The sequence below is a fragment of the Pelodiscus sinensis genome, chromosome 6 (genome assembly GCF_052426305.1).
Source record: "Pelodiscus sinensis isolate ZL-2025 chromosome 6, ASM5242630v1, whole genome shotgun sequence".
NCBI classification, from domain to species: domain Eukaryota; kingdom Metazoa; phylum Chordata; order Testudines; family Trionychidae; genus Pelodiscus; species Pelodiscus sinensis.
Genome location: NC_143057.1, coordinates 36,744,701 through 37,321,416, shown reverse-complemented (window position 1 = coordinate 37,321,416; position 576,716 = coordinate 36,744,701). Strand labels below are relative to the sequence as shown.

At 41.6% G+C, this 576,716-nt stretch overlaps 3 protein-coding genes and 3 long non-coding RNA genes across 11 annotated transcripts; 4 read left to right on the top strand and 2 right to left on the bottom strand.

The window, feature by feature from the left end:
- Positions 1-11,894: 11,894 nt before the first annotated feature.
- On the bottom strand, positions 11,895-42,826 carry GCNT1 (glucosaminyl (N-acetyl) transferase 1). 3 transcript variants are annotated; one of them, XM_089779240.1, is made up of 5 exons: positions 42,686-42,826; positions 41,174-41,290; positions 17,338-17,408; positions 15,520-15,580; positions 11,895-14,451 (listed from the first exon to the last, which is right to left on the bottom strand). In XM_089779240.1, the coding sequence occupies exon 5, from the start codon at positions 14,324-14,326 to the stop codon at positions 13,034-13,036; it is 1,293 nt and encodes a 430-aa protein (XP_089635366.1). In that variant the 5' UTR covers positions 14,327-14,451; positions 15,520-15,580; positions 17,338-17,408; positions 41,174-41,290; positions 42,686-42,826; the 3' UTR covers positions 11,895-13,033. The 3 variants fall into 3 exon arrangements, with proteins under 3 accessions (XP_089635366.1, XP_075787849.2, XP_075787850.2); XM_075931734.2 differs by having other exon boundaries at positions 11,895-14,452; positions 15,522-15,580; positions 41,174-41,263; positions 42,686-42,807; XM_075931735.2 differs by lacking the exon at positions 41,174-41,290 and having other exon boundaries at positions 11,895-14,452; positions 15,522-15,580; positions 42,686-42,821.
- Positions 42,827-90,720: 47,894 nt separating this feature from the next.
- Positions 90,721-109,126, top strand: RFK (riboflavin kinase). The gene is made up of 4 exons (XM_075931732.2): positions 90,721-91,127; positions 96,841-96,992; positions 99,322-99,424; positions 105,475-109,126. Exons 1-4 carry the CDS (start codon positions 91,046-91,048, stop codon positions 105,603-105,605), a joined length of 468 nt encoding a protein of 155 aa, XP_075787847.1. The 5' UTR covers positions 90,721-91,045; the 3' UTR covers positions 105,606-109,126.
- Positions 109,127-121,596: 12,470 nt separating this feature from the next.
- On the bottom strand, positions 121,597-457,780 carry PCSK5 (proprotein convertase subtilisin/kexin type 5). 3 transcript variants are annotated; one of them, XM_025178860.3, is made up of 37 exons: positions 457,023-457,779; positions 419,203-419,307; positions 383,140-383,253; positions 352,584-352,727; positions 347,406-347,482; positions 324,543-324,631; positions 318,431-318,603; positions 298,483-298,695; positions 286,383-286,483; positions 260,688-260,791; positions 238,711-238,828; positions 237,534-237,722; positions 227,991-228,127; positions 216,844-216,987; positions 213,881-213,983; positions 212,820-213,013; positions 210,171-210,255; positions 205,833-205,930; positions 205,227-205,356; positions 203,845-203,960; positions 183,624-183,726; positions 179,090-179,226; positions 175,578-175,781; positions 175,158-175,226; positions 156,633-156,675; positions 154,295-154,437; positions 151,858-152,058; positions 140,710-140,793; positions 139,926-140,121; positions 135,107-135,324; positions 133,148-133,384; positions 132,383-132,613; positions 128,862-129,039; positions 128,197-128,414; positions 125,194-125,294; positions 122,799-122,985; positions 121,597-122,009 (listed from the first exon to the last, which is right to left on the bottom strand). In XM_025178860.3, exons 1-37 carry the CDS (start codon positions 457,218-457,220, stop codon positions 121,597-121,599), a joined length of 5,595 nt encoding a protein of 1,864 aa, XP_025034645.3. In that variant the 5' UTR covers positions 457,221-457,779. The 3 variants fall into 3 exon arrangements, with proteins under 3 accessions (XP_025034645.3, XP_075787843.2, XP_075787845.1); XM_075931728.2 differs by lacking the exon at positions 419,203-419,307 and having other exon boundaries at positions 457,023-457,780; XM_075931730.2 differs by lacking the exons at positions 121,597-122,009; positions 122,799-122,985; positions 125,194-125,294; ... (12 more) ...; positions 179,090-179,226; positions 183,624-183,726 and adding an exon at positions 199,825-202,009 and having other exon boundaries at positions 457,023-457,765.
- On the top strand, positions 144,933-202,109 carry LOC142829846 (uncharacterized). 2 transcript variants are annotated; one of them, XR_012904694.1, is made up of 4 exons: positions 144,933-145,043; positions 156,081-156,192; positions 175,069-175,207; positions 201,972-202,107. It is a non-coding gene; the product is annotated as an uncharacterized LOC142829846 (long non-coding RNA). The 2 variants fall into 2 exon arrangements; XR_012904693.1 differs by lacking the exon at positions 175,069-175,207 and having other exon boundaries at positions 201,972-202,109.
- Positions 320,466-331,795, top strand: LOC112543823 (uncharacterized). Its single transcript, XR_003087077.3, has 3 exons — positions 320,466-320,887; positions 330,502-330,710; positions 331,274-331,795. It is a non-coding gene; the product is annotated as an uncharacterized LOC112543823 (long non-coding RNA).
- Positions 457,781-518,431: 60,651 nt separating the features above from the next.
- LOC142830047 (uncharacterized) lies at positions 518,432-529,656 on the top strand. The gene is made up of 3 exons (XR_012905067.2): positions 518,432-518,598; positions 519,469-519,647; positions 529,227-529,656. It is a non-coding gene; the product is annotated as an uncharacterized LOC142830047 (long non-coding RNA).
- The last annotated feature ends 47,060 nt before the right edge of the window (positions 529,657-576,716 follow it).

Sequence of the window (576,716 nt, the reverse complement as noted above, 5' to 3'; positions counted from 1 at the left end):
AGACAGTTTATGAGCGTGTGACCGGTACTTGTGTTCCTGCTGTCTCCAGAACTGGTATAATACCCCCCCACCACCATCATCCCTATCCTAATTGATTTTTAGTTGTCCTTATTGCTTGCCAAGTGACAGTAGCTAAAAAGTTACTAAGTTAGTTTATAAATAGTTGTGGTTTAGGTTTTTTACTGTTTCCTTGTATAAAGTTGTGTAAATAATCAGCCCTATGGACAATACCAGTGTTAATTCAACTGTTCCTAACCCCTGGGCAGTTATTGGAAATTATTGTGATTTAGAAAAGCCTCAGGGAATTGTTTTGTGTTGTCTGGCAATCTGTTTAATTTTTGTTCTGATGATTGTCTGGCGCCATCAAAATAAAATCAGTTTGTGCTTTTTGAAACCCCCAGTTGTGGTCTCATCCTTTCCGGCATCCCTTCGAACCTCGTGTATTACGGGGACTGACAGGAGGAGGGGTAAAATTCTTGTTATTTGGCTGAGAGAATTCTGTATCAAGGTCATCTCTCACTCCTGGACTCATATGCTAGTTGTTGGAGATTAAAGGAAAGGAAGATCTCCAAGTCTTGCACTATTACTCACTTAGCAATTAATACCTTTCTCAACAGAACTATTATTTTGTGGTTAGTATTTTCTTAATTGTGTGACTATGTCCTGGATAAATATAATGGACCTTTATGATATGTTAGCGTTAAGAATCTGTAACTTGGCTACAACATTCTAACATTTTGGCATATCAAATAAAATATGCCTTTTGGTTTTACAGTGCCAACAGTAGTATTGTGCCCAATTCTGTCATTTCCTTTCTTGAAGCTCTCGTGAATACAGGCAAATTATTAGTCTTAATCTGAGAGTTTTAGTTGTAATTCTTTGATTTAAAAATATTACATACCTTTGTAGCTGCCAATGCTTTCAGTGCAGAGAAACAACCATATGGCATATCAGGGAAAAGACCGTTGTTATTTGGGACTGTGACGGGCCCCTCCCGCCTACCCTCTCAAGTCCAAGGCCCTCTGGCCTGAGTCTGAAGCACAGTTTAAAGCTGGCCCTTTAAGTCAAGGCCAAGGCCCTCCGGCCTGAGTCCAGGACACAGTTTAGGGTTGTAGCAGGGGCCTGTGAGCGACCGGGTAGTGGGTCACTCCCTCGGTGGGGCAATCCGGCCGAAATGCATCAAGGTTCTCTGGGCGGGAGAGGAGGTTCCCACTCCTGCCCTGGGCCACTTCCTACCTGGTTCCCTGGGGTTCCTTCCCCTGTACTCGCCCAGCTTGCTGCGACCTCCAGGCCGACGTCTCCTCGGCAGGCAGTCCCGTGGGTCGCACCAGCTCGCCTCCGCGTCCCTTCCGGCCTCTCCTGGAGTCTCGGGCAAAACTGTGCAGGTGCTCCCTTCGCAGGTCTTTCTCCTCCAGCTGACCTCCAAGACTGAGTCCTTCCCCAGGCTTTTATAGTGGCGCTACAGCCTGGGCATGCTCGGTAGGGCTGTGGGGGAGGAGGTAACCCTGGCTGGGCCCTTTGGGTTCAGTGCGGGGCTGCCTCGCCCCGTCAAAGGGACTCTCTTCTCCAGTATTGCCCTGCCATTATTGGGAGTAGTATATAGTTGTAGAACTAGGTGCCTTTTGAAGATGTCTGCCAGAATGTTCACTCTCTGAAATGGGAGATTCCGGGCTGCTGTTAGCTAGCCAGCCAACACGCAGAGACAGGAAAAGGCATACTTTGTGTGAGAAATAGGCCTTAGTACACTTAATCATGTGTGTGTCACCTAAGGTTGCACCACTGCAACATGTTCAACATGGGAGCAGTCCGATGCTCAAGCTAAATCATAATGTAACAACTTGCTTAAAGCAGGAATTCATTAAATCAGTGTGGGTTGCCTGTGGGTTCCTAAGTGGACCTTAGGACACAAACCTAAAAACCATAGGTGGGGAACATTTTTGAGCTGGGGCTGATGACCCACAGAAACATCTTGGGCCACACAAAAGTGAGAAGCAAGAGGGAATGTCTTTTGTCTTTCTCCTTCTTTGTTGGGAGCCACATCAGTGAGGTATGGATTTGTTTTGTTTTGTTTTGTTTTTTGCTTCTTACTTGTGTGCGGCCTCCAGTTGATTTTTCAGTAGGTCAGTGGCCTCCAACCCAAAAAAGGTTCCCCACCCTAGAGTAAAAGTATCAAGCTTAAACTAATATTTCTACAATACACGGTTCTTCCCATACCTTGAAACTATTTTTGTTGGTTGTTCTAGCCCAGGGGATACAACTTTGAGCAAATCTATTGTCTTAACTAATGTGTTTTAACAGTTTGTGCTGTATTCATATTTCTAGTTTTTAAAGTCCTCTAATGGTAGTTAAAATTATGGTATTAATCAGTACTAAAAAATGGCGATTGGATTACATTACATTTACAGGAAGCTAGCCATATGCATTTGAAGGTATTAAAAAAGAAAAGCACAGTGAACTGGTAGCAGCAAACACCAAGGTCTGTCTGTATTTAGAACATAGAAAAACAGTACACGTCTATAAAATACTATAGATCCATCAACACAGAAGAGACAAAAAGTTAGATCACAATCTGGGCACTACCATATTAAACATAACAACCTAACAAAATAGAAACAGCCATGTAAATACACCTTTTGTTTGTTGAAACAAAGGGCTGAAAAATGTGTGCTTGCTGGAGGTCCAGATGCCATTTAGCTAGCCTTCCTTTGCTATTCATCCATTTTTCAAAGTCACTGTGTTACACTGCCCTGAATTTGTTCTTTGGCAATGCTCCTATTTAAATGGGCATGCTGATAGGGCTCTGCATGGAAGATTTTTACTTTCATTCACATCAGATTTGGTGGTGATTGGAGCAAAAATACAATCCCATTGACTGTGCTAACTTTAGATTTTTGCAGACGTCCTTTGGAAAATTGAACACTATTTTAAAAGCTGTAGTGAAACTTTATGTTTACACTGTTTTTTGTTACCTTTTGCTAGCACATCATTTGAATTTGGCAGCTGATGCCAGGGATGTCTGTATCCCCAGGCAAGAAATAATTTTTCAATGTTCTATTTTTCATTGTTCTATTAAAATGAGCATGCATGAACTTAAATATTCCAGGGCAGAGGAAAGGGAAAAAGTAACATTCAATGAAAAAAATATCAAATTTAACAAACTCCCATATTCCATCTCCATGGGCCATGTATTGGCCCCTCCCTTTTTTCCCCCAGTCTCTTTCTCCTGTTTACTCACTCTCCGATAGCTGCACCCCCACCATTTCCTTCCCTCATAATAAAAAAATCTAAAGTACTATGTAAGAAGAAGAAAGGGAAGTAACTATCCCCCTTATTCCTTTGCTGGTATTTTGTAAACCTTTGCCCCACACTTTTTGAGGATGGTTTCCAAGTGTATGCTTTTGCAGATGGTCCATTAATCATTTTAAGCTCTGTGTCCATCTGCAGAATGTAAATGTGCTGCGTGGAATTGAATAACTGGATAGCAACCAGAGTTCCTGTACTTCTAAAAACCACCGACTGTCAACCCTATAACATTTGAGCTTACCTGAAGCTTGAAGGCCAGTATTTGAGTTAGTCATTGGAGTACAGAAAAGGTGAAAGATGACATTATTGGCTGTCTCTTTCAGTTGATAGGGTTTAACTGGGTCAGCCACTTCAAGCTTATGGAGGACTGGCCAAGCTTGTGCTTAGAATAAATAAAGTCAAGACCCTCCACTGTTTCATTCCATCTCTTCAGGTAGACATTTTTCAAAAACACAGTGCTTCTGCTGTGTTTGGATCGTTGCTCTTCTCATACTCAAGTACTCCTGGCTTTGGCTACCAGCCCATGGGGCAGAGCTCGCAATAGCCACAGGGAACATGTTTTACCGGAGCTTTTTATCAGATGATGAGAAATGGGCTACACTATGAGCATTTTGTTTAACTCCTGCAGTGTATACAAGCCAGTTAGTTTTCAGGAAATTCCAGTGCAGTTTTGGCATCAATTCAGTCAGTGGAACTCCAAAGCCAGCATACAGAATTTAAAGTTTAGCATCTACTCCCTCACACCAGGCAACTTAATATTTACATACATAAAGTAGAAGTCTGATCATTTGTGCAAACTAAATCCAGACTGACAGAATGAAGGTTGGTCACCTTTTAATAAAGAATGAACAATAACCCTCTTTATGATTAGATTTTAAAGAATGAAAAAAAAAATGACAATGAATAATAGGGAAGTAGGTTATAAGAGATTTTTTGTAACTATTGAAGCTCACCTGGGAGTTTGGAATTTATACTAAAACACTACACTATGCATAGAAACATCATACAAACCTACTGTCCATTGAGTCTGGTATCCAATCTCTGGCACAGGTTAATATCAGATACCTGTTAAGTTTCTTGCAGCTTCTTAAATATAGAATAAACTGCTCGGTGGGTGAAGTTTCCTGTGAATAACTTAGAGCTGGAAGTAGGACGACTTATGTCCCTTATAAATTTTGTTCAATATAATATGTGGCGGATTTCTCATTATCCACATTAATGTTTAATACATTCCTGGATTCATTAATATCTTGTGGTGGTAAAAATATATTTCTGAAATGATTTTTTAAATTTATTGTATTTGAATTGTACTAGAAACATCTCATTCTTGTGTAATATGGGTGTAAATAGGAAACTCCAAATGTACATCCTCTGTTCATTGTTTTCTATACATCTATTGTAGCCCCATTCACAGAGCTTCTCATCATTCTAAGTGTTTCCCACTCTCCTCCTAGCAGAAGTCTTGCTATGCCTCTACTCATTGTATTGCTTTTACTAGCCCTCTATCTTCATGATATGCATGCTAAGGCGAAATATTTCAGTGTAACTAAATTGAAATAATTATCACTCTGGCAAGTCAATTCATAGCATGTTAAAATTGATTGGAATTGATTGAGAGAAATTGTTCTCTCTCGAGCTCTGCAGTCATCCTGTTCTCACTTCCTCAGATATCACCTGAGTGGGGCACCTCTAGACCTAAAAATCCCAAGAGAGTCTCCTTTCAAAGTTTTAATGGGAGTCAGAGTACCCACTTAAAAACTACAGGAGAAAAAAATGAAAGATGGATGGGAGCATGGTGCACTCACATGGAACCCCACTTGTGTCAATAGGGTTCCAAGTCCACACATAATAATACACAGGATCAAAGCCTTTGATCAAGGGTGAGGAACCTTTTTTGGGTTTGGTGCCACTGACCCACAGAAAATTAGTGAGGGACCAAAAGTGAGAAACAAAACAAACACGCGCAAAAAACCCAACTCACTGACATGGCCCCTGGCTGCGAAGCAGAAAGACACTTACCCCATTCTCCTCACACACCAGAACTTAGAGGGAGCCTGGCTAGAAGATTTTGTGGGCTCCCCAGGCTCTGGGATGGAGCTGAAAAGGATAGGTTCAGGGTGTGGGAGGGGACTGTCAGGAAGTGGGTTTGAGGTGTGGTATCTAGGTGGGAGAGAGGATGCAGGAGTGGGTTGGGGTGGAAGGGCTGGGCGGGAGATAGTGTGCAGAAGAAAGTGGAAGTGGAGAGGGTCTGGGCAGGTGTGGTACAGGAGTAGGGTGGAGGGGTGCAGGATTTGGACAATGGGGGAGAGGCACTTACCTAGTGCCTCTTCTGGGGATTCAAATAGCTCTGGGTCCCCTGACACTTCCAGGCACCTCCCCCTGCTATTCCTATTGGGCCACAATTATTGCCAGAGTGGCAAGGGAAAGGCCTCCAGGCAGCACCTTTCTGCATTGCCATTTCCCAGCTGAGGGAAGGAGGAAGGGAAGCAGTAGCACGGGAGCCCCTTCCTCCCTCTGACAGGAAGAGCCTGTGGGTCAGATCTGGCCCTGGTTTGCCCTACTCCAGCCACAGGGGCAGCCAGGCTGGAGTACCAGCAATATCTCCCCAATGTTGGATGGGGCCTCAAGCCTCAGGGGCCAGATCCAGGCAAACTGGGAATGAGATTCTGCTAGATCAGACCTTAGGTTCCTCACCCCTGCCTTAAGATGGTAGCAGGGACTGTCTCTTACAATGGGCCTGTGCACCACCCAAGGGGCCCCAATCATCAATTGTGAGTTAATGTTTTAAAAATATAGAGCAAGTTATAGAAACGTGTTTTGCTTTTATTCAAAGAGTATTTTTTTAATAGCAGCTTGATGATCTATCATTCTGAAAGAGCAAATCAGGTCTACATACTGTAATAAAGTGACCCTCATCTAACGCTAAATGATTCAAGTCAGTTTCATATAGATGTAGTTCTGGGAAGAACACCACCAACAAATATGGGACAGAGAACTGGAATAAGTCCAGTTGGCTGGAAAAATTCCATTGTTTTTACTTCCATTATCACTGCCAACAAGCACTTAGCAGAAACTGAAAGCACATTTAACAATGAGTACTTTTTAAAAAAAACCTAATAGCATGGCTGGCGATCAACAAGCCTAAAAATCAAATGTTCCAGATTTTCTGCCTTTTCCTAAAATTCATCATGTGTTAGAATGAGCACTTATACTAGCTGTAATCATGTGTGTACACCAACAGCAATAGTGTCATCCTTGTTTGTCACTAAACGTTAGGGCTACGTACAACTACATTGCCCTTTTGTGCAAAAAAAATTCAAATGAGGTGAAATGTGGAATATTGTTGTGCATCATTTGCATAATTAATGAGGCTCCATTTTGCGCAAGAGCTGTTCTTCCTTTAAAAAAAAAAAAAAAGCGGAAGGACAGCTCTTGGGCAAGAGGGGGGGTTTTTGCACAAAAAGGAGCCTTGTAGCTGGTGCTTTTTTGCGTAAAAGCCTCTTGCGCAAAAACGGAGCCTAATTATGCAAATGAGGTGCAGCAATATTCCATGCTTTGTCTCATTTGCATATTTTTTGCACAAGAGAGGGCAGTGTAGACATAGCCTAGAAGTGAACACACTGTTATATTTACTGTGGAATGAATGGTTAGGTTTAGATAGTCAAAAGTTCTGCAGGGCATTTACTTGTTCAAATATATTTAAGTTCATACTCTCTTTGTTCCCACATCTAAGAACTACAGCTTTAACATGCCAAGTATTTTTAAACCATTAAACAAGTCTCTTGGTCCTCTGTCCCTGAGTGTGTCCTGTATGTAAAAGATGTAAGCAGTGCTCATAGAACTAGTCATGCAAGTCAACTTTTTTAAAAAAATGGCTCATAAAATGTGTTTAATAAAAAAGTCACAACTCATTTATAAGCAGTGTAAAGCCCTACCTATGTAATTATCTTTGGAATGTAGCATGCCAGCCAACTGTGTAATTACAATGTACTGTACTATCCCTTCTTCCAGTACAGCAGCACCCCATTTCTGTTCCCTGGAAGGGAGTAACAATTTTGACTGATTGAAGAGTGATCTCTGACAGATAGTATGTATGCTCACTCCACCCTGCAGAAAGATTGTGCCAATAGATTAGTCTGTACATTTCACTTTGCAGTTACATGTACAGATCTGGTTTTAAAACAGAACCTGAAACCACTTATTTACAAGTTTGGGGAGTGGACTGGAGGACTTTTCTGCTCCAGCTGATGTAAGTGGCAAGAATCCCACTGACCTCACTGGGAGCAAGACCAGGTTCCAAAGTCTTTTGAAAGGTTTTCCAAACATGAGTAATAGGCACATGTAAATTTTTGCTACAAGTAAGTGTAGTGAGGAGACTGTCTGTTTCAGAATTTGATTCTATCTCTACAGTCCCCGAATGTTCTCACTTATACATTTCTAAAACTGTGTGTGAAAAACAAAATAGGCCATGCTGTATCTGGAAAGTTTCCCACTGCTTTCCATCTTGCTCAGTAGTTCCAATACAACTGCTAACGCTCAAGTCAGAATGAGGAGGCAACTCCCTCCTACGCAAGGATATAGAACATAATATTTTTGCCTAAATATTCAGCTACCAATTCAAAATCTGCCCATTACACCCAAAATTAACAAAGTGGCACAGGACTAGAGACAAGCATTTGTTTCATTAAATAGAAAAAATATGGTCAGACTTTTCACGTTGAAAGCCAATAGTTTATTAGCTGGTTGGGTTAGAGAATTGTATCTGCCTTATGTGTTCATATTATGCCGGTCACCATGGAATTTTGGTAAAAATTAATAAAGGATGTTTCAGTCTGAAAGAGTCCTGCTTTTCACTCCTTGTCCATGTCACTTTCTTAATGGGCATTATCCTGTTTATCTGCAGGGTAAGTTTTGCCTGTAACTTCTACTAGCACTGATGGTGGAGAGAAAACCTTTACATACAAAATTTATTTTTTCCTCTGAAAGTAGAAAAGTTTGGGCTCATCCTGATCTCTGATGGTAGGGATTGCAACAGCTAAAGGTTTTACATAACAGTCAAGATCCTCCATAAGAATTATATCCCCAAGCCTAATTGCGACTTTTTCCCCCTAGGAAGTGTCTAGCTAGATTTTCTGAAAAAAACATATGAAAAAATAAATTCAACACAGAAAATACATATTTGATTATCTATCCCATTCCACTGCTTGTGGAAGGTTATTCATTACAACACATCAGCTAATCAGTTTGTCTAATTTAATTTAGAATGCGTGCAGAGATGGCTTATCCACCATTAACTGCTCAAGACACTATTACTTCAGTTTTAGTCAACTTGCTGTGAAGTAGTTGTTTTCTTGTCTTTTCAGATATCATGAAAAGTGGGCTAGCCAAAACTTTGCTGAATACCAGCTATGTCCTTGTACAAGGAAACAATTGGCTAATTAATAGAAGTGGTTGGAACTGAATCCTCCCCTCCCGCCCAAAAAAGTCCTTTCCAAAAATAATTTTGCATAAAATGGTGATAGACATTGTTTTTTGTGAAATAGTCAATGAGATTGAGAGTTTCCTGAATTAGCCCTGCTTTGATCTGACCAATCAGAAGATATGTCCGCCCCAGACACCCTTCCACCCCATGCCGTGCCATGCCTTCTTTCTAAAGAAGCGTGTTCTATTAAAATGAGCATGCATAAGCTTTTAACACCACACACAATCATTTTTAATGAGAATACTATCAAGCTTCACCATGTGCATGAGAGATCATTCTGTAAAATGTTTTTAAGAGCTCTTTCTAAACCTTTGTCCCCCACTGAATACTTTAATACCTCTTGCAATTTAGGAAAACCTTGCAATAACTTCTCAGGTTTAAAACCACAAGCCTTTAGTCAGAGTTAGTTTATAATACTGTAAAACTACAGCCCGTGTATGGGAAATCATAATATGAATTTTCTAGGCTTGTTTTAAGACACATTCAAAGATATGGTCTTTTTTATTTTTGTATCAAAATGTTAAACGTTAGGAGTAAGATAACTGTCCCCTCATACTGGATCAGAGTGAAGTTTACTCCCCTTCTCCCAACAGAGATAATGTACAAGCTGTTTTACAGTGTGTTTTAAGAGGTACAGTAACTGTTTCTGAATTTCCCAATTTTTTTTATTTTTTTAAAAACCATCAGGGTCAGATTATAAAACTTTTTAATGACACTGATGTAAAGCTGCACTCCATGAATGAGAGATCATGATATGAAATTCCTAGATTTCCTTTTAAGTGATTTTTTTTAAACCTTTGTCCTCCACTAAATACTTCTTGAAATGTTAACAAAAAAAAAAAAAAAAAAAAAAAAAACACACCACCCTGCAATAACTTCTTGTGTTTCAAACCACAAGCCTTTAGTCAGGGGCAGTTTATAATACTGTAAAACTGCAGCGCCTGAATGAGAGACCGTGATATGAAATTTCTAGGATTTCTTTAAAACACATGCAAAGAAATTATATTTTTTTATTATTGTATAAAAGTGTTAAACGTTAGGAGTAAGCTAACAGTCCCCTAATGGTGGATCTGAGAGAAGTTTATCTGCCCTTCCCCCTTAACAGTGATAAGGGAGGAGTTAGCTAAAAATTTCCTGAAGTTGCTTTACAGTGTGTTTAAGAGGTACAGGAACAAACTTGTTTTTACCAGAGGCAAGGCATGAGTCAGCTAGACATTAGCATGGAAAGAAAAGGTAAGTTTTTAGCAAGCATTTTGTACAAAGAGTAAAGAGAGAGCCCTTTTTACTTACAGGCCTGAAACTAACACACATAAATTTTAACAAACACAAAGTGATTAAGCTTTTAAATCTTTGTCCTCCACAGAATACTTAAACACTTCTTGCAATTTTAAAGAAAAACCTGCAATAACTTCCTCCCCAGAGTTACCTGTGAATTAGAGATGAACATTTTTTAATCACACACTTTTTAAAATGTAGCCATGCACAAACATTTTCTGCTTCAGGAATGTTAGAGATGAAGTATGGTAATAAACATGTTTTGTTATTTTAAGTTGTTTCACAGTGGCTGCGTCTACACTGGCATGATTTTGCGCAAATACTTTTAACGGAAAAGTTTTTCCATTAAAAGTATTTGCACAAGAGAGCGTCTACACTTGCACGTGCTTTTGCGCAAAGATTGCCAATGTAGACACAGCCAGTGTGTTTAACAGATACAGTAACTGTTTTTACCACTGAGATTGGTTTTCTGCTTTTGTAACTTTTATTCAATGATTAAATTAGATAGATTAAGATTTATATCCTCAAATCAAAATTTAGACAGAATTTTCATCAGACATCTTTTGATTGGTCAGCCTAAAAGGCAGGGATACTTCAGGAGACACACAATCTCCATCATTTCCCTACAGTCAGCTGATGGGTAAGGGTGCTGCTGCTTTCTAGACTTCCTCACTCCCATACTCCCAGGGTCTATATTTTATCCTCAGCTGCTTTTCTATACTTAACAGCTCTCACTCCCATCTCTCGGTTGTTCTCTAAAAGCCTTCCTTTCTAGTCTTCTCTGATACGGTTTTATTCAGTCATGCCCCTCTCTTTTCCACCAACATGATGCCGGACTGGAAACAGGGGGCAGTGCACCTGTCAAAAGAACACTGTGATGAAAGCTATTGAGCCATTAACTACTGGTAATAAAATCACAGCTGCTTAGAAATAGATTATTTTGAAGCGCAGGGAAAGTTAAATATTTTCCTCTTTTACATGAATGAGAGATTAACATTGGGTTACAGGGAGTAGACTTAAAATCTCTAACCTTTTTCTTAGGCACGGAAGTGGAATTCCTGTATAGAATATAACTGTATGTAAGAAGTTTCCAGTGATATAATGATAGTTTTTAAAAAGTAGGTGAAGAGTTTCACAACTGTCTAGTAGTTTATCAGAGTACAATAAAAGCTGCATGAAGAAATAGTTTGAGCTTTAACACCAAGTCTACAATCTTGCTTTCATCATGTCTACCACAATAGCCGCCCCCCAACCCACACACACACACTTTTTTGGATACTGTTCAAAGTTGTTGCAGGTCCCTTTGGAAGACAGATCTAGTACTTCTCATGCCTTGTGTTTCAAGTTCCCCAATCACTCTTCCTAGAGCAGGCTTCTCAGCCCTAGTGTCGATGTCATGGGTCTAATTTTGCTAACAGTTATGTAGCTAACTTACTCGTATGAACAACACTGGTTTCATTAGGATTCCTCACATGAGCAGGATTATGCATCTGCACATATGTAAAGAATCAAAATAAAAAGTAGACCCCTGCAGAGTGCATACTGAGCTTCAATTTATGCTAACCTCTCTCCTTCACCCCCAAAAGGATCAAAATAATTTCAACAGTTAGGACTAAAAGGCTGGCTAATATTTATGGCAGTTCTGTTACAATGTATATGGAAACTACACCCTCCATTCTATTCATATAGGTAGCCCCACTCAATTTATTGGGACTGAGGACTACCTACTTGAACAAGGCTTAACATGATTCGCCCCAAGTTATTATTTAACTATACCAGTCAGTTATATTTACAGTGCTTTAAGAGGGGACATTCAAAAGTCAAGAGGAAACAGTTTCACTTAGAAAAATAATTTATTTTTCTGGATATTCAGTAAGTATTTAAATGTTCTGGGATACAATTGGGCAGACTAGATGTATGTTCACTCCTTCAGAAAGTTAAGACCCGAAGCTCTGCTATGCCAGAGTTGCAACATAAAATAATCTCAATCTTCATAGACTAGACTAAAAAAAAAATTACAAGTGTAGAAAAAGTGACAATGCATAAAAAATAAATTTGATATCAGCACTTATATTCTATCAGGCACAGAATAATAAATTTCCCTGAGAAGATGGACATTACAGATTAGAGCTATAATTTTTATTCCAAAATTAAAATGTAACTGTTAAACTTTAAAATAGTTTTCACAAACTAGAACACTCACACAAAACATTACTGGAAGATGACCTTATAGCTGGTTGGTGAAGATGTCAACTTAAAGTTTAAAGTTTTCTGAAGAGAGGATTCAGTCTTTGCTTTGGCATATTGCTCAATTCCCCTGTGTTACCTTTTAAAGAATCCCTAATATGCATTCCCTGAGATTATTTTGCATCAACATATTTGCTCAGTCTAGCTTCTCCTCTACCCCTTGCCCAACTGGGGATGATTATGCACAGGGCTCGCCGAACCGCAGCGAGCCCTGCTCGCCAGCCACGCTGTCTGGCGACCTGCGCATGCGCAGATCGTTCTGCGCATGCGCAGGTCGCCGGAACCCGGCTCTTCTGGGTTATAATCTACTCACCGTGGGCGAGTAGATTCTATAATTTGTTGAGCCCGGATTATGAAAAAGGATTGAGTAATAGATAAGATCAGGGAGTTCTGTTTTTAAGTCTGTGGATTAAACAGTAGCAGAGAACCAAAAAAAGGAACCTGAAAGGCTAATGAAATGTTACACAAGAATAGCTGGACTTGCTGGAGTAGCTCTCTCCAATTATGCTCTTTGGACTGCTTCCAATAATAGGGTATGAGGTATGGAAATTGGTGTGTTAAGTAGTCAGGTGAGACTGAACATCTCATGTATACCCACATGAAGTTTGACGCTCATACCAAGGCAACGAGTAAGGTGAAACACACATATATTGCCACTATATAATTATTTTATCTACACAACAGTTTTATCAAGATGAGGCAGTTGTGCCAAAACAAAAAGGCATTTTAATTTTTGTGTTGGTGCAAAGCTTTGTCTCTCAAATATTCTTCCAAGCACTGAATTGCAAAGGGGTCAACATCAGTATCAAATTTGTTAGCAAATAAGTGGTGTTTCTGTAACATCCAGTTCAAGTCTCCCACTCCAAATACACACACAGAACGCACATGAATTCCATTGCACGGAGGATAGGGGGCACCTTTTGACACATCCCCCTCAAAATAATGCCACTTCACAAACCTCGCAAGAGCATTCATGTCAGAAATATCATACTTGTCACTGGAAGAAACGGCCCCTGGAACTTCAGGGATTCTTTGAATAGTAGCCCACAAGTATTCATCGGGGCTATATGTATCTTTAGCCCATTCAATAAACTCAAGGATTTTGCTGTTTTCTAGCACATACTCTACAAATCTCCTACTAGCAACAAAATAGGCACTGCCAGAGAAAACAGGTGTACTGAGAGGTGGAGGTTGTTTGTCTATTCCCATGTTCTTTAGTTTACCATCAACAATTTCATAGTGTTTTTTCCATCGTATTTCTTTGCTGGAAGGCATTTTCTCAGTTTCTAAGCTGTTTTCACCCTTTAGGGCTTTCAATTTCTCCACAATTTCCTGGTTGGTCTTAATGGGAAAGTCCATACCACATAAATTTATCAAATATTTCCAGTTTATACTTCTTCTGTAGAGATCTTTCATGCAGTTGAGGTCGGCCTGTACCCTGCTCCATGAAGCATACACTACACTTTCCAATTGGCTGGCAATAAAGACATTATTGAAACAGGACACAATTCCCTTAACTGCAGCCAGAAAAGATTCTGGAGACTTTTTGTCAACATGAATGCAGTAATAATTCTGAGGTGCATAGATTGATCTTAGAAGTCTATCAAGCATGTCTATTTTGTGATATACGACTATTGAATAGGCAATTGGAAATTCAGCTTCCTCTTTACTGAGAGGTTCCATAATATACTTCCGCATTTTGGTAAAAGAGGCACAATCCATTGTCATATTAATATAATCACTTGCTGTTAGCTTAGGGCGTTTCTTAAATGACACCGTTAACATCTCAAGCTTTACGTTTTGAATTTCCTCTATATCGCCCTGCAGTATCTTAGAGCAGTTAATATTACTGGTGGGATCTTCATCAGTCAGCTCTAGATGTTTGTGATTCAAGAAGTCTGGCTTTTGATTATTATTTAGAACAAAAATGGTTGCTAAAGTGAAAACTAGAATGAGGAGTAACTTGGAGCGTAAGATTTGACGGAAACAAAGTTTTCTTAACAGCATTTCACACAACATCAGGGCTTCACTTGGCTCAAAGTTTCTTTATATTCATGATTTCAAACTCACTTCACCAGCTTCAGAGTCATCAGTTCTCATTCCTTGAAAGTATGCATATATGCACTGGAAATGGAAAGAAAAAACCTAAAACAAAAATGAAACACAAAATCATTTCTAATATGTTTTCCTGCAATTCAGGTCTACCTTGCAGCAGTGGCTTTTTAATCAAGTCTTTCCTTTAAATAGTGTATGGCTTACTTAAAAGGAATTTCCTGACATTTACAAAATGTAATAATTAAGGACATCAAAGTTTAGACTTTTGAAAGGTTAGATAAAGTTTGAATTTTCATGAAACTATTTTATGATGACCAACTCTAGCAATGAAACTATAAATTCAAATGTTATTTCCTCCCCATCAGATCTTTTCTACAACATTACTGGATTAAGTGTGTTAATTCTGCATGGTGGGTCAAAGATAGATCACTTAGATCTGCTGAGTCCCTTTAAAAACTGGTGGCATTTTAAAATGCAACAGGAAGAAATGTGTTGTGTGCAATACAGAGAATGTGAATGTGTTAGTGGCTTGAAGTATCTATAGAAATTAGCGTTATCTGCTTGAAGTGCAGTTTGTATCTCTGCGGCTAGTTCTCTCACAGTCCCATAAAGTTTGTTTACAGCCACCAGTCCTGGCTCAGTGTTCTATACTATTATTTAGATCTAAATTACCCCAAATGTCTTCTAAGAGGACAGTAAGCAGTGGAAGTGCTGGTAATGCAGCTAAATATAGGCATTTTTTTATGCTTTATATATGCATTTCCAAAATTGGGTAACACTTTATTATGAAGAGAGCTGATCAGCCTTGGCTATGCGTAGGCTTATATAGGACATACATTATTAAGCAGCATTGCAAATGCTGTTCCATTTATTCACCTCTGAAATAAAAATCAAGAGACCCATTCTCTATAATATTGAGTGGACACATTCTCTGGTTTGGCACCTATCAGGTGTCAAGATGGTTGGACTAGAAAGATTCAGCCTGTGTCCATAGTAATTATGCCAATCTAAATTTAACAGGGACATTTTACATACATCTTTTTAGGGTTTTTTTGGCATTTCAATTTACAATTCATTTACTGGGAAAACTATTCAGACATCCTCTCATTTGAAACATGGTTCACGTGCACATTCAGCATTTTATTCTTGTGATACAGACCCTTAAACATACTGAAGAATGAGCATTGACACAACTCTAGGGCTTCTTTCAGGAAAGATCTGAAAAAGATAAGGGGGGAAGTATTTAGTGACACATGGTCATCTAGCTTTCAGAAAGTTCCTGGAGACACCTTTCTCGTTGACATAATATTGATATTTTTGTGGTCTATTTTTAAACAGGCATTTAAATTGCATTTTTGAAGTGATCTTTCATATCACTCTATGCATAATTTAAGCCTTACTCAATTGTTAGCTCTCTCTCTCTCTCTCTCTCTCTCTCATATACAATATATAGAAATTGTCAGAAATATATATATGGAGAATCTTAATTTCTCCCATATCTCAATCTGGAAATGAAAGCATTAAAACTTTTTACTAGCTACTATTCCAGAGCAGTAGGAAAGACATACATAATAATATTTACCTTAAAATCAATAAAAATACAAGTATTACTAAAGCAGCTGATGTAAAAAGATTTCTGGGGAAAAAAACAAAACAAAAACAACCCCCCCCCCCCCCAACACACAAAATTTATGTTCTATGAAAAGGAACAGGAGATGTTCTGTTCATTCACTACAGGCACCTGACACTGACCACTATCAGAAGACAAGATACTGGACTAGGGATGTAATCAGCTAGTTGACTACTTGATAAGCATAGGCTTACGGGTACAGGGTAGGGATATTAAATTTGTTTATTCAACTAGTCAATGGATTTTCCATCGACTAGTCAATAAGCAGGGGAGCCACAGCAGGCTTAGCTCCCGGCCCCAGGAATGAATCCCTCTGCGGCTCTGCCTCTTAAATAGCTGAAGCGCAGCTGGGGGGACCCAGCTTGAGCCAGGACAGATGATTCCAGGCACGTGTGGGTCCCCCCCGCTGCACTCTAGACTTTTTACATTTAAAAAGCAGAAGCGCAGTGTCTGGGAATGGGCCTGAGCCAGGAATCAGCTGATTCCCAGTTCACACCCGGTCCCTTCTGCCTCCCCTGCAGAGATGGTGCTGGGGGGAACCAGCTTTTCAACTAGCTACTCCATCCCCTCAACACCAGATCCTGCTCCCCGTCCCCTTGCTGCCTCTAACAGAGGCAGCAATGGGGGAAGGGAGGGAAGAGAGGAAGTGACTAGAATCGACTGATATGCTTTTGCTTCTCGGATAGTTGACTAGTCGCTTACATCCCTAGTACAGGGTATCCCCACTATATAGCCGAGATACATTTAAAAAAAAATGTGGACATATAGCAAAAGGATGTAAAGTGGGGAATTTTTTTTCTAAAGCTGACTTTCATTTGTGCGAATTGGTGCTTTTTCTTTTTTTTTTTCGTGCGATGGAAGAGCGGGGAGCATCAATGACACTAGTGCGGAACCAACGTATATCGGGGTGACAAATAGCAGACTCCTTGTAGTTGAGTCACTACTCGACTAGTCACTTCCACCTGCCCTTAGCAGGAGTCAGTGCTGGGGAAGGTGGCTTAAAAGTTGGTTCCCCCCAGCACCGTCTCCACGTGGGGTAGGGGAGGCAAAGACACAGCGAGGAAATGGCTCGAGTGGGAACTCAAGCATTCCTTGCTCATGCCAGATCCTGACTGCATCTCTGACTTTGAAATGTAGCAGGAGCCCAGGGCTCTTGTTACATTTCAAAGGCAGAAATGCTGCAGTTCCCCGGCAGAGGCAGAGGCGCATCTGGGATAGCAAGCGCCCCATATATCCCTTATCGACTAATTGAATAGTCAATGGAAATTCCATCAACTTCTTGATTAGCTGATTAATTGAAATTTAACATCCCTATACTGAGCTGGGTGTTGCTTTTTAAACCTACCAGAATTCTGTCTCTCTTGTATTCCTGGGTTTTTCCTGTCCTGGCATCAGCTTCATGCTTGTTTTTTCCACCTATTAAAATAAACCAGTTAATTAAATAAAAATAACCAGGTCAACAAATTATAGTGCAGCTCCAAATTTATCCATACCCTCTTCCCTGATCATTTCATTGACTTTAAGTACAATCTTAATTATAGAATTTTCCCCCAAATAAATGAGGCAGTGGCTTGAATTAAAATACTAAATACAAAGACAATAAAGTTTGTACATAATATCAGTTTGCATCAAAATCCTAAATAGATTTTGCAAATTAGATATATATTGACAATTGCTTTAAAACAAGAACAAAACAGCATGAAATGCTAAGAGATACACTGGAAGAATTCAAATATGGAACAGAGTGGAAATATAAGATAAGTCTCCCCTTTTGGAGAACTATTTAAAGTGTTTAACCCATTTCAGTCATTGAAGTTTTGGTAAGAAACTGAAAAGTTCAGTAATTACACAAGTAATACGTTGGGGTTTTGCAGCTCACCTGGGAATGGCCCAAAACTGGAGTGAACATCCGCAGGAAATGAAAGTCATCACTAACCTCTCCATCTTCCATTCTACTTGCAAGGCACATTTCTGTAACCTTATCTTCTCTAATATGTTTCAACATGTTTTTTTTTTAAATATATTATGTGCACACACAAGTTCCAAAACCAAAAACACACTCCATTGCTCTTCTCTCCTCAGTGGAAGCTTGTGAACCAAAGCTCCTTAATCCTGTTCCTCAATGCACTGCTAGAAGGTGCCCAGATACCAGAGGGGATGAACCCAGAATAATACTCTCTCAACCTCCATACTCCATCATGTAATGCAAAGATGGGCAGTCATGAGTAGTGGGTGGGCTGCATGAGAGGCCTTCCGTCACCTCAGTGGATGGCAGCAGCCTGTGGGCCACTCAATTACATCTGAGGTACCCCTGTCTACCTCCCTCCCCCACACGGTTCTTGTGCACGCCTCTCCCTCTGCCTAGCGCTTTCAAAGCCCACAAATCATCTGATTTGTGCTCTGTCCCCACTTCCCCTGCTCCCTGTCAGAGCTGAAATGCCACAAATCAGCTGTTCATGGTATTCCAGCTCTGGGAGAGAGGAGGAGTAGGGATGGATGGTAAATCAGGTGATTCACGGTTCCTCCGAAAGTGTGGGGAAGGAGGGAGGCACAGGAAGTGCAGTGCTCCGGTGCACGAGAAGCATGTGGGAGAGGAGTGCAGACAGGGGGTTCATGGGACGCAGGTGGATCCGTGCCCACTTCTGATGTAACACATCATAAGAAAGGGGGAGGGATAGAGATTGGAGTGAAGATATTAGGGTTTCCCGCTGTGACAAACACCCAAACTGCCTTCTATCAGGTAAAATTCACAAGTCCAGCTCAAACTTTGAGCTATGAGGATGTATAGCCATGGAAGCTACTTCCAGAAGGCAGAGCCCCCTTTCGTAGCCACTTCTTATACACATTCCAGTACATGGTAGGGGATTTCACTGTCCAGGAGTTTGCAGAGGCCTTCTATGTATCTACTAATCTTAGATTTTCCTAGAAGTTCCAATCACAGTGATATTTAAGTACTTAATGTCAATAACCATAGAATAACTCAAAAAACAACAAATAGTCTTGCATCACCTTAGAGACTAACAAAACATGTAGATGGTATCATGAGCTTTCGTGAGCACAACCCACTTCCTTCAGGTGAATAACCCATAAAATAAATTAGCTGCAATTAGTATCCAGTTTTTAGTCTAACAGCAAGATCTGAATTATTTTCCATTAACCATCTCAGTAAGTACTATTCAAATTTTTTACCTCTCCAAAACACTCACCCTTCCCACCACCAGGGTCCATGTATGACAGACAACACAGTCTACAGAAATTGTCAATTATGCTGAAGGTTCGGCATTGGGTCATAGTGGGATTAAATTCTCCATATAGCTTTCCCTTACTCAATTTTCAGAATAATTTCTGACAGAAAACCTGTTACATTTGTGTGTAGTGAATGAAACACAAACAAACGGTTCTGATAACATAATCCCATGCTAAATGTTTGGTTAAAGAGCAAAAGTAATACTAGGCAAAATACACTGAGATTTGCTTCATAAATCAGTACCATAGAGAAATATTCCTCCAGCCTATGGTTATATTTAAGTAAGGCATTCTTTGAGCAACATGGGAAGATCTATTATAGAATTCAAGTTGTAAAAAGGCACAAAACTAAGTGATTTAGAAAAATAAGAGACATGATTTCACTTGGCTATGCTCCATAGTTCACAGACAGAAAAGCTTGTCACCACGTGTACAATAAAGCACACTTGTCAGTTGAACCCTATGCGGGAGGAAACTATTTTACGATCAGTCCTGAAACAAGTTGGTACTGGTTTCCTTTCAACTATCATGAGGAAGTGATTATTTAAGGTATATGTCTTTATCAAAGCCTAAACAAATAAGCTGCTTAGAGTCTTTCATAATGCCTCTCACTTCAAGTCTCTCTCCCACTAGTCATCACTTTTCAGAAGACTGTCACCTCTAGCACAAGGCTCTAGGGAGGACATCAGCTGTAATTAAACTTAAATACAATCTTGCAGTTTGTTCATATTGACAAGAGCATCTTTACAAATATTCGGAACATTATGAGTAAAAGGATCTTAGTCAAATCCGCACTTTGCTGAGAAGCAGGGATTGAAATGGCAGAAGAAAGAAACGAAATCCCTATCGTCTGCACTACATCCTGAGTGAATATTCACATTCTATGGGGGATTCTCATATCAAAAGATAATTTGCCCAACAAGGTATATCAGAGATAGGAGAATAACTCAGAACAAGTTATGGAAGCACTAGGTGCTGCGGAATAATACAGAGCGACATAGAAGTGCTTAGGAAAGAGAATGTAACTACCAAGGATCACAAAGAGTATGTCTACACATCAAAGAAAAACCCACAGCTGGCCCATGCCAGCTGATTCAGGCTGCAGGGCTGTTTCACTGCCGTATAGACTTCTGGGCTCTGGCTGGAGCCTGAATTCTGGAACCCTCCACTCCAGCCAGGCCCCAACACCCTGTATTCTGAGACAGTCTCAGAGCTTGGGCTCTAGCACAACCCTGGAAGTCTGTACAGCAATGAAAAAAATCCCTGTAGTACAAGTTACCCAGGGTTGTTCCATGCCTGCTATCTGGGTTAGGGATGCAAAAATCCTATTTAATTGGTTAACCAAGTGAGGGGAGCCATCCCCCATGGCAACCGGAGCAGTGCCTGCCTGCTGGGTGCGGAGGCCCGCCACAGACAGGAGCTGCTCCGGATGACCAGAGCAACACTTCTCTGCTGCAGGCAGGGAGCTGCTCCAGCCCCCACCAGTTAACCTTAACCAGTAAGCTTCATCCTTAATAGGTGAGGCTTACCAGTAAACGATTCACATCCCTAGTCTGGGTATGTCTACAGTAGTTTGTTAATACACTGCAAAAGCTAATATCAATAAGGAAAACAAGCTAAATCAGAGGTAGGCAATAATTTTTTGCTGGGGGCCACTTAAAAAAAATCTCTGAAGTGGCCCCGGGCTGCACCAGAAGGGGCAGGGCCTCAAGTAGAAGGGGTGGGGATGGGGCACTTCGGGGTTCCCCACCCCCAGATCATGATTGGTCTGGGGTTGGGGGAGCACCTTTGCCCACCTGCCCTCCTCCTTTCCCCTGGGTGCCTATGCCCCTGGCTGGGAGGAGACTTCCCACACTCCCCGGCTCCCAGGCCAGTCAGGGTCTGGGGGTGGGGGAATGTGTGAAGTCTTCTCCCATCCTGCCAGGAGCACACAGCACTTCTAAATGCCATGTGCTCCTCACAGGGCAGGGCCAGAGCAGAGGAAACTTTGTGTGCTCCTCCTGGGGGTGGGGGAGCATGCGAAGCCTCCTCCAGCACTGCCAGGAGCGCCTGGTGCTTCCAAGTGCTGTGTACTCCTTGCAGGGCAGAGGAAACTTTGTGCACTCCCCCCACCCCAGGCCCTAATTGGCATGGGGGTGGGGGCACGCCAGGGCCTCCATGGGCCAAATCCACCCATTTGGTGGGCCGCTCATACAGGCCCTTTTGCTCACCCCTGAGCTAAATACAGACCACAGGGCTAGTCTGGATGTTGGTAAGAGGAAGAGATGAAGTGGGGGGAGAGGAACATGATTTTGTGTAAGGAGATTTTAAGAAATCATCTCATATATAAAAACTTTTCTACTGAGAGTAATAGATTAAATTCACTATTGCTTAGTCCACTTAAACTACACCAGTTGTAGTATAACTGTGGGAAATGTGTGTGTACGTTCAAAGCTTAAGCATGTAGGTAGACTCATTTTGTGAAGTGCAGAGTATACACAGCATACTCCATTGACATCACCATTTTTCTCCCTGCCTCTCCCCTGCCCTTTCATAGAATCATATGGCAAGAAGAGACCTCAGGAGGTCATCAAGTCCTGCCCAAAGCAGGACCAATCCCAATTAAATCAACTCAGCCAGGGCTTTGTCAAGCCAAGACTTAAAAACCTTTAGGGATGGAGATTCCACCACCTCCCTAGGTAACCCATTCCAGTGCTTCCCCACCCTCCTAGTGAAATAGTTTTCCCTAATATCTAACCTAGACCTTCCCCACTGTAACTTGAGACCTTTCTGGCACCTTCCTTATTTAACTGGTTTTCCTTTAGAGAGCAGATGCTGTAGTATTCCATGAGAGGCCATTCTGTGACCAAAATGAAACTTCTGCAGAGATCTGACATAATTATATGAACATAAGGACGGCCATACTGGGTCAGACTATAGGTCCATCTAGCCTAGTATCCTGTCTGCTGACAGTGGTCAATACCGGATGCCCCAGAAGGAGGGAACACAACAGGTAATCCTCATGTGGTCCCTCTCCTGTCATTCATTTCCAGACAGACAAAGGGGCTAGGCTCACCATTCCTACCATCCTGGCTAATAGCCGATGGACCTGACCTCCATGGCTCTTTTTTGAACCCATCCAACTCCACATTCTCTCTTATCCTGTACCTCGATCAGGCAGAGGAGCTAAGGTGGTAGAAAGAAATAATATAATTTGGTTCTTTTAAACTGAAAATAAAAGAAATGAAGCTAATATCTGCCCCTAGTTATGAGTACCCTGCTTCACAGATCTGCAAATAGGAGATATTGACCCTAGTTTAGCAAAGCTCTTTGGCACACACTTATCTTTCAGCACTTTTTTAAATACTTCGTAGGATTACCCCAAGGCTGGGAATTAAGACAGGGGAATCTGCAAGGTTATCCATAGGTGGGAATTAAATAAAGCCAAATCTCCTGCATGACTCCTGTATGTTACTGCTATTGCATCACTACAGATAACATAAGAATGGCCATAGTGGGTCAGACCAACAGTCCATCTAGCCATGTATCCTGTCTACTGACAGTAGCCAATGTAGATACCCCAGAGGGAGGGAACACATGAGGAACACATCACGTGATCCCTCCCTTGTGACCCATTTCCAGACAAACAGAAGCTAGCGACACCATTCCTACCCATCCTGGCTAACAGCCATTGATGGACCTCACCTCCATGAATCTTCTAGCTCTTTTTTGAGCCCTGTTAAAGTCCTAGTCTTCACCCCATCCTCTGGCAAGGAGTTCCAGGTTGACTGTGTGCTGAGTGAAGAAAAACTTTCTTTTCTTTGTTTTAAACCTGCTGCCTATTAATTTCATTTGGTGACACCCAGTTCTTATACTATGGGAATAAGTAAATAACTTTTCCTTGTTCACTTTTTTCACACCAGTCATGATTTTATTGGCCTCTATCATATCCCTGCTTAGTCTCCCCTTTTCTAAGCTGAAAAGTCTAAGTTTTTTTAATTTCTCTTCATATGGGACCTGTTTCAACCTCTCCCAACAATTTTCATTGCCTATTATGTGGCACCAGCTACAGTCAGTGGTAGTTGTTTAATATCTGCAAAAACAAGGAGTCCTGTGACACTTCCTTGTTGTTTTTGTGGATATAGACTAGCACTGATATACCTCTCTGAGACTTGTTTAATGTCTAGCACTTTCGGAGGAGGTGGGAGATAAATCAGACTATCTATATCAATGTCTAAATATGGACATAAGAGGTTTGCTTTAGGCACTTATTTTTAAAAGTCTTGGCTGTCATAGGACATAATATGGCCCAGTTGCATATTTGAAGACAATGTATAAATGGTTCTGAAAGACTGTTTCAGAACACGGTGAAATTTTGTACGAGTCCCAAGTTATATTTATTCCCTACCAGCGTTCTCTGTAAATTGAATGCTTGGGCGGCCGCACAGGAGAGAAACAGGCATCGTGCAGCTGATTAGCAGAGTGCCCACAGTACTCATCTCTGGCAGCAGGTGCTTCTATTGGCAGTCCACATCTGCACATGCCTCAATGCACAGAACAAAATTTATTCTGCACACAGCTGAAAAAAGTTAGGCAGCAATGTTCCTTCTATGCTCCTAAAATACTCCGACGTGATCCATTACATATTCCTATTTTTCATTAGGAATATTTAGCACTTATACAGTGCTGCTTATTATTAATCCAGCTCCCTGAATACCCCTGGGGTGCGTCTAGACTGGCAAGATTTTGCACAAAAGCATCTACTTTTGCGCAAAAACTTGCCAGCTATCTACACTGGCCGCTTGAATTTGCGCAAGAGCACTGACGTTCTAATGTAAGAATTCAGTGCTTCTTGCGCAAATATTTTGATGCTCCCGCTCAGGGATAAACTCGCTCAGGGATAAGCAAGAATACTTGCGCAAGAGGGCCAGTGTAGACAGGCACCTTAACTTTTTGTGCAAGAAAGCCCGATGGCTAAAATGGCCATCGGAGCTTTCCTGCGCAAAAGCGCGTCTATACTGGGCACAGATGCTTTTACGCAAGAGCATCCATGCCAATCTAGACACTCTTTTGTGGAAATACTTTTAACGGAAAAACTTTTCCGTTAAAAGTATTTCCGCAAAATCATGCCAGTCTAGATGCAGCCCTGGAGTTTATATGTGACTTTGAAGGTTAACTGATTAAACCAGGCTCATTGGTTAATCATATACATGGGTACACTTTCACATCCTTAATACAAACACTACTAGATTATGGTCTCAATTGCAGAAGCTTATCTATACAATTTGACCACACTTACCAGCAAATTATTACGTATGATACACCGTTGAAATGTAAATAGGATTTTACATCCCTACAACATACGTCACAAATCTTTTCCTATTTACTCTTCTCTGGTTGAGGTCTCCATTAATGACTGGTCACTAAGGACTGCAAAATACTTTTGTAGTAAAAGTTAGGAAGTTATGCTCATTATATTAGGATAAGTAAAGTCAAAAATTGTTTATGTAGTGAGAGTATCATTCCATTCCAGGTCCCATAAGCACTTCAGCCTCAAGATTATATATGTTACACCTCCCTAAACCAGGGACTCATCTAGTCCATGTTCCCAGGTCAGAGAGCCCTGGTGGCCAGGAGTCAGGCAGCAGGAGGGCTGGCTGCTAGGAGTCCCTAGGGGTTTGTAGCAGCCCACAGGGGAGCCAGGGCTGCAAGAGCAGGGGTCCTGGAAGAGGGTCGAAGCCATGCACAGCAGGGAGCCTGGCAGGGGGCTGGAGCCGAGTAGGGGAGCCGGATCCAGGGCCACGATAGTGTGGCAGGAGGACTGGGCTGTGGCAGCCTGGCGAGGTGGAGGGGGTGGGGATGGCAGCCCAGCAGAGGAGCTGGGCTGGTGCTGCACAGCAGCCCTCTGAGCTGGGACCATTGGTAGGCAGCCTGGCTTGGGCAGTCAGCAGGGTTAGCAGCCAAAGCCAGTGGCAGACTAGAAAGCGGGCAGTGGGGAACCTCCCCTGGTCTGGCAAATTCCCTCATTCAGGACCAGTCAGGTCCCGAGGGTGCTGGACCAGGGAGGTCCCGCCTGTATCCTTTCCTCCCCGCCTCCCACTATAGAGACAAAAGAAAGTACATTTAGCATTCAAACTGGACTCAAACTGTTCTTACTGCTGGAATAATCTTTTGGTACCTAGACAACTTAATGCAACAACAAGTAGCCAAAGGATTGCTCTAGCTCAAACAAGAGTCCAAACACAAAATGTAAAGGGGCACAAGTGTTGATGTTGGCTGTCTCATGGGAGCCGAGGAAGACATGTTGTACATTTCATTTGTGGAGATGCATGTGGCTCCGGAGCACACATGCGACTACAAATAGGGCATGGGATGCCAGTTGTCAGGACAGGAGAGAACACAGCTCTATGTAGTCTCTCACGTGCAGCTGTGAGGCGTTGGCGGCGGTCGTCCTCAAACTTTGTCACTGCTTTTCTCGTAAGGGAACACCAATTAGTCCTGTCTGCAGCAGCTGGTTCAAATTATCGAGGTTGAAGGCCTGTTCACTGCAAGTTGGTCTTCAGGTTATCCTCATACCTCTTCCTCGGGCGTCCATGTTTGTGACTACTACATACGAGCTCCCCATAGAACAGCTGCCTCGGGATTCTGTTCTCGTCCATGCGGAGAACATGGCCAGACCATTGAGCTGGATCTGAAGGATCTTGGCTTCGATGCTTGTGGAACTAGTTCTATCAAGCACTTCTTGGTTAGTAATTCGGTCCTGCCAGCGTACTCGCATGATTGATTGAAGGGAGCACATGTGGAACTGCTCCATCCGCTTGATGTACCTACGGTACAGGGTCCATGTTTCACAGCCATACAGGAGAGAGGTGAGGACCACGGCATTATATACCTTGAGTTTAGTTGACAGGCGAATCTCTTTGTGCTGAAGAACTTTAATAGGCACTTGGGAGATTGCATGACTGGCTTTCTGGATCCTCGCTGTAATCTCTTTGTCAAGGGACCCATCACTTGATATTGTGCTGCCCAGGTACTTAAAGCTGTCCACATACCTTCAGTTGTGTACCATCAATAGTGATACATGGCTGTGGAGGAGCACTGTTTGATGCAGGCTGGAAGAGGACTTCTGTCTTTCCGAGGCTAATTGTGAGACTGAATAGTTTAGATGCCTCAGAGAATCTGTCAATGATGGTCTGCAGGTGGTCCTCTTGGTGGCACAAGTGACGTATCACTTAACAGCACCAGCCTTTTCCCTCAATTCTGCTGGAAGTAAGCCTGGGCCATACATTTTAGTTATGACAGCTTTTGGAACATTTTAACCAATTAATATGTTTTTTTCTCTTTCCTGCCAGCTCACATCGATTATAGACCCCACACTTAAGTTCAACCACAACAGTATGTAAGAAAAGTGAACACATTTTGAGAGTATCAAGCTCAAGTTTGTATGTGACCTTGCCACATCCTGCAAGACAGTCTATGATGGTGGTTCTCTTTACTAATTTAATCTGAGTTATTTATGGGCATTGGGATAGAAAGAATTGTTCATCATTCTTCTCCACGACTATGTCCCTCTTCCTTCCAAGGTTTGTACTCTCAGAGTTCACAACTCTGATTATAACTCCTTATTAATACTTCATCATGTAAATAGAAGACCTTATGCACACAGTCTAGGTCAGAGTTTTTTAACCTTTTTTTTATAAAGTACCCCTAGTAGCTATAATTTCCAGACACACAAACATTTTTTCTACCGTTGCAACACATTTATTTAAACAACTTAATTGTAGCCAGGCGGGCGATTTAAATTTGTGTGTGTAAAAAATACAAAAATAATAAAATGCTGTAAAACTTAACACGAAAATTCAGTTGTCTCCAAATTTCAGTTGTGCTGATGTACCTCTCCCAGACTTTACTCGTACCACTGGTTGAGAAACACTGGCCTAGGTCCTGGTAGGTGTTTTCTGGCTGAAAATTATATACTTAGTAGGGATGTTAAATTGCATATCATCTGGTAACTGACAAATATTTTGTTGGTTATACGATTAACTGTTGCAGCTGTGCATTGCAAGTAGCTTGGGAGCCGGCAGCCTGGCTCAGTCCTGGCACGCACTGAGAGTTACTGCCGCTGCAGCTCTGCACTAAGAGTAATTTAAGAACCAGCTCCTAAAATAATTTATCTGCAGAGCTGCAGCTGGGGTAGTTCCCAGGACCAGGAGTGAGCTGAGACTGAACCAGGCTGCCTGCCCTTCAGCTCCTAACTTACTCTTACTGCAGAGCCGCAGTGGGGCTAGCTGTTGGGACCCATTGTGAGCCGGGACTGACCCAGGCTGCCGGTTCGCCCACTAAAAAATTTAGTCACAGAGCCACACGGAAGGGGAGAGGGAGGAGGCTACGTGTAATGCCGGTAGCATTAGCATCGCTTATTGGTTAATCATTTAACTGTCCACACCATTACATCCCTAATATTTAGGTAATTAACTTTACAATATTTATACAGTAAATACAGTTCATGCTGGGCAGGCTAAATGCCAACAGTCATGGTTATGTTCAGCTTCATTTATTGCATTTCTCCATCTATACCAGGGATGTTAAGTGTGTAATTCGCTAATCATGTAGGCCAGTGATTCTCACATTTTTTTAAACACGAACCAGCAAACCCATACAGAAACTTTTGGCATCCCAGTAACCTTTTATTTGCATATTCATTATTTACATATTCAAATAAAATGCTTCCAGTCCACCTCCAGCAGTTTGTCACATACACACACCCCACCCCTGCGCTGGCCGCACGGCTGCAGCCACACCCTGTCATGCTGTAGGGACTCAATCCTCATTTTCCCCCACTCGTCCCTCATCACCGCCTCCCCGTCCACACACAGGACTCAGCCTGGCAACTGCTGGAGCCACTGCTCCTCCTGGGTCAGCAAGGCTTTGGCTTTGAGCAACATCCTTCCCCCCCTGAAAGGCTCCGCCCTGCCATTACTTTTTTACTTTGTCTTCCCAAAGCTGAAGAAGGGAGATGGGGGAGGGCCATGTCACAGCAGCAATAGTCTTTCCCCTCCCCTCACAGGAGTGACACCACCACGCAGGTACCGAGTGAGGAAGCCCAAACGGGGGGTGGGGATGAGGCAGAGACTATGCAGTATATATGTTGGGAAAGTGCACACTCAGCAGCTAGACGGGGACTGCCTGTTTGTTTGGGCCATGCACGGGGAAGGTGAGTGCTCCCCAGCACCAAGGCTCCCTTGAAGGTGTGCTGAAGGGAGGAGGGGGGGGGGGGAGAGAAACTACAACCAGACCAGCCTGGCAGCTCAGCCACGTGCATCTCTCCAGCCCTGCCCCCAGAGCCACATGAATGGCCAGTTTCAGCCTCGGCAGCCACCGTGGCCCAGCAGCCAGTGGTGTGCAGACAAGCAATTGGGAACCGCTAGTGTATGCAACAAAAATGTTGTCGGTTACATGATTAATCAATAAGGGTTAGCACTGCAAGCACTCAGTCATAGCTAGTGCCAGGTCCGGCAACTAGCCCCGCTACAGCTCTGCGCCAAGAGTATTTTAGGGTCCAATGGGCAGGCAGCCTGGCTCAGTCCCAGCTCATGCTGGGTCCTGGGGATACCCCTGCTGCAGCTCTGAAGGGAAAGTATTATTGCAGAGCCACAGTGCGGAGTAGCTTCCAGGACTCAGCATAAGCAAAATTTACTGCCAGAAATGTGGGGCGGAGGGCTGGGGAATACATGTAGTTGACAGCATTAATCGATAAGCTTTTGCTTCTCAGTTAATTAACTGACTACACTATTACATCCCTAATTTATACATTGTTGCTGGTTGCCAACCCCTGATAAAGGATGCCAGTAGTGGATCTGTGCAGACAATTCTCAAACCACAGCATTTACCCAGTCACAGTCCATACAAAATGCATCACACTTCTCTGTTGGGCCAAAATTCACATTGCTTTGTAGCCAGTGGTTACGAAAAAATAAATAAGCGATGAAATCAAACTGTGAGCTAAAACATGGAAATGCCACCTTAGAAAGAGCAATTAAAGAGAACATTCTGTTCTACATCACTTTTAAATCATTTCATGAGGCTATCAAGGCTTATGGGGCACTGGCACAGGGACAGGTGAGTGGTTAAAACCTTTAAGTAGCCAGTTTGTTCTCACACCAGCAAAAAAATATAATGAAATTGATGGCTCATTACAGGGCACTGTATTAAATACCAGATCAACATCCCAACCCACCAAAGACCATGACCTCTGGAGGTCAGTACACCATGAGGTCAGACCAGACTCATGGCAGCCAGAGCATACAGAAAGACCAGATAGCCTGAGAGCTGGGACCTGGCAGATCCTGAGCTTAGCAGAGTTGCTGGAAAAAGGCCAGTAACTAAAGTACATAGTAACACATTCAGGCAAGAAACTGTGAGGAGGTGTCCCAGTTAGACACCTGTACGGGACTGGCTTAAAGTTCTGTTCATTTATTGTAACCACTGAAGAAGCTAGACCTATGAAATTCGCGCTATTTATTTAATTGGAAACTTGAGTTTTTAGAGGAACTCACCAAGGACTAGAACCCATTGAATACAGCATTTGCTGCACTAATAGAGCTCCACTCTGCACTTGTTACACACCTAGCATGCTAACTTGCACCAAGGGGACTACTGTATTACAGCACACACACTGGAAATCCTGCAGTGATGCTGGTTGCAGTGTATTATAGAGAACATTTATTCCTCAGGAGGGGAAAAAAGATTCAAGCCACAGCTATTGACTGGTGAACCATGGCAGCAATATTGTCTGATGGGATGTGTTGCCAGCACAGAAAGGAGATTGTTAATACACCTCAGCATTTTTCATTACACAAAAGAGAGGTGAATGACCAGGAATTAGGCCTGACTTTAGAGAGATAAGCAGTCCATTATACGTGAATGTGTTCAGTTACGTAAGTTTCAATCTCCACTAGGGAAATACAAATATTAGCCATAACCCTAATAGTACATGAGTTACTATTAGGTCCCAGGCCTTTAATGAGATGTCAGGGCAGATCACTCAGAAGTTGGCTAGTTTCCACTTCAGCACTTAGGTCTTTCCCCCAGCATCCCACTGCAGAACCAAGGGCCCTAGAGTTTCCTCAAAGTGGAAAAGTTCAAGGATTAAATTAAAACTCCTTTTTTCAAACTTTAGCATCTAACAATTTTTTACAGTCAGCTGGAAATCAATTTGGAGTCTGGAAATCCATTGTGAGTTGTATCTCACAAAGGTTTATGCCCTCATGCCCAATAAATCTGTTAGTCTTTAAAGTGTCGCTGGACTTGTTTTTGCTGAAACAGACTAAAGCTGCTTACCCCGCTGAAACTGATCATTGTGTTGGGTAGCTGAGCTGTCATACAAACGTGCAACCTCATTAATTGCTTCCTGCTATGCAGTACCATGACCCTTTGCAATGTGAAGGGATATAGCAGATGAGGTTCCCAAACTGCACTAAAGGCATACCTACCCTTAGCTTGGCACCAGACCACCTTGCCAGATTGTATATCCACAAGGGCTATTTTTCTGTGAATATGCAAGCACAGGTTATCAGGTACACTTCACTGACATCAACGTGGGCTGATAAGGTCCAGTGCAAGTTTCATGGTTTCTTGTTTGGAACAAATTGTTACAAAATAAATGCTAATTTTCACTCCTGCTTAGAATTTTTGGGGCACAGTATTGGTCACAGCACCAGCCCATTTTGAGTATGGCCTACTGGGGATAAGGGAAATGAGGTGTGATTTGCTCAGTTGGCCCTAAATATCGGCACTTTCCACAGGAAGGGATGATTTTAGCATATCTCACTCCTGAGGGTAATAAAGGCAGAGAAAGCACAGCTGCTGCTAGTGTCCTAAAGTTGCCTGGACTGGTATGCTGGAAGCCTGTGTACTGCAATGGTGCCTGATGAAATTGTCACTGAATATTATGGAAAAGCACCCTACTACGTAGGAAGAAATAAGGCTGCCATCCCTAGAAGTCTTTGGCAAATTATTGCCTACTACTGTGAAATTTTTTTTACATAGAGTTCTCATATGAGGATTCAAGGGACATCAGTATACAAATTACTCCTTACGGCTTCTCCTGCCTAACTCTAGAGGGGACTGAAAAGCATATAGCAATTCTCTCCTACTTACCTCTTCTAGCACAAGTCAAGTCAAAGTATGTCCTTTTATCTTTGGAAGGGCATGGGGGTGCATTCCGGTAATGGAAAATTTATGTCTACCTTTACCCAAGGTTCTTTGTACTGTATCAGCCTTGCCTGTAGTGGACAGGTAAGACCGACTGGACTGCAGTGCAGTGAGGATGTTAAGAAGCGGGTATTTGGCTAATCCTGTAGTCGATACAATTAGTATCGACTACATGATTAGTCAATAAGAGGAGGCGCTCTGCAGAGCTGCAGTGAAGGTAGCTCCAACTCCCAGAGCCAGCATGAGCAGAGACTGAGCAGTCCTGGCTCGTGATGGCTCTAGGACCTCTGCAGCACTGCTTTTTAAATGTACTAAGAGCCACCAAGCTCTTACAACATTTAAAAGGCAAGAGCCACAGTGGGGGTAGGTCTGGGACCCCTCTGCTTCCCCTACCCCTCCTCCACACCGCGGAGACAGTACTGGGGGAAACTCACTTTTAAGACAGTTCCTGCCCCCACCTTGCTGCCTGTGATAAAGCGGGCATGGGGGCCACTACATGAGGAGCGACTTGACTACCTAATAAGCCTAGTCACTTACATCCCTACAGTAGAGTCAAAAACATCTTGCCTCATTGTATAACTAAATCCCCTGCTCAACTTGGAGTTCCCAATCCCATCCTTCTCCTCCTCCTCTTCTTCCTTGTACAATTCCTTTTCCTTGCTGTTCACATCTGAAGCCTGTGACTGGGGGGTCCTCAGAGTTATTGGCAGGAGTTATGCAAGGTATTAGTGGAGTATCTGCCAAGTATGGCATGCAGCTTGTTGTAAAAGCAGGAAGTATGCAGCTCCTCACCAATGTTCCCTCTAATATTTTCCATCTATGTGTGGGTTGAATTCTGTTGTGCAGCAACAATATCCAAGTATTGTGTGGATGTGCACCACAATATAAACAAAAAAATGTGGATACAAAATATACTTTTAAGCAATTTATGGAAGAAAAAAATACAAGAGAAAGTCAACAAGATGCACTGGTTAAGATATTTGTTTCATATCAAATAAAAAGCAGATAAAATACATGCATGCCAAGGGTAGTATCAAGCCTAACAATTCAAGCTAGTAAACACACCAAAATGTGGCATTCTGCAAATAGCTATATAAACAGCTATATAAATAAAATAGTCATGACCATTAAGTATAAGCATAAAATATATGCACCAGAAGTCCAATTTAATAACCTATTCCTATCATAGAGTTGGACCATTAAATCTTCAGGGAAAGCTGCTCTCAAAAAAATGAAGCACCTGCTGATATTCTGGCATATTACAGACTCAGTTCACAAAACTAGCCCTCTTGCATGCAGATTACGTGCACTCAACTCAGTTTTAAGATCCTAAACAAATCTATGAATCGATTAGAAATAGTTCTGCTATATAAATACAATATTTTCTGATACTGGAAAGGAGAGTACAAGGCATTCACTCAGGATTATACAATTTCTCTGGGATGTCAACTCTTAATTTGATTAAATACTGCCCACTCATAGAACAGTAAAGTAAAAAAGCATCACAGACAGCAAACAAAAACAAACAAATAAATGACAATACTGAAAAAACAAAGGGAAGTGTATAAAGACTGGTTAAGAGTATTTTAAGTGTAAGAACAGGCACTGTTCTTGTTTGAAGCTTTCACATTTGTGCGTGTCCCTAAAAGAAGATGCCCTGGAACACATTAACACATGCAGACAGATTTGCAAGTAAGGTCTTCACCCTACAAAACCTTATCACCGCACCGAATGCTTGCTACTTACTAATCATTGGGAGTATTCCAAAGAGCCAAAACTATACCAGATAGCAAAGATCTGCCCTTAATCCAGTACCTCTACTAGGATGTCTGATTTTCAACCAGGATGCCCAGCCAAAAAGGTACCCCGGCAGCTCCGGTCAGCACCGACCAGGTTAGAAGTCTGGTCATCAGTGCTGCAGAGCTAAGGCAGGCTAGTCCCCACCTGTCTTGGAACTGTGCTGCATCCAGAAGGTAGCTAGCAGGTCCAGCTAGTAGGCGAGGAGGCAATGGGAGCTGGGTGGGGGGAGGGAACAATGCCTATGGGTGGGAGCATGACAGGTATGGAGTCTCCTAACTACCACCAACCCGCTGTAGGTTGAGCTAGCTGCTTCTCAGGCACAGAACAGAGCCAGGATAGGTAGAGAGCCTGGCTTAGCTTCACAACACTGTTGATCAGGACCCGCCTGAGGTAAGTGCCCAAACCTTAAGCACCAATGCCCTTCTCCCCCAAATCTGGAGCTCCTCCTGCATCCCAGCTTAACCTCAGATCCTCATGCACAGCCCAACCCCAGATCCCTCACCCCAACCTCCTGCCCCAGCCTGGAGGTTGCCCCTAGTTTCCAGCCCCACCCCAGACTCCACATCCTCAGCCAGAGCCCTCACATTGGGTGTGCCCTTTGCCAGCTGGCATAAAGGGACTCTGAGAGTCACATATATCTTGGCAAAGATAGTTTTCCAGATGTAAACAGAGTATAAATCAATGTAATCCTGTTTGCCTAGTCTGCAAACAGAACACTGTGGTGCTTCTGCTAATGTCTCAGTGAAACAGCAGTGAGGAATTGTTCTAGAATAGCTATTTCAGAAATTTAAGTATGAACAAGTCCTAAAAAATGGTAATTTCCATTACTGTTCTAAAGCTTTCTGAATAGCAACAATGAAACCATCATGTCAGTGTCAAGCTGCTGTTACTTAAATAGCCCCCATGCTAGAGGATGAACAGACCAAAAAGGAAAGAAAGTCCATTGCTGTTCTCTGAATTATACCAAAAGCTGTTGTATCATTTCCTCTAAACGCACTTCAGATGTCTTGTCAATAACAAGTGAAATTAATTTTCATAAATATTTGATTCAGGAGCAGGAAATCTTATCTCCCCCTTTGCCAATTATTTCTGGGGTTAGGCAATTTTTTTACACACTATGTCGAGATGCTTCAAAACTAGAGCTATTCTTTGAAGATATTCTCTTTATCACAAGGTAAATCTAAGTTCAAGATTCAAGCCAAACAGAACTACTTTTGACTTATGCATTCCAAGATAGTTTATGCATTCTTGTTATAGATGTTTTACTGAACTTTTTTAAAATTGAAGATAATAATAAGAGAAAATTGACAAGGAGCAAGTATTCTTAACCTAAATCCTATCAGATCTTCTATGAATTACTACCAGGAAATTAGTTATTATAGTTTTCTTCAACTTGGTTTCTATTTGCAATACATATGGAGGAAAGACCTGACCTAATGTTGTCTGACTCTTGTCTGCATATTTGCATTAGGTAGTGTCTCTGTTAGAAGACAAGCCCGTGCTTCAAGGAAACCATATTGTAACCAGAAACCCCTCCCAAACTTTATATTTTGAAAAAAAAAAATTGTAGCTTGAATCTCACAAGCAAACCATAAACTTGAGACTGTTCAGCTAATGTGCTAAATGTCCACAGAAAACAAATTGAGATACGTTTTGTGTTTAAAACAAACTAAAAATAGCAGCAAAGCTCAGTGGCCTCTTATCCACTGACAGATTACGTTCATTTACTATGTTGCTCCTCATGTGCCTGTTTAAATCACTAATGCATTAGTAATTAAATGCAATATATTAATTTAATAGAACAAAATTCTATTTTTTAAATTAATCATCTTCTTGGGCTAACTTTAGATGAAAAATATTAGGAGACACAGTTTCACTGCTCCAGGGAAAGCAGGAAAGAGGGTTGATTTGGAATCTGCTACAGCGTTGATTCTAAAGCTATATTTGAACACCTGTTTTCAAATGTTAGCTTTTTGGAACATAAGTGTTAAAGACAGCTTCACATACTATATTACCTCCCACAGCACCAGCTCCTGCCTCCCCACCCCACCGCCTCTGAGGGAGGCAGCAAGGGGGAGCAAGCTGGTCTGAAGAGTCAGCACATGCGGGGGGGGGGGGGCTGCTTAAAATCTGGCTCCCCATGCATATTGGCTCCCACCTACCCACCTCACCCTGCACACGGTTGCTTTTCAAAGGCAGCTGCACAGGAGAGAGCGGGTGGGGAGGAAGGCAGATTCCATGCTTGTGGGGAGCCAGCTTTCAAGCCAGCTCCTGACGGGCACTGGCTCCGGCCCTCTCCACCCTTGCTGCCTCTGATAAAGAGGCAGGGGAAGGGGGAGAAGGGAAGTGTATAGTCAACAAGATTATTAACTGATATGCCATGTCTTATCAGTTAGCGTACAGGTTGACATCCCTTGCCCCATTAGCAAACAATTGCCCACTGAAACAGTTGAGATTAGGACACCGTTATCAAAATAAAAAGTAGGATTAAAAAGCTAGCCACGTATTATTAAAAAGGGTCAAAGAAAAGCAATTCAGTTTCAGTTCATTTTATTGCACTTGGGTAAATATTTATTCTATTTAACATATTTGCAGCAAATAAGTTAACAACTGAGTGCAAGTTGATAATGTAATGTGTTAAGAACATAGTAAAAACACCCAGCATTGTAATATGTGCTGCGCAGAGCCCCAGGAAACACATTAAAATGCCACTTGTGGGTCACAAGCCACAATCGGAGTACCACTTTTCCAGCCCCTACCACAATATGGCCTTAATTCTGTTTATGGTCTCTAGGCACTAACTCAAGACAAATTACTCTACTGGCAGTCAAAGTGTATAATACTGTACAGACAAACCTACAGCTAAACTAGAGAGACCGGGGAAAGTGTTCAATATATTTTATTGAACCAACTTCTAATTACACATTTTCCTTTTAATTTCCCATTCCTGCAGCTATCAGTGAACATAAGAATAGCCATACTGCTCAAATCAAAGGTCCATCTAGCCCAGTATCTTGTTGCTGGTGCTAGGTGCTCCCAGAGGGAATGAATAGAACAGGTAATCATCAAATGTCACCCCTGTCACCCATTTGCAGCCTCTGATAAACAGAGGCTAGCGACACCATTTATGGACCTATCCTCCATGAATTTATCTAAATCTTTTTTGAACCCTGTTAAAGTCCTGGTCTTCGCAACATTATCTGGCAAGGAGTTGCACAGGTTGACTGTGCATTGCATGAAGTACTTCCTTTTGTTTTAAACCCAAATTCATTTCATTTGGTGACCCCTAGTTCTTGTTATGGAAACAATCCCCTAGCAGTTGTGAAACTCCACTAAGAGCAGCTAAGCCAAAAGTGATAAGATACAAGGAGTCAATTAAACATTACATCATCTGATCCTGCTCAGAATAGGTCTAGATAACACCAAAGTTAAAATGTAGTTACCATTCTTCTCTACCCAGTCCTGTTCATGCTGTTAAGAGAGCTCTACCAACAGAACAGTGAACAAGATGCTAGTGGAGACAAGGTCATATCAGAGACTAGTCCCTGTATTTTTTTACATTTCAGTATCAATTGTGTGAGAGCTGTCTTAAAATCAGTGAAAAAAACCACAGTGAAGACAGAGTACCTTAGTTTTATCATAAGCTAGAGGGGCTCGTTTTCACTGTCCTTTTTACTTCTGGATTTTTTTTCCCCACAGTAGTTACAAGGTAAAAGGATATTTTTCACAAAAAATGACAAGGCGTTAATCTTTAAAATATAAATATTGACTGTCAGGCATTGGCCATTATGCACATGAACACCTTTCACTTACATATACATAAAAGAAATTACTACCAAAAATATCACTAGTGGGAGAGCTAGGACAACAGTGGTCACTGATATTTTAAATACAATGCTGGGTAGCTTTTTTTTTTAAGTTAGATGACAAAACATTAGCTACCTTTACAGGGTATTTAAGACTTTTATATCCCAGTGCTTCGACCATTGGGGCTGCACCAATTGTAGAAACAGTGGGGATTTTTTTCCTTCCCCAGAATTCTGAATGTAGGTGCCGCCAACAAGTAGTCCTGTGGCACCACAGAGACTAAAAAAAGCATGTATAGTATCATGAGCTTTCATGGGCAAAACCCATTTCTTTAGATGAGCTGGAGTGGGGAAAATAGACTTTAATTACAGCAATGCAAAAAGTGCAAATGTCATAGACAAATCCTTACACCCAAGGGTTAAGCAGCAGATATGACAGCTTTTTTAAGTTAAGATTGCTCCAACACGCAAAATCTAGATTCTTGTACTGTGCCTATCAAAATATCTGGAGTGAAATCCTGGCTTCATAAAAATGAATGCTATTGACTTTTTACCACTGACTTCAATGAAGTCAGGATTTCACCCTTGATGTGCAGGACCATTAGCTAGTCCCTGCCACAGAGCAGGGATCCAAACCAGTGAATTCCTTATCTCAGGTAAGTGCCCTAATCCCCTCTCAGTGGTCACTCGATAATGAGTAGGAGGTCTTCCTGACACCCTCCTAATTGTAGATTGGTAGATGGCTAACCAGCCTGATTCTGGAGCCGCAGGTCTTATCACAGAAGGGGCAGGTGCTGGTGGCTATTGGAGGGACATGGGGCAGTTTTTGCTGCTCTTTTCTCTTTCTCTGCCTCTTCTCATCTGCCCTGCAGCAGGACCTCTCAAATTGCACCACTCCCTCACGGATTACCAGTCTCCACTGGGGACGGTTCTCCCAAGTGTAGACACTGATGCCACAATTTTTCATGTTTGCCTTCAACATGTCCTTAAATCGCTTTGTCTGGCCCCCAGCGCTCTTCCATACTTCCTTCAGCTTGGAAAACAGAATCTGTTTTTGGAGGCACTGATCAGGCATCTGGACCACGTGACCAGTCCAGCGAAGTTGTTGGTGGATGATAACTTCAATTCTGGTCATGTTGGACTCTTCTAGGAGGCTAGTGTTCATGTGCCTGTCCTTCCAAGGATATTTAGTATTCTCCTAAGGCAGCATTGATTATATTGTTCAAGTGCCTTCAGGTTACACTTATATGTTGTCCAGGTTTCACGTGCATACAGCAGTGCCGGAACAACCATTGTGCGGTACACAAGGAGCAGTGATCATATTGTCATCCACGTACTAGTGCTCCATGATCAAAGTTATGGAAGTTTTGCTTTTGGCCTTCAGTCTCCTGAAGTTGAAAAGCTTCCCATTTGTTCTGTAGACAATCTTCATGTCATCTGGAAGCTTGCTGTCAATGAGATGGAGGGTCATGGCAATGAAGATGCAGAACAGTGCTAGGGCAATGACGCAGCCTTGTTTGCCTTCTGTTTTGACCTCAAAGGGGTTGCTTCGGGATTCGTTGTTACTCAGCACTGTGGCAGTCATATTGTCATGAAACAGTCTCAGGATGCTGATTAATTTTTTGGGGCAACCGATCTTTGAGAGAATGGTCCACAGAGCGCTATCATTGGCTAGATCAAACACCTTGGTCAGGTCAATGAAACTCATATATAAGGTTTAATTCTGTTCGCAATTGAGGAGTGGTGAAAATCATGTTCTTCAGAATGGTTGGAAGCCACACTGGGACTCTAGAAGAATTTCTTCTGAGAGTGGCAGGAGGCGATTGGCAAGGATTCAAGCTAAAATTTTCCCTGCTGTTGCCAGAGGGAGATGCCATGATAGTTTCCACAGTCTGATTTGTCACCCTTCTTGAAGAGACTGACAATCAGTGTGTCTCTGAACTCTTGTGGTATTTAACCACTAGGCTACTGGATATACAGGAGAGAGGTATGGTACCACCACCATGTTGCTCAGCCCAGTTCTTTTTTTTACTTTTATTTTTAAAAAGGTTAAACTACTCCAAACCTAAATGTTTTTGTTTTGGTTGAATAAAATGTAATGTTTTGATTTGCTGAAGAAATCCAAATATTTCAGTTGGATCCAGACCACTCCCACTTCACCCTTTTGACTTTTTGGACTGCCAACAAACTAAATAAATCAGTTATTCATATAGGTCTTTCATCCACTGAGATCAATGGAAGATAGCTTAAATATAGTGTCAGAAATAAAAATCATTTACACAATAAGAAAGCACTGCTTTTCAATTAAGTATTTTATGTAACTTACCCATCTCTCAAAGTATTTCTTTGAACACCTGATTACACATATCTGTGTTGGCCCATTCTTCGCTTCCTCAAGCAAACCCCACTCTAACCAAAAATTACCTGAAAACTTTACTCTGTCTATATGGAAAACAGTGCTTGCCTTTTTATTCCTATCCCCCGGATAGACATTTACAGCGTATTTCATATGCATAAGTGAAAAAAGGCTGAAAATCTTACAATTATGATTAAATGAAATTTCAGAAAATGTTATTGTAAAGCTATCCAGATTTTTCCAGCATCACATTTACATCTTTTACAAAGCTCTGGCTCATTGGATATTATTGGCATTCTGAAAGGCTCTATATTCTGTTGAAGGGTACGGAAATACTTTTCTTCTTTCAATCTCCCTCACCATTACTTGTTTATTTAATTAAAGTCCCTAATTAGCTTCCTTATATGGAAAGTTACCACAGTAAGGTTTCCTGAAACTAAGTAATGCTGATGAGTATCTGATAAACTGCTATTCCTGAAACTGAGTAATGCTGATGAGTATCTGATAAACTGCTATTGATGCTCCTAACTGGCATGTTGAATTCCTGTGCAATTACATCTCCTATACAGTATCTTATCTCAGTAGAAGCAACAGGAAGTCAGATTTCCTGAGCTCACAGGCTGCATTTGGAATAGAGCATATATATTTGACGGAAAGAGGTGGCAAGAGGAAGATTTTAAAAGCTGTGTGTATAAGGTAACAAAATTCTCCACTGTGATGTAAGATTTAAATAACTGAATTTTGCTCCAGCACACCAATGTGAACTCTGCAGAGGTGTTTCCTTTCACTTTACTCACACTGCTAAATATTTTTATTCACAAAATTTCAGAGAAAGTAGCCATGTTAGTCTGTAACTAATAACAATGTCAATGAGTATTCCTGTGGCACCTTAGAGACTAACAAAAATATACAGTATCACAATCTTTGGTGGGTAAGACCTACTTCTCATCTGATGAAGTGGGTCTTATCCATGAAAGCTCATGATCCTGTATATTTGTTAGTCTCTAAGGTGCCACAGGAGTCTGGACTATTAGTTATTTTTATTACAGCTAATCCTACTGAGCAGTTCACACTGAAGTTAGTGCTTGGTGTAAAAACAGCAGATTTTGGTCTCTCATTTTTGTCATACTCACCAGGCTAAGGGAGCCTGGGGAAATTCTGGAGATGTGCTTAGCCTCAGGGAAAGGAGTGTTACATACCACACAACTAAAAATGCAGCAACTAAAGTTTGTCACTGATAGTATAAATTCTTTCTGGCACCACCTCATTACATTCAGAACTGACAACTAAAGACCCCAGAGAGGATAAAAATAGTTGTGAATCTTCCAGGGCACTAGAGACTCCTAGAGGATAGAATGTTAAGTAGCAATGTACATAGTGCCAAAATATTTACCTTCCAACATTTTCTGTACCATAACTTGATTTCCATCAATAGTATATTTTCCCTACTTCATAGAGGCAGAAATGGTTTCTTTTTTTTTTAGATGAGAAGTTTCAACTCTGACTAAATATCAAACAGCAACAGTGCTAAAAACCATTTTCTGATTCTACAGAGACTCTGTTATTTCTTGCCAAACCTGAAATTAGCTACCTGAAACCCACTATTTAAGAAACCTGTTTGGAATTGCAAATACTCCAAATAGGTAATTCAAACTGCTCTTTAAAAAAGCACTGACTTCACCTCCTTCCAACAAAAGATTTACTTTTCAGAACAGCCTTGAAAAGGGGATAAAATGCCAAGTGTACACTGAGATGCCTGTTAAAAGTTTGAAACCACTCACCAGGCTTGGGTCCCAGAAAACCAGGTACAGTCTTCTAAACTGTTGCTGTTCTCAAACACAGACTTCTCAGGCTCTGCTCGGTTTTTGCAACTTTGAAAGATCACAGATATACTAGTCCTTAAATAGAAAAAAAATCTGATTTCCTCTAATCCATACCCATTGCCAAGGTGTTTTAGCACTTAAATAATATTATGTAGATGTGGTTCAAATAAAGAGCACAAAGTAGACAGTAAGGCTTGCAGACATCCCAGAAATAAAAGTATTGTTTTTGTTTAACTCTTGAAAAAAATCAGGTAAAAGCCTGTTGTATCTCTGCAAGGTTCATATGTGGAGAAGACAGGGTACAACAGAGTCCCTTTTAATTCATTCAGGTTGCTAGCAATGCGAGCAGCAGCAGCAAATGGTAGAGACCCAATAGTTAAAAGAGCTAAAAGCACCTCTATCTGAAACGGAACAAAGTTTCCAGAAGTCTTCTGGGGCGTTACGTGGAGGAGGGTGGGTGTCAATAGCAAATGAACAATCTAGTAACCTTTGATCGAATTAACACCGTTACTCTACAGCACTATGAGGTACAAGCTGGGTTATTTCCTCAAGGTAGAGTAAAACCAGGAAGAGAAAGATATTTGGGGAAGAAACCGCAGCAGAGCCAGTTATTAACATAGTGATAGAAATGTAGCTGTGTTAGTCTGGGGTAGCTGAAGCAAAATGCAGGACAATGTAGCACTTTAAAGGCTAACAAGATGGTTTATTAGATGATGAGCTTTCGTGGGCCAGACCCACTTCCTCAGATCAAATAGTGGAAGAAAATAGTCACAACCATATGTACCAAAGGATACAATTAAAAAAAATGAACACATATGACTTGTGACTATTTTCTTCCACTATTTGATCTGAGGAAGTGGGTCTGGCCCACGAAAGCTCATCATCTAATAAACCATCTTGTTAGTCTTTAAAGTGCTACATTGTCCTGCATTGTGCTTCAGTTCTTAACATCTCCCTATTGCTCTCACACACCTCTGGGAGGTGGCTGCGGTTGCTACCAGTACAAGAGGGAAACAAAGGTGTTACGGACCTGGCGGAAGAGGAAAAAAGCGGGCAACCGCTAGAGGCTTCGTAGCATGCGAGCAGCAAAGGAGATGGAGAAACACAGTCCATGACACTCACCGCCACCTGCCCCGGGCAAACACACTCCCTCACGGAGCTGCTGCTTTGCTTTGCTTTGCTTCTCCCCCGGGATGGGGCTCGCAGGAAAGGGCTGCGTGCAGTGCAAGGCGGGGGAGCGACGCCCTCTAACTAGACCCAGGCTGGGCGAGGTAAGGGAGAGGGTCTGGCTGGGGTAAAGCAAGGGCCGGGGGCAAATCCCCCTCCCCTCCAGCAACCCGGGGGGGGCGGACCCGCCTCCTCCCACCGCGGCGTAGCCCTGCGGAAGGTTGGGCTGCCAGACCCCTTGGGACGCGACTGACCCGACCCAGCCCACAAGGAGCCCGACGTGCAAGGGGGCCAAGCAGTTACCTGGAGCGAGAGGCCACCGCGAGCTGCCGCTGCTCGGCTACGAACTGAGCTGGACGAGCATCCGCGGAGACAAACTCCCCCACGCGCCGCCGCCTCCTGCCCGAGCCGGGGAAGCGCGAACGCTCCGCCCCAGCTGGTCGCTACAAGCCCGCTGAGAGGCGCCTGCGAGCGCCCCGCCTCCTGATATCACGCGGAAGCGCAGCGGCTGGTAGCCGAGCAAAGCGCTTCCCCCAAAGAGCCTTCTCCGCTCCCTGGCGCCCCTCACAGCCAGTGCTGCTCCCACAGGCCTCTGCATCGCTTCTCACAGCCCCCCCCCCCCCCCCCCGTCACAGGTCATCTCGTCCAACGCTCTTCTCCAAACAGGACTAACCCCACCTAAACCGTCCCAGCCAGGGCTTTGTCAAGCCTGGCCTTAGAAACAGCTAAGGATGGTGATTTCACCAGCTCCCCAGGCAACTCATCCGGCTCTTGGAAAGCCAGTGACCGCACCCTCTTCCCGCAAAAGATCAGCCTAGTGTCATCCACAAACTTGCTGAAGGTGGAAACCCATCCCATCATCCAGATCATGAAATGATTATATGGTTGTGACAATTTTCTTCCACTATTTGATCTGAGGAAGTGGGTCTGGCCCAGAAAGCTCATCACCTAATAAACCATCTTGTTAGTCTTTAAAGTGCTACATAGGCCTGTTTTTTTGTTTCATTAAATGAAGATGTTGAAAAAACAACCCCTGGAGCACTCTGCTTGATACTGTCTGCCAACTAGACATTGATCGCTATCCTGTAGGTCCAATAATCAAGCCAGCTTTCTAGCCACCTTTTTAGCCCATTCATCCATGCCACACTGTAATCTTCCTTATGTTAGGAGGGTTGTCCCGGACCTAACCTGGGCTGGGGAGGTCAGGTGGCCAATTGCACTCCCCTCACCAGTTGCCTCTATATCTACCCTTATGGGTTAAATCATATATCCCATTCCCTTTGAAATGTTATAATTGTCAATGATAAGGTATGTGGTGGATATCTGCAAGAGGAAAACAAGATATGGTAAATGTGGAGAACATTCATATGAGAAATGTCTGAAAGCATGATGAGGTGAGATCCTCACACACGTAATTAGGTTGCAAACAGGAGAGAGGCTTGCATGTGAAGGAACACACAGGATGATATAAAGCCAGGAAGCTGGCCACTGAGAGAGGAACGTTAGGAGACTGCTGGGAAAGGCAGTGGGAAGGTAGATACTAGTCATTTCCTGGAAGGAGGATTCTAGGCTCTAGTACACCCAGAGATAGAAGCAGAACCATATGGCTGTGTCTAGACTGGCAAGTTTTTCCGCAAAATCATCTGCTTTTGTGGAAAAACTTGCCAGCTGTCTACACTGGCCGCTTGAATTTCCGCAAAAGCACTGATGATCTCATGTAAGATTGTCAGTGCTTTTGCGGAAATACTATGCTGCTCCCGTTCTGGCAAAAGTCTTCTTCTGAAAAACTTTTGCACAAAAGGGCCAGTGTAGACAGCAGAGATTTGTGTCCGAAAAAAAGCCCTGATCGCGAAAATGGCAATCGGGGCTTTTTTGCGGAAAAGCGTCCTGCCAATCTAGACGCGCTTTTCCAAAAATGCTTTTAACGGAAAACTTTTCCGTTAAAAGCATTTCCGGAAAATCATGCCCGTGTAGACGTAGCCTATGTGTGTTGCCCTGAAGACAAGGGAATATATTTTTGGAGCTAGATTACTATGTCCTCCCATGGTAAACTCAGTGGGGCTGATTAGGGGATAATGCATGTCCCAGATAGATCTCTATGGGCACACAAACTGCTTGCCTCTGGCCCACTCTGTCTCTGCCTACTCTCTCTGTGTTGACCACAGTCCCACAAGAGTTCTTGAAAGGGGCTGGGGAAGATAGTGTCGTGGAATCTAACAGACCCCTCCCTTTATGCAGTGTGTTCCTTTCAGGTAGATTCTGGCAGCACAAGCCAGTCCTAAACAAAGACCTTGGGTTCTGTGCCTGCATCGGTGCCAGATTAAAGTCTGGCACTAGAGGCCTGGGCCCAGTTTATGAATCATTTGACTACATCAGAATCTCAGCTTTTTAAAAAAAAATGTTTCTAGTCCTCATGTTTTGAAATAACATATTGAGAACATGAATTCAGCATATACCAATGGAGTCTGAATCTGCAGACAGTCCAAAATAATATTTGAGCAAGGTGTGACCCTGACAGACTGTTACCCTGATAATGACACCTCAACAGAGGACGGTGTGCAAATAAAAATAATGTTACCCCTACTCTGTCCAAGCAACTACATCCTAGATAATGGGGTAAATATTGGGAGAACCTTGTCTTCTCTCCAAAGGTACATCTAAACTACATGGCTCCGTCGACGGAGCCATGTAGATTTGTTTGTTTGGCAAAGGGAAATGAAGCCGCAATTTAAATAATCGCGGCTTCATTTAAATTTACATGGCTGCCGCGCTGAGCCGACAAACAGCTGATCAGCTGTTTGTCGGCTCAGTGCGTTAGTCTGGACGCTCCCCTGCCGACATGAAAGCCCTTTATGGACCTCCCTGGTAAACCTCATCCTACGAGGCATAACGGGGAGGTCAATAAAGGGCTTTCAGGTCGGCGCGGGAGCGTCCAGACTAGCGCGCTGCGCAGACAAACAGCTGATCAGCTGTTTGTCGGCTCAGCGTGGCAGCCATGTAAATTTAAATGAAGCCGCGATTATTTAAATCGCGGCTTCATTTCCGTTTGCCTACAACCCTCATCTACATGGCTCCATCGATGGAGCCATGTAGTTTAGACACAGCCCAAGAGACAGAGTTGCCCTCTGCTTCTGGGGGAGATGATGAAGGTACCAAGCTGCTGACCTTGCATCCTTTGGAAGAAACAGAGGGGGATTCTGGAACTCCAAGTGAGAGCTAAATTCCTCCAGAATGTGTGCAAGGCCATAGGGTGAGTGTTGGTTTAGGATGGAAGCCCAAATTTAGGCAATGACGAGGGCCATGAGACTTGTGGATGCTTGCCATATATCTAGTTTGCTTGCTGTGTCAGTAAACTTTATATAATTCCAAGAAACTTGTCTCTTGAACTTCTTTCTATAGAAACAAAAATTAAAAGATCTCTTCTGTAAATCAAAACAAGAATATCCATAGTTTGACAGCAGGAGGAATGGGAGGCATGAGGAGCTTTATCCTGAAAGCAAAGGGAGTTTTGCCATTGACTTCCTATGAGTAGAATGAGAACCAAATTAAAATTTAACATTTTTTTATGTAATTGACAAATGTGTAGACAAGCCTCTATGCAAGAGATCTTTGTATTACATGTGTCATAATCAGAAGTGCTGACCAGCACCTGGTGACTAAGGGGTTAACTCAGGTACCTAGCAAAGGTGTTGGGCAGTCAGCCAATAACAATGTAGGTAGGGATTTCAAACTGGGAAAGAGGGGTTTTTCTCTCCTTTTTTGTTTGAGATCAGAGTAGTTTCTCCCAGGGATTGAGGGAGATGGGAGACGCTTCTCTCTCCAAGAACGGACTTCTTAAAATGTGTAAGTAGGGAAAGTTTAGATCGTCCATCAGGGGTTATTGTTTTCGTTGTTTGGGGGGTTGGAAATCATGTCTGAGCTTGTTAATTGTTTTGTTTCTTTTTGGTAACTAAGCATTACAGCCCAGGAGTTTTCCCTGAGAATTTATATTAAATGGTAGCTCTTTCCATCTAGCCAATATACAATGCTTGCAACTGTAGTTTTGTTTTGATAATAAAAGATTTTTTTTCTAATTAACCAATCCCACCTCTGCCACCATGTCAAGGCTGTTCCACACTCTGGCATGACGAATGCAGAAGTTGGGGGCCTGCAAGAGCACTCAAAAACCTTGTCTCTACAGGCTCTGGTATAAAAACTTCCCCCCGCAAAATCCTAATATCCAGATCTTCTTGCGGGCCCCCAACTTCTGCATTCATCATGCCAAAGTGGGGAGTAGCCTTGACAACATGTTTTGTTCTGCACAGGTTTTTTTCAGATTAGGTTTGTGGCCATATAATATTATGGAATAACTATGGGAAATAAGGGTATGTCTACTCTACCGCCCTAGTTCGAACTAGGGGGGGGTAATGTATGCATACCGAACTTACTAATGAAGCCCGGGATTTGAATTTCCCGGGCTTCATTAGCATAAAGCCGGCTCCGCCATTTTTAAAAGCCGGCTTGTTCGAACCCCATGCCGCGCGGCTACACGCGGCACGGGCTAGATAGTTCGAACTATGTAGCTATTCCGATCTATCTGTACACCTCGTTCCACGAGGCATACAGATAGTTCGAACTATGTAGCCATTCCAATCTATCTGTACGCCTCGTGGAACGAGGTGTACAGATAGATCGGAATGGCTACATAGTTCGAACTATCTAGCCCGTGCCGCGTGTAGCCGCGCGGCACGGGGTTCGAACAAGCCGGCTTTTAAAAATGGCGGAGCCGGCTTTATGCTAATGAAGCCCGGGAAATTCAAATCCCGGGCTTCATTAGCAAGTTCGGTATGCATACATTACCCCCCTAGTTCGAACTAGGGGGTAGTGTAGACATACCCTAACTGATTACATGGCTGGCATTTATCTATAATCCTTTGAATCAGTTTGTACACATAGCACTCACTTATTTTTCTTTTTTATGGGTGGGGAGAAAGAGTTAAGCACTCAGCATTCCGGGTGAGTATTCCTCAGTGCTACTAGAATTCTGGGAATTGGAGTCAAATAACCTCTCATGGTTCTGGCATCCCATGATTGTTTCTTGCAAGCCAGTGCCATTTTTCAAACTGCTATCAGTAAACAAGGAGGAAACATTGCTTACACCATTATCCTGACACAGGATAATACACAGATGCTGCACATCCAAGTTCTTTGAATGTCAACCATGATTCTGAGCTGATTTTGGTGGAGGAAGATGAAGTTGGGCATGAACAAATTTTTCCTGAAGCAGCTTCATTTGTGCCCTATTTCTGGGCTTCCAAAAGTAGCACTGACTGGTAGAGAAGGGTAGTGATGAAATCCTGGGATGGCAGCACTGGAGACAGAATTTCAGGATAGAAAAGGGAACTTTCCTAGAGATTGGCATGAAGCTCACCTTGAAGCTGTAGAGACATCACACTAACATGAGAGCTTCCCTCAGCCGAAAGCATGCGGCCACTACCACTGAAAGTTTACCATCCTTCACTGATACTGATCAATATGCTAACTAATATGCTATATGTAGATCACTGGGATGGTGATTGTGGAGTGTGCTGGTGATGGTACTGATGGCACAGATTGTAAACCTGGGCAATGCACTGGAGGTTATAGATGGATTTGCATGACTGGAGTTCCTGCATTGTACTGGAGGTATTGATGGGACCGTTAGGTCTATTCTTGGTCCCTTGTACAAGGCCTCAGAGTTCATAAACAGAAAAGGGTCCTCCAAGGCCTGGTTGGTAACTCAGGTTTAGCAACATTACTGTGGGTTGTCCAGGAAAGGTCCATGATGCTAGAATCTTTTGGCACCTGAGCCTGTTGTAATGAATGAAAAATGGAATTTTTGCTTCCTGCGTCACTGCGGACATCACTAATGGTGTTGTGATGTCCACTCTCATTGTGGGGACCAATGGGACCAATGGGACCCTCTGCTTTTCTGGATTATGGAGCCATTTACTCAGAGGATCTAGCCCCTTTCCCCTCCTGCCCATAATGTTTGAAGGGCCATGTGCCCCTTCAGGTCGTCCATGCATCATCCTCTGTTCATGGCTTTAATACAATAGCAACTTATTTTGATTTCAAGTGCCTTATGCAACAGTATTTGGGAAGGCACTTTATTGGGTTTGTGGGATATGTGGTAAGTTATGAAACTATAGTGAACTTTGGTGGAAAAAAAAGTCCCTTGGGTTGAAGGACGCCAAGCAGGTGCCGCAAACTGTCTGCCGCCGGCCCCGCTCCCCGCATAGAGCCAGGGTCGTGACCGCAGATGTGCAGGGCTTAGATGCCCTGTCACACACCCCCTCTCCAGGTTGGATCTAACCCCCTGCTCCCTGTCCCCCTCCTCTGGGGGCACCCTTGAAAAAAAGTCCACGTTGTTATGGGACCTGTCTGGCCGATGTGCCACTTCAAAACAGTACAGCTGCAGCAACAGGTACCATCTCATGATCCGGGCATTCATATCCTTCATGGAGTGGAGCCTTCCAAGGGGCGTGTGATCGGTAATCAATTGGAACCAACTTCCTAAAAGATAGTAACGTAGCATGTCAATAGTGAGAGTCTCTTTTTCAATTGTCAAATACCTTAATTCACGGGGAAATAGTTTTTGACTTCCATACAGGATAGGGTGCTCCTCCCCACCCTTTTCCTGGGATAACACTGCCCCTACTTCAGAAGCATTGGTTTGTAATATAAATGGTTTTGTAAAGTCTGGTTGTGTCAATACTGGAGCACGGGTCAGCTGGATTTTCAAAGCCTGAAATGCTTGCTGTCCATTTTATCTTCTTTGGAGGGAACTCCTCGTAAGGTCCGTCAAGGGTGCAGCAAGGGTTGCAAAGTTGGGGACAAATCAATGGTACCCCGCTAGGCCTAGAAATTGGCGCACTTGCTTTTTAGTTGAGGGGGTCGGGTAGTCTCTAAGTGCACTCACCTTGTCCACCAGGGGCCTCAACTTACCCCGTCCCATGGCGTACCCCAGATAGGATGCTTCTTGTTGCCCAAAGCAGCATTTTCCTGGGTTCACCGTGAGGCCCACATCTTTCAGTGTTGCTAAAACAGCCACTAATCGTTGGAGGTGTTTGGAGCTATATATCACTATGTCGTCAATATAAGCATTTGTATTTTTGCAGTAGCTCATCCATTAGCTGCTGAAAGGTCTCAGCTGCCCCGTGTAGGCCAAATGACATCCTTACAAATTGATACAGCCCAAATGGAGAGGAGAAGGCCGTCTTAACTTTAGAGGCTGGTGTTAATGGAATTTGCCAATAGCCTTTAGTTAAATTGAGGGTGGATATATACCGTATGCTTCCCAATCGCTCTAAGAGTTCATCCAGTTGGGACATAGGATAGGCATCGAAGCGGGATATGGCATTTACCTTACAAAAGTCTACGCAGAAGCGTTTCAACCAATCCGGCTTGGGCACTAGCACTATGGGGCTCCGCCACTCGCTATGCGACTCCTCTACCACACCCCAACACAACATTGCTTGTAGTTCCTCCCAGACAGTGTCCCACATTTTCTGGAGAAGGGAGCATACGGGGTCTCATATCCTTTTACTGGAGGGCATCACCACGTGATGGTACGTCAGTGTTGTTCACCCAGGGTGTTCTGATAGGACCTCCAAAAAGCTCTGTAGCAGCTGCCGCAGTTTGTCTTGTTGCTCAGGGGTTAATTCTTCCCCAACCTGCAGGGTTAATGAATTAGTACTTCCTCCTCTCCCGGGCCCTAATTCGGTGGTGGGGGGAAGGGGTAAGGAGTAAACTTCAGCTCTTCCCAGGTATTCCATCTCTTCAGGAGGTTGATATGGTAAATCTGCATGCCCCGTCGCCTCCCAGGGACTCATATCTCATAATCGACCTCTCCCACTCGGCGTAACACCTCGAAAGATCCTTGCCATTTGGCTAGCAACTTGGAGTCTTGGGAGGGTAACAGGCTGTGGGAGCGTGCAGTGGGTTTGGGCATTAAGAATGGATGTTTCCTTGAGGCAGGTTAATAATTGCATTCACTCCTCTTCAGGCCTCTTGCTGACTTATAAAGGCAATGTTATATAACATAAGGAAATTATGTTATATAACATTGCCTTTATAAGTCAGCAAGAGTCATTGAAAGGGCTTGTTAAACAGGCAATGAGCAGACTAGAAAGGTACACAGTGGTATTCACCAGAATGGACCCCCTACTGGCCCCACAAGAAGTGCCACAGAACTGGAAGGGCAACCTTAGACAACCCCAAGAAGGCTCTTATGTCTTGCAATGTGCCAGAATAGTGTTGTCATCTATTTTGCACATATCTTCAGATGATAAATAGAAATTAAGTAAAAGTGCTAGAGTTTTGCTTTAGCTGTAAGTAGTAATCTCTGTGGAGATAAAATTTTCTGGTGTAGATGCCATTTTGAGCCTGGAGGAAAAGGGTGATACTAAAAATTGTGCAAGCTCAGAATGGCTTCTAACTTATCACTACCTAAAGCATCTGACACTCAGAAAAAAGAAGTCTGAAACTACTTCCTCAGTCTTACTGTAATTTATGACCTCATGCTTACTAGCAGAGGTCTCTTCTCCAACACTATAGTATTTGTTGTCAGCCTATGTTTCCAGAGCTACCTGTTCTGGCTGGTCTGTTAGGCATTTATGTGGGAAATTTGTTAGCATTTAGGTCAAATCTCCTCACATAAGTCCCGGTCAGAGACTGTTCTGATGCCTTCAGCATTTTCCATAGCATTTTTTGATTCAGTAATACCCTCTTTACCAAAAGTCCAGTGCACCTCGTCTAAGTCCAGGTACTTTGAGCACACACAATAAGTTTATTTGTCCATTTATTTTACCATTCTGTCAGAGCTTAGTCCCTTTGTTATGTGATGTCATAGGAGTGACCCTGTTTTACTAATTTGTTTTGCTATATAGTCATATTTATGCACTACAGTGTAACTAGTCCCAGGACCAGTCAAGGAAATAACCCAGACAAAGAGTGAGCTGAAGCAACACTAATGCTAGTTTATTAATACAGATTCTTAAGGGTAAGATGATACTCACACACACATTGCATTCATAATGGCAGTTGAAGGAAGGCTGCAGACGTGGTGTAGATAACTTCTGATTTCAGAGGTAGCTCGAGCTGGCCAGGCATCAGTTTCCTGGAGACCGACCATGAGGCTCATGGCTATCCCTGAAGCCCTTTGGATCCACCACAGGGCTACTGCCTCTGATTCAGTCCCAGGTTTCACATGCTGTTGCATCCCTTCCAAAAGGAGATGATCTTCTTGGCCGCTTGTCAGTTAATTAATCTACTTTTAGGGTCTTTGTCTGCCTTAAAAGGTCATGGATCCTAAACTGCCCTTCTGGTTGGGCATTTCTCATTCACACCTCACACACGTTCCACAGGTTACATACATATTCATGAACAATATGGTTTCTAGCTAAAATTCGACTTTATGGCCATAAGTAATCTGAAACCTGCCATAATTTGTATTAGTTGACATACTAAAAGAACCTAATGTAAATACTATGGTTAACATACCAAAGGCATAATAAGGACTTAACATAAATTGTAACTAAGAGAGGTAGGGTCAAGGGAAAAGGGCAAAGCAGAGGAGTACATCCAGTCAGCTAGACGCCAATGGAGAGGGGAGGAGGGGTCGTGTCTGACTGGTTACATTCCCTCTTCAATTGATAATTCGAACATAACAAAGTTTGTCTGACGGCGGCCCTCCATAACAACTGATGGAATTTGGTGACTCATTGAACTAGCAATCTGGTATAACAAGGCAAATACAGAAATACAATGAAAAATAAACTAAGAATAAAACAACAATGGGGTGCATGAAAACCTTTAGAATTCCCGAGGCTCTGGGGGACCAGCATTTGAAAATGTCCCACCATTGGTGTTTGTTCAGGTAGACTACTTTGTTGCTCAATTGTTCAATCTGGCAGCCTCTAGCTAAAACACGAATGTGTGTGGTTGCCGTGGACTGAGCTACTCGTCTAGTCTTTTGAACCAGATTGGAACTCTTGTTTACAAGTTTGGTTCAAATGGATCAATTTTGGGGAGGAGGAAGTGGTAGGCTGGGTATAGGGGCCAAAACTTCAATGATTTGGGGCAAGGGTGACATCCATGCACTATGGATGGGTACCATTAACCAGAACACCTGACACATTATGGGTACATTGGGTATAACTGTCAGTAAAATTACATTATTGGTCCGAAGGCAACCAGTAACGAGAAACATTTTTAACACACTCAGGCTACGTCTACACTATGAGTTTTGCTGCAAGAGCTTATGCAAATGAAGCACAGATTAGCATTTCTTGCGCTTCATTTGCATACTCTCTTCTGATCTGTTTTTGCGATAGGGGTTTTTGCGCAAAAAACGGTCCCATACTGACACAATTTCCTGAAACAGTTTTGGCTGCTTGGGCAGCAGAATGGGATTTCATAGGAAAAGCCTCTACCCTTCCACTAAAGGAATCAATAACCATGAACAGGCTGATCTATCTCTGGTGGCCACCCTGTGCACTTCAGTTCATCTGCTATTTATGTTTGAAAATTATATCTTTACTAGCTTGGACAATTACCACCGTAAACTCTTATCAGTTACAAACATCTGCCTGCACTTTTTCTTTCACCCCTCCCACTAACTCCTCTCAGAGTTGCTGTTTGTCTGGGCTCAATCCTTTTTTCTCTTGCTGAAGTGTTTTTTTTTTCCTGTCTCCCTGCTCCTGCTTCTCTTTTACTTACAATATCTTCTTCTTAAAAGAAAAAAAAATGCACAACATCAATGCTAGCAAGTCACATACCACAAGACAGACAGACAAACACAGAACACAATTTTTTGTCATGACAGTAGAACCATGGCCTTTTCCGTTGCTCTTCAGCTGGTACCAGCTCTTTCTGATGTTCTGAAAGACAAAAAGAACATTTTCCTACCCCTTTGGGGTGGCACATTATATCTTATAATACTCCTTTCCTTTACAAATATTCTTGCTGATTTCTTTATCTGCCTGCAGTTATCCAATAATTACCTAGTCTTTTGTTCTGTAAGCCAGCCACGCCTCAGTAAGTTCCATCCTCTGTGGGTTCTGGGTAAATTATCCCAGTGCACATTATGAAAGTAATGGGGTGGTATGCCTCAGTTTCCCTCTTATACAGCAGACTAGGTTTTTAATAGTGTGTCTGTTGTGTGAAGCGCCAAATTTATTCACACAAAGTACCCGAGAAGCTTTACTGCTATAGAGTTTTTTCCTTTCCTTAGCATTAGGTGTTTCCCAGTTACCAGCAAGCCCAAGAGATTTTCTCTTCCCAAAAGAGAATCATATGCATTGTTTCAGGGTTACTTATTAACGCTAAATTTGGTTCCATGTTAAACAGTAACATTAGCATCAAATTTCTTATAATTGGGTGCTTATACATAGCTTGTTATATATCATGCCTTTTATTTGGACAATTTACTTCTGAGGACAGTGTGTGTGCTATACACTCTTAAAATTTTTGAATAGCAGACCCCTTCTATTCCTGTACTGTCACTTATGGAGGATTAGAACTGCCTATAGCAGTCAGGCAGCCTGCATTCACACACACACACTTTCTGGCTTGCTTTCAGATCCAAAGTTATCAGCAACTCAGAGACTCAGCCTTGAACAGGGACACAGTGAACTTACTGGGTTCTGATTACTTTTCACTTTCAAGTCCTGCTTCCAAAGCACACAGCAAAAACACAACTCAATTTACCTTCTCTCTGGAGTACATGAGGTGTCTCACAGATTTTATGTATTCTCATTGAAGTATCAGTCTAATTACTTCAAACCACCTTAAGGCTCGCTGTTCTTGACATTGCTCCCCTCATCAAAGTAACAGTCTTATGTTACCCAAAAAATAAGAAATCCAGAACCCATCCTCATTTTCTTGGGTTTGGATGCCCCAAGTACCAGTTTGGTCTAAAACAAGATATCGAACCTTATAAATCACAGAAGTACCTTAAGGATTGAATGTCAAATACCATTTTATGCATTTGAGCAGTTAAGTTTCAATAGAACCCCTTATTTCCCTTTAGCAATTTTTCCTTACTTTCCTCCACTAATGCCCAGGGCATAAGGGGTCCTCCCTCCCTGCAGAACACTGAACAGAGTCAGGAGCCCTCCCACAACATAGCCTGGTCCCATGATTCCTCCCCATCCCAGTCTCCTGGGTTCTTGCCCCATGGAGGCCACAGCTGCCTAACAGGGGCAGTCAGGGCTCATGCTCCGGGTCCCCTGACTAGATCTTTAAGGAATGTAACATGGGCCTTTAAATCCCTATTCTCCTTTTCCAGTTCCTGTGAATGTAGCTTGCTTTTCTCCAATTTTACAGCTGAAACAGTGGCAAAAGCTGCAGTGGCCGAGGCTGTTTGGGCTTGAGTCTTCCACAGGCCACGTTCCCTCCTGGCCTTGGATAAGTTCGAGTATAGTGTCTCTAACTCCTTAGACCGCTTGCCTTTTGCAACCTGCCAAGCCCACCATGCCTGCCATAAAAGCCATGCAGCTGTGGCTGTCTGTCCCTTCTTGTCAGGTTTATACTAAGCCAGATATTTCTCATAATTACTCTCCACGTCTGTAATTGTATCCCCTCCCGAGATCACCCCAGGACTCCAGGGATCCATGCTTAAATTCTGCAGCCATGCCCGAAAGGATGAGGGGAAACTTATAGCCCCCAGTTCCTGCTTCTCTGTTTCTTCCAGTTAACCCTTATCTTTTCCAAACAGGGGCATGGAGTTTATCCTATCCTCCACTTGTGTCTAGCACTGCCTGGGCAGTCGACTAACCCACTGTGGCAGCAAGAAAATCAAGGGCCTTCAACCTGGGCTCACCCCTTAGATACTGCTCAAGCTCAAATTAACCCTTTGTTTCCTGGCCAATGCACCAATTAATGTTATCCAAGGACCATCCAAGGAAATAACCCAGACAAAGGGTGAGCTGAAGCAACACTAACGCTATTTTATTAATACAGATTCTTAAGGGTAAGATGATATTCACACACACATTGCATTCATACTGTCAGTTGATGAAAGAAGGCTGCAGACGTGGCGTAGATAACTTCTGATTTCACAGGTAGCTTGAGCTGGCCGGGCATCCGTTTCCTGGAGATCGACCATGAGGTTCATGGCTATCCCTGGAGTCCTTTGGATCCACCAGTGGATCCACCACTACTGCCTCTGATTCAGTCCCACGTTTCACATGCTGTTACATCCCTTTCAAAAGGAGATGATCTTCTTGGCCGCTTGTCAGTTAATTAATCTACTTTCAGGGTCTTTGTCTGTCTTAATAGGTCATGGATCCTATTTCTGGTTGGGTATTTCTCATTCACACCTCACACACGTTCCACAGGTTTCATACATATTCATGAACAATATGGTTTCTAGGTAAAATTCAACTTTACGGCAGCCGTAAGTATTCTGAAACCTGCCATAAATTGCATTACTTGACTTACTAAAAGAACCTAATGTAAATACTAGGGGTTAACATACCAAAGGCATGATAAGGACTTAACATAAATTATAACTAAGAGAGGTAGGGTCAAGGGAAAAGGGGAAAGCAGAGGAGTACATCCAGTCAGCTAGAGAACTTCCCCTGCACTTACTGAGCTCTGAGCTATCACAGAGTCAGTCCATGAGATCCTGTGTGCTAGGGTGGCCTTCAAAGTACCTCAAAAATAGAGGACAGTTGCATTTAGGGCATAGGGGGCCTTGGGCAGGGAGATGTGTGGGTTCAGGAGTGAAGGCTGGGGACAAAGGAGCCCAGGTTGGGGGTGTAGGGGTGAATTGGGGGGGCAAGGACACCATTTTGGGACGGGGTAAGGGGGAGGCCTGCAGCTGCACATATCGGGTCACTGTTGCTCTTCTTCCTGTTCCTCCGACTCTCAGCAAGTGAGGGGAAAGTTCACAGCCTGCTGCATTCTTTCTCTGCTCTCCCCTCCTCAGCTGGAAGCGAAAAGAAGGTACAAGCTGAACACTTTCCCTTCGCTCCATGATAAGGAAAGAGGAAGAAGACCCAATAAACGCAGCTGCAGGCCTCCCACCATCCCAAAGGGTGCTGGGCAGGGCCAGAGAAGCCCTGGATGGGAGGGTTTGCACACCCCCAGCCAGTGCCTTTCACCTGCTTGGCTACCTGCTGCTTAGCAAGGCAGCCTGCAGGAGAGCCCCAGGAGCATAGCTAGGAGCAGTTGCAGCCAAGTGCCCCACCTGGCCAGCTTCTTCTTGCTGGAGTGCCACAGCACAGCACACCAGCTTACTTTCACCTCTGATCTCAATAGAAAAATATCGACCATAAAAGTGTCCTGTTTCATATGAATAGAGGAATAGTAGCAAAAAAGCAAGAGTGTTCTTTATAATAGAGGACAAATGGCCACCTACTGAACATACACACACAGAACTTGCAATACAATCTGTTTTGCATAGGGAAGGGGAAATAACTAGAGCACATTGCTCTAATCTCCAGTTGCTGTCTAGCGTGTAGGCTGTTCTCACACATATGGAGGTTGGTGCGGACACAGAACAGGAAACATCTGTCAGCTGACGGTCAGGGCAGTGTGTGTGGGTGTGTCTCCTAAGTCTTTAGCTGCTAAGACACAAAGTCTCGTCGCAGCGGGCAGCCCAGAAGGCTGAAAGGAGCCCCGAGAGTTTAACGTCCATGACTTTACTGCTAGGACCGAGGTCCCATCGCAGAGGGTAGCCAAACAGGCTAACAGACGCCCCAGTGTGTAGAAAGAGCTTATTACACTTCAGATTTTAGCTACTAGAACAAGGGGGGGGAGTTCCTTCGCAGCGGGCAGCCCAGGAAAGGCTGAGAAGTGCCCCAGTGGACCCTATCACCTGGGAGTGACACAGATCCAAACGCCCAAGCTCTTCCTATAACTGTCCCTTTAGACCGGTTGAAGTTCTTTTAAATTGTGCTTGGTTCTGTTACAGCAACTGAAGGAGTCAGGTTAAAGCTTAAACAGTTACAGGTTTATTGAGGAAGCTTATAAATCATATGGTTGCAATGGCTATTGTTCTATTTCTTAACTGCTAGCAAAATATAGATCTTAAAAATGGTTACAAAGAAGATAAAGATAGAAAAATAGAAATAATGGTACCAAGTAACAGCTTACTCTTTCTATGTGTACACTTAAGACAGAGGACCACATCCAGGTACAATTTTTACCCCTTTCTGTGCCTCTCGACTCCAGCATGTCAGGCCAGGGCCGGTCCCTCAATTCCTAGGAAAGACGAAAATACGAGGTGGGCGTCCCCATAGAACCTCGGGAGGTCAAACACCTAACCCGACCAGCAGGTAGAGGGTAGAATGACACTCAAAGTGAGTGTGTGCTGAACCCATCTTTTATACCCATTTTGGGTCACGTATTTCTCTTTATCTGTGATGCCAAATAGTGCTGGTCTGTCTTTTGTGAGACCAGTTCTTACAAGGGAGTTGTGAACTTAATTTACACTTGTAAGATAACTAAATTGGAACTACTGGGGATTCTTTTCTCAGTGGGAAATTCCTCTCCCAGGGACTGTGTGTGTGTTTGAATCAACATGGGTGCCAGCCTGGGCAGTTCTCGCAGCCTCGAGGCCAGCTTATTGACTTAATCGCTCTCTCTCTCCACATATCTGTTTTTTCAGCTTCTCAGGATCAGATGAGCCAGCATAGACTATGCTGATTTTACTGCTCCTTCTCTGCCCTGTATGTTTCAGAGAGGCAAATAAGATGGATGATATGGGGGGTTGGTCTGTCTGGCTACAACATCTTTCTGTTGCTACAACACTTGCAAGCCTGAATTCCTTAAACTGGTGAGGCAAGTTGTCCCCCAACAGGGAGTCAGAAGGAGAGTGTAGCATAAAAGGCCATTAACCAGGCTTTTATAAGATGTGAGTTAAAGTACGCCACTACCACTTTGTTCCTGGGCACAGTACAGGTGATTTTCTAAGACGCCCTCAGCATTTAACTATAGACCTCAACCATTCCAAGTCTTTTTAATCTCCACTGTCTGATTGTATTTTACATGCACAATGAGTTGCCAGCTCTCCATTTGCCTCTGGGGAAGGCAATAGGATCAGCAGCCAGTCCTGCCTGTGTTTGCCATCCTTCAGCGTCCCAACTCTCTCTTCTACACTTTGTCTTGCTGCCTCAGATCCAACCCCCAGAAGCCTAAATGACCAGACAGCATGATACTAGGGCCTTTGTCTTATATAGGCAACTATTATTCCTTACCTCTGTCCCAGGTGTTTCTCACATGCTATCTGCTTACCCTAAATTAGCCCCTCTGATAAAGCCCCACCCTGTTGATGGCTTCCTGCTAACTGCGTGCCTTTCAGTCAGAGCTCAGTTAGGGTAAACAAGTTGGGGGTTATGCGACAGGGTGCTGAGTTTGCTTCGGAATCAACAGACTGCTATATTCCCTTATAAATCTGAGAGTCTAAAAGGAAGTAATTAAACAAAAGATGCGATCACAGAGAGGGAATTTTAATTGAGTTTAATGGTGCTTAGGTTAATAAATTTTACAAAATTTGCAGTACAACAATGAGCAAAATTAAAGACTCAAAGTAATTCAGACTGATTATTATACTTAGTAAAAAACGGGGAAGTCTGCCTTGTTTTCAAAATAAGTATACAGGAAACATGCTGAATTGACAGTGAGTGGTTATGTCTAGAATATTTTGGAAAGAGTTCAGAAAGATTGATTGGCAATCAATTGTTAATTGGAATTGTAGTTAAAGGCTGGATCCAGAAATGGAGTGGATTTGATTGCATCCAATATTTCCTCTAATTTGTTCCTGTCCATATGCTGAATAAATTGTTATGTACACCACGGCATGTAAAGATGTGCACCAACAATAGCAAAATATGCTGCTGGCTGTGAGAGGTTGTAGATTCTCTGCTAATCAGCTGAGTGACATTTGAATCTTTTCTGGATGGCTGCCCAACAGCACAGCTTCCAGGGAACACTGGCTTGTATCTAGAACTGACTGGACAGGTGTAGTTTGTAAATTGGGACCTTTTCACTGTGCCAACTAGATTGTTTTGTTGTTAATCTGATCCAGTTAAAGTTAAATTAGAAACCATGAATTCTTGATTGCATTTTGGGAGACAAGCATATCTAGAACTAACTGAAATGAATGATGCTTTGGAAAGAGCATAGTGAACAGTTCAGCAGTATCAAAAGAAGTAACTGATTAAAGACTCAAGTAATTCATTCAAAAGGTTAGGATTCTTAAGCTTATGTACAAAGGCTGCTGCAATGCTTTTATATCTACACAGAAAAGACTCACAAAATGATCAGCTTTCCTTACTCTGACTGGAAATGAGTCCTGAAACACTTGATTTTCCCTCAGTATGACATGAACTACAAAGACTTAACTGAAGTGCTAAAAAATTAAAAATAATAGTGCTGGAAACAAACTTCCCCTAATAACAGTGCTGGAGACAAACTTTCTCTTTTTGGAATCTGTCCTAGCCCATGGACTCTCCTTCAAATATGATTCAGTTCTGTGGGGATCTGGAATCCTAATTTCGCCGCCTCTGCCTGAAGGAATACTTCTAACACACCGATGTACAACACACTGACCTTACCTCTCCTCCTGCCCCCTCCGCCCAGTCCCACAAGAGGAAGGCTTCTATATGGACCCCCACTAATGGGGTCTTGATTTCTACATTGACTGCTTCCCCAAATGTGCTCAAGCTGACATTATCAGCAAACAACATCATATAACACAACCTCAACCATGCAGAACACAATGCTATACACAGCCTCAAAAACTATCTTAACATCATAATCAAAGAGGCGGACAAAGGAGGTACTGTAGTCATCATGAACAGGACAGATTATGAATAGGAGGCAAACAGACAATTCACCAATATCAGATTCTTCAAGCCTCTCTCCTATGATCCCACTAAAGAATACCAAAAAACCCTGAAAAAACTACTCATGAAGCTCCCTGATGCTGCTTAGGAACAAATTTATATTAACACCCATCCTAATCCCCGACCAGGAACTTTCTATCTGCTACCCAAAATACACAAACCTGGAAATCCCAGATGGACCATCATCTCAAGCATTGGCACACTTACCACAGGATTATCTGGCTATATCGACTCCTTCCTCAGACCCTATTCTACCATGCTATGAACTACTTCAAGACAGACCCAAAAGGGAGAATAACAGAATTCCACTTGTTCTAACCAATAGTCACAATTCAAACCCCTCCAACTCATTATACACAATCCGCAATCTATCTTGGAAAATGATCCCTCACTCTCAGAGGCCTTGGGAGAAAAGCCTATTCTTGTTTACAGACAACCTCCCCCCCCAACCTGAAATTAATTCTTTCCAGTAACCATGCTACACAACCACATCATAAGCATCAAGGAACCCAGCCCTGCAATCAGCCACGGTGCAAATTCTGCCCACATATCTATACAAGCGAATTCATCACTGGAGCCAATAACATAAGCTACTAAATCAGAGGATCATTCAACTGCATAGCTAGTAATTTGATCTATGCCATCAAATGCCAGCAATGCCCCACTGCTATATATATTGGACAAACTGGACAGTCCATACAAGAAAGAATCAATGGACACAAATCAGATATATGTAAAGGGAACATACAGAAACCTGTTGGAGAGCACTTCAATCTACCTAGTCACACTTTAAAAGATCTCCAAGTGGCCATCTTGTCAGAAACCTATTCTACAAGTCAAATATACAAAGAGGTGTTGGAATTACAATTTCATCAGCAAGTTCAATTCTCACGCTGATGGCCTCAATTGAGATGAGGGATGGCTGGAACATTATCAACCTAAACATTCAATGAAGGTGCAAACAGCTCTCTTTGTCTGTGTAGATTCTTAGGTACCATTCCTATCTATTGCTATCCTTTGATCCTTGTCTGCTTCTTTTTAACTATCAGGTGTTTATAGATTGCCAGTTCTGCCTACTTGTTTTTCCCTTTGGTATTTTCATACCCTGTGCTCCTTGTTTTCTGCCCCCTCCTTTTTTTCCTTCCCCCTTCTCCCCTATTGATTTTGGGTCTGCACATCCTAAACTCAAAACTCCGGTCATCTGAAGAAGTGGGCTGTGCCCATGAAAGTCCATGATACCATCTATATGTTTCGTTAGTCTATAAAGTGCTACTAGACCATTTGTTGTTTTTTAAGTTTATTTTTTTTCTGATTAGTTTTAAAGCTATTTGACCAGTTATTTTAGCAATCCTCTAAGCCCTTCTTGGGAACCTCAAATCTAGAACTAAGCCGGGCTGCAGGATATTGCTCAACTATGAACTCAACTTGGAAGTATGGTGGCTAGAGAAAAAATTCTCAGTGTGTGTGTGTGAACCCCACTGTCGGTGCCTTTTTTCCTTTACAAAAGACAATCCATAGGTAAGCGAAATGCTGGGATTCACTACATCCAGGAAGATATCAGTAGGCTGAAGGAATCTATGTCTATTGTCTGTGAACAACACAGCAACCAGATCAATGTTTTTCTTCAAAATACACAGAAGCTGTTGTAAGAAAAGATCTAGAACTTGTGATTGTTTTGCACCACATCAAGAAGATAAATTTAAATGGAGGTTATTCTTGGTTATCTCAACTTGAAGTACTGCACCAACAAAGTAAATATGGAGAAGCCCTTTGCAAAACTGGTGGCTGTCCATAATCTTAGGGCTTGGGAGTTCTTTTACTTCTCAGAACTGTTTGTTGTACAGAACAAACAGGGCTAATACATCATATTTAAAGTTCCCTAATTTAAAGTATTATGAATGGGAATACAGGTGCCCTAAAAGCTATACTTGCTGAAGTAGACAGTAACTCTAAATATGTCAATTTCTTTTAAGTGAAAACTATAGTCTAAAGGAGACAAAGGTTGTAGGAAAACTTCAGGTTATAGTAAAACTACAAAAGGTTTACATTACACTGCTGCAGCATGTATCCTGGAAGGTGCTCAAATATTATGCTGTGTGGTATAAAAATTTGTTTGTAAAAGGAAATGATTATTCAGAAACTGGTTTAGATTAAAAAAACTATATTGGGTATATTCTCTATCACATTTTAGGTATTGTGACTAAATGTAACATTTTAATAGACATCCTTTTAATGTGACGAATAAAAGCAAAATTATGTGTAATTAAAAAAGCCATGTCTAAATTTTAAAACCATTAAAAAAAACCTACAAGGAACAATTTCTTTATAGCTGGGATTTTATTTAAAACACATCCAGAAATTCATCATACTTCTTTTAAAAAGCACAGATATTTTTAACACTTGAATTATAATCCATACGGTTGGAATTTGCAAAACAAGTTACCTGCCTAACTTTTCAGGATTACAATATACTTTTGAGTAGTGAAACTGTAGAGCCAGCTTTTATTTACTTCATTATTAATATATTACTCCAGTAATTGAAATCAGAATTTGGTCCAAAGTGTGCACGTACATTGTACAGAAGTCTGTTAGGTGTATTTATTGTGCTGAGACGTGTTCTGAAGTTAATGTGCTTGTGCTCAGTACCTGAAAGCTTTTTCAGCAATAGTTACAATATAAAACATGAACAAATCCTACACTTATAGTTACCGTTATCATTTATGAAAGTAGGTTTCCCCCCAAAGTTCAGTGTGTTGGAGAGCTAGCTGGCTTCACAGAAAGCTGGATCAAATCTTTCATGAAAAACACCCCTGCTCAGAGTTGCTAGAACTAGAGGGTGCAGAGGGGTGGATGACATGCTCCCTGAAACTTGCTTAGAAAGCCTTCATATCAAACATCAGGAAAACACTCTGAACATAGTGTGAATGTGGTCAGGATCAGGCATATATTACAAAGCCACTGAAGACTCTGGATAGTGAATATCAGAAGCCAAACAAGTGGCAGGAATTCTTGCTGAGAGATTGAAAAGTCTAGAATTATCACTACTAGAACAACAAACATATTATCACATGATAAAACAAGATATTATCCAAAAACCAAACAAAGGAAGAATCAGGTTAATATGACCTTTAGTTAGTTCAAGACCAACAGTGTAGAACTGGAGATGGGAATTTTTAAAAGCATAGCTTTTGTTCCCACTATGCACTCTGGTAAACATTTATTCACATAGAAAGGGGTAAGAAATCAGCTAATAAGTGTTTGTACACTTCTAGCTTTTAATGGCAAGTCTACTTTTGCATGTCCACCCTAAACTCCCTTTGTTGTTGGCACTGTGTGTCCTTCCCAAGAGCACTTGCACTCATGCAACTGTAAGTGAGGGGCATTGTGGGATGGCGTCTGAAAGGCAGTAATAGTTGATGTAACACAGAGTTAGGTGTTTGCATGGATCTAATCACAATGACTTAGTACTACACCTCTCTGAGGTGGCATTATTAAGTTACAGTGGTGGGAACTGCATTTTAGGATAGCAGCAAGTCAAAATTAACTATTTCTCACATTGGATTCAACAAATGGTAAGATTCTGACAAAAAACCCACTGAAATAATTCCCGAGAAGCTCCAATATCAAAAGATTGTAAGAAATCAGAAAGTCAGTGCCTACACAGTTGTACTTTGTAAAGTATTCTTAGAGTGCCAAGATGTGGAATGGGGGAGGGTCCATGGGTTAAGTAATTGCCACAAACTGAAAGAGGCAGGTACTGAATTGTGGATGTCATAACAAAGCTATCATAATTTTAGTTTATCCTCCTTTCACACAATGGCCCTTTGACAAAGGGTCCCCTGTTCTTTAGAAGTCTCAGAGGGGTAGCTGTGTTGCTCTGTAACTGAAAAAATGTAAAAAACAATTAATTGTGTTGTAGCACCTTAGAGACTAACACATTTTTTGTTAGTTTCTAAGGTGCTATTCTTTAGACTTAGACTTGACAAACTCACTACAGTAAATACATTGGTCACAGGGAATTTGTCCATAAAGGATATTAAGATCTCTATTAAAAACTTGTGACTTATTGACTGTTCATAACCACAGCATGTTGTGTATTCAGATAACAGTGAATCATGTAATTATTGAAGTGTTATGCCCTAATGGCACTTAAGATCTCTATTAAAAACTTGTAACTTATTGACTGTTCATAACCACAGCATGTTGTGAATTCAGATAACAGTGAATCATGTAATTATTGAAGTGTTATGCCCTAATGGCTATAAGATTGAAAAGAGTCACCTGAAAGTAATATTACTCAGTTGTCATTGTCTATTCATGCAGGAGGAAGTTGTTATTCCATTTGGTCAGTTATGCTATGTCTAGACTGCAGAGATAAATCGGAAAAAGATACACAAATTGCACACTGCAATTTGCATATCTTTTTCCGCTTTTGTCCAGAAACGGCTTTTCCAAAATTTGGCCCATCTATATTGGGCCAAATTTTGGAAAAACCTCCTCTTTCAGAACATCTCTTATTCCTCATACAATGAGGAATAAGGGATGCTGAAAGACCACGTCAGATTTTTCTGAAACTGTTCCAAAATAGGGGACGCGTTCCTTGGACGCCGCAGAGCTTTTCCGGGATAGACATAGCCTCATTGAGATAGAATGCCAGGTTCTATTTTCTACTCGCACAGAGCAGCCAGTGGAAAACCATCAAACAACATGCAGGGTTAAAAAAAAAATATGAGGGAATCACCCTATTTATGAAGCAGACCTGTTGATGGTGGCAGGGAAGGCAGCAATGGGGGCAGTTGCCTTGGGGCCTGGCAATTCAAAAGGGCCCTAGGCTCCCAGTTATCACTGCTGCAGTAGCACTTTGTATCCATTCACTGAGGAGACATCTTATTGAGCAAAGATGCTGAAACAAAGTGTATTGTGGGGATGCTAAGAGCCAGTGAACCAAACTGTAAATCCTATATATGATAAAAACCACTTTAAGTGAGAGAGTGTTCTAGTTCTAGCAACTCAGAGCAGGGGTGTTTTTCATGAAAGATTAGATTCAGCTTTCTATGAAGCCAGCTAGCTCTCCAACACACTAAACTTTGGGAGGAAACTTGCTTTCATAGATGATAAAGGTAATTATCATTTTATTCTTCCCTGAGGAAGAGATTCAAATGACATCTATAGAAGCTAATATTCTATCTCATTACAGATTATTGCAATATATATTTGTTCTACTGTTAAATATATTTCTGCATTTGTTAGTCATATTTTGGCTTTTTAAGTCCTCATTGCATTAGGTACCTTGCTAATTGGCTATGTCTACACTATGGCTACATCTACACTGGCATGATCTTGTGCAAAAACTCTTCCAGAAGAGAGCGTCTACACTGGCATGTGCATTTGTGCAAGAGAAGTGCTTTTGGGCAAGAGCATCCATGCCAGTGTAGACGCTCTCTTGAGCAAGAAAGCTCTGATGGCCATTTTAACCATAAGGCTTTCTTGCGCAAGAAATTCGTGTTGCTTATCTACACTGGCCTCTTGCGCAAGAACAATTGCACAAGACGGCTTATTCCTGAGTGGGAGCATCAGAGTTCTTGCGCAAGAAGCCCCGATTTCATACATTAGAACATCAGTGTACTTGTGCAAGAACTCGCGGCCAGTGTAGACAGGCAGCAAGTTTTGGTGCAAAAACGGCCGCTTTTGCACAAGATCGCACCAATGTAGACACAGCCTTATGTGTTTTGTCAGAAGAGGCAATGCAAATGAAGCACCAATTAGCATTTTTTCATGCTTCATTTGCATAATCTATTCCAATCCGTTTTTGCACAAGAGGTTTTTACACAAAAACATGCAGTGTGGACGTGTCCGTTTTGTGCAAAAATACCCTTTTGCACTAGATCCTTATGCCTCTTCAGGAGAGGCAGACATAGCCATTATGATTTAAAATTCTGAAGACTGTTCCTATTTTGGTAAATGTTTATATTCTGACAGGAACTCATTTCCAATATGGTTAAACGATTCAGTAAACTGCAGGGGTCATTCAAGCAGAGCCATGAGCAATGAATACAAATCATACTACAATCTTCATTGTTTGCTTCTCTTCCCAGTGGCTTGCTTTCCCTTTTTGTCACTGGTATGCAGTTTAGCCCTGGAATTGTTGATAAGATTAAGCACAGTTATTTCTAGGCCCAATTCAGAAAGAAGGTAATCTTACCAGCTATTGTGTCCTTTCTTATCAGTAGAACTACAAAGGTCTGATTTCACTTTTGTAACACATAATCATATGATCTGTGTAGCTGGCATATTGGGCAGAGTGCCTTCATACTTAAAGCCAAGTCTTGCAACCTTACACTGAGATTTATTTATTAATGTGTAGCCTCACTGAATTCAATGAGACCACTCACGAGAATAACTGGCACTTTGGAAAGGTCTACGCTGAAAAGTCAAGCCAACCCAGCTACATCATGAGGGGTGTGAAAAACCCAGCCTGTAAAGACATTGCTAGGTTGATGAAAGAATTCTTGTGTTGACTTAGCTAACACTTCTGAGGGAGATGGATTAACTATACTACAGTGACCTGAGAAGTCACTTTAGTTGCTGTAGTGAGTGTCTATGCTGAAGCAATATTGCAGAGTAGATGAGTTCTGCAGACGTGCTGCTATAGTGTTTTAAATGTAACATAGCCTTAGTGGGAATTCTGAGTTCTTCCTCTTCCACGTAGGTACTTAATCAGCAGTTCTTCATCCTTTTTACTTTAGCTTTCATATAAACATATATCTATCAAAGGATTAGCAAGAGAAAATATTTTAAGTTAGAGCTAATAACCATTTGGTTATCCAAACATTTGGAACCATTGTCAAGTTAGCCTGGTTTATGCTGAGAAAGTGCATATCTGTATGTTTAACAAGTCATCATATTTCTAAATAAAGAACTAGGTCACTATCAAGGAAACTCCTTCAGAACACTGCTGACATGCCAAGTAATTTTATCAGAATTCAGTCACTCTGACAACGTGTGAGTAATTTCATGTATGAGAGTAGTTCCACTGACTTCAATATAGCTACTTATGAGCTTGTCACTAAATTATGATGGTACTGCATTCAAAGGTGATATAGGACATTTTTCTGTAGTTTGAATAAGTTCAGTGTGTTTGCAGGGTCCGACCCATATTCTTACATACATACAAATAAAACAAATTGTTTTTGATGGAGATGAGCCTATGTATACAGAGTTGGATCCAGAGCCATATTATGGACAAATATATGAGTGTTTGGATCTGCTCGTGATAGAGCAAGAAACCAGTTATTGAAATCAGATCCATAATCAACCAATTGAAGACTAACATTATTGGGGACCAGGATCTTAGGGTCAGGCTGATTTCTAATTCTAAGAATAAATACTTCACAATGGAATAAGGACTAAAACCAGTACAATAATTTGTACATATAATTTTGCTTTTCAATTTTTGACATTAAACCAGCTTGAATAAGGACCTCAGGATTTGGCCCTACAAATGACAGTATTTAAGATGTTGCAGTTTCTGGAATTGTATCTCACTAGTTTGCCTAAAATTTCAGGGAAATCAGAGTTATGATACTCAATTCAGCCTCCAGAAGAGTCACCTCTTTGAAGTATTGAAGTCACCTTTAATGCATCTTTTCTTCAATTTAGCAATGTCCTTTCAAAAATGAAAATGAAATTTGAACTATAACCCTTCCAAAGAATAAGCTAAACAAAAATGTTCATTGGTTCTGTACCAAATTTCGGCTGCTTCACTTACCTCTTTGTCAATTTTTATGAGCCTTACGGTGTGTCAGGTTGGAAGTCTCACACAGATCTGGGCCCAGGACTGGATTAACACAACTGTAGCCCAGAGCCTTTGATAGGTCCTCCAATATATATATAAAAATGTACTCAGCTAAAATTATAATATTACTGTATGTTTTTCTGTTATGTGTCAACATTAAAATTTACATTAACTTTAATTGAGCTTTACAATTGATGTATCACTTTTTAAAAAACAGAACTTAAATAACAAAGGTAATTTATCAGGTGGCATGTTTGGCTTCAGGCATAGATGGGAGCAAAAGAGTAAAAGGAGTTGAATATGCAAAGCAGGCCCACCCCACCCCCCATTAAATTTAATCCAGCACTGACATTTAAGTACATTCCTGTTCATCATAATTCACTTAATGTGTCTATGTCACTTAATAAACTTTTGACACCTTTTTAAGATCTAGATTTTTCTGGCAGTTCTGTGTAGATTTCCCTATCTTTCTGTTTATCCGTTCTATTTATTAGTTGTTATGGTGATGGACACAAAGATTAACTGCCTTCTAGTCAAATTTTGGTTTGCAGCGCAAGGTCCTCAACTTGATGTCATACAATTCCGTTTATCTTCATTTCCATATACAAGATGAAGGCTCCTGGGCTGGAGCGCTCCCTCCACCCTACCACCTCCACGCCACCTCTTTACAGGTTTTCCATAGAAGTTAAGCTGCAGATGTTTCCCTCTTCATTGGAGTTGAAGGTTTACATATCCACAAGTAGTCTTCTAGGTCTGAAATTGTATGGACAGCAGTTAACATTTGATCAGACCAAGGGCTATGCCCGAACCTTTGCAAGATTTTGTTCCAAAGGGGTAACATTTTTTACAAATGCCAATTTCTCAGTCTTCTCTTTGGGAGCCTTCTTAAAAGACTGCTTACATTTTCTAGTATTTTCTAGTATACCCAACCTCCTATTGGGACTAAAATAGCAATACTAATACCTCCTTTTTCTTTCGTTTTTGGAGGACTACAATTTGAACTTTCTGATCTCAGGTAGTTTCCTGATTAAACTTGGCTATTACCTGCAAAGCCTCTTTGTGCTGCCAGCTAGGGCATTTGCGTCACAAAGGAAATCACAACCTGTTGTGGCTCCTGGAGCTTTCACAGCATTTTAGTTTGTTTGCAGTTTATCCGTTCTACAATATGCATGGCATGTCACAGGAAAAATGTGCAATCTTTGTTTACAGCACTACTTAGCCACATTAAACTTTGCATAGGGTGTAACTCTTCTTTATGCTCACAGTTAACCTGTACTTTCATTAAACAACTTGGACTAAAATGGTCTTACTGAAAATAAACCAAACCAATTTGTTTTAAACCTACAAACAAGATTACTGGACCTTGAAAACTTCATTTATTTACATTATATATCTATATCTATAGATCTATAGATCTATATCGACACGCAGATACACATACATTCTCTCTGAACCTTTCTTAACCTATTTCTACATAGCTGTACAACAATTACATTCCCTTTTTATTCATTGGGGTAGTTCAGTTCCAATAGAACCCCCTCCCTTTAGAGTTCTTTTAGTAGTCCCTCTAATCAAATGCACAGATTTGAGTCAAATTTGCCTGGATTATTTACAGACATTCCTTTGGAAAAAGGGCACAGTTTTCCTTCAGAATGGCTGCAAAGAAACCACAATTTTCGATCTACACCATTTTAGCATTTGCACAATTGCTCAATTCTCTCCATTCTCTGTGTTTTTCTTTTCTTAAAATACTTTCTTATCTCTAAAATAAAAACTGGCCTTGTTTCAGATATTACTCTTGTAAGTATTGTTTAAGGATTTAGATTTCCAGTACTTACTGCCCTTTTCTCAGTTCTACCACAAGGCCTTCAACCTGTCTGTTACCTGCCTGCTTGTCTGGGCCTGATCCTGTTTTCCTTGCTAAATGGAAAGTGGCTCCTTTCCACAGACTCAGGCTTTGTCCCATTCTTTAGCTTGCAGGCAGTTCTATACTTACAGAACTGTACCCACAACTCCTCAGGATTTCCCCAATCCTCTTCTAACATTTCTCTATCCCATTTTGGGTTGCCCCAACCTTCCTGGGCAAACCCTTTCTCTATACCACTAAAATCCATGTCTATCATGACAGGCTTCATGTTGCTGTATGTGAACCAGTAGCACAATCCTGCCGACTACGCCAATTCTGTCAGCCGACGGTCAGGGCAGTGTGTGTGTGCTATACACCCGAGACTTCAACTGCTGAGACCGGAGTCCCTTGCAGCGGGCAACCTGGAGGAGGTTGACGAGCGCCCCAATAAGTGTACAGGAAGAGCTTATTACACTTCAGATTTCAGCTGCTAGAATTCGTAATTCCTTCGTAGCGGGCAGCCTTTGGGAAGGCTGAGAAGTGCCCCAGTGAATTCTGCCACCTGGGTGTGACACAAATCCAAACGCCCACGCTCTCTCTATATCTGTCCCTTAAGACCGGCTGAAGTTCTTTAAAATTGTGCCTGCTTCTGTTACAGCAACTGAAGGAGTCAGGTTAAAGCTTAAACAGTTACAGGTTTATTGAGGAAGCTTATAAATCATATGGTTACAATGGCTATTACTCTATTTCTTAACTACTAGCAAAATATAGATCTTAAAAATGGTTACAAAGAAGATAAAGATAGAAAAATAGAAATAATGGTACCAAGTAACAGCTTACTCTTTCTATGTGTACACTTAAGACAGAGGACCACATCCAGGTATAATTTTTACCCCCTTCTGTGCCTCTCGACTCCAGAATGTCAGGCCAGGGCCGGTCCCTCAATTCCTAGGAAAGACGAAAATACGAGGTGGGCGTCCCCATAGAACCTCGGGAGGTCAAACACCTAACCCGACCAGCAGGTAGAGGGTAGAATGACACTCAAAAGAGAGTGTGCTGCTGTACCACCTTTATACTCATGGGGTCACGTATTTCTCTTTCTTGTCTGTCATGCCAAATGGTGCTGGTCTGTCTTTTGTGAGACCAGTTCTTACAAGGGAGTTGTGAACTTAATTTACACTTGTAAGAGAGAGAACTAAATTGGAAGTACTGGGCATTCTTTTCTCAGTGGGAAATTCCTCTCCCAGGGACTGTGTGTGTTCGAATCAACATGGGTGCCAGCCTGGGCAGTTCTCGCAGCCTCGAGGCCAGTTTATTGCTTTAATCGCTCTCTCTCTCCTCATATCTATGTTTTCAGCTTCTCAGGATCAGATGAGCCAGCATAGACTATGCTGATTTTTACTGCTCCTTCTCTGCCCTGTATGCTTCAGGAACCTCAGAGAGGCAAATAAGATGGATGAGATGGGGGGTTGGTCTGTCTGGCTACATTCCACCCCCTGATACGACACACCACGTCCCAGGAATGCAAGATGGTGGCTTGCCAGCACCTCTTGCCCACCTTGGAGGAATCTAAAAGTACCCAATGGCCTGATTAGAGGGTTTAGGATCTAGGAATTGACTATGGACCTTTCCTGATGCTGTGTATCGAATGTGCACACAAGAGATAGCTACATTAACTAGGGATTGCACAATACATAGGGTTATGCAGAAAAGGAGTACAACAATCAAAACAATTAAAACAGTAGTTATAATAGAGTGTAGGAAAGGAGTTAAGGAAAGTTTTAGCTGTTGGGCTAACCAAGTTAGCCATGAGTTATTTACATTCTTAGTTACAGCATGTCTTATCCCATACTGTTTGTTGCCACTTCCCTTGCCTCCCCCCAAAGTTATTTTGAGGACTGGGGTAGTCGCTGTCATCGAACCATACCGGTCCCCATCTGAAGATGTCACTCTTGTTTCACCAGTCATTTGGGCTGAGAGGGACAAACTCGATTCCCAGTCCAGTGGAGGAGTCAAGTAAGGTGTTCTGGTACAGCAGTAGCAGTTGGGATGAGAAAGAAGACCATGGCGAGTTGGAGTGCCATGTCTCATTTAAATAGTCTGTAACTAACAACAGTAGTTGCAAGCGCTACAACAGCAAGTGGTATATATATATATATATATATACACAAAAGTTCATGGTGGTTTCCCGGATCCACACCAGCATTGGGAGGGATAATGCCTCAGTTTCCTGTGATAAAACATAAGGTTCGCCAGTCTTGGATACAATCCAATCCAAGCCTCAGTAATGGTTATTGGTGTTAGCCCAGCGTCTGCAGTGGTCCAGACTCCTTTTCCCTTGTAGGAGTGCAGTAAATGGGTTTGTGTTCCCAAACTGGGGTGTTGGGACAAGGGCTATTAAGCGGTGTAGTCCCATGACTGTAAACAACCCTGTTGCCACTGGGGTTGGGTAAGCAAAACCAATTCCTGAAACAATTTCCACTCCAGTTAAAACATACTTCCACCCTTGCTTACTGGTGGGTAGTGTACCAATATAATCTACTTGCCAGGTTGCCCATAGTACTTTTCCATCTCTTAGTCTGGCAAACCATTGTCCTTCTGCTATATGTTTCCTGAGTTCAGCACATAGGGTGCAAGCTTGTACCAGATCTTTGGCTCGTTTGTGGGTGATAGGCCACCCCCTGGCATGTGCCTGCCGCACCAGCTCATTGCTTTCTGTGTGTTCCAAGGTTTCATGCAGCCAAATGTACAGGCGTTCCCAATCCACCTAGGCAGCAAAAATTGTACTGATGCACCTGCTAGGTTATTTAACTGTGCAGCTAGAGTGTTATTCTTTTGGACACATGACTTATGCTTAAGGCATGTGGGGTTGCATGCTGGTATATCCATTTCCAGTATTCCCATCTCCAAACAGGCTTTCCTCCTATTTCCCAGTTAGTTATCTAGTGGGTGGCTCCAGCCCATATAGCATAGGAGTTAGTGTACATGGTACACCCGCCTCTTAAGCTAATTTGATTGCTGCCAGCTCTGCAAATTGAGCTGTTCCTTCTATGTTTGTGGTCACGGGTGCAGTGTATGTGTCTGCTGAGACAGCAGCAGCCTTCCCTGTCCACTTTCCTTTGAAATAGGCAGGCAGCCTGTATTCACATATAATGTTGAATTTAAAAGCAAGCCAAAAGTGGTATCAACTCAGCCTTAAAAAGAGACAGTTAAGTTTCAAAGCTTGAATTTCTAAACTAATAATTTGGTTTCTAGAAAGTTAAAATTAACCTTAAAAGTTGAATGCCCAACAGAAGCACTAACCAATTTGTGCCTCGTCTGTTTGCAATTTTAAGCAAGAAGACATTATCCAAAACAAAATAAAACTAGTTAATTTGAAACCTACAAAATACTGTTACAATATATAGAGCTCATTCCTTATGCAGTTAACCAATTAAGTTTCAGTAGAATCCCTAATTTTCCTTTGCAGATTTAACAAAGGTGTCCGTACACAAGTGTTTACATTTGATTGTTTCTTTGCCTAGATGGTTTGCGCAGTGCATAAGGAAGAGGCTGTAAAGAAACAAGGTGTCATTTTTAAAACAAGATTTCCCTTCACATATTACAACCATCACTTAATTCCTTCCACACTCCCATGGAGTCCACCTTTTATCTTCACATTCCCTCAAATCACTTGCTTTGTCCTTTCAAAGAAAAATGTTTCTCATTCCTAGTAACTTTCTAATGTCTGCTCTACTTTCCTTATTCCTTCAACTATGCCCATAGGGCTCCAAACTTTTTGCCTTCCCCTTCTTATGGTCCATCCTAATTCCTGCTAAATGACTTTTCCCAATGAGACAGGTTTGTCTACTATTAATTTGGTAAGGAGGGTGAGCTTGTTTACTAAGCCTCATACCTCCTGGTCCTTTTCTTAAGCATATTCCTGAGGGAAGAAAAATAAATACATCTGAGAGTTGCTTTAACTCTCAGCACCCATCCTTAAGGGAATCTAGCTCTTCTGGGTACCGAGGGACATGCATTTCTATCTCTCCACTTCTGCAGCAGAGGCTTTTAAATTTTGTAGTTTCATGTTTGCATTCTTATATTTAGTCAATTTTGAAGAACACCTCTTTACAGGTTTTCCATAGAAGTTAAGCTGCAGCTGTTTCCCTCTTCATTGGAGTTGAGGGTTTACATATCCACAAGTAGTTAGACAATTAGTCTTCTAGGTCTGAAATTGTATGGACAGCAGTTAACATTTGATCAGACCAAGGGCTATGCCCGAACCTTTGCAAGATTTTGTTCAAAAGCGGTAACATTTTTTACAAATGCCAATTTCTCAGTCTTCTCTTTGGGAGCCTTCTTAAAAGACTGCTTACATTTTTCTAGTATTTTCTAGTATACCCAACCTCCTATTGGGACTAAAATAGCAATACCAATACCTCCTTTTTCTTTCATTTTTGGAGGACTACAATTTGAACTTTCTGATCTCAGGTAGTTTCCTGATTAAACTTGGCTATTACCTGCAAAGCCTCTTTGTGCTGCCAGCTAGGGCATTTGCATCACAAAGGAAATCACAACGGGTGTGTCTAGACTACATGCCTCCGTCGACGGAGGCATGTAGATTAGCCAGATCGGCAGAGGGAAATAAAGCCGCGATTAAAATAATCGTGGCTTCATTTAAATTTAAATGGCTGCCCGCTCTGCCGATCAGCTGTTTGTCGGCAGATCGGGGCAGTCTGGACGCGACGCGCCGACAAAGAAGCCTTACTTGATCGGCACAGGTATGCCTCGTGAAACCAGGTTTACCTGTGCCGATCAAGAAAGGCTTCTTTGTCGGCGCGTCGCGTCCAGACTGCCCCGATCTGCCGACACACAGCTGATCGGCAGAGCGGGGCAGCCATTTAAATTTAAATGAAGCCGCGATTATTTTAATCGCGGCTTCATTTCCCTCTGCCGATCTGGCTAATCTACATGCCTCCGTCGACGGAGGCATGTAGTTTAGACGTACCCAACCTGTTGTGGCTCCTGGAGCTTTCACAGCATTTTAGTTTGTTTGCAGTTTATCCGTTCTACAATATGCATGGCATGTCACAGGAAAAATGTGCAATCTTTGTTTACAGCACTACTTAGCCACATTAAACTTTGCATAGGGTGTAACTCTTCTTTATGCTCACAGTTATCCTGTACTTTCATTAAACAACTTGGACTAAAATGGTCTTACTGAAAATAAACCAAACCAATTTGTTTTAAACCTACAAACAAGATTACTGGACCTTGAAAACTTCATTTATTTACACTATATATATATCTATATATCTATAGATCTATATCGACACGCAGATACACATACATTCTCTCTGAACCTTTCTTAACCTATTTCTACATAGCTGTACAACAATTACATTCCCTTTTTATTCATTGGGGTAGTTCAGTTCCAATAGAACCCCCTCCCTTTAGAGTTCTTTTAGTAGTCCCTCTAATCAAATGCACAGATTTGAGTCAAATTTGCCTGGATTATTTACAGACATTCCTTTGGAAAAAGGGCACAGTTTTCCTTCAGAATGGCTGCAAAGAAACCACAATTTTCGATCTACACCATTTTAGCATTTGCACAATTGCTCAATTCTCTCCATTCTCTGTGTTTTTCTTTTCTTAAAATACTTTCTTATCTCTAAAATAAAAACTGGCCTTGTTTCAGATATTACTCTTGTAAGTATTGTTTAAGGATTTAGATTTCCAGTACTTACTGCCCTTTTCTCAGTTCTACCACAAGGCCTTCAACCTGTCTGTTACCTGCCTGCTTGTCTGGGCCTGATCCTGTTTTCCTTGCTAAATGGAAAGTGGCTCCTTTCCACAGACTCAGGCTTTGTCCCATTCTTTAGCTTGCAGGCAGTTCTATACTTACAGAACTGTACCCACAACTCCTCAGGATTTCCCCAATCCTCTTCTAACATTTCTCTATCCCATTTTGGGTTGCCCCAACCTTCCTGGGCAAACCCTTTCTCTATACCACTAAAATCCATGTCTATCATGACAGGCTTCATGTTGCTGTATGTGAACCAGTAGCACAATCCTGCCGACTACGCCAATTCTGTCAGCCGACGGTCAGGGCAGTGTGTGTGTGCTATACACCCGAGACTTCAACTGCTGAGACCGGAGTCCCTTGCAGCGGGCAACCTGGAGGAGGTTGACGAGCGCCCCAATAAGTGTACAGGAAGAGCTTATTACACTTCAGATTTCAGTTGCTAGAATTCGTAATTCCTTCGAAGCGGGCAGCCTTGGGGAAGGCTGAGAAGTGCCCCAGTGAATTCTGCCACCTGGGTGTGACACAAATCCAAACACCCACGCTCTCTCTATATCTGTCCCTTAAGACCGGCTGAAGTTCTTTAAAATTGTGCCTGCTTCTGTTACAGCAACTGAAGGAGTCAGGTTAAAGCTTAAACAGTTACAGGTTTATTGAGGAAGCTTATAAATCATATGGTTACAATGGCTATTACTCTATTTCTTAACTACTAGCAAAATATAGATCTTAAAAATGGTTACAAAGAAGATAAAGATAGAAAAATAGAAATAATGGTACCAAGTAACAGCTTACTCTTTCTATGTGTACACTTAAGACAGAGGACCACATCCAGGTATAATTTTTACCCCCTTCTGTGCCTCTCGACTCCAGAATGTCAGGCCAGGGCCGGTCCCTCAATTCCTAGGAAAGACGAAAATACGAGGTGGGCATCCCCATAGAACCTCGGGAGGTCAAACACCTAACCCGACCAGCAGGTAGAGGGTAGAATGACACTCAAAAGAGAGTGTGCTGCTGTACCACCTTTATACTCATGGGGTCACGTATTTCTCTTTCTTGTCTGTAATGCGAAATGGTGCTGGTCTGTCTTTTGTGAGACCAGTTCTTACAAGGGAGTTGTGAACTTAATTTACACTTGTAAGAGAGAGAACTAAATTGGAAGTACTGGGCATTCTTTTCTCAGTGGGAAATTCCTCTCCCAGGGACTGTGTGTGTTCGAATCAACATGGGTGCCAGCCTGGGCAGTTCTCGCAGCCTCGAGGCCAGTTTATTGCCTTAATCGTTCTCTCTCTCCTCATATCTATGTTTTCAGCTTCTCAGGATCAGATTAGTCAGCATAGACTATGCTGATTTTTACTGCTCCTTCTCTGCCCTGTATGCTTCAGGAACCTCAGAGAGGCAAATAAGATGGATGAGATGGGGGGTTGGTCTATCTGGCTACAACAGGTCGCCCCAGTTCAAAACATGAGGTACTCATGCTGGGCCCCCCAAAGTGTTCGAAATCCAGACCTGCTTATCAAATTCCATTTACCATTTTTCCTGTAAGAAACTATAAAGTAAACTTGATTGTGGATTGCAGGATTACTTGATTGCTTTTTTTTGGAGTGCTGTTAAATTCAGATGGGGGAGAGCTGTCTCCCTGAGATTTACAGGCTGCATTGACACTTACATGTCTGGTATGAGGGATGCCTATCTTTACCCCAAAGGGGTGCCCAAGAGATACAACCTCTGATCTTCTCCACCAGCCTATGAACTAAACATTCTCTGAATTAGTCTCTTCTCCTGTGAGGAAAGTAGGGAAACGAAAAGTCAGAACCACAGCCAATATAAGTTGACTAACAAGACAAGTGTCTCAATAAGGTTTCTCCATAAGGACGACCATACTGGGTCAAATCAAAAGTCCATCTAACCCAGTATCCTGTCTTCCAACAGTGGCCAATGCTAGGTGCCCTCTAGAGGGAATGAACAGAACAGGTAATCATCAAGTGATCCCATGTCACTCATTCCCAATTTCTGACAAAGGCTAGGGACACAATTCCTCTCCATCCTGACTAGTAGCCATTAACGAGCCTATCCTTCATTAATTTATCTAGCTCTTTTTTGAACCGTGCCATAGTATTGTACTTCATAACATCCTCAGGCAAGGAGTTGCAAATATTGAAAGTATGTAGCATGAAGAAGTACTTCCTTTTGTTTGTTTTAAACCTGCTATCTATTTATTTCATTTGGTGATCCCTAGTTCTTATGTTAGTGTGACGTCCTTTAAGTCTTTTCATTAGCTGAACAAACAAAAAAAAAAAAACCTCTAAAAATGAAAAAAATTTTCATAAAAGGGTTTTTGTAGTGGTTTCACCCCTGTTTAGCCCATGTAAGCAGTGTGTGTACACGCACGTTGTTTGCTGTACACCTTTTATAATCTGACTTAAGCATATCTGATACTAAGCAGTGTCAAATCATTTCTTAGAAGGAAATCGTGGGCCTGCTGAAGCCAATGAGAGTTTCATCGTTTAATGTGGCCAGGATTTCCCTTTAGAGAGGAGATGTAGCTGTGATTAAGTTAGTGATTCAATGTGAACAATTGTATCATTAACTACTACCAAACCTCGCTACTGCTTCATGTACACTAGAAACAACTCAAGCATTTTGCTGCAGCTGAGGAAGCTTAAAGAAGGTTCACGTGTACTTTCCACTGCATCAGACAATGCAGTAGTAAAAATATTTGCATCCTGCTTACTACAGCTTCCAACACTGACAGAGCTGTGCTGCTGGTGGAAGAAATACCCATTAATTTTTCTGGTTGTAGTTCCATCTTCTTAAATTATGGAGCACTGTACTTTTGGTTGAGACAAAGCTGTTGGTACTTCCATAAAAAGGTGGTGGATAACTTATTTGATCTGAGGAAGTGGGTCTGGCCCACAAAAGCTCATCATCTAATAAACCATCTTGTTAGTCTTTAAAGTGTTACATAGTCCTGTTCTTTGTTTCATGACAAATTCAGTTACAGATACTTACATTCTGCCTACATAAATCCTTCTACAACTTCAACTCCTCCTGTAACTTCAAATGAATGCAGTATTTTTGTTCCAGATATTTGTGCTGGGTTATTGTGAGCTGTTTAACAGAATTAATTTCTGAACTGCAGCAAAATGACCCTTTATGTTTAGAATGTTTGTTTATAAGTTTTCTAAGACACTTTAGGATTCTTCAGGGTGAAAGATACCATATAAAAACTGTATAGTTCATATAAGAATGACATTTTGTTTAATCTTTACACACAAACTTAGTTATGTATTAGAACAATCACAATAAATAAAAAGAAACGTTATTGTCGAGTGAGTGACAGAGGTAAGGAAAAAAGCTAAAGACAAAGTCTTGCACATATCACTTTTTTATTGATAAGTTTAATAACAGTGACTTACAGAAGAATGGTACATGACAAAGTAACTTGATTTCATGACCCCAATCATCTATGTATTAAAGTTCCTGGCATAGAACATGTCTGTTTTTCTCTGACATGGCTAATATCTGAAACAGAATAGACTGTCCAGCATTCTTATGAGCTATGTACATGTCCTGGTTTCCTGTTGAAAATATTTGAGACTAATGAAAGGGTTTAAATAAGGTAGCACACTGAAGGGTGATACGTAGCTTTTTGTTAGTGGGAGCTGTATCAAAATTAATTAATTTGCCTATGGACTTGTTCAGGGTTGGTTAAGAAGCATCTTTGGGCCACATGTGGTGAGCCTGTGGCACATCCATGCTTATTGCCCACCCCGGACTCTGATACAGAGGCAGTGGTGGGGCGATGGGGGGGAGGGGGGGAAGAAAGAGATTGTCAGCAGTTACACATTACATAATTAAATGCATTTTAACATCCCTAATCTCCAGGTGCCAGAGAACCCCACTTACTACCTAAGATGTCTGCTAGAAGCATTTAAAATTGAACCCAGGGGAGGCTCAAGCCCCAAGTAGGAGGCTGTTTGCTTGTGAAAGATGTTTAGATCAACAGCTTAGGGTAAGAATTTGCATACAGGCAGTCCCCGGGTTACGTACAAGATAGGGACTATAGGTTTGTTTTTAAGTTGAATTTGTATGTAAGTCGGAACTGGCTCCAGATTCAGCTGCTGCTGAAACTGATCAGCAGCTGACTACAGGAAGCCCGACGCAGAGTTGCTCTGCCCCCGGCTTCCTGGAATCAGCCGCTGATCAGTTTCAACAGCGGCTGAATCTGGACTCCTGGGACAGAACAGCTGGGGCACTGCCAGGGAGGTCCCCGCAGGACCAACCCGGCAGCACCCCAGCTGCTCTACCCCAGGCGTCCCGCAACAAATGCCTGGTCTGCTGGGGGGGGGGGGGGGGCGCACTAGCTGCGCCCCTTCCTACCTCAGCAGACCAGGGAGACCCGAGCAAAGCCACGGAAGCGCAGAGACAGGAGCAGGGAGACAGGAGCAAAGCCGCACAGGCGGGGGACCCCACCGCCTGTGCGGCTTTGCTCCGGGGCAAAGGAGCAAAGCCGCATGGGCAGCGGGGTCCCGCCGCCTGTGCGGCTTTGCTCGGGTCTCCCTGATGTGCTGGGGAGTCCCCCCCAGCATACCAGGGAGACCTGGAGCAGCTTTTTTCGCCCCGGAGGACGCGGTGGTGGGACCGCTGCGCTCTGGGCGGTCCCGCCGCCCGCGAGCTCCGGGGCGAGAAAAGCCCCGTTCGTAAGTGCGGATCCGACATAAGTCGGATCCGCGTAAGTCGGGGACTGCCTGTATAAGAATTTTCTTAGTGGATTAGGATTAGCTGGCCTGCTTAGTTTATTTTGGTTTAGTAATTTACTTTGATCTGATTGTTTTCACATGTAACCAAAGTCCTACTTTTTATACTTAATAGAAACACTTTTGTTTATTATCAAGCTCAGTGTATATCTCTTTCATTGATAAAGGAGGCTAAATTTATGAGCTTTCTGTGTAAAACTTTTACACAGAGTAAAACATATTTATTTGGGATTTTGGTCCCTTTTGGGAGTTGATGATGAGTGCTGAGCCCTTACAGCTGAGCCCTTCCAGAGCTGAAATGGTTCAGTGACTGTGTTGCTTTGCAGGGAGGTGGTAACCCCAACCCTGTACCTTGGCTTGGGGAGACCAGAGCTTCTGGCCCAGCAAGACGAGGTGGTGGAGAGTTCCAAAGGCAGATAGGTGGGCATCAGTGGCTTCATTAGTACAACAGGGAACAATCCCAAAGAGATTTCTGTGATCTAACACAAGGGTTGCATATCTTTCTGAAAAAAGAAATGTTCACACACAACAGAATATTTAAAAGAAATGGCAATGAAAGCTGTAATAATCTGTGAACAAGCATTCAACTGTCAAATGCACAGTTTTGTCACAGACGATGCTATAAACATAGCAAAAATTGGAAGAAACGTAGAAGAAATGGAAGGATGCTCCAGTATATGGATGGAGTGCCTATTTAATGTATCTATTAGCCTAAGTCTTAAGTATGTCTTCTCCAGGAATAAAAGATAATGTTGGTGAATTTGCAAAATACTTCCATAACAGCCATTTTGCTGCAGTAAAGAAAGCAGGAGGATCCAAACTAATTCTCCCTCAAGGAGTTTGATGGAATTCTGTGGTTGATTGTTTTGAACCATTTATTCTCATAAAACTTTGCAAAGATAACCATGACAAAAATAGATGGAAATATCTCATCCAAAGTATCTAACACAAGATTAAAGAAGAATGAGAAGGATATGCTCAGTATACTGAAGGCTATATCCATAGCCTTATACAAACTTCAGAGAAATTGCTGCTATATTGCTGATGGTGTCAAAATCTGGAAGGCACTTCAAAAGATGTTGACAAAAGAAATACCTCATCAAAAAGTTAAATGGCAGACAAAGAAGCAAATGGCTCAAGCACTAACTCCACTTAATTTTCTTGCAAATATTCTTAACCACAGATATAAAGGTAAATGCTTAATTTCTGAAGGTGATGATGCCATGGCATTTGCATCTCAAAACTAATCTTCAGTTATGTCAGTCATAATCAATTTCAGGGCTGGAGCAAAACCGTTTGATCAGTATATGTTTACTGATGCTGTGAATAAAGTCACTCCTCTGAAATTGGTGGAAATTAGGGATGTAAAGGGTTGACTGGTTACCTGGTAGGCATGTGACTTCCCAGCATGCTTACTGGGGTAACCAGTTAACTGGCAGTGGGCTTGGCTGGAACAGCTCCCCTCGGCCTGGCCTGGCCAGAACAGCCCTTACTGCCACCCACTTGACCTCCTCCCCCCCCCCCCCCCATGGGATCACGGTTAATCAGTTAAACATTGTTTACCCAGTTAACTTTTTAACTGGGATTTTTACATCCTTAGTGGAAATCATTAACCAGGCACCTTGAAAACAAAGTTCCTAAGCCTACTTCTCACAGTGGTAGCTTCCTCCTTAGGCAATGTTTTCATTGTTTGGTGATATTCAGTCAAAGCTTAAAAAAAAAAATTGGCTGGGGATTGAAAAAGCAGGAAAACTCATATTTCTATTTTGGTCTATGAATCAAAATAACACTGGGAGTGGGGAAGATGATAGATAGCTGAAGACGTTTTAAAGATACCAGACATTTGTTGTGGGCAGGGGGAGGACTTGAACCCACAACTCTCCACAACCCAACCGACTTCCCTACCTTCCGTTAGCCATCATCCAGGAACTTAGGAGACTGCTGCAAATGTGAAGCATTTATGTAACATTTAAGATTTAGTTTAATAAAGCATAAGTGCTATTGTATGTGTGATATAGTTCTTACTATTCCCAGTGCATCTGCAACATGTCACAGGTCATGAGTATTATGTACTATTTCCTAAATTGATAACTTGATTTTTATCTAAAAATTACATAAAGTATGACCTCCTAATGTTGTAAAAGACACTACTGAGTTATAAATTAACATTTTAGTGATCAGATTTGCACTGCTGCTTGAGAAATACGTGAAATAGTAAACCATTAAAATGATTTTCTCTTCGTGATTTAAATTAATGATTTAAACGGCCTTGATTTTAAATCACTTCACCCTGCAGCCAGTGAGCACATGTGGGCCAGAACATATACCTGGAACCCCCACCCTCTCTTTCACCCCAGCCTCCTGCCCTAGGTGAGAATCCTCTCCTGCACGCAAACTCCCTCCCAGACGCCAAGCCCCCTCCTCCATTAATATAGTAGAAAAATGCAACCCGTGACCACTTACCAAATTCTTGGATTGATCCTCTCCAAAAATTATTGCCCTCTCCTGTTCTATAACCTATACACAGTGGAGCAATTGTGGCATCTTCTCTTTGTTAATTTAGCACCAACTGTCTCCTCTGAAATTCTTGATTACTTTTTAATATACTTATCCACAGTGATACCTAGCAGGTGTAACAACATTCCTGCACTATCTGAGTCAGAAGAGCTCTGCATGGGGCTGCATTATTTAAGCCAGGGGTCAGCAATGTTTTCAAACCAAAGAGCCAAAGTACATCAAAATTCAGAACCAGTGGTCAAGAAAGCCAAATAAGAATGCCCATTTTCACCACTGAAAAATATACAACTTAATATTATTGATAATTGATATGATTAATAATAGCATAAATGAAACTCTGTACTCACAGACTTTATTTAATGGGACTTTTACTGCTGCATCTTCTCCCACATTTCTTTAAAGTTTACACATAACCAGTAAAATCCAGCTTCATGCATGCATTCAGGTTGTCTTCTGTCAATCTTATGGTAGGGGGTTGGGGATATGGGGGTACAGGAGTCAGGGCTGGGATGTATGAGGTGCTCAGGGCAGGGGGTTGGGGTGTGTGAGAGGTGAAAGATGCAGGGCAGGGTGGTGGGGAAGGGAACCAGAGTACGGGGGTGGGGCCAGATTACCTTACCTGGCTAGGGCTGGACTACTGCACCAGGCCAGCAGTGGCTGTATGAGGGGCCGGGCTAGGATTGCCTCAGCTGGATCGTGGCTTCCCCTCCTATTCATGCCTCAGCAGGAGGTGGCCGTCAACCCTTCCTGCAGCCAGATAGAGGCTGGAAACAGGATGCTGCAGCCAGAAGAGGGCTAGGCCCTGATTGGGGCCTTGCTGGCCAGGCTGCCATGGAAGCAGCCACTCCGCAGGCCCAGCCCGAGCTCCAGCACACGGGGCAAATCTCCTGCTCCGACAGCAACTGGGCAGCCACCACATAGCCCACCCTGGCTGCAGCTCCAGTCCTAGGGAAAGGCTGAAGCTGGAGCCAGGGCTGTGTGGTCACTGCCCAGCTGCTCCAGGGGCAGGGCCATGTGGCGGGAAGTTGCCCCGTGTGCCAGGGCTGTGGTGCAGCTGCCTGCCAGTGGTCTTGGCCACAGAAGCAGCCATACCACGACCCAGCTCCAGCACGAGGCAGCAGCCTGCCATGCAGCTCCACCAGGCTGCATGGTGGCCTCTGGGGCTGGAGCTTGGGCCACAGTGCAGCTATCCCAGAAGGCCTGGTTCCTGCTCTAGCTCACTGGACAGCCAAATATGGTGCCATATTTGGCGTCCTACTGAGCCATATTTGGCACATGAGCCACAGGTTGCCAGCCCCTGACTTAAGCCAAGCTGCAGTATCATTTCTCTCAAGGAAATTAAAAATAAGACCTTATTCTTCCAGCTACTGGAACACAGTTCCACAAGAAATATTTTCAAAGTTTTGATCCTAATACTAAGGGCTCTGCTCCTTGCTATGTCTCTCTATGTAAGCTGCCAAAATAATTGCACTCCCCTAGAAAATGCATATCACAAAACTCAGGTGTCAGGTTAAAAGCATTTCCAGAAAATCATGCCAATCTAGACATAGCCAGACAGTAGATGGCTTCCTGGGAGTCAGTGTGCTGGTTCCCGCCTCCTGCACTTCCCTTACGCTGCTTCCAGGTGGTTCCCTGGGAGCTGGTGTGCTTAAAAGCTGGCTCCACTTGCCTACCAGGAATCTGCATGTAACCTAGGCTCATCAGTTAATGGTGTACTTGGTTAAGATTTTCACATCCCTAGTTCTTAAAAACAAATATTTCCTTCTACTGTAAAATAAATTACAAGTGCTACTCAGATAAAACCATAATCCTTTTGGCCAAAGCCATAGATCTCAGAAAAGAGATTGCTCACCACCTTGTGGATACTAGAAGAAAATTACAATTTTATTTTGAAAGAACGTAGTTGCTCATAGGGAAAAAAAGGGCCCACTGCACTGCGGGAGGCAAGGGCTGCTCTGTCCCAGTCAGGCCAGGCTCCAGCTAACCAGTTACTCAGTAAACATGCTAGTAAGGCAATGCACAGTTACCCCTTTAAATCTCTATTTGTAATGCTATTTAGATATTCCTACACTTCACATTACTAAGGGACACAGGACTTCAAATATTTCTGAAAAAGGTTCTTCAGATTTAGTGTTGTATTTGTATGAAGTTTAAGAGATAGTTAGAACAATCAGTGAATAAACAAACAGCTTTAAGAGGGCAAAACTGTGGCCCCAATTCAGCAAACACTAAAACATATGCTTAACTTTAATCAAGTTAGTAGAGCCATTGTCTTCAAAACTATTACAAATGTGCTGCAAATCAAGCATATGCTCAAGTGTTTTTCTAAATTGGGGCTTAAATCCTTTTAGTGTTGCCTGACTGTTACTAATGTTTAGAACACTTGAACAAAAGATGACTGCATTAAACCAATATGAAAAATTATAAGGAGAGTTGCCAGCTATGGTTACTCTTAAGGCTACGTCTACATTGGCCCCTTCTCTTATTCCTACTTCAAAGTTACTCAGTAAACATGCTAGTAAGGCAATGCACAGTTACCCCTTTAAATCTCTATTTGTAATGTAGGAATACGAGATCCTCCGGAAAAGGGCTTTATTCCGGAGGATCGCGCCAGTCTAGACGCTTTTTTCCGGCTTTTCCCCAAGTCGGAAAAAAAGTGGCGGCCATGTTTATTTAAATCCCGCGGGGGATATTTAAATCCCCCGCGGATTTCCCTATTCTGAAGTTGGAAATTAACATGCCTCTTCCGGAGAAGGGGCCAATGTAGACGTAGCCTTAGTGTTATTTATCACTTTCCATTTTAAGACTATTTTTGGTTGAAATGCACTAAATTTTGCCAGCATGAAAAATTGAGGTATGAAGTTTTCTATGCTGGGTGTCTGCCTTGGACTGAATTTTTTGGAAAGGTATAGCAAAAGGTATAGCATTCTAGAGAACAAGGCTAAAGGAAAAAATAGGTTGTGCGGACCATATTAAAGTAGCCTCATGGTGGTGGTGGGATATGTAACGTGTCTAAGCAGCAACTTACCATCCCAATTTATCCCATTCTCCACTACCCTCTATACCCCTTCCCTCCCAGGTAGGGTTGCCAGGTGTCCAGTATTGGTTCTGACATTGTTATTTTTGCCTCCTGTCCGGTAAAAATTCAGAAAAAAACGGACACCTAAAATGCCTGGTATTTTCTGTTTTTCCCCCTGCCAGGAGGCAAAAATACCAGACACCTGGCAACCCTACACACACTCAGCAACTAGGCCCAGCCCCCCCCCTGCTTACCTGGTTCCACAGAGGCTTGTCTTGTGGCTGGAATAGAAAAACAGATGGCCACCGGCAAAAAAGCCTCTTCTTAAAGGGGCCATGTTGATTTTTGTTTTCTTTTTTTGCTTAATAACTGCTGTCAGATCCCCCCCCCCTTTTTTTGCTCAACAACTTTGGTCTCCCCCTTTTTTTCCTCAACAGAATTTTTTCCCCATTTTTTGGGGGGTGGGGGTTCAGTATTTTTGGTTAAACTATCTGGCAACCATACTCCCAGGAACCATGTCTAACTTTTTCTTTCTCAAATGCTTTCATTACATTTATCCTCCTCCCCAACAAAATTGCCAGCCATGATTCTTTTGTGGGGTTTGTCATTATAGTTAGCTTTAAATTCATTGAAAGTTGAGCTCATGGCACCCTCATGAAGCACACCGAATTTCAAAGTAATCTAACTGCTCTGTAGGGCCCTGCCTAATTTACAGTCCACTTTGATCAATTTCATGGTGCTATTATTATAAAAACAGTAAAATTAATTATTTCAGATTTTTAAATCTGAAATTTCATGGTGTGCTAATGGTGGGAGTCCTGACCCAAAAAGATGTTGGGAGGAGTAAGGGGGTTTGCAAGGGTATTGTAGGGGTATTGCAGTATTGCCACCCTTACTTCTGTGCTGCTGCCTTCAGAGATGGAGAGTTGTGGCTGATGACTGATGGTATTGCTACCCTACTTTTGCATGCTGCTGGAAGGACACAGCTTTCAGACCTAAATATTTGGCAAGCGGCTGCTACTCTCTAGCCATCTACTTGTGAAAGCTGTTCAGATGTAAGAGTGCAATAATACACCAGGGATGTAAAAAGTCAGTTAAAAAGGTAACCATGTAACCACTGAAAATCTTAGCAGCTACACGTGCTGTGGCCTGTGCTGTATAAAGCTTAAAGTTTTAGGGTATGTCTACACAGCAAAGTTATTTTGAAATAACAGCCATTATTTTGAAATAACTTCACTAGCGTCTACATAGCCAAACCGCTACTTTGAAATTAATTCGAAATAGCGGAGGGCTTGTTTCAAAATTGGTAAACCACATTCCACAAGGAATAAAACCAATTTAACACCAATTTAAAAACTGCTATTTCGAAGTAAGTGCCATGTAGACACTCATTTCAAAATAGGGGGCCTCCAGCCCTTCCCAGGGTGCCCTGGTGGCCACTCTGGCCACAACCAGGAAAACTCCTCTCCTCCCCACCCTCCCCGGAGTCCTTAAAGGGGTAGAGTTTGTTTGGCCACAGTGCCTATGTCAGCTCCAGGCCTGCCAGCCCAGAGCCAGCAGTTGCTGCCCCTGACCCAGTTGCTTCAACATGAATGAGGCAGCCAGTGCCAGCCAGCCCTCCACCGTTCCCCAGGAGCAGTCTGCAAGCTCCCAGGGGCCAGAAAAGGCGAGCGCCTTTCTGGTCCAGTGCAGAGATCATGGATTTGATTGAGGTTTGGGGGGAATCCTCCAACGTCCATGATCTCCACACTAGACGGAGGAACGTGGCTGCCAGCATGGCCACCAAAGGCCACATGCGAAGCCAGGACCAGGTGCGCATGTAAATAAAGGAGCTGCAGCAGGCCTATGCCAGGGCCACAGGGGGCAGCTCCCAACCGGGGGTAGACCCAGACCCCTGCCCCTATTTTGATGCCCTGGACTGCATCCTGGGGGGGCTGGATGGTCCATGCCCCCCAGCTGGTCATCGAGGAGGAAGAGAAGGAGGAGGGCGGCCAGGAGCTGCAGGAGCCTAGAGGGAACATGCCGTGCACCCAGGACGCCCGAGCCATCCCAACGAGCCTGTTGCTGGTGTCATTCAAGGCTGGGGAGACGACATGTGAGTGCCATCACTGTCCCCTTATGCAGTGGGGGGGGGGGGAAGAAGGGAGAGGGAGAGCACAGATCACGCAGCAACTTGTGCATGTGCCATGCCACCCCTGGGCACGTGGCCCCAGCTGGCTGCCACACAGGGGCCTTGGTCTGTTACCCACACACATGTATGTATAAAGGCACGACATGCTCCTGACCCCGGGGTGGGACACTGCACGATGCCTGCCCACCACAAGCCCCCTCTATGCAGAGGCAAGGAACATCTCCACCCACCCCTTCCCCCACCCTGGCACTATGTACAGCACAGGAGCATGGGTGCAGTCCCGGGCCAGCTCCTATTCCTGGGGATAGCAGGACATACTGAACATGGCCTGTGTGCAAGCACATTGGCTCCGATGGTGCGGAGCCCTGCTGTCCTCGCCTTGCAGAGGGGGGCTGGGCTTCACCCACTGTGTCCTCAGGGATAACTGACCACTTCTCTTGTTTCTCCACTGCTACAGCAGCTGTGAGTGTTGAGCACACCACCCCGCCCAGGACATCCTCTTGCACCTGGGCCAGCAGGCTGACCCGGAACCAGGAGGAGTACCAGCAGCAGCACCTGGGGATCCTGCAAAGCCAGCACTGCACCCTGGACTACTGAGTGAATGAAGAGCTGCAGCGGGAGAGCTGGCGGGAGCTCCTTGACCAGGGCCTTGCCATCTCTGACCACCTGCAGACCCTGGCCTCCCCAGCTACAGCTCCTCCTCCCACTCCTGCTCCCCTTCCCGCTTCTTCCTCCCCCCCAGGGACACCGAGGCCCCCACACCTGCAGTGCTGGGAGACATGAGGGCCAGCAAGACCCCCAACCCTGAGCTTCTCCTCCCCCTTCCAGCTCCCTCTTCCCAGGTTTCCCCCTCCCCTTTCCCGCCCTCTTGCCTCCCCTCATTCCCCCCCACCCCAGTTTTGTTCAATAAAGAGGTTTTTTTTGTCAACACACATGTCTTTATTTACATGAGGAAGGGAGGTTAGAGGGGGTCAGTGAAGAGATGTGAGGGTGAAATGAGGCACAAGCCCCCAGTGGGGCACACCAGGGAGACTTTAGTCCTTCTCTGGGTGGAAGCTCTCCTGCAGGGCCTTCCGGATACAGACAGCCCCCCAACAGGCCTCCCAGCTGACAGCTGTATAGGGCTGTGTGTACAGGGCAGCCAAGTGCTTGGCCTCTGCCATCCAACCTGGCAGGAAAGCCTCCCCCTTCCTCTCACACAAATTATGCAGCACTCAACACACTACCACCACGTGCAGAATATTCTGCTCGGAGAAGTCCAGGCGGATGAGGAGGCATCTAAAACGGGCCTTCAACCAGCTAGATGCCCCCTCCACCACCATGTGGGCCCTGCCGAGCCTGGCATTAAAGGCCTGTCGGGAAAGGTTGAGGTGTCCCGTGTAGGGCTTCATCAGCCAAGGTTGATCAGCCATAGGCTGCATCCCCCACCAGGCACACAGGCATGTCCACATCCCCAACCCTGATGTGGCAGTCAGGGAAGAACGTCCCAGCATGCAGCCTTTGGCACACAGAGGAGTTGTGTGCTTTCCCGGACCAGCCCACATTAATGTCCACGAAGTGGCCCCAGTGTTCTTGCTGCCTGTCTACACTGGCCACGAGTATTTGCGCAAGAACACTGACTTCGTAATGTACAAAATCAGTGGTTCTTGCGCAAATATTCCAACGCTCCCACTCAGGGACAAGCCCTCTTGCACAGGAGGGCTGATGTAGACAGCCATGTTAATTTCTTGCGCAAGAAAGCCCGATGGCAAAATGGCCATCGGAGCTTTCTTGTGCAAGAGAGCATCTATACTGACACAGATGCTTTTACTCAAAAGCACTTGCCAGTATAGACGCTCTCTTGCGCAAATACTTTTAACAGAAAAACTTTTCTGTTAAAAGTATTTGCGCAAAATCATGCCACTCTACACACACCCTTAGTGTTACTTATCACTTTCCATTTGAAGACTATTTTTCGTTGAAAACTTCATCCCCCACTCCCAGGAAGGCTTTGCTACGGGGAGTCAGCCAATACGGCAGGGGTAGGCAAAAGGGCCTTCGAGTGCCAATCCAGCCCGCCTAGGGGTTGATCCAGCCTGCGGAGGTCCCGCTGCTCCCCTGCCCCCAGGCCAATCAGGGTGTAGGGAACGGAGGGAGCATGCGACACTTACAGTCAGCCTATCTTCCCTCTAAGCTGCATGGCTGTGCACTAAAAATTTTAGATCCGCTCACGTCATTTTAAGAGCCGTGCAACAGCACTGGCCCCTCACCTTCCTGCTGGAACGGAAAGTGAATGGTGGTGGCAGCGGCAGCAGCAGCCCGGTGGGTTCCTGACAGCAGGCAGCTGCCTTTTTGTTCCACCTGGAGCCAGGGCACACAAGGTGAGGCTGCCCCAGCTGGAACGGGCCTTGTGCCAGGGCTGCCTGCGGTGCTATTTGTAGTACTGACCTGTGGCAGTAACCAGGGCCATGGTACTAAAAAACCGCACTGTGGGCAGCCCCTGCTCTAGTCCTGGCTCATGGTCCTGCTCAGGAGCAGCTGGGACCAGGGCTGCGGGACCCAGGCACGAGCCCGCCTCTCCCTAGTGAGGCAAAGGGGGGAGCCGGCCACGCGCCTTCCCAACGTAGCGCATGCGTGTGGGGTAACGCTTCCGCGTGGCGAGCAGCGCGCGGGTGGGTGATTCCACTCACGAGGAGGGGCGAGGCGACTCCGGAAGGTTCCGTGGTGGAAAAACTTGGAACCTTCCAGGCGGGCGAATCCGCCCCCTACCCGCCTCTTCCGCACCGGGGGTGGGGGAAAGCCGGCTGGACGCCAGCCCTCGCGCTGCGAATCCGCAGTGCTCGGCGGAAGCCCGCGCGGGAACGGTTGCGGGTGGCCGTTGGGGTCGGCTCGCGCGCTGACCTTCCCCCGCCCCCATCGGACGTCTCCCCGGCAGCCGCTCTGCTCCTGGCCGCGGCCATGAGGCACCTGCCCTATTTCTGCCGCGGGGAGGTGGTGAGGGGCTTCGGCAGAGGCTCCAAGGAGCTGGGCATCCCGACCGGTGAGCGTTGCGTTGGGGTCTCGGTCCCTGAGGAAAGGGGGGGGGGGGAACGCGGGTGCGGAGGAGGAGAGGGGGGGTGACCTTGACGTCAGTCACCCCGCCCCTTTCTGACGTAGCCGAGCGGCGAAGATTGCAACACGGCGGCTCCGGCCCGGCTCCGCCACGTGATCGCGGAAGTTCCTGCCGCCGGCCTCCGCGCGTGCGGGGCTCGGGAGCCGCGCAGTTTGCGCTGCCCTTGAGTCTGCCGGTCTCGTGTCCAATGGGCGGGCGAAGCGGGGCCCGGCGGGCAGGGCTTTTGTTAAAACACAGCCCCCAACTCGCTGTGGCAGCAGGCCAAGGCCGTAGTGCCCCCGCTAAGGCTAAGTCCCCCCCCCCCCAGGATGGGGTTGCAGGTGGACCCGCAAACTGCCTCGTTTAGAGAGAGCTTATGTGTGAAAAAGAACATCTGCTGTTTTAGCTTATACTGACACCCTGCGCTAAGTAAGCTCCTTCCCCTTATTCTGCTATAGCTGTGCCTAGCGTAGGGCTTTTACTGGTATAGAAATGTTGCCCTCTCTCATTAACCCCTCCCCCAACTGGCAATGACTATCCTGGCAGAAGCTGTAGTGTAGAGGTGGCCTGAGTAACACAAGAAACCCCCTTTTCTGAACTTGTGGTGAACATGGTTTCTTCCTGGTTTGTTGACTCATACATTACTGCAGTGAGGGGGTAACATAGGCTAGTGACAAGTATCAGAGGGGTAGCCGTGTTAGTCTGAATCTGCAAAAGCGACGAGGAGTCCTGTGGCACCTTATAGACTAACTGAAGGGTAGGAGCATAAGCTTTCGTGGGCAAAGACCCACATGCATCTGACGAAGTGGGTCTTTGCCCACGAAAGCTTATGCTCCTACACTTCAGTTAGTCTATAAGGTGCCACAGGACTCCTCGTCGCTTGTATAGGCTAGTGAGTAGACCACATGAGTGGCCCTACTTCATCTCGGAGAGCCACAAGATTGTCAAAACCAAGACAGTTTCCCGGAATAGGGTAGTTTTTGCTAACTGCACTTGCGTCCCCACAGGTTGAACTTCTCTAGTCTGGCACTCGGTGACCAGCAGTATTCGTGGTCTGGCATGATTTAAGTTTGTTTACTGCCACTAGGCCTGACTCTCTGTGTTCTATGCTGTTATTTAGCTGTAATGTACTCCTAAATGTCTTCTAAGAGCCCAGTGGAAATTGTTGGTAATGCCACCCCTTTTCCGTCCCTGTGGTTTGGCAAATTCTCTGGTTTTGCACTGATCAGGTCCTGAGAGTGCCGGACTAGAAAGGTTCAACCTATAGAATAGTGGTCTCCAAACTTTTACACCCAAGATCACATTTTAAATGACAGACCGAGCCAAGATCTACCACCCCGCTCCTTCCTTGAAGCCCCCCCCTATTCTCCTCCTCTCCATCACTTGCTATCCCCAATCCTTATATTGCTTCTTTAAAAAAAAAATTTCTTCTGTAGGAAGAGGTTTTTCCAACATTTGGCCTATCTAGACTGGACCAAATGTCAGAAAAAAAAAAACCCTTCTTTTGGAAGCCACCTTATTCCTTGTGGAAAGAGGAATATAGGGGTGACCGAAGGAGCCTGTTTGCTCTTCCACTAAAAAAGCGGAAGAACAAACGCAACCCTGGACGCAGAAGAGTTTTTTTGGGATATCTCCAGAATCCTGAAAAACTCCTGCAGTCTAGCTGGACTCTTGCTGCATTGAGACAGGGTAGGCTCTGTGGTGGGAATAAGGGATTTGGGTGTGGGAAGGGGTGAAAGATGCAAGCTCTGGGAGGAAATCTGGATGCAGGAGGAGGTGGAGAAGGGGGCACTGGCTCAGGGAGGGGGCTCCAGGCTGGGCAGAGTTGGGATACTAAGCAAGCCACAGGCTTGTGGATGTGAGGGTGCAGGAATTTGGGTTGGGGTATGTGAGGGGCTCAGGGCAGGGAGTTCCAGTGTTTGAAAGGCTCAGATCTAGGCTGGGGAAGGAGGAATGCAGGAGTGGTTGTGGCCAGATGGGGGCTTGGCCCCAATTGTGGGTTTGTTGGCCAGGCATCATTTTTAATAAAATACTATGTTAAACACAAAGGCTACATCTAGACTAGCATGATTTTCTGGAAATGCTTGTAATGGAAAAGTTAAATCTTAGCTGTCTACACTGGCCCTTTTGCGCAAAAGGGACTTTTGCCTGAACGGGAGCAGCATAGTATTTCCGCAAAAAGCACTGATTTTTTACAGTAGGAAGTCAGTGCTTTTGTGGAAATTCAAGCGGCCGGTGTAGACAGCTGGCAAGTTTTTCTGGAAAAGTGGCTGATTTTCCAGAAAAACTGGCCAGTCTAGACAGCCAAAAAGTTTCTGCCTTAAGTCGGGGTCACTGACCCATAGAAAAGTCATTCTGGAGCAGGGGACACAGTTCTGGGGAGGGGTGCTAGTGGGTTCTGGGGCAGGGAACAGGGTGCCAGTGGGGGCAGGGGAGAGGGGGCAGGGTGCCAGGACAGGTTTCTGCAGCAGGGGACAGGGTGCTGGGGGGGGACAGGTTTCTGCAGAAGGGAGCAGGGGGACAGGTTTCTGTAGTGGGGAATACAGGGGGACAGGTTTCTGCAGTAGGAGATAGGGTATGGTCCTCCAAAATAACAGCGGGCACTGACCCCCCCATTGATAACAATGTACAGTAAAACTCCGATGGTCCGGCACTCCTGATGGTCCGGCACCATCAGGAACCCGGAAGTGCTCCAGGCAGCCACACCATTGGAGCTGCTCTGCCCCCAGCTTCCCTGATTCAGCCGCTGCTAAAACTGACCAGCGGCTGAATCTGGGAAGCCGGGTGCAGAGCAGCTGGGGTGCTGCTGGGTAGGTCCCGTAGCACTTCCCCTCGGGGCTGCGGGACCAACCTGGCAGCACTCCAGCTGTCCCCGATTCAGCCGCTGCTGATATTGATCAGCGGCTGACTCCAGGAAGCCCAAGGCAGAGCTGCTCTGCCCTGGCTTCCTGGAATCAGCCCCTGATCAGTTTCAGCAGCAGCTGACTTGGGTACACCTGGGACAGAGCAGCTGGGGTGCTGCCAGGTTGGTCACCGCCGCAGCGCCGAGGTGCGGCGCTGCGGGGACCAACCCGGCAGTGCCCCAGCTGCTCTGTCCCAGGCGTCCTGATTCAGCTGTTGTTGAAACTGATCAGGGGCTGACTCCAGAAAACCCGGGACAGAGCAGCTCTGCCTCTGGCTTCCCAGAGTCAGCCGCTGATCAGTATCAGCAGCGGCTGACTTGGGGACACCTAGGGTAGAGCAGCTGTGGTTCTGCCGGGTTGGTCCAGTAGCGCCGCTCCTTGGTGCTGCGGGGACCAACCCGGCAGCCCCCCAGCTGCTCTGTCCCAGGCATCCTGAAACTGCTGAAACTGACTAGCGGCTGACTCCAGGAAGCCCGGGGCAGAGCAGCTCTGCCTCAGGCTTCCTGGAGTCAGCCGCTGATCAGTATCAGCAGCGGCTGACTTGGGGACACCTGTGGCATCTCCCCACCCCACCGCAGACCCCTCATAGCCCCCCCTTCCGATAGTCCGGCATATTTGATAATCTGGCACCCCCTGGGTCCTAAAGGTGCCGGATTATCAGAAGTTTACTGTAATTGGGAAAGAGTAAGATCCATGTTTTGCCCAGAAAGTAAATGCCAAGTCTCCTTAGCACCTTTCCATACTTCTGTCAGTTTTCACGAACCTCTCTCTGTGACTCTCTGAAAAAACTAGGGAGCAGTACCTTCACAGATGACATTTTTTTCTTACTTTTTTTGCAACCAAAGCACAGGCATAGGTTTGACATCAGTGTCTCCAGTGCAGTTTGGGAATAGCATTCTTTGAAAGCATGGTATTTATTTCAGGCAGATTTCTAATACCCACCACCCATTGGTAAATTACAATGTTAATAGCCTCATAAACCTTTGCTACTGAAAACCTGACAGATGGCTTACCAACATTGAACTGCTTTGCAATTATCTTTAGCAGTCTGGGGTTGAGAGCTTCCAGAGGAAGCGCCTCCGTTAAATGTGTCAGGCTACTTCTGCATAGAAGGCTAGGAAGATGAGTTCTCCCATCATATATCACAAACCAGTTCATAGAGCGGTTCCCATTGGTGAGATGCTAAGAACCCTGGGATATGGTGCTAGAAAGCCTAACATTATACAGAGGTAGCTGCTGTGTGGTATACAGGTTATGGCGTATGTGAAACTATGCAATGGGGGCTCTGAGGCAGGCTTTACTAATGCAGAAACTCATACATAGCCTAAATGAGTATTTGCACCTCTTTAAGAGTTCTGCAGGTATGGATAAGTTGAAGAGAATAGAAGGATTGTTTGTAGAGTTCAGAGAACATTCCTTAGAAGTAGCTTGGGTGACTTGTTTCGTAAGCAGAGTCCTGAGACCTAGCAACAGCATTATGTCATCTGAGGTTTTTTTTTTTTAACTATAGCTATTGTATTTAAAAGGTAATATACACTTAAACCACTGTTAGGTAACTGTGGTCTTAACTTCACCTTCATGATTATTTTGTGTGTGTGAGAGACTTTCATTGTAGCTGTACCATGACCTCATCGCTTTTTGGTTCTTGTTTGTAGTGCAGATGTGACTTTGGCCAAGTTCCCTAATAGAGTTAAAACATTGCTATTCAGCCTGGTTGATTAATGATAGAAATTACCTTAAATACAACAACTTGGAACTAAGTTTTCAGTAGACCTGCTAACTCTGTGATGTTTCAAAGTCCATACGCTAATTGGCCGTGAAAATTTCCCCTCTACTGTTTATACTTGTATTAAGTAGGGATGTTAAAACTAGATTAATCAAGTAATCGAATAGTCGATGGAATTTCCATTGACTATTCAATTAGTCGATAAGGGCGCTTCTGCTTTGAAATGTAGCAAGAGCCCACCCAGCTGTTGTTTCATTTCAAAGGTGGAAGTGCCATGCGGTGTTCCGCTTTTGAGATGTACAAGAGCCCCAGGAGGGGCTCTTGTACATTTCAAAGATTAAAACGCTGCATGGAGCCCCGGGGCCAGTGGGGGAATTGGACTCCATGCGGTGCTTCCGCTTTGAAATATACAAGAGCTCCAGCAGGCTTTCTGATAGAGGCAGCAAGGGAAAGAAGCGACTAAGCAACTAGTCAACTATCCGATAAGCAAAAGCAAAAGCCTAATACAGGTTGAAACTCTGTAAATCGGGAATACGGACCACAGATGTTCCAGAACCAGAGAATCCTGGTGGACAGCTGGCGGCTGGGCTCCCCACAGCTGGGCTGCCAGGCATGACCCAGCTGGGATGCCCAGAAGGACCGGGAGCCTGGCACACGGTAGCAGGGCTTGCCCAGCAGGGCCAGAAACCCAGCACATGGCAGTGGGGGCTGCCTAGCTTAGCAGGGAAGGGTGGCAGTAACCATCAGGACAGTGGGGTGGGCGGAGAGAGGGAGCCGGCTGGGAGGCCGGGGGCTGGTCCAGGGCTAGGGGGGCCAGATATGACCTCTTCTGGTCTGGTAGAATCCCTCATCCAGGACTGGTCAGGTCCTGACTCCCAAGAGTGCTGGACCAGGGAGGTCCAACCTGTAGAACATTTGGGTCATTAATATCACATGACATATGAGCGGAGCTAAGTTTGTTTTTTTTAATACACTTTGAGATGTTTGATTTACTACAAAGCATTTTATACACTTTTTTTTTTCAATTTTGCAGCTAACTTTTCTGAGCAAGTAGTCGAAAGCTTTCCATCTGATATCTCTACTGGTATATACTATGGATGGGCCTGTGTTGGGAATGGAGATGTGCATAAAATGGTTTTGAGCATAGGCTGGAACCCGTATTATAAGAACGTAAAGAAATCAGTGGTAAGAATTCTGCTTCATGTGGTATTTTGGCTATAATAAACTATTAGCTTTGCTGCATAAAATGAATGAATGGGATTTATATATTGCATTTACAGTTATAAAAGTGACACTCTCTTATTTTTACATGCTGAGAAAAAACTCTTAGTAGACAGAGTCCATGCAGCCACAGAAGAATGTGGCATTTTCTCTTTTACCTCTTGTATCATCAATTAAATTAGCTAAATTCTGATGTTGATCACAGGTCCCTTGTTTTGCTGCCAATTAAAAAAAAAAAGGTAAGCTTAAGTAGTAAATTGAGCACATCGATTATAAAATACACGGAAATAGGATTAAATGAGTAAGAGCCTAGTGACATCTGTTAATTTTCAGAACATAATTGCTCTCCAAAATAAAAAGAAACATTAATATGGCTTAATAGATTTTCTCTTCATCATTTGTTTTGTACTTCCATTATGTTCTCTGATCTATAGAGGAATCCATATATGCTATGTTATGGCTCCTTATATAGAATCAGTATAATAAATGAAAAATGAATTCAGAATTATTAAGAACAGAGTCTCATGTCCTCTAACTATACCATCATCTGTATATGATTTTTTTTCTCCTGGATGCTGTCTCTTAAGCCAGAACTAAGGATGTTAAATATTGGTTAATTTACTAGTCAAGTAGTCGAAGGAATTTCCATCGACTAGTTGGTAGGCATTTCTGTGTTCCTCCTTTGAAATGCACAAGAGCCCCAATGAGGGCTCTTGTGCATTTCAAAGTTGGAACTCTGCGTGCAGGCTGAGCCAGCGGGAAGTCCCACTGACTCCGGGCTCCATGCGCTTTGAAATGTACAAGAGTCCCCAGCGGGGGTTCCTATGTATTTCAAAGCGGAAGCGACCGCATGGAACCTAGGGTCAGCGGGGGACTCTTGAGTTCCCCGCTGACCCCGGGCTCTATGCGGTGCTGCCGCTTTGAAATGCTGCACGGAGCCGGGGTCAGCTGGGGTGTCCCCAGCTGATCCCAGGCTCTATGCAACATTTCCGTGGATCCCAGAGTCAGCTGGGGACTCCCAAGCTGACCCCGGGCTCCGTGCGCCATTTCCACAGAACCCGGGTTCAGCTAGGGAGTTCCTAGTTGACTCCGGGCTCCACATGGCGCTGCTGCTTTGAAACGCCGCCACAGCGTTTCAAAGCAGCAGCGCCGCATGGAGCCCTTACTGGGGGAAGCTGATCAAGGCAGCAGAGTGGGAGGGGAGAGCGACTAGTTGACTTGAGTATCCGATAAGCATTGATTAGGACCATTTTCAGTGACATAACTAAATGAGGATTTTGCTTGAGAAATGAAAAGTAGGATTTTGTTCAAATTGTCATGCTTTATAACTGTTTCAGCTAGCTCCTCTTTTAGTTTCATGAGCTGCTATGATTTAAGAGACATTAAAGTTAGTCATGAATACAATTGGCATAATGAGGTATTCTGTATTTTTAAGAGGACTAGAAAATGTTTTATTTCCTTTCTTGATTGTGTTAAGTCATCTCTATGGAAACTAATTCAGATTAGGGATGTGAAATCCCATGTAATCGGTTAACCAGTTAAACTTATTGTTTAACCAGTTAAATGGGAAAGAGGGGGCCCTGCCACCTGTCATCGGGCTGGAATGCCCCTCTGCCCCCAGCTGCAGGCAGGGGCTGCTCCAGCCAAGTCAGAACAGCCCCTGCTTGCAAGGTGCCTGAGCCCATAGCAGGTGCCTGCTCCAGCCCCTCTTGTTAACTTTAACCAGTAAGCCTCACCCATTAAGAATGAGGCTGGTTAAACCTTCACATCCATATTCAAATTTAATATGTATTAAAGGTATTCTATGTTTGATAAAAATGACAGATTATATGACTAAATTTGATTTAGAGATTGTTGATCCAGAAATTACACTTAATAGGAATTGTGGTTTTTTATTTTGTTTAAATTATAGATTTATATCTTAAGCGATTCAAAGCCATTTTCTACCCTCAGATACAGCATGTGCAAAACACTCATGCAATAAGTCCTAGACATTTCTCAAGTGTATATGAGATTAGAATGTAGCTCTTTGGACATAGCAGCGTGAAATTAATAGTCGATGCTCTTGTCATACTTACCAAAGGTTAAAAAAATGCTTATTTTACTTTAACAGTTTTCACTCAGGTTTCTTAAATGTGCATAATACATGTTAGGTTACTGAACTTTATTAAGATGTGAGGTAGAGAAAAACATTTTTTTCCTTTTTGTGTAGTTGATAATAATTTGGGCTTAACTTTCTGATAAACAGAGAAAAGATAATAACTATAGTAACTTTTTTTTTCTTTTTCTGTAGGAAACACACATAATCCACATATTCAAAGAAGATTTTTATGGTGAAATTCTTAGTATAGTCATTGTTGGGTACATTAGACCAGAAAAAAACTTTGATTCCTTAGGTAAGAATCAAGTCTTCCCTAAAAGTTTATTTTGAATTTAAGGTTTTTGAGCCTGACTTTGATGTTTGTGCAGTTCACTCTCAATGGAGATTTGCCTTCTTTCTGTGTTCCTTTTTACTTTGGATAATTAAGTAAATCTACTTTGGAAGTGAATCATTCAAATGATAAATAAAGTTTTCGCTAGCATTGTTAAATTGAATACAACAAAAAGGGCTTTACTGTTCTGTATTTAAAAAAATAATAATTAAGGAATATTGAGAAATATAGAAAACGGATATACCTGCAAGTGACATCATCTTGTACATCTATTTCCTGGTAGAATTATTCTTTTTCTGGGTTATCATGGCAATGTCACTCCCAGAACTTTGAATTCTCTCTGAATCTGAACTTTAGAAGAACAGCTTCTTCACAAAATCTAAATTGGCTATTCAGAAGTGGCAGTCCTCATTCTTTGGTCTGGCTCTTCCATTACAGAACTTGCCAGAGAATCTCTCATGTTATGGGAGTTACAAATCTGATATACCAGCAGATGGTATATACACCAACCCTTTGTGTGACTTGCTTCTTTTAACAAATGGAAAAGCTGCACGTTTGAGTTTTACTCTGTTTCAGAATACTTTGCAGGTAATGGGGACATCTCATTCTGGTATCTTTTCAGTAGGGGCTTTGTACTAATTGTTCTTTGTGTTATTGTTGCTGTATGTCACGGGGTGGACAGTCTGTCCCCCCAGAAGACAGGGCTGGGTGCCTCACTCTGTAGTCTGGCCTCGGCTATTGCCCCTATCGGATGTGAGTTATGGCCCGGTGGCCCGGTTTATACGGCTCTCACTCAGTAAGGCCCAGTGGCCTAGTCTCTCGCAATCCCTGTGAGCGGGGTTGTAAGGCCCCATGGCCAAGTTTATAGCTCCCCCTGTCTGCAGGGCAGTAAGGCCCAGTGGCTAAGTCTGTAGTGCTCCCATCTGCGGGGCAACAAGACCCAGTGTCCGAATCTGTTGACACCCCTGTCTGTGGGGCAGTAAGGCCCAGTGGCCAAGTCTATGTTGCATTACGTTTGTCCCCCCACTGGGGTCAAGGGAGGTGTGGGGATAGGGGGTCCCGGGTCCTCTCTCTTCACCAGGCCCCAGCCCAGGGCCCTGTCAGCGGAAGGCGTATCCCACAACTATCTCAGCAGGGAATCCACCTGAAACACACCAAGCTCACCAGGAGGCCTCCCACTTCCCGCCCTGGGCTACTTTCTATCCCAGCTGCCGGCTGGCTTATTCCCCACCAATGTACTCCTGATTAGTAGCTCTCCCAGTCATCCACTTGTCACTGTGGCAGCTGCATTGGGGGCTGCTACTGTGGCTGCTGCTGCGATGGAGCCAGCGGAGGTGGCTGCTCCTGGGTTCCAGCAGGAGCTCCTTCTCCTCCTGTGGTCATCCCCAACTGAGCCGCTCCTCTGCCTTTTATATTGGGCCTGAAATTGGAGCATGCCCAGCAGGGCTACGGGAGAGAGGCCTTCTCAGCCCAACAGGCCTGGTTAACCCCTGCCCGGCCTGTACGGGGTTGGTACAACATCTGAGGGAGAAGATTTGGTAGTAATTATTCTCAACACCTATTATGGCACCTATTGTGCCAGTTTATGACAATCTGGATGGGTTTACATATAGTAGGATTTATTTTTGTGAACCAGAAGGTATGGGATGGATACAGAAATGATGTGATATTCCTTTGGTTTTGGTCCCTTCTGGCATGGAAATCTGTATTCCTTTTAATGCAGAAATCCTTAGAGGATCCTTGTCATGGTAATTAACTGAAAGAGAATAATGCTACGTTGCTTTTAGATGTGCGTTGTTTTCAGATTAAGGTGAAACATGTACTAAAGAAATGAAACTTAAAAAAAGAAGAAAGGATTTTTTTATTCAGTTTATTTTTAGTACACGTTTGACTCAGACCCAACAAAGAGAAGTAAAGATCTTTGTTAAAGGTTTGTACTCTCACCTGCTCAGTTAAGAGCTGAGACAGCTCTGACCCAACGTCAATGGATCCTCTCAAGAAACTTCTAGAAAAAACAAGACTTTCTTTATTATAAGATTAAAAAAACTAGGAAGAAATCACCTTTATGTATTCTTACTTCATTATAATGAAGAAAGAAGGAAAAGAGCACATTCTCTAAGAATCACAAAGTAGTACCTTTAACATGCATCTAAATGCTTGTAGTTTTAATTTATGTAACCACAAGGGAAAGCTGTCATCTTCCTGCTCCATTGTACATTAAGGATGAATGGATACTTGGTTGGCCAGTCTTTGGAATTAAGCTTCTGACAGTGTAAACGTTTATGCTCGGTCAACATTTTTCTCTTAAACAGGCCATAGCTACACTAGGAAATTATTTTAGAATTACTAAATTTGACTTAAGAACTCCTTATTTAACAAATTTGAACTTGCATGTCCTCACTACTAGGAAGCATCGAAATTAGTCCGAGGCAGGCTCCATTAATGTGGACTTAATACGTCAGACTCAGAGCCTCAGAAAGCACTCTGGGAAGGTGTGGGAAGCTTCCCGGAGGCCAATTCATTAGAATTAGTGGCACCAGAGCGTCCACACTAATGTTATTTCAGACTTACAAATTCAGAATTAGCATTATTCCCGATGAAAAGCAGGAGTACAGAGTTCGCATTCCGCAGCCTGTTCCTCTGAACTATCAAGCTTGATAGCGTGGATGTACTGCTTACTAATTCAAACTTGGAGGGGTTATTTAGGACTAAGGTCCTAGTATAGACTAGGGCCCAATGGGAATCTTTGACTTTTGGAGGAAAGTAACTTTCTTGCCTATGATTGGTATAGTAAAGCCGTAGAGAACTGCTCCTTGAAACATATTTCCTAGCCTTTGTAAGTAATAGGCCAGAAAATGCCCCCTTTAAAAAAATTATTTCATCTCAGTATTTTATTAATATATAATTTTAAATGGTTTTGTAATTGTGCATATTCTTTTATTATTGAACAAATCAGATGATACTTTCTATTAGCTTACTGGTAAATGCAGTAGCAATACTGGATGCCCACTTAATAGAATTTATATGTCCCCCCTGTTTTGATTAGAAATTGGATGAGGCAATACAGGCAGTCCCCGGGTTACGTACAAGATAGGGACCGTAGGTTTGTTCTTAAGTTGAATTTGTATGTAAGTCAGAACTGGCATCCAGATTCAGCCGCTGTTGAAACTGACCAGCAGCAGCTGAATTGGACACGCCTGGGGCAGAGCAGCTGGGATGCTGCTGGGTTGGTCCCGCAGTGCCGCTCCTCGGCACTGCGGGGACCAACCCAGCAGCACCCCAGCTGCTCTGCCCCAGGTGTCCAGATTCAGCCGCTGCTGAAACTGATCAGCGGCTGATTCCAGGAAGCCTGGGGCAGAGCAGCTCTGCCTCGGGCTTCCTGTAGTCAGCTGCTGATCAGTTTCAGCAGCGGCTGACTTGGGGACACCTGGGGTAGAGCAGCTGGGGCGCTGCTGGGTTGGTCCAGTAGCGCCGCACCTCGGCGCTGTGGGACCAACCCAGCAGTCCCCCAGCTGCTCTACCCCAGGCATCGGCGAGAAAAGCCTGGTCTGCTGGGGGGGGGGGTGGCTCACTAGCTGTGCGCGCCCTCCCCCCTCAGCAGACTAGGGAGACGCGGAGCGGCTTTTCTCGCCACGGAGGATGTGGGTGGCGGGACCGCGGTGCGTCTCGGCGGTCCCGCCGCCCATGTCCTCCGCGGTGAGAAAAGCCACTCCGCATCTTCCTGGTCTGCTGGGGGGAAGCGCCCCCCCGTGCCGCCGGAGGCGGCGACAGTGGGGGAGGCACCCCGCACTAGCGGGCCCCACCCTCCCCTCGTTCATAAATAGGGGTCCGACTTAAGTTGGACTGACGTAACCCGGGGACTGCCTGTATAAAATTACTTCATAGAAGACAAAGTTTTGTGTTTAATGCAGTGGTTTTCAAACTTTTTGTATTAGTTACCCCTTTCACACAGCAAGGCTGAGTGGGACTCCTTTTTATGAATAAATAATGGAAGGGTTAATTTAATTAAATGGAGACTGAGAGTTCAGTTCCATGGAGCTGACAGCTTGTGACACCATGTAATCACCTTGCAACTCTTGAGACTTGTGACACCCAGTTTAAGAACCCTTCTGTTAATGGAAGCAAAAGTATATCCTGTTTTTGGTAAACTTAGTCTAATTCATGATAGAAATGTAGCCGTGTTAGTCTGGTGTAGCTGAAACAAAATGCAGGACTATGTAGCACTTTAAAGACTAACAAGATGGTTTATTAGATGATGAGCTTTCGTGGGCCAGACCCACTTCCTCAGATCAAATAGTGGAAGAAAATAGTCACAACCATATATACCAGAGGATACAATTTTAAAAAATGAACACCTATGAAAAGGACAAATCACATTTCAGAACAGAATCCTCTGAACTGGCATTCATGCTAAAATTCGACACTCTCCTCAGGGGGCTGAACAAAGACCCCAACTACCTTACCCATTACCAAGATAGCTTCCCCAATTATCACCTCTAATACCATTAACTCACAGACATCTACCCTTCCCCACCTCTAATATCATTAACTCACAGGCATTCACCTTCCTTCCCTCCCCTCCCCCCGCATCCCCCTTTTGTTCTGAAATGTGATTTGTCCTTTTCATATGTGTTCATTTTTTTAAATTGTATCCTTTGGTATATATGGTTGTGACTATTTTCTTCCACTATTTGATCTGAGGAAATGGGTCTGGCCCACGAAAGCTCATCATCTAATAAACCATCTTGTTAGTCTTTAAAGTGCTACATAGTCCTGTATTTTGTTTAGGCTAATTCTACACTGACACTTTACAGCCCTGTAACTTTCTGGCTCGGGGTATGAAACCTTCCTCCCTTCCAAGTGCAGCAAGTTGCAGCACTATAAAGCCCCTCGAGGAGGTGATTTACATACAGCGCTGGGAGAGCTCTCTCCCAGATCTCATGCCATGGCCACACTTTCATGATTATCTCTTAGCAACACAATTTAAATCATTCTGTAGAACTGTTATTTACTGTTTTACAAATACCTTGTATTAGTAGAACTATGAGAGTTGAGGGAAAATGCCTGTCAGCTGTATTTGTATATCTCTGTTTTCTGTTTTTTATAAATCAGCACTTACCTCACCTCTCTGAAGTGTGAAGGGTGCACACTGAAGGGAGGAAGAAGCTAAAACTGACAGGTGATTTCTTGAGAAATGGAGGGTCTGAATACCTTTCATTCACTTGAAATTGGCAAGATTTCAAGTTGTCATTTCAAACTATTAGTGGTTTCTTAAAATAACCATCTGTGCTTGTTAATGTTAATATATTATTTTGTTAGCTTAGTGCCACTAATTTCACATCTACAGTAAGACATGATTTTTAAAAAAATCTGTGCTGAATTCAGTATACTAAACTAATGAAATATGCAGTAAGTGTATACTTTCCTGTTTCAATTTAGAAAAATGAATTTCTTTAAAAGAGTAGGTTGCTAACTAAGAAATGATGAATGAGTATCACTAGAGCTGGTCAGAAAATCTTACGTGGAACCATTTTTCATTTGACTATGCATTTCCACTGAAAATAAAACATTTTACAAAATTGTGTTAATTTTGTGGAAATTTTATTAGGGGGAAAAATTAAAGACTTTCAACCATTCTGAAATGTCCCTGTTCCAACAGTTTTTGTTTCAGTACTTTTCCAGGTTTTTTTTTTTTTTTTTTTGTGATACATTAGAATAAAGCAGTCAAAATCAAAATGTTTTGATCTGACAGAGAACTTTTTGCTGGACTCTTTCATAGAAAATTCTGAAAAATTTGGGTTTTTTGAATAGTAACAAAGCCGAACATCAAAATCCTTTGTGATTTGGGATTTCAATCCTCTGCAGAGCTCTAAAACGTACATTGTCTCTGAACCTGAGTTGTGATCACTGTTTTAAATCTGTTTCTCTGGGTCTCATGCACTCTCTCAGTATTGACTGGTCCAGTATTTGTAATAAATTTCTAAAAATATTAAATGTTAGCTTTCCTTTTGCAGATGCACTTATTTCAGCAATTCAAGACGACATTGAAGAGGCTAAGAGAAAACTAGATTTACCAGAACACCTGAAACTCAAAGAAGACAACTTTTTCCACATGCCGGAAAGCAAACTAGTTAATGGCCATTAAACAAGGTCATCTGTACACTTATTTTTATTGTACTTTTGTCTTTGTTCTGCTCTCATTAGTATTCAGCTGTTGTATCTGGTTAGTTAAGTGAAATCTGTGTGTGAACAAAATACTGTAAAACAGTACAGCTATGTTCGGCTTTTTTGCTTGAATGAATGTATTAATGTTGGGTTCTTCTAAAAAACCCAACATTGATTCAGTATGTTGAAAATTTTTCACAGGTCTAATGACCTGCAACACAAAACCAAAGCTACTAGTATCTTTTTGTCCTTTAATGGTGTGTACATATTCGCTACAAACAAATGACATATGAAGGCATTTGTTTGTCATTAGATTAGAGTGGACAGTTATTCCTGTTTTCTAATTATTTTTACACTTATATCTGGTCTTCAGTCTCTTAATTTACACAATACCAACAGTGACCATTCTAGAAGTTTGTCTGTGATGCAGAAAATATCTGTAGCAAGAATAACATATTATAGCATCTATATTTTTTATATATTTTAGTAGGCATATTTTACACTTGAAACTGGCATTTTAATTGAAATTATTTATTATAATTTTATTTGAAGAAATTATCACTGGAGTAAAATAATTGCACTGTCTTCCATTTTAATGACATAGCTCCTATTTTGACGGTTACCTGAACCCTAAAATGGATGTTTTAGTTTATTTAAAAAACACACACACATCCCATCATGACAAATTATGGGCTGATTATTTTCATTTTGGAATAACATTAAACAACACTAGATCTAGGTTACTAAATTTAACTCTGTGTAATTCTGGAATTGTAAAGGTGATTGAAAACTATCCTTAGTTCAAAAAATCCTCAAATGATGCAGTCAGTATAACAAGACCTGTGGCTTTATAGCCCCTAGAATGGGAGAGGGAACGCAGACTAGCTAAGTAGCTATTGACAGCTGCTTCAGTGATGTTTGAGGGACTGTTACAGCAACAGAGGCTTCTCTTTAAGTTATGTTATGGACAAAACCAACCCCAGTTGACTTGAAGACTGGATAAGTGAAGCCATTTTTATGCCCTACAAGTTCCTTCTTGAGTCCAACTTCAAGCAGATTCTATAAACATGGGGCTCCTTGTTCCTAATCTGTGGTTCCAAATCATTTCTTTTCTTACAAGTATGTGCTTTTGACCCTTCTTTCTGGATTGTAAAGCTGGGGCTTCTTCGCTCCTGATCCTGGGCAGTTCCTTGGGTGTAGAACAAGGGTGGGCAAAATATGGCCCACCAAACATTTGGATCTGGCCCACTGAGGCACAACAGGATCCTTGGGCAGGCTCCCTGCCAGCCACAGCCCCACATACCACTTAAAGCATCTTGGTTCTAGGGCTAGTGTGCGAGTCTTCTCCCTTGGGCAGAGAAGAGTTTCAGCACTCTGCCCCTGCCTCCAGCACCATTTTTGCAGCTTCTCATTAGCCAGAAACCAACTGATGGAAGCGTAAAGGGCAGTGCTTACAGGCTGGAAGCCACCTACGTTAAGCCAAAGCCTACACCTGGGCACCTCACCCCCTCTATTGCCCAACACCTTGGCCCGGGTCACAACCTCTTCCTGCACCCAATTCCTGTGCACCTCTGGCCCAGCTCAGAACCCACACCCCAATCCCAGCGCAGAGCTCCTTCCTGTATGCAAACTCGGTCCCAAACTCCATATCCACTACATTAATATAATAGAAAATTGTGGCCCCTGCCCACATACCAAATTCTCGGAGTGCCCCTCCTTGAAAATTATTACCTGCCGGCCTGGAATGATATAAGCTAGTGTGTTGGGGACCTGCAAGATCTAACTGTCATCCAGCACTGTCTTGTATCCTGAATCTTTGCAGTGCTATAAACCTGATACCCCTAAGATGCCTTTCATTTCAGAGCTTATACAGTCCTCAGAAGTCAGACTTAGAGCTGTCTTCCTCAGTTTCTAGGTTCACTTTATGCTACTCTGGCTCTCTCACAAAATGTAAAGAGACCAGAGCAGTTAGCGGCTTTTGTCATGAGAATCAAGTTCAGGTATTTGATTTGCATATCACCAATTAGAGATCTTGCAGCAGAAACTTAATGGGCCTGTTAATATGAATGAGAAAAAAGAATCTAAATCAGTTGAGGAGGAAGGAATGATTACATAACCACTTTTCAGAGTAAATTGCACTGAAAAGCTGATACTGATATCTTTTCAGAGTGCACATTAAATATTTTTGTCATACCTGCTTCCAGAGAAGTTTCACAATTTCTCATTTGTCTGTTGTTCAAACTTGGGGGGAAACTTATCCTATGCAGTTGAAAATGCTGTTTTAAAAGAATGGTTAATATGAGTGACATTTTACTATATGACTCAGTGTAAACTGTCTTTTTTACACTCTGCACAATAATCCAGACCACTCAGTCAGAAGGTAGGGTGACTGATAAAAACTTTAATTGAGATGAAGGAATGATTTTCTTCTTGCATAAAGATATCCAGTTAATTCTGGTATTTCACAGTTCCCCCTCCCACCTCCTTTTCTCGTTGGGGGAAACAAAGTAGCAGTTATACTATTAAGAAAATGAAGGGTTGTATTGAAAAAATAAATCTGTTAAATATAGAGTTTTGAAACTGAACAATTGTGGCATTTATAAACTTTTTGCCAATGATTTTGTGTCAATTGAAGAATTGCTTACCATTTTAGGAAATTAAGGTGCCTTAAGACATTTGAGTACAATTGTTCGTAATGTCCAAGGATCATTTCATAACGTATAACCATTGCACTGAGAAGGGAGAATTCGAACTGCCAATCATGTAAGACAACTAAAGTTAGACAGAAGTATAGTTACAGTGAGCTGGTTTATATAGAGTAATATATAGGAGCATAAATGTCTCAAGTATCTGCACTTGTGTGTTATATACTTGCTGGGTCAGTTATTTAAGTTTTGATACAACTTAGTACAACAGAAGATTTATGAACAGTTATTTTTGTACTGTATACTAATGTCAAAGTACAAATCTTACATTAGCTTATTCTGTTAAAATATCTGGACTAACTGTAAAAAAAAAAAAGGAACTGTATCAATGTAAGTTATATTCCTGTTAGTCACATGTCTTTCAGGTGAAACAAGTTTTGGTATAAAGGGTATTTCTTACATATTGGTTGGCGTGTTCTGAAAACACTGTCAACTGTTCACTATTTATGCTGCTTGTTTACTTGCCTTTCTTTCAGTTTCTACAATGAAAACATTCTTTGTTTGAGGATATGGCTTTTTAAAAATGTTTTTGTTAGAACATGAAGAACCACGGAAATACTTTTTCACAGTTTACAGTTTGGGTGAAATATGAGTTACTATCCTTTTGAAATCTACTGTTGTCTTTGACTAAATTTGTCTAGTCTGGGGACCAGTCCAGTACACATTTTTTTTTTTTCCAAAAGAAAAAACTGCACTGTAGCTTTTAAGAAAGGTTAAATGGGTTTTGTTAGCTCCGTAGGAATGTGTACATTTTTCAGCAAATGATGAACACTTCAAATAAAGTGCAATAACGTTTCTTGATTCTTTATGATTTTAATAACTAACAATTGCTTTAGTTAACATTCAACTTTGTGAGCCACTGATAGCTAGTAATTTCTAGTATGGGTTGCCTGTCTGTTTCAACTAAGTCAAAGTTGGGTTACTTCAGTTGACTCCTTTGCAGACAGGAGATTCCACTCTTTCCTGTCAACTGCCCTACCTGTTTTTCCTGTTGAGGGCAATGAGATTGTACAAAAGGAAGAGAAATCCAGTCCACAGTGCTTAAAAGTAAAGTTGTATGTTGGTGGCTAGTATAGCTGCCATGTTAACTGAAGATCTATTTATGAGTTTTGGAATCATGTACCAAAGGTTTATTAAAATTGCATGCTGTTTTGTGAGCATCACTGCACACTTAATATGTGTAGTCACTTTTTATTAGCTGAGTCTTCCTACTATCTGGATAATTATATAACCTCACCTGCACATCCTTATTTGTCATAAAGTCTTGAATCTGTTTTACTCACATATTTCTACTGTCCAGGATGTATGGCCATATGGTGTAACTAACACTGTATTCACCTGTAGCTAATATTACTTCCTGGGTAGTATTTCCACAAGAACAGATTATTTTAAGGAAAACCTAGTAAAAATTCACCTGGTTAAATCTTTTAATCTTTTCTACATTGATATACATCAAAGTTAATTTTTTTTGTTTGCTTTTTAAAAGGGCTACAACAAGAACTCTTAGAGCTCTTTCACTTGCAAAAATTGAATAATGGATGGCTTAATCACAACTTTTGTTAGTTGTTAAATAACATCAATAGTGCTATTTTTAACAAACCATTACCTACTACAATAGTGCCCTAATACTTCTTCTAGGGCATATAGGTGCTATTCTATATATAGCCCTTTTAAAATCAGAGACTTATTTGCTTTCAGTGGGCATATCTACACAACAGGGCTTAACTCAAAATAAGCTACGCAAATTGAGCTATGTCAATTGCGTAGCTTATTTCGAAATAGCTTATTTCGAGTTTTGGTGCTGACTACATAGCACTTATTTTGAAACAGAGCACTCTTCCTCTGACTTCCCATACTCTTCATAAAATGAGGATTATAGAAGTTGGAGTAAGAAGTCTTCCAGCTTGATAGTATTTCGAGATTTGTTGAAATAACTGCTGCCTGTGTGGACATGGACTATGTTATTTTGAAATAATGCTAGTTATTTTGAAATAATGTTGCTGTGTAGCTATAGCCAGTGATGCCTTTCAGCATTGGCCTTATTTACCATCTAGTCTTGATGGCACTTGAGACAGAAAGCAGTCTGCTCGGGACTCTCCATACATAGGCACCTGATAAGTTGTTCATCCATAGTCTTATGTTGGGTTGCTCGTGATCCCACAGAGTAGCTGTGGGAAAAGGAAGGGAGGATGGGGGAAGAGAAGACAAACTCATAAAGGCCGCTTGAGGGAAGAGGGCAATGATTACACTTTCTTCTGGGAAGGAAAAACCAGCGAGTGCCAGGCAAATATATTGTGTTAGCTTTGCAATCAAGAACCTTCTAGTTAACCACTTTATTGAGCATCAGTGAGTTCCTTGTGACCCTTCCCATCCAATTGGTCAATAAGTGCTCGTAAATAGTTTGTGATATGGTCTTGATTTCAAATGAACGGTGTGCTTTCCAAGGGGATTGTTTGGAAATCCATATGATATCACAGTAAATAGAAATGACATCATAATTCCGTAAAGATTCCCCAAACGCAAGCTGTGCTAAACAAGATTAAATTACCCTTTTAGTGAGATGTGTGTTCACTAACTCAGTTCTGGAGCATTGAAAATCAGAACTCATGAGCAGATTGTGCTAGTTTTTTTATGGATAATGGCAGATCTGCTTTTAATTTGAGTGTAAAATGAAAATTCAGGTGTCGTTTACTGATAACTGGAAGATGAGCATGGTTGAATTTTAAGATATGAAAAGCCAAATCCTCTCTATATCCTAGTATAAAAATATATCCTTAGAGCAAGATAAAATGACATTTTTCATAGGAAATGCTATGATATTTAAGAATGGTGTTTTGGAGAGCACTTCAAAATGGTCTACAGAGCTGTTGTCTGTGGCCAGGTTGAAAAACATGCAGTTAAACAAAAAAAGTAATATTGCCATCTGAGACTGTCTCATTCATCAGTCTGTAGACAAAGTTCCCCTTATAGTCATACCCTGTGTTCCTCTGCTTGTTTTGATGGCTGAAAAGGAAATTAAAGAAGCTAATGTGTGCTTTTAGCACTGACATTCAATGATCTTTGAGTTGGAATGAGATGCACAATCTGTCAGAAAGAGGAGATACCATAATAGCACAGAAAATAAAATTATATTCACTTGAACGTTCAGGAAAAAATAGAAGTGGTGAAAATGATGCCTATTATGAATAAAAGCACTGTAGTTACACCAGAAATTAAATTTAGTCTGATGTCTGCTTAGTCTGCCTCTCATGGCAGTAGCTTGGAGTCAGGTGCGAAGTGCCTTTCCATGGCTGCTACCACGGGCACAGTTGGTGGGAGGGGTGCATTTCCTTCTACTGGGGGACAGAAAAACACAAACAAACTCTCTGAAATATATAGTAAATAGCGGTCTTTTTCTTCACCCCTGCTGGACCAATAGGGTTATAGCTGCCCTGGTTCCTATATTTGGCCTCTTGCTGCCCCCCTGTGGTCATTCTGCAGTATAACTCCTTCCATATTGATTTTATGAGAAACAAATTCCATGCATGTCTCATCCTGACACAACCAAACACTGACCTTGCTTTAAGTGATAAGAGGAAACTGCATACCAATTTAGTGGTTCTAGTGCTTACTGTTTAGAAGGAGCTCTTAAACAGACTTGCAGATGGACACTTAGGCTACGTCTACACTATGTTTATTTTGGAATAAGCAATTTCGGAAGAAATATTCCAAAAGAGCTTATTGCAAAATAGCACGACTACATGCCAAAAGCTCATTGAAATAGCACTTAGATATTTCGAAATAGAGTGTCCAACTGGTTAGACACTAACTCACATTTAAGGCCACCCGGAACCACTTCAGGCAGGGCATCAGGACAGCAGTTACTTCCTGGAGCTGTTGCCTGAGGTTATCTGAAGCTTGTGGTTAAAGGGATCCCCCTGTATAGTAGTGTCTCAGGCTTTTTTCCTTTGCCTACTTTCTCGAGGGACAGCAAAGCCTTTTCTTTTGCCCTCTGTGGTTGCCCTTGTGAACACCACACTTATCCATCTATGGAGCTGGAGCTGCCTCTGGTCTGTCAACAGATATTGCAGGTTGTGTTGCTCTTTATAGAATCATAGGTTACTAGGACTGGAAGGGACCTCGAGAGGTCATTGAGTCCAGTCCCCTGCCCTCATGGCAGGACCAAATACTGTCTAGACCATCCCTGATAGACATTTATCAACCTACTCTTAAATATCTCCAGAGATGGAGATTCCATAACCTCCCTGGGCAATTTATTCCAGTGTTTGTCTACCCTGACAGGAACTTTTTCCTAATGTCCAACTAAACCTCCCTTGCTGTAATGGGCTTAAACTGTAGGGCTACGTCTAGACTGGCATTATTTTCCGGAAATGCTTTTAACGGAAAAGTTTTCCGTTAAAAGCATTTTCGGAAAAGAGCATCTAGATTGGCACAGACGCTTTTTCCCAAAAGCACTTTTTGCGGAAAAGCGTCCGTGGCCAATCTAGACACGCTTTTGCACAAAAAAGCCCCGAACGCCATTTTCGCGATTGGGGCTTTTTTGCGGAAAGCAAATCTGAGCTGTCTACACTGGCCCTTTTGCGCAAAAGTTTTGCGCAAAAGGGACTTTTGCCCGAACGGGAGCAGCATAGTATTTCCGCAAAAAGCACTGATTTCTTACAGTAGGAAGTCAGTGCTTTTGCGGAAATTTAAGCGGCCAGTGTAGACAGCTGGCAAGTTTTTCCAGAAAAGCGGCTGATTTTCTGGAAAAACTGGCCAGTCTAGACACAGCCTAGCAGTTTCTGTAGGCTGCCTCCCAGGTCCTGCAGGAACCCAATCCCCTGCTGCACTTGGAGACCCTCCTCGGCACTCTGCAGGCACAGCTCATGCTGCTGGATCCCATTCACCATCCCTTGCACTCTGTGCACTGCCGCTTCTGGCATCTGGACCGGCTCATCATGGAGCAGTGGGGTGACCAGCAGTGGCTCCAGAATGTTTGAATGAGGAAGGACACCTTTATGGAGTTCTGTTAGTGGCTTGCCTCTGCTCTCAGGCGATGGGACATTCACACGAGACCCTCCATCGCCCTAAGAAGCTCACCATGCTGGATAGCTACCATTCCATCAGGAACAAGTTAGGCGTGGGGAGATCAATCGTCAAGGCCCTGCTCATGTAGGTATGGTGCACTCAGGCTACTGTCCCAGGATGGGGATGGACTGCTGGAATGGGGTTCCCTAGGGAAAGGGAGTGTGGAGGTGGTGGTAAAAGCCCCCTCCCTGGGAGGTTTTTTCTGGCTACCCTCTGATTCTCTGTGTGTTTGTTTGTGCCCTATAGGTGGTGAGGGCCAACAATGCCATCTTGCTGTGCAGGGTCATCCACCTCGGTGACATGTATACCATTATCGCCAGCTTTGATGACATGGGCTTCCCCAACTGTGGAGGCGAGGGGGGCGGGGTCTTATTGATAGCACTCACATCCCCATCTGGGTGCCCAATCACCAGGCTTCTTTCTATATCAACCGGAAGGGATGCTTCTTGATAGTCCTGTAGGCTATCACGGACCATCAGGGCCAGTTTACGGACTTCTACTTTGAGTGATTGGGAAAGGTGCACAATGCCCACATCTTCCACAACTCCAGCATGTTCCAGAAGCTGCACACCAGAACTTTTTTCCCTGACTGCACCATCATGGTCAGGGATGTGGACATGCCCATGTGCATGGTGGAGGACACAGTCTATCCACTCTTGCCCTGGCTCATGAAGCTGCAGCTTTAAGGGCTCCAGGGGAAGGTGGGACTATAGAGTTTGGCAGAGTGTAGACAGAGTGGCCAGCAGGACACCTTGGGAAGTGCTGGAGGTCCCTTATTATTACATAACTGCAGCTGCCCTGTCTACACAGCTCCTATTTTGAAATAGCTATTTTGGAAAAGGCATTATTCCTCGTACAATGAGATTTACCAACACCAAAATAAGCCCCGGTTATTTAAAAATAATTTTGAAATAACACAATTGCTATGTAGATGCTCGCATAGTTATTTCAGAATAATCGCCGTTATTCCGAAGTAAATTTGGTGTGTGGACGCACCCTTACAATCAATTCCCTTCTCCTCAGCAAAATCAGTTTTCCTCCACAAAATCAATCTTCCACCTTGTAAAATGTATTTCATTGCTTCCATCTCACTCACCCAGCACAAAATCAATATTTTCTTCCACTACGTCTTAGAATTTAGGCTTCTCCTCACAGCAGCCTGTTCCACATCTCATCCAAAAGCACTGTTCTTATGGAAAGGAGGAAGGACTCTTGCAGCTTTGTTTTGGCCAGGCCTGGGCCAGTTCTGTTCCTGCAACTCCTGTGATACAGTAAAAGTAATAACTCTTTGTGATTCTTTTTAGGCCTTCTTCAGCCTGCCTTGCAGCAGCTGAAAGAATGAGGCTGTGTCTAGATTGCAGGCTTCTTTCGGAAGAAACTTTTATGGAAGAGATCTTCCGAAAAAACTTCTTCTGAAAGAGAGCATCCATGCTGTCAAAGCACATCAAAAAAGCGATCTACACTGAATGGATGCTATTTCACATGTAAGCTGCGATTATTACGGGCAGAATGGCCACCAGGGCACCTGTGCTTTTTCCTCTTTCCTTTCCTTTCGAAAGAACTCCCTCTTCCCTGTCCACACACGCCTTTTTTCAAAAGAGCTCTTTCAGAAAAAGGCATCTTCCTCGTAGAAAGAGGTTTGCCAATGTTGGAAAACGCCCTCTGTTCTTTTGATTTTCTTTTGAAAGAATGTGATTGCAATGTGGACGTAATTGAAGTTTTTTTGAAAAAACGACTGTTTTTCTGAAAAAAACTCTGTAGTGTAGACATATGAGAGTATGACCATGAGAGTCAAAAGATACAGATTAAAATTTCAGGCATCCAGAAAACAATTTGTAACAAGTCAAGCTGGATGCAGACGAGCAAAAGCCAAAGATTAGGTAGGTCTGCACCCTAAGCATAGAAAGGTTAAGGCCTAGATTTTTCAAAGGTATTTAGGTGCCTATTCCATTGCAGTGTACAGAGGCACTTAACTCTAAAAATTAGGCAGATCTGTACCTCCGATGGGAGTTAGGTACCTAAATACCTTCGAGGATCTGACCCTCAACATCTACATTGTGCAGACATTTTAGAGTTTGATGCCTACAGAAAACCCATTGGAATTAGGTGTTCAAATATCGTTTTAGTTCTGGGTTAAGTGACTTGTCCAAAGCCAGAGAAGGAGTCCTGAGTAGAAATCAAAGGTTTCTAGTTCTCAGGGGTGAGCTAACACTGTGACTTTTATATTTATTCAAAAATATGGTCCTAATGGATGGATCAGTGAGTTGCAAAATTTTCGTTTAAAATAAATACCTGTCTAAGTTCAGGAGTTCAGAAGGAAATAGTGTGGAAAATGTTTCCATTTGTTAGTCATTCAGGTAGCTTTAAACACACCAGTATTTCTTCATAAGAAAAAAGAAGTCCCCATGCTGAGACCAAGAGTCTAAAGGCTGCTCAGTTCATACACATTTTTAAGCAATTTAAAGCATACTAGGGACAGCTTAACATAAGCCTTTGGCATTTGATAAGGGCAGTTTCAGATTGAAGATTGTTCTTAAAGACAAGTTATATAAACCACTAATAAAATAAGGATACTGTAAAATGAGAGGCTGTGAACAGGAAACTGAATAGTTGTTTTGCTCAGTATGGCTTTTCAAATATGTTTTCAAGGGTATTCTAGCCTTCGTTTTGTTTTGAGAGCTTTCACCAAGGCTTTGCTTTTACCTAAATGATTTGGCAAATCTTGATTTTCAAAGTACCTTTTGTTACATCTTGTCCTAGAATTATAGGCCGTTGATTTATGTTTGGTAATATGTTAAATGGTTTTAACCCTTTCCCTTATCTGCAAGTAAGTGGTTGTAGTGAAAAAGGCTGATGGCCATGTTTTCAAAGCAGGGGACAATAGACACATAAACAAATAGACCACATTTATATTACAAAATGAGATATGTAATTAAAATCAGCACCTGCATTTCCAATACCCGTTTGACAAAGAGGATTTAAATAATTTAGAACCCAATTGAAGATCTCCATTAACTTCAGTGGGCATTATATTTGGTTTTTATGTAGCAATGCAAGTAATATGACCAATAAAAACTTGACATAGGATGTAGTTGCTTTATAATGGCCAAATCCAAGTCCCTTTGAAGTCAATAGGAATTGGTTCTTGATTTCACAAGATCTAGGATTTGGACTCATGACTAGAAAAGAGGTAAATAGGAAGTTTGGACTTTAACAATTATTTAGACAAATATTTGACCCTAAAGGGCCTGATCCTGTGAGATCCCGCTCACTTTTAGTTTCCATTAACTTGAGGGAATGGGAAATGGTGGAACTAGGAAAGAAACCTGAACTAATTATTGTTTTCCCCTTTAACAAAGTGAATGGGCTGTTGATTAGAAGAGCCGCATGAGGCTTGCGAGCCATGGGTTTGCCACCCCTGCTATATAGCATCAGACATGCATACATGGAGGGAAAGCAGGTGCTCCCTATTCTGAGTTAGGTGGGTACATGCCACTTGGCTCAAAATTCCTCCAGTAGGGAGATCCAAAGTAATTGTACAGGCAGTCCCCGACTTACGCGGATCCGACTTATGTCGGATCCGCACTTACGAATGGGGCTTTCTCGCCCCGGAGGTCGAGGTGGCGGATTGCTACCTGCGAGCTCCGGGGCGAGAAAGCCCCGTTCGTAAGCTGCTCCGGTGCCCCTGGTCTGCTGGAGACCGTCTCCAGCAGACCAGGGGCACCGGGCGGGTTCCCGCGCTTCTGAGGTTTTGCCAGAGCAAAGCCTCAGAAGCGCGGGGAACCGCCGCTGCTGCCGCTTCAGTCCCGGTGCCTGTGGTCTGCTGGGGACGGTCCCCAGCAGACCACAGGCACCCGGACTGAAGCCGCAGCTGCGGCAGGGTCCTGCACCTCTGAGACTTTGCCAGAGCTTGCGGCTCTGCTCCCCGTGTCCCTAGTCTGCTGGGGGGGGGGGCGCAGCTAGTGTGCCCCCCCCCCCAGCAGACCAGGCTTTTGTTGTGGACCCTGGGGCAGAGCAGCTGGGGCGCTGCGGATTGGTCCTGCAGCGCCGCTCTGGGCACTACTGGACCAACCCGGCAGCACCCCAGCTGCTCTGCCCCAGGTCCTGATTCAGCCGCTGCTGGTCAGTTTCAGCAGCGGCTGAATCAGGACGCCTGGGGCAGAGCAGATGGGGGTGCTGCTGGGTTGGTCCAGTAGCACCGAGGAGCGGCGCTACTGGAGCAACCCAGCAGCACCCCAGCTGCTCTGCCCCAGGTGTCCCCAAGTCAGCTTCTGATGAAACTGACCAGCGCTGACTACAGGAAGCCCGAGGCAGAGTTGCTCTGCCCCGGGCTTCCTGGAATCAGCTGCTGATCAGTTTCAGCAGCAGCTGACTTGGGGACGCCTGGGGTTCTTAAGTTGATTCTGTATGTAAGTCAGAACTGGCGGTCAGTTTCAGCAGCGGCTGAATCTGGACGCCAGTTCCGACTTACATACAGATTCAACTTAAGAACAAACCTACAGTCCCTATCTTGTACGTAACCCGGGGACTGCCTGTAATCCACTGGGACATCTCATGGGACAGAGAAGATTTAAAATACTGAGTGAAACCTGAAGGAGTAAAATGGGCTCTACAGAGTCATTTCTTTAACCAGGCAGTAAATGTCAGTACTGAGAATACTGGAAATATACTAAAGTCTGCTTCATTCATGTCATCACAAATATTTCTAACCCTCTCCTATCACTCGTAAGTGTTTACACCAATAGCGTATTATAAGCAGCAGGGCCAGGTCTGCGCCCCAGAGAGCGTGGGGGCCTTAGGCAGAAGAGGTAGGGCCCACAGCAGTCAGCCCTTAGAGCCGCACAGACTACGCTGCCTCCTCCCCCAACCCCTCAGAGCTGTGTGGGGTGGCACTCTGGTGTTCTGGCATCAATTCAAAGGGGCTCAGGGCTCCAGCCGCTGCCACTGCCATAGTAACAGTGGTGGGACTGGGAGCTCTAGGCCTCTTTGAATCTCTGGGATACAAGGCAACTGCTCCCTTTGTCCTCTCCCCCTCTGCTCCTGCCCCCCCCCCCGGAGGCAGGCGTCATTGTAAGCAGAAAAGGACTATTAAATGCATTATATAAGTTTTTAGAAGGTATCTCTTACCATAGTATATGAGCCCTGCACAAACATTAATGAATTAGCAGTCCCATGAGATAGAGAAGTATTATTAGCTCTTATTTAAAGCTGAGTGTAGACTGAGACTAATTAAGGGATTTGCCCATGATCACATAGGAACTCTGCAGCAGAGGGGAGCATTGAACACAAGTCACTTAAAAGCCTAGTCAAAAGGGCATTGTCGGCGGCCCTAGTGGCCGCTAAACCCGTGTGGGGTGGGGGCTCCCCTGGTGTAAACCGATGGCAACCCCACCCTGTCTTAGTTTAGTCTTGTCTTCAAGGGTCGGGCCGCCTGGGAATGAGGCTTAGTGCCATGGTCCAGAGGGGGTCCTGACCTACAGGGCCTATTAGGTCTCTGGGGAGTTCCTACTCTCCCTGGCTGTGTGTCTCCTCTCCCTTTTCCACTGGGGAGGTTCCCGCCAGCGAACAGCCTTTCAGTTCCTGATCTGGAGTCCAACCGGGTTGGCTCGGCCTGGTCGTGGGTCCCTTGCTGTATGAAGAGTGGTTGGTGGGGTAAGGAGTCCGGGCCCGCCCTTTCCTCTGGGCCCTGGTCCAGGGCCCTCGGAGCGGCGAGTTGTCCTCAGGGGGTCTGTCGCGGTGTATGCTTCTGACGTGGGGTGCGTCCTCCTTCTAGGGTCCTGCGTCTTGGTCCCGGCCCCTCTCTCAGGGCATATATGGTACTAGAGGCCTAGCTCCGGGAAAAAGCCTCTCCTTACCGGGTAATTCCCCAGGGTGCGGAAAGGGGCGGTAGGGAGACCCGGGCCTCCCTCTCCACCGGGTCCCAGCCCAGGGCCCTGTAGGCAGGGACTCTAGGTCCTGCCTGCTCGGGGGGGAATCCAGCCGATACGCACCGAGCTGCGTTATAAATCCCTTGCCCTGGGATGCGTCCTACCCCCTGGCACCCCCTCATGGTCTGTCCGCCTGAGCGTCGGTCCAGGCCGGGGCTGGCAGCGTAGGTGTCCGGTCCCTCAGGCGGGGTTGGCGGCTGGCTGCTCTCCCGGAGTCCTGTGCTGGCCCTCGCACTGGTCTGAGCTGCTGCAGGAACACCGGGTTTGCAGCCTGGGCCCTTCCAGCCTCCAGCTGCCCCTCCCTTTGCCGGACTCCCTCTGACTTTATATGCTGGCTCTGCTGGGAGCATGACCCACAGGGCTGGAGGGGCGGGGTTCTTTCAGCCACCTGGGCCTGGGCTACTCCCAGTCCTTCAGTGCGGGGCCTGTTCGCCCCATCACAGGGTCCCTTTCAGAAGCCGATGCCAACTCACTCCTGGACTCCCCTTAGTTGCTTTTTCCCCTGGCCCGCTTCCTACCCCGTCACACACTGCGTCTCCAACCGATGCTCCTGCGCCTCACCGCTGCGCTGTCTTCATGGTTCTCTGGTCGCCGAAAGGTGTCCGTCACTGTGGTGCTCATCCCCCTGCCGTACCCTCTTGGGGTGCTGCCTAACGGGAGGGCAGTGGCTGGTGTCCTGCCTGTCAAACCGCCACGCGTCACACTGCTGTCCTCTCCCGGAGAGCTCCCTGCCATGGGAACAGCTGCTGGTGGTCCGCCGGCTGATCCGCTGGCCTTGGTCTCGGGCCCCTGGGGCCGGTCTCCCTTGCTTCCCGCCCTGATGGCCCCTGTACCTGCTATGCTCCTGCTGGCCTCCTCGGTGGCTGGTGTTCCTTCCGCCTCCTGGGCTCTTTCAACTGCTTGCTGCCATTCCTCCCCAGTCTCTCTCTCCCCCCACCCTGGTAGCAGCCACCGCCTTCCGTGTCAGCCAGCTCGCTCACCCCGTTCGGGTGTGCCAGTGTTCCTTTTGAACAGCCCGCCGGGCCGCTCGTGCATGTACCACAGATCCTCGGCACACCATGCCACCTGCCACCCAGCACCGCAGCTCGTTCACAGAGGGGGCAGGGTGACGGCGCCCCCTCATAGATATATTGCTAGTGAATAACAACCTTCTCTGCATGCGTATGTACAAAGATTCAGTTTATTCTTTCACAACAAAGGAACCAGGTTTAGCATCTTTTCATATAATGCAATAAATTACATAATCCGTAATGATGAAAAAATCATTATTGTCTTCCTTTGTTTCATTGTACATTTTTTTCAGTGCAGTTTTGATTACTCCCTTTTCTATTATCTGAACATCCAAAGCCATTTGTGATAGATATGAAAAAGTAGGATTAATAAATCTTTTGCATTCATGTCTGTTCTGTGACAACTTCCTATAATCTTGAGATTTTTTTCACATACATATTTATAGACTAAACACTCCTTTGTACTATGTCCAAATAAGTATGTACAAATGAAACATTGTTTAAAATATATACTCACGAAGATCAAAATTAATCTGGAGTTGATGTCATATAAAATATTTCAGATGTATTTTATCTTTTTGTTTCAAGTCATGGATATAACAATATATTGGAATGGGGCCACAGTTATCTAAATTTTAGCTAAAACTGAATGTCAGAGATATATCTTTTAGGAAGAAATCTTATAGAAATATGTCAGATTTGGGGGAGTACCAGTGCTTTGGATAATATCATGAAAGGAAAAAAAAGTAAATATTTAAAATCACATATTATAATGTGAACTATAGTGCAAAATATAATCACACAGAAGTAAACAAGTGACAGTCTATCCCAGAGACATATGTAAATAAATATGCCTCTCTTGTTTATATTGGGTATTTTTAAAAAGAGATTGGCAAGTGCTAGTTGGATGTGTGGGTCTATTTTATATACCTATGCACTTACATATACATACTGAAAAATATTTTATTTCCATACATGAGTATACAGAAAAATAATCTTTTCAACACCTCATTTCTTGAGTGCTGATTCTTGAAATACCCATCCAGGTTTTATAAAATGTTTTAGAAACGAAAGTTTAATAACTTTGCTTTCACAGTATATATAGATAAAATCCGTGTTTCTTAGAATTACCAAGAACATACATTTCTGCTTGATCCCAGTCATGCAGAGAAAAAATATGTTACATCTCCTATAACCTAACTAAATTGATTTAATGTAATGACAGAGGTATCCAAGAAGAAAATACACAAAATAATAAAAAATTATCTAAATGAATAACTTTCATCATCATATTCCAGTTCATCGTCCTCATCCTGCAGAAGGCCATATTTAAATTTACGATAGACTGTGCCATCCTGGCTCATATATACAATATCATCATCATCGTCGTCATCTTCATCTTCTTTATCCCAGTCTTTATACTCAATCACTTGATCATCTTGGTAGCTGGTGCTCCCATGGTGGTTGCTCTTGTAAGAAGGGAAGGATTTTGAGTGATCTGTCAGCTTCTCGTACCCACCTTTGTTTACTGGCTGAGTTTTGGCTCGTGATCTTCTCCAGATGACTGCAATGGCTCCAATGCAGAGGATCAGCAAAATGGAGGTAGCAACAAACAAAGCAGTTTTCCCTTTGCTTTCAGTTGATAGATTCAGACCGGGATGTAATACACACTCATCTGCAAGTTAAAAGTAATAAAAAATGTGAACAACATGACATACTTAATGTCATGAAGTTTAGGTAAAAGTATATGTATTTTCTCTAATAGAACACACTAGCAATTTAAATGTGTTGGGACGAATTTATCTCTGATATCAAACATTGTATCTACTTTGAGTAGCTACAATGCAGTTACACCACGGGGGCATTTGACGTGCATTTAAAATGATGCCTCAATTTGCCATCTATTTACCCAGGCAATTCCCATTCAATCAGATCATTACATACTCTGAGAAGACTTGGAAGCTGTCTACTGGGGTCTGATAGCATCACTGAGGGTATGTCTACACTACCACCCTAGTTCGAACTAGGGTGGTAATGTAGGCATACCGCACTTGCAAATGAAGCCCAGGATTTGAACGAGGTGTACAGATAGTTCGGAATGGCTTGCTAGTTCGAACTATCTAGCCCGTGCCGCGTGTAGCCGCGCGGCACGGGGTTCGAACAAGCCGGCATTTAAAAATGGCGCCGGCCGGCTTATGCAAATGAAGCCTGGGAAATTCAAATCCCGGGCTTCATTTGCAAGTGCGGTATGCCTACATTACCACCCTAGTTCGAACTAGGGTGGTAGTGTAGACATACCCTGAGAGAGACTATCTCTAGACACTCTGGTGGTGGTGCATTTGAATGCACAAAGTTCTGCACTGATAATTTTGTTGCTCAGAAGAAAGTCAGTTAAAAAACCAAAAACTACCCAACAGACCACAAGGTAGTTAAATATCAACATTGTTCTTCATCTCAGTCCTACCTTCTGTTTTACTGCAATCGCAACACTCCTGGATTTTTGTGAGATTAAAGCCATCACAGCACTGCACGCAGCGGCCCTCGTCTAGGTAGAGTTTCATGTTAGCTGGACACACAGTGCAATTGAGGGGTCCAGGCCCTTTGCACTCTATGCAGGTCTCATGGCATTTTTCACATTCTGATTCGTCCCCCTTGAGATACAGAACACAATCAAATCACATTGGCTTGCCTTTGCTAGTTCAGCATGGAGCGTATGCTGCTGTAATCTGAAAGAATAGATTCTGGTCCCATGGACATCAAGGGCAAAATTTGTTGGGAGCAGGATTTAGTCATAGTGTTTAGGTGATGGCCACCATCTTGGCTGATAAACCAGGGATTCAATGGGGTACCTCCAGAGCAAAAAGCATGAGCTACTACATCTTGAGCTAACAAGACAAGGCCCTGTAACTGGAACTGTAACAACCCTTATCCTCTGTGAGCTGACAGAGAACAGAAGCTGGAACATACACATGCTAATGACTGCCATTTATTTTCTTGGTGACCTATACACATCTCTGTAATGTCTTCTGTCATCAGCATTAACAAAAAGTACATTGACAGCAAAGCTCCAGCCTACAGTAATGTAAAACACTGAAGTAGTTTTTAAATATAAGCCTCCATTCTTGAAGCCTAATGCACCACAATTCTCTTAATAGTTAATTTACATGTAACAATCAGCAAATAACTATATGGCCTAGCTCAGTTAATTGACATGGCAAATGAATCTGAGCTGGGTCCCTATGGCTGGTATGAAACGTACTAGAGAAAACAAATAGTGTAGAAGTAACATAGTTGGTTATCCCTGTTCCATACCATCTGCTGTCTTGTGGGAGACAGATCCTGTGAAGTGCTGAATGCCGTTGGGAAGTCAAGGCATTAACCAATATCTCATAGGAAGCACGCAGAATCAGTCACAGAGTAGCTCTAAAACGTACTTACAATGTAAGCTTTTTGGGGCAGGAATTTTTGTTTTGTATTTGTACAGTGCATAGCACAATGGAACCCAGGTCTGTGACTGGGGCCTAGGCTTTATAACAATACAAATAATAATAATAATGGCACAACCTTGAAACAAACTGCTCAATAATGCTGCTAGGATAATTGAGGTAGCTAGAACAACTGGGAAAAGATACAAAAGAAAGGGTGAATTAAATCCATCTCTTATGGAATCCTTTGGAAGGAGAAGTAAGGAAATGCCTGTTTTAATGCCTACCATTCATTCATACACATCTGAAGTATCCCCCATTATGTGGGCCATCTCTCAATTGACACCCTCTGTCATGCACATAAGAAAGGGCATTGTCTCAACAACTTGATTACCTGCATACTGCTTCAAAGGCATTTTAACACCAGACTTGAAAGAGAAACCTCTGAACTGTCATTCATGCTTAAATTTGACACTTTACGTCAGGGTCTTAACAAAGACACTAATTATCTTACCCATTACAAAGATAGCTTCCCCAATTATCACCTCTAATATCATTAGCTCACAGACATTTACCTTCCCCCCCCCCATCTCTCCTCTGTTCTGAAATTTGATTTGTCCTTTTTATATGTATTCACTTTTTTTTTATTGTATCCCTTTGGTATATATGGTCATGCCTATTTTCTTCCACAATTTGATCTGAGGAAGTGGGTCTGGCCCACAAAAGCTCATCACCTAATAAACCATCTTGTTAGTCTTTAAAGTGCTACATAGTCCTGTTTTTTGTTTCTGTTTTACAAGGATGGAATTCCATTCATTTCAGAGAAGCATTTGGAACCATGTCTTCTCTACCGAGGGGGGAATAAAAGTAAGTTTTGAATTGAGCAAAAACACTGTGGCTGTGTCTACATTGGCCACTATTCCGTAATAGGGATGCAAATGTAGCACTTTGGAATAGGCAAATCCGCGGGGGATTTAAATATCCCCCGCGGCATTTGCATTAACATGGCTGCCGCTTTTTTCCGGCTTGTAGATAAGCCGGAGAAAAGCGCCAGTCTGGACGCGATCCTCCGGAAAATAAGCCCTTTTCCGGAGGATCTCTTATTCCTTTCAAGTAGGAATAAGAGATCCTCCGGAAAAGAGCTTATTTTCCGGAGGATCGCGTCCAGACTGGCGCTTTTCTCCGGCTTATCTACAAGCCGGAAAAAAGCGGCAGCCATGTTAATGCAAATGCCGCGGGGGATATTTAAATCCTCCGCAGATTTGCCTATTCCAAAGTGCTACATTTGCATCCCTATTACGGAATAGGGGCCAATGTAGACACAGCCACAGTGTTCTGCTTTTCTCCTTTGGATTTTTCATCCATTTTAATGTAAATATTTGCTAGAGTTTAGTGTAGAAGGCGCCAAAGAAAATGTTTGTATATAGATAGTACCTTTGAGACTTTGTATTCTCCAGCAAAACATTCAGAGTAGCAGATTCCACCTGCTAGATGATAACTCCACACACAGGCCGTACAACTGAGAGCTCCTTTCCCTTTAAAATAAAATAAAATAAAATAAAATAAAATAACAGTTTTATACTGGAATATGAAAAGTTATCATCTTCCTTTAGAAACTATGCCAATCAGTTCTCAACAATACCACTTGTTGTTAAGCATCAGTACTGAACAGGCCTAACATTAAGAAGTCTGTGTTGAAAAGTGCTTGAGCCATACATTAAGGGGGGGAAATGTGCTGTTCAAACTCTGGGTGCTCACAAACATTTTTCAGTGTATATTTTTAAGTTCATGAAATGCTAAAAGATTACTGAGAGAGACAAGGGAAGTGGGGGGCTCTGGTTTACTGAAGAACTCTGTAACTCGAAAACTTGCTTTTTTCACCAACTGCAGTTAGTCTAATAAAACAATATTTCTTATATTCTTTCTCATATACTGGGAATGACATGGCTATAACAACACTACAATCAAATATTACCAGATATGGCAAAGAGTAGAGCCATTTTCTTATTAGTGATTCAGATGATTTGCTATAATGTTTGCTTTCTTACATAAAACCCAACACAACACTTCGTGTGTTTTTGGTTTGTTACACAAACAATTTCATAGACAAATACAAATGTCACAGGCACAACTTGTGTGGCATATTGAAGTGGATGGTTTGCCATGATTAATGTGAAAATGGGGATGTCCAATCAGATTTCAAACAATTCTCCTCGCCCCTATATCCAGCCATGTGAGAAAAGAAGAAAATAATAATGGTAGAAGTGGACAAAGGAGTGAAATTAGTAGAAATGTGTAGCCTAACATGGCCACACAACCCTCTATTCCTGACCTGCTGCATCAGGGTGATCTGGGTCACAGTACTGACTTCCCTGTGCAGGAAAGGGGCTGTGCAGTTGCTTCTTCCCCGTAAGTGTGTGAGGAAGAAAGAAGGAAGAGACATATTTAGAGCCATGGCTCTTCTGCCTCAAAATGCCAGTCAATAGAGCTTCACAGTCTCCTGGTCTGGAATAAATCATTTCCTCCTGTAGCAAGTGGGGGAGCAGGAAAAGAATCATGACTCTCTAGCCATAGTTCTTCCCCAGCACAGCTACATGACAACAGTTGCACACAGGTCATTCACTTTTTGTTTAGGATTATTATTAACTAGCAGACTCACTCATATTCCATCTCTCTTTTCTACCATAGTTACAAAGACAATGTGCCCAGTAGCATGAATGGCAAATCAAATTAAAAAACAACGGCAGAAGGCAGATTGCAAATTACAACATTTCAGATTCCAAATCGAAGCGAAAATTTTTACTGTTGATTATAATAATTTGCCATAATAATGTAATGGATTCGAAGGTGATATTTCATTCTAGGAGTTATTTTCAAATATTATGATGATGAGATTAACCATCTGCATTCTTCAATGCAAACTTTTATGTAGTACATTCAGAGCTACAGAATAGCACCTGGGGGCCAGTATTTGATTCCATTCAGGGAAACTAGGAAATTGTCTGAATCCAAGGTGACTAGTGCAGCTCAGCTCAAAATTGGATACAAGATACATTTTTTTGAAAAACCAACCAACCAACAAACAAATAAGCAAGCAAGCAAGCAAGCTAGCACCGGATTGGATAAAGATGGCAATAGTACAAAATGGATGGTGTCTCAAGGTGAATTTCAAAAATATTTGACTGTGTTTCAAAACAAGACATACACACATTTCTGACCCTACCTTTGAGAATCATTCATCTCTGAAAACTTGAGACCAGCTTCTGAAACCCCGACTTACACATAGTAGTGTATTTAATGGGACTGTCACTCATAATAAAAGGAAGGAATTACTCAGTAGCTACGTCTACACTGGCTGCTTCTTGAGCAAGAACTGTTTTATGGAAGACTTCTTGTGCAAAAAGTCTTCCACAAGAGCACGTCTACGCTGGCATGCGCTTTTGCACAAGAGATATGCTTTTGCACAAGAGCATCCATGGCAGCGTGGATGCTCTCTTGTGCAAGAAAGCTCTGATGGCCATAGTAACCATAAGGGCTTCTTGCACAAGAAATTCATGTTGCCTGTCTTCACTGACCTCTTGTGGAAGAGCTCTTGCGCAAGAGGCTTATTCCTCGTGGGGAGAGGAATAACTCTTCTGGAACAAGCCCTGTTTTACAAGGCTATACTGTAAATTTACTCGGGCAAGAACGTGCGTGCAGTGTAGACAGCAGGCAAGTTTTTGTGTAAGAACGGCTGTTCTTGCACAAGACGCTGCCAGTGTAGACATAGCCACAGTATGTATAAGGGAATCAGAATCTATCCTTTTAATTTTTAGTGCCCTTCCTGGGTTTGAGTATTATCTCTCTTTGGCCTGGTCTACACTAGCGGATAAGTTCGAATTAAGATACACAACTTCAGCTACGTTAATTGCATAGCTGAAGTCTAAGTATCTTAACTCGAATTTTGGCGCCGTCCATACTGTGGGAAGATGTAGGGAGAACATTCTCCCTTCAACTTCCCTTACTCCTTGTAGAAGCAGGAGTACCGGCATCGATGGAAGTGCCCTCTCAGTTTGAATTAGTGTGTCTTCCCTAGACCCACTAATTCGAACTCTGTAAGATCGACTGCAACTGCTTTGATCTTATCTGTAGTGTAGACATGGCCTTTGTGAATAGCCCCATTGATTTAAATAGAACTACTGTGGAGTAAGTGCTGATTTCAGCGAAGAGGTTGTTTTACAGTGCAATTATTAGTAGCTAACAGACTTCTAAATCTTTCTAGTGGTACTTTTGGTGAAACAAGTACAGAATGATTAGAAAACTGTTCAGAATTCATAAATGAATGTAAGTTACTTACCGCACAATGTTACTGAAATCTTGAGTAGAAAGAGTCGGACAGAGATGTAGATAATATTTTAAAGCTTTTGTGGCAGAGAAGCACACACTATAGGATCTTACCTGTGCAGGAGCTGCAAGTAGGGTGGCATCTTTCACAGGAGTTTGTATCATGATCCTCATAATAATATTCAGGGCAAGAGGGGAGACATTCATTCTTGGATGTCAGCAGGAAGAAATGTTCATCACAGGACAGACAGTCTGTGTGCTGAGGTCCCAAACACTCCTTGCAGCTCTTGTGGCATCTCTCACACAATCCGGTAGAATTGTTTGCATAGTATCTGAAAGAAATTTTTGAAGAGGTGAAAGTTTGAAAATGTTTACATGGTTGGAAAAGATCCATTCCTATCATCTATTGCAAAGCTTCCATTTCTTGATTACTCGTTTCTTTGCAAAATGTCAGTAGTAGCGGATGGAGTGTATTACCTTAAATGCACACATGCTATTTGGCCCTCTGAGTTTTGCAAAGAGCAGCACTTTCTAAAATAGTGGGGCAAATTCAGTCCTAAAGTAATTGGATGCGCCTGTGGATCAGGACTCAGGTGATCTTGCTCCAGTCTACCTCTTTACCAGGGAGATCCTAAATTTTCCCTAGAGGGCAACTTTAATGAGGAGAAAGCACATGAGAAACTTTCACTTAAAAGAAAAAGCAGAATTGAAGGCTACATGTTATAGTTTAACAAAGCTCTGCAGCCAAAGTAGCTTTTAACTACATCTTGGAGCCTTACCCAACTGTGCAGACCTGTACGCATCCTGTTGATTGTTTGTACCAGCCTGATCTGCAGGAAAGGCACTGTGTGCTGTGCTTTCCATTGCAAGTCTCACAGGTGCTGTGGCATGTGAAACATCGTCCCTCATCACTGTCAACATAATATCCATCAGGACACATTTTTAGACAGGTTGTATCTGCAGAGGGAATAATGCAGAACCAAGGATTACATACAATATTCTCTTCTCCCCATTGAAGCTAGATAATATATCCCACCACAGAGTCTCTAGCAGAGCCTAGCAGAGCCAGAAAGGAGCCCTGGTACATAAATTATTTTGTGTCTTATTCCTTCATTTGTTTCTATTTTCTTTTCTAATATAGACTGTAAGATCTTCAGGGCAGGGATTGTGTCCTTGTTAATTGCTGAAAGATATCAAGAGATTATCATGCACAATAATTAATAGCAAACAGAATCAGTGATTTATAACAGAACATAGAAAGGAAGCAATAATCCTCAGGAAATGTTATCCCTCCTTGTGCAGTGTCATTTATCTCTTGGGTTCCCTGCTTCTGATTCTAAATACTTAGCTCAGTTTTGATGCATATTTGGTCAAGTCTACAGGCTTAATTAGGATGTTGAGCCTTAATAGCTTGATGGCTTTAATCCCAGTGAATAATTGAGTAGCTTGGCTGTTGCTTTGTATGACAGGAGAATGTACTTGCAGGTCTGCCAAATGTACCATGAATATCACAATGTTGCACTGAGATTTCAGAGGGCAATGAACAGAACACAGATCTGGAATGTAAGGCCAGGACTGAATCATTTAACCATATGGGCTTCAATCTACCAAGTGCTAATTAGAGTGAAGGAGAGCAGTGACTACTCACAAAGGCTATGTCTACACTGCAGCTTCTTAACAGTAAGCCCATTATTTCGAAATATAATGGGCTCGCTATTCCAACATCCCTGTAAGCCTCATTCCGCAAGGAGTAAGGACGTTTCAGAATAGCGAGTTATTTCAAAATTTGGCACTGTGTAGACAGCGCCAAATTACAAAATAAGCTATTTTGAAATTGACTTGAAATAAGATATGCAATTTGCATAGCTCAAGCTATAGGTGCAGTGTAGATGCACCCAAAGTGAAATAAACTTTCTAGCATGTTTCATTACTCAAGTTCCATTTAGTCAAAGGAATATTTCTCCTCACTAATATAATTTCTTTGATATTTTGTATGCCACTTTCTGGACTATAGGTTGTCTGCCTAGCTATCTCAATCTAATGTACAGACAGCAATGAGCAAAATGATATTGCTGGTTAGTAGTGAAATGGGGCCTGAACCAAACCCTCACATCCCTTACAGACTTGAGGTTCAATATCTGGATCAACATCTCAACTTTTCAAAGCTCAAAGAATCGTGATTCATTGTTCCAATTTAGTTCAGAGCTGGGAACTCTGATTGAAGTCTGGAGCTATGATTGGGATTAAAAGCTTTAGTTAATACCCAACTCTATTACCACATTCTCTCACTATGGTGATTGCAAGAAGGAAGAAATGTGTGATTAAAATGGTATTTTTCTGCAAAATTGTTTATTTTTGCCCTAAGACAGATTCACAAAATCAATCAATCAATCAATCAGTTTCAGGATTTGGTCCTACAATAATGTTTCTCTATTTTTGATATGGAACTTGCTTCTCTGAAGGAAATTTGGTCCTTGATGAATTTTTTAAATGCTCATTTTTGTTTGTTTGTTTGTTTGTTTTTATACACACATATTCACTAAATACTAAATCCTGATGGCTCTTATATTTTAAACCCAATCTTTAGTCAGGCAAACTTCTGTTCTTCACTTCATACATCAGTTTGCATGAAATGAAGTCCAAAGAAGCCTGACTCATTGAAGGGGGGACATTTTTGTAGTGAACCTCCTTAACTGTATGTGCAGACTAGAAGATTCACCTGACATTGCTTGGGTCCTGAACTCAAATACATTTTTGTTTTTCTTCATTTAAATCATTGCTTTGGGTGGGGCTGGACATGAAGGGTTCAGTATGCAGGATTCCCTGGGGAGAGAGGACAAGCCCAGTCCTTTCTCATCTCAGCAGCTGGGAGCCAATGAGACGCTCCTGTTCATGGCACTGTAGCTGCAATGGGCACAGCTGAGGGAGGGGTGCCCACAAACAGACAAACTCTGCAATATCTAGATAGCTGTCCCTTTTCCCACCTCTGCCCCCTCGCTGCCTCTCTGTGGTTATTCTACTCTACAGTATGGGTACGTCTACACTAGCCCCCTAGATCGATCTAGGGAGGCTAATGAGGGCAACCAGAATTGCAAATCAAGCCTGGGATTTAAATATCCCACGCTTGATTTGCATGTTCCAGGCTGGTCGCCATTTTAGAAATTGACTAGCCCGAAGTAACTGCCCACGTCTACACGCAGCAGTGAAAGGGGATTCCGGAATAAAGCCCTACATCAAATTAGGTGGTATTCCTCGTGGAATGAAGTTTACCACCTAATTCGATTTAGGGGCTTTATTCTGGAATCCCGTTTCACTGCCGCGTGTAGACGCAGGCAGTTACTTTGGGCTAGTCAATTTCTAAAATGGCGACTGGCCGGGAACATGCAAATCAAGCGTGGGATATTTAAATCCCAGGCTTGATTTGCAATTCCGGTTGCCCTCATTAGCCTCCCTAGATTGATCTAGGGGGCTAGTATAGGCGTACCCTATAACTCCAACCAGTTCCCTCCCTTTTCATTTTATGAGAAACAATCAAATTCCAGGCATATCCCATTGTCCTGGCACAATCAAGCCCTTACCTTACTTTAAGTTATGATAGGAGGAAGCTGCATGCCAAATTTGGTGGTTCTAGCTCTTACTGTTTAGGAGGAGTTCTTGAACAAACAGACTCACAGACAGACACACATTTTCAAAATATATAGTAAGATTTGTGGCTGTTTTTGTATTTTACAGTTCATCATATCAAGGCATTTGAACGAACCCACATTTGCATATATACATGAGTTTTATGTGTGCAAAATAGCCCCATTTGCAAAATGTGCCGGCAGGGTTAAAAGTCCCTCTGAAAAGGACCAGATGGTTCTTAATGTGATTTTAAAGCCACCCCCTTGTAATCAAGGTTGTAGAAAAAGACAGTTGAAATCCAGCAGTGAGTAAGTGACAGAAAAGATTTAGTTCTTAAGTATCATGATAGTTAAGATCTGCTTTGGGCCTCAAAGTTTGTCAGGCTCAAACTTAAACATATGTCCAAACTTCAGGGCTGGTCTCACATAGTCAAGAGATTTCTTGACTAGCTCCAGATAATCAGTTGGCCTGTTGCCTGAAAACTATCTGTCATACTGGAATTGCAATGTTCAATTGCTTTTGAGCCTATTGAATATGGATCACATGGCATTTCGTGAACAGGACTAGTAGAAAGTGCAATTTGAAGCCCCATGGTTAAGGGGGACCTACATACATCACACTCATCTTCAAAAGGAGAAGACACAATAAAACTTGGATGCAGGAACAAGATACTCACTGAGAAGATGCCAGTTTTGGGAACAGCTAAGACACTGATGTTCAGAAGGCCCTGAACAGCGAGAACACTTCTTGTGACAAGGCTTACAAGTTTGAGTCTGCTCATCATGGTACTCGGTGAGGGAACAATACTTGGATGTCTCACAGTGGCCACGTCCGTTCATCACCATGCCCTCTCTACAGGTAAGGCAGGCCGTGGAAGAGGAGCAGGTTTGGCATGCCCTGTCACAGTCTGAAATGTACAAACAGCAAGCATTTCACCACTTTTTATTTTCCATTTCAGATTATTTTAAAGTAGTTTTAATTTGTCAAGTAGAGAACGTAGACCCGGGGTATATTTTCATGTCAGGGAACTGAAGAAAGGTCTCTGTGTATAAGTATTATTTCCTAGCCCATTCTGTCTATAACTTAACAATTTGCTTTCTTGTTGACTGCACTACATAGTGAGCAGTAGTTTTCTCTGATCCATTCCCAGTGATGCACTTTTTCCCCCCTGGATATTGGTATATAATTTAGAAACTAGTCATGTATATGAGTGGTTCCTTGCATTTGTCAATAAACTTCATTTTCAGCCATGTTGCCCCACTCTGGGATTTCTCACACTCTTTTCTAGTTTGACCACACTAAGTAATACTGTGTCACTGACACATTTTGCTGCTTTGTTGTTCTTTTTTTCCACAGGATCAGTGTTAAATATATTAACCAGCACTCTCTCAAATCATTTCTACTTAAGACTGTTTCCATATTCCTTTGAAAAAAAAAATACCTTGACAATCTTCAGTCTCTGTTTCATAGTATGTCCCTTCTGGGCATTCTCTAGAGCACTCGCCATTGTGCAAAACAAAGAAGCTGTTGGCACACTCATTACAGTCGTCCGAGTCAGGCCCATCACATTCTTTGCAGTCCTCATGGCAAGGAGAGCAACTGTTGTAGTCAGCATAAAAGCCGGAAGGGCAGTCCAGTAGACACTTCCCATTGTGCAAGAAAAACTGGTCTGTGCATACTAAGGAAAAAGAAAAGCAGCTGGCTAAGCAAAAGAACAGCTTATTTGACTGATAAGTACAACAAAACCCAAAAGTAGACCCGGCTGCAGTACTTCTAGGGATAGGCAAACTGGTTCAGGAAAATAAATTTAAAAAATAATTGTCCTAAAGCAGGGGTCTCAAATGCAATTTACCTTGGGGCCAGTGCCAGTCCTCAAATCCTCCTAGTGGGTCAGTGGGCTCTGGCAGGGCTCCCGGAGGGGCAGGAGCTCTGTGGGTCCCACCCCCTTGTGCATTCCCCAACCCTCCTGCCTTCTCTCTCTGAGTTAAACTCCCCAGGAGGTTCCACCACTAGCAATACTGTGGGGCTAGAGCGGCTTCTGGCTGCTAGCTCTGTGCTGATGCTGGCATGTCCCTGTGACTCTGGGAAGGTGTGTGCAGAGCCATCCCTTCCACAGGATGGTTTGGGGTGGCCGTCCCAAATCCTGCGCTTTGGTGAAGCAGAATGACCGGGCTGGCTTAGGTGATGGGGGTGGAGCAGAGCAGAGGCTGCTGCATTGCTCCACTTCCACCACTGAGGTAAGTGCAGAGGGGCCCAACTGCTGCTGCTGTCCCATGCCAGGCTCCCCTATAATCCTTGAGGCTGAAGCCCTTGGGCAAGAGGGCTTGGGGGAAGGAGCTCAATGGAGGAGGGGGGAGAGGAGAGGAGCAGGAAGAGGCAGGGCAGGGGCTGGACTTGGGGGGGAGGGTATGGACACCCCTCACCCTGCAAAGGGCCATAGGGACTCACGTGCTGGCAGCCATGTGTGAAACAGATTGTGGAACTGCCTGGGCTGTAGATAGTCCCCAGGTCATGAGTCTGAAACTCCTGTCCTAGAGCCTCTACTAAAATTCAGGCTGCCCCTAGACTGGGTCTCTGTGTGGAGATGGGCCAATGATGCAAAGCTGCATCTGAATTTAATTCCAAACTTCTCAAAAGTTTGGGAATATTCAAATCAGAACTCTTGTTCAGCTGATCACTGAAATAAGGTCTGCCTGAAGTATTTAGATCCAGATCTGCATTTCCCCAGAAACCGGATGTATTAGGATCTGGAGTTGTGGACTGAACTGATCTGTTCCTTTGAGTTAATTTTAACCTTGCAGTTTAACCTTTTTGTTCATTACTTTTCACTGTTGCACACTTTTACACTGTTGACAGATAGTTGCTCAGTTTTACCTGCCTTTGAAATTCACACAACTATTTAAACTTTTGGATGAGCACCCTAACAGAAGAGAATCCGCAAAACAGTTGTGGTTCACTCAAAATTAATTGCATGTGGGTGTGATTCTGCATTTCCTTGTATCTTGGGTAGCCATTTGTACCTGTATAATGACGATGGAAAATGCCATTAATTTACAATAGTAGCATTTTGCTTCCATCTTGTACAAATATAAATTACTACCTGAGATGCCAGGCAGTGGCAAGCCAGGACCTGAGGTCTATGACATTGCTAATTCAGGAATGAAATTAAGGCAACAGGAATATCTTGAAATAAAAAAAAGAGCAGAAAAAATATTTTATTCCTAGATCTAGTTAATTAAAAATCCTACCACATGATACAGTGCACATTAGCACCATCCTGAGTAGCTTAACAATTATATTATAGTTATTTTTCTCATTTTTTTAACTGCCAGACCATATATTTCCAGAGAGGTCTTATTTAGTCAAGTGAATAAATGCCAGGGCTGATTCCCTGAAGTACCTTTGCATGAAGTTTCATGAATGCATTCCTGACACATCTCAGGGCAGTGTTTACAGATTCCATTGGTGGCAAAGTGTTTTTCAGAACAGGAGACTTTACATTCCCATTGCTCCAGAAGCAAAGGACTTTCACAGGACTGACATTTTATGGCATTTCCTTCACACGTCTTGCAGGATTTGTCACACTTGATGCATGTACCAGTTTCAGCAAAATACCCCCTAAAAAGTCAGGACAAACAGAGAAAAAGGTAGAAGAGTTTGATGGCTTTTTTTTTTTTTTTTGCAAAGACAAAGGTAAAAAGTGAATTTGACTGAATCAGGAGCTTCACAATGGACACATTTCAGAAACAGCTGTTGTGTGCCATGCATCTCATACAAGATTTTTTGCTCTCTGCTCCCCACCCCCACCGCCACCATCCCTTAGCAGCACCAAATTCCCAGCATTCAAAAGGACTGTTTGGTATTAGCAGTTTCCCATGAAGTCTTTCCCAGCAGGGTATCAACACATCCTTCCCGTCCTCCTCCTGCTTTCCAGGCTAGAAGGGCATAGAATAAGGGAGGAAGAAGCTATTTCCTGCAGCAGTAATATCAGTGGCTCAGGAGAAGGAAGAGACATATCATTTTAGTGGTGTTAGGACAAGGAGAGAGAAAAGTAGCAGGAAAGATGGGGAGCAGGGAATGGAGAAACCTCATGCCCAGCACCAGGAAGGAAGAACTGTTCTTGCACTAGTAGAAAGCTTTACAATAAAAGGTCAAAAAGGGGTAGAAGAGGTACAAGGCGAGGAAGACACCTGAAAAAACATGATGACATGCAAAGGAAATGTCACTTAAACTATGAACATTTTGGCAAGTGTATTCTACTGTCAAGAGTGTGTCACACTGATACCTATGTTATATAGGCCACGGGTAAGAGGTGAGGAGCATTTCTTAGAAGCAGCTCTAAGTCTCCTCTACAGTGTGTTTAATTCAGTGATTCCAGCATGGATCTGTGTGATGCAATTTGTGGCTGAACTTGGACATAATCTGATCCTATGAAAAATGTGCCCTAGACTATGCAAGCAGAACAACTTTAAGCAGACTGACATAGAGCAGCTGTGGGCAACCACAGTCATTCCAGGTTTGGAAGGATTAATCAAAATGAAATATTAGCTAGGCTTGGCCCATAGCTCATAGACGAAAGGAGATGGAAAGGCAGGTTTCATTCCGTGTAAGATCTTGAAAAGAAACCGTATGGAGTGAGGCCAATAAGCTGTTTGAGATCATTACTAATTCCAAAGTATGCTGTCATCTTCTAAAACTGAAGAAGGAACAAGCATAAAAATATCTACTTTGCTCTAACACAAACACCCAGACAGCCTTCACAAAGAGGGGTGCTCTCCTGGCATTTCAGGGGATGCTTTAAAAGAGCAAGGGGCAGTACTTTCTGAAGAAAGCCAATTAGGTTAATAAAGAGGAAAGTTGAAAAGGAAAGAGAAGAGAGTCTCTTCTTATCTGAAAACTTATCTTTTCAGGGTCAACAGCTCACCTTGCTTTGCTGATTCACTCTTTTTAAATGCCCCTGGCTGGTTTCACAAGGGAGCAGTGGACCAGTAAGATAGGTGGAACACCTTCTTCCTCATGCTAAAGTACTCTCTTTGGGTATGTCTACACTACAGTGCTATTTCGAATTAACTTAATTCAAAATAGTTAATTCAAATTAAGCTAATTTGAAATAACACATCTATACACAAAAACTATTTCAAAATAGCTTTTTGCTATTTCGAAATAGCACGTCCACACTGAGTGGATCCTGAACCGAAGTTAAGGCTGGCCAGAACCAGTGCCGGCAGGGCATCAGGTTAGGACTTAGTGTGTGGGGCTGCTGCCTGAGGCTAACTGAGCTCTGTGCTTAAAGGGACCCTATCTCCTCCCTGGACAGACAGTTCTCAGGGTTCCCCACTTGCTTGTCTACCTTGATGAGGGACAGCAAAGCAGTCCTGTCTTGGAGTGCCCTGAGAGCCCACACACGGGACACCACAGCACTCGGCCACATGGAGCCAGAGCTGCCCCTGGGCACGCCGGTGCATCTCGTGGGGTCGTTGCCAACAGCCTGGCTGCACTTGCTGCAGGCTGCCATAGGGGGGGTTGATTGGGGGCTGTCAGGATCCAGGAGGCCCTGAGGGAGAGCATCCAACCCAAGGAGCCCTCAGAGCCTCTCCAGTCCTCCCCACCGGGTGTGGGGGGGGGGGTTGTGCCCCATTCCTCCCTCACGTCCTTCCACTTATCCCTCCCTAACCCCCCTTCCTGATATCAAATAAAAGACACGTATGTTCAAAAATAGAAACTGGGTTTATTGAACAAAACTGGGGGGAGGGGGAATGAACCTCTGGGGAGACTGGGAAAAGGAGGTGGGAGAGGGGAAGAGAGAGGGTGGAAGAGGGGAAGGGGAAACCTGGGAGGAGGGAGCTGGAAGGGGAGGGGAAGCTCAGGGCTCAGAGTTGGGGGTCTCGCCGGACCAACTTGACTTTCATGCTAACCTGCTCCTGGGTTCGCTTGTGACCTTTGGTGGCCAGGCTGGCAGCTATTCTGCCATAGATGGCCGCATTCCTCCATCTAGTGCGGAGATCATGGACATTGGGGGCATCCCCCCAACCCTGAATAAGATCCACGATCTCCACCGTGGACCAGGAAGGTGCCCACCTTCTCCAGCCCCTGTCAGGCGGTTTGCCTGTGTAGACGCTATTAAAGTTAATTCGAAATAACTGCTGTTATTTCAAATTAACTTTGTAGTGCAGATATACCCTTTGATTGTAGAAGAAGGCATTTAGAACTGCACAAGAGCCCCATGTGTTTATCTGTTTTATGATACTTTGCAAATGGAGTATTGTTAAAGCTAATGTAAAATATCCCAAGGGACTGGATCTTGAAACTTAACTTGGGCTGACTTTGTTGTAGTAAGGCCAGTGTTTGAAACCCTGTTATATGTGTTTATTTTTTTTAATTGTATCCTTTGGTACATATGGTTGTGACAATTTTCTTCCACTATTTGATCTGAGGAAGTGGGTCTGGCCCACGAAAGCTCATCATCTAATAAACCATCTTGTTAGTCTTTAAAGTGCTACATTGTCCTGTATTTTGTTTCAGCTACACCAGACTAACACAGCTACATTTCTATCACTCTTATGAATGGGTCTGGCAAAAAACTCTGGAAATCAGCAAACGGGAGAATAGCAGCAGAGATCCATGAAAAATGTATGTTAAATGGCATGATCCCATGCAAAAACTGCTGGAAACACACACAAGTGTAATAATGTTGCAGCATTATTTTGAAATCAGTGGGTTATAGTTCATTTGTGAATGGATAGTAGACTGAAAGAACCCACATTGGCTTAATTTCAGTTATATCTCTTACGTTGTTATTTCAGATTCACTCTGACGTATGTGATCCGAATCTGTCCCATTGAGGCTCTGATTCATTTAGCACAGTTAGAATGTGTACAAATGGCTAGAAATGGTGTCCCTAGCCTCTGTTTGTCAGAAGCTGGGAATGGGCAACAGCGATGGGATCACATGATGATTACCTGTTCTGTTCATTCCCTCTGGGGGCACCTAGCATTGGCCACTGTTGGAAGACAGGATATTGGGCTAGATAGACTTTTGGTCTGGTCCAGCATGGCCATTCTTATGTTCTTAAATGGTGGTGGGAAATACAACCAATGAATCAGTGTAAATCACAGAGGAAGAGAGTTGTCTGCGTTTTCCAAAAGAAAGAAACTAAAGTGGCAGTCACTAAGGACTGGATCCTGCACAACATAGAGCATTATGTATACAGGCAGTCCCTGGGTTAGGTACAAGATAGGGACTTTAGGTTTGTTCTTAAGTTGAATTTGTATGTAATTTGGAACTGGTACATATTGTAGGGGAAACTCTAGCCAAACATATCTCCAGAGCTCAGTTTTATTCTCCCACACCTCACGTCCCTCAGTCCTTTATTCTCAAGCTGAGCTGTCTGCTGAGAAAAGCCGCTCCACGTCTCCCTGGTCTGCTGGGGGTGGGTGCTAGCTTCGCGTCTCCCTGGTCTGCTGGGGGGAAGCAGCTAGTGCGAGGTTGCCTCACCCCGTTTGTAAGTAGGGATCCGATGTAAGTCGGATCCATGTAACCCGGGGACTGCCTGTATGTGCACTTGGTAACTAGTGATAAGCAGGATAGAGAATGATGAGCAGGATAGAACCTGATCTGCTTTAAGGTCTGATCAATGATCAGTGGAGTCAATGGGAACCTTTGAGGCTGCATGACTGCCATGTTATTGACGCATAGTAGAAGAAAAAACAAAGAAGTAAGCTCCCCATTTTAATGTTCAAGATTGTGAGTTAAAGGGCCTGAGATGAGTCCATAACTCCTCCGACATTTTGTGCCTGTTCCCTGCCTCTTTGTTATCCTGTATTAGGGAGAGAACAGAGGAGGTTGTTGAGGGCTACTTTCAGTCAACGTGGAGATCTACACTGAAGGTGAAATCCTGGCCCCATTCAAATCAAAATGGGAGTTTTGCCATTGACTTCAGGATTTAATGTTAGTGCTTAACTTTACTTGCATTGATATGTAGCTTCTGCTAACAAGAGCAAAGTAAATTATTGGTACTTCATCCAGCTGTATACATATATATCAAGTTTCAGCATATTGTAATTTCTGATGGCCAAAATGGTACATTAATGGCTCCATAATACGTTGTACATCTAGAAAGTCTTTAATTATGGAGACAAATGGCACTGTTAAAAATTAGTGATTAAACTGGAAAAGTGGTATAACTCAACCAAATGAGGAAAATATACAAAATAACTTACATGGGGCACTCCTGAAAGCATCTGCCTTCATGTAGGTAGAGCGGCCGATGTGGCAGAGACTGGCACTTCAGACAGTGTCTGGGGTTAGAGCAGGTTTCACAGTCATCTGTGCAATTCTCACACCTTCTACTTTTCAGGTCGCCAAAATTCCCTCGAGGGCATGTAAGCATACAGGTCTCAGCGAGTAGAAATTTCCCTAGTAATACATCCACCCAATGAAATAGCACAGTTGAGAAGACTTAACAAATCAACACAGGATTTTGTTTGGGGAGGTGGCCATACTTGCAGTAGCATCTTCTTTTAAAAATGAAACCTTAAATTTGCATTGCCTACAAGTCCAAAAATTAGGACCCACCCCTCCAATTTTTTAAAGCTGCAAAATTCTTTTAAGCCATTTCCCAAAAGGTCAGTCTTACAGCCAACCGTCACTCATAGATTATAAGACCAGAAAGGAGTATGATGATCATCCAGGCTAAGATCTTAAATAACATGATCCTGGAATTATTGGATAAAGTTCTAAGTCCATAACTTCTGGATGAGTGGGTGGAGAGTCAGATCCCTTGCTAAATTTGTCCAATGGCTAAATACCTTCACCGTTAAAAATGGGTGTTTTATTCCTAGCCTGAATGTATGAAGTTTAATCTCTAGTCAATGTATCATGTTATGACTTTATCTGCTACCTTAAACAACCCTCTACTATCCATTAACCAAGATATTCACTGGGAATAAAAATGTACATCTAGCCAACTACAAACTCTTCCCAAAGAAGCTGAATGTCTCTTACCTTCTGGACATGAAGTGCACACATCAGCAGCTCTGTCACAGGTCCTACATGAAGAGTCACATTGTTGGAACTGTTTTTTTGTGCCTGGGTAGGAAGAGGGGAAAAAAGTCTGTTGTTTACACTTGTCTTACTGGGGACTGGATCACCATGGCACTTTTAGGAGGACAAATATAGCACCTTCTTTCCATCTGTAAAATTTTCTATTTGCGTTTTCTATGTAAATTCACTCAGAGCTTTTTTTAAAAAATTGAAGTATTTACAGAGATAAAAGTCTAATGATAAGATCGTTGAAAGTAGATAATTGTCAAATTTAATTCAATCACATATTCTTGGCTAGCGAGTAAAGTGTTAGTGTAGAAAAATAAAACACAAAAGATATGCTCAAAACCAGTTTGGCATTGTTCTAGAGTGTTTATTGCAAGTACAAATGCTTCAGAAGGGTTGCTGAGTTAGTCTGTAACTGGAAAAACTTAAAAGACAATGAATAGTCTACCAGCACCTTAAAGACTAACAAAACATGTGGATGGTATTATGAGCTTTTGTGGGCACAACTCACTTCTTCAGACAGTGTTAGCTCAGTATTGGTAGTTTCAAGTTTCTGGTATGGATAGTCATTGAATTTAGACCACAAATAGGTAAAGCAGATACATTTGGGGCGGGAGTAGAGGGGGAAGGAGTGGTGGGGAGGAATGTATATGTAGGGGGCTTCTGTTGAAGGATTTGTATTATGCTTTCATGCTAGTTGTCTCCATTATTTCCTTAACACATTTTAAGAGTTCTTTGGAAATAAATTATACATATGAAGGGGAAGAAGGATGCTCCTGGAAAGAGATGGATTCACCATATCTCAATCATCTCCTAATTCTCCCCATTAGAAAGAATCCTTCATATTTCTTTTATGGAATCCTTTCATCTGCAAATTTACACCTCACACGCTCAGTGGGAAATCTGGGGTATTGTTTTCATAGTCTTTGCTCAACTGAGGAGCCTGAAGTACATACATAAGATGTATAGGGGCAGCCAGTTAATGACTGGCCAGTTAATAATAGGTCTCAGCAGGCAATTCTTCATTTTTATCCAGGCAAAAGGCTTCTGAGATGAGCATGTAGCATTGGATTCTGGAACACCTTCAGGCTAGTCTTCCTTGTCAAAGATGAGGGTGGATACTGCTGTGTTTGACGAATTTGTACTTTGGCTACCCCTGTTTCAGATCAATATGCATTTGATCTTTGTGGAGGTACATAGTATTCCCTTCCATGCTGGATATACTGACCTATTGTTATGAACATCTGTTCCAGCAGCACGTTACCTTTGATAGTTACTACTCTCTTTAATCCAGTCTACCCTCGATAATCTGTGATCTGTGCTGGGTGAAACTTTTCAGACCAACAGTTTATTCACAGAAAAATTCAGGTTTGAGTGACCCAAAATATTCATGAATTTGATACAAATTTTCCAAACATTTTTGGCCAAAACTGATTTTTTGGGGGAGGAGGGAGGGAAGAGGGGTTAAGTGCTGTTCACAAAATAGCAGAAGGGCTGGTGCCCCTTAATAAGCTCTACCATGGTGGTGAGGTCAATCAGCTGGGCCATAGAAGACCTGCTGGATGAAGTAAACATAGGCAATGCACGGGGGGCACCTGCCCCCAAACACTGTGGGCAGGAGAAGGTGGGCAGCAGGAGGACTAATGGGGAGAGGTGTCTGGAACCCACAGCAGGGGTCTGCCCACACCCCCTCACTGGCAGCAGGAGGGCAAGCAGAGCTCAAGGGGAGAGGCAGGACTGCCCTGCACTCACTGGCGGAACAATGGAGACAGAGGAGCAGAGCAAGCTGGAACTGTTGCTCCATTTTCCTCACAGCTGCCAGTGAATGCATAGGGGGTTGGGCAGATGGACCCCTGCTGCCGGCATCGCAAGTCCTCCTGGGCCACACTGCTCCGAGGAGGAGGAACAGGGCAGAGAGCAGGTGGCAAGGTCTGGGGCACAGGGGTTTGCCCCAGTCCTTCCCCACGCTGGGGGGGGAGGAGGTCACATGGCCAGTGGCCCTCTCATACCTCTCTTCACCAGTTACTTGTGTGGATAAGGGATTTGAATTAGGTTACCTACATTGCAGGAGAGCACCTTAGGCTCTGGGGCAATCTGGCTTTCACTTGTTGAAACTGTTCCATTGGCATAAATAATTATATAGTCACGGGCACAACCTTGGCTCTTCCATTGCCGAGTGGAATACTGTAACCAGAAGGCTATAGAGTCTCTCAGTCTCTTTCTGGTGCAATGACTAGTAAAGTATTTTATACCAAGTGAAACATCTTCAATAGGGAGAATGAGAAATTTTTGGTTCAGGCGATCACATAGCACAGGTATTAGAGAGGGTCCATATAACATAGATACCACAAGTTCAAGTTCCTTTACCAATGACTAGTTGATTGTTTAATCACAATAGAACACTTTCAGCAGGAGAGACTGATAAAGCCCAGAGTATCCCGTAGCTCAGTGGTTAGGGCACTTTTCTGCAATGAAGGAGACCCAAGGGCAACTCCCTTCTCTAATTCAAGCAGAGGGGCAGATTGAACCAAAGGCTTCCTACTTATATTTACTGGACCTCTGTGACTTTGTCAGCTGTCAGCAGCTTCAGTTGGGGCCATAACTAGAGTTGAGACCATAAGTCCCTGCCCTGGAGCTGCAGCCTTTGCCATGCACTTCTGCTCTGTGCTGCAGCCTTCACTGTGGGCCAGCATGTACTCCACCCAAGTTCCACGGCCCATTGGGGACATCAGTTGGCGGCTCCTTCATGGAACTGTGAGCACGGGCGTGTACCTGGCGTGGTTCACCCCCATCCCAGACACCTGCCCCTTTTGCGGCGTGAGGGAAAACCTGGCACACGCATAGCTGGAATGTGCCAGGTTGAAGCCCCTATTCTGGCTCCTGCAGAACCTCTTACGGAGGTTCTGGCTGCACTTTTCCCCACACCTTTTTATTTATGCACACCCCATCTGTGGCCCCACAAAGTCAGGAAATCTCCTCATCAACCTCCTCCTGGCTCTGGTGAAAGCCGCTATATACAATACCAGGAGGAGGATGTTGGATGAGGGGATGCTCTGCAACTGTGGGGCCTACTTCCATTCCTCCCTGAGTGTCACGTATCCAGGCAGAGTTCCTCTGGGCAGCATCCGCTGGCTCCATCGACAGCTCTGAGGAGCAGTGTGCGTTGTCTGGGGTTCTCTGCTCGGTGTCCCCATCCGGTTCTCTTGTTTTAAACCTCTGACCCACACTCCCTGACCCCAGAATTTATACCCAGAATCAGTTGATCTGTAGGTCCAGTCGTCCCTCCCACAAGGCTGGGCCTTCACTGTGTGCCCCTGCCCCATGGCTGCAGATGGGGCTATGTGCCACCCACGGTTGAGGCTGCAGCTCAGGCTGTGTCCCCCCTCACAGCTACTCAGGGCTGTAGGATCCCGCTTCCCCCTCCCCCCCCCAGCCTCCACTTCGCTACTGCTGGGGCTATCGCTGGAGTTGTACAGTTGTCCCTATGGCTGTGGCAGGGATTGTGCACCCATGGCTATGTCTGAAGCCAGGATTATGTGCCCCTGTCCTGCAGTTGCAGCCAGCTCTGGAGCTGGGGTTGTGCATCCTCTCTGTGGCTGCAGCCTCTAAAGCTGGGGTTGTGTCCCCCACAGTTCATGGCAGTGTGTCTCGGCCAGTCAGTCTCACCCATGGGACTCCTGCTATCATCCTGTCTCCCTACCTCCCTAGGCCTGTCTCCCTGTGATCTGTCTTTTTAAAGAAGTCACAGACAGGTCACTGGCTCCCATGAATTTTGCTTACCACCTATGACCTATCTGAGTTTTGCTAAAAATAGCCATAACAACATCTTAACCTTAATTATGAGACAAGGAAACAATGAGGGATGGACCAGTTCTTCTTACAGCCTTTATACTTTTAAACACTAGATTGAGCCTCTTCTAACTTTTCTTTCCAGTTTTAATAATCCTAGTTTTTTTTAATCATACCTCTCACCATCCTCATTCTCTCTATCTAGCTTTATTTCTTCTTAGCAACAGCAAAGGAATGGTGTTCAAAACAGAGTTCAGTGCTATGTATTATCAGCAACTGTAGTATTGTTTTCTATGCCTGGCTATGAGAGTCTGCAGAGCTCTCCTTCCAGGTTGGCAGGGAGAGAGTTAACTCTCTCCTTGGCTAGAGGAAAGCTCACAGCTGCAGGCCTTTAGTGCATGCACTGGTAGAGTAGCAGGGCTGGGCTAGCTGAGAGGAATTAACAACACACTCCCCACACATTATAAGAGAACTGGACTGTAAGGTGCTGCAACTGGCTGGTAAGGGGGGGTACTTTTGCAGGGTAGGCAGAATGAAAAGCTTTTTGATTCAAACTTTAGCTTCAGGATGCAAATCATTTAAGTTAGGTTCATATACAGGCTATGGTTGAGAAACCTTATGTAACCTTGCAAGGCACTCAATGTGTGCTCTTTGAGTTGGGCTCTGAAAAGCTGGGGTTGGCAGTCAGGACTTCAAGATCCTTGGTTATTCATCTTACATTTATACAGGGTTACCTGTCCTGTCTCACACCCAAGTAGCTTCTGTATTTGTTTTGTCTTGTGCTACACACTGGGCAGATTTTCCTCTGAGGGGCCTGCAATTTTAGCATCTGTTACCATGTAGGAAATTCTTATAAGTTTGGACAGTATATATTACAGTATACTTATCCAAGCTGCATGGCAGCTGCTGTTAGATTGCCCAACACACTGAAAGCCATCTGGAGTCTCTCCCCTCTGTCTCTCCATGACTTATCAAAATACACTCTCCTTTTCCTAATCATTAAAACTATAGCAGTGGTCTTGACTGACCTCTAAGCACCTCAGAAGTGAGCCCGCTTCATTCTGAGTAATAATTCATTATAGCTGTTTCTTTTAATCAGACTTTGACCCCATAGTTATTTACTTTGTTAATGTTTTACTGTGGACTTGGGGGAAAAATAACTTTTCAGAATATCAAGTAAAATGTTTCTTGGGCCAGGTTTATTTTGTACTGTATTAAAAAAATACTCTGAAAATGTTAGGTAGGATTTTCTTACATTAATTGATTCTATGAGGTCATATTTTTCAAGATTTTTATTTTTCTATCCTTATATTGTATTTCATTTTAAGGGATAGAGCTGGTGAGACCTACTGACTGGCATCTGTTTCTTGACCAGCTGCATTTGCATTTCTTAGCACTTTCAATCTTTTGCAATATAACATGGAATATAATATTTCTATATAACTTCTCAGCAGTGACACATGCAGCCAGTTCCCTTGACATGGAAGTATTTTATATTACATTTCCTTTAAATCCTCTCTCTAGATAAGGCAAACTGTTCTAAGTGATGTCATTTAATGCCAGTTGTAAAGATTTTTTAAAAAGGGAAGCAAAAATATAGCTGTAGTTAGTAGTCACTGCCAAGATTGATGCCCTGATCCTGACTCAGGATTTGGGGCAATTAAATAATAAACATCAGTTAAATAAGGTTGAGAGAGACTACTAGCGTATTCCGAAAGATCTTTATATAGGATATATATCACCTTGAAAACATCTAGCTGTTTACAATTAAAAAACACTAGCTTTCATTTACAATGAAATATTTCAGTGATCAAGATTCTAGTTTAATTTTTGTTTTTCTTGGCAACATTTGTGGGTGTCACTCTTTGCAATACAATACAGTCTCCACCAGAGGGGAATATGCACAAGCAGTTAAGCTTTTGTGATATTTTTGCCTGGGAAATAGAAGAAAATTTCAATTATCCAGTCACTATAGTTTATGACTTTGCAATCAGAAATAAATACTTAAACACTTGACCTTGAAGATTCTCTTCCTAGCACTAATATGAAAAACCTGCAATTAATTGGGCCTGTTTGAACTCTGCATTGTTGAGTTCTGTTTCAAAACTGTCATTTATTTTAATACAAGCAGTTGGACCCTCATTTTGAAAAATCAAAATAGCCCAAGTGATGCACTAACTACCAGTCAAAATGAGTAAATATATTGCAAAAATTTTTGTGGTAGACTCCTGTGTACAGCACTTGCCATGATGTAGCCAATATTTTTATACATAGAACAGTCTTGAAAAGTTATCAAGAGAATTTGCCAGCCTAGGGACAAAATGTATTCATTGGCTGCTGTTCTGATGATAATGAGAAACCAGATGGCTAATTTCTGCCACACAGTAATATTTTATTTGTCACTGATCCATTACTTACTCACTCTGGGCATGGAAGTAGTAGAGTTAGTTAATTAGTGGAGGAGTTATATCTCTGAAGGAAAAAAGGCTGAAAAGGCCACAAAAAAGTATTGCCAGCTTTTAGCCTTGCATTCTAACCTACTATACTCCTTAGTTGTTATGTTAGATCAAACATTAAATGAGACCAGATCTTGGCTGCTTGACCAGCTGTTACCTGTATCTAGAGGATTCCTCCTTGTGCTCTCTAAGCTTTCATTTAAAAATTGAAATTTCTAGTTCTTACAATAGCAAAGAAAACTTTAAATATGTGAACCAGATGTCCACTATTGCAATGATGTTTGCCAATTCAGCTGACAGCTTGAAATAATAGGTCAGAGAGAAGTGTGAACTGCCCTTATTCATATTTATGGAATGTTAACTCTGAAGCTTATTGATGATAATGTTTACTACTTAACTGCTGGTTTAAAAATGGAAACAAAAAAACCTCTTTTTCATACCTTCTGGTTGATTTAAGCTTATGCTCTTCTTTGATCATTTCACAGAACTAAAATGTCTTAGATGTAAGCGCTCAGTGGGGCTAAAATATGCCCCAATACCATGTTAATATGTTTCCTTCATCAGTAAAGTCAAGCAATTTATAAATATTTTCAGCCTCACTCCCCATTGCAGAAACTAAGGAACTGACTTGTACTTTGCCACTTTGTGGTAGTTAGGGATCTGTGGTAGCATTCCATCTACTCAGGGCATTCCATGAGTTTATCAAGCGGAAAGTTTTAGGAAATGCTAAAAATTGGTTCTTTCTTTTGCTTGTTCCAAATGAGTCAGTCTACTTCTGACAACAGGATGTGGGGCAATAATAAACAATCACAGTAAGCATTAATTTTTTTTAGCACTAAAGAAGGAAGTTTGTTCTCGCGATGGTAACAGTAGGTAATAGATATCCTGACGATGCTGGAGGACTGAAGTTATGTGTCCCTAAAGTTACTTTAGTCTTTCTTGGGCTTCTACTTAAGATTTCCCTTAGAATCATCTATTACATATCTAAAGAAAGAGTACACCCATCCTTAAAGATATCCAATGCAATCTTTCACATTGAGTGGAAATAAATTTGAAGGTCCTTGAATGCCTGCTCACTTGTTTTCAAGAAGGCAGGATGAATTGGTATATGTGAGGAGACATTGGTTTAAGTGCAATCCTTGGTAATCAAATTGCTGCTTAGCTGTACAGTGGAGCAGACTGTATTTAGTCCTGCTCCTACTATTATGGCAGTGAGACCTGTGGGATGCCAGTCCTGCTGCAGGGCTCCACAGTCATTTCTTTAGTCTTTCTCATACTGCTAGGTAGCCTTAGCAGAGTTTTCATTCATGCATAGTCAATTTCCAGGTGATCCCTGGCCTGCTCATTTTTACCTTGTATTTATGCACACAATAATCCTTCACACCTGTTCAGTGTAAGATCCACCTAGGCTACGTCTACACTGGCCCCTTTTCCGGAAGGGGCATGTTAATTTTCAGCGATCGCAATAGGGAAATCCGCGGGTGATTTAAATATCCCCCGCGGCATTTAAATAAAAATGTCCGCCGCTTTTTTCCGGCTTTTAGAAAAGCCGAAAAAGAGCGTCTACACTGGCCCCGATCCTCCGGAAAAAGCGCCCTTTTCCGGAGGATCTTATTCCTACTCTGAAAGTAGGAATAAGAGATCCTCCGGAAAAGGGCTTTATTCCGGAGGATCGCGCCAGTCTAGACGCTTTTTTCCGGCTTTTCCCCAAGCCGGAAAAAAAGCGGCGGACATGTTTATTTAAATCCTGCGGGGGATATTTAAATCCCCCGCGGATTTCCCTATTCCAAAATTGGAAATTAGCATGGCTATTTCGTAATAAGGGCCAGTCTAGATGTAGCCCCTCTGTTTAGGGACCCTTTTTTTCATGCTCGAATATAGGGAAAAGGGATTTAAATAGTTAATTTGTTTCAGTTCTTGGTATGAAAGTGGTTCCCCACCCACATTTGCAATTACTCCCCTTTGCTTCCGAATTGAAAATACAGCAGCTTCTGCTAAAGAAAACCTGCATTTATTTGTGAATTTATTTTGGTAAATTCAAAGCCAAAAACAAGCAATACATTGCTGCAGTGAGGAATATAGAAGGAGCTGCACTGCCTGGGTTGTAACCACATGTGCTTTACTTCTAGAAGGTGACCTGTCTGGTCTGTATGCTGTGTAGAAAGGATGTGATTTGAATGTGAGTCAGTTGTTTCCAGTGGGGATGCTGTTTAGTCTCTTAGATTTTATTCTGTTATGGCATTGGTCTTGCAAAAATAATACAGCCATGAATAAAAATAAAGAAAATAGACTTCATATCTTGAAAAGCTAATTACAATTAAATAGACATGATAAAACTTAATGAAAACAATATAGAGAGGTAATAACATACTAGAACCAATCCCATCTCAAAGGCTTATGAGAATTATAAATTAAAAGTTAGGTGAGAAGTAAGTCACAACCCCCAGTAACCATTAATTCCCAAATTGGTTATCAAATAACAGCCGTAATATTAATTTAACGAATGAATGCCTTGAATAAAAAAAATCTGCATGCAACTCCAATGGGGATGATAAAAAATGTGTATAGGTTATTGAATAAGTGTTGCCTGCCTCTGACAGTGTTACATTTCACATATGTATGCTAATTTTAAAAAGTCCCCTATCTCCTTCGATGGTGCTAAATCCTCCTCTGTAGAAGTCATAAAAGCTTCCATCTAGATTTCTCTTTCCTTTTATCCCCCTTATTCTTCATCTTTCTGCCTCATCCATTAGTCCCTATTCCCTCACTAGTCCCATCAACAAAATGCACACCTAGAGCCGGATTCTAGCTGGTTTAAACCTTAGTGGACCTATGAAGAATTGTACCAGATGGCCTGTAATTCCTATAACCCTCTAATTTCTGCATATTTTGTCTGCTCTCTACCAACCCTTGTTATATGTTTAATTGTTTAATGGCATTTAAGGAACAACAAAAAAGTGCAAAGGCATATACCATTGGTGTCAGGCTTTTAGTAGAGTTACTTGTGTTTGTTTTTTGGCTACTACTTCCATTATGTGTTACAATGTGTGATATGAGCTGTCCTGGCTTACTTAATTGATAACTAATTTTGTTTTGGAATTATTTGCATGTGAAGAAGCACACGCTCCACGCTGGATCTGAAACAGTAATATTTCCTTTGCACCTCTCAAAAGAAGACGCTAGGCTACACTGTAAGACTAAGGAGCATACAAGCTCAGGGTGTGGTATTTCCAGTGAACTGGCAAAATGAAGACCTGATTGCAGCTTGCAAAATGTCTAGTCCAGTTGATAGGGTGTGTGCAATCACTTGGTGAATCAAGCCTACACTAGTATGTCTCCTGGCTCCCAAAGTTATTTCATCATCTGGTACACTAGATAAAATGCAGATGTTTTGAACTACAAACACAGAGCTCAGCCATTTTTTGTCTTGGCTTGCTTTTCCTTTTAAATGTCTGGATGCCAGACAAACTCTGTTTCCTTATTTTAGGCCTTGCTATGATTTATTAACAAATTTCCAGTTTGGAATTGAATTGTTAGCCCAGTAGAATACCCACAAAAAAGTGTAATTTTAGAAAGTCTGTCTTAGTCTTTGGTCTGTGTGCTCATGAAAATTCATGATTATGGTCTTTCATTTATCCTCACACAAGGAAAAGAAGTGAAAGTTAGATATACAAAAATGTATACCTTATACCCAGAAAGAGATTTTAATCATGGACCAAGCTACAATAATCCTTCAAAAGGTAAATAAATTCTGCCTTCACATTGACTTATCTCTTAGTATGCCTTTTAGTTTCAATTTCTAGGAGCCAAACTGAGACAACAGTTTTTTGTCTCATGCGACTCAAAAGATTAGTTATGAACTATATTGTCCAAAATGAATGATCAATTCAGTTAATAAATCTATTGTAACATTTTCAACTACCTTGCCTGGATCCATGTGCTCAGACATAGTCTAGTAGAAATGAAGATAATGGCATTGTTATTTGAGAGCTGAATTAAACGCACCTAAGCCACAATCTGGCCTGCCTTCACTCTAGCATATTTTTTGATAGAGAAAGATTAAGAAGCTTTTTCAGAGGCACTTGTATTAGTTATTGAATTAAGCTATGTAGGCTATGGCTTTTTACTAGACTGCCACCCTAATGAATATGACATAGCTAGATGTGTATTTTGTTTGGTTATAGCAGAGAGTGGGAGGCATGTAGATGCCAATTAAAAGCAAAACAACACAACAAAAAACAGACAACCCCAAAACAAAAAAACCAACCAAACAAAAAAAGAAAAAAAAATGATGTATTTGCATCAAATTATTTGTTTTGTTTCAGAAATAATAATACTCAGCAATAATATTTTGCATTTCAAAATGTTTTACTGACATTAACTAATACCTCACGAAGTGTTTGTGGGAATAAAAATATTATCTCCATTGTATAGATGGGGAATCCAAGATAGGGTTTAAGTGCAGTCACAGATGAAGCTAATGGCAGGATCCGGGCTAAAATTCAAGAATTCTAGTTCAAAATCCTGTATTCAGTCCATTAGTTATTTTAGTCCATTTGGTTATTTCTTACATACTTCATTCAAAGTGAAATTCAACCCTGTTCAGGGAGCTAACGGCCTCAAAAATAGGGTCTAAACTGGATTAGGTTCTCTGCAAAGGGGGTAAATTCCACTCTGTAACCGGAGTTATACTCGTAGTCAGATCAATTTTTTAACTTCTCAATCTACTTAGATATGGGTATTTTTATCCAGCCTATAGGAACTTGGAAACAAGGGTTTGGACATCTTTCTAAACACTTCTAATCATTATAGACCACGGGGATGAAATGAAAAGGGATCAAAGCATCTAGTAACATACCATTCCAGAATTTCCCCTCCACTGTCATGTTTTTTGGATTCACACACTTCCCATGGAGTAGCTGTAAGTTTTCTTTGCAGCTGGTGCAGTCATCATAGTTGAACCCTTCACATGTTGCACAGGTCCTATGGCACTCTTCACATTCTCCTAAGTTATCATCTATGTAGAAACCAGCTCCGCAGTCGCTCATACATTTCCCATCTACAATATAAAGAGAAACCCTTTAAGGCGGGGGTGGGCAATCGTTTTTCATGGGGGGCACTCTAAGGATTTGGTAAGTGGTCATGGGCCTCTCTCGTCCATGGTATTAATGAAGGCGGTGAGGGGGCTGGGATGGAAGTTGGGTGCAGAAGGGAGCTTAGGGTAAGAGATTGGGATTCAGGAATGGAATGTGGCATCTGGGAGGTTGTTTGAGTGAAGGACGCGTTTGTGACCTGGGGCAGGAGTCTGGGGTGCAGGATGGAGTGCAGAGTCTGAGAGGTGGTTGTGACTGGGAGCAGAAACTGGCCAATGGGAGCTGCAAGATTTTGCTAGAAATGTTGGGGCGCAGCACATGAAGCCTCTTTCTCTCCTCCCCCTGGGCTTGCAGTGTTCAGAGAGTTGCACTGAGCACCACGTGGGGGCAGGGAAAGCAGGGAGCCTGGCAGAGGCTCCCGCGGGTCAGATCCAGTCACTTGGTGGGCCGGATCTAGCCATTGGGATGTATTTTGCCCACCCCTGCTTTAAGTCATAGTATTGCTCCCACAGGTCAAGAACCACAAGATGAAGAAATGCTTTATACACCTATCCATTCTGGGTGTTATGATGAACAGTAACACTAACATTATTCTGGGCTTGAGGGTTATTAGTGAAGTTTAATCTCCAGTCTTCTTAATTTTCCCTCCGACCCTGTTGGTAATTCCAGAATATACTTTGAAAGGCTGTGTGTGGTTTCAGTCATATGATTCATATTAAAGCCAATTGGAAATGAACAAGTTAAAGTCAATTGGGAATCCTGCAGCTGTGACCTATCACAGCTCTAAAATGTATTCTTTAGGTTTCAGCATCCAAGATAGACTTGTGTATTTTGAATAATTCTGGCTATTTGACACTGGGGGAGGCATAGATCCCTGATTTTTATCTGATGCAATTTAAGAAGCACAAACAGAACAGTAGAACAGTATGAATTTTTTGTTGGGCCTCCTCCCCTCCCCCTGCCCCTGGTTTAAAATTTGATTGCAAACTTTAAACACAGTTCTTATTCTTATAAATAAATTCAAATGTCTTTCAAGCCATTCTCCACCAAGGGTTTAAGCAGAGCTGAATCTACCTCAAGATACTAACTCCATCTAAAAACATTTCAGATCTAGTTCTGAATTTCATAGTTGGACTCTATGTCTAAAAAGGGACAAACTGAAATCTAAGATCCAAATCTAGACCCATGGTTTGAGGTCCTGATTAATTTTAAGATTTTAGCAAATTTGGGACTAATGCCGAGTGGTTTACACCTTCATCAACCACAGAGAAGGTGCTCAGATACTATGATGATATTTGGCAGTGTAAACACTAAAACAGTTGAGAGAGATTTGTGTCTAATTTAAGCAAATCTGAGTTAACTGAAAAGCCAGTTGATTAGGACTTCTGGTTGCAGAGCCCAAAATTGAGTTTTTCTTTCTTACAATGTGGCAGAAAGCCAGAAGAAAGCAACAGATCTTGTGTTTGGAATTGGACATACAAGTGGTCAGAAGACAAGTTGATAGGGCTTTCAAATTAAACAGGAGGATGAAGGATCTTAAACTGTACCCTGGCAATGGTCATGATCATCTTGAGACAACTTTGGTCTGTGGCTTTATTACCACAGAGCTTTCTGGCAACATGAAGCAGTTTGTGCTCCATGGCACCCAGATCTGGAGGGGTGGGTCTCCCATATGTTTGGAATCATTGTCTGAGTTAGCCCTGATGGCGGCTTTATAGTTGTATGGGGAATTCTTAGTTTAGTGTGAGCTTGATATGAAGTTTAGTGGTTTTAACTGGGTTTTGCTCAGGCCATTTAAGGTTTATTTGTTTAGATCTGAAAGTCAAAGTTAAACTCCAGTGTGCAAAGCCATACAAATTAAAAGCAAAGAAAAGGTTTGCTTGACTGAACGAAAACCACCTCATTGCACATAGCTCTATCAAATAGAAATTTTTTCCTGTACGTGCTCAAAGAAAAGGGATTGAAGCCAAACACTTGTTAAAAATAAAAATCCCAGTTGGAATTCTAGTCAAACATTTTGGGACTTTTGAATCAAAAGATCCCTTGTATTTACACAAAGGGCCTGTTTCTACAAGGTGCTCTCAATGCACAATGACCTCTCTAGAGGGTGCTTAGGAACTTCAAAGAATTTGGTGCAGATTTTGGCTTTCAGTTAAATCGTTTTTGAGACTTCCTATGTACATTACCTGTTACTTTGCTTACCTAAGAGATAAAAGTCTTTGTTACACCTGTAGCAACGGTACTTATCACAGCTGTCGCAGTTTTCATCACATTCTATACACTGGAGAGTACTGTCATCATTGTAGGTGTTCTCAGGACAGTCTTTATAGCAGTGGTGCTTATACCTAGTGGCAGAACATTCTTAGTGAGTTTAATAAATCTGCATAAGGTTATGGAGTTTATTTTGTGTGTCTGGTGAACATGCATAATCCCTAAGCATATGTAATATAATTACTCACAAACTAAATAACTACCTATTTCAACACTCCACTACAAACCTGGTTGATTAATATTATGGTTCACAAATATACTTCTGAAGTTTCATTAAAAAGAATTGTGTGCCTAATTTGTACATTTGTTGCAGTTGTTTGATAACTGGCCATCTAAATATGCATAACACCATATTTGTACGCTCAGATTCATAGATCCACACATTTTAAAGCCAAAAGAAATCATTGTGATCATCTAATCTGATTTCCTGCATAATAGTCAATTATTATATTATATTATATTATATTATATTAAAGTCAATTGAGTTGTTTGAGTCTATCACTGTAAGGCATGCATTTTAATCTTTGAATCAGTGTTGCTGGTCTTATCTTAACCGTCTCCAATTTTTCATCCCCCTTCTAGAATTGTGATCACCAAAACTGATTACAATGGGATAGGGAGCGGGTGGCTTGGGGGGCCACAGGGTAGAGGTCCCAGAGAGGTTTGATAGGAGGTGGGGCACAGGCCATGCCTGGCTGTTTGAGGAGGTACAGTCTTCCCCATCCTTCCCTATCTGGCCCTCCATATAATTCCCCTACCCGATGTGGCCCTCATGCCAAAATTTGTCTACCCCAGTAATGTAACCTCCTCTATCCTACTCAATATTCCTCCGTTTATAAATAAAAGAGTCACATTAGACCTTTTCAATTCAGTGTCACCTGGGACCTCATGTTCAGTATGTTACCTGCCATCATCCCCTTTCCCCCCCAAGTCTTTTTCAGTCACTCCTTCTCTGGATAGTATCCCCTTTTCTGTCAGTGTGGCCCACATTCTTTGATTCTAGATGTATGGCTTTACATTTGGCTGGATTGAAACAAAGTGTTTGCTCCCAGTTTAACAGTGATCCAGATCACTCTGTATCAGTGACTGTATCCAGCAGGGTCAACACCCAGGCTCAGTTCTGTGCCCCCAGAAGGGGCAGGACCTCAGGCAAAAGGGGCGGGGCTGGGAGCCTCAGTGCCATCTGAACCACAGCATGCCATGCCCCAAGCCCTCAGAGCTACGTGGAGTGCCTGGCTCAGTCCTCCAGCACTCTGGCTGTGATTCAGAGGGATCCAGGGCTGCAGCAGCTGGGAGCCCCAGATTCCTTTGAATTGCCAGGCCTCAGAGCAACTGCCCAGTCCCTGCCTCTGCCCCTCTTCCCCTATTGGCAGGCCTGACCATGTCAATGACTCTTCATCATTTACCCCAAACTTTGCAGACTTTATCACTGATAAAAATATGGGCTAATGTAGGGCCAAGGACTGATCTTTTTTTGAAGTCCCTCCAGAAACACACGTTCAATTGATTCCTTGTTTACCATTACATTTTGAGACCTATCGGCCAGTTTTTAATCTTAGATGTTACTTCCACGGCATGACCGTTGAGGACTGTACTAGGCATTTTTTAACTGCAATCATTTAATAAATTACAATTGCAAACACTTATTATTGGGCCCAGTAGTTAGTGGATATTAGCTGTAGTATATATGGAGATTAATCTTGAAATTTGCCAACAGGGTGCATTTACGAGATGCGGGTATGGCCCGACAGACTTCCCGAACACAAGTGTGAGACTGGATGCTTGCCATTTGCAAAAGAGAAAGACTTTCTCCCAAGCAGAGTAAACAGGTAGGCTATTATTTGTCATGACACTGGTTGCTCATCTCAATAGCTTGACAGTGTTAGAGTGCTGTATCTGTTTATTGCCATCATCGAATAGCAGATGTCAGCCTGCTCCCTTTGGAGCTTTTGTCTCTGACTTATGTAGGAGCGGGAAAAGATTAAATCAGCTTGGTATTGCTTGGTGATACATTTCCTCAACAACTTTTGTTCTGGTCAGTGGGAGTTTAAGTGACGGCATTAAGAATCTTCTAGCGAATAATACTTTGCTTTATTTTGAAGGGGGTCTCCCACACCTATCACTCTCCGCCCCTTTTAAAGTTTATCCACAACTCCTCTTTGTTCAAGGAGAAACTACAAAGCTAACTGATATGGCACAACCATCAATACCTTCGGGAGAATTGTTGTTGGTTCAGAAAATGTAGCAACATTAAAAGAGTTGAACTTACATATAGTAATTGTGAATGCATGATCTGCATATTCTTGGGTCATCTGGAATTAAAAAAACAAAAAAATATGTAAAAGGCACTCCAGTTTGAAAAACCAAATGCAAGACATGACAAAGTTTAAAAAGAAACTATTTTCAAACATTGGAATAATCGAAGATGAGCCTGACATGGAGTCTCAGATCTGAATTCCCTTCAGTTTTCAGATTCTGGCCTAAATTTTGAAGTGGGTAGCGATTCTGGGTGCCCAACTGAAGACACCATAAGAGGACCAGCTTTTCATACAGTGTTGAGCACCCATCTTTTGAAAATCAGGATCCTTCAAGGAGTCTTTCATGGGCACCCAGAAATTTAGATACACAATCACTAGTCACTGTTCAAAATGTGGTTTCAGCATAATAACCTTGAAACTTGCAAACCTGGATTTGTATGAATACCTATCTGTATAACCATGGTTTTGCATACATATAGGTCTTTGGGGACAGAAGAATGTGTGTGTACAAGGCTGCAATCACTGTTTTGTGCAAATGCTTCTGATAACTTGATCAGACGGAATTAGTAATGGCACATGAGCACACTCTACTGTTTTCACTTGGTGCAGCAAAGAACAGAGATAACAAAGTGTCCTTATTTCTTGCCTTGTTTCACAACAGCCAGGGGCCAGCTGGGATTCCATAAGGACTGTCCACCAGCTGGAATTTGCCTGAGTGTGATATGCACTAGTTATATTCCCTCCCCATTCCTCATACACACACTGGGCTTGGTGTAGGAGCTGGCATACTTGGCTCAACACTTACTGGGGACTCCTATATGAAGGGAATCGTCACCTGTGGAGTTGCAGCTGGTTTTAATGCCCTTTGTCTTCTCCAAGGGAGCTGTAACATTATGTACTTTCAGCACTTTAAAGTAAGAAATTTGGAACATTATGTACTTTCAGCACTTTAAAGTAAGAAATATATGTATTGTACACACTATTACACGAAAGCTGTGATTAAATTCCCAGAATAGGGTGAAGAGAGACCTGGGGCAAGAGAACAGCACAAGTCCGGTTGTTGTAAACATTCTTCCATGAAACAGAAATAAACAAGTTCCTAGTATTTTACATAATGCTAAAGTCCAGATTTTTAATGACACTATTTTAACCACGTTGACACATTTAATAGCCAGGCGTGGACTATATCTGCCAAGTTATTGAATTGTGAGATTTGCTCATAAAGATTGTTCATGTTTATAAAACAAACAACAAAAGCAGCCACTTAACTTCAGTGTTGTTTGAACTTGGGTTTTCTAAAGTTGATAAAGGAAATAGAATTTAAAAAATTGAGTTCTTTCTCTGGAAAGTAATTTTTATCCTCAGTGAAAGGCATTTGGTTTGCTCAGTGCTCCTCTTGCATGGTTTCTGAGAACAGGAATGAGGTGTATGAAGAAATGTCCTAAAAAAAGACATTTTCTAAATTTGCTAGCTTACAGGGAATACTGGGCTATACAGTACCTATCTTTGGCAAAAGCTGATTTCAGACTGTTTAATTTGGAAGGAGATTGAGTTTGACTACTTAATCAAGGAAGCCTCCAGGGTGAGATTTGGAGACAGCTGGAAATTGCCAAAACCAGAAGAAGAGTGTGTCATGATTCAAGGAAGTGAACGTAAATTTACAAATATTTTGTCTCCCCTTTGAAATGGCTGGCAAACAGAGGATATATCTATGCTGACAAATTTTGCTAATAAAACTTATGTCGACACCCAAAAGTCAACACATCAAAAAACACCAGAGAGTGTTTGCAGTTCATCCCTCTCTTGAGAGATTGTGTCCATATAGGGCAAACCACGATCGACAGCGTGAGCAATGCACTGTGGGTATGTATCCTACAGTGCCATGTTGTGGGAAGGCAGAGTGCATCCCTGTACATCTTGGGATTTCCCTTCAGTTCTCCCACAGCCTCTTCAGCTGCTGAAAGTGGCACCATGAGTAGATCTGTGAGCTCTCCAGGCTGAGAAATGTCAAACCAGCACATCAGCCTTTCCCCCCACTCCATGCGGCAACAGTCTGCCTTCCTTTGTGTTCTTAGTGCAGGAAAGGACAGGTGTAGTCCAAAGATTTGCTTTTTGTGTGCTCCCCAAATGGAGCAGTTCACATACTTGTCAGACAATTCCCAGAGCTTTGAAAGGGGAGGGGCACATGCTTGCAGGGCAGCAGAGATCAAAGCTCAGCTGTGTATTCAGGACAGGCATTGTGGGATACTAGAGGAAGGCAGTTCTATTGACAAAACAAACAGCGGTGTCTACACTGGGTCTTTGTTGACAATAAAGGGAGAGGAAAAATAAAAAAAGTCTCTCATGGGGTGGAAGATTTTTGTCACAGAAACTTGGCATTTTTCCTGACAAAAGTCCCATTGTAGTGTGTGCACTGTCATTGTATTGTCGCCAAAAGGCAGGTTTTTCCGACAAAACTTGGCAGTGAAGACAAAACCAAAGTTACATATTTTTGTTAGTTCTCTCCGATATTGTAACTTGGTGCGCATCCTCATTGCTTTTTTACTCCAAGGGGAGAGAAAGTTACCCAGCAACTCACAGGAATAGCCCCAATACTTGTATAATGGTAAAGACTGAATATAGAAATGGGCAATATTGCTATGGAAGGTTTTGAGAACTTGGTTTCTGTTCACATCTGTCAGTAGATACACATGTAACACTTATGTCTAGTCTCCTTGTGCAAATATATATCAAGGAACCACAAGCTGTCAGAGGGATGTCTACAGCAGGCTGTTGAGTCATTATCTATCAAACTGTGAAAAGAAAATCATTATAGGAAATTCATGTCTGGAACAGTAACTAGTGATAACAGCTCCTATTGGGTTATACTGTCATGGGTAAAGTCAGACTCCTTTCAGTTCTCCCCCCCCCAATTAAAACCACTAGAGAATCCAATCAAATATTCAGATTTACAGCTTTTGTGAAACCAGAGTACAGCTGTCTGTTTATTTGGTTACCCAATTTAACTCATTTGTGAGAATTTGCTACAATGTTACTGAAAATTATGCCTTTGAAAATGGATTATTTACAGCTTTATAGATGGGCAGCTGAAGCTTCTGAGTTAGAATAGTTAATATCTAATGGACCTTAGAGAAGAAAGAAATCCAAAAGTTATATTTTTCTCTAATGATAGGCAGAAATAAAACATGACTCACACGTAATCCTATAATATTGTATTAGCCATTCAGTACAGATCCTGCTTTATAACTTCTAAGTTGTTTGAAACCATCATCATATATATAGTAGCCCAATGTCTGAGAGTCTGTAACGCTGAAATGCTGGCTGTTCCCTCTGGGTGGCGCTGTTGCCTGAAATACTAGCTGTTCCCTCTGGGCAACCCATGCTGCATGGGGAGTGCGGGGCCCAAACGGCTGCTTGCTCCGTTTGCTCCTCTTGCTCCCCCGCGGTGGCCCGGCTGAGCGGTGCGGTGTGACAGCAGGTCAAGGCCCCACCCCCGGCCATGAACGTCACCACCCCCCCTTTGCCTCCCGCTGTGGTGCTCGGCTGATTTCTGCGCCACTCAGCCAGGCCGCTGCGTGGGAGCAAGTGGCGCAAGCGACCGTTTGGGCTCCATGCTCCCCATGCAGCACGGGGAGTGCAGAGCCCAAATGGCTGTTTGGGCTCCGTGGTCCCCCGAGTGAGAGGCAGGAGGAGGAGGAGAAGAGAAAGAGAGAGCAGGAGGCAGAGGAGAGCTAAGAGAGAGAGAGGGGGAGGCAGTAGGAGGAGGAGAGAGAGAGATGGAGCAAGAGACCGGAGGCTCAGGAGAGAATGCCGACATGGAGGAGAGACCTAAAAAACCTGTCTTATGATGGGCTAATTGGCTAGTTTTTAAGAGAGACAGCACTCTGAGAGAACTTACTGAATTCAGTTCTTCTCAAAGGTGGCCTTCTGAAACTTTTTCAGAAAAATACTATCAAACATGAAAGAATGCTGGGATGGATTTCCGGTGTGTTCACATATTCAGTAAGAGCTCAGTCATCCAGCTACAAGAGGGCTGGGTCTCCAGAAAGTAAACAAACCAGCAGAGGTCTCTGCTTTCAGGAGTGTTTTTTGGCATGTGACTACTACTGACCGATCTGCATATTATCCCGGTATTGCCAGTGGTTGTTTTCAGCTCTACTGGTCCTCACCCTGCTTCTTTTGAAGCCAAAAGCAAAGCGCCCAGTGATTACAATGGAGCAAGATTTAACCTGTTACAATCTATGGCCAAATTGTGCCCTCCGATAAGTGTGCACAGCTCTCATTGACTTCACTGACTTTGCGATTTTGTTTTAGGGATGTGAGTTAAGTACAGATCACCTAGAGTTCATGGAGAAAGTCCTTTGGTTTCTCTTCCACTTTGTAACTAAGTGATTTTCCCCTCCCCCCAACACTTTCCCCAGCATAAGGGGAGTGGAGATAATGTGCAGGTTAAAAATAGTCTTATGTTTTGCTATAAGAAAGATGCCTTCAAAGATTAACTGTTGGTCAAAGATTCTAATTTCAGTTGGAATTCTCTGATTTTGGAAATTGTTTGGTGCCTTTTCTATTCCAGAAGGGAAGGATTCACATTCATGTTAAGCATAATGGGGTTTATGCTGGAGGAGTATTTATATTTGAATAGTTGAAGTAAAACTATTCAAGGGATTTGTAGTATTACCTAAGAGGCTTATATAGATATTTACTGTGTATGTTCATGCATATTAAAAATTTAATTCCAAAGGTGTTTTGGAAATCCGGGGATGTTTCATTATGTCTGTTCACAGTATTTAGATAGAGTCTGATTCTGGAAACATTACTTACATTATTGACCCTCTGTACTGAATTTCCCCCATTGAATATAATTTTGCCATCAAATTAGAACCAGATCTTGAAACGACTCAAGCTCACATTTAACCTTATGCACTGTAAGTATAATTTTATGCACTCTTTGTTTTAGCTTGCTGTTTGTTTATTAGCTATCATCTTTTAATGAAATTGCTTGGAGGAAACATTAATTGACTCGGCCTTGAGCTTGGAATATGCTAAGCACACCCAGCTCCTCTTGCAGTCAGAGAGAAATGGAGGTATTCAGTACCTGGCATTAGCAAGTCCTTGCTCTCCATTTTAAATTTAATTAAAGGTAATGGCTAGAAATGATTTGATATTACACTACTGTCTTCCTTTAAGGATCAAGATTTAGTAATTGCTTAATTTCAAGTTATTGCTAGTTTTATTATAATTTCTCTGAACAATAACATGAAATAATATAAAAGAAGTGCTGTAAGCTTTAATGTGTCACTAATGAGTGTAATTATATTTTACCACTCTAGAACTTTTTACTTGTACTTTATGAGCTCGCAATTAAGACAACTGCAATGTACACTGCTATCATAATGGGAATGTTGAGCAGAAATGGGGCCAAACCAAAACCCCATCACACAGGCAGTTCCCAAACTTTGGGAAATTTCAGTTTTGTTGCTTGGGTCGTCTTTGTTCATGTGAGGGGTTTTTCCCCTTCCATTTTTGTCCCAGTTTTATTTTTTTACCTGTCTTCCCTTTGTCTCTTTTGTTATACCTTCTTTCTCTTGACAGGATGACAGGGAGGGATCACGTGAGGATTACCTATTGTGTTTCCTCTCCCTGGGGCATCTGGTATTGGCCACTGTAGATGGACAGGATACTGGGCTAGATGGACCATTGGTCTGACCCAGTATGGCCGTTCTTATGCGCTTATGTTCTCTTTCTTTTTCTTGACACCACTGCATCTTTCCGTGGGTGGCCAGGACACCTGATAGCCAGCCACGTGAGAAAGGGCACCAGTATATAACAGCAAGAGAGAAGGCAAGATTCTCAGTTACAGTTTGACTCAGGACATAAGGAAAAGGCGTGATGAAAAATAGAGATGGGGTATGAGAAGACAAAGATTATGTGATATACTCAGTATGTTCCATGTAATGGTTCCATAGCTTGAGAAAGCAGCAGGTCTCAGGAGTGAGTGATAAATACATTCATGTTTTTCAGCAACAGGGAAGGTCTGAACTCTTAGGAGGCATTGTAAATGTGAAGGGGTTGAATGGAAGGAAGTGTTAGCAGATAGAATAGGTCAGTTGACTTAATGGTCTTGATTTATACTAGCTTGAAGTATAAGAATATGGTCCAAAATGTGCCAACCTCAGCGCAATACTTTATACACGAGCACAAGAACGGCCATACTGGGTCAGAGCAATGATCCATCTAGCCCAGGATCTTGTCTTCCAACAGTGATTGGAAGATATTTCAGAGGAAATGAATAGTACAGGGTAATCATTGAATGATCCATCCCCTGTCATCTAGTCCTAGCTACCTGTAGTCAGAGGTTTTAGGATTGCATCCCTGACCATTTTGGCTAATACCCTAGCATCCATGAATTTATCTAATTCTTTTTTGAACCCAATTGTACTTTTGGCTCTCACGTGTCCCCCACAACCAGCTGCATAGGTTGATGGTGCATGGTTGTGTGAAGACATACTTCCTTCTGTTTGTTTAAAAACTGCTCCCTATTAATATAATTGGATGATGAACGGTTCTTGTGCTATTTGAAGGGATAAACAGCACTTCCCTATTCACTTTCTCTACACCACTCATGATTTTACAGATCTGTATCATATCACCACCGTTAATTATCTCTTTTCCAAGCTAAACAGCCCCAATCTTTTTAATCTCTCCTCATATAGAAGCTGTTCCACAACTCTAATTATTTGTGTTCATCTTCTTTGTACTTTTCCTAGTTCTAATATATCTTTTCAGAGATGGGATGACCATAGCTGCATGCAATATTCCAGATGTGGGCATAACTGGATTTATATAGGGGTATATTGTTATTTTCTGCCTTATTATATATCCCTTTCTGAACGGTTGCTAACATTGTTACCTTTATTGACAGCTGTTGTACACTGAGCAAACATTTTCAGAGAACTAGCCACGATGACTCCATGATTTTTCTTGAGTGGAAACAGCTAACTTAGACCCCATCAGTTTGTATATATAGCGGGGATTATATTTTTCAATGTTCATTACTTTGCATTTCTCAGCATTGAATTTCATCTGCCATTTTGTTGCCTAGTCATCCAGTTTTGTCAGATCCTTATGTAACTCAGCTATGGTCTTAAGTATCTTGAGTAATTTTTATCATTGCCACACTTTGCCGTCTCATTGCTTACCTTTTATCTTGATCACTTATGAATATGTTGAGCAGCACTGATCCCAGGGCAGGTCTCTGGAGGTCACAAACTTATTTACCTGTGTCTACGTGAGTGTTGACCCTCTCAAAGAATTCTGATAAATGGGAGAGGCTTGGTTTCCATTGACAAAATCCATATTGATTCTTCCCCAACAAACCATGTCATTCAATGTGTCTGATCATTCTGTTCTTTACTATAGTTCCATCTAACCTGCCTGGTACTGAAGTCAGGTTTACCTGCAACTGCCACTATTGCTGGTGGAGTCTCTTTTTGGTGTTACATTAGCTGTCCAGCAGTTATATGAATAAAACAAAAAACGCAGTCATGTAGCACTTTAGGTGATGAGATTTCGTGGGGCAGACCCACTTCTTCAGATCAATCTTCCCCAGTGGGGGGGAAGTAAAAAAACAGATTGAAAAGACCAGATGAATACCCAGAAACCAGCTACTTCTAGATAGGCCCAAGAAAATCAACAATAGAACACCACTTGTCATCACCTACAGCCCCCAACATATTATCAGTAACCTACAACCTATACAGGAACATGATGCTACACTCTGAGAGGCTCTGGGTGACAGACCTGTACTCTCCTATAGACAACCAACTAACCTCAGGAAGATTCTCACTAACAACCACAGGGCATACCACATTAAAACTAACCCTGGAATTTTCCCTTGCAACAAACCCCAGCACTGGAGATACCAGCACTGGACCTAACCATGTCAGTTATACGATCAAAGGCTCATATTTCTGTACGTCTAGCAATGTGATATATGCCATCATGTTCTAGCAATGCCCCTCTGGGATGTATATGGGACAAACTGGTCATTCACTTCACCAAAGAATCAATGCTCACAAATCAGACATCAGAAATGTACACACACACAAACCTGTCAGCCAGCATTTCAATCAAATTGGCCATTCCCTTAAAGACCTGACAACATGTGTCTTACAACAAAGAGACTTTAATGCCAGATTACAGAGGAAGACCTCAGAACTTTTATTTATGCTAAAATTCAACACATTGCGAATGGTCCTTAATCGAGATGATAAATATCTTACACATTACAAAGACAGCCTCCCCACCTTTTGATATTTATAGTGACCCCAGATTAGCCACTTAATTGACTTTTACAGTAAGCAATTTCCTCCTCCCTCTTGCCCCCCTCTTGACATTCTATGTAGCTGATTTGTCAGTTTGTAATTTTTTTACTCTTTTCATTGTATCCCTCTGATTGTATATAATGGTCATGCCAATTTCATTGTATATAACGGTCATGCCAATTCGCTTTCAGAATATGATCTGAAGAAGTGGCTCTGCCCCACAAAAGCTCATCATCTATAAACTATCTTGTTAGTCTTTAAAGTGCTACATGACTGCTTTTTTTGTTCTACAGTTATATGGTACAAAGACTGAGTTAAGAGTTGGGTTACATGCCACAGTTAGTAGTTTTGAAATTTCATAAACCAAAACTGCATATAACTGTTGTACACCAAAACTGTAGAGTACAGTTGAGTATCTAGTAGTCTGCAGTCATATGTATCTGCTCACAGTCAGGGATGAATTCCACACATAAGAACTTTCTGATCTCTGGAATTAATGGCTCAACCTTACTCCTGTTGAAGTTAATGGCAAGAATCCATCAATGGGAGCGGGAGCAGGAGTAGGCCCCTAAGCGAGAGGTTAAGCAGAGAGTACATGCTATCAATACAATGGTAGAAGCAGCAGTTAGTTAAGGATCATTCAAATAAACCAGTTGAAAATCAAAGCATTCAGAATGATGGTTTCGGGTTTGTCTGGAGGTTCTCATAGAATAGAAAGGAAAATGTCTAACTTGGGTAAGAGTATAAACTGTAGTGTGTTTTGACATTTCAGAAATATGAGATGAATCCAAGCAGTATGACAGGTGCATTATTTTTAAACCAAGCTTCAGATGTATTGAGATGCGAGGGGTTATCATTCATGGTTGAGAAAAGTTGTATTGTATACGATGTAAATCCTGATGCCTTAACTCAAGTTGAATAGTAGGTTACTCCACAAGTAATTCCAGTGAAGTCAATATAGGAGTATTTGTGGAGTAAGGCACTACTCAGTATGATTGAGGGTATCAGAGGGCAACATTACAGTGATAGTCTTGCACCCCAAAAGTCAATCACAGTTTTCCTATTGACTTGAATGGCAGCTGAATCAGTCTGTTCCTCCCACCCCCATTATCAGAAATGAGTAGACAGGGTAAGGCTTATATAATAAACAATTTAACTTTCATTCGCATATGCACATAATCTCAGAAGATTTGGATTTGCTTCAGCCAGTAAGAGGTTCCATACATGCTCTTCCTTATATAAAGGCACAAACCCAGAGCTTGCACCTGTTTGTAGTTGTCTGAAAAAGTTGGTGCTTGTGACTAATACTTGGGGTAAAGTTGCTGAGAGGTTCTTTGTTACATTTTAGCTGCATTTTAGTTCTTTGATAAACATCAGATAAATAGCAGAACGCGGCAGCAACAAACTCTTCCTTATTGTTTATTTCTTCAGACAACTCTGACTTGAAGTGGCTGCTGACCCACAATAACTTTTAAGCTCAACTGTTGAAGTGGAGCATTTGTACCTTGCAAAGCCCAGCAGATTTCTAACACGTAACATAACGACTGCCATCTAACTTCCAGACTACTTCTATGGTTAAACCGTTTAATGAGATCCTAAAGATCTGGTTTCAAACCTCTGTTAATTGGAAAGCAAAAACTCTGCTCTCTGATATACTGTGAATTAGGAGTAATTCAATGAAATTGACAGAATCTTAGCCATGGAAATGAATGCAGAATTTGGCTTAGATTTTGCCAAAACCCAATACTTTTAGGAGCCAGAGCTGAGTTACTTTGTAAATACTAAAAAAATGATTTCAGCTTTGCAGATGCCAAGCTGGAAATACTAAAGAGGCTTTGTGTCTAAAACTGCTGAAGTTCTAGGTCAAATTCATCCTTTGAATAAATCCATTGACTTAATGGGATTGCCCCAAGAATGAATTGACCCAGTAATGTTATTTCACACAGAAAGAAAATGCTAGAAAAAGAGCTTTTCATTTACTGATTCGTATTATTTAATAATTACTTATTATTTAATATTATAAGCATCCAAGGAAAACGCTCCATGTGAAGATACTGTTAGCATGACAAAATCCTTTAATCTCATGTGCTACCTAAACTGAAATGTCATTGCTGAAAATAAAAAAAAAAACCTTCCAAAATTACTAGGTATTATTTTTGGACAGCATGCCGTTCCCACTTAAGAAGCCCGTGCAAACAAGACCTTTTATCTGCAAAACTAAAATCCATCCTGCAAGATTAACCTCTGGAGGAAGATTTAGTCCAAGATAAAAGAGGATCTTTGTAATAAAGTCCTTCGTATTTTGAAAGTCTGTCTATTCATCATCAGAAATATCTTTAAGAAATGAAGTTTTCCTTTGTGCTTCGTAGGTTGCTATGGGAACTAGATCACTTTCTAGTCATTAATCAAGAACGCAACAGCCAGAGTCCCAATTTGTACCTGTACGCTTGAATCTTTGTTCACAGTGCTGCCTTTTAGACATCTCTTGGGTTCCTTAAATCTTCTCCAAAAGCATTTTCTCTCACTCCTGCTCTATTATAATCCATTTTTCTCTATCTCATTTTGTGTAATGGCTTTGTAGAGTATTTTGCAAGTTATTCAGTCTTCCTTGTCTGTTTGTTAGCTTGCTTGCAGCCAAGATTGATTTGGATGACCTTTGACAGCTACTCAGATTTACACTGGTGTAACCAAGGCATATTTGGTCCAAAATGCTTGTTCCTGAGTTTATTCTTCCAGGAGTACTGCTGCGTGGAGTGTTTCAGTGTTTTTTCTTATCCTTGAATAAGAACAATGCAGTTGCTCATCTGACTTTTTTTTTTAATCTTGACAATCAGTCTAATTAGAAAGTACAGTTGCTTTGGTTCCTGGGTTCCTAGTGGTGGTATTGGGGGGGGAAAACCTCTTGATGGAAAGGTCAGAAGAGGCAAATCCTGCCACCTGTTCTGTAGGCATGGATGGTCCTAAGCACAGCAGAACTTGTAGAGTTTTGCTACATGGAGGGTAGTCAGGATTTGGGGTCTCTGAGTAAGGATAAACACCGCGACAGGACATAGCACATCGTTATGTAGGGGTTCCCTTCATGCCATTGCTGCAGAAGAGGTTTATGAGGGAAGTGAGTCAGAAAAGGGGCTGCTGGACTGGTGATTATGGGAATTCCCTGGCAATTCTCCCATGGGAGTGCACTTGCTAAAAGGGATAGTGTAACCCTGAGATAATTGCCCAACTCTCATGCTGTGTCCTAATGAGAAGATACTTTTTTCTTGCAATTTATTCGTATTTCCCCAGTACTCTGCCTGTCTGTTCAGAATTACATTGGTGGCAGGGCTTGAGGCCTAAATCAACAAGGTTAGGTGTCTTCACAGTGAGCGTGATGACTAAATTTTCAAGAGTGGCCTCCTTTTTGCTGGTGTAATCAGCGTTTGTCAAATTTCCATCTGCAATTCAATTGCAAGTAGAAATCAAAATAATGGTGCTTCTCAGTACTCAAGCCTACATCTGCAATACATTTTTAATTTGCATGGATCAAGAAGGAGGCTGAGCCTGATTGGAAAAATGTATGTCTCTTATGTGCTATATTTTCATACATATCATGTAACTAAAACTACAAACCATCAATATCTGCCAGCTCTGCTGGCATTTTTACTTACACCAATTTCAGAGACTTTTTATAAACAGTGCCATGAAATGGGCTAGATTCTGCAGTTCTAAAGGATGTAGCAGAGTCACTTTCTAAAGAGCTATGGTAGATCTCTTAAAAAAAAAAGTTTAAAAATAAGTTTGTTTTTTTTTAAAAAAAAGTTTCTGAAGAAATTATGAGTCCCTGAAGCAAGGTCTGATTCCAGGAGTGGATGGTACATGCTCTCTCATTAAAGAACCAAAGGTGATCAAGTTATAAGAACAACCAAAGAAACACAACCTCCTCATCACTACCCTTTGTAATATTATCTGAAAGAAGAATAGAATTAAGAAAAATGGTTAACTACGTTGCAATAATTTTAAAATGTAGCCTATAAGTTGGGATGCCTCCATTTTATGGTGTTAAGCCTATGGCCCAAGGTCTGTATATGGTCCCTTGGGGTTCTATGTGGGGCCCACAAGACATTTTGTTTACCATTGCCCTCTCACAAGGTTGCTAGATTCTGCTGGTTTTCATCTGTGTAGTTTTTTTTTCCTGCTGGTATTACGAAAGTGACACACACGACCAAGGGCATGTGAAGTGAGCTGAATGCTGATTGCACATGTTACGAGAGCCATGCATTCCCTCTGCAACCAGTCAAAGTGCTGCTGTGATTCAGTTGGCACATCCTGCAAATTCTAAGTACGCAAGAGCAGTTAGCAAAACTGCCCTATCTCAGGAGACCCACAGAATTGAAGGACTAATCTAGGTTGCCCCTCACTGGATTGTGGTATTGCTGATACTCTGTCTCATTTTCAAGACAACAGGTTCTGGGAATCTGTGCAGCTCAGCTGCTGTGAACACGGGCAATGCTTCTACAGTTGTGAAGCCTTGGCTCATGATAATTTTAGGATTATTTCAGACAGAAAAAAAAACCCATCCCATCCCAACCTCTGTTGCTCCCTTTTCTTTCTGCTTTAATGGCTGGTTTGGTTGAAGTTTCAGAATTCAGAGATCAATGCTTATGGTCCATCACTGAGCTTTGAGCAATGGGATATGCAATATATCTGGTGCATGGGGGATTGATTTTTCTTCATGATTTCAGAGAGCCTCTCAGGCTTAATTGCTTGTTGCAGGCTAGTGTGTATGTCTGGCTTGCCAGAATTTGCACTAACCTTATTGTTTGCAATTGCAAGAGACATTGGGAGGAAGGGTGAGGTCTGTGCATAGGGTCCACATGTGGGTGGATCACAACTGAGCTTCAAGACTGAAGTCATTTGCCTTTGATAATCTGGCAGACTGGGCAGGTACTAGGCCCAGCCCATGCCTCCGCTGCCTCCGCTATGCAGACTTCGCTCCTCCCTCCCAGCCTTTCAATTCACCCCATGATTTTCTCCCCACTCATCTCCCAAACAAGCCTCCACTGGATTTTTGTGGAAGCCAAAAATTGCGGGTCCGTAGCTACAGGGAAATGCATTACAAATAGTTGAGGTCTAACCTGAATTACTGCCTAAAAGAGCAGCTTGATGTCCATGCCTCTTTGCCAAAGCAGTGAGATCTTTTAATACTTTCTCCTCTTTCTCTTCTAAAGTCTGCGTCTATGGCACAACAACGTTTCTAAAGTAATAACACATATATACTTGTCTGCAGCTCACAGGCCATGCACAGGGGATTTGTCCAATGTCATATTTTACACTCCTAGCTACATCTGACATCTTGTTTCTTTCATTTCTGGCTCCAGCAGAGATGTAGTACATATTGTAAGATCCAACAGGGTCAGGGAATTTGAGAGAGACAATTATGTGCTGCAGGTTCTGTGTCTTAGGGCCTTCTTACCTAGCATCCCAGAGGCAGGCTTATTATCTGGATAGTATTCTCAGTATTCAAATCCGCAAACATATTTGTTATGCCATCACCATTAGGTATCAGCACCAGTTCTCATCTAAGACCTCTTGTAGTATCAAAGAGGGAATCACAAAAATTGGAAAATGCCACAATTCACAAAGTATTTACGCTTGGTGGCATAATTGTAATCACTGTTTCATAAGCTGCCAGCCTGTGGTGTGGTGAAGCAGAGAACTCATGAACTCATGTTTGCCAGCAAAGAATCAGCAGAGATGTTGATGGCAAAAAAATAGTTTTTTTTTTTTTAACTCTCTCATGTTATTCCAGACTTCGTTACAGGACCAACCTCACCCTCTGTCTGTGGGAAGATGAGGATTCAATATGAATGTAGGTTTTCTACAGCAAAGAGGCTGCAGTAATTGCCATAAAATGTGGCCTGGTAAAGAAGCCCTTCTCCGCTGTACCTGTAGAATTCGTTAGCTCCCAGCCTGTTTAGTTACTAGTGTTGTGCACTGTGATAAGAATTAGTCTTAAGCCTACCTGCCTGCTTTCTAACTCTCAATAAAGCTGGCTATTTAAAAATATGGAGTTCAGAAAACATTGCGTGATACCTAGCATTTGGAGCTCACACACAACAGAGCACCCTAAATGCATGATTAGTAACGTCTATTTTTGGAACATTTTCTTATAAATGGTTTAACTGGTCTGTAACAATGTATTTTACCTTATCACTGCTGTATCTGTTTTAATAACATCAATACTTTTAATCTCAAAATAGCTTAGTGTCATTAAGTTTCTGAACACCCCTGTGAGAGAGGTAGGTGTCAATACACCCGGACGTGCAGAGATTGAGGCAGAGAGAGCTTACGTGACTTCTCTATTCCTAAATCTAGACTCTTTCTTATCCTTATCCTAACCTCTGGGATTGGGTCATTATGCAAGCATCTGCCATCTTCATCTGAGGAGGAACCAAGATCCATCTGCTTACCACTGTCTTTTGGCCAATCCATCCCCTGCTATTTCCGCTTTCCTCGAGATCTTTCCTGTCACTCTCTCCTGCCATGTTACCTTCACCAGGTCCTAAAATAATCTGCTGAAGTATAAAAGCTAACAGAAATTGAGGGTAAAGTTTGATCCTCAAATATTACATTTATCTTTGCAGATTGCTTGTCATCAACTTTGACTAAGAGATTGCTGGTATATATTATTCAAGACCTAAATAATTAGCTATCAAAAGCTTTCTAACTTATGTCTGGTCTCAGATAAAGGTAAAAAGATAGAGACAGACTACAATAGACCCAAACCTGAGACAAGGAGGAGTTCTTCTTCCCGCAGGCTACGAACAAGACACTCAGTTCAATTATGTTAATTAAAGTGACCCTGAAGAGTATACTTGAAGTTACATGTATTACCAAAGAATCACGATGTCTAAAAATCAGTTAAACCCTTGTGATTTGCTGAAGGCAACAAATCCATCAATCACCAAGCTTATTGCAGTGTGTTCTTATGTACCTCACTTTCTTATTTCATTCAGCTCCTGTAGGTTGCCCTGCAGTCAATGCAAGCTGTGTGATTTACACACAACCCAGGGTGACAGCAGTACAATAATAGTTAGGTCTTAGATAGTGCTGTTCATCCATACTTACTAAACAAAGGATACCTATCATTGCTCATTTTACTGGAGAGTCGGAATCTTTTTGCATATCTAAATAAAATGTATCTCTGTCTATTTACATACTAAGAATCATATCTTTTTAGGGATGAAAATAACATAACTTGAATTCCAGTTGAGCAATTGCTATCATTTCTAGAAAGGAGATTTGTTTATTCCCAGAAACTCCTAGTGCATTTTGACTGAGAGTGTGCCAGTTACCATTAGTCCCTGATCTCAGGCAAAATTCCTTAGTGGTTATGGGGGAGAGATATCTGAGTGAAGACATCAAGATCATGCTTCAGAAATGATCCCGAAATGCTCAATGCTTGATCCCAAAATGCCAGTTTAATACAAATGCTTCAAATTCAGTACTTTCTAAGCAGACATAGTATTTCATTGTTCTGTATCTTTTGTGGTATAGGTTGAATCTTTCTAGTCCAGAACTTTTTGGTCTGGAAGCCTCCATCATCTGGAATGATTTTAGTTAGCCAGATGTCTGCTTTTCATGGGTGTGGCCAAGTTTCCTGGGGTCTCATAACATTGGTTTACAGCCACCAGTCCTGCCTCTCAGCATTCTGTGCTGTTATTTTGCTCTAATTTACTCCTAAATACCCTCTAACAGCCCAGTAAGCAGTGGAAGTGTTGGCAATGATGCTAGAAAATATTGGCCTCCCATAGTCTGGAAAATTATCTTGTTCAGAACTGATCAGATCCCGAGGGTGCCAAACTAGAGAGGTTCAACCTGTACTGAGCTTTTCGGACAGTCTTTGTCATCACAAACCACTTCTGGCTGGCTGAGTAGAGAAGTATGGCCCAGCTGCTGGCTCTCAGAGGTATCTTTTCTATCCATTTCAGATCAGATATGAGAACCCTTATCCTTCACTTGTCTTAGCTGCAAACTAAGCTAATGATGCAGCCAAAATCTCACCAATTAATAACAGAAAATAAAATACAAGTAGCTTTGTCCAGTTCATATTAAACCCAGAACTCAAAAATCATGTTCTGCCGTACATGTGATAATTTTGAATCTGCTCAGGATTTTACTTCCTGTCTGTTTTTGTGTTTCTGTTTAAAATCCAGTGGCAACATATTAAGATAACTATCAGCTGTTGTATCAGTGCATCTGTCTTAACCAAATTCACAGATATATTCTGGAGTCCCAAATTTTCCACACCATGAATACTTCTGACCTTTGTTCCGTGCTGAAAATTGATCCTGCATCTACCTGACTTGGGCCAATTGTCTCAAACTGCGATTGGAGCTTTTGGGAGCCTTGTTTAAATCAGAATGTCAAATGAGAAACAAACTTAGTAGGTGGGTTTGTATTTAGAAGATGAATAATATTAAAATAGGTTGTCCCAGTTGCCAAGTACTTCATCCCTTTTTTCTGTTTTGCATTTATATATGGTCCATGAACAGGAGGATTTGCATAGCAGCTGATTCTCCACTCTCACTCATCTTTTAGCTAACCTCCCATTCAAGCGGGACATTTGCGTGGGATAAAATAGAACATGTAGTACTTTTTGTTGGCAGACAGGGGTCAAGGTGCCATGAAGTTTGAGAACTGCATTTGATTGCCAAAGGAACATCCATAGTTAGAAGAAGGTGTTGGACTTGAAAACATTCATACTGAGTAACTGGTCACTTAAGTCACTTGCTGTTTTATCTGCTGAGTTATTGGATGATTGAAAGAAGAACCAGAGGGTTTGAATAAGTCACTTGTGGTGAAGAACTTGCATGAATACATAGTTGTATGAGTTTTTATTTTTTCACTAAAGGTGAAAATACGATTACACATGTGCAAGCTTAAAAACAGTGTTTGTGAATGCTTCAGATGGGAGTGCACTCATGTATTTTCTTTTAATGAATATTTGCAGATACCTCTTCAGCATTCACTTTACTCTTGTTGGCTCCATAGAATCTACTGCTAGCTAAGTGCTTTAGCTGGTGTTACAAAGAAAGAATTTTAATTGGGGATTCAACCAAACCAAAGTGCCAGACATGAATTACCTTGAAGTATGGACACTTGTCATCTAGATCTAGAATCTGTGATTCAGGGCCATCTCTAATCTTAATACATTTGGATACAGACTGTTGAAGAACACTAGAACAAATTCCTTTCTCATTTATACCATTCCAAATTCAAAGTAACTCTCTTAATTGCAGTAAAGTTCCTCCAATATTAGAACAAGTTAATTAGAGTAAAATGTGGCTCTGTATATTTTCTTTTCCTTTAACTTTTTGTAAGTCACTTGACAGCAAAAAGTTCCCCTCTGTGATGTGAATTTCCTCATCGTATTGTTAATCCCCACTTGGATATTACTTTGTCTTCCTGTTGGGTCACTTTGTTCTTCTTCAGGCCCTGGGTCATAGATTTTTCCATAGTACTTCTGTCAGCATAACCATGATGAAGTCAGGTTTCTTAACACAAATGTATTAAAGCAGCTAAAATAAACTAACTACCACATCTTTTCAACGTTTACATCTCGAAAAAGAAATGCCCGAGGGCCAAAAATAATGGTGAGTTGTCTGCTTCCGTTTGAATTACTATAAGGTAGATTAGAATTAACTTTTCTGGACTGAGTAGATGGTATTTATCAGAGGATGTCAAACATTCTGACAGAACCACATTATGAGTATGAGACACATTTCTTTATTCTCATGAAAAATTACTTGCATTAATCAATTGTTGAGACACTGAAGTTCAGCAGAAGGATATTGTCCTATAATTAGGTTTGACATTACAGATGTTTCTTTAAAGAAGAGAAAAAGTCTAGTAGTCTGTGCTTATGCCTAGAATGTTTGAGGTCTAATTCTGGTCCTCTTGCTATAGCTTTGGGAAATTCACAAAACCTCTTAGTTGGGGTACAGATATCTATCTAGCTCTGAAGAGGGCCATGAAGATAAATTAGAAAACCTGTGTTTTCTGTGTAGTGTGTACTGTGGCTAGATTATGACCCTGTGTTCAAGAATCCCACTTATCTGAAATGCAGCTTTCTCTGGAACAGAATGAACAGTGGTCATTAATACCACACAAGGATTTAGGGTCAGAGGTGGAGAGGAATAACACATCCACGAACATGAAACCAACACATACCCAGCAGACACCTCCGGCATCCATCTGCACATGGGACGCAGTCTTCAGAGGTAAGGTCCTCCACTTCACCTGTGCATTGAAGATTCCAAGTTTAGGTTTAATTCTAGTGAAATGTAGGGCCAATATTTAAAGCATTAAACTGGGATACTGATAATAAAGGTACCAATCTGGCCAGCCACTAAGGGTACCTATACTTGGAATCATTCATTTTAACTCTATGATTCTTCTCCTCCTTACATATGTGTAACTCCATTACCCTCAAGGGACTGGCTTTCAATTTACATGGATACATGTCAGGGAGAGAATCAAAACTGGAGTTTAAGGACCTTACGATTTGGTCTTATTGTATATTAAAAAATAAGATTTTTCAGCTGAAAATCTGACCCCCAGGGACAGTATTTCTACTTAGCGGGTGCTTACCTTCTCTACACTCGTGCTTCAGACACCTGTTATCATCTAGGTAATATCCTTTGAAACATTTGGTGCACTGGATGGAGTTGAGACACATCTCACATTGCTCTAAGCAAGGTAGACAGGCACTGTTCTTCTCTGAATGGTAGTAGCCTAGTGGACAGCTCTCTCTGCACTCTCCCATGTACAGGAAACGTTTTTTCCCTCTCTTGTCTGTGCAACAGAAACACAGTGGGAGAAATTGAGTAGCAGTAAAGGAGACATCATTTAGCTAAGGCAGAAAAAGTAGTGTTAACATTAAACACCAGAACTTCAGCTGATGGTCAGTCAGGGTATGTCTACACTTGCACCCTTTTTCGAGAGAGGGATGCAAATGAAGACATTTGAAATTGCAAATGAAGCCGGGATTTAAATATTCTGTGCTTCATTTGCATATTTGCATTATGGCACTATTTCGAAATACCGGATGCTGTTAAGACTCTGTTATTTCGAGAGAAAACCCTTCTCTAGAAATAACTGTGTCTTAACAGCATCTGATATTTCGAAATAGCGCCATAATATGATTATGCAAATGAAACGTGGGATATTTAAATCCCGGCTTCATTTGCAATTTCAAATGTCTTTATTTGCATCCCCCTATCGAAAGAGGGTGCAAGTGTAGACATACCCTCAGCGTAGCACAGTTGAAGTCAATGAAATTATTTCACCAGTTTGCACCAGCTGAGGATCTGAATCCAACACTTTCCACAGTTGGAAAACTGTGGCACTAAAAATTTCATAATAGTTTTTTTCAGTGCACACACCTTAGAAACACCCTCTACAATCCTCAAATATGGACAGAGATGGGTCAATGATTGGAATGGTCACCCAGAATTCTCCTCAGCGCATCTGGGTGCTACAGAAGCGGCTCCTCCCTGAACTTGGATGTTTTTCACTTAAATTTTGAGGGAAATTTGGTTCTTTTTCTATAATGGGCCCAAATTAGAATCTTCATCCTGATTACTCTGAAGCTTGAAAATTTGGATTCTGAATTACATTTAGAAGTGTAAGCTTGTCTATTTTATGCTGAAGCATCAGTGATCTCTAGTGTTTCAATGTAAAAACGGGCAGGTCCATTAGATGAAAGCCCTCCCATGTCTACTCCACAGACTCATTTCAGTAGTGAAGCCTCTTCCCTCAGGCCACCCCACTCACCTCCTGTCAGAACGTAACTTGTGAAAGCAGGTATAACTCAGGGTGCTTTGCATTGCTGTGTAGGGAGTTCTTTACAAACCACCTTACAATGCTATTTATTACTGTGCCAACTGTATTATGTTGTATCAGTATTTTTCCCATGACAATTTTGAAGCTGAAGAAAGAATCTAAACAATTATGAATGAGTAACTCTGCTACAAAGAGTTATTCGTACTCGTTTACTTTTTTGTGTGAATTTTGATTATTCATGAAAGTTGCAGAACACCCTCATACTGTGACTGTCCCCATTGTGTGTCTGCCTCTCTGGGTGTCCACAGAGATGGGAGTTCTGTATTGCTGCCCGGCACAGGGGCAGAATGGGCAGCATTGGTGTAATCTTTTTCCCACCCCACTGTCACCCTGATAAGAAAATACTTCTTATAGAGGTAAAAGTGTGGATCAGCATCTGTGCCCATTTGGTTTTAGCCTCTGGAATGAACCTGCCAATGTGGTAATTGGAATACTATAATAGTGGTTTGGTGATGTGGACATCTGTGTATCAATAACTGGACTGACACCATCAAGTCATGTAAGTCATGTATTTCACATTTGCCATGAAAGTGTCAATCAGATGCCAAAGATTTTTGGTCACTATTAACCTGGTCTGACTTTGAACTGGTTTCCTAAAAGTGAAAGGCTCCATATTTCTTTATCAGTACTCTGAGTCTGTCCATCTGTAACTGCCTTTAACTTAATTGCTTCATTAAAAAAGTTACGCAATTAATATTTGGGGATTTTTAATGGGGAAAAAAAAAACAAATGAAAAGAGAGGTTCATTGAAGATGATCTACACTTGAGAAATGTTAAGCCTGTTAAGGCAAGTGATTCAGATACATTTGTCCTTACAGCAGCCTTGTGTTGTGTTAGTACAACTTGGTAAGGCAATGGCCTATATTACATACACAGTCTGGCGGTATTAGTTAATTCAGCTCTCCTGTCAAGCTTTTGATTAATTTATGAGGGCGTAAATTTTGCCACCTCATTTAGTCATAAACAATAATTAGAAATATCAACAGGCTTATAGGTATAAATCGTGTAGCTGCATATTTCCCATTGGCCCATAGAGTTTAAATACTTCTGACAACAAAATTGTGATTTAAATAGCATCTTATCAGGAAAACAACATTCAAGAAAATATGGTGACAATGTATTTTTTGTCAGCAACTGAATATTCTTTACTTTCAAGTAACTTTTTAGACTATACCCCCACAAAGCTAACACGTGTTCATATACAGCACTTTGGGGAAATCTACCAGGCTCTACTGAAATGTCAAAGGAAAAAAAGATTTCCTTATGTCATGGAGTTCCCTGTCTTGTCTGTTTAAATATAATCTCTATGATGAAAACGTTTCTTAAGAGATTAGATTCCTTTTGTGTGGACTGTAGGAATTTCAAAGTGGGTTTTTGTACATCTGCTTTAGACTGGGTCCTGGTGATCCCATATCTCCTATTATCTACCTTGTTCTGCAATAACCGTTGTGTCCTCCTTAGCTCTGGAGAAACAGCATTTTCTGAGACTTACACATTCTCGCCTTAATAACTATTTGAAACTTACGTTTTTCACTGCTAAACAGGAGCTGAAACATACATGTGTTCCCGCCAAAGTTGGCTGAAGTTTGGACTTTGGAGTCAGATTTGAATCTATCTCTGTACTGTGCTTAAGCTAGGATACTGAAATAGAACACATACCGCCCACCAGCTCTGGCAAAGTTCTACATTGGGTTAAGAATCTGGATCTGAGCTTCATGACTTTGGCACACCGTTCACCTTTTAATATACTTTATTTCTGCCAAGCAGAGGACAGTTAGAATTAGATGGAAGCTGAAGCTATTGTGACTATTACACATGTTTCATTTAAATGAATTGTGATTACAGAGCAGATTTTTTTCTTGTCTGTGTTAGTACAAAAAGGCTGCCAAAATAGACTAGATTGCTTAATGCAGCTTTTCTATTTCCAGACTTAGGTCTTCTGTTTTATTCAACCAAAACATTTCCTTATTTTTTAATTTTATTTTTGTCTCTCTAAAGTCAGGCATAATTCAAATTATTGTCTTTGTTGGACAAATAATGAACTGACATAACAAGAATAGAATACATCTGTATTTTCAAGTGTTTTTTTTCATGCAAACTGAATTCCAAGACATTATGCAGCATTAAATCATGAAGATAGCCCCAAACAGTGGCAGATGTTCCATTGACTTCAACATGGCCATGATTTAGTCCTGAGAGTGGAGGCAAAGAGACATTAAGAGGCGAAGGAAAAAGATGTAAGAAGAAATCTTATTTACCTGTACCACAAGCAGTACATTTGTTTGGTTCACTTCCATTGCAGTCAATGCAGGTATGATGGCACAAATGGCATTGGTTGTTAAATTCAAATTTCCCTTTGGGGCACTGCAGAACACAACGTCCATCATCAAAAAATCTGTGGTGGCAGAGATAGGACAAACATACCACAATTAGATTCTATAGCTGTATTTTTAAAACAAACAAAATGTGTCCCCTCACCCAGTTATATTATTACTTATTTGCACATTGCTTTTCATTTCCCATTGATTGTATTTACAGTATTTGATAAGATAAAGTGGAAGGCCTGCGAAGCCATAAACTTCAGTCTTCAGCTTCAGATCTGAGTCTGATTTTTTTCTGCACAGAAAATGACTTTTGATCCTGTATCTTGATGCCTCTGTACCACAAGCTCTGAAATGTTCCCCATGTCTGTTAAAAGGAAGCCAAAAACACGTTTCTTTCTCAGACATTATCTGTGAAAAAAAATCTAGGCCTCTGTCAAAACTTTCTATTTGTTTTACTTTAAAGAGTTACTTTGAACTGCCCATTGGCACCAGTGGGATTATTCATAGTACATAAAGTTAAACATTTGTATAAATCTCCAAAGGATTGGGATTTTAGGGGCTCTATATGAAGATTATTGTTGAATCCTGCAAGAGTTATTGTTGACTACTTCTTATTGCTGGCTAATGACTCATGTTGTCCAAAACTTTTTTGATTGGTGTGAAGAAAGAGTGAATGTGGTAGCAACATAAGCTGGTCCTGGTTCACCTTTATTTTATATTTAATGAGTTTACTCTTAATAGGGAAAAAGATACATATTATAATGATATGGCCTTTAAGTATATATGGAGGGAGAGAGATATGAAAGAAAAAGTTGAAGAAGTGGGTTAGAAACTCAAGATGTCTTAAATACAGCTAAGAAAAATAATGGAGAGGACTCAGTGGGTACATCTACACTGCATGCTTATTTCTAAATAAGCTATTCTTGAAGAAATACTCTGAAATAGCTTATTTTGAAATAACACATCTACACTGCAGGGAAGCCTCAAAATCTAGGCAGGCTTCCCTAATGTGGATGTGCTACCTTGATTTAGAGCCCAGGAGGCACTGGGGAGTACTTATATTGAATGGCCCTAGGGAGGAGCTATTTCGAAATAGCAGCAGTGGAGCGTCCACACTATTGCTATTCCAAAATAGCTATTTTGAAATAGACATGATTCCTCGTGGAATGAGGTTTACAGAAGTTGGAATAAGGTGTCCATTATTTCAAATTTATTTCAAAATAACGGAAATGCTTTGTGGACGCTCGCATTGTTATTTCGGAATAACTGCCATTATTCTGAAATAACGCTGCTGTGTAGACGCACCTTGTATGGCCTTTTGCATTTTTGTGTTTAAGTTCTTGGCAGGACTGACATTTATATATGTGGAGTCCAATCTTGATAGGTATTTAACCTGATAATTAAGGATTGACCCCTTATTTCTCCATATTATAGCAGGAACTATGTTCCATTATCAAATCCTATTTTGTGCCCTTGTAATTTTGATTTTGGTGACAGTCAGCCAAATTTATTCTGAAGAGAAATTATTTGTGAGGACAAGTTGTCAAATGGTCGGTTAGTTTTAGTTAAAAATCATCTCAAAATTACCCAGCTTTGCAATGTCTCGAAGAGATGGGTAAATGTGGCTGTGACTGCAAAACCACTGCCATAGGGATACAAGCTGGCTAGTGTCACTCTTTTTTTTGCCTCGGACCAGTTCCAACATCTCAGTTTTGTGAAATGTGAAGAAGCCCATAGCAAAATGTTGGAAGACCATGACCAGAACATTGCCCGGACGATGAAACCAAGGGCATTTTGTGTGGCTTGGTGTATAGTTAGTGACTGTTTTGTACAGTGGGGTTGCCATGGTGACATTGCATGTCTCCCTGTCTAATGGGAGGTTCTCATTCTATGGGTCATTGAGGCCTGTGGGAGGAACAGTAAAATTCAAAGCAGGGTGCAAGTTTGTTTCCTTTTCCTGCTTCTTATCTTCTGCTAAAACAAGTTGGCACCAGGGTCATAGTCATGGGTGGGCCTGGGTGAACTGTGGCTCACCCACTTAGCATCCAGGCCCACTCATATATGAGCAGGGGTATAGTGCTGAGCAATCCAGAGTGTCCCTCAGGCGTCTGAAATCCAGGACCGAACTGTGTGCCCACCCTTCAGAAAGCTACACTCTGGCAGCTCTGCCTTGTCGTTTTCTGAGCAACCCCATGCAAGTGTCCAGCTCGGCAGGTGTCTGAGGGAATCATGGCTAGGACGAAGGTGTGGCATTGATGGAGAAGCTGAGCTAGCACAGTCTGCTATTGCCCATCCATTCAAAAGTCGGGGCTCACCCAAATTTCTACTCCTAGCTATGTTCACTCATGGGCAAATGATTCTCCAGGAGTGCCCTGGGATGCCTCCTTCGAAAAAGCTTAGGAAACAGACACACAGGATTATGGGGGAATGTTGAGAATGGGGTATTCACTGCTCTCATTTTCACAAGACTTCTGACAGGAAAAGGAAAAGATTCCTACTGTAGAAAATCATCTCTGCTGAATTTTAGTCTGTATTACAGTACCCTTCATTACTCACTTCAGTGTGAACCACTTAGAACTATAGGATCCTGGAGACTGAGACTTAAATAAGTCTATTTCCAATACATTACAAATAGTATCCACTGGTGATTCCTGATCCCCCCACATCCTCCTCCCCCCTTAGTTTCCATTCGGAGTTTTCCTTTATCTATTTTTATTTTTGTTGTTTTTTTATTTTTGGATTTTCTTAGTAGCTCTGTTATGATGGACCAAAGGGGGAGGGGAGGAAACCTGACTCTCTTTGGAAGCTCTAGTTGTAGCTAGAAGAGCAAAAACTGGTGAGGGACTTGTTATAGTGAAATAATAGCTTTGGCACAGAACTCCCCTCTTCTCCAGCTGTATAATGTAGTGTGACCTGTGTAAGGAAAAGTACGCTGCAAATGACCAATGTGTATATTATAGGATCCCAAATTTTTTTGACAGAGATGGAAGAAATGTCCGGCCCTTTGGCTCCACACAAGACTGATAAATTGTGCTTGAAGTTTAATAGGAGGCAGCTATAACTGGTTATTATCATAGCAACTCTCCCAAAGGCCATGGAGACTCAAGAAAGAGAGGAGCTTGATCATTACAAACTGGAACAAATTTGTGTAATTTGTTATAATTAGATCACCTTGTACCTTTTGTCATAGAACAATAAACAAACCTCCCCTCCACACAAGTCCATGATAAAATAACACAGAGGTTCCAATTTATCACAGGGTAGCATTGAACCTCAGCTCTGAGCCTGTCTGGCCAGACACACTGGGCTAAATTAACCCATATGTAACCCACCTAAAGGCAGTAGAGTTGCTTTAAGGATGAATTAGCCCTGTACCCTCACTGGGCCATTCTTGTTATTTTAGAGGACTTAGCATAAAAACTGTTCTAAATTGTATGCGTACTTGTTTATTGGTGTGTTCTTACGGCATGGAAAAAACATATAGGACCTGATTCTGATCTCACATCAATGTAAACATAGAGTAACTCCACCAAAATCAGTGCAAGTATGCCAGAGTAAAACTAATGTGACTGCAGAAGGCTACCACTTCCCTAGTGGAAGAACATGGGATTTAAGACAAGAGGCTACAATAGCTCCCTTGTCTGTGTATATATAGCACAGGGTGACCCTGAACTGCAGAATTCCTATTAGATTAGAACTTTCCTAAAATGTGAGCAGTGATTCAGATTGGGATTTAGTGCCCTTATAAGGAAGTACTTAGATATATTTTAAATAAATATTTATGTCGCAGTTAGACAATAATCCCTTCAGGATCAGTGTGGTAACTGATATCGTGCCAGGTTACCATATAAATCAATTTAATGGATGGAAAACCATTTCAACTGTAGCAAGTTGAAAATTGAGCATCTGAAGATACGTCTACATTGCAGTTGGACACCCGCGTCTGACCTGTGCCAGCTGACTTGGGCTTGTGAGGATCGGGCTGAAGGGCTGTTCAATTGTGGTATAAATGTTTGGGCTCTGACTGGAGCTGGCTCTGGGACCCACCTCCTTTTCCCCCTTTCCTCCCTCTAGGTCCTAGGTCAGGTTTTAAATTGCAGCATAGACATATCCCAATGTCACTGATCAGTGTCAACCTGTGTTTTTTGTGGCATGCTACAACCAACAATTATGGTTTGCATGTATGTCATTCAGGGTTAGTTGATTTCATTTATTTAAGGAAAAAGAATTTCAGCCTGCAGGACCCTGGTCATGAGCTAGTTACCTGTGCTAGCATGTGCTCTCAATTCTGTGACCTTTGTTCTCCTTCTTCCTTGCTCTGATTTGTCTCATACTCACTTGATTCACCCAATCTGGTTAATCACAGTCTATACATGTGTTTGTACATCACTTAGTTTGGTGGGTCCCTAATCCTGACTGAGTTTTCTACTTGCTATCACAGTGTAAATAAATAACAACAGTGACATACCTTGTGGCTGCACAGCCGATACAGTCATTCTGAGTTGGCCCCGTGCACTTATAACAGGATGCTTCGCAGAACTGACACTGATCCACATGGTCAGCATATTCCCCTGGTAAAAAAAACCAATCGTTTACTTAAGACCCACTGATCAAACAGAAAGCTTTGCTCAATATGCTGCTAATCTAGAAGTATTAGACAGCAAAGTTGATTTGAATTTATGAAACTGGCAGTTCTCAATTGAGTCAACAGGGAAGCAACTACTTGTACCCTGGGTACTGGAGCACTGTGTCTTTTGGAACAATGAACACAATGACTTGTTTTCTTTGTGTCTGCATGAGTCTTACAAAGAATGCCTGTTAGTGGTGGAGTTAGCTCAGCTCCTATGGGCTCATCCAAGAGCTGCAGGGGGACTCTATTCTGGTTTACCTTACAGAGATAGATAAAACACACTGCATGAATAGAGCCCTGCACAGGTACAAAATTTGTATCTGCATCCATATCCACAAAAATGAGCCATGGGTATTGCATTTGTGGACGTGGATACCTGCGACTGTAAAGTGGGTATCTGTGCATTTGCAGGGATCTATACATGAAGGGTGACACTGTCTCCACTCCAGTTGTGTTTGGGATGCGTGGGGAGTGAGTCCAAGTAACAGATAAGATTTTGAAACAGTTCAGGTGCAGTACGCTGTACTGTTTGGCAACCATATCATAGAATCATAGAATCATAGAATGATAGGACTGGAAGGGACCTCGAGAGGTCATCGAGTCCAGCCCCCCGCCCTCAAGGCAGGATCAAGCTCCGTCTACACCATCCCTGACAGATGTCTATCTAACCTGTTCTTAAATATCTCCAGAGAGGGAGATTCCACCACCTCCCTTGGCAATTTATTCCAATATTTGACCACCCTGACAGTTAGGAATTTTTTCCTAATGTCCAATCTAAACCTCCCCTGCTGCACTTTAAGCCCATTACTCCTTGTCCTGTCCTCAGAAACCAAGAGGAACAAATTTTCGCCTTCCTCCTTGTGACACCCTTTTAGATATTTGAAAACCGCTATCATGTCCCCCCTTAATCTTCTTTTTTCCAAACTAAACAAGCCCAGTTCATGAAGCCTGGCTTCATAGGTCATGTTCTCTAATCATTCTTGTCGCTCTTCTCTGTACCCTTTCCAATTTCTCCACATCTTTCTTGAAATGTGGCGCCCAGAACTGGACACAGTACTCCAGCTGAGGCCTAACTAGTGCAGAGTAGAGCGGCAGAATGACTTCACGAGTTTTGCTTACAACACACCTGTTGACACAATATACATTACAGCCATTCAGCTGCCTGTCTGCCTTGATATCCAAGGATTTCTAACATGTTAACTAATGTAGTATCTTTGGTACCAAATATAAAAGGCAAACCTCAAGCAACTAAATGCATCTAGAATTGATTGTGTATGGCTTATCATTCCTGGAGATAACCACAAATAAAGTAATTTCTTCTGAAATTGGGATTTGATTCTGATTTTACTTAGCTTATTTTGCCATAGTGTAAATCCATCGATTTTTATAATTAGTTCTTATAGTGCTTTTCATTGGCAGATTTCAATGAAGTCATTTCTGACTTTCACTAGCGTGAGATCAGACAGAGTCCTCTTGAGTTTCCCATGTTTACTATCATCATTCAGAAATGTGGCATGCAACATATTTTATGCTATTTTATCTCTTTAGCACAAACATATTAAAGTGGTTGCAGAAAGATGCCACCTCTATAGGAGCCATTAATAATCTGCAAGGAGGCTGAGGTGCCTTACACAGAATTCTTACATTGCCAGTTTCCAAGCCAAGGTGTATGTTGAGATCATATTTGTAACATGTCACTAGAGAAATCCTAGGCCACATTTTAACTCCTAGGCAGCCAGGGAGGGGGTTTCTAAAAGCTAAAGCTTGGACCAGCTCCAAATCAAGAGGACACAAAGGTCCTTTTTGTCTCCCTTACCTCTCTTCTTGGACTCTTCCTTCTGTGCTGTACTTCTTGGAGATCTACACTTGCTTAGGGAGGTAGACACCTGATTACCTTTCAAAGTAAAGAGACCTAGGTGTTGCAGAACTTTCAGTGACTTTGAAAAGCTCATCCTGAATGTGCAGGGCGACTGTAGCTGCTGCTGTGATGTTGTAATACATGACAGTCCTTTTATGTATTGGGTGCTCATTAAAACACGGTTACCTTGCTGCATATCTATGCTCCCTATAACTTTTAGAGCAGATCGAGCTATTTGACAAGTGACATGTCAGCTGTGTCTGTATTAAGCACTGTGAGGGGACAGTGAATCTATCCATTGAACAGTTTTATAAGGCATTAGATTAAATAAATGTGTTATTTGCTTACCAGGTAATCTATTGTAGTCAAGTATAGATATTTGACTGAATTTATTATCTGCTGCTTCATTCTTTAGCAACTGATTTAGTGGAATCTGAGCTCTGAGCAGTAAGCTCTGGGAGGCAAATGAAGCCTGCAAATTCTGTGGCTACCCCTAGAATTCTTCCCACTTGCATTGCTGCCTTGAAACTTAGGCTGTGTGTGTGCATTGTGAGACGTAGGACACAGAAGAGTAGAGTGTCTTTTGATTTTGGCTGTCTTAGTTTTGCTGACTCCTACATGGGCAGGGAGGTTGGCTGTGTGAAAGAGCTTTATTGGGTGAATGGAAATGAGGCAGAAAAGTTATTATGTTAAATTATTCTGGGGAACCTTTAATGCACACCAGCAGCCTCTACATGGACTACCATACCATATAGAGCACTGTTTCTTAAACTTTTTGAGACCACGGAACCCCAAACAATAATATGTTTTATGCAGAACATCTATGAAAATTTTCTTTAAAAAAAAGTGTTGTCAGACCAAAAAAGACAAAAACAAAGTAGTAACAAAAACAAAGAAGAGGTCCCAGCACACCTGCGAGGAGTTCATGGAACACCAGTGTTCTGTGGAACATAGATGTAGACAAGCCATAAAATAATGTTAAGATACATCTATCTATTCCATCTTACTCCAGTTATATTCAGATTTCTCATTCAATTTTATATATAGGAGAAATCACTATGACTTATGACCTAACACTCTCCTCATCATAAGTAAGGATGGCAGAGATATATAAAATCTCCCAGACAGCAAGATCTCTATCCATGAGTAATTATGGAGACAGGTTTTACAAAGTCTGTGGAATCTTTTTTAATTCTCTGTTAAAAATATATTGTTTTTGCAAATACAGGCAGTCCCCGACTTACGCGGATCCGACTTACGTCGGATCCGCACTTACGAACGGGGCTTTCTCGCCCCGGAGGTCGAGGTAGCGGATTGCTACCTGCGAGCTCTGGGGCGAGAGAGCCCCGTTCGTAAGCTGCTCTGGTGCCCCTGGTCTGCTGGAGACCGTCTCCAGCAGACCAGGGGCACCGGGTGGGTTCCCGCGCTTCTGAGGCTTTGCCAGAGCAAAGCCTCAGAAGCGCGGGAACCCGCCGCTGCTGCCACTTCAGTCCGGGTGCCTGTGGTCTGCTGGGGATGGTCCCCAGCAGACCACAGGCACCGGGACTGAAGCGGCAGCAGCGGCGGTTCCCCGCGCTTCTGAGGCTTTGCTCTAGCAAAGCCTCAGAAGCGCGGGAATCCACCCGGTGCCCCTGGACTGGAGCGGACTGGACCCGGCAAAGCCTCAGAAGCAAAGCCTCAAAAGCAAAGCCTCAGAGGCGCAGCACCCCGCTGCCGCTGCGGCTCTGATCCTGGTGTCCCTGGTCTGCTGGGGGGGGGGGGCGCGGCTAGTGTGCCCCCCCCCCAGCAGACCGGGCTTTTGTTTTGGACCCTGGAGCAGAGCAGCTGGGGCGCTGCCGATTGGTCCTGCAGCGCCGCTCTGGGCACAACTGGACCAACCCGGCAGCACCCCAGCTGCTCTGCCCCAGGTCCTGATTCAGCCGCTGCTGGTCAGTTTCAGCAGTGGCTGAATCAGGACGCCTGGGGCAGAGCAGCTGGGGTGCTGCTGGGTTGGTCCAGTAGCGCTGAGGAGCCGTGCTACTGGAGCAACCCAGCAGCACCCCAGCTGCTCTGCCCCAGGCGTCCCCAAGTCAGCCGCTGCTGAAACTGACCAGCGCTGACTACAGGAAGCCCGAGGCAGAGTTGCTCTGCCCCAGGCTTCCTGGAATCAGCGCTGATCAGTTTCAGCAGCAGCTGACTTGGGGAAGCTTGGGGTTCTTAAGTTGAATCTGTATGTAAGTCAGAACTGGCGGTCAGTTTCAGCAGCGGCTGAATCTGGACGCCAGTTCCGACTTACATACAGATTCAACTTAAGAACAAACCTACAGTCCCTATCTTTTACGTAACCCGGGGACTGCCTGTAGTCTGGTATTTACAGGAATTACTGGCATATTTTTGGCTCTCTCCCTCTTTTTCAGCAGTGAAAAAATATTGAGGCTTTTTATTGTCTGTATGTTATACATACCCTTGAAAAGCAAAACAACTCTTCCTTTGCTTATAAGCACCTTTTTTTTTTTTTTTTTTTTTTTTTGCAAGTCTCGGCAGTAACCAATATATTTAGGTGTCTTTGCATGTGAGTACATACGTACGTTCATAGAATTTATGTAATAACATGCACATAGTGCTTCCCAGCCATAGATCTCAAAGGGCATTTAGCATATTTATGTGTACCTATTTGTATTTGTATCGATCTGTTTACATAAACTCTGTAGAATTAGGTAGGTGAGATCTTCAGCTAGCATTGATTGCCATAGATCCACTGAACTCAGCTGATATCTGTTGATTTACAGCAGCTGAGGCTCTGGCTCATAAATGTATATCATATAAGGGGGTGATAAAGATGTAGTAAATTGCCTATTTGATATGTATTCAGTTCAAGTTTGTGCATTCACACTTGTGTAACAAATAAAATTTGTCCTTAATTAATTAGTCCTCACTTCACCCTGAAAGTACTGTGAAGCTTTTACAGAGAGCAAGTGGGCATAGATAGGTTATATGATTTGCTCTAGATCAAATAAAAGAGCAGGAATTAAAACCTTCATCTCTGGACTTCACTATTACGTGTAAAGGCATTATGAGAACATCAGTACAAAAAGCTCTTTTGGAATATGGCATATAAACAGAAACTTGATATAAAAAATAACCATGTCTCAGAGGGCCAGGTTCTGCCTTCTGTGAATGTTATGTGAAATTTGTAAGCACAATGTTTGATACTATAAAATAACGAGGCAATACTAGAATAGGTTAGACTGCTGCAAATTCGACATTGAAGGTTCTGAGGGATCATTGCTTGGGGAGTGAGCTTGCAAGTTCCCATGGTTGTAAAGTCCCTCAGTAGAATGTTATCCTTGTATTAAATCAGTTTGTAACTATTATTGTTGTTCTGGTTGTAGTTTATATTCTGAAAGCTTTTTTTGTTTGTTTGTTTCTTCATCTCTGTTAAATTCACTTTGGCACTAGTGCTAGACTTTGTATCCTGGACCATATCGTTTGGCCTGGAGCCACTAATTCATACATCTCAGATGCCCACATCCAGACTACAGTATTCCCATCCAGCATAAGCAATGAGTTTTAAAAGGCCTATGTTGTTTCTTTACTTCCTCCATCTGACATATCGTAGTTCATTTTAGCTGCCCTGGATTAGGGCCAGTTTTTGCTAGCTTCATACTGAATTTTCAGCCTTGTAAAACACATTATTATAAAGATGCACACCAGAAATTGCCTATGTTCTGGGCCTCCGATTTCACAAGTCACAGGTATGGTTGTAGAGCTGCTATTAAACATTAAGACAGTGCATTTTCTTCTGTGGAAATTAAAATAGTTAATGCTGAAATGTAGCTAGAAAGAACATTTTAAAACTGTCCTACCGAACTATTTGTTGACTTGAAATTCTTGCTTAGGGCTAAAAACTCCTTAACGAGGGTAGTTAGCTGACACTTGCAAAGCCTGCATTCTTTTACTTTATTCTACAAGATATCCATGCAATGTATGTAATTGGGAAATAACAGTAGATCATTTTAAATAGTAATTGTACCATCTTTACTTCACTGTACCTCATTTCAGAGATCACTGTTTTTTAGTCCCAAAACATATGTCTACACTGCAATTAAATACTTGTGGCTGGCTTGTGTCAGCTGATTTGGACTGTGTGGAGCTGTACAATTGCAGTGTAGATGTTCAGATTTGGACTGGAGCGCGAGCTCTAGGACCCTGAGAGGTGCGAGAGCCTTAGAGCTCAGGCTCTGGTATGAGACCAAATGTCTACACTGAAATTTTACAGCCCCATTACCTGAACTAGTGGACACAGGCCAGCCCTGAGATTTAATTGCAGTGTAAACATGCTCAAAGTTACCTGTGTTCCACACAAACTGGGTCTTCCCCTGAACTATCATTTGTATTGTTGAAAATTATTTACATTATCACAATAAAACCATAAAACTGAGCTTACAACAGGAATTAGTTCTACCAAAGGCATGAAACCCTCTGTAAGTTTCCCGCATAAATAATGATTTGTGTCTCCTATATGGGATCTTTAGCATACACTGCATTTAACATTTGGATTTTGGCAGGTTCAAAGTATGTCTGTAATTGTTTGTAGTGTTGTTATTCTTAATAATAAGCACAACAGTAAGTATTATGAATAATAATACTAAGCTCTTATATAGCACTTTTCAAAATTAGACTGCAAAGTGCTTTAAACATGGAGGACAAGCTATTATATACTTTTTTGCAGTTGGGAAAACTGAAGAATGGGCAAGGTCACCCAGCAAGATCATGGCAGATTTGGGCATTAGAACCTGGTCTCTTGAGCAATGTTCCCTCTAACGTTTTCCATTCATTCACAGAATACATTTTGTTATGTGCGCCAAGTCGTGCTGATGTGCACCACCACTAGAAACACATTCTGACAGCTGTGTGGCTGTGGGCAGTCTGGTAATCAGCGGGGTAGCATTTGAATCTCTCCTGGGTGAATCTCTCCTGAGCCCCAGGTCAATGCTAATCAGCATGTAAAAACTATTTTTTTTTAGATTGTCTTGTATAAATTATTTTGATTGCTATTATTTTATTAATATTTACCACCAGTATGGGTAGGGTTGAAACATACACAATATTCCATAGCCCCTGCCCAAAGGAACCTTTAATATCAATAGACAACACAAAATGCAGTGGGAGGTCGAAAGTACAATGCTAATTTAGTGTCTGATTTTGAAAGATGGTGACAACTGCCCCCAAAGTCATCCTGGCTAGGCATTTATCCAGGCTTTCTCACCATAATATTGCGGCACCTGACAATCTTTAAATATTTTTATTCTCACAACCCCTTTTTGGGGTTTGGAGATATTGTATCCAGCATTACAGATGGGGAACTAGAGTGATTAAGTGAACGGCCCACAGTCATACAGGCAACCTGTGGTTAACTTCAAAACTGACCCCTTCTGGTGTCTTCTGTGTTCCAATCTACTGTTATATCCACCAGACCATCTTCCCCCACCATCACTAGGAGTGGAGAGCACATCACACCCGGAGGTGGTTGGCATTTTACAGAGTTGGGCCCTTTGAGCAATTTTATTAAAAAAAATAAAAATAAAAGACCAAAGACTTAGTGGCAGCAGCTTTGTTGCCGGATGCAGGACTCAGCATTCGGGAGCTCTGAGGATGAGAATGAATTTGAAAAAAGGGGAGTTAAACGCCAGAAGGACCATTTAGATCAACTAGCTTGACCTCTTGTATGTCACATGCCATTAAATTTCATTTTGTTACTCTGTAATTGTACCTGATTACTTGTGTTTGGCTATAGCATCCACTTTTGATCTGGAGACAGCAAGAGCTGAGAATCGAGCACTTCTATCAGTCTGTTCTCATGGTTAATCACCCTCACTATTAAAAATGTGTGCCGAATTTCTAAACTGAATTGGTCTGGGTTCTGCTTCGTACCATTGGCACTTGTCGTGCTGCTATTTGCTAGATTAACGAGACATATTTAGAACCCAATATTTTTCTTCTTCTGTTGGTACTTGTACAGTGTAATCAAGTTGCATTGTGAATGTCTACATGGCATCTGTTGCACTGGGAGTTGGGGAAAATGGTCAGGGTGTAGAGGGAAGGGTGCACAGTTCTAAGTGAGGGATTCTTAAGTCTTCAAGCTTTGGGGTAAATTTTTGAATGTGCTTATGTGGCTGCCTTGTTTTCAAAAGTGACTTAGGCACCAAGTTCCACTGACGTTCAGTAAATCTGAAAAAAAAAATGGAACTTCAGCTCCTAATTCTCTAAGGTGTTTTTGAATATTTGATACAATCGTTCTTGGAGGCCAGAACAGACCAGGGATTCCCTTCCCTCCCCATAGATGTTATGTGCAGAGTTTGATGTGGTGATTATAGGATGTTAGCTTCTATGATGAGGTAATTGGCTCTGTGGATATAGGAAAGTCAGTGGATGTGCTATACCTTGACTTTAGCAAAGTTTTTGATACGGTCTCCCACAATATTCTTGCCAGTAAGCTAAGGGAATATGGATTGGATAAATGGACTGTAAGATTCATAGAAAGCTGGCTAGACTGGCAGACCCAACGGGTAGTGATCAACGTCTCGATGTCAGGTTAGTGGTCGGTTTCTAGTGGAGTGCCCCAAGGATCTGTTTTAGGACCGATTTTGTTCAACATCTTTATTAATGATCTGGACGAGGGGATGGATTGCACCCTCAGCAAGTTCTCAGATGACACTAAATTAGGGGGAGAGGTAGATATGCTGGAGGGCAGGGATAGGGTCCAGAGTGACCTGGACAGATTAGAGCATTGGGCTGCAAGAAATCTGATGAGGTTCAACAAGGACAAGTATAGAGTCCTGCACTTGGGACAGAAGAATCCCAAGCAGTGTTACAGGCTGGGGACTGACTGGCTAAGTAGCAGTTCTAAAGAAAAGGACATGGGGATTACTGTGGATGAGAAGCTGGGTATGAGTCAACAATGCGCCCTTGTAGCCAAGAGGGATAATGGCATATTAGGGTGCATTAGGAGGAGTATTGCCAATAGATCCAGAGAAGTGATTATTCCCCTTTATTCGGCTCTGGTGAGGCCACATCTGGAGTATTGTGTCCACTTCTGGGCCCCCCACTATAGAAAGAATGTGGATGTATTGGAGAAGGTTCAGCAGAGGGCGACAAAATGATAAGGGGGCTGGAGCGTGACCTGTGAGGAGAGGCTGAGGGAATTGGGTTTGTTTAGTCTGCAGAAGAGAAGAGTGAATTTGACAGCAGCCTTCAACTTCCTGAAGAGAGGTTCCAGAGAGAATGGCAAAAGGCTGTTCACAGTAGTGACAGATGGCAGAACAAGGAGCAGTGGTCTCAAGTTATAGTGGAAGAGGTCTAGGTTGGATATTAGGAAAAACTATTTCACTAGAAGGGTGGTAAAGCATTAGAATGGGTTACCTAGGGAAGTGGTGGAATCTCCATTCATAGAGGTTTTTAAGTCTTGGCTTGACAAAGCCCTGACTGGGTTGATTTAGTTGGGATTGGTCCTGCCTTGGGCAGGGGGCTGGACTTGATGATCTCCTGAGGTCTCTTCCAGCTCTATGATTCTATGATGTTAAGGTCTTTGGTTGCAGGATTAGCAGAGATCACATAATGCTTCCAGCTAGACTGGAAGCATGACATAAAAAAGAAAGGCATCTAGCTTTGTCAACTATAACTAGCACAAATTTCTAATCTTGTTTCCTTTCAATAAAACCATTTATACCTGCTGTATCTGTCCCTTTACAAAACAGCCTGGTATTGGTGCCGTATTCTACTGGCCAGTGTGACTTTTGATAGTCAGTCCTTCCTCCAAAGACCTCAGATATTTGCTATAATTTTTTTTAAATCAGTTTTTAAACCATCATTTGTAATAATTAGGCCTGTCAACTGATGTGCGTTAATGCCTACAATTAACGCAGGGCAGGGTTAATGTGTTAATTTTTGTAATGCATTAATCACAGGCGTTAATGCTGCACTGCCCCATTGAAGTGCCGTGCCAGCACCTCACAGGGGCAGTGCATTAGGACCCTGGGATCAGCTGGAGTTCCCAGCTGACCCTGGCTCCGTGCAATGCAACGTAGAGATGGGGATCAGCTAGGCACGCCACCTGATCCCAGGCTCCTAATGGGCTGTCTCTTTGAGGTGTTGGGGGTGACGTTTACAAAAGGGCAGCTCGACATAGAGCCCAGGGTCAGCTGGAATGCCCAGCTGATCCCCGGCTCTGTGTTGAGCTGTCCCTTGGAAACGCTGCCTCAGAGCTTCAAAGACGCAGCACTGCGCGAAGCCTGGGGTCAGCTGGGGACTCCAGCTGATCCTGGCCTCTGCTTTCCGCTATCCCTTTGAAGTGCCACTCTGGTGCCTCAAAGGAGCAGAACATTAGGAGCCTGTGATCAGCTGAAGTCCCCAGCTGACCCCAGCTCTGTATAGTGCCGTCCCTTTGAAGCGCCAGAGTGGCACTTCAAAGGGGGCAGCGCTGCACGGAGGCCAGGATCAGCTGGGGACTCCAGCTGATACTGGGCTCCTGTGGCGCTGCCCCTTGGGAAATGCTGCTGCTGTGTTTCAAAGGAGCAGCTGCACTGAGCCTGTGGTCAGCCGAATACTCCAGCTGATCCTGGGCTTCCGTCTTTGAAGCACCACCGCAGTGTTTCAGAGGGGCAACGCACGCGATTAATTGCACAATTAATCACGATTAATTTTTTAATAGCTTGACAGCCCTAGTAATAACAACTCAGAATGTATTTTCCTCCATTATGTAAGCACATCCATCTGTTACTTGAGAGGAGTCTTCAGCTACTGCTAATGCCAGTGAAAAGTGGGTTAGAGAGAGTAAGAAGAACCTCATGTTACTGTCCAACACTCCCATGGTGATCGCACACAGGGCAAATGTGTTGGTCACTACCACCAACAGAGGAGATGTCCCTGTGTAGAGCTAAGAGGGGTTTCAACTGATTCTTTCAACTGTGTTTTTTGGTGTGAGTTAGCAGAGTCAGGCGCAGAGATCTGTTGGAGCTCACATACTATGGTGATGGAGGGATGGATGATGGATAACTCTTACCAAATTTTACTGCTTCATTTACAGATTGTATTGGGACATTCCCTAGTTGTCAGTTCTCACTAGCTGTTCCTTATAATGGTAGAGTGCTTCTGCTCCTGCTCAATGGGTGGCTGACAAAGCTAAAGGAGGTTGGAATGGATCCACATGTCGGTTATTGTCCCTCTTACATGACTGGCTTCTAAAAGGAAAGAAACCATGAATGGTTTTGGCCAATGGGTGATTAAGGTTCTCCAAACAGGTGGATAGAAACTTGAGATAATTCAACTGCATAGAGCATTTCCAACAAACAAGCATTGCTATCAATAATAGGTGTGATCTTATATGTATGCTGCTTTTACAGTAATACTGTATATACATTTTGTATATCTGCAAAATGGAAGAAAAGCGTTGCTCCATAGAGCAAGGTGGAAAAAGCCTAGCTCTGGATAACTATATATTCCCCTCAAATCTGAGATTAAGATCTTTGGGACAATCCTTGATGGCTGATGCATCTAGGAGCAACTATACTTGGTATCAAAACTCCAGAATAAAAATTAAAGACAGCGGGATTTGGTTATTTGTGACCTCATTCAATTTTTTAATAATTAAGGCTAGAGTGTAGTATCATTTTGCAACATGGTTGCATCCAACAGTATACAAATATTATTTGGAGATCAGACCATGTTTCCAAACTACCACCGCCACCAAAGGAAGTAAAAGTTGGACATTTTAAAAAGAATTTTCTGATGTCACTATATTTTTAAAAATGTTGTTGGTAGCATAGACCCTTCCCCCACCTCAGTATTTCTATCATGTAAACAGGACAGAACCACATCTTTGCCCAAATTGCAGTCCCAAATTACTCAAAGGATATCAATGCTTGCCAAAGTTCATCTCCATCTGCAGTATGTTTTAACCATATAGAGTATTAGCATACAAGGGAACTTGAAATCGGTAGTGCAGCAACTGGTGACAAAAGTTGCTGTGCTTGTATTATCAACAACTGCTGTCCCTGTAACAGGGCCCCAGATAGAATGATCATTTTACTTGTTTCATTGGATTAGGTAATTTTTGCCAAAGCATTCGATTTATCACCTAATCTAGTGAAATACTGCCATGTGATCATGGCTTTTTAGATGCCACCATGGATGGATAGAAGATGCCTCAAAGTAATGTTTCCAGGATGGCATTTCTACTGGGGATGTAAAAAAGATTTAAAAACAGCAATCATATAACTGTTAAAAATCCCAGTGGTTACACTGTTTTTGGGATGTATGGCTGAGTGGGGCTAGTAAGGGAAGGATGGTGAGGGGTTGCCCTGCGCCTCCTGGAAAGCCAGCTGCCACCTCTAACTGCTAGCTCTGCAGGATAAGGCTTACTCCGCAGATCCACAATATGGGGCCAACAGGGGAGCCAATGCGAGCCAGAAGTCGGTTTATAAACCAGCTCCCAGCACACACCAACTGCTGTCTTGTGCTGCAGGCTTTTGTACTGCAGAACCTGCAGTGCAGGGCAACAATTTGACACCTGGGAGTGGGATCAGCAGCTGGAAGCTGGTACAACAAAACATCATTACAAATGGTCTGGGAAGCTGAGCTGAAGCATGGGTTGAAACAGTGATTCGTAGCATAGCTTCAAATATTCTGTGGGCTGGGTTTACGGGTATTAACAGGGGAGTATGTAATTTTGGACATGAATATTAATTTTTCCGGCTTTTGTTTCAGTAACTTCAGAAGCATGTCTCTTGCTAGCAGACTTTGTCCTTGAAAGATGCACCACACATAGATTAGTTGCAATTTGGTTTGCCCATCCTTGAATATGCAAACCAAATTGCAACCAGTCTATGCATGGTGCATCTATGCATGGTGGCCCTTAATGTAGCCACCAGCAGCAATGGGTAGTGCTGTGGGCAGGTCAGAGGCAAACTGAAAGGGAAAGTATGCACAATGTTGTTTAGATTGCAACGAAAGCTCACTACAGAGTCGAGATCCAGTGAATCGTCAATTCTTTTGTCAAGCTTACATGATGGAACTATTAATTTTCCTTTGGGTAAACATTTTAAACTAGTCAGTGTTCTGTTTTCTCTCAGACCAAGTGGAAATACAGATGGTTAATAAGCCTATTAACCACTGATGCTTCCGTAGAGGATGTTGTGAAGGCCAAGGCTATAACAGAGTTCAGAAAAGACCTAGATAATAAGTTCAAGGAGGATAGGTCCCTCAGTGGCTATTAGCCAGGTTGGGCAGGGATAGTGTCCCCAGCATTTGTTTGATAGAAGCTGGGAATGGGTGACAGAGAATGGCTCATTTGAGGACTACCTGTTCTGTTCATTCCCTCTGGGGCATCTGTCAATGGCCACTGTCGGAAGACAGGATAAAGGGCAGCAGCTGTGCGTACTGGGATGCTGCTTGCTTATCTTCCCATTCTCAGACTAGGAGGGAGTGAGGGGAAGTACACTGCTTCTGTGCATGCCTCACTCCTGGCTGGTGAAGAGAGGGGGCAGAGGAGTAATTCATGAAATCTGTGTACTTTCTCCTTGCGTCCTACATCAGAATGGCCATACGGGGTCAGACCAAAGTTCCATCTAGCCCAGTATCCTGTCTTCTGACAGTGGCCAATGCTAGATTTCCTAGAGCAGTGGTTCTCAATCTTTTCAAGCATATGGGCCCCTTTTCAATCTATTAAAATTTCACAGAACCCCCCCAACATTTTATTACTTGATAATCATTTGAAATGTCTAATAGTTCATGAAGTCGAAGAGTGGAAATTTGGAAGGGTGGGGGGGCAAGGGCGGAACTTTGGGAGCGCGGGGGAACAGCAGCATGATCCTTACTTTTACATTTCTGCGGACCCCTAGAGGTCTGTGGACCACAGGCTGGGAACCCTAGAGAGAGTGAACAGAAACAGGTAACCATTGAGTGATCCCCCTCCTGTCATCCATTTCCAGCCCCTGACAAACAGAGGCTACGGACACCATTCCTACTCAGTCTGGCTAATAATTAGTGATGAACCTTAACTCTGTGAATTCTCCCTGACAGAGGAATGAGAAGAAAGCAAGCAGTGTTCAAAATGGCACCCTTAGATCTGAGCCAATATGGCCATTCTTAGGTTTTTATATTCCCTGTCACCATTAAGTAGAGAATTGGAGTATGCTTTGTGATGGAAAGGCGTTGTTTGCTTTGAAATGTGATGTTGTTTTTCCATAAAACCTTCACAAAATCCATCTTTACACTCTGGAAAGATGGCAATAAATCAATAATTTTGAATGGGGCATTGATCAATACCCAACCATTGCCAACTCTGGCACAGTCCACGAGACACTCAAAAAAGACATGAAACAAAAATACGACCCCTAACAGTACATGAAGGTGCGGCATTTGCTGCTGAATGAAAAGTCCTCCTTTTAAATACTTGGTGCATTCTCTCTAGTATTCACTCCCTTGTCTGCATTACACATAGCAGAAATGAAACTTCTTTTCTTTGAGGAGATAGATGATATTGTGGCGATCCACAAACACACTCCTTCTTGTATCCTGCTAACTACAGTACATATGCAACTAAGCATGGGACTGCTTCTGCTACCTTTACCCACACTGAGTAGCACATTCATGAGAAATCCTATTGACTTGAATGGGATACTCAGTATGAGGGTTTCAGAAACTGGTCACATAAAAATAATGGGCCTGACTCAAACCAAGAGGAAAGGACCAGTGTTGCTATATTCTGGGTGCCTTGGACTTACCCATCTCCAGGAATATTTTGGTTAAGTCCAAGTCCTGTTATGTTTGGCCAGTGCAGAGGTGGGGACTAGAGATGCAGTTACATTTGGCATATAACAATTGTTGTTGATGGCAGCATATGCACCACGTAGGTGTTTGTGACCCTAGTAAGCAGATCCTTGACACATTAACCAGGCTCAGTTGCTGGCATGCTTTTATTTGCTATGTAACGATGCTTTCATCTACAGAGGGAATATATCAGTATTCCCCAGTAGTCTTGGTAAACTGAATTGGTCACAATCCAGTAAAACAATTTTGTGAAAAACACTGAAACTCCATGACAAAGGCCAACAAAAATGATCAGGAGTATGGAACAGCTGCCACATGAGGAACGATTTATAAGACTAGGCCTTTTCAGCTTGGCAAAGAGAGGACTAAAGGAAGATATGATAGAGGTCTATAAAATGATGACTGACGAGAAACTAAACAAGGAAAAGCTATTTACTTGTTCCCATAACACAAGAATTAGAGATCACCAAATGAAATTAGTAGGTAGCAGGTTTAAAACAAACAAAGGAAGTATTTCTTCATACAAAACACAGTCAATCTGCGGAACTCATTGCCAGAGGATGGTAGGAAGGCCAAGACAATAGCAGGGTTCATAAAAGAACTAGATAAATTCAAGGAGGGAAAATATGTTGTGACTGCAACACAACCAATTTAGTGAACTGGCCAGCAACAGTGTAAAAGATCGAAATGGATGCAGAGTACAGAAGTCTTTCACTCCATGACAAAGTAACCTGTCAATTGAGTTTCTTTGGGCCAGATTGTGGTCTGTCTTGCATGCTCATGCAAGGTTGTAGAGGACTGTTCTGTACACACATTCTCCATTTTGCCATTTCTTCTGCAAGTGCCACTACATGGCACAGGTAGGCAGGAAGTAGCAGGAAAGGACAGGGAATGGGTGGCATTGTGATTCTGTCTCATCAATATGCTTATAATTACAGCAACGTGCTAGGGTTTGTATTCTGCAACAGGCTGAAGTTCTTTTCCAGGAGACAGTAGGTGGGACACTGTGACCGATAACTTAAAAAATAAAAGGCTAGATCATCTCACACCTGGCAAAAGGTACTGGATTGAAATTCACTGCAAAATGTACAGTGTTTGGGCAGCTGAACTGTAGGCTTCCTCAGATTTATAGCATCAGTTGTGCTCTCACAACCTAAAAGTAACCTGTAGGAAAAGCTGGTGTTTCTGCCATCATAAATATGACTGCTTTTTAAAAAGGTAATACATTCGTTAAAAACAAACGCCCCCTCCCACAATGTCGCAATGACTTATATGGGATAGAAACACTTTTTCAAACATAAAAACTACCCTCCTCTTTCAAGTGAGATACTTTACGTTTGGATTATCAACGTGTTTTCTTTTCCAGACCAAACGAACAGGAACTTAGGTTAATTTAATAGAAAAAATAAAATATGGAATAACATTGATTTTGGCCAGTATCAATTACAACAGTACTACTCTATTTTACAAATAACAACTGAACATTTTACACATGTACAGTATTTTTCAGTAAAAATTAATTTGAATTTAACAATGTGTCAGTATTTTAAAAAGAAAACAATGATATTAATTTCTTCTCTATAATAGTATTAGAGACATTTGTAAGTATCCAAACAAATTCTTTACAATCCATTACATAATATCTCAATTATGAATATATATATTTATATATAATATATAATATTAACTTAAACTTTGAAAGCATTATGTTCTAGTTAATAATGTTATTAGAGTAATGAGGACGTAACAGACTAGTAGTTAAACTAGCACAAATAAAGTTGTCATAACTTTGAACATTTAGCAGGAAATCTAATGAGCACCAAAGGAACTTCACAATTCCTTTACAATCATAGAGAACTGGATGTCTGAAAGAATTTAGCTGTTTTCTGGGAAAAGAAACATATTGTTTCTACTGTCACTGGTGCTTTCATTTGTAAAATTCAAGGACAGATTTCATATTTTAAAAGGTAAAGTCTAAAAGTTCTATTTCTACTATTTATACTTTGACAGAAATGTTTTCCATTTGTTTGTCATTGATAGTCCCACCCACATTATTTTTGTACAGAAGGAAGACACATTTCAATGAAGCCAATATCTTTGAAATTTAATGTACTATTTTTTACTGCATTAATGGGCATCAAGCAATATGCTAATAGGAATGCATAAAAATATGTTGACTGAGAATCATGTGTAACTAGAAAAGGACATACTGGGTTTGATTCATTTTAACTAGTTTCACTGTGGCTACTCTCAATTTTGATTAAAAGCAGTTTCAGGTCCAACTGACAAGAGAGCTATTATAACACAAAACCCAAACTAGGTAGACATCATCCCTTGATATGAATTTATTTATCTAAATGTAGTTATTCAAAGGGGTGAATGTGACCCAGTGTAGCAGTTCCAGTTATAGGGCCCAGTCCTGTAAACACTTGCTCCTGCATATAGTCTCACTGAAATCAATGTATTAGCATTTTGACTAGTAGTACAATGCTTGCAGGATTATGCCCTCTATTTGTTAAAATTACAAGATAAGATTATACAGCTACAACTTAAATGTTACCTGTGTGCTCCAGACATGAGTTTACAAAATAATTTCATTCATAAAAAGTAAGAGAATCAGGCCCTTTTAGAATTCTTTCAAAACAGGAAGAATATCCTTGTGAAAACTCATGTGTTATGTACTACTTACATTTTCATACAAATAACTTTGACAATTTAAAAAAGAAATTAAAATCTCAGAGTAGCTGTTAACAGGCTAATTGTCTAAAGACCAGAGCTATATATGTGGGCTAGAAGGTGAAAAGCAAAATGTATGTACATACTGTGATGCAAAAACCAGCACACAGTATACGAAACAAGTAAGAAATGTGTGGAATTGATCACTTTTTAATTTATTTTTAATACTGATACAAAGGATGCAGAACATAGTCCCACATAAAAAGATGTTTCTGGTTTGCCTTAAATTCCCCCTCACTATTAATATCTAGCACAAAAAAAGACTGCAAGTATTTCTTTTTCTTTTTGTTTTAATCCATGTAAACTCGTGTCGTATTCTGGAAAAACACTCTTTAAACACCTTCAAGGGGAAACAAGCAGGGGGAAAAAAAGGAAGAAAAAGGACCATCAGAAACAGGGATATTCCTAAGGTTGACAGGAAATCAAATCATTATTTTAATGTTAATTTTGGCATCAAATGCTTTGGTCACACAATACTGACTGTGGATGCTTAGCTCTAAACACCCAGTTATGAAAGGTAGGCTTGTTGTAGTTTTTTTCCATTAAAGTTCCAACAAATAGTTCACCGTCTCCCCTGACAAAGAGGAGAGAGAGACAGAAAGAGGTGGCTTTCTTTTTTTTTCTTTTTTCTTTCTTTTTTTTTTTTTTTAATAATACGGATTAATCTAAAAGTCTACAGGAGCAAGAGGACACTGGGAGGTGCCAGTTCACCCTTTGTGCGTACATGTTCTGCAACACAGTTGATGAAGTACTTTCCTTTGACACAGATTGTTCTTTTTCACTAGCATACAGAATCCTCCCTCGGCCCAAGTTTCTTCCGTTGCTTCCGGAGGTCAGCGATAGAGGGAGAAGGGAAGTTGAAGATTTGAAGAGCATGGTTTACAACGGAGGAAGATTTAATTGGTCAGACAGGCAGATTTGATGGAAGAGACCATTCAGGAGCAGGTAGCAAGTAGGAAATTTGGTCCATCAAAAGGAATTTCAGTCAACAACATTTTTTTTCAAGGAGAAATATGTTGTGGTCCGACAGGGCGTGATTGGTATCCATTTGTGAAAGGGGAAAAAAAAAGATTAGAAAAAGAATAATTAGAAAAACAGTGATAAATACAGTGAAGAATTTTTTTATGAATTATGAATCAAAAGGATACAACAGTCATATCAAAGAAAGAGAATAAAACATTCTACACAGAAACTAAAACTTTGTAAATCTGACAAGCAACCAGTGGTTCTTGATCCCCAGTTAGTAATATAAGAAAACTATAAGCAACACTATTACTCCCATCATTTGTCCTCCCAGGTTACTGTAATAAAAATAGACACTATTGGCACGAGTACCTTCAATCCCTGCTGACTGCAGTGAGAGTGCTCACTACTTCCTTAGACTTCTTAGCTTCTGGCAGGGTTGAGCCATATGTCAGGAAAATGATCATATAATTTTTTTATGAATGTTGGTTTTGTGCAAATCAGTGCAAAGTCAAAATGGCACAAGTGTGTGTGTGTGTGTGTGTGTATAATGTTTTGGACAAAAAGGATGGTGTAAACTAGCCATGGAAAGTGAGAGGTTATAATCATGTTCATGTAAAAGAGTATTGCTAATGCAAGTTTAGTTTGCTTGAGCTCTTTTTTCAGCTCAATGTCAATAACAATCTATGTAAAGTATCAGAAATAAAATTCTGCCCTCAGTGATGCCCATCTGTGCAAACTCATTGACGTGCATAGGCATAAATGAGGACAGATTTTAGCTCAACAGGCACTGCTAATATGCCAGTAACATAGCTGATATGCAACAGGATACTGTGAGTAAACAACTTTACTTTTACCACTAGCTTCTTCTGACCTGAAAGTGTAAACTTACTAACATGATCTATAAATGTTGAAAGCTGCACTATGTACCTAATCATGCTTCTACTGAATCAATGATAAAATGCTCATTTGATTTAAATGGGGGCTAGAAGGACACCATAATCCTCATTAGTTCTTAATATATTTGATTTGCCAGATATTTGCCCCACTTCGTGTAACACTAAACTTTAGTTCTGAAATGATTTCACTTGTTGAATTAGACTGTACCTGGAATGACCTGAGGTAGTGAAACTTCCAGAAAAAGGACTTTAACTGTACACACACTTTAAATAACATAGTAGAAAATGAAACCAGTAATACACAGAGAGATGTATCAAATGCAATAAAGAGCTTAGAAGAGGACAAAATCTCCATTATGCGATGGTACAATATTTTCATAATGGTCCCTATTTTCTTCTTGATACTCACTCATATAACTCATTTAAAGATAGTGAGCATTTACATCATATTAATGCCAACATCTTTACAGTTTAGAAAGGCAAATCAGACACAGATGAATCTTTCCATTGAGAGTGCATTAAGATAGTCACATGAAAAACCTTTCTAAGGAAAGGCCCACTAAAAACAGAAGAGGTGGAAGTCATGGGCTAAAGCTCAGATAGAAAATGGAGTCTGTGAAACAAAAATAATCCCTTTTATGTATTTGCCCCCTCCTGAATCTGAAAAAAATATAACTAAATAATCATGTAGGAGATAAAAAATACATCACAAAGCCAAACCAACACAAAGTGTGGAAATATTAAGTTAACTCTGATGTCAACAAAAGGAATATTTGAGAAAAATAACACCACTCACCGTCCTTACAGACTGTTCCAATTACACAAACACCGGTATCTAAGATGTAGCCATTTGGACAAGTTGTACAGTTTTTGTCTCCTGGACCACTGCAGTCCAAGCAGCTGGCATCACATCTTTAAACAAAACAAAACAAAAAGCCTGAAGTTATCATAATTGCCACTAAGCAACAACCACAAATTTCTATCACACTGTCTCAGTTAAGTTCTCCTCTTGGAGATCATTCATATTCTTTTATTTCATAATTGCTTGATATATAATTTTTGAAATTAAGTACAGCAGGTAGAAGTAAACCAAAATGATAGAAGACAATAGGTGTCCATGAACTGGATAAAACCAGATAGGGAGACAAGCATAGAAAAGGAAAGTATGATGTATTTTCTGAGGAAAGTTGTAACATAAGGTAATTCCCAGTCTTCCCCCCCACCCTCGCCCCATCAAAGAGAGTTTGTCCAAAGTCAAAAAATAAAGAGCTTCGGAAGGGCCTGAATTGTACTTAACAAAGAGATACAAAAACTGATGTCTTTTTCAAATAAAACTCAAGCCTTGTCCATTCAGTACGTGTCAACATGTTGGTATCTATGAGTTAGGGTACGTCTACACTATGCGGCCATTTCCGGATAACAGAGGTATCCCAAAACAGCTACCCCATGTCTTCAGAAGTTCCCCGTTATTTTGAAATATTTTTCAAAATAACAGGCACGCTATTTTGGCCTCCCAGTAACCCTCATTCCACGAGGGTTAAGAGAGGTCTCAAAATAGCCCGTTATTTTGAAATTTGGCGCTGTGTAGATGCACCAAATTTCAAAATAGCCTACTTCAAACTTCAGTCAAAATAAGATACGTGTTATGCAAAGTGTGTATCTTATTTCAAGTTTAGGGCACTGTGTAGATGCACCCTTAGTTGCTCTTTGCCTGCTATTATATTTTTGACCTGTAGTTGGTATTATATAGCTGAGAAACTGAATGGGCTCATGAATGGCAACTTACCTCTTGGCAGATGGCTGCAGTTGCTGCAATGAGAATGAACAGGCCCACTGCTCGATCCATTAATTATTTACCATATTTTTATACCTGTAATCTCAAATTTCTTAATACAAATCTTAATTTAAATACTCAGAAGACACACAAGCATGCTCTGAAACCCATTTAAAAGCTCTTGTATGGAAATTACAATTGTGTTAAAAATTCTTACTTTTCTTCCATAGTTTGCTTAGCATACTATATATTTACTTATTCTCTGCACTCAGTACTGTGTTCTAAAATGTTATAACATTCTATCATTTAATCAGAGAGTGGTAAATGCATCATATCAAATATTAGACACTTGCTTAACCCCTCTCCCCCAAAAAATAATGTGGCCTTTGATGACTATATCTTACCTTTTGCAGGTTTTGTATCCATTTTCAAGAGAGTGATCAAGATAATAACCAGAAGTACAGGACTGCACACATCTCCCATCCTCCATAAAATAACCTTCTGTGCAGTTTATGCAAGCATCTGCTCCTGAGCCTTAGAGCCAAGAGAAAATACTTTATAATACATGGACACATTCCCTGTCTAGACTGGATAACAGACAGCATCTCTAACTGTAACAAAACATTACCTGATAATCATAGGTTATTGAACATATACTGGTGCTTTACACCTTTTCCTACATGTACTGCAAACTATATTGGCTAGCAACAAAAGATAAATTTAACAGTAATCCTGGAATAGTTTTTCTGAGAAAAAGATATTGTTATGTCCACACCTAAGAATTACAAGCAAAGATAGCAAGTGAGCAAAGATAGCAAGTGTACTTTTGAGCTAGACAGTTTGTATTTTTATGTGAACTGGATGAAATCTACTTTACTCTGAGATCTATTAAAGAACCTCCAAGTTTAACTTTTCATTTACAAGCCAATCGTTAAGCTGTATTTGGAAATGTGATGTAACATTACACAGGGGGCAAAATGATTAAGTGAAGTTAAATGTCAATGAGGTACCTGCACATGTTGCGCAGGAACGGTGACACAGTTCACATTCCCTGCCATTGTGATATTTTCCTTCTTCACAGCGGACAGAACATCTGGATCCATGGAAACTAGTGCAAACATATAAATGAGACTATTTAGTACTGACCAGCCACTGCAAGGTAAGGAAAGTGATAAGAGAGGACAATGATAAGACTCAGAAATCTAAAGTATTCTGTAATGTAGGCTTTAAGCTCTGCAAATATTAGTTCAACTGAAATAAGTCTCCTACTGTACATCTGTACAGCTTCTTTCACCCTAAATTCTGTACACACTTAAGTACAAGTTGAACCTGTCTAGTCCAGTGCCCCCTGGACCTGACTGGTGCTGAACCAGAAAATTTGTCAGATCATAAGAAGTCAGTATTGTCTAGCAGCTCTACCAACACTTTCAGTGCTTACTGGGCTCTTAGAAGACATTTAGGAGTAAACTGGAGCTAACTAACAGTACAGAACACTGACAGGACTGGTGGCTGTAAACAAATTTTATGGGACCACAGGAAACTTGGCAACACGCATGATAAGTGGACATCTGGCTAACTAAAATCATGCCAGAGCATGGATGTTGCTGGACCATAGAGTGTTGGATTAGAGAGGTTCAACCTGTATAGCCAATCACTTCACACATGATTGAAATGCAGCTACATATGTGGTGGAGTTTAACAACTTGTAGAAAACAGCACACAGTAGTATAGAACAGGAAGCAAAAAAGAATGCCAAATCCAAGGGAAAGAGCAAAGAAAATCCAAATGGAACTTGGCCTGCCGTCAGTACCACTATACTTAAAAACATGCAAATGGATGTGTTTCCAAGACCTCATCCCTTGCTTGACAGACATCAGGACCAGTGGTGTTTCCTAATCAGGGGCGGATATAGGGCAGGGCGAGCGGGGCGGCTGCATGCGCCGTGGCAAAGGGGGCCCCCGCAAAAGTGTGCTGCCCTGGGCCCCACAAAATGGTCATCTGCCCCTGCTTCCTAATACCATGTTAAAGTACTATCAAATACCAAGTATTCTCTGCAGCACAAGGATTTCCCTTTGAAATCTCCAGTACAAGTACCAATTCTGTATAACTTGGGAGATGTGTCAGCAGCACAGCCTGAGGTAGTATGTCTTTTAGGCAGTGTTGAGTGATAGTATGAGATTGTGACAGAGCAAAAAGCAGTACTTATCAGAAGTAACATTCCCGTGCTTCAGTGTAAGCGCTTGTTAGAACACCACAAACTGTTCTAGGCACGTTATCCATTAGGAATTCTTTTTTTTGGACATTTTTGCTCCTTTCAGAAGACACTAAAGTGTCCATTAACTGAATTAAATTTCTAAAATCGCTTTGCATTTCAATAGAACCTTCCATCCAAGAACGGTGCAAAGCCATTTTGCAGATGGAATTCATTGGCCTCTATGTATACTCAACACCTCTAAAAATTAAGCTGTTTTTTTAAGTGTCCAACTTTAGGTGCTTCAGTTTGAAAATTTTTGCCTAAGTGACTCTTCCATGTCGTCGCAACAAGTGTTTGGAAGAGTCAGGAACAGGACCCAGATGTCCTTAGTCTCCATTTCGGTTTAACACTTACATAGCCTGGGTCCTTTACGAATGTAACTAATGCACTTTCAACTCTGTAAACCTAGGGCATGTCGACAGTTCCCTGCCATTCACAATGGCTATTCAGGTTGCACATCCCTGGTCCAGCTCCCTCAGAACTAACCAGTCCCTGACTAGCAAATTTGCCAGACCAGAGGAGGTGAACGCCAACCTCTCTGCTGCTGTTGGCTATAGGGTTCCACTCTGGCCGCAGCAGTGAGGCCAGCATTGACTGAGCAGGGACTGGGGGTGAGGTGCTTGTTTGGAGCCCCTTAGCTGAGGGCCAGGACCGCAGCCCTATGGAAGTGCATGGAGCACTGCGGCTGCTGGGCTGCACTACTGGCCCCTGCCACCAACCATGGGGTTGTGCTTCTGGCCCCCAGCAATGGGGGTTTGCAGCCACCCAGCCTCTTGCCTTGAGTGACTCCCCATCCCTGTTTCTCCCCCTCCTTCCCTGAGCTTTAATGTGGCAAGTGAGGAATTTGCAATTCTCTAGAAGTAACAGAGGTGTTCGAGTGCAAAGCCCAGCTTTTCTCTGAGTGCTCGAGCACCCATGGGATGCCTGACCACAGAAGTCTGGATTATAGAGGTCCAACCTGAACTAAGAACAAATAGACATCTCTAATCCAAAGATTTTAAAAACTTTTCACCTGAGATTTCTTCCTTTTTTATTTCAGAATAGGCTTTATTTGGTCCTTTGAATAGGGTCATATTGCCTAAGTAATGAGGAGACTGGCATTCTCTGGGCACTTTCATTCTTGGGAGTTTTCCACTTGGCTTGTTTGTTTGTTGGTTTGTTTACATGGTGCTTCACACCTCTGTACATATTTCCTGGCAGGAGTGCATTGTGAGTAAAATAAGCCTACCTCTTCTGCTCCAGGAAACCTGTTAGCTACTCTCTCATTCAATCCTTTAATCTAGGCTCTTTCACGGGCTTTCTGATACAGCTATGAAAAGTCTCTCCTGCAGTGCTTCTTTGCGAAGCTGATGCCTGCCAAGTTTGCCAGTTTGTGTCATTTTCAGGACAATAACACAGCAGCAACTTGAGGAGGTATAAGTGTAGCCATTGAAATAGTCAAAAACATAAAAGGCAAAACTCTGATTTCAGGAAATTTTCCATCAAGATTTTCACATTCCCCACCACAATTGTTCACAAACCTGGACTAAGAAGGTATAGTTACATCAATTAAAAATACTACACACTTACATGGTACCTTCCACTAGAGGATCTCAACATGCTCTACAGCCATGAATAAACCAGGAGCCTCATAACACTCCTGTGATGGAAATAAATATCCATCCTTATTTTACAGCAGGTTTAAATGTTGTAATCTTGGCTTAATCAGATACCTTCCTTCCCTCAACTCAAACCTCTTTAAGGAGGGTCAATTTTAGTGAGTGCTAAACACATCATTAGTGACAGAACAATGCAGATGGCTGCACAATGTAAATGCACCATCTGTATACAGAGGCTGTATCTAAACTACATCCCTTTCTTGAAAAAGGGATGTAAATTAGACACTTCGAAATTGCAAATGAAGCCGGGATTTAAATTTCCCACGCTTCATTTGCATAATGGCAGCCGCGGGTTTTTTTTAGAAAAGGGGCTTTTCAAAAGAAAAACAGCTGTTTAGACGGGGATGGTTCAAAAATAAAACCCTTTTTCTAAAAAATGAGGAGTACAGGATCTTTCGAAAAAGGGTTTTATTTTTGAATGATTCCCGTCTAAACAGGCGTTTTTCTTTCAAAAAGCCCCTTTTCGAAAAAAAACCCCTGCAGCTGCCATTATGCAAATGAAGCGTGGGAAATTTAAATCCTGGTTTCATTTGCAATTTCGAAGTGTCTAATTTACATCCCTTTTTTGAGAAAAGGGATGTAATCTAGACGTATACATATGGAGAAGAGCCTTTATTCTATGAAAAATAAATTAGGCACAGACATTTAAGGAAACTAATTATAATGGCCATTTTATACTAACTCAAATCCTATAATCTATTTTGACACAAGTTACATGTCCAATGCTATAACAATCAAGGAACATCCTTATTTTAAACAAATCTCAGATACAGATTTTAACTTCACATTTTTTGTGGCATAAACCCAGCATATTACCCTTTATAAATTCTACAGGGATTTCTGACCCTCTTCCCTGGATCAAAAAGTCACTTGTTTGCATAGAAGTAAAAAATGTGTGCTGCTGCTTTTTTATGGATTTTACCTATCTGTTTCAGGAATGATTAAGTCTCCCTACCAAGAAAAAAAATATCTATTGCTATTTAATATATAGGCACACCATATCGTAATGGAACTGAGCCTGAGGTACTTAAGATAAGTGAATGATTGGATGTATGGAGAGACGCAGTAAAGATAAGGAAATAGTTTCTAACTATCGTAGGAATGAATCAGAAGGATTAATATAATTCACTAGTTCTACTTCTAAAATAATCCTTGACTGCCACACTGTAGGTCAGAAAGTGAAGAACACAGCTTTCACATGGCTACAGCTTTCATTCTGCCTGCAGTCAAACATTTTTTAAAAATTCATTGTTATCCAAGATGGCTTATGATGGCACAGGAAAGTATTACATTACAACATAAACAGCAGTAGAACACATAAATGGAGGTTCAGTCAAGGTTAAATAGTAATATTATGTAACTATCTTTGATGTATGTCCATAGACTTAGGAAGTCTCTTTGGCTAGTGAGTGCAGTGAAATCCATAATATCCTTACCTGAGGCCATGTCTGCATTCTGTGCAGCTTTGGGATTCAACACATGTCTTACAGTTCTCACTGCATTTCCGGCAAACAATCTTATCTGCAAAGGGAAAAAGAAAAACAGCCCAGAAAACTCAGGTCAGTCATGTTTAATAAAATTATATGGATCTATTCCATTGCTTATTACTTTTCTACTTTGGCACCAGGAATGTAAGTATAAAGTAAGAATAAAATTAAATAGCCGATGTGCTGCTTATATAGTGACCTTCTCCATCAAACATCAAATGCTTTCAATTATTTCCAAATATTTAAAATAAGATCCTATTCCTTTGAAAAGTAAAATGCTTTGAGATTGTAAAAACACTGACATGAACACACTTGTTTAAATTAACCAGGCTTTTATCACTGACTCATGCAATACTTTCAAATAACAGAAAAAATATTAAATTAATGCAAATTAGAGTTCCTACATAAATCGCCCATGTAAAGAAATCTAGTAACCTCTGTGTAATTGTCTTTTAGCATTTAAACAAACAGACTTTTCCTAATTTCACTTTTTCAGGGTTCAAAAATATACTGGATTAGACTTTTCTGATCTTATCAAACCTAAGCCACATATCTCTCTGCAACTTGCCCTATCCCCTTTCAGGTGCCTTTCTTCTAACCATGTATTCTAAAGAAGTCATGTTCCTCAACCCATTTACACTTCTTATTCTAGAGACTCTGGATCATAGGCACCAGATTTTGACCTGAAAAAAAGCTGCTTGAGAATCCCATTCAACTCCACATTCTCTCTTATCCTATACCTCAATCAGGCAGAGGAGCCAAGGTGGTAAAAAGAAATAATATAATTTGGTTCTTTTAAACTGAAAATAAAAGAAATGAAGCTAATATCTGCTCCTGCTGTCCTTAGTTATGAGTACCCTGCTTCACAGATCTGAAAGCAGGAGATATAAACCCTAGCTCAGCAAAGTTCTTTGACACATACTTATCTTTCAGCACTCATTTAAATATTTCATGGGATCAGCTCTAGGCTGGGAATTAAGACTGGGGAGTCTGCATGATTATCCATAGATGGGAATTAAATAAAGCCAAATCACCTGCACAGCAGGGTATGTTACGGGTATTGCATCACTACAGATAACGTAAGAATGGCTGTTATGGATCAGACCAACAGTCCATTTAGCCCAGTATCCTGTCTGCTAACAGTGGCCAATGCCAGTTGTCCCAGAAGGAGGGAACACAACAGGTAATCCTCCCTTGTCACCCATTTCCAGACAAACAGAGGCTAGGGACACCATTCCCACCCATCCTGGCTAATAGCCATTGATGGACCTAATCTTCATGAATCTTTCTAGCTCTTTTTTGAACACTGTTAAAGTCCTAGCCTTCACCACATCCTCTGGCAAGGTGTTCCAGAGGTTGACTATGCACTAAGGGTGTGTCTAGACTACATGCCTCCTTCGACGGAGGCATGTAGATTAGCCAGATCGGAAGAGGGAAATGAAGCCGCGATTAAAATAATCGCGGCTTCATTTAAATTTAAATGGCTGCCCCGATCTGCCGATCAGCTGTTTGTCGGCAGATCGGGGGAGTCTGGACGCGATGCCCCGACAAAGAAGCCTTTCTTCATCGACACAGGTAAGCCTGGTTTCACGAGGCTTACCTGTGTCGATGAAGAAAGGCTTTTTTGTCGGGGCATCGCGTCCAGACTCCCCCGATCTGCCGACAAACAGCTGATCGGCAGATCGGGGCAGCCATTTAAATTTAAATGAAGCCGCGATTATTTTAATCGCGGCTTCATTTCCCTCTTCCGATCTGGCTAATCTACATGCCTCCGTCGAAGGAGGCATGTAGTCTAGACACACCCTAAGTGAAGAAAAACTTCCTTCTGTTCGTGTTAAACCTGCTGCCCATTAATTTAATTTGGTGACTCTCACTTCTTATATTGTGGGAATAAATAAATAACTTTTCCTTGTTCACTTTTTCCATACCAGTCATGATTTTATAGACCTCTATCATATCCCTGCTTAGTCTCCTCTTTTCTAAGCTGAAAAGTCCAAGTCTTTTGAACCTCTCTTCAATATGTGGGCTATTAGAAGTCTGACAATTTTTGCTTTGTTGTGGAGCTGTGTTAAGAGTTGAGGAGAAAGCCTCTACCTTCCTTAGCACACCAATGTAGCAGCCACGCAGCAGATCCTTGTGGCTCTCACTTTACCGGGGATGCAGGGTGTCTAAGTTTAGGAGTTAATGTTTAATGGAGATAAGTCCCTGCTGCTCCTTTCTGAAGTGGCAAGAAGATGCATTCTTCCACAAGTTCCCCCACCACACAGTAGCTCTCCCTGAGCCATCCTGCACAGTGGATCTACTATGGTAGTGAAACAAGAATCTCTTTGCCACCTCTACTTCCTAGTCAGAAAGAGAAAAGGAAGGATTTTGTGTTGTGCCACTAAACATGATTTTCAAGAGCAGAATCCGGGTTTAGTTTTGGAAGAGATCTTTGATCAGGACTGATTCCCAACAATTTCATAAAAGGAATAAAATTTCAAAAAGAAACAAATGCATCACAATACACTTTTAATCTTAGCCCCTGATCTCCCAACACCCTGCCCTGCCCCCCAAAATGTCAGAAGCCCAAAGAAATAAGCAGTAGAAAATACTGACTCTTGTCAAGGTAAAATCCATCCGGGCAGCTGGAAATACAACTATTGGATTCTTCATTTAGATAGTAAGTAGATTTACAGCTCAGGCATTGGTCACTGTGGCTCCCAATACAGGTTTCACAATTGGGTGAGCATTTTTTACAGCGTTTCTTGTCTGCATTGTAGTGTCCAGGTGGGCAGTTTGGAACACAGATCCTGCATGGTGCAGTGAAAAAAAGGGAGTCATCACTGATGTAAACTCTGTAGCAGAGGTTCCAAAACTGTGAAGCATCCACCCCCACTCCCTCCCAAGGAGTGCAGATGAACCTTTGGGGGATTGGGATGATGGGTGGGGGGAGTCAGGCCAGCCGCCACAGGGGGCTGGTAGAGAGTACCACCCAGCCACGACTTCCAACTCTGTTCCAGTCCTGCCTGCAGACGTATCTCCAGCTCCCGACCCTACCTTGCCCTGCTCCTGATCCAGAGCCCTCCCCAGCCTTGGCCCCTTTAGCCATGTCCCCACACAGGCTCCGGCAGAGGCAGGAAGTGCTGGAGACAGGTATGGAGGGGCATGATCCTCAAAAGTCTGGAGACCACTGTCCTATAGGTCCATAATATAAAACAGCCACCTTGTTCAGCATCACTACTTCTCTTCAATTGACAAAAAGCAATCCTCACAAACATTGCAACTTCTCACTTTTCCCCCCTGCAACATCTGCTGGGTCAACTGGCAATTCCGTCATCAAACAATCACACAGTTTCATTTCTAACCATCTACATCTCCTCTGAGCTTGCCCAAGCTCAGTGACTGATGCTATGTGCTAGCTATGCTGGGTCTCTCATTTTGTTTCCATGTTCATTTTGTTAAAAAAGCCAGATGACTGACTAATAATCAAGAAATGGTGTTTCCAGGCTGTACATTACATTCAAATTAATAGGACTTTCCTATATCTCCTATGCGAATTTGTAAAATAAACTGAAGGTAAGAGAATTTTTACATATCCTGTAGAAAAGAAAAAAGCAAGATGATATTAAGAGAACAGTAGAGGAAAATATATGTAAAGATTTTTTTTTCTTTCTTACCGTGTGTTGTTTTTAGATTTGTAGTAATAGTGTAGACAGTCAGTACAGTGGTCTGGTCCTGGCCCATCACATCCTACTTTACTGCATTCTGCATTGCATGGGCCTTTAAAAAATCCAGAAATCAAAAGGGGAGGGGAAGAAGTGACACATTTGCATTTGCTACTCAGTGATCCTGACAAAATATTACTGTAATGCTGAGTATAATTACCCCAGTTCCCCATATAGACTCAGTGACTAGCTTCAGTGATTTTTCTTAAACAACAGCAAGTTAGTATGACATCTAATTCAGATTTATCAGGGTCTATTTGTGGAGTCAAACCAATGCTTTCATAATAAACAAATCATTTGAATTTTTTGTCACTGATGCCCAAAGGTCCACGAGCCTCTTAACAGAAACTTACTAACAACAACATTTATCAAATTAGCTCAATTTGCCCAAACAATTCTAAGATTATGAACAAACGGCATTTGGCAGGCAACCATGAACATATTGCTAATAATTAAAAAAGAACATGGGATCTAATTATTCACAATATTATTCACAATATTTTTAATATGAACTTGCACTCTGAAGTAGGAAAATTGATAATTAAGATTCTCCATTTAACCTTAATTCTGACCTCTTCTTCCTGCTAGCCACTTCTTATTGGATAGTAACTAAATGCTTGAGACAACAGCTATATCTTGTGGTACAGTTTCTTCATAACTCCAGGAGAGGATGTGAGTACATAATGTCTATGTAATGGGGTGGTACCTCGCAACTTGGAAGAGTTGAGAAAAGTAGATATATTGATGAATAATGGGATCTTCCAATGGATGCGTAGGTTAGAGGGCATTTTGGCTGTGTGGCTTATGGTGGAATTTTGAAGGTTAATTTTGGAATTGCAAGCAAAATAATGGACTAGATTATAGCGTATTTTCTCTCTAAATCAACAACTGAAGCATTTCTCTTTAAGTCATTTGCCCATATATAGTGTTTGTTTAGTTAGTCTGTATTTATAATGAATCCCATCAAAAGTGTTTAGCAAATTAAACATTATGGCTGTGTCTACACTGGCATGAATTTCCGGAAATGCTTAAAACAGAATAGTTTTCGTTATAAGTATTTCCGGAAAAAGAGCGTCTACATTGGCAGGCTGCTTTTCCGGAAAAGCTCTTTTTCCGGAAAAACATCTGTGGCCAATGTAGACGCGCTTTTCTGGAAAAGAGCCCCGATCGTCATTTTCGCGATCGGGGCTTTTTTCTGGAAAAGACTACTGGGCTGTCTACACTGGCCCTTTTCCGGAACAGTGTTCCGGAATAAGGACTTATGCCCGAGCGGGAGCAGCATAGCTTTTCCGGAATAGCGGCTGATTTTGTACAGTAGAGCGTCGTTGCTTTTCCGGAAATTCAAGGGCCAGTGTAGACAGCTCGCAGCTTATTCCGGAAAAGCGGCTGATTTTCCGGAATAAGTGGCCCAGTGTAGACACAGCCTATCAGTATGGAAAGCTGCTCAGTAACCATCATATGCCAATGCCATCTCTATGCCTTATTGATTCCTGAAGCCAGAATAGAAAAAACAAAGAGAAAAAGTAAAATCCCAGTCTGTCCAGATGATATTCAATCACCTTTCAAAATAAAAAGAAATTCAAGAGTGAGTGGAGGATGGAAAAGTTCTCAGTATAATGCTGTCATCTTGGGACTGGAACTCTACCTTTCGATAAGGAGATATTGATCACAGAATCATCCAGTCAAATATTACCCAGCTACTAGTCTTCATAAGTTCCTTTTTCACACACAGTGGATCTAAGTGCTTTCAGAACGTGTTAGACTAGAGAATTGCTGGACTAGAGAATGCCATACCCAACAGCCCCACTGACATGATGCTCTCTGGCTTGGACCCTAGGGCTGTGTCCAGACTCAGGGGTTTTTTCGGGAAAAGTAGCCTTTTCCCGAAAAAACTTCCCCTGCATCCAGACTCAAGCCGCGTTCTTTCGAAATTATTTCGAAAGAACGCGGCTTTTCTTTCGATGGCGGTAAACCTCTTTTTACGAGGAAGAACGCCTTCTTTCGAAAGTTCCTCTTTCGAAAGAAGGCGTTCTTCAATGTAAATAGGGCTTCCTTGAAAGAGAGCATCCAGACTCGCTGGGTGCTCTCTTTCGAAAAAGCAGATTGCTCTTTCGAAAGATCCGCCTGCAGTCTAGACGCGATCTTTCGAAAGAGGCTCTTTCGAAAGATGCTTTCGAAAGAGCCTCTTTCGAAAGAAGCCTGCAGTCTAGACATAGCCTATCTGACTGATGCCAGAAAGACTAGTGCAATAAAAGATTCAGTGAAGACAATGAGCAATTGCTCATAGAGCTCAAGTAAAGGAGATTGTCTTTCCTGATCCAATTTAGGTAATACCACCCCAAACAGCTGTTCATATGAATTGCTCGGGAATTCTTTGCCATGTATGTTCACCATGGTAATACTATATGTACTTGCTATGCTTAAAAAAACAGAGATTAATAAGACTGGGGCTTTTCATCTTAGAAAAAAGAATAGACTAAGGCCAGGTCTACACTACAGGAGAAAGTTGAACTAAGATACACAATTCCAGCTACGTGAATAGCATAGTTGGAGTTGATGCACCTTAGCTCAACTTACCATGCCATCTTCAAGGCAGGACCTGCAAAATCAAACCCTGGGAGATCAATCTCTGGTTTACAAACAATTAAATAGAAACAAAATAAATAAATACAAATAAATAAAAATGTAAAGTCCCTGCTTTCAAGATCTTAGCCTCTACTTACAGAAAGTGAGACAGAAGGATACAGAATATACGGAAGTGGTGAACCTCAAACAAGAGGGCTAAGTACAATGGTGGCATGCAAGGTGGGTCTGGAAATACAATGGTATCATACTTGCAGTGTCCCTAAATTAGCCCTTATTGTACATAAGGTTTAGTACGTGTATGAGTCCTTGAGATATAGACACCAACTCACCTGCATAGTCATCTGCTCCATAGTCTTCTGTTGGGTCTTCAATGGGACTGGAGCGCACTCGTTCCACTTTGGGGAAATCATTTCTTGGTGAGTAGGGCTGGATAGATGTCCCATAAAGAACTAAGGACCATTCTTTCAACTTGCCTAGCAGTTAAACATTTAAAGCATAATATTAGAAATGGCTTACATTCTTTCTTTCTCTCATGTGGCTTTTGATGTGGATCGTGTGTCTTTAGCTTTATGTCCTTGTGTGGGACATAGTGAGACAGAGCTAATGCAGTTTGAGTTTCCGTACAAATCCAAACCAGCTCACCTTTCTAAATCAGTGTATCATAGTACAGCTCTCCCACTAAACCATCCTCTTCCAGTTCTAACAACAGCATACTTAACTACTTCACACTTGCCTCAATTAAAAACATAAACAGTTTGCACAGAAGGGTGAATTCCTGATCTTGAAATCAATGGGAAAACTCATATGGACTTCAGTAGGGCAGACTTTCATTCCTGAATTCATGTTCCTGAAAGACACTAACTAACCAACTTTAAAAAAAAATTCGTAATCTGTCCATTCATTGGGTGCATAATCAATAGGATTCCAGTTTAACAAACAGGTTGATTGTTTTATAATATCTAGTGAGTAACTCCTGCTGGCTTTAATGGAGGTCTAATGCATGGTGACAGAAGAATAAACTCTTCTAACATCAACATCTCTCTAGTAAAACTTCCATGTTTATCCTCTGAAAACAATGCCACTGGTAAAAACCCACACTAAAATCTTAAAACATGAAAAAATTAGGCCACACGACAGCCTTGGTTATATTTTGTCACATTCAAAAACCAGAACACAGTTTGGCTGAAGACAGCATAATTGTCAGTTTCTCATCAAGAAAGTCTTAGGACTGAAACAGATTAGCAGTCGACAATTTTTGAGAGTCCTGCAGCTACTTTTCTTGGTAGGCTATTCCTTGGTCTAATTGCTCTTCCTGCAGAACAATTTTTTCAGAAGTTTAAACCAAATTAACTTTTTATTTAAAGAGATCATTCATTGTACTACCTGTGTGGTAAAATTCAGATAGGTTTAACTCCTCCTTTATATTATTTGCTCTCAACAATTTGTTTTAGGTTTTAATATTCTCCTTTGCCTATATATATTAAACTATGGAAGTTAAGTTCCATTAAATTTTATTATATTCATTAACTTTTATTAGTTATCTTTCCATATTCTCCCAATTTTGTTACTGTCTTTTAGTGAGGTTCCCTAGTTATATACCATATTACCTCTCTAATTTTACATTCAACAGCTCAAATTTAATCATCAAGAAGCCAGGGTCTTCCTAAGGTGTTGACTAGCTGACTAGAGGTGATCACCCATTTTCTTTTCAATTGTTATATTTTCAGGCTAAAGACTGGTGTGAAATAGTTCCTGTTTTCAGTACTGCTTACTCTTTGATTTTCAGCCTGATTTGATAGAAAACGTACCCTTTATCTGATGTTGTTTTGTCCTCTGTTCATAGATTATCATGTTGAAAAAGGCCGTGGTCCCATAGTCTAACCTACTGTATCTCACAGGAATTCCTTGATTCTTGCATTGAGCCCAATAATTTGTAGTTAAGGTACAGCATATCTTTTAGAAAGATGTCCAACCTTGATTTAAAGACTTCAAGTGATGGAGAACTTACCACATCTCTTATTATGGTTAATTACCTTCATAGTGGAAAAAAATGTGCACCTTATTTTCAGTATGAATTTTCAATCTTTACCTCCCAATCACTTGCCTTTGTCTCATAGATTAAAGAGCCCTGTAATATCAGGCATCAGCTCCCTGTACAAAATCATGCTGCAGCTGTCCCTCACCCTTCTTTGGATCAAAAACCTTAATCTCTGTTTACACACCCCAGGTCTCATTGCCCCTTTTAGCCACAGCATGGCTCCAAGTGATTATCCCTAGATCCTTGTCAGAGCTATTGCTTTCTACTTCCCCATCCTATTATTATGGCCTACATTCTTTGTTTTTAGATATATGATGTATTTGGCTGCAATAAACTGGATGCCATCAATGAATGTGTTTTTCTGCTGCAGCATGAGGCACAGGTCAATTGCTGGTTTGATCTAAAGTACATGGTGGATTCTCTGTAACTTAACTCTTGTAAATCAAGATTTGAGGACTTCAGTAACTCAACCAGAGGCTATGGGCTTGGTACAGATTCTGTGGCCTACCATCTTGCAGAAGATCAGACTAGATCTTGGGTTCCCAAACTGGGGGGCATGAAGAAATTCCAGGGAGGGCACGAGGCAACCCAGCCTTCTCCCCCCGCCCATCAAGTTTGGCTGCCCTGTTCAGTTCCTTTTTTCCATTTTTTTTTTGCTCAACGATTTTTGTTGCTAATTTGGGGGTAGGAGGAACGACATGATGCCAAAAAGTTTGGGAACCACTGGACTAGATGATCATGATGGTCCGTTCTTGCCTGTAAGCCTGAGTCCTGTTGAAGCTACCACACTTGGACTTTACATGCCTTCAGAGGTCTACAAGAGCACATCTATCAACAGGATTTGGATCATGAATGTGTCTCTTTAAGAAGTGGAGGCGAGAGTATCACAGGCATTACTATAGGAGTAGTTTCGTATTAAAGAATTGTTCATTTAATAAAGGGTGAGAAAAATCCATGGAACTTGTCAGCATATAAGTGAAGTCTACCTCAAGGCAGGTTTAATTTGCACAATGAAAACACACACACATACATGCACATTTATAACTAGAGAAAACACCAACTTGTTTTGTCAGGAGTCTCCTGGAATAGGGCTCAAATCTCCTGGAGGCTACTGGGGAGATTTTTGGTTGCTAAAAGTCTGGCAGCACAGTGAGGTTAAGGCAGGCTCCCTGTCAGCTCTGGCCCTGTGCTACTTCCAGAAATGGACGGTACATTCCTGCAGCTCCTGGGTGGCGGGGTAGAATGGGAGAGGTGGTCTACACTCACTGCCACCCCTCTCCCTCAGAGGCTGCAGGGACATGACAACCTTTTCCAGGAACAGCATGAGACCCGGGCAGGGAGCATGCCTTAGCTTCGTTGTGCTGCTGCCCAGGAGGTGCCCAAGATAAATGTTGTCAGGTCTGCACCCCTCACTCCCTCCTGCAGCCTAAGGACTTACTGCAGCCCAGAACCCCTTCCCAGAAGTTGCACCCTCTCCAGTTCTACAATCTCCAGCATCGGCCCTGAGCCCTCTCCAGCATTCAGACTCCCTCCCAGAGCCCGTATCCTCTCCTGCACTCTGACCCTGTCCCAGGCTTTGCCTAGAGCACACGCCAAACCTTTTGTCCCCAGACTAGAGCCCGCATGACCTCCTGCATCCCAACCCTCTATCCCAGACAGATGAAAGTGAATGGGGGTGGGAAAGAACAAGAAATGGAGGGAAAGGGGATGGAGTGAGCTGCGTGGGGCTGTGAAGAAGGAACGGGACAGGGGCAGGGCCTTAGGACAGAGGTGGGGCCAGCAAGGGTCTTTGGGTTTGTGTGATTAGAAAGTTGGCAACCCTATTTATAACAAATAATATAAACCCTATTAAATCCTACACATTTGAGCTAAAACATTTTTTTGGCCGATTCCATCATTTAGTCTGGCTAGTCTAGGTCCTTTCCCTGCTTATATTTAGTACAGAACATTGATCCCCAGTTGTCTATGTAGGAGAAACATTATATCAGAGTATTCACAGACAACATATGTCGGCACTTTGCCCCCATACATTCTGCTGAATTAAATGCAGAAATAACATGCTTTTTTAATGGGCTGGATGCTGCTTTTCTTTACGGTTAACAGATGTGACAATACCGTGCCCAATGCTAGCATCTGATGACATCAGAAACATTACATGGGTTGGCCATTTGTTCACATTTTGAGACAGGAAAACTCGTTATTAATTATCAAACTTTTTGAGAGCTAAACAAATACTTGCAGACATGCATAACTACAAAGCACATATGGTGGTGATAGCAGTGTGATCAATTGCAGACTGTGCTGATAAACTAGGTAACCATCCTAAACTGAACTCATGCACCTTGGCTTACCTCACAGTCTTCCCATTGATGTATCACTGCCAGGCCAAATTCACACATTCCCAATGTCTGAGTTTTTCCACAAATAACATATGCCAGGCATTGACAAATCTTTTCTGAACGGGAGTACTATTGGACAGTGTCCATTATGAGGCAAGAACTACTCTGGAAGCTGGGAGTAGATGATGCTAAGGAGGACAAAAAGAACCAGGGCCTGAATTCTCCGCTGTCCTAGATCCTGTGTTGTCACTGAGGGTATGTCTACACTACATGGCCACTTCATTTACATCAAAATGGCTGCCGTGCTGTGCCGATCAGCTGTTTGTCGGCTCAGCGTGGTAGTCTGGGCTCTCGGCGGTCGACATCAAAAGCCTTTGTCAACTGCCCCGTTATGCCTCGTGGGATGAGGTTTACCAGGGCGGTCGACAAAGGCTTTTGATGTTGACTGCCGAGCATCCAGACTACCGCGCTGAGCTGACAAACAGCTGATCGGCACAGCCCGGCAGCCATTTTGATGTAAATGAAGCGGCAATTATTTAAATTGCTGCTTCATTTTGCTATGTCTGCAAAGCTCATCTACATGGCTACGTCGATGGAGCCATGTAGGGTAGACATACCCTTATGTGTGTGTGAAGGCAGAGTGAGTGTCTAACACTCACATACTGATCTGGTGGAGTTTTACACCCATCTTGCAGAGGTATAACTGGCTACACAAAGTTCCAGGCTGTGAAGAATCACTTCTCCAGGTCCAGATTCTCAGCTGTGTTCTATGTCCACTGGGTACACCTGAAGACAGGGAGGTGGTTTCCGATTGATTTGATTCCTGACAGTTTAGAGCAGCCTCAGGACTTCTTTAAACTATGCCTGCTAGCTATGGCCCATTAGCCATATATGGGCTGGTATACCTGCTGTGGAAGTCTACAACTAAAATGGCTATGATAGCTCTGTGTCAACCACTAGAGAACTCCTCAGCTCCACTTCCTCTGTTTTCTTTGGACTACTGGACTTACCCTCACCAGCTGAGAATCCTTATTGCTTGACTGAACTCAGTCAAGCTCTGGCCATGAATACCTCCTGAAGAGCTAGCTGGAGATGATTAACCACTAATTCTGCTGCAGTTCATACGGTATAAAGTATTGAAATCAACAGAACTACTCATTCAGGCTGGAGTTTGCAGAAACAGGTCCTTAAAGAGTATTTGGAATAATGTAAGTCCTGAATAAAATTTGGTGGGACTCAGTCCTCTCTGTGGCTTGTCCCTTTTACAGTGCTCCGGAAGCATAAAGGGGCTGTGAATGGACTCTGGAGAAAAGCCCCCATACAAGGAGCTCATGGAGAATGGCCAGAGTGGCTCTCTGCCAGCCTTGCTCAGGATCCAGCATAGGGAACATGACACTGCAGAGGGAGGGAGGTGTTTGGAATACACTGCTCTCTGTGCTGTACGTGGCTGGGAGATGGCTTATGATGTGCTGTTGCAAGTTGCTTTAATCAATTCCTTGGAGCCAGGCAAGCCTCTGGCTACTGCAAGAATAAACGTGGTAACATTAAAATATTGATTAGGTTGCCTATCATTGACTTCATGGGCTTCCTTTTTAGTAAACTGATTAAATAATAGTTGTTGCTGTGCAATCTTGAACAATGCAAGCAGTGATACTTGAAGAGTATAATCGAGCCTGGCTTAATGCATGATGTTCAGAACACTTATCTTGGAGCGTCAAGAAAGCTGCAGAGATTTCCATCTGACCATACTCCCTGCCAAACAGGGCATCATTCCACTGAAAAAGGATAGAGATAAGGGGCCTAATCAACTCTCAGTTAAATTAATGTGCCTTGCATGTTCAAAAGCTACACAGGGGTAGCTGTGTTAGTCTGTAACTGATTTTTTTTTTAAATAACAAATAGTCTTGCAGCACTTTAGAGACTAACCAAAGAGGTGGATGGTATCATGAGCTTTTGTGGGCACAACCCACTTCTTCAGATGAATGGAGTTGAGGGGCCCAGTTAAGGTAATCCTGATCAGATTTTTACAGTATTCATTCTGAATTTTGAACATTTTTAAAATGTCACAGGCTAGTCATCACTCTGATAGTCCACTTTATTGCATTGCATTTACCGAACTGATTCTCAGTGTTTTCAATCATGCAGTAAGGATTAATTTAGCTTTACTATTCAATAATTTTCAATACGTTATTTGTGAACATTTTTAGTCTACATTTCTTGCTGATGTAATTTTTCTTCTTTAATACCTTTATTGAAATAAATCTTGACAGAAACTAAATGCCCTCAGACAGTTGATTTGAGGGCATCTAATTTATTTTGATGTGAGATCCCAAAGGAAGCACTCTAAGCTATATTCATCAATGGTGCTGATATTTTATGTTTGTAGTATATCCTTTTGTAAATGAGACTTAGGACTGACTATTTTTTTCAGAAGACTTAAGAGAGTTAGGTACTTATCTCACATTGCAAGTCAATAGAAGATGGCACCTAACTCTCTTGGGCCCTTCTGAAAATTCTAGACTAAATCTCCATTTCTTTGCTCTAACTGTATTGATATTTTGGATATTTGCATAACTAGTGTCAGATCAGACCACATAGTAATACCTATGTGCGAAACAGGAATTAAAAGCAGGAAATCTTCTGAGGCTATACACAGGGCCATTCTTATTATTTACAGGGCCCAGAATTATTTAACTGATGCTCCTATGCCCAATGGCAGATGGGGGAGGGGGCAGAATGAAGTGGGTTTTTTTTAGAGATGTGATTTTATAATCTTCAGCAACACACCACTGAAATATTTTTAAAGCAAATTTTAAACTAAGATCTGTAGACTAACACAGTAAACTCAGACAGTATATACCTGTTAGAATGGCTCTTTCATAGGTTCAATGTTCTGCTAATACGTCTAGCAGGCTTTCACTTTTAGGTTAAAAATGTACACACTTGGACTGAAGTGGAGATGAACGTAGGAGATAGCCGTGTAGAGAGTCTCTGGGTTAAGCTAAAAGGAGTAAAAAACGAGGGTGATATCATGCTAGGAGTCTACTACAGGCCACCTAGCCAGGTGGAAGAGGTGGATGAGGCCTTTTTTAAACAATTAACAAAACTATCCAAAGCCCAAGATTTGGTGGTGATGGGGGACTTCAACTATCCAGACATATGTTGGGAAACTAACACAGCGAGGCACAGGCTATCCAATAAGTTTCTGGACTGCATTGGAGACAACTTTCTGTTTCAGAAGGTTGAAAAAGCTACCAGAGGAGAAGCTGTTCTGGATTTAGTTTTAACAAATAGGGAGGAACTAGTTGAGAACTTGAAAGTGGAAGACAGTATAGGGGACAGTGATCACGAAATAATAGAGTTCATGATCTTAAGGAAAGGTAGAAGGGAGACCAGCACAATTGAGGTAATGGATTTCAGGAAGGCAGATTTTGATAAGCTCAGAGAACTTGTAGGTAAGGTCCCATGGGAAGCAAGACTGAAGGGAAAAACAACTGAGGAGAGTTGGAAGTATTTCAAAGGGACGTTGTTAAGGGCCCAAAAGCAAACAATTCCGCTGTGTAGGAAAGATAGAAAATATGGCAAAAGACCAGCTTGGCTTAACAAGGAGATCTTGCATGATCTCAAAATAAAAAAGGAGTCATATAAAAAATGGAAACTAGGACAACTAACAAAGGATGAATATAAGCAAGCAACACGGGAATGCAGGGGCAAGATTAGAAAGGCAAAGGCACAAAATGAGATCAAACTAGCTACAGGCATAAAGGGAAACAAGAAGACCTTTTATAAATACATTAAAAGCAAGAGGAAGACCAAGGACAGGGTAGGCCCACTGCTTAGTGAGGAGGGAGAAGCAGTAACAGGAAACTTGGAAATGGCGGAGATGCTCAATGACTTCTTTGTTTCGGTCTTCACCGAGAAGTCTGGAAGAGTGCCTAACGTAGTGAATACAAGCAGAGAGAGGGTAAGTTTAGAAGATAGGATACACAAAGAACAAGTTAAAAATCACTTAGGAAAGTTAGATGTCAGCAAGTCACCAGGTCCTGATGAAATGCATCCCAGGATACTCAAGGAGCTGATAGAGGAGGTATCTGAGCCTTTAGCTATGATCTTTGAAAAATCATGGCAGACAGGGGAGATTCCAGAAGACTGGAAAAGGGCAAATATTGTACCCATCTATAAAAAGGGGAATAAGAACAACCCAGGAAACTACAGACCGGTCAGTTTAACGTCTGTCCCAGGGAAGATAATGGAGCAGGTAATTAAGGAAATCATATGCAAACACTTGGAAGGTAATAAAGTGATAGGGAATAGCCAGCATGGGTTTATGAAGAACAAGTCATGCCAAACTAATCTGATAGCTTTCTTTGATAAGATAACGAGCCTTGTGGATAAGGGAGAAGCGGTGGATGTCATATACCTAGACTTTAGTAAGGCATTTGATACGGTCTCGCATGATATTCTTATTGATAAACTAGGCAAATATAACTTAGATAGGGCCACGATAAGGTGGGTGCATAATTGGCTGGATAACCGTAGTCAGAGAGTTGTTGTTAACGGTTCTAAATCCTGCTGGAAAGGGATAGCAAGTGGAGTTCCTCAAGGGTCTGTTTTGGGACCCGTACTGTTCAATATCTTCATCAATGATGTAGATATTGGGATAGAGAGTACGCTTATTAAGTTTGCAGATGATACCAAACTGGGTGGGGTTGCAACTTCTTTGGAGGATAGGGACATAATTCAAAATGACCTTAGCAAGTTAGAGAAATGGTCAGAGGTAAACAGGGTGAGGTTTAATAAAGAGAAATGCAAAGTGCTCCACTTAGGAAGGAACAATCAGTTCCATACATACAAGATGGGAAGCGACTGTCTAGGAAGGAGCATGGCGGAAAGGGATCTAGGGGTCATAGTGGACCACAAGTTGAATATGAGTCAACAGTGTGATGCTGTTGCAAAAAAAGCAAATATGATTCTAGGTTGTATCAACAGGTGTGTTGTAAGCAAAACTCGTGAAGTCATTCTGCCGCTCTACTCTGCACTAGTTAGGCCTCAGCTGGAGTACTGTGTCCAGTTCTGGGCGTCACATTTCAAGAAAGATGTGGAGAAATTGGAAAGGGTACAGAGAAGAGCGACAAGAATGATTAAAGGTTTAGAGAACATGACCTATGAAGCCAGGCTTCATGAACTGGGCTTGTTTAGTTTGGAAAAAAGAAGATTAAGGGGGGGACATGATAGCGGTTTTCAAATATCTAAAAGGGTGTCACAAGAAGGAAGGCGAAAATTTGTTCCTCTTGGTTTCTGAGGACAGGACAAGGAGTAATGGGCTTAAAGTGCAGCAGGGGAGGTTTAGATTGGACATTAGGAAAAAATTCCTAACTGTCAGGGTGGTCAAATATTGGAATAAATTGCCAAGGGAGGTGGTGGAATCTCCCTCTCTGGAGATATTTAAGAACAGGTTAGATAGACATCTGTCAGGGAAGGTGTAGACGGAGCTTGGTCCTGCCTTGAGGGCGGGGGGCTGGACTCGATGACCTCTTGAGGTCCCTTCCAGTCCTATTATTCTATGATTCTATGATTCTAACTAGATCATCTCTGGAGGAAGTGAAGCCACAGAACAGGGATAGAAAGAGGCAGGTAGATGGACCCTAAGAGCCAGCAATGCCCCAAATTTTGGGATGCCCTATGCAGCTGTGTATTCTGTGTATGGTTAAGGATGGCTTTGGTTAAACACATTTCTATCCAAGAATAGGATTCAAAAGTGGGAGAATAAAAGGTCTGGGACATTTTGTCAGGTGCATGACAGCACAAAGCAAGCTCAAAGCAGGTACAGCTCACCTGTAGGGAGGCTCACACCAGTACTCTATTGATGGAGAACTCACAAAGGCCACTTCCCTCCTTGTATTGATTAGAGCAAGTGTGTGGACAGAAATCGCCCACAGCTTTATCAGACAAAATGAGGGGAGTGGCCTTCATTAGCCTGAGGCAAAGGTGGCTCAGGATCTGGGGAGCTCAAACTCAGACAGTCTTTATCACTTTCCACATGCAATTGTGTTATCTGCTTTAAAAATGCAGGCATACAACTGCAGGTACCACTCTTGGGCTTCTCTTTCTGAAAATTTGTTTCTAAATCCCTTTGGCTATGTCTACACTGCAGGCTTCTTGTGCAAGAATGGCTGTTCTTGTGCAAAAACTTGAAGAGAGTCTACACTGCATGTACATTCTTGCGCAAGTAAATTTACAGTAAAGCGTCAGAACAGAGGGCTTCTTGCACAAGAGCTTTTCCTCTCCCGACAAGGAATAAGCCCTCTTGCACAAGAGCTCTTGCACAAGAAGGCAGTGTGGATGGGCAACAGAGGTTTCTTGCGCAAGAAATCCCAATGGCTAAAATGGCCATGAGAGCTTTCTTGCGCAAGAGAGCGTCCACACTGCCATGGACGCTCGTGTGCAAAAACACATCCCTTGGGCAAAAGCACATGGCAGTGTGGACGTGCTCTTGTGCAAGACCTTTTGCTCAAGAACTCCTATGCAAAACAATTCTTGCGCAAGAAGCCTGCAGTGTAGACATAGCCTTTGTGTTTTCAAGCACTGACTCTTACTCCGGTCATCTGAAGAAGTGGGCTTTGCCCATGAAAGCTCATGGTACTATCTACATATTTGGTTAGTCTTTAAAGTGCCACCAGACTATTTGTTGTTTTTTTAAAGTTTTTCTTGGTAACTTATTAGAGATACTAAAAATAGTTTGTTTCTGCTACCAAAATGCACAAGCCTGATGCGGTCTAGATGTTGAGTGCAACTTATACCTTGAGATGGCAAGTTTTCACTTGGTGGTGATAAAGGAAGTAGTAGTTTTCTCTTTTCAATATTTTCTACACAAACCAGAAGTAGGTTCATAATAAGAATGAGCTATGGGTCTCAGAAGATAAATAATAATAGTGTAGAAGTGAAGCACAACATCAAATTCTGCTTCCAATTCTTTGCAATCCCACTGAAATCTGTGGGTCTGCTCAAGTATAAATGAGTACAGAGTTTAGCCCAAATACTGCATGCAACTGAACATAATCTTCTGAATCAAAGAGCCTAGCTAAGAATAAATTCATACCTGGAGTCTTGAAGTTTCTCAAATGAGATGGTGTATCTTGAATCTCTAACTTCCAGTCACCTGCTGCTTTTTCACCCCAGCAATGAGTAGTCATGAACTCCCAGTTTTTAAAACCTTCTGTGGAATGATCAAATAACCTAGGAAAAGCAATCATGTATTATATATACACTGAAGAACAAGAAAACAAGCCTTTGCCTTCATCAGTGATCCTCAATCCTCATGTGTGCCCTCTCATAAATGAAGACTATTTAAACTAATTAGCGTATCTAATCTAAGCATTTACACTGCACTTATGATAGTTTTGCAGCATTTATTTCAAACTTATCTAATGAGACCATTTTCTAATGAGACCAAGTCAATGCAGGGGAGGGAAAGACTCTTCTATATGCTGTTGTTTCATATAATGCAAGAGAGAATAAAAATGTATTCATTGCAAATTAAAACTGCCAGTGCAGTTTAATAAAATCAACACCGTGAAAAAAGTACACAGAACACAATCACATTTCCTTTGTTCTGAAAGCATGAGTCAGATAAAAATATCATCATCATTTTTAAGTGAAGAGATTTCTTTTTTCCCCCTAGTTTTGGGTTGAAATACTGAACTGAGGGTTAAGAAAATAAGGAATACTAGATGAGTAATACAACATGAGTACTGTAGTTGGGAGCAGAATAGATTCTGTGTGCATGATGCTTGTGAACAAAGCAAAGGTAACTGAGAGTTTATTGTATCAAACTTCAAATGATTTAAATATTGCTATATCCAAAAGATTGACAGAGTCTAGTTTTGGTAGACTGCAGAGACTAATTGGCATATGTTTTCATCTTATTAACAGCTTTATAGTAATTTAATTACTTATGGCATGGGTCTGAATTACAGTGTGTTTTAGTAGAAATCCAGTTTAGAGTTTGCAATCTGATGCTGATCCGCAGGGAGGACTGGCTCAAGATTTTATTACCTAAACCTGGAATTTATTAATGAGATTTTGAAGACACACTTCTCTTCAGTGTTTAATAGTGTGCTGCCTGGTGCTCCAAAGCTATTGACGAGAGATTCCCTGGAATAGAGACTGCTGTCTCATAAATGGTACAGTTCAGCTTAAAGAGAATATATATAATTTCAGACCTCTCTCCCCCTTTCCTGGAAACACACATATACTGTCAGAATCACATACACTACATTTAGCTGTATCTTTTTATTCACACTCTTTATGCATGGAGATTCCATGGCTTACGTCTGTGCTTAAGTGTATTTCATAAAATTAGATTTGTACAGTAGCTGACTACTGGCATAGCACCATTGTTGAGTCAACGGATTTACCACAATTTTCTCTTAAAGAGAGCAAAACTTATTCATATAAATGTCAAAACAAACCAACCTTTAAATCACTTGAGTCTATCCTATAATCTCTGAGTGCATTTCAACCTCATTTTTTAAAAAAGTTGTGAATTAACACAGTGTGCAAAAAAATTGTGAAAGCTGCATGCAATTTTAATGCCGTTACTTTGTGCAAAGTATTGTTAAGACGTTCCAGATACAAACAAAAATAGGCTATCTTTCCTCTTGAGAAGCTCACACAATTTAATACGTAAGTCCTAACCCTATAAGTCCTCTATTTCCCTAACTCCCTTGATCTTGGTCTACACTAGGACCTTATTCAGAAATAATCCCCCCACCGCACTTTCGAATTTACAAGCGGTGCATCCACACTACTAAGCCATTATTTCAAAATAATGGGCTACAGAATTCAAATTCTATACTCCTGCTTTTCGCAAGGAAAAATGCTAACTCTGAAATAGTATTTTAGAAAAAATGTTAGTGTGGATGGCCCATGGCCACTAATACGAATTTATTGACCTCCGGGTGACACTCCTGCAGCTCCCCAGAGTGCTTCTTGAGGCTCCAAGTCTGAAGTAGTTCGTCCACATTAACAGAGCCTGACTCGGATTAATTTTGATGCTTTGATGCATGTGAGGACATGCAAGTTCGAATTTGTTTAATCGGGAGTTCTTAAATCATAATTTCAAAAGTTTCCTAGTATAGACATGGCCTTGGAATTGTTCTACAATATAGCAGAGAATTTGGTCCATTCTGTATTATGATCAATTTAGTTATCTGAGTACAAGAGATTTTGCAAACAAATGTTTGCTAGTATAGCATGCACAATTTACTGCAGCAATCCAGATTCCTTATTTAGTTATCATTCCACATATGTAGTAGGGAGGTTCAAATTAAATGATCGCAACAGTTGGTTTTCAATAGACCTAATATGGTTGCCATGCAATATCGTGCTGATTTGTACAGTAACTCAATAAATAACTGATACTATCACAGTATATTATTTTTAAACAGTGTCAGTCAGTCAAGACATTTTTACTATGGATTAGTACAAGATTTTCCATGACATTTGTGTTTTAGAGGAGATTGTAATCAACCTTGCCTTTCAGATCAGTGGCAATTACATTTTCTGTCACCTCAGATATTTGGACTTATATTGTTTGCTTATCTAAATTCCATCCAAAGTGTCGTATTTAAAAATGCAATTATATTTTTACTCCTATCTAAAACCATAGTCACTTTTAAGTCCAAAAATTAGCCCTGGTCCCAGATATTCAATAATACCTCTAATTAAAATATACTACAGAATTCTACATTAATGCTGTAAGCATTCAAATGTTGGATCATTACTGGGGAATACTGTAATACTGTTTCATATGGAAAGGGCTAATTTTGGAAGGAACAGATTACCAAGCTCCTATTGGAAAGGTACTGTAGTTATCAAACAGGGGGTTTATTGGTATTTTTCTATTTCATCCTCACCTATTCTACAAATGAATACACTGTCATCAAGCCACAGGAATATATCACATCAGTTGGTAAAGAAAAAGAGTTTGCAAGGAGTAAAATGGTGAGTTTGAGTTTGTGAAAGTGCTGAGTTCATGCAGTATAGGCACAGCTGTGAACTCTCCTGTATGAGAGCTATATGCATTCTCCTGTATGAGTATTTTATGCTGCTCTGCATATTTATGAGGATCTTTTACAAAAAGGACAATGCGTGTGGCATACTAAGGTGTTTGTGTTTTTCTCATGTAAGGGTGTTAAGCACTGAAATGTTTACCAGAAAGTTAGGATCACTTTCTCTCACACAAAAAGAAATCATACAACTGATTAGGATTTGGGGAGAGGGAGAGGGATGGGATGGGCACTGAGTCACTAAAACTCAACTCATGCTTTTTCATACGTTTGATGGATTCAATTACTGGGTCACACTTCATGCTAAGGTATATTTATGAATAGCTTACAAAGAATTAGTAAATGATTAATAAGTGTTATAGATTGTTGTAGAGTTTAAGATTTCAATGGGTGCCATATAGACATGTACAACAACTATAGATGTGCTTACAGCCACTACAACACTTCTACTTGTTCCTGTAACATTCATCTAACAATATGTGCAGGTCTAAATTAATTTAAAATTGAAAAATAATGGGTCTGTTTGTGACGTAGGTGTGTGTATGTGTAAATATACACACACAGAGTATACCCAAATAATAATTTTCTTAAAATAAGATTATCTCTTTCTAGGTCTCACCACTAACAATAGTATCTCCTCTCCATTTACCAGCTTAATTAGAAACAGAAATATTAATCTGCAATTACATTTAAGCAACAGAGACAGACGGGTATCCACTTTCAGTTAAATTCTACAACTGGGAACACAAGGCTAGTCCCTCACAGTTTCATCTACAAGATCTAAGATGAAAATGGTTTGAACTGTTAAGTGCAAAACCCCAAAAAACAAAAGCAACAATACCAACAATAAAACACAATAACCCACACAGAAAAATAGCAAGCCATGGTTAATTCATGATTGCAAACTGAACCCTCCTCTTTTCTATAACAGAAGAGGGTTCTGGGGGCTAGACTTTGGGGAGGACCACCTCAGTCAGATAATATAATTTTTTATTCCTCTGGTCCTTTTTTATCCTTGAAGTTTTAGCTGCATGAGACACAACCAGGCAATATAGATTGAATTCACTGTTTTAAGAGTCTGAAAATGTACACACACCCAAATGATTGATGTGTGGTGGTGATAGCAGTTGGAGGTGTGGGACTATTTATCCTCTGCTGCAGAGCTCTTTGTTTATGATGTACTCCAGTCCTCCTAAATTAGCAACTTGACATATAAGTGGTCCCTGCACGCCGGGCTAATAGGCACAAGGCTTAAGCTGAACTAGTATTTTGAACACTGCAGAGTGCCTTCTTGAGCTTTGCACCTGAAGAGGTTTGGGTAAACTATTCTCTGAACAGCTGTTCTCCAGGGGGCCCCAGCAACTGCCTGTCAGCTGGGAGAAGTAACTGTTGAGGAACTCCAGACAGCTGAATCTGGCTTAATCAAAGCAGTAGGCCACCCATTTGCATTTGTTCTTTGGAACAAATGTTCCCAAGAAGTGGTCTGGCAGCAGATAGGAACTCTGAGGGCATGTCTTCACTGCAATGGAGTTTGATGCTGTGGCAACTGATATTCTGGAATTTGATTTTCTGAGTCGAGTGCTAAATTGAATGCTGAGGGTGCCCCCATCACCGTTGGCACTCCCCACAATCATGAGGCGTAAGGGAAGTCAACGGGAGTATCTCTCCCGTTGACCTCCCACTATAGGGACGGTGCTGAAACTCAGTTGAATGTACATTGTTTCCAGGTATGTCAATTATGTAGCTGAAATTGCGTACTGTAAGCTGACTTTTGCCTGCAGTGTAGACCTGCCTTGAAAAACTTCTCACCTGTATCTGTTATGTTAAACGGATCTTCCATAAGAAAGTAGATTATTATATTTATCCTCTCTAAAGATTTTGTTTTCTGTAGCTCTTGCCTTTTGAAGTTCATCTCCTACATTTACTCTAATTAATTAAGCTAATTTATGAGGCAACGTGGACCTCAATACATTTTGATCTGAAGAGTAAATGTGCCATCTCTGCTGATAGGACGGGTGAAGAAAGATACCAAGTACACGGAAGGAAATAGGCCTGATTATAGCCAGCCTCATCTTTGTTATATAGAACTGACCCAGATTCTAGAGGTACTAGTATGCAAGGGTCCATCTCCATTTGATCATATGTGTCAGGACTCAAGGTTCCACCTTGTGCACTAGGGCCCTCTTTGTCCTAATGGATATTCATTTAAAAAACACACTTTTCTATCCAATTTGCAGGAAACCTTCAGAAGCCCCTGGTGCAGATGTATGCAGAAACACAGCACCACAATATGGATGTCTTTATATCCACTAAGGTATGCCAGGAGGGTGCTTTGTTTCAGGCAAAAATAGGGATAGGAAATCTAGGGAGACAGACATAAAGCAGTACATTAAGTACGTCAGATTTATCCCTGGTGAATCTTCACCGAAGTCAATGGCATTATACCAGGAATGAACTGGGCCCAGTGATCCCAAAGCTACAGAAGTGACCATTCATCTTGAGCAGCTGAGACAAATCAGGGGGAGGGAGCAAAATAATTCAGTGCCATCTCTTGATTGGACAAACTTTTATTCCGTTCCCTTCTTCCTTCTTAATATACTTACTGGGGCATTCAGTATGATCATAAATTTTACTCCATTGATTTGTCATCTTATACTTCCTTTACTCCCCCGTTCCACTTTTCAGTATGAATCCAGCTTCAATTAACATTAATTTGAATCAGAAATTAAGTATTGAATGTTAAGGCTGATTGAAAGCTGCAGGTACACTAGTCCTGTGAGGATTACACAGGTTTCCTATCCAGCATCAATTTCAGTGTCAGATCTACAAGGCCTGTGTCTTTACAGAGGTAGGCTCTACTGACCTTCATCCTTCTTACAAGCCCAAATTTGGGTATCTTCCAAGAGAGGGTTTAGAATAACAAGGAGGACGGTGACATTTGCAGTAGTTCACTTGCTTCCTCATGAAGAACTCAACTTCAGTGTCAGTTGGAAAGAGCAAAAGAAAATCCCTCCCCTACTACTTTAAATGTTTTTATTTTCTGATGCTGTTTGGATCTCTCGCATCACTAACATTCATAATACTCCTGAACCTATTTAGTTTCCATCTGTTATCTGCCTGCTGGGAACAATTTTAATGCATGGCACAAGACTTTTATCCTTGTCAGCTACAGCAGGAGAAGCACTCAGAGTCGTTTGGGGGGTAGCAAGACTAGTGCTGACCAACACAGCAAAACAACTAGTGTACAACTTTGAAAAAAACTGGGATGGGGGAGGGAGGCAACTGCATTGAGAAGAAGGAATGGAAAAATGTCTGTTCGGCAAGGGGGAAGGAAACGGCAAAGCTAAAGGAGGCTGTGCAAAACAGCGGTCTAAGGTGGGACATAATTATTCCAGATGCTGATTCATCCTCATGGGCTGGGTACAGGTAGGTGATTGTATTCTTTTGTTTTTCATGTATTTAATGATACGGCTAGAGAGTCACTCAGGGTGTTACTGGAGAGGGGTTCTGGGTGCTGTCACTCAGCATCAAAAATGGTGGTGTCCTCTCCTCTTCTTTCTAATTTACCTCTAAAATGCAACCCTTTATGAAATATTTTCAGAGTAGATTTTAATGTGTCAATGATGGATGGGGCCCTCCAGAAATCTAAATAGCCTTATATATGGAAAAGCCTTCCTCTTCCATTTCTAATCGCCAAGAATTTTTATCAAATGATATTGCAAGTGACACCAGCTTATAGGACCCCATATTTAGTCAGAGATGGAGAGTTTTTGGCAGAGGATTTTATTAACAAAATGTACTGATATCAAAGATTTCATTAGAGGAAAAGTCAGCAATGGAAAGCACATCTTTTTGTTGTTGGGAAGAGGTATTATTAATGTCACTGCGATGTAAACATATGAAGATAAGGGTCTGGAATTTTGCCACCCCATGGTTTAAAGGCATTCAGCTACACAGTCCTAATGGACAGCAGCTGTTTTACATGTAAAGGATGTAATTTAAAGCAAGTGGTGACTTCGGTGAGAGACAAGTGAGTTCACAGCATACAAGGCCCTTCTGAGTGTGTGTTGCCAAATCCAATGGGCAATTGTTTTGAAAGGGGGATTCTGTCCTGCTTTAGTTCAAGTGTAGTTTTTGTGACTAGCCGAGCCTCAGCCTGTACTCTCTGAGCCTGTATTTTCCTCTTTTGCAGTACATCCAATTTAATCATGTTTAGCACTTTGCAAACAGCACAGCAGATGTTCCCTGTAATGCCGTTTTTAAAGAATGCATAAGAAGCTGCAGCCAGTGACAATTTACCAAATGCCTGTGAAGGAATCCACAGAGCCTCCGACTAACAAGTTTTTTTTCCTGACATCATTTTGGGGGGTGCCAACATTATAAGAACAAAATATTCAGGGGGAAAAAAACACCAGCTATTGCCTGGGGGTAACCTGCTCATCAATGCAGTAGAAACTATAAAGTGAATCTTCATCTACATGTGCTGGATAAGAGCAGCACACACATGTAAAATGTACATCTGCACTTCTAAGATATTTCATCAGTAAACTGTTTCAAATTAAAACCAGATGAGTAATGGTGAAGCAATGAGATTTTTCCTGCATTCAGTAAAAACAGCTGGTATTGCTGCTATTAATCATGAGCGTGTGCATGTAACGCTCTTGTAAATCTGAGAAAAGTGTCTCAGTCAGGTAGCAGCTATGTATGGCACCCTCTGGGATTTGTCTGTAGAAAAACCCCAAATGATTTGCTGCCGAGGCATCCTTATATTACCTGTGCACTTGCATGGATTTATTCAGGCACACCCTATGAAGAATCAAGCATTGCTTCACTTTGCCCTAGCTAAAGATGTTATATCATAACAAAACTCATTCCTGTATGACAAAATGACATTTAAAAGTACATACTCAACTCACTAATATTTAGTGTCCCTAAACTGTAGAGTTTATTCTCTGCCTATTAAATGAAAATAAACATGTATGAAAATAAAACCTTCCAACAATCTGAAAGCACCCACTTTTGAACTCCATTGTAAGGAAAGGATTGTTAGGGACTGTAATTCATTTGCTAATCCTGGCTCCCCCAAAATACAGATATTATTTATTATATTCCTAAGAGCTGTGAACTGATATTAACTGAATCTGACTGGAAAGCTAATACATCTCAGAAGTCTGCATGAGAAAGGGATTGTTGGTGTGTCTGTATGTGATAGGATTTGCTCTTTCATGAATAATTTGTTTCTGGAAAAGGGCAGAACATAAAAGGCCTTTTCAGAGTCTTTGTTTTGAGGTTAGCATTCTGATAACCATGTAGGATGGGAAGCAGTCTTGCATTTCCATGCTTTGTACGTATATATCTTTTACATCATTTCTTTCTCACTTGCAAGCTCAGAAAATTATTGCCTTTTAAAGGAGCAAGGGTTACAAATAGGATGATTGCATTAAATTCTGTACCCGTATGACATATTAATCATCACAAGAGGTGAGCAGTGAACACTGGAATGTCTTTATCTCCCATAGCAATGAGTCAGCTATGACACATGAAAGGTTGGATGCTAAAGTAAGCTCTAGTAAAACCCAAGGGTTTATACCAACTTATTTTATTTGGTTATATTTATTTGGACTATTTTAACATTTTTCATCTTGAAGCTTCCATGGAAGAACCACTGCACAAAAACACGATAAAAAAGAAAAAAGAGCCACCTCCACACAGAAAACCAAACCTAAGTCGCAACTGTTTAGAAGGACAGAATCCATCTTTGTATGAATCAACAAAGAAATAAGTTCTGTATGACACATGCAGATTAATTCTAAGGCACTGATAACAGTGGTATCTCAATACTGAAAATATGATGAAGCTAAAGAATTCAGAACAAAGGGTGTTTTCCCTCTTCTTTTTATGTGCAAATTTATATGCAATTAAGGGTTTTTTAAAAGTATTTATGGACATCTCTCCTGGGGAAAGATTTTAGTGAGGTGAGTCTTCCACTTCAATCTGAACAAAACCATGTTTGGAGTCCATCTGTCTCTTTCACCAAGGACCTCCATAGCTAGTGTTCTGCCACTATGAATGCTCTGCTGGCCATGTCAAAGAGCTGACCCCTGGTTCTTTGTAGCTGCATTATCTGAATGCAGCTACAAAGGCTCAGATGCCTTGAACTTCTGAGGCCATCTCTGAAGTAGCCAGGTTCCAATTGTTCATTGTTCGTGAAATGAGGTTTACCGCCGTCGAAAGAAAAGCTGCGTTCTTTCGATTTAATTTCAAAAGAACGCGGCTGCAGTCTAGATGCAGGTGAAGTTTTTTCGAAAAAAGGCTACTTTTTTCGAAAAAAACCCCTGAGTCTGGACACAGCCTTACAGCTTTGCCCTAGTCCTTTCCTAATACAGTATTGACTATAGTCCTCACTGCTCATAACTGCTTCATTTCCCCCATCAATTCCAACTCTCCAACAAAGTAATTAGGTGCCTATGAGTGTTAACACACCTGCATGGGTTATTTGACTCTTCTCTGTGTAAACTACCATCTCACCCCAGGTTCTGACTGAATTGCAAAGTTGCATAGTGTTCCTGTACCTGTTAGCCAATAGCTGCGACTTTGTTCCGGAAGGAGAGGTTAGGAAAATTGCCAAGTCTCCACGCCGAGGATGGGTGATAGTGATGCGCACAACTACATGCTCCAAGTAGATCACATGGTGGTTGGAATTATCTGAACAGCCAGTGGCTTTGTACACTGAGTAGACCTGGCTGTTGGGCCGTATCGTTCTGTAACAAATAGAGATCAATAGCAAAGTTATTTCAGGCTTGCACTCTGGAGAATGGAATTGAATCATCCTTATATGGCATTTATTGGTCAGTGACAGAGTACTAATTTTTAGTTTAAAGTAGAAAACGTTAGCATTATCTTAGTTACCAGGCATGGACAGCTATTAGTGACTAGCGGAGGTTTGATGATGGCATCAGAAAATGTCATGCCTGGCTCCATGGTTAAGTAATATTGACTATTATGTATTAGATTGTGAATATCATTAATAGTGAATTGGATCCTTATCTGGTATAAAATGTCATAGCTTCCCTGAAATGTGCCAATTTTCAGCAGCCGAGGATCTAGCCCATTCAATACATCATTCATTTTTTGTCAGTTTAGGGCTTTGGAAGTGCATCTGAAGACTGTTTTCTCACTGTATGTGCCCAGCCTGTTCTGTAGCCACAAAGAACATCAAACTCCCCCCAGCACTGTCCTGCCAATGTGCCTCATCATGTTTTGCAGAGATCTCCTTTAAGTGAGTGGAAAGGAGCTTATTTTTTTGTGACTGAAATTTTAATGACGAGGACACTGGATTGAAACCACAAACTTGCTTTACAGAAGCGACAAAAACACTTTCTGCAAACAGCTCTTTGATGAAAACAACCTGGGGATGGATACTGTGCTAATAATCCAGAGACTCCTTTCCCCCCTACAAATGCCCAGCATCACCCAGTCTGCCTTTATACTTAAATTTCTTGGGTTATTCCTTAAACTGATCCCTTTTCTGGTAGTACATAGCATAAGTTTTAGGTGTTAGCATCCCTGACTGTAACATGGGAGGACTGATTAAATGTCCTCTCGATGTCCATTCTGAGTTACATTTTTATGATATACCAGAGGCAAGATAGCTCTCATATGGCAAATTCAAAGAGACTGCAAGGAAAGGTGTACTGTATCAACTCCTTTACATGAATTATATGAACCACCATTTACAACATGTATTACTTGGCTTGGTGATCTGTGTTTTCCACACACACATGCTGTTGAGGAACTGTTGTCCATTTTTCTGCTTCCATCACCATAGCTTCAGCATCCATCAGTCCAAATCCATAGAGATGGCTCACTGTCAGATATAAACAGAGTGGTTACAATCACAACAAAGCCCATGGCTGTTTTGCTAAGAGATGCATCATTAATTATTGTAGTCATCAGCTACAGGCTCTTGCTTCATTTTCTCGTCTTCATTTCTTTTCATCAGAGGCACCCAAAGTTTCCTCATCAAGAGCTGCTCTAGCAATAAGAGCTATATCTAATTTGCACAAAACAGAACATATTGCAGCTATTCAGATATTCACAGCAGACATGGCCTATGGAGACTACAGATCCCAGCTTGCACTGCTTCATCATGAACCGAATTGCCCAGTAGCATTCCATGGAATTCAGCCCAGTCTTCTACCACAAACCTGAAAAAAATGTTAATAGATGGAAGCAGCCAGAAGTGTGTGATCTCTGAGTATTCAAATGACTCAAAACTACAGCTACTATTATAGCCATAGTCTGAGGGTGGCTGACTCTCTGTGCTTTTGCAATTTACACAGGCCCAGACTTTGGCATTTAGGGTTGCCAGATGGTTTAACCAAAAATACTGACCTCCCCCCCAAAAAAAGCACTGGGGAAAAAATTCGTTGGGGGGGGCAGGGTAGAAGGGAGACCAAAGTTGTTGAGGAAAAAAAAAGGACCCCAAGAGTTAGGCAAAAAAAAAGTTAAAAAATAAAACAGCCTGGCCCTTTCAGTACATGCAGAGTCAGAATAGAGATAGGAACAGGGGAACGGTTGAGCACTAAGACCCAGGGAAAGCATTGCTTCCCCTTGGTCTTTAGGCTTTTTGCCGGTGGCCATTTTGTTTTCTTGACCAAGCCGGAATGCAGCTTCCCTGCGGAACCAGGTAAGCAGAGGGTCTGGGGGTGGGAGGTGTTGGGGGCCCCAGGGGGAGAGGGTGAGTAGAGGCTGGAGACTGGGCCCAGTTGCCAAGTGTGTCACAGGGTTACCAGATGTCTGGTATTTTTGCCTCCTGGCAGGGAAAATAACCAGAAAATACTGGACATTTTAGGTGTCCAGTATTTTCTGACATTTTTTTACTTGACAGGAGGCAAAAATACCAGACATCTGGCAACCCTATTGGCATTTAGATGTTGGTACAATCCCTTCCTTGCTTTTCTGTGTAGATGTAGCCTCATTTTTGTTGAGATGGTGCAGTATGCTCCTTCTCTGCAGCCAGCCAGCTCTTCCCTCCATTCCTGGGATAGTGTGTACAAGGAGGGTGAAAGTCATGCCTAGCCCTTGCACAGGGTGCAAAGCAGAGGAGGGGAAGTTCCTTGCTCCATTGCTTCTGCACACCTAAGAGAAGCAGGGACAATGAAACCAACAGAGAAGATGTAACTGTGTAACTCCTTGCATTTCTAACACAAACCGTTTTAAAGTGTAAAGTGACCGTGCTGCAGACTGTTCATTGTAAAGAATTTCCTTTGTGTGAGAATTTCAGTTTCCTGCCATAAATGGTAATTAAGTTCGACATCTCAAAAGAAAGCTTAAAAATATTATCTTCCCCAGTTTTAGGTGAAGCCACAATTGAACCCTGATGCATTAAATATATGGAGGCCATGAGATGTAAGACAGATTTTCTTTCCTGCCCTGCAAACTTTTGTTTTGACATTTTAATGTGAGAGTCTTGCGAATATGAACTTGATCCCATTGTCTCTCAGGCATGTCAATTTCTTTGCATACCTACTCTGAAAGGGTAGAAAGCTGCAACTGATTTTTTTTTTGAAAAAATAAAGAACATAAAATGTCTGGTAATTAAAATGGTCAGCAATACGCAACTTCACAGCATGCATTGAACATGTCACCCGGTGACGTGTTAATCAGTCATGCTTTTTTTTTTTTGTTCCAATCAAAACAGGAGTTGGCAAGTGATTAATTAAAAGGGACTGCAAACCTCAGTGACTATCTGCTATAGCTGTACAAATCTATATATTTGGTAGATTTTTTTGGGTAGAGGTAGTAGAAGTAGAAGATTAAGGAAGCAAGTACTTTTAAATCACAACATTGCATCAATAAATCAGTTTGGACTGCTACCACAGACAGAACTACAGACAAACCATCTGAAAAAACATAAATGCTATATTCATCTCTAACATGACATAACAAGGTATACTTTGCAGAAGGTATATGAAACCAGCCTCCAATTAAACCCAAACCAGAACTTAAAGGATTACATCTAACATCCCGCCCCACACAACCCTTCCTTCCTCTCGCCCCGCAATCCTGTTAAACAAATGACAGCTCAAAGTATAAAATTGATCTGATGTTAATGATCACATCTTCCAAATATCTAACAATATCTGACAATATCTAATGCTGGCTGAAACAGCCAACTGAAGAGCATTTTTGAATGGAAAATCCTTTGAGACATAATGGCCATGTCTACACTAGGAAACTATTTAAAAATAACTAGATTTGACTTAATAACTCCCAATTTTACAGAATTGAAATTGTGTGTCCCCAGTACAGGGAAGCCTTGAAATTAGTCTGAGGCAGGCTCCATTAATGTGGACATACTACCTCAACTTAGAGCCCCAGGAAGCACCGGGGAGTAATCAATTCAAATTAATGTGGGGAGTAGTTATTTCAAAATAGTGGCACCAGAGCACCCACGCTAACACTATTTTGAAATGTGTTATTTCCCAAGAAAAGCAGGAGTACAGATTTTGAAATAAGTGGCCTGTTCAAAATAAATAAAATAACAGGCTTGGTAGTGTGGACACTCTGTTTATAAAGTCGATCGGGGGGAGGGGGTCAATTAGAAATAAGTCCCTAGTGTAAACTAGGGCAACGTGCATTCAATGAACTCTTATTCTTACAGTTGCCTTGAGTAGTCCCAAACTCAAGGGCGCACAGAATGGAACCATGCATTTAAAGAGAGCTAAAACATGGCTCTTATAAGTGACTGAGTAGCTAATATTCTCATGATAAAACAAACAGGTTCACAGTGTATGGTTTCCAAGACCTGATGGGACCCTTATGATCATTTAGTTTCCTGTGTTACACAGGCCCTAGAACTCCCAAAAATAATTCCTAGAGCAGACCTTTTAGAAAAAAAGACATCCAATGGGTCATTGTTTCAATGATTAATTGCCTTCACTGAAATAAATGTATACCTTATTTTCAGTCTGAATTTATCTTCCAGATAGTGGATTGCTATACCTTTCTCTGTGAAATCATTATTATTTGTTTCCCATGTAAGAACTTACAAACTGTAATCAAGTCCTTTTCTTTTTAAAAGATAAGTAGATTGAGCTCCTACAGTATATGGTGAAAAGGTGTGTTTTCTAATCCTTTAATCATTCCTGTGACTCTTCTCTGAACTCTCTTTCATCAACATTTTCCTTGATTTGTGGGCACCAGAACAGGACACAGTGTTTAACAGTGATTGCAACAGTACCAAATACAGTGGTAAAATAACCTCTCAACTCCTATTTGACACTCCCCTGTTTATGCATCCAAGGTTTACATAACAACAACATAAGAATGGCTATACTGGGTCAGACCAAAGGTCCATCTAGCCCAGTATCCTGTCTGCTGACAGTGGCTAAAGCCAGATGCCCCAGAGGGAGTGAGCAGAACAGGTAATCATCAAGTGATCCCTTTCCTGTCATCCATTTCCAGCCCCTGACAAACAGAGGAAAGGGACACCATTCCTATCCATTTTGGCTAATAAGTATTGATGGACCTAACCTCCATGAATGTATCTAGTTTTTTCTTGAACCCTATTAAAGTTAAGTAAAGGTTGCATTAGATTTTGGGGCCATGCTATCACAGTGGAAACACATGTTCAGCTGATTAACTATCATGACTCCCGAATCTTTTTTTTTCAGTCACTGCTTCCCACAATAGAGTGCCCCAACATGTAAGTATGGCTGGCATTATTTGCTCCAGATGTACACAATGACATTTAGCCATATTAAAACACACATTGTTTGCCTGTACTGAGTTCACTAAGTGATCCAGATCACTCTGTATCATCCGTCTACTTTATTATTAATCACTTATCCAAGTTTTGTGTCAGTGATGATATTATGATTTCTTCTAGATCACCGATAAAAATATCCCGAAACAGATACCTATGGGACTCAACTAGACACCCTCACACTTGGCAATGATTTCCCTTTTACAATTAGATTTATCAGTTAGCCATCTGTTAATCTATTTAATGTGTGCAATATTAATTGTATATCATTCTAGGTTGTTTAATCAAAATGTTATGTGGTACTAAGTCAAATGCCTTAGTATTGATACGAAAACTTAGATTTCGCTATTATTTTTATCAACCAAATTTATAATCTCATCAAACACAGATAGGCTGTGTCTACACTGGCATGAATTTCCGGAACTGCTTAAAACAGAATACTATTCCGTTTTCAGTTTTTCTGGAAAAGGAGCATCTACATTGGCAGGCTGCTTTTCCGGAAAAACCCTTTTTCCGGAAAAGCGTCTGTGGCCAATGTAGACGTGCTTTTCCGGAAAAGAGCCCCGATCGCCATTTTCGCGATCGGGGCTTTTTTCCGGAAAAGACTACTGGGCTGTCTACACTGGCCCTTTTCTGGAACAGTGTTCTGGAATAAGGACTTATGCCCGAGTGGGAGCAGAATAGTTTTTCCGGAATAGCGGCTGATTTTGTACAGTAGAGCGTTGTTACTTTTCCGTAAATTCAAGAGCCAGTGTAGACAGCTCACAGCTTATCCCGGAAAAGCGGCTGATTTTCCGGAATAAGTGGCCCAGTGTAGACACAGCCATAAAGATTTTTTTTCACAGGATCTAACTGCCATAAAGCCATGTAGATTAGCATTCATTATATTACTCGACTTTAATTCTTTATTAATTGAGTCCAGTATCAGCTGCTGCATTATCTTGCCCCATTTGATGTCTGACCGACAGATCTACAATTATCCAGGCCATCCCATTTACCCCTTTAAAATATTGACAGTTACTGGCTTTCTTCCAGTCTTCTGAAACTTTTCCCAGTGCTTGTGTACAACATTAATGGCCCAGCATTTAAAAGACCTCATTGGCCAGGTCTTTTAATACTCTTAGATACAAGCTATCTGGACCTGCTGATTTAAAAATGCTAAACTTAAGTAGCATACTCTTGATATACTACTGAAATGGAAAAGGTGTTCCCAGAATTATATGATATTTCATCATCATTTTTTCTCAAATAAAGAACAGAAATGCAAATAATAATTCTATCCTTTCCATCTAGAAATGGAACAACATTATTGTCAGGATTCTTTTTTCCCAATATACTTTCTTCTTTCTATCCTTCACTTCCTTTCTAAATCAGGTCAGTATTTTAAACAATCCAGCCTTCATTGTCAATTATGGAATTCTGAGCACCAAGTGAAGTATTCTTAAACAATTCCCAATTATAATTTTCATATTAAATTCTTCCTCAGAGCTGACTTTGGCTCATAATTCTTTTCAGCTTTGTGAAACTGACTCTTTTAAAGCACCAAATATATATATATTGTTGATTTAGACTTTATTGTGTTGCGTATTATAAATATGATCAAATCCTGATATTTGTATTTGAGCGGCCATTAATTTTTACTTTTGTGATCAGTTCCTCTTCTTCTGTCAAGATGTGGTTTAACACAGAATTCCTTCATGTTGATTGCACACTCCTTGAGCTAAGATATTGATATGTGTACTATTTTGAAATTCCAAGGGTATTTCAGTATTGGCAGTATAAGACCTTAAGGCTCTTTCCACCAACTTTTGAATTGTCTCTATGGAAAAATACTGAAAATGTTTACTACAAAAATGCATAGACTAGGAAAAAAGATCACCAATACCATATGAGGACAAATAAACCCTGGGCTGAGAAATTCCTCATTTCATAAATGCTGCCACTGGAGTCTGAGGTTAAGTGAAAAAGCTCTTGGGTACAAGTCTCTTCATGGGGAAAGAGGATCTTTTAGTCAGGATACAGTTATCTAACTATCTGTTTTTATATGCCTAGCACTGTGGTGTGCAAGTCACTCTGTTCATCCGGACTAGGACGAGCTGTAGGAGTAGAAGTGGCTCCCCACATGCCTATCAATTGTGTAAACGTAAGTGGTAAAGTTCCAAATTTCATCAAGAGGGAATCAGGTCTGGGTTAGTGACCCCCCCCCCCCCATTACTTAATAGAGAAATCTTTAGAATAACTAATGGAAAAGTGATAGAAATGTAGCCGTGTTAGTCTGGTGTAGCTGAAACAAAAAACAGGACTATGTAGCACTATAAAGTGGTAGATGGAAATGTAGATTTTTGATTTGAGGAGAAGCAGTTGGCATACTTGACATGTTGGGAGGCACGGAGAAGGCAGAGCCAAACCATTCACTCCTGACCCATCTGAGCGGGAGGATGAGTAGCAGACTTTAGCGGCAACTGTGGCCTCTTCCAGGATACCCCTGCTCAGGCAGGCTTCTGGTTGAGCCCAAAGTTGTTTCATCTACTGTACTTACACCCTGAATTTACTGAGGAACCACAGCCTGAATATTCACACTTAAAAGAGCTGGTTTAAAATATTTACAGACCTCCCACAGACTATCTTTCCTACCTTTAAAACCTATTTTTAAAATGAAGTTGTGCCCATTTCTCATTCTGGGAGGGGAAAAAAATATTAGCACCCAGGGTGATGGTGTTTATGTTAATTGCTTCTCACCATCATTATACTTAATATTTGCAAGAAAGAGGAAAAGTAGGAGTATGCACAAGTATACACTTTCTTGAAAAGCATTCCCACATCCAAATCAAGTCTGTGGTGCTCCTAAGGACTTCTTTGTGGAAAGCTTCCAGACAGCTGATATTTGGCTGTCTGAAGAGCCTACACTTCAAAGCCCTTGATCAAGGAGGTTTGGGCTAGCAGCTGCAGGTACTGAGACAGGACCATCAGTTTTAGACACTAAATAATAACAATTTAGGAAAACATTCCAGGTTTAACAAAAGTGGCTGTGCCCTCTCATCACAAAAGAAAAGAAGGTTTAATCTCTTTTCAAACTGCATCCCTGGATTTAGACCAGGGGTGGGCAATAATTTTTGGCCGGGGCCCACTTCAAAAATGTTTGAGGTGGCCCTGGAAGGGACGGGGACAGGATGCTTCCAGGCTTCCCCACCCACAGACCATGATTGGTCTGTGAGTGGGGGAACCCCTTTGCCCTCCCCCCCCCACTAAGCACCCATGTCCCCGGCAGGGCGGGAAGAGGCTTCACATGCTCCCCCACCTCCAGGCCAAATTCTGCTGTATTTGACAGTAACCTATTCTGGTGCCTCCAAGAGTGGTTAAAAATTACTTTGCTAGCACATACGGGGCTAGGTGTGCTAGGGGTAGCATTAAGAGATGTAATTGCTACTGGAAAAGAGAGGGGGCTCACTTCTGCTAACACTGTTAGGAAAACGATGTTACCAAAGCAATCATGTGGGGTTTTCTTTGCTGTCTAGTGTTTTCCATTCCAGATGCAGTCACATACAAGAACCAGGCAGACCATACATTTTGCACTACATATTGTAATGACAGGAATTAATATTGGGTTTATTTGAGACTTTATGTTTCTGCCCATATTAGGGATGGTGTAGAGATGGCCTGTCACAGGCAGCATTTCAGGGAGTTTTCTGCTTCATTGACAGAGAAGAGGAATATGGAACAGGACCCAGACTGCTGCTGTACTGCTTCAGTAGTACAGGGTATGCCTCCTGCTTGTCAATGCATAGGGAGCTCATGGTCCTGACTGCTCCCACACCCCCTTTGACATAATAATGCTGTTGGGTTCTGTGCTCACTGGGGGTTAGGGGGAAGGGGACTGCAGCTGTGCTCCATGGATGCTCAGGGGTGCAGAAGTATTCCTTGAGCCATGTCTCTCTCCGTGCACACAGGTAGCCTGGCTGACGATTGTTTTCACATTTTCACAGATGTACACAGAGGTTTACAGATACAGAAGAGGACAAGTTTAAAGGAAAACTAGTCTCACAGAGCAAATATTGAATTTTACTCTTCTTATCATTAAAGAATAGCTAACATTCCTAGGTTAATATCTATTTATTTATCCACAGAACAGCTCCCTTGACCCCCACTACAAAACCAGAGGCCATCTAACAATGATTAACTGGGCAAGCTTATCAGATCTTCCCCCAGTTTTTCTAGGAAAGGTACTTACTCCCTTTATTTTGGTCCAACACTCACGTATAGGAAAAGATGTCAGATGTTTAGGAAAAGACTGTTCTTGTTTATACATAAACTTGATATAAACTGCCCATTATGCACTGCCCCCTCTGAAGTGCAGCCTTTAAGGACACAGTCTATTACTAACATTTGATCAAATGCAGAAGTATTAATGTCTGTTACTTATAAATTCAGTCATAATTTTAATTCCTGTAGAGTGAATGAAGCCAAATTGAAATGCAGCACTAATGTCTAATATAGTTAAACAGGAAACTACACTCCCAACATTTTGTCCTTGTCTGTTTTAATGAAATGATCTTCAGTTCTTTGGATCAGAACTTGTTACTGACACAAGTATTTCTGATTATTGTATTCATCTTCAGATACTAGACAGATAGAAACAAATGAAACAAACGGGCTGCAGAGTGTCTTCTCATTTGCTATTATCCAACAGTCGTCACTGCCCCCTTTAATTTTCCAGTCCCTGAAAACAGCTTGGATAATAGAGGTATTGCATATTGTTCATGTCAGTTATACTATTAATATTAACTCAATGGAAGACACTGGTGGCAGTATGAGAGTTTAGAAATACATCTGGAGAAAGAGCCTCAACTGGTGTAAATTGCCAGTGAAGTGAATTTATACCAGCTGTGGGCCTGGCCCCTTGCCTTCTGGAATCTCCAAAATTACTTGACTGAAATGTCACTAAAGGCATGTTTTGTTTAGCTAGATTGGGAGAAGTAAAAGTCACAGAATTTCTCTTGGATTTTTGCATTTGCTTTCTGTTACTCTTGACCCTGGCATCTATATCAATCTCACTGAAAATCAAATAAGGACAGAATCATCTGTACTGAAACACTTTAAAATATGCCACTGTGCTAAATATTTAACTGAATCTGAATTTGTTTCCACAGCTGTGTTGGTGCTGTGCATATTTACCAGGCTGAGGTGCAAATGTAACTAGCACAGCGGTGAAAGTAAACAGGAATACTATTATGCCTGATTAGAAAAATTTGCAGTTCTCCTCTTTACACAGGCTTGCTTAGTTTGACTGTATTTTAGATCCTGTTGTTTTTATTTTTTTGGTATGCCGATGCCAGATATTGTGCTAGCAACTCTGTACTTGACAACAGAGATCCCAAAACATCTGTGAATGATTGGCAGTGAAAAGCTTCCTCATTTCAATTCTCCCCGCTTGCCTGTTGATTATTCTCATCTTCCAGGAGTCTGTATTTCACAGGAATTTGGTCAATATTTGTTGGCTTTTTAAAAATAATTTCACAATATGAGGAGATTCTTAGACTCCTGAAATTAGCCACTTCTTACTCATCCTACAACTCTTCTCATCCCTCATCCTTCTGCAAGATGGTCTTAGAATAGATTTTCTTCTGAAACTTCTACTTGGCAGGTTATTAAAGATGGGAAACTTACTAAATAGGTACAGTTCTAATTTCAAATTGCTTTAATTCATTTATGTAATTTGGTTAGCTTTATTGCAAATGCTAGAAGTATTTTGATATGGCAAAGTACGAAGTAAATTTATTTAAAGGAAAAATGCAAGGGTAGTGAAGGATGCTACAAGGAAAATAGGTTTTTAAGTAGCCCTGCTTAAGCTTTGTCCTATTTTGCTTGTGTCAAATCTCAACTAGGAAATTTTGAGCTTTGGAATTAGAATTTAGTGTTTCTTCACCACATCCTTAAAAATCCCAACTCCCTTGTGTTGTGCCAAAGCTACCAGTAATTTACGATAATGGGATTTGACTTATAAAACATATAAATGTGCTTCACAGCCAACAAAAAATTATGCGATACTGTTCTTTTTACTCTTGGGGATAAAATAAACCCTCAATGCTTTTCAAATTCACATAACGTATTTCAAGCTCAAAGGAAGATATGGAAAGAATGCAGTCGCATTCCTTGCATTTTTATGTTTTTGCTTATAACCAAAATATAAATGTTTCTACTTATAACCAAGACAACAGAAAACCACATAGTTCCCCAAAATACAGCTATCTCTAAGGACTCAGCTGGCACAGAAGGAAATTTCAGTTCCTGTTCCAAGAATCACACAACATAATGGCCTGTTTGTAGGACAGAAAGGTGCACTGTATTCTATCCTTTTTATTGCATTACATTATAATGGGAAACACTGAACATTTTGGGGTCAAATATGTAGATAGAAAAGTGATAGCAAATAATCAGAAAAAGCATGCAAAGTCCATTATGTGTTCAATAAAATGTGTGTTAATATCTAAATGCAATCAGTGTAGTTTCATTTCTTCAGGCAATACCAACACTATTATCTAGCACTACGCTCAAGACTACTATATAGATGTTATTGGTAGATCAAACTTTCTGATGAAAGTCACTGTTGACTGTTCTATGATCCACAGCAAATACAATAAACACGTTTGGGGCATACTGGCCGTGCAGCATGTGGAAGTTTATATTTTTGCTATTTGTGTGGTTTGGTAGATAAAGAGTTTCCATGTTCAGTTCTGCCAATATCGCATCTTTTAGAAGACCTAAATCCACTTTAAAAAACAACAAAGACCACTTGAGGATAGGGATGTTAAAATTAGATGAATCAACTTATTGAACAGTTGATGGAATTTCCATTGACTATTCGATTAGTCGATAAGTGTGCTTCCGCTTTGAAATGTACAAATGTGGAATGCTGCCATTTTGCCCCGGTCCCCCTCCCATAGAGCTGGTTTTTAAGCCATGGAGCTCATCTCCCCCTACTTCTAATGGAGGCATTTTCATCCATACCACAAAAAAACCCCATTATATTTGTTGAGACTCTCATCAGAGGATCCTGGTCTATACTTTTATCTCTAGAAATGTTACCCCTGAAAAGTGTTGAGACTGAATGAGAGAGCCTGACCTGCCCCTCTTTTTTCTATGATTCTCTCCTCCCCATTGTATAACGAAATTTTGGCCATAAATACTCAATTGAACCCGTTCATTTCTTTCTCTTATTAAATAAGTCCTCCTATATGAAGGAAATAAATTGAAGGTTATATGTTGGTGCACTAGCTTTATAAAAGATTTGCTGAAAGAAAATTGGCTAGGATATATGTGTGGTAATGTAAGCTATAATTTTTAAACTCCATGATGGTAATGTTACAATGTATTTCTCCAAAAGAGACAACTCCATTGCAAAACCAACTGTCTGTAGCTTTTCTTTAAACCAAACAGGCCATCGGATCACAAAATTTATTAACAACCCACCCGTTTCCCTTTTTAAAGACCCTTCAAGCCACATTTCTCCTTGAATGTGCATATGGGATTCCGCTAGAAATTTAAAGCAAATGGATCTAACCATTATATAGATTAAAGAACTAAACCAACCTTTCACGGAGACTTTATAATCAAATATCTCAGAACAAAATATACATATGAATGGAGTAAATTCGAAGTGGAAATACTAACAGAACTTCAGCTATAGACACATGAATACCATTTCTGTGCCTCTTAGGGCTCGTCTACACTGGCCCCTTTTCCGAAAGGGGCATGTTAATTTCACAGGTCGTAATAGGGAAATCCGCGGGGGATTTAAATATCCCCCGTGGCATTTAAATAAAAATGTCCGCCGCTTTTTTCCGGCTTTTAGAAAAGCCGGAAAAGAGCGTCTACACTGGCCCCGATTCTCCGGAAAAAAAGCCCTACTTCAAAGTAGGAATAAGATCCTCCGGAAAAGGGCTTTTTTTCCGGAGGATCGGGGCCAGTGTAGACGCTCTTTTCCGGCTTTTCTAAAAGCCGGAAAAAAGCAGCAGACATTTTTATTTAAATGCCGCGGGGGATATTTAAATCCCCCGCAGATTTCCCTATTACGACCTGTGAAATTAACATGCCCCTTTCGGAAAAGGGGCCAGTGTAGACGTAGCCTTAGTGTATCAGGTGCATAGTGAAGAATATCTCTCTTGTCCTGCCACATATAACTTCTGTATCTTTTTGAAAGTGCTTATGTTCCAACCCGTGAAAGAACATCTGATGGACTAGAGGAGCAGCATCAGATTTCAATAGCAGATGGGTGAATAAAAATTACATTTCAGTGATAGTACACCTTTAATAAATGATAATACAATAAGTATGCATAATTAAATACCCATCCCAGTAACTCTGTAGTGGGAATATTATATAATAAGTGAACTGAAACAAAGAAAAGTTAAATAATTGGCCAAAGTCTCTCAGAATAATTGGCAATGTAAAACAGACTTAATGGTGACATCCTGGACCCATGCAAGTTAATGGCAAAGCTCCCATGTACAGGCAGTCCCCGAGTTACGCGGATCCGACTTATGTCAGATCCGCACTTACGAACGGGGCTTTCTCGCCCTGGAGCTCGCAGGCAGCGGGACCGCCCAGAGCGCAGCGGTCCCGCCACCTCGACCTCCGGGGCGAGAAAAGCTGCTCCGGGTGCCCCTGGTCTGCTGGGGACCGTCTCCAGCAGACCAGGGACACCCGGAGCAAAGCCGCAGCAGCGGCGGGGTCCCGCGCCTCTGAGGCTTTGCCAGAGCAAAGCCTCAGAGGCGCGGCACCCCGCCGCCGCTGCGGCTTTGCTCCCTGTGTTCCTGGTCTGCTGGGGGGGGGGGGGGGGCGCAGCTAGTGCACCCCCCCAGCAGACCAGGCTTTTGTTGTGGACCCTGGGGTAGAGCAGCTAGGGTGCTGCCGGGTTGGTCCTGCAGGGACCTACCTGGCAGCCCAGCTGTTCTGTCCCAGGCTCGAGATTCAGCCGCTGTAGTCAGCCCCTGGTCAGTTTCAGCAGCAGCGGCTGAATCTGGAGCCAGTTCCGACTTACATACAAATTCAACTTAAGAACAAACCTATAGTCCCTATCTTGTACGTAACCCGGGGACTGCCTGTACTTCAATGGGACCATGATTTCACTAAATCCCACTTCCAAGTTCTGTCCACTAAAAAATGTATTCATCCTGACGGCAGAATATTTGTGAATGTAATCTAGGTTGAACCTTTCTGTTTCAGCACCCTTGGGACCTGACTAGTTCTGAACAAGAGAATTTTCTCTACTAGGGGATGACAATATTACTAGCACTTCCATTGCTTACTGAGCTATTAGTAGAAATTTAGGGATAAATTAGAACTAAATAACAGTGTGGAACACTGAGGCTGTCTACACTGCTCCCATTTTGTGCAAAAAATATGCAAATGAGACAAAGCGTGGAATATCATGGTGCCTCATTTGCATAATTAATTAGGCTCCATTTTTGCACAAGAGGCTTTTGCGCAAGAGCCATTCTGCATTTTTTTTTCAGGAAGAACAGCTCTTGCACAAGAGAGGGTTATTGCACAAAAACAGAGCCTCATTAATTATGCAAATAAGGCACAGTGATATTCCATGCTTTGCCTCATTTGCATAATTTTTGCACAAAACGAGGACAGTATAGACATAGCCTGAGAGCCAGGATCTGTGACTGTAACAAATTTTATGGGACCTCAGGAAGCTTGGCCAACTCATGAAAAGCGGACATCCAGCTAACTAAAATAATTCTGGATGTCAAATGTTTCTGGACCAGAGTGTTCTGGACTAGAAAGGTTCAACCTGTAATTACTTATATTAAAAATAGCCAATAAAACAAAGTAAGTATCAAACTCCATTTGCATTTAAGGAAACATTTTATAAAGAGAGAGCGCTTTCCAACAACAAAATTCTACACCTAATGTCTGTGGGGTAGGTAGAATTATCATAGTTATATGTGTAAATAGATAGTTAGGCAGATAGACTGCAAAATCTCCCAATTTCCAAGCACTGTTTTTATAACTGCACATAAATGTAATTATGTGAGTGCGCATATTTCTCAGGGTTTTTATTTTGAAAGTCTAAAAACAAGTACTATGTGTTTTCAGCATAACCATTTCATTTTTAATGCAATAACTCCAGTTCTACAAGGAAAAGTTATTATTGCAAACCGGAAAGGTAACATTTTAGGTTTCATGGAGAGCCTGAGTCTGTTGACCTGTAGGGCATACATGCTACAAGGCTCATTTTTCTTCCCCCAGGCTTTTGAGAAAGGGTTGGATTAAGGTGTGTTAAAAGGGGAAAGTTGAATGGTATAATTTCTGTGGGCAAGCTGGTGTTGTTGCTGTCAGTTCAGTCTGCAATTTTTATAATTTACCTTTATAATCTACCTTTTTTAATAATTTTTATAATTTATAATTATAATTTTTATAATTTTTTTATAATCTACCTTTTTTATATAATAGATTTTTATAATCTACCTTATAATCTACTTTTTTCTAGACCATAGGTCTGCATTAAGTACACAAAGAAACATAATCTACCTTTCTTCTATAAACTGTTTTGTTTATAGCCTGGATTATGCAATGAATACCAAGCCTGCAAGCTCTCTGGGACAAAAACTGTCTTTATTATTTGGTCTGTACAATGCCAACCACAGTCCAGCTCATTTTAGAATGGGGTTTATAGATGCCACTGTAATATGAATAAATGTATGTTCTGGTTTACTACTGTATTACTACAGTTTTAGGGTAGATTAAGTCCACTGAAAACTATATAGTCACACCACTGCCAAGCTGAACTAACACAGCGGCAAATCAGGCCCACAATACAGGACTACTATAAATGCAGAAAAGCAAATTAGGCTGTATTACAAAATGTTATGGTCATTCTACTTTTCTTTATGTATCTAGTCACTGACCTTCAAGAGGTGTATCTGCTCAGACTTTCCCTATATGATTTTATTACCCAATCACCTGGTTCCTAGAGCCAGCAGGGAATAGAGCACAGCAGACAGAGCAGCCTCAGGTAGAATTACAGCTGCTATAATGAGGAGCTTTTGGTGTGTTTAATATTGGGAAGAGAAATGAGGTTTTTTTTCTGGGCTCTCTCCAGGCATGTTTTTTTTCTTTTCTCTTTAACACCTCACCTCTGGAACCACCGAGCCATGTATCTGTCAGTACCTTTTGTCCCTGCTCTCAGATATATCTTTTAATTTAAAAAGCAAAACTGGGAGATATATCAATTTCTATTAAGCAAAAATAAAAATTCTAGAGAAGAAGCCCACAAGCTTGCAGGTTGCAGAATCCTACACAAGATCTCTTCTCAGTTTTTGTTCGACCTTCCCCAAAACCGCAAAAAGATTTGGTGATTCTTGCAAAGGCAAACAATGTTCAAAAATGAGATAATTTGTTTAACCTTGTTTTACATTTGGAGCACTGAATAGCTCCCAATGTAATTTTAATATTACTGATAATTGCCATCTGAGCATTTGCTGATGGAATGAAGAAAACGATGTAGGAAATAAAAACTCTACAATTTCTGGGGTCCCACAATCCTCAAAACCTTGTATTGAAAAATCAAGGATTTATGACACCCATCTCCTTTCCCCCACGCCCCGCCATTTAGACCTGTATTCTATCGCCTCTACTCCTTAGTGAAATTATAAAGATGATGGTGTAATTCTATGCCGTCTGTGGTATTTAAACATAAGTGACATTTCAAAGTGGTCAGCACTATCACTGGACACTCTTCCTCCCCCCTCCCCCTCCCCCCACAATCCATGTTGCTGATCTATTGTGCATACTCTGACAAGGTGGTTCCTTACTGGTAGAAGTACGATACTGCATTTCTGATAGAATCCCAGTTAATGTTAGGGACTTCTTCTATCTGCTTCCCTGGTGCTATGCTGAGTGCTGTCCTCGTGTGTTCAGAACACCACCAAGAAGCCTATGCTGTATGCTAAGGGCAGTAAAATAAAAGTTAAAATGAAGGTAATACATTAATTACAGCACCTTGATGTTGAACTGTGGTAAAGGGGATAACTCTCAAACATCAAGGCTGTGTCTACATTGGCACCCTTTTCCAGAAAAGGGAAGCTAATGAGACAAGTTGGAATTGCAAATGCTGCGGGGGATTTAAATATCCCCCGCGGCATTTTCATGAACATGGCGGCTGCTTTTTTCCGGCTCGTGGCTTTGCCGGAGAAAAGCGCCAGTCTAGACGGGATCTTTTGGAAAATAAAGCCTTTTCCGGAAGATCCCTTATTCCTCTTAAAATCAGGAATAAGGGATCTTCCGGAAAAGGCTTTATTTTCCGAAAGATCCCATCTAGACTGGCGCTTTTCTCCGGCAAAGCCCCGAACTGGAAAAAAGCGGCAGCCATGTTCATGCAGATGCCGCAGGGGATATTTAAGTCCCCTGCGGCATTTGCAATTCCAACTTGTCTCATTCACATCCCTTTTCCAGAAAAGGGTGCCAATGCAGAGACAGCCCAAATGTATGTGGACTGGGAAGCTGAGGGCCTGCTAATCTAACTTGGCACGGTGTCCATTTTCAATGACATTTCATGAAGAAAGGTGGGTTTTTTAAAAAATTTCCTGCCCCTGCTCCTGCCCCTGCCCCTGCCCCTGCCCCTGCCCCTGCCCTTAATTTGCTGATGAAAGGCAATTGCTGAAGGGTCTGGCTTTTGTTAGAAGATATACAACATGATAGTCATTCCTGCTTCTTGAGAAAAATAATATATGCATAGTACGCCACAGAAGAGTGGCCTGATGAAGGATGCTAGAATCCTCTATTGAGTTACCCTATGTTCAGTAGCCTAGATTCTGTGTTCTGGGCCAGCTGTTTTATGCTGCTGGTTTAAGAGGTTTCCCTGGGTGATCTGGAGCTATGGAAATGGTTCTCGACTGTCGTGCTGCCCTCAGTCCCTAGAGGGGCAGAAAACTGCACTCTGGGTATTCTTGGCTGATAAAAGCTCTTGTGGTTGGCTGCTACAAATCAAGAGAGCTTAGAATGTATGCTTGCCACATTCAGAATTCTTATATTTGTTAGCAATTATGAACATCTCATTCTCAAATTATGATGTAAAATGTGTGATGGAATGTGTATGGACAGCTCATTCAGCTCCTTTGAAATAGCATACAACGTTGTGCAGACACTGCAGTTTTTCTCTGAATTTTGTTTGAACACTTACCTTTGACATCAGTTTCAGTCTGATCTATTGTCAGAATACAAATGCCCTTGTCTTATTTTCCTCTACAAGCTCTCTACCCAGAACAATACTCAGCAGTTATATAACAATTTACACTGGCCTAATCAAATATTAAGGACTCTCTCCTGCTCCCAGTGAAGCCAATGGTGAATTCCACTGAAACTGGATTTTGCTCTCAGAAGGAAAATTATCCCAAATTTAGAGAGAAGGGAAACTGAGGTAGGGGTGAAGTAAACTGCCCAAGACCACTTAGTAAGTCACTAATTCTGGCAATGCCTACTTCCTGATGCTGTACTCATTCCTAGAATTCACAGTCTTAGACTGTGAAGAAGTATGAAACAGGAAGAAGTATGAAATAGGAAGCTCTTTAAATTTAGGTCCTAACTTAAATACTTGCTGAGTGATGCCATTCAGAAGAGATGATTGTGCTCTTAAAGTTACTTCGTTGCCTTCTGTTTCTTTCAACATATAGACAAGTGAGCACTGATGCTACAATCTTCTTTTAAGATTCTGGTATCAACCTATGCTGCTGATTGCTTTGGAGAGCTTATTTGTTCTTTCAAAAGTTCAATCTGTTGTAGTAGATGAAGATCAAGAGTTTTGATTAGGGATGTAAGCGACTAGATGACTATCCAAAATGCATAAGCTTACGGGATAGTCCATTAGTGATGAGACTAGACACTTCTCCCCCTTGCTGCCTCTATCAGAGAGAGGCAGCAAGGTGGGGAGGGGAGCAGGCGCTGGTACTGAAGGGAGCCGACTTAAAAGCCAGTTCCCCCAGCACAGTCTCCGTGGGGGCAGGGGAGGTAGAAGCACAGCGGGAAATGGAGCAAGCGGGGACTGAAACAGTCTCCACTTGTACTAGCTCTACTGCAGTTTGGCTTTCGAAGTGTACATGAGCCCCGGCAGGGGATTCTTGTACATTTCAAAGGCTCAGGTGCCATAGGAAGCGTGGGGCCAATGGGGGCCCTGCGCTCCCTGAAGGGATTCTGCTTCTGAAATGTTTCAAAAGCTCAGATACCGCAGGGAGCACAGAGTCAGTGGAGAAGCCCTCTGCTGGCCCCATACTGCCTTCTGTGCTTCTGCTTTTGAACAGTAGCAAGAGCTCTTGCTACAGTTCAAAGGCAGAGGCGCCCTTATCGACTAATTGAATAGTTGGTGGAAACCCCATTCAATGAGTTAATTAATCTAAATTTAACAGCCCTAGTTTTGATCCCCTGAAGAGAGGATGGGAAAAGGATGGCTTCTAACTTTTTGCTAGACCATAGGTCTGCATTAAGTACACAAAGAAACTATTTGACATGGAATATCAGGTAGAATCTCACCATGATGAGCTTTCTATAGTTTGCCTAATTTTTTGTAGTGATCAAAGATATATTGCAAACCATCTGAACAAGGTTTGTGACCGAGACTGCAATAATTTTTCAGAACTATTTTTCAGTACCTTGTGCTAAGTTACTGTGTAAAGATACCTATTGCCTGTCAGTGAAATAACACTTAAAAAGGAACCCCATTTCTGACCCTAAGGCGCCTTCAACTGACTGGTATTTAACAAGTGCTGCTCACGCTCCAAAAAGGAGTGGGGAGAGGAAGAGGCATCGCTCTAAGGCAGCTCAAGTATTATTCATTAGTTAATCTTTTTCATTAGTGTAAAAAAAAAAGAAAAGAAAAAGGACTAGGAAGAATACTCAAGACCTTGTAGCCACTAGCTATGTTTGTAAGCTCCTCCTTTCTGTTCTCCCATGACAAACAGTTAGGGTACATCTAAACTACATGGCTCCGTTGACGGAGCCATGTAGATTTGTTGTTTTGGCAAAGGCAAATGAAGCTGCGATTTAAATGATCGCGGCTTCATTTAAATTTACATGGCTGCCGCGCTGAGCCGACAAGGACGCTCCCCTGCCGACATCAAAGCCCTTTGTCGGCAGCCCCGGTAAACCTCATCCCACGAGGAATAATGGGGCTGCTGACAAAGGGCTTTGATGTCGGCAGGGGAGCGTTCAGACTAGCGCGCTAAGCCGACAAACAGCTGATCAGCGCGGCAGCCATGTAAATGTAAATGAAGCCGCGATCATTTAAATAGCGGCTTCATTTGCCTTTGCCTGTCTGTCTAATCTACATGGCTCCATCGACGGAGCCATGTAGTTTAGACACAGCCTTAGATCAACTGTGTGGAGTGTTGGGGTTGCCATGCAGCCCAGCCAGCCTGAACAGGCAGGCTAACCCACTTTCAAGTACCAGCTTTTGCTGACCCTATGAATGAGAGATTCTTCCAAGTTTCTGTTGTTTTCACCCTTTGATTTTTCATTTCTAAAGAACCAAGACTTCAGCCCCTTTGCCCTTTATTTTATAGCATGCATGGAAGAAAGGCAGCTTGTTTTTTGTGTTTCACTCTGCCTTAGTCAATTTCAAGAAAAAATCTCTTTTCGGCCTTGTTATGAACATGCCTTGGAAGAAATATGGGGCTTGACATAAACAAAATTATGATACAATTCCACAAGGATCAGAGTAATTCATCTATGAAAAAACCCCATACTTTAACTGTTACTCTTGGCAGCAGCAAAGGATAATAGTGAAATATTATACTAAATATTGCCACGTGCGCTAGTAAAATACTGTCTCGTTTTTGCCAGCAGCGGTGTGTAACTCCCCCTTCAAGCTCAGGTTTGGATGCTGTGATTTAATCTAACTCTTTTGCATCGCTTCTATCCAAAACCAACAGAGGTTTAAAGAGAGCTGAATTTTTATTGGAACCATTTGCTTAGCCTAAGTTGCCAAAATAATTTAGTTAAAACTAGTGCTTTTATTTGGGTTAAAGTTGATCCTTGGCTTCACAGAGGTCGAGGCACTTAGGTTGTCTTGCTCCTTTTGAATTCTATCATGAAGTCTACTGCTGAGCTTTGCCAGTTGAAATTATACAGTCGTCCTTGTCTACTTTCGTGATTTTAGACAAGTGGGGGAGAAGCCCTCTTTAACTCCTTTACCCTGTAAATATCTGCCACCACAATTCTAACATAGCACAGGTGTGGCTTTCAGTTTTTTTCCCAGGGGAGAGGGGAGGTTTAAGCCACAAAATAATTGCAATTATAAAGATTCTGTTGTTACTGCTGCTAGCATACCATGCGCTAATGCATCTCTTCAATTTGCTAATGAGAGATAACTGCTCTGAAACATCATAGTATGGAACTGAGTACTATGGTGCTTTTGCCTTTCATGGGAACAGGTGAAAAAATACAAAGGGATAGAATTCTGTAAATTAGATAATAAGCAAAATGCTACGTTTTATGCCACTTGAAGACCAGAGGTTAAATTCTAGGTAGTTTCGAGCACAATAATAAAATATCAACCCACGTTTCCTGTCAACACATTTTTTATGCCAGGCTATGGCTCACAGAGACAAGTAATATATGGACAACATCATTAAGTATCTCTCTATGGATTTTTGCATGCAGGTGTGTAGCTGTGTATTGAGCTCTATCTTTATGGTATGTACTGTAAATGTGTCAAATCCAGAACTATCAATGTGAAAATATTTTAATTTTGAGGAGGCTTGGAACTGAATCCCCACTTCCCAAACTGTCCTCTATCGTATAAATTCTGGTTTGGATCCAAAAAGGAAAGGGGACTTTTTTCTGTTTCTAATTCAGATGCAGCAGAAATGTCAGAATGGGGCAGAATTATATATTAAATATGTTCTATGGTAGATGTTCTGTGATCTGGAATAGGTTAAAGCTAGGGCTTAGATTCAAGGCCAAATCTGAGTGAGAAGTTTGTGAAAATTTGATAGCTCTTATACTTTGTGAACTGCTTTTAGGAGTTTTTGGCATAAAATGTCATAAATCTCATAAGATATGTGTATCTAAAAATGTGAGTAGAATTCTCATGAGAATTAAATCAGGAACAGACCTTCTGATTTTCAAATCTGACCCAGAAATAAAAAACAAGAGTGTTCAAATGGAAATTTTAATTTAAATCATCCTGAAATTTAGAGGTGTTTAGATTCAAGGTCCGGTTTTAGCCCATCTCTAACATATAAACAGAATGATATTGTTTGATGGTTTGTTTGATATTCGTTTGATATTGTTTGATATTGTTTGATGGTTCGTAGTTGTTCAAAACCAGTGAAATGTTTAGAACTCCAAAAAGTCTGAGTTTTTTTAAACTTTGCACACTGTCTGATCCAAAAATGGAATTTCAGACCCTCTAGAGAGTCTGATACTTTGACACTTGTTTTTAATCCAAATCAGGGCAAAAGACCTAAATATCAAAGTCTTGTTCATGTAGAATGAAAAGTTCCAAAATATTTCTATTCAGTAATGTCAAAACATTCCATTTCATCATTTTTAATCAAAATCCCCTATATTCACAAATTGAAATGTCAACCAAAGCTGAAATAAAACATTAAATTTTGTGACCTTAACATTAAGCTAGACCATCTGTACCCCTGTGCCTGGAAGACACAAACACCTGGTTAAGATCTTTACTGCCTGCTTTGTGCTGCCAATGTAGCACAAAGTAGGCAAGAAGGGGTTGAACAGAATTCAGTCCATAAGTTTTACTTTTCTAGTAATTTCAAATCCCAGTTTTTAAAAGATAAGGATCTTGCCTCTTTTGTTAATGAAAAAGACCAAAAGCTGCAACATAATGTAGGTGGCAGACAGACCATCAGCAATAATTTCCCACAGCTTCCCATTTAAAAGTCCAATTTTGCTTTTGCCTTTCACGTTGAATAAGAAAGGAAGCTCTCACCCTTATAACCAGCAGCATTGGTTTTCCAGTCATTAGAATTCAGATGTCCTGCACGTGAAGTCCTTACAATAATATGCTGTACGTCTCTCCAGGTCAGAGATGGACTAAGGAAAATGGTAAAGAAAAGCAAAAATCAGAGTTATCTTACCAAAACAGAAAAAAGAGGCACACAAGTTTAAAAAACAAACAAACAAACAAAAAGCAACAAAAAACAAAACAAAACAAAAAAACCCCAACCAAATCCACGAACAAGGCCAGTGTTGAAAGTAATGACCCAACTTTAAAGGATTAACATAACAAATTATTTCAACTTCTACTATGCTTTTTTAATGAAGAGAGGAATTGATAGGCAGTCTGTAAAATACATACCTGCAATATTCCATATATGTGAAACTTACAAAGAAGGACTAAAAAAGTGCATTTGACCTACAGATAACTAATATGACCTCCAAGTGCTTCATGTTACATCTATACTTGGTTGCCTACCTCAGCATGCACAAGAGAAGAAAAGCATAACAGATCACAGGCTGTTTCATTGGCAAGCCTACTATATCAGGGTATGTCTACACTACCCTCCTAGTTCAAACTAGGAGGGTAATGTAGGCATACCGCACTTGTAAATGAAGCCCGGGATTTGAATTTCCCGGGCTTCATTTGCATAAGCGGGGAACCGACATTTTTAAAACCCCGCTGGTTCGAACCCCATGCAGCGCGGCTACACGGGGCACGAACTAGATAGTTCGAACTAGGAAGCCTAGTTCGAACTATCGTTACTCCTCATTTCACCTAGTTCGTGCCCCGTGTAGCCGCGCTGCACGGGGTTCGAACCAGCGGGGTTTTAAAAATGTCGGCTCCCCGCTTATGCAAATGAAGCCCGGGAAATTCAAATCCCGGGCTTCATTTGCAAGTGCGGTATGCCTACATTACCCTCCTAGTTCGAACTAGGAGGGTAGTGTAGACATACCCTCTTAGTCTATCATCCAGGCCACATCTCCACTTACCGGAGATCGATGCTCTGGCAAGCAATCTTCCGGGGTTTGATTTAGTGGGTCCAATAAAGACCTGTTAAACTGAATGCTGAAGGCGCCCCCATCAACCGCAGTACTCCTTGCTGTCATGAAGAGTAAGGGAAGTTTCTCCTGTTGACCACCTGCTGTGGGGCCACCCCAGAAAATTGATGCAAGGAACATCGATTTCAGCTATTCAATTCATGAAGCTGGAACTGCAATTCTTTCATCAATATTCTCCACCAGAGTAGTAAACCTGGCCCCAGATTCACTACTGATAATCAGGTAGAGATCCGTTCTGTATTTAGTATGTACCCAAAACTTCTAGCAATGAATTTGGGTTGTTAATAACTGTGATGAAGTGAGAATTTTTTGTACTATTTTATTAGGCCTGTGTGTGCCTCAGTTTCCTTCTGAACTTTGCATTGCTATGGGTGCAAAGGGTTAAAACACTGCTCTTGGGGCAGAGTAGGAGACATGAGGCAATGTGTCGCATTGCAACTGCCAGACCTGGAAAGAATGGGTCATTAGAGTAGGGATGGGGAATGTAAGGCCCCCGGATCCTCGAGGCTCAGGGCTTCCCCTCCCCAATTGTCCCTCTAAGGGGCTAGAACACACAAAATCTACCAGTCTGAGCCCCCCAGGGGCGGAAATGAGGGGAGTGTCTTTCTCCTTCTCATTTGGGGTCCCCATTAGTGACGGTTTTTTTTGTTTGTTTTTGTTTCTCACTTGTGTGCAGCCCTGACTGATTCTTCTGTGGGTCAGCAGCTCCCAACACAAAAACAGTCTCCATCCCTGCATTAGAGGATTGCCTGAAAGCAGGCCCGTTGATGGAGGGCAGGGGGAGGAGCACACAAAGAGGGTAATTGCCCTGGGATGTAGTGATTTAAAAGGGCCTATGGCTCCCATTTGTTGTTGCTGCTGCAGCAGCTGCTGGAGCCATGGGCCCTTTAAAACAATGTCGCTAAAGGCTGGCTGGGGGCAGCGGGTGGCGTGCTTTGCATAGCGCTGAGGACTGGCTGTCCCATCCTTTCCGCCTGAGGAGTTGCCCCTTCCAGGAGCGTGGAGCTACTCGCTCATCCCCACTTTGCCTAGGGGCCCAGCAAGTCTGTTGGCTTGCCTGTCTGAAAACAGCCCATATCCATGAAGGATCAATCCACAAAGACATTGGGAGCCCTAAGGATTGAACAACCGATGCATATACAGGGGGAGCTCTGTCAGGCAGAACATGTGAACTCCAGAACTATTGGTGAGCGGTGGGGTCGGGGGATAAGAGTTGGCTGTTGAAGAGAATCAGCAGCTCTCACCTGAGACTGACAGTGAAATGGATTCCAAAGCAGCATGGCTGATTGCACTGGCTGATCAGCATGGACTATGTCTTAATCTTTGCTTCTCTGTGCTAAACTAAGGACTTCTGATGTAGTGTTCAGGTTGACTAATAAAATCTGCTTTGTTTTGAAAAGACTGGGTGGTGTCACTGCAAAGAATTGCTTAGGTGCATTGGTCCTGAAGACTATAAAAGTTTCTGACCAGGAGTCCATGTTGGACGGGGTTCACAGTGTGAAATGGGAGTGCAAGAGACCAAAGGATCAGTCTTGGAGGTATTGAGGCCAACCCTTAAAGAAGAGCGGAACTTTTTGTGGGTCTGGCCTCCAAGGGACTGTTTAAAAGCTGGGGAGTAGCCCTGATCTTTTGGATCTGTGACAATGGGCAAATGACTGACAACAGGTACTATAGCAGTATCTATAGCATGTAAACAGTTTCTATAGCATGTTAATAATGATTTTGACCCCAAGGATGACAAAAGAGGATCCCACCTGGATCTTCACTGTGGAATGAGCTACCCATTTTTCCTCTCAGGACAGAAGAAATTCTATAGCAAATGTAGCCTTCCAGATGCCATTTGTTTCACAGATACACAATCTCAGCAGAAATTTTCCCTTCTAAAACCATAGTTTAAAAGGACATGGATGATGGTGGTTTCACTGGCAATTTCTCATTTGTTCTGTTAGAATTGAGGTGGGGAATTCGTCCAACAATGCTGTTAATAGTGAGAACAATAACTGAACTGTGGAATAAGCAACTATGGTAAGGCTTCACAAAAGTTAAATAAAAAAGATAAAATGAGGATTTGAGATGGTACCATTATTTACCAAACTTCCTCTGGATAGCCCTACTCCTGCTTTCATTGATGTCAAAGGTAAACCTGTCAGTGACTTGGAAGGTGCTGGATCAGGCACAATGCTAGTTAACTATACTGTCTAGTAGTTAAAACACTAAAATGGGGTTGGGAGATGATCCAATATAAATTCCCTGTGTGACTTTGGACAAGTCATTTAGGGTATATCTACACTACAGAGTTATTTCGAAATAGTTAATTTGAAATAAGTTATTTCGAAATAATGCGTCTACATACAAATTGCATTTTGAAATAGCGTTTTTTTATTTCAAAATAGCGCATCTACACTGAGTGGATGCTGAATCGTATTTAAGGCCAGCCGGAACCAGGTCCGGCAGGGCATCAGGGCAGGAGTTACTTTGTGTGGCTGCTGTCTGAGGCTATCTGAGGTCTGTGTTTAAAGGGACGCCCCCTGGACAGCAGGTTCTCAGCTTTCCCTGCTTGCTTGCCTACCTCAATGAGGGACAGCAAAGCATTTTGTCTCTGTGTCTTCTTGTTGCCCTCACTCGGGCCACCACAGCACTCTGCAACATGGAGCCAGAGCTGCCCCTGAGCACTCTGGTGCTTCTCGTGGACGCATTGCTGTGAGCCTGGCTGCACTTTCTGCAGGCTGCCATCTGGGAGGTCTATCGGGGGGCTGTTAGTATCCAGGAGGCCCTGCGGGAGAGCTTCCACCCTGAGGAACACTAAGAGCTTCCCTGAGCTGCCCCACTGGGGGTTTGTGCCTCCTTCCTCCCTCGTCTCCTTCCACTTACCTCTCCTTAACCTCCCTTCCTGATGTCAGATAAAATACATGTATTTTTCATGAACACAAACTCTCTTTATTTAACAAAACTGGGGGGAGGGGGAATGAAATTCTTGTGAGACTGGAGAAAGGAGGTGGGAGAGGGGCGAAGAGAGAGTGGGAGGGGCAGGTGGAGGGGGAAACCTGGGAGGAGTGAGCTGGAAGGGGGAAGCAAGGGGAAGAAGGGGAAGGGGAAGCTCAGAGTTGGGGGTCTTGCCAGACCAACTTGATTTTCATGCAAACCTACTCCTGGGTTCACGTGTGGCCTTTGGCAGCCAGGCTGGCAGCTATCCTGCCATAGATGGCCGTGTTCCTCCATCTAGTGTGGAGATCATGGATGTTGGAGGCATCCCCCCAAATCTGAATAAGGTCTATGATCTCCACCCTGGTCCAGAAAGGTGCCTGCCTTCTCCAGGCCCTGGCAGGCTCCTGTGAGCTGACACACTGCTCCTGGGGAGCAGTGGAGGGCTGGCTGCAAGTGGCTTGCTGGCTCATGTTTTGGGGCCACTGGGTCAGGGGCAGTGACTGCTGGCTCTGGGCTGGCAGGCTTGGAGCTGGAGCAGGCACTGTAGCCAGAGTCAACCCCTTTAAGGGCTCCGGGGAGGGGGGAGGTAGAGGAGTGTTCTTGGTTGAGGCTGGAGTGGCCACCAGGTCTCCCTGGGAAGGGCTGGAGGCCCCCATTTCAATATAAGTGTCAACACAGCACTTATTTCGAAATAGCAGTTTCGAATTTGGCATTATTTCTCATGGAATGAGGGTCACCAAATTCGAAATAAGCGCTCCGCTATTTTGATTTAATTTCGAAATAGTGGTTTGGCTGTGTAGACGCTAGTAAAGTTATTTTGAAGTAACGGCTGTTATTTTGAAATTACTTTGCTGTGTAGACATACCCTTAGTGCTTCTGTGCCTCAAATTCCCCATCTGGAAGTTGGGGGATAATGCTTCCCTGACTCACAAGGCTATTGTGAAGATAAAAATGTTAAAGACCACGAGACACTCAGAAGACACAATAAAATAGTCTGGAGATGGTTTTATCCAGCAGTTTTTCCAAGCATGGAAGGCCTGCTAAATTCAATGTGGGATTTCCATGTGAAACATCTATAGAAACTGAAACCATCCAAGCAGGTCAATTCTTCTATGAGCTCTTCCTGCACCGGGAGTCAGAAGAGAAAAGCACCAGTCTGAGAGGTTGGTATGCAATTCAATGCAGTGTTTCTTATTTTTATAATCTCTTCTTACATTTGCCAGAATTTATTTTCTTGTAAGTTAAACCATTTGAAGTGCTCTGCTATCCTGTACCTCAATGTAAAAACAATATCTTGTTTATTTTTTGAAGTAAGTAATTGAAATCAAGCAAATCTATGAAATTTCCTACGTGGTCTGAAGAAATTAGTATTTGATTTCCTTGCTGAGCTGCATAAGCCAGGATTTTTGAGCTGTACACAATTAAGATGACAAACTTTAGCTTCAGTAAATTGGAACTCCACAGGGAATCAGCAGATATGTAGAAATTACTGCAAACATCCAAGTCTTCTATGTAAAACCTGCCTTTATCTTACACAGGGCACAGACAGAAATAGACTGATGGAAATTAACTGGTTTGTGATCAAAGGGATTTCATGTGTCTAATAAGATTAAAGAAAGGAAATGAAAACCAATTACTTTTGAGCATATTTTCCACACTTCCCAGGTTTATTCCCATTATATGGTATTGTTGCTTATGAAGCTAAAATGTGTGTGTGTGTGTGTGTGTGTGTGTGTGTGTGTGAGAGAGAGAGAGAGAGAGAGAGAGAGAGAGAGAGAATGTGTGTCCTCCCATGTCTGTGCCGTCTAAATAGTTGAAGCTGGGCTGTAGTCAACAGATTTTTATATGTATTGATAAAGTAGGAATTGCTTACAATAGATATTATATATTGTAACTCGGTAACAAATAGCATCTCAAAGTCAGGCATGGAACCATTTAACTTATTAAGTTTGCAGATGATACCAAACTGGGTGGGGTTGCGACTTCTTTGGAGGATAGGGACATAATTCAAAATGACCTTAGCAAGTTAGAGAAATGGTCAGAGGTAAACAGGATGAAATTTAATAAAGAGAAATGCAAAGTGCTCCACTTAGGAAGGAACAATCAGTTCCATACATACAAGATGGGAAGCGACTGTCTAGGAAGGAGCATGGTGGAAAGAGATCTAGGGGTCATAGTGGACCACAAGTTGAATATGAGTCAACAGTGTGATGCTGTTGCAAAAAAAGCAAATATGATTCTAGGTTGTATCAACAGGTGTGTTGTAAGCAAAACTCGTAAAGTCATTCTGTCACTCTACTCTGCGCTAGTTAGGCCTCAGCTGGAGTACTGTGTCCAGTTCTGGGCGCCACATTTCAAGAAAGATGTGGAGAAATTGGAAAGGGTACAGAGAAGAGCGACAAGAATGATTAAAGGTTTAGAGAACATGACCTATGAAGCCAGGCTTCATGAACTGGGCTTGTTTAGTTTGGAAAAAAGAAGATTAAGGGGGGACATGATAGCGGTTTTCAAATATCTAAAAGGGTGTCACAAGGAGGAAGGAGAAAATTTGTTCCTCTTGGTTTCTGAGGACAGGACAAGGAATAATGGGCTTAAAGTGCAGCAGGGGAGGTTTAGATTGGACATTAGGAAAAAATTCCTAATTGTCAGGGTGGTCAAATATTGGAATAAATTGCCAAGGAAGGTGGTGGAATCTCCCTCTCTGGAGATATTTAAGAACAGGTTGGATAGACATCTGTTAGGGATGGTGTAGACGGAGCTTGGTCCTGCCTTGAGGACAGGGGGCTGGACTCGATGACCTCTTGAGGTCCCTTCCAATCCTATTATTCTATGATTCTATGATATACCTTTTTCCTCTGTTTCATTTTTTCTTTTCTTTCTTTTTTTTTTTTTTGAGGGGGTGCTGATACTGTTGTTTTATTTTTTAGTAGACACTTGTTCTTTTGCAGCAAATTTCCTACCAGGTGGTGTGAGGCCAATGTCAACTAGACTTTGATGCTCCATTGCTAGCTAAAAAAGTCACATTGAAGGAGGTATTTTGTGAAGCCAACACAAAAGAGTTCTGTCCATATTACAGCTTTTAAGATGTTTGTGTATGCAAATCAGTTGGAACATTCCCTCTGAAGAAACTAGATCATTTGTGTTGAAATTTCTTTTGGTTATCTTAAGTTGTTGTATTCCATCCTAACTGGATCAGTTTAATCATGCCTGTTTAATTTTTCTTGTATACATATGAGGTACGGGGCGGGGGCGGGGGGGAAGTCTGTGGTTAAATTAATTTAAGGTGCCCTGGTGCCTTCTGGTGATGGATGGACTTTAAAATATTAATAAACAGAACTTGCTTTCCATGAAGGGGTCACCTCTTTCAAGTTGGACAATTGGACTGGTACGATAGTAAGTATTTATCCAGATGAGAGCCGGTAAAAAAACCTACAACTGCAAAAAGCGAATGTCATGGAATGTAATGGGCATTAAGGGCTTGTAAGTTATGGTATGTTCTGACAGGCGCATAACATGCTTCAGAAAGGAATCAATAAAATTTTATACTAGATCAGGAATTTCTCTAGGAGCCCATGTAAAGTCTTAGGAAAACATGTAGTACTGGCTCAAGTCTTCAAGGGTACCTCTGAGAATCCCAAAAGCTGCATTCTTTATTAGGCGAAGTCTGAACAATCTGTGATGCCACAAAGTGAGGTGTTATAGCTGTCAAAACTACTGGGAAGAAAAAGCACTAAAATATTTGCATCAAATTTAAAAGCCAAGATTGGCTACTTCCAGCTAATTATTATAAACAAACCAGGGGGTCCAGTCTTTTGTCAATGAACACTGAGCTTTCATTAGTAAGAATTATACACTGTGTCAACATGAGACTACAACCCACAGTTAAGATTTAATGACTCTCCCTCACCCCAAGAAACTTCCAGGTGGGGAACCTTGAAAAGGGAGCTACCCTGAGAATGGTTCTGGTTTAAAGTTCTGTCTAAAAGGCCATTGTTGTATATTTCTACTACATCCGATCATCAAAACCAAAACCAAACAACAATTTCCATACTGAAAACCCAAAGCTAAATGTCAGGTACCTAGTAAACAGATGTATGCAAGCTCAACCTCTCTCTCATAGTGCCTGCACATCAGTTTGCTTACCACAAGAGAAATTGAAGTAGAACATTTTTTCTTTTTATTTATGTTGCCTTCTCAAGTATAGACATGCTTTTGGTGTTTTATGCTGTTATATCTCTCTGCTGCCTTTGATATAAGAACTGCATTTCAGCTGATTTTTGCAGAATCTGATAGATCCTATGCTGTACTATGAAGTGAGCTATAGCCAAATTGAAATTTCCTTTCTACAGTAGACACCTCATTTGAAACCAAATAGGATGGCAATTGTTCACCCCCAACTTTTGTCAGAAACTTTGACCAAAAAAATAAAATAAAATAAAATTGGAAAGGAGTCAAACTAGCAGTTCACTTGGAGAAGAAAAGGGTGTTTTTTTAATACTAGGGAATCATGGCAGCCAATTTTAAAGCATCTGGAACAGTCACAAAAGCAGTCAAGTATTTGTAAAACATGTCAAAATTGGATCTTAAGTGAGTAAACAGTTGTTCGCTAGCCATGAAAGCCACAGATCCAGACAAGATGTCACTGAAGTTAGCTGACTTTCCTCTTGATTAATCTCTGAAGAGTTAATGGGTATACATCTTGAAATGAAAAAAAATGTACTAAGAGCAATACTAACAATGCTGTATAATGGAATCAGTTTTAAAAACAAGATAATTTCCTTCCAAGACAAAAAAAAATAAATCCTTGAATGTCTCATCTGAAATAGCCCGGGCATTATCCATACCAGACAATGCTCAAAATCACACCAGAATGAACAGAAGTGAAAACAATTAGATAAAAATTATATGACCAGCAGCCAGCATATAATGAATGTCAGTTCCTTGGCTCCCTAGTTAACACTCCAAAGCCTAACCCTTTTCTTTCAGCCTTTTCAAAATGTTTATAAAACAAGGTAAATGAGAAAATATGGAAATGGAGCACAAAAGCACCACTAATAGTTTGACTTTTAACTGGATTTTTAACCCAGAATGAACAGCATTATTTAAAAAAAATCTTTCATTTTAAGTCAAAATTTGAATCCTTTACTTGCACTGAGTAGAATTCCACTCCTTTGGAAGACAAGTAGCTAATCCTGGAGTAGGTGCTACTCAACAAGAGTATGGTTAAGGTTTTGTCATAGGCATTTTTAGTAACAGTCATGATCAGGTTGTGGACAATAAGCAAAAATTCAGGGAAGACTGCCACCTGTCTGTGACTTTCCCTAAAAATACCATGCGGAGGTGGAGGATACACTAACAACGGGAGCCCCATTGAGTGTTGACCGTTGCTCCTGAGGTAGGGCTAATGGTCCAGTCTTGGGCACTGCACACAGTCCTGACAGCTACTCCAGCCACGCTGCTGCATTGGGCTGAAGCCAAAGTAGTCATGGAGAATCCCTGATCTCCATGACCAAATCATATCCTTAAACATGAGCCCAGGGTTCAAAATCTGGCCTTGTATGTACTCATAAAGAACAAAAAATAATGATTCAAAAGAGACCAAAAATGCCACCATAGAAAGAAAACTATAAAGGAAAATTCAGTCGGACACAACCAGGATCAAACAGAGAGGGGTCAGAGTGCATACTGAATTTTCCTTCTTAGCATCCTTCTGAGGCATCCATGAGTTTAGCTGAAGAAAGGGTATAGAACACCAATCTCCATACAAGCAGAAGTAAACATGGTATCATGGCATTTACAAAAAGAACAAATATTGCCATGCAATCTGAAGGGGTCACTGGGCCATCTTTGCAAATCCTGGCTATGATGAGACAGGCTTTGATTGTTATTGCTATCTCTCTGAAAACGAGTAGTATTTTCTGACCTCTCGTCCTTCCCTGGAATTCCGTTACACAGTATATACTAGTAGATCACATACAAAGCCTAATCAGTTTCAAAATACAACTCGGATTCCAACAACAGCATTTTCAGCATTCTGATGTCCACATGACTCTACCCCATGAAGTCATTCAACAACTTTATAAACAAAGCAGAACACACAGCTGCTTGGCTCAGCCACAAGTGCCTTGTAACTCACATACTGGCCAAACTCTTCCAGTGTTTTCTGCAATCAAAAGACAAATCCAGTGGTTCATCCAAAACCCATATTCACATTTACTGAAGGAAGAATGCCTCTTTATCATAGAATCATAGAATAATAGGACTGGAAGGGACCTCGAGAGGTCATCGAGTCCAGCCCCCCACCCTCAAGGCAGGATCAAGCTCCGTCTACACCATCCCTGACAGATGTCTATCTAACCTGTTCTTAAATATCTCCAGAGAGGGAGATTCCACCACCTCCCTTGGCAATTTATTCCAATATTTGACCACCCTGACAGTTAGGAATTTTTTCCTAATGTCCAATCTAAACCTCCCCTGCTGCACTTTAAGCCCATTACTCCTTGTCCTGTCCTCAGAAACCAAGAGGAACAAATTTTCGCCTTCCTCCTTGTGACACCCTTTTAGATATTTGAAAACCGCTATCATGTCCCCCCTTAATCTTCTTTTTTCCAAACTAAACAAGCCCAGTTCATGAAGCCTGGCTTCATAGGTCATGTTCTCTAGACCTTTAATCATTCTTGTCGCTCTTCTCTGTACCCTTTCCAATTTCTCCACATCTTTCTTGAAATGTGGCGCCCAGAACTGGACACAGTACTCCAGCTGAGGCCTAACTAGTGCAGAATAGAGCGGCAGAATGACTTCACGAGTTTTGCTTACAACACACCTGTTGATACAACCTAGAATCATATTTGCTTTTTTTGCAACAGCATCACACTGTTGACTCATATTCAACTTGTGGTCCACTATGACCCCTAGATCCCTTTCCGCCATGCTCCTTCCTAGACAGTCGCTTCCCATCTTGTATGTATGGAACTGATTGTTCCTTCCTAAGTGGAGCACTTTGCATTTCTCTTTATTAAACCTCATCCTGTTTACCTCTGACCATTTCTCTAACTTGCTAAGGTCATTTTGAATTATGTCCCTATCCTCCAAAGAAGTTGCAACCCCACCCAGTTTGGTATCATCTGCAAACTTAATAAGAGTACTCTCTATCCCAATAGCTACATCATTGATGAAGATATTGAACAGTACGGGTCCCAAAACAGACCCTTGAGGAACTCCACTTGTTATCCCTTTCCAGCAGGATTTAGAACCGTTAACAACAACTCTCTGACTACGGTTATCCAGCCAATTATGCACCCACCTTATCGTGGCCCTATCTAAGTTATATTTGCCTAGTTTATCAATAAGAATATCATGCGAGACCGTATCAAATGCCTTACTAAAGTCTAGGTATATGACATCCACCGCTTCTCCCTTATCCACAAGGCTCGTTATCTTATCAAAGAAAGCTATCAGATTAGTTTGGCATGACTTGTTCTTCACAAACCCATGCTGGCTATTCCCTATCACTTTATTATGACCAGTTGGTCCATAAATGTCATTCATTGCGAGGAAAATGAACAAACTTCTAACTCTCACAGATCTTCAAACAGTTGTACCCTTGTAGGTACGGCTGTTGGTAGAGCTAGTAATGGAAGTCACTGTCCCTTAGCTTGTCCTCACTATCCTGTCCTAGCATACGTGATATATAGCAGCACCATGGACTCTCCAGGTTTAGCAAACTTAGTGCTTTTCTTGTTGATATCCACCACATTCAGCTGAGATTTGGCATTTTTCTGGGGACAGGGAAGAATTTGACTTCATTTAGAAATGGGCAATAACAATTATGCATAGATATGGGTAAAGTCCTGTTCAACAGGGCCTAATTTGGGCAGATGTTTGGTGTACTCTAAATGCTCGGGCAGGTACAAGAGGAGATTGTCATTTTTTTAAGCTTAGGTAACACTCATGCAGCTAGTCATATTAATACAGATTTGGGGCCAGCCAAGTAGAGGCGAGAAGCAAAGCTGTGTGATTATTTACAGTATCAAGGTGCCTTTAAAGTGGGTAACAGTTTCTGCCCTAGTGTCGTGCCTAAATTCCCATATTACTAAGAGTGTCTACTTCTGTGCACTCAGCACATTGTGAAATTTTGTTAAACGAACATACATGCATTCTTCTTTTTTTAGATTTATAAACTGGGCTCAATCACTTACCTTAAGCTGCATGTGTATAATTAAATATGGCACATTTTTTCTTAAAGGGAGAAAGGAACAATCATCCCAAAGCAAATGTGCTAAATAAATGATTCCTTTCTAATCACTCACACATATTTGATCGAGAGACCACCACTTAGAAATGCAGTGTCATCATCAGTCTCAGGGAATTAGAGGCATAAGGTGAGTGAGGTCATATCTTTTATTGGACCAACTTCTGTTAGTGAGAGAGACGTGTTTTTGAGACACACAGAGCTACTCTTCTTTGAGCTGAAGGAGAGCTGTTTGTGGCTCCAAACTTGTTTTTCTCACTCACTGAAGTTGGTCCAATAAAAGATATGACCTCACCCACCTTGTCTCTCTGTTTCGGGAGTCAATCTGCCTGATTATTAAACCCAGAGAATACTCTATCTGGAGCACTCTATTTTATGACAGCTGCAGTAGTGAGTCTCAGAAAAAGAGATTTATCAAAAAGCCAAGGCCTGAAGGTGTATCTGGAAGCAGGGGGCCAGCAGATATGCCAGGCCCCTGGGCAAGGATGGAGTGCTCCACACGCTCAGAAGGAGTAGGAACTCAGACAGAAGGGGTGGAGCTGGGGAAGGCAGCTCTCAGCACCACTGGGAGTATGCCACTGCAGACCCTGCCCACAGCTAGTAGGGTTGCCAGGTGTCCAGTTTTGAACCAGACTATCCAGCATTTGAGCTTTCTGTTTGGGAAACAAATTGAGAAAATATAAATGTCCGGTATTTTTTCCATCAGATGTAATGTAGAGTGTGATGTAATGCCAAGTGTGTCCAGTATTTTTGTTGAAACCATCCGGTAACCCTAATAGCCAGCCCTCAAAGCCTCTCAGCATGCATCGTGCAGACCTTTAGCAGTGATTTAATTGGCCCGGGTCTCTCGCTGCTACTGTTCCTTCATTTTGAATCACTGGGCTCCAGGGCAACTATCCCCTCCTCTCCCCCCACTGGTGGGCCTGCCCTGGAAGCAAACAGGGAGCAAATATTGTTGTGAGAGAACAGGTCTAATATGTTCCTTACAGCCATCATCACCAGACGAGCAATCAGTCATACTGTGCGCTAGCTTCAGTAGAGCTAAAAGTAGATCCACATAGACCACACTGCAGTAAAACCATAAAAACATGCATAAGAGTGGCAAGATCCAGAGCCAGACAGCTTATCACACAACAACCAGGCATAGCTTCAGATAAATTCTGATGGAAATGAAATGAACAAGGGGCCGTTTGTATGTTGATGGCGGCACTGCTGCCTTTATTTTGCTGTAGCCTCCAGTGGCTTTACATACATGTAAAAAGGACTGGGAACAAAAGGAGAGAGATCTCTTAGGAGAGATGATCAGTCACCTTAATCTATTCTCTGTGCCTGATCAGGAGGAAAGAATGAAACAGAGCTATGTTGTCGACCCAGATGACTAGACATAGCTTAGACATAGTTGCCTACAATATGCCACAGCACCAAACCCCTATTATCAATTTAAGCATATTATACTCTTCAACTCAGCATCTGGTGTCCATAAGTGGAAGCCCTACATTACCCTAAAATAATAACATGAATGCAGCTACATCTACAACAATAGGCCTATCATAGGCAGCAATTAGAGTTGCCAGACCAAAGTTGTTCAGCGAAAAAAAAAAAAAGGACCCCGGCAGTTATTAAGAAAAAAAAATTAAAATAAAACAGCATGGCCCCTTTAAGAAGAGGGGTTTTTTTTGCCGGTGGCCATCTTGTTTTTCTGCTCCACCTACAAGACAGCTCCCCTGCAGAACCAGGTAAATGGGAGGGAGGGGGAGAAGGGCTTGGGGGCTGGGCCCAGTTGCTGAGTATGTCATAGGGTTGCCAGGTGTCCGATATTTTTGCCTCTTGTCAGGGAAAAAAAATCAGAAAATACCAGACTTTTTAGGTGTCCAGTATTTTTTGAATTGTTTTTACCGGATGGGAGGTGAAAATACCAGACTGTCCGGATCAATACCGGACACCTGGCAACCCTAGCAGCAATGTCTAGGACAATAATAATAGGCCTATTCTGCCCAAATTATCATGTTGTTCTAGATCCTTTGAAGCTTAGAATTCAGTCCTATGTAACTTGGCCAAACAAGTGTTTCGTGGAAATAGCAAAAGACACCTCCCTGAATCCAAAGTGATGCCTCACTTCCCCACCAAATTTCAAGCCCATCCTCCAAACGATGGAGGTGCAAGAGCTTCTCAAGAAAAAGATTGTACACATTTTCTTAATGTGAGCCAAACAGCTTGTTTTTACCTATAGTAAATCACAAATTCAATATGATCCAACAATGTGGTACAGTTGTGGAAAAAAAGCTAATGTAATTCTGGGAATGTATTAACAAGGGAGTCATATGTAAAACACAGGAGGTAACTGTTCCTTTCTACATGGCAGTGATGAGGCCTCAGCTGGAGTACTATGTTCAATTTTGGATGTCATACGTAGCAAAGGTAGAATACATTGGAGAGAATTTGGAATAGCGCAGAGGAGGGCAAGATAGAATCCACAGGCTGCATCCGGCCAGCCAAGCCATTTGATCCAACCCACAGCTGCTCCCCTGCCCCCGGGCCAATCAAGACCTGGTGGCGGGGGGAGCGTACGAAGCCTTCCCTCCCCATCAGGGGCACATGGTACCTAGAGGAAGCTGCTAGCTGTTCAAAACAGTTGGCGGTTCTCTCTAGGTACCACTCACCCTGGCAAGGTGGGCGGCAAAGACTTTGCATGCTCCCCCATCCCCAGGCCAATCAGAGCCTGGGGGCAGGGAAGCATGCAAAGTCTCCTCCCCCTGCCAGCGGTGGGCCTCCCCTAGAGGGAACAGCCGCCTTCAGCCTGAAGCCCCACCTCCTTACCCCAAGGCCCACCCCTTTGGGGGTGGCCCATGGCCACTTCCAAAATTCATGAAGTTGCCCTTCTGCAAAAATTATTGCCCACCTCTGGGCAACAGAAACGATCAAAAGCTGACCTAAGAGGAAAGGATAAAAACCCAGGCATGTTTGATCCTGAGAAAAGACAGAGGGGAGAACTTATAACAGTCTAAACTATATTAAGGGCTGTTATAATGAGGATGGGGGTCAATTTTTCTCCATGTCCACATAAGATAAGATATAATAGGCCTAATTTTCAGTAAGGAAGATTTACATTGGAAAAACTTTCTAACTATGAGGGTAGATAAACACTGGAATAGGCTTCCTCACAGGAGGTTATGGAATCCCCCCTCACTGGAGGTAAGATCAAGTTGGATATAGATTTGTCAGGGATGGTCTAGGTTTACTTGCTCCTGCCTCAGTGCAGGGGGCTAAACTTGATCTCTCAAGGTTCTTCGAGAGATTTCCTATACAGGCAGTCCCCGGGTTACGTACAAGCTAGGGACTGTAGGTTTGTTCTTAAGTTGAATTTGTATGTAAGTCAGAACTGGTACATATTGTAGGGGAAACTCTAGCCAAACATTTCTCCAGAGCTCAGTTTTATTCTCCCACACCTCACTTCCCTCAGTCCTTTATTCTCAAGCTGAGGTGTCTGCTGAGAAAAGCCGCTCCGCGTCTCCCTGGTCTGCTGGGGGGGGGGGGGGGGGGGGCGCTAGCTTTGCGTCTCCCTGGTCTGCTGGGGGGAAGCAGCTAGTGCGGGGTTGCCTCACCCCGTTTGTAAGTAGGGATCCGATGTAAGTCGGATCCATGTAACCCGGGGACTGCCTGTATTTCTATGAGTCCATGATTTCAAATACATAACTTGTTAAAGATTCTACGTCTCTTCTAAAAATACTATTCATACGTAATAAACCACAATCTATTTAAACCAAATGTTAATACAAATTGGACCTCCCTTGTCTGGCCCCCTCAGGATCTGACCAGTCCCGGACAAGGGAGTTTGCTGGATCAGCGGGGGCCTGGGGAAGGGGGTGCCAGTCTCCCTGCTGGGTTCTTCACCCCAGCCTCCTCTTCCAATGAGCTGCAGCAGCCCTGCCACACCACCAGAGCTTGCAGCAGTCTCACTGCCCTGCCGAACTTGTGGCAGCACCTTCGGAGACTGGAGCTCCCGGTGGCCCCACTGGTTGAGGGCTCCGCTGTCCCATTAGCTCCATCCCCGGCCCTTTGGTTTCCCTGTCCTGCCGACTGTGGTCTATGGTATCCTGCAGGTTCTGCTGACTTGCTGGTCCCACAGGCAGGTTCTGCTCTGAGCTGCTGGCAACCTCTGCCACTGGGGTTCTCTAGTCCCGCAATATTTGTGGTCCTTCTGGACCATGGTTGTTGCTGGACTAGAGTGTCCTGGACCACAGAGGTTCAACCTGTATTTCTGTTTTATTTACAGTCTTCTAATTTTTCCTTTTTGTATCATGCAGCTAGTCAGATAAGCAGAGCAACTTGTTAACTGAGTGTCATAGGATTAAACTGAAGATCGGTCATTCTCATCTTATACTGGAACCATCTATAAGAAAGTGACCCTGCAAAAGCATTTCCACTGTTCAGATTAGGGTTTTTAAAATCACCTTTACCCCTTTATTTTATTCATCGGTAATCAAGTCCCTAGTAGCGGGGATCAAAACTTCCATTAACACTGAAGGCATTTGAGATAAGTTTCTTGTTCCAAAAACTTGGAAGTAACCAGACCATTGTCTGTTTTACTGCCTTATTGGTGGAGACTCTGTAGCAAAACAAATCAGTATGGGTACGTCTACACTACAACGTTAATTCGAACTAACTTAGTTCGAATTAGTTAATTCGAACTAAGCTAATTCGAACTAACGGATCCAGACTAAAAAACTAGTTTGAATTAGTGTTTTGCTAATTCGAACTAGCATGTCCACATTAAGTGGACCCTGAACCAGGGTTAAGGATGGCCGGAAGCAGTGCCGGCAGGGCATCAAAGGAGGACTTAGAGCGTGGAGATGCTGTCTCAGGCTAGCCGAGGGCTGTGCTTAAAGGGTCCCGACCCCCACCCCGGACAGACAGTTCTCAGGGGTGCCCCGCTTGCAAAGCAGTCCTGGCTTGGATTGCCTGGAGTACCCACACTGGGCACATCACAGCACTCGGCCATCAGCCCGGCTGCACTTGCCGCAGGCTGCCATCTGGGGAGAGGGGGAATTGGGGGGCTGCAGGAGAGCTTCCACCCCAAAAGCCCGCAGAGCCAGCCCAGTCCTCCCCATCAGGGGTGCGTACCCCATTCCTCCCTCACCTCCTTCCATTTACCCTTCCCTAGCCCCTCTTCTTGATGTACAAAATAAAGGACAATTGTGTTCAAAAACTGAATCTCTCTTTATTGAACAAAACTGGGGGAGACTGGGAAAAGGAGGTGGGAGAGGGGAAGAGAGAGGCTGGGAGAGGGGAGGGCAACTAAAATGATCAGGGATTGCGAACAGGTCCCATATGAAGAGAGGCTAAAGAGACTGGGACTTTTCAGCTTAGAAAAGAGGAGACGGGGGGGGACGGGGACAGGATAGAGGTCTCTAAAAGCAGGAGTTGGGTGGAGACGGTGCATACAGAAAAGTTCTTCATTAGTTCCCATAAAGAAGGACTAGAGGACACCAAAGGAAAGGAATGGGTAGCAGGCTTCAAACTAGTAATAGAAAGTTGTTCTTCACAAAGCAGAGAGTCAACCTGTGGAACTCCTTGCTGCAGGAGGCTGTGAAGGCTAGAACTAGAACAGAGTTTAAAGGGAAGTGAGATCAAGTGATGGAGGTTGGGTCCATGGAGTGCTATTAGCCAGGGGGTAGGAGTGGTGTCCTTGCCCAAGGTTTGTGGAAGGCTGCAGAGGGATGGCACGAGACAAATGTCTTGGTCACTGTCTTCGGTCTATCCCCTCCAGGGTCCCTAGGGTTGGCCGCTGTTGGCAGACAGGCTAGTGGGCTAGATGGACCTTTGGTCTGACCCAGTACGGCCATTGTAAGCTCAGGGTTCAGGGTTGGGGGTCTCAGTGGACCACCTTGATTTTCATGCACACCTGCTCCTGGGTGGCCAGGCTGGCAGCTCTCCTGCCCTAGCCGGCCACTTTCCTGTGCCTAGTGCGGAGGTCGTGGACGAGGTCCACGATGTCCGCACTAGCCCAGGCGGGTGCCCGCCTCTTGCGGTCCCGGGCAAGCTCCCGGGAGCCACCAGCCTGGTCCTGGGAAGAGGGGGAGGGCTGGGGGGCATCGGGTGGGTGGCTCGATCCATGCCAGGTGCAGGGTCTGCTGGCTGGGTGCTGGCAGGCTTGCACCTGGCACGGGCACTGTAGCCAGCCCATGCCCCTTTAAGGAGTTCGGGGCCGGGAGGGGGGCATAGAGTTTCCCTGGTGTTGGCCAGAGTGGCCACCAGGGAAACCTGGGGAGGGCTAGCCTCCCATTAGTTCGAATTAAGGGTCTACACAGCCCTTAATTCGAACTAGTAAATTCGAACTAGGCTTAATCCTCGTGGAATGAGGATTACCTAGTTCGAACTAAGCGCTCCGTTAGTTCAAATTTAATTCGAACTAACGGAGCGCTAGTGTAGCGCCTATGAAAGTTAGTTCGAACTAACGTCCGTTAGTTCGAACTAACTTTGTAGTGTAGACATACCCTATGAGAAGTGCATACTATTGGGCCAGTATTCAGAAATCTGAGTTTCTTCCTTAACTGCAATTTATAGAGGAAGAAAAGGAGGGAAATTTCAAATATATTTAGGCTGGATGCACACGCTTCCTCACATCTCAGTGATTTACATTCAGTTAAATTGTCCTCTTAAAATAAAGGTTTGAGGAGCTTCTTGATGTACTTTTCTTGGCAAAATTCTTGGTGGATCATGCTATGAGCATGTTAGTATATTCTTCATGGCTATGTCTAGACTGGAATGATTTTCCGCAAATGCTTTTAACGGAAAAGTTTTTCCATTAAAAGCATTTTTGGAAAAGCGTCCATGCCAATCTAGATGCGGTTTTGCGCAAGGAAGCCCCGATCGCCATTTTTGCCATCGGGACTTTTTTGCGCAAAACAGTTTTTAGCTGTCTACACTGGCCCTCTTGCGCCAAAACATTTCCGGAAAAGGGCTTTTGCTGGAACGGGAACGTCAAAGCATTTGCGCAAGAAGCACTGATTTCGGACAGTAGAACATCAGTGCTTTGCACAAAATCAAGCGGCCAGTGTAGACAGCTGGCAAGTTTTTGCACAAAAGCAGGCGCTTTTGCGGAAAAACTTGCCAGTCTAGATGCAGCCCATGTGTATCCAAAAGTAATTTGTTTTATTCCCACCATTATATTATCAAAAGCAAAGGAAGTACATCCTATCTTATAGCTATATATTTTAGCAATGTGCAACTGTCCATCCGTGAGTCTGTTTGTTAAAGGGCTCCTAAACGATAAGAGCTAGGATCACCAAATTTGGTATGTAGCTTCCTCTTATCCCATCTTAAAGCAAGATCAGGGTTTGGATGTGCCAAGAAAATGGCAAGTGCTGGGAATGGGTATGGGCTGTCAGTAATGTAGGCAAAAGAAGGCACAGCCTTCCTAAACATGCCTACATGACTGACTGCCTAAGGCTGGACTGCCTCTGGGGAAGGCAGGAACCGTGGTGCAGCAGCCTGGCTCCCCTTGGCCCCTGGGGAAGGCTGGAACTGCAGCGCAGCAGCCCAGATCTCCCCAGGTGCCGGGGAAGGCAGCCCAGCTCAGCAGCCTAGCCGCAGGGAGTGGAGGGGATGGAGCCATGGTGGAGCAGCACAGCTTTCCCTGGCCGCTGGGAAGGGCTGGGGGCAGCACGATAGCTCCAGCTCTCCATGTAGCCAGGCAGGAACAGGCTGGGTGTGGGCAGGACCTCAGGCAGAAGGTCTTGCCTTCCCCATTGAAATGGGACTGTTTTCTGCAACATGGACAGGGAGGGGGCAAAAAAGGGAAGGGGCCCAGAGAGGGATATGATACTGAGAGTGACCACTGGGGGGCACTATATGCAGAATGGCCACTGGGCAGGCACACCACCAAGAGCATGGCCAGCAGAGCTGGGGCTCCATCATCTTCCCTGCCACCATATCTGGTAAATAGCCCCCTGACACAAACCCTCCTCTCCACAGCCCTTGGGGAGATCTGGGGGCAGGGAGAAAAGGCCCCTGGTGATTAGGAAAGGGAAGCTAGGGGGAGACAGAAGGCCCTTGACGACTGGGGTGGGGGGGATCTAGAGGGAGACAGAAGGCCCTGGTGGCTGGGTTGGGGAGAGAAAGCCCTGATGGACGGGGCCCCCTATCCTGAGCCCCTCAACTCTCACTCTCACATCCACCATTCCTCCCAGCCTCCTGCCTTGCCCTGTCTCTGCATCCCGTCTATGCACCCCCCACGTTGTCAGCCCTCTGCCCTGAAAAACCTGGACAATGCTGGGTAAGTCTTGGAGGGTATGTCTACACTACCCCGCTAGTTCGAACTAGCAGGGTAATGTAGGCATACCGCACTTGCAAATGAAGCCCGGGATTTGAATTTCATAAGCTGGGCGCCGCCATTTTTAAATCCCGGCTAGTTCGAACTCCGTGCTGCGCGGCTACACGCGGCACGGAGTAGCTAGTTCGGATTAGGTTCCACGGGGAGTACAGCTAGTTCGGATTAGAAGCCTAATCCGAACTAGCTACTCTGTGCTGCGTGTAGCCACGCGGCACGGGGTTCAAATTAGCCGGGATTTAAAAATGGCGGCGCCCGGCTTATGCAACTGAAGCCCGGGAAATTCAAATCCCGGGCTTCATTTGCAGGTACGGTATGCCTACATTACCCCGCTAGTTCGAACTAGCGGGGTAGTGTAGACATACCCCTAGTAACTCATATGAGAGAAGGAAACACAGCCACTACAACAGGTATTTTGCAGCAGTAGAGAAAAAAACTGCAAGTTAACTCTGCCTGATTTCACATGCCTTTTCTAGGTAATGTAGCTACAGTTTCTCAAAAGATGGATTGAAAACATGGGCACTAGCTTGTCAATAGAGAAACATGCAGATTTCACCTTGGAGATACACAGGTTATTTTTTTCCCTTAAATGCAGGTACCTCCTCCCAAGAAAACATCAAATATATGCTCTTTACTTAAGTTTTCCCTAAGAACATGACACAATGCTCAAGGAAGGGTTCTGCTCTTTAAACAAATGCTGTCTCTTTACTCTGGTTCATGCAAATTCTGAATTCAAACCCCTCATCAGCCAGAGAGCTCTTCTGATCTGGCTGTAGAATGTCGCTGAGCAACTTTAACATTTTATATTTAGAGTTAAGATGCTACCTGTGCTGAATTAAGTGTGTTACAAATTTACCCTCTAGCTGCTGGTGTTCAGTTAGGAAAAACTAGCATTACTTTATAAACATAAAAGAATGGAAGACAATTAAGAACCAAGTTACAGAGCTGAAGCAGAATACTAGCTCCTCTGGGAACTGATTATGTAAAAGAAAGCAACTAAACACTGGACATGAAAGAGAAAATACTGTGAAACCTTTAAAGTCCTAAGCCCTGAATGCAGAAATCCCTCATGGAGACTGTGTGTGTGAATGCACACTATTCCTTTGTTGTTTTAATGCAAGAGACTTGTATTTACATTTCTAAGTTATGCTTCCATGTTCGAACAAAATGAGCATTTAGAAAACTTCAATTCTGGCACCTCAATTAGGTTTCTTTGGTCACAAGATGAGGACATGCCATTTGATACAAAAACACTGGGCGGAAATTGTAAATCACAAGAAAGTTTTGTAAATATCACAGGTTGTAATGTGGGATTGAATTTATTGGCTCCCTCTACCCCACCCAAAAAAAAAAAAAATCCAGGTGAAAAGATCAGCAGATAATTCCCTTTGTGAAGGGGAACTCTCCCCTGGAATAACGCTGGTGAAAGTGGCAATGCTGAATCCTGTATCAGCTCCCCCTCCCATTTGCACCAAAGGGGGTGTGCTAAGGGAAGAAGATGACAGGTGCACAGGAGTATGGTGATGTGTAACGGGGTTCCAATACTTCAACTCTCCACTGGTTTAAGGTCTTTTAGATGCTGTATATTAGTGGTGTAAGTTAGGGTGCTCTATGTAATTTCAAGGTCAGGCTGACACTAAATCAGGGAGCTGTATGCTTCCCCTGCACTGACCGTAGCTTGGCTGCATTAGAGAATTGAGCACCTAGGCTCTAAACATTTCCAGAGCTTCAATACACAAAGTAGATCTACACTTTTCCCACAAGGATGTGCATGAGCTTTGAACAAAACAACACATTCTTTCAAACCTATTCCAGAAGTGCTCTGAAAAAAGTACTCCAAATATTGGACAGCTCATGATGTGGAGAACATAATTAACCTTGAAAACTCCTTTCTTGCTAATCTTTTGAAAGATCTAATATAAATATTATGGTTGTTAACACAGACATTAATATGAAGTTTAAGGCTAAATCTGCAACTTTCAACCTACATCTGCATGTGCCAATAAAACTTTTTGCATCACATGATACCATCATGAATTCTCTGCATGCCACATAGTTTAGAAATGTTGAAGAGTTTTAAATATTGATATTAGTAACCTTTTTCACAACCTATCACCTATAATGGTAGATGCTTTAATGTCATCTACTAACCCAATAGGAATCAGTGGCAGAGGAAAATTATAACTAATACATTTTAATATTGTAACTTTCAGAAACACTTCACAATTATTCAGCATAGCTGTTCCATACAAAATAATATCCGAATTAGTTGAATATATTATGATCTTCATGATCAGTTTAAAAAGTCTGTTCCTTTTATAAGGGAACATTCCTGGCTTTTTAATGGTGTAATATTTCTAGCTCTCATATAAAAATAATTAGATAATAAATTTATCACTGTTGCAGGACTGACTGTCTTGGGTTTCAAGACAACTTAATTTGGGGAGGGAAATTTTGGGGGGAATAGGAAACATTTATCTTGCCATCTGTTTGGTTTCTTTTAATGCCAGTAGCTTGAAGCTTATTTGAGATTGAATTATGCATAGTCCCTCTGGAGAAATATTAGTAGGCAGAATGCAAGTGAAGTAGTAAAAATGCATGTTTAGCATATTATATTAAGCAGCTCTTCATGTTATCATATTAAGAGCAATTCAAACTATTTTATATCTGTGTTGATACAGACACACTTAGCGCATATCTAGGAATTGAAGAATTCTTTATCTACCAAAACTTCAAGGGAATTTAGGAATGCAAATATAATTATTTCATCTGGAATTTTCCCAATTTTCAGGGATTACCTTGGGATATTTAAAGACCAAAATTAGCCAGGTTCTTAGTTTCTTCATCTAATCTACATACAGCAGATTTGCTTACGTCTGCAGTGTCAGCCACAGTAGCAGCTATTATTTTGGAAGAAGACTATCACATACTGAATTACCAGCAGCAACCAGTACCTTTGTTTATCAGATTGGTACGGCTGAAAATTTCAGTTATAACAATGATGTGTTTGAAAACGTACATAAAATTCCATGGAAAGAGATTAAATTAGAATTGTAGGCAACAGCAATTCATTAAAAAGTAATTATAAAAACCCTCCAGCAGCATGCCATTTTGGCGCATACAAATGTAATTTTATCTGCTTATATGGGCTGTTTAAAAACTAATGTATGTATTTTACAACTGAGATTAAAAAGTGATTGAAAGAATGGATTTTGAAATAACAGTATTACTTTAACTTTTCAAAGCAGTTTTTGTCACTAACCATTGCATTAAGAAAACCTAATTATAATGACACAAGTGCTGCTCTACTTAAGACTGTATCAGCTTTTCAATTACAATCTCTTATTTTTATGTCTATGTAACTCAGAAGTAAAAATGTGTTCTGGACTGAATCTTATGCAAGGGATTCTACACTGTAAGATAAATTTTTTTCAAAAAGGCAACCCAAAACATGTTTGCTATTAGAAATTACATACTACAAAATCATGGCCAGATTATGACATTCTGAGGCCCAAAACCATGTCAAGTGTAAGAAGCTCTATAACATTAAAGAGCAGACCAGAGCGGCCTGCAGGCCAGATGCAGTTCACTAGGGTTAGCCCCGGTGGGTGACCAGACTCTATTTTTACCTAAGCAACTGCAGGTACAACCACTGATCACAGTTCACTATTCCTACCCACAGGAAGCTGCAAATGGCCCTACCTGCAGATACTTAGGTAAATAAAGTGTCTGGTGGCCCACCAGCGACTAGCCCTGGCAAACTGTGTCCATCCCAGGGGCCACTTATACCCCTGCACAAAATGATCTGCTGCAAACTAGTCATATGAAGCATGGTTTGCATATGAAGCAGAAAGTGGCCTGCGGATTGAAACACACAATTTCGTGTATGTACCAATCAAAATAAGGAAGAACACACTGATACTTAAGAAAAAGAAGAAAAACATGAGCAAGGGCACTGTGTACCTGAGAATGCTGGACCATAAACAAAAACCAGCAGCCTTCTAGCTATTGTCAGCCAAGGGAGTAATAGATGACATGCTATATATCAGTGTTTCTCAACCAGTGATACAAGAACCCTTAGGGGTACTTGAACGAAGTCTGGGGGGTATGTCACCACAACTGAAATTTGGAAAAAACTGAATTTTTGTTTTACAGTGTCTTCATATTTTTTTACTTTTTACATCCAAAAATTTCATCGCCCACCTGGCCACGGTGAAGTCGTTCAAACAAATGTGTTGCAATGATAGAAAAAAAATTGTGTGTCTGAAAACTGGTCGTACTGGGGGTACTTATAATTTTCTTTGTTTGAAAAAGGGGTACTTTATTAAAAAAAAGGTTGAGAAACACTGCTATGCATGATGTAACTTCTAGAACAAGTCCCATTCAAGTATGAGCTCAAGACGATTGCTTCACAACACTACCATTTTTCCCTGGTTTTATCAGCAGAGAGATTATTCATTTAAGTAAATTATGAAGGCATTCTCAGAATTTTAAGAGTAGCAGCTGGTCATCAAAATGCTGCCTTGGGAGACTTATAGCAGACTTACATGTAGAAATACTAATTTTAGAAGTGCAATTATCATTTTTTTCTAAGCCTTGGTCTCCTACCTATCAATAATGAGCAATCAGTAAAGGATAAGGGTATTAGTGTCGTGAGATGTGTATATTTTTGTCACATTTTTCATACCATGCCAACATCTACTCATGCTGGCATTCTGTCCTCAGTGCGTTCCAACATCCCTATGAACTGAGTTTGTGAAAGGGACTCAGGATCATGCGCAAGGCAGAACCCAGGCTTGAGCAGAACAGCAAAGGTTCCCTAAGGCATTCAATGAGAGCTACATTTGTTTAGCATCATTGCAAAGTACATCGCGTCTTTAGGAACCCAAGCTGGAACATGTTTTCCCTTGTCTCTCTGTTTCTGTTTTCCCCTGTGTAAAATTGTGTCTATGTGTGTGAGTGGGAGAGAGATAATCTTTCCTTCACTCACAGGTCTATTGAGAATTTTCACTAATGTTTCTAAAGCACCTTGAGATCACTTGATGAAAGAAGTCATGTCAACAAAATATATGCATTTCTGTATTATTATTAATTTTACCAGAGTGTAGACCAAATCTTACTTTGCTTCCAGTGCCAAAGCAATGATGCCTGCCGCCATAGGTGCAGAGGCTGAGGTCCCAGTGTGACTGTCTGTACAACGCTGCCTCAGGTCAGTGGTGATCTGGAAGAAATTGAATGTGTGAGATTTAGAACCCAACCGCAGAGGCTGCTATTGCTCAAGTGAGTCACGTCCAGGTGAATAGAATTTTCTTCTTTATATTGGGATAAAAAAGGCTTCTGAATACATCACTTTGAAACTTGGCTATTCTACTCACAGCTTGAAGGGAATTGTGAACCTGCAGAAATGTGCACTCTATTCTATAGTACTGAATGGTCACGTTAGTCTCAATTTATTATCATGGCAGGACCACCTAAAGATTTGGAAATTAGAAAATCATACATAGCAAAAGTGGATTAAACCCTCCCTTCGATTGCTTTGCATTTATATAGCACTTTCTATCCAAGAACTTCAAAATGTTTTTCAAATATTAATGAATGAAATCTCTCCACACTCTTGTGATGCAGGTAAGTATCATTATCCCAGTTTTAAGGATAAGAACACTGAAGTGTGGAGGGGTTAACCTATTTGTCTGAGGTCTCATAGGGAACGTATGGCAGAGCTGAAAAAAGAATGTACATCTGGTGATTCCAGGTGCTGTGTTTTAACCACAACACCAGGCTTTCTCCTTTAAGCAGTAATTCATCTGAGACTAACCCTTAGTTGTCATGTACCACCCCACACTGGAACCAATAGGGCAGGGGCGGATGAGAGTTTTGCGGGGCTCAGGGCGCGGGGCCTATTGAAGCGCGGGGCCCGGGGCAGTCGCCCCGCTCACCCTGCCCTATATCTGCCACTGCCATAGGAGATATAATCAAACAACTTAAACGTGTACTCAGTGGAGATGCCATCCTGAGGGAAATCTTTCCTGAACCTCCTTTTCTGGCCCTCAAACCCCCATCCTCAACAAGCTGATCATTAGAAGCAAGCTCTTCACAGAGCAGGAGATACCAACTCAAAGTGGTACCAGACCCTGTCACAACAAGAGATGTAAAACCTGCAGACATATCTCCATGGCTACAATGATTAATACCACCCACAATACGCTTTTCACAACAAGTGCTTATCACAACATGTGATGTGCCCCATTCAGTGCACTAAGTGACAACTTTATGGGTGAAACCAGAAATTCACAACACTCTTGAAAGAACTCAGAGAGAAATGTGATAAACCACAAAAACACCATATCATGCATGTGGGAATGAATGCTCCATATCTGATTGATCAGTCCTCATTGTCAAAGGAAACCTGTACTGCACTATCAAAAGATTAGTCTGGGAGCTTAGATTTGCAGCCCAGGGCCACCAGGCTCAACAGCTAGCTCCAAATTGCTCCCTGCCACTGGCCTTCTGGCACTCTCACGGCTGTTGCTGGACCAGAGATGTTTAACCTGTATCTTCATTTAAATAACTGTTCTTGGGTGAGGCTGGGGATGAGGGATTCAGTATGCAGGCTGCCCCAGAGAGAAAGAACAACCCCAGCCCTCTCTCACTGCAGCAGTTTGGGGCCAGATGACAAGCGCCTGTCCATGGCTGCTGCCATGGGCTCAGGTGGGAAAGGGATGCATGTTCCTCAGCTGGGGGACAGACAGACAGACAGACACACACACACACACACTCTCTCTGAAACATATATAGTATATACCTGTCCCTTTCTCCACCCCAGTCCCCTACTGGCCCAATGGGGTTATAGATGCCCTGGCCCTCATCTCTGGTCCCTTGCTGTCCTCTTGTAGTCATTCTGTGATATAACGCCCACCTTCCAGACCCCCTGCCTTTCTGTTTTATGAGAAACAATCAAATTCTGGGCACATACCATTGTCCTGGCACAATCAAAGTCTTATCTTGCTTTAAGTTCTGATAAGAGGAATCTGCATAACAATTTGGTGGTCCTAGCTGCTACCATTTAGGAGGAGTTCTTGAACAAAGAGACTCACAAGTAGATGGACAGACATACAGGCAGTCCCCGGGTTACGTACAAGATAGGGACTGTAGGTTTGTTCTTAAGTTGAATCTGTATGTAAGTCGGAACTAGCGTCCAGATTCAGCCGCTGCTCTGACTTGGGGATGCCTGGGGCAGAGCAGCTGGGGTGCTGCTGGGTTGGTCCAGTAGCGCCGCCGTTCCTCAGTGCTACTGGACCAACCCAGCAGCACCCAAGCTGCTCTGCCCCAGGCGTCCTGATTCAGCCGCTGCTGAAACTGACCAGCAGTGGCTGAATCAGGACGCCTGGGGCAGAGCAGCTGGGGTGCTGCCGGGTTGGTCCAGTAGCGCCCAGAGCGGTGCTACGGGACCAACTGGCAGCGCCCCAGCTGCTGTACCACAGGAGTCCGGAGCAAAGCCGCGGAGCTGTCCTGCTGCCCTCGGGCTCCGCGGCTTTGCTCTGCTTTGCTCCCCGTCTCCCTGGTCTGCAGACCAGGGGGTCGGGGAGCAAAGCGGCGGAACACGCGGGCAGCGGACAGCCCAGACGCGTCTGGGCTGTCCGCTGCCCGCGTGCTCCGCCACTTTGCTTCCTCTCCCTGGTCTGCTAGAGACCAGGGAGACGGGCCCCGTTTGTAACTGCGGATCCGACATAAGTCGGATCCGCGTAACTCGGGGACTGCCTGTATTTCTAATTCACACACACACACTTTTGTTCATATGTTACATATTTTGATGACAGTGTACACGAAGCTTTGGTATTATATAAACCTGCACATAACTACTCAAAAGACAAATAGAAGGGCCAAAGTTAACACAGAGTCAGTGAGGTGGCAGGGTGGAGGCATCAGGTGAACTCACTCGGAGAGAATGTTGAAAGATGGGAAAAAAATAGACTACGGCATTGGAAAATCATGTTTCTAAATTACTTGATCTTCGAAAGGCCAATCTGTGTGTCAGATTCAAAATGCTCAAAAGCCCCAAAATAATCATATTAGTCTATTTCTGAATTCTTGATAAATCATTCTATCCATGACCTGTAAAAAAATCTTAAAATACAATTTTCATATTTTAACTCACTTTACTTGTGAATTAAATTGTGCATCAATTTAGCCAGTGGATATTTTTTATCAGTGAAGCACTAAATGTGTGTGCTAGTTTATATTATAAAAGGCACATAAAAAACCAGCGTGTAATTTCCCACACCCTGGTGTAAATTCATTTTGTACTATAACTCGTGTCTAATATAATGAGATTATTTCGTTATACCCTTCCAAAGGGGACAGGTGAAGGGAAACTTAAAGGATCAAATTTATAGCAGGAGAAGCCAGAAACCTTGTATTACTTGTGTGGATGCAAATCACGTAGAGTTTTTTCAGGTGAAATCTAACACGTAAGTTCTGTGGCTTTTTCAGGCACCTCTTTGTGAAAATTTGGCCTCAAAAGAGTGGAAAACTATGAAGTGGAAAGAATAGCACAGGCTCACCCTCTCTCACATGCTGGTCAGCAGAATGAGTGACCCCTGCTAAAAAGCAGTGCAATCATTGAAAGCACCCTGCTTTCCAAGAAGCACTGGATTTCCTTGGGGCACAATAGTACCTTCATGCAGTGGAAAAATCTCCTCCTGCAATGGTTTTGCCTTAAAAGAGACTTCTACACTTAAAGCACATGTTATCTACAGTTTTATCTATGAGAGGAGTGATGAGTGTTTTTGAGGCTACCTCTGCCCTGCAAGCTTAGGGGTCTGATTCCCAGTTTGCACATTCTCCTGCTACCTCTCATTGACCTAGCAAGCTAAAGATAGAAGTGCAGTTGTGGTAGTGTGGACATCCGTGGTGCTATGCTAGCCACCATGAGTACACACCCACCTGAATCCTATAAGTATACACTTGGGGCAACGAGCACATACCACCCATGGTCACTACTCACGTTAGCAGTGACTATTATAGTAATAATATTTTTAGTGTGTCAGCTCAGCTGTAAACTAGCATGTGAACTGTACATTGGTGTGAGCTGGGAATCTCATACTATCAATATAGCCTTAGTTTTATTCGTGCAGTACCTATGAATAGCAAATACAATGAAGCCATTACACTCGTATACTGCATTGTTTGCACCATGTCCTAGCAGGCACTGTACAGTCTCTTATCTCTCTTGCAAATACTGCAGCAGGAAAAGATGAAAGAAAGCTCCCCTAGTAGGGTGACCAGACAGCAAATGTGAAAAATGAGAATGGAGGGGGGGTAGGACAGTCCCTATAAAGTTGGGACATCTGGTCATCCTGTCCCTAAGTGCAAACCCTATCTGAGCCATTTTAAAGGGAAGTTATTGATAGCAGTTAAGATGTTTAAATGTCGATCAGTGGAGAGATCTTTTCACCATTCAGGATGGACTGTCAGAGAAGCCTTGTGTCTATCTTTACAAACAAAGAGACAGGACCACCAACAGGCAGGCAGGCAAGCTAGGCAAAGAAAAATTGATGTTCGAGATTCCAGGACCACACAAGGGCAACATCATTAATCTTAATACAAGGAGATGAGGCCTGCCAGGGACACAGAGTTGACATTAGTGTATGAAAGCTGTCATTCTATTAAGTAGCAGAAGTGGAGTTGGGCACCAGTTTTGGATTTTTTTACCTAAAGTACAATACACAGGTTTTAGATATCATTGTAACAATTGCTGATCTAAGAAAAAAGCGATATGCCTAAATTCAGGCAATGTAATGTTGGTTACAATCATCCGACCTTTCCTCCAATAACAGAAGAAAACAACTGGATTTGACTGAAAATAATTACATACTGGTGGGTAAAGATATCACTTAATCAATATGAAATTAACAACTTAGAACACTTGGACAAAGATCAATTTAAAGATATCATTATCACCACAGTATATTTGCTCTTTTACCATATGTAAGAGTCAACTGGTTTACAGACTAAGTGCAGTTTTAGAAAAGAAAGACTCAGATACCTACGGTAGCAGTTTGGTACATGTGACTTACTCTGAAGATTTAAAGAAGTGTCATTTCTGTACAGTTACTATTCAGGTGGTGTTATCAATCTTCCCTTAGATACTGCTGTAGGGAAAGTTAGTTATTCAGGTAAAAATAGGATTTTCCTTTTCAGATAATATTATCAGTTCTTCCATCCTGAGCCTCTTATTTCCAACATTTCATAATTCATGTCTGAGCTGTTAGCTGTGGTTGAAGCATTTTTACCTGTTGATGTCATTCCTATGGGCATGTCAGCTTGAACCAACTTATGTTCTACTATGAGAAGTATTTAACAAAAATCTCTAGTTGCCAATTTTCTCCCTACCCCGGCTAGGGATGTCTACATGCAGACAACTACACGATTAACCGATAAGCGTAGGTTTATTAGTTAATCCTGTCAACTACATGCATCTAGTCCCCGTCCCCTCCCCCCCATCTCTGCATCAGAGGCAGCAAGGGAGGGGAGGCAGGAACTAGTGCCTGTGGGGAGCTGACTTTTAAGTCAGCTCCCCACAAGCACTGGATCAACTTGCCACCTCTACCCCCACGCTGCTGACTCTGAGGGGGGCAGGCAGGAACTGATATGTGTGAGGAGCTGGCTTTCGAGTCAGCTCTCCACACGTGCCAGCTCTGTGGATTCCCCTCTGCCCCCCCCCCCCCCCGCTGTCTCCCACAGAGCTCGGGACAGGAGAGCTTGGATCCCCTGTGAACAGGTGCTGCTACCTCTGTATCAGACAGCAGCATGGGGTGGCAGGCAGGAGTCAGTCTGTGCAGGGAGCTGGTTTTTTTAAACTGGCCCCTCTATGGACCAGTTCCTGCCTGCCACCCCGCGCTGCCCCTCGTTTCTGATAGAGAGACAGCAGCACGGGATGCAGGGAGCAGCCGGGGTGTGGGGCTGGGAGTGCTCTGGTGGCCAGCCCTGCTCCAGGGACGATCAAATAGTCAAGTAACTGCTAAAATTTGATACGGTTACATGACTATTCAATTACACGCTATCTAACATCCCTAATCCCAGCACTATGTGATCCCAGGCCATCTTCTGTTGAAGGTGCAATATTGTATTATAACTGCTCCACAAAGGTAGTTGAACATGAGGTGTTTTTTAAAATAATTGAGAGGAGATGTTATTGCCAATAACTTTTATTAGTGCCAGGTTGTATTATAAAAAAATAGGGAAAGAGGTCAAACTTAACTCTAAAAGAACAACTAGTGAATAACATACATGACACCACTACGAGACTCTGAGGCACAGAAATATTTTTTAAAAAAAAGATGAGTAGCGAATTAATTTTTAAAGAGGAGCAAACGTACACCATAGATTGTAAATTTCATTGAGCGAGGGATTTTCATGCCTAATTCACCAGTATTGCTAACAGAAAATATCTGAGTAAATCTATAGTACAGTGATAGTACTGCTGTTATTTATTTGCTAAGCTAAAGGCCATAAAGACACATACAGCTAGATTGTGCCCTTAAAGACAGCCTATTCCAAGAGGTGGTCCAAAGACGCTCGGCTCTAGGGGCAGTATGTAGAAATAGTTCCACCTTAGAGGTAGGGGTAGGGCACAAGGTAGTAGGCACAAGGGGTAGGGCACTCTCCAGTAAGGAGAAGGAATTTGCTACAGTTGAGTGTCTTAGGCATTCTTCTTGTCACTTCTACTGAGATCTTTAGAGCCTCACAGTCAGCATGTGTTTCAAACGATAATTGTTTTAAAGGAGTGCATTTTTCAACAGGCCTGTACTTGGCTTCTGCTTATGTGTGTCCCAAACTGTAGCTTTATATACTTGTGCCTGCACTTTGCAGCTGTTCCAGCAAACATCTGATAACCATTCTAGCACTAAACTATTTAAAAGGAATACGTGCAGGTCTTTGCATCTGAAAAAGGAAGGTATACTCTGTGCATGCACAGAAGGGGTCAAAAGTTGAAAATCCAGTTCAGAATATGCAAAAGACATATTTGACAGGTGCAGCACAATATAGTAGATAACCAGCATGTAGTCTTGGCCGCATCATTAATGAAGTCTTAAGGCAGTACATTAATGTTAGTAGGAAATTTGACTGTGTGAGAACTGCTGGCAAGTTCTGTACAAGCCAGATTCTTGTGTTACTTACTTTCATGTAAATATAAGTTCGATATCTTCATAATACTATACTAGTCTTGCCTGTGTTACTAAAGCAACTATAATGACACCAGATTGCAAAAGAACAATTCCGGCACATTGCATGTTTGTGGAACCGACAAAAACATGTAAAGGGAAAAAATGTGTGGATATCTACAAAGAATATTTTCTTAGTGCAAGATGAAACCAGGAGCGATCTGTAATAGCTTTTACATACCCCGAGTTCCCCACACACCATACTACTGTGTGCCTTTTAGAACACTCATTACTACTAGCATTTTTGCTCTTATAGGCACTGTTTACTTTTCCAATTCAGAAGGTGCCACTTATGTAAATTGGATAATCAGCACAAACTAATACAATATGCTGATTTGACCGAGATTGTACAAATACAAAGCAAAACTAAGCAGGAACAGGAATTTGAACAATCTGATATTATAACACAGATGAGATAGAAGGACAATGAGCTGCCATTTACTGGGTGTCACAACAGCTTATTACTGTATTGTAAAAACTCATATTATATTAGGGGCTCGACTCTATCTTCAGTTACAATGAAATAAATGAGGAGTATCCACATTTAAAATCAGTTATCCACATTTATAATCAGGCACTAGAATATTTATGGTATATTGTATGCTAGGATGTATTTTCTCCTTTCTTAAAAGCAAGAACCTCATACACATGAACTGAACTATCACATCTAATTAGACTGACCTATAGGAAAGTCACTAATCTTGAGAAAGCTGCCATTACTGCTATTCCACATGAGAAAGCCATTAAGCCTTTTATATCTCATTTGTGTGTGTGTGTGTGTGTGTGTGAGAGAGAGAGATGGGAGGGGGTAGAATCTTCAGGACAGGATTAACATTTGATTTACATAAAAATATCAATATTTATTTTTGCTATTTTGTTTGCTATTTATATTTATATAGCACCAAACAAAAATGTTCTAGTCAGTTTGTGGAAAAGAATAAAGTTGAGGTCTTTGCTGCAAAGGACTGATCATCGACACAGACAACATAAAAACCAAGGATAGGGTGATGCGATGAATAAAAAGTTCTATGATTTCATAATGAAATTAAATTATCATTATCTTAGTGCTATGATTTTTGCTTTTGCATAGAAGTTTGGCTACATTCTCTGGTAATAATTTTCACCTGTGTTTTAGTCAAAACATCTCTGCAGGGACCATTAGGGTGAATAGGTCTTTTGGAAAAGGTGTATTATAGTGAGCAAATTAGAGAAGAAAGAGGCAATATTAATATTATCCTTATCCTTACCCTATACTGATGGCTTACTACAGATGTGAATGAGAGACCGGGGGCAGGGAGGCAGAGTTGTCATTCTGTGTGTGCACTCAGAGGGCACTGATTGATAGGTTACAGCTGGTATTTGTAACTCAAATTCTTTCAGTTAAAGGATTGGTTCTGCAAATTCACCTCATCTCTCTTTAGAGCTGACCTTAGAGTAATATAAGAACTAACACAAATGTTGTCCAAAGGAAGGTGACTGGTTTGTATACAATAATGAGGGAGAAGGCTATTTCCTGCACTCAGTGCACAATGTTTTGCTTTGTTATTGGAAGTGACAGGGGATTACGCTTGCTTGAGGTGCCAAACTACCAGCAGTAAAACATCCTGAGGAGAAATTGTGGACCTCAGGAGTCAACTGTTAATACAGTGCAGCACAGAAGAAGAGGAAAGGGTCTCTGATGGAATATTTAAGGCCTGATTTTCCACTGTGTGAAATCAGTGGAGTTATATACCTCATATAACTCAGTGGAGAATCAGGGCCCCTATAATGTAGCCATTAACAAAAGGTAATTTGAACAAGAATAGCCAGGATCTGAACTGGGCCATGATGAACAGAGAATCAAGAGTTTACTGTAATAAATGCTTATTGGTTACCCTGGAGAGCTGGCTGCTGTTACACTGCTGCCTCTGATTTAGCAAATGCACTTGTGTACTAGTACAGATCAAAGTAATTGTTAAATCTATATGAGTGTACTTGGTGATAAAACTTCATGAAAACTAATGGAATGTTAGTGGCAAACATTTATATTGTGTATATCTCTGTAACAAAATAACCCATCAAATAGGAAGAAGCCTTTTGGAATATAAATTAGGAACTCTAATAGAAAAGTGCTAATTTCAAGGCAAGTCCTCATTGTGTGTGATGACTGGAGGTCAAAGACCCTAACTGCATTCCTCACTCTCTGTCATCAAAGCAAAAGCCCACTTGGGTAGAAGAAGCCATAATAATGGATTCAATGAAAGATCCTTCATCTCAGGACTGCTTGGATTCTAATGGGGCAGAATGACTGAACAAAAAGATTGAGATCTCCAGATTTGTTCTGGGTAGCAAGAAACTTTTGGGAAATTGGCAGATTACTAAATCCCTACTACCATTTGAAGATATAGACCGTGACTCACCAATATCTATATTTTACCTCCTTTAACCTCTCAGTAACTCTCATTTCCTTTTCTGAGCTAATAAATCATTAGAAGGTTGACTGTCAGTGTTGTCTTTGGTGTAATTGATCTGGCGTGACTGGTTTCTTGGGATGGAGGACGTGATGTGATCTTTGGTGAAAGTGACCATTTATCACTAACTACAGTTTGTCTGGGTAAACAGACTGGAGCATCTAAGGGACTGTCTGTGACTCCCTGATAGGACTGGTTCAGTGATCCAGGAACTCACATTTAGTAGTCTTAGTGACAATTTATCATAGAAAACACCACCAGCTTAGGTTGTGTGCCTTGATCTCTGGCAGTCTGGTCTGAGGTAAGCTCACAATTGGGACCCACCCCAGAAAGCCTAATAGTATAAACAGCAGAATATCAAGTAGGAGCAGGAAGGTTATTCTAACCTATATATCTGGTACTATGATAACTGCTCTTGGAATACTGTGTCCAATTCTGGTGCTCACACATCAAATAAGCTGTTGAAAAAAATGGAGAATGAGAGAGAAGCTCAATCTACTGAGTTTATGAAAGAGCATTAAAGCTTGACTTGATCAGAGTTCCTAAGTACCTACACAGAGAACAGAAATTTGATAATAGATAATGTTTCAATTGTCAGACAAAGCTATAATTAAGATCCAATGGCTAAAAGTTAAAGCTAGCCAAATGCAGACTAGAAATAGGACACCAATTTTTAATAGTGAGGGTAATTAACTATTAGCAACTTGGACTTGAAGCAGGAATTAATTCAGGGAAGTCCTGTGATATGAGTCACACAGGAGCATTGACTAGATCATAACAGTGGTTCCTCCTGGTCTTAAAATACCTGAATCGATTAATTTTATTCAACCTTGAAAAAAAAAAGTTTAACAAAGGTCTTTGTTAAGGGCTGGATAGGAAATTTGATCATAGGAATAAGTATTACTAGTAAAAGGAAGGACTTCTTTGCCTTATCATTTATCAGGGAAAACAAGGGGATATGCCAGAAACAGATAAAGCTTTGTGTAGAGAGGCAGAGAAAGAATAGAAAAATTACTGGGACGGAGTTACCTCAGAACAAGGCTTTTATTTTGTTTAGTTGGTTTTTTTAAAAAAATTAGATCATCTGAAAATAGGGAAGATTCCAGGAAGGGATGGCCAGCATCCCAGAATCTTGAAAGATACAGCAGACCATATTTACAAAATAGAACAAAAAACCCAGAGCAGCAATTTTTTAACTCCTCATTAGCAACAGGAACTGGAAATAAGATGTCATGAAACCCATGCTTCTAGAGGGAGCAAGCAAGGATTCTACAAGATGTAAGTCAGATTCAGTATTAGAAAAGCACTTTGGCCTGGTCTACACTACAGCGGACGGTCAAAATAAGATATGCAACTCCAGCTATGTTAATTACATAACTGGAGTCGATGTATCTTAAATCGTGTTTCCTTGCTGTCCACACAATGGGAAGCCAATGGGAGCAAACAAAAGAAGGAGTGCTGGATGCCGGCAAGAGCTGCCCTCTGCATTCGATGTATGGGTCCATACTTGATCTGCTAAATCAAATGCCAGAAGATCGACCTCTGGAATGTCGATTTTCCACATAGTATAGACATGCCTCTTGAGATTTCTTATTATAAAGGAAGAGCTCAGTGAACAGGTATAGACTGGTCAAAAGTAAACAAACAAGAAGGCTGTGCTTTATGAATCAATTAGTATCTTTGATGGAGTGACAATAAGGATTTGAGGAGGGTAAATGGTGAAACAGGAACTGGCAGACTATCTGGACTTCAGGAAAGCTTTCCATTTAAAAAATAAAAACCAGTAATGATGGTAGCATATTGAAATTCTCAAGTGAAATAAAAAAAACCAGACACAGTTAGAAATTAATGGAAAACAGCTAGAACCTTTTGAGATAGGATGGTTCATAGTGCATGAGGGTTGAGCATTGAGCCTAATTTTACTGTGTATCAGTCACCGGGAGTAGGCAGCAATATGAATAACAACTAGGAGTGAATGAATACAAAAGATGAAGGAAATTGAATCTCAATAAATCTGAAATAAATGGGGGGGTGGATTGGAAAATGGTTTATATAATGAATATTTAAAAATAAGAAATATTGATGACTGGCTAAAAAATTCCAAAAGGAGATTTGCTCTGAGGTCTCATAACATGCTACAAAGCGCAGGTCAGGAAAATAATCTTTATGGATGACAGCAGAGAGACTCTGTTCAGAGTTTGAAAGCAGTTAGGAAAGCAGAAAGAATGCAGGACACGTGGTACAAGTGAGAGGAGAAATCAGTCTCTGTGACAAAGGCTAGAAAGACTATACCTGATGTATTGTGTAGAATTATACAAGCATACACGGAGGCTGATGGAACAACACACAGTAGCAGACATTTACATTCAAATTCATGGTCCAAAACTTCTATACAAATATAGATAATATTGACTTAAGAGTGATATTTTTCAAACAAGCCTATACAAAGGCCTAGCAGTCATTTTTCCCTGCCCTAAAAATCATTATAGAAAATACAAAACAACATAAAAGTAAAATATCAAATAAAAAAACCACCAAACACATACTATTTTCTTGTCGTAGGATTCCCCACTGCTGTAGGTTGTAGCTAGCGTAGATGCACATTCTTCCAGATACCAAGGTTTTTTTCCACTTTCTGCTGTGCTGCTTATGGAAATAGTGTAGATGCTATTCGTGTAGCCATCGCAGGAGCAATGGTCTTTACTCCTTCCGCCATTTCCAGATGCCCAAACAAAAATGGAGCCTAATTTATTTCGTCCCTGTTTACAAACAAGAGGAAAGATTTGTTAATTTTTTTTCTTGGTAAGCATATGGTCCCTTACCCCAAACCTTGCCCCTGTTAAAAAAGCCCATTGTGGAAGAGTGTGGAGAGCTTCGCTAGTCTAAGAATTAAATCTCACAAATTTAAAACACGAATGAAATGAATAAGCATGATTTTTAAAACAAAATTTAAATTTGTATGCAATTTGTAGGTGTGGGTCCATTCTATCCAGCCTTACAAAGAGAGACGCAAAGAACACGCAGTATGCATTAAATGTATCATACTGATTTTAAACAGGAAATAATCAAAAAACCAAACACTTGTAATAGACAGAACCAGCTGTGTATGAAGATTCTTCTCAATGTTTCATTCTGACACATGGACTGTTTGGGTAATATCGGGTACCATGAATCACACTAGAGGAGTTGCACAAGTATTATCTCAGGAAAATGTAAAACACTTTATTGAAACAAAAATGGACAGAGAAGGATTGTTTTTTTTGTAAATATATTAGCATTAAGCACTATGGCCACAATTCAATAGTCTAATTGAAGTTAGGCACATCTTAAGTAAATTGCTGAATGAGGACCTAAAACAGATATAAATGTTAAGAATATGTAACAGCTGAGTTTAAATAGTATAGAGGGAGTGAAAAAGAATCCATATTTATTTTGTTAATTCGGTGTTGATGTAAAGAGTGAAGATGATCAGCATGCTGAATGCCTACTGTCTCAAAGGGAAACTGTGGTTTTCCATATTTCAGGCACTTCATGCATATAGATAAACAGAGTAACATATGCAGTTCACATAATTATATAGTCCACATCCATTCACTATTTTCAAACACTATGATAATTAGGGTAGAGATTTTAATCACATGAATAAACGTTTTTAATTCTAGTTCTGAAAAAGGACATTTTACTATTTATTAATTCTTGGAGCACAAAGGAAAAAAGCCTGTGGGTTACAATTAAGTGTAATTTATGTCTTATTTGTATGCAGACCATCATGCAATACATGGTTTATATACGTGGTGAATTCATTCCTCTGTATGATGAACCAAAGTTATCCCACATACTACTTTGCTTTCTGTGATCATGAATTAATTATTAGTACACGTTTTGTTTTGTTATAAACAGAGTGGATTTGTGTGCTGCAAATGACATAAAGACAGCTGTTGGATATCTACCAGGACAATCTTAAACAATTAGCAATTCAAAGATTCATCTAATCCAGATGCACAGGGGGTTTTCATTAGTGCAGTTTATGCGGAGTGTAATAGAACCTAAATCAGTGCAAGAAAAAAAACCCTCCACAGTTCATGATTCTGGCAGATATATTGCCTGATTCAAAAACATTGATGAATTTTATTTCTATGAGTTTAATAAAACTTCAGTACCCGTAGAGATTCTTCTCCTCAGCCCAATAACTTAATATCAAACTCTCTTTGCTAGTGTTTACCTATGCTTTTAAAATGCAATTTTTCTTTAAAAAACATTTCAAAGAGAGGAAAAAATATCCCAGAGTGCTAAGTTAAATATACTATGAAATCCACATGCTTCTGACAATACCAGTTCAGGAAATGTAACTATTTCACTTTCTTTTTCTTTCTCTGGCTGCTCTTAGCTGCTCCAGTGATAAAAATGTACAAGATATTTGCATAAAAGTCTGACTCAATACTGGACTTTTTGCAGCGCTTCAATTCAAGCAATTAACACCACAGCATCTGATTCTGACATTATTTACTCTCTCTCTCTCTCTCTCTCTCTCTCTCTCTCTCTCATATACACACACACACACGGCAGAACTAGTAACATCACGCTGGGCAAACGTTATGCTTCCTCTTTTCAAGTATATCCATGCCCCAGCAGACTTCTCATACAACAATGCCACTCCCACACAGGAAAATTTGAGTTCATCCTGTTCCCTGCACCATCATCTCTCTTCTTTACATCTGGATTAGAGCAGTACATCTGGTTCTGTTTATCTCTTCCACGTCTCATCCTTCAGTGTATGAAACCAAGAAAGAGCAACATCACCTTGCTGCTTTGTGTTCTGCTTCCCCCCCTCCTTTCCTCCCCACTTTTACCTTTTAGGGTATGAGAGGGCAATAAGTAGCCCATAGGTTGTATGTGGTTAGCCCATGGCGGGTCGCCAGATGTTTCATTTACGTATGGTATGCCTGCAGGTATAGCCGCTCGCAGCTCCTGTTGGCTGCAGGGTGCCATTCCTGGCCATTGGGAGCTGTGGAAAGTGGTATGGGATGGGCACATCCAGCCTGTGGGCTTCTTATTGCCCTTCACTGTTTTGGAGCATGATCCAAAGCCCAGTGAAGTCAATGGGAATCTTTCCACTAACATCTATGAGCTTAGGTCAAGCCTATGAACGTTTGCTTATCTCCTTCATTCTGTCCATCCATCCTCTGGTCACCTCACTCACTGACTTCCCTCTTTTTCTTCCTTCCTCCTTTGCTGCTCCTATTCCTGAAACATTGACTGGAGGCAAAGTAGTTTATGCTGTAGAATACATGCATGCTCCAGGCAGGTTGATGACACAGACGACATCCCATCAACTCACTCCATCATGCCCATAGCTTTGAGGATTGGAAGATTATGCCAAAGAGATGCCCTTCTTTCTTTTTTATTGTATTCCTGGCTAATTTCTGCTGGGTTTTGTTCACCTCTGATTACATTAGCCTCTAGCAACTGGAACCCTCCTTCTTCCAATATTAAGGTACCTCACTGTCCTCCTTTAAATCCCTCCTTGAAGTTCACTCTTCACTGGTTTGTCACTGCTAATTTGCACTCCAGAGCAGTGTCCACATGCCTTTCTTGCCCCACAATATTCTTATCAAACAAACAAAAAGCAAAGGAAAATACCCCACCCAGTAACTATCAGAACAAGCAGTGCATGCCATACAAAATTTGGTTTTCAACAAAACCTGAGTTGTTTATGCAGAAAATTTTAATTTTTCATTTAATCTTCACACCCTGAAAACAAATGTTTCTGCATTATGAAAAAATATATTATTTGGGATACACAGCTGTAGTGCCTCATGAGTAGGGATGTAAAAATCCCATTTAGTTGGATAACCAAGTAAGGGCTACCCTCCTGTGTCACAATTGGAACAGTGCAACCCTTCTCCTTAGCAGGTCCATCGTGTGGCTAGAGCAGCCCCCTGCTTGCAGCAGGCAGGGAGCTGCTCCTACCCCCAACCAATTAACCGTAACCAGTAAACTTCATCATTAATAGGTGAGGCTTACCAGTTAACCATTCACATCTCTACTCATAGAAATCATAAAGATGTCATCAATATAGCGTAAGTAGAGAAGGGCTAAAAGGGGACGGGAGTTGAGGAAACGTTGTTGTAGGTCAGCCATAAAGCTCTATACACCAGCATCCCACATGAAGACGGATTACAAGCAATTAAAAACACTATCCCAGAGGACACCACTGCCAACCTGATAGCAGACCTATGTAACTTTGTTCTCACCCACAATTATTTCCAGTTTGAGAACAACTTATACCTCCAGATCAGCGGCACAGCCATGGGTACACGCATGGCCCCACAGTATGCTAACATCTTTATGGCTGACCTAGAACAACGTTTCCTCAACTCCCGTCCCCTTTTACCTCTTCTCTACTTACGCTACATCGATGGCATCTTTATGATCTGGAAGCATGGCCAAGAAACACTGGAGATATTCCACAGAGATTTCAACAACCTACACCCCACCATCAACCTCAGCCTGGACCATTCTACACGAGAGGTCCATTTCCTGGACACCACAGTACAAATCAACAATGGAAAATTAGACACCACTCCCTACAGAAAACCCACTGACTCATACACTTACCTACATGCTTCCAGCTCCCATCCAGAACACACCATACAATCCATCGTCTATAGCCAAGCCCTTCGATACAACCACATCTGCTCTAATCCCACTGACAGAGACCAGAAACTTCAGGATCTCTACCAAGCATTTATAAACCTCAACTACCCACCCGGAGAAATAAAAAAGCAAATTGAAAGAGCCAGACGAATACCTAGAAACCATCTACTTCAAGACAGACCCAAGAAAACCAACAATAGAACACCACTTGTCATCACCTACAACCCCCAACTTAAACCTGTCCAACACATTATCAATAAACTACAGCCTATACTGGAACAGGATACCAAACTCCAAGAGGCTCTGGGAGACAGACCCATAGTCTCCTAGGGTATGTCTACACTACCCCGCTAGTTCGAACTAGCGGCGGTAATGTAGTCATCTGCAGTTGCAAATGAAGCCCGGGATTTGAATTTCCCGGGCTTCATTTACATGAAGCCGGCCGGCGCCATTTTTAAATGCCGGCTAGTTCGAACCCCGTGCCGCACGGCTACACGCGGCACGGAGTAGCTAGTTCGGATTAGGAAGGAGGAGTACAGCTAGTTCAGATTAGGAAGCCTAATCCGAACTAGCTACTCCATGCCGCGTGTAGCCGCGCAGCACGGGGTTCGAACTAGCCGGCAATTAAAAATGGCGCCGGCTGGCTTCATGCAAATTAAGCCCGGGAAATTCAAATCCCGGGCTTCATTTGCAACTGTGGATGACTACTTTACCCCCGCGAGTTCGAACTAGTGGGGTAGTGTAGACATACCCCTATAGACAACCACCTAACCTCAAGATGATTCTTACCAACAACCACAGGACATACCACACTAATACCAACCCTGGTACCTTCCCTTGCAACAAACCCTGTTGCCAACTTTGTCCACATATTCACTCTGCTGATACCATTATTGGACCTAATCAAGTGAGTTATAAGATCAAGAACACCTATTCCTGCGCATCCAGAAATATAATTTATGCTATCATGTGCCGAAAGTGTCTGTCTGCTATGTACATTGGACAAACGTCTCAGACACTTCGCCAAAGGAAAACAGGAAAACTTCTGCCCACAAAACAGATATCAGACAGGATCACAAAGAAAAAACAGTTTCTTGCCATTTCAACCAGAAAGGACACTGTCTCAATGACTTAACTACCTGCATCCTACTACAAAGACCTTTCAAATCTGCACTTGAAAGGGAATCCTCTGAACTGTCATTCATGCTTAAATTCGACACTCTACATCTGAATTTAAACAAAGGATCTAGTTATCTTACCCATTACAAAGATAGCTTCCCCAATTATCACCTCTAATATCATTAGCCCATAGACATTCACCCCCCCCCCATCTCCCTTCTGTTCTGAAATTTGATTTGTCCTTTTCATATGTGTTCATTTTTTTAAATTGTATCCTTTGGTATATATGGTTGTGACTATTTTCTTCCACTACTTGATCTGAGGAAGTGGGTCTGGCCCACGAAAGCTCATCATCTAATAAACCATCTTGTTAGTCTTTAAAGTGCTACATAGTCCTGTATTTTATTTCTACTCATGAGAGTTATAGTTCAACCGCCTCACATCCCCATTCTCCCTTCCAGGTCACACTCCCCAGCTTGACTTCATCTCCCATGTAGCATCAGAGAGACTAGCATGATATACCACCTCTGCTCAACAAGAGGTGAGGCCAGGGTCTGTCTTAAGGGATATAGTCCAATAAGGGAACCCAGGCTACAGGGAGAATGTGAATGTAAAACGCCCAAACTACAACTTGCATCAGGCATTTTGGAACCTATTTCCATTTTTAGGTTTTCGCAAAGAGGTCAAACATGAATGTGTTCTCATGTTAGTAGAAATTATCCACAGGAAAAAATATTTTTTTTTTGGCCATCTCAAGTTGTAACTCTTGTCCCTCTCCCATCTGTCTTTTGTCTTCATTGGCTGCAATTGGCTAATTTGGGCACTGATCCCATAACCCATATGTATGTGATTCACCCTGTTACTACAATTACTGCTGTGGGATTTTTCAGCAGACCAAAGATTGCTCTTGTGAGGCCTCAGATTATTAATTCCTCTGTTCAGGGAAAAGTGTCTGATTTCTGCTAAGCAGTAGTGCATTGATACAGCTGTAATAAAATAAAAAATGTGAAATGCAATTTTTGTAGGCAGAAATAACATTTTTAAGAATGGAATTAGTAACTATTTACATCCCAGTTGTCATTTATATTGTGACATTTTTTTATAAGCACTTATTACACTTCTTCAAAATTAGTGTCACCTTTAAAAAATAAAAGATTCACAATTAATGTTGTTTTCATAAAAAATATAAATACCAGGTGCATTGATTAATGGGGGAAAAACTGTCTCAAATCCACATGAAGCAAAGAACTACAGTTCTTCTAACATTCTGCAATATGGTACATTTAACAACTCAGCATTTCACAGAAAACAATGGAATTTAACCTTCAGTCTAGACAATATGCTAAGATCTTGTTCCTAAAAGCTTTTTGGCAAAGCAAATGATAGTCTTGAAAAAACAAAACAAAAACAAACCCCAAACCAAAATCCAACCTGCCCAGAATAACATGTCAAGTAAGTATGCTCTGGTTTTCATTTACTGCCTATTTGGTTACTATTTGGTTGTCTCCTATTGCTTCTGCCCTCACACCCCACTTCAGTTCATTGGACCCACTCATGCTCAGGAAATTACAAACTTGCTAGAAACTCTATATACCAAACAACCTATCTAAAGCAACAGCATTACTTGTCCTGCTGTGTTTGAACCCAGTTTACAATGGTCTCTCTTCAAAAATGAAGTTAAATAACAGACATTTGGACTGTACTACAACGTTAAGATAAACACACGTGTAATATTGTAACTTTTACATTTTGGCTAAATCTACCATCTGTCATGTTCCAGATGCCCAATGGTGTCAGGAGAAAAAGTCTATTCTGAGACTGCCAAGAGGTTAAAGTTGTATTTACAGACCATATAGACATGTTTTTAGACAGAAGCAAAACATTAGTCAGTGATGTGAATTATAGTAGAGGAATGGCATGGGCTAGAATGTGAGTGCTGCAGAATATTTGGAGCGCGCATGCCAGTGATGTCAGATAAAAATGCTTTAATCATCCCCTCTGGGTACAGTGCTATGTCTTCTCATGTCTTGCCTTTGCAACAGTTTTACTGACTCTTTTCCAAACATTGTACAGCATTCCACAGGTTGTCAGTGTGCCTTCTGAGATGTTCTCCTACTATTTTTATCTTTGTCACTAGCTTTCATAAAGTGTCTGCATATTTAAAACAAAACAAAACAAAACCCAAACCCCTCAGCCTCACAAGAAAAAAGTGCTTCACTGACATTCAGTGTAGCATCAGTCGAGGCACGTGAATTGTGCTAAGATGCTTTCTGGGTATCGCCAGTGTGCATAGACTCCACATGAAAGCTGCTCTAACTGAGACAAGCTGCAGAAGGCCTCAAGAGGCCTGAAAAATAGTGGTGGCACAGGAACTCACAGCATGCCTGCTTTCTACTGGCCATTCCCCCATTTCCTTGTTTTGCTTGCAGCAAAAGGGTAAGTGGTGTAAAAGGCTTTTCTGCACCACAGGAGGTTCACTCTTACAATGGTGTGATCCTTTCTACACCACTTAATCCATTTTTAGAGCCAGCTTTTATGAATATTCTTGTAAAGACATATGGAAAATTACTCCAACAATAATAAAGGTGTTTCCGTTGTTCCATGTTTATACATTGCTACAGCTTTATTAGTTGATACCTTACTGACAGTGGTAAATATTACTGTAAAGTGATGATCTATACACTGTGGTCCACAGACCACTAGAGGTCCACAGGGCATTTCCAAATAGCCTCTGAAGCAACTTTCATTAGACATGTGAAGCATAAACAGGAGAGACATGAGGTAGTCCCACCATTCTAGAAAGTTAAAATTGTGAACCTATTCACTATTCTACAAACAAGGCTACTTTACTTTTGCTTGTGTATCCTTGTGTCCTTCTGCCTGAGAGAGGAACAGGAACTGAAGTCTGTTACTGATTCTCTTTCTTTACTGTTTTTTTTTTCTTTTGTGTCATTTCCACGAGGATCAAATTTGCTGAGGGAGAGGAAATTCAATATAAAGGAATAGGAATCGCGCAGGAAGAATCAGTAACCTAGAGAGATTAGAGCAATGGGAGCTACCGGCAACACGAGGCAAATTTGGGTCCTAATCCATTTGAACTCTTCCACCAGGGAGGGGAAATAAATCATTCAGATTAGAAAATGGAGAGCAAGGAAGGAGAATCCTAGCTATACTCATGAGTTCAAAGTTTATTTTCCTCTTGTTTCCTTAATTTTGTTCTGAATTGCACCATATTTCATATCTTAAATAAGTTTGGAAATCTAAACATGAAATAAGTATAAACATATTACATCCTTTCATTGGATTTACACCTTCTTAATACTTAAGTGGCATGTTTAATAAATTATAGTGGACATATTCTACATACAGATTATACAGAATGTATTGAATAACTAAAACAGATTATGCATTAACACAGTAAATGAGGAATATTTCAGTATGCATCTGGATTTTTTTTTATTTTCCTCTTTAGTAGAACAACAGGTTAAACAGCTTCAAGTTATTCCCCACAGAGCTATAATTAGTGCTTAACGTGCAACCAAAAAAAAAGTGTTGGCTGAAACCTGAAATCTGAACCCATGGAATGCTGGAATGAATTTCTACTTTTCCTAAACAAAACAAGAGTTAGAGGACCGTTGTATGCATCATGGATTTTAACTATCTGTTCATGCTATCTATTCTTTATTATTATGAAGAAATAGCATGTGCACACCTCCTTGTGTACAATAAAAACAAACAAAATATTCCAGATTTTCCAAAATATTTGTTAAACCAAGATTAGATTTAGGATGAGAGACCCTCTGGTTAATAATAAGTAAAGTTCCCTCCTCACAGAAAACCCAAGTAACAAAGCATGGTATGCAAGGTTTGGGTGATGGATGGAATTTACCTCTCTATCCTACAGCAAGGATTCAGTCAGCTTTTACTGTCCATGTGCAGTCACCTGTTGAAACCCCTTAGGCAGGGATTTGTAGCCAGTAGAGCCACATAATTATAGAGCATGGGTGATACCTAAACTCCTATTCCTATCAGGTATTCACAAGAAGTGGAATCAGCTCCATGGCACACATTGGGGTACAGATTCTGCAGCTGCCAACGCACACTACAGCAACACTGTTCAGTGGAGACAGTACCATGAATGAATGAAAAATAAACCCACATTTCTAGAATAGTATGCTGAGATTTCCATAGGGGAAAGAATCCTCTTCCCAGAGACAATCAACAGAGAAACTTGTTCTATGGCTGTCTTTACTAGGAGTGTTTGGGGAGAAAGGACATGATCTATTGGCCTCACCTTCCTGACCCTAATCCTCACCCTGTAGCACAGCAAACTCTTGAGCACAAACTGGCATGCCTTGAACTGGCATCATGAAATTCTGCTCTCTTCACTGGCAATAGAAATTCACAGATTCTGCTCTGTCCAAGCCCCTATAGTTCTGCAGAGAGAGGGGATGACAGACTTGCCCCTACTAATTAACCAGTCTTTGATTGCATAAATGCACCTTCACTGAAAAGAGTACATTTTAAACATATGGAAAGATCCAATTTTTTTTCCAAAGTAGCCTGTTAATTTTGGCTTTCCCACTTAAGGCTTATCCTAAATCGGAAACCTGATGTATTTTAAGTTAATCTATGTCACCTGTCTGAAGTTGGGCACCAAAAAAAAAAAAAAAAAAAAAAAAAAAAGCCACTTTTGAAAAACTGGCTTCTTAGAACAGTTTCCACAAATGTTTGAGGGATGGTAATTAATATAGTCTCTGTTTCCAATACACTTTGTGACATTGTATGGAAACTGTGGACGGTTTGAGGTATGTTTTCCTGTAACTTTCCTTCCAAGTTTTCATGCCTTTTGGATATGCATATGCCATTGAATCTAATGTAGGAACATTTGTTACATTATTTTAATTTTTGTAAACTTTCTCTTTGCACTGAATACTGATCATCGTGGAAAAACGGCACATAACAAATAGCATGGCTATAAAGGAATCTTCTGGTTATTTTCAAAAGTTCTCTCCTCACAAAAAAACCAAGAAACAAGGCATTGTGCAAGAGCTATGCAGGGTTTGGGTGAGGGATGGAAGTTACTACAGTGTATCCTCAGTGTCTTATATCACAGGGCATAAACTCTGCTACTTTACTGATTGGAAGATGCTACTTATAATCTAGAAGTTTTGAGCAGAGCACTAGGAGTGACAAACTTCATGCAAAGCATAGACTGAAGACTTACTAGTTTTATGACATATTGAGATTGTCACCCAATCTGCATTTTTCTGGGCAGTCTTAATTTAGAAAAGACTAGAGCACATCTAGTACAAGATAATCTTACAAAATCATTCAAATGTCCTAGAATGCATTCTTTAACACAGCTACATACATTAGAGACAAAGATTTGTTTTGACTACTGCAGTTTGGAAATCAGTGACACTAAAAGGGATTGAGGGGGTCCAGGTGGATAACTAATTGAACATGATCTCCCATGCAAGTCAACAGCTGAGATCTAACCTGATGTTAAACTGATGTGTAAACTGAAGATTCTCTAGGAGGAATAGGAAAGCAGAATTACGTTAGTATTTCAGTAATTGGGCTCACTAATACTGAATACTGTGTCCTATTCTATTGTCCAAACTTTAAAAAAGGATATTGAGAAACTTGGAAAAGATTCATAAAAGAGCTCCAAGAATGAAAGGCTAAAGAAGCACATTCCATTCTGTTTATCCAAGACACATAGGGCATTTCTACACTACCATCCTACTTTGAACTAGGGTGGTAATGTAGGCAACTGGAGTTGCAAATGAAGCCCAGGATTTGAATTTCCCGGGCTTCATTTGTATCTTGCTGGGCGCCACCATTCTTAAATGTCCGCTAGTGCGGACTCCGAGCCGCGCGGCTACACGCGGCATGGACTAGGTAGTTCAGACTAGGCTTCCTATTCCGAACTACCATTACTCCTCGTGAAACGGTAGTTCGGAATAGGAAGCCTCGTCCGAACTACCTAGTCCGTGCCGCGTGTAGCCGTGCGGCTCGGAGTCCGCATTAGCAGACATTTAAGAATGGCGGCGCCCGGCAAGATGCAAATGAAGCCCGGGAAATTCAAATCCCGGGCTTCATTTGCAACTCCGGTTGCCTACATTACCACCCTAGTTCGAACTAGGGTGGTAGTGTAGACATACCTCTAGTGTGGTATGGGGATATATGCCAGGTCCATGTAATGCTGTGCAGTGGAGGTCAGTTTAATGACCCATATGCTAAGCAATTATCTCGTCTTGCCCTAAAAATCTATGAATCTATACAAATGATGTAGGCCATTGATATTGTCTTACGGTATCAGGAAGTTATCGTTATGACCAGGGCTTGACGAACGGTGGCAAAAGCCGCTCGCCAGCCCCGCACTGCGCATGCTCAAGACCTGCATTGCGTATGCGTGCACCGCAAATGAACAGGACGCCCGGCTGAAATCTACTCGCCATGGGTGAGTAGATTCAATACTTTATCAAGCCCTGGTTATGACATTAAAACAAACATCACGATGCTGTACACAGTTAGCCTGTCTTTCAAAAGGAACTGCCAGAAGTATCATTTCTCTTGTGTGAACAACCAACACAATCCATTGAAAATCAGAAGCTCTTCATTTTCCACTCAAAATCAGGAAGAAGAAAAAAAAAGTTATTTATTCACATGCCACAGTCATGGGGCTACACAAAACCTGTAACAGAAAATTTCTGTGCTTAGTTGAGTGACTAATGAAGGGGGGGCTAACAGACTGAATGACGGTGGGCAAATCATTTTTGACCATGTATGTGTGAACTTTAGTGCGTGTCCAACTTGCCTGCATATTACTCTTATGCAGACGTACAACTTGGGATTTGCACGTATACAGGTATGTACTTGCTCAAACCCAAATTATAGACAAATAAAGCAAGTATGCACATAAAAGATGTGGCCTTAACCTCTCTGTGCCTCAATTTCTTCATCTGTACAATGGGAAAAGAGTCATTTTTTGTAGTGTGCTTTTGAGATGCTTGGTTGAAATTCTATAGAAACAGAATAATATTGTATTTTCAGTGCAAATTTGCAACAGAATGAACATTTTCTGTCAACAACAGTTGTGTTGTTCTTTAAACCATGAGAATTATGATGACAGAAGACGCTAATATTTTAAAATATATTTAAGAACAGTCTGTTATTCTCTTTAACACTTGCATCAACCCCTCTGCTTAAACACTTATGCACTATCTACATTGCATTCCAACAGTGAAATCATCTTTTTTTTTTCCTTACCACTTCCCTATTCAGGTTTGGCAACTTTTATTGCCTTTTCCCAAAATTCACGATTGTATGCCTGGTTGTTAGACCAATTGGTCTCTCTACGGGTGTGTCTAGACTACAGAGTTTTGTCGACAAAAGTGGACTTTTGTCGACAAAACTATACCTGTGTCTATACTACCGCTGAGTTCTGTCGACATAACGTCGACAGAACTCAGCAGTTTTGTAGATGCTGGTAAACCTCATTTTACGAGGCATAACGCCTTCTGTCGACAGAGTTCTGTCGACAGAAGGTGTTATTGCATGTAGGGTTGTGTCTAGACTACAGGGTTTTGTCGACAAAGCAGTTTGCTTTGTCGACAGAACTGAATGTAGTCTAGACGCTCTTTGTCGACAGAAGCTTTGTTGACAGTATCTATCGACAAAAATTCTGTCGACAAAACCCTGTAGTCTAGACGTACCCTTAAATACACTGATATATAGTCTTCTTTGGCCTCGTTCCACAATCACTGCAAGGATCTTCCTACCAATAGAACTCTGAGGGCTCCACTGGTCATGTCCATACCATTATAGCCTAGCCTCCCTGAACTTATTTTCAATTAGGACAACCTGCATTAGGCGCCTTACAACCTCCTTTTGTTTTTTATCATGGACTGTCCAATCACTTTACCATCTCCGCATCTTCATTTCAGGGGTGGAGACCAACTAGTTTCTCTTCTTGTGGCCATCCGAGTCTCTGCTCCATATAGTAGGATGGATGGAATAATAGCATTATACACTCTGATGAAAAAGATGCCAATAAAGTTAAAATGAAAAAGTCCAACAATTTGGATTTCCTGGCATCATTTTTAATAGAAACAAATTCATATGTAATTCCCTCTTCCAAATGCTTGCACTTGAGTTTGAGGGCTGTTCAGTGGCTGTATGAGAGCCTTATATGAGTGCCATGCTCTGTAGCCAAAGTTGGTGAAGCGAGAGAGATGAAAAGGGGCAGTGATGATGGAAGGGGAGGCACCAAGCCGAGTTCTCACAAGAAGTGCAGCAGCACAACATCAGATCATTAACGTCCATCACACATTTTGGCTTCTGTCCAAACACTAACAACATAGTGTAGCGGGAACAAAATGAAGGCCACTGTTCTGACATGCAGGCAAAAACCCAAAGATGCTGATTTAGATTTCGCTGTGTCCTCCTCCTCTATTATATTACTGTAAGGATGACCTGATCTGCCACAGCTGTAGCACAGCTCATGTGTATACAGAACAGGTGATGCAAAACAAATAACGGACAACAAGTGAAGCTGGCTGCTCATTTTCACAGCCTAGAACACTGGCTCTTTGAATGCCAAGCACAGCCACCATTCTCCAGAAATATAGCTATGGTGTCTGCCCAGGAACAAGCAGAATAATTTAAAGTCATGATTACTTGTTGTATCAACGGCTTTATGCTTTCTTATATCTACATTATTACAAACATGCTTGTGTGGAAAAATCTATATCAGAGAACTATCTCTTAACATGATTTAACAAAAGGTCTGTGGTATATGGCGAAGTCAGTCTAAATGATCTAAGGCAGGGGTGGGGGACCTTTTTGGGGTCAGGGGCCACTGACCCGCAGAAAAATCAGTCAGGGGCCACACACAAGTGAGAAGTAGGGGGACTGGAGCACCAGTACAGGCTCCCCGATGCTGAAGGGAGGACCCTGAGCCTCAGGAGCCAAAATCAGGCAAACCTGGGGCCGCATCCGGCCCCTGGGACTTACGTTCCCCACTCCTGATCTAATGGATCCTTTTGTCCCTAAAATCTATTAATCTTTTACACATTTGGAGTCCCCTCCCCCATACAAGAAAGAGGAAAAGCTTATTTCATGGTTTGTCCAGAACTCGCATTTTACTATAATAAATAAGCCTGTATATTTGTATAGTGTTGACATGTCATATACTCTCGTATAGTCTTTTCTTCAAAAAAATTACTCTTAAACATATCGATCTAAACTTTATATTGCATCTAAAACTGAATTGTGCAATTGTACTAGAATAGCTTTTTCAGGTTATTAAATCTATTATTTGTTAGACACTGGCATTTAAAACACAGACCTTTTGAATGGATGCAGTTTTCCACATTAGCTACTACAATACTTGTGCGTATAACATTTCCAAGAAAAGAATCCCTTGCTATTTTAAAGTATGATGCCAAGATAACTTTGCCATTTGAAATTAATACAATTTGAAAGCAAACTCTCCAAGGGCGATAATACTCATTAGATTCAAGAACTTAATTAAGGATAATAGAATTACACAAACAAACATAGAGATGGCATAAAATCATAGTGCTTGAGACTAGTTTTCAATTTTTCCCCTTCTCCATTCTTTATCCTGATCTTGCACAGCAGCTGTACAACACATTTAATTTCTTTCTGAGATTTTCATTTTTTTAAACATTTGTTATTACTTCATGTCATTTAAAAAAAACCACATTTGTCTTCTTTCAATTTCTCAAATGTTGTTCTGTCCCTATGGGAACTCTGAAAAATATACACTTATTTATCTTTGCTACTTTCTATAGGATTTAGAATGGGTAAGCAAATTAGCCGAGTAGATTTTTAAAAAAATTCTGAAACACCCCATGTGAGTTTTTTTTAATTGGAATAATACAAACTAAAGAAAATTTGGATATGTTTTCAAAAATCATCATCTACGTGGCCGGAATAAGAGGTGGTGATTCTTGAAAAGACATTCCCATTTCCCTTTTGTTTTGTAAGTTCAACAAAGAAGGATCATTCAGTTTAATTACATTTTAATCAAAATCATTATTCAGCAGCACCTGTAATTTTCTTAAATAAACATATTGTGCACTGTTTCCTCTCAGACTCAGTTAAAGGATCTTGCCTCAATAGCCCTCCCAGGCACATCTTCCATTGATGTTAATGCAAGCATGGGGAGAGAGGACTAACACAGAATTCATGTCCAGATCTGCTACATGCATCTGAAAAACAAATCTGCCATCTTTCCCAGTGCCACCATATTCCTGTATCAGCGATTCATTGCTGTAGTGACTGTCTAGGATCAGAAGCTTCAGGGGGTAGCTGAGTTAGCCTGTACAGAAAAAAACCCACAAATGGTCTGGTAGAACTTTGTTTTGTTCGTTTATAAAGTGCTACCGGACCATTTGTTATTTTTGTCTAGGACCAGTATTTTTAACAATAAAGGCCATGATCTGTGTGCAAAATTGTGTGTGTAGTTGCCAGCCTACCTTTGCTTGCACAATTATTATGAGTGCTTTTGTAAATCAGAGGATTTGGCATTGTTCCTAACTAGTAATTTGTTCAAACCTTGTGATCTAAAAAATCACCTTATAAAATCAAGATTGTCATATTTCAATGTACAAAGCAATTTCAAACACCAAAGATGTAAGGATATTAAACAGAATAAGGAAAACAGCATCTCTGACTCACTATAGAGCTTCTGCCTGAGGGCATTCTATAAAGCTATCCTGACTAGCCTCTGCTAATTTTAAAGAGACAGTACACACACTCTTTCAACCACTTTTAACTCAACAGATCTGTTTCATTCATTCAGACATATCTGCGGATTTTAGTGACAAAAGTAGATATGTACTGCCCCTTCTTCCTATTAGACCTATAGGGCATATCTAGACTACACTAGACTTTCGAAAGAGGATATGAAAATTCTGTAGGAATTTGCTAATCTCCTTTCGAGCTCACTTTCGAAAGCAGCACTTTCTGAAGTGAAAGTAATTGAGACGGTTTTGTCAGTGAACCCTCCCGTTTGTTGACAAGCTGCTTTTCCTTTGAAAAACATGGCTTTTTTGAAAGTTTAGCGTAGTCTAGATACATCCATAGAGACAACAATAGGTTTAACTGGAATTTATTTCTTACAGTGAAACATGAACAAAATTGGTTTTGACTGACCCATACTTTTGAAGACCTATTGAAGGCTCAGAGTTGTCTTTCGGGGCACAACTGGAAGACACTAGACTTTTGTTCATGTTAGCAGGGAACTTTTTCGGACCTTTTGCAGAGTCATTATTTACTAGTGAGGATGTGGAAGATGGGAAAAGCTCATTTCAATTTCAGAGGCCAGACTGTGTGTGCAGGGCTGGCCATTAGCAATAATATCTTTATGTTTCTAAAGTAAATGCATCTGATATGGAAAGCAACAAGACACAGAAACAGAACCATATGTGTCACTTTGAGCCACTTTGAGCTTTGGCTACACGTATGGTGACGTGTAGCGTACGTGTAACTACACACCACAGCTAGCCACACGTCACAGCAGTATGGAGCAGTGAAAGACTCTAGCCTTTCCACACTGCCTTCCTGCTGCTGAAGCCTTTCCACCTTCCCCCCTACCAGAGCCTTTTCTCACTGCTGAAGCTTTTCCCATTGACAGAACTTTTCACTGCAGAGGGGAAAGCTCTGGTAGCAAGGAAGCAGCGGAACACCATATGGCTAGAAATAGCACTATCATTGTTGAAGGCACTGCCTAGCCATGTAGAGAACTGTGTAAAGTATGTACTCTAGGTATAGACATGTAGGGCACGCTACTCATCTAAGCTGTGTTTCACTGTCTACACTGCTATGCATGCTTGCGCTGGCTGGCTGTACAGTGTCCATATGCTGCTGTCAGTGCAGGGATCTGGTGATAAGATACTTTCAAATTCTTAATTCTAAAATTTAAAAAATATCTTCAGCATAAATACACACACTCTTCCTATAAATTGATCCATTTATAACTGTACAGTGAATTTAAATTCTCTTTTGTGCTGCTACCTATGTGAAACAAGTCAAATGATGTTGTACTATAATGGAAATAGTCAATAGCATGTTAACTTCACTGAAGATTTATGCCAGATGAAGATCAGACTCATGAAGAGCAAATGAATATCTGTGTTGTTCTAATATACGAGTGGAAATAAACTTTTTGTGATTGTATTACCTCAGTGAAATGCTGCTCTTATGCACACACAATTTCTTATTTCATTCAGATATTTCTTCCCCTTCCTGCAGTTCCACTGGCTTCCCTCAGAGGCTTTGTTGCTGTTGTCTACTGCCATCATTGTCAAATAGTAGAAGAATGTGATGGAACTTTGATAAAGTGCTGACATTTCACTTGAATGGAGAAGTGATGGTGCATGGGGAGCAGCAGTGGAGGTGTGTTTTGATACATTAGGTGGTGCTGTAACAGTTGCCATAGTTTTAAGGATTATGATTATCCAGATCACAGCTGTTTTAGGCCCCGGCCCAGCAAAAATGTAATCATGTGCTTAACATTAAGCCACTAATGTCACTGGAACTACTCGCCTGCTTAAAGCTAAGTATGCAGATAAGAACTTTGTCTGAGGGGGCCCTTATATTGCATATACTGCTTTAAGTAAAAGCATGATACGCTGCACACGTGCCTATCAGAACTGAATGGAATGGAACTATCAGTTGCTGAAAAAAATCAATCATGTTACATTTCAGCAGGTCTTAGGGTTAATTAAAACTAGTTTTGTCAGTGGCATTTCCTTTATATTAAATAATCATAATATTCAGTATGCATATAGGGCTTTCCATCAGTGAAGAGCTTAATAGGTACTAACTAATATTTCATTACAACATTCCTGTCTGACAGGTAAGCCAGCAGAATCCCCATTTTACAGAAAGGTAAACTGAAACAGACGATTTCAGTGACTTGCCCAAGGCACAGCTAGGATTAGAACTGGAGAATTCCTGGCTCCCATCTTGTGCTCAATATTAGGCAAGTACCCAGGAGGGATTACTAATACCAATTTTATGTTGTGTTTTACATCTTATGACTTGAAATCCTCTAGTAGTGCATACAGATATTCTAGGCATCTACATGTTCTTATAATTGTTACTATCAGACTCCCTCACACACTCCCACTTGTTTTCGCTATGACCAACTGCTGTTGCATATTAAATTAATGCGAGCTGTTCAAGGCAAAGACAGTCTTTTATTGTTGCATGAGCACAAATGCTCCACAGTGATTACTAATTATATTTTGCTAAATTCAGTCCTAGTGAAAGTGGTTACAACCTTCATTGACTTAAATATTAGTTGCACTTTCTGAATTTGGTCCCCAGTATTGTGTATTTCAACAATGGAATGAACAATCAAATGGTCTGACGATCATTTTAAAGAAATATTTTGTGCTGATCTAGAGCCAGTTGTCATTTTTGCTAGAAAGTCCCTCACTACATCCACGAAGTGGTCAGACCTTCAAGTTTACAATTTTAATATGGTTTTCATATAGTGGTTCTCAACCGGGAATACAAAACTGCCTGGGAGTATGAAGAGGTCTTCCAGGCAGAGCCATCCCATCTATTGGATGGTTCAAGGCAACTGCCTCAGGGCCCGTGCTTTGAGGGGCACTGCACTTCCAGGGGATGTGGAAACATGGGGCCCAGGGTGGCATGGGAGATTAGTGGGGAGACTGCTCCAGAAGCAGAAGTTGGGCCCACCATCTCACTCACTGATGATGACAGAAAGCCAAATGACACAGTCCCGGCATCACTCGGGGGAGGGGGTTTGTGGGAAGGGGTGGAAAGAAGGTTGGGGAGGGGATGGAGCAGTTGTGGAAGAAGGGTTGACGGTGGGTAGGGGCAAGAAAAGGTGGGGTGGAGCGTAGGTGGGGAGGATTTTTCCAAGCCCCACATCCTCCTAGGGACATCTCTGCTTCCAAGGGACATCAGCTCATCTAGATATTTGCCTAGGTTCCAACCGGCTACTTAAAAAGCACTAGCAAAGAAGTTATAACTGAAATTTCATACAGAAATTACCTATTTATACTTCTCTATTTACTGAAATGTAAATACAATATTTTTATTTTATAATTATATGGTACAAATAAGAAAGTAAGCAATTTTTCAGTAGGGGTGCATCTACACTGCACCCGTAGCTTGAAATAAGCCACGTAATTTAAGCTATGCAGACTGCGTTGCTTATTTTGTGTTAATTTCAAAATAGCTTATTTTGAAAGTAGAGTGCTATTCTGAAACATCCCTTACTCCTCATGGAATGAGGTTTACAGGGATGCTGGAATAGGAAGCCTGTTTTATTTCAATATAATGGGCTTGCACAAAAGACGCGGAATAGCTATTTCGGGATATTTCTGGTATCCTGAAATAGCTCCGCAGTATAGACGTATTTTATGTATTTTATGTTTGATTTTATAAGCAAGTAGTTTTTAAGTGCGGTGAAACTTGGGGAAATGCAAGATAAATCAGATGCCCGAAAGGGTACAGTCATCTGGAAAAGTTAAGAGCCATTGATCTAATTCTCAGGAGGGGATAGAGGTTTGAGTGCTATTTTCTCTTTAAACAAAGCTATGCTTCTTATCAGCAGTGTATCTTGAGAGCCTTACTTTTCCCTAGCTTGTACACATGCATCCACGCAGAATGATTCCATGACATAGTGTTTTTTAAACCCACCGTTCTGATGCCATTCTCAAAGGCCTGACGTGCTAGAGAAGCAGGTCCATCCACAGTCTTGCCATCATCATCAGGACCCCAGCTGGCACTGTAGATGTGTATATGTTGTGGATTCAGGCTGAGAGACTTTGCTTCCACCATGTCTGTAACATCACCATCCAGCATCCTCACTCCTTCAAAACAAGAGAGGTAGTGAATGTGAGAATTAAGACTAATGAAGCACAGTTGAAAAACTGCTATGTGAAAAGCTAGTCTTTGTGGATTACAGTCCTTATGTTCTTATTGATTGTAAGAATTGTAAAGTCTGTTTCTCTTGAGCGTTAGGAAACATCTGTGCTCAAAAACTTAAATTCTGGGGAAAACATTAAAAATATTATTTCAACTTGAGAACATTTATATTTTTCATTTAAAAATAAAAGAAAGTACATAAAACTTAATTCTGAAATGCAGTTTTATTAACAGTTGTATGCCAATGGCAGTTATGCATAAATAAGGGGTCACAAGATCCAATCCTCAGTAAACAGTAGTATTTCACAAACTTAAGGACCCTTGTTTGTAATGTGGATATTCATTTGACAGCCCGGTGTTTTGTGAAAACGTGATAAAATCGGCTGAAGGCTGTAAACTGAGAATATTTGGGGATTTTAAATAAATATTCTTGCTGAAATCCAAAGATCACAATATAATTTAATCTTGAGGGAGCAACCACTTGATGCTAGTTCAAAACTTTCACATGCCTTAGTAAGTAGAAGCAATGAGAGGATAACCTTCAAGTCAATGTGACATCTGATTAAAGATTTTCATTTTTAAATAAGACTTAGTATGTAACTTTATTAGATCGAATATGTTTATGTTAATGTCCACAATTAGCATATCTGAAGTCTTTTCCCACTTAAAAGGAACATTATTATTAATCAAATTTAAATATTTTAATTATAAGAACACAAAGCTCTGTTCATGAATTTGCACTGAATTAAATTCCAAGGCCTTAGTTTCCAAAGTATATAGATTGGTTTGCCGATAGAGCATCTATTTTTTTGCATTCTAATTTATCTGAATCTGAGAAGTGATCATATTTCTAAATTCACACAAAAACGCCTCAGAATCTGTACGATAAAGAACTTGTCCAAACAGTGATCTCATAAAGATCTTCATAAAAAAGCTGTTTAAACAACATTGTTAATCTCAGGTTTTATTTTTCCTCCCAAGCAATCTTAAAAAGTTAATGAGGGGTAGAAGGTGTGTTCTCATTCTTTCAGGCATATCAATATATTTGGCTCCAGACTAAAACAACAAAAGGTGTACTATATTTAAACAGAACATAAAAGAAACAGAAGAGAATTTCACTTGTTACTAAAACAATGCAACATGCTTTACTAATGACAGTGAATTATAAAACCCAGATCTATCCTTAGTATCTGAAAGAACTGACTACATTTGTAATGTTAATATTACAATGGCAAAATACAAAAACAGATTGCCAAGGGTCATGGAATGTGCACTAGTCTCTTTTTCCCCATATTTAGAGATAAAATATCACTTTTATCAATGAACCCGCCATTAGCTATTTTAAATTGTTACTTCATTTTTAAACTAGTGCATTAGTTGTTAATTTTTTGCCCCATCACAGAATGGTTTTTGCTTGTGATGATAGCATTATAACTACCCCAAAGGCAATTAGCCGACTTAATTTCCAGACTGTCCACTAAACAATTCAGAATTCTTTAAACTTTTCCAAATATTTGTGATAAATGTCAAAATATCAGTGGAATTTTAATCAGCACAAACTTCTAACAAGCATGTGAAAATTAAGTGAAAGCAAGTTTTCCTTTCCGATATTTGTTTTTAATCAGTGCCTCACTTAAGCTTAAAGGAACAGCTGAATAAATTCCTTGTCAGTTGAAGACAATCTACATCTGTTCTGCCATAATTTAGTATAACTGCTTTCCCATCAGGACTCAAGCCCAGCCAAATAACTAAGCACCCAAATCCCCACAGATGCTCTGCAACTGCCACAATAAGGCAGAAACAACAACAAGCAGCTAGCGCGTTCCTTCTTATAGCAAACAGAGAAAGCTCAAAACCCTGTAGGTGGTAACTTGCTATATATGAGTGCTGTAGAAAGCCACTGGCAAACATTCAAATACTCGCATTCCTTGGCTCAGCTAGGAGAGGCTCAGCGATAGCTAACAGGAGTAAGAACTATGGGCACAATGTATGAGTTCTACACAAGAATTATCTTCCAACCAGCAAAAGAACTGATCCAGATTCTGATCTCACTCTCATGGTCTCCTGTCAGCACAGGTTCAATGATGTCAGCAGATTTACTCCTTATTTGAACTGTTGAGAGAGGAGAATGAGGTTTCCTAGGAAATTGTTCCCTGATCTGTTTTATGGTCACCGTTTCTGGTGTGAATGGATAAAAGAGAGGAAGAGGTCAAAGCACTTGGAAAACAGGTGAGCATTACCTGTGGATATATTGTAAATGACTTTCCATCACAAACATCATTAATAGTGGCTCTTCTGCTGATAGAATCTCATGAAAAGGATTTTTTTTCCAGTTGCCTTTCTTTCCTCTCTACCTCTCTTGGGCCCAGGGATCATGTTCTGGCTGAGGTCGGGAATATTGCCCTCTAGCCAAATTCATACCAAGACAACAGGTGTGTCTCTAAGGAGGGTATAAGAGACCAAAAGAGGCTCTTTAAATCCTCATCTACACAGGAAATGAAGCGGTTACCTGAACACTGGTTTGGTTTAATATGGTTTCAAATGTAACATGGTTTGCCTGGCTAGGGCAGATAACCATTTTTCAAACAGTGTTTAAGAAACATACTCATGGCAGCCCCTATCACATTCTAAACATTTTGGATGTGGCTCTGCCTTCACTTGTCAGTGGACTTGCACAACAAAGGATGAGTTTGGTTTCTAGTCCAGAGCGAAATTATTAAAATTCGTTTTGATGTGGCTGTCTCCCCACTCTCACTCTCTGGCCAGCTAACACCTGTTTAAATCACAGTAGCCTGAATTAGTTTTAAACAATGTTTGAAACGAGTTATAGTTCTGCTAACATGGCTGAATTCATTGGGGCTGCCCTGCAGCACTAAACACATTCATGATGCTTAAGAATGCCTTTAATATCCAGCATTGCCATGCCGAAGAAAGTCTCACAGTATCTACAGGAAGGAGGTGGCCAGCCTTTCCTGGTCTCTTGATTGAGTAATATATTTTTCTTCCTTCTCCACAGCTATTCAGATGAAAGCTTTTATTTTCTTTGGTGCAATAACTTTTCTCAGCTCTCCCTCTAGTATTCCCAAGAACAGAGCACATCTCCACGGTGGGTTAAATATCACCATTTTACACTTCTGCATTCCCAGATGGCCTCTATTGTAGGACAGAGAATCACCAGTTAATGAATCTGAAAACACTGTTGTTTTCTGAAGAAAGAAGGGACAAAGCATCTCCTTTCTTTCAATGTCCCTATGGTTTCATCAAATGCAAAGTGCTGAATAGTTTTTGAACAGTATTCCAATGCACAGGTCTGTTCACCAACAGAAACATAGATAGTATCTTCGCACTATATTACAAGAACTGAAACATGTCTTAATTAAGCAGCCACGGTTTAAAAAAATCTATTGAAATGGCTTAGACTGTGAACAAGTGAATGGAATAAATGACTATAATGCAGTCTTATTCTTTAGGGCATACTCTGATCACATGCCATGGTTAGGAAGCAAGAAATGTTTTCTCAGTAACTAGCACCACAATCAAACAAAGCGCTAATACACATGTTTAAAGTTAGGCAAATACCAAGTGTTTTGTTGGACTGAAGTCCATATGCATATGCACATTCTTGATTTGTGCACCTATGTCAGAAAAGTACAGCATTGTGCACATGTTTAAATTTGTACCAATATGCTGAGGAGTTACTTCATTCACCACAGCTGGTTAATCCCAGTTTCCCTGACATTTTGCGCACTTTGTACAGCTGTGGTCTTTCTTCTAATCAGGGTGAGAATGTTAATGGTTACATGGGATGGGGGACACATTCAGCATTTCTCCCCCTTTACTCAAGAAATAGTATTTGATACAACTCATTTCTGTTATGTCTTCACAAAATGTCTGTATCATTGTTTAAGGTTGATTACTAGTGAACATTTTAGAAGTCCAAAGGTTGCCTAATTTTGTTATTCTTTGTACAGTTTATTTACATATACTAAATTCCATCTACCCACCCACCCCTGGGTCAACCTCAAAAATGGCCATCTCCCAAACCAACCAATCAACCACACAAACAAACTGGTTCAAACCTCATTCATCCACCATAGTAATACTTTTTAAGAAATAATCACATTATTCTGGTGCAACCTCTACCATTAACTTTCAGTATGTTTGTCCCTTCTCCCTCACACATAGTTAATCCCATGTGTCCTGTATACAATTTTTTCCCACACTCCACTCACCATAACTCCAATATAGCCTTGGGACAAGTTTCTTTTTTCCCTTGCGCTTACCCATTTCTCATATTTCATCAATCAAACCAGGCAGACCCAAACAAATTCATGTCTTTCTCTTGCTGGATGGAGGCTTCATGATTCTTCTTTTGAGGAGGGGGGAGACTTCCAAGACCTTCCCTGCCTCTAAGCTATAGTAATAAGAGAAATATTCCTGACAATGGAAGAACAATCCCCTCCTGATCAGTGAGGAACTAAGAGTTAGCAGCAGTCTGCTCTGTACCTTCCCTATAATGGAACAAAAGCTGGGCAGTGGGGGATAATCATGTTCTAGCTCATTCAAAAAAGTCATTAGGGAGATGTGGCCTGACAAACTCTTTTTTTTTTCTTGGGAGAGTGTCTTGATGAGTTGGATGGGAAAACACTCCACATCTTTTACCAAGAACACGGGGGACTTTCATTTTCCTGCTATACATGCAGGGATGTATTTCTTGGGTCACATTAGATGCCAATGTTGTTCTTGCCCCTCCTTAATACTTTAAAAAATGTTGTTATGCATCCATTTTAGTAACACCGGTGAATATTTTTACTTTACTTTATTGTACTTTGAACCTCAGTGGTTAAAATATGAATAATTATTAATAATGTACCTCTTTGAAGAACAGACAGAAGAGAAGGTGATGGTACCACACATCAGAGTGGCAAATTATTTCTTTATAGATAGATTCATGTATTTTTAAGATGTAATAGTCATAATACCCATCTCTCATATAACATTAGGTCTCATAGTGCCTTAAAAAGGAAATCAATATTAGCTCCATTTTAGAGCAAGAGAAACTTAGGCTTGGGGAGGTGAAATGATCTGTCCCACATGGCCAATGGCAGAGCTGAGAATAGATGCCAAATTTACACAGTCCTTGCCCAGTGCTTTAGTCACTAGAGAACACTGCCTCTTTTTGAATATAACTAATATGGTACACCAAAATCACAAACGTAAGTCTTTATATGCAGTCAAACCTGACTTATTAATGGAGGCAGGGGCGGATATAGGGCAGGGCCCCGTGCTTCAGAAAGCCCCGCGCATGCGCATGGCGTCACTGCGCATGCACCATGGCAAAGGGGGAGCCCCGCGGAAGTATGTTGCCCGGGGCCCCGCAAAACAATGTTGCCCAGGGCACCCCAAAACCGTCATCTGCCCCTGAATGGAGGATTTAAACATTGTCATTTAGTACTTTTATCAGAGGATCTCAAAGTGCTTTACAAACACTATAAAAAAGATCTTCATAACAGGTCTCTGAGGTGGGTAATTATGATCCTAATAACAGACGTTGTGAAAAGTCCCAATAACACAGACAGACAGAGAGTAAGTGACTTGCCCAAAAACACATAGTAAGTTTGTGAGAACTCTGGGTTGTTCAATATTTTAATCAGAATTCTTGCTTCTTAATTTTCTATGCATATTTAAAGAGCTATGGAGAGCAGTTCTGAAGTACCATACAAAAGGCTTTCCAGTAACTGTATTTAACTATATCCATTTCAGAAGCATTTACCTATCAACACAGCTAACATTGTTAGGCAAACACATTTCTACTTCATGTTGAAAAAGGTTCCCACGTGTCACCATGTAGAAACTGTACTTGGGATAATAATGTTTCACGTACCTCCGATCTTGGCATTAAAGGCAATTCCTACTGTGCAGTGTGAGTTGTTTGCAATGGCTGCCACTTCTCCAGCGCAACGAGTTCCATGCCTGCAGGCAGAACAGACATTTTTTTGAAGCACATAACATTTGCCCACTAAAATGCAGATTGTCAGTGTTTAAAGATTTTGATCTTGCTCATTGTCAGATAAAAAAAATGTATCTTGGTGATTGTGTGAGATGTTACTATATGAGCCCAGCCTCTAGGGCATATGTGAGATGTAAAATGATCATATTTGTGTTTGATAATTTCTTAAGGCTCTTTGGTCTGTTACAACAGTTATTGCATAAATCCCATCTCTCCCACTAAAACACTATTTTATCACCGTTATGATTGTCTTTAAATTCTTCAATGCAGATTCTTTAGCCACAAGTGTGTCTCTCTCTCTCTCACACACACATTTAATTGATGAATAACCTATGATGTCAGGCATTATGTTGGTAATTTAGTGAGGGCCTTATACATGTCAAAGAGGAAGCTGTATTATCTTTAAAAAGCATTTGGACAAATCTGATTGGAACAAATTTTGCAACTTGGTGCAGACCCAACTAAGAACAGAGTTCTGTATTGCATTTGTCGGCAGATAGGTGGCATGCAAACAGTGCTATGGGCATTTTCTTTTCCACACTACTTACATGATGCATTCTCAGCAGGCAGCCAGTCAGGATGGCTTTGTTCAACTCACAGTGCCTGCCATGCTCAAATCTTGTGACTGTTACAATACAATATACTGTAACACAACTTTGTTTCTCAGAGTATATTCCATAGGTGAATCTTATCCTAATGCTTTGCAACATTAAGTAATACAGTCACAGAGCTTAAATGAAAAATAAAATGGAGCAGATGAAGAAAGAAATGAAGAAGTATTAGAAAATAGAGAGTAGGAAAGAGAATGTTGATAATGTGGAGCTATATGGGAAAGTTAGGGGGCTTGAGAAGGCCACAGAGAAGGAAGTTCTAAAAATCAAATAAAAAATAGATGAGGGCCTCTGTGAGGATTTCAGAAAAGGTGGAGCTGAGTCAATGTTGCAAAGCTTGTGGTAGACAGACCTGTACACATAGGAGATTTGGAAGATGAAGGATAAATTTCAAGCAATACTGGTGACTATGCTATAGGCATTGAGCAAAAATCTTTTTTTTAACATTGGTATTAGACCAGTGATTTCAGTGACGTTGTTCCTGATTTACACTGCTAAAGGAGGGGATTTTTTGTGTCCTAGATACATACTTCCTGCCTTTTGAGACATTTAGCTGGGAAAACTGAGACAAAGCAACCAGTTTATTTGGTCAAGAAAGGTGGAATAAATAGAGTAGTAAAGATGTCAAAAATACATACAGATCATTCCCATAGTCTACCATGATAAATGATTATTGATAAACCTTCAGTTACTGAGATTATATACATTCTGAAAATCTGAAAACATTGCAAGTAATATTTTCAAGAGCTGCTACTTTAAAATAAATGTATTTGATTATTCTTGTCTTCATATTTTAGAGTTAATTCCTTAATATGCTTCCCCCATAGATCATGTAAAAATCAGAAAATACACACAGAAATGCTTTGTAATAGATCGTTTGAATGTATACAATCATCAGAAGGTCTTATAAACTATATATTGTAATAAAGTGAAATTTTGCCTAGAACTTTGAGAGCCTAATAACATAAAAATTATTTAAAATACTGAATACTGGGGTACAATTATGTTTCATAAATTTAAAAAAGATGAATAAAGAGATGAAACTAGGAAACAAAGACAGTGGTGAACAAAGAAAAAATATGCATAAAATTACAATAATAACCTCTAAGAAATGTCAAAGGGTGTCATTAATTTCTCATGCAACTGATAAACTATATTTGTATGAGATGAGTATCAACTTTACTCAGGAGACCATAGTAATAAGGTAAATGCTGATTAACCTTAATGGTGGATCAAGATATCAGAATTAGAATCCTCTCACCAAGTCATTTATTAGCTTATTTATAACTCACCAAATTAGATCATAACATCCCCCCAAACTTAATGTTTTTTTTTTCTTTAGAACTCTGATTTTCAACGTCATTAAAACCAAACTACCTCAGAGGCTATGTCTACACTGTGAGGTTTTTTTTTCCTGGAAAAAGATACGCAAATTGTGACAGCAATTTGCATACCTTTTTCTGCTTGGATTTTTGGAAGAGGCTTTTCCAACATTTGGCCCATCAATACAGGGCCAAATGTTCGCAAAACCTCCTCTTTTGGAAGATCCCTTATTCCTCATAAAACGAGGAATACAGGGATGCCAAAAGAACGTGCCTGTTTTTTCAGAAATCTTTCCGGTATCCCGGAAAAATTCTGCACTCTAGACATAGCCAAATTTGACATCACATTTCATCCTAAGATATTTCCACCCCCAAGCCTGGAGTAAATCACATAGGGATTTGCAATTATATGCATTTTTAAAAGTTCTGTTTTTCATTTTCAGATTTCCCCAGCAGTATTTTGACTCGTCTTATCTCTGAAACAATTTGTGCCTCAACAGTGCACAAATTCCTGTACTATTTCCACAGACTTAAAATAGTGAAACAGATATCTGAAATTTGATTAAGATTGTTTTGAAACTTTACATACATTTCTACTGTGCGTGCACTCAGAAAAATTTCAAACCACACACATACTGAATGAAGACAATACACTAGGTGCACCAGTTAGGAAGACACCTAGGTTCAGGCCTACATTAATGCATATTCTGCAAATGACAACAAAGGATTCCTTTATTGAACGTTTGCATTATACAAAACATTTACCCACCATCCCACTAGGATGTTGGTGCAGTCCCAGAAAAACATATGTCTGACATCCTACAGAGACATGCCTTGAGAAACTTTCAAGGGTCTGCACTTCATTTTCTTGGCTCCTTTTATAGTTTATAATGGAGAGAAACAAGTTCCCAGGCTTTTAAATGGCACTTTACAGAGATGCTTGGCTAAAAAGGTTTTGCACTTGTCCTTTGTGTTAATGTCAAGATGATGTAGTGCTGCAGAATGAAAGAATGAAGGAAATCTTGGTTATGATATATTTTGCCAATCTACAAACAGGTATGGTACCTAGAAATAAGAAAATAAGCTTTATCTGTTGTTAATTTATAAATAAGAGTGAGGAAAAACCCAGTCAAAATGGTATAAGTTCAGCAGCATTCAAACAAAGAGAGGAAGCTATCAAATTTCAAACCAACCTCCTCCCAGTTTATTATAGGCAGAGCTGGCATCGACATTTTACAATGTCCATTAAAAGATCCACTTTTCAATTGCTTAGGCTTTGCTAAATGTTATGTGTTTGCGTTGAATTTTTTCCATGGATCTGTACGTGCAGCTGGCTGAGTTCTTTTATCACTATATATTTTGTCTGAGATAGCTAGAACCCAGATTGCCAAAGAAAACCTACCAGCAATAATCAGTTTGCTCCTTTCCTCCTCCTTTCTGTTGCGTTTCTATATGAAGAAAGTTTGCTTGTTTGTTTGTCATTAATGATGAGCCAGAAACATGTCAAAATTTACTTGGGAAGACCTTAATTAAAGCTGGACTTATTACTTTCTGCAGTCTTTTCAACTAGTAGGGAGAACTTGCAAAAATATCTTTTTTATAAGAAAAGGGATGGAACATTCATAACTCCTACACATGCTACATTTCTCAATGTGAACAGGAATTGGGTAGTAGGATGCTCCAGGTATATACTGAATTGGAGGCATCACAGGATCAGAAAGCCTGGCTGTGCCATGAGGGACAGCTCTGTATCCTGAGCTCAGTTCATATCAAATAACCATGCACTTTCCTTTGCCGTCCTTCTCTTACTCACACACACCATTACTCAATTTATAGAGTTTGATCTTTCTGTCATTGAAGTCAGTGTCAAAATGTCCATTGACTTCAATAGTAGTGAGACTAGTGTGCATTTGTTATTATGATGATATAGTAATCATCCAGATTTGATAATCATATATGTAACAAGCCCAAATTACAAGTCTAAAGTGAAGAAGGTAGGCCAGAAGCAGCACTTTCAAAGGTCTTGCAGAAGTCTTTCTATTTACTAGGCAACAAAGCCCTCTCTTGTCTAGAAGTAGCACACTCCTAAAAGCTTTTCTTAGCATGTATCTGTATTGGTCAGTGGTGGAAAAAGTACCCCAAAAAAGTTACTTGAGTAAAAGTACTGTTACTTTGAAAAAAATGAATTAAGTAAAAGTCAAAGTATTATTCTGGAAAACTACATGAGTAAAAGTACAAAAGTATCTCATCTGAATTGTACTCAAGTGTCCAAAAGTAAAAAGTAGCCATCCTATTGGAATCTATGGTTAACCACCCAAGTTATCACAGAGCACCATTATTTTCCATTTACTCTGTGTGTGTGTGTGTGTGTGTGTGTGTGTGCGTGCGCGCGTGCACATATATACTTATCCTAGGAGGCAGCACTCCCTTCTCACTACACTCACGAACCTCCCTCTTTGGGGATGAGCAGCCCCGGCTCTCTCTCTGGCCATGAGGGAGGGCCAGGCTGTGGTGTGACAGCTCTGTCCTGTCCTAGTTCTCTTCCCCTGGCTGCCAGGACAATACATGATTTTTTCACCATTTAGATCCCCTTTCCTCCTCCCCTTTTCCCTCCTATGCCAATAGCATTTTTGATTGTGAGAGGTAACCAAGATTAAAATGAAGATGCATTCTATGAAGCCAAGAGACACCAGGACAATGAAGTCCCGCTGAATAATATACAAGCATATGTATTGTTTTCAGACTTTCAACAGTCCTGCTTGACCTGAATATCTTTTCTTTTTGTTGCCTACAGTCATATTTCACTTCTGCTTGCTTTATAAAGGTGATATCCCAGAAGCTTCATAGCAGAAGCATGTTAAATGCTGAAAGGTATCCTGACTATTGCTAACAATTCACAGAACTGACCACTGTGTAGAGGTGTATTCTAAAGAGACCATCTTTGATCATTGAGGGTATGTCTACACTACCACCCTAGTTCGAACTAGGGTGGTAATGTAGGCAACCGGAGTTGCAAATGAAGCCCGGGATTTGAATTTCCCGGGCTTCATTTGCATAAAGCCGCGTGCCGCCATTTTTAAATGTCCGCTAGTGCGGACTCCGTGCCGCTAGGTAGTATAGCTGCGCGGCACGGAGTCCGCACTAGCGGACATTTAAAAATGGCGGCGCCCAGCTTTATGCAAATGAAGCCCAGGAAATTCAAATCCTGGGCTTCATTTGCAACTCCAGTTGCCTACATTACCACCCTAGTTCGAACTAGGGTGGTAGTGTAGACATACCCTGAGTTACTTCGCCAGTATGCAGTCAGATGCCTAATACAACTGATTGGAATAAAATTGTGTAGAAAATTGCACATCCCTGAATCAGAGAATTTGTCATGCCCTCAAGATTTACATTAAAGTTGTATCAGTTGTTTAGAATGGTAATTAACAAATCTATAGTGAATTTATTCAGCAATCTCACAGTTCAGAATTCAGTTAGGTGAGTACTGTAAAAAGATATTCCTAACCATTTTGTTCCAATAAAAAAACAAAACAGAACAAGAACCAACAGTAACCGATCACCAGTGCAAACAGTGAACATTCAAAGTATTAGGTGTAATGAAAAATTTGGGAACAATTGATACTGTAGGCTGAAATATGGTTACATAAATCATTTGTCTAATAAATCCAACAAATAAATATTTCAAAATGAAAGCCTATTAATGAATATTTAGAAATAAGAGACAGTAACTAAGTTTGTCAGACTACCCAGTTTGCTATGAAGAGTTTACCTTATTCTAGTGGTGATCAAAGTATAATCCAGTGCAAATATCTCAAAGGTTCTTGAGTTTTTGTATTTAATTCTTCTCAACTATTTACATTTGACTGTCCTACTCCCCTGTGCTCTCATTCACTGTAGGATGGAGCACAAATGCAAGTTAAAGGAGCAGAAAAGCTCTCAAAGTAAGAGAAGACAGAGACTGAGCAAAGCCAGCTTAGCACACCTCTTCTGCCAAGAAGTTCACAAGAAGTTTTCCATACACAACGGTAGTCCTGTAACAAGAGTATTAAACTGGAACTTGGTTAACTTGGATTCAGTTCTCTCTCTGCCAAAGTGTGTGATCTTAGGTAAGTCTCTCTGTATTTCAGTTTTCCATCTATAAAACTAGAGTAGCAATCAGTCTATCCTTAGGATTTATGGGGCCCTATGCATTACTGGGATAAGAAGAGGCAGCTGGGTGGACATTAAGACCCAGTCCTGCCCCAAATTTTCAGGTGTGCTATGCAGCTGCATATTCTGCATACGGGTAAGGATGGCCCTGGTAGTAATAATTACCTTTCTTCTGGGGGTGCTGTGAAAGTAAATGTATTAATGACTGTGTGGTGCTCAGATATTGAGATGGTGCATTCCAGAGAAGTACCTCAATGGATGGAATTAGATAGAGCACTACCCGTGCTGGCAGTCACGTCCAACTAGCCAGCAAAGACAATCTCACCATGTTTCCTGTCAAGATTCTCTGTGTCTGCAGTGAGGCAGTCATTTCATAAACTCTGCTTCAGACACAACTGGACTCTAATTTTTCAGCCTTATTTAGCAATCAGCGTTCTTCCATTTGATCTTAATAGTCTCAATTATTTTGGTAGGTTATTTCAGATTTCTAACAAATATTGAGCTTTATTTTCATCTCCAGCATAGAACAAGTTCTCCTTGATTAAAAAGAAAATGATGGACAAGAGAAGGGGGCTGAAACCAAAATTTCAGCCAATGCTGCTTTGCAAACTGGTAAGAGGAAAAATCTGTATCTCTACTGCTCTGGTACGTTAAAAGAACCAGAAGAATTTGCTTGGCAATAGCTGAACCTACCTCCAACATTTCAAGATTTTTGTTTTCTAATGAAAGCATCAGCAATGTGGCACCTAACATTATGTGCCGGATAACTCATAATAGTACTTGGGGAGGTGGGGAAGGGGGGGGGGAGGATAATTCTCGCCACTCACTCTGCCCAAATGGTGTCTGGGATGGATTTAGAACCTACAGGAATCTACTTTCTCAGATAACGAAATATGTTTTAAGAGCCTGTCTGTTGTTATTCAAGATTAGCTCCAGGTCAAATAAATAAATGAAGATACTGAAAAAATTGCATAGGCTCTACTTTCTCTTGGGATTTTAATAAAGAAGAAAAATAAAGTGGCAGAGAATGTATTTAAAAATACCAGGGAAAAAAATAAAAAAGATCCAGAAAATCAGATTTCCTTTTATTTCTTTTCTGTTTCCTTGTTAATGTAGGAAGAAGAGCTGCTGAATTCAGATACTGGCACTTGATTCAGGATACAGTTTCCCTTTGATTATTTCCAGATAATGAGAATAAAAGAGTAAAAATGACTCACTGAATTCAGAAAAACAGAGTAAGAGGAGGTTAGAAGCTTATCTGGTAAATATTCACAGTTATGTAAAACAAAGTAAATAGGTATTCCAAACATTCCAGTCCTGGGAGTTGTAATGGAAGTGTAAAGGGAGTAAACATGGCACATTAACTGTTTCCATGCAGTGTTACATATCTGATGATACAGTATCTGATTGGACATGCTATATAGGCATTGAAATTGCAGGAAGCAGTAGAAGAAGTTAACACACAGTACATTAAATTGTACAACTATGAGAAGGAGAAATCAGCTTACATATAAATTGCTAAATGTTGTGATGTAGTAGGGAAAGAGCAGCCTGTAACAACCCAGACTATGAGATATACTAGATATCCTGAAGAAATCCATCCCCCGTCCCCCCTTCCCCCCCAGATAACAACAAACTGGGATCAGAAGCAGAATTATACCTATAGCTATGCTGTCAGTCAGCTGGAATGAATGGCTTAATCTATTAGTTATATTCTGAATAATACTGTATATGAGTCAACTTTTATTGACAAGGTGCAATGCAGCAGAGAAAAGCATACAGAAAGAAACAAGTTATAGTCTTTACCATTTTCAGTAGGAACCAGAATGTATCCTTATATGGTCCACTGAGAGCTACAGTTATATACATGCAAGACTCCAAAGGTAGGGAGCGGATGTCTTCCAGGGAAAAGATCAGAAGCCAAAAATTGATTGGCATCCATTTTCTGGAGTGGAGCACTTGGACAATTCTCTATCAACATTCATGGGAACAATACGTACTGGTAATATAGGGCAAGACCATACCTGTGTCCTGTAGACACAGGGGAAAGAAGAACTCTCGCTTTGTGACTAAGATTATGACAACACGTGAAAGGGAAGAAAAACACAGCGTAGCTGAAGTTTATGTACGACTTGTGTGTAGTAAGGTCGGGGGAAGGTTGTTCTCCTCTCAACACTGGCTGCTCTTCTCACCCTGGTGGAGTGCTGGCGTTGATGGGAGAATACTTAAATATTGCTCTATCGTATCTAAGCAGATGCAATAAATCGATGGCTGGTGGATCAATCACTGCAGCATTGAACCCTGGCTAGTGCACAACAGGAGTAATCACAATGAACTCCATGAAGATAAATTGGTGTCCCAGTAAGATCAGACCCAAACTAATTTCATAATGCCAAGCACATCTATACTACTATATACACATATTTGATGAAGTGGGTCTTACCACAAAAGTTCATCATCCTATATATTTTTGTTAGTCTCTAAGGTGCCACAGGACTTCTCCAAGGGAAGCTTTTTGGAGGGTAATAGTCTACTTCCAGGGGCAATTCTAAATATGGGTGAGAATCTTCAGAATCTTCTTTCTGGCTTAGCTATTTATAGACGTAAAAAGCTGATGACAGCATTAAAAATGAATTAATCTGCTACCAAATAACACCTTTTTTGTATAAGTTCTCAGAGTTCAAGGTTACCTCTTAGAACATTCTATAGTAGCAATGCTTGTGGGCAGTCAAGGTTGGCTGCTTCCGTCCAGTTTCAATTACTGTTACTTATAGTTTTAAATAGCAGACATGCCCTTTGGGAATTAACAAAACGGGTTTGACATGATGCAGTAAAGGAAAAGTTACATTCTCACACCAGTGCAGCTCTGTCTATTGAAGTCAGCTGCATTTGACTCTGCAAGGCACATGTAAACTGAGCAACTTTGGATAATAGGTTTGGTGTCCCCAGTCCTTGCTATTCATTCCCTTGTCTATACAGCAACAGCACTTCACAAGAATCCTGTAATGTTTGAGTTGCTGGTCCTTCTACAGTAACTGGGGAAATCTGAAACGATCTCAGCTGTCTGTATGTGAAAATACACACAAGGCAAATGTTGAATACATCTGCAGAGGAAAACTCTTTCTGAAAAAGCACTCACTTCCATTCACTGTCCTGTTCCACAAAGTCTGCATTAATACAGTATTTAAGCATTAACCTCTGAAATGACCCTTCCTCACACCTGACAAGTACTGGCTGGTTGTTGACAGGCCACAATTTACAGATGATAATCTTCTCAGCAGCTTTCCCACTTCTCTTTTCCACATCACCTGTCTATCCCCAAGTGCCTTTCACACTCAGTGTCCATGCAAACCTGTTCCATGTTACACAGAGACTATCAGCTTGTAATTTCCATCACCAATGTGCCAGACAGCATTCCATTAAAAACAAAAGAATAGGTGTTACACCATAGGAAGGGGAGATGGAAAGGTACACATCTATCTCACCAGGACATGTCAGCAGATGGCCAGACAAGGAATGTGGGGTTTTGTCATGGTTTTAAATTTGCTACCTACCTGATATCAGCCTCTCAAACCCTGGTCTATTCATAAAGTTCCACTGGTTTAAATTAACTAAAGGTATGAAGTTAAACCTATTTATTAGTTAAACCAGCACAATTTTCTGTGTGGATTTTCATAACATTTTAAATGTAGCTTATATCAGTTTAGTTTGCCCCTGTTCATTTGCTAATATAGCCATTTAAAAAACCTAATTGGCGTGTATCCACACACAAAGTTGTATTATAGGTCAACTATAGGTAGAACTTATACCAATATTTAAGTTAAGCTTGTCTGGTACTTTCTATCATTAAGTTCCTGTTTTCAGTTGCTTTTAGCTTTGCTAAACTTCATCTACTCACACTAAAATGTCCATATTTGTTTTCTGCCCCAGGCAGAATTTTATTTTTAAAATTTCAGCCAAAAAAGGGGAGTAGGTTTCAGTATTTCTGAGAACAAGATAGGAGGTGGGTGATCAATCAATTTTTAATAAATGTCCATGCTACAATGCTTTGGAGCAGGAAGTTGAAGTTTGGCAGGGTAAAAGTCATTGAGCAGGAGGTGCCTTTTGCTGTCACCATAAAAATCTGCCTAAATTTGGCTAATTTCTCTGAAAAGTATAATTTTCACATGCCTTGTAGATCTTCTTAGAGAACTGTTTTTGAAATTTCCAGTCCTTCTATCTGCAATGAACATTAGATATCAACTACACCAATCCACCTACACAATAAACACAAGCTACAATTTTGGATAGTGGGGACATTCCTTCCAAGTGCAGGAGCCAACTAGACTATGAAAAGGAGTGTTGAGAGCCAGGAGTCTGTTTTTCCAATGACTTGAGTTAATAATTCTGTTCATGTCATAGCCTGTATTACTGAAAACATATATAATTAGGGTAACAGGTAGAAAAGTAGACTTCCTCCCATTTTACAGATGGGATAATTGAGAGGTTGTGCAAGTTACCTCTAGCAAAGCTGAGAAAAAAAACTCATTTTTCCAAGGTGACAACACTGACATTCAAAAACAATGTCTCAATTTTCTATGCTCATTTTGGCTACCTATAAACATTAGAACACTTTCCTTTCCAAAGACAGGAACAGAAATATTGATTCCCAGTTCCCAACATTCCTCTGGAGCCTAGAAAATAGCATGTAAGTCACTGATAAAATATGTATTGTGTCTCCCTCTAGTGGCTGGCCCACAGAGATGAGAAGCTACTGCTATCCTTTATTTCAAGTAAGGAGGAGTGAAGAGGCCTATGCTGTGGATGTAAAGGCTATGCATTCCAGTCTTGCTGATAGCACATAATGGGGTCAATACAGTTCCATCTAATGGATTTTTTTATCGTGTTTATCTTTATGTCTAGTAGCATGAATAGTGATATTTTTGAAGGTCACTGAGCTGCCATGGTGATAGGTACTTAATCTTCAAATATCACATTTTTCTTATGCTTTGGTAGTTACAGTAGTTATATTTAACTCTTAGGATTCTGATGATTCAAAGAAGTTAGCAAATAAAGAAAAAAATCTGGTTTTTTTCCAGTTTGTTTCCTTCTTGCATTTGACAACACTCTGTCTAAAGACTGTGTTCTTCAATCTATCAGGGGTTGTCTGCATGGGGAAATTTATCAGAATAACCACTCCAAAATAACTCCCCAATGAATTATCCATTCTGGAATGGTGTTCACATTGGGAGGAATAACTACTGCAAAATAATTTATCCCATAATAGCTATTTGGATTAATTTCCTCATAAAGACAAGCTCTAAGGCCCCAGCCCTTCATATACCTACCTATTCACATAAAGAATCCCAGTGAAGTCAACAGGATTGCTTACATATGTCAATACATCTTTACATGACCATGGTTATAGTTCATTTCTCCATTGCTGAAGTCATGAAGAGACCATTATGAACAAGACCAGCACAACAGAAAAAAATCCTTATAAATTATTTTAAAAGGATTAAAAAACTCAAGGACATTCTGTTTAAAGATGATCTATCTCAGAAACTAGACATTTTTAAATTATTTACTAAAAAGTTAATGGTGTCTCTTTAATAGAAGAAATGAATGTGGGAGGAAAAGAGATTATACAAACTGAGTCATGATGTAATTCCTGTGTTCCTTAGCCCAAATCTTACTGTCTGGGTGCATCTAGACTGGCAAGATTTTGCGCAAAAGAGGACGCTTTTGCGCAAAAACTTGCCAGCTATCTAAACTGGCCACTTGAATTTGCGCAAGAGCACTGACGATCTAATGTAAGATTGTCAGTGTTCTTGCACAAATATTTTGACGCTCCCACTCAGGGATAAGCCCTCTTGAGCAAATGTTTTTGCGCAAGAGGGCCAGTGTAAACAGGGAGGGAATTTTTTGCACAAGAAAGCCCCAATGGCAAAAATGGCGATCGGGGCTTTCTTGCACAAAATTGCATCTATACTGGCCATGGATGCTTTTGCGCAAAAGCACTTTTTGTGCAAAGGCACCCATGCCAATCTAGATGCTCTTTTCCGGAAATACTTTTAATGGAAAAACTTTTCCATTAAAAGCATTTCCGCAAAATCATGACAGTCTAGATGCAGCCTCTGTGTAATACTTTCTACGATTTCTAAGCTGCCATGGGATAAGAGGGAATGACATCTGATGGACTGATAACTGGTTAAAAGATAGGAAACAAAGGGTAGGAGCAAATGGGCAGTTTTCAGAATGGAAAGAGGTCACTGGTGATCAGTGCCACCCAGAGGATTCAGGGGGCCTGGGGCAAAGCAATTTCAGGGGCCCCTGGTGGGCTTTACTCTGGCACTCCCTGTCTCAGACTTCAGACATTCTTATGGGGGCCCCTGCGGGGCCTGGGGAAAATTCCCCCCCCCCCCCTCTGGGCGGCTCTGCTGGTAGTATTCCCCAGGAGTCCTTATTGGTACCAATCCTATTCAATATATTCATAACTGATTTGGAGAAAGGGGTAAACAGAGAGGTGGCAAAATTTGCAGATGATACTAAACTGCTCAAGACAGTTAAATCCAAAGCAGACTGTAAAAAGCTTAAAAGGATCTCACAAAACAAAATGACTGGGCAACAAAATGGCAGATGAATTTTAATGCTGATAAATGCAAACTAATGCATATTGGAAAACATAATCCTAACCATACATAGACTAAGACAGGGTATGTCTACACTACCACCCTAGTTCGAACTAGGGTAGTTAATGTAGGCAACCGGAGTTGCAAACGAAGCCCGGGATTTGAATTTCCCAGGCTTCATTTGCATATTGCCGGGGGCCTCCATTTTTAAATGTCCGCTAGTTCGGACTCCGTGCCCGCGGCTACACGCAGCACGAACTAGGTAGTTCGGATTAGGCTTCCTATTCCGAACTACTGTTACTCCTCGTGGAACTGCAGTGGCAGTCCAAAAAGCAAATAGAATGTTAGGAATCATTTAAAAAGGGATAGAGAATAAGACAGAGACTATCTTATTGCCTCTACATAAATCCATGGTATGCCCATATCTTGAATACTGCATACAGATGTCATCGCCTCATCTCAAACAAGATATCTTGGCATTGGAAAAAGTTCAGAAAGGAGCAACAAAATGATTAGGGGTATGAAACAGCTGCCATACAAGGAGAGATTAATAAGACTGGCACATTTCAGCTTGGAAAAGAGATGACTAAGGGGAAGGGGATATGATAGAGATCTATAAATCATGATAGGGTGAAAGAAGTGAATAAAGAAGAGTTATTTACTCCTTCCGATACCACAAGAACAGAACTAGGGGTCACCAAATGAAATTAGTAGGTAGCAGATTTAAAACAAACAAAATGAAATACTTCTTCACGCAATGCATGGTCAACCTGTGGAGCTCCTTAAAAGAGGATGCTTTGAAGTCCAAGACTATTACATGATTCAAAAAAGAAATAGATAAATTAATGGAGGATAGGTCCATCAATGGCTATTAGCCACAATGGACAGGAACGGTGTCCCTAGCTTCTGTTTGTCAGAACCTGGGAATGAGTAACAGGATGGATCACTTGATGATTACTTGTTCTGTTCATTCCCTCTGGGAAACTTGGCATTGGCCACTGTATGAAGACAGGATACTGGGCTAGATGGTCTGACCAATATGGCCATTCTTAAGTTATTATCCACTTCCTAGACACTACTGTGCAAATAAGTATGGTCACATAAATATCATTCTATACCAGAAACTTACTGAGTGCTATACTTACCTATACCCCTATAACTTTTATCCAGCACATATCACACAATGCCTCAGAGACAGACACCTACATGATCTCTGTCAAACATTCTTAAAACTACAATACCCAGTTGAGGAAGTGAAAAAACAGACTGACAAAGCTAGGCAAGTACCCAGAAGTCACCTACTACAGAACAGACCCAACAAAGAAAGCAACAAAATACCACTAGCCATTATCTACAACCAGGCGCTAAAATATCTCCTACACCAAAGATCTATAACCTATCCTAGATGATCCCTTATTCGCACAGACCTTGGGGGGCAGGCTTGTACTTGCTTACAGACGCCCCTCAACCTGAAACAAATACCACCAACTTCAGATACACTAACCCAGGAGCCAATCCCTGCAACAACCCGCATTGCCAACTCTGTCCACACACTTACACTAGTGACACCGTCACAGGATTTAACCACATCAGCTATATCATGAAAGGCTTGTTCAATATGACATCTGATATTGATCTACTGATGTGATATATGCCAACACGTGCCAAGAATGCCCCTCTGTCATGTACATTGGACAAACCAGACTATCTCTACTCAAAAGAATAAATGGTCACAAATTAGAATCAAGAATGGTAACATTTAGAAACCAGTGGGGCAGCACTTTTAACCTCCCTGGACATATGCTTACTAATTTGAAAGTTGCCATTCTTAGGCAAAAAAAACCTACTTCAAAAACAGATTGCAATGCAAACCTGCTGAGCCAAAGTTCATAAGCAAATTTGACACTGTCAAAATGGGTGTGAACAGACACATGGAATGGCTCCCTTATCAAAATAAGTAACTTCCCGTTCAGGTACTCTCACCTTCTCATCACTTTTGGAAGTGAGCCACATCAACTCTGATGTAATTAGCACCGATGCTACACTCCCATCTCTATATGCCTGTCTTTCTTTCACTTCAAGCATCTGAGGAAGTGAGTTGTATCTCATGAAAACTTATGCCCTAATAAATGTATTAGTCTTTAAGGTGTCACTAGACCCCTTTTTGTTTTGCTGAAACAGAGTAACAGGGCTACCTCTCTGAAAGCAAGCATCACTTTGAATTTTATAGTCCCTTGTCATCTTAATTTTATGGTACTAGTTCCTCCTCAGTGTGAATACATTTCTAAACACATTCTAACGTCCTCCAATCCTGCCCCACTTCCTCCTCAGGTGCATTAAAATAAGTCCATCAATCACTACTGATTGTGGTTCATACTTCTCATCCAGACTGACAGAGAAACTGTTAATCCTGTGAGATCTCAAGTGTCAGTGCAAGCTATGCCCCTTCTTCCTAAACCTCCCACACCAGAGCCCTCACATTTCCAGGGAAACAACATAACACATACAAATAATTCATCAAATATGTAGAGCTAGTAGCACTAAAAATGCTAACATGAAAATATAAACCCAAATATGACTGAAAAATGCTCCTAAAATTACAGGAAAGAAGGGCTGGAATTCTCATTTCCAATCATCCCCAGGTAGCAAAGGACACCCATTCAGTGGAAGAGAAAAGGTTGGGGAAATACTTTTGGAAATAGGAGATTTTCCCTTTAAAGGGCACCTCTTCCTTCTGTCCACTCTCTTCTTCTCTGCAGGCAAATTACTGAAATATACAAGAACTCTGCTCTTAGGAAGCAGAGAGAGGTGAAGCAAAGCAGAGGAAAAGCAGTGATGTGTTGGTAGGTCACTTGGCTAACAGCCTGATATTTTATCCAGGTTGCAGACCTCTTTTGGGCACGTGGTGATTATTTCAATCCCAGAACAACAATTAAGAAAGAATAGGGAATTTTAAAACTGTGGTGTCCTGGCCTAATTCCAGTTTAGGCAATTACATTCTGCCTGCTTTAATTCCCACTGCAATTTCAACTGGCTGTGGTATTGTGTTCTGTCTTATGTGATGCTGCTGTGCACTGTTAAGCAGACATTTTCCTCCCCAGAGCTGATTGCTCTGGTTAGGTGAATCTCTCTAAAAATAGAGCCAAACTTTACCCTTCTTTTGTATTGAGGCAGTAAAGCACCAATCTGGCACAACTAAATGTCTATGTGAGTTTTACCATGGATTTGAGAGGGTGCTGGATTGAGCCTAGGTTAGAAAAGAGGTTTGTGAAACATGTTTCTCAAACTGAACTAGCATGGCAGGATAACTTGCAAAAGACTTTATATTAAGGACCCCCTTGCCTAAATGAGGCTTTGTGTGCTGGGTTGTATGTGGCATCCAATGCCTCTGTTGATGTATGCCTGACATGGTAGGTGAGATGATAAACTTAGTTTAAAGAAGCACGAGGTATACTTCACCATTTGTTTTCCCTGACAACCTGTCCTGAGGTTTCTAATATCAGACCTGCTGCTAGCAACTTTCCCAGCCTGGCAAAATTCCAAATAATTGAGGAAATACATAACTTTTAGTTTGTTTTTCAGTTTAAATGTGTTCAACCACATATTATCACTTGGGAGAGAAGAAAGGGATACCCAAAAGATTTTCCCTTCAAGTATCTTTCAAAAACATTTCATGGCTAATGAAATTCTAAGTCATTAATTTAGAGTTATGCAGCTCCACGTTTATTTTAGCTATAGTTTAGCTGTGAGTTTCTGTCACCAAGCTTTTGATTGTTACTGGATGGGTTCTCTACCAAACTTGTAGTTACAATTTTGTTTTTATTGGTATAGTAAGAGGAAATCTGGATACATGCATTTTAGCTACACAAGTAGAAGATTCAGCGGGCCAGATTTTCTACTCTATTAGACTGGTACATCTAAACTCAAGTCAATGGAATAACACAGGAACAAAACAGGTGCAACAGAATGAAGAATCAAAATCACTCTCTTTAGCTTTCTCTAAACTAAGGTCCGCTAGATAGGAGAAATCACAAAAAAAGTATTTTCCTTCTCAAGTTCCTCCTCAGCTCTCCTATTAAACCCAAACTTTCGCAAAAATAATGTAATAGTTTTATTGCAGATATGGTCTCCCCCACTTTAAATTAATAAAATACAGATAAGTTTTCGGATAGAAAACAAAATCTGTTTTTCTTAACTAACAAGTCTTAACCATAACCTCTACAAACCCAGTGCAATACAACGGTTCATCTTCCCTCTAATATAATGTTGCGCCATGTACCAGCTAGGACTTAAAATTTGAAGGGATGATCTGACTCATCTTCATCAATCATTTATAGATAAGAAAGAGAAATAATGGCACAGAACTTCAGAATATTATTTTATCTGTGAATCCTCTTTTCTTTTTGGTTAGCTAAAATAATTAGAACTAGGGAGACAGATTCTATTATACTTTCTCAAATAAATACAGAAAAAGCCAAGTATGGGAATGTATTTTAGCATATTCTGAAAGGAAAGGCTGCTGCTCCTCATGCATCTATTATTCAAATGCTATACTGCTCAGTAATCAACACCAAGGCATTGAAAGGGATATTTCTCCCCTTTTGCACTTTGTTTTATTTTCTCTCTCTTTATCCTCCCTCTGGAAATCTTTTAATCTCAATGACTTCTCAAACCAATTTATTGGTTTTTATTTTAGAAATATAAACATTCAAGCCAGGCTTTGTGTTTTTAGAGGATGTTTCTTCCAAGGATGTTGAAGTACTTTACAAACATTAATTATGCCTCTCAACTTTCCTGTAAGGCAGATAAAGGGCAGGTCTACACTAAACCGGAAAGTCAGCATAAGATATACAGCTTCAGCTATGTAAATAATGTAGCTGGAGTTGATTTACCTTTAGCCGAATTTCTCAGTTGTCCCCACAGCAGGAGGTTGACCAGACCCACTAAATCGAATGCTGGAAGATCGACTTCCGCAGTGTTGAGCCTCCATTTAGTAGAGACACGAGGAAAGGTTGTATTAGACTTACCAATGAAATGTAGCCATCTAAAGAATAGACACAATAGCTGGGTAATGGTCCACAGCAACTCCACATAACTCTTTAATACAGGTAGTGAGGAAGAATACTCTTCAAGTGAAATTGCAAGGGGACCCTAGTTAAACATGTGTTTATCTATGTTTACTTTTGCAAACAGTACAAAGGGTCTTTAATTACAACAAATATTGATTAAATATCTCCTCTGAAAGATGGCATGATCTCCAGAGTCATGGTGTCTCTTACCACTCTGATGGGGAACAACTAGTTGTTAAATCAGTAATCCTGCCCCTGGTAGAACATACATGTTCTATGGAGATCTACCCATATACTGGCCCAACATGAAACTGCTTAGTTACTAACATCTGCTAAAAATCACAGCACAAAATGGTACTAGCATAGGCCTGATATACGTAAGAGAGGCCCAAGACTAGGTACTAGCAGTGTTGTAAATTGAGTTGCAGTAAAAAAGCTTTCATAGGGCTTGCCTGCTTGTTAATGGGGTTGCCAGTTTTGGGGGGGGGGGGATTGTCACTTTCATAAACAAGAAATCCAAACATAAATATATAGAACAAAGCTTGCACTTTCATAATAGTCCTTCACAGTAGTCAGCTAAACTTGCAGAGAAACTACACGAGTTTCTGTAAACTCACATAAACTACATAAACTCACACAGACTTATAGATGAAACTCTGTCAGTTTTGCCTCCATGTGTCTATTTGTACAAATACCATCAATTAATTTTCCTTTCTAAATTGTTAAGTTCTCCTAAAGGGAACATGTTTGGTATTACCAAAACTCCATTTTGTCCTGCACTGAGAAGGGCATTTTCTTAAGAATGATCTTTGGAACCATCAACCAAACAAATTCAAACTCGCTGTGTTAGATTGCATTGGGCTCTTCAGTATTCCATATTTGAATAATGAGATGATAAAGTCAAAAGAACCCTTTACTCCACTGAAGTCACTTTCCTAGCCATCCAGAATGCATCAGTAGCAGTTTGGCCTGTCAGATATCTAATATGCATTCAGATTAAATTACTTAAAACATAAATTCTGTTGTCCACTACAAAACAGCTTCCATAAACCAGCAGAAAATGAATTGCCTTTTGGAATTTTATTAGGAAAATGTGTGAATTTGACAAAGGAAGAAAAATGGCAATGATTTGGAATGGGTGTATTGGTCTTCTCCTGGAAAAAAAATCTCATTATTTTGGACTTTTAAGTAGAAGCAAAAAACCCTCACTGAATCATTAACTCTTCCTCCCCACATCTTTGCAACTGCATATAAAACTCTGTGGACACTATGAACTCTTACAGTCAGCATACAAACACAGTCTTGTAAAAATACAAAGTCAATAATTTAAAAATGTATATAAACAGAGTTATTAAACCTAAATGTGTAACTAAATATAAAGCTGCAAAATTTGGTACTGTATTGCAATAGAGCAACCATGTATCTCCTAATCAAAAATCATGACCTGATTTTTTTTTCTTATACTGGAGCAGAGTCAATAGAGATTACTGACATGAGAATCAGGTCCTACATTTTAAAAATCCCTCTGCCACTTACTAAATATTAAAGTTACTAAATATCAAAGTAAAAACTCAGCACAAAACAGAGAAATGCCTTTTTGTGTGTGTGTGTGGGGGGGGGTGCAAAATGAAAACCTATTTTCATGTTACTAACATTTGTTTTGATTTCTTTAATTTCTGAGTTTATCCAATGGTGCGAGGGTATAATCCAGTAAGTGTGTTTGCATTCTATCCAGTGAGTTCTGATGGCTAAGTGACAAAGTGACAGTTGGTTTAAAATGATGTTTATAGGCGACAGCTAAATAACAGACAAGGAATTAAGCAGCAGCACTCAGCATTAAATCAAAACAAGGTGACATGCATAGCAAGAATGATTTCATCCACAGCTGACTGCTGTCTTTAGTGGCGCAAAGAGAAGTTCTAGTCTAGGTCCATACCATTTACAAGCTTCACAATTCTTTGCCAAGTTATAGAAACCAAAGTAAACTTCTGGCATGGCTCCTACATACCATAGCAGTTAAAGACTCTATTGTCCAATCCTGGTTTTGACTAAAAGGTTCAAGAGATTGATTTAAAGTTTTTTTCCCTCCTCCCTAAACTCAAAATTTTCTTTTAAAATATAACTTCAAAATACATCATTCAAATTTATCTACTGTCTTTTCACAAACCCAAATTTATGCTTGCCATAATTTTATATTCCTAATATGCCTCATTTATTAATTAAAAGAGAAAAAATGAGCAAACAGTAACAATACCCTGAAGTTATTTGGGCACCTAATGGGATTTTCAAAAATGCATGAGTGCCTAACACCCATTAGGAATTAGGCACCAACACACTTCTGAAATATTTACTAGGTGCCAATCTGCATTTTTAGGCATCTAAACAGATTTCAAAATCTGGCCCTGAATTCCAAGCATACTCAGCACCTCTGAAAATCAAGCCAAAGATGTTGGGAACCCAAACTTTAAAGATCTTTTTACAATTTACGCCTTAACCTTTCTGTGCCTGAATTTCTTATCACTAATTTGAGGATGATAATAGGGCTCTGTCTAAAGCACTTTTAAGAAACTCACCTGAAAAGTGTTACAGTATATTTAAAAAGAACAAGATTATTTTGCTTCGTTTTTCTATTTTAGTTAACAAATGTTCTAGAAGCAACTATAAACAGATTCAATTTGATTATTAGTATTTTTTTTTTATTGTTGACAAAGGCAGCAATCTTGGGTTTTTGCTTGCTTCACCAAGTTAGCATAACAGCAGATTTGTTACTGATGAGCCTTTTTGTTTACATTTACAGTAAACCAAGTCTGCAGTATGTTTACAGATTTTAAAGCAATATGGGTGTATTGGAAGTTACTATCTTATTGCACTACTATTTTAGAAGATTTTTCTACTAAACAAAAGACAGGCATTACTCAGTAAAGCAAGCATCAGTATGAGAAAATGTAAAGAAGATGCATCTTTGTTGAAGGATAAGAGAAAGAAAAAAATACAGATTGAACCTCTCTAGTCCAGCACTCTCTGATTTGGCAACAACCATGGTCTGGCACGATACTAGTTATGTCCGCTCATCATGGGACTGGCCAAATTTCCTGCAGTACCATGAAGTTTGTGGCTAACCAGTCCTGGCTCTCAGGGTTCTGTGCTGTTTTTTAGCTCTAATTTACCCCTAAATTTACCCCAACATCCCAGTAAGCAGTAGAAGTTTTGGTAATGTTGTGTTAGGGCAATGTTGTGTGACAGTGCAATTGTGTTCTTTTGAAAAAAATCATTTTTCCAACATTGGTAGGTCTCTTTCTACAAGTAAGAAGATTTTTTCTGAAAGAGCTCTTTTGGAAAAAGGCATGTGTGAACAGGAAAGAGGGAGTTCTTTTGAATGAAGAGGAAAGAGGAACGAGCACAGGTGCTCTGGTGGCCACTCCATCCATAGTAATCACAGCTTAAATGCGAGATAGTGTCCATTCAGTGTGGATGCTATCTTTCGAAAAAGCAGATCGCTTTTTTGATGCACTTTTGCTGTGTAGACGCTCTCTTTCGGAAGAAGTTTTTCTGGAAGATCTCTTCCAGAAAAGCTTCTTCCAAAAGAAGCCTGCAGTCTAGACATAACCCAGGAGGGTGATGAAGTACAAGAAAGGGTTACCTACGGAGGTGGTGGAATCTCCATCCCTAGACATTGACAGGGCCCTGGCTGAGATGATTTAGTTGGGATTGGTTCTATTTTGGGCAAGGGGCTGGACTCGATGCTCTTCTGAGGTCTTTTCCAGCCCTAGGATTCTATGATTACATGTCTTTCCATGTATATGTAATATAGTCCTGCAGTGGCACAGAGACTATATAATTGCCTCTAATGTCTATGATTCTATAAAAAGGGTTATATTTCCCTGTGCTATGCACCATGCTTAACAGATAAATAATTGTCGTCCAAGGGCTACAGTTATAGAGGTTATCTACATAGCCACTTTAATTACTGTACAGCACTGTAAAGGGCCAGTGTAAACAGGATTGTAGCACTGGGAGCCCTTCCTAGAGGTGGTTTGCTCTCCCAGCACTGATGCCCTGACTATATTGTCAAGATAGGGTGTTGACAAGGCAGTGCTTTAAACTTTGAAGTACACGCAAAGCCAACATGCAGGGGCCCTTCCAGGTGGTCCCGGGGCACCAATAGCCTCCCAGGGAGATTCATGAACCATTAAAATACTTGCTGAATAACAAAGAACAAGAAGTTGATCGCCATAGCAGAAAACTACCATTCAAACAGAAATATCTAGCCATTAGGAGTTAATGTGAACATATGATTACAATCAGAATGAACTACTGCTTGTTTGTTTGCTTATTTGTTGTTTAAAACTGTCCCTCCTAAAATCCCCCCCCCCCAAAAAAAACCCTCCATTCACTTGGAACTGAAGTTGCTCAAGTATATTCCCTCACACCACCACAAAATCCAAAAGTGCAAGGAAAGATCTGATAGGAAACAGTGGTTCTTCCAGGCAGGGCCAGGTGTTTGCCAGCTAGGCGAGACGAACCATAACCATCAGGGCACTGACTTGGGCTCAACATGATGCCTTGGGGTTAATTACCTGGCCCCCTCCCTTCCATGATCCGCCATCAGCGAATGTTTATGCTGATCTTAGCCAAAAAGCTGAACTGGGGGCAAGGCCGAACACAGTGCCAGACTCCAACAATTTCCTTAGAAACTGCATCTGAAAAAGGTTAGACTTGCCAAAAGACAAATTCAAATTGGGTTAAAGAGGATTTACTTCTAAGTGCACCCACCTATATCCAGAGTGCATGCCGTACATCATGTGAGGAGACACACTATATTATATATATGTAACACAGAGTTAAATGCAAATCATAATGCTTTAGGGAGACATTCAGGTGTAATCCCTACTACACTGGCAGATTTGGCATGTTTAGTGTGGTGAGGCACTGTATTTAAAATGTAAAATATGCCATAGTGAATAGGCCTTACTTGTTTTCGTTGCTGGCATCATACCGAGGCATGGGATCAATATCATTGCTATTGACATCATAGCTGGCGTTTGAATCCTGTAACCAACGGAGAGGAGAGGAGAGGAAAGAAGAGGAGAGGGAGGAGAAGAGTTTCTCATTAATTAGCCATTGACTCATGTGGCCTGTACATTCTTTAAGCAGGTTTCTACAAGAGAGTAATTAGGTTAACTAACATTCCTGCGGTTTTAGGATGCCTGCCTGTTTTAGGAAAGGATTATATGTTCAATAATAATAGGATTTACATTTTTAAACATTTTGTTTTGGAAGGGGTGGTGGGTAACACGTACACTAGAAAAAAGTACTTTTCCAACAACTATTATGAGACAGGAAGTGCTGCTTATTACATACATACATTACATAAAACCATATATTCCTTCTCTGAGGCCTCTGCTTAGAACACCTGAAAAAGAGATTTTTTGTTCCATACTAGGATTGCATTAAATATATCTAGGTACAATAACAACTGAATAGAACCTTAGGAAAGAAAAATTCCCAAAATATTAGGAAGAAGAAATCCTTTATATTCCTCTAAGAAAATATATGTTCAAACATATAACACAAACTACACATTCTGGAAAAGAAAAAACGTTTTAAATGTCCTTATTTGTGGGAGGAGGGATAGAACTGTGTGTCCTGAGTAGGAAACGTGCATTTTTGTCAAGTCTTTCACATTTACCAAGATTTTTCCTGCTGAAAATAGTTTACAGTGCAAACAACTGTTTGTATTTGTGGCTTCTGATAACTGATGTGGTAGCATGCGGTCTGTTGACATGACAAGCAGTTTCTTTTAATCTCTTCTTTGTTCAAAACCAGTTACCACATCCACCTCAAATGTGCCTGTTCTTAGCCACATAGAAGGCATTTGTCATCACACCAGCAAATTGCCCTGGGGGAATTCCTCACTGGCAGGGAAAAAGGTGGGGAAGGGAGTAAATAGCTGCATTATATTCCCTGGCAGGATAGGACTGGGATGAAGTTTGTGGCATCTGATACAATCTCAGTTGTTCTATGTGGGAGGAAAGTTGGACCCTACTTGTTTAAATAACCTATGATATGGGAATTAAAATGAAGTGCATGTGAAGATCAAACTAATCTTAAATTGACAAGTTAAGCTATATCCAGTAATTGATTTTTTAGACAGAACTTCCTGTTGATTTAAAAGGGAAGTTGATATACAGACTGGACAGCAAGAAATGACCATAAGTATGACTAATCATATATATAGTAGCCCAATGTCTGTGACTCTGTAATGCTGAAATGCTGGCTGTTCCCTCTGGGCGGGGTTGTTGCATCCCGCCGTAGCACTCGGCTGACTTCTGCGCCGCTCAGCTGGGCCGCCATGTGGGAGTGGCTATTTGAGGTCCACGCTCCCCATGTAGCATGGGAGTGCTGTGTGGGGAGCGCGGGGCCCAAACAGCCACTTGCGCTGCTTGTTTCCATGTGGCAGCCTGGCTGATCGGTGCAGAAGTCAGCCAAGTGCCATGGCAGGAGGCAACAGCCCCACCCATAGGGAACATCCAGGGAGTGGGGCCTGGAAGAGCATGCGTCTCTGATGTCAGAAAAGGGCGCTGGATTCAAAAGGAGGAAAGTGGAGCAGTCACAGAGGATGCGTAGGAGACAGAGAGGAGAACGGAGGAGGCAGAGGACAGCAAGAGAGAGAGAGAGAGAGACGCAGCAGGAGGAGGAGAAGAGAAACACAGAGTGAGAGGTGGGAGGGGAAGAAGAGAAAGAGAGAGAGAAACGGAGAGAGAGATAGGAGACGGTTGAGAGGTGAGAGAGAGAGAGAGAGAGAGGGCGAGGCAGTAGGAAGAGAAGAGAGAGTCTGTTTGCGTTGCTTGCTCCCACGCGGTGGCCCGGCTGAGCAGTGCAGAAGTCAGACGAGCACCACGGCGGGAGGTGAAGGGGGGCAGGGCAGTGACATACACGCCCAGGGGGTGAGGCCTGGATGAGCGTGCATCCCTGATGGAGACAGAGGAGAGAAGAGAGAGAGTAAGAGGCAGGAAGGGGAGAAGAAAAAGAGAGAGACGGAGGGAGAGGCAGAAGGAAGAGGAGAGTTGAGAGAGGGCGGGAGATAGTAGGAGGAGGAGAGAGAGAGAGAGAGAGAGACCAGAGGCTCAGGAGAGAAGATCGATGTGAAAGAGAGACCTGAAAATCCCGTCTTATGACGGGCTAATTGGCTAGTTCAAAATAAACGGCTTTAGAACTACAGACACATCTCTAACTTTTGTACTGGATGTTAATGATAGTGTTGTCTTGAATGCTCAGCCAGGATGAAATTCACTCTTATAGCTAGCACCCTTTGTGCTGGCCTTCTGCACAAGAGAATTTACTCCCAAATGCACTCATCTGTTTTCTTCACTTCCATCCATGTACAGCTTGCACATTCCATTTCATAAAAACAATCAGACTCCCAAGGTTGTATACTTCTGAGTGATACCTCTACCTGTGACATGGAATAATCTCTAGCAGTGCACTGCCCTGAGATTTTAAATAGCTTGAAAGGACAATATCAGCTTTGAGAAAACTTAACAAATAGCCTCTAAGGTGCTGTAAGACTAACAAAAAATGTAGATGGTATAATGAGCTTTCGGGGGCACAACCCACTTCTTCTGATGAATGGAGAAGTGGATTGTGCCCATGAAAGCTCATGATACCATCTACAATTTTGTTGTTAGTCTCTAAGGTGCTGCAAGACTATTTGTTGTTTTTTAAGTTTTTCCAGTTACAAGCTAACACGGCTACCCCTCTGAAACTTTTAAATATCGGCTTTGGTAAGCTAAAAAGTTGACCAACCAAGAAAGCAGTTTTTCTCTACATCAAGCAAAGGGTACGTCTGCACTACAGTGTTATTTCAAAATATCTAATTTTGAAATAGTTATTTCAAAATAGCTTATTTTGAAATAACGTGTCTATACACAAAATTTCGAAATAGCATTTGGCTATTTCGAAATTAAGCGTTCACACTGAGTGAATGCTGAATCGCATTTAAGGCCGGCTAGAACCAGGTCCAGCAGGGCATCAGGTCAGGAGTTACTTTGTGTGGCTGCTGCCTGAGGCTATCTGAGGCCTGTGCTTAAAGGGACCCCCCCTGGAAAGCCAGTTCTCAGCTTTCCCTGCTTGTTTGCCTACCTTGATGAGGGACAGCAAAGCATTTTGTCTCTATGTGCTCTGGTTGCCCTCACTCAGGACACCACAGCACTTGGTAACATGGAGCCAGAGCTGCCCCTGGGCACTCTGGTGCTTCTCGTGGACACGTTGCTGCAAGCCTGGCTGCATTTTCTGCAGGCTGCCATCTGGGAGGTCAGGCTGTCAGTATCCAGGAGGCCCTGCGGGAAAGATTCCACCCTGAGGAGCACTAAGAGCCTCCCTGGTTTGCCCCACTGGGGGCTTGTGTCTCATTCTCCCTCACGTCCTTCCACTTATCCCTCCCATACCCCACTTCCTGTATTTTCATGAACACAAACTCTCTTTATTTAACAAAACTGGGGGGTGGGGAAATGAAACTCTGGTGATACTGGGGAAAGGAGGCAGGAGACAGGAGGAGAGATGGTGGGAGAGGGAAGGGGGAAACCTAGAAGGAGGGAGCTGGAAAGGGGAAGCAAGCGGAAGAAGGGGGAGGGGAAGCTCAGGGCCCAGGGTTGGGAGTCTTGCTGGACCAAATTGATTTTCATGAGAACTTGCTCCCGGGTTCGCATGCGGCCTTTGGTGGCCAGGCTGGCAGCTATCCTGCCATAGACAGCCACATTCCCCCTAGTGCAGAGATCATGGACTTGGGGGGCATCCCCCCAAACCTGAATAAGGTCCATGATCTCTGCTCTGGAAGGAGCCCGCCTTCTCCAGCCCCTGTCAGGCTCCTGGGAGCTGGCAGACTGCTCCTGGGGAGTGGTGGAGGGTTGGCTGCCAGTGGCTTGCTGGCTCATGTTTTGGGGCCACTGGGTCAGGGGCAGTGACTGCTGGCTCTGGGCTGGCAGGCTTGGAGCTGGCACAGGCACTTCGGCCAGAGTATATCCTTTAAGGGCTCCGGCAAGGGGGAAGGGAGAGGAGTGTTCTTGGTTGAGGCCAGAGTAGCCACCAGGGTACTTTGGGAAGGGCTGGAGGCCCCCTATTTCGAAATAAGTGTCTATACAGCACGTATTTCGAAATAGCAATTTCAAAATTGGCATAATTCCTCGTGGAATGAGGTTTACCAAATTCAAAATAAGCGCTCCACTATTTCAATTTAATTTCGAAATAGTGGTTGGCTTGTGTAGATGCTAGGAAAGTTATTTCGAAATAACAGCTGTTATTTTGAAATAACTTTCACATGTAAAACATACCCAAACTTTCCTATTTTAAACCAATTATTTAAATGTGACAAAACACAGGCAGACAGAAAATCCATAAGGCCATATGAAACTTACAATAACCAAAGGGCCTGATTCTCCTCTCAGTTACAGTAGTGTAAATTGGGGGTAACATCACTGGAGCTGATAAAACTACACTGGCAAGACCCCAAGGTGTTACCAATGGGGGAAACCCACACATCTTTTTTCCTATACATTTTTTCTAGCCAGATGATGGATAAGCTTGAATTTAAATAAATACTCGGCAGGATAGAATTCTGTTAATATCTTCAGAAATGGGCAGTTGTCTTTCTAAAGACACATATTTTTGTCCTACCAGGGTTTAGGCGCTCACTTTATTTATAAATATGCTTTAAATTAGCAAGTGTGTAGCATAATCAAAAATTCTGAGAAGTATCAAAGTATACAGGTGTGTGTGTAGGAAGGGTGGGGATTATGAGATCATTGAATTCAACTCCGTCTTTATATTCCATAAAGATGCAATTTACCTATGGAAGACACATCAGGTATTAAACTGGTATTACACTAGATATTAACCAACAGATTATTTCCATAGAGAAAAACAGAACTTTTGCAATTTCTCTTTCTTTCTTTCTTTCTTTCTTTCTTTCTTTCTTTCTTTCTTTCTTTCTTTCTTTCTTTCTTTCTTTCTTTCTTTCTTTCTTTCTTTCTTTCTTTCTTTCTTTCTTTCTTTCTTTCTTTTTAACAACGAGACCAACACAGTCATCTTTCAACAAGCAGCAGTTTTAATTCTGAATTACGAAACAGCAATTGTAACTACTGCAAAGACTCACATAATTCTGCATCAAGTCTGGGTGGGTTCTCTCAATGCCATCATCCAGGATGGTGATCACGACATTCTTTCCAGTGTAGCCTCTCTTCCAAGCACCTACTATGTTCATATCTGACTGACAGTGATGGGCATTATCACTGCAGTGCTAAAGAGAGAAGATGAGATAAATGCATTGGATGTTGGAGATAATTAAACAGTGGAGGGGGAGAGGGTTGAGATATCAGCTTATTCATTATCATAACCAATTAAATTATCAGCAGATTACTGCATTGATTGAATGGCAGATATGGAAGATCGGCATCTTTATTTGCAAATATCAGGATAATGTAAAAGAAATGCTAAATGAAATGGAAATCACTAGAACTGCTTATTTCTTTTTAGATTACACATCATACTCATCAGTAGAAAAGAGCAGATATTATCTATGATGTCTAGTTAGAAGCTCTGTATAAAATAAAACAACTTTTTTTTCTGGCCATTCAATATGCTCATTGAAGAGGTGCATTCAAATTTTTCAGCAAAACAAACCATATGTGGATAAAAGCAGACAAGTGTCTGTACAGAAACAGCCCTGGAAACAAAACCTGCTTTTTGGAACTTACGTGCTGTATAATTTCTTGACTAGATGTCTGGAAACGAATCCAGATTCATTTCTATCTACAAAAGAAGGCTTTTGGCAGGTTTTGTGCAATATCAGCAGGAGATGAGCTGCACTTAAAAACCCGTAACCAAAACAACCTTCTGAAAAACTTGCAGCTTAAGGTGCCTGATGAATTGTAGATGGCTCCAAATCAACATGTTGGGGTACAGCTTGCTGAGGAATGGGTGCAGAGCTTAGGGTACATATAAATGGAAAGACTCCCCTCTGACATGAATACATCCCTAGTTTACAGGAGGAAATCTGGCTTGCCATGGAAATGAGAAATGACACTTCGATAGTCATATACCCCCACTAGCTGACTCACACACAGAGTGGTTCCCCGCGAAGCCTGTACCATTCAGACCCTCAGCAGTGTTGCTTTTCTCCAGCTCAGTGAGAGTGGGGGTTGGGGAGGGGGAGAGGAGAAAGAAAGAAATGCTTCGAGCTAGTATCATAGCAACAGTAGCCACACGAGAGTTCTCAGCCTTCACTCCCCCTTCATTTCTGTGCACATGCACCTCAATGTAATGTGTTAGCATTTTGGAAACTGTAAACAGTGCAAGTAAATTAAAAGGGACAGATTCTGCCTTGACTTACACACAGAGGCAGGAAATGGAGTAACCCCACTGACGGTAGCACAGAATGTGGTGTAAATTAATTTAAAATTACTACTGAAAACTCTTACCAAGGCCTCCTTCCATGCACCTTAATATAATTTAAAAGCCAGTGGATTTCACAGTATTTTATTGAAGGTTACTAAAGCAAACTCACTATTAAGCACTGTAAAAAACCAGAAATGTATACAACTTTAGAGTTCAACTCCAAAAAATGTCTAGACCAGGTTTTAAAGTAGAATTGTGTTATATAGCAACACTTTACCCTCCTTTTTATGCACACTTTGTGACATGGCTGCTCAAGAGCCTTTGTGATACATAGGAATAGGATTATAACAGTGCTTAGCATACAGAGTTTCCTTCTAGTTTTCAAAGTGCATTACAGACCTCAACCATTTAACCTTCACAAAATAGCTGTGCAGTAGATAAATATGATAACTGTCTTTTCACAGCTGTGAAAATAGAGACATGAAGGGTGAAGTGACTTGCCCAAGGTCACACAGCAAGTCAGAGGCAGAAGTGGGATGGGATTTCCTGTCTTTTTGCTCTATAGTCAACCCACTCAACTATGCTGACACACCACTTGGAGATGATCATGCCTTGACAGATTTGCCAGAGAAAGCAGGAGATGAGGAAAGATCTAATGTTAGGTTGCATGTTGGTTATTGAGAGTAATCTTTCCCTTATCTCACTCCCAGGAGGAAAGAAAAGGTGGAGTTTCTGTATTTTGTCAGACAGGAGGGATTATTGCTGTTTTCCGTCAGGTGTTCCCCCCAATCTGCTGGTGAATACTTCACTTTTAGTAATAGCTTTTGGAGAATTAGTCTCCTCCAGCAACGATATTGACCCCATGCCTCGGTATGATGCCAGCAAAGGCCTATTCACTATGGCATATTTGACATTTTAAATTCAGGTGGACAGTTTGGAAGCTATTAGCAGACACTGTTTAAAAAAGAAATGATTTAGCTATTAAAGCAGTTTTCTATTCTGCTACATCCTTTCAATCCCAGCCTGGTGCCTGGATTTTAATGATTATTTTGTTACACCCTCTCTTATAAGAACATTAAAATGGCCTCACTGAGTCAGACCTAAGGTGTATCTCACCCAATATCCCATCTTCCAACAGTGGCAAATGCCAGATGCTTTACATGGAATTAACAGAATAGTGATCCATTCCCTGTTGCCAATTCACAGCTTCTGGCAAACAGGTGAGAGCCCCCGCCCCGGACCTATCCTGCAGTAACTTTTTTAAACTCTGTTTTATTCTTGGCTTTAAGAACATAAGAACATAAGAACGGCCATACTGGGTCAGACCAAGGGTCCTTCTAGCCCAGTATCTTGTCTACCGACAGTGGCCAGTACCAGGTGCCCCAGAGAGGGTGGACCGAAGACAATGATCTAGCGATTTGTCTTCTGCCATCTCTCTCCAGCCTCTGACAAACAGAGGCCAAGGACACCATTTTATCCCTTGGCTAATAGCCTTTTATGGACCTAACCTCCATGAAATTATCTAGCTTCTCTTTAAACTCTATTATAGTCCTAGCCTTCACATCCTCCTCTGCCAAGGAGATCCACAGGTTGACTACACGCTGTGTGAAGAAGAACTTTCTTTTATTCGTTTTAAACCTGCTACCCATTAATTTCATTTGGTGACCTCTAGTTCTTCTATTTAGGGAACTAATAAATAACTTTTCTTTATCGGCCCTCTCCACACCACTCATGATTTTATAGACCTCTATCATATCCCCCCTCAGCCTCCTTTTTTCTAAACTGAAAAGTCCCAGTCGCTTTAACCTCTCCTCATATGGGACCCGTTCTAAACCCCTAATCATTTTAGTTACCCTTTTCTGAACCCTTTCCAAGGCCAAAATATCTTTTTTGAGGTGAGGAGACCACATCTGTACACAGTATTCCAGATGTGGGCGTACCATAGTTTTATACAGGGGCAGTAAGATATTCTGTGTCTTATTTTCTATCCCTTTCCTAATAATTCCTAGCATCCTATTTGCCTTTTTGACTGCCGCTGCACACTGCGTGGAAGTTTTCAGAGAACTGTCCACCATAACTCCAAGATCCCTTTCCTGATTTGTCGTAGCCAAATTAGCCCCCATCATACTGTATGTATAGTTGGGGCTATTTTTCCCAATGTGCATTACTTTACACTTATCCACATTAAATTTCATTTGCCATTTTGCTGCCCAATCACTGAGTTTGGTGAGATCTTCTTGGAGCCCCTCACAGTCTGCTTCTGTCTTGACTGTCCTAAACAGTTTGGTATCATCCGCAAACTTTACTACCTCACTGCTTACCCCTTTCTCCAGATCATTTATGAATAAGTTGAAAAGGATTGGTCCCAGGACTGACCCTTGGGGGACACCACTAGTTACCCCTCTCCAATCTGAAAATTTACCATTTATTCCTACCCTTTGTTTCCTGTCTTTTAACCAGTTCTCAATCCAAGAAAGGACCTTCCCTCTTATCCCATGGCCATGTAATTTACACAAGAGCCTTTGGTGAGGGACCTTGTCAAAGGCTTTCTGAAAATCCAAGTATAGTATATCTACTGGATCCCCCTTATCCGCATGCTTGTTAACCCCTTCAAAGAACTCTAATAGATTAGTAAGGCAGGATTTCCCTTTACAGAAACCATGTTGACATTTGTCCAACAAATTATGTTCTTCTACATGCTTCACAATTTTATTCTTTATTATTGTTTCGACTAATTTCCCCGGTACTGAAGTTAGACTTACCGGTCTGTAATTGCCAGGATTGCCTCTAGAGCCCTTTTTAAATATTGGTGTCACATTGGCTACCTTCCAGTCATTAGGTACGGAAGCCGATTTAAAGGATAGGTTACAAACTACAGATAATAGCTCAGCAATTTCCCATTTGAGTTCTTTTAGAACCCTTGGATGAATGCCATCCGGTCCAGGAGATTTGTTAACATTAAGTTTTTCTATTTGTTCCAAAACCTCCTCTAATGACACTTCAATCCGGGACAGTTCCTCAGATTCTTCACCCACAAAGGTCGGTGCAGATTTGGGAATCTCCCCAACATCCTCAGCCGTGAAGACTGAAGCAAATAAATCATTTAGTTTCTCTGCAATGGCTTTATCGTCCTTTCTTGCTCCTTTTATAGCTTGATCATCTAGGGGACCCACAGGTTTTTTAGCAGGCTTCCTGCTTCTAATGTACTTAAAAAACATTTTATTTCTTTTTGAGTTTTTGGCTAGCTGTTCCTCAAAATCTTTTTTTGCTTTTCTTATTACATTTTTACACTTGATTTGACAGTGTTTATGTTCCTTTCTATTTATCTCACTAGAATTGGACTTCCACTTCTTAAAAGATACCTTTTTGTCCCTCACTGCTTCTTTTACATGGTGGTTAAGCCACGGTGACACTGTTTTAGGTCTCTTGCTATGTTTTTTTATTTGGGGTATACATTATATATGTATAATGGGGTATAGATGCTTTCACAGCATCTTCTGGCAATAGAGGTGGCACACCTTCCAGTATGGCTGAAATCCTGGAGGCTACTGAAGCCAAACCTGGAGGATTTAAACCACTAAAAGTCCATCACTGGAGTGGGACTAAGGCAGGCTCCCAGCGTCACTCCCAGAAGCAGCTGGCACATCCCTGTGGCCCCAGAGGTGTCGACCAGGGAGTTTCCCACTCTAAGAAATGACTCTGCAGCTCTAACGGGCTAGCATGTGGAACCCCCTGCCTCTCCCGCTCCTGGGGACATAAAGATGTGCTGGTCACTTCTGGGAGTTCCACAGGTTGACTGTGCACTTTCTGTTGTTTGTTTTAAACTTCTGACCTATTAATTTCATTTGATGGCCCCTAGTTCTTGTGTTATTAGGAGGAAGCAGTATCGTAATTAGGTATTTTTGCACGTGGGGCAAAATATTAATTATGTGTCCCCTGTGTTGCACTCTTTACTTTTGCTGCTTATTATTTTTACTTATTGCATCTTTGCGCCCCTGATTATGATGTGCCCATGCCTTCTTATGGTCCTGGGAGTAAATAATACTTCCTTATTTACTTTCTCCACACCCATCCTGATTTTATAGACCTCATCATATTCCCCCTTAGTTGTCTCTTTTCCAAGTTGAAAAATTCTAGTCTTACTAATCTTTCTTCATACAGAAGCTGTTCCATACTCCTAATCATTTTTGTTGCCCTTTTCTGAACCTTTTAAAATTCTAATATATCTTTTTAAGCTGGGGCAACCACATCTGTAACAGAGTATTCAAGATGTGAGTGTATCATAAATTTATGGAGGCAAACATGTTATTTTCTGTCTTATTATCTATCAATTTCTTAATGATTTTCAGCATTCTATTAGTTTTTTAAAATGTTTTGTTGCTGCTGCACATTGGGTGGACGTTTTCAAATGTAGCCAATTGTCATTATCATTATCTTAATGGTTTCTGTCTGGTGTGCTAATTTCAGAGGTCTGATACTGGCTAGATACAGTTATGGATCAATACCAAAAAGGAACTGATAAACTGAGTAACCAGTAATCATCTTAAAATCAATATCTTGTGAAATTCCAGAGCCAAAAATGAATTTAGAGAAAAGCTACTGGTGGTGCTTTATTCTGTCTTCCACAAATTGGAAGATATCACTCCATAAAAACAGAATTCTGTTTCCATCCTGTTTTTACCTGTGCTTGGATTCAAACAATTTGTTAACGGCCAACCTCTCACTAATTGCTGATGTTATACCCTCAGAAAGATACCACATGGTAGAGAGCACTGGTTTTCAACAGGTCTTTAAGTTAGCAATGATTAAAGATCATGTCAAAGGTCTGCCAGATCTAGAACTAATTGGGTAGAATAATACAATTGCTTTAAAGCCCAGTAAATCATCCAACCATTAGCCTCCTCCCACCACCAGAAATTAGCATGGGGGAAAAGAGCCTTGTAAAAGGATGGGCTCTTCCCTAAGAGTAGGTCTACACTACAGAGTTTTTGCACAAAAATGGTGATTTTTGCACGAAAATTCACAGAGCGTCCACACCTCAAGTGTGTTTTTGTGCAAGTAAAATGAAAGAACAGAGGTTTTTTTCCAGTGTTGGTATTCTTCCTTCTATGAGGATTAACTCCTTTTTGTGCAAGAGCTCTTGCGCAAAAAGGTGTGTGTGGATGTAGAACAGGGGGGTTTTGCACAAAAAGAGGCAACTGAAAAAAGCACAGGTGCCCTGGTGGCTATTCTGTAAATAGCAATCAGAGTTTCCTTTCGAGAGAGCATCCATGCAGTCTGGGAGCTCTCTTTCACAAAAGTGCATCACTTTTTTGATGTGCTTTTGCAGTGTGGATGCGCTCTTGAGCAAGACGATTTGTGGAATATATCTTCCGCAAAAAGCTTCTTGAACAAGAAGCCTGTAGTGTAGACATAGCCTAAGTTTCATATAGAAGAGCAAGAAAAAGAATCTTGCCACAGGAAGTAGAACTTGGAAGTTTATGGTGCAGGTTCTTTAGACTTGGAGTTTCATCCTCTGTACTATACAGCATGGCAGAATAGATGGTGTGGTAAAGTTGCATGGGATCACGGGCAGAATAGTAAGAATGGTCAAGGGTAAATTATTTGGCCTTGATCAACTCCTAAAATCCATGCATGGAGAGGACACAGAACTGTATGGGGTCACAAGGTGGATCTTGGTTATGCAAAAGGTTGTTGGAGAAGTGATTTGCCTCTTCTCTGAGAGGAAGTTAAGTGTGGGATATTTGGTTAACCAATAGCTACTAGAATGTTATTCTTAGCTGTTCAGTACATATGTGTGAGCAGCAGTGTTTAGTTGTCCTTAACATTAGTGGACTTGGCTTACTGGTGCCAGGCTTAATTTCATTTGGTACAATTTGGTGTACTGATCAAAGTTAATATTTCATAATTGTTCTATCTTACCCAATGAAAATAAGTTATCGACCATTTCCCTTTCTCTTTTGATATGAAACAATTTTGAATGAAGAGGAGGAAATATTCAGGGTATGTTTTACGAGGCATAAGGGATCTATCAGAAAAGGCTTTCTTTAGTGATAGATCAGCCTCTAGACTGCCGCTTTTCTCCGACAAAGCTCCATGCCAGAAAAAAGCAGCAGCCATTTTTATGCTAATGAAGCACAGGATATTTAAATCCCTGCTTCATTAGCAATTTCACCCAGCCTAATCTGCATCCCTGTACCGGCAGAGGGGTGCAGTCTAGACATACCCTCAGATACTACAGTGGAAGATGACCTTCTAAAAGTCTAAATAGGTAGATCCAGTGTTAAAATAGCCCATGTGATTCAGTATAAGCTAAGAAAACATGTGTTCAGGAACAATTATATCTCAGGAACAAATGTACTCAACTTCAATTCATTTTTTCTTCTTCTTCCCAAATTAGGCAATTAGTATACTGTGTTTACTGAGGGATAACTTTTTTTTTTTTTTTTTTTAAAAGAAGCTTTTTTTCAAGAGTGTTTATAATGTTTTTAATGTTGAAAATAAACTTTTCTATCAGAGCTAGTGGTAAATGAAGGGAGGTTAATGATTAGGAGGAGTCTTTGCAGGAAATAAACATTTTTCGTAAAAGTAATCTAATGCTTCCTGCATGTTAAATAGGAAACACTGTCTGCATAGAAACTTCTTGTCCTCTGAGTTTCATCCCTGAACAATTTTGGATCACAGCATTTTAAAAGCCTATAGAAGTTGGAGATACTATAGGGACTGATTCAGCTCATGCTTGATCTGCTTCGGATTAACTATTATTTGATGTCTGAAAGAATGCATTTTACTGAACAGCTACTTCTTCCCATCTGGGTCTCTTTCCAATGAAATATTTGAGAAATATACAGCATTAAATTATATTTAGCATCAAATTAATCTCTGGTATAATTTCAACATATTTGACTGAGTTACACCACAGACACATTTGGCTCTTTGATTTTTATTGATTTTTCAAGTAAGCAAGTAAAGTATATTTAGAGGCCAGTGGGAGGAAACAAATCAAAAACATATTTTATTTCATAAGTTTGCTTAATCAGAGAAGCAGAATGGGGGATCATTGTAAATGGATTCCATATATTTATAGAACTATCTTTTGGCTACAGGGAAATAAGAGAAAGACAACAGACCTAATTTATCTCTATGAAAACAATGGGCTCATGACTCAGGTTTCTCTATGACTTGACACTAAACTTCTAGTCTTCCCAAAAAGAGATCAATTCAGAATATAGTTCGCTCACATATAGTCTGAGACTACTCTGTCATTTCCTATCACTGGAATTTTTAAAATAAAAAAAACATTATAAAGGCTGTTTTTTTTCTCTAAAAGATCTTCTCTAATTCAACCAGAAATTAATTTAGGGAAGTCCTCTGACCAGTTATACAGAAATTTGACCAACATAATCTTAATGATTACTTTTGGACATACAATTTATGAATCTGGTCTACCACAGATTTTAGGTTCAAAGCTTTTCTTGGGGGCAAAAGTTATGCATTAGTTTAGCTGGTATCCATATTTATTTGGTGATAACTAACCTTGTGACTATACATAGAGGGTATGTCTACACTTCATTCCTCTCTCCCGAGAGGAATACAAATGCAGTCACCCAAAATTGCAAATGAAGTGGGGATTTAAATATCCTGCACTTCATTTGCATAATCACGTTATGGCGCTATTGTGAAATAGCACTATTTCGAGAGAAAAAACGGGGTTATTTCAAGATAAAACCCTTCCCTCGAAATAACCCTTAAACTTCATTTTTGAAGAGTAAGGGTTATTTCGAGGGAAGGGTTTTATCTCGAAATAACCCCTTTTTTTCCTCTCAAAATAGTGCTTTTTGCAATAGCGCCATAACGCGATTGTAGCCCAAGGTCCAGTGTGTTTCAGCAGCAGCCCTGGGAACTACAAGTTGTGGACTACAAACTTCGGTATGTGGGGAGAACTTCCTGGTTCCTGCCAGGATGTGCCCTCTGCCCCCAGCAGGGTCTCAGCAAGGACTGTGCTAGAAGCAGCACACAGGCTGCATGCTGCGAGAAGGGGCTGCTGAACCTTTTTCCTGTTCTATGTTTTTTACAGAATAAAGCCTGTTCCTGGTGATTTGTCGGAGTGGGTCTGGTCTGAGGTGCACTCACACATACACAAGGCAGAGCACACCAAGCAGGCTCACGCCTAGCCCGCCCCTCCCCCAGTGGTGTAAGAAGTCACAAGCTTCCCCTATGCTGAATAACCTCACACTGGGCTAGCCAACAGGAGGGGTTACACAATTATGTAACTGAAGCGCAGGATATTTAAATCCCCACTTCATTTGCAATTGCGGCTGTCTGCATTTGCATTCCTCTCTCAAGGGAAAGGAATGAAGTGTAGACATATCCACAGATATTTACTGCAGATGAACAGATGATATCATGAAACAAAATACAGGACTATGTAGCACTTTAAAGACTAACAAGATGGTTTATTAGGTGATGAGCTTTCGTGGGCCAGACCCACTTCCTCAGATCTAATTGTGGAAGAAAATAGGCATGACCATATATACCAAAGGGATACAATCAAAAAAAGTGAACACATATAAAAAGGACAAATCATATTTCAAAACAGAGGGGGGATGATGGGCGGGAGGAGGTAAATGTCTGTGAGCTAATGATATTAGAGGTGATAATTGGGGAAGCTATCTTTGTAATGGGTAAGGTAATAAGTATCTTTGTTAAGACCCCTGCGTAAAAGTGTCAAATTTAAGCCTGAATGACAATTCAGAGGTTTCTCTTTCAAGTCTGGTTTGAAAATGCCTTTGAAGCAGTATGCAGGTAATCAAGTCATTGAGACAATGCCCTGTCTGGTTGAAATGGCAAGAAACTGTTTTTTCTTTGTGATACTGTCTGATATCCGTTTTGATTTGTCCTTTTTATGTGTGTTCACTTTTTTTGATTGTATCCCTTTGGTATATATGGTCATGCCTATTTTCTTCCACAATTAGATCTGAGGAAGTGGGTCTGGCCCACTTAAAGACCATCTTATTAGTCTTTAAAGTGCTACATAGTCCTGTTTTTTGTTTCAGCTAGACTAGACTAACATGGCTACATCTCTGTTACTATTCTAGATGATATCATCAGGTCCATGATATCACTACATTAGTTTAATTGTTAAATTAATTATGGTTCAAGTATAAAACCAGAGGAAAAAATGACAGTCACTATTAAGGCAAAATGTGTGATCTGAAACAACTTTCACTAAATTCCTTTTGAAAAAAAATGAAACAGTGCATCATATGATACTGTTCTGCAGTAAAACTTGCAGGAGGTGAACCTAGGAACAACAACAAAAATCACTAATGCTCCCCTCACATGTAGGGTTGCCAGATGGTTTCAACAAAAATACCAGACACACTTGACATTACATCACAATCTATATTACATCTTAGTTAGAAAATACTGGACATTTATATTTTCTCATTTTTATTTTCTCAATTTCTTTCCTGAACAGAAAGCTCTTATAGTGGACTGTCCGGTTCAAAACTGGACACCTGGCAACCCGACTCACATGGGATGGGTTTTGAGATCACAGAGGAGGTGGGAGAGATAACTTCCCCATCTTATGGAACCGAAGAATTCATGAAGAAAGTATGCATAGACTCGTGGATTCAGAGCCGTCATTGGGGCTCTGTGGCATCGTCCTTCATTTGGTAGCCACGTTCCCTGAGGATGCTTCCAGTATACATATACCTTATTCCTCTCAACCTGGGGGGAGGGGGAACGGACATCAGAGTGGATTAGAAGTTAATGTTGTTTCACCAGCTTTAACTCCTGTCTAAGAAAAACTATGGAAATCCCATTAGAAGGAGCATATGCACAGGGTGGCTGCTCCCTACCCTGAGTTGAGCAGCCTGAACCCCAGAGTGGCGTTATTTAGGAAGGGGGGAATTAGTCCACAGAGATATCATTCTTTCCATTCTGCCATTTTGTGGCCTTTACATTGTGCTTTTATGGGACTTCCTTAATTCCCACAAAAGAAAGAAGTATCAGAAAATTTTATTGAGAGTGTCATGACATATGGCCCTTTGTTAAAGAGTTAAAGAGATCAGAGAATAATGAAGCATGCGCAGAGGGGAACACAATACACTCCTAGAAATCTACAGTAAAAATGATTAATGTCGTAATAATAATCTCTTGTTTCTATGGTATTTTCCCGTTAATGTGTTACTGTTTCCTGTGTTACTGTTATGACTTTGTCTCTTGAAGGTTCCCTGCTCCCTTTACTTGTCATCATCCTCTCTATTTACAACCACAGCTCCTATCATATATAGAACCTAGTTCTTGCATCCTTCTGCCTTATCTCCTGCCAAATCTTGGTTGAAAACGTATCTTTTCTCCCTTATTCATCTCTCTTCCTTTCTTCTTCACTTTGTTGTTATTTTCAGCTTTATGACTGTATTATTTAACTGTGTAAATTGTCATAGGATACAATTTGTATGAAAAATACCATACTAAGTAAAGTGGCAGCATAATAAAAGAAAGAAAATAAAACTCTCATGGAAAAGTGCCATGGAGACAATTTTAGGGGTGTTTTTTAAGCTATTATACTGTGTCATATAAGGATTCAACACGTGTTTTAAAGATATTTTCTATTTACTTGATATAATATGATGAGATTTTCGGCGCGCTTGAGGACATCTTGTAAATTTGTAAGCAGACAATTTTGAAACTGCACATTATTTACTTAATACTGCAACCACTCAAAACAAGGTTAATGGAGGGTTTGCTATGTCAGTTTGTACTTTGAAGCTGTCATGATAATCAAACAGACGGTAACATTCATAATATCAAGAAAATGTTCCTGTTTATGCACAGCTGTCAAATTTTAAACATGAGAACCTTGGCAGACATTAAATACAATGGGCCAAGTGCAGTCTGTATAACAGGGAGATTTAAAATGTACCTCCTTCAACCATCTTCCCAGAGCTGAATGATAAAAGCACCATAGAAATATAGAGCTGGAAGGGACCTTGAAAAACCATCAACTCCAGCCACATGTGCTAAGGCAGGACCAAGTAAACCTAGACCAGGGGTTTTCAAACTTTGGGTCGTGGCTTGTAAGGGTAAGCTGCTAGGTAGCTGTGAGTCACTTTATTTACCTTAGCATCTGTAGGCATGGCTGTTCACAGCTTCCAGTGGCTATGGTACAACAGGCTGGTCCACCACTTCCTTGAGCTACTATTGGCTAGGAATGGTGAAACACCATGACTGGGGGCTGAGAGCAGGAGTGCCTGCAGACACTCAGGTAAACATAGCTTCTCACGGCTTATCCTTACAAGCCGCAACCCAAAGTTTGAAAACCCCTGACCTGGACCATCCCTGACAAGTGTTTCTGCAACCTCTTTTTATAAATCTCCAATGATGGGGTTTCTAAAACCTCTCTTGGAAACCTATTCTGGAGCCCTTACAATTAGAAAGCTTTTCCTAATATCTAACCAAAATCTCCCTTGCAGCAGATCAAGCCTGTTACTACTTGTCCTATCTTCAGTGGATATAAGGAAGCAATTGATCACTGTCCTCTTTATTACAGCCCTCAACGTATATGAAGAAGGCTGTGAGTTCTCCTTTCAGTTTTCTTTTCTGAAGAAGAAAGGGAGGTATCTGTTTGATGCAAAACAATCATATTTCATGGACATTCAATTGTCCTGGCACAAACAAACCCTGACTGCTGTTATTTCGAATTAACTTTGCAGTGTAGACATACCCTCGGGTATGAAATAAATTTCAGAATTTATTGAAAAATTTTGAATTTGATTTGTGGGACATTAAAACAAAACCTGGTCCTCATTCAGTAGAAGCATATGACTGACCTTAAGCATGTGCTTAAATCCAGTTCTGTTTAGCAAAACCATTAGGTATGTGCCCAAGTCCCTCTAAAGTCAATATGACTTATTCATACAGTTATGTACAATGCTGAATTGGGGCTCTGATCAATTTTTTCATTGACACAGTGAATATCAGGGCTTTCCGTTCTTTATTAGAAAGCAAAGCCAGTATTTTCCTTTTCCTTTTCAGCTACTTTACCCCAGTTAACCTGTATCCTTTGACGTAAGCTGCTGCAGATGGAAGTATTCAACTAGCAGGGGGGGGGGAAGAAAACTAGGTAAGAACCTTTCTATTCAAAATGAATGTTCTATTTATTAATTTATTTTTAACCAACATATGAATCAAATGAGCAATTTGATCTGCCAGCAGCATGACTGCAATTGCAAGGCTGCTAGCAAGAAAACAAAAACAAAAATGTAGAAAGCTGTCATTTCGTGCCTCACATTGTTAATCTGATCTGCCTCATTTGAAACAAACAGTAAAAAAAACCTTTCTTATGTCTGTTTGGTATTAAACACAGTAAATGCTTGGATAGTGCAGACAATAATGTGCCGAGCATTAAATCATCCCTCCCACATAATTTTCAGGAGGTTTCAGTCAATCTGTGTTGCTCACTGCATGTCTGAAGATAACAATAAAAACTTAAAAAACAACAAATAGTCTAGTAGCACCTTAATAGTCAAATAGTCAAAAGCATCCTTTGAAGCTTTTGAAGATAACAAGGGGTTTCAACTGAGCTCCTCGCAAGATCACCCCTACACATGTCTGTTCACCAGTTCCTGGGGTATGTCCAAACAGAGAAGAACTACTCACCTTCAGACTTATTTTTCTTATTCTGTAATATCCCTTCATTGAAAATAGTCAATGAAAATCTCAGTTAATGGAAACAGCTTACACAGTCTGCACCACAGGACAAGCCCAGAGGCATGTTACTAGCCCACCATCTCTGGGTCACAGTGGTCACAATTCTTCCGCATCTACCTCATAAATATTTGAACTTTAAAGTCAGAGGAGAGAAAATACCAACACATAGTAAACAAGAAAGTGGATATTTGAGAGAACAAAACAAGAACATTTCACATTTTTACTGGGTGTCTCACTGGAAAACTATTGTGCAACCTGTTCATTAAATAAAAAGAAAGGGCCAAATTTTGGTTGAATTTGGCCTAATGTTTTGGAAACAAATGAAAAAAAGAGCAGTACATGACAGCCTGATACCTTAGGAATTCTGCAATAGTCTTCCTTTTTGAGTTCTTGATGTTTATAGTCAATGGGGAAACACAGAAGTAAAAAAGATGGAAAAGGCAGCATTAGAAAAGGAGCATAATCACCAGAAGCTAGCAGGTAAACTTAATCTTGGTATACTGTATCCCAACTTTAAGGGAGAAATATCTCCCACATATAATACAGTGGTCTTAAAAAGCTCACCTGCTAAAAAGTCATTGGTGAAAAGGCATTCCCCTTGGCTACGTCTAGACTAGCATGAATTTCCGAAAATGCTTTTAATGGAAAACTTTTCCGTTAAAAGCATTTTTGGAAAAGCGCGTCTAGATTGGCAGGACGCTTTTCCGCAAAAGCACTTTTTGCGGAAAAGCGTCTGTGGCCAATCTAGACGCGGTTTTCTGCAAAAAAGCCCCGATCACCATTTTCGTGATCGGGGCTTTTTTGCGGAAAACAGTACTATGCTGTCTACACTGGCCCTTTTGCGCAAAAGTCTTTCGGAAAAAGACTTTTGCCCGAACGGGAGCAGCATAGTTTTTCCAGAAAACACTGATGATTTTACATGAGATCGTCAGTGCTTTTCCAGAAATTCAAGTGGCCAGTGTAGACAGTTGGCAAGTTTTTCCGGAAAAGCTGCTGATTTTCCGGAAAAACTTGCCAGTCTAGACACAGCCCATGTGTATGGAATACTGCAGCAAGACTAATTACTTTCCAATTATGAAGGTTCACATTTTATGGTGGCCGTCGTATGACAAATGGATGTGATTTATAGCAGTTTATCTACTGTAGTAATTTATGCAGCTGGCAATTGCATTTATGCCTTACTATAGTTGAAAGGGTTTGCCGTGTATCAAAAGTGGAGACACAGCTTGTACGACAAAAAAGTTTTTTTGCCAGTATTGGTAATACCACTTCCTCAAAGGAAATAAATTAAACTAGCTAGCAAACAAACTTTTCTGCTGGTCTAAGTGCAACTACAGTAGGGCTTATACTAGAAAAGCTAAATTGATATAAAAACCCCACATCCCTGACAGCTCTGCCAGAATACATTTTAGGTATAGACTTAGCAACTAGTGACAAGGCTCAGCAATTTGGGTTGGATAGCCACCTAAAAGTGGAGTGGCTTATGCAAACATTGGCTCTGAAAGCCTTACAAGGTCACATCAGTATCACTTCTGAAATGTCCATTATATCCTAGCTGCAGCCAAAAGCACAAGTTTTGTGAGGTAAATGAAGTCTGTCTCTGTCCCTTTTCTCCTAGTCCCATCTCAAACTTGGAGGTGCACAGGCCCATGGAAGTTGAACAAAAGAAGAATTAACTGATTGCTTTTGAACTTCAGAAACGCTTGTCCCCATTAGGAGTTTATATTCATTAAAGACTGAATAATCAAACATATACTTCTGTCAGGTAGTAAAACAATGTATTATTATTCAACTATTTTATCTGTATTTATTGTGCACAGAGTATTTACATTTGAACTTTCCTGAGTTCCCAGAATTGCACTCCTTGGATTTGATGCAGTTTTGATTTTTACTATAATAAAATGTGTATCAAACTTTCCTAGAGAAAATCACATGTAAAGAGGGGTGGGGGAATATCTTTGCCTTTTATATCACCCAGCTCTCCCTCCAGTGGAAGAATATCACAGGACAGTTGAGAGGGCAGGAGGTGTGGCATCTGAATTTGTTCCAAAATTTGCAGGGTCATCTCTTTGATCTGAGAATATTCTTGCCTCAGGTCCCATACAGCCATCTCCTGCCCACATAGGCACCTTTTGCCCTACCAGGCTGCTGTGTGGGACCTAATGCTGAAACTGTCGCCATTAACTCTTGATGGAATTTCAAATGAAAAACACTGATTTTGGGTTTTTTAGAAGATAATGCCAAAGAAATAACGTTTACCCCTTGCTTCTCCACTCTGGACTCATACACCTTTCTTCTTACACGGTATACTTTCACGAAAAAACTTTGTGGTCTCAAACTGAAGCAGCAGCAAATTCCATTCTGATTTTGCTCCTTCCATCTGGGCATTCTGATCTGATTTGGCTGTTTTGGTGTTACTTTTACTGAGTCTGTTTCTAAGAGTCACAGGAGAAGACATGGATCTGTTTTTATTTCCACAGTAGAGTTTCCCTCTGAAGCATCATTGCCGAAACTGTAGATTATATTTATAACGTTTTCACCTATAATTACTTCTTTGAGGAACTTTTTTCTTAGCTGGGCAGAGGAAGAAGTAGGAGCGAATTATACTGATGAAATTTTGCCCCTTCTTGATTGAGGAATCGGTCAGTTCATTGATGCTGAATTAACGATAACAAAAGGCTGCTTGTTTATTGTAAATTTATCCAATTCTACACCATGAAAAATAGGTCCATGGGGCTTGCAAGGGTAAATCCCTAAACAGTAAATAGTTACATCAATTCAGCCAGACAATTGCAGTATTTGGCAATAATTTGTGATACATGAGAGGGAAGAGAAGCAGCTAGAGCAAGAGCTGGGAGTCAGGAATTCTGGGATTCTTGGGCTCTGAACAAATCACATAACCTCTGTTGAAAAATGGATGAAAATCTAAAAGGAATTGTATAATTTTTATGTAGTAAAGAGTAGACTGGGCATCTCTGACCTGCCTGGTGGAGAGTAGCATTTAGAAGAACAGTCCAGGAGAAGAATAGTTGAGGATTTTTGTTGTCCCTTTCCCATGTCCCCCATTTTGTGAATTTAGTCCTTTAAAAAATGCCTGGAAACAAAATGTTTCAAGTTGAACTAAATGTTTAATCTGACTAGTAAGAATTGTTTTGGTTTGCTGAAAATTCCAAATTCAGTTCTATTGGAACATTTTTTTCCCAATCTCTCAGAGCTGCCAGCAAACTGAAACACCAGTTATTTCCCTAGTTTCAGTTACTTTCTCCCTTTCCCTGCTCCAGCTCATCTTTATTAGCTAGTACATTGGGGAGCAAAGTCAAGACTCTGTTCATTCCCACCCACACCTCGTCCACCTGCAAAGCACTGGCTTACTTCTATGCATCCAGAACCAAGGGTGAAGCAGGATGCACAGTGGTATGGGGGAGTGTCATACTCTACCTTATTCCCTAGCACAGCTACACTGCAGTTGGAGGTTTAATTCACAGTCTGGATAGACAGACACACATGCTAACTTCGATTGAACTAGTGTGCTACAACAAGTAGCAGTGTAGTGCAGGTCCCATAATCACTCACATATTTGACTGTATTCTGGTGGCTAGTCTGTGCTACTGCAACACCGCCATGGCCACACTGCTATTTTTAGCAGGCTAGCTCACTTGGAGACTGGGTAAACATACTTACTACCTGGTCATGATCTGGCCCCTAAAGTGTATACAGAGTTGTTAATCTCAAAAAGTGCTATATTATCTCTTTATTTAGTAGACACTCTTAATTAGCATCACTGCCCTACAGTCACTATGTTTGCTAGGCAAACCTCAGGGAAATATTTAAAGTAAACAGCAGATAAGGTTTCTAAACAAAAATTTGGTATTTCTCAGAACTTTAGGAATGACCTTTTCCCTTTTTCAATCATCATGGGAGAGCATGCAATGTTGCTCCACAAAGGAAAATCATTCTATGGATCTGCTACTCTGTGAAGTTCAGAAACCTGAAAAAAAGAATAACATGGATTCTTACTGAATAGATTTCTTGAAAGGTAATAATTGGTAATTGCTTCTCCTTAAATAGGAGATTATGCCACTCAGTAACTGCATGTCTATGGATGCAAACATTTTTCCCAATGGAATATTATGTATTGTTATCAAATTTAGCAATTACTATCAATTTATATTCCATAGCACTTACTATGGCATTTTATTCTGGACAAAAATGTAGACAGCCAGACAGTTATTCTCTCTTAACAGGGAGTACAAGATACATTATATGGAACTGCCTTTTATTTATTAATTACAAAAACTACTACAAAAACATACAAATAGCTTGGAAAATAAAGTATATACGGTAAGAAAACTGAAATTCTTAACCTGACTGCTGCCAGTTAAAAAACATAACACCACATTTTAAATAAATGTTAAAGGGATAAGAGAGAAGCGGATTCTCTCTTTTTTAAGATAAGATCAGCAGCAGTAGGTAGAGAGCAGAATGTGTGTTATTACTATATGATTTATCATTGGGGAAAAAAATCTGTTTACAGCAGAAATGAAACCATCTCATCTTTGACAAGCAGGAAAATCTATCCAGATAGCTACTACGCAGATCACTTTAATATCACCTCTTCTTGGTTCAGTGAAAATAATTGCCAGACTACTGCTTGACATCCACTTTGCATTCACTGGTCATTTACAGATGTGACCAAGTAGGAAACACACAGTCATCTCTCAGGGAAATCACAATATGAGAACTGCTACAGTGGAACAGACCAGAAGTTCTTGTCTAGTCTTTCCATTCATTTTACTAAACTACTTGTTAATCTCACTACACTAGTTAAATTATGCTAGATTACATTATAATATCTCTCTGAGAACAAGATCTATGCTTCTCCCAGTAAGAAGGAAAGACACAGCATAAAGTAAAGTCCCAGATATTGGAACAGTCCCTATAAAATTGGGACATCTGGTCACCCTAGGGACAGTGACATTTACAGCCATGTGACAGCCTGGGTACCACCAAGGAGCACTATGTCCTACCCCTGAAGCCAGGTTATATAAACAAGCAAAGGCTGCTATGCAAGATAGAAGAGACTAGAGGTCACTGTTTGCAGATTTCATGTTACTCAACTGATTGGGAACACTGGAAACTTTGTTTTTCTGATTAGAAGTTTGGTGGGGTATGGGCACTATTAATTGGATGAAATGTTTCTTCCCCTGACCTGACATCTAAGAGAAAGGAGAAAGCCAGCCTGTCTGCAGGCCTCCAAGAGAATCAGGTGTTTTCTGGTTAGTTTTGGCTCTCTTTTCTGTATCCTGTACTGAGATGAAGCAGCACTGAATCCCTTTTGGCAAGTATTTGGGAAGTACATGATAGTATAATGTACACATGCCCTACCAGCTTTAAAGTAGTTGCTTTGTAGGCATGTCAGTATCCTCACAACACAAGAAAGGGCCAATGTAGAGATGACAAATGATTTATCTTGCTGGGGACAAATGAGAAGACTATGGCAAAGGATGAACACCTCGATCGAAGTAGATGACAATAAAGGAAATTGTGAGGCTCATACTGAGCTGTCAACTTTTATCCCTTGACGCTTCTGAGCATAGCTGCTGGAATTAGGGGTGCAGGCAGTGCTGCAGCACCCCCTGACTTGAAGTGGTTTCCATTATACATAGGGCTTCCAGTTTGGCTCAATTGCTCTAAACACTTCCACTATAAAAACTGTTCCAGTGTTCCTGGATCTGAAGTAAAGACAGCCTCAGCTCCAAGAGCATCATTTTGGATAGGGATGTAAAATCCCATTTAATTGGTTAACCAGTTAAACTAGGCAAGTGCGGGGTGGAGGGGCTGCTCCAGGCCCCATCAATTAATCAGTTAAACATTCACATCCCTAATTTCAGACAGGCAGGGGGGCCTGCTGCCGTGCGTACTAGGATGCTGCTTGCTCTTCTTCCCATTCCCCTGATTATCACAGAGCAATAGGAAAGTTCACAGCTTGTCTGCATTCCTCACACTCCCAGCTGGTGAGGGGAGGAGGTAGAGGATAATTCATGCAAGCTGTGTGCTTTCCTCTCACTCTCTGATAGACAGGGGAATGGGAAGGAGAGCAAGAAGCATCTTTGTATGCATGGCTGCAGCTTTCCCTTATCCTCCTGGAATGACTCCTGTGCTCAGCCCCTACACGATCACGCAAATAATCAGTGTGTGCCAGTATAGTGCAAACATCTGGCATATGAACTCCTCTTTACTGATTCCCACCTCTGGTGTACCATGATTCGGATTGTTTTAGGTTGTCTTGATCATCTGCTCACGTGTCCCTAACCCCACCGTGACTCTTTCCTCTCCCTCCCAGCATACTGCATGAGGCACTGCTCACTGGTTTCTCTGCCTCTGAGCCCATGCCACCTGGCTAGGCCCTGAGACAATGTTCCCCTTAGGTGGTGCCATCATCTAGGAAAGGTCAGATGTCTGCAGCGCTCTTTTTCTTAGTCTTCTATCTTGCATTTTTGGGGGTCCAGCAAGTTAAGCCCTGTCATCACTAATTTCCTTATCAGCATATTTAGGGAAGCAGACACCGGCTACGTCTACACTGGCACCTGTTATAAGTATTTCCGGAAAAAGCGCGGCTACATTGGCAGGATGCTTTTCCAGAAAAGCACTTTTTCTGGAAACGTGTCCGTGCCAATATAGACGCGCTTTTCCGCAAAAAAGCCCCGATCGTCATTTTCGCGATCGGGGCTTTTTTGCGGAAAAGAAATCTGTGCTGTCTACACTGGCCCTTTTCTGGAACAGTTTTCCGGAAAAGGACTTTTGCCCGAACGGGTGCAGCATAGTTTTTCCAGAAAAGCACTGATGATTTTACAGTAGATCGTCAGTGCTTTTCTGGAAATTCAAGGGGCCAGTGTAGACAGTTGGCAAGTTATTCCAGAAAAGCGGCTGATTTTCTGGAATAAGTGGCCAATGTAGACACAGCCTTCTTGTCTAACATTTCCCCATAACACTCATTTAATAGCTGCATGGTCTGAAGACACTGCTCTTCAGTAGCAACAGTGAGTCAAAAGTAATTAACCTTATTGAAGGGTCTTATACATCTCAGAATGCACTGCATGGTAACAGGATATCTCTTACAGGGAATTTCGATAAGGTTCACTTGGAAGTCCACGAAGATGACAGAAGAGAGTATGTAACCAGTCACTACCCCAGACATTATGTATGGCTCCAGGGTCTATTTTAGTGAGGAAATTTTCTGGAGGAAGGGGAGAGTCCTGAGTTTGACAAACTCTTCTCCTACCATCACACAAAGCTCTGAGTTTGGGGGTCTCACTGAAACCCAAACTCAAAAGAGTTTCACCTGATTCGAGTTTCACTATCAGAGTTTTGCACAGCCAGCCCTACTTACAGGTAAGCTCATCAGTGTGTTCGGAGAAGTTCAAATTCCAGTGTGAATTACCTTTCAATTGTCTACACCATAAAGATCATGTTACTAATATGAGAGCCTGAGTGATAATGCCAATGCCTGAATTAAGTCTCTGAGCATGTCCAGTGTCTACTAGGTGTTTCTATAAATTGTAGCCATCTCAATACGAACTGGCTACCTGTGCAGCTAATATAGGTAGAGTGACCTCTTTTCAACTAAACTGTTCCCTGAATCCTTAACTCAACATTAGTTGCCACCATGTTGCCCAATTATCAAGTTTTGGCGGTCCATCTGGTGTCTCAAATAATCTTCCCCCATTACGGCTGGTGTAAATCATTGAGCTAACTCATTCATCATCCATCTGCTAACCTATTATACCTTGCAAGACTGGCTCCAGTATTATTGCCTAGAGCCCGGCAAATCCACGGATATCCACTTTATATCCACAGGTATCCACATTTGCAGATGTGAATGCAGAAATTCATGGTTCATTTTTGTGACTGTGGATACAAATTTTGCAATTAGAGTCCATCAGATTTGCAGATATCCACTTTATATCCAGGGGGAGCTGCATGATGTGGATGCGGATATTCATGGATTACTTTTGCAGGTGCCGATGTGGATGCGGGCACAAATTTTGTATCTACGCAGGGCTCTACCGATGTCACCTAAAGCATCCCACTATCAGACTCTTTCAATACTGATATGGATGCAGGTTCAGATACAAATTTTGTATCTAAAACATTGCAAATTTTAAAATAGCCACTTTATAATTCACTCATATCCACATCCACATTATTTTTGCATGTATCTGTGCAGGGCTCTACTGATGCCACCTAAGGCACCTCTTTCGATGCTGATAAATGCCCATTTATCCTTATTCTTTTTTCTGTCTCTTAACCAACTTTTAATCCACAGCAGAACATTGTGTGCCTTGTATTGCGCTCTCACCTGTGTAAATCAGGAATAATTCTGTTGAAGTCCATGGGAGTTACACCAAAGTAAAACAGGGATACTTTGCTTGCATTTCCCAAGTTTCAGTAACAATAGCATGTGCAATACAACTCCTTGTTCAAAAGCCTAAATAAATCACATTTTTCTTCTTTTTATAGACTATATACATTGTATTTACTGACAGTCCTTAATATAATTGTATCTTTTTCAAAGAAATTTAAAGATTTAATCTAAATCTAGACTAGAGAAGCACAATTCATCCTTTAAAAAGCCAATCTCTTTTGTGACTAAGAAGGCTTTTGACTCATCCGTAGTTAGGGGACTCCCCAAAATTCTTACTCTACAAAATTCACTGGGGGCAATGTTGGACATGCAAAACTGGAAGTGGAGGGACAGAAGTGGAGGAGAAACATAATATAAAGGAAAGTCTGGGACAGAGCAGAGAAAGGAGAGAAGGAAACACTGAAAATAAAAAACCAATAGAGGGAAAAAGTTAAAAGTTAAACAAGAAAATCATTCTGGACAAAGCAAGTACTTCACAGGTAAAATAGCAACAAAGAAACTTTTTAGGAAGGATGTAAGAAAAATCACCAAGGTTCATAAAGAATAATAGTGAAATAATTGTTAAAAGTCAGAAAAGAAATGAAAGTGCAGAATACAAAGAGAGGAGGGAATTCCACAAGGAAACAGTTTAACTTTTTCTAAATCTGGGTATGTCTACACTACCCCCCTAGTTCGAACTAGGGGGGGTAATGTAGTCATACGGCGTTGCAAATGAAGCCCGGGATTTGCTTCAGAGGAAACCATCATAGCCCAGTGATTTACTGCAACTTAAGTTCTAGTTTTCTCTGTGACAGCACCACATGTCTTCATTGCTGCTAAGTGTAACCTTTGGGTAGACGTTTCCTTCTTAGCCTCCATAGTAAAGTCCAGTGCTGAGCACTCTTTTTGCTCCTAGTCAATTCCCAAATCATTTTGATTTGCACATTTACTCCAAGGTGCTATAGCAAATCCATCACCCAGAGCTTCTAATTTCTGATGTTCTTTACAATCTCTTATTTCTTCTCATACCATTAGTCAGTGTTCTCCTTAATCCTATTAAAATCTCCTATTTATGTTCAAATTGTGTGCCTATTGTCCAGCCTGAGCAAACTGAGGGTTCACAGTGAATGGGTTCCAGAGGTATTCTCTTCCAATACACTCCCCGGCTGTGTCTACACTGCACCCCTTTTCCAGAAAAGGGATGCAGATTAGACACTTTGGAATTGCAAATGCCGCGGGGGATTTAAATATCCCCTGCGGCATTTGCATTTACATGGCTGCCGCTTTTTTCCGGCTCGGGGTTTTGCCGGACAAAAGCGCCAGTCTAGACGCGATTTTCTGGAGAATAAACCCTTTTCCGGAGGATCCCTTATTCCTACTTGAAAGGAAATAAGGAAAGTAGGAATAAGGGATCCTCCAGAAAAGGGTTTATTCTCCAGAAAATCGCGTCTAGACTGGCGCTTTTCTCCGGCAAAACCCCAAGCCGGAAAAAAGCGGAAGCCATGTAAATGTAAATGCCGTGGGGGATATTTAAATCCTCCTCGGCATTTGCAATTCCGAAATGTCTAATCTGCATCCCTTTTCCGGAAAAGGGGTGCAGTGTAGACACAGCCCCTGGGCACAGAGGTACTCTCTTCAAATACTAATAAGTGGTTTTAGGGCTTACCTGGGACAAGCTGACAATGTTGAACAAGACTTGCCCCTGTCTGTATTGACTAAAAAATCATAGTTAGTATACTCTTAACACAACTCCCTGGGATGATATTCTAATGCAATGTGACTGTCTAGTGGAAGGGGAAGGTGGACCCTCCCAATGAGCTCCCTGAATCCACTTCAAGTACAGTGGAATCAGATTCATTCCATTACCTTTTGGGGTTTCCAGTTGGGGGTAGGGACAAAACCTAGCTTTTAGGGAGACACTCCCATCTTGAAATCTAGTCAACTTTTTTAAAATGAGTTAAAAAGTTTGACTTATTATGCCTGCCTGTGAATTCTCCTGTCATTTTTGAGGTTTTACAGACACCGCCTCCTATTTTAAAAAATATTTTTCTTTCCCCTCTTGCCACGAGAAAAAACCCACACAAACAGGAAGAAACTGGCAATACCGACTATGCAGCTGAAAGATTAAATTTCACTATGCACAATGTGCTGCCAAATGCCCAGAGAAACATTTGTCCTCAAATCCCTTCCAGTTATAGTGGCACTATTATCACAGGTACAGTAAAGCATATTCAGTGAGCAGTGGAATTTTGCAAATGACTGTGACCCTTTTTAATGGCTAGGTGAACTGACTGGATATAGACAAATTGTGAGCAGTCTGCAAATTTTATACAGAAGAATTAAAGAGGGGAAATATGGTAGATTTTTTTGGTATTAAACTAATGAAACATAGACAGGTAAGCTGTGGAGGCAGTATATTCGACTGTTCGCTCTCCAAAGCCTAAGCTGATATGGAGCACAGATCTGAGGGAAATCAAAGTACATGGTCTCTAGTTATTCTTGACTTAGTATCAGTTGAGTCTAACAAAATCAACTCCCACCCGTGTAAGTCAATCATGCGTTTGCACTGTGATCATCAGATCAGATACTATGTGTCATTCATCCAAGCAAGGTTATATTCCTCCACTATGTTAGGGTATGTCTAGATTAGGCTAACCGACATAGTCAATGAAGCGGGGATTTAAATATCGCCCGCTTCATTAAAATAAAAATGGCCACCGTGCTGTGCCGGCTCAGCTGATCGTTGGCACAGCGCGTGTGTTGGGACGCTGATCGGTCGACAAGGGAAGCCTTTGTCAACCGCTCCTGTAAACCTCGTGAAACGAGGCATAAGGGAGCAGTTGTGACAAAGTCTTCCCTTGTTGACCGATCTGCGTCTCGACTCGCACGCTGTACCAATGATCAGCTGAGTCGGCACAGCATGGTGGCCATTTTTATTTTAATGAAGTGGGGGATATTTAAATCCCTGCTTCATTGACTATGTCGGGTAGTCTAATTTACATGCCTCTGTCAGCAGAGGCATGTAGTCTAGACATACCCTTAGATACAGATACATTAAAACTGACAGATTAAGATAAACTTAAAAAAACAACAAATAGTATGGTAGCACTTTAAAGACTAACAAAACATATCGGGTATGTCTACACTACCACCCTAGTTCGAACTCAGTGCACATAACAAAATTTATTTTGGACATGAATGGAAAAAATTAGAGGGAAAACTGCAAGGCACTTCAGAGCAGCTGTACCCAAAATTTTTATGTTGCGCCCGCCTCTTATCTGTAATGTATTCTGTCCATATTAGGGATGTTAAAATGTATTTAATTAAGTCACCATGTAACCACTGAAATTTCAGTGGTTACACAGTTACACGTGGGGGCGGCGGGGGGGGGGAGGGCAGCTCTCCAGGAGGCGGTGTGTGAGGGGAGCCAGCTTTTAAGCAACTTTCACATTCCTACTTCATATCCCCCTGGGAGCCATGGTCAGGGACCAAGGCTGGGGTAGGAGCCAGGGCCAGAAGGGGGGAGCCCAAGCTGGGAGTGGGGCTGGGACTGGGAACTAAAATGGGGGCCTCAGCTGGGGATTGGGACCGGAGCCAGAATGGACCTAGAGGCAGTGAGGCTGAGTCGTGCTCCCTCCCACCCCTTTTGGGATTCGCCTAGGTCCTGCCACTTCCCCTCCCCCTTAATGTTCCTTCCACACAGTTTGGGGACTAACACTTTAGAATCTCAGGCCCTGAGGGAAAGGAATTACAACAGTTTCTACAATTCAATATCTAGGAACTTCTTTAACATCAACATTGAAGAGTACAGAGATGGAATATTTGTTTTAAACATGACTCATGGGATACACACCTCATGTTTGTGATGAATCAAAGGAGAACAGCAGGCACACCCGCCCACCACCCTATCACTTTTGGGCATGGATGTCACTCAATAAGCCCATACCATTTCTTAGTCCCTACTCATTAAAATTGTCAAGCTTGTAGTTGTGAAGAAAAGCAAGGGGGTGGGAGCTTGGAGAAAGATATTAATCAAACCTTTTGTTTGACATAGAATATGGATAAAAGACCTTGTGTCAACAAATCTCAATGAAATTTACAGCCCTGCTGAAGATTAGACCAGTTCAAGGGCCAAAAGTATCAATCTCAACCTGTAACAAAGTTATTCATTAATCAAAATCTGTACCAGCATATAATACTACTTTATTGCTTTCATAATAACAAGTTTGTAGCTAGCAACCTAGAATCGTCTATGGTGTAGTAATGACTGACATCTCTATCTAAGGGTTCCCCCCCCCTTTTATTTTAGTTTGTTTCTGACAACGAGAAAAGATAAGTGAGTTTAACATAGAAAGATGAATTAAAATCCAAATTCAGTTTTATGGGGATGGTTTAGAAATTACTTGAAAAAAGCTCCAAGGTCACATATTCAATATTTGTTAATGGCTTCTTCCTCATTAGCAAACTTTATGGCAATCAGAATTTGCTGCCTAGTCAAAGTAAACTCTCCCTCACTGGCAATTTTTCAATCAGACTGGATGTTATTAAGATCTGTTCTAGGAGTTACTTTGGGGAAGTTCTCTGACCTAAGATATGCAGGACCTCAGACTAAATGATTACAAAGGTCCCTTCTGGCCTTTGAATATGTATTGCATTTTCAATTTAGAACACTAAACTTTAGAAACTACAATTTTAAAGATTCTGGGCCAGTAAAATCACAAACTACTGCCATTTATTCAAATCTATCTAACCACATCACTGTGAGTGTCCTAATAGGATAGGGACTAAATCAACATACAAATTAGATCAATCAAATAACGTTCAAAGGCCCTGTCATGACTCTGATCCAAGAGAACAGCATCACCAAAGAGTTACTGAAAATGTATTACGTTTAGAATGAAAATGCTCTCCCCTCCCCCTTCAAAATGCACAATGAACCACTAAAATAAACTGTCATTTCAGTACAGAGCTGCAATAAAATATAGAAAGAACGGTAAGGTGTGTTTTTTTTCATTCTAGAGAAATTATTGCCTCAAGGAATGAAAATGTTATCTCAAGTGGTTTGTCAGAAAAACTTTGATAGAACCATTTTCTATTATGAATATGCAGTTCCATCAACATTGAAATGCTTCACAAAATCACCCCGATACTATATCCAGTAGCAGGAATCGTGATCCTCTGGTTATACTAACACCTATACTCAATTTATATGATTTTGAGAATGAATTAATCCACAATAAAATGCTTTCAGTAAGTATAGTATAGTATACTAAAATGCTTTTAGTAAGTATAGCTCAAAAATGAAGCAATGTGAGTGGTTTCCATCAAAATCTATTTGGCATAACAGACATGATTTAATAAGTACCCACTTTTCCCTTCCAGTGCCAAGTAGCAGTTTGATCGGGGCCAGCAAACATCACATCCAGCATTCCCAGGATAAGCAGTGTTTGTCACAATAGGAGACTTTAGAAAGGGAGAATCTATGAGCTTTAGGTGGATTTTAAATGATATAATCACCAGGCAGGAAAGACTCCCTGCAAGTAACTGCAGAATTCCCAGGGCCTGTGACATTCTCCCCAAAACATATTAAGCACCTAGAGACTTGATCATTCTTGTTCAATACTTAGTTTATTTATTGGTACTTTTAAACTTCATTCATTGCGTGCTCTGAATGGACACATAAAAAGGGATCCTAACAGCCTATCGGGGTCACAAATAAATATCCTTTTGAACCCACTTATACATTCCTTAACCCACCACCTCATACAGAACCAGGGAAAACATAGGGACCTTGCAGCATATCCATAATATCAAAGGATTCTGGTCTGTTACGGAAGCACATTCCAAAGTCACAGGTCGTTAACTGAAAATACCATATTGTATACACATAAATATGCCCCTAATGCAGGGCTGGGCAAATATCGACCCATAGACTGGATCCTGTCTGCCTGGATTAGCCCCTGGCAAAGCCCCACACTGCTGTATTTACCTGCACCTCCACAGGTATGGGGAAATCACAGCTCCTATTGGCTGTGGATTGTAATTCCCAGCCAATGGGGGCTGTAATCGCCGGTACCTACAGAGGCACAGGTAGATATAGGAGCAGTGGCCCACCAGGGGCTAGCTTTGGTGGACCGCCACTGTTTTATTGCTCACCCCTGCCCTAATGCATATCAAGATTTACTAAGGAGATTTTAAAAGTATTCCAGAAATTCAGTAAGTGGAGTCATGCTTGAGACATGGACAACAATGAGACTTTCAGAGGGTCAGTGATAAGGCTTACTGATAAATGCACATAAAATCTGGGAAGTATGGTTATTGCATAGTCTCTGATCAAAGCTCAGCAACTCTGGACCCATACGCCTATACCCAAATCACTACCTGTCCTCATTGGTGACCTACCCATACAACACATACTCTAATCTGTGCATGAAAATAAAGCATCTCTGAATGAACTGTTATTTGCAAATTATTTTTGATCGGTGTCTTTTTTTGTTTTCAATGGCAATTTTTAAAAGCATAAAATGTGCTTCTTATGAGAGGAGTTCAAAAACATCTTTGTAATGCAGCTTTAGGAACCTCTTCTAAAGATTCTAAAGATTTGGCTTTATGGTTCAATGCTGCATTTGCACCAGAGATGCTATTCAACTGAAAAAAATTCTATCCTTAAATTAAACATCTTCTTACATAATAGTTCCAAAAATATATATATTCACGTCTCGAATCTTTTGAATGCTTACTTCAATTTAGGGCCTTGCTTTTCTCTGAGCCATGGTGGTGGCCTTGTGTGAAAGAAGGTACAGGGCTGGGATTCCTATCAAGTGTTCAGCAGAACACGAGCAAAGGAGACCAAGACTGTAATGGCAGGCACATTACAAACCCAAAAGGCTGGTCTCACAACTGCAGAAAAGGCCAACAGGCTAGCATATAAACTAAGCTGAAGATCATGCTGTTCTTATTCAAAGAAGCAGAAGAATAGGCACCACAAATGTCCCCTCCAAACCAGCCTGGTCCTTCTTCCCTTTGCCTCACAAACATCCTAGGCAGTGTCCTGGCTCCCTCTCATCAGCGACCTGGGTCAGATTTGATCATATATTAGTTTAATGCCTTTGGACGTGGAAAGAAGTGTCTAAGAAACAAATGTTTCTAAGAAATTATGGTGTGTACCATAGGCAATTTTTTTAGTGAACTAGGAATTATTATTAAACTGTAGTCATTTGACTAATTTGAGTCTTGATTCTTCCGAAGTCTAGATATACTATGACTAAAATATTTCACTTAGGCCATGCTACACAAGTTAAGAACATAGTTAAAATCTGTTTGGATAGGGAAGATCTCCTGTTCAGACTTTAACTGGGATAGTTACATGTAAAGAGAAAGTTTGCTTTAGGGATGTAAAGGGTTAACCAGTTAACCAGTAAGCATCAGCTTTACCAGCATGCTTACCCTGTCATGGTTAACCAGTGACTCAGTCCAGAGCAGTTCCCGCCCTGGGTGAAACATGGCAGGCCCTGAGCAGCCTGTTTTGTTGCACTGCAGGTAGGGGGCTGCTCTGGTCTGGTGCCACATTGTGCCATGGGCAGGGAGCTGCACCAGGCTGGCTTGGCCCACAGCATTGTACCACAGGCAAGGGTCTGATCCAGGGTTAACCTGTTAATCAGTTAAACACTATGTTTAACTTTTAAACCAGGAATTTACATCCCTAGTTTGCTTGTGCACTTATGTCAGATTAAAAGCAACAAGCAGTCAGACAGATTAATTAATTAATTAATTAACACAACATATCTGTGTTCCTACTACAGATACAAAGACATAATTCTGGTCTCCATTCTCCTGCTTCAGAATGCAACTGACATAGGAGTCAATGAAAATTATTTTGAACACATGGGGTTTTGGAAGCAGGGAACTGAGCACCCAGACAGGAGGGATTTTTTACTTTCCTCAAATAGACCATGTTCCTTCCTCTTCTGTCTGATGAAACTATTCTGTAATAAAAAATTCTGCAAAAGCATCACAATACATGGCACTGATTATACTTGCAAGGGGCTTACAAATCCTTCTGTACATTACATAAAACAGAAAAGAATATTTGCCTTTTTCTGAAGATACTACTTTGTCCCCTAGAGAAGGTCATAGCAGAGCAAATAAACAATTAGTCTGAATTAAATCCAATTGCATTCTTTATACTTACCATATACCACATGCTTGGCCACTTGGGATCATTGAAATAAGTGGATTGGATACCACCAGCTTTATAATCCCTCTTTGTCCTTCTTTTCACTACCTGTTGTTGTATCCACTCCACCTGCCAACAAGAAACACATTTGGTAAGTGTTAGGGTTCCATGGAGATTATCAAGAAATGAAAGTAATCTTGCAAAGTCCATTACTGAAGTCCATGTCTATTTCATGCTAAAGAGTTCATTTTGCAAGGGAATGTACAGCTCACCTTGTCATGTTGTTCGCAGGAAAATATACCAATTTAGTTATTGCTACAATTTGCCATGCACAACCATTTAAACCAATGTTTCTGAAATTTTTTAAGACCAAGGAACACCAAACACGGATATTTTTGTTGAGCAAAAGTTATTGGGGGAAAGTTATTGAGGGAAAAAAAGGTCGGGGGAAAGTTATAGAGAAAAAAAAAAGGTTGCCTGCCCCTTAAGGGTGGCCATTTTGAATGATGTTGTTCTCCACGGCACACCTCCAATTGCCTGCAAACCGGTATATTGCGGAACACAGTTTAAGAAACACTGATTTAAACCCTTGCTAACAGGACTTCGTTGCCTATCTTCTCTTGATCAATGCAACTGAGATTTTATTATTTTTATTAATTAATAAACTGGCCCCATTTTCTATTTAAAAACTAGATACAAATACAAAGATTAACAGTTACTCAGAAGAAAAATTAATAGGATTTCCAAGGGCTTTTTTTATTATTTTTCCTTTGTTTTCTTTTGTGTACAGCTAATATTGTAATATACGCAAAAGCTCTATTTAACCAATATCTAAATCAACCTAATGAAAAAAAAACAAAAAAATAATCTATAATTCACTGCATTTGTCATGATTTACTCAATTTAAAGGGAACTATATTTTCCATAAAATTAAAGTACTTCCAGGAAAAAAAACCCAACAGGGTCCTGCACAATAGGTTAAATTACAACAAGTAGTTCAAAATTTAAATGAAAGGAGAGATTGAGGTCAAAATCAGGCTTCCAAAGTCAACTTCTTTTCTGTCAGACACCGCATCAGATACTTTGAACACATTCAGAAAGGATGACATCAAAAGTGACATCCACTTCAAAGCAGATATTAATTTGTAATGTTTCCTCCAAAAACACCATTAACCTTTCCAAATGGGAGCTCCCTGATATAAATGTAAATATTATAAGCTATCAACAGTCAAACCCAGATTTTACTTGCATGCTCATGGCTTACCAACAGCTCATATTGCTGCTGAATTGCTAGTATAACATAAAAATATAAATATTCTATTCACATCTTCCCAAGAAAGAAAGTCACCTGCTAACAGTCTATTTTGCACCTTGCACTCTTGATTCACAGGCATTTACACTCACACAAAATTAGAAATAAACTTTATGTTCAGAGCACATTGTTATTTTCTTGTTCCAGCTCAGAGTCACTAGTTAGGGACAATATTAATTTTTCCCATAGCAGAAAAATGTCTCCAGCCATGCATTCTTAATTCTATTTCAAATCCTAAAATCCTAAACCAGGCAAATCTCAAACTGATTAGAAGGGGAGGTATGTATGAGTGAGAATCGGTGCCCCCCTTGCATCTGAAAACAGGAACCTCCAAATGCTGATCATAGTGAGATGAGAAAGACGCATACTTGAACCTGTGGAATCCCATCTCTGGGGAAGTTCTATAGGATACCACTTCCACAGGGTGGTAGAGGACAGTGTAGGGACTGTCATAACATTGAAGTTTTTCTCTTAGCACCAAGCATCACCGCTACCTGAGAATTGCTGCAGAGTCAAAATCTACCCCTCCAATATCTGTGGGTGAGAGAGAACTGAGAAAGTTTTAATCTTTGTCTTCTGGCCATCCTTTTCCTCTTCCAACAGGATGCCTGGCTCAGCTGAAATCCATCTCATGGACTTCTTTTCAGCAAGCCTGGGAATATTTAAATGTTGGCTGCTGCCTTCAAAAATTACCCACTGCAGAGTTTCATTAAGAAAGGAAGGTCAGGTAATCATTTTTGGGCACCTCTAAGGCAGCAAATTCCTGGAGCATCCAAGATGTACAGAGTGTAGCTGTCCAGATGCCAAGAGAGGGAGTCAAAGACCTGAGTCTCTACTAATGGTGATCACTAAACACACATACAAAAGATACTAATTAAAGTTAAATGGGATCCAGAGCTGCATTTTTTTTTACCTTCTCCTATCAAAAATTTGTTGTTCCATAGATCTTCAGCAAATACTCCCTCCCAGTCCCCTATTGGGACCCCCTTCTAACTCTCTTTCAGACTCAGATAGTGGATACTTGTTTTTTCCATCTCTCTGCCATGTAAAACAACCCAGTGCAACCCAGCACATACAAGGCCACACATGCTGCACGTTAGCTGTCACTCTGCCTCTGACTCACTGGCAAAGTAGGTTTCTTTGGACCATAAATCTGTCTTAATCTGTCCTTACCTTGTTGATGTCAGGGAGAAGTGAAACTTCAATACAGCTGGATAAGCAACCAAGGTTTTCAAGGCTTATGCAAATCCAACCTCCAAATCCTTTTTGATTTACCCATTATTACTTATGACTAGTCACATACCAGTAGAACAAGGGATTTCTGATGGCTATGCTGCACAAACATTTGCACTCTGCTGCTGACTATAAAGAAGTTGAAAGTGAATGCAAGCAGTAGTGATTGTGAAGGCTGAAAGCTTCAAATACAGCAGTGTGATCTCAACACTGATCTGCATTGAGAGGTCTCAAATGGTACAATCATTATTTTGTCTCAGATCAAATAACTGAGAACACTTACAATTTCCTTAGTGCCAGCAATCATAAACCCTCCCTCATTCCACAATACCTATCCACCACGTGGATCCAGAGCAATTACTTAGCATGTAGAGAGATTTTATGTATTAAAGTGAACCCACTTGTAAATCAGTGTTCTCAGCTTTTAGGAGCACTAGGGCTTTGCATTTCAATGTACTACAGATGGAGCTTGTTTTAGGAAACAATTCACTGCGTTTGGCAAAAGAGGCTAGCAATTGTGTTTTAAATAACCTATTTGTCTATCACTGGGATCATATCTGAGAAATGCTGGATGTCTCCTGCAAGACTTGCAGCCTCCCCACCTAACAAAATAAGTGAGAGCAGATGATGTGCACATTTTGCAGAAGGATGTTCTGAAATAAGGATGTTAAAATGCAGTTATTGACTAGTCAACTAGTCGATGGAATTTCCATCCTCTAGTCAACTAGTCGATAGGCACCTCTGCATTCCTCCTTTCAAATTTAGGGGCTCTTGTACATTTCAAAGAAAGAATGTGGTACTCCATGTACAGCCTGGGGCCACTGGGAAGTCTCACCTATTCTGGGCTGCACGAGGGTGCCTGCTTTGAAATGCACAAGAGTCCCCAGTGGGGGCTCTTGTGCATTTCAAAGTCATGGAGCCTGGCATCAGCGGCAGTCTCAGAGTCCCCCCACTGATCCCGGGCTCCATGGTACGCTGCATACTGCTAAGAGCCCAGGGTCAGCTGAGGACTCCACAGCAGAGCCTGGGATCAGCTAGGGAATCCCCAGCTGACCCCGAGTTCTGCACAGGATTTCTCCAGAATCCAGGGTCAGCTGGGGACTCCCCAGCTGATCCCAGGTTCTGAGGAAATGCTGTGGCGAGTTGACCCTGGGCTCTATGGCAGCTGCCCCTTTGAAATGCCGCCTTGAGGTTTCAAAGGAGCAGCATACACAGCTGTGTGGTGCTGCCACTTTGAAGTACCCCTTTCCCCTCCCTCTTTGCTGCCTCTATTTTATAGAGGCAGCAAGGGTGTGTGTGTGTGTGAATCGACTAGTTGACTAGTCAAAAGACTATCCAATAAGCAAAAGACTATTCAATAAGATAGTCGACTAGTCAACTAGCCTTTAACATCCTTATTCTGAAGTTTGAAAGATCAAGCCCAAATACTGGAAAGAGAGGTGTCATACCATAAAACCAATGGGTATGTCTAGACTACATGCCTCTGCCGACAGAGGAATGTAAAACAGGCTTCCCAACATAGGCAATGAAGCGGGGATTTAAATATCCCCAGCTTCATTAAAACAAGGTTTACAGTAGCAATCGACAAAGGCTTCCCCTGTCGACTGATCTGCACCTTGACTGCTGCACTATGCTGACAATCAGCTGAGCTGGCACAGTGTGGCGACCATTTTTATTGTAATGAAGCCGGGGATATTTAAATCCCCACTTCATTGACTATGTCAGGTAGCCTATTTTACATGCCTCTGTCGGCAGAGGCATGTAGTCTAGACATACCCAATGATAAATACATATATACAGGAGATATATATACCATGATTGCACTGATGACAATTCATTCTGATACACCTAGCCAGATTCTCCACTGACTTGCTTCTTATATTCCAAATATGCCAGCTAGCTTCACAGGAAGATCTCAGAAAAGTTGAAGAGCCATCTCCTGTGCTATACACACTCCTGTCTACAACATTTCCAAGAAACACAAATAAGAGAACCCAGGTAGATCCATCATATCTGACCTCGGCACTCTGACTGAAAGAATATCAGAACTCATAGAACCCATCCTCAAACCACATATAAGCATAGATTTCTTCAAGTCATTATCAGCTTCCTACAGAAACTCTGTAACACAAACAACCTCCCCAGAACAACAACATTGCCTCCATGGATGTCATCTCTCTACACTCCAATATCCCTGACAACATCACTGCCTGTCTCAAGTACCTACAAGAGAATGTACAGTCTTCATCCTCACCCACAGTGACTTTATATTTAAATAAACAACATTTTGTGCAAACCATGAGAACAGCCATAATAACTAGAATGGCTCCCCAACATACAAACTTTTCATAGGCCAACTTAAGGAAAAATTTCTGGAAAAATGTTCTATGAAACCAATGTTAGATCTGAAATAATTCATAATATTTTCATCCTTTGCACAGAAGACCTACATTCCCTAAGTGTACATCTGCACTGAAACGCTATTTTGGGATATGAGAGTATGCCAAAATAGCTATCCATGTCTTCACAGCAAGCCTGTTATTCTGGGCTCACTATTCTGAAGTCCCTGTAAACCTCACTCTCTTCAAGGAGTGAGGGATGTTTTGGAATAGTGCTTTATTTTCAAATTTGGCACTGTGTAGACAGTGCCAAATGACAAAATAAGCTATTTTGAAATAACATTGAAATAAGATACACAGTTAAGCTCAAATTGCGTATCTTATTTCAAGTTTCAGTATAGTGTAGATGTACCCTAAGTGATTTCCACCATATTGTCATCAAACATTATCCATCAGTCAAACTCTCTAAAACATTCATTCACTCACAAGCATCAACTTCTTGAACACTGGACAAATCTAGACTACATGGCTCCGTTGACGGAGCCATGTAGATTTGTTTACTCAGCAAAGGAAAATGAAGTGGCGATTTAAATAATCACCATTTAATTTCAATTAAAATGGCTGCGGCACTGTGCCGATCAGCTGTTTGGCAGCACAGCGCTGTATTCTGGATGCTCTGCGGTCGACATCAAAGGCATTTGTCAACCTCCCTGGTAACTTCATCCCACGAGGCATAACGGGGTGGTCGACAAATGCCTTTAATGTCGACAGCGGAGTGTCCAGACTACAGTGCTGTGCCACCAAACAGCTGATTGGCACAGCACCACAGCCATTTTAATTTAAATGAAGCGGCAAATTGCTGCTTCATTTCCCTTTGCTTACAACCCTAATCTACATGGCTCTATCGACGGAGCCATGTAATCTAGACATGCCCACTGTGCTCAACAATAGGACCATCCAAATGATTACATAAAAGAAACCTACAGATCATCACACTTACCATAGATCCAGCAATCACTGCAGATGAACACAAAGGCTGTGTCTACACTGGGCCACTTATTCTGGAAAATCAGCCGTTTTTCCGGAATAAGCTGCGAGCTTTCTACACTGGCCCTTGAATTTCCGGAAAAGCAACGATGCTCTACTGTACAAAATCAGCCGCTATTCCGGAAAAGCTACGCTGCTCCCGCTTGGGCATAAGTCCTTATTCTGGAACACTGTTCTGGAAAAGGGCCGGAGTAGACAGCCCAGTAGTCTTTTCCGGAAAAAAGCCCCGATCGCGAAAATGACGATCGGGGCTCTTTTCCGGAAAAGCGCATCTACATTGGCCACAGATGCTTTTCCGGAAAAAGGGCTTTTCCGGAAAAGCATCCTGCCAATGTAGATGCTCTTTTTCCAGAAATACTTATAACGAAAACTATTCTGTTTTAAGCATTTCCGGAAATTCATGCCAGTGTAGACACAGCCAAAATTTGTTATTCACAGTCAAGCATTCAAGATACTGCAGAATTTGTTCTGAAGAGAAATTCCTGGATAAACACCTAAATACACTTCAAATTACCTTCATCGAACAAGGACACTACACCAGAGAAAAAAATCATATTATGGCAAAGGCCACACAAATACCTTGAGAGAACCTGTTTCAGCAGAGGGGGGAAACCGCACTTCCTGCACACTTCTAGCTCTCATGTCATTTACTGCTCCACACTGGAACTCATGTGGGGTACCATCAAACAATTACAACACATATTTGATGGGAGCAGCATTCTGAATAAACCCCCTCTTCTGGTCTTCAACCCCCCTTCTCCAAACTCACCAAGCTCATCATCATAAGCAAGCTGCCCAGAAATCAGAAACACCAACTCAAAGCAGTACCAAGCCCTGCCCAAAAAAACCAGATGCAAAACCTGCAGACATATCAACACACCTTTCAAGATCCATGGATCCTAATCACATCATGGGGTGTACCTCATCTAGTGCATCAAATGCTTCAATAATTCTGTAAGTGAAGCCAGACAAACTCTACACTGTCAAATGAACTCACACAGAAACATGAAAAAAGATAAAAACACCTCATCACCCATGTGTGAACACTTTTTACAAAGAGATTACTCCATATTTGATCTTTCATGACTTGTCTGCAAAGGAAACTTGCACAGTGGCTTCAAAGGTGAGTCTGGGAACTTAAATTCATAAAGCTTCTAGACACCAAAAATCATAAACTCAACAGCATCATGGCATCATTGCTCATTACAATAATCTTTTACGTAACTCTGTAACTTTTATTGCCAACTACACTTCAAGTAGCCTCCTACAATGTGTTAAACCTGATGCTTAACAAGCCGTTCCAACTTGTATTTAGTTCAGAAAGTCTATTTTCTTTCCCCAGACATAAAGAGCTCAGTGTCTCTTGAAATCTTGTACCTTCCACCAATTAAAGCTGGTCCAACAAAAGGTATTACACCTCTCTTGCTTCTTGGGCAGGCATTTATAATAGGCCAAGATGAGTATAAAATATTACCTCTCTGATTTGGAGGACTGTACACTCACTTTGCACAGACACCAATGACAACACAACAAATCAGGAAAAGGAAAATCCAGCCCAGTAGCTGGCTGATCACAATCCTCCTCCCATTGGTGCTTGTGTATTTTTTAATCAACACTCTCTGTAGGGATCTTTTTTCATAGCTATTTTTATAATTGTATTGAGCATGTACCAACATACTCATTTGGATGTAATTAAAAGCATCACAGGAGACTCATTTTCTCAGAAGAGGAATTCAGGTGCATTAGAGTCAGTTTATAGTACTTCACTCCATGGAACAACAGGGCTTTTTTCCTTAGTGAACCAAAAGCTTGCCAGTTGGCCTTAAATCTAAGCTAAACTGTCTGATCGCTGGGTTGTAATACGGACGAATATGTCAAAACTATGAAGTTATTTAAATATGCTGCCATCCATTTTCATTTAGCATTTTATTTATGTAGATAGATAGATAGATAGATAGATAGATAGATAGATAGATAGATAGATAGATAGATAGATAGATAGATAGATAGATAGATAGATAGATAGATAGATAGATATACCCTTCACTGCCCAATACCCTTCACTGCCCAATGGATTCAACTCATTCTGTATAAAAAAAGTTTGTTTGTCTACAAAGGTTTTGCTTTAAAAAGTGTCCACACTTCCTATCCCCTTTCTTGAAGGAAAATCTCTGAAATAAGTGATTATACAGATTCCTATCTCTTGCCAAAAGGAGACTCTCCGCAAACAATGAGGTGCATTTTTAACATTTCCATAAAGTCACACTTAGCTGAGGGGGAACAGTACACATTTTCCAGTTGACTTCAGCTTCGAAAGTTCCATTTCCTGAATGTCTAGAAATCAAAGCCAAGCCAGATTGGAGACCAAACTATTTCAAATAAAAATCATTTCCAGTCTCCTCATCTCAGCAGTTACAGGGTTGTCTTGTGCACAATACAGCTCTTCTTCACTGACGTGCAAGCAGTGCTGTTGAATAAAAGTTGCTCTGAGCTAATACAGACAGCCCTTTTAAAAAAGAGGTGCCAAACAAAATGATGAGATGTTATCTTTCATGAAGCAAAACACTTTTCTCTCACTTTACTCTCTCATTCATTCAGTGTAATGAATGCAAAAGTTGTCTTGTAGGAGATCACTGTACCAAGATTGGCAACGCAGCAAACAGTGAAAATGAAAGTGATTGAACAAAACAAAGGAAAATACTAATTGTAAATTAGCAGAATACTGAAATAATATGTTTAAGCAGAAAAAAAATTAACCATACCAATTTTTCACCAGTGTAGCTTTCTAAGTGTATCCAAACACTGGAAATTGTAATATGTGCTATGCACCCTAATTGCACTATTTATTAGACATCTTTTGGGACTGAACGGTTTATAGTTATTTTTAATAAAGCTCGGGTGGGGTTGTTGAAGAAAATATTTTCTAGTTTTCAAATTGCATTAGAGATGTGTTGTTTATATGTTCTGTTTTGTTGAGCAAGTAGGCTGCTTGTGAATGAGATAAGTAAATAGCAACAGCTTCAGACAAACGGAAGGCAAAATCCTGTCCTGTGCAGGGAAAAGGGAGGAGTACACAGGAATTAAAATAGTGGATGCCAACTAAGAACAGGGGGTGGGGTTTACATTACAATCTGTCCGTCTAACCTTGAAACATTGGAAACATGCCTAGGTGTACCTTAAGTCTAGGGTTAAGTCTGTATGTGCATGCCACTCTCAGCATACGTCTAGACTACAGAGCTTTTCCGGGATAAGCTCTGCCGCGTCCAAAGAATTCGTCCGCTTTTCCGAAAAGAATGTTGACAAAGCGGATGTATTTTGTCGGCATTCCTGTAAACCTCATTTCACGAGGAAGAAGGGATGTTCTGAAAGAGGGTTTTTCCACACATTTGGCCCCATGTACATGGGCCAAATGTTGGAAAAGCCTCTTTTGGAAGAAAAGCAGAAAAAGATATGCCAATTGTGGTAGACATAGCCTCAGTGTAGTGTAGACATAGCCTCAGTGAGGTTGTAGTTCCAACTGTCAAGCCACCATTCACCTAACCCTAACCTACATCTGTAGATTGGAAATAGAAATTGCTGCTTAGCTACCAAGGGAACAAGGATTTTCAAAACTCAACAGGTTAAACAGAGAGAGAGAGAGAGAGAGAGAGAGAGACAAAGAGAGAACCACCTCAGACAGGAGCCCTGGGAAATGTCACAAAACAAGCAGTGAACCTGAATAGCTGTGTCAGATGAATGAATGGGATATATCACAGGGAAAGTTGGAACTGGCCAGCAGGTAGCCCTTTCACTTACTGGAATTGGCAGCAAGGAAATTGCCTTTTGATAATAGACATTTTTTTTTTAATCCATGAACTTGACAATTGAATACATTTGGTGATTGACTATTATATGTGATCAGCACGATGAGAGTCACAAACCACATGAACAGATATATGGAACAGTGTTATCACTATCTCTTCAAGAATTATACCTTATTGACCTCCCTTAAGCCAGAAATATGACTAGCCAGACCCCCTGCTGGCAAGCTCTGTACACAGTTAGGCACCTGTAGCATATGTCAAGTCAGTGGACTGTGGGAGTCCCCTTGCCCCTAGTCATTTCCAGTGCTGTTGCCTGGATTAAGGAAGGCCCTTTATTGAGGCAGCCATTGTGAACTTCCTCACACAATTCTACCTTATTCATGATCTGCAAAACATGTCTATCCAATCTCCTCAGGGGCCTCTTCCTCAGTTCTTCCTCATGCCAAGCTGTGTGATGATGCTCGTATTCCGGGAAACACCCACTGGAGCAGGATGTGACCACCACACCATTAACATGATTTGAAATGAAGTTTCCAGTATAAAACACTAAACAAGTATAATGTCACCAAGCTCCTTTTTCTATAAAGAAGACTGCACTTAACTCATATACTTAGGGGCTACGTCTAGACTGGCATAATTTTCCAAAAATGCTTTTAACGGAAAAGTTTTCCGTTAAAAGCATTTTCGGAAAAGCGCATCTAGATTGGCAGGATGCTTTTCCGCAAAAGCACTTTTTGCAGAAAAGCATCCATGGCCAATCTAGACGCAGTTTTCCGCAAAAAGCCCTGATCGCCATTTTCGCGATCGGGGCTTTTTTGCGGAAAACACTACTGTGCTGTCTACACTGGCCCTTTTGCACAAAAGTCTTTCGGAAAAAGACTTTTGCCCGAATGGGAGCAGCATAGTATTTCCGGAAAAGCACTGACAATCTTACATGAGATCGTCAGTGCTTTTCTGGAAATTCAAGCGGCCAGTGTAGACAGCTGGCAAGTTTTTCCGCAAAAGCAGATGATTTTGCGGAAAAACTTGCCAGTCTAGACACAGCCAGGGTGTAAAGACACTACAATACTTTTTCCATTTCTCAAGAGAAGTATAAGGGGAATCTATATTCAATGGAATGACAAAATTTTTAGCAGCGGATACAGGACAAAAGGCAGGAAACATTCAGAAATTTTAAAGATACAGTTTATGGTGTTTGTTTTTATATTATCTTAAAGCCAATATTTTCAGCCCATGTTCTAAAATTGTTCCTGACTTTAATGGGAGCAGCTACAGGCAAATGAAAAGGGTAATTCTTGTAAAGGCAAGCCTGGGTAAGTCTTGTGTAAAGACTATAGAACTTGTCTCTCACACTGAGTTAAAGATGGAGGTGAGGTTGGTATCATCTTAGACTGAACTAAAGACTCAAGAAGATATTTGATGACAGAAATAGAGAATGGAAGCATGTGTATTTTCATAACCCTATGCCTTCCACATCACAAACTACAAAGCCATGTCACCAGTGCACACCTGCATTCGCAATTTTCATTTCACATTACAACAGTATAATTCCAAGAAGCTAAGGATCAGCATCAGGATAGCCCTCCAGTACCCTAAAAAACACATGTAACTTTAGGGATTTGATGTATGAAAAGTTTTTACTTGTTTTCCATTTGAAAATTTGGGGGAAAAAACATTATTCATGAGCTCTTCATTTTGAAAACAAATGTTTTAAAGAGTCTGCACATAACAATGGTTGAGGACAGCAGGACAAAGCAGCTGTTCATTCAGGTCAAGAGCATCGAAAATGATTTGTAGTTGCCATTTCATAAACTGCTGGGGTCTAGAGTTGCATAAAAGTTAATGAATCCAACAGCACTAAGTGATACATTCTCACTGATTGACAAAGTGCTTCTTCAACAAGGGTCAGTCTATCCGCAATCAAAGCAGTTGTCATAATTACGCTACACACATTTTGAAAAGGCATGATAAAAAAGGAAAGAAACACCAGGTCAAGACAAACTGGGGATGGGCAGAGGGGAAGAAAGAAAGAGGCAGAAAATGTTTGAAATTACTACTTGTGTCTGTACAAATACATCCTATGTGACAGCAGGTCAGGCTATAATAGTTTGACCTGTGGAGCAAAGCAGCTAAAAGGCTTGTCAGAAATTCCATGCATATTTATTAAGTCTCACTGCCATGGAAAAGCCAATCAGATTTGTTCTGAATGTGCCAATCCACTTTGCAGTACGCAAGTAATGCATCTTTCGAATTATACAGATATCTTAACATGTATGTGTTCACAGAGTACTCTGCATATCATCAGTATAATCCCATAGTGTAGACACAGCTTATGCTGACACAGGAGGGGTTTCTATCAGTGCAGGAACACCACCTCCATGAGGGTAGTTATGCTGACAGAAGCATTCTTCTGCGGCTGTAACTTCATCTGCAGTGGGGGGGATTAGGCATTTGGATGTTTTTAAACAACCGACTAATGTTTTTAAACACCTGACTAGGTTCTTTTGTATCTAAAAACCTTTTATAACTGGACTACTCAACATACGGCCCATGGGCCGCATGTGGCTTGTGACCCATTTGTTTGTGGCCTGTGGTGCAGTTTGGGTTTATGTGGGGCTCAACACACTGCCCCACGATGTCAAAGGTGGAATCCTTTGAACATAGCCTCCACTGGCAACATGCTCCACAATGGTAAGGCATCTCCCAGGAGGGGTGAGCACTGAAAGACGCAAGTGGACAGGCTGGCTGGAACAGATGGATACAGGATGTCGGCATTTCTAGACCCCAGGGAGGAGGTGCTGGAAGTGCCAGGGCATTGTGGGAAGTGATTTGTATTCATGCCCATCAGTGTGAAAAAACCTATTTGCATATATAATTGCATGTAAATGCAACCACACTTAAGTTGTGGCCCTTGGCATGTGCTATATCATTGTGGCCCTTGGGGCTTCCAAAGTTGAGAGGTCCTGTTTTATAACAGTCTCCCTCTGAGTAAGCAGAGGGGTGTTAACACCTAATTGGGCTGGGATCAGCAGGGGACTCTGGGAAGTGGACAGGACTATGCCTGGGAAACTTCAGCTGCCAGGCTCCCTGCCTGTCTCATACTCTCACAGCTTCAGCAGACACCCTCCTTCAGTTACCCTCCTTCACTGGGGAGGCCAGTGTGGACTCTGCAAGCAAGAAGCAGAATGCTATGCCTTGGGAGTACTACATCCAGTCTGGGGTATGGACCCTGCAGAGCATGGCCCCGTGTCGCACAGTGCAGTCCACTTCCCCGGCAGGACAGAGCTTGTGCATGGGAAGCAGTCAAGGCCACACACAGAAGGATGAGGATTAGTAGCAGGATCTGTCAGGAGGTGGTTAGTTCTCACAGGGTGCAACCTTCCACTTTCTTACTGACCTTGAGTCTTCAACACAATCCCCTTTCACTTCCCTGCAGACAGGGGAGGGAGTTGGGTGGTGAACCAGTCCTAGCAGTTGAGACTGACTGACTGCTGCGGGGAGAAGAAGTCTTCCTCAGCTGCTACAAGATGTGCAACCTCTGGTCTCCTATCTAAGTACCCATCCGCCATCACTCCCACACACTCACTTATAGTGGGCAGTCCTTCCCCTCCTCAATCTCTTCTGTGAATATTGGGTACTCCTCTCTATCCGACCGCTGCTCCCCCACACTGAAGTACTGGGCTCACTTCTGCCCCGACCTGTGAGTACAGACCACACCCACTGCTCTCTTCCCCAGTTCCTGCAAGAAGGCATGTATTTTCCAAAGGGGGAGCTCAACAAAATAGTTTGGGAATCTATGCTTTAGGAGAATTGCAGCATGTTTTCCCTTCCCCAGCTGGGCAGGATAGGTGACATTTATGACTGCCTGTGGGCTATGGTAAGGAGGGAGTCTCACACTCCCAACCCATCTCTACCCCCTTGAAAAGGCCCTCTGCAACCCTTATGTTTATGGCTTCAACTATATGGGTATGTCTAGACTACATCCCTCTGTCGCCAGAGGGATTTAAATTAGACATACCGAAATTGCTAATGAAGCAGATATTTAAATTTCTCACGCTTCATTAGAATAAAAATGGCCTCTGCTTTTTGCCGATGTGGTAATTTGCCGGCAAAAAGTGGCAGTCTAGACGAGGATCGGTCGACAAGGAAAGCCTTTTCCATCCGATCCCCATCTAGACTGCCGCTTTTTGCTGGCAAATTGCCGCGTCGGCAAAAAGCGGTGGCCATTTTTATTCTAATGAAGCATGGGATATTTAAATCCCCACTTCATTAGCAATTTCGCTATGTCTAATTTACATCCCTCTGATGACAGAGGGATGTAGTCTAGACATACCCTACGTGTGTGGGGGGGTAAGAGACTGAGGGTTTGTTTACACTGCAGGAATTCACTAGAAATAAACTACACAAATTGAGCTAAGTCAATGGCGTACCTTATTTCGAAACAGCTTATTTTGGTCCACACAGCACTTATTTCAAAATAGAGCACTCTTCTTCCGACTTCTCTTATTCCTCATACAATGAGGGTTACAGGAGTCAGAGTAATAAGTCCTCCAACTTAACAGTATTTCAATACTATTTGGAAATAACTGTCTGCTGTGTAGACGTGGACTAAATTATTTCAGAATAGTGCTAGTTATTTCAAAATAGTGGTGCAGTGTAGACATACCCTTGAGCAGGGAACAGCAGGCTTCTTGCAGCCTCCCCCCCTGTGCACTGCATAAGGACAGGCCACAATCTGGCTCAAAGTAACTGGCTGAAAGTCACAAAGCAAAGTCTGGGACAAAGATGAAAATTAGCCACTGGTCTCCTGACTCCCAGTCTTGTGGTTTTAATACATGCCATCCTCAATTCCTATGCCAATCTTTTTAGACTAACCACATTTCTTCATAACCTTTTACCTTTAAAATTGGAGGTTATAGGAACAATTTCACAGGCTTCAATGTCAGGGATAGCTCACCCTTTACCAAATCCAAGATGATCTTCATTCCAGCCTTATGGCAGCTATTATGTTAATACTAGCCTTTCTAGGGGCAACCAGGTTTGTCACTGATCACAAATAATAAAGAAATAGAACTCTGAAATACATACCATCCGTTATTTTGTTTTGCATGATACCCAAGGCTAAGTTCACACCATTTGATTGAATACAATATTAATGTGACAGGGGCATAATATATTCTGTGGTTTTACTGTACCACGAGGGTTAGTATTAATATTGAACACAAAACGATATGACACGTCTTTAACTAACATATGTCTGAATGCATCTTCTTAGGAATTCTCAAATCGGATGCAGAAACAAGTATCCAATAGGGGATTGTAATTTTAGAAACTCTTTAACACAGCATTTTAATTAGCTTTGGAGTCTAACATCTTACATTTGAAATGTCTTGGGGTTTTGTGTTTATATTACCGGAGTGATGATCATATTTAAAAAAGCTCTGTTGAACTGACTAATGGATTGTTGATCTCCTTAGGCTAGTCCTGTAACTCTGGCCATGAATCATTTAAGTCCTTGAGAAGTCTGCTTTTGCTATTTTCAGATAACCTCAAATCATTTACTGAGGCTACATCTAGACAGCAGGCTTCTTTTGGAAGAAGCTTTACTGGAAGAGATCTTCCGAAAAAACTTCTTCCGAAAGAGAGCATCCACACTGCCAAAGCGCATCGAAAAAGCGATCTGGTTTTTCAAAATATAGCGTCCACACTGAATGGACGCGATCTCACATTTAAGCTGTGATTACTGTGGATGGAGAGGCCAGCAGGGCACCTGTGCTTTTTCCTCTTTCCTCTTCCTTTGAAAGAACTCCCTCTTCCGCATCTACACACACCTTTTTCCAAAAGAGCACTTTCAGAAAAAGGCTCCTTCCTTGTAGAAAGAGGTTTACCAATGTCGGGAAAAACCCTCTGTTCTTTTGATTTTTTGTCGAAAGAATGCAATTGCAGTGTGGACGTAAGTGAAGTTTTCTTGGAAAAACGGCCATTTTTCCAAAAAATCTCTGTAGTGTATACATAGCCTAAATGACTTTCTAGGCAGACAAATCTCCCACTGGGACAAATTTGGCTCCCAGTAACTCCAGCAAAAATCCAGAGTAATTCCAGTGGTCTAGATTCAGTCAACTGTCTACACTGGCTTCTGCTGGCATAGATCCTGGTGACAGGAGTGGTGGAAAATTCACTGAGGGCTGTGATGACAGTACAGAGTAGCCACAACCAAGAAATCAATGGGACCCTAGAATGGTATATTGATATAGTCATGCCTGAGTGGTCTCTCTGCTGGCCAGAACACAGCTGAAAGTAGTTCTCATAGATTATTGTTTTAGTTAAAAAAAATCATTGCCTTCTACTCATTTTAGTTTTTAGTAGGCAGCAGTTTGTTTGGTACTTTGCCATTGTGGAAATCCTTAACTACACAATGGAAACATTCAGCAACAATAGTTTCACCCAAACATATAACTTTTCTAATCAAATCAAGGGTTTTTTTTCTATTTTACTATTTGTTTTTGGGAAGTAAAAATGGAAATTGATTGCACCTCCTTGTGATGTGTTTTCCACTTTGTGCCAACACTGGCTGTAAAAAAAAATGCTGAATTCTCGTTTCACATAAGCAGGCTGTGTAGTAGAGACCAGAACTGGCCCAGTAATCTGCATCTACTTGTTTAGCCTTAATACTCTGGTCATTTTTCATTTCTTTTGCAATTTAGGCAAAGGTCAGGAGCATCTTTTACTATTGTGTACTTCATTGACGCCAGGACATTAGCTTTAATGATGACCCCTATCTCAGTGGCAATTGGCATTTTTGCCTCTGTTCTCAGACTACAAATCAAGTGATCCAACCTGGTTGCTATCTGAAGCCAAGGATTCAGGGAAGGTAAAGTAAGAGGAATTTTCAATCTTCTTAAATCACAAACACTGATGACTTCATTTCCTTTTTCTTGGCCTGTGAACTGAGCTCCTGCATTCTGGTCTCCCAGCTGGCAGTGCGGTTTGTTGCTACTAAAACAGTGAGATTGCTACAGCTCTTAAACACCATCATCACCTTCTGAAACATTTTGCAAGCAGCTACCATGAAAGAGGTATATATCCAGCCTCAGGGAAAAATGTAGTCCAGCTCCCCATGCAAACAGGAAAAGACTGGAGTTTACCTTCCTCAACCCAGTAGCTGGAAGCAAACCAAATGTTTTCTCTCAACTGAAGAATTATTCCCACACTTCAAAAACCACTGACAGTTCTTCCAGTTAGGTGGTATCTGTCAGATTCTGCAGGTCAGACCACATGAAAGTTGGAGCAATGCTTGATTAATGAATGTGCTGGCCAGCGCATTTTAAAGCCATGGATGAAATCAGGGCACTACCATGGCTTGCAGCTTGCTGGCAATTCTGTGCATTTTGAAATATGAAGAGCACTAACAGTCATTTTACTATGGCTCAGTTTCCCTGACCTCATGATTTGTAATACCCTACGTAACATAAGTAATACAGAAAATAAGAAAATAAAGAACTCCTTTTCATCACTGACATTTCAGTGAACGCTTTTCACTGGAATATATCAGACATTTAGATTTCCAAGACCATTTAAGTGAGGTTACAGTGTGTTCTGAATGATGCTTCCTGAAATATCTATTATCTGCTGTAGTGGTAAAAGATTTTGAAGGTGGCCTTGTAGAAACAAGATTCTTTATTTGATTAGAGATTTTGAATATTCTCTGCTCCTATAAAACACTTTTTTCCCCAGCCATAACAGACTCCCAGCATACAAATATGAGCTTCCCTTCTCAAGTAAAATACAGGACTATGTAGCACTTTAAAGACTAACAAGATGCTTTATCATAATCTAATAAACCATCTTGTTAGTCTTTAAAGTGCTACATAGTCCTGTATTTTGTTTCAGCTACACCAGACTAACACGGCTACATTTCTATCACCCTTCTCAAGTAGGCAGTCATGAGCTTGTTTGATGCCATCTGGGATATATTACACAAAACTTCTCATTTCTTCAAGGCAAGAACTTAAGGACCTTAGGCAAAACCAAGGGCTTTCATGCACTATTCCCTTGGTGATTGTTACAGCCAATTCACCTCTTCTTGTAGATGGGGTGTCTGCCCTGCACTGGCCCTTTTAAGGGTTAAAACCCAGCCCTGGGAAAGGGCTGGGGCATTGGAGCTCCCAGCTGAGGAGGCAGATACAGCCAATTAGGGCCCAGCTGAGGCTGTATAAATAAGGGCTCCTGAAAGGAAGGAGAACAGACTTACTCTTGGTGGGGAACAGGAGACAGACAGGGAAGCTGGAGGCTTCCTGAGACAGAGCTGGGGAGCTCTGGCCTGACCTCGCTCCTGGGCTATGCAGGACCTGATGCAAGGCTTGAGTGTACTAAGGAATCAGTCAGGATAGGGAATGGTAGCAGGTTCACACCCCCTTGCCAATGATGAGTGGCCATTTCAGACTGCAGTGTGCCCCTGAGGTAAGGGGCTAGATGATGACTGGAACAGGGTGACTGAGGCAAGGGGGGGGTTGGGAGTTCCTTGGGAATGAAGGACCCTAGAGTGCACTGACCTAGGACAGTCTGAGGAGAAAAGGACACTGTGGAGATGAGCGCTTGCCCCAAGATACATGCATACTGAAGCACATGACCTTGTGCCTGGAGTGGCGAGGTCACTAAACTGGATCTGGGAATGGGGAAAGAGGACTTATAGAATATTGTGCTGTACACTGCCTCAAATACAAGAGGCTCGTAGATGCATCACTTTCCTACCAGTGCAACATAAAAGCCCACAGAGTTAGAGCTAGAAAACCGTGTTTCCCAAAAAGATTTTGATTGCATTGGATTTTATAGCAGTCTTTCTTGGGACTGTCTGATCTAGCGGTAACGACTAAGTGGGCAAGTGGAACAACAGAGTATTCTAGCCTCCTCCTGGTAAAAGAAAATGAGGTCTTTTGAATACAGAGAATCTTGATTATTATGCAAGTTGTGAACTCATTACAGTCACTACCAGTTAAACAGCAGATTGATTTTAAGTTTGCTTAATGTGCCTACAAAGAAGTATTTGATTTGGATCCTTTGCAAAAACAAAGGCAAATAAACATATTGTGCTGTTTATTGTATTTGGCATCTCAGTGTCAGTCTAAGTGATGGAGTCCATTGTCACTTGAACGAGGAAAAAAGTCAAATAATGTCAAATCTTGAATCAAGGTTAAATGTGTCTCACAGAAGTGATGGCCAACAGAGACTACTGTTCTAAGTCGATTATATGTGTGAGATTTAGAATGACAGAATGATTTATTTCATTAAAAATAATTGTGTTAATTCAGAAAATGCTCTGAAATACAAATATATGAAATCCACTAAATGAAGTGGGTTTTCAGGGTTCTAATAATACTTAATTAGCAATTTTCATCTATAGCTCTGAAAACATTTTAATGACTTGGATAAATATCATTATGTTCCCATTTTCCAGGTTGGGAATTTGAAGCATAAAGAGGTAAAATGATTTGAGCAAGATCACAAGGAAAGTCAATAGCCTAGGTCAGAGCAGAATCCAAGCTTTGCCACTGATCAATGCTGGTTATAGTATGGGGAGGATCTGATATACTGAAGAGGATATTTAATCAATGAGACTTGAGAGATTTTTCCAACCTTCAGTGATGCTCACTTTCCCTGAACTGATCTAAAATAAAACACGGGCTGACACAATTGTTTTGTTTTTGTTTGTTTTTTTTGCCAGCTCTATCTATCTTCATTGTCTTTGCTTATAAACAAAGATGTGTCAAATTATTTATAGACATTGTGAATGCTCCTCTGTGCTCTGATCCACAATATCTGAGAAAGTTGCCATCAGCACCTGGCAATAAAGGTGCACAATAAACCAACACATTGCATCAGGACTGCATCCTGCTACTAGAAAGATTTCTAAGGGCAAGAACAAGCAAAACATAATAAACACCTTCAGCCAATTTCTCTATGACTATTCTATATTGTAACCAATGTCTGATAGAGCTGATTCCATGCAAAGTTCCCTCATAGATGCTAAAGATTAGTGTGTGTAACCCCCAAGGAGATTGCTTGGATTCCCTGGGCTTTGTCTGCTGGCAGCTCAGGGAGAGGTACTCTGAGTTTGCCTTGGCTCCCCCTCCCTACCAGGGCCAGAGTCTGCCCGGCAACCCATGGGGAGTGAGATGCCCCTCCCAGGGGGAAGGAGAGACCATTGTTGAGGGGAGTCTGGAGCCAGCCAGGAAAAGGGGAGGACTGGCTGTGTGGGAGCTAGTAAGCCCCAGGCCTGCATGCAGGGTTCCCCCTGAGAACTAGCCTCGAGGGACCTGAAGGCAGGATCCCTCAGCTGGGTTTATGTCTCCACTGTTGATTCCCAGTTGTGGAGTTTGCTGGGAGGCTTCCCCAGCCAGGCTGAGTTGGCTCTCCAGCTTCCTGGGTGAGGGAGTCACTGCATGGTGAGCTCGGCTCTAGCAGCAAGTTCAGGGCTGCTGCTTGCTGTGTGGGTCTGGAGGCTGGCCTGGGAGGCTGTAGTTTTGAATTTTGGTGCAGTTGTGTGGTCTGCATCTTGAGCCCTGCCCCCTTCGCGGTGAGGGGAAATTCTGGGACCGAAGCAGCCTGGTTCCTGCTTAAAGAGGACCCCTGTGAGAAGAGAGCAGCCCCTTTGCAGAGACTGAGTCATCTCTCAACCTGAGGCTCATTCATGGAGTGTGTGAGTGCACCAATTTTTAGTTAGTCAGGCAGGGAATTTGTTTGGGGATTTTATTACCTGCAGCATATTAAACTCTGGAGGGATTTACTGCCTTCTCCCATTTGTGAGTCCTTTGGGCTGTACTGGACCTAGTCAGCTCCACTGCTAAACCACTGCAGAGAAGGATTGTGTGGTCAACAGTCATCAAGGGCCCCAACAAAGTACGCGTACCAACGGGACACTAACCTCACAGTTGCTGGGCACCGGTGACCCTAAAAATAGTGTTTTACCCTGTTCTGTTATAATTGTCTCTTGTTTAATATAATTGTGTTTATTATAGTGTATGTGTTTGTGTTATTTTCTGGGAGTCTCCAACTATCTGGCAGATACGTGGGGATTATCCTGGGCTAGAATTTTCCTCCCAAGCTGCCCTGGTGACCCTGCTAGGAAGGAGTGAGGGGGGTGGAGGCACCGCCAAGTGCATCAATCAGAAAGAATAAAATTGAGTAGGTGGCGGGATCCAGAAGAACCCAGACCTATCCATCCGAACCTGAAAGGAGATTGGCTTTAAAAGAAGGTAACCAGGTGGAGAGGGGGCGCTACATGTGGATTTTTTTCATCTATGTATGGAATACATTTTATATGCACTAAGGCATATGAAAATGTGCCCACTAGTAGAAACAAAACCTAGCAGTAGGCACTCGGCTAATCAGCTGGGTAGCATTTGAATCACCCGAGTGACCGCACAAGTGCACAGCTTATAGGGAACACTGATTCCATGTGTTCTATCACTTTCTTCATTAGTCTGCTCTGACGTGCTCCTTTCCAAAATGTTTGTGCTCTTTCCATGCACTACAGGCTGATATTCTGGCACTTAACCCTGCAGGATCAGCTTTTTCCACATTGCAATCACTTTTCCTGATTTAAAACCAGGATCACTCCATTTCCTACATTTCTGGATCATTCCATTGCTGGCAATGTGAATGGAATAAAACTTGTAGCATCTCATGGGCCTGGTCTACATTAGACCAGGAAGGTTGGCTTAAAGTATTCAATTCTAGCTACACAATTTAGTTCCCTTCCGCTCCCCCCGTAATCCCTCAGCTCACCTGCTCCTCTTCCGCTTGCTGCTGCCAGCTGGAGCCTCCTCCCCACTTCTCCATCCCTAGCCCAAACACTCCTCCGTCTCTGCCGTGGGGGTTAGTGTGTGCGGGGGCCCAGCCCCAAACTGGAGGGAGCGGGGCAGCTGCGGTACAAGTTCCCCCTCCCCCTCCTCCCAGGGTGGGCTCAGCCGTGCACTGGGTATGGGGCCCCACCATGCAATGGAGTCAGGAGCATAAATTTTGCTTTTGCCTCTCGGCACATAACACCCTCGCCTATACTTCTGGAGCAAATGCTCCTATTGGCTTCCCTTACTCCTTACAAAAGGGAGCTGCTCTCAGCACTCGATTTAGGGGTCTATACATCCCGCAAAATCAAATGCCAGAAGATCGACCTCTGGAGTGTCAATCTTCTAGTAAGTATAGACATCCCCACGGAGATTATTTCAGAAACTAATGCAGCTGTGTTGCTTGTTGAGCTTTTAGAGCACAGAATAGCTATTCAGGGCCATTCTGAGGACAATGAAAAGTATTGGTTCTACTGGCTTATTCCATCATTCAACTGCACTTTTTGTTACTTTTCACACAAATATATTGTGCTTCCCTGCAAGAGCATGCTGTGTGATACCTAAACTCCAAGGCAATTCAAATGTTATTAAAACCTCAGGGCATCCACAAAATTAAGGTAATCAAACAGCTTTTTTATAACCCTTGGTATTTATACATTTATAGTTAGCATTATGAAGTATTTATCTTTTGGGCTGAAATTTCCCACGCAGGGCTTCAACCTAAGAGTGATTTTTTTCATTGTTATTAAAAGTCTGTGCAAAAACCTTCAGCCATTTTTTAGGTTTTGTGAGAATAAAAATAACCGTTTCTCCTTTTGGGCTGCTGCCAATGCACACTTCAAAATTCTTTTAACTGAAAGTGTTCAAACCATGAGAGCTAAGTTGCATAACCCCGTAGGATTGTTTAGTTGTACAATTAGTAAGCATGATTCTTTAAGTGTAAACCCCATTTTATACCAGTGTACCACATTTACAATAGAGGTTTGTGCTTGGAATATAAAAAGTTAACCAGTTACTCGGTAAGCATTAACCTTACCGTGTACTTACCTGGTAACTGGTTAATCAGAGGGCTGTACAGCCCTCTGAGAGAGCAAGACCCCTGCTCATGATACAGTGGGGTCATGCCAGCTGGGACAAGTTCCCTTGCCGACAGGGGCTGGAGCAAGACCCACATCCACAGTGGGGTCAGGTGAACCAGATCTGGCCCTCCCATCTGTCCTCCATGGTTAATCAGTTAAACACATCATTTAACCCATTGACTTTTTTAAATGTGTATTTGCATCCCTAGTTTGTGCTACTGATGTAGTTACACTGATGCAAATTGACTTAATGTAGACAGGACCTTATTATACACTTTTCAATGTGAGCTGATTGGCATCAACCAGCTTTAAATTGCAGGTATGGTTAAAAACAAAAAATGACTGTAAAATGTGAGCCTTTTCACTCATCAGGAGAGCAAACTAAGCATATTTAAGGTCTGTCTATACTGCACAGTTCTACGAACTATAACTGCTGCACTATAACTGCCACACATGGACGCTCCAGTTTCAAACTAAAAAGTACCTGCTAATAGATGTTAACGTAATCTTCCATCATACAAAACTATGTTAATACAATGAAGGTACTTTTCTGTTTGCATCAGGAGCACTCGGCATTCAGAATGTTTCAGTACACGTTGTCATGCCATCCCATGCATTATGAAAATTAGCTTTACAAATATCGATATACAGAACTCAAAAACACTTCATGTGAAACAGGTCATGTGACATGTCATTTTAAAAGCTGTAATCTGAAGAAGCTGAATATCCTATTTGTGCGCATGTATCTTTTTTGTATGTGAAGTCAGAAATATTATGTGGAAATATGTTTTATTAGTCCATGAACTCTAGTAAAAGCCATAAAGTAATATTTTAGGACCTTGGTGTCTCAGTAATCTAGACAATGACCTGATTGGTTTTGTTTTTCCTGAGAACCCAAATTGTGGTTGGTTCTACAAAGACTTGTGGTAAGGCCAGCTGATGCTGGAAACCATTTTGAATCTGGTATTTTTCCACTGAAGGTGAGAAAAATTTGAATTGAACACAAAGAATTCCCACCTTGGGCAAAAGGAATATAAGGGGTGGGGGGAGGGGACGCAAATAATAGGACAGTCTCGAGATACCAGGAGACCCCATCCTCCCTCACTTGCCACCTAAAATACCTGCTAAGACTGAACAGGGGAAGTATCTGGTCCAATCTAGGAGGCTGCCTATCTTGTGAACGAGATCATTAGAACAAGTGTTTAGGCCAGGTAAGAATTTGCACGTAACAAGTTTCTTAGGGTATGTCTAGACTACATGCCTCTGGCGACAGAGGCATGTAAATTAGACTACCCGACATAGTCAATGAAGCCGGGATTTAAATATCTCCGGCTTCATTAAAATAAAAATGGCGCCGTGCTGTGCCGGCTCAGCTGATCATCGGCTCAGAGCAGCAGTCAAGACGCGGATCTGTCGACATGAGAAGACTTTGTCGACCTTTCCTGTAAATCTCGTGAAACGAGGCATAAGGGAGCGGTCGACAAAGGCGATCCCTGTCGACCGATCCACGTCTTGACTGCTGCGCTGTGCTGATGATCAGCTGAGCCGGCACAGTGGCCATTTTAATTTTAATTAAGCCAGGGATATTTAAATCCCGGCTTCATTGACTATGTCGGGTAGTCTAATTTACATGCCTCTGTCGACAGAGGCATGTAGTCTAGACATACCCTTAGGCTACGTCTACACTGGCAGCTTCTTGCGCAAGAACTCTTTTGTGGAACAGTTCTTGTGCAAAAACTCTTCCACAAGAGAGCATCTACACTGGCATGTGCTTTTGCGCAAAAGCATCCATGGCAGTGTAGACGCTCTCTTCTGCGAGAAAGAACTGATGGCCATTTTAACCATAGAGGCTTCTTGCGCAAGAAATTCATGCAGCCTGTCTACACTGGCCTTTTCTGGAAGAGCTCTTGTGCAGGAGGGCTTCTTCCTGAAAGGGAGTGTCAGAGTTCTCGTGCAAGAAGCCCTGATTTTCTACAGTACAATGTCAGTTTACTTGTGCAAGTACACGCAGCCAGTGTAGACAGACGGCATGTTTTTGTGCAAGAGTGGCCGTTTTCACATAAGAACGTGCCAGTGTAGACACAGCCTTAGTGTGTTAGTGTTAGCTGATGTGTTTTGTTTATTTTGGCATAGTAACTTATTTTCATCTGTCTGTTTTCACTTGCAATCATTTAAATTCTACTTTTTTTACTTAATAAAAACACTTTTGTATATTATCAAATCCAGTGTAAATAATTGTTACCTGTGGAGGAACAACCACTGTGTATATCTCTCTTTCATTGAAAAAAGAGAGCTGACCTTATTTTAGACAGGACCTTATTTCAGAATTTTCACTGTGTGCTGATTGGCGTCAAACAACTTTCAATTGAAGGTTTGGTTAAAAACTTTTACATAGAGTAAGACAGATTTATTTGGGGTTTTGGTCCCATTTGGAGGTTGTGTTCCTGGGTGCTGCCAACAGCCCTGCAGCTGAGCCTTCCCAGAGCTAAGCTGCTTCAGTGTCTGTGTTGCTCTATAGGGGGGGTGGTAACCAGTGTTTCCTCCAAGCTACTAGGCAGCATAGCTTCACAAGTGATTAATCAGCCCACCCAGTCAGCCAGCTCCATGCACAGAGCCCAGAGCCTCTGACTGGGTGGGGCTAATTAATCACCAGTGAAGCTCACAGCTTAGAGGGAACACTGGTGGTAAACCCCAACTCTGTGCCTTGACTGGGGCAGACCAGTAATTCTAGTTCAGCAGAACAGCACAGAGGGGAGTCAGAGGTCAGGAATGCAGGCTCAGTGGCTTGATCAGCACATTGGAGAACAACCCCAAAAGGCCTTTCTGTGATCCAATTTGTCACACACTTTGCAATTCACAACTCTGTCATCCACACTGCAGACACAGCCTCAGTCGTATTGCCTTACTTTAGTGGCAGAAGTAAGATCTTTTACAGATGTTAGGAAATGACAAAAACATCTTTACTTCTAGATTCCAGGTGAGTTTGGCTACTGGCTTGCAGGTAGAAACATCACTTTCCCCACACACAGAGCACATTTGATACTCTGGGAGGATTCTCCCCCAAGGTCAGAGAAAGCTAGATTTTCAAAAGTAATAAGGGGCCTACCAATGATTTTCAAGAACACCTACTCATGTCAAACTCCCATGGAAGCCATTGTGTGTTTACAATTCTCACAATGGGTTATTCTGGGGGTTTTCCACTGGAAAAGAGCCCCCTGCAACAGACAGAGCCCTCAACACACATCCTATTCTTCTGACTCCTATTTTTCAGCAGCATGATGCAGGAGACCCATATATTGCCTATATATTTTAAACATTCTGGACAGTCAACCATACCACTAGCCTCTTGACAATTCCCCAAAAGTTGTCATAATTATTATTCATCATAAAGCCCAAAGAACTTAATCAGCCTTCAGCTGCTTCAGCAACTCAGCTACTTGTTGTAATGCAGTACCTGCATGTTGGTCAGACCTTGGGTTTCCAAGAGGCTATATTAACTGGATAAAATGGATGATGGACTATAATTACTTTTCCACCCCATAGTGCAGCACAGTGTCTCCAGCCAATCTTGACACCAAGTGCTGCTCCATCCTTGCAGTCAATATCATAGCAAGCATTAAAAAACAACCTGCTATAAAGAAATAGCAAGAGAAGGCAACCCTACTGACTGTATGTCTCCATTTCCCAAACCATTTGTTACACTAATTACAAGTGAACCTGTTAAAACTTCCAGACTAATCTCCATTTTTTGCCTAACAGTTATCAGTGAGATTGTCATTGCAAAGAAGATGTAAATATTTCCTGGAAAACAGAGAACTGGGATTTTCTGAAATGATGTGTTGCTTTCTAAGACCCAGGTAATTCAAGAGAGGAGGGCAAAAAATCTCTATGTTAGTGTTTTTGGGTTCCTGTCCCACCCAGAATCTGGATCCTGCAGTTCAGTGAGGCCGACAGACTCTCTAGGTCCCTGGGCAAGAGGAAGAGGGCGAGTGGCCCTGTGCTCTTGGAAGGGGTAAAGCCTCAAGCAGAAGGGGTGGAATTGGGTCAGTGTTGCCTCAAGCACACCATGCAGGGCTCTGGAGGCTGGGCTTTTGAATCCCTGGGCCCCTGGGCAGGGCCGGTTTTTGGAAGTGCGGGCCCAATTCGAACAGTTTCGACAGGGCCCTGGCAGCCAGGATTTTTTCTTGAGCAAAGAAGAAAAACCACTGCAAACAAAAAAAGAGTAACAGCCCCTTTAAATCCCCAGCTCCCCCCGCCCCCACCAGACACTGCAGGGGAAGAATGTCCCAAGCGGCCTCCGTCCAAGAATTTTACATGTCCGGTATTCTTTAGGGCGCAGGGTCTGATTCGGGGGAATCGGGCCAAACGGCCTAAAGCTGGCCCTGCCCCTGGGCAATCAGTTGCTTTGCTCCCCCACCCACATTGATTGGCTGGCTGCAGTCATAGCACTTCATACTGCTATGTTTAGGTGTTCCACCATGACAGACCAGTTGTAAGTGGCTCCACCCTTCAGCTGAGCCCAGAGTGGTCTGTCCTTTCTGGGGTTGCCAATGAACATGAAAACAAGATAACACATGTAAATTGTCCCACAAGTAGAATAAGGCTCTCTTCCTTCCAAATGCTTCTCTTAAGCTGTGGTGCCAATGAGGTTCACATGCTAAAATGGAAGCATTGTCCCATCAAAGATAGATCAGCGTCAGGCCCTCTTCAGGGAAGAGCTTTTGGGCAGTGGCTGTTTGAAGAGTTCCTGCTGTCAGCCATCTCTTTCCTTCAAAGTTGAGGGCTGGAGTTCTCTTCTCTGTTCTTTTCTCTGGTGTTCTGCCAATTGTGCTGTGTTTTGTCTTCCCTCTTCAAACTCCTACTGCCCAGTCGAATATATTTTACAGGTGTGACAATGCCAAGCAGCACCTGTTTGCGGCATGTAGGGGCTGCTCCAGCAGAAGCCCCTGCTCACGGCCAGCCCTGGCTGCCGCGAACTGAGGCTGCTCTGGCAGCAGCCCACAGCAGTCCCTGTTCGTGATGGACAGCGTTATCCACTGTGAACAGGGACTGCTGGACTCAGTCTGAACTGGGACTGAGCAGTCCTGGCTCGCGCTGGTTTGGGACACTGCACTTCTGCATTTTAAATGTAGTAAGAGCTATGCAATTTAAAATGAAGAACCTCAGCACAGGTGGCTCCTGGTTATCTGGCTAATCATGTAGAGCAGTGATTCTCAACCTGTAGTAGGAGTACCCTTCGGGGTACTCGAGAGAAGTCTGGGAGGTACATCAACACCACTGAAATTTGGAGAAAACTGAATTTTTGTTTTATGTTTTACAGCACTTTATTATTTTTGTACTTTTTACACCCCAAAAAAATGATGTATCTGAAAACTGTAGGTACTGGGGGTACTTACAAATGTTTTTTGTTTTGAAAAAGGAGTACTTTATAAAAAAAGGTTGAGAAACACTGGTGTAGAGCAGTCCTTATTGACTAATTGTGTAGTCAATATAAATTGCATCAACTACACGATTAGCCAGATAACCGCAATTTAACACCCTTAAATTTTTCTGAATGTACTTAAAATAGATATTAACAAAGTATTTGTTTTTATTATGAAACCACAGTCTAGTTAGCATCATGATTAAAGTTGTCTGTGCAATGTACCTAAACAAATAGGAATTGCTATTTATGCACTAAAATTTTACTGATGAAAAAGAGAAATTTGTTACTACTGTTACCCCACTGATATTGCAATTAGCCCCCATGCTCTTTGAACAAAGGGCATATAACTGATAATTCAAGACAATATTTGTATTCAAGGGTTAACTATCACTAGCAGTAGCCTTTCACCTTTGGAGTCCTTCAGATTCCAATCCCACAGGTTCAACTGTAAGCTGCCCTACTCCATTGTACAGGCTGGCCACTGGTTTCTTTGCACGGGGAGAGAAAAGCAGCTGCCTCTGGGCCATTAGTCCCTGTCCCATACAGGTGGAAAGAGAATGGGCAGGCAAGACCAAAGTGTGTTCATTTCACCCTCTCCAATGCATCGATGGGCACAACTAAGATGATGCAGAGGGGGGAAGAAAGTTATTCCAGGGCAAAGGTCATGATTCTCAGTTCAATTCCTGGTTTAAAGTAGAGCTAAGATCAGTCTTTTTCATAAGCATGAATTTCACTCACAAACTGAAACAAAGGGGGAAAAAATCCGTTCTTGGCATACACTATAACATCATGAAGAGGATGTTAGAACAGCAGTAATTATAACAGAATCTAACTTGTAACAAGTAGTAAGTATTACTGTTTGTCCATGTTCACACTGAACTGTGTAATACTCAGGAGTAGAGCCCTCCCTGCATGAATACAAACTTTGAATCGGCAAAAAATAGTTGTGGGTATCCACATCCACATCTGCAAAACTGAGATATCTGAGGATGCAAATAACCAGGGCTTGACAAATAATACAATCTACTCGCCTGTGGCGAGTAGATTGCAACCCAGAAGAGCTGGGTTCGGGTGATCTGGGCATGCACAGAACGATCTGCACATGCGCAGATCGCTGGACAGTGCGGCTGGCAAGCGGGGCTCACCGTGGTTCAGCGAGCCCTGCAGATAACCATGGATATAAAGTGGATATCCGCAGATATGCAGGGTTCTACTTAGCAGGCAGGCATTAACATGAAATCTTTCTACGCAATTTTGTACATTCATGATCTAAATACGCCCAGAAGCAGGATCCTTTAGCAAGGGTAGCTACACAAAGACTACCTCTTCATCCTACTAATGTTAAGGAGGAAGGATGACTGGTACAACAAGTTTGAGCACAATGAAATGCAGCACCTGTGTGGATAATATTTCATTGATATGGTACCTTTCCAACTCACTAATCAAGCTTCAAATGTGGAAAACAGGACAGTTTCCATTATTTTGCTACCCACTAATATTGATTCTTTGTCTTCTTGTATGCTTATGGCTAATAATGCAGGCATCAGTAACTCACCTGGCCTATGGCTGAACAGCTTTATGTTCCTGTTTGGCTAACAAAATCTTTTTGTTCACTATGACATTTAACAACTTAGCATTGTCAATGCTAAACACAAATTTTCCCATAATAACTTCTCTATAGAATTGCTCTAAGTTGAAAGTCCAAACCACAAGTTTTTTAAAACCCCACAGCTGTGTCTACATTGGCAAGATTTTGTGTTCTTGTGCGCCTGCTTTTGCGCAAAAACTTGCTGCCTATCTACACTGGCCGCGAGTTCTTGCACAAGAACACTGACGTTCTAATGTAAGAAATCAGTGCTTCTTGTGCAAGAACTATGACGCTCCCGCTCAGGAATAAGCCCTCTTGCGCAAGTGTTCTTGCGCAAGAGGCCAGTGTAGACAGGCAACATAAATTTCTTGCACAAAAAAGCCCGATGGTTAAAATGGCCATCGGAGCTTTCTTGCGCAAGAGAGTGTCTACACTGGAACGGATGCTTTTGCGCAAAAGCACATGCCGGTGTAGACGCTCTCTTGCGCAAATACTCTAACGCAAAAACTCTTGCATTAAAGAGTATTTGCGCAAAATCTTGCCAATGTAGATGTAGCCTAAGGTTTTCGCCCCATAATGAAATTCTCAAACTGATCTTTCATGATTTGATATATTAGTTCTGATTCATCCTCCTCTTCCCCCAACACACACACATAAACACCCATTTTACTCTATTTGAGATTTCAGTCCTGGCATATTAAATCCAAAAATAATTAAATAACATCTTCCCAACCCTCCTCTATATCTGTAACAAGCATACTGATCGAGAAGAGAGGAGTACATTCTCTCTTCTCTCTGGCAAGATTCCCATGGAGTAGCTTCTCAACTTCTGCACCGGAATCCTTGCCAAAGCAAACCCATAATCTTGTGGTGAAATCCATCCTTTTCCCAGCCTTTCAACTAGCTAAACCCTATGTCAGTCTAACGTACTGTTTAGCCATTTGTAAACTGGTACAAACACTGCTACGTAGCAACATGATGATTTATTTGTGGTTGCTACTATTCCTCCTTCCTCTATTCTCTTGCAAACTTCAACACTGCTATTCTGCCCAAGTTAAGAACAGAGTTGTGGCAAGGCACCTCCACAGGCTCAGTGCTTCCCCCTCTAGCAAGAAGGGGCTGGAGTAAGTTGTCTCCACTCTGGTCAGTGTTTACTTCCCCCTTTGGGGTTTTTATTTCCCAGTATTTTCCAGTCAGCCTCAGGAGTGCCCCTCTGCCAAACAAAACAAAAATACCCTCCCCCCCAAAACAACAACAACAACAAAATAAAAACAAAAAGAAATAAAAGAAAAAGAAGCCAGTTCCAACAAATAACAGAGGAAAATCTTTCCCTACTCTCAACCTGAAGGTTGGTGGCTTTGTACTTGTTCCTAGGGTGCCAGTCCTTTCTCTAAGCAGCAATCTGTTATATATCTTCCCCTGTATGGGAGGAGAGCAGCCATTCACCCTGCAGAAGACTTTCTGCCTGTTGCTACTAACTCTGAAGCACCTCGTCTTGCCTCCCCATCTATCATGGGAGGAGGGGTTTAAAAGCCTCAGGCAGTTTTTAACTAGACTTGGGTGTTCCTAATTGACTGGAGGTAACCCCTTTTCAGCTTTTAGGGAGAACAGATTTTATCATTCTAGAGCTTGTCTCTCTGCTTTCCACCATTTTCTTATAGCTATTTAGCCTGCCTTTGTCACACTGTGATCTTTCTAGAGGACACTTCTGCACATATAGCCTTGTCTACATAGTGACATTTTGGTTAAGAGTTGTCATTGTTGTTACCCCAAGTTCTGCTCTGGTAGCAATGGTAAAAGAACCAGTGAAGACAAATTGGTGCTGACAAAATGTGGCATTTTAAATACAGGCAGTCCCCGGGTTACGTACAAGATAGGGACTATAGGTTTGTTCTTAAGTTGAATTTGTATGTAAGTCAGAACTGGCTCCAGATTCAGCTGCTGCCACTGAAACTGACCAGGGGCTGACTACAGGAAACTGGAGGCAGAGTTGCTCTGCCCCCAGCTTCCTGGAATCAGCCTGATCAGTTTCAACAGCTGCTGAATCTGGAGCCTGGGACAGAACAGCTGGGGCGCTGCCCGGTAGGTTCCCACAGGACCAACCCGGCAGCACCCCAGCTGCTCTACCGAGATGTCCCACAACAAAAGCCTGGTCTGCTGGGGGGGGTGCACTAGCTGCACCCCCTCCCTCCCAGCAGACCAGGGAGACCCGAGCAAAGCCACCCAGGCGGCGGGACCCCCGCCACCTGGGCAGCTTTGCTCGGGTGTCCCTGGTCTGCTGGGGGGGTCCAGCGGCTTTGCTGGACCCCCCCAGCAGACCAGGGGGACAGGAGCAAAGCCGCCCAGGCGGCGGGAGTCCCGCTGCCTGGGTGGCTTTGCTCCCGGGCAAACGAGGAAAGCCGCCCAGGTGGCGGCTTTGCTTGGGTGTCCCTGTTCTGCTGGGGGGGGGGGTCCAGCGGTTTTGCTGGACCCCCCCAGAAGACCAGGGAGACCGGGAGAAGCTTTTCTCGCCCCGGAGGACACGGGTGGCGACCTGCCGCCCGTGAGCTCCGGGGCGAGAAAAGCCCTGTTCATAAGTGCGGATCCGACATAAGTCGGATCTGCGTAAGTCGGGGACTGCCTGTACCAACTAAAAAAGATCCGCTCTTAACAGAGTTAGACTTTCATCTTTAAGAGTATAAAAAAGTTCAAATATGGATTATACCCAAACTAATGCTATATGAAAGGAATTTAACAAAATCAAAAAGTGAGATCATTCTAGACTAAAAACAATGGCTGCAGACAATAGGACTGTAAATGCCTTTCCCATTTGTAAACTGAAGATTTCACAGATGGAGCTTAAAACATGGTATGTGAATTATTAATTTCCTACTTAAGCAGCATTGCTCTGTGCAAAATTTCATTTTTCAGGTCTCTTGTCACGCAGAGCACTGGGAACTTGATGAGCAAAACTGGACACACTTTAGCTTGTCTGTACATCATTTGAAATTAAGACACAGATATGAAATTCTTAATGAAAGATTGTTAAGCAAACATGCTTTGTTTAAGCATTGTACTACAAAGCCTTAAAGATCAGTCATGTATGCTATCTTGATTTTTCAGATACTTTTGCTCTACCGTAGGTTACACATTATAGGTCATGGTTCTGGTTTTCTGTGCCTTCCACTGCTGGCCCACTTGTTTATTTAAAAACAAATTCACTCATTGCATACAGACTTGTGTATTTCATATACGTGTGTTATTGTGATGTGTGGTTAATTTCCTGTGTGCTTCATTACTGACATCCACTTTAAACTGTAATCCAATTGGTGCAATAAGAGATCAATTCTCATCTTACTTACATCTGTTTGATACTAGTGTCACTCCTGATTTCCCACTACATGTAAACCTAGCATTAGTGCTCAGAGGTATGAGAAATGCACACCCATCGTGCCATAGTTACCTCAACCTAACATCAAGCGCAGACACAGCTAGGCTAACAGACGAATGCTTCCATGGATCTAGCTACCATTGCTTAAGGGAGTGGAGTAGAAAAACTCTCTCCATTGATGTAGTCTGCATCACTACTCTGCTCATCTGAGGAAGTAGGTTTTGCCCACAAAAGCTCATGATACTACAGATATATATTTTTGTTAGTCTCTAAGATGCAAACGGCCTACTCATTTTTGTTTTAAAGTTACAGACTAACTTTACCCAGGCTACCCCTTTGAGACCACTATAGGGTTACAATGGCATGGCTGTAGCACAGTAGTGTACACATGGCCTGAGATCACACTCATTTTTCAACTCTCCCTCCCATTAATATCCCCATCTGTTGGCACTCTACACATAATGAATAAACTTGGGGCAAATACTGATTCCTACTTCATTCCTACATAGGGGAATTCTGCACCAACATGATTCTAAATGAAAGTCAGGTAGGCACAGAAGGGAGCACAGAGAAGCTCCCCAACATCTCTGCAACTCCCCCTACTCTTCACTTGTCATGGATTGACTTTCAGGATAGGAATAAGAGATCCTCCGGAAAAGGGCTTTATTCCGGAGGATCGCGCCAGTCTAGACGCTTTTTTCCGGCTTTTCCCCAAGCCGGAAAAAAAGTGGCGGACATGTTTATTTAAATCCCGCGGGGGATATTTAAATCCCCCGCGGATTTCCCTATTCCAAAGTTTGAAATTAGCATGCCTCCTCCGGAGAAGGGGCCAGTGTAGACGTAGCCCTAGTGTTCACCTGCTTAGATTGTAAATTTCTCTTAGAATCTAAAACACCATCACACGGCATATGTCTTCATTGTTTGTACAGTGAATTGCATAATGGGATCTCAACCTTGATTGGAGCTTTTCGGTGCTATACCAATATAATTTAAAAAATCAAATCAAGAAATTCATAGTTATGATCTGTTCAATAGTAGTATTTTATGGGACTGATTTTCAGATGTGACCAAAATCTACTTGGCGCAGCAAAAGGTCCTCAGGGAAGTGGTTATGTCTCCCTGACTCTTTGCTCAGTTCTGCCTTAGCCCTTCCCCACATTTTTCTCAAGGAACCTCTAATCTGACAATGTTGCTAGTGGTCCACAGAGGCCCATCCAGCAGCTGAGTATAACCAGAATGATTGTGCTAAGTGGAGTCACTGTGTAACAAAGTCAGCTACACTAGCTCTGTGCCCACAGAAGACTCATGTGTACTGGGGAAGTTGCTAAGAAGATGCAAAGGGTTTCCACTCCATTTGTGCTACCACCTATGCAGGAGGGAGCACTTGGTATTTGTTTGATAGATCTGAGTATTCGTGGACTCTCCTGCCTTGTCCCTCTCCGTGTTTATCACTGAAACAACCTGACACTATAGTTGATGGAGTCCTTAGAGAAGACAGTTTAACCGTACACTGTGTGAGAACCTTCTTTGTAGATGACCCACATTCTGTACTTGCTTTCAATGCAAAGCAAAATGTAACCAACTTATGCTTCCTAGGTAGCCTTCCACACCACTAGGAAGGTTAATTCCACTCAGTGTCATTCTGTGGCTATGTCTAGACTGCAGACTTCTTTTGGAAGAAGCTTTTCCAGAAGAGATCTTCCAAAAAAAGTCTTTCAAAAGAGAGCATCCGTACAGCCAAAGTGCATCGAAAAAGCAATCTGCTTTTTTGAAAGATAGTGTCCACACTGAATGAATATCTCGCATTTAATCTGTGATTACTGTGGATGGAGTGGCCACCAGGACACCTGTGTTTTTCCTCTTTCCTCTTCATTTGAAAAAAACTCCCTCTTCCCTGTCCACACCTTCTTAAACCTTCTGAAAGGTTTACCAATGTTGGAAAAAACCCTCACTTCTTTTGATTTTTTTTCAAAAGAACGTGATTGCAGTGAGGATGTAAGTGAAGTTTTTTTTTTTCGGAAAAATGGCCGTTTTTCTGAAAAAAACTCTGTAGTGTAGACATAGTCTGTGACATTCATTTATCTGGGTAACTATATGCTGTGCATGTACAGCATTCAGCTTTTATTTGTTATTAACCTTTATACTTTATACTTGTACAATCCAAGTGTTAAAAAGGTAACTGAAAATGTTATAACTGTTGAAAAATACTAAGGGTTTTATTTCATACATGAATTTATTTCATACATGAAATATTTTTTTTCAAAAAGCTGAATAATTTCCTCAGACTTTTCAAAAATACTCATTTCTTGGTTGAGGAAACACACAAGTAATTACAACTCTAAGGTGGTTTGGGGGAGAAATTACAAAACTGCTTGAATTAGGGGCTTGAAATAAAAAAGCATTCCCAGCCACAATTATAAGATAAAATATTATGCAATGCTATAACAGAATGGCCAGTGTTACCCAATGTCAGTTACCCAATATCTAAAAGTTACTAAGACTAAACATTTGATATAGAGTGAGAAGTGACATTTCAAATAAAAAAGGCCTCTTCATATAAAATCAGGAAGAAGGATTAATTAAAAGGAACATGGAATAGAGTGTACAAATCTCAATTCCCTTATTACCATAACTGATCATAAAAGGTCCCCCCAAAAATACCACCAAACCATGGGGATATCATCCTACCTTGCACATTTTTCATTGGCAAAGGCAGCTGACACTTAGAAAACAGCAGCCTGTTAAAGTTATCTTGGGAGTTTAAGCTAGGAAGGCATGGCAGAAAGATTAATACATTAACAAAATTCTTACAGTGCATCTCCCCAAAGAACAACCTTGGACATTATGTTCTGAGGATAACACATCAGTTAATAACATGGTATTTGTTTTTGTTTCATCTTAATGTACCTTGGTGAACAGATAGTATATCAGCTCTTGTAATGCTAGCTATCAGCCAGGCAAATGTCTCCTGGTATGACATTTCAAATTAAAAATGCAGAAGCTTTTGCCTCTGATGCTTGTCTAGCTAGATTTTCTTACCTTTGGTTCCATTGAAATGAAGCTGTGGGTACCTCTACTTGAGAGAACTGACCTTTTAATTGTTTTACTATGGTAGAAGTGGTAGTAATCCTTTAGTGCTCCAATCTGTGGGGAGGAAGAGACAGGGGAGGAATAGAGAGAAAGAGAGAGATTTAATTTATGAAAAGCAGTTTTCTGTTTTTCATTTTTTAAAGGACTATAAATTATGCAATTTCCTGCTGTGCTGAAACGTTACTTGAACCTCAGTGATCATCTTTCAAAAGAAGGACATATGATATGAAATGGATGGCGTGTCCTTGAGGCAGCAACTGCAAAACCAACTATTATAATTGAGCTGCTTAGCCTGTCTGTATCTACCTTTTTAATGTTTAATTTATATGCAGCATTTTAAGTAATTCTATATCAATTTATATCCAAAGTGTCTGCACATGGCAAGTATAAAAATCATGTTAATAGTTTTAATAATGGTTATTAAAAAGCATTCCATCTAGTTTGCTCAAGGAAACGTACAGTAAAATGCATGATAGGTTATTTATGTCATTAACTTACCCCCAAAAAAGTCATAAGCATCAGGCCATTCACAAGGAATATAAATATATGATTTTGGGAGAGATTCGGGGAGGAGTAATGTCAGAACTTGTAATCAATTACAGAAGTGCTTATTTAAGCTATGGGCAACTTCTCAGTAACAGAATTGAAATTATTTTGTATCCATCACTTCAGTATAGTCTGGCAATGTTATTATTTTATCCAGCACCAATCTTTGTAATAACAGATGTTAATAATTAATAACAGTAGTATATGGGCTAGCCAAGCTTTTAAGACATAATTTACACTCATCCACACACACACCCAACATCTTTGCCTTCCCTAAGCATTTTAAAATTTGGCTTTCAAAATATGCCATAACAGTTGTAAATCTTACAGAAAGATCCTTTACTTGAATTAGTAGAGAGTTCAGATCTCCTTTTTTGGCTTATTTTTAACAATATTTATTAAAATTGTAAACACTCAAATTGACCTTAGAAAGAAAATCTGGCTTATTTTTGAAGGAAAATCTGAATGAAATAATGAAAGATGGTGGAAGAATAATTATCTAACCTCATGGATTCTGTGTCTAAATTAATAGCCCATCATAAAGACAAGCACATAGTAAATAACTCAAGTGTTCAACCTTAAAGGAAGGTTCTAAAAGAACAGGCAGGAGAATACTATGCAGCTCCAAGGAACTGTATAGTTAACCTGAAGTCTAGTCTCTGACTTGTGCTTCCTACAAGACAACGTGGAACACTTCATCACCTTGTCACCAGAGAGATGTAAATTAGACATACCGAAATTGCTAATGAAGCGGGGATTTAAATATCCTGTGCTTCATTAGAATAAAAATGGCCACTACTTTTTGCTGATGTGGCAATTTGCCGGTAAAAAGCAGCAGTCTAGATAGGAATTGGTCGGCAAGGAAAGCCTTTTCCAAATGGATCCTTTATGCCTCATGCAACGAGGTTTACAGGATCGGTCAGAAAAGGCTTTCCTTGCCAACCAATCCCTGTCTAGACTGCAGCTTTTTTATGGCAAATTGCCGCATCGGCAAAAAGTGGTGGACATTTTTATTCTAATGAAACAAGGGATATTTAAATCCCCGCTTCATTAGCAATTTCGGTATGTCTAATTTACAGAGGGTTGTAGTCTAGACATACCCTCATTGTCTATACTGCCTTTGCCTCTTTCCCAGGATATGCATCTGCTGAGGCACAAATGAGCCATTAGAGACAAGTGCTGTAAAGCTGAGCCCATGTCTTCCAAGCACCATCACTTTTCAAATAATTATTACTACAGTAGTCAGAAATCCATAGATTGGATTAATAAATACTAGTGGAATCAAAGAAGCCCAAATTCTGGAAATGGAATTTGATTCATAGTCAGTGAGAACCAGTGCCTTCTCATAGTACAACAGTAGTGTATTAACATTTTATTATCCTTCTGTACCTTAATGGGAATTTACTTAGACCCTCCAAATCCTTAGACCATTTATAGAATGCACAACCATGGAAACACAGTGCAATAAATCTCGTTGCTATGAAAGTCCTTGTTAAATTGTTGTGAACCTTTAACTTCCTGGTATTAGACAAAAACTCTCCGATGGAAAGAAACACTGAGGGTATGTCTACACTACCCCGCTAGTTCGAACTAGCGGGGTAATGTAGGCATACTGCACTTGCAAATGAAGCCCAGGATTTGAATTTCCCGGGCTTCATTTGCATAAGCGGGGAGCAGCCATTTTTAAATCCCCGCTGCTTCGAACCCCGTGTAGCACGTGGAACGAGGTGTACCGGTAGTTCGGAATAGGAATCCTAGTCTGAACTACCTAGTTCGAGCCCCGTGTAGCCGCGCTACACGGGGTTCGAAGCAGCAGGGATTTAAAAATGGCGGCTCCCCGCTTATGCAAATGAAGCCCGGGAAATTCAAATCCCGGGCTTCATTTGCAAGTGCGGTATGCCTACATTACCCTCCTAGTTCGAACTAGGAGGGTAGTGTAGACATACCCATAGAGAGACTGACAACAGACCTAGCCACCTTCTAGGCTGCTGGTAATTTAGTAACTTTATCCTTGGGAAATTTTTACAATCTGGTGATTATCTTGAAAGTCCTGTTTTGTTTTGTTTTTTAAATGAAGTGGAGAAACATTCCTGGGAAATTGCTTGGTCAAGGGCCAATGGGGGAAAACTGATTTGCTCTCCCTGGAAATGAAAGCTACCATGGGAAGTAGTGGACATTTCTTTTTAAGTATTAAGTCTAATGAAGGATGAGAACATATTCCAGAAAGGCTAGTTCTGAAACCCTGAAAGAGAGAACCACATGTAACACATAAGCGTACACATTCCTCTCTGGTATGATTAGGATGACTTTCCTGCTTTATTACAAATGAGAATCTGAGTACACTTTGAAGAAGTTAACCAACCCTCTGTCATTACTGTGGAACAACAGCAAAACCTCTGCTTTAGTTCATGAAACGCATTTTCCCTTAGGCAGCTTTAACTTTGAAAGTAGCATAAGGATAACTCAGGACACGGTGACTCAGTTCCTCTACCTAATTGAACCTTGGAGTGTCTGCAGAAAGCTTGTGATGAATGATAAACAACATAGTGTGTGTATTACACACATTCACCACACCATTTTGCATGGCTAGGCTCAGAAACAATTGAACATTTCCATTGATCATATAGAGCAGCACCTGAAGGTTTCTTGCCTCTTTGATAAAGGGAAATAGAAAACTTTCCGTGGCGGGTAGGGGACTTATCCATCAGTTTCTGTAGAATGTAAAGTTACATTTAAACTCAAAGTTTATACCCCTTCCGGTTGCAAACAACCTTCTAACTGTGAGCTGAATGGGATCTGTGATACACTGCAGACCTTCTGACTCTGTGGACAGATATCCTTAGGACAGAATTTCCCTGGCCATTGCAAGGGAATTAGGAAGGGAAGGAGGATTACCCACCTTCTAAATTCTGCATCAGTGACCAAGACAACTGGCAGTCCCTGTTAGCTCTGTGCAGCCTAAGACACACAAAAATCAAAGCTATGCAGAAGGTGGAAGTTCCATTGCATGAAAGAATTGGGAATTTTGAAATCTGGCTTGGCTCCAAATCAGAGCAAACATTGAAAATTTCAAAATTCTTTGAAGGACGGTTCAGGATAAAAGGGTTTTGGGTCATTCACAACGTATTGTTTAGAGTCAAATTTTTTTAAAAGAGTTGGTATTAATTTCTAATTATAATTGTATACTATATAAATTATACATAAAGCATGGAGGAGCTCCCTTCCCCACTGGCCCCTCCCCAGACTAAACTCACCAAGAGAAAAAAGGCTTCACAATGCTAAACAACAGAGCAGCTTGTGCCCTTCCTTCTGCACTGTGGATCTTGGAAAAGCAATGCATGTCATGCAGGTCCTGATTCTGTCCCTAGCTCTCCTGGGAGAGGGGGGTGAAGCTCTGCAGTGCTACTTAGCCTATGGTCTGTACAATTTGCACAATCCAGCCACATAGCAACCTTCCCAAGGTGTAAATCCTGACTCCAGCTCATATTCTAAGCAGGCAGACCATGCAATAGGCATGTCAAAAGTAGGCTCTGCATTTCTTGCCTTCTGTCACTTTGGGGGAGGCGGGAGGGTATTGCTGATAGTTCTGCAGAGTGATGGATCCACAAGACTAGCACAGGAATAAGGTTGCCGGGTGTCCGGATTTGAACCAGACAGTCCAGTATTTGAGCTTTCATTTCGAGAAACAATTTGAGAAAATATAAATGAGAAAATATAAATGTCCGGTATTTTCTAAATAAGATGTAATGTAGATTGTGATGTAATGTCAAGTGTGTCCGGTATTTTCATTGAAACCATCTGGCAACCCTACGCAGGAATAGCAGCCCTGGATGGACTGTGGAGCTGCCAGGAAATTCAACTGTAGAGCAGCGATGGGCAACCTAGGCCAGTGAGTGGGCCGCATGATAAAGGCCCTCCTTTATCTCAGTGCGGCAAGATAGTTGCAACCAAGATGGTCTCCTGGGGTAGGATAGTTTTCCTAACTGTGCTTGCATACCTAAAATTTGCAAGGTGTGCAGACTGAACCATAGCAGCACTTTATTTGGATGCAGAGGGAGCCCATGGCTCTCACAGACAATACTGTGTGCATTCAGCATGCACGTCACTTCACATGTATGTCACTTTAGCAAGAATCAGGAGGGGAAAAAAATACACAGACTGAAACCAGTGGAATCTGGCAACCCTGCACATGGGCAACAATAAATAAACTGTCTTGGAGGCCACACACTGAACCCTGATCGGCCCCTTCTGGCTGCATGTTGCCTATCACTGTTGTAGAGTAAGCTATGGATTAATTATTCCGAAACCTCCTCTACTTCTTCAGAGAATGCCCATTTACTCTGATTTCGGGCTGGACAGGGGGAATCTTTCCCCATGATGTACTATGTTCTACAAGGTATTAGGCCCCATGTCATTTTCCCACAGTGTGGTACATTTAAAAAGGTACCTGCTTTCAATGTTACAGTTTCAGGGACCAAGCTGCAGATCAATTAGTAAAGAATGTAAATAGAAGAGCTAGAGAAGACATAGGTACAGGAAATTATTCAAGCTGAAATTCCAGTGATGAAGAGCAGGCTTCTTTCCAAAGCGCCCTGCTACTCCCATTGGTCTTACAGACCATCCTCCTGCTCCTGAAGAGTAAATAAGATTAGATTATTTCAGTCGGCCATGATTAGAACAACATAACCTCCCTGTACTGGTATTGCTGGGGACTCCGGTCTTGTTCTTCATTGAAGCAGCCAGTTGAAACCACTGCGGCAGTCGGTCAGTTTGAGACAGAGGCTGTTATTTTGTCCTTATACACAAAACCATGACTACATCACAAGCCTTGGTCGAGAACAGGCCTGGGCAAAATCCAGCCCGCGGGCCACATCTGGCCCACCAAACCACCAGATCCAGCCTGTGGAGGCAGCGGGGAGCCTCAGGCAGCTCCCCTGCTTGTTCTGCAGCCCCAAACACCATGCAGAAACATGGCTGCAGGGCTCCATTTAGGTTTTAAAACCAGAGGGGAAGGGGGAAGTAGGAGCTGCCCCGCCCCCAGCATATTCCCATTGGCCGGTTTCTGGCAGAAACCAGCTAATGGGAGCTGCTTGTTAGAATAACAGGCAGCTAAAAAGAATCACACCTCCTCTCCTGCGCTCAGTTATTCATGAAGGACCTGGCCAGGCAGGCAGGCTGGCTGGGAAACATTTTAAGTTCTGCAGGCAGGTAGGCTACTTTGGCAGCTGCCAAATAAGTCTCTTGGCCACAGCCTGCTTCTGGCACCCCAGCCCTTTCCTGCCCCAATTCCCTGCCCTCCCACACTCAACATACCCAAACCCTCTGTCCCCCTCTTACACCCATACCCCCTTCCAGGTCTGGCACCCCAATCTCCTGCCCCAGATCACAATCCTCTCCTTTCCTAGGTCACATCCCAATCCCTTGCACTCCAGTCCCCTGCCCTAGGTCACAACCACCTGCTTCATCCCAACTCCTTCCCAGACTCCAGTCCCCCTCCAGCACCCAAGTCCATTACCCCAAGCTCCCTTCCGCACCCAACCTCCATCCCAGACCTCACATCTCCATTAATATCATGGAAGAGTGCGGCCCTCGACCACTTTCCAAAATCTTGGAGTGGTCCCCTGTCAAAAATTATTGCCCACCCCAGTCAAGAAGTTTTGTTATGTATATGTTAACAAATTGCTTGTGCATATGCAACCCTCCATCATCCAGCACACTGTCTTGTGGGATGCTTTGGCAATGTATATTGGAACTGAAATGAGTCATGTGGTAGTGGCGGGGAGCAAGTGGTCAGCTTCATGTAGCAGATTCCATCCAATAATTTGTCATTCATAGCCCTAATTGTTATGCCTTTTTTTAAAAAAATCCCATGAACCTGCGCAACCCTACTCACTGTCCATCCTGTCTGACAGAAGCCTGCAGCCTGAACAGCTCTGTACTATTGTTAGTGGTGTTGCAACCACCAGAAACAAGATCCTCTGATAGTTTCAGAGCAGTAAGAAGAACCAAGTGATCAGGGAACATGATGATACGTTGGAGGACTGATTGTTGTGGGACACTGTGACAACCAGTTCAAAGCTATTGGTGGAGCTCAAGGAGAAGCTGCAGATGATGGAGTACTGCTTCTGGGCGCGATAAACAAGCACGGACTGGTGGGATCACATTGTAATGCAGGCTCGAGATCAGTGTTCCCTGTAACCCATGTGCTTACGCAGCTGCTCTGGACATGTTTCAAATGCCACCCAGCTGGTTAGCAGAGGGCCCACTGCTGAGTTTTCTGTTTCTACTTGTGGTGCACTTTCATCCATGCCTCGGTACACATAAAAATTATTCTGCACATCAAAGATGAAAGTAACCGGGTGCACCTTGGTGTGCAGGTCCAACAAGAGCTGGCTGAGGCAAAAACCAGCAGGGACCTATTTAAAAAGCTGGCAGGTACCTGAGTTGCAATCGTATAGTACCCGTAAGAAATTTTAAGTTACTTTCAGTGCTGCTGCACATGGATAGAGAAAATCAGCACATGGATGGAAAAGTTTAGAGGAACACTGCTTTGGATGATGAGCAGTGGTTTCAGAACTTACGGATGTAACATTCCTGGAACTGTGTGCCAAGATTGCCCCAGGCCACCAGTGCAAGAACATTAACATGAGAGCTGCACTCTCAATGGAGAAGCAAGTGGTGATCACACTGTGGAAACTTGCAGTGCTGGATTGCTGGTGGTCAGTGGAAATCATTTTGGGAGTTGGAAAATCCAATGTAGGGATTATTGTCATGCAAATATGCATGGTTGTTCACCATCTCCTCACACACAGGACTGTAGCTCTTGGCAATGTGCAGGATGTAGTGGACAGATTTGCAGCGGTCAGGTTCCCAAACTGTGGTAGAGTGATAGACATATATCCTTATTTTGGCCTCAGTTCAGCTTATTATAGAACACATCAGTTGACAAAGCTATGCAAGCACCGATGGATCACCAGGAATGCTTTGCTGACAGAGTGTTGGCATGCTAGGGAAGGTGTATAAATAATGCTTCCATCTTTAAGAACACAGGATGTTCAGAACACCATAAAAAGGGGACCTTTTTTCCTGACTGGTGGATTAGTACTGGCAATGTTGAAATGCCAGTAGTGATCCTGAGGGCCTGAGCCTGTTCTTTGCTCCTGTGACTCATGACATTCTATAAATATATTAGAAGGAAGACCAAGGACAGGGTAGGCCCACTGCTCAGTGAGGAGGGAGAAACAGTAACAGGAAACTTGGAAATGGCAAAGGTGCTTAATTACTTCTTTGGTTCGGTCTTCATCGAGAAGTCTGATGATGAAGGAATGCCTAACATAATGAATGCTTGTGGGAAGGGGATAGGTTTAGAAGACAAAATAAAAAAAAGAACAAGTTAAAAATCACTTAGAAAAGTTAGACGTCTGCAAGTCACCAGGGCATGATGAAATGCTTCCTAGAAAACTCAAGGAGCTGATAGAGGAGGTATCTGAGCCTTTAGCTATCATCTTTGAAAAATCATGGAAGACAGGAGAGATTCCAGAAGACTGGAAAAGGGCAAATATAGTGCCCATCTATAAAAAGGGAAATAAGAACAACCCAGGAAACACAGTTTAACTTCTGTGCCAGGAAAGATAATGGAGCAAGTAATTAAAAAATTCATCTGCAAACACCTGGAAGATAATAAGGTGATAAGTCACAGCCAGCATGGATTTGTAAAGAACAAATCATGTCAAACCAATCTGATAGCTTTCTTTGATAGGATAATGAGTCTTGTGGATAAGGGAGAAGCGGTGGACGTGGTATACCTAGACTTTAGTAAGGCTTTTGATATGGTCTTGCATGATCTTATCAATAAACTAGGCAAATACAGCTTAGACGGGGCTATTATAAGGTGGGTGCATAACTGGCTGGATAGCCAGTCTTAGGGTATGTCTACACTATCACCCTAGTTAGGGTGGAACGAGGTGTACCGGTAGTTCGGAATAGGAAGCCTAGTCCGAACTACCTAGTCCGTGCCGCGTGTAGCCGTGGGCACGGAGTCCGAACTAGTGGACATTTAAAAATGGCGGCGCCCGGCAATATACAAATGAAGCCCGGGAAATTCAAATCCCGGGCTTCATTTGCAACTCCGGTTGCCTACATTAACCACCCTAGTTCGAACTAGGGTGGTAGTGTAGACATACCCTTAGAGAGTAGTTATTAATGCTTCACAATCATGCTAGAAGGGCATAACAAGGGGGGTTCCACACGGGTCTGTTTTGGGACTGGTTCTGTTCAATATCTTCATCAACAATTTAGATATTGGCATAGAGAGTACGCTTATTATGTTTGCAGATGATACCAAGCTGGGAGGGATAGGGTCATAATTCAAAATGATCTGGACAAAGTGGAGAAATGATATGAGGTAAATAGGATAAAGTTTAATAAGGAGAAATGCAAAGTATTCCACTTAGGAGGGAACAATCAGTCTCACACATACAGAGCGGGAAGAGACTGTCTAGGAAGGAGTACTGGAGAAAGGGACCTACGGGTCATAGTCGACCACAAGCTAAATATGAGTCAACAGTGTGACGCTGTTGCAGAAAAAGGGATTCATTAACAGGAATGTTACGAGCAAGACACAAGAAGTCATTCTTCCATTCTACTCTGTGCTGATTAGGCCTCAGTTGGAGTATTGTGTCCCATTCTGGGTATCGCATTTCAAGAAAGATGTGGAGAAATTAGAGAAGGTCCAGACAAGAGCAACAAGAATGATTAAAGATCTAGAGAACGTGACATATTAAGGAAGACTGAAAAAACTGGGCTTGTTTAGTTTGTAAAGGAGAAGACTGAGAGGGGACATGATAGTGGTTTTCAGATATCTAAAAAGGTGTCATAAGGAGGAGGAAGAAAAATTGTTTTCCTTGGCCTCTAAGGATAGGACAAGAAGCAATGGGCTTAAACTGTAGCAAGGTAGGTTTAGGTTGGACATTAGGAAAAACTTCCTGTCAGGGTGGTTAAACACAGGAATAAGTTGCCTAGGGAGGTTGTGGAATCTCCATCTCTAAAGATATTGAAGAGCAGGTTAGATAGACATCTATCAGGGATGGTCTAGATGGTACTGGGTCTGCCATGAGGGCAGGGGACTGGACTTGATGACTTCTTGAGGTCCCTTCCAGTTCTAGTGTTCTTTGATTCTATGAAGCTGTGCACTGGCTGCCTTGAGAGCAGGAAGAAAAGATTCAGCTACCAGCTCAGCTGAATGCACTTTTGGTAGATTGAAGGGACACTGGCATTGTTTACTCATGACGGTGGTTCTCAGTGGCAAAAAAAATCCCACAAGTGATATCTACCTGCTCTGTCCTGCATAAACTGTGTGAAGTAGAGGGCAAAAAGTTGCCAGAGTAGTGGTAGCTGTCTACTGAGTTTGACCAGTTGGACATGCAGGCTGTGTCTAGACTGCATCCCTTTTGCGGAAAAGGGATGCAGATGAGACACATCGCAATTGCAAATGAAGCGGGGATTTAAATCTCCCCCATGTCATTTGCATGAACATGGCTACCGCTTTTTTCCGGCTCGAGGCTTAAAATCAGGAATAAGGAATCTTTCGGAAAAGGCTTTATTTTCCAAAAGATCCCCGTCTAGACTGGCGCTTTTGCCACCAAAGCCCCGAGCCGCAAAAAAGCAGCAGCCATGTTCATGCAAATGAAGCGGGGGAGATTTAAATCCCCGCTTCATTTTCAATTGCGATGTGTCTAATCTACATCCCTTTTCCGCAAAAGGGATGCAGTCTAGACACAGCCCAAGGTTATTATAAGAGCTCAATGCAAAGCTATATGGCTCAGGGAGGCTGTGAAAGCACTTCAGCAGTGAGTCACAGTAATGCATTGTGGGGTACTGTGCTATACCCTGGTCCTGCCATTCTGGGGCCTTTTAGGAATTTTGTGGTGCTTGCTGTAATGCTATGATTATCACATTGTGTTGGTCGCAGATCCTGTGAATTGTATCACATTGTGCTTTCAGAATGTCTAGGCACTATGCAGCATACGTTATGAACTAATAAAGATTAATTATTTTCTCAATAATAGAATTTTATTCAGTAACAAAATAGTGCAAAGAAAAATCTGTGAAACTTAAAAGCAAATACATTATATAATAAATTAATGGAACAGAACTTAACAAGTGGAGAAAAAAACATTCATATCCTCTTTGCTTACACATACAAACATGGATTTCACAGGTCAGTGTATATGAAGCTGTGACTGTCCTTAAAGTCCCCTAGGCTGGCGTGGTGGGAGTCAGGATACAACGTCTCATGCAACATGGAATGGTTGGGAGGTGCTGTAATGGAGTTCTCTGTGAATTGTAAAGGGAGAACAACCTACAGGAGTCCACCCATAGGTCCACAGAGTCTGCAGCATCTGTGTTTGCTACATGAGAAGCTCCATTATGTCCTGGTGCATCTCTTTCTTCTTTTCCTATTGAAACTCCTAGGCCTTCCCCTGTCCACTCTTTCCTTCTCCAGGCTATCTGCATTGTTTACCTCCAGGCACTGGCTTGAAAGTTCTTACTGAACATATCATCCTGAGTGCTCTTCTTTCTCCTTATCTGGCTTGGGCATTCTGTGGCTGTGGAGGGGTGGACCTTTCAAGGCTTCAAAGGCAGCAGCTGCAGATAAAACATAGAGGTACCATTGTCAGCATAGCCACAATGGAAAGCAAGTGAAGATTCAAACTCTCTTCCTTTGCTCCCCTGAGGTTTTAATCAAGATGTGCCTATTCACACTTCTGCTTCAGCATGCTTCTGCATGGTGCCAGTCAAGGCACTAGACATGCTGAGGGTGAAGGAAAAGAGGAGGCTATTGCTCCGTTGCATAAAACTATGAATATAGGACAATGGCACTCAATATTGGCACCATTTTCTACAGGAGGGTAAGAGAGAACAGATGCTACCGGCATCCCAAAGCTGCCCAGGCCCATGTGCTGCTAATTTGTCTACTGCAATGGTGCCTGCTGAAGTTATTGCTGACTGGCATGGGAAAGTGTCCTACGATGAAGGAAGAAATAAGGCTGCCACCTCTTGAAACCTTCAGGAGAAGATTGCAGACAGCTCCCTGAAAGTTTCCTTGAGAATGCTTAAGAGGATTCAAGGGACAGCGCTGTGTACACAAACAAACGGCTCCACATGATTCCCCTTGCTGAACTCCACAGGGGAATGAAAGGCAGGTGACAACACTGCCTCCCTTTGTTGTACATCCTCTAGTACATCAATGAAAAGTGAGAGATGAGGCCTATTAACTTGGGGATGCCCCCATTTATAATGGGAAATAAATGTACATGCTTACCTGAGGATGCTTCCCCTGCATCAAGCTTGCCCAGGCTCAACTGCCATGGAGTCTCAAACTGGTCCTGCCTCTGGCACAGCTGGACCCCCCACCCTGCTCAGTCACATATTTCCCATCGTCCTCCTCTTCCTCCTCGCTGTCCAAACCAGTGGACTGGGATTCCAGCTCCTCAGTGATATTCAGGGTGGTCTGCTGAGTGGCAGAATATGGCATGCAGCTTTTTGTAAAAATGGCACATCTGTTGAGCAGCACCAGACTGACTGTTTGCCCTCCTTGGCCTTCTGATATGCTTAAGAGAGTTTCTTTGTTTTCATGTGGCATGGCTGCTGATCCCTGTCCTACCCCTTTTTCCGCATCGCCCATGCAGTGTGCTTATAGATGTCCATGTTTCTATGGCTGATCTGTAGCTGTGCTTGCACAGCCTTTTCTATACTGCAACCCCAGGAGAGCCAATGTCTCCTGTTTACTCCAAGCACAAGCAGCTGGCCTGATCAGCTGGGCAGTAACACACAACACTGGAGGCCCAGTTGCTAGGTGTGCTCACCAAGCTAGACAATCAGGAAAAGGCATTTAATAGATTCACAGGGTCTTTAAAAGGGAGTCTTCGATTCTCCAGGACCCTTAGGAAGTGGAGTTCATAATTGTAACCAGAGTGGTCAGTGTTGGGCATTGTGAGATAGCTATTGGAGAAGTGTTAGGGTCAGCATAAATAATGAAATGTCTACCTTCTTATCACAAAAACCTCAGTAAATTGATGATGGCTCCACACTGCTTGGGTAGGTGGTATTACTGAATTACTGTAATGGCAGGAGACAAATTTAAGTACAGACACATGCATAACTAGGTCGACATGAGATGTCTATCTGACTTTGTAGTGTAGTTCAGGCCTAATAGTTGGGCTAAACTGGCATTCTTTGGTGCCAATGCATCTCTCTCCCCTTTCCCCTTTCAGGATAGCACTCCAGATTGGTAGGGGACAAGTATGTTTACACAACATTGCAAAAATTAGTGCCTCTGAACACTAACAGCTCAGTATTTGCCAAAGATCAGAGTTTAACTTCACTGGCATTCTTTCACATTCCATTACTGAAGTATGCAGATGCTATGGTAATGAACCCTTCTTCTATCCCCACAAAATGTCAATATATGAGAAACAATAAAATAAAATAAAATAAAATAAAGGCCAAGATTTTCAGAACTGGCTAGTGATTTTGGTTGCCCAACTTGCAACATTTTAAAGGTATCTTATTTTCAAAGCATGGGTACTTAGTACGGTCTTACTTGCGCCTGCTGTTCAGCTCCTACCCCTCATCCTCGAAATCTAGAGGTAGCCTGCAGAGACAGGAGTGGAAAGAGGGGCAGTTCTTGGAGTGCAGACCCTCCCTCTGTTTTTTAATCATTTATGTTGTCGTTTGAGATCATGTTTTCACTGCTAAAGAAGGTGTGCTTTTTAACCTCAGGGGGTATGTCTACACTACCCCGCTAGTTCGAACTAGCGGGAGTAATGTAGTCATCCGCACTTGCAAATGAAGTCCGGGATTTGAATTTCCCGGGCTTCATTTGCATGAAGCCGGCCGGCGCCATTTTTAAATGCCGGCTAGTTCGAACCCCGTGCCGCGTGGCTACATGTGGCACGGAGTAGCTAGTTCGGATTAGGAAGCGGCACGGAAGCCTAATCCGAACTAGCTACTCTGTGCCGCGTGTAGGTGCGTGGCATTTAAAAATGGCGCCGGCCAGCTTCATGCAAATGAAGCCCGGGAAATTCAAATCCCGGGCTTCATTTGCAAGTGCGGATGTCTACATTACCCCCGCTAGTTCGAACTAGCGGGGTAGTGTAGACATACCCAGGGTGACTAATGAGTGTCAGCTGCTCCAAAGTGAACACACAGTCGAAGAGGAGGCATTTTAGTTTTATTCTGAGAGAAACTCACAAAGGGCAGGCCTATATACCATTCCCTGGGGTTGACACTGTATCATCTCCCTCATGGTGAGATGAAAGTGCCTTGTCTTCACTGTGTTTTTACCTCAAGGCAGCTCTCACACATTATTTATTGAGAGACAAAAATACACCTTTTTTCAGTGAAGACAGGGCTGAGCAGCATAGTGGTCACTTCCCTGATTCCTTAACCGCAAAAGCAGTCTTGTGTTCCCCTTGGGGAACAGCTGTTTGGGAATCAGTAATTTAGATTATAGTAGTTGGTGTTCCCTTACATTTTTTTCTGGGTCTCATAGGTTCAAATTAAGGTCGGTCATAACTCTTAATTCTAGACAAAAATATCTGCCCCTCAGATAAAAAAGCATTGCTGTGAATGCTTTTCTTCAGTTTCTGAAGAGAACCTGGTCCTCGAGACAAAGAAGTTCAGCCAACTAGTAACACAGACAGGTGGGTGATTCCTTTCTGAACTACCTGTGCATGAATAAAACTAAAAAGATTTAATTACTGCATCCTGTTGTTACAATAGGCACATCACTATTTCTGTTTGAAATAAACCAGTTTTTCCCCTAAAAACATAGCAAGTCCTTTATCTCTAAAATTCCCTCTTCTTTTTTTAAACACAGAAAAAACACCTTATTGAAGTAATGAATGCCACTGCTGACTTCCTTTGCAGCTTTGAGCAATTTTCTGCTGTATTTCAACTGTTTGCATGGAGAAATTTTGCACAGGCACTTACATGGTACAGGAAAGATGCAATTTTGTTTTTCAATCAGATGTCCAAAATGAAAAACTGAGCTATTATCCTAAAATAGCTCTGCATTATGTTCTTTCATGTCTAACTGTTATTACTATTGTTTACATACTGTTGCATTTTGCTTTAAAAATCCCACAAAAACCTTAGCATGTTAAGTACTTTCATAGAAAAAACAAAATAAACTCTCTAGTCTTTTAACTTTTTATATGTGCCTTTGCTAACAAGACAAAATGACCAACAAAAGTCCCAACTGCAATTACTGTTTTTTGCCTCTGTTCTATTTCAATATCAAGGCTGAGATTTTCAAAGTCACTGCCTTAGTGTTAATATGAATTGAGCATTTAAATCCATTAAGAAGCTTTAAAATATTCAACCCCCAAAATTAATTAGAAGTAACAGCAGTGCAGACACAACATGTTAGAAAATATACAGTTTTAAAGGACTCCTGAAATTAAAAAAAAATCTAATAGAAATAATTTGCATAAGATTACATACTGCATTTTGTATAACACCTATATAATCAAAGTTTCTCTATACTGTTCCGCCTGGAATGAGTCATATTCCAAAATATATTTACCAATATAAAGATATGTCAGTTTTTCTCTAAGCTATGTAGCAGACTAATAATTGATTAACTACCTTAGTAAAGCTCAGTGTAATTGGACAAAACTTTATGTATCAATAGATGATGCAAATACAAAAAGAATGTACCATTATACACAGAAAGAAATGTTGTAAATGAACTTGTGTCTGGTGGGTCTCTCATATTTCAATGTTACTATGGAAACCATATTCAACATTTAAAATTACATGATGAAAGGAGAATGGCTGAGAAACATTTAGCAACATGTAATGCTTTTGTATCATCAAAAGAAATAAAATATTTTGATACTTAGAGTGTAGTCTTCCTATTAGTATAACTCTTAAGTGAGCAGTCTTTCAAAAAATGAGAAAGGATTCAATGATAAAAGAGGTCAGAATTTCCAGGGAACACTGTAATCTTTTAAAAGGATGACCTTAAAAAAGATCAGAAATGCATCAATAGTTTCATATTCATATGGGTTTAATCACACAGAATTATTCATTAAAAGCACCCTTCTAAACAGGATGAACAATCCTTCAAAAGAGGATTGTGGCAGCTTTTTGGGATTATATGTTTATTTAAATCCAGTGGATTTCAATCTGAAGTTCTTCTCTCCTTATAAATGAGGTTGCAGAGGAGGGGGCGGTTAACTGGTTGTTTTAAATAAAACTACTTAGAGATTTTAATTGACTACAATTAATTGCATCCAGTGCAATTTCCTTCAAAACATTCCAAGAGAATTAATATTCACAGGAGGCCAAATCCTGAGCACCTCTTCCAGGGAAACTTCCAATAAAGTCAATAGGAGATTGCCAGACTAAATAAAAGGTAAGGGTTATTTGGTCTCTTAATTTACATGACTGTACAATGAAAAAAAGGCCCCAGGGACAGGGAGAACTGCAAGTCTCTTCAGTACCACAAAAGAATAAGGAGCCTGGATAGGATGGGCCCTTGGCCTCACCTTCCTCTATCACAGCATGTGAAATGTGGGAGTGCTGTACTTCAGGAAGGGGGGAGGACCAGCCAATGGATGCTTTCTGCACATCTTGAGAAAGAATGCCTGCTAATGTTTGCCTAGAAGCAATGTGACACCACACCACTTCAATGCAGGACTATGCCAGTACAGGCTCAAGTAAAAACTCAGTAAGGACCTCAAAACTGGCCCTTATTGGAGTCAAGTACAGGCAGTCCCCGAGTTACGCAGATCCGACTTATGTCGGATCCGCAGTTACGAACGGGGATTTTCTCGCCCCGGAGGACTGGAGTGGCGGGACGCCTGGTCCTGCCGCCCGCCTCCTCCGGGGTGAGAAAAGCTGCTCCCCGTCTCCCTGGTCTGCTGGGGGAGCCAGCAGACCAGGGAGACGGGGAGCAAAGCGGCGGAGGACCCGGGGCCGGACCCGCGGCCGCTTCCAGCTGATCTGGAAGTGGCCGCGGGTCCGTCCCCGGGTCCTCCGTCGCTTTGCTCAGCGTCTCCCTGGTCTGCAGACCAGGGAGACGCTGAGCAAAGCTGCGGAGGACCTGGGCCGGACCGCGGCGCTGATCTGGAAGCGCCGCAGTCCGGCCCGAGTCCTCTGCCACTTTGCTCTGCATCTCCCTGGTCTGCTGGGGGGGGACGCAGCTAGTGCCCCCCCCCCCCAGCAGACCAGGGAGACGTGGAGCAAAGCCCGGGGCCTGTGGTAGAGCAGGTGGGGCATTGCCGGTTGGTCCCGCAGCACCGTTCCTTGGCGCTACTGGACCAACCCGGCAGCACCCCAGCTGCTCTGCCCCAGGAGTCCTGATTCAGCTGCTGCTGATCAGTTTCAGCAGTGGCTGAATCAGGACGCCTGGGGCAGAGCAGCTGAGGTGCTGCTGGGTTGCTCCAGTAGCGCCGAGGAGCGGCCGCGCTACTGGACCAACCCAGCAGCACCCGAGCTGCTCTGCCCCAGGCGTCCCCAAGTCAGCCGCTGCTGAAACTGACCAGCGGATGACTACAGGAAGCCCGAGGCAGAGTTGCTCTGCCCCGGGCTTCCTGGAATCAGCTGCTGATCAGTTTCAGCAGCAGCTGACTTGGGGACGCCTGGGGTTCTTAAGTTGAATCTGTATGTAAGTCGGAACTGGTGTCCAGATTCAGCCGCTGTTGAAACTGATCAGTTTCAGCAGCGGCTGAATCTGGATGCCAGTTCCGACTTACGTACAGATTCAACTTAAGAACAAACCTACAGTCTCTATCTTGTACGTAACCCGGGGACTGCCTGTACTGTGAGTAAAAACCATCAAGTTGTTGGCATTGTATAGGGCTTAATCAATAGAATTCCTAATTAATTTAACCCTGATAGTTGGTCATTATGTTGATCATTTCACCACTCCAAATAAAAAGAAATGTTAAATTCTTCTTTTTAAAATAAAGAACCCCACTCCTCTCTTCCATTTCCCTTCAAGGGCAGAAAGAGAAGCTTTGATGCTTATTAATATCTTAAAATAAGTGACTCAAACCTTAAGAGACTCAGACACAAGATTTTTTTTCAATTCTTCAACAGATTTCTTAACATTAAACAAGATCATGTTCAGATTTCTTAGGTAAAGCTAGTTAATATTATGATGCATCATAGCCAGCCTAACCGTCCCACATAATGGAAACATAATTATAGACCCATAAATGAGAGTTTTATGAAGGGAGAGGTTCCATGATTGACCTTTAAGTTAATATCCCTGTCAAATAAAATAATGTAATGTTAAACTGATTGTTCATGCCTCTCTTTGTTAAACCAGCTATTTACCTCATTGTATTTCCATAGGAACTACAAAATAAGTGCAGCAAATACTTTAATCTCATTGCCCACAAAGTAAACAGACTTTACCCCTGACATGTGCAGTGATTTAAAGACAGTTTTGTAACCATTACCCATACAAGTTCAAGGAATAATGAATGTTGTTTGTACCCAGAAAGAATCTATGGGGGGAAATGACAATATTTGTTTCTCTAAAGAAGCTGTTGGGCAGGAAACAAGTCTCTTTAACATTTCAAGAGGTTCATGCAACCACAGCTTTTGTTCTAATCCTTTTCTTTTCTTTTCTTTTCTTTTCTTTTCTTTTCTTTTCTTTTCTTTTCTTTTCTTTTCTTTTCACTCACCAGCTGGTAATTTAAAAGATCTAGCTGGTACATGTTGTATGTAGAAAAACCTTTATTATTGTTATTACTGACTCTATCCATATTTCATGTTGTGTTAGTGGAGAAATGCAAAAGGAGAATGAAGGAAAAGAAAATGAATATACATACTGTACCTTGAATCTTCATTTAACTACTTTGCATCACTGACATATTCTATATTTTATGACTCTTCCAAATCCTAAGCATTACTGGTGGTGGAGGGATTAATTTGAACTCTTAGCAATACATGAAATAATTCTTGAAAAGAATGTGGCTTTACAAGGTTTAGCCCCTTTTATTTCAACCATGCCAATCATATAAAGATAAGTTATTAAATAGATTTTATGTTTTATTCAAACAAATTCATGGGAAAATATGCATTACTTTCCTTTGAAAATTGAAGACAAAATGTTTAACAAATATGGGCAAGTCCTGAAAACATTCACTCACCCACCAGAGTAGTCTCTTCCCATTTGCGCCAAAGTAAATCAGAAGTAAGTAACCCTGTTGAAGTTAATTGAGCTAAACTGGTTTCAGAGAGACAAGAATCTGGTCTTCTAAATAAGGGTTGCATGAACCCCTTATTACATTGCACGAAGAAGGGTTTGTAGATATGGGCACCAACTCAGATAGGGTGCTTATGTTTCTGTTCAGTTATTTTAATTTCCCCATAAAACTCACTAATGCATTAATATAAGATCGTATAACATTTAAAGTGTCTGACACATCTACATACAGTAGTAACACTATTTCCACATTACACACAAAACTGCAGCTATACATCTTTTCAGACTGTACTTTGCCTTACAAATCCAAACTCAGTTCCTATTGGCTGTATATTGATGTCTTCATTTTACTGACTTTCACATCAGACTTTATTAAGTAGTTCCCCCCGTCTTCACTAATTTTTTTTTGAAGAATAATAAAGCAGTGACTCATAAGAATGACTGGAAATGGGTTTAGCTCATCTACGTGATGTGTGGCAATATTAAATATATCTTTAGTTCAGTCACTCATTTTATCAGTGTAAACTCCTGCAACAGTGAAACTGTAACATACGTCTTTGACTTTGTCCTGTATCAAAGTCTAAAAATCTGCCACTCTGCACAATACGCTTAACAGAGCATGAATAAAGGTCAAACCATCCCAAATCCAGATTTTTCAGTGGTAAAATACACATCTTATCTGGTCAATGAAAGACATTTACAAAAGGCACTACTCTATCCTACAGAAAAATTGAGGTCTGATCCCACAACCTTTACATACATGATCAATATTTACTCATGCAGTAATCCCATTAATTTTAATGGAACTACTTATGCAAGGACACCACTTGTGCTGCGCACAGGGTTCTATAGACAGATATTGAAATCCAATACTTTTTAGTAAGTAAACACTTGTACTTGGCAGAATTTAGAGACAAGCTTCATGAAAAATAAGGGATCCTGTAGCATGCAATCCTAATTAGAAAGGAAACATCAGGAACATATTACCAGTTTATGTGAGGTTTGGCAAAACAAAATCTGGATTATGCTAAATCACTGAGCTGCTGGTTCTAGGTATAATCAGGTAGCAAACTACTGCCTATTTAATTTAGGTATATCAAGTCATAAATAAGAGAAACAAAATACATCCAGGTAAATCTAGATATCTGATCACTAGCGGTAGCTGGACTTCACTGCTTTCACTCACTTTTCTCCACAGGCTGAAGTAATTTCAATGCTGTTGCCAAGTATTGTGAGAAGTATCAGTGTGTCAGTACTATGAAATGTAGATCCAGAACTTTTCCCCTGATTGAGTCTGCATTCATCAAGATGTATGCTAGATGTTGTTTCAATCAGAGCTCAATGCAATTTCCATTAAAAATTGTGAAAAGACTCACATTAATTTAAAGTTTGTTTGAGCACTTGCGTTCCATCTGTCATTACTGGAGTAGGAGCAGGAGAGGGACCTAACTGTTTGAATTATGGACTATGTCTAGTACTGCATAACAGCCATTCTCCTGTCTTTAACACTTGCTGCCTGATGTGTACAACTAGAAATTATTAGAAAAAGTTATCTACGTCTTGATGAATCCAGGCTCAATCAGGGAAATAGTTCTGGATCTACATTTCGTGTTACTGACACACTGATACTTCTCAAAGTACGTGGGAACAGTACTTGTCTGTGGAGAAAAGTCAGTGAAAGCAGTGAAGTCCAGCTACTGCTGGTGATCAGATATCTAGATTTACCAGGGCCATTGAAAGTATAGGCAGTCCCCGGGTTACGTACAAGATAGGGACTGTAGGTTTGTTCTTAAGTTGAATTTGTATGTAAGTCGGAAATGGTACATATTGTAGGGGAAACTCTAGCCAAACATTTCTCCAGAGCTCAGTTTTATTCTCTCACACCTTACTTCCCTCAGTCCTTTATTCTCAAGCTGAGGTGTCTGCTGAGAAAAGCCGCTCCGCATCTCCCTGGTCTGCTGGGGGGAGGGGGGACGCTAACTTCGCATCTCCCTGGTCTGCTGGGGGGAAGCAGCTAGTGCGGGGTTGCCTCACCCCGTTTGTAAGTAGGGATCCGATGTAAGTCGGATCCATGTAACCTGGGGACTGCTTGTATTCAGGACAAAACTTGAGGTAGGTCTATTACACACTTATAAAAATAATCTTTTGGAAATCCTTTAAAATTGTACACACATGAATACATAGCTGTATCTCAAAAATTACATGTGCAAAGGAAAGAAAAACATTTTGCCTTCACAGAATTGTTTTTATGATCGGATTCAATGTACATAATGAATGGCACAAAAGAAGAGGTATTTTAAATGTACAAACCACATTTCAAATGTAAAACATTTCTTTTTGTGGTATATAGTTCCTGCATTACAAGGTCTCATGAATTGATTAGAACACTATTACCACTGTACTCCAGGTGTCCCTAATTTTAGAACACTGGTGATACAGACCCTAGCAGCTCTGTGTACTGCTGCTCCTCTTTCCTCTCAACTTGGGGAACAACTGTGCAGCAACGCACTCTGCCAGAGGCTTGTCTCACCACTCCCAAAGCAATGTGGGGCAGTGCCTGGGAGCAGCAGGGAATACAGAGCACCTGGTAAAGTTCCCTGCTCCCATCCCCCTCACTCCCTCTCTGGCCCAGGAAAATCTTTAATCTGACAAACCCTGTTTCCCAAGACTGCCGGATTAAAGAGGTTCAAGTCTTTGGACACATATTATTTTGAAAAGGCAGCTTTAAAATAATTAATTGCCTTAAATATATCAGAAATGTAAAGAGATAACCACTTTCTCCTGCCTCATGTGCCTGAATGTACAGTAGGGGATTATTATTTGTTTTGGATTTATGTCATTAGCATTATGTCTTCTTATCCAAATGCAACAGTTTCACTGTATTCCTAGCCCATGAGAAAGAAAGGTAAATGACTCAACACTAATAAGAAGGAAATGCTGCTCAGAGGCAGGAGAAACATCTAGCAGAGTACGTGGTTGTAGTGTCAGCACTAGTTATTAAAACCACGGAACTAATTTTCCCAAAATAGCCCACTCTGGGTGTCCCTTTTCAGAAGCTGAGTTCAGTCAACAACCCCACCTGTGTCAAGCTATCAAGCTTCAGATGATGAACATGGGCTTGGGCTGGTGGCTGAGTCAAGTGATCAGGTTCACTTGATAGTAGGGTGGGTGTGGAACTTCCTATAAGAACCCGGCCTGTTCTGCCAGAGGAAAGCAAGAGATTTGCAGGGAGTAGGAATGCCCTTTCATAAAATGTAGGGTCAGAGAGACCTGAGGAAAAAACATCTCTATGGTAACCAGACAAAAAAAAATGTAAGTGGAATTACATAATGATGGGCAGAAGCCGTAAGAAACTTGAGGAAATTCCAGGGAGGCAAGATCTGTGTTTCAGGGGAAAAAACTATTGAGCTCAGCAAGGGACTAAATTAACTGTGAGTTGGAGAAAGATGCCTTGTCACATAAGCTGACCTACGATCTGTGCTAAATAACTAAAAGGAGTAATATTTTACTTCATAAGTGTTTTGGACCAGTTTCTGAGAACCTCAAGAAAACAAATCTGAGATGGTGTTAGGGCTTGATGCCAGTTCAGGTCAGACCCTATAACACTGGGGCTCTGGTAGAAGGTATTGATGTTCCTGGATTCTTGAGTATGATCATTGGTGGGCTGGTAGCTGCAACCACATCTCTTTAATGTGTAAATTATGATGGACATCTAGGTACTTTGTCGTTAGGCTACATTGGTTTTGGTCAACATCTTTATGAATGATCTGGATGGATCACACCCTCTGCAAGTTCGTGGAGGATACTAAACTGGTGGAAGAGATAGATATGCTGGAAAGTAGGGATAGGGTCCAGAGTGACCTAAACAAATTGGAGAATTGGGCCAAAAGAAATCTGATTATGTTTAACAAAGCCCTGCCCTTAAGATGGAAGAATCCCATGCACCACTACAGGCTAGGGCCTGAGTGGCTAATCAGCCGTTGTGCAGAAACGGACCTAGGGATTGTTTGCACTTAAAGCCGATGAGAAGCTGGATATGAGTCAACAGTGTGCTCTTGTAGCTAATGGCATGTTGGGTGAATTAGTAGGAGCATTGCCAGCAGAGGGACCTAAATGATTATTCCCACTGTTTTGGCACTGGTGTGGCCACATCTGGAGTACTGCATCCAGTTTTGCGGCCCCCACTACAGAAAGGATGTAGACAAACTAGAGAAAGTCCAGTGGAGGTCAATGAAAATAATTAGGGGACTGAGGCACCATAACTTATGTGGAGAGGCTGAGGGACTGGGCTTTAGTCTTCAGAAGAAAAGAATCAGGGAGGATTTGATAGAAGCCTTCAACTACTTGACAGGGGATGGGGAGTTCCAAAAAGGATAGAGCGAGGCTGTTCTTGGTGGTGGCAGATGGCAGAATAAGAAGCAATGGTCTCAAGTCACAGTGGGGGAGATGTAGGTTGAATATTAGGAAAAAGTGTTTCACCTGGAGAGTAGTGAAGTCCTGGAATGGGCTGCTAGGGAAGGTGGTGGAATCTTCAGCCATTCTAGAGGTTTTAAAGGCGAGGCTTGGTACAGCTGTGGTTTGAATGATTTAGTTGAGGATGATCCTGCTTTGAGCAGAGGTTTGGAGGTCTCTTCCAACTCTAATCTTCTACGATTCTATGATCTGAAGACTATCCATAAGCTTCACTGACAAAGTAGCTGTTACTTCGATGGGGAAAGCTACCATGTGCTTGTAAGGATGGTGATCAGATCTTTGTATCCCTTACTCTGTGCTGGAAGCCATCTTTAAAGCCCTGAATGGATTTGGGCCTTGAGGGATCACAGCTCACTCTATAACCTGTGACAACAATGCAGCTGTGTTGTTGATGGCAGGCCAGTCTCAGTCTATGGGGCCTGCCTTTGGAATTCATTCCTCCTGGCTAGCTTACTGTAGACCAATCTGCCGTGAGGCCTTTCCCATCATTTTTAGGTAGCATTTCGTTGATTTGTTTTGGTTTGGGCTTAGTTTAGCCTATTAATTTAGGCTTCTGTATGTTTCATATTTGGGGCACAGTCAACTTCCCTTGTGAATAAAAACTATTCATGCAAGGATTTGCAGAATCAAACCCTTGTACTGGTGACAGGTGGTGTCACCACAAGCTATGTAATTTTTGTTTTTGTTTTGTTTTGTTTGTATATTATTTGTAGTTAATGCTGGTTGCCATATCAATAAGGATACAAAATTCCAGCAAAATAAATAAATAGAATGTTCTTTACTTGTTATCCAGAAGTGAATGCTACCTGGTACTTTAAGTTAAACAGCTAAAAATGTAGGCCACCATCAGATTCTAGTTTTGGATTGCTAGCACATGGATGTCAACAATGCCTTCGCTACCCACTGAACACATATACAGGCACAAATGCAGCACCTTTTTTTTAATCCTAATTTGAATAAGAATGCATAGCAATCCTTTAAATCATGAGTTCTAACAATGCATCTAAGAACTGTACTTTGGCTTTAGAGAACAAACATGAACAAAACCTGCTTTTGGCAAAAAAGAGCAAAGTTCAAGGTTGTTTTTACTTTACCAAAAAAAAAAAAAAAAAAAAAAAGAGAGAGAGAGAGACAAACCTAATGACCCTTCATGATTTTTTCATTTGTTTGAGGGTTTTTTTGTCTTGTAACATTTGCAAATATTCTAGGCTGCTGATAGGAAATCAAGTTTTCCTAATTGTTTACCACAGATTAAACACATGGTACAAACATTGGATTTTTTTTTTATTTCATTGAGGGGGAGAGGTAAAACTTCTTCCTGTTTTAAGAGACAAATTCTGCCCCAATTAATTAGGAATGGAAGCAAGTTCTATTGACTTCATGTGGAATTATTTCTGCACACAAGGCCAGAATTTGAACTTCAGTGTTTTCAGACCTCCTGTTAGAAAATTGAACTTTCCCAATTCATCAATTTGACTGTTATCTCCATTTGACATTCAAAATTACAAACACGACATGTGATTCCAAATGGGGCATGTCACAGCAGGATTTTACTCTAAAATGTAGGATACTTGTTATCTGAAAGTTATTAACCAAATAAAAAACATTCCATTAGTCAGAGTAGTGGGGAAAAATAGATGAAAAGACTCAGGCAACATGAAAAGGCTCATGAGTTGATCAAAAGTGTGGACCTGCTGCAAAATGATGAGCCTTCTTTTTCTATTACCTAATGATTCGGAGGTGTACTTCTGCAAAGGTGGGGACACATGAGTAACTTTACACTCATGAGCAGTCCCTCTTATAAGCATATCTTCTTTTACTGGCAGATGTTTTCAGGATCAGAGCTAGAGTCAGTGACTGCACTTTTTTCCAGAAGTCCTTTACAAAGGCAAAATATAACATCATGCATACAACTATTTAGGAAATATGTTTTCATGGGTAGCTTTGGTTAAATTTGGGTCAGTGGTATGTTCATGAGAGATAACAGAGCTTGTTGTTACAACTATTACTATTATTTTTGTTGAGCATTTCTAGGACATTTTGCATCTTCATATCATGTTAGTGATGACAGCTGTTTAATCCTCACACTAATAGGATTGAAGCACATGGAAGTCCAATCCTCATTCAAATCTCTAGATACTACAAATAATTATAACTTATGTTTAAACAACAATAATTCTGGCTCTGTGAAGACACATTTCTGTGTGCATGGATTCTTGCCAATGTCTCAGGTCTTAACTTTGGGTGCAACACCTCTGGCTCATATGTATATAATTTCTGTTTTGTACACTATGCACTATTGCTCAGCTTCCACATTTTCTACACAGACCTGTTGTTTTCAGTGGCTGCAGTAGTTAATCTTGCTGTCCAGGCTGTTCTATCTAAGCAAGATGCTGATCCAGCTACAAAGCAATTCAGCATAGTTAATTTCCTCTATCTTTATTCTAATGTCTTACAATTAAGCGTTTCAAATGTAGCATACGTCTGATAGAAAAGCTGCTCTACATAGGAAATCTGCTTTGTATATTTCTGATCCTTTGCAATAATGTAACTTCAAATTATATTTCTTCTACACTGAAGACATTTGAGGTAATATAAAAGGTTTATGAAAGTTGTTTTCTGGAGGCTTATGATCTATACCTTTGTCACTGACCACATCTCCAGTATGCAAGTACTGAGTGAATCTCTCCCACGAAAATATTGTAACACGATACTTGTTTTCTCTCTCTGCATACTGTTCCCATCTAAGCAAAAGTGAGACTGACATAAAAGCTGCTGGGATGTTTCCTGTAGTAAGGCTGCACCTGGTTCCTTTTCATTTGCATTGCCTTGAACTAGAGCATCCTCATTCATTTCTTTGCTTCTACTGGATACTGGCAAACAAATTATTTTGTCTGTTTAATTGCTTTGTCATTCCCAGAAGGGGTCCTTTTTGTTACTTATAAACATCAGAAGGGTGGGGCAGAAATGTTGCATGGTATTCACAAAGTGTTGTATTGCTTGGCATTTTTTCTCGCATGGGTATTACCAGAATTTCCCAGGAGTTAGATGTACAGCTTCATTTATGAGCAGATGCCCTATCTATGGAACAGCCAAAGTCCTAATTTCATTTGCAGTTTGAGATTTTTTTTCCCCTTGCTTTCTTTACCAGTTCAATCAATTTCTATTCATGGCCACCTAGTTCTTTCATGATCAGATCTCGGCTATATACCACAATGCTACCTGCAACAACCTCCACCCCAAACTGTCTTTGCAGGGCTTCCTACTGTCTCTGCTGATACTCTTCTGGACTAGTTGCCATTGCAAAGGGTGTTTCAAGCTACAAGTATCATCCATAGAGGATCCAGAACATTGCCAAATAACTGCTTTCTGTCTCCTCCCCTATGTGCCAGTAGCCATCTTTGGCAACCATGACTGGAAGACCTTGGGTTTTTGTTTGGTTTGATCTTTCTTCTTCTAGGGTTGGCAAGGGATAGCATGAGCACTGGAGTATTTTCTTAAATCTGTAGGTTAGATACAGATCCATAGCTGGCAACCCTATAACTAGCACCAAATTGCTGGTCTAGTCAGTCGGACCTATGATTTTGGTACACATCTTCTTTCAAAAGGTTATTTGCATTTACTCTGAAATGTGCCTTTAACAGCGCTGGTAATTTTGCTTTCTTGACTTTGGGCGCACCTCCAACAATACTTTCCTAGCAGGCAACCAAGAACATGAAACAGAACCCCATTTCCAGCCATTATCTTTTTCTGTATGTGGGGAAATATCATCTGTAGATACAGTGTCCATTTTTATTGATTCGTTCTGACACTCTCTCTGTAATCAGCCTCCCATTTCATCAGATTTTTCAGCTCCTTCAACCCCTTTCACTGCTTGAAAGTTTAAATCTAATTAATTCTTACACTTAAAAATGTATTTCAGTGCATCTAAGGACTTCGCGTAGAATAATCGTATAATGGTGTCTGACTCCACCATACTGTAAACCCATTTTGTTTTCCATTTTGTCTTATTTACGTTACTCCCCGTAGATTATTAGTTTGCATGTGAAATCACAGCCCATAGTGCACATGATTGTTACTCAGCTCCTTACCAGCACTCGCATTTACTGATCTGAATTGCTATTTCATTTTAGTCTTAACTACACCTACAAGATATCTAATGCTGAATGTGGATTCATCTGCTATGCTCTCCTCTTTGTATTGTGCCATGGGTGTCTTCTTTTGCTGCCTGCTAGCTTTGCAAAAATACTCTTTTCCTTTCCTTTTCTTCAGATCTCTTCAGAAGATGGACACTTCTTGATGACCCTGGAATGTTTGCTAGCACAATAGCAGTAGCAGACAGTCTGCACGTTATGCTCACTCTGTAGAGTTGTGGCTATTTATTGTCATCTGCCTTTCTTTCTTGCTCAGCTGAGGTCTTTCCCTATAAAGTTTACCTCAGGATTTAATTTTCTCAGCTGCATTCCTGCATTTTTGCTATCTCTGCATAAGCACATTGTTAATAACATATCCACAACAGCCCCCGTGAACCACTAGGCAAGGTTGGGGGGGCTGAATCTACACTCCCATAAATGGCAGGGCCTTGGGCAGAAGGGACTGGGTTGAGGCATCCAGCCCTCTGCACAATCCGGAGGCTGGCACCACCTGGCACCACCCCTCCAGGACCATCTCAGTGCTCAGTGCTCTGGCAGCAATTTAAAGGGGCCAAGGATTCCTTTGAATCGCTGTAATGGTGGCCTGGGAATCCCGGGTTCCTTTGAATCACTGAGTCCCAGGGCAATTGCTCCCTTTGACCCCCTACGTTCACCCCCTCACTCCCCACCATCAGGCCTGCTTATCTAGTTTAGGATGTTTTAACATCCTAGCTCTGGCTCCTGTATTTGTGACTAGGACTATGTAAATTCATTACACAAAGACCCAAATTCTCATGTGGCTATGCCCTGTTTCAGTTTCATGACCTCCTGAACTGAGATCTGAGTGTCTTGTCTTCTGTATTGAATCTTTAAATATAACAGTCCTGGGTGGTTGAAAGTGCTTCTATAGAGCATCATGGGTCTATCAGCCTGCATTTCTGCATCAGCCAGTGTGAGATGCCAGTGACAGCACCCCTTCCACCCCCCACTCAATGAAAGGAAGCAATCCTTATTTTAGGATTTTTCTTTTTTAGTTCAGCTGCAACTTTTTCGTGACCGTCTGACTTTAAAATTTACTATCAAGTTACCAGCAAGCTCCCTTGTAACCCACAGGCAACAAGACAGGAAACTTGCTAGCAGAATTCTCCTCAATCTTTCTGAACAATCAATCTTTCTTCTTTCAACAACAGCTTCTCTGTGCCTTTGCTAGATCTTCAGGTTTGGAGCTGATTAATATTTATTCCCTGTTTGGGTGATGTCCTAAAAGCATGAAAATCCTACACAACACTCCTGATCCTGGGGTGTAGACTAGATTTTTTTTTTCAAATCATTATGAAGCACAGAACACTAATATTATAATAAATAGTGTAATCTGCAATTCCCATAGGCTGGTTCCTCGCATGCCCACATAGCTTGTGATATTATATAGGAGACTTTTAGAGCTTGTTATGTTATCCTTCAAACACGGAGAGTCCTTATTGTCTTGCCCAAGGCAGAATACCAGGCAAGATGTAGTCTGTTGCCTCCAGAAGATGAGGGAAAGGTGGTGGTAGGCCACTAGCTGCATTTCCCAGCCCAGATGAAATCAGGGGAAGGGAAAGAATGATCTTTTGGGACAATCAAGGGCTGAAGGGAGAAGTTGTGGGGATGGTGAGGGTACCTACATACTCACCCCTTCCCTGGAATCAAGAAAGGACCCACTTACCCACCCCCTTTTAGGATGGAGGCAACAGGTTATTTTTTTATCCCATTCCTCTGGAGCCACAGAAAGGAAATCTTCACTCCCTCCCTCTTTTCCAAGGGTAAAAGCCTGTTTTCTTTACCACTCTTATTGCATGATTAGGAAGAGGTAGAGTGCTTCACCTGAGCTAGGAGCAGTGCTTATGGCTGATGCAGGCAGCAGAAAAGGGGAACTGGAAAAACAAACTGATCACAAACTGCAAGAGGATCGCAGCTTCAAAAAGTTAAGGAAAACCCATGCAACCAACCCATTATCAGCCTCCTTTTTATACCATAGGAAGAGGAGGAAGACAAGGTTAAGTGATTTTTCCCAAAACCATGGAAGGCAGTGTCAGAGCCAGAGCTGCTGACTTTTTAACCTCTTCTTGATTTTAAACGAGTGTTTCTTTCTGCAATATACAGAGAACATTTTAGTTCTAAGCCACAAATTTATTTCCAGGGAAAAGCTGTATTTACAGGAAACAAGGAAAGTACATCGACTCCAGCTATGTAATTAACATAGACCTGGTCTGAATTATACTAACTTGTAGCAGCTTCTCCAAGAAGCCATCTTCTGGACAGAGTTCAATACAGTGCACTCCTGCCCCATTCTAGGCACAGCTGGGAGGAAATGTTATAGAGACAGCTTAACACCAGCCAGGGATTCCCACACACAAAAGGAACTCACCAACTGCCAATTTAGAGTGGGTCAGAATCTCCCTTCTTAAGACTACCAAGAAAAATGTCATCACTGAACATCAGCGTTCAGGATGTTACGTCATCTCTTACCACACTTCTGTCATACAAAGGCCCACTCTAACACACGCAGCTTAGGGACTGTCACACTTGGCTTCACACTATGGCAACTCTGTTGCCTTTAATGGAGTTACTATTGATGTACACTAGGCCTATTGTCAATAACTAAGCACCATGGCCCTGATCCAGCTCCCATTAAAGTAAATGGAAACAGTCCCACTAATTTAAATCTAAGCAAGATCTGGTCCAACAGTATGACTTAATATGGTCAAAATCTACAGCACTACCTACAGTTATCAAAATGAGCCTTCATCACTAAGACATTCTTACCAAAATAAAAAAACCCACATAGTGAATAAATTTCATGAATATCCATAATCAAGGCTTGATTACCTACTTGTCAAAACCAATAAGGGGACCTGCATCATCAGTTTCTGCAGGATTGTGGCTTCCCCCTTTATAAACAAACAGTTCTAGCTCTTATGTCTAGGAAGACAATCTTCTAAACAAGAATCAAATATTCTTCCATGTCATCTTCCCAACACCTCAGCTGCTGTTCGTTGCTTTCTCAAGTCAGACAAAGAATGAAATTAGTAACATTCTGGTTAGTTTTCCTGCAGTTATTCAAATAACTATCCATGACAGTACACTTGTCAAGACTTATGGCAATGTCATTGTCAATGTCATGCTGGTAAAGGTAAGAAAAAAATACCATACAGCCTGTGCAGGTGGAGTTATTCACAGGAAAGAATGAAGAAAAAATGGAGACTACGACAGCGGTTGCTTAGCAAAAACGTCTCTCTCTCTCTTTCTCCTTTTCTTCATTCCACGGCCTCCTGGCAGATAAAAGTATCAGAAAACCCCTTCTTCCTCTGGGAATGTAAAGAAGATTGGAACTTCCAGTTCATCAATTATCTACTGGGCAGACCGAAATAAAAGATGGAATCCCTAAGGAGGCTTCACATACAGCACGCTGGTAGAAATCTCCAACTTACCAGAAACCGAGAGTAGCAGCGATCTGGACTTCTCTTCAGTATTTTGCGTCTGGGCCTCATCTATCTATCATATCTACCCATGACTAGTTGATCTAGTTATCTAATGTCTGATTAGGTTTTCTGGCCACGGCCAGTATTAAAACACCAGCCAAACAATGAAAACGAACTCAGATATTTGAAGAACATGTTAGACGCAATCACCTGAACAAAGCAAAATATACAAGAACTAACTTCCATGCACCATCAAGGAACAGTTAAATCACACACAAAAAAACATAAAACATATTTTCTACAGTCCTGTCCGTGTATTGTCTGAACTTCATACCATAACCGCCACCCATTATTGCATCTCCAATGGTCATCTCTTTTCTCAAGTCAACATTGAGTATCACTTTTCTGCAGAGATGCTTAGAGCATCTTTCCTGACTTATCCCTAAATTAACTTGCACTCTGACTAAATCTCATTCTCTGGCTTGTTTTTCTTCTAACTTCTTTCACCTCCACTCATTCAAAATGGACAGATCAGCTGATAAGGAAAGCACCTTGAATCTAATCTCTCCATCTCTACTGCTCCCTTCAGTTCAATTTAGTCAATTGACAATATTCTCAGGATCTTCCTGGTTTGCAAGTCTTCCCACAGTCACTTCTGAAACAGTGTTCATATTAGGAATCAGTTCTTATATATGACCTTATTGTCTCTTATCTAGACTGTTGTAATTCTTTTATTCCTTGGGGCAAATGCCTGCTGAAGTCAATTTCAGGATTCACACTGACTTTAAGGAGCCAAGATGTAACCTTTTGTACATTATTTCTAAAGCCCAACTCTCAAATCTTCAATTATTTCAAAATGTACCTCTTTGTCCTTTCTCTCCAGAGGTGGTAATATGCCATGTTCAGAATCCTGTAATAGTTTCATGTCCACTTCATATTGCTTGTGGATCTGTTCTTCTGTGCAATGAGCAATTTAGACCCAACATAAAGATAGCACCTCTCTTGCTGATCCAATCAAAAGAAGACTCTCTTTCAGTTCACCTAGAAGTAATATTGTCTACAAAACTAAAATTGTAACAATCTTGGCTGCCATCATATGCATACGGAGTCTGCTACGGCAGTGGTTCCCAACCGCCGGTCTATGGACTGGTGCTGGGCTGCAAACTGCTGGTTGCCAGGCCACGGCACAAGGACAGGCCACTCCCAAGCCTTGTTGATTGGCTCTGGGCTTCTGGAGCAAGGCCCAGTCTGTGCAGAAACCCCCCTTCTCGTCTCCCTGGAATTGTTGGCTTCTCTGCATGACACTGCCTTGATGTGGAGGATGCTGCCCAAGCCCAGGGGCAGGAGGGCCCCTGGGGCAGGGGAAGCTGCTCGCTAGAACCCGGCAGGGGCTCTGGGAGCCAGGGCTGGGCTCGGTCTGGGCAACAGGAAGCAACCTGCAGCTGCAGCTCGTGGTGACTCTGGGGCCAGACTCCAGGCCAAATCCCTGAGTCCCAGTGGGGGCTGCTGCTGGGCCCCTGGAGCCTGAGCTGCAGCCGGGAGGGGGAATCTCCAGCAGGGCCAGTCCCACTGCTCCCCAGGATCCTCTCTCAGGGCAGCACCCCCAGACTAGTGAGCCACTGCCCCAGGGCAGGCAGCACTTGTGGGGGCAGGTCAGAGAGACCCTTCCTTTCTCCTGGGAGCAGAGCCCCCAGTGATCCAGGGCTGCAGGGGGAAGGCTTGGCCATGGGCTACTCACAGTGGAATTGGCTGCGATTCCTGCCTGGGGCCCAGGGAAGCTGCTGCCAGCTCCCAGCATGTGCAGAGCAGGTGGAGCCAACCCTGGGGGAGTTATGAGGGGCTGAAGAGGGATGGGGGCAGATAAGGGGGAGATGGGAGAAGGGATGTGTGAAATTGGGGCAGGAGGGGGGTGCAGGAGGCACTGAACGGGGACTGGGAGGATTCAGGAAAACTTATGGGATGGGACTAGGGGTGCAATGGAGGGACACTCTGAGCGGGAGTTACAAGGAAAGAACAGGAGATGTGGGGAGGGGAGGCTGTGGGGAGACTGGGAGTAAGAGCGACCTAGCAGAGGAAGGGAGAGACACAGGGAAGGGGTTGTACAGAAGGAGATGTGGGAGATACAATGGCAGCTTCCCCACCCTAAGGGTTAGGAGCTGGGGAGGGAAGAGGTGACTGGTGGTAGCACTTGGGGGCACCAGCTTCTATGCCCCTGACAAAATTTCAGTTGCTAAATAGGATGCCCCCTGCACCCCTCCCTCTGCAGGCACCAGTCACCCCTGGGAGAGGGGTTACCCCACCCAGCAGCCAGAGGGGAATTCTTACTGTTAATTTTTTAGTGTTGTAGATATCGTCAAACTCTGATCCATTACGACATGTATTGTGTGCGTACAGATGCTATGTAAAAATTAATTACCATAATGAATGTGCAAATATGCAAATAAAATGTTACTGGTCTGCCAAAAGTTTGTGAATGGGTTTGCCAATCTGCAGGATAAAAAAGGTTGGGAATCACTGTGCTAAGGTACTTAAGGGTGTAATCAGATAAAAAAAAACACAATTCTTCTCACAATCGTTTAGAATTTCTCGTGTTCTATTCTCCTGTCTATTCCCTGTGCTCTGTAACTATTAGATTTCTCTCAGCCATTGCCTTTCCACAATAAATAGTAGATTCTCATCTAGTATTGGCATAGATTTTTCTCCCTCACTTTCCATGCTTTTTGTTGTTGGTCAGATTGATTCCTCCACTCTTCAAATCCATGTTAACAACCATCACTTTTCCCTTGCCTGTGACTTCTAATTCTCCCTAATAATTAGACAGCCAAATCCTATTCCTTAGACTTCCCAATTTCCTTTCCTTAATTTTTGTCCTTAAAATGTAACCCTCAAATCTTTCATCTGTGCGCTATAAACTCTACATATACTACCTGCAAGATAACCAGTATGCTTTGTTTTACATGTAGAGATTACATACATTTTGTTATACTTGACAAGAATGATGCTATTTTTTAACTTGTATTATGTACACTCTGAATCACATAGTTCTACGCTATCCACATGGTAACATAGTATGTGGAATTAAAATCATATACCTGTAGACCTATGGTCACCCAACCAGTAGATCGGGATCTACTGGTAGGTCTTGGAGCCTCTGACAGGTGATCCTAACTGGTTTGGCTATCAAGCACAGCACTTCAGCAGCCTCTCCCCCCCCACTGCCTGCTGCTCCTGCCCTCTACTTTGGAGCTGCCTCCAAGAGCCTCCTGCTTGCTCTTCAGGGGAGGGGAAGCAGAAGAGGAGTGTTGATGTCAAGATGTCAGCCTCCCTCCACTCCAGTATCCAGTGCCCACAGGGCAGGGCCTGGGAGAAGGGGTAGGATGGGGCAGGACCTCTAAAAAGGAGCGGGGAAGGTAGGACAAGGGTATTTGGGTTTAAGGTAGATCCTGGACTGACTTAAATTGAAAAGGTGATCTTGTACTTAAAAAGGTTGAAGACCACTGCTGTAGACCCAGCAATCTGGCAACTTGTTGAAACAGTATCAAATTTTAAGAGGGGTGGAATGATACAGAACAGACCCCTCACGTGAATACACAGGGACATACATGTGATGCCAAAATGCCACTTGGAGAACATTTCGGTAGAAGTGAGGAGTGATAAGAAATTTAAAAGTGCCAGACCAAGGCAAATCAAATGCATGCTACTGTAAAACACATAAATATGTAATACACCATGGCCTGGGTTCTCTGTTTGATAGAGCAAAGTGACATCTAGTAGCCAAAACATGAGTAGTTATCTCCATGAATGGTTTACTATACATCCACTGCAGGTTTTTCCTGTTTAAAGCTTAGTAGCAAGCAGAATCAACTACCAGGCCTGTTCATGTCATCACTAATGCACACTTGTTCCCTCACACACATAGCTCCCAGTTAAAATTTTCCTATAGTCTTCCTTTTCTTTATTTGCATACTGCATGGTTGCATACCTAAATAATACTTAAATGAAGGGCATTCACCTCTTTATTCACCTTTTATTCGCCTCTTTAATTTTTAGATCTATTTATGCATTTTCCAATTGTCTATTATTTATATGCTCTGTATTTTGTCCCCTCCTCTGCACACCTGATCAGCAGTGTATGTATTATTAACATAAGGCCATAGGTGTATACATGGCACTTCACACTGATACACAATAAGCCAAAAGCTACTGTTTTCCTTGTTTATCCAATAGAAGGTTTGGGTGTGCAAGGAATGCAGGGTCAGGCCCTACAGTAGCCATTTGGCATGGAAGATAATCCTTTTCCATAGATCTTACTATATGACCGGTTTCTGTACTTGAACAATACAGTAATGCTCAAACTACTGAGGTAAACGTGAAAATACAAAAAGAAAGAAAGAAAGAAAGAAAGAAAGAAAGAAAGAAAGAAAGAAAGAAAGAAAGAAAGAAAGAAAGAAAGAAAGAAAGAAAGAAAGAAAGAAAGAAAGAAAGAAAGAAAGAAAAGGCCCAGAAAAAATAAACACAAAAACAGTAGTGCAGGATGCTACAATATTTGATATAAATGGCAATTTGGAGCGAAATTTTGCAAAGAGTAAGTGCAATTTGCCCTTGTAATTCTGTGCCCCTAAAATAGGAGTATTTGTTCCTGTAACTTTCAATACAATGAAACACTATCTGTTAATTGATTTTATTGTACTAACAATTGGGTGTGTGTTACTGTCCTTTGATCTGATGGGGTGAAAAAGATCTGAAGTGCAACTGTATTTCTGTGAATTTCTTCCATGAGATGCAAAAGTGTTCTGTATATGTTACATTTTGTGTTCTAAACTTTTAATTGGGGTAATAAAAAGTACAGCAAATAAAACTATTTACAAAACAGTATTGTTTATTTTGAATCACTCAGAATCAATGTATGCTATGCTTTGGATAATCTCTCACACTTTATAAGGCTAAATAATACCAAGAAATGTGTGATATACCAAGCAGGGAGTACATTACAAAAGAGTTTCCTTGACCCTTTTTTTCCTCACTGTAGTATCTGTGCCTAGATACAGCAGCAGACTATTTCTAAAAGAGCCTGGATCCAGCAAGAACCAGATGTTTCCTCACTCCAAGTGTCTGGATCCAATAATTTTCTCAGGGTTTGTTTTTGGATCCAGACAGATCCAGGTGTTTTCTAACTAAACATCTGTGGATTCAACAGAGTCGCCATGAAACTAACTGAGCATAGATCAAGGAAGATTTGTATGATTGTGTGTTAAATCTGCTTGAATTCAAGAAGATATTGTCTCTCTTTCCCATTTTAATTGTATTATGAATCAGAGAAAGGGGAAACTAATTTGAGTGTACATATATACAAATTTAGGAAAGTGATTCTCCCCCATTGACATGAATGCTGTGACAATCTACATTTCTGAGTACACGTCCTGCCAGAATCTGTACATCAGCCCCCCGAATGCCCACTATGCAGGCACAGACCACTTCCTCTGCTCGGCCTCAATCTTTTCCCCCTCTCCATGCACACATGGATTTTAACAGGACTAGTATGGCTTATTTTTCCTCTCTCCACGCTGCCTGCTATAAACCGTAGCGGCTGCAAGACGGCACGTTGGCATCTAGGGGCACAAAAGGACTCCCCTTGGCCACCTTCTCCCCCCTTCCTCAGCCCCAATCCCCCCAGCATGTGTCCACAATGGGGGGGCTAGAATCTCTCCCACTCCCACCTTGGCCAAAGCAGCCGCTGTGTCCTAGGCTCGTGTGTCACAATCTGCTTGTTCAGGGAGCTCCGGTTTTTCCGAGCCTGGGCTCAAAGTTCAGGCTGTGGAACGGCGCAGATGGAGCGAGGCGCGATGCCCTGATCTCTCTTGGCCCGAGCTGCTACGCCTTGCCTCCGAGCTATCTCCTCCTCCCCAAGCACGTCCCCAGCGGCAGAAGGCTCCGAGCCGCAGAGCCACTTCCCCGCAGCGTCAGCAGGCGAGGGTCATTCCCCTCAGATGCATTTCATTTGTGCGAGAAACGTGCGCCCCTGAACGCCCCCAGCTGCGGCTGGCGGGGAGCCCGGGGGTGGGACGGATTCCAAGCCTGGCCGGAAATTTACCTGGCTGAACTAGCGCGTCTTTTGGCTCGATCGCTGTGTCCTTGTTCCCATCACTCACCCCCCGGAGCTGAGCTTTATTGGGCATTCAGAGCAATCCGCAAAAGCCACCGGGCACCGTCTGTGAGCACCGATTCGCCCCGCACTTTAACAGCCCCGCTCCTCTACCTGCTGGGCTCACTCCTCGAGAGCGCTCAGCCCGCCCCAGCCCCGGGACACAGAGGAGGGGTGGGGAGCCGGGGTGTTTGTTCCCCCCTCTCCCCTCTGACTCCAGCAGCTGTGTGAAGGCAGGAAGTTTGCAACGTCTCCTGGCTGGGCGCTTTGCCCGCTCCCACCTCGCGAGGAGCCGTCTGAGCCGTGCCCAGGGCGCTGCACCGAGACCATCCCCCGCCCCGCTCGCGCGATCCCTCCCCAAAAAAGTGTCTGCCGAGAGGAGCTTCGGGCTGGCTGGGTGCACACGCGTCAGTCCCCCCCCCCCCCGACTCCCCGGCCCCCTGCACACAGGGACACACACGCCCGCGTCCGATTAAAACCTCCGGGCTACACCTGGCCTAGCACAAAACCTGCCCGGCTGCCCCACAAGCCAACGCGACGGGGTCGAAACCTCTCCCCCTCCCCGCCACCACAAGCCACCGGCAGGTCTGCAACTCTCCCCTGCCCCCGAGCCGCGCAGGACGCCCCACGCGCGGGGAGTCCAGCCCGCAGGGCAAACTTCTCCCCGCCCCCTGGCGCTGCCCTGCGCGCCCTTCCGCAACTTTGGGTGCCAGCCCCGCCTGAGCCGCGGCAGCGCATCGGCAGCGATCCCCTCTGGCAGCGCACGCAGCTCGAAGGAGGGTTACCTGTCCTATATTGACGTATCCGTACTTGCTAGCTATCCTGCTGGCTTCCTCGTGCCCCCCAGCTATCCGCACAGCCCAGTGGTTGGTGTACATGCGAGTCCTGCAGGCGGGCAGCAGGAACCCCAGCAAGAGGGTGAGCAGGCAGAGCAGGTCCCCTCCTCCGCCGCCTCCCCAGCAGCAGCGACTCTTCCAGCCCATCTTCTCCTCCTGTGCAAACAACTTCGCCTCCCTTCGGCCGAGGCTCCCCTCTCACCTCCAGGCGACAGCAGCAGCAGCAGCAGCAAGTCCTCCAAAGTTACCCCGAAGAGGCAACTAGAAATAGCTTGGAATATTGCATTGAACTTTCTTTGGGTTTAAATGATCAGAGGTTCGGAATGCCTATGATTTCCCAGCAACTGTGGTTATTAGGAAGCTCCCGCCTCTCTCCAGGGACCAAGGAACTTGCTAGGAAAGCGTCTCTCCCAGTTGCTGAGCTTCAGGCTTCTCCCTCTTTGCCCTGCTCCATGGAAAGTCTTCTCTCTGTAGGGAGGGAGGTGTCCTCTGCTTTTCCTTCTTTCTCTGGTGTCCCCCCCTCTGCTTATCTGCTCTCTTTATTTTCTTCTTCTCCTTCTCTTTCTCCCTCCCTCCCCCTGCCCGGAGTACAGCAGCAGCAGCAGGCAGTGTGTTGAGTGTTGGCAGCTGAGCTCCTCAGTTCAGTCAGCCTGTGTGTAACCTCCCTCCCTCCCTCCCTCTTGAGTAGTGAGTGCGGAGTGTGAGTGGAAATGGCAGCAGCGCCTTCTCTGCATAAGTCACTGTGCACCCCCCTTCTCTCCTCCCGGCTGAGACCAGGAGCCAGCCCGGTCCTAGCGCCTTCCTTTTCCCAAATACACACACACACACACACAAAGCCTCGAACAAGCAGCGCGAGGTGAGCGCCCACTATTTAAAACACACAGCCAACCACGAATGTGGATTTGATTCAATTCATGATTCACTTCGGGGCAAAGAACCGCGGATTGTAATAAGCGTGCAATGATACTGTCACAGGGAGTACAACCAGATCCTAGAGCTCCAGGACACACGCAGAGATATGTCAAGCCCTACTCCAAAATCATGCATTAGAAGTGTATAACATAGGTTTTTATGCCTTTCAATTAATTAATTAAGTAAGTAATTAAAAAGAAAGTTCAACCCCAGCACAAAAAAACACATCTAGAATTGCCCACAAAAATCTGTCTCATGAAAAAAAAAATCTTTCCTCTCATTTCTTTATCATCCAGGACAAAACATTTCAAAAACCTGTCAGTTATACAGAAACATTCTTTTAAATTACAAGTTCTTTGGCTCAAGGATTGTCACTGTGTGTCTGGTACAATGCCTGGCAGACTGAGGACCCAGCCTGACTGAAATGAAGATGCTATCGCCATATATAATATTACTCATAACCAAAAAAATTAGCTCTAATTATGGCACATCCTTGACATATTAATTATCTTGAAAAATTATTTTATGGTAAGATTGAAAAATAAAAATCCACACATCGACTATATTTTAACACATATGCTAGTATAAGTATTAGATATTTTATGTAGGAATACTGGATACTGTAGCAACAGATGCTTTTGAAATGTATATAATTAATATGTTATGTCTTTGAAGAGTATCTAAGACTATCTAATATTATATTATATCATCATCAATTATACAAAGAGGCTTAGTTTTAGAGAAGACTGGTGGTCTGAGCCCAGAACTGCTAATGAGGACCTAATGAGTTCTAATGGTAGCTCTTAATAAATATATGAACAGTAATGTCTTTAATGGCATTACTCACATGCCTTATGTTAAACATGTGCTAAAGTGTTTCCCTCACATATGTTGCCAGCAAATGATAGCTCCCTTGTGATCTTGAACAAGTTACTTAACTTAGCTTTGGTTTGTCTGTAAAATGTATCTACCTCTCTAGGGAACTGTGAGGATTCAAAAGTGTTTGTAAAGCTACCAGAAAATTAAAAGCAATATATAAATTCAAAGTATTATTTTTATCGGTAAACCTTAAGCACATTATAGAAATAGACATTCCCATTCTCATTCCTATAGGAAACAGACAGGAGAGGTTAAATGTTATTCAAAGGGTCACACAGTAAGTGGGTAGTGTCTTGATCTTAGTTCTCTGTTTTAAACGCTAAATACGCTGTCTTCCTAATTAAATGTAAATTAGTGCCAATAATATAAAAGTATACAATCTATATTAAAATATTCTGTGCACCCAACTCACTTATTTTTCTGTAATCTTATTATATTCTATTACTGGCCAGCCTGCCCTTTTCCCCATGATTAACTGGGAAAAGCTTCAGAGGCGTAGTGATGGAAAAATCAGGAAAATCCACTCTCTACTCCCCCACTGAATTATCTGTTCCTTGTCTCTAAAATTTCACTTGCCAGGAAATTTTTCTCTTTCCTGTATGTTTTTCTGTGGTTCACATTATCATTTGCTAATCATATTACAACATACTAGTTACCTCTGTCCTCAGTTCCAAGACTGCCATAGGTTTACTCCCTCTAGAAATGTCACAAATAATGACTCACTCTTTAGCAAACAATGGGCCGAATCCTGGTTCCACTGAAATCAACAGCAGAACTCTCATTGACTTCAGACGAAGCAGGATTGGGCCCAGAAGGGGCGATCGTGCTGCTGATAATCATAAATGCACATTGAATGGATATTACATTAAATCCCCTCCAGCAATTAGCCCTCCTTATTGATTATTTCGGTGATAACTACACAAGTCAACTCTCTTTCACAGTATTCTGAATTTGCAATGTTTAAAGTATATTTAATCATAAATTATCTACCTAATGAAGTACTGTATATCGCAATCTGTGTCTTGTAAAACCTAGCTCTCTTGCTGTTGATGGGGGGGGGGGGGGGGGACAGGGAGGGCAGTTAACCAGGAAGATTAGAACATTTGTTCACTGATAATTTCCCAATCTACATTTTTTCAGTAACTTGTTTTCAAATATGTGTGCTTTTTTGACAAACATAATGTGTAAATTTTTTGCCATAAATGAGAATGTATGTGTCAATTAGTTAAAAAATGTATCCCTCTAGTGCACCCACACTACAGGTTGAACATCTCTAGTCCAGCACCTTGGGGACCTGACTGGTGCTGAACCAGAGAATTGCCGAACCTTGGGAGGTCAATATTGTCTAGCGGCATTACTAACAATTCCATTGCTTATTGGGCACTCAGAGGACATTTAGGGGTAAATTAGAGCTAAATAACAGTACAGAACACGGAGAGCCAGGACTGGTGGCTGTAAACAAGCTTTATGGGTCCACAGCAGACTTGACCACACCCATGTTAAGTGGATTTCCAGCTAATTAAAATCATGCTGGATCAAAGATGTTGCCGGATCAGAGTGTGCCGGACCAGAGAGGTTCAACCTATAGCGCTTTTTCACTTCTGTTGGGTACTAGGACTTTCAGGACCATATTCCAAGTTTCTTAGCCCGGCAATAAGCTGAGTCACTTTACTTTGGGATAACTCAACTGCTTTTGTGGGAACAGGAGAAAACTGGAAAAGCCCTGCAGAATCATCAAATCATCAGTACAGGGAGTCCCCGGGTTACGTACAAGATAGGGACTGTAGGTTTGTACTTAAGTCGAATTTGTTCTTAAGTTGGAACTGGCATCCAGATTCAGCCACTGCTGAAACTGACCAGCGGCTGACTACAGTAAGCCCGAGGCAGAGTTTCTCTGCCCCGGGCTTCCTGGAATCAGCTGCTGATCAGTTTCAACAACAGCTGAATCTGGACGCCTGGGACAGAGCATCTGGGGCGCTGCTGGGTAGGTCTCCGCAGCGCCGCACCTCAGCGCTGCGGGACCAACCGGGCAGCACCCCAGGTGCTCTACCCCAGGTGTCCCCAAGTCAGCTGCTGCTGAAACTGATCAGCGGCTGATTCCAGGAAGCCTGGGGCAGAGCAACTCTGCCTCGGGCTTCCTATAGTCAGCTGCTGGTCAGTTTCAGCATTGGCTGACTTGGGGACGCCTGGGGCAGAGCAGCTGGGGTGCTGCTGAGTTGGTCCAGTAGCACCGCTCCTCGGCGCTACTGGACCAACCCAGCAGCACCCCAGCTACTCTGCCCCAGGCATCCTGATTAGCCGCTGCTGAAACTGATCAGCAGCGGCTGAATCAGGACTCCTGGGGCAGAGCAGCTGGGGTGCTGCCGGATTGGTCCAGTAGCGCCAAGGAGTGGCGCTGTGGGACCAACCAGCAGCGCCCCAGCTGCTCTGCCCCAGGAGTCCCGAGAAAAGCCTGGTCTGCTGGGGGGGGGCACACTAGCTGCGCCCCCGCACCCCAGCAGACCATGGAGACGTGGGCGGCGGGACCGAGACGCGCCGCGGTCCCGCCGCCCGGGTCCTCCGCGGCTTTGCTCCGCGTCTCCCTGGTCTGCTGCCCCCCCCTCCCCAGCAGACCAGGGAGACGCGGAGCAGCTTTTCTTGCCCCAGAGGACGAGGGCAGCGGGATCTCAGCGCGTCTGGGCGGTCCCGCCGCCCGCATCCTCTGGGGCGAGAAAAGCCCAGTTCATAAGTGCGGATCCGACATAAGTCGGATCCACGTAACTTGGGGACTGCCTGTACTCAAGTTGTTTATCATCCAATATCCATGCAAAATGTGAGGCTTAGTAACCCATGGGTAAGAAGTGCTTTGGCTTTATCTGTTACTCCAGGATGGTATAAAGCACCATGACACTTGGGTGAGAGGGTTGTTTTGTTTTGTTTTTGTGAGGACAGGAGCTGAGTTAAGGGCAACACCTACAAGTCCAAGCTGACTCTTACAAGCCCTAAGTCTATTTATTTAAAGGTTCAGGTTCAATAAGTCTCTATCACAACTCCACCAACCTTGCTCTTTCTACTCCAATTCTATCTCTGTTCCTACTACTTCTAACCCCAACCAGTGTCTGATCATTTCTCCATACTAAATGAATCTCCCTAGCTCTTTCTTTATTGTCATTAATCCCTAAGCCCGTTTCCATTTCCATACTTCCTATCAATAATGATTTTGATGACCTTGAGAGGGCAAAGTAGGGCCAATTATCCTATAGGCAGCACTTGCAGGAGGAGACAAGGAGTAGGATTTGATTAATTCAGATATGAGAGGCAGCTGGGCAAAAAGGCTACGTCTAGACTACAAGCCTCTTTCGAAAGAGGCTTTTTTGAAAGAATCTTTTGAAAGAGGCTTTTTTGAAAGACTCTTTCGAAAAAGCTTCTTTCAAAAGAGAGTGTGTAGACTACAAGCAGATTTTTCAAAAAAGTGAGCCGCTTTTTTGAAAGAGAGCTTAGACGCTCTCTTTTGAAATAGCACAGTTTGTATTCAATAGTGCCTTTTTTCGAAAGAGTACTTTTGAAAAAAGGCGTTATTCCTTGTAAATTGAGGTTTACTGCAATTGAAAACACTGCTGCATTCTTTCGATTTACTTTTGAAAGAATGCCACTGCAGTCTAGACGCAGGTGACTTTTTTAAAAAAAAGGCTACTTTTTTTTCAAAAAAAACCCTGTAGTCTAGACACACCCAAACTATATACGCCAGAAAGCTGGCAACAGAAGGAGCTGAATGGAAAGAGTCTTCAGTTATTTCTTGGGTGAGGGGCAAGCAAGTAAGCATGCACTTTGTGGAGGAAGGAGTGTGGTTTGGCAAGATTAGAGGAAGTAGAGAGATCGGCAAGGCTCAAAGGAAAAGCGGCAAGGTATGGGGTAGGTCAAACTTTCTCTACTGATGAGAGAGCTGCCGATCCAGAGACACAACTTTCCTCTGCTGCTGATGAAATGGCACTGGTGGGGCAGTGACTAAGAAGATTTCCTGAGCCCATTTTTCTACAGGGACTTTCTTACCTCAGAATGAGGATGGGGGAGATGTTTATGGTAGCCTGGCCAAAGGACTGAATCATGAAGAAGAGGCTGCAGTTGGTGGACTAAGAGGGGTCTGCAGGGCAAGAGGATAATGGAAAAGACCCTGTCAGGAAAGGCTGGAGCTAATTCCCAGAATGGCCAGCAGGAGGTACCACTAATGGTGTGTGAACCACAAACAGTGATCTACTACCCTACCTTTGTCTGTTTCTCCTGATACGCAGATTTGATCTAATTGTCTTCTCTGTTCTTGCTACTCCTTCCTCAATTTCTTTCCTGAGCCTCTGATGTTCCTTCCTTTACTTCTGGGATTCGATAAGTCTACTAGCTCCTCTAATGGGCCTCAGGTTATAATCCACTTTAACTTGACGATTCTTCAATTTAAATTTTATATGCTCTGGAGTTGTAGAGGTTTGCACTCTGGGGTGTAGTTAAGAAGGAAACTTCATGTTGCCAATATATCTGAAATGAGCAGCCAGCCAGTTCCTGCTAAGTAGGAACCAGATACATTGGGCCCTGAGGATCTTCAAAAGTAGGGAAGGCTTTCATAAGGAGCTGAGTATGTGTTCCTCAGGAATAGCAGGCCTGAGGCATGCTGGATGAAAGAGTAGCCACCAAGGAAGAGATTGTTATTACTCTGACAGCGTGGGTGTTAGATGCTCAGAGGTTTGAGGAAGGTTTGCATGACCTTATGTCTTTCTTCCATAGAGTTCAAAGCCAGAATGGACCATTAGATCATCTAGTTTGCCCAGGCCTACTGATGGGGAGGGGAGGTGTGCAAAGGCCCCGGGCTTTTGACTGGTGCCACTGCTACTGTGACAAAAGGCATATTGTCTTTACTTCCTTAATGAATCATGGACACTTCTAAATCTATGCTCAGAAAAATACATTTGTAAGCATAATGTTGACCTAATTTATTGATTATAAGTTAACTACAGTGGATGTGGAGCCTTCTAGCTGCCTTCTCGAGTAAATGAAGGGGAGCATCTGCTAGCATCTACATTTCTTTGTAGAAAACAGACTCTACTATTGTATCCTCTGTCATCGGTATTTATATGGCTCCCATCAGAGTGCTTAACCATTTTTAATCTGTTTCCTCACCATATCCCTGTGAAGTAGAGCAATGCTATTACACTCATTTTATATATGAAGAACTGGGTCATAGAGAGACTAGGACCTATTTCCTCAAAAGTATTAGAGGCCTGTCTGTCTCTTTAAGCACCACTGGTAGTTTCAAAGCCACTGCTGAGCTGGTGTCTAACCCCAGAGTCCCCCAAGTTCTTCGGGCACTTTTATTTCCACTAGTCTGCATTTGAAAACCCACCCAGGCCACTCTCAGCCAATGAGTAGTTTGGAGAACTCGCTCAAGCTGAAGACCTAGAGGCTGTGAAGTGAGTTGCTCAAACCAGACAAGGGTGTGTTTATCTCACCCGTGGGGCCTGATCCTCTAGGCATGCTTTGAGCATACCTAAGACCTGATATCTTTCAGGTGCCACAGATGGTAAGCCAGATGTAGGCCACTGATATATGTGGGGCCAGCGGAGGGAGTTGTCTATCTTTAACACATCAGCCAGGTTAACTGCATAGGCACCTAAGCCCTTTTTCTCTTCAGTCCCTACCCCTTTCCTGGGCATTTGTCTCCTGGCTAGCTTAGGTGGCTCTCCACTCAGCTCTCTGACTTACAAGGATCCCTTTCTTAGACATGTAACTCTCTCCATCTATTCTACTGGGAACTTGTGCACCTATTTGGGGGCTCAGGTTTCTACTGTGCAGAGGCTATCAGACTATTAACATAGTATCAGTGAACAGAGTAATACCTAAATATTCTTGTGATTCTAGCCCTAAATGATGTAACAAAGGTCACATGGGACAGATCAGACCTGGTGTCAAGTCCTAAGCTATTGCCCTATCTACTGGGACAACTTTCTTCTCATTGTGTAAGCCAAAGACTATAGAATGACCTTATCCCTATAGTAGACTTTCATTGGTGTGATTAAATAGAGCTATGCTATATGACTGATGTCTATACTTTTCTGTTTATTTAAAGCACAACTCAACCATGCATACTCACATTGATTAGAGCCCTGTTAAATAAGTAACCACATAATCATATTACTGTTCTTTTCCTTCACTTTGTTTCCTCTTCGGTGGCACTACATGCCTAATAAGACACTACACAGCATGAGTATGAGTGACTGACGTGGACTCTGAATCATTTTACACTTATGTATCTTAACACTTTATGCTGTTTTCATCATGGTTGTCACTGATTGCTGTGGCTTCTGCATGGATTATATGTTAAAAGGCCTGACTCAACAGTAAGCACAGATAAATACAGATTATCCAGTGATAAGATGCAAAAATGAAAAACAGATCCCTCAAAGATATTTTTTCTTCAGGGGTGTATTTTGGATTTGAGAGCAGTTTCCTTTAGCATCTGCTATGTATAAATATGCCTTCTTTGTGTATATATAGAGGGTGTGCACACTGCATCTCCTTACTGACCAGTGGGCACTCCCCACTGTCAGGTATAAATATTGCCCTCCAAATAGTCTAGTAGTCCAAGAGAAATAAAAACAAGTACATAAAAAGATATCATCTCTGAACTCGAAACAGAGATGATTGAATGGATGATTTTATTACAGGGAAGCAGAATTACAAGTAAGGAAGCTTCTTTTCTTTTTAGACTCTATCCATTTTTACTCTAGAGAATGAGAAGCTCAAGAGGTTTTCCAAAAGGAAAGTCAATATGGTGCTTGTGAGCAACTACAACAAAGCAGATGCCAATAGTGAGAAAAGGAAGGATTTTATTGATTTATTTGTTTTATATATATAAAACAAGGGGGAGAGGACTAAGATATCACTGTGGTCAAGCAGACACACCACTGAAAACTTCAGAAGCAGAACAAGATTTCATGAAAAAATGGGACACCTTAAAAACAAGGGACATTCTGAAATGAAAAACCCTCTTTTTTGGGAGGAAGGATAGCAGTGTGTATGTTTGGCCTTACATCCCTCCCAAAGGTATTCAGGAGCCTGGAGAGTCAGAATCAGGATTCCTGTAGAGGCTGAAACTAAGAAATGAGGCTTTCTTTATACATGCACAGAGGATTCCTATGTATCCCTTGGGAAAAAGTTAGCTCAGGTACTGAGGGGGTGGAGTCTGAGCCAGTTCAGTGTTCTGCCTTGGGTAGATTATTTCATTATTTCTACCAAATGAAAGCCTCTTTCCCTTTCAGATTCTGTCCCACTCATGCCTTTCTCTTGACAGACCTCAATCCCTTTGTGCTGCCTACCTGCAATTCCTTCTTTGCTCTTCCTTTTTGATCATGTAGACATCCTCTCTCCTCCCTTTGCCCATGTGGGCACCTCATCACTTGCAGGCTCCTCCCTGCTTCCCCATTATGCAACTCTCTGTCTGAACCCTCTCCATATAACTTCCCTTCTCTATTCCCTTCTATCAATTTGAAATCTGGGTTGTAGTTGAGAACTCCTCTGCTGTTGTGGCAGTTATTTGTGGAACAGTAATTCGTAGAAGCCCCACTCAAAATCTTGACACCATTTTTGCTAGATACTGAATAAACAGTCCCTGTGCCAAAGAGCTTACAATCTAACTGGAAAAGAAATTGATCTAAATACCCACACTGAAAATTCCAAGCATCATGAGAGTTCCATGGACTTTTTTTCTGATTGTTGATATGTTTATGTATCTCTTTTGGATGGAGTTTTGTTTACTCTTTTATATTAATGTTATAGCGTAAGGGTGGGAAGTCAGAAAGGAATTGGCTGAAACAAAGCATAGTATGTAGAGAATGAGAAAAGAACGGAGAAAAGGATGGAGGGGAGGCTGAAGTGAAGAGAGTGAGGTGGATAGAAGCTAGAGAAAACTACCACTAAGGGTTGAGGAGGAATCTTCAGGTTTAAGAACTGTAGAAAGCAAAGTCTGACATGAATGGTATATGAGGAGATGTTTAAATCTTCTGTGGCTGCTCCTGATGACTTAAGTGTCTGTCTGACTCCAGTGTGGAGTTAGTCTATTAGAGTATGTCTATACAGCAAAGTTATTTTGAAATAACAATTGTTATTTCAAAATAACGTTCCTAGCATCTACACAAGCCAACTGCTATTTTGAAAATAATTTGAAATAGCTGAGGGCTTATTTTGAAATTGGTAAACCTCATTCCATGAGGAATAGCACCAATTTTGAAATTGCTATTTTGACACATTTCAAAATAGGGAGCCTCCAGCCCATCCCAGGGTGCCCTACTAGCCACCTAGGCTACAAGGTAATTTCTGACCTGATACCCTGCCGGAACCAGTTCTGGCTGGCCTTAAATGCGATTCAGCGTCCAATCAGTGTGGATGTGCTATTTCGAAATAGCAAAAAGCAATTTTGAAATGTATTTTGTGTGTAGACACGTTATTTCGAAATAAGATATTTTGAAATAACTATTTCTAAATTAGATATTTCGAAATAACACTGTAGTGTAGACATACCCTTTAGACTTCAGAAAATGCAACAGAATTCCACTCAGCCTAACCTAACTATAAAGATTCCTATTACAAGTTAGAAATGTGAGAAAAAATGAAACTTGTTGTGATTGAAACCTAGAGTATGTCTACACAGAAAAAGCTTCACCATGGGTAGTACAAACATGGTACAGACCCTGGCTCATACATAGCACATTAGCTTGCTGTTCTATGCTATGGTATTGTAACTACACTGCTATTGTTAACCTTGATAGCCAGATTCAAGCTAATTTGATTAGGCTGTGCACAGTTGTTGCTATGTAGACATTCTTTTAGGGTATGTCTACACAGCAGCATTATTTCGAAATAACTTAGTCCACATCTACACAGCAGGCAGTTATTTTGAAATAATGTCAAAATACTGTCAAGCTGGAGGACTTCTTACTCTGACTCGTGTAACCCTCATTGTAAGAGGAGTAAGGGAAGTTGGAGGAAGAGTGCTCTATTTCAAAATGAGTTCTGTGTAGACACTCCCACTTTAAAAATAAGTTATTTCAAAATAAGCTACGCAATTGGTGTGCTCAATTTGTGTAGCTTATTTCGAGTTAAGCCCAGCAGTATAGACGCACTTTTAGTTTCAACTTTGACTATACAGGGATTAATATGGCGCCTTAATATTATGCCACTTTTACTCTTCATTTAAGTGTATTAAAAGAAAACATTTAAATAATTCAATTTAAGATCATTTCTTTTAAAAATATTCCCTGGTCTTAGCTAAGTTAGTGGTACTGGGATGAAAATACATTGCTTTCTGCTTGATAAGAATAAGGTGGGTTTATTATGTGTAGGGAGTATATGATTTATGGTCTTATTAATTTCCTTGCCTTTAAGTAATCTGGTTTGGTAAATGATGTGATATTGAAGATAAAGCACACTGTTGTCACTTGGAAACCTTAACTAGTTTTTGATATGGAGGTGGTTTTGTTATACTATAAGTCCAGAGACAGCATTTACCACCTTTCTCTTCTGTTGTGAAATTAAACTCCTACATATCATGAAGAAATTAAATTACTCCCAGAAAGATTTCACTTGCTGTAGAGAAATCCAACCTCCTTTTACTAAATTATGTCAAACATCCCACTTTCATTAACACTCTCCTCCATCCCTGTTGCCTTCATTTCTTCACTGAGTTAAATAACAGAAGCACAAACACTTCATCTTTTAAAATTTTGCCTAGTGGCTGAACATGTGTAGTAACAAATCTCATGATATTGTTTGTTAGCTAGGGTGTCTATATTAACAATTTCACTTGTCTGTGGGTCTCTGGAATTAGCTATTATATGTAGCTGTTTATGTTAATAAGCAATGGATTATTTTATGTGGTAAGTATTGTGTGAGCACCTGTATAAGATACACAGTGTACTATTTCAAACGGCTATAGTTAAGAAAAGTCCTCCCTTCTGCTAAAACATTATTTTAAAAATAAACATCTGTGCAGAGCCACCTTATAGCTGGTATAGAGAATACATTGGGAATCTATACAATTTTGGAATTCTGAAAAGTTATCTATCTATGGAACCTATACTATACAAAAAGGCCTTAAAGATGCTGGTTAAAACAGGGGAAATACCACATGATTCCTCCAAGTATTTGCTCAAGTATTTGCTCCTTTTGTCATTCACCTCTTGCACTCCTGAGTATTCACACTGGTTGTGGGATTTGCTATATAGACACACACACACACACACACACACACACACACAAATAACTTCTCACCAAAGTCTGGGTTCCTAGGACAATGAATGCCCACACATAGTGTGACTGACACTGAAATATTAAAAAGGAAAAACTTAAAAAACAGCAAATAGTCTAGTAGCACCTTAAAGATTAACAAAACATGGAGTGGATCGTGCCCACAAAAGCTCATGATACCATCTACATGTTTTGTTAGTCATTAAGGTGCTACTAGACTATTTGTTTTTTTTTTAAGTTTTCCCAGTTACAGACTAACTTGGCTACCTCTCTGAAGCTACTATAATATTAGATTTTCAATTCTATGCAATCTTTTTTTCTAAGAAAGATGGCTGGGCAAGGATTTTTTGACCCAGAAAGGAAAATATTAATGTCCTAATTCATGTTAGCTCTTCCTGAGGGAGAACCATATGATATTCATGATCAGTAATAACTAGCCAATATTACTTGAATTGTGTCTGTCTAGTGTAGAGCAGTTGCTGAAGTATACATGATCAATCCACAAAGTAAACACACACAAAACAAAAATAATCACTGAAAACATCCAAACCATGCATGCATTAGTAGCAATTGCTATCTCCTGGGGGACATTGCACAAGCAGAAGAGGCTAAATCCTAAATCCCCTATCTTGCACTTCGTTAACTACATGTGGGCAGATTCCTATGGCTCTCTGGAGCCCCTCTGAACAAATTGTAAGGCTGGAGCCTGAATTTGCATAAATTACTTGTGAATTATCTAATCTTAGGATACTTTCTATTCACATTGCTAAGCTACAGTACCATCTCTCCACTGGTGGCACTAGAGATACTCAAGGTGAGCAGTGTAACTGAAAGCAGAATCTCGCCCACAGCATTAACATTTTTCTTCCAACATGTCTGGATTAGGTGACTCATACTGATGACCTTACTCAGACAAAATTCCAATTGAAGTTAATGGAAATTTTCTATGAGTAAGCTCTGTAGGACTAGATCCCAAAATATACATTGAGATGTATCTTCCCCTTGATGCGGATAAACTAGATCAATAAGTTCACGGACAAATTCAATAATTTTGTCTTTGAGTTTGACTCTTTAGTCTGCAAAGAATATGGCAATTGATGGACTATTTTGCTGAACTGTTGTTTCAAGTGAAGGAAGTGATATACTTGTACACTGCTACCTATAGAACTAAAGCACTTTTCCAACAGTAACCAGTATTAACAGAGATGAGGGACAATCTGAAATTACTTCAACATAAACAAAGGAAACACTAACAAAACTGACAAGCTTTTCATCTGTGTCATCATAGGGAGAAAATCAAAGTGAGATGTTTGTATGTAGAAGTGAGCTGTGGTAGCTAAGCATCTCAAGGAACCTTATTCTTACATGATAGGATCTATTCCCAGGCCCTATCAGAGACCTTGGAGTGATCTGATACAGTGCAAAATAAATGACCAGACTGATACTGGGAAAGACTCAAAAATGAAGCTCAGAGCCTGATAGACTCTAAACATGGGGAAAATGCGACAATTAAAAATGTCTTTATTTCCAGATGTTAAAAGAACAGAGGGTTCTTTAAGTTGTAATGTTACCTGCAGAAACACCTTTTAGTTTTAAAAGGAGGGAAGAGAGATGAGAAAACAACTTAGGTTCAGAAAATCACAGAACATGAATTTAATGAAAATGCTAAGGAAAATTACTAAAATTCTTTGAAGTCAGTTGTGGCTTTTTCATGAGCTCTGTGTAAGGGGTAACATGTTGCTGCACTGGAAAATGGTGATGAAACGAGAGAGCCATATTCCCAAAGGCAAAGGTGTAGTTGCACCACCATACACTTTTAATAAGGGGATGGAGCTAGCCAAGGCTTTGCCCACTTCCTGTCCCCTTGTCCCCCCTTCTTCCCCCACTGAGAAGGGACATAGCAGCTCTGCAGAATCTACCCTCCATCCTTTGCTGCTATCTGCAATCATGTTAACTTTGCCAGGAATGTAAGGGTGCTGTGTGCCACTGTAGGATCCTCTGCAACCTTGCTGCCCGAGGGAGAATTCAGCCACATCAGCAGTTAGCAGAGGACACCTAGTATGCATGGCTGTATGAAACAATCTATCACAAACACACAAAGTTCATAAAATTAAAAAGAACAGATAATTGGACAGAACAGACACATGGAATATGATTGGGAATCACCAAATGACATTATAAATTCTATTTATGTGAATGCATTAGATTTAGATCTTGGAGAAATACTTCCTTTTTAAAAAACAGGAAAAGGCAAAGGTCCAGATCTAAAAATGTATTTAGCCACTGAATTTCTACTCAGAGGAAATAGGAGGCTAAATATCATTGAGGCTATGAACCTAAAATCTTCCACTAAACTTTAAAGATTTCAGGTAAATATATGCCATTAAAGCAGCATACGTGTTTAATTGTTTAAGCCTTAGCATTTTCTAACTAAAGGTAAAATCCTAATTTCATTTAAACCAATTGGAGTTTTGATGTTTTGAGTAGGATCAGGATTTCACCTGGGTATGCCATCCCCTTCCTGCATGGTGAGAAGCGGGGCTTGGTGTAGTGGTGACATGCTGAAATGCAAAGCACACTGCAAATTTCTTGCTGCTCAAAAGTTCCTAACAAATTTTCCAGTTCCACTGTGGGATGTGTTCAGTGGAGCAGTTTGTCTCTCCTCTGCATTCCCTTTTCTTAACCTCCTCTAGTCTAGCGGTTCTCAGTCGGTGGGCTGGGACCTCCAAAGTGCAGTGGCTTCAGGGCTGGTGTTAGTATTGTTGGGGCCCATGGTTGAAACAAAAGTCCAAATTCCTCTGTCCAGGGCTGAAGTCAAAGCCCACAGGGCTCAAGTTACAGCCCCCCCCTGCCCAGGACAGAAGCCCTCAAGCTTTGGCTTCCCAGGTAGCAGGGCTTAGACTGAGGCTCAGGCTTCAGTCCCCCTGCCTGGGGTTATGCAGTAATTTCTATTGTCAGAAGGGTTCATGGTACAATGGAGTTTGAGAAACTTTGAGAAACTGCTCTAGTCTTAGACTCAGGGAAGCTGCCCTGGAAAAAGAAAAACATAACCCACCCATTAAACTAGAAAGACGTGTGATCTGCATAATTGCTTTAATTGCAGCCAGTTCTGCAATGAATAGTCCTGCTGTCAAATTTAACAATGACTTAGGGGCAAAAATATCTCAGTCTTTTAATATAACATGAAAGAGATGAGGAAACTCTTCTGATCATTGCCTTTCTGTGTAAAGAACGGATGTCTAAGAGAGGGAAAAACCGTGTCATTGTTGAATTAATAAAAAATTATGATTAAATTGGCAAGGATAAATAAACAAAATTAAAGTGTACACTTTCCTGGCCTTTTGAGGCATGAAAACTATAGTCATATTTATGGAAGAAGTATAGTAATTCAGTACAGCTCAGGGATTTTTTTTTTAATAATTGTAGTTAATACAGTTTCAAAAATACTCATCTAAATGTCCTGCTGTGAAAAGTATGCCAAAGGAATAAAAAAGTAAAACTGTTAAGACATTTATAGAGGCAGAGGCAATGTAGTATAGAGAAATGAATGCATGGATAAGAGACTGGAGAACCTAAACTCTAACCCAGACACTACTGACAATTCCTTTGACTTCAGACAAATCATCTCCTCACTTTCTTGACTTCCCTATTTTAAAAATGGAATAATAAAACATACGTATTTCATAGTGGGTTTGGTGAAGAATAGTTAATGTTTGCATGGCCCTTTTACTATAGAAGATACTGTAGAAAGTTTAAGGATTATTTATAGATGTCTTCCAAAATTTATTCTCCTGATCTGAATAGTAATAACAATATTCAGCCCATTTGCCACTTGAGAAAGTTAACAAGGCAGCTAACACCTGTATTTAGCATATCAAACTGCTACTTAGATATGTCTGATATGGTATAGTTGTCACATAAGCCCTGTGCTGGAGGCTTCATGGTGCTACCCCACTCCAGAGAAGAAGCAGTGGAGATAAGTCCTTCAGGCTTCCTAGAGTGGCTGCAGGGGACAGAACCAATCAGAGTCCAGCAGGCTTATATAAAAGGGGTTGCTGGACAGAGCAGAGTCAGTTAGGATGCATCTACACTGCACCCTTTGCTCGAAATAAGCTATGCAATTTGAGCACACAAATTGCATAGCTTATATTGAGTTAATTTCTAAATAGCTTATTTCAAAATTTGGCGCTATCTACAGCACACCAAATTTCAAAATAGAGAGCTATTCTGAACATCCTTTAATCCTTATGGTTTACAGGGACATCAGAATAGCGTGCCCATTATTTTGAAAGTTATTTTGACTTGAAGGACAGAGCTATGGCTGGCAGGAAGAAAAAGAGTGTGGAACATGCTCCTGGCTGACTACAGGAACACCAGAAAGGGCTTATCTAGACTACACTAAAGTGTCGAAAGAGGAATTCCATGGGAATTTGCATATCTTCTTCCGATCTCACTTTCGAAAGCGGAGCCGCGTAAACCTCATTTTTTGAAAAGTGGCTTTTTGACAAAGGGGGGGAGGTTTGCCGAAAAAACCATGTCTAAACTACTTTTACTTTTGAAAGCTCTGCTTTCAAAAGTGAGATCGGAAGAAGATATCCTCTTTCGACACTTTAGTGTAGTTTAGATAAGCCCAAAGTCATCAGCACTGAGATAAAGGTGATGGGTTTGCAAGGTAATGGCCCAGGGAACAGTAGTACAAAATGGTACCCTTGGTCTGAACCAAATCAAAGGCCATGTTGGACTGATTGAGAATCTGAGTTCAGGGAGAACTGACGATGAAAACATAATTAACGAGGGTACTATGATGGGCCCCGTTGGACTGTGTGTTCCAGAAAGAGGTATGATTTATTTCACACATACAGTCTGTGTGTGACAAAGCTGGAGGGATAAAAAACAGAAAACCCACTTGAGAAAAGGGGGTCACTGTAAGCAGCACAAACCTAGAGAGTGCAGGCAGGCATCCATCCAATGCCTGAAAGAAATGAGCAACATCCCATTACATTCTGCTTTATATATCAATGAAAGGACAGATGTACACATGTATGCCATTAAGGTACCTATGTCTGATAATATGAGGTTTATTTGATTTGTTTCATTCTGATTTCATTTTGATCCATAACTTCTGAAATCAGAACAGAAATAACATCAACAGCCTCCGTAAGTGTTGCCTTCCTGAGTTTTGGCCCAGTCTACAATACAGTAGTGTTTTTATTCACTCTGTTTATATATTAGATTGATGTGGCTTCAGACCCAAAATCTAGTTCTTGTCAGCCCAAGTTTACAGAAAATTGATATAGCTACACAGTTTGAATCTCTCTCTCTACTAGTTCAACCAAAACCCTGGGTTCAAACATGGCCAAACTTTAGAAGAGTTTAATTCAAACTCTAAACTTTGACTTGGTCTCATCTCTTATGTTAGGGCAAGATAAACTACTCTGAATAAAATAAACTCAAAATTTTTGTCCAAAATATAAGGTGTGCTGAATCCCTTTGAAGTTCTAAAATATGCTGTTTTAAAATTCTTACTTCTTCTTCAGACCATGATTAGTTTGGAAGCCAAATAGCTGAAACACGGAGAGAGTGCCTGTCCTCATGCTATTTGTGGCCTGACTTGAAGCAGGAAGTAACAGAAATGTCATAGGAAAATCTGTTCTCATGATTTCCTGCATAATTTTGCTGACTACAGTGTCATCTTGTCAGCATCTTTGAGATCTCACATTATTCTTCTCAAGCCTACAGCTCTGATTTTGTCCTTTAATTATTTCCCTTATCCACCACCACCATAATGACCATCACAATGTCCTCTTTCCTTCTCCTACATATGCATGCAATGTAATTCTCAATGGAGCTGAAAGGATACAGTTTAATGTGGCATAGATCCTTCCATATCTAGGTAATTAGTTCAACCTAGTAGCATCTCAGTATTTGCTATCCTGTCATGTGTGAAATGTTCGACATCTGCCTACTTCCTGAAAACCACTGGTATCTTCATTGACAGTCTGAGAACAGAGATTGTGTCATACTGAAGAAGGCCTTGATTTACCACTATGTGTGAGTTATTCTCAGATGCTGCAGAGAGGGAGGCTTCAAGAAGCCAACTGAAGATCCCTGATGCTGGTCCATCTGATCTCAGCATAAACTGGTGATTCTACCAGTGTCAGATCAGGCTATGGCAGTACTGTTAAACAACACTTGCTCTTTTCCTGGTCTTTCTCATGTCCCATCTTTCCTCTTGTGGTGGGAGATGGTAGAACTGCTTCTGTCAACTTTTTACTGACAAAGAACTCATCTGGAAATTCTTTATAGGCCATCCTCAGTCTTACTGATTCAGAGACTCTGGTCTTAGTATTTAAAACACAAAACAGACTTTGCCCCAGAGAGCATATGGTCTTACATAAAGACAACAGGTCACGAAAGAGAACAAAACAAAGCAAAACAAAAATGTTGCAGGGATTTACTATAATAAAGTCATGTTGTGATATAGTAATGTCCCAACCTTTCTGGGTTTGGCACTTAAAAAAAATAAGAAAGACAAGCAGCTGCAGCCTTAAACTGGCCATTTTGAAACTGTCTGCTGCATCTTACAGATCAGTATTAGCTTGTTACCTATAGAACTACAAATGTCCTTTAAAAATCTGATTTTGTAATGTTTTGGAGGGTTTTTTTTGGGGGGGTGGGGGAGTGTAGGAAGGCAGAGGAAAGAACTGAAGAGCTGATGGTTGAACTGGGTGGGTGGGGGGAAGGGAGGAGTGAAACTATTCCTTTTCTTTCCCCTTTGGTTTTTCTGAATTCCATTGCTATATCTACACAGCAGCGTTATTTCAGAATAACATCAGTTATTCCAAAATAACATAATGCATGTCTACACTACAAGTCTTTATTTCAAAATAATGTCAAACTGGAAGACTTTTTACTCTGACTCATGGTGACCCTCATTTCATGAGGAGTAAGAGAAGTCGAAGGAAGAGTGTCCTTCCTTCGACTTCCTGCTGTGTAGACAGCGCTAAAAGCTGATTTAAGCTATTTCGATGTAAACTACGCAATAGATGTAGCTGAAGTTGTGTAGCTTAATTCAATTTTAGCCCTGCTGTGTAGATGTGCCCCAACAGAACTGAAGGCTTCAGCACATCAAAAGTCCTAGAGTTGTGGTGGATGCTGGGGACTGCACAGAGGCCCCATTAGCGCATGGTGTCCCTCTTCCTGGAGATTGTTTCTGAAGATCATCATTGTTGGAAGTGAAGTTTTAAGTCATTGCCTGTGTTGAACTCTAGGCTTGCCAGGCTAGTGTTTTGCTGAAATTTTTTCACAAAGAAATTTTAAGAAAAAATGGACATGGTGAAACCACTAATTCAAGGTCTCATTTTAAACACATCTTGGGTGGAAGGTAGAGCATTTAGGTTCAACAAGCGGAACATGAGCGTGGAGTAGTGCCATGAGAGAGGGATCAATGCAAATCATGCACTAAGTCTGTGACTTGGGACATAAAAAGAGGAAGGGAGTGGCTGTTGGAAGAGGGTTGTGTACAATTTTATGGAATAATAAATCTGCTCTGCTTTCTGCACATGGCTCTCCCATTGGCATGACGTTACCTTCACAATTGGTGTAGAGAGGAAAACAGGCTACATTGAAAGTGAGTCAAGCACAGTCTGAAACACCACAATACAGTCTGGAAAATGCTCTGGTTATTTACAGCAGTAAGTGGAGTTTGGTAATGATTTCAGTCACATTCACTTGGTAAATTGTGGTATTTAAAATGTAGGTCAATAAAGTGGCTTCCTGTTACACTTTCCCTGTTAAATTCAGTTCAAGTTCTAAGTAGCTCTGAATATGGAAACAGAAGTCCACTTCACTGAATGGAATATTCCATGTGAATCAGTTCAAAGTTATGGCTTGCTTGGCTGAGTCAAACAGCCCAGGCCAATGTTCCAATTCTTCCACCTTCATCCCAGGATGTTACAGAACATATCTCAATGTGGCATTTAAATACTGTTTTGTAATAGATCCTCATGGTTTGTTGGTAGCGATTTCATTGAGCAGCCCCTTTGCAGAAGGCCCGGCTAGCTTTCTTCCATCTCTTGTTCTTTAGGGAATTCTGAAAAGAATAAGTCATTAGAGACAATAAAACTTGGAGAGTCTGATTTTCACCATTCAGGAACAGCTGCCTACTATCTTGGAGTGAGATGGGGCAACAAAGCATCAGCCAATTTGCTGCATGGGTCTGACCACAGCAAACTAGAGTTCTGTGCCACTTGCACCTGCCTCAGAGCACAATAGGGGAGGTAACTGGACAGCTGGGAGAGCACGTTGTGCAACCCCAGTGCACAGGGCTTGTGGCAGAGCTGCAATTCAATCCTTAGCATGTAACTAACATTCACGAACAAATCCTACTAAATGGATTTCTACAGTTAACTACTTGTGTGCATTACTTATATAGTGGTTGCTCTTTAGGAGCATAATTAGTGGGAACAAGATTTAACAATTGAGTAATACCACACACACAATCCTTTACTTGTCACAGTTCATTACATAGTCTTAACAATGGTATTTGATGTTCCAAAACTATGTCACTGTAAATTTTACTTAAATGAATAGCTTTGTGTACATAAAAAATTAAACTTGTAACGTCCTCCTGTGCAGACATGTCTGGCTTTTAGCTTTGCTCTGCAAATCCTGCTTTTTAAAATTTCTCTAGTGCTAAGGGGTATGGGATGCCAAATTCTTCAATGACTATCACTTTCAACTATTGTACAACTCCTTTTCTGGATGTGCATATAGTACATGAAGTTAACAAGCAATTATGATAAATACCTTGCAGTTCATCAAATGTTTTTGTATTTTCCTAGCTAGTGTTGCAAAGGAAACACATCATGATATATTTAAACAGCTGCTTTATGTAATCTATAAATTTTCAAGTTTATAAACAGAGCACAATCCCAGACAACATTCTGTAATGTGAGTTTGGTTTATAGTCAAAGTAGTTTTGATTATTGGAAGGTTTTTACAATATTTCTGAAGTAGTTTAGGAGTAATGTGTAATACTAACGTTAATGTGTAGCTTTCAACATTTCACAATATGAACATTTATTGCCCAAATAATAACAAGGACATTCCAGAAATTTACTATATCTGACCCTCCTTGCCTCACTTACTCTCTCCAAGTTATGGCTATCCTCTGCCATTCTCCTAACTTTTCATCCTTGAGATCTAGTCTGAATTCTTCCTATTTCTCTCTCTTTGGTCCTCCTTATGACATTGGGAAACCTCAGCTCCCCCATCCTCCCATACTTGTTACTCAAGAGCCACATTTGCTCTTCTTTATCACCTATTTTGATCTGTTGGTATATTGACTTACAGTCATCCAGTTGGCCACTCACATTGGTCTTAACCTTGAAATGCTCTTTCTCTGAGTTCTCCTTAGTTACCTCCTTCCTCTCCTGTTCTAATTCTTCTTTCTTCTTTATTTATATATAAAGAGTGAACTCCTGTCTACTGACCACTCTGAGTTGTAACCTGCACGCAACACTCCAACCCTGTCCAATCCCTTTCCTATCAAATACCATGGTGCCTTTTATAATCCATCACTCTCCTCATCACTTAAAACCTTTTTTCCTCTAGCTCTTGATGCTCTCTTTGCTCCATTTATCCTAGCTTTGTCTTCTTGATCAAATTGTCCACCTGCTCTTCTGAGTGTCTTCATGTTTCAATCCTCATGAGATTTTCTTCTTTTACAACTCTGCTCCAACCCTTCTCTTGCTCGACAGGTCTACTAGTCTTCTTTTAGTTGCTTACATATCCTTTATCCTTGGCAGTTCTTCACTGCCTTTGATTTGCTCCTGAATCCTACTATTTTCTGCTTATCCCCCCCTTTACTTTCTCAGACAGAGAATGTCATATTACTCAAAGGAAAAATCAATAGTAATTCTCAGGAACCCTCCTCCACTTTCCTTTGCCTTGAACTGTCTCCTTCTCACCATTCTGGCTTTCTCTGATCCTCCTCTCACCTTAAAGATGTGCCCTTTCTATCCAACACTTCTCTTCCTTTCTCATTCATCTCCTTATCCTCAACCTCTCTCTTCAGTTTCCTTTCCCTCCATAAAATGTGCAGTAAAGAACACAAGTGATTACTCATCCTTCTTTTTTCTAAGTTTCCACAGGCAATGGTCAGCTCTTGCTCCCTGGAGTTCCTTCCCTCCATCTTTCTTTTACCCCATGCAATTTTAATTTCACTATCCACATTCCAGTGACATATATCTTTTACCAAAATCAGTAATGACCAACTCTATTCAGACTCTGGTGTCTTTTACATTGCTGAACACTCCTTCCTACTCTGTAATCTCGTGACCCTTATGCTTTCATGAAATGTGTCCTTTCCTGCTCTCTTTACCTTACTGGCTTCTCTATTAGCATTTATTCAGTTCAACTGCCTCTCCCCACTCTGTAGAAGCAACATTTTACAGAAACTATTTTGGAATTTCATTAGTTTTGCAAATTTTACTGTCGCTATTTTTCATAGCCGTATGTCTGTGAAGCCATACTGTCTTAATAGCATGAAGCCAACTGTACCTCACATAGAAGAAAAATGAGTCCTCATATATTTTAGCAGCCTCTACAAATTATCGAAAATAGCTTCCTATTAATCAAAGTCACCATTTTAAGGTCTGGTATCTTAGAATCTTTCAGGGCTACAAAAGAGAGACTTTTGAAAGCTGCTTAGAAGCTTTGTGTATAAATAATCCTGTCAGAATTGGCAGGATGCAGGTGAAGCAGTCTAAGGTTCCTGCTCCATGTAAATTGATACACAGTTTCACACAATTTATCACAATGCTATGAGCAGCATGCCTATATATTTTAATTGAATAAATATTTAGTTGACAATAACAGCTATTAACTGATCGTTGGGATTTCACTCTGTTAGGTTATATTGCATTGCATATGACATAGGTACTTTGGTTCTGACAGACCAATGCCATCACCATTTTAGCACGAAACTTGTCTTTGCTTTTACTGATCTTTAAAATAAATGCATTTATTCTCTTTCCATGGAAAGGGAACTTAAATTCTGTCAATTTTGTTGGATGGGTGACATTGAGACAATCCCCTTTTCCCCACAGTTACTGCAGAAGTTATACATTTAGAATGACACCCAGTAGGGTTGTGCTGAGTTACGACCTAGTCTCATGGAAATAAGTCTCTCAGTGAAACTTAAAATCTGATAAGTCAAAATAAATGTCTGTGGAACATTGACAGATACCTTTCATAGGATGTGACAACCTTATTTGGAATAATTCCATCCTTTGCATAAAAAATGGGGCCACGAGTGTCAGTCAGAGGGATGAAAATCAAATTATTCTTATATAAAACATTAAGTTTAAACTAGATACCTGAAAGAGCACACCTTTGCTAATGTGAAAAGTGATGTTCACTGTAAGAGAGATCTTTGAGTAAAATTAAATCATGTGAGTAAGAATTCTTTGGAGTTGGCCCTTTGGTTTGAATTTCATGTGAGCAGTCCTTATTCATGCGACTATTCCCATTTATAACTAAACATTTGGAATGGGAACACTAGGAAAGTAATGCATGAGAGATACCAATTTTCACAACAATCACTCTAGGCACGTGGATTATTTTAATAGGAAATTAGAATTATCTTCAAATATCCAAGGAATTACATCCAGGTCTCACTTAAACAGATTTTTCAAAATAGCAAAATGTAAATGGGAGATACAAAAATAATATACAAGGGGTTGAGCATCCATGGGGTAAATGGAAATAGAAGCAAGCAGAATTTTTTTTAACTGGGAAAAGTGAATCTCCATAGAAGGGAGTCAGCATTGCATATCTAACGAGACTATGTCAGAGCCAGAACAAACCAAATTGCCTAACTCACTTCCCCTTTCCTTTTCATTGTTAGTTGTATTTTCTTCTATTTGCATACCTCTCTGGGATTCCCACTGTTAGTCATTTTGAGGAAAAAATGCTATAGTTTTAATAGAAATATTATATAAAGTGAAAGGGTCAGATTATTAGAATATTTGGGCAAAACATGCAAATTCATTTCCTTCTCTATTTTGTGTTTGCACATGTAGTAAACTAAAATTGTTTGCAGTTCTGAAGAGGTGGCTTCCTTTATTCCTAGTGGGCTTTTTAGCATAAATGAGTAGGTGTACACTATTTGATTTTTTTGAAATGGCTTTCATTTCAAATTGTGGTTGTTAATGTATAGATTTGCCTAATGGGTGGGAAGCAATTTACAATCAACCTCTAGAAAAGGATTATAAGCATATCCATTTTTTAGGCAGACTCCCACAGTCAATGAAGTAATACAAATATACATCAGAAAGGAGATATAGCTTTGGACAGCCAAAAAACTAACAAGCAGCCTGAATCTTTCCAACTTTTCTACCCTCTAGTCCTAACTCAGACTCCCTTAGGACCAGGACTATCTGCAAGGAGGCACAGCTCCAACCCCTAAGTGGCATAATTACTCCTGTGGGTGGGACTGAGTCTATAAATACACTGCCCTCCATTCTGAATGCCTGCAGCCATATAAGCACAGCTGCTGATGCAGCAGCGTAGCCAGAAAGAGGTGCTTTTAATTAACCAAGAGAAAGGTGGAAAATACTGGAACAAGGCGTGTGCCTTTTGTGCAGCCAGCCTTCACTCACTCTGAAGTCAGGAGGAAAAACAATTCATTTGAGTTGGCTAGAACAGGTAATTTTTTTCAATCCCTGTAGCCCCCAGTCCATGTGACACTATTTATCCTCATTCCTAAATTGCCAGACCTTTGTTTGGGAAGGGACAGATGGTCCATCACTACACAGGAGCAGGATAAATAGAGAGGCCAAGTGAAGGAGCCTGTCATTCTGCTTTTCCATTAAGGGTAGCTACTGCAGAGCCCAAGGAACTGAATTCAGGAGGAATGCTTGCCTGAGAACTAATGGTTTCAGCTACTCAGGGTCCTTTCAGTTGCCAGACATTATTCTTCAGTCAGTTTACTGGTCTCTGTGGAGGCCAGGAGCAATTTACTTCAATTAATCAAAGAAGGTCATGAGAGGGCCAACTAATCACTTGACCCTCCCAACGTGCAAAGGACACTCCCTTCCTCTTTGTATGGCCTCCCTCTCCCCATCAGAAAGGGATTTTTGTGGGATATATTGTAAAATTGGCATCTGAATTTAAAAGGGATCGTGCAGCCTGATGTCTTGTCTGGTTATGATAACAGAGCAGAGACCCCATACCCAGTTTATCTTCTGAGTGCAAATGTTCACATCATGGTGGGGCCCTGTACAGTGGACCTCTAACTGAGTCCAGTTCCTTTTATCATGGTGGTTTGAGCTCCTGTATCTGTAGCTCTTGATGGAGCTGGAAGTGCCCCTTAGGAGAACTGCTTCTAGTCAGCTCTGGTTCTTGCTCCCTCTTGGAGGTGTTTGAATACATGGAATCAGTGACAATGGTTTCCAAGAGCACTTCCTTCAGTCTCTAGTTTGGCTGTAGCCAGCTCCAGCAGGGCTTGAGGAGAATGTATGGATTCTCCTATGGATTCTCTCCTGGAATCCCAGAAAAGTAGGTATCTGGCATGATGCTATAAGGCAGTAACAATGCAGTCTTTGCAGATCTCCCATCTAGTGTGACACATCACTTCAAGAGCCAACAAGAATCTATCTTGAGCACAGAAGTTCAGTGGAAAGTCCAGTCTATCTGTGACTCTTCCCTTCTGAGATAGTGCTGGTGTCTTCCCCTGTCCAGGTAGCATGGACTGGCTTGAAATATAATTGCGGGAGATAGCAAACTCACCTTGGTTTTGTGCATTCAATTGAACTCATGACGCATCTGTTTAAGGAACAGAGAACAGTGGGTCTGATTCTCTATTTGCTAAAGTATAAATCATGTAGGTGTCATGCAGGGAGTAGAGCTGAACTGAAGGAACATCCCTAGGGACTGATGTAAGGAAGACATTCCCTCCAACTCTGCCAAGAGTGAAGGAACAGCTCCTTTTCCTCACACTAGCTTGAGGAGTAATGATCCTCCTCCTTCTTTGGACTTCAGAGGGTCCCTTCCATTTTAAACTACAGTAACCATTTCAAATTCCTATCTTTATTTCCTGTCTCCAGCACTATCTTGGAGACTTGCAACAGCCAGAACCAGCTGCCACCAACTTTGTTGCTCAGCTTTGATCCACGTCAAGAATCCCATATACGTATTTAGACTGCACTTTTTTTTTTTATTATGGAGGGGAGTGGTTCTTCCTCCAAGTCCTGGAACCTCTTTGCAGCCTTGAGACAACAATGCTACTTAAATCACCTGGAGCAGAGGGAGAATCCTTCTAATTTCCCATGTTGAACTGTTCTGGAGCAGTGCTCTGATCGGTAGTGGCATGGCTCATCTTAACTCAGCAGTCCCATATGGACAGAAAAATGGGATAGGTTAAAGCCAGCCCTGTTTTCTTAGATCACACACCCTCCCTCAAGGGGGAGCAGCAAGACTTAGTTTGTTGATGTATGTAAAGCAATTCGATATCAGCAGATCAATCAGGGGTTTTCAAAATTTGGCTCACAGCTTGTAAGGATAAGCCACTGGCTGGCTGTGAGATGCTTTGTTTACCTCAGCATCCATAGGTATAGCCAGTGGTAGCTCCCAGGGATGATGGCTCACCATTCCTTGCCAATGGGAGCTGCAGGAAATGGTGGCCTTCCTTGCACCATTTCCTGCAGCTCCTATTGGCTGGGAATGGTGTACTGTGGCCACTAGGAGCTGCGAGTGATCATGCCTGTGGATATTCAGGTAAACAACACATCTCACAGCCAGCTAGTAGCTTATCTTTCAAGCTGTGACCCAAAGTTTAAAAACCGATGAAACAGAGGATGCTATAGAGGTACAAAATATTTTGTTCTTGTTACTAGGTATTAAAACTATTTAAATTACAATCTGTATTTAACTGAGAGATATAAATCATTTATGTCATAACTTGTGCAGTGCAAGTGCTCATTGTCATAGTCTAAAGGTGTAAAGAAACTTCCTGGGGTGACAAAATGGCTCTTTGGATGGCAAAAAGGCTGGGAGGACTTCTCTTTCCCCCTCCCCCATCCTTTTTTAAACAGATGCTCTTTCCTGGGCATGATAGTCCTCCTGAGGTGTGGTTACAGGCTTTCTATTCTGAATCCGTTGAAGTTTGAAGTATTTCAGGCCTGGAAGCAAAGCAAAGAATTCTGCTTCTTGTCTAATCTTTACTGTGGGAAGCTGGTTATGTAACAAAAGGGGAACTTTGGCTTTCTGTTTTTGGTTTATTTTCTGCTGTGTTTTCAGGGTATTCTAACAATTCAGAGTGTAAGTTTGTGTTGATGGTGGTTGTTGCGCAATAAAGAGGTATTAGCTGTAACCATTTTCCTCAAAGTCTGTTTCAAATTGTTTCTTATCAAGCTCCTCTAGGGAGAAAATGTTGAGCAAGAGACAGGTGTGTGCCTGTTATTATTTCCAGCCAAAAGGTCTATTACAATTCTGTCACTTCATGGAAGTAAAAGTAGTCAGCATGGAGACAGCATACTTGGTTCTCTATCAGATGCAGATGGATCTGATCCAAACCCCCAGATCTTTACACTCAGGAATTCTGAGGGTGCTGGAAACGCACATTTTTTAGTGGACTGCTATCTACAGAACTGAACTAAAGCTTCAGATCCAAATAGTCCTCTAGCTGGAGAGGCTTACAATCTGTTTCAGATGGGTCCTGTGAGTTGAGCTCATCTCTAGCTGGATGTGCTCTGGTTTTGAGGTATGAAGAGAGACTCATATGTTTGGAATGCAGCATGGTCTTACATGTATGAGTTATGAAAAAGCAATGGTGATATGCAAAATCTTCCATGCATACTGATTTGTATCAGTCAATTTTCATGTTTCAGGCTTGTCTGTACAGTTTCTAGAAAACATTAAAGTTGGATGAAATAATGTAATGTTGTGCAATATTGGAAGAACTCAAAGAACAGTTATGCCTACTAAAATATAGAATTTCTATATATTCGAATGGATAGATGTCCGCGGAAACCTGATCAGTTGCATCCAGTGTTAACTGGAGCATAGATCTGGTGTCATTATGCCTGAGCTGAGCCCGCATCCTTGTCAGTCCAAGTACTAGGCCAGGTTGTAGTACTCCTTACACAGATGCAGTGTGGAATGGTGAAAGGACCCCTCCACCTCTTGTATGGCTCACATAGAGGGCAGCTACAGTTTCAGCATCTGCTTTTATCCCATTCAACATCTCCCATTATCCCTTGGTGAGCCTCCAGGGATCCACAGAACTCCAAAGGAGAGAGAAATGGAGAAATCATCAGCTGCCTTTCTTCACTCTTGTCCCTAGAAGAGGCTGGTGCACAAGAATATTCAAAAACTTTGGAATTTTTAAGCAGTGGTGACAGTATTAGACTCTTTGTGTGGATATTTTTGGATACTTTTTTTGTCCTTCCTGGCTCCAACCCTTTCTTGCTCTTACAAGTTCTCTGCAGCAACTTCTCTCGCTTTTCCCTCCATCCCTCTTTATCCTTTCATTCTACTTCTCCTTCCCTCTCTCCATTCACAATATATTCACTGCTCTTCCTCCTCTTTTTTCACTTATGCTCCTCTTCAGTCATTTCCTGCCCATACTTTTTAAATTTGTATTTTAGAAAAGGGGAAAAATAAAGTTGATTACCTCTTCCCCTTTATCATGACATTTGCCTCTCCATCACTGTGACCAGCCAGCTTGTATATTGCATCCTTTCCCCTCCATTCTTAATCTGACTTGCTTTTTTCGAGTGAAGAAATCTCTTTGATGCAGGGCTTGGCTTCTCCACTGCACTGATGGATACCAGAACACAGAGCTGCTATCCCTGATTGGTACTACCAGAATACAAATTGATAATACAAATTACTATGCTAATGGACTGTCCTGCCAATGCAGGTCCCTGCACACCACACCACATGGGTGAGGTTGTGTCTCCTCATGACATAAAACCTTCAATAGGACAGTGCCACTCCACCACTTGACATTAGTTCTAAAACCTGTCACTTCTCTCAAATCCTGCCTCTAATGGTTTTACCATTTTCATTTTTGTCATTAGACCTGCCTGTTTCCTCTGAATTCCTTCATCCATAATGGAGCCCTAAGGAAAGGATACTCCTATTATCCAGCTCTAACCATCACCAGTTAGACCCTGTGTCTCAGGCAGTGCCACTGTGGTTGTGGCGACAAAGGACTGTCTCTGGAGCTCTTAACCATTCTTCAGCAGCAGCAGCAGCAGCAGCAGCAGCAACAACCATGGGCTCAATGCCTGTTGATGTCTGATGCCTCCCTCAATATTTCCTTCCATCTTTCCCTGTCCAATACAGAGTGGCTTAGTTTGTGTAGATTAGCTCTGCACCAATCAACTATATCATCTACCCATTTTCTGTGGGGTCTGCCTCTCCTATTCGGATCATCCATTATGCCGAATACTGGGATCTTAACTTTTCACTCATTGTTCATTCTGTAGATATGCCTGAATAGCTGGCATAACCTTCTGCAGCAGGTTCTCTTTCAGCTGTATCTTCCTATATAATTCCTCGCTGGTGACCTTCTGCAGCTATCCTATTCTCAGGATCTTTCTATAACAACTCCTTTCGAATGCCAATACCCTTCTCTTCAAATCTTTCATTATCACCCATGTCTCACATCTGTACAACATGCTGCTAAATACACACGTTTTCAAGTCACTCAGCTTTATTCGTAAATTAATCGCTTTACTTTTCCAGATCTTATTAATCGCCTTCTAACTCACTCTTCCTTTTGCTATTCTAGTTGCTATTTTCTTCTTACAGTCTAGATCATACATCATGTTTCTCCCCAAATACGTGAACTTCTCTATGTTCTCTAGTTCAGTCCCATCTACATTGACCTTCCTTCCTATTTCCTTATCCCCAAATACCATTGTGTTTGTTTTATCGATATTCATAGTCAGCCCATACCGCTTCTCTTCCTCATTTAGCCATTTCTCTTTATTAATCCTACAGGGACAGGTGTTGAGGAATACCCCTCTCTCCAAACAAATTCTCTCTTGATGTTCTGTGGTGATCCTGTCAATGTAACGGTGGAACAAGGAAGGGCGGGGTTAGTCTGCAGTAATGCTTCATTTATTTTGAGGATAAATCAGCTTCAGGCATTTTTCAAGGCTGACAATTCAGCACTTTTTGCAAGCATTACATTCACTTTATTAAAAAACAGAAAAGAAAAATCTTTCCAAGCAAGTACAGTGACATGGTTTGATACAACGTGAAAAACAGAAAATATTTCCTTGTCATCCATTTGATACATTCAGCCATGGCAGAAGCTAAATTGCACCGGGTAACAAACATAAGCAGGCCCTATTTGCTGCAGATGCCATCTCTTGCTACAGGGGCAGGATTTAAACTTTCATTTAAAGAAAAACCTCTTAAGTTCTAGCTTTTCAAAGAAAACATCAACTAAATGTAAATTGATGCATTGTTGTTCATCTGAGTAATACAAGGGGCAGTAAGGCCTATTGGATACAGCATCAGACTGGGTCTCAGGAGACCCAGGCATGATTTCCACATGCCTCCATTCCTCGTCTAAAATGTGGGGCTGACAATACTATCTCCTTTGTAAAGCCTTTTGAGATCTACTAATGAAAAGTTCAAGATTATTGTTAGGGTGTGTTCACACTACACTCTTAGCTCAAAATAAGCTATGCAATTTGAGCTATACAAACTGTGTATCTTATTTGGAAATAATCTGCTATTCCAAAATGTTCCTTAATCCTTGTGGAACAAGGTTTACAGGGAGTTTGGAATAGCGAGCCCATTATATTTCGAAATAACGGGCTTGTTTCAAAGATGCAGAATAGCTATTTCAGGTAACCAGAAATATCCCAAAATAGCGCTTCTGGCCAGACGTGCCCATACTGAGCTACAGGCAGCCTGAAACAAAACCTTTGAAAGCCTCTTCAATAAGGGATTGACTTTGAAAATGAATCATGCCAATTTCACTGTCAATATTATTTTTCTTCTGATTATTTTACTGTTCAGGTAATTTCATTATAGGGAGGGGCTGGTAGTAATAACTATATTCAAGTTGCCACTATAAAAGATTCTTGTGACCTTATCTGATATCTAATAATTCCATTGTTTGCAGCAGGCCTCAAAAATGGGTACTGGGTGAGGCTTATGGATTGGGAAATTCCTTTTTTTTTTTATTTGGTCCTATGGAATCCTGTTCAAGTTTTGCAGAGAAACAACTTCCCTGTTACCTCTTGCACTGATCAAGCAAATGCAACTTGTCCTTGAGACATTCTATAATGCAGTTTTGCAATTTCAACATACAAATCTACAACACTGGAAATTAAAAGAGAAGGGGACAACAAAACAATGAAATTATTGTCATATTAACTAGCAGAAAGCTCACTTCAGGGATTGCATTTTTCATATTTAATGTAATAAAATAATCAGTTTTTTAAATTTTCCCTAAAACTACCAGAACATTTCCAATTTTCTGCAGTGGAGCATCACACGTAGCGTTACCAGATGATTTCTAAAAAATACCGGACACACTTAATCTCAAATGCGGGGGGGAGCGGCCGGGAGAGGAGCAGGGCTGGCCAGGGGAGATTGGGGGGGGGGGGCGGAACGGCTGGCAGAAAGCAGGGCTTTCTGGGAGGGAGTTGTGTGTGTTGGGGGGGAAACTGCCCGGCGGGAATCAGGGCTGGCCGGGAGTGGGTTGGGGGGAGCAGGGCTGGTCGGGGGGAAACTGGCCAGCTGGCCAGGAAGGGTTCAGAGGGAGCGAGGCTGGCCGGGAGGGGGGGGGGGGAACCAGTCATTGGGGAGTGGGCCTGGCCCAGGTGCAGGCAGATCCTGAGGTGCTGCCGATCCCACACACAGTCCCAGTGGGATGCACGGGCAAGTTTGGCCCCAGGAATTCCATCCCACCCCAGCCCCACCTCCACCCTCCTCCTCTCTACTGCGTAGTTGCGTACTGCCTGACTGGTAGACACGCTCACGCAGTGTGAACATATCTACCAGCCAGGCAGTACGCAACTACGTACTGATACTCATGATAATAATAAAACTTACTTAATTAGAAAATACCGGACATTTATATGTCTGGTATTTTCTCAATTTGTTTCCCGTACAAAAAGCTCAAATACTGGACTGTCTGGTTCAAAATAGGACACCTGGCAACCCTAACCACAAAATGTATGTGTCTTGCTTCAGAATTTTAAGTCAGTCTAGCTGAGGCATACAGTCCTGAACATAAATGTGTGCATACAACATTGTAGTTCCCTCTGTGCTTTATTCAAGTGAAATGTTCCTTATCTACATTTCTGTAACATTGACTATGATGCCTCTCTAGGATTGTGGCCTTCTTCCTCCTGCCTCAAGCCCTTTTTCTTTATAGTTGTCATCAGACAAAAGCAAGTGAAATAAGAATAAACAAATGAGCTGCAACTCAACATATCTCTGCCAAGAATGGTTCTTGCAGTTTGGTGGCACTACCATGCAAAATACAGGCTTCTAACTGCAATAATGGGGCTGGTGTTAACCGGTAAAATTCCAAGTGTTTAATACTTGGGTATGAGAGCTGTCTTCTCTCCTTGACTGATAATGTGATAATAATTATGATCAACTAAACTAATGTCTCTCTGGGAGCAGATTGGCAGCAGGACTTCAGCAGACTTTCTTTGCCTTCTCCCTTTGTTTCAGTAGCACACCAATTTTTCTTACGGGTACAATGTAATGGTGTTCTGCTCCCTCAGGCTTTAGAAGACAGTACATGATAGTCAAAAGGGGGAGCTTTTTCCTGAGGATTAGTTGAGAATTTTTTTGAGTCTAGTATTGCTGGCACCTTTTGTAAAGCCAAACAATGCAGAAAATAAAAGAATGAGTTGTTCTATATCAAAAAGACACCAAGTCTTCCATCAGAAGCTGAGCATTGGCTGGGCTATCACATCAATCATCATCAGAGTCAGCTATAGCCTCATCATCAGTTGCATCTGAGATATGGGTTGGCCTCACTCCAGGGTACACAGCATCAGCAAAGACACCACAGTTAACTTTGATCGATGTCAGTCTTTCAACATTTCTGCCAGCAAACTCTATCATTCAGTGGCAATGTTATCCTGAGTGCTAAATAATTTCTCAGGATTACCAGGTAGTCACTTTGTAGAATGCCAATGAGCAATTTCTCTTTAAAGGCCTATGTTTGAAAGGGATAAATCTTTCTGCTCATTTATCTTGTGGTCTTTCATGTTGTTCCCTTCCCCCATGTCCGACATTTTCAGATGTTTTGTTGGATCACTCATGAAGGAAAAAAAAACTAATGGTGCTTGGCTGAAAACAGGCATAATCCAGACAGGTCCTTCTGGGGGCATCCTCTCCCATTCACTGATGCATATACCCAACATGCAAAAAAACTAGCATAAAGATCTTGGTGATATAGATCATACTTCCTATCATACAGCATAGTTGAACCGAAAAGTTCATTTTGTAATTAATCACACGCCTGTCCTAGTTCCTACAGCTTCCCTATTTGTGATCTGTTAAGTAATCCTCTGCCATTGTGGCAGCAGGACAGTGTAGAACTTGAGTGGTAGAACTACATAGCACTTATTTTAAAATAAATCACTATTTTGAAACATCCCTTACTCCTTGTGGAATGAGATTTACAGGGATGTCAGAATAGTGATCCCATTATATTTCAAAATAACAGGCACATTCAAATGACCCGGTATCCTCTGGTGTCCTGAAATAGCGCTGCAGTATAGATGTAGCCTTAGTGACTTTGGAGCATAAATCCTATTAAATTGTGCTCCTTAAATCAGTTAGGCACTGATGGACGGAGTAAGTCAAAAATACCACTTATCATGGGACAATTTGAAACAAAATGGGCCTTTTAAAAAGCTGCTGAGAAATTTCACTTTTTAAATGAAAAACTGATTCCAAATATGAGATATTTTCAGTTTTCAAAAACTAGTCTTTGTATAAATAAAAATTTCAGGTTTTACTAAATAAAACATTGGCTTCCAAAGACCAAAGATCAATTTTTTTTAGTTCCTGTTCTTTGACTGGAATGAAAGTGTTCCATGAAGGCTTTTTTGTTGAAAAGTCACTTTTTGTCAAACATTTTGACCAGATTTATGCAATTGACAATAAGCAAAGAAAAATAAGTAGAATCATATACTAACATCCTTATAAACAGGATCCATAACTAATGTGGAGTATACATACTGCGTTTAACAGGCATACGTTTCACAACTTGTTCTTGCAGATTCCAGAAAGACCAGGTTGATGAGGTAATATCTTTTATTGGACTCAGTTCTGTTAGTTAGAGACAAACTTTTGTACTACACAGAGCTCTTCAGATTACAGAAAGGAAGAATACTACTTTGCTCTGAATGGCTTTCCTCTACTGGCAAGTTAATAATGATCTGTTTTAAATATCAGTGCCCTCTAGTGTGCCCTCTCGGGAAGGCTATGTCTAGACTACACTCTCTGTCGACAGAGAGATGTAGATTAGGCACATCGAAATTGCTAATGAAGCAGGGATTTAAATATCTAATGCTTCATTAGCATAAACATGGCTGCTGCTTTTTTTTCAAAATGGAACTTTTTCAGAAAAAAAGGCAGTCTAGATGCGGATACGTCAAAAATAAACCCTTTTCTGACAGATCCTATAAACCTCATTTTTTGAAGAATACAGGATCTGTCGAAAAAGGGTTTATTTTTGACAGATCCACATCTAGACTGCCGTTTTTTCGAAAAAGCTCCATTTCAAAAAAAGTGGTGACTATGTTTATGCTCATGAAGTGCGGGATATTTAAATCCCTGCTTCATTAGCAATTTTGACATGCTTGATTTGCATCCCTCTGACAGAGGGATGCAGTCTAGACATAGTCTAAGACTGAAGCCTATGTAAGTCTATATGGCCTTCTTCTTTAAATTTAGTTTCCTTCTGTATCCAATCTCTACATCAGCATATCCTAAAAACGTTAGCAGGGAAAATAAAAGTTAGTTTTCATGCATGATTTCTTCATCGGACTCTTTTTGTGATGTAAACATCTGGAACTGATGTTAGAGGAGGACCCATTGACTCTGAATACATGCAGTTAGACTGTAGTATGATGGGGTTTAAGGGACAATCGGGGGGGGGGGGAAGAGGTGATGGGAGATTTGTCAATAGAAATGTAGCTGTCCCATCTTGGTTTGCAGTGCTTGTGGATTCTCCAAGTGGGGAGGAAGGAATAATCCAGTGCAGAAGAGAGGACCATATTTTGACCGTGGTCTTAATACATCCCGTCTACGTCTAGACTGGCATGATTTTCCGGAAATGCTTTTAATGGAAAAGTTTTCTGTTAAAAGCATTTTCAAAATAGAGCATCTAGATTGGCATAGACGCTTATCCGCAAAAGCACTTTTTGCAGAAAAGTGTCCATGGCCAAGCTAGACGCGCTTTTTTGCAAAAAAGCCCCGATCGCCATTTTCGCGATCGGGGCTTTTTTGCGGAAAACAAATCTCAGCTATCTACACTGGCCCTTTTGCGCAAAAGTTTTGCGCAAAAGGGACTTTTGCCCGAACGGGAGCAGCATAGTATTTCCGCAAAAAGCACTGATTTCTTACAGTAGGAAGTCAGTGCTTTTGCGGAAATTCAAGCGGCCAGTGTAGACAGCCAGTCTAACTTGCAAGTAGGAATAAGAGATCCTCCGGAATAGGGCTTTATTCCAGAGGATCGCGCCAGTCTGGACGCTTTACTCCGGTTTATCTCCAAGCCGGAAAAAAGCGGCAGCTATGAGAATGCAAATGCCGCGGGGGATATTTAAATCCCCCGCGGATTTGCCTCTTCCAAAGTGCTACATTTGCATGCCTATTCCATAATAGGCGGCCAGTGTAGACACAGCCCTAATGAATGCTTGTAATTGTAGATTGCTGACTTCTGACTGCAAGACAAAATTATAGTGCAACACCTGAAAGCTTGTTATGGATGGGTGGTTCATTTAAGTAAAACAATGCAGATGTGAAGGAATAGATCACATAGTCCTACAGAAAGATTAGAATGTTGCAATTTCAGTATCATGACTACTTTGAAAGAATAAGTAGACATAGAGAAAGGAAGCAATAATCTAAATATGTAATTGTAAGTAGCAAAATAGCATGGTGGAAGTTTAATTTAAAAAATAAAAAAATAAAAAAAACCCCAAGAGGATGTAAATCCCTGTGATGCCCAGTAAAATCCTTGAGATGTCCAGTATCTCTTACAGAGTGGAGTTACTACTTTATTTCTATTCCCATGCCTTCAAATCAGAATGAATCATATCTTCTTAATGGGTTTCTAAGGTTAATATTAAAGTCTGAGTGCTAGCCATACAAAAGCTGTTGGTCTAAGCTTAAATGTAGCTTCAATAGTGCAACCAGAATGTGAAAGTTAGATTCTGTCCCTCCTCTAGAATTTTGCAACGGTACCAAGAAGCTAGAAAATTACCGTAACCAGCTACCTGAGAACTTCCCTTATGTAAGGGTAATCTCCGAGTAATGTACAGCTGTTATAGCTTTACATTTCCTGATCCTGAGGTGATATTGGCGGGGACTGAGGGTATCTTTGCTCCTATTAGTCAAGGCTACTAGCATAGCCCTCCCAGTCACTGCAGTTTAGATTGGTCCTTGGTGAGTTCCAGGATTTGGGGTCTGCAAACTCTGCTCCTGTTCTAGGCCTAATATTCTGAAATCCTCCAGCTCCTTTCTAGATTCTGCTGCCAGTAGTACCTATCTGCCCCAAGTCTGCAAGTAAGAGGGAAGTATTTTTTGTGACTGGTGAGCTTAGTCAAGTGGAGGTTCACAAACTTTTTGTATTAACTATTTCACTGAGTGCTTCTTTAGCACCATTTCTGGAGGGGAGTGCTATAATTCTCAGGATATACTAACAAAAAAAGGTAGGGAAATAGAAATATCATCAAGTGGCTGTCATAGAATCGAACACATGTGTATTTTTATTACAGTAGCACCTGATGGCTCCAATCCATACCAAACATCCATTAGGTACTGTGCCAAAAGGAAGAGACAGTTCCTGCCCCAAAAAGACTTTCTAAGATGAATAAACAAGGCAGGCATAAGGTGGAAGACAAGAAATATAGTGATTTTACAGCTGGGGAACTGAGGCACAAATGGTTTAGACAGGAAATGTGCTAAAGCTGGAAATTGAACTCAGATCTCCCAATCCAAAGCCTTACCACCAGAATAGTATGTCTCTCTCCAGCAATGTGCAACTAAGAGATGGGTGAGCCTCAAAAACATTCATGCTTTTTTAAATCATGAAAATTGATGCATTTCTCCTGCTCTGCAAGATGGTTCAATAATGAAAAAACTGAGTATTCAAAAAAACAGGATTTGATCAATTTTATTGGACCAGCATTACTTACAATATTAAACTCATCTGACAAGTGTAGCCTTTTTCTTCAAGCACACACTGTACAACAGAGTGGAAGATGACATTTTTGAGAATTGTAAACTAGTTGAGATTTTGTTGAGACTTTTTCAGTTGTTTGTCAGATCTCTGCAAGTATTTTGTATGGGTAAAGCATAGGAATGTGAAATTAAAGCTAGTAGATGAAACTCAAAGGTTCAGAGGTAAAATTTAACTTGCTAGCCAGGACTAGTGACCAGTGCTATCTACACAGTGGAACAGTGGCCACAGCTTTGCCATGCCAAATGTACTGGATATTGGCAGAACAGGTTCTCCTTCAGCAGCCCACAGGAGTCAATCAGCACCTCATAGATTTGGGCTCACAGTGCAAGAATGGAGATAGGGGTTGTTGCATAAAAAAACTTCTGCCTGAGCTTACTTGATTTATGTACATGGATTTTCTGAAACTACACCAAATTGTAAGGTCTAAGGTTTTAAACTGCAACTCTTGTGATCTTTGTCAAACTTTGTAATCTGTGATAGAAATGTAGCCGTGTTAGTCTGGGGTAGTTGAAGCAAAATGCAGGACAATGTAGCACTTTAAAGACTAACAAGATGGTTTATTAGATGATGAGCTTTCGTGGGCCAGACCCACTTCCTCAGATCAAATAGTGGAAGAAAGTAGTCACAACCATATATACCAAAGGATACAATTTAAAAAAAATGAACAAATATGAAAAGGACAAATCACATTGCAGAACAGAAGGGGGATGCGGGGGGGTGGGAAGGGGGAGGAAGGAAGGTAAGTGTCTGTGAATTGCTGATATTAAAGGTAGGGAGAGTGGGATGTTTGTGAGTTAATGGTATTACAGGTGATAATTGGGGAAACTGTCTTGGTAATGGGTGAGAAAGTTCAAAGACTTGTTAAGTCCTTGTTGGTAAGTGTCGAATTTTAACATGAATGACAGTTCAGAGGATTCCCTTTCAAGTGCAGATGTAAAAGGTCTTTGTAGCAGAATGCAGGTGGCTAAGTCATTTAGAGAGTGTCCTTTCTGGTTAAAGTGGCAAGAAACTGTTTTCTCTTTGTGATCTTGTCTGATATCTGTTTTGTGGGCATTAATCCTTTGGCGAAGTGTCTGAGATGTTTGTCCAATGTACATAGCAGACGGACACTTTCGGCACATGATAGCGTAGATTATATTTCTGGATGTGCAGGAATATGTGTTCTTGATTTTATAACTCACTTGGTTAGGTCCAATAATGGTATCAGCAGAATGAATATGTGGACAAAGCTGGCAACGGGGTTTGTTGCAAGGGAAGGTACCAGGGTTGGTATTAGTGTGGTATGTCCTGTGGTGGTTGGTAAGAATCATCTTGAGGTTAGGTGGTTGTCTATAGGAGACTATGGGTCTGTCTCCCAGAGCCTCTTTGAGTATGGTATCCTGTTCCAATATAGGCTGTAGTTTATTGATAATGTGTTGGACAGGTTTAAGTTGGGGGTTGTAGGTGATGACAAGTGGTGTTCTATTGTTGGTTTTCTTGGGTCTGTCTTGGAGTAGATGGTTTCTAGGTATTCGTCTGGCTCTTTCAATTTGCTTTTTTGTTTCTCTGGGTGGGTAGTTGAGATTTATAAATGCTTGGTAGAGATCCTGAAGCTTCTGGTCTCTGTCAGTGGGGTTAGAGCAGATGCGGTTGTATCGAAGGGCTTGGCTATAGACGATGGATCGTGTGGTGTGTTCTGGATGGGAGCTGGATGCATGTAGGTAACTGTATGAGTCAGTGGGTTTTCTGTAGAGAGTGGTGTCTAATTTTCCATTGTTGATTTGTACAGTGGTGTCCAGGAAGTGGATCTCTCGTGTAGAATGGTCCAGGCTGAGGTTGATGGTGGGGTGTAGGTTGTTGAAATCTCTGTGGAATATCTCCAGTGTTTCTTGGCCATGTGTCCAGATCATAAAGATGTCATCGATGTACCGTAGGTAGAGGAGGGGTGAAAGGGGACGGGAGTTGAGGAAACGTTGTTCTAGGTCAGCCATAAAGATGTTAGCATACTGTGGGGCCATGCGTGTACCCATGGCTGTGCCGCTGATCTGGAGGTATAAGTTGTTCTCAAACCGGAAATAATTGTGGGTGAGAACAAAGTTACATAGGTCTGCTATCAGGTTGGCAGTAGTGTCCTCTGGGATAGTGTTTCTAATTGCTTGTAATCCGTCTTCATGTGGGATGTTGGTATATAGAGCTTCTACATCCATGGTGGCAAGGATGGTATTATTGGGGAGGTTATCGATGTTTTGTAGTTTCCTTAGGAAGTCAGTAGTGTCTCGGAGATAGCTGGGGGTATTGGTTACGAAGGGTTTGAGAAGAGTGTCTACATAGCTGGATAGACCAGTAGTGAGCGTGCCAATACCAGAGATGATGGGACGTCCGGGGTGCCCAGGTTTATGGATCTTGGGAAGTAGATAGAACAATCCTGGTCGGGGGTCAGAAGGTGATTCTGTGAGGATTTGTTCCCGAGTAGCTGTGGGGAGGCTTTTAAGGAGACAGTGTAGTTTCTTTTGGTAGTCCAAGGTGGGATCAGAGGGGAGAGGTTTGTAAAATGTGGTGTTCGAGAGTTGTCTGGTTTTGTAATCTGTGTAACTCTCAGAAACATATTGTAAGCTGCAACTTTGTAATCTTTTTAACTGGCAGCCACCTTGCTCGTAACTTTCCTTAAGATACATTCTCCCCAGAATGAATGGAGAGTGAGAGAGTGTTTGAAGAAGACTGGGAACAATGGAGCACATTTCAATGAGTCATCACAGTCTGGGCATGCTCCCTGATGACAAAGTGAATGAGTCACAGAGGCCATTCAGACACAATATAAGGAGAGGGAGCGCATGTGAGACTCTCTCTTTTTCCTTCCCCTGCTCCTGAGAAGCTTCTCTCCACTGTCTCTCCTCCTGACCAGCTTCCCCAGCCGTAATGAGCAGACAGACCCTCCAGGAGCCACATGCCTTGGCTCCTTCTGCAACCCATATGTCTGTGTGAGTGCCTGAGGGCAGGAATGAATGGGTGTGAATGAGTGAATGAATGGAGGGGTGCATGCTTGCGTGTGTGTGTGTGTGTGTGTGTGTGTGTGTGTGTGTGTGTGTGTGTGTGTGTGTGTGAGAGAGAGAGTTCTTATCTTCTTTAGTTTAAACCTTTGGTGGCTGCTTTCTCCTCTTAAGTTTTACCTAGTGGAAATAAACCCATACTAGTGTAACCCTGGTTGGTCTCCAGTGAGAATATTTTTGGGGTAACAGGCGTGACAGTAGCATGTACACACTGGAACTGTACTGAACCCCAAGAGGTGTTATCCCTGGGTTTTTAGCACCGCACTAGTGTGAGCTACTCTTTGAAATCTTTCACACGGTAGTGGTGTAAAAGTGATCTCTTTTCTGGGCACCTGGGCAGAAGTGGTTTGGCCTGGCAACTCATCACAGCACACCAATTTTGCTTTTGTGTTCATGGCCTGTGTTCCAGTTTCAAGGCTTAGAACCCACTCAGAATGTTTACAATGCATTAACTGAGTTCCTCGTTCAGTAATGAGAGTCATATATAGAGCATGAAATGCACAGGGGAGGGCTTTTCACAGTGGCTGGTTGCTCTCAGTAGGCAGTAATATGATTTGCTAAGGAGATTGTGCTGGCTGCCTATAGCCATAATGGAAAAGTGGAGAAACTTATCCAGATTTTCCTAGCTAAGGAATCTGCCTGTGTCAACTGGAGGTCCCAGAGCAGAATCACAGACATAGAGTGGTGGAACTGTATTAGTGTACAGATCTAGGACTGTCCGTGACCAGAACTTAAGCATGAATGTTGATGCTGTAGTGATGTGGTTTGCAAATGAAGTTAGTTTTGGTTTAAGATTGGCAGTGTCCCTGAAGTAATAACAGCTTTGAGTAAGCAGGCTTCCTGAACTGGGTTGGTGCCACCAAAGATGCTCGTACCCACATCTGATCCTTCCAAGTGCACATTCTTACGCAAATTGGTAAGGGGATTAGTTCATTATTCTTCAGGCCTTGGTTGACCACAAAAGGAAGGAGAAGAGTTGGGTGGGAAATGACAGTTCTCCAGCACTCAAAGTGAAGGTACACTTACTATGACCAAAAAAGCCCACCTTCTAGCACCAACTTTCCTCAGTACAATAATAGTGCCCCAAACCAGAAAAGATGGACCTTTTATTGTTGGCATATCCCCACTGACCATGTCAACAATACTAAGTCATTGTATTACCTAGCTGAGATGATGCTGGTTCTGATGTCACATGCTCCCTGGTCCTTTCCCGATCTCCCCCCGTCTCCTCCCCAGTATGCTCCTCCATCTCCATTCTAAACATGTCCAGAGAGTCTCAACATATTCAGATTGGCTGTACCCAGAATGGTGAGCACCTGCACCACCTCAGCTGAGACTGCTGTGACCAATATCCACACCATCCATATTCTTAGTGCTTGGTTGTCTTGGGCCCTTGAGGTATCAAGAGTGAATATAAGTTCCATGGTTGGGGAGTGCTGCTGAGCACTTAATCTTGCTCCTAACTTTTTAGGGAAGTTATGAGCCCAGGAGTCCTTTGTATAACAGCACAGATACTTCAAGGATTTTCTTCTCCTGGCATTGAAATCTAGTTAGCAATTGCTCCCTGCTACCTGTTCTGCCATCTCCAGTATGGTAGCTTCACAAGACTTTGGATTGCTGGTTCTGGTCCCAAAACTCACAGGTGGCTGGCTTTACATTACTGGTCTACAAGAACTTTGGTGTCAACTTCATACTAGGAGAATACTCTCCTGGATACCATCCAATCTGAACAAGTGCAATAAGAGCACTATACAAGTGATAAACCTCAAAGAAAGTCACGTGTTAAGTTGGAAGGTGAACAGCCAAGCAGGCTCTGTTGGTTGGAGACGGCTTCTGGGCTGGAAAAAAGAAGAAGGAGTAATTGTGGTAATATGCCAGGGGAACAGAATGGACTTCAGTTGTAACCACCTAGTGGTTAGTAGCTTAATTAGCAATAGTCATTAAGCTTCAGCCTATACCCCCTGGCAGGTCAGGTAGTTTGACTTTTAAGCACCATGTTCAAGATAGGGATTTTTGCATGTGGATGAGAGTTAAGTTAACACCAACCCTTGATTTCAGTGAACATAAACACTTTGTTCTCCCCATAAAAGCAAATAAGGACCAAAAAAAAATAGAACAATTTGGCCCATGGTATACTGTTTATTATCTTATAACATTGCAGTTCTAAGCAAATCAATAGGGTTGCACTGTTACCAAGAAGAGAATCTGGTGCTTTCAATTTAAAGTAAGGCTTGAGAAAAGAAATAACAGCTTTTCTCATTACAAGTGGCATTAGTCTGCATCTTCCATACAAGGTAAAAGGTTTTACTGTGTGACTTATCCCACAGACAGCATAGGCTCATCATCAAAGCTGGACACTCAGGCTATGTCTACACTATGAGGCTTTATCGGAAATAGGTACTTAAATTGCGCTCCTGTTTACACTGGGCCAAATTTCAGAAGAGAAACCCTCTTTTGGAAGAGCCCTTCTTCCTTGTGGGAGGAGGAAGACAGGGCTTCCGAAAGAGCATGTCTGCTATTCTGCCAAAAAAAAAAAAAAAAAAAAAAGCCGAAGAGCAGATACATTCCCTGGATGTGGCGGAGTTTTTCCTGGATATCTCTGGTATCTTAGAAAACCTCCCTAGTCTAGACATAGCCCCAAGCAGAACAGCTACTCTAACAGCATACACAATAAACCAAGCATTTGCTTTTCTCAGTGTTTCTCTCTTCTTTGCACTGTCATCTGCTGCACATTTGTTCTGCTTCCAGGATGCAGAGTTCCAACGTTGGATAATTTCATTGAAGCCTGCAAAAATAGAATTACAATCTAGCCCACAGTACTTGCCATTGATGGTGGTTGGCAAATGCTGGTTTTCTTTCAGTGATATCTTAAATAACATACTTATTTTCTAGTAGGGGGAAACTGCAGTATCTCAACCCTTAATAATAACCAATGAAGTCAAAGTGGTGGTTATGTAAAATAGTGCACATATTTACAGGCAGAACTGTAAACATGAGCATGCCCCTTATTCTGTAATAGCAGGTAGTCTTGTGGAATACCTTAAATAGAAAACAGTGATGATATTTCCTATATAGATTAAAATCCTCTTGAAAGAAGGTGACACTTCAGGGAGGGATTATATAACTACTGACATACCAGCTTCTGTCCAGGATACACGTTAATGACAAATAGCAATCTATCCAGTAAGGCTTCTGAAGCACAGTGAGTTCATATCTCTACAGAGAGGAGTGAATGACAAGGGGAAAAATGCACAGAAGTAGATGTTAGACATGGCTGTCATGCCATAGCATTTCTATTGGGCATGTAGCTCAAGTGCCCAAGAACTCCTCTTTCTTTTGTAGCAGAAAATATGAACAACTAGAATAAGGGACTAGGAGCCAGCATTTGTGAGTTTTATCTTTGGGTCTTCCACTCAATTTCTATGAGCTCCGCAGCAAGTTATTGTACTCTGCACCTTGTTTACCTTTCTGTAACAATGTGATAGGATTCTATTTTGAAGATAAGTTCCTATAGAGGTAATTGTATGAAGAAGGTTAGTTAATATATTTGAAAAGTGCTTTGAAGATGTAAAACTTTTCAATAATTTGTGCTTTGCATCTAATATTGCAGATGTTTTATGCTTCTAAAATGTGTGTGCAAAACTTTGGATGCTGCTGCACTCCTATGGAAGCTTAACTACCCAACCTCCCAGCAAATAAGATCATTGGGGTTTTCATGGGTAATTGTAGGCACAATTACTTGCAAGTCAGGCTGAGGGACAGCTACAAATCAGGACCTATGTGCATAACTTGGAGTCTGCCACCTATATGCAGTGTTATGTCATGGAATCCAGTAACATGCTTCAAATAATAGCTCTCAAAGAAAGTGCACTTGAAGACTGTGGAATCAAATGCCCACTTTTGTCCTCCCAAAAGAACATTTCTTACCAGGGCAGTAGAAATTGCTGCAGGTGCAGAATACTTTTGATGGACATAGGAAGGACTGCTTCCAGCGTTAGTGCTGCATTGTAGATCACTATAACCAGATTGTCTATGCAGAACTCCTTAGTGGCCCATTAGAGCACAATTCACACCCTTCTGCAGTTCCCCACTAATTCCCCTCATAGATCCAGTGCCATAATGCCTTAGCCATCCAGCGATGGCACATTTGAGGCCTGACTCTTCCAGGGTGCACAAAGGAAAACTGCAATTAAAAATGATGATTGATCATAGAATCAATCATTGGTAGCAGCTCATCCTTCTGCTCCAAGTTTGTCTCCATGTGGCTAGTCCCTTTTCTATGAGTCTTCCTGAGCTCTCCTAGCCACCTGTCCCAGGCTTTTGGATGGACCTAGGCTCCCCTCATCCAGGAAGTAACAGACCTCTGCTTTCCTTCTTGGACAGCCCTGGCCAGGGCTAGGTCTCCTTTTAGCTCTCTCTCCATGACTGATATGGGCTAGTGTGTGGCCTATCTGCCCCATTACATTCATCTTATCTTTGATCTTGTTCTGCACTTTAAAAGATTGTTTCCTCTCTAAGTAAAGAAGTGTTTTATTCTTTGACTATTCAGAATGTACATAGTGCTGCCAGGAAACAAATACACACATGAAGAGACAGGAGATAGGATTTTGCATTGCACATGTTTAAACTAACATAATAGACTTCAGGAGGCAGACCATAAGTGTCCCTTGGTCAGAACCGGACTCCATAAGTGTTCTGATTTATTGCCTATGGAGCTTAAATTACTTGAGAGACATGAATCACAACTTACTCTAAATGGAGACTGAATAACCAAATTCTCCTCTCCAGTACGTAGTCGTAGCTCCTGTTGTAGGAATTGTACATGGGTATCCAAGGGCAGAATTGCCACTGAAATAAACTCTTGTTTCACTTTATTAGTTAACATTGCAAGCCCTTCCATAGGGTGCCTCACCTCCACTGGGTAGAATTCAATTAAAATAAACAGTTAAAGTCCTGTTTTAATAAACAGGTATGTTTATTTACGTGGCAATTCATAGTTTGGCTTCATTCTAAAGATTTTTCTTTTATTGCAGCAATAGAGAGGAGTATTATGTCATATATACACCTTTCCTAAATGGCTGTTCCAATTGGAAATAACTCTTCAGAATTCAGATGAAAGTTGCTGACCCTGCTTTTTACATGCATTAACAAAAACAAGTATCATTGTGAAGAGTTTTTAATTTCTAACTAAAATGCTGCTTGCTGCCTATTTGATTTTCCAAAGACTCCATTTTAGTAACCACACAGTTCCCCTCATGCCAGAGACAGAGAAATACAGGACTCCAGTCCTGAGTCCATTAAAAATGTATTTTCTCTAAATTTTAATAATTAAAAAAGCCATTTAAAAATTAATTTAAAAAGCCAGACTTACAAGTATAATTAAAACTAAAGAGAAAAACACCTAGTAAGTTATCTAGTCCATTCCCCTTCTTGATACATCATTGCTCCCTACACTACATGTCTTAGTGGCTTGTCTAAACTGTCTGTCAGGATCTCTGTATTTAAAAATAACTGGCAAAATTTAATTAGTTTTCCAATTTGAACTTTCTAGTTTGTTACTGTAGCTGAATCATTTGAAATGCCAAGGAAGAGATGCACTTTCAGTGGGTTGAAAACATTTGCATTGTGCTCGAGTCAAGGAATGCCACTTGGGAAATTGCAACTATTCTGAGCTGACGAAAAGGATGCCACAAAACAAATCCATCAAGACCATTTGATCACAAATATGACACCGTGAGACTGCAATTTAGTTTTTAACTGACTTATTAAAAGTCTCAGAGGAGTGGCTGTGTTAATCTGTAACTGAAAAAACTTAAACAACTGCAGAAGTTGTTCGTGCCCACGAAAGTTCATGATACTATCTACATTTTTTTGTTATTCTCTAAGGTGCTGCAGGACCATTCATTGTTTTTTAAGTTATTTGTACGCTGTGCCATGTAGATGTGGGAGTAACATTAAGTCTGATTTGCAAACAAAAAGAAGGAGGCCAACTAGATTGTACCATTGAAGCACACCGGTCTTGTTTGGGCTCATGCAGTGTTGTCCCCGAAGAAGCTCCTGGAGTTAATATCCAGTAGGGAGCTGCATTGCTTTCTAGAACAACCCAGCATTCAGTAAAGCACAAAGTACACTCCCTCTGTCTTCTATCAGCTTTGATGTCTGGTACAAAGAAAGATGGAAATATAGTTCAGCCTTCTCCTTGCCTCATTTGGGGTGTCTGGAATAAAGCTGTGACTGAGCTGAAAAAAGCACAGGGACTGTAATTGTGGCTGAAATGCATCCAAGTGGGTGGAAGAAAAATATCCCAGATCTTATTCCTCTCCACAAGGGAAAGGCACAATATGGCATATCCTCCTTGTGCAGTTATCTCTTGTTTCATTGCAGTAGCACAGTCACTGCATAGTTAAGGGTAAGACACTTTTGCATGATTAAGCCATATTTTAATACATCTTTCTGTATACAAGTTTCAGATGCTAGGGCCTTTCCACTTAGCATATTGCACATGTAGTCCCTGTCCAATTGATGATGGATTTTGGTGGCGGTGAGTTTGGGTTAGACAAGCCATTGGTTTTTCTGGGTCATGAGACTTTGAAAAATCAGCAACCTTTTACTTTTTTCAAATAATTTTCTAGCATTTTTGTCAACTCATGACCCTATGTCAACCTGTAAATGCATACTGTATCTCTATATATATCAAGCCGTAGTGCACTTTTTTTTGTCATCAGACTGCTCTGCATAAGTATAGGACTTCTCTGGAGGTATTGGTAAATTCTGCAAGTTCAGCTTCACCCTACTCTAAACTTTCATTTACAAGGAAGACCTTTCTTTTAATTGCAAAGATGACTTTTCAAAGTATAATAGGCTCAGTAGGGGCTTAATCTGCTGCCCGCTAAGCTCAAGGAAAATCTGACTTTGGAATCAGCCCCTAAACTTATGAGTTTGTCCTGGAGATCTTTTTTCTTATAGATTGAGGGTAAATTTTGGTCAGGATGATGTATGTGTGATAATCTGGATTTATTTTATTAAAGTATCTATGACATGTAAACCTGCAAAGCAAATAGTGGAGTAAATACAATTTAATTTTAAATTGATTGTTTTGAGGGGATTTTGAGTTTTTGTTCCTGTTAGCCAGAATCTTCACCTTTGCTCTAGCGTGGGGGTAGCAGGTAATGACAAATTTTTCATCTCATCCTCTGTCCTTGGATTTCTACCCTATAGTTCTGTAGGCCTCTCAAGCTGTGCTGTGGAAGAAACTGATATGGCATCTCTCCCCCTCCCCGCAATCTTGGACGACATCTGCTTTCTATGGTTCTAAATGTAAGGAATTGAAGTTTCCAGGTTCAAAGCAAGAGGATTGCATGAAATCTCCTGTGGGCACTCTTATGTTATATGGATGAAATAGCTGCTCTGCTCTGCTTTCCTGACTCTTGGTCTAACACATTGCTCCACATCTCTCCCCTGAAGTAACAGTAGAATGGATGGATACTACTGTAGGCCTTTTCAATTTCCAGATATCCACACACATACACACACATTCCTTCGCCCCTTAAGTGGGTCTTCAGTGAAAGAATGTTTATGTCCTTGCATGGGAGAGATAGGTAGCAGCTTATTTCCTGCGAGAAATATCTTTCCTGTGGGAAAGGGAGTGGCCCTTCTTTGTTCCTATCAAGAACCTTCCCTCCAATTTTGCAATACAAGGCTGCTTTGCTTTTTAAAATGTGTAATTGCACATACAGAACAATGGCGAGAGGTGGCCACACTGCATTATCAGAATCAGACATAGGCAAGTGGGCTCCTAAGTCATAGAAACAGGAAGTTCGGTTAAGGGATTTCAGTTCCCATTACCATGCAGCTGCTATGGCCCTTTTCACTAGTGTGACATGAATGCAAAACTATCACATCAGGCTGGTAATGAGTTGCACACATGTTGCATTAGTCGATGGTGACAGGGAATGACATACCTGGCTAAAAGTCCCAACATCAATTTTGTGTGTATGTGTGTGCACAGGCCCACCCTGCTTGGAAGCCTTCTCCCATCTGAGACTGTACTTGACTGTAGGCTTGCATTGCGCCCTCCCACCCCCGCTCCTCCTCCCCACCCTCAGGTCAATCATGCAGCAATATGATGCGGGGGGGGGGGGGGGGCTGAAACATAGTCATTGCATCTCCAGTTGTTTTGCCTACTCAGCCTAACTCCTTTGTGTTGTAACTTGAGTAGACATCTGGTCAGCAGCAATTAGCTGTACTTTTGGGTGCACATTCCAGTGTGATTAAATTACAAAGATTTGTTCCTAATCCATCTTGACACCTTCCCAATATAAAGTGATACTTTTGTTCTAGGGCTAGTATATGATCTGTCTAGACAAGTAACAAGCAGAGACCCTTTGCTTATTGTGTCATATTTATTTGTCTTGCTTTATTGCTGCTTCCTCCTCTGCCTTTGTTTGGCTCATTTATCTAATGCATTTTGCTGTAACCTAGTTTATGAGCTTTATGGAGCAGGGTTTTTTTAAATTCATTTGTTCTATAGCACCTATCACAGTGGGGTTCTGATCTTTGATAGGTACCCCTACATGTTACTACAATACAGATATAATAATTAGCCCAATTGTACCTAAGCATGAATAGGAGCTGGAGAGTCAGTCTTACTTTTATATTTTGTTTCTCCCCTAGGACTTTTTACTTAACTATACCAGGATTTTATTATGTGATTACCTGTGTTCTTTCAACAGCAGTTAAATAAAATGTTATGATTGAAATAGTTATGATCTCTCAACTAAATTACTTTAAAAATGAGTCATCTTATATATCCAAAAATAAAAAGTTCCTTTCTGAAGCTGTAGGTTCTTTTTGATGAGTTGATAGTGCTGTTTATAACTAAAGTTTCCTGACACTTCCAATAATTAAGGTCCTATATTCAGTTGCTTTTTACTTTGCCAACCATTAACCATTTGGGCTGACATTTTCCATGCTGGGTGTCTGCTTCAGCCTGAGGTTTCTTTGAAAGTTTTGGTAAAATGGATACCTTTTCACAGAACAAGATGAGAAAGAAATGAGTTATTTTGCTCAGGTTAAACAAATCTTGAAAACTTTTCATTGAGACGCACTAGCACTGCGAGGGTTTGAAAGAGGAACTTGAGATTAAGGCAGGGAGGTTGCCTTGGTGTCAAGAATGTGTCTTTAGCTGTCATGTAAAAAAATGCCCACATTTGGCCAAGTTATGAGTCTTTTATAAATTCCGTTTGGCTAGGCTCTTGTTAGCATCTGAAGTGTATTTAGCTGCCAAAGATTCCATCCACACTTATGCATCAGTGGGATTGAAAGACTGTCCCTGAAAGTGCTGTTCCTGGGTAATGGGGCAGTGGGTTTTGTAAAAGAGCTTGGGATTAGGCTCAGGAATGGAGGGAGACAGGACAGAAGGATGGGGGGAGGGGAGAAAAGCAGACTCTAGTTCTGTGCCCACTATTCTCAAGATGGAAGCTGGAACTAAACCCAAGATACCTGACTTAGCATTCTACTGCTGGCAGAAATTAGCTGAGAATATCAGATACTACAGTGGCAAGTGCCACAGAAAAATCCCCTGAGGAAATATTTTTTTCTGTCTGAAGAACAGAGTCTGACTAGTGTGTAGTAACAAAGGCCAAGATTTATACATTGAACAATGAGGAGCAAACAAAAGGAATGAGGCGAAGTTCTGTGGGAAAAACAGTAGTTAACCACCTTGCTCCAACCTTCATCTGCTGTCTCACTGTCATCAGGTAGAACCAGGACTCCTCGAAGCCCAGCTCAGAAAGTGGGCTTCTTAGGCCACAACTGATGGAATACCAGAGCTCCTGACTGGCCCGTTCCCCCTAACTAAGCTGGAAGAAAAAAGCAGGAAGTTTTCCGAATAACTGAGCTCATCCAGCCTCCTACAGAGTGCTCTGCTAGTGTTACCCGCTCCTGTCTTCCAGTGCTGACCTGACATATTCCTGATCTCTGTGTCTTGATTCCTGACAATGGCTCCTGAACCTTCTAGTCTTCAACCTAAACTGGCATAGGGAACTGTCCCTCTTACGCTAAACATAAGAACATAAGGACGACCATACTGGGTCAGACCAAAGGGTCATCTAGCTCAGTATCCTGTCTGCCAACAGTGGCCAATATAGATGTCCCGGAAGAAGGGAACACAAAAGGTAATCCTCACATAATCCCTCTCCTGTCATCCATTTCCAGACAAACAAAAGTTAGAGACACCATTCCTACCAATCCTGGCTATTAGCCATCGATGGACCTAACTTCCATGAATCTAGCTAGCTCTTTTTTGAACCCTGTTAAAATTCTAGTCTTCCCAACATCCTCTGGCAAGGAGTTCCAGAGGTTAACTGTGTGCTGAGTGAAGAAAAACTTCCTTTTGTTTGTTTTAAACCTGCTGTCTATTAATTTCATTTGGTGACCCTTAGTTCTTATATTGCGGGAATAAGTAAATCATTTTTCCTTATTCACTTTTTTCACACCAGTCATGATTTTATAGACCTCTATCATATTCCCCTCTTAGTCTCCTCTTTTCTAAGATGAAAAGTCTAACTCTTTTTAATCTCTCTTCATATGGTACCCATTCCAAAAACCTAATAGTTTTTGTTGCCCTTTTCTGAACCTTTTCCAATGCCAATATATCTTTTTTGAGATGAGGTAACTACATCTGTATGCAGTATTCATGATGTGGGTGTACCATGGTTTTATACAGAGGCAATAAAGTATTGTCTATCTTATTCTCTATCCCTTTTTAAATGATTCCTAACATTCTATTTGCTTTTTTGACTGCCACTGCACACTGAGTGGATGTTTTCAGAGAACTATCCACAATGACTCCAAGAGCTCTCTTGAGTAAGTTAGCTGTAGCTAAATTAGCCCCCATCATATTGTATGTATAACTAACTATGAGGCCCAGCCATTTATGTCCTGGCCTCTAACACTATTAAAGGCTGAATTATAGGGGGATAACCTTAATGCTGAGATTTCCTAACTGTTCAGTGCTTCATTTTGGAGTCTTAATAATGTTGTTTTAATGTATTTTTCTGTGTATTATGTACATTAAAATTCAGTCACATAATAGCCCCCAGCTTATCTCCCCTTTCAAACCAGAATAGAAAACTCAATTAGGGTATGTCTACACTACCCTCCTAATTCGAAATAGGAGGGTAATGTAGGCATACCGCAATTGCAAATGAAGCCCGGGATTTGAATTTCCCGGGCTTCATTTGCATAAAGCTGGCCGGTGCCATTTTTAAATGCCGGCAGTTCGAACCCCGTGCCGCGCGGCTACACGCGGCACAGAGTAGCTAGTTCGGATTAGGCTTCTAATCCAAACTAGCTGTACTCCTTGTGGAATGAGGAGTACAGCTAGTTCGGATTAGGAAGCCTAATCCGAACTAGCTACTCCGTGCCGCGTGTAGCCGCGCGGCACGGGGTTCGAACTGCCGGCATTTAAAAATGGCGCCGGCCGGCTTTATGCAAATGAAACCCGGGAAATTCAAATCCCGGGCTTCATTTGCAATTGCGGTATGCCTACATTACCCTCCTATTTCGAATTAGGAGGGTAGTGTAGACATACCCTTAGTCTACTAACCAACAAATATCAATCCCTATCAGGTCTCTCCTGTCTCCAAAGACTTGTAAATAAATGGGTTTTGCAGCATGTCTTGAATTCTTTGAGTTATTTTGGACAAAAAGAGAAGACTGTGTTCCAAGGCTGAGGGCCTCTTACTGTACAATACCCTGCTGGAAACTCTCTTTTATGTGAAGGGACTTTCAGCTTGACAGGCCTCTGCTGACCACAACTACAGCAGGATGCCACTGGGAAAGAGGCAGGTCCAAAGCCATATATCTAAATATATCTTTAGGAAGCTTGTAAAACCTGGATTATTGAGCCTAGTTTATCCTGTCATGTGAATGTTTCTTAAGGATGGTTTAAAATAGAAAGACAAGAGCAGACAGCTCGGAGCATGCAGACAACCTTATTTTCAGAATAAAAAAATGGAGGCAATTTTGTGGTGTCCTTCTTTACAATCATGAAGTACCCTTAGAAAAAGACAACCGTTCACTTTTTAAAACACTAGAAGATTTCCCTGGAATTGCTTGGGTCCTTAACTTAATTTTTTTTTAATAAAATGAAAATGTGCATGCTTCATTTAAATCATTGCTCTGGGGTGGGGTTGGGGATGAGAGGTTCAGTATGCAGCGTGCCTCAGGGAGAGAGGACTACCCCAGCCTTCTCTCACCACAGAAGTTTGAGGTCTGGTGAGAAGTGCCTCTCTATGGCCTCTGCAGCTCCCGCAGGCACAACTGGAGAAGAGGTGCATGCTCCCAGCCTCATACAGGTCCAAGTTAGTCTGCCCCCAGCACTCCTCAGACAGAATAAAGAATGCAGCACACGGTGCACTTTCCCCTGGCTCCCTGACAAAGGAGAACAGTCAGCAACATCCCCATTTGAATTTTGGGGCGGAAGAGATCCCCCCCACACACACACTCTGTAAAAGGTGCCTGGGGGTGAGAGGCTCCAAGGGTGGAGGGATCACAACCCCAGTCAGCCCCTTTCACCTGCCTTGTGATTCTATCTTTTGTCTGTATGGTTTTCTGAAAAGCAATCCCATTCCAGGCACATCCCATTTTCCAACTAAACCCTTACCTCGGTTTAAGTTATGATGAGAGAAAGCTGTGTACCAAATTTGGTGATCTTCTAGCTTGTACTGTTTAGTTTAGGAGGAGTTCTTGAACAGACAAATAGACAAACTGTCTCAAATATATGGTAGATTTGTGGTAATGTCATTACTGTCAACTTCTGAGTCAACATAAGTGCATATTTTTCAGAGTGGAGGATTTCTTTCCAGTTCTGTAATGTCTTGAATGAGTTTATATTAAAATACTGAACATCTGTCATTAACATTCAGTTTGAACAAAATAACAGCTTTGATAGTGCCTAAGCTCCTGTGATTTTCCCCTTCACTACAAACACTGTTTATCACACTGCACACTCATTCCATACTGTTTGTTCCTGGTAAACAGAAAGCAGATTATTCTTGGCATAGCAATATGCCTTTAACAAACATTTTGGAGTTAGAAATACATCTTGCATGTTTTGCTTGATGAAATTAAACATGGTGACATTTCAATTGTCCTGATCCAAATTCCTGAGACACCACATGAAAACCAGTAACTGCCTTGGTCACTTTAGAACCTGTTTCAGAATTATACCAGCTCTGTGCTCATATGGGAATGGAGTGATAACCCTTCTTCATTCCTCCCTCTTCTTCCCCCCACCTCAAAGAAACTGACAAATCCTATTCACTTGAGCAAGAAGAATAGGTGTTGAGAATAACTGTTTAGAAGACTAAGGAAAGTAAAGGAAACAGAAGAGAAATGAGAACCAGAAAACTAGGGCTATGTCTACTCTACAGAGTTTTTTGGGATACCAGAGGTATCCTGGAAAAACTCTGCCACATCCAGGGAATGTGTCTGCTCTTCCAAAAAATTTTTTGGAAGAGCAGATGTGCTCTTTCAGAAGCCCTGTATTCCTCATTTTATGAGGAATAAGGGCTCTTCTGAAAGAGGAGGTTTTTCCCACATTTGGCCCATGTAGACAAGCCAAGTGTCGGAAAAGCCTCTTCAGAAAAAAAACCCAACAGTGTAGACATAGCCAAAGTAATAGAAAATTAGTGCAAGGAAACCTGTTCTACAATGACCACCCCCATCTGGCTTTGTAGGTCTGGTGCATTATTTGGCAGCTAAGCAACAGCAATGTGTATGTCATTAACTCTTTTTTACCTCTCAATTTGAGCACTGGAGCTAGTTGACTGAGTCATGCAAATATAGTAAATAGGGCAGCTTCAGCACTGGAGGAACCAGCAGTGTAAACTACCAGTTGGCTCTAAGTTGGTAAGAAAGCAGATGTAGTGTGGTAAAATAATTATGTGCACGGATTTGGGACTGAATTCTCTGTTGGCAAAATTCCATTGATATCCATGGCATTTAACCAACAAAGAATTTAGTCATTGACACCTAGAGGGTGTGCAGAAAAAGTGTAACATATTCTAAGGGCCAAGTTCTGTTTTCCGTTAAATGCCCATGAACGTTTCATTGGGTCAATAGAGCATGACTTTGGCCCTTTGTGTTGATGTACTTTTGACAAATGAATCCTCATCCTGACAGACTGTAGCTAGGGATATCAGTGTGGTAGTTTATGATGTAAAAACCTCCTTGAAGACAGTGTAGTGGTGCAAATGGATTCTTGACTCGAATGCTGGGAAATCTCAGTCACTTTGGGCTGCATCACTGTGTCTTCCCTTGTTCATAAAAAAAAAGGAAGATTATATTCCCTCCCCAGCAAAAAATTATCTGGATTATCAGCATATGGACATGAGATGGGAATGGCGTCCCTGGCCAAGACTAGGAAACTTGGTGCATGTCACACATTATTTCCACTGGGACTTCATTTAAGAGTCAATATAGATTTAGGCTGGTTGAGAAAATTGCCTGTGCATACTCTGGAGCCCCTTTTCCTCTTTTTCCTGCCCCATTAAATGTCGGATTCTTCTCCCACTCTAGGCAATGGGAGCTTTGCTATTAATATAACTTGTAGCCTGATCAAATCTTTGAGCAAGCTCTGAGGCAACAAAGCAGGGGAGGCCCTAGAAGACAGTTCCAGTGCAGCCATTTGGGCAGAAAGATGGTAGGAAGCTGAAAGGGGCTAGGAGACCATGCAGAGGCACAGAGACTGTACAGAACATAAGAACCCAGCAATTTTTGGAGGCGCAACCTCTCTTCTTCCAAGGAAGCCACACTGGGAAAGCTCTACAATGGGAATCTACACCCTGCTCCCTCCATTTTTCCATGTAGCAGAATGAACTTGGTCCATGGCTGTTTTTAGTAGTAGAAATATACTGTCACGGTTGTATTCCCCAGCCTGGCACTTTGGCTGTGTCTACATTGGCACCCTTTTCCGGAAAAGGGATGCTAATGAGACACATCGCAATTGCAAATCCGCGGGGGATTTAAATATCCCTCGCGGCATTTGCATTTACATGGCTGCCGCTTTTTTCCGGCTTGGGGATAAGCCGGAGAAAAGCGCCAGTCTAGATGTGATTCTCCGGAAAATAAACCCTTTTCTGGAGGATCTTTTATTCCTACTTCTAAATGTATCTTTCAAGTAGGAATAAAAGATCCTCCAGAAAAGGGTTTATTTTCCGGAGAATCACGTCTAGACTGGCGCTTTTCTCCGGCTTATCCCCAAGCCGGAAAAAAGCGGCAGCCATGTAAATGCAAATGCCGCGGGGGATATTTAAATCCCCCGCGGATTTGCAATTGTGATGTGTCTCATTAGCATCCCTTTTCCGGAAAAGGGTGCCAATGTAGACACAGCCCTCGTGTGTAGGTAATGGGGGCTGGCTAGTAAAATAGAACCACTGTCAGAGCCTGTCTCTGCAGTTCCCAGAGAAAAAAAAAGTTGTCCTGATTTCAGTTTCCCCTGAAATCCATTTGATATTGCCACCACCAAGTGTTCCTCCTTCTTTCTCCAAGGCATTGGGGAAAAAATAATCAAGAACACTCTTGCAGAGAACAATGAACCTGTGCTCTCTCCCCAGTAACATGTCTGCAACCGGGCACTTAAGTTTAAGGACACAAAAGATTAACCAATACCGGTTAGCTGAACAAAAAAAAGGAAGCACTTTTATTATTACAACAAGACTATCATGGCAAGTATAGTAAATAAGTTAGTGTTAAACAGCCATGAATTGAAACAAAACCCGGGATTAATTCTTGGTTACAAGAGAGAAAAACAAAAGACAATTAACCAGCTCAGACAAGACACTTTTGCATCTGAGTTAAAACAAACATGCAAACAAACATGCCTTCCCTCTACTAACTTGCATTAGCTAGTTACTGTTTGAGAAACCCATTCTTGTGAGTGACAGCACGTGTCAAGCAACTTTGCTCCAATCCTTAGAAAAAAATGAGTGGTAAATGAGGCTTATCATGAAGAAACAGATCCTGATTAGACATTTACCACCTTTGTGACTCTGCCCAGCAGTCACTCAACACCAGAAGAACACTTGTGGAAAATAAAGTGTTCAGCAGCAATAAACAGCTCATTTGCTACTGTTTTATGCCTCCTGTTCTTCCAATATCATTCCTCTTGCAATATCTCTTAGACTGAAATACATATTATAGTAGTCTGTTTTAACATGCACAATCTACACACTGCTGACAAGAAATACTTTTCTCTTAGCTACATTGGCTATGTCTAGACTGCAAGCCTCTTTCGAAAGAGCCTCTTTCGAAAGAGAGCGTCTAGACTGCACGCGGAACTTTCGAAAAAGCAAGCCGCTTTTTCGAAAGAAAGCACCCAGTGAGTCTGGATGCTCTCTTTCGAAGAAGCCCTATTTACATTCAAGAACGCCTTCTTTCGAAAGAGCACTTTCGAAAGAAGGCGTTCTTCCTCGTGAAATGAGGTTTACCACCGTCGAAAGAAAAGCTGCATTCTTTCGATTTAATTTCGAAAGAACGCGGCTGCAGTCTAGACGCAGGTGAAGTTTTTTCGAAAAAAGGCTACTTTTTTTGAAAAAACCCCTGAGTCTGGACACAGCCATTGTCTTTAACATCTTTGAAATATTTACTTTTATTTTTGACTACATATAACATATCAAAGAAGCCAAATAATATTTGTTGTTGTGTGTTACCACTTCCCAATGTAATTTAATTGTGTTTTTAAAAATTTTCAGTTGAAATTAATAATCACATCGATAAAGGTAATCAAAACTCGAACCTCGGTTCAATTTCCTGGCCATTTCTCAGAATTACTTCCAACATAATGTGCACCACTGGGGACTAATTCAACAGATAAACCATAAAAACAATGTTCTATACTAGAAGGATTCAAAGCACCATTAATTTGCAAATCACTTCTCACACTTAATGAAATCTTTCTCATTAATGGAACACAGGAGTTAAAATGGCTAAACAAAAGAGTAAGAACTTGTCTATATAGATTAAGTTATTTCCCAGACTAGTTGTCAGGGAGAATTCATTTATAGTGAATGGTATATATTTTTTAAAAGTTGCAATAGTTCCATGGTGAGGGTTTTTATGCATGCATCAGCACTTGCTGAACAATTCAAGGCTTTTTTTTCTGCTGCATCGTAGATTTTATAAACGGAAAATGACTTATTAAAATAAAAGTGACACTCCTCTTTTTCTGTATTATAGCATGTTAAATTATTATATTTCTCTGTAAAGATCCTTTTATCATGAACTACAATCAGTTCTCCCAAAGTTCTTGCTCTAACTTTCTCAGCTATTTCTCCCCATGGTCTTTCCTCTCTTTTTTACTTATTGTTAATTAAGTGAAAAATCTTGAATTCCACGAGGGAGTCTATTAAAAACCGTACACATTTCTGACCTAATTCAGTCACTTTTGGCATAGTTCTCAATCTGCCTGTTTAGAAAAACCAAAGAATGAGCAAGTCTGGAGAAACCTCTCTCTACTCACACTCATTCTCTCTCTCTCTGAGATTGAGCTTTCCATGCCACTCACTGAAGTCATTAGTAGAGAAATTTTATGGGGGGGCTATTTCATTGCACAGGCTGTGAGAAGTGAAAGGCCAATGTTTGGTCCATTAAGCTGTTTAACTCACAGATATCACTTAGCTTTCACTTCTGAATGAATAGTCCTGGGAAAATGTTTCTTCCTCTGGCAAGACATGACAGCTTGAATTAAAATAAGACAATAAGAAACAAATAGAAACAAAACCAAAAAAAGAAAATCTATTTTATAGCTTTGGAAACCAAGCTCTGATCACTGTAAAGTCATCCTTGCATATATATTTGGATTCTCCTTTGTCAGGAACAATTATGCCAAACCAATGTGGTTTCCTCCCTTGACAGGGACACTGGCCTAGAGGATGGGGGAAAGGGAGTGGCGGAGTTGTAGACATGGATTTATCTGGATTTTAGCAAAGCTTTTGACACTGATGATACCCTAATGAGCAACCTAGGGAAATGTGGTTAAGATGAAATGACTGTAAAGTGAGTTTCTGGTTGGTTGAAAAACTAAATTCAGAGAGTAATCATCAATGGTGGTCTGTCAAACTGAGAGGTCATATCTAGTGAGTCCTGCAAGGAATTGTCCTAGGTTTGGTACTAGTCAATATTTTTATTAATAACTTGGATAATGAAGTAGCAAGCATATTTATAAAATTTGTGGATGACTCTCAGCTTGAAGGGATTGCAAGCACCTGCCCCCTTGTGCCTTCCCCTGAGCAATGAGGCCTGAAGGAATTCAGGGAGCTTGGTGGTGCAGCAGCAGCAGCAGCAGCAGGGATCTCTCCCCTCCCCCCCCCCCCTGCATGTTGCCATGTGGGCAACAGGAGCCAGAGAAATCTGGCAACCTGCCCTGTTCTGCCCTACCATCCTCTCCCAGCCTGCTGCACCCCACTTCTCTGTGGCAGCAGGAAGTGGAGTGCCTTGTGGCCAGGGTGTTCCGCCATCTGCTCCCACAGTAGAGTGCAAATTTGCATAGATTTGTAACTTGCTAATGTTCCTTTTAGAAATGAGAAATGTAATTGAGTTCACAATTGACATTACTTGTCCAGAGCCAATATACTGTGGATTCCTTTGTTTAATGATGTATTCCTTTCCTGGCTGGGATACAGTATAGTGCTATAGAAATATAACCAAGAAAGTACAACTTAAAGCATTTTGTAGTTCCATGGTTCTCTTATTGGTATCATATGGCATTGCTCGTTTAAACCAATGATAACCAAAACTGGCTGTGAGTGCAGTACAGTATATGTAATATTTGTAAATCAGTCTTGTACCAAATTCAACCCTTGCTCCAGGCACCACATTCAGTCTATTTACTAAGATAGCTGTTTTGTGGTGGCCCTTTATTACAGAACAAAATGCCATGAGTCCTAGAGCATGAATATTAGTAAATATTTCCACTATGGCATATAAATGGTAGGAATGCTTGAAAGATGTAGTGATTGTTCACACACAATGGGAACTCATTTCTTCGGAGTAGCTTCCTTAATTATACTACCTGCTCCTTGATGTCCTTATTGTCAGGATACCTTCTTATGAGAACTTTTTCCCGGCCTTCCTTTGCAGGGCTGTCCCTTTAAATTTTGCAAAGAGACACACTAGCAGCCTTAAATAAGATACTTTGCAACATACAGCTCCCTTCCTGTCCCCCTGCTCCAGCTTCAGCATGGGCACAAAGATGACTGTCAAGTCAAACATATAATTATCTAAAAAACAACAAATGGTCTGGTAGCACTTTATAGACTAACAAAACATGTAGATGGTATCATGAGCTTTAGTGGGCACAGCCCACTTCTTCAGATGATGATCTGTAGGTGTTGCACTTCACCGGGGAGAATGTGATAATGGCCACATTGAAAAATGTATCTTAAGAAATTATAAGGAAAAATGCACTTAAAGACATCCCGCCATACATGACAGCCTATTTCACATCATATAATATGAGGGGGGGGGGAGAAGTACTGAGCCTCATATCCTCAGCTGATGTAAATCAGTAAGACACCACCAATGTGAGTGGAGTTACATTTATTTACACGGAAAAACTTAAAATACAATTAATAGTCTAGCAGCACCTTAAAGACTAACAAAATATGTGGATGGTATCGTGAGTTTTTGTGGGCATGACCCACTTCTTCAGATGACTGAGCATTAAAAGCCCAGATCCAAGAATAAATAAGGAAAGGCGGAGAAAGGGGAAATGAAAAAAAGAAAAAATCCCTGCCTTCCCTTATTTATTCTTGGATCTGGACTTTTAATTAGTCATTAGAAGAAGTGGGTCGTGCCCACGAACACTCATGATACCATGTACATGTTTTGTTAGTCTTTAAGGTGCTGCTAGACTATTTGTTATTTTTTAAATTTTTCCAGTTATAGACTAACTTAGCTACCCCTTGAAGATTTATTTACATGTTACTCTTCTTTTAATATAGGCCTAAAATGGCTTAAAAACTCTATTATACTTAAAAACTCTATTATACTTTTGGGTATCTCATCAGAAGCCAGAGAAGTGTGTTGTAGTTTTAAAAAGTGGCCATACTGAAAGGATAAGGTCTTTAGGGGTGCTTTAAGGCAGCTTACACAATGGGACCTTGATTTTGATTAGAGCCTCTGGGCACTGTCACAATATGCACAATAATTAAATTAGCAAATGCCTTGCAACAAATTTGAGGAAGGAGATTTTAATCATCAAAGGCATATTTATACTACTCGAAGGAGACTCTTAATCTTCAGAAACTGCAGTCTGCTACCCTGCCGAGCATGTTTTTGGGCTATAAAGATGCTCTATCCACACTGTGAGGACTCCATTGTGTCCCACTTCATTGCAATTTTCCAATTACCTTTACTCTTTTTTTTTTTTTTTTGAGGAAAAAATGGGAGTTGCTATGTATTTTTCTGTAATTTGTTATGTACTATGTATCAGGAGGAGATCTTTAAAATATACCCTTCTGTTCTGATTTTTAAAGCATTAATACCAGCATGTCACAATTAATTAGGAACCCCGTGGAAATGCTTTCAATGGGTTAAAAGCAGAAACACTTTGGCTAATATATTCACTTCTTGCTTTCACACAGATGTTATTCTCACTCCTGCTCTTGAGGGACTCTTTTGGAGGCAGAAATAAGCTATAATCTTGTAGCCAAACCCTGAGAGGTTTGGAACAGCACCTGTAAATCCTAAGGGATGCATAGCACCTGGAGGCAGCTCTCTATCTAGTGTACATTGTCAGAGCTCCAGGAGAGCTCAGACACTTTACAGCAGCTGAGGAGCTGTTCGCCCTCTCCAGATCCCAAGAGATACAAAACACCTGCTCAGCATCCCATAGCATTTGGCCTTTTGTCAATTGACTGTTTATTTGTGGTTTACAACTTTGTGCTTCAGGCAAACTAAACTAAAGGTAAATTTCAATCTTTCTTTCTTCCTATATTTTATGGAATTGCCAAAAATATTTACTCTATGTAAAAATCCTTCCTCCCCTGGCATGATTATTACTGCACATATTTTGTGGCCTGCATTTTTTATGTGGTATCCAGTCGCTTTCAGGTATGCCAAGTCCCAGTTGCATGACAAGTTAACTTGCTTTTCCATAGTGAAATGCCAGTCAGACCTTTTATTGTTCCAATGCACTTTTAAAACACTCTTTTTGGAACAGCTGTCAGTAAGGCCGGGGAAAAATTGCCATGAATTTTGACAATTTATGCAATGGCAATATTAGCCCTGTGCTTCTGCAAAACAATCCTCTTTGTATGGAGAACATTAAACCTTTCCAAATGAACTAGAGCCTTTATTTCAACATAAATATATCTGCATGCTTTTTTCTTTATGGCTTTTGTTCCTTCACTATAGTGCTCAATGTATCAGGCTATAAAATTACCACAACTAAGAACAATAATGATGAACAACAACAAACAGTCTTTTTAAAATATGTGCTCACAGTATTTTAAGTGTTTTACACACACACACACAAGTTACATCTGTGATTAACTTTAAGCTTGTGAAAAATGCCTTGTTTTTAATAAGACATGTGGTTAAAATTAAGCATATAAAGGATCAGGGCCCAAAAGTGTAAACTCCACTGGCAAAGCAAAAGGAAAGAAGTGTATTGCACAGCTGTGGAACTGCTTTTATAAAACAAAGCTGCAATGTTTTAGAGGAAAGATTCAGTTTTCAGATCTGCATAGCAGGTCTAAGGGGTTCATGAATATGGGGAAAATAGAATATTAAATCTGGTTGTGTTTAAAAATATTTCTGCCTCATTTCTTGTTAGTACTGATTCATTGTCCTCCATGGGCTTTGGGAGAATTTTCATCCCCTACAAAGGCTTAGGATCAAGTCCTGTGTCCAGAACTGTGATTCTTAGAAAAAAAAAATCAGTGTGACAATGAGGACAGCACATGATACACAGAGGACCTCAGTGCACAACTTGAACTATTATGATTGTGAGAAGTAAGTACATTTCTTTTAATTTGGATGACAAGCTCTAATACATATATTATCTATTTCTGTTTTGAAAGTACCTGCCACAATCTAACAACAAAAACTTCCTATTAATAATAGGAAATGCATTTCCTGGATGACAATGCATTTCTAACATGGCCTGAAAGACAATGGGGAAAATGGTGTTCTCCGATCCTAATGACAGACCTTGACCCTGATATTCAGCTTGTCTTATTTATGCAGAGCTCTTACTAATGCTGGGCAGTTATTATTTTGGGGAAGGGTCAGGAAGGATGGCACAGCTCCCTGATTAACAGAAGCCAGCTAGCTGCTTCACATAGGAACTGTTTCTACCTGCCTTTCTGTGCAAGGGCCAGGTTGTTGCTGGAGAATAGGAAATAGATTTGAATAATGAATATCTTTGCAAAACTTAGGCCAGAAAAAAAGGGCCTGACCTTTTGGCAACAAGGATAAAAAATGGAAACAATGATAAATGCAAAGTGCCTCTTTATTATGCCTTTCACTGCCCCATCTTTTCAGGATGAGATAGCAAAACATTTGTCACTCCTGCCTCCAAATCCAGCCCTGAACCCAGGTTGATCAGTCCATTGCACCAACCAACTCTCCAACCACGTTCTTATATTGCATTTGACTAGTTTTTTGTTTTTTAAGTTTAATGTCATTATAGCAAAAATGAGAACAGAAGAGATATGACAGTGATTCAAGCTAGTTTGTTTGCGTTGTTGAGGGCGGAAGAAAATGACAATTTGATTTCCACTAGACTGAGGATGTTTCTTTGGTGCTGGCACTTTGAAAATAGACTGCTATTTCTATTTCGAGTCTGACACTAAAGGTGAAAAGCTAATGCTGTTATGAGAGAGGAAGAGCTCACTGAGACCCTACATAAATTGAGTCATGGGGGAGCTGTGCTGTGCATCTCGCTGCATAATAATGCCGCTATTAACCATTCACATCTGGCACTTGCGCTGTGTGACAGACACGCAGATCTGCTAATCCCATGTAAGGCTGCAGGGGTGGGGGTGTTTTGGCACACAGGAAAGTCAATATAATCCATAAATATGGGAATTCAGCAACCCATGACTGCCATGTGCAAATAGTAATTCTTAAATGGATCCTCCCCTGCAGTTGGCTTCTAAGTCAGATCCTGTGAATCTTGCCCTCATCCACATAAAGCTCTGGTTGATTTTGATGGCCTCCCACATTTATACCCCTACATCTACTAGCCTCTGACTATGCATAAATCTAATGATTTCTACATGGAAAACAAAACATGTCATTTGATACCTTGGTCTGGATTATGCTCGCCCATGCCCATGGGGGGGAGGATGCAAAAGAGGCCAAGAAACCTTTACATCTCCCATGCAAAGACAAAGCTCAGCTGTGGCTCCTGTGCTTTGTGAGGAGCATACAGGTCACTCTGGGAGGGAACTTGAGTGAGAGAGCCATTTTCAAAGGGGGCAGGTTAGAGACAGGGGGATTTGGTCCTGCTCTCCCTTTGAAAGTCCAGCAAAGTGGATGGACTGCAAAATGGGAGCATGCAACATCATCCTGAGAGAAAGCCCAGCACGTGCTTTTTCTCCTGAGCAGCAGAATGGTGCAGACCACAGTTCTCTCTGGAATGTTGTGACTCCGTACTATTGGTAATATTGTCTTGTCCCTAAGGATATATCTGTGTGCAGCTGGGAACAAACTCATGTTAGTGGGGCTCAAATGAGTGACTAAAAACAGCATGTTATTGCTTAGGCTGGAGCTCAGTTGCTCAGGCCTTGGGGATTGGCTATACTTCAGAGTCTAAGCTTCTGCCCAAGCTACAATATCCACGTTGCTATTTTTAAGACTCAAGTTCAAGGCCTGCTAACAGAAGTCTGACTAGCAGGGTAGGAGACTTGTTCCCAGATGCACTGTAGATATATAGGCTACGTCTAGACTGGCATGATTTTCCGGAAATGCTTTTAACGGAAAAGTTTACAGTTAAAAGCATTTTCAGAACAGAGCATCTAGATTGGCACGGATGCTTTTCCGCAAAAGCACTTTTTGCGGAAAAGCGTCCGTGCCAATCTAGATGCGCTTTTCCGCAAAAAAGCCTCAATCGCCATTTTCGTGATTGGGGCTTTTTTTGCGGAAAACAAATCTGAGCTGTCTACACTGGCCCTTTTGCGCAAAAGTTTTGTGCAAAAGGACTTTTGCCCGAATGGTAGCAGCATAGTATTTCCACAAAAACACTGACAATCTTACATGAGATCGTCAGTGCTTTTGCGGAAATTCAAGCGGCCAGTGTAGACAGCTGGCAAGTTTTTCTGGAAAAGCAGCTGATTTTCCGGAAAAACTGGCCAGTCTAGACACAGCCATAGTGAGGGGATGTCCCCTCTCTCTGGTTGGGAGGAGACTGATGAGCTCTTCTGGGTCTGTTCAGCACTAATGAGGTGCGCCAGTATGGCTTGTTTTATCTGAAGGGAAGGAGTGGGGAGCAGGAGGAGGGCTGCTCCATCTCAGAACTTGCTGATGATAAAGATGGGTTGGCTGAAAGGGAGACAGTTGCGGGCCTCATGCTCACAAAGCTGTATGGACAGCTGCAAAGCAGTATGCCCTAAGACAGGGATGGGCAAATACTGTCCCATATGCTGGATCCAGTTCTCCAATGTTAGCCCCTGGTGCGGGGGGCGGGGGTGCCACTATATTTACCTGTCCCTCTGCGATTGCAGCTCCCGTAGGCCACGGATCATCATTCCCAGCCAATGGGAGCTGCAGGTAGTGGTGTCCCAGTCCACACCACTTCCTGCAGCTCCCATTGGCTGGGAATGGCAATCCATGGCCAATGGGAGCTGGAATCACTTGTACCTGTGGAGGTACAGGTAAATTTAGCAGTGCGGCCCACCAGAGGCTAGCCTTGGTGAACCATTGCTGTTTTATTGCCCACCTCTGCCCTAAGACGAGGGGCTGGAGGTAGACCCCCTTCCCTGAAAGACAATAGACCCAAGGCCTAAGAGATGGATCCTGACGGGCTCTCTCAGGCAATCTACCTTTTCCTTTCTTTATTTTCAGTTGGATTCTCCTCTCGCATGAGGGAAAGTGGGGAGAAAGGATCTTCCTTTTGTTTGTTTTACTCAGAGCAGCCCTAATATGTTATAAATTGTGGGGAAGGACACTATAAACCATTGAAAGTAGTGCTAGGAGGAGACTCAAGGGAGCCTCTCCCCCTGCCCCAATCACATGCTCAAATTGGCCCTAACTCAGTGGTCATCAACCAGTAGACTGGGATCTAGTTGTAGACCTTGGAGCCTGTGACAGGTGATCCTGACTGGTTTGGCAAAGAGGATATCAAGCGCTGACACTTCAGCTGCCCCTCCCCACACTTCTGTTCATCTCCTGCCCTTTGCCTTGGAGCTGCCCCTCCCTCTGGAGAGACTCCAGCTTTCTGTGCAGGGCAGCGGACGGAGACGAGGGGTGCTGATGTCAAGGTGCTGATGTCAAGCACTCCCACAGAGCAGAGAGGGGGCACAACAGGTCTTGGGATGGAATCTGCTGGCTTCTTTAGGGAGTGCTCCAGGGCCAAAGCTGGGGTGAGTCTGCCATAGCTCTACTGCACCACCACCCAGGAGCCACCAGCTGGAGCCCACATCCTGAACTCCTACCCCGGTCATGAACCCCGTCCTGCACCCCGAGCACCCTGCATCCAAAAACCCTCCCAGAGCCTGCACCTAGAACCCCTCCTACATCCCAACTGACTGCCCCAAGCTCAGCTCAGAGCCCCTCTCGCACTCCAGATCCCTTAATCCAAGACGAGAGCCTGCACCCCAACCCTCTTCCCCAGCCTGATGAAAGTGAGTAAGGATGGGCAAGAAAGGGAAGATGGCTTGGACAGGGCCTCAGAAAAGGGGGAGGAAGGTGGTGGGGCAAGGGTATTTGAGGTAGATCTTGGATTGCACTTAAATTCAAAAAATGATCTTGTGCTTAATAAGGTTGGAGACCTCTGCCCTAACTGAACCCAGATGGAGAATGCACCTCTGCTTACCCAGAATTCATACACTTGCTTTCATAACTTTATAGAAAGGAGATTTTCTTGAGATGACCACAGCTGATTGAACCATTCAGAATGTATCAATGCTGAGTTAAAAAAAATCCAGTTATCTGTTTCTCTGTGTTTTCACTGTTATCTGTAGGGTACTTCTATAACTTTTTTGTTTAGCATTTAAAGTAAATCTACAAAAGTAAAAATGAGGTGGGAAATACTCTAGCACATGATTGCCTCTTAATATTAGTTACTAATTTATGTTCATCCCCCACCACACAGCCAGCATAGAGCAGGTCTTGTACATTACATGCGAAAAGCAAAAACATATTTTTCCACTGCTATTTTTGAAACAAATCCTGCAGCTTTGAGTAGCTGTCAGAATATTAATGTTTAAGAAACATTTTCTGTAAACTCAAGAAAAGTTATACATAACTAGAAAAGTCAATCTTCTAACTGGATGATGACTCATTTTAATAAAATACATTTAATAAAAAACTATAGCTCATTTCACTTTTTTGTATATATTTTTAATTTACTGTTTAACTTATAAAGCCCACCATAAAACACACAAGTCCATATTTATACAGGCATATCTGGAAATAGTATGAGTGGGTCTATCTCTGCATGTGAATTATTTAAACTGGGCCTGTTACTGCTCCTACTAAAAGAAAAGGAAAGTGGATTAAGCTGGTAATGTGCACCAATGTTCCCTCTAATTTTTTCCATCCATGTGCAGAATAAAGTTTGTTTTGTGCACTGAGGCACGTGCAGATGTGCACCACCAATAAAAACATATGCTGCCAGCTGTGAGCAGCACTTGAACCTTTCCTGGGTGGCTGCCCAAGTGCACAGCTTACAGGAAACACTGATATGCACAGATATGTTTCCATGAGTAAATGCAGGGTTTTTGCAGATACCAGAGACATACATCCATTTTATATGGTTCACTCATTACTTGGGTGTTGAACAACATGGCCTGACATTTCCCTTTAATGGGGACAAGTGTGGCTGCTGGCACGTTATTTTCTTGTTGTTTTCTTAAATTTGACAATATTACATAAATAAATTCCCAGCTTTTTCATTAACTGTATAAATAAATACAGTTGCCTCATCCCAGATGTAGCCAATAACCCACTTTGTACCACTGAACTTCTACAAAGTGCCATTTGCTGTGGGTATTTTGCTATGCTATTGTTGGCCTTTTGTTTTCTGCCTACTGTACCTTTCAATCTCCAAGGCCTCTGCTGTGGATAAGGCAGAGAAGGTTAAGGCATATTGTGTACAGTTCTATGCATGCTGTCCAAACAAGTTCATGCTATGCACTTACTCCTTCTGTAGGTTTTGCTTTTTTCTAGTTAGTTGCTTTTATCAAAATTAAGTCATTTAGACCCAAAGTATGTGTTCTATTATTTGTATATAGAAAATAGTTGCTGCATTCAACATGTTGGATATAAGGCATGTTCAAGGGGACTGGAACAGATTTTATAATGGGGGTGCTCAGAGGCATTAAACCAAATTGTAAACACTGTATCTAAAGGAAATCACTTCAAGCTAAGGGCTGCTACAGCACCCACCACAGCCCAGTTCTAGCATGTTTCACAGCATTGCAGTAGTTGATGAATAAGATGCATAGGCCCCAAGGCCCTTCAACTACAGCTCCACGAACTGGAAATGTGTTTTCATTGGTGTTATCACCTCTCTTAAGGCCATTAGGATAAATGTTTCCCTTCCACCCTTTCAAGAAAAACAAACAAACAAAAAAATCTTGACTGCTTCTGTCCATAGAGGCACTATGGGTCCACTGTGTAGAGTTCCTGCTTTGAGCTGCTAAGCACTCTTCACCTCTAATAGAAATGAACATGCGAGCTGCAGATAGAGAGATGCTGAGTGCTCTATCCCAGTGTTTCTCAACCAGTGGTTGGAGTACCCGAGAGAAGTCTGGGGGGGTACGTCAATGCAACTGAAATTTGGAGAACTGAATTTTTGTTTTAAGTTTTACAGCGCTTTATTATTTTTGTACTTTTTACACCTAAACATTTCATCACCTGCCCAACTATGATTAAGTTGTTTAAACAAATGTGTTGCAATGGTAGAAAAAAATTCTGTATGTCTGAAAACTGTAGGTACTGGGGGTACTTATATATTTTTTAAAAGGGGTACTTTATAAAAAAAAAAAAAGGTTGAGAAACACTGCTCTATCCTCTCATGGACTTCAGTGGGATTTGAGCAGCTCAGCAGGATTTTTGTGGGATCAAGACACAGGACTTCAGCACTTCATAAGATTTTATCATTTAGTTTGTTCTTTTTACAATTATAATATTTAGCTGAAAACTCCTCACTGGGTAATGATATTGAATATCACCAGACGTCATTAAATTTCCAAGATCTCTGCGCTGTGAATAAGGTAGAGAAGAATAAGGCATTTTGTGTACAGTTCTGTGCACACTGTCAGAAGGAGTGCATGCTATGCACTTGCTCCTCCTGTAGATTTTGCTCTTTTCTAGTTAGTTGCTTTTATCAAAATTAAGTCATTTAGACCCAAAGTATGTGTTCTATTCTTCATATATAGAAAATACAGCACTAAAAGCAAGATAATTGGTGCATTCAGCATGTTGGATATAAGGCATGTTCGGGGGGATGGAACAGCTTTTATAATGGGGGTGCTAGAGGCATTGAACCAAACTGTAAACACCATATATAAGGAATCTGCTTACTAGCTATATTCTAACAGGTCTAGATCCAGGAACAGAGCTGGGAGCCTACTGGAGACCTGGCAGCCCCGGTAGGAGCCTCGGTGGCAGGAACCTGGGGGAGGAGGGATGCAGTGTCAGTTCCAGAGCCCTGGCAGTCCTGGAGCCCTGGCAGCCAGGGGGTTGCAACTCCCCAGTGACCCTTGAGCCCCAGTGGCCATAGAGCCATGGAACCCTAGCTGGGAGCACAGCAGCGGGGGGCAGGGGAATCCTATGGTTGGGAATGGAGCCCTGCTGGGTTTGCTGATGGACCCCAGGAAAGCCCAGAATCCATTAGCAGGAGGGTGGAATTGACCTCCTCTGGTCCAGCAAACTCCCTCATTCGGGACCACTCAGGTCCTGAGGGTACTGGACCAGGGAAGTCCAACTGTACAGCCAGTCCCTGAGTTGAGAACGGTCAACTCATGACCATTCGCAGTTATGACCAAAACTGTCATAAATGGTGGACCCTGAATTACCAACGTGATCCGCACTTACGAACAGCGCGGTCGCATGTAACTCAATGGGGTCCAACTTATGAACAAACCGAGTTACGACCAATTGCTTGGTCCGTAACCGGTTCGTAAGTCAGAGAGAGGCTGTATGACAGATTATCTTGCTTGACCTGTTCAAGTGAATGTACAAGCGGTTAACTGCTGAGGCAACACATATTGTTATCTGTGGGGGACTTCTGTTTTATGTTCTGAACATATTCTTCCTCATTTTTGACTCAGAAACTTTTATTAAGTGTAGCTGCTGCCTACTAGCTATATCCACACAAGCGAACAGACATTAAACTGTGCCAAAACATTACACGCTGTCCTGTTCTTCATGGCAGAGATGTGTGTATTCTAAACTAAACAGGGATTCACAGAAATCTAGAGCACAGTTCCTGACACTGTTCTCTTTTTTTCTTTTGAAATATCAGAATCTGACTCATTCCATCTATGTCTGTATGTGCCCTGCCTCTTCCAACATTTTTTTTCTATTAATTTTTCTTACTCCGACTCTGATCTGCTTGTTTGGACCAGTTGTTCCTCTCTAAACATTAGCATCAGACTAAACATGTTGAATAACCCTGACAAAATTGCCTGACAATGTAATAATAATCACTGCTTTTGTTTGGATGCCAGTAATGAGTAAATTCATTGCAAGGCTTTTACCCAACATTGAGTTGCTTTTCTGTGAAAGGTTTTAATCTAACTACGGTAATTCTAAATTGAGACTGAAGAAGCTATTTTGTTTGCAGCTTTATTACGTAGAGGTTTGTTGGTTTCCCATTGATCACTATGAGAAAAGAGAATGCTGGGCTATATGGGCCATTGGTGTGACCTGGATATGGCCATTCTATGGCGAGCCTCAATACAGTAGTTGTTTGCCGGGTGTCTTTGTGACATGCAGAATGTGGCAGAGATTGATCCTTAGGCCATTATCGTAATTTTTTGTTGCCCTTTTATGCTGATTTGTGATTTACCGAGAAGGACAGAAAGCTATGGTGGTGGTTTCTGGTCTTTCCTTTTTAAGAGAGAAGAGTTCTGTTTGTTAGTTCTCTTTGTTTTGTATGTTAGAAATTTAGGGAGGGTTGAAGTTGTTTTGCTAGGCTGGATGATTCTGTGATGACTGGAAAACAAATGAAATGGTGACATCACAACACCCGAGAGACTGATTGAACGTTGAACAGTTGAAAATGGAAGAGAGTTTTAATCAGACTGCTTAAAACTTTTTGAAGTTTTTTTGCGGGGGGAGGAGGTCTGAATTCCTAGGTACCAAGGGCTGAGTTATCTGATGTGAACATGCGGGGACATGATAACTACAGCCTGGCTAACCCTGACAGCGAGACATTGAACCAAACTGTAAACGACATAAGGTTCACTTATCCCTCCTAATATGTCATGCTCCATGATGGACAACCACAGTCCACCCACGTCACCAATCAGAGGTGACGATTATAGAAAGTGGCTTAACTTCAGTGGCTGGCTAACAATCTGGATAAAGGAAACTTGTATTAATCAACGCTGTGCCCCTTCAAGCAGTATATGAGCTCACAATAAATTACCCAGAGTCCTCCCAGAAATCTACCGCAAAAAGCAGAGGAACAAACTTGATATTCTTCATAACAAACACCTTACAATGGAAACATGTGCAACACTTGGAACAATGAGGTTCTCATCCAGGATTGGTCAAATGGTTACTAGGTTGGGGGTACAGCAGTACAAATACTGTATAAAAACATCCAAGGTAGATAACGAAAGCAGGAGTCTCCCTCCTCCCATCCCCCACAATAATTCTTTCAGACTTTGATTATACTTCAGAAATAGAAAAGTAAGAAGTAAATTAACATATTCTTTAATATTGGTCTATCATAGTGAGATGTAATTTTTTCAGGACAAAGATCATACTGGCTACTTGAAAGGGGATAAGGGCCCTATCTAATTTGCACTTAAAATACTCATAAAATAACCCCATATATTAATCGGAGATAAATGCAAGCATATTGCTCTGTAAATCTCTAGACTGGTAATGCCACCTCTTCAGGCAGGATCAGAGCAGGAGGAGAAATTTGGAGGGCTGATAACTTTAGCTAGTATCTGTGCCAGATGAATTCCAGCACAACTCCTGATGATAATAGGATTCTCCTCCTGTAGCATGCTTTGCACTGAAGATTTTCATTGTCTATAAATATTTAAAAGGATCATTCACCTTTCCTTTCCTCCCCTTTGCTCTCTCCATCCTCCCTGCCCCCATTAAATCAAATGAACTGCACACTACTACAGAATATTTAAAGTGGTGTCTTATCTAAAGATAACGTCTTGCACTCTGTTTCAGCATTCCCTTCTTCCTCTGGACCAGCACGGAGCCTGCAAGGAAAGAGGAAATGCTCAGAAAACCCTTATCCCATAAGTGCAGTGGTAAACTCTGGAAGAGGGTGTTAATCCCAAAAATATTGTAGCAGCTTTTGGATGTAGAATGTGTTCAGAGCAGAATAATATCACTTGTTTTTTATTTGTGATGTTCTTTAGGCTTGCTCATAAAACTAATTGAAGCCTCATGTTCCATGTGAACCAGCTGCTCTTGCAGGACATACAGGGCGTTTGTCAACGTTCTTATGTGAACGCCCAGCTTTTTATCTTACTGGTCTTTGACTGTGGAGATACAGTTGCTAGTTGGTTGCTTTTTTTGATCATGTTAAAAACTTTGCTTTATTTAAAGCACTAGTATGTATTATGACATTACACATACCATTAAACCTCTGGGGTGTCGCTCTGCTTACCAGCTTCTTTGGGAATGTACTTGCCTTTAAACAGTGACCTACACAGTTGAGCAAAAGTTTGTCTGAATTGGCTCTCCTTACCTTTCCCTAAGGAAGGCCTGTCCGATATAGTTCACTTGGTCAGTTTTATGGAAGCATTCCAAATTTGAAAGGAAACTGTTAACATGGAATTTTTTTCTGAAAATGTTCTACCTGCTGTAGTTACAACGAACACCCATACTCTATAACTGAAGGAAGTTGGCAAAACACCTTTCTTCATTTTTTTTTAAGTTTATTGACTTTGTGTATGATATCCCTTTTTAGTGAGTTTCACTGTTTGATTATAAAAGGTAGTGAGTTCAGTTTTACCATTGCTAAGAAAAACCTGATAAAAATCATCTAGGGAACAGGAAAAAACCCTTTTAAAAATAGGATATTTAAAAAATGCCACAATCCAAGTCATTCATCATATTGGAAATATGTTCTATTGGATACAGGAGTCTGGAATTTTTTTAAAAAAAATCAGGTTGTCTTTGTCCATTTCACATGAGAGACTATGAGGAATGCTATTGTTTGAGCTGATAAAGCAAAGATAACAGGAATTTGGGAGAGTGTGGCTTACCTGGGTACAACCTACCAATGAGCAGCTGGGCAAACCATGGCCTGCAACCCTTGTGATGCTTTTCTGAAGGAGTTCCCATCTTGGCTACTCACAAAGAGCCTTCCAGGATGCAAGTCATACATGAGTGATTGTGTGTAACTGCAGTCTACCAACCACATTTGAGTTACACTCTGGCTCTCAGCAGTCTTGGTTATACCACAGGGTAACCTGAAACACACCCACAGTCTTAGATTTTTCCCTCAGAAATGTATGTCCTCTGCTTCCTGGACAATATAAGTTGAAGCATAAACATCAGAAATGATTAACTTCTTCCCTCCCCCCCCCCCCCGCAAAAAAAAAAAACATAAAATGCAACTGGTCCTAACTTAATGTATTAAATTTAAAGCAAAGTTTGCTGAAAGCATGTGGTGAGAAATCTTACTGACCAAACTTCTTAAGTCAGGGTCCCTTCTCCCAGATTCCAACAAAGACCTTCTTTGTTGCTTTAGGTGAATGTGAGGGGCAGGGAGAAAGAAAGGACTGCCTTCATGTGTTTGTCCTTCCTTTTTATAGTTTGTCACCCCCTTGAAAGCCATTTCTGGCTATAAACCAGGGGTGCATCTACATTGCACCGTTATTTCAAAATAACAACGAGAGCATCTACACGGCCTTTCCATTATTTTGAAATAATTTTGGAATAATGGATGGCTTATTCTGAAATCTACAAGGAAAAATGCCTAATCTGAAATAGCTAGTTTGAAATAAGGTGTGTGTGTAGATGCTCCACTTCTTCTATTTTGAAATTGGCCCTCACCAGGGCCATTCTAAGTTATTCCTCCCCAGTGCCTCTTGGGGCTCTAAATCGAGATAGCACATCTACATTAGGGAAGCCTGCCTTGGACTAATTTTGAGTCTTCCCTGTAATGTAGTTGTGCTATTTTGAAATAACCTATTTTGGAATAACTATTCCAAAATAAGTGTGCAGTATGAGACAAAATCTATGGGGAAGGATGTTCTCTGCTGCTTTTACCTCACTTGTTTGAGCTTCCTTTGTTTCCCTTCCTGCTTAATGACTGATTACTATTTAAATGCATACTAAGCAGAGCACACAATCATTTGTTTAGGACAGAGCCTGCTTATCAACTTCTGCTTAGGGAGGGCTGTGGTTTGTAACATGCATTAATAACATCATAGAGGGAAATCTTATGACTTCACATACAACATTGCCACACATTATTTCAGAACAATATTGACTAGGGAACTGAGCTTTCAAATGATAACTTACTAAAAGGTATGCCTTGCACAAAAAGTATTACTATAGTTTGTGGGGTATGGACAAAAGTACAGGCAGTCCCCGGGTTATGTACAAGATAGGGACTGTAGGTTTGTTCTTAAGTTGAATTTGTATGTAAGTCGGAACCGGTACATATTGTAGGGGAAACTCTAGCCAAACATTTCTCCAGAGCTCAGTTTTATTCTCCCACACCTCACTTCCCTCAAGCCTTTATTCTCAAGCTGAGGTGTCTGCTGAGAAAAGCTGCTCTGCGTCTCCCTGGTCTGCTGGGGGGAAGCAGCTAGTGCGGGGTTGCCTCACCCCATTTGTAAGTAGGGATCTGATGTAAGTCGGATCCATGTAACCCGGGGACTGCCTGTATGTTCTGTCTCAGAGTGCAGAGAGGCACAGAAGATGTTGGAAGCCTTTAGAATAAACTCAGAGATGTGCCCAAAAAACTAGGTCACCATTTCTCCATGTTTCTTTCATCTTTTACAAATGACTGTTGTCATAGCTGAGCATCCTCGCCATGTTCTAAAAGAGCTCCTTTATAGTTGCATTATTCTGAAGTACTGAAATACTGGTTAATTATTTCTTAAAGAACAGGAGGTTTTGTATAATCGAATGATTGGATTTGGGTGTAATTTTGGCTTTGGGGCCCATCAGGAAGACATGGTTACTTGGCTTTCTTTACTGCCTGCAGAGCAACATAATTGTTTCAATTTTAGAATACAAAATCACAAAAGAAGATGGGTGAAAAGAGTCTTCCCTCTCTCTACACCTGTGTGAGACCCAAATAAAATGTCAGTCCTTATGTTCTAAGCTCAAAGGCTGTGTTAGGTCATAATTACTGTCAGTACCATCCTCAGGAAACAACTACACTGGACGTGTAAGTTACAGCTTGGCGAGACTTTCCTATTCAGAGTTACTGTGCTAAAAATAGAGCTCAACAGTACAAGTGTCAACAGGGACTAGCTGCCGAGCATGATCCCACCGGGGACCCTAGTTATGCACTTGGGCAACTAGTGTCTCCTGTTGCTTGTGCTGCCACAGTTGCACTCTATTCTTAGCAGCTAGCCAGATGTCTCCTTGAGCTGGAATTACCTCTAGCCTGATGGATAGAAAACTCCTCTGAGTAAGTAGGAGTTGGCGGGACAAGAACACAGCCACGGCTTCCCTTGGTCAAAGGAAAGTTGAGCACAGTTCACCTATTCCTGTCCATATGCGTTCTTCCATTGTGCTCTCACTGCAGTATGCAGGCCCCTTCCTGGAGTACATTAAGTGCAGTAACTACTATGTGTCATGTGTTCGCTCATCTCTCTAGCCGAGCAAAAGTGGGCTGTTTCGTTGTGTTTTTTTTTTTTTAATTTACATGCAGATTGACAAGTTCTTTTGTGTGTATTAGAGAAGACAAGGTCAAAGAAATACACATTGCACTCAGAGTGGAAAGAGGTGAGGTTTGTGAGAATCCTTAGTTCTTGAATCCTTAGTTCAATCTATAGTCTGTTAGACTGGCCCCGAGAGCACTTTGGTTCCTATACAGATGAACCTGACCCTGGCTCAAGTTAGTCCCAAGAGGCTCAGTGTTCACTCCAAGTAACAATGTGCCTGCCTGTCCCACTGCAGCACCGAACCTCTGCACTATACTTCTGCAAGCTGTTTCCATGCCGAAAATGATTTCACAATCTGCTGTACAACAGGATGGGTGTGACTCCTACCTTATCTGGAATGAAGTGAATAACAGTCTTCAGCTATTTCAAAGCTTACATCAGAATTATGGCAAAATTCTTCCTTCCAGTATGTTTTTATTCGTAAAGCAAGTAACGTTTGTAGATTACCATGACAGTTCTCTTTAATATGCCAGTTTATCATGACTGTCAGTATTATATTTTGTAATATTGGAGCTATTGCTAACCAGACATGAAACAATGAAAGTGAAAGATTGCATGTTTCATTGCTTATCCTGTATACATTACAAGAAAGGAGATTATGAAAGGAGGCACAATTTTGTTCTTTAAATATGCATTCTTTTAAAAATATACATATTTTTAATATCAATGAGTCTTCTTTGTAAAAAAAAACTTCACTTTTCTACTGAAGTACTGGTGTATTGGTTGATTATGAATGAGTCTAAAGAGTTGGGTTCAGTTCCTGCATATAGCCATCTTCCCGTGTGACTTTGGCTAAGCCACATCAAGCCAAATATTTTTAAATGTGTGCCCTTCTGAGTGTGCCTGAAGTGCAGCCATAAAAATGTCAGTGGGCTTGTGCAGACTTTGATTGTCCTCACGTCATGTGCAAATCAGATGACCAGCTGGGGTCAGGGCAAAGCAAGAGTGGGCAATGGTCTGGGGCTGGAGCAGTCTCTCAGATCTACCAGGTGGATGGGAGTATCCTTAACAATGTAGCGAAGTTGAGCACACTGGAATGGCTACTTTTGTTAGAAATCTACATACCATGGGATCACCTGCCTAGCCATTACCTATAGGACCTTTGAGGACTTGCAGTTGCCTCAAATAACTCATCATACTCAGAATGCTCATCACAAATGCAAGAAAATATTTTGTCATGGAAATAAGGGTTTTTACACAGTAGAGGGTACGCAAGAGCATATGGGCCCTGTACAGAAGAGAGTGCATCTGAAAATCTGGTCCATCACCTACTCTGAATCTTGTCTGTGGCACGGCACTAGTACTCATTTCAGAGAAAATTAGGAAGATTTAATTCTCAGTATGGTCAACTTTTTGCAATGTTATCATTTCTCGTGATATTTTCTGTTTCTCCTGAAGTCTTGGCTCTTGAAATCCAGTGACTGTGTGAGAATCTCCGCTTGCATTTTTTTAAAGTCTCTAGCTCCTATAATTTGGAAATATGAAATCTAGAGGCTGGAAAAACTAGAAGGCAAATTTTAAAAAAAGCCAACTTTTAATATATTTTTTAATATTCTTTTTTGGGAATTCACCTCAAAGATGAGAGTGTACAGTTGGGGTTGGCTATAATTGTAATGCTCAATAGAAATGTGAAAAGCTCATTTCAATATTTACAAGAATACTTTGGAGTGGGGGTATTTGGACAGAGTCTTAGTATTTAAAGAAGCTGTGAAAATGCCTTCTGTTGGCTTTTGTATCTCTGTCCTGTCATCCTCTGTAGCTTAGTGTAGTAATCTGTAGTCTAACAATACAGCAGCAGGAACTCAGGAATGCCAGAAGAAATATTTGCCCTTAGTATTTTTAACCACACACATATTACTGGACCCCTCAGGTCTGATGTATAGTTCTGATGAACTCAAATTCTCTCTACTCCTGAAGTATGAGGCCTTCAGAATAAAAGATTTTGCCATCAGCCACTTGTAGCACTCAATATACTACATATATATCCCGCAATTAACCTTTGAATGTGAACTAAACTATGTTAAAGGATACCATTTTTGTTAATACCACACCTCTACAAAGAAGAAAGAGAATTCTGATTTTTTTTTTTAAAGGAGATTATTGAGCATTTACATTATGGTAGTGACTAAAGTCCTCAAGCTCATGAGGTCTCTTACTAGGCAGTCCATAAAGTCACAGGAAATGACGTTCCCTGCCCAAAGGTTAGAGAATGGCCAGAATCCTGGATCTGAAATTTGGGGAAGTTCCAGTTCAGTGTAAATGAAGCTGGAATGTGATTCAGAATGAAAGCATTGTTTATGTGCAAAGTGAGTGAGTTCTCAATGCTCCAAGAACATTATCTCTTCCAATTCCTGCTTTTAGAATTTGTAATACGTTGCCTTAATGTTTCAATTTAAATAAGTTTTAGGATATTTCCTTTAAACCCAGGGAATTAAGCTCCTTACTGGTAATTGAATAGTATCATTATCTGGCTGTTAAGAATAGCCCCCAAATTCTGTAACTGACTTATTTCTTTCTTGCCATTTATCATATGGATGAGTGGTGGAATCTGTTGGATTAGAATCTAGTTTCTGATTAGGTTTTTTTTGTAAAAACATGATCTCCTCTGAGTATTTTTCTCACATATTAAAAAGTTGCCTTGTGGCTGCTTTACTACTACAACAAAAAGTGGTGTTTGTGAAAAATTACAACTGCAGATATTCATTAAAACTTTTAAAGCAGATCAGGGACAGTCACCATGAGCAGGTCTATTATTCTTTTTGGAAGGCTGTAGCTTGCCATACCAGACAGATAAAATAGAATAGACACTCTTCATTTTAAAAACAAAAACGCAATAGCTAAGGACTTTTTAGTGATTTCAAGCTAGATCTGCAGCTGTTACATGTTAACCTTACTCCACTGAAGCCAAAGGAGTTATGTTGATTTGCACCACTTGAGGCTCTTGACCCCTTTGCCTTTAGAATTAAGGGTTATGCAATAATATCAGAACCATTCTTTGTTTTTGCACCTAAGCTGCAATGCAAAATACTTCACTTTTCTACTGAAAGCTCATGATACCAGCTACATGTTTTGTTAGTCTATAAAGTGCTACCAGACCATTTGTTGTTATTTTCTGTAACAGACTAACTCGGCTACCCCCCTGAAGCTGTCAAACATTAATAATTATTCAGAGCACAGGCAACTGAATTTCCTTGGAATTATACATAAACTTCTCCAAGGAAAAAACAAAACAGAGTGTTCTCTTCCTGCATAATTCAACATTAGCTGATCATTCTACTGCTTGCCTTGCTTGTGCAACTTGATTACCTCTCATTGCTGCACTGCAGCAGGGTATTGAGACCAAAGTGAGTGGTGTGAGGTAGTAGGGGATAGAAACCTGTTTGCACAGGAGATTAGGATTTGCAGGTAGCTTTAGTCCTGAACTCAAGAGAAAAGCTTGAGTAAAAGATTTTTACCTCTAGGGGCTGAGGGAATGGAATATTCATCCCAGGATTTTCCATGTCCAGGCTGCAGCTCCTCCTACAGCCTGTGCAGTAGAGTGTCAGACACAACGTTTAGGAAGGTTTTGCAAACGTTTTCTGACAAATAATTTATTTGGGTCGAATTTGGCAAACAGCTGGAAAAAAACCCGATTATTGTGCAAAAAAGTCCATTTTCTTGTTTTGAAAAATGAAACTGTTTTTTCTTCAAAATAATCAGACGTTTAGTTAGATTCATTTAAATACACTGACACAAATCATTTTGGGCGAATAAAAATGTTTCATTTGACAAATGATTTTTTTTGTTTCAGTATTGGGGAGAGTGGGAGTATTTCCATGATTCAATCATATTTGGGGCTCTAGCATAGAAATGCGGAGCACACCAGTCCTAGCCCAGAAGAGCATGTACATTTAATTACATTGTTGGGTGAATTCCATAGTGCTCAGCATCTTGCAAGGCCAAGATCTTGTTTCTTTATCCATACCTGGGTAAAACTCCCTTTGAAATTAATGGACATTTCATCTAAGTATAGACTTCAGTATTGAACCCATGGACCTTTCACCAGCAGTGTGCTGAGACCAAGTCACACACTTCCCTAGAAGGAAAACACAACATTTTGAAAGGTACATATTGTTTGCTGTAACCTGGGGCAGCACCATTTTGTGCGGACTGATGTTATGTGATTTATTCACCTCTGGACACAAATCACTGAAGCTAGAATGGTACTGCTGTACATATCAAATCATGGGATTTTCTGTTTAACATATAGGTTCAGAGGTGAGCATGTGCACAAAAATTAAATTTCTTGCTCTGAGTTGCCTGTTACTTTTTAATTGAAATATATATAAAAAAAGATTAGCATAAAAACACAGCATTGTAAGGCTTTTGATTAGAAATCCTCATTTTGGATTAGGATGCACAGTTAAAATAAAAGGTTGACAAGAATTTGTATTATATTAGGAACATATTCCTGTTGCTCAGACAAATCCTCTCTTGAGAGGTGTTGAGATTGCTCAGTCTCTACCAAAGTCAATAAGGCACGTCTACACTAGGAAATTATTTCAAAATAACCTGTTTTGAAATAGTGTGTCCAAACTACAGGGAAGCCTCAAAATTAGTCCAAGGCATGCTCCCATAGGGTATGTCTACACAGTCATGCATGGCTTGAAATATGCTATGCAATTTGAGCTATACAAATTGCTTAGCTTATTTTGAGAGAGCCTATTTTGAAATTTGGCGCTGTCTACACAGCGCCAAATTTTAGAAATAGAGTGCTATTCCAGAGTCTTCCTTATTCCTTGTGCAACGAGGTCTACAGGAAGCCGGAAAAAGATGCCCGTTAATTCGAATGTATTTTGAAATAGCAGGCATGCTGTTAAGTCGGGCACAGTGCTATTTCAGGATAGCGGATGTTATCCTAAAATAGTGCAGCTGTGTAGACGTACCCTTAGTGTGGACATGCTCCCTTGATTTAGAGCCCCAGGAAGCACCGGGAAGTAATTACTTTGAATGACTCTTGGGAGTAGTCATTGGGGAGTAGTTATTTGGGAATAGCAGCAGTGGAACATCCACACTAATGCTATTTCAAAATAATATTTTGAAATAAGCATTATTCCTCGTGAAAAGCAGGAGTTATTATTTCGAAATAACCATCCCCTTATTTCAAAATAACAGGCTTGGTAGTGTGGCTGTTCTGCTTGTTATTTTGAAATAAGGGGAGTTCCTTTGAAATAACTCCCTAGTGTAGACCAGAGCTAAGAGCCAAGGATGTCCCGCCCCGGCTAGACTAAGGTCCAACCTTTTTGTGTAGATGCTTTTTCACTTTAAGTTTAAAAGTTGAGGCAAATGAACCCATTGTCTGACTAACTGCTAGAGAAAGGGTGACACTTGTGCAAAGGGTATGTAAGATGAGGCACTTTTCTACTGTGGGACACCAAAAAAGAAAAATATACATGAGATCCCAGATGTTTAGCCTATGACTTATCAACACGAGGGCAAAAAAGGGTGACACATCATGTCTTAATTTTAATTATTATGCAATAAATGTGACCTCACCAAGCCCTGATTACATGCTATCTCTCGAAGGGCTCTTGTGAAAGTGTCATTTTCTTTCTGAATCATGTAATTTGATGCTCCCTTTCACTTTACCACAACAAAGCCAGGCATGCAAGTCATTCTTTTGTTTGGACAGTTGGTTTTCTAATTAGGAATCTGATGACTATTTCTGCACCAAATGGGCTTCCCTTGTGTGTACCTCTTCTCCCAATGCAGTCTGTAATCAGATAGCTAAACCGATGAAGAGACTTGGGACATAGAATAGCCTTATGTTAATTTGGAAGTTAAAGACAACAGGGTACATGTAGATACTGCAAATTTGATCATATCCCAAAAGGCTTAAAGATATCTGCCAATTAAAACCGTGTAGATACAATCAGTCATAGCCTATTGGAACACTTGTGAGATTGCTGGTAACACACAATGTTGCCAGGAAACCCTATCTATACACTGTTAATGCACACAAAACCATCGAATGACAGGGCACATTCAGAATCCAAGGAATGCCTAATGTAATATACACTATGCACTTAGTGCTTTCCATCCAAAGATGTCAAGTCATTTTACAAACATCAGTGAAGTAAATCTTTAAACATGCCTTTTTTTCCTATTTTAGAAGAGAAAACTGATTTGCAGAGGCGTTAAGTGATCTTGTCCACAGTTACACAAGTCAATGGCATTCTGAGCAATAAAAAACAGATTTCCTACTTGCCAGTCCGATTCTTTAGCCACTAGAAATTGTTTTAGTCTCCTTTTACAAAGAATACGCTGAATTAAAAAAAATCTTTAATAAAAAGTATGAACATGATGCATTCCTTCTGGATTTACAAGACTATTTGACGTAACCGAATCCCAAATCATTCAAGAGAAATACTGAAGGTCTATGCCAATAGGAGAATTTGCCTCATCTGTTTTTAAAGTCATTTGTTGTAACCACTCACTATTTTCTTTCTTTTCCTTTATTCAGTGGTAGCTGTGCAGTGCTCCACCACTTTTGTGTTGCATGATGATGTTTTCTGAGCAAACCCAGGTGAATCCTGAACTAAGATGATGGATCCAGCACTGCTACAAATTCCTGTTATTCCTCATTTTGGAGTAACACACCCTTTCTGATGCTCTTTGTTCTCCGGCATAATTAATAATTGCCACCACCCAAAATTAAAGAACACTCAGGGTCTGAATTAAATCAAGAAAGGAAATTCAGAGTTTCAGATTATAGATGTTATAGCAGATGTCAAATTTCTTTGGTGGAGATTCTTACATAGTGGAGTGAGCGAAGGTCAAATGAAGTATACTTCTTCACTCTCAATTTCTTAACTTGTGTAATCTTAAATTAATCTCTTACAACATAGGACAGATTCAAATTTTCATTTCATTTCCCCTCACAGTAATAGTAAGAAAAGAAAACTTCCACAGAGAGATGAGTTGCCAAACAAGCACTGATGGGAACCTTTTTTGAGTTGTTGTGTAAATACAAACCATGTCTGATCATTTAAAAGTTGCCCAAGTCAAAAGAGCTTCATGATTCCAAAAGAGCCCCAGAAACATGTACTTTGAAAGAGGTGATGAACATACCTATAAATAAACTTCAGGAAACTCTGAAATCAGCCATTTTTTCCTGGAAAAAACCATATAACTTCTTTAAAATGAACAATGTGACCCATCTATCAGTCATCCACTGTGGCAGTCATGAGTGCTGGTGGTCATTAATCAAGGATTCTGTTTCAAACACTGAACTTGCGAAGCACAAAACATCCTCGACTCTCAATGATTTCAGTGGTACCCAGTGAATGCCTGAGTGGAGCTCTATGTTATGTGCATGCAGTATCATCCAGGACTGAGCTTTCAGCTAGCGTGCTCCTTATGCCTAAATTGAACAGTACAGGAAATGTTAAATTAAAAAACAAAAGAGACCAACCAAAAGGGACCTGGAATCGCGGACATAAAACAACATATCTGAAACTCCAGTTACACTGATGGAAATTATGAGATTGTAGCAGACACACAAAGTAACACAACTCTTAGATTTTTGGAGCTGCAGAAGATTTAACTCATTGTTACAGCAAGAATGATGCTGTAGTTCAGTCATTACAGAAGACAGTTGGGGCTAGGCAAATGACTCAGAATGAGTAGTTATTGACTGGATCCATGATTACTACTTCAGTGAGCCAACCAAACTAGTTAGGCCCTGGAAGTTCTGAAACTTTCCTAGAAACAAGAAGTTTATAGTTATTTTGGAATAACAGCCATGATTTTGAAATAACTTTGCTGTGTAGACATACTCTCAGTCCCCAGTACTTTGCTGTGGTTCTCTGGCAATTCCAAAAAAGACAGCAGCTCAAGCACTAGTTGCATTTGCCCTAAAGGAGGCTAAAAGAACCTACTTCCCAGATACTATATGCACCAAATCATTGACCGGAAATTGACCTTGGATGCCTACACAGGTTGCTAAACCTCAGCACCACCTGCTGGAAAGTGAGCCTTCCTATTTTTGCAGCTTAACAATAAACTGCATCAGAGAAGCCTACACTGAAACAAGCATAGCTGTTTCACACAGAAGAACAGGGCCTTTCCTGTCTATCTGGATAGAATCTGGATCAACTGTTAAAACAGAATCACTGGAATCTTGAGGAATATCTTGCCTACCATTTGGGAAACTATTCTCTGCCCATTGTAGCTGATGAAATCTAGGAAAGAAACCATGGCTCCTTTGACAGATAAGTCATTAAAGAAGGCAAGGTATTCCCTAATGAATGGAAGAATCTTCATATATCACCAATAACCACACATTTTCCAGTTTCTTTTTTCTTTTGTAACATCATGCAAGTTCCACCAGCACCTATCCCTTGCTAATAGCCTCTTGCTGTTCTAAGAGTTGATTGCATATAGCGTAGGTCCAGAAATGGACCTACAGTGATGGATGATCTTCTCCTGGCCTTGGTCTTTCTGTTTGATACCTCTAAAGGATTGATGATTTTTCTGATGATTTACTTTTTGTGAAAGTAAATGGTGCAGCGCTATAGACTGGATGAATTAATTCCTATCAAAATAGATGTCAATCATCATTTGGTGTACATCTACATAGCAGTGTTATTTCGGAATAAAGTCTATTATTCTGAAATAACTATGGGTATGTCTACACAGCAAAGTTATTTTGAAATAACAGCCATTATTTCGAAATAAATTTACCAGTGTCCACACAGCCGAACCTCTATTTTGAATTAAATCAAAATAGCAGAGGGCTTATTTTGAAATCCGTAAACCTCATTCTATGAGGAATAGCACCAATTGCGAAATTGCTTTTTCGAAATAAGCATTGTGTAGACGCTTATTTCGAAATAGGAGTCCTCCAGCCCTTCCCAGGGTGCCCTGTTGGCCACTCTGGGCACAACCAGGAGAACTCCTCTCCCTCCCCCTCTTCCCAGAGCCCTTAAAGGGGTAGACTCTGGCTACAGTGCCTGTGCCAGCTCCAAGCCTGCCAGCCCAGAGCCAGCAGTCACTGTACCTGACCCAGTGGCCCCAGCATGAGCCAGGCAGCCAGTGCCAGCAGCCCTCCACCGCTCCCCAGGACCAGTCTGCCAGCTCACAGGAGCCTGCCAGGGGCCGGAAAAGGCAGGCGCCTGCCTGGTCCAATGCAGAGATCAGGGATCTAATTCAGGTTTGGGGGGATGCCGCCAACGTCCTTGATCTCCGCTCTAAATAGAGGAATGCAACTGTCTACAGGCAGATGGCTGCCAACCTGGCCACCAGAGGCCACATGCAAACCCAGGAGCAGGTTCACATGAAAATAAAGGAGCTGCAGCAGCCATATGCCAGGGCCACAAGGGGCAGCTCCCAACCAGGGGCAGACCCAGACCTCTGCCCCTATTTTATGCTGTGGACCCCATCCTGGGGGGCAGGATGGTCCGTGCCCCTCTGGGGCAAAGCTTGATGCCTCCTGCTGCTCCTGCCCCTGCTGCCTCCCCAGCTATCACTCCTCCTCCTCCTCCTCCTTCTTCTTCTCCTCCTCCTGCTTCTTCCTCCCCACAGCCCCAGGGATGCCGAGGCCCCTGCACCCATGGTGCTGGGAGACAGTTGGGCCGATGAGACCCCCAACCCTGAGCCCTGAGCTTCTCCTCTTTCCTCTCTTTGCCTCCCCCTGCCAGCTCCCTCCTCCCAGGTTTCCCCCTCCCCTCTCCCACCCTTCCTCCTCCCCTCTCCCACCTTCTTTCCCCAGTCTCACCTCAGTTTCATTTTCTCCCACCCCAGTTTTGTTCAATAAAGAGGCTTTGTTGTAATGACCACATGTCTTTTATTGTACAGCAGGAAGGGGGTTAGGGAGGGGTAAGTGGAAGGACGTGAGGGATGAATGAGGCACAAGCCCCCAGGGGGGCACACCAGGGAGACTGTTACTGCAGGCAGAACATGCTGCCAGGCTCGCAGCAACATGTACAGGAGAAGCACCAGAGTGCTCAGGGGCGGCTCTGGCTCCATGCTGCAGAGTGCTGTGGTGTCCTGAGTGAGGGCAACCGGACCACGCTGCGAAAAAAAAATGCTTTGCTGTACCTTAGCGAGGTAGGCAAGCAAGCAGGGAAACCTGAGAACCAGCTGTCTGGGGGGGGGGGGGGGTCCCTTTAAGCACAGGTGTCAGATACCTTGTGTGGTTGCTGCCTGAGACTAACTCCTGACTGGATGCCCTACCAGAACTGGTTCCGGCTGGCCTTAAATGCGATTCAGCATCCTATCAGTGTGGTTGTGCTATTTCAAAATAGCAAAATGCTATTTCAAAATGCATTTTGTGTCTAGATGCGTTATTTCTAAATAAACTATTTTGAAATAACTATTTCAAAATAATGCTGTAGTGTAGACATACCCTATGTGAGTATCTACACAGCTAGCCCGTTATTTCAAAATAACTTTGAAATAACAAGCAGCTTATTTTGGCATTTGTAAACCTCATTCCACGAGGAATAATGCCTCTTCCAAAAAATCTAGCTTGGAATAGCAGGCATGTGGATGTTCCACTGCTGCTATTTTGAAATAGCTCCTCCCTCAGGTCATTACTCCCCAGTGCTTCCTGGAGGGGGGCGGGTCTAAATTGAGATAGCAAATCCACATTATGGGAGCCTACCTCAGATTAATTTCCAGCCTTCCCTGTAGTGTAGACGTGCTATTTCGAAATAAGCTATTTCGGAGTATTTTGTATAAGGTGGTTATTCTCAACCAGGGGTACTCAGTGGTCTTCCAGAGGGTATTTCAGATGATCTAGATATTTCTCTAGTTTTACAACAGGCTACATAAAAAGCACTAGTGAAGTCAGTATAGTACAAAACAAAGTTTCATACAATGACTTGTTTATACTGCTCTACATACAATATACTAAGATTTAAGTGCAATATTTATAGTCCAATTGATTTTATTTTATGGTAAAATAAGAAAGTAAACAATTTTTCAGCCATAGTGTGTTGTGGCACAGTTTAGTATTTTGATGTCTGATTTTATAAAGAAGTAGTATTTTAAGTGAGGTGAAACTTGGGATGTGCAAGACAAATCAAACTCCCGAAAGGTGTAAGGAAGTCTAGAAAGAACGAGAGCCACTAGTATATAGGCTCTTGTGTAACACTGAAATATGAACCATAAATAGCGATGCTAAATAAAAATAATTAGGGCAGCCAGATTAGTGGGGTAAAAACAAACTAAAACAAGAATGTGAGAGATGGCTATAAATAGACTGGAGAAATTAAATCCACATTCTGAGGGGAGAAAAGGGTAAGAAAATAGGGGAGAAACTGATAAAACAGAACTAAAATTATACTAGAGACAGGGAAAGGGAGACTGTATATACAAATAGGATGAGGGAGTGAAAGGAAAAAGCAGAAAACCATGCAAAAGGGACAGAATAAGATGAATGGTAAATTATTATTGCTATCCTTATGATTGTGATGTTTGTCATTTAAAAAAATTAAAACTACAAAAGGAAATATTTTCTGTGGTAGCCAACTAGTACCAGAGCCAAAGGTCTTATGGTGTTTGGAACTGACTCCTCAGCAGGTGCAAATCATCATAGCCCTGTTGTATAACGTCTATAAATCACATCAGCACTGAGGATTTTTTTCAGTTGACTACTTTTGAGGTCTTGTCAGCAAATTATACTTTGCCCTCCCCACGGTAACTCTACATCTCAAGTGAAATAGCAATTTCCATGAAATGCATAAACATTTATTTAAATTTTTTGTAAATTTGATTGTTTAGAACAAACTTAAGTATTCAAATATGAATGGACAATTCTTTGTTCTTTTATCTTTGTTTTCTCTGTATAACTGAAAGCTTCTTCTATCCTCTTTTTTGCCTATTTACGTTTAGCACAAATTTGCTTTTTTTCATGTGCTTTCACCAAATCATAAGACCTCGTGCCCTATGATAGCCCAAGAACCATTCGACACCGGAAAGAAAGCCTCTAAGAGTAATTATAGGTCTCCCTGGTCAGGGCTGACCTTACCATGAGGTGAACTGAGGCAGCCGCCTCAGGTGCCAGACTGGGGAGGGGAGGGGTTGCCACTAGGACCCAGAGTGTAGAAAATTGTGTCTGCTGCTGGTGCATATGTATTCTCTCTGCAGTACCATGAGAGAAGTAGAACAGGAAGAAGGCAGAATTGAAACCTTTCAAAGTTTTGGCCCAAGCAAGGGAGCACGGGGGTGTCATTTGAGCTCCCCACCTCAGGTACCAAAGTGTTGTGGGCCAGCCCTGTCCTGGGTTTAAGTAATTCAGAGAAGCACAGCTTCCTTAGTAGCAGTGATATTTGGGGGCAGTGGTGGCCAGCAGGCTGAGCAACAGTGAAAGAGATTTCAAACCAATCTGAACGCAACAATGGTCTATAGGGGAATGGAAGGAATCCCTGCTTTCTTGCAGAGAGATGGGGGGAAAAATCTCACTCATTGCATTATTTCCAAGACAACTCTGTCTCAAAACACTAAAACTTCTTTTTGTCTCCTCAGTAGGGGTATGTCTACACTACAAAGTTAATTCGAACTAACGGACGTTAGTTCGAATTAACTTTGATAGGCGCTACACTAGCGCTCCGCTAGTTCGAACTTAATTCGAACTAGCGGAGCGCTTAGTTCGAACTAGGTAAACCTCATTGTACGAGGACTAAGCCTAGTTCGAACTTACTAGTTCGAATTAAGGGGTGTGTAGACCCTTAATTCGAACTAGTGGGAGGCTAGCCCTGCCCAACTTTCCCTGGTGGCCACTCTGGTCAATACCAGGGAAACTCTATTGCCCCCCTCCCGGCCCCGGCCCCCTTAAAGGGGCACAGGCTGGCTACGGTGCCCGTGCCAGGTGCAAACCTGCCAGCACCCAGCCAGCAGACCCTGCACCTGGTACGCCTCGAGCCAGCCACCTGATGCCCCCCAGCCCTTCCCCTCTTCCCGGGACCAGGCTGGCGGCTCCCGGGAGCTTGCCCGGGACCGCAAGAGGCGGGCACCCGCCTGGGCTAGTGCAGACATCATGGACCTCGTCCACGACCTTCGCACTAGGCACAGGAAAGTGGCCGTCTAGGGCAGGAGAGCTGCCAGCCTGGCCACCCAGGAGCAGGTGTGCATGAAAATCAAGGTGGTCCACTGAGACCCCCAACCCTGAGCCCTGAGCTTACAATGGCCGTACTGAGTCAGAACAAAGGTCCATCTAGCCCAGTAGCCTGTCTGCCGACAGCGGCCAACCCTAGGGATCCCTGAGGGGATGGACCGAAGACAGTGACCAAACCATTTGTCTCGTGCCATCCCTCTCCAGCCTTCCACAATCTTTGGGCAGGGACACCACTCCTACCCCCTGGCTAATACCACTCCATGGACCCAACCTCCATCACTTTATCTCACTTCTCTTTAAACTCTGTTTTAGTTCTAGCCTTCACTGCCTCCTGCACCAAGGAGTTCCACAGGTTGACTCTCTGCTTTGTGAAGAACAACTTTCTGTTACTAGTTTGAAGCCTGCTACCCATTCCTTTCCTTTGGTGTCCTCTAGTCCTTCTATTATGGGAACTAATGAAGAACTTTCTTTATGCACCCTCTCCACCCCACTCATGCTTTTATAGACCTCTAGCCTATCCCCCCTCAGTGTCCTCTTTTCTAAACTGAAAAGTCCCAGTCTCTTTCGCCTCTCTTCATATGGGACCTCTTCCAAACCCCTGATCATTTTAGTTGCCCTTCCCTCTCCCACCCTCTCTCTTCCCCTCTCCCACCTCCTTTTCCCAGTCTCCCTGAGTTTTGTTCAATTAAGAGAGATTCTATTTTTGACCACATGTTTTCTTTATTTTGTACATCAGGAAGGAGGGCTAGGGAAGGGTAAGTGGAAGGAGGTGAGGGAGGAATGGGGTACGAGCCCCCGATGGAGAGGATTGGGCTGGCTCTGCGGGCGTCTGGGGTGGAAGCTCTCCTGCAGCCCCCCAATTGCCCCTTCTCCCCAGATGGCAGCCTGCGGCAAGTGCAGCCGGGCTGATGGCTGAGTGCTGTGATGTGCCCAGTGTGGGCACTCAGGGCACTCCAAGCCAGGACTGCTTTGCAAGCGGGGCACCCGTGAGAACTGTCTGTCCGGGGTGGGGGTTGGGTCCCTTTAAGCACAGCCCTCGGCTAGCCTGAGACAGCAGCTCCACGCTCTAAGTCCTAATCTGATGCCCTGCCGGCACTTCTTCCGGCCATCCTTAACCTTGGTTCAGGGTCCACTTAATGTGGACATGCTAGTTCGAATTAGCAAAATGCTAATTCGAACTAGTTTTTTAGTCTGGATCCGTTAGTTTGAATTAGCTTAGTTCGAATTAACTAATTCGAACTAAGTTAGTTAGAATTAGTGTTGTAGTGTAGACATACCCTAGGTTATTCTACTTCAGGAATTAGTGGGGTCTATCTGTAAACTTCTCATCTCATAACAAGAGCTGGAGAAGTAGGGGGGATGACCACATAATTGTTGCAGGAAAAGATGGATGCTATCACATATGTATCTTTTAGCCATTCTAGGTTTTTGTTGCAATAACTATACTCCCCCATTGCAAAGTTAAGTATTCTCCCACTTGAATGAGTTACTTGAGGAGATATTTGGCAAGGTTAAAATTAGGTGACTTTAAGAAAATGGAAAACATTAATTTTTGTACAGTAACAATTTATTTCCTTTGCATTGTATTGCCTCTAATATGTAATTTTGCTATTTTAAAGAATCACTTTTTTATTCGACAGTTTTAATTTGATATTTGTTGTGCACAGTCCACATAGTTTTCTTGTTAGTTGTCAGCTGAGTCCCTTCATCAGTACATTTTCAGTAGCATTATTGAGTGTAGTAGAAAAATTAATGTAAAACAATAACCTAATCCTGAGTCTTCTTGAGTGGAGACAGCCTGTCTGCCTGCAATTCCAGTCAGTAAAAACGGGTTTCATGGACAAATAGTGCAAGAAACTAGTGGGTGGCACCAATAACAATAATGTCTTGACCAGGTTTCCTGAGTACCTAGAAAAATCACCTCAAGGAGAAGTTAATGATCCTTTTTTACTGGCCTCTACAGAAAAGCTGTTATGTTCTCTCTTACCTATTGATCAAAATCGCCATGCCTCTTGATTTACATTTCTCTGCCTTGATCACCAGCTGTTACTGTCATTATCACCTCTGTGGTATATTTTGTGGAAAGCCAAATGAGTAGAATTTGGTTTCCACATAGTCACTGAGGATGATCATTGAACCTTGGAATGTAACTTTTTTCCCTTTTGGATTAGCTTCATATTCCCCCCTATGTACAAGTACTAATATAGAATAACATGTTTTATATTTCTATAGCACCCTGATAATGCTTTAAATATACAACTGCACTTGCTAAGCCTCACAACATTTATTACCCCATAAGAAGAGTATTGACTATAAACTGGAGAGCTAGTAACCACCTAGTTGCAGCCATAGGGTAAGGGGGAGCAAGCTGAGGGGCTTGAGGAATGCAGCAACTATGTCACAATGTACAGCCACCCTATGCAACATGTAAGAGCACACAGATGGAGAAGAATATCATATGCATCTGAAATAGAGGGTGAATTTAGATTATAATTTCCCGTGTAGGAATTTGACAAAGATACTTGAGTTAATACCCCTATAAAAATGCCATAGAATCTTTAAGGATGTTAAATAGCCCCCAGAGATTATACACCTCCCACTCATGGTGTCTCGAACACCATGCTGGGGTACTGGTTCGAAAGAAAGAGTGCCACGTACTGTAATACCACTTCTGTGAAGAAGAATGATTTCTATAGAATTAGGGGTGCTCTAGAGATAGGGAAGGTGAAGACCTAAGAAGTTAAGACTTTTAAAATGATATCTTTTGGTTTCTGAAAACGTCATCAGTATTATTTGTTTTGTTATTTATTAAGCTGCGCGTTTGCCACCTTAATAAGTTTGGACTGATCAATAACTTCACATGAAAAACTTTATATATGATTAGTCTGGCATTTCATGCAAAACAGCACAGTCAAAATGAAATGTTGTCATTCATACCAATTGTTTGTGAATGAACCATAGATTGAAACATGTTTCCCATGAAGTTAGAAATCTGTAAAAATCAGTCTGCTGATAATTTGCAAAGATTATATAAAAAATATATTTTCACGTAATTTTAACTAGGACTGCTAGTTCTACAAGCACTTGTGCATATGGTTAACTTTTTACTATTGTGAGTCATCTCCGTGAAACAGTCAAATCAATCCTTTTCTCTAAACATAATTAACTATACTGTTAGCTTAGGCTGGTTAGCAGTTTGAAGAGTGTCTTATTTATTAACAGAAAAAAAGTTACTTTCTAAGATATATTGCCAGTTTTTCTGTATGTTCATAACCAGTAGGATAGTGGAATACAAAAAAATCCTGACAGTTTTACTACAGCTTATCTGCAAATATGTCATGCACAAACATAGCCATGTTATCTTCTCACTTGTTCTTTCTTTTTTAAGACTTAATATCTTTGCCTCTTGTAACATCACAACAAGCTGTACTTTTATGACTTATTTATATATATATTGTTATGCAGTGGAGAAAACTCTATAAAAATAAGGTAAGAAAACCACATAAAGTAGATTGGGAATAAAAGAGAAAAATGAGGCAGAAAATATGTACACATCTTTAGAATGCATAATGATGGGATATTTGATAATATTTTGCAAGTTAAACATGAGCTGAACAGAAAAGAATTAAGAGGACTATGCAAATTCACCTGTGTGTGAAAATCCCTCTTCTCATCACTGTGCTGATTATGTATTGCACTTGTACAACTTAATTGCAATTTTAGGCACCATCTCCATACTATTTAAAATTGTCACATTATAGTAATAGCAATTCTAGTTTCTGAATGGTCTTGCTATATGATAGGCCTGTAAATTTTTAACAGTGACCATTGTACAACACAAAAAAATGAGCATCAGATTGAGGTTAAATGTAAATTAGAAGTTCTTCATTTCTGAGTGTTAATAAGGGCTCAGTCATGATTCATCTGAAGTCTGGTGAGAATTCTGCCACTGATTTCAGTTATTGCAGTATTGGGCAGTTCTGAATGACAACTCTACAGTATTTGTTTCTGAAGCTATAGCTATGTCTATTTTTATAACTGGTACTCTGGAAATGCATATAAACTGTGCAATATTATATAATTAGTAGAACAGGTCAATTTTGTGAATAAATTTAACCTTTTTTATGAATTTGTTTGCAAACTGACCCTAATTTCTGGAACTGTATTCACACATTTCAAAAAATAAGCTGATGTGAACACATTTTGGAAAAAAAAAACCACAATAAAAAACCCCAGGTCAATCTACTGACTTGAGTTATGTTTTTGTCTAGTTAATGTTATCCTTGACATATATGTTGTCATCTATTGTTGCATGGCATTGTTTCTGCTTCCTTGGTGCATGTCTGACACCTTGTTACACAGGACACAATGGGTGAATGAGTAACCAATAAAGAATGCCGGAAAATGACATAGCGAATATTGAATCATACAAATCTAGCATGATGGATGTTTGAATGAATTCTGCTTTATTCTAAAATTAGTGAAACTTTCAGGACGTGAAAACATTTTTATAAAAAAAAAAGTGACATCAGAATAGTCAAATAATGCATCTGTATTGCCCTCCTCTCTAGATGTTTTAGTAAACTTTTCATCATAATAACTTATTTAATTGCTTCAGGGGATAGCTGACTTAGTGTGTTACAGAAAAAAACAACAAATGGTCTGGTAGCACTTTATAGACAAGTGTTTCCCAATTTTATTTGGCCACAGAACTCTTTTCAGTTCGAAAGAATTTCAAGGAACCCCTAGGGTTCCTTGGCCAGTGGCAGTTTGTTGAGCAATAAAAAAAAAAAAAAAACCTGCCAAGTCCAAGTCCTGCTGCAATTTGTCTGTCTCTTTAAGAATTCAGGGGAATGCCGGGTTCCACAGAACACCAATTGGGAAACACTGGTAGATGGTATCATGAGCTTTCGTGAGCACAGCCTACAAGTTTTGTTAGTCTATAAAGTGCTACCAGACCATTTGTTGTATTTTTCTATTTAATTGGTTTTGTTATGAAGTGAGGCCCTCATAGAAGATCTGGTCACAGGAAATAATTTTGGGTTGAGTGAGCATAAAACTGTTCAGTTCCAATGAAAACCAGGCCATCAGCTATAGTTTGATTATAAAAGTGGGGAAATCAAAGGAACTTCATAAAGGAATCAACTGGTCTAAATAGCTCAATGATTTAAATATGGAAAGGCTTGGAATTTTTGTCCACTCAACTATACAAAAAACTGTCTGATATTTGCCAGCCAAGCTATGGGGACAAAACATACAGGTTTCAGACCTCCAGATGAATAACTGCCTGAAAAAGTTTATTAGGACTAAGCAGAGAATCTATAGAGAATGCTGATAAAGCCTTTTTCCCAAAGAGAGCTACGGATGTTACAAGCTAAGTTCCATCTTAGCTGCACAACTGTGCAGTAGGCTATCCAGGACTGTCCAGGTGAGAAGAACTGCCCCTTTCCCTGGCCTGGCCCTGTTGGAGCTGCCATGGCAGGGGAAAGAGTCGGCAGTAGTCGTCTCTCCCTGCTTCAGCCCCAGGACAGCCTGCAAACCCCTCCCCAATTGGAACCTTCAGTGCTCTCATACCACAACACTATTTCCCAGCCCTGAGCTTCCCATCACACCTCACCTCCAAATTGGTGCACATAACAAAATTCATTCTGCACATGGAAATAAAAAATTAGAGAGACCCAGGTTATAAATTACAGGAATAAAATGAGATTACTTAAAAAGTTAAGTTGGATTAGATCCTGACAATAAAAATTACAATAAGAGCGGGTTTGTGATGTATTAAATAAAAAGAAAATAAGGATATGTTTGGGCTGCTATGCAGCGTGGATGGGAAGGAGAGTAAAGATAATCTAGATATGACCCAAAAATGAAATGAGTATTTTGCTTTGGCTTTCAGTACAGAAGATGATGGCTGTAGAAAAAGGCAAATGTGATCTCAGGCTGCATTAAGCAAGGCATTTCCTGCACAGATGAAGAAATACAAATGCCGTTGTCCAAGGCTGCGGTAAGACCTCACTTGGAGTATTGATTTCAAAAAAGATTAATTTAAATTGGAACTGCTATAGAGGCAGCAATGGGATAGCTTGTTTGTTGGGGCTTTGAGGAGGGACCGTATAGTGACTTAGTCAAAGGGCCTTCTCACAACGCGGGAAAGTGACCAAACTACAGCCAACCAATGACGGGGGATAAAAGCTAAACCTTAGACCTAGCAACAAGGATGGACATGTACTACCTCCTTTACAATCTCCTTCATCAAAAGCCTCAGGGATGGCTCCTGCTTGAAATAGGATACTGAACCAGGTGGTTATCTCCCTCAGGTACTTGGGTTGCTGGTGCTTGCTCATATGCTCATGATCGAGCTGCTCACCATAGGGGGGGCAGAAATAATTTCTCCCCTGGTCAGGGTGGCAGTGACCTTGCGGGTGGGGGATTGCCTTCCCCTGAAGCATGGGGATGTGGGATACTTGCCAGCATTATCTGGGAATATTTCACTAGTGGTTAGAGCACTTGCCAGGCACGTGGGAACCTGAATTCAAGTCCTTGCTCCAAATCAGGCAGAGTGGGGACTTGAAAAGGTGGTTAAGGCATCCCCAGTGATTGCCTTAACCACCAGGCTATTGGGTATGAGGGAAGGAGTGGGGTAGTCTCTTCTTTTTCCACAGGAAATGTCTAAATTTCACCTGCCAGAGCATGTTTCTCTCCCTCTTTGATACCACAGACTGGCTAACTGCCTTCCTAAACTGTATCAGAAAATCTCAAGGACCTGTGCCAGTCCACAGACTGGTCATTGAGAAATACTGTGCTAGGGTATGTGCTGACCTGACTTAGGCTCCTAACTCCAGTAGCGCATTCACACATAACAGCCCTGAGTACAGTTAATTGGCTTCTGTAGCCCCTCAGTTAGGCACTTTAAGATCTTTGAGGGGGGGAGGGAGTCTAAGCTCCGGCTCTTTCCTTTGCATTTCATTCTTGGCTAGCCTTGGTAGCTCCTTGCTCAGCTTGAGGAGCACTTCTTTTGACATCTTATTTTCTCCATACATTGTATAGTGAGCCTGGGTGCCTACCAGGTGGCTGAGGATTCTTCTGGGGGGCAGAATATCTAGAGGTTAGGTGTTGCAATGTCTAAATAACTTTGTGGATTTAGCTCGGTATGTTTTCATGCATAATACTGGTCACACATGATCTCCATCTACTGATGTACACCCAGAATAGCCCGATTGAAGCCACTGGCTTCATAGTGATGCTAAATAGATAAGAATCTGGCCTGTTCAATAGAAATCTGGGAATGAATATATGTACTAGTTTAAAAATTGTAAGCCAGAGGTTCTTTGTGTCAAGGTAAGTAAAATATATTTTAATGGGTTTTTAAATCAGTTTTGCTATGTTAGAGATTTAAGCCTAGACTACATCTAGATTGTGCTTTCTTGTGCAAGCATATGCAAATGAGGTGCAGCGATGAATATTGCCATACTTCATTTGCATACTTAATGAGCTGCCATTTTGTGCAAGAAGGAGCAGTCTACACTGCTGCTCATTGCACAAAACCCTCCCCCCTTGCGCAAGAGACGTTCTGCTGCTTATTTTTCTTGCGATTGTTCTTATACAAGAGAGCGCAATGTAGATGTAGCCTACTAGTGTTTAGAAACTACTTCTCACCCTGCCACACCTCTGCTGGTAAGAAAGCTTTTCAAGGGCTATTAAGCATTAGATTTTTACAATGGCCCTGAACAAGTTCTTGTAATTGAGATTCATTGACAAGTACCAGAATGTCCCATGCCTTCCACAACCCATTCCTCACTCTGAGGTGTCTGAGCTAGTGTAGTCCTAGTATACTTGGCTGATGAAATGTAACATTTCTAATTGGCTGAACAACTGCTAAACATCATGTCTAACATGGCCTAGTCTTTGTTTTGTCCCTTTTATTTAACTTGTTTCTGTCATTTTTAAAACCAAGTTTTAAATGAGACCTATCTGGTTTCATTAGGATTGCCATCTTGGGATTTTTCTACACAGGCCATAGGGATTCATCGGAGAGCTGACAATGGCCTGACAGACCATAAAGACAACAACTGCTAGCAGCAAAATAAGGGTTTGATCCAGTTAAGCCCATTTAAATGGGCTTAATGAGCCCCTCCATGGAAAAGCATAACAGAGAGAAAAGATGATACCTCAAAATTTGGTGGAGTACTTACGGAGCAGAGATGTATTATCTATTCAAGAGGGGTTTGGTGTACTTCCATATAACTGCATCGGTGGAAATAATTTGCTGAATGCATAAGTTATGCTGCCCATGTAGTCTTTTGGAGCTGCTCTGTTAGAAGTGTATCATGCGCTATGTCCATAGAGGATAGAAGCTGCTTACCTAAGAACACTAAATTCATTAGCATCTAAGCTGCATAGTAAAACTAGTCTCAGGTTGTGTGTATCCAGAGGGCTCTGTGTCAAAGATGCTCTGATGCCTCTGTACTGATATCAGAGAGAGGCCCTGTGGTGAAGTCAAGTCAGATAGTGCTTTTCATTCTCTTTCCTTCACAATATTTTAATATTTTTATACAGAGTGTTTAATATTTCAATACTTCCAGTGGCTAAAATACACTTTTGTTCTGAAGAGCATGTAATTCTTTCCCTCTTCCTCTAGGAGCACTGCTCACAATTAGTGCTGCCAACTTCAGCAATAATTTCTTATGGTATCTTCAGAGACCAGGTTTTCATATTTGCCTTCTGAAGAATGGAATATACATTTTTAATAAAAGCTGTTGTGATGAATAGGTGAACAGCTCGAAATAGCTGGCTAATGTTTAATCTCTGTGCTATTGGAGCAGACTCCAGCAAGCAACACACCTATATAAATAGTGTAACTAGAGCGATGCATGGTTACAAAATGTGTATCTGCATCCATGGGTATCTGTATCGGCAGATGCAGACACAAAACAGATGTCTGTAAATTTGCAGTGTTCTAGATAAAAAATTTGATTCCACATCTGTAGCTGCAAAAATGAGCCACAGATATCCACACTGACCTAACGCGAATTTGCAGGGCTCTAAGTATAACAATCATAAAGCTCATCTTACTTGCCATGCAAAGCAAGGCCACCATGATGCTTATCTGCCATTTGCTCAGGCCAATGGTACAGTTATATTCACCTCCCCAGTGCTACTACAGTGCCATAAAAGGCTTATATTTGTGGCAAAGCTTAATTCAAAAAGCTTGGGAATTTTGTCTGTCAGTATAAACTCATTATTATGATTTATATACATTTAGGTACAGATTCTGCCCTAACACTCTATTGACATCAGAGGATTTCTGTGGGATCTGACTGGAGCAGGGTAGAATATCAATTAGATACTGAAAGCAGCCTTTATTCTTGTTTTATCCAATACTAAAGTCAGGTCAGATACACTCTTCTGGTGCTAGCAGGTGAAAATGGCACCTCTCTGCATCATCAAAGGATGATGTGGTGGTCCAAAGTGATTCACAACTGGTGGAAGAAAAGTTATGTATTTGTTGCTTGGAGGGGTTAGGTAGAGGCAGTCAGCTTTAAGTTCTCCTAGGACCTCCAATAAGAGTCCTGTTGGCAGAGGCTGCAGCTGAGATGCACTGATTCAATACTTCCACAGCTGACCAAACCATACGCCCTATTTAGGAGTGTGTAAGATCTCAGTGGAAGGGAAATGGTGGCCATTTAACCTCTCTTCCTTGTATACTTTCCTTCAGTGGGAAGACCCACAAAATAATCATATCTCACAGTACTGCTCTGGATGATGTGTGGGCAGCTAGTGGCCTTATTAAATAGGCTAAGAATGATCTGGAGGTGAGCTCTGTGTATGCTCAAAAGCTTGTCTGTTTTACCAACAGAAGTTGTCTGATGAGAGATTACTTCAACCATGTTGTCTCACTAAGCAGTTCTTTCTGTCTCCCTCTTTTCCTTTATATCAGCAGAGCCTCCTCAGTGTAAGCAGGATGAGCCTTATCCTGCTTTAAATTCTGTACATACTGAACTCAGCTCTTTTCATATTGCTATATGCCATTTTTTTCTCCCAAAGTTAAGTTGTTGCTAGATTTCCTCTTTAGACTAAATAAGAGAAATGCAAATTAATTAAATGAACACTGTCTGGCTTAGACACAAGGCAGAAGTCCAATATGACGTGACTAAGAGAATACACACATTAATCTCTCCCTTACTTTGCAGAATTCATTTTTGCTCTAGGATAAACCTGTCTATTGCAATCAATAACACGTTACACATAAGTCAGTTATGGTTATATGGACAGCTTTATACTATAAATCTCTTAGTTGCTTAGTTGGCTACTCTCCTCTTTCCATCATAATATGCTCCTCGTATACCTCTTGCACACCCACTGATGGTCATATTGGTGCTAGTGAACTATTTTACCAATTACACCTATTTTCTAACCAGTTCGCAGCTGAACAAGTTACACCACAGTGTACGTAATTCTTTTATGTGAGCTTAGATATATGAAATGTAAACTTGCTTATTCATCTAGAATTTCTAGTGAAAGCCATTAGTGGAACTTACGAGACTTAATGGCCTGGTGCTCAAGGCAACTATGTGTGAATGATTTCCTTTTTCCTGTAAGCCCAAGCTGTACTGTCCTTGGTTCTACAAACACATGTGACCATAACACCTTAATCCATCCTTAATCTGTTATTCTTCCTTGGGATGGGGAGAATAAAACAAAAGATTCCTGCCTTGAGGCAATTCTATTAAAAGAATGGAAATCAATAAATTGTGTTCATTTCACTTTCGAAAACTGCCTCCCCACCCTAAGGGAATACACAAGAAGCTGTTAGACTCAGACCAGAGAAAAGATCAGCTCTGACATAAAGGCCTAGAACAAAAAATATATTTGTAACAATCTCCATTAGTGTATTAGGCATAACTGGTGTGTTTTGCTTACTTTAGATTATAAACTTGTTTGGTCTGTCTGTTTTCACTTGCAATCACTTAAATACTACTTTTAATATTTTTGTTTATTACCAAACCCAAGGAAAATAATTGTTATGGGGGACCAGGATGGAAAGTGACTGCTATGCATGCAAACTTGTGAGCTTTCTCTGTGTAAAACCTTTATACAGAGTTTGGGTTCCTTTTGGGGGCTGCGCTCGTGGGTGCTGCAAAGTCCCTATAATTGAGCTGAGCTGGTTCAGCATCTGTGTTACTTTGCTTGGGTGGCAGTTATCCCAATTCTGTGCCTTTGCTGGTGGAGGCCAGAGCTTCTGGCCCAGCAGGACAAAATGATGTGGCACTCCAGGGGGCAGGTAGGTGGGCTTTTGAATAATTTGATTCTACATTTTCTTTCACGTCCAGTGCCACTCCCTCACTAGCACAACCTGTTCTGTCCTTCTGATATATTTTGTACCCTGGTCTGACTGTGTTCCATTGACTGTCCTCATTCCACCAAGTTTGTGTGATGCCTACTATATCAATATCCTCCTTAAAAATGAGGCACTCCAGTTCACACATCTTATTATTTAGACTTCTAGCATTTGTGTATAAGCACTTTAAAATGTGTCACTATTTATCTGTCTGCCATTTCCTGATGTGTTTTTAGTCTTTAAGGTGCTACTAGACTATTTGTTGTTTTTTTAAAGTATTTCCTGACATGTTAGACTCTTTTTAGTGCGATTGTGTCTTATCTCTTCTGACCCATACTTCCATCCTCTCCTCCTGACTAGAACATAGAGAATGTCTATTAATAGACCCTCCCCTAAGAGCCTAAATTTGGCCTCCAGAGCCTCTGTCCTGCCCTTCCCTATGTCATTGGTACCTACATGTACCACGAACACCAGCTCCTCCACTACACATAAGTCTATATATGTCTTAAGAGATCTACAACCTTCACACCAGCAGGCAATTCAGGTCTATGGTTCTTCTGGTCATCACAAACCCAGCTATCTATGTTTCTAATGATCGAATCTCCCGTTACTAACACCGGCCTTTTTCTAACGAGTGGAGTTCCCTCCCTCGGAGATGTATCCTCAGTGTGAGATGATACTATAACATCCTCTGGAAGGAGGGTTTCAGCTATGGGATTATTTCCCTCTGCTCCAGTTGAATGTTCTCCTTTCCTGAGCCCTTCATCCTCCTTAACAGCACAGGGGCTGTCTGACTGGAGGTAGGACAGTTCTACAGTGTTCCGGAAAGCCTCATCTACATACCTCTCTGCTTCCCTTAGCTCCTCCAATTCAGCCACCCTGGCTTCCAAAGCCCGTGCACCGTCTCTGAGGGCCAGGAGCTCCTTGTATTGAATGCACACATACGCCACCTGTCTATAGAGCAGGAAATCATACATGCTCCATTGGGTGCAATAAAGAATGTGTGTGCGCGGGGGGAAGGAGGAGAATTTTTTAACATACAATGTGAGGAAAAACATAATGTGTACTGACAAATTCTCCTTTTAGTTATGTTAACGCACCCCCACTGAAGTCAATGAGGTTGTTCTAATAAGACAATCTGGTGAAGTGCTTTCATTTTTCTCAAATAGCAAGATTAAGCCTTCCAAGATAGGATAAAAGTTTCCATGCTCATTTGAGCTGCTTCATCCAATTATCATCTTTCTCTCTGTGACACTTTTATTAATATGACTTCAGCATTAAACCACACAGACAGACTATTCTGCTTGGAATCCAAAGTCAGCAGAGTACAAACATCTTTCTCAGTTCTGAACAGCCTCTCCATAATGTGAATTCCCTGACTGAACTGACTCAGCTTTAGACTTCTGGCCTGGAAACAGGAATTTCCCATTTGGCGTTGATCAAAGAGAACACTGGGCTTCAACTACCTAATGGTCCTAGAGACAAACAAAAATCTGTGACAGGGAAGCTTGTTACATATTATTTGTAGCAGATATAGGTATTTACCGCATCTGTAGATCATTTGCAGGCAACGAATACCAGATATGCTATGCTTTGTAAGAGACAGAAGAGCTACAATTTTCAATTGCACGGTAATGACTTTAAAAAGTGATTATGAACTAACTCATTTCTCGGTGCATTGTACACTACAGTAATAATCCAAATTGCCTGTGACTTATGATTATACTTGGCAACAATCACCAGCTCCCACTATAGTGTGAAATTAACACCACAGACTGTAGTTGTGGCACTTATTGAGCACAAGGGAGCTGATTATGGCTTCATAAATTCAAAGGCAACCTCTATTCTTACTTAATTAGAATCAGTATGTGAGAATAAATTAGAGTAGCACTAGCTAGTACTGCTATGGCTAAAGTTCTATTGGCCTGTTCAGCATATCACCAATAATTTAAATGATAAATTCCAACTTGGAGGGAGGTGTCAGTAAAATTAGCTCTGTGTTAGAACCTGGAAAAGCATATCTCAGAGAGCAGAAACTCTAGTTATTTTTAAAATAGAATTATTCCAAGTCCCTTTGGCTTTTGTTTACAATCTTGTCTCTTAAAAATGACCTTAGAAACGGGTGAAATTCACTGATAGCTGTTTCTGACTTTGCTTGTCCGCTAGCATGACAGAAGCCATATTGCTTAAAAAAATCTTTCAAAAAGTGGACATCATCATTTCCATTCATGTGCTGTGCTTTGCTCAGACTTTGACAAAATGGCTACTTTCACATGGAGAACATGTGTCTTTGATGTTATCATTGCGAATGCTGTTTTCACTTTCAAACAAAACCTGGTTAAGCTAAAAAAAAAACCTGACCGGTTGCATTAGGAAACGAGACCATTGTTTGCTAGTGTAGTCACGATTTCCTCTTTGGGAAAAAAAAAGAGAAAAAAGGCTATTTTTGAATTAGAAGCCCTGTGCAGCCAGGATTTGAGGGATATGACATGATTCTACTGGCCAGCACACAAACTACCATGACGACTAAAGCTCACAGTGTTCTCTAGAGAAGTGGCCCTTTAATAAGACCCCTGTTTCTTTCAGCAGCAACCAAGGTAACAGGGGGGCCAGGAGTCAGCAATTTTGGATTCTGTGCAATTTTCTGTTTTAGAGGAAAATGACTTGTGAGAGGAGAATCAGAGATAAGTGGGTGAGAATTAACTGGTATTTAACAAATATTTATTTGCTGTATTAGATTAGTTGTAAGAAATGGAGAGTAGGAAATAGGCAATGAGGTCATGGGAGAGCTGGTGGAAAACTATGCAAAGGGATAAATGGGGGTTGGAAGAAGAAGTGTGGCATGGGGAGGGCAAGACAGACTAACAAGAGAGGAAAAAGAAGGCAACACAATATAATTCATGGATCGCAGATAATCTGGTTAAATATTTGCATCCCTTTCTATTTCTTTCCTGTGTAGATTTCAAGTTCTTTAGGGCAGAGATCTATTAACTAAATCTGCACCTCAAACCAGTGACATGCTTTCAGGTCTCTGTGAAAGAAATTACATCTTACAGGCAAATGAATTCTTCTGAGGGACTGTCTATAGGTACAACTACACTGCAAATGAAGGTGTGATCGTAGCACTGCTGTCCTGGGGCTGCTTGAGCATAATGGACCACTACTAGTGTCTTTCCCTATTACCTCTGACTGCTGGAGTCTTCTCCTGAGGTGGGGAAAGGCTAAAGAAGCTGAAAGGCAGGAAGACACTAAAAACAACAGTGTAGATGGGGATGCAGAGCTTGTGTAAGTAGAGAGATATATAGGATATATTCACTTATCCTTCATGTGTTTCTGCTTGCCTAAGTTGTGGCTTGTCATCTATACTATTTTTTACCATGCTAGGGGGCTATGCATCTTGCCAAATGGAGAGGTCCGTGTTGATGCACTGGTTTTAGCTAGATTAAAGGTAGCACAAGTACAGGCAGTCCCCGGGTTACGTACAAGATAGGGATTGTAGGTTTGTTCTTAAGTTGAATCTGTATGTAAGTCGGAACTGGCGTCCAGATTCAGCCGCTGCTGAAACTGACCAGCAGTTCTGACTTACATACAGAATCAACTTAAGAACCCCAAGCGTCCCCAAGTCAGCTGCTGCTGAAACTGATCAGCAGCTGATTCCAGGAAGCCCGGGGCAGAGCAACTCTGCCTCGGGCTTCCTGTAGTCAGCACTGGTCAGTTTCAGCAGCGGCTAAATCAGGACACCTGGGGCAGAGCAGCTGGGGTGCTGCTGGGTTGCTCCAGTAGCACCGCTCCTCGGCACTACTGGACCAACCCAGCAGCACCCCATCTGCTCTGCCCCAGGCGTCCTGATTCAGCCGCTGCTGAAACTGACCAGCAGCGGCTGAATCAGGACCAGAGCAGCTGGGGTGCTGCTGGGTTGGACCAGTAGTGCCCAGAGCGGCGCTGCGGGACCAACCGGCAGCACCCCAGCTGCTCTGCCACAGGCGTCCGGAGAAAATCCTAGTCTGCTGGGAGGGGGGGCGTACTAGCTGCGCCCCCCCCCCCACCCCAGCAGACCAGGAAGACACGGGCGGCGGACCGAGACGCACCGCGGTCCCGCCGCCTGGGTCCTCCGCGGCTTTGCTCCCAGTCTCCCTGCCGGCTTCCCCGCGGGGGGAGCCCCTCCGGGGCTTTGCTCTGTGTCTTCCTGGTCTGCAGACCAGGGAGACGCAGAGAAAGCCCCAGAGTACACGGGCGGCAGGACCGCGAGGTCCCGCAGTCCGTGCACTCCAGGGCAGCCCCGTTCGTAACTGCGGATCCGACATAAGTCGGATCCGCGTAAGTCGGGGACTGCCTGTATGCTGACCTGTGCTACAGTCACACCACTATATGTGTTCTGGTTCCATATATTGGCATGTCTGCTACTGTATGAGCATGACTGCTTTGGTCCATCTTGGCTTTGGTACATTCTCTTCATTTTTGTTTTAATTTTCTTTTCTTTTTTTAAAGCCAAAAATAAATTAAAATTTACCATCAAAATCCGGGGCAGCCAAACAGTGCAGCAGAACAGATATATCAACCATTGTCTAGATGCAAAATGAGTTAAAGACAAATTTTTGCTCCAAAGTCCTGCATTTCTATCCTCAGAGGAATATGATTCTTTGTATCACGATCATACTTTGTGGCAGTTATCGATTAAGTAATAACCCCCATACTGCTTTTGCTGTGCATTTCAATGGAAATAGTGCCATGAAACTAAGAGTCACACGGGTTTATTAGAAGGATTACCATAAGAGAAGTTTATTAACAGACACTCTGGAACTGTTGTGGGTTTATCAGTAATAAATACTAAGGAGATCATTTTCTAAATGATTCCCAAGAGAGATGCTTAGCCAAATCTATTAACAAGGGATATGTTTTCTTATGTGTGATCTATTTCTTGTCCAGCTTTTTCCAAATGTATTCTTTTTGGGCTAGAAACTGTACACTTTGAAGACAGCAGCTTACATGGAAGTCAAGATTTTACAACCAACATAAAAGCAAAATATTGCTGTTTTTCTCTACTTAGTAGCCCTTGCCAGCAGCTCAAGAGCAGTTGGTTTCAATCCTTGATTCTCCTCTGGAGCCTTACAGACCATGATTTCATGTTGGCCATGTAGGGCTAACCCAAGATCCTCTACAAATATCAAAACAGGCACCTCATGCCCTCTGCAAAATTCCAAAGGGCATGAGGTGCCTTTTTTGATATTTATAGAGGATATTTAAGTGCTTCTCATATTAAGGTAGTCCCAGCCACTGTCCTCTGCATTTTCAGGACAAATAAGAACTGCATGGCTGATGGGGGTTACTTCCTTCTTCTACAGTCAGCACCATGTCACACTAAACTATTATGTGTTTTTGTTTTTTAAATTAGCAGGTGGAAGAATTAGTCTGATTGAACTCTGATTCAATACCAATATTTCTGAATGGTTTACAAACTTTAAAAGGAAACTTGTCCATGCATGAATGGGTATGAGCCCTTGAATAATCTGGATTAAAAAAAATCAAACCCAGAGAAGAGCACTGAAATGAATGCAATTCATTACATTTTGAACGTTTACCCACTACTGAAAACAGGCTATGTTCATATTGCTAATATCTCTAAGATCTTTGGCATTTCACATAATCTTTTTTAATCTTGGAAATTCCATGTAATGCAGCATGCATTTTAGGAAGTTGATCTAATACTGGAAGGAATACTGCTGTTATTGTAGCTTTGGGGTTGGTTTTAGACATTTTTCCTCTCTTGTGAGGAAAAACTACTATTAAAAAACATACCTGGATAACTAGAACTGAATTCCAAATGACACCTTTTAAAATAATAAACAGGCAGGTAATTTTGTCCTTCTCTTCAAGAAAATAAAATTCTTATTGCCTTATTCACTGAGATTGTGAATAAGTTAACCATATGTAAGAATCCCTAAGGTGAAAACAATATTTGGAAATTGTATTGTGTTTAAAATATGATTTTTTTTAATGATACGGACTACGACTTTGCAATTGGTGTAGATAAAAACAAGGCATGCTCAGCCCAGTTTGAGCTAGTTATGTTTAATTATGACTAGGTGTCATGATGACATGGGTGACTGGTGAAAGCACAGCTGGGAGAGGCAAGTGCCCACCCCACCTCTAAGACCCCACCTCTTCACCGCCCCCATGTAGAGGCAGGGGAGTACATTGTGCACGTGCTCCCCCTCCCACCCAAGGGGAGAGGAAGGGAGCAGGTGGGCACATGCTCACCTCAGTCTCCCCAACCCTGCGGAGGGCAGAGGACATGCAGCATGGCACCAACCTCTCCAGCCTCAGAGCACTGGGGGAGGAAGGAGGGCACTCCATGTGGTGCAGCCTCTCCGGCCCCAGGGAGGGAGGAGGTCAGAGGGCATGTGTCATGGCCTTAGCCTTGGAGGAAGTCAGAAGCCATGCGGCATGGCCCCAGCCCCAGAAGGGGCCGTGCTGCCTGGCCTGTCCCAGCCTTACATCTCCAGCCCCAGAGACGGGGGGGGGGGCGGGGAGAACGACAGGTGCTGGAGGTAGCAACACTCTACCCAGAATGCCTACTGTAGGCGTTGTCGGGGAGAAGTGTGGGTGGGATTATGACTGGCAGTTTCGTAAGCCAAAGCCTTCCACCACTTAACCTACCAGACACCAATGCATGTTGGTGAACATGACTTTTTCTTGTCTGTATTACTGCAAAGTTTGTTGAGCATCATGGTGGCTAACTCATTTGTTAAATATTTTTTCTTTTATTTATACGTGACCTAACAAAGACAATGCCCTGATGGATGATGGAGAGTATATAGTCTTGGAAGGACACACACATACTGATGAAAAATTACTTCCATAGTTGGTCAACATTTACAGATAGGCCAAGTAAGAAAAATGCTACTTTAGAGCCTATTAGTAAGGATATTTACTTTGTATAGTTTGATAAATGATGTTGATAATTTGGGTGTATAAAAAGTGTTAGAGATTTACCTTTTTGAATCTGAGTCTGTTGTCAATGAATAATCTTGTCTGACAACCTATAATTTCCTACAAGTGTGAAAATTTAAATCATAAACACTGGAAAAATACTTTTGTGCAACTGAAAGTTTAAATTGATACAAATAAAAAGTTTAAAAATACACATTGATACATTTCAAAATTACAAAGAAAATAAAAATTAAACTCTGTCAAACCTATGTACAAGAATAGGATAGCATCTCTTTTGTAATGCATGGGCCCTCTAGTGGTGTCTACCATATTTCATGTCTGGAAAGTGATAGAACCCAGCCAAAGCGTCATTGTGCATAGGTAGCTAGTCCTTGCACGTTATGTGTATCCAGTAAACATGATTATTTGGCCTATATGGTTCCTTTATGTTACGTTCGTTGTGTAAAAAGTGCAATGGATGAGGATAACTTTACTAAGCTTTTTCAGGAATTGCGTTGGAAAAAGAGCATATGAATCCTTTCATCTGTAGGTCACTGATTCAAACAGTGGTGTAAACTACTGGGTACAGACCAGACATTGCATGACAAATGAGTCAGTCTTTTCAGTCCGTTTCTGGAGGTTTGATGTTTAATGTACACACAGCAAAAAACATAATCACCAATGGCTCTATTGTTGGCAGCATCAACAGATCAAGGTCTGAGGAGTATAAGGGTACGTCTACATAGGAAAAATGAAGCGGCGATTTAAATAATCGCCGCTTCATTTAAATTTACATGGCTGCTGCGCTGAGCCGACAAACAGCTGATCAGCTGTTTGTCGGTTCAGCGCGATAGTCTGGACACGCGGGTGTCGACATCAAAGGTATTTGTCAACCACCCAGGTAAACCTCATCCCAGTCAGCTGTTTGTTGGCTCAGCGCGGCAGCCATGTAAATTTAAACGAAGCGGCGATTATTTAAATCGCCGCTTCATTTTCCTATGTCTGGTAACCTAATCTATATGCCTCTGGCGACAGAGGCATGTAGTCTAGAGGTACCCTAAGAGACAAAGAATCCCTGCAGGAGAAGGCAGAGACAAATGGGCAAAACTGTGTGAAGGGAAGCTCACATTTCCACTGCCCATATTGTATTTTGTCTCTGGATAAACAGAATATGTGGGGTGCAAAATTACTAATATGATTTTGACATACAAACTAAAGCAAATGGCATAACCTTATGGCAGTGGGCGAGGGGAACAAATGGAATGACAAGTATTTTACTAAACACGTAGATGGTATCATGAGCTTTCGTGTGCACAGCCCACTTCTTCAGATGACCGGAGAGTTGGATGTCCAGAACCATCTACATGTTTTGTTAGTCTTTAAATTGCTATCAGACTATTTGTTGTTTTTTAAGTTTATCCTGTTAATTTTACTCTGCAGGGTTACCTAGCATTTATGAGCTGCTGACCAATGCCTTCCAAAACATAGATAATTATAACCACATGGAGCCATACTCTTGCATATTTGTGTTAGAAGGCCTGATTCTGATCTCAGTTATACTTTATTGAGGTTACTATTGTTGCTATGGATTCAGACCAACATGAGTGACATTTTTGGCCTACTGTCCACTTCTGTCTTTTCCACCTGCTACCTTCACTCTACCCCTTCTTGATTAACAACCTTTGTCTCTGCTCTCATCTTTTCTCTCTCCCTCTCTTTAAGCCTTTTCCCTTCACTAGTTTCTTCCGCCATGTATACAAATGTATTTTTGTATCCCACATCAGGGAAAGGTCTAGTCCGGTTCTGCCACTAGTAATCTTTCTGTTCTGTCAAGACTCGTAGCCTGATATATTCAAACCTTGGTGCCTAAAATTAGCCACCTAAATGAAAAAGTACATAGTTACTTAACCAATGTTAAGTATGTTACTTATTTTCTCACACGTGTAGCAAGGAGATAATATTAGAGCTGTTCAGGAAATTTATTTTTCAACTTGTGAAAAACGTTTTACAATTTTTTCATCCAAAATGGGATAGAAAGATAAATTTTTATGAAACAAAATTGTTTCAGATCATTTGAAATATTTTGTTTCCATAAATCTAAAGTGTTTCATTTTTATTTAAATTATTGTATCTTATTAATATAAAATAAAGTAAATTTCTAAATGAAAACTTGTTTAGAAACTGCCCCCCCCTTCAATTTTCCATTTCATTCTGAAAATGTCAAAATAGGACATTTTAATACTTGATTATAATTTTTTTCTAAATGCTTTCATGAAAATCACCAATGTTTCTCAAAGCAGCATTTTCCAACATGCAGTACAAAAATTTGACTGGCTCTAAACAATAATTCTATACCTCACCAGCTCAGCTGGCTGGGTTCTCTTTCAAGTGGTCACATTTACGTGTTTTATTAGAAAAAGCTATTTTTGGTAAAACCAGCAGAGGCAGGCTCTGAGAATGGGGCCATTCTCATTCTTCAGGAAAAATGAAATTTGCCCTATATAATTATAAAAATGGGGATTATATAATTCATTCACTGTAGATCATGGTCCTGACAGACAGAATACAAGGAGCCAGATCCTCAAGAGCTGCAAATTCATAGCACCAAAACCAGAAGGGTCTCCTGTGATCATCTAGTCTGACTTCTGACTAACAGAGGCCTTGCAATTCACTTCCTTCTTCCCCTCCCCCCCGCAAAAAAATTCCAAGAGCAGATCTTTTAGGAAAACATCTATTCTTGAATTAAAAATTCAGTGCTGAAGACTCCATCACACTCCTTGATAAATTGTTTCAATGAAGAATTACTCCTTTATTTTCAGTCTGAATTTGTCTACCTTCAACTTTCAGCCACTGGCTCGTATTATACGTTTCTCTGCTAGATTGATGAGCCAATTATTTGTTCCCTATGTCGGTACTTACAGACTGTAATCAAGTCACCCCTTATCCTTCTCATTGTTAATCTGAATAGATTGAGCTCCTTGGGTTTATCACCATAAGTGGTGTTTTCTAATCCTTTTATCATCGACTTCAGTATAGCTATGAAGCTTTATACCAGTAAACCAGTGGAGGAGCTGGCATGAGCTCCTGTGAGGGTCAGGAATCAGCATTTAATGTTTTTTTTCCAGAGGGAGGAGAGTGGAATTTTTCACAGACTTAACAGAAAATGACAAGGCCAGCCTTTCCTAACTGAGTGCCTGTGTAATTAGATATACACAACCCATGCCTCCCCACCACCCATTTTTGTTTCCCTTGTTTATTGTGTGTTATCAATTGTCCATCATGTGGCCTGTAACCTCTCCAAGGCAGAGCCCTGTCTTTTCCTTCTGTTTCTGTGAAGGGCCAAACATACTTGTGGGTGCTCTAAAAATAACAACAATGAATAAGAATCTTATTACTTTCCTTCATATGGGAAGTGGCAACAGCAGAAATTGTTGAAGGTTTCTTGGAAAAAATACTGTATTAGGAACCAGGAAATAACATTTGTGATTTAAACTCCTTTTATTCAAGTGGTATTTTATTATGTGTTCTTTTTTTCCAGTTTTATATTTCATTGTTAGAGGAAACAATGCCATTTCAGGTACCCAAGAGAGACCAAGAGAGCTATACTAAGCAATACTCTGCTCAATAAATCTGATCCAATCTGTCATTTGCATATATCTGCCATGTTTTAGTCTGCCCATGTTTCTGCTCTTCATCAACTGATGAAGAAAACTCCCACTGGTATAATGTGAGATGTCCATAGGTATTATAAATATCCCTTCATAGATCTCCACAGAGGGATAAAGTACAGGGTCAGTTCAAAGTCAATCCCACATTTTTAAAGCCGACAAGTATATTATTTGCATACTGTGTGACAGCTAATCCCTTAGTTAACAAAAGATTTACAGATCCCTTAAAATCAAATGTAATCTATAAAAATAAAGCAAGAGCATTATTTACTCAGAAGGAATATTTGTCACATTCAAGAAATACATGTGTGTTGGCTGCTTTCAATAAAGGTTTTGAGAAGAGAATGCACTGTAGATTTCTCACTGTATCAATATTGACCAAATCCCGATAGGTACCACAGACCATTGCTGTGCCGTGCAAACACTAAATAATAACCTGCGCTTTAATTTTTTTCAAATAATTAAAGTGCCTCCCTTTCAATTATCTGTTTTTATCATTACATTCCTGCCGTTTGCTCTATCAAACAGAGCTTATCTGTAAATGGCATCCAGAAAAACCCATTTATTTTCCTCATCTACTAGGGAGAAAAAAATTCAATACCCTTGTGACGGCACAGGATGGAGAAGAGCATAGCTTCTTCACAGAATATAATCATGAAGATGCTTCTGATAACCTTCTGGTCAGTATCTAATCTCAGTTTAAGCTAGAAGCCAAAATCACAGATCTCAGCAAAATTCACTGAGGTGCAGAAAAAGAGTATTCACTAGTGTTTTAAGTCAAGAGCTTGAAAATATATCAAGTAAAGCACACATGTAAATGAGATGTTATCCTAGGACCTTCCTTTCTCCACTTGCCCATTGTTTTACAGATATTGAACCCAATTCTCCTTTGACTTACATTAGATTTACATTTGTGCAACTCCATTGAGTTAGCTATGAGTTGCTCTGGTGTAAATGAGAGGAATCAGGACTCATGAGCAGATTTCAATTCTTGTTTACAATAGTATAAATACAGAGTCATGGCATTGAGTATAATGTAGTTACTGTGGATTAATACCACGGTAACTGTGAGTTGAACTGTGTTTGATTCTTATCTCACACTGATATAAATCAGGTGTAGGGTTACTGAAGTCAATGCACTTAAAATAGAGTAAAATTAGTATTAGTGAGATCCATAGGTGACCCTCTGCCCCCCAATTGATGGGATTAGTGATAAGACTTACATGCAGGAAGGAAAGTTTCCTCCACGTGCTGCATTGTGCTACCGGATATTGACATTACGAATGTAATGAATCAAGTATTAGCAATTGCCAATATCAGAATGGGGCCAAATCTTGCCCACTTCACTCATGCAACATGGTCACAGGCTTTGGCTTATCAAGGAAAAATGATCTTTATGACTAATAAGGGGTTCCTAAATAGTCCACATTAGAATAAAAGTCAGATGTTCAATAAGTACCTTAATAGAACCAGGTGACCCAGGTGGGATGACTCCAGTTCACACAAGTATAAATGAGAGCAAAATTAATCCAAAGAATCCAAGCAGGATTTGCTCCCTTGCCCAAAGCATTTTTAATAATCATGTGTTTGTATTTATTTAGAAAATTTGGTTCTGACATCTGTACATGGGATAGATATTCATTCCAAATGAGAGATTCAGACACAAATCTCATCAAACTATGTTCACAACTCGCTGCATGAGACATTGAAAATATCTCCTTCCCTGTAAATTTCCATTTACATTTTGATTATCTTCCTTTAAGTGATCCTGTTTCAAAAGTGATCTTATTTATAATCACATTAGCTTCTTTGTGTATACTTGTGCTTGTGTCTGTTAGGAAAATGTGTTATCATAACTAGCTTTTTGCTACACACTGCAGGATGTTAAAAAATCATCAGCTCCCATTTGCTTCCAGCCATGAAGAAAGATGTTTTATTTTACAACTTAGATGCTTACTGAATTTTAATGAAAATAAAAATAGCTTTTCTATTTTTCACATTCACGTGGTAGAGACTCACCAATAGATGAAACTTTTTTATTCTTTTATTGGTGCAGTTCCATAGTTCATCAAAGATGTTTAAAAACACACAGAGCACAGGGCTAATAACCATTGATAGATCTATCATCCATGACACTGTAACAGGATCTGATTGTCATATGGTGGATGTTCAGCTCTGAAAATCAGGCCTCTTTTAAGTCCACTCATCAAGTCATCCAAAATCAGTAGTCCCTTAAAAAATCTTTGCCTTGAGTGTCTCTATGGTTACATCTACACTGCATGGCTATTTCGAGATAAACTATTCCAGAATAGTTATCTGAAATAGCTTATTTTAAAATAGCACATCTATACTGCAGGGAAACCTCAAAATTGGTCCAAGGCAGGCTTCCCTAATGTAGATGTTCTATCTTGATTTAGAACCACAGAAGGCACTGGGGAGGAATAATTTAGAGTGGCTTTGGTGAGGGGCTATTTCGAAATAGCAGCAGTGGAGCATCTACATATGCCTTATTTCAGAATAGGCATTATTCCTTGCAGACTGAGGTTTACAGAATACGGAATAAGCTGTCCATTAATTCAAAATTATTTCAAAATAATGGAATGGCTGTGTAGACGCTCACATTGTTATTTTGAAATAATGCTAGTTCTCTCGAAATAGCGGTGCAATGTAGATGTATCCCATATGAACCATCAACTTGTATGGTATGCAAAAAGGGCATGTAATCCAATGGTATGTAATCAAAAGGCAATTTCTGCCCTTAGTTCCAACAATGAAAGCACACAAACTGTTTATGCTACTCTGGATTTATGCCAGTGGAATTGGAGAACAGAATATAGTCTGAAAACATCACTTTATTGAAACTGTACATTGGAGGTGTCTGTATTTGATGAGTTTTCTTTTGAATAATGCTTTCAGTAGCAAACTTTTCCAGGGCAATATATTTCTTGTACCTGAAGGCTAGTAAACTTCCAAGTACAAGCCACATACTCCAAAAAAGAAAAAGTTAAACATTTGGAATTGAAAAAGAAACCTCAACTGTAAGAGAAAACTGATACAACGACTATAATTGCTTATTTTATTGCTGTCTCTGGACATCTGCCCAGATGTGTCTGAGAAGAGTACATCTACCTTCAATCAATTTATAGTGTTGGTGGTCTAGTGGCACAATAGATTTCTTGGTATTTGATCCGTGAAAGAGAAAGACTCTTAATTTAAATTCCTTCCTCACTGAAAATCATCCTGATAGAGTGACTGCTGAGGCCCAAAAGTAAAATGAATTCATTGGTTACTGAAAACTATTTGTCTTAAAACTATAGTTATTAAGCATCTGGGCCAAAATTCATTACTGATAAAAGAACAGTGAAGTGATTACATAGGGGATTTATAATACTTTACTACTGAACAATCTATGGAAAATGAGAAATCATGGTGTACCAAATTCAGCCATGGTATATGAGGGCACAACTCCTGCTTAAGTTGTATCTTGCTTACCGTATGGCATAATTTATCTGAACAGCTAATCCAACTCCCACCCTTGAAAAAAAAGTCCCGTTTTTTTACATTTGCTATCTAGTCATCCTAATAGAACCTCAAATACAACAAGATTTACCTGATGTTGCTCGAGTCCTTAACTCAATTAATTTGTTTTTCTTCACGTAAATTGTTACTCTGAGGTGGGGCTGAGGATGAGAGATTCAGTATGCAGGCTTCCTCAGGGAGACAAGCCATCTCTCACCGTAGTAGCTTTGGGGCAGATGGGAAGACTCATTTCCTAGCTGCTGCAACTCCAGCAAGCACTACCAGGGGAGAGAGGAGGGAGGCATGTCCCTAGCTGGGGCTGGTCCAGGTTTCTCTGCCCCCCTGTGCTCCCGAGCCAGAGTGGGAAATGGAGCAAACTGTGCCCTCTCTCCCTGAGGAAGGGGGACATCCAGCAGGGTTCCTGTACAAATTCGGGGAAGGGAAAGCTGCAGCCCCCCTGCCCTCTCTAAAAGGGATCTTGGGGGCAGAGGAGACTCAGGGATAGAGAAACCCCAAATTGAGGGGGGTATATCCCACCCAGCCCCTTCCACCTGCCTAGTGAGTCTGTCTCTTTTCTGTATGGTTTTATGTGTCTCTGTACCAATCGAGGCGGGGGGGGGGGAAGCTTCATCCATCCCCCGCACAACCAAACCCTTACCTTGTTATAACTTATGATCAGAGGAAGCTGCATACCAAATTTGGAGTTCCTAGCTTATATCTTTTAGGAGGAATTCTTGAGCAGATAGACAAATGAACATACTGACTCACACACTTGCTCACAGACAAACTCTCTCAAAAGCGTGAATTTTACAAATTGTTGAGTAAGACCATACAAGTGATAAGTAATGGGATAACGAATCACAAAATGTATTTTGTTCATTTTTTACATTTTACTCCTGTTTTAATAACTTATTATGATTCTTCATAAGTTACTAGTAAACATTCTGGAATATATTTTGTATGCTAAAAAAACCCATAGTGACACCTCCTTGCAGCTACTGCTAATAAATATTTGCTGAGAAGTGGGGAGACAGACAGCCTTTTGTGCAGATTAGAAAAGTACAGATTACCAAGGGTTTTCTGTACTTCTACACTGACTTTTGAAGGTAATGGAGTTGATGTTTGCATTATACCATCTCCAGGCTTCACTCTCACACTGGCTATTACTCAAACTTGACTCCTTTCATTAGCATTCTCCTAAATCCTTTTCTGTCTGCCTGTACAACAGCACCCACGCAAAGAAGCAGCAGTGCTTTAACAGTAATTAGATTTTGGTTTGTCCCTTCTGCTTCTAAATCGTTTGAAGCTTGGTGAGGTCTGAGAGCCTTTCTCTTAACTAGATACTTCCCAATACTTCCACGACTGCATTCTGGAATAGCTAGCAGTGAGTGTGCAGAATACATGCTTATAATAATGTTGACTTCACCAACTGGCACATCTCTGGATCCAAGAATAACATCCCATTCTGAAAAAAAGGTACCAGATGTTCCATTTCATACCATGCATAAGGACTAACTTCTCTGCTTGGGGAATAATATAGGCCAGTTTAGCCAGAGAGCATCACATAATCCAGCAATTTATGAGACAGAAGCACTGAACTCTGGCTTCAGCCAGGAATAATATCCTACCAAACTGATGGGTAGGCATGAAAGCTGTGAGTATGGTTCCCCAGCCAGGAAAAATATTTCATGCAAAGGAGCTGTAATGAACATCCCACCACTGCATAAGACATGTTTCTATGGTAGACAGAGCCATATGTTAACTTTCCTAACAGGGCATTTATATTTACTGGACATGGCAATGCACTGAATCAAAGCCAAAATACTCCGTGACAGATTCAAAATGTCACTAAAGAATTTGAACCCATGAGGAGCTCAGCACCTATATTTCCCACTTAAGTCACTTCTCAAGATCAGGTGTATAAATTTGACAGTTCCCAACTGATTTTGTCCTACATACATGGACAGCTGGTTCTTGGCAGAATCACCTTACATCAAGCCGCATGAGTATTAGTTGACCTCCCTTTAGTAAGAAAAGAATCAAACTGCATCTTTTAGTAGAATTTCCTTTGGCAGATTTAGCAGGTTTAGTGTTGTGCAGTTTACGTGAATGGAATTGAGAGGCTAATCTAAAGGGATGGAAAACATAAAGAGAAAGTCAATGACAGCCTGAATGAGAAATCTAAGCAAGACCACAAAAAAGCTATTCATGTCTGTCTATCAGCACAGCAGTTGAATGTCTTCATATGTGTGCACATTAACTGTATGCTTTTCAAACATATACTACCAGCAGATTATATGGAAATGCAAATACAGTCACACTAATATAAATAAAATACGGCCTTAATATGAGTAATTTCAGCCCACATTTTCAAAAGGGCCCACTAAGTGGAGAACGTCTCTCTCTCTCTCAATGCTCACATTTTTTAATGTTTGAAACACTTCTGGACTGAGGTTGAGCACCCACAATAGTATTTCATTTCAATGGAGCTGCACTAGCACTTCTCTAACTGAAGTTCTAAGAATCTCAAGCAGGACACCTAGAAAAGGAGGGACCTAGAGTTAATCAACATTTTTTGGGGAAAAAAAACAGGCTTAAATTGATTTAAAAGAAGCAGAGAACCTGTCTTGCTGGCATATACTGCAGTTGTAATACTTAGTGATCCATACCCAGGATGTGAACTACTGTCCTTCAACCATTCAGACACAGACTTGGTCCTCCGTTCTGCAGTCCTCAAGGCAAAGAAAGCTGCTCAAATTCCTCTCTGGCTCCCTTTCTCAAACCCTTTTAAACTCGAGTGACCTTCCCATGGCTTCCTGCCTGGATGTGACCCCACTTAGGATGTACTGACTTTGTGATCTGTCTGAGACGGCACAGGCTAGGATGAACAGCTTGGAAGAAAAAGAGAACATAGCATGGATAAAAAGAGAAAGAGGACAGCATTTTGTCACTGACAACACAAAATACATATTTATTATCAAAAAGTGATTCATTTCTTCCACAATAGAGGGTGTGGGGTGTATAGGAGAATAGACAGGCAAGAGACTGTCTGACTGACCAGTTTCCTGTCTAGTTTGAGTGTACGCTGGTTTATACAGGTGGTCTGGCATTGCCACCTCTGCAGAACCTGTTGCCTGACTCATTTTACTTCATCTGGCTGTTGCTTTGACTCCTGACATACTGACTGGTTTGTGCACTGCAGCAGTATGTGATTTCTGCATGGCATTCAGAGTCCTCACAGAGATTCTGCTCAAATTAGCTGGCTGACAAACCAGGCGCAGAGCCAAAGTATGTATACTTACCAAAGAGAGATCACAGGCAAACTGAATACCTTCTTTCCTGCCATATTAATTGTACATCTTATTTAAGCCTTGTGCTTTCACCTGTAAGCAGTCTACTAGTGAATTAAATTATACCACTTTTCTGGGTATTTTTCACCAGTCACTAAAACACATAGGGCAGAAATCTAATTTCTAACCCTCCTTAATACCTCAGGCTTTTCTCCTTCCTGCTGACACTTCTCTTTCCTACTATCTCTGCTACTTCACAGTTAGCATCTTGGCCCGGGTCTATACTAGGTAGTTATTTCAAAATAACACCCCTTATTATTAAATAACAAGCAAACCCGCTATTTTGAAATAACGGGATGGTTATTTCAAAATAACTCCTGCTTGTCATGAGGAATTACACTTATTTTGAAATTGTTATTTCAGGAGTTATTTCAAAATAAGTTATTTCAAAATAATTTCCTAGCGTAGACATGCCCTCAGGGTTACAGTAAAAATATCAACATACTCTAAAACATTTTATTTATAGTTGACACATGAGTAGATCATTTTACATCATGTAATAAGGAATAAGATACTTACACTGAACAAGAAACTTAGAAAAGAAATAGAGAACTTTATTTTATTTGAAAGTCTCCAATTATGGAATATAGATGTGAAAAATAAAATAGATTATAGTTTTAGGGAGAAAACCTGGAGATATCTCAAGAACTCATCAATAAATAGTATGATTGAACCCCCCACAAAGTTACCTCAATTGCCTAGTGTACATCTAGGAAATGGGTTCAGCAGCTTAATTATGCCTCATAGAACACTGAACAGGGCAAAATACAGTATTCTTTATTATATTGGTGGAGTTTTCTCAATTTTTAGTGATCTGAAAAAATTTCACCTACAAATCATCATCTGAAACTTCTGAAAGGTCATAAGATAGGGCGATCTTGTTTCTCAGGTGAAATGCTAGCTTCGCTGAAGTCAGTGGCAAATCTCTCATTGTCTTTAATAGGGTCAGGATTTCACCACAATATACAAGCTACCAGGTTGCCTTGTTTATTTATTTTTTTCTCTTGGAGGACATCCTGGATAGAACTGAATGCACGCCAATCAGCTTTCTTTCTTTGCAAGAGTTCACCTTCCTGGTCATAGTGAATGTTAATTTCTTGGCCCAAATAGACTAATTGTTCAACTTATTCTCTTTGTTCTTTCTTGACTATTATTTAGTCTTTTGGCGAGCACCAGAACACAAACTTCATTTTAGAATGGTTCATTTTCAGTCTGATATGGCTGCTTTTTGTTTCATGTTCTTGCAGCATTTTCTATCGTTTGGTAGTATTTTTGGCAATCAATGATATTGTCCACAAATATGAAGTGCTATCACTACTCTCTATCAAGGAGTCCTGTGGCACCTTATAGACTAACAGATATATTGAAGCATAAGACCCACTTCGTCAGATGCAGGTGATCAGACATGTCTGCATCTGACAAAGTAGGTCTTTGCCAACAAAAGCTTATGATCCAATACATCTGCTAGTCTTTAAAGTGCCACAGGATTCCTTGTCGCTTTGCAATTCCAGACTAACATGGCTACCCCTCTGAAACTCTCCATCAATGATTCTACCCTTCCAGTTCATCCATCTCACTACCATTGTAAGGCAGGCTGTGAAGAGTTTTAGTGAAACCACGTTTCTGGCATGTAAAGGGGAGTGTCAAAGAGTTATAGCCATAATGCAGGCAGAGTTTGCTTCTTTAGTAATTCGATGTAGTTTGTGTTGATGCCCAGCTTTGCAAGAACTCTCAGGACTTCATTGATCACTACACTATCAAATGGCAAGAAAAATTCTGGGAATTTCAGTCTGCGACTGAGTCCCCAATGAAGTGATCAGACAGCAGATTGGAGTGTAGGACATTGTTGTTGAAAGCAAGTAATTTGCAATGGGTTGGGCAAAAAAGCTAGGCTCAC

What these genes read in the sequence shown, in the direction of transcription:
- GCNT1 (XM_089779240.1), bottom strand. Translation starts at nt 14,326, where the DNA reads ATGTTGTGTGAAATGCTGTTAAGAAAACTTTGTTTCCGTCAAATCTTA.
- RFK (XM_075931732.2), top strand. Translation starts at nt 91,046, where the DNA reads ATGAGGCACCTGCCCTATTTCTGCCGCGGGGAGGTGGTGAGGGGCTTC. An exon ending in GGAGCTGGGCATCCCGACCG is followed by an intron (nt 91,128 to 96,840) that starts GTGAGCGTTGCG and finishes TCAATTTTGCAG; the next exon opens with CTAACTTTTCTGAGCAAGTA. An exon ending in AAAAAACTTTGATTCCTTAG is followed by an intron (nt 99,425 to 105,474) that starts GTAAGAATCAAG and finishes TTCCTTTTGCAG; the next exon opens with ATGCACTTATTTCAGCAATT.
- PCSK5 (XM_025178860.3), bottom strand. Translation starts at nt 457,220, where the DNA reads ATGGGCTGGAAGAGTCGCTGCTGCTGGGGAGGCGGCGGAGGAGGGGAC. An exon ending in GATACGTCAATATAGGACAG is followed by an intron (nt 419,308 to 457,022) that starts GTAACCCTCCTT and finishes TCCTCCCCACAG; the next exon opens with ATTGGAGCACTAAAGGATTA. An exon ending in TTGAGAATGGCATCAGAACG is followed by an intron (nt 298,696 to 318,430) that starts GTGGGTTTAAAA and finishes GTTTGTAAACAG; the next exon opens with GGACGAAATAAATTAGGCTC.